This window comes from Strigops habroptila, chromosome 1 (assembly GCF_004027225.2).
Source record: "Strigops habroptila isolate Jane chromosome 1, bStrHab1.2.pri, whole genome shotgun sequence".
NCBI classification, from domain to species: Eukaryota; Metazoa; Chordata; class Aves; order Psittaciformes; family Psittacidae; genus Strigops; species Strigops habroptila.
This window is the reverse complement of record NC_044277.2, coordinates 19,893,520-20,461,649: the sequence shown is the minus strand read 5'-3', so window position 1 is coordinate 20,461,649 and position 568,130 is coordinate 19,893,520. Positions and strand designations below refer to the sequence as shown.

At 37.1% G+C, this 568,130-nt stretch overlaps 5 protein-coding genes across 27 annotated transcripts; 4 read left to right on the top strand and 1 right to left on the bottom strand.

Annotated features, from left to right (window-relative positions):
* Positions 1 to 15,245: 15,245 nt before the first annotated feature.
* Positions 15,246 to 41,969, top strand: FZD6 (frizzled class receptor 6). 4 transcript variants are annotated; one of them, XM_030504437.1, is made up of 7 exons: positions 15,246 to 15,289; positions 15,838 to 16,236; positions 31,944 to 32,140; positions 34,548 to 35,565; positions 37,602 to 37,750; positions 38,999 to 39,427; positions 39,960 to 41,969. In XM_030504437.1, the coding sequence occupies exons 2-7, from the start codon at positions 16,057 to 16,059 to the stop codon at positions 40,114 to 40,116; spliced, it is 2,130 nt and encodes a 709-aa protein (XP_030360297.1). In that variant the 5' UTR covers positions 15,246 to 15,289; positions 15,838 to 16,056; the 3' UTR covers positions 40,117 to 41,969. The 4 variants fall into 4 exon arrangements, with proteins under 4 accessions (XP_030360297.1, XP_030360289.1, XP_030360279.1 ...); XM_030504429.1 differs by lacking the exon at positions 15,246 to 15,289 and adding an exon at positions 15,346 to 15,408; XM_030504419.1 differs by lacking the exon at positions 15,246 to 15,289 and having other exon boundaries at positions 15,732 to 16,236.
* Positions 41,970 to 50,765: 8,796 nt separating this feature from the next.
* On the top strand, positions 50,766 to 57,666 carry CTHRC1 (collagen triple helix repeat containing 1). The gene is made up of 4 exons (XM_030481936.1): positions 50,766 to 51,028; positions 53,680 to 53,901; positions 54,985 to 55,201; positions 56,442 to 57,666. Exons 1-4 carry the CDS (start codon positions 50,891 to 50,893, stop codon positions 56,582 to 56,584), a joined length of 720 nt encoding a protein of 239 aa, XP_030337796.1. The 5' UTR covers positions 50,766 to 50,890; the 3' UTR covers positions 56,585 to 57,666.
* A 314-nt stretch (positions 57,667 to 57,980) lies between these two features.
* On the bottom strand, positions 57,981 to 73,906 carry SLC25A32 (solute carrier family 25 member 32). 3 transcript variants are annotated; one of them, XM_030481913.1, is made up of 8 exons: positions 73,578 to 73,906; positions 70,381 to 70,531; positions 69,215 to 69,300; positions 67,978 to 68,138; positions 61,613 to 61,726; positions 61,025 to 61,170; positions 60,113 to 60,250; positions 57,981 to 59,788 (listed from the first exon to the last, which is right to left on the bottom strand). In XM_030481913.1, exons 1-7 carry the CDS (start codon positions 73,750 to 73,752, stop codon positions 60,115 to 60,117), a joined length of 969 nt encoding a protein of 322 aa, XP_030337773.1. In that variant the 5' UTR covers positions 73,753 to 73,906; the 3' UTR covers positions 57,981 to 59,788; positions 60,113 to 60,114. The 3 variants fall into 3 exon arrangements, with proteins under 3 accessions (XP_030337773.1, XP_030337762.1, XP_030337782.1); XM_030481902.1 differs by having other exon boundaries at positions 58,648 to 60,250; XM_030481922.1 differs by lacking the exon at positions 73,578 to 73,906 and adding an exon at positions 72,357 to 73,504 and having other exon boundaries at positions 59,437 to 60,250.
* Positions 73,813 to 95,713, top strand: DCAF13 (DDB1 and CUL4 associated factor 13). Its single transcript, XM_030481888.1, has 11 exons — positions 73,813 to 74,003; positions 76,220 to 76,419; positions 77,700 to 77,807; positions 79,544 to 79,630; positions 80,478 to 80,633; positions 81,329 to 81,406; positions 83,942 to 84,024; positions 84,582 to 84,746; positions 87,098 to 87,233; positions 93,948 to 94,111; positions 94,727 to 95,713. Exons 1-11 carry the CDS (start codon positions 73,934 to 73,936, stop codon positions 94,812 to 94,814), a joined length of 1,335 nt encoding a protein of 444 aa, XP_030337748.1. The 5' UTR covers positions 73,813 to 73,933; the 3' UTR covers positions 94,815 to 95,713.
* A 19,047-nt stretch (positions 95,714 to 114,760) lies between these two features.
* RIMS2 (regulating synaptic membrane exocytosis 2) lies at positions 114,761 to 566,512 on the top strand. Of its 18 annotated transcripts, none has more exons than XM_030495413.1 (28): positions 114,761 to 115,681; positions 202,513 to 202,723; positions 211,202 to 211,213; positions 233,065 to 233,375; positions 306,961 to 307,886; positions 350,631 to 350,698; positions 352,383 to 352,502; positions 354,287 to 354,386; positions 355,197 to 355,320; positions 360,276 to 360,322; positions 361,472 to 361,584; positions 375,401 to 375,531; positions 378,390 to 378,561; positions 379,158 to 379,311; positions 394,455 to 394,523; positions 402,592 to 402,748; positions 406,941 to 407,057; positions 432,061 to 432,240; positions 433,347 to 433,456; positions 461,714 to 461,746; positions 476,550 to 476,650; positions 495,137 to 495,309; positions 514,247 to 514,488; positions 559,694 to 559,835; positions 561,202 to 561,314; positions 562,012 to 562,113; positions 563,012 to 563,151; positions 563,593 to 566,512. In XM_030495413.1, the coding sequence occupies exons 1-28, from the start codon at positions 115,512 to 115,514 to the stop codon at positions 563,809 to 563,811; spliced, it is 4,557 nt and encodes a 1,518-aa protein (XP_030351273.1). In that variant the 5' UTR covers positions 114,761 to 115,511; the 3' UTR covers positions 563,812 to 566,512. The 18 variants fall into 18 exon arrangements, with proteins under 18 accessions (XP_030351273.1, XP_030351283.1, XP_030351140.1 ...); XM_030495423.1 differs by lacking the exons at positions 350,631 to 350,698; positions 461,714 to 461,746 and adding exons at positions 172,701 to 172,787; positions 350,815 to 351,023; XM_030495280.1 differs by lacking the exons at positions 114,761 to 115,681; positions 202,513 to 202,723; positions 211,202 to 211,213; ... (1 more) ...; positions 350,631 to 350,698; positions 461,714 to 461,746 and adding exons at positions 252,314 to 252,806; positions 350,815 to 351,023; positions 367,183 to 367,230; positions 472,727 to 472,762.
* The last annotated feature ends 1,618 nt before the right edge of the window (positions 566,513 to 568,130 follow it).

Here is a 568,130-nt window from a genome sequence, read left to right as displayed (position 1 = left end):
CTTGGGTGGTGGTGATAGCTATTTGTCCTTCTTCCTCTCTTGTCATTTTTACCAGTTGCACCCAGAAGATTCATTACTGAGATATTACTGTGTATGAACACAGGCTGAGAGGCACAGAGTATTCTCTGAGACAAGACATGGGAACTGAGAATGATCAACAGAAAAAAAAAAAAAGAAAGAAAAAGAGAGTGCAGTGAGTGCTACAAAGGAGACGAATGTGAGAGGAGGATTAGAAAGTACCGTAAGAGACAGCACAAAGCGAATCCTGCTTGAGGGCCTCACTGCTATACACAGAGGTACAAACAGCTCTTTTATATGTACTCCAGTGACATACCAATATAGATATGACTTTACTGAGGGCTGTGCATTTGGAGTCCCATTGAAGGCAATATATCTGTGGGGTTTAGTGTTTTCTGTGATACTGAAAAAAAAAAGTCAGTGAAATAATGGCAAATTCTAGTCAGTAATTGTGCAGAGATTAAAAAAAAAGAAAGATGCAGTACATGGAAAGAAAGGCAGCCAAGTACAATGCCACAGAAAATGGCACATGCTAGCTGCAAAGCTGTTAACTGTGTATCGAGAAGATCCATGGTCTCCAGGGTTCCAGCAGCAATGGATTCGCAGCCAGCAGCCTGGTTCACATTCAGCAGGAGAATCAGCGAGGGTGGGGAGTAAAGAGGCCATGGTTTATTCTCCCTGTTTATTCAGTGCAGGTGGTGTAAATGCATGAGGCAACTAAAATACACAGCTAATAAAATACCCTTGCTCCTGCTTGAACTGGGAAGCAGAGGGTGGAGAGAGTAGCTGCTGTGTTATTGAACCTGTACCATAGAAAAAAAGCATTTTCTTTCTTTCTTCTTCTTTTTTTTTTCTTCCTCCAAAATTACACTGAACTTTTCCTTAGTGCCAGAAAGGGTTACTCTTGCTGAAATATCATCCCTATCCTAATTATCTGTGCCTCGGGTGTTGTCTGACAAGTAGCTTGTTCTCTTTGATTCCTGGCCAAGATGCTGACACGGCAACTGGCTTGTTTCCTGTGGAAAAGGAAGAATAGTATCTAAGGAACAGCTTTCAGATGCCAGAAAGACAAAGGATTTGGGGACATGAGGAAGCCAAGGAAGCCACAGTCCAGCAGTCAGGCATGTAAGACCTCATGAGGACCTTGTGAACAGGACGTTTCAAATTCAGAGGTCAGACGGTGCCTTGCAAGCAGAGCCCTTCTTGCTGCAGGCAGTGATGGAGGGGGAAACCTGTTGCAAACCAAGCCACCAAAGCAGCTGGGATTTGATGAACTCTGTTCCTCTCTTACCTCTGGGGAATATGTGCTGAGGTGGCATTTCTAAAATTAAATCTTAGGATATGTTACATGATCTGCAGCACTGTATATATATACAGTGCATCCACAGTATGTTTTCATTCCACAGGTAGGCAAATTTGGCCTCATATTTTGAAGAACTCAATATACTGCAATGTTTCAAAACTAAACCTTCATTGTCCTTAGGCCAAGTATTCTCCATTGAACTACTACCTTCTAGGTGCCTCCTTTCCAGATTTAATCAGTGAAGGATGTGGAATAGGTACCAGGAAGGAATAAGATGTGGTGGTCTAAGATGCACGGATGCAAGACCTCTTAATCTATCCTGTTTTCATCCTGGGGTTTTCAAGTCCTTGAGTCTGATTTTCACTTTTTCTTTTTTCAGGTAGCCTATGCATATTATCCAGAGTTGAAAGCCATTCTCCTGCTCATGAGTAAGCTAATGGCAAAGTTGGATCATTAATATAGGATAAAGAGTGAGGTGATTCACCAGAAAAGACATTTGTTGGCATATGCCACTTTAATACGATAAACGTCAAGTTTGTTTGCAACAGCTCCTTGCATAGAACAACTCATTGAACATTAAAATAGAGGAAATACTCTGATCTTAATGGTAGAACTAGGATGTTCATAAGGAAGAAGGGAGAATGTAATAGCTTTTCTTTTCTTTCCGGATGATTGAACATAATTTAAGTCCTGAGTGAGAAAAGTGGGATGCCTCTGTAAGTCTGTCCTTGCTAGACTGTTTGAAACAAGCAGTTTTAGATTGCTGTGGGTGCCTGCTCAGGAAAGAAACAGGGTTGAGGGAGAAAGAAAGAGAGTGGTGTCACAGGTCAGGACTGAGCTGTGCTGCCAGTTGTACTAATTAGCCTTGCATGCACACTCTTGCATTATAATCAGTATTTTTCAGCTTTAATTTAATTTCCATTAACCTTTGCAAAACACCCACATGTTTGGATACAGGAAGATATGTCTGGGGCATTATTGCATAGAAAGAACAGTTTGCTCACAGTCAAAAAGCAGCTTAAGAAAAGGCACCTTAGCTAATCAGCAGCCTATACTTTATCAGCTATGAGGAGCTGTCAAATGCAAAAGGCATGAAAATATTTATGGTCATTTGTATCTGCTCTTACCAGGGAGTAAAACTATTGGGCTTGTTCATGGAGGGCAGATAGAACTTTCCAGGGCACGCTCAGTAAGTGGCTTAATGTTCAGTTTGCTCGACTCAAGGGCTGAAGGGCTGATTTAACTTAAAACACTCAGGTGCTGAGTCTTGCCCATACCCCTAAACCAACTCTTCTACACTGCTGTTCATCTACCTTACCTTCAAATTAGTTCCTTGTCCAGAACATTTTTCTCCACGTCATTCAGAATATTAATCTGACATAATTTTTTCAGCATATTATTAGACACATTGTTGTATTATAGAGAGCATAATTTTATTGATTCAGACATGGACTTGGGGAAGCTAAAGCTCATGATCAAAACTGCTAAGCACAGTTTAGCAGTTAAACTAAAATTAACTTTAATGTAATGAACAGTGAAAATTTAGTTTTCACTGATTCACTGTCCAGCCACCACCCCACCCAAGTAGTATCATTACTTCTGGGAACTGTTGGGATGTAGGGAGTTCAATATTAATGGACAGGTATAGTGTTCTACACAAATGATATTCATTATTCACCTGCAGTACTGCATTCAGCTCTGGGGCCCTCAACACAAGAGGGACGTGGACCTCTTGGAGTGAGTCCAGACGAGGCCACCAAGATGATCAGAGGGCTGGAGCACCTCTCCTATGGAGACAGGCTGAGAGAGCTGGGCTTGTTCAGCCTGGAGAAGGCTCAGGCAAGACCTTATAACAGCCTCCCAGTATTTAAAGGGGCCCTGCAAGAAAGCTGGAGAGGAACTTTTTACAAGGGCACATAGTGATAGGATAAGGGGAAATAATTTTAAAGAGGACAGATTTATATTAGATATTAGGAAAAAGTTCTTTACTGTGAGGGTGGTGAGACACTGGAACAGGTTGCCCAGAGAAGCTGTGGCTGCCCCATCCCTGGAACTGTGCTAAGGCCAGGTTGGATGAGGCTTTAAGCAACCTGGGCTAGTGGAAGATGTCCCTGCCCATTGCAGGGGGTTTGGAACTAGATGATATTTAAGGTCTCTTCCAACCCAAACAATTTTGTGGTTATTCATGTTTCTGATTCAAAACCATCTTTCAGATGAACTAACATGTTTAAAATCACTGCTGAGGCAATTATTTTACACCCACTTCTGGAATGCAGTACTTTGCTCTAGCTGGGATTTCACACCTAGCAAATGAGGATTTTTTTGTCCCTTGTCTGTGCTTGACATCATGGCAATCTTTTGTCAGTTTAGAATAATAACTAATAAATACAACAGAATAACTTACAGAATATATACTAGGCCACATTTTCCAGCAGGAAATTGCTGTCATCACTGCTTACCTGTCTGTATGCTGTGTTTTCTTGCAATGCATTAATAACTTGCACCCACAGCAGTTTCTTAAGCTTGACCTGTATAGGTATTTTTCAATTTCCTCTAATAAGCTCTCACTGGTATTTCATGTTACAAATGCATTTTTATCACAGGGTGAATCTATGCTGCCAAATTTCTTAGCTCTAATTCTTGGTCCTGGATGCTGGTCCCAGACCATCTGCACTGCACAAATGTGCATGTTCACTCCTGGTGAACAGGGAATAAAAACAACCAGTTCCCTCTGTGATAAAGCCATGCTGGCCCAGGAGCTGCTCCTTGCAGGCAGCACGGGTTATGCTGTGTTGCTCCCTCTGCCCTACAGACACCTCTACCACCCCACAAGCATCCAAGCCTGGCACATCCATGGGCACCCTTGCGTTATGCCCCAGGACACATCTCACACATTAGAATCATGTTATAAACAGCTTCTGAGAACTATCCTTTAATTACTCTGAGAAAGGTGTTTTCACACATTGTGAAAGCCAGTTCCTATCAGCTCCTCCTTTCCAGCTTCCTGGGGAACGCCACCTGGGCAGCCCAACAGCAGTCCAAGCTCTTAGCATTTATGTCCTCCTTCTCCAAGCAGAACAAACCCCCACACATCCCTGGTTTCTTCCCTAGCTCAGCCCTCCTGGGATCTTGCATTTGTTCACACACATTTCACTGCAATATACCATTCTTTCCACTTTCGTTCATCACACATTTCTGTCCACCTACATACCCAGGTGCTCTTGGATACACAGTCACTGTGCCCAAGTTTCAAGAACTACCCCACTGCGTCAGAAATTACAGTCTGGGTAAAATCAGTTGTTATCTCGTCTCATTACTACAGGCTTGGGCCTAAAAAGGGCTGTTCACAAAACGCCTCAGGACTCTCTCAAGGGCTCTCTGTGTCAGTGGGTGTACAGAACTGTAACTGCCAGTCCTCAAGGACAGTCAGTACAATTTACAGAGGCTAAAAAATACACAGCCAAGAATGTATTATTAGCCTAATAAAAATGTTAGCAGTCCAATAAAGTAATCACTGTCAGCCCAGTTACACAGTGATATACTGATAGTCCAAATTGTCCAGTTATTACAGCCCATTCCCAGGAAGGATACCTGCTCTCAGCACACTCCCTACTGTTTAAGGCTGTCATCCTGCCCAGTCCCTTGCATCCTAGGTCAATGGCACCAGTCTTCTCCAAGAAGAAAGGGGGGAGCCTAGGAGGAATATAATGTTAATGGTCATAGTTTTCCACCTCATTTTCTCCAGGAAGAGTATGACTGATGCTGGAGGGCTTTCTCCTCCTCACTCTGGGTCTGTCTGGAGTAATTTTTATATGTTTCCTAACACAGTCTGCTTACTTGCTCTTTCCTCATTGGTTTGCAATTCCATGTTTTGTGTGAATTTGCTTTATATAGCATATTTTACTTATGTTGGAGACACCTGGTTTGTTCTCTTTGTTATCCCTAAAACAGGTTTAACCCAACCTAAGAAGTTGTTCTCTATTGACCGAGGATGCCCGGTAACCTTGTCTCAGGTGGGAGGTTTCTTGTTCAGAACCAATCAGTGGTAACTTCTCAAATGCATTTGATTAGTTGTGGTTATCTGCTTAGATTAATGGAGAAGTCTTTCCTACTGTCTCAAGCACATTGTATCCTGGAAGTCCACTGTTACAGGTATTAATAACTGAGGGCTTTTATTTTGGATGCTTCAGAGGTAGCTGGAAGGCTGTTCTTTGAGAGGAGGCATTTCTGGTTCTTATTCACCACATTTATCATCACCTTGCACACTTCTCCGATGGTAAATTAATGATCTTTTCTTATTAGCTCAGGATATCCTGATTCATGTCTGCTCACTTCTTTGAACTGTTTCTCTTCAGATTCAAATGGTCTTTATCCCACGTGCTTGAACAGTCGGTGGTTCTAAATTCTTAGATATATTTCTGTCTTCTCAAACACCTATTGGAGATGTGCTTGAGTAAACCCAGGTGACCACTTTTTGATATTAGCAGTACAATAAATAAATACATCTTGACACTACTCTCAGATTGCCTGTTGGACTCTTTGAAAAGTAATAGCACCTTCCACTTCTGCTGGGTATTTGGGGTGTCTTTGAGGTCAAAGACATGATGATTTCCTTCTTCACAACAGATAAGCTTTGCTTAGCCACGTCAGTGCAATTTAGTATAAATTGTTCCTACTCCACGATTTTCTTCTGTACATTTAAAATAGCAATTTAAAATTCAGTGAAGATAGGTCTATGTGACGTCTTTCTTCCTCTGTTGACTGACTACCTTAGTTGCAACTACCAAAGATAAGTTTTGATTCAAGTGACACTGGTTTACACTTCTACTAAGACCACTGCATACCATGCTGTCCACTTTATTAGAATAAAGGCTTTAAAATTTGTGTCTATTGCACATTCTCATGAATCCCTTTATATTGCCAATGTGGTATAAGGTGACCTAACTTGGGTGAAAATTAGTGGTTTTGTATTTTTTTCAAGGATTTTGTTTCTATAATTTTATACAATATAAAAATAATTTACTTCTGTGTGTGTTCACAGTGAAAACAGACTCTTTTTTTATTAATTCAACATGTATTATGCTGCTGCTGTTCTTCCACAATAGCTCATAATCCAGAAGAAACCATGTTGCTTTACCATGAATTAGTATGTAAGTAGAAAGCTCCAATAATACAGGTTTGCTTTTCTTCCCTTTTTATTGCTTTCAAATTCAGAAACAGGTTAAAACCAGCACTTGAAGTGACACAGCTAGAGATCCTGAATATAAAGCAGCTTTAGATTCTTCCAAATTGGTTGAAATTTGAGAATTCTTTCCTGGCATTCGACAGTTCACGTACAGCTCAAACAAAAGCTTAGCTGAATTATTCTCTTTACTCCCAGGAGTGTAGAAACCTTGTATTTGCTAGTGGCTGAAGAAAAGACACAATGCAATTGGCAGAGATGCAGAAATGTGTACCTTGCCAAATCAGGCACAGAGAGGAGAATAGGAGGTGGTAAACATCTGAGTTATGGAATTATGAAAATGTCAGTCTATTTGATTAAATCCTGGTGCTAGTTATACCAGTACAAATCAATGAAAACATTAAAATTTTGGATATGATACAGAATTTGCTCTTTGTCTTTTATTAAAAATGTTAGCATCTGGTTTTAGTATAAATTATTCCACAATACTTGCTTAAACACCTTCACCTGACTTTTGCAATGGAAGTTGAACTAATTTGGTGCAAAATATGAGGCACGTGTTAGTTTAATGTAAGTACAAAAAGGAGAATAGAAACAACTATCTTTTTCTGTTATTATTGATTTGAATGTATTTTCGGTCCCTTTGTGCAGGAGCAAATACCTGCTTTTTTGTGGTAAAGAATGAAGTTCCTACATACTTATTTTCAGTTCTTACTCTATGCTAGCTGTTACGACATTAGATGTACAAAGAAGAGACAGTACAATCGGATTTATCAATCCAACGGCCAGACTGTAAAATCCTAGCTATATTACTCCAATTGCATTTCCAGTAGAAATTGAGTTGGGTGAGTTAAACCGATTTTGGTCTTACCAATCCATTTTGCTCTACTGACATTTTGAAAAGGTCCCAGGAGCTGCATTAGAGGTGGAATTTCCCTTCTCTTTCTGACCTCTGTAGACATGCTGCCATACCCAGATGTCCCTGCTCCCCTTTTTAGAGGCACGGACTGCTCCGTTGGCCTAGTCCCTGAAGTGCTGTCAGTATCTTTAGGTCTGTATAGGCTACCAGCCATGACCAGCCTCTCCTAGATGCTCAGTAGACCTATGGCATCACCATGTTGGGATTGTTTTGCTTATCTCACTTTTCACCATGAAAGTCACTGGTCCTACAGCATGGTACCACTGCAAAGTTAGATCAGACATAGAACTTCACCCCAAACTTATCCCTAATGCAACCATTAGAAACAATGTTCCCAGAGAAAATGAACTTCTAGCATATCATGATCCCAATTCAACCTCTCAGACAGGCCTTAAACTGCCTGAAAGCTTGAGCAAAGGATCATCAGTGCATGGGGTAACCACTGGTGGCACGGGGTGACTCATGATCATCATTTGTGCCCAGATGACCCAGGTATAAAAGCAGCTTAATAGCAGCATAGGACTAAAATTAAGGCCCTGAGGCAGATCTGCAAGACAGTTAAAACCAGTAATGAATGCTTAGCCACTGCTGTGGAACAGGGGCATTGCACCAATCTACAGGAGTGTCTCTGTGGGAGGAGACATGGATATCCCTATCATTCTAGGGAACTTTGGGTCCTCTGAGGACAAAGAAAACCATGATTGTTAAACTGCTCTTGGCAATGAAGGTCAGAGAAGTTTCCCATGAACCTCAAGTGTCTCTCTGTCTCACAGAAGCTCTCTGGGATCCAGTAGCTGATGGCATGAGTGCTTTCCACTTTCGCTGTGTAAGAGGGAATGCTTTATGGATAGTTCTTAGCCATATTCCCAGTTTGGAAACCAAGGTCACAGACCTTCATGAACCAGTGCTCAGAGAAGGGCGGGTTAGGATTCCTATGCCATGGACACACATAAATCCCACTTCGCATCTCAGGGTTCTCTTTTCCTATTACTTATATGCCACATTTTTGCTTTGCTTTGCCATTCTGGATGCTTTGTAAGATCTTTAGCAATTGCCCAGAGCTAAGTTTTATAAATTCCATCTCCATCCAACAAGTAGACTCTTGCCCAGCCTCCTGTCTGCCCTGCTCAAAGAAGCAAAGAGCCTCCTTGGCCTTTCTCTGCTTCTCATCCCACTGCCTTGGAGAAGCTGGTCCTTCTGTCCCTTCCCCCTTGCTTCCAGGCCTTCCTTCTCTATCTGAAGTTTTACTTTCTGGCTTTTGGCCTCTTCTTTCCCATTCAAGTTGAACACATCCACTTAGATGGCAGAAAGTCCAAGAAAGAAAATGAAGGCACAAATATGGAACCAGTACACTTTGTTACAAAAATAATGTAGAAATACATAACAGAGTAGGGGTTAACCCCTTCTCTGACTCCCCTTCTCTCAAATCATCTGTCAATCATAGCTGATGATAGCTATGAATTATTGAAACTCTGCTGTACTGGGTGGAAAGACAAATTTGAATATTAACTAGATGTAGTCAATAAAATGTATTTCTGTGCTTAAAATCAATTCCTTGCTAATGAAGCATTTGTTTTGTTTTGTTTTGTTTATGACCTACTCAGATTACTACTGACACATCCCAAAGCCTTTCCTTTCTCATTCATTATTGGCTTTGTCTATTTTTTGTGGGTTTTTTTATCTAACAATATTTCACATTTCATTTTTCTGCTGTAATTTGTATCTGAGATACTCTGACACACAGTTGGCTACATAATCTTTCTGACTACAAATTCCTGGATGGAAAAGCTTTATTTCCAGTCATTGACTGGTAATATAATGGTTAATCCTAAACAGCAATGATGAAAAGACAAGGGAGGAGACTGAGAAAATGAAGTTTATATAATTTGTAAGTCTTAACAGTGGTCAGAACTATCTTCCAGGATGTGGTGTAACTGGTTCCATAAGCATATTTCGCAAATCCTGGTTTAAAACAGTAATGCTGACACAAGTCCTGGAGTGTAGCAGATTTTATTAACCTGAGAAATGAGTTGTTATGTGGTTACAGTTACCCTAAGATCTAAAGTGTGACTCATTTTTGTATTCTGCATTGATCTCAGGTGGAACTGTATGTCTCAGCTGAAAACATATTTAGCATTCTACATGATGTTTCCATTCTGTAATAGCTTGGAAGCACTCGTGAAGAAGCTTAGGAAAAGCAGATTTATTAGTTGTTCTTGAGCATTAAAACCATAATTCAAATAACTTTACTGTTATCATAAACAGTAACCAAAAATATTGACAGAAAACAACCTGCTGTTCTATTTGTAAAGATGATGCATACGACCATCATGATACTTTCTACTTAATTCTTGCAAATTAACAATAACTTTACTTCACAGAGTTTCAAAGAAATGCTATTAAAGATAAATCTGAAATTGTGAAGCAATGAATAGCAAAAATTTGTACTTCCTACCTGAACTTCTTCCTGCACAGTTTAGCAAATAGTGAATCTGCCACTCCAGAAATCCCACTGGGAGGAGTTGTTGTGAGGATGGGCTTACAGGCAGATCTGTGTTTTTGTATAACGTACACTGTTACGTAGTTCCCCAAAATTTGGGAAGTCCCTGCAGCACAGGATTGTTATGATGGGAAGTCAGTATGCATCAGCTGGCTATGAGATGGGCGTAATTACCAATGCCTTTGAACAGTGCCACTGATGCTCATTAGTCTGCCTCTAGCGTGTTCATTAGTACCTTTGGAATCACTCTGTAGCAGTTAGTGCCTGAGCTTCCAAACTATTGCTTTCTTAAATCCCTGGAATCCTCATGTTTCTATGAATATCTCAAACTACCAATTTAAGAAGCAGCATTTGAAACGTGTGCGAAGTCAATCCCACTTTTGTAATTGCACATTGTATTGATAGGACAGTTCAACTCAAGTTAATGCATCAGTGTTCTGGAGGGAGCAAAGAATGAAACTACAACACACCTCATTAAGTCAGGACTTTCTGTTCTGCTATCAGCATCACCTACATCTTGGCTGTCTACTCTAACAGTGTGCTTGGTTCGTATCAGTCTTTTCCATCAGAAATTACTTCTGCCCTGTAGCACAGATTGCCTTTCTCCCAGCCTTTGTGACCCTGCCCAAAGTAAGAACTGCTCCAGCTGCAGAACCAATGAGATAAGAGGGGCTCCAATGGGAAAAACACTCACCATCACTGCTACTGTTATTGTCACCCAAGAAGAGGGGCTGCAGATTTATCAGGAGTAAAGGAAGCTGCTAAAAGGCCACAAGGAATGAAATATCGTTGATCATTCTTAGGAAAGTTTACCCTTTACAAGGTAAAGTTTACCCTTTACAATATAAACTGTTTCCTATTTAGTTTACATTATGCTTAATATCCAAGGCTAGGTGAGGTAACCTGTTGGGAAAGGAATACTATTAGCATAATCACTGTTTTATTAAAGCAATGCTATGAAGGCACAGTGTTGTCATTTACAGAGAAATGAAAGATGAGATCCTTCTAACATAAAGGAAATCAACATCTTCTTATGTGTGAATACCACAATGCACATAGCCATAATACGTCTAAACAGGTCAGACTTTGTTCAGGTAAGAGGATGACATGGGCTCCAAGTATCCAACAACACAGTTAGCACACGGCCATGCATCAGCTTTCTGGCTTTCTCAATATGCTTCCTTCTCTTGTTCTCATTGGTGTCTGTGGATTGGGGGTGATGGTGGTGTTACAGTTTAAAGACTTTATGAAAAAGAAAAGAAAATGTATTATAAAGAAAGGTTTAAGCTGACACAGCTGCATGAGGTTTGAGTTCAGAAAGCATTAGCTTGTCAAAGACTGGATTTTCTAAATAACTAGGAAATTACTGCATGTGTTCTTACCAAGGCTTTCTCATGAGTTTATGTGTACAATTAAATGGTGGAGTTTTGACTTAGGAAACACATTCTGTTTGTAAACTTAAATGTTTCCCTGACTGTAAATTAATACCTGTAAACTGTTTTTCCTTGTAAACTAATAAGTATAAATTACATCAATAGTGTTGTTTTGTCTAGTTTGGGTGTTTGGGTTTTTTTCATTTCAAAAATGCAGTTGAGAAAAAACCAAGAATTACACTTCTGAATTTTAAGTCTCACAACAGGATTTACTGGTGCCATCTACTGGCTATTTAGTCCTTTTAAATTTCACCAAATTATGAATAATGCGTTTTACATGCAGAATAATAAGAACATTATGAATCTTATAACTGAATCATCCAACATCAAACTATGTAATTGGCAAATCTATAATATTTAAATTACATTAAGTCAAACTTTGGTACAACAGTATAATTCAGTTATGAAGCTTTTAGATGTGCCAACAGGAGAAAACTCAAGCCAGCATACAACTGATCATGTGCAGACTCCAAGCACTAAAGCCAAACATATACCCTGTGTTGCCTCGGAGGTAAGCTTCCTCCTGACAGCTGCAAACCATTTGAGATCCCTCCTCCCTAGTGCATCAGCATGTGGGGCACGAACACGTTCATGCAGCAGGTAAATGTGGTCACGTTGCTGTTTGTCTTTCCTGGAGGGATCCCACAAAATATTTGAAGGAGAAAATGGTGCTTTGATTCATAGTCCAGGCAAGCTGTCAACATTTCTGCCAAGGATAGGTTTAAGCTAGGCGGATGGAGCATGGGCATGGAGGGGATGGCACAGCATCTGTTCCACCACATCCGCTGCAAGAGTGGTAGGAGCCAGCAGAGCTTGGCAGGGAGATGCTGTAGGCCACTGCTGAAACCCCTTCTGCTACATTTGTCGAAAGACGTCTGAAGATGACCTAGGATTTAAACAAGGCTCGAAATCACTTAAACTCTTTGTAGTAAAAATTGTTAAACTAGAATTGTTTGAAGCAGTTCCAGAGAAAGGTCAGCAAATTAATAATACATTAACTGAAATGTTAACAATATCTTCAGTGCCAGGTGAGAAAAGTACTTCCACATCTGAGTAGTTGCATCCCTAATCAGCAATATATTTGAGCACATGCTTAAAATACTTAATTGTACTTAAAGGTGCTTTGCTAGATACCAGTGAGAGTGCTCACATTCCTCACTCTGATTCCTTACAGAACCAGAAACAAATGTATTTAGATCACGGCTCTGAGAACCAACCTCTGGAATAACTTGCTTGGCAACTAGGTTGTGAGCAAAGAAAGTATATTAATAATGTGATGGAAGAAAGGGCTCATCCTTCCTTTTCTCTGCCTTTTCCCTTCATCTAACAAAAACACAGGTCTTTTAAGGTAGAAAAATAATGTTATTTAGTCATATCTGGTTTTCAGAGGTTTAATTTGTGTAGGAAAATGCATTCTGATGGAAGGAACTAAGCCATCAATTTATATAATGCCGTATTTATACAGTATGATATTGGCAGTGCTTAGTCATGGCTGCTAAACTCCCCACAATGCCTCATTTTCAGGTGCTTGTGACTTTGACAAATTTTTGCGGTTTGGCTGAAATTTCCACACCTTGGATTTTTGCCTGGTTGTTTCATCAAAATTTCATATGAAATTTCATGCAAATCATGTAAGACATGATGGTTTTCCCATATTAAAATTATAACAGAAGCTTGTCTGAGAATTTGTTGACCCTATGTACTGGGAAGCAGAGGCTTTTCACTTGGTACAGATAGTCCTAATAGTTCTACTGCTGTTTCCATGAAAATGCCATGGGCTTAGTCAATGAAACTAGAAAGGAAAGAGAATTCAGTAGAAATCTGCTGGAGTGTGAATCTGCACTGAACACACCCTGTCCCTGCAAGCTTTCAGTGTGCGTGATGGTGTTCCTGGAGCTGAGAGCAACTCACCAACTTCATCAAGGGCTGAGCAAGAACTTCTCTAGAACTGCTTCTGCAGATGCGGAGTGGGGGCTACTCCCTCTTGCCTGCTCCTGCTGCTCGCACTGCCAGACCCACAGAGCCTCTCAGAGCTCACAAAAAAAAAAAAAAAGTAGTATTTCTGGGAGGGGAAAAGCTACTGAGAGAGAGTAAGACAAGAGCCAGCTGGAGGATGAGGACTGCAGGGATGACAAAGGGTAATGTAGGTGAGTGTTGTCATACATTAGAGCACATTAACTTTCACAACCTGCAAACATCTCATGTAACATCCATTGTTTGTGCAGCAAATTTAATTCCAGCTATCAAGTTACGTCATTTGCTCAAATGGCAGAGATTTGTGGATCCGTGGCAGGTAGGTTAATTCTCCTCATGATTTGCAGAGATACTAAAATGGTTTCATGCAAGGGATCTGGAAGGGGATTGCATTTCTGTAGGGTAAAACAGGAAATTATGTCCAAAATATCTGGATGAAGAGAGAGCTTCTATAGTCTGGTAGTGCTCTGAACAACCATGTGCAGCTCTACACCGTCCACCATCCATGGACGGTTTCTCCGGGTAAATGTGCCTGACTGCACAGACTATCCTGGGGTTCATTAACAGGAAGGCAGCGCTGCCTGAATGTTGTCAAACCATGTCTAAATCTGGTTTGCATGTCTCGGCATCTGGTGTTTCCTGTTTTAGCCCTGGAGTGCAGAGCAAGTTGCATTGCTGATGAGACCTCGGGTGGCTCTGTGAAGAGAAATTCACTCACCTCTGCCTAGTAACCTCCAGCATGGGTCTTATCAGCTCAAGCCTGTGTTCGTGACCAGGGCTAAGCACTGTGCACATGTACTTGTCTGTGGTCTTAGCCAGAAGCAGACATGGGTGCAGCAGGACGACAGTTCACACATCCTAGAGCTGAGCCTCTGGAAGACAGCAGTCACCAGAGCCACCACAGTGCTCCTCTTCTGTCTGAGCACTTGATTCCCTTTGTTCTCACCAAAGCACCCTTTCCTCAGCAAATCACTTCTCTTTCCTTCATTACATTCAAACATTCCACATCGACCTTTAATATCCTCAGATAGCAAACAGCTAAGGTGGGAAATGGCTGAGGGAAGTGGGGCTGTTTAGCCTGGAGAAGAGGAGGCTGGGGGGGACCTTATAGCTCTCTACAACTACCTGAAATGAGGTTGTAGTGAGGTGCGGGTTGGTCTCTTCTCCATGTAACAAGCGATAGGACCAGAGGTAACAGCCTCAAGCTGCACCAGGGGAGGTTTAGATTGGTTATTATGAAAAATTTCTTCACCGAGAGGGCGCTCAGGCATTGGAACAGGCTGCCCAGGGCAGTGGTGGAATCACCATCCCTGGAAGTGTTCAAAAAACATGTAGATGAGGCCACCAGTGACATGGCTTAGTGGTGGACTTGGCAATGCTAGGGTAAAGGTTGGACTTGATGATCTTAAAGGTCTTTTCCAACCTAGCCGATTCTATGATTCTATGATTGTAACGAGCTGCACAGCTGGCTATGACCTAGGCTCTTGTTTGGAAACAAGCCTCAGCATTGCTCGCGGAGGTGGGAGCATTCATTTCCCGATGCTTGAAAATCTCCCCGTTGCCTTAGCATTTATATAGTGTATCACTGAGTTAACAGCGAGCATTTTTATGGAGAACTAAGCGCCAGGTATCCCTTGGAAGGAGTTTTTTGTGCCGTTTGCAACTGTGCGTTCAGCCACGAGGGGCCTTTTCCAGCTGAGGCCCACCCGGCGCCCCGGGACCCCAGACCGTGGCGGTGGTGACCGGCGGGTCCCTGCCGCTGCCGGCCGCAGCCCTGCTCACCCCGTGGGGGAGGCCCCGCCGCGGGCAGACTCCGCCCGCACCGGTACGGAAAGGTGCGGCCGCCCCGCCCCGCCCCACACGGCAAGTATCGCGCGAGCGCCCCCGCCGCCGGATCCTGTCGGTGTCGGGGGGCGGCTGCGGCCTTCGAGGCGGCGGTGGCGGGGAGGGGCCGGTGCGGGTGAGTGCGGCGGGGAGGGGGGCAGCGCCGGCACACCCCCGGCCCGGCGAGCGGCGGTTCCCTGTCGGCGCCCCGGGACATCCGCCAGCGGGGAAGCGTCCGCCTGGGGGCGGGTCCCGGTGAGGGGGCGGCGGGGGCGCGGCCCGGGCGTGGCGGGGATGCGGCGCCGAGGCCGCGCCCGGCGAGCCCCGGCTCCTGGGCCGACTTCTCGGCCGGGTTCCCGCCCGGCCCCGGGGGCGCCGCTTCCCAGGGCGGGGCTGGGAACCGAGCGCCGACAGCGGGGCGTTGGGAGCAGCGGTGGCTGCGGGGCCCGGGCGGGCGCGACGGCCGAGCGCACCGCTCCCCGTGGGCGAGGCGGCGGGAGCGCGGGCAGCGCCGTGCCGCGGCCCCTGCGGGGTGTGTGGGGCCGGAGGGGGCTGCGGGACCGTCGGGAGCTGCCTTGTCTCCTGCCGACTTCTGTGGAGGCCGCGTTCGGCCTTCGGACGGGTGGTCGCGGTAGGGTTGTTTCTGCTGTTAATGATCAGCCCTGTCTCCTCCTGCTTCTGCAGCGTGCAGGCTCGAGGAGGAGGGGCTTTAATAGAACCGCGGCCAGCCGAAATGGGGAGATTCCTAAAGTAGCAGTGAGGAGTCTGTCGTCTGCCTTGCTGCCCGTGTCCTTGCCTTGTGCTGGAACCAGCAGAGGAAGATGTGTGTTTTTATCCTTGTGCCGAGCCGGTGCGTCTAATTCCTGAACAGAACTATGCGCTGAAGTTGGAGATCCTGACAAAATGGGAGTACTTGTGTTCTCTGTGACTTGCAGTTTACTTCTAACTCTGGTGCGAGGGCACAGTTTGTTCACATGTGAGCCAATTACTATTTCCAGATGTTCAGGAATGCCTTACAATATGACTTTTTTCCCAAACATCATGGGACATTATGATCAGGACACGGCTGCTTTCCAGATGGAGGTAAGTTCTCCCGACCCTACTGTAGTATGTAAATATTAACACAGTGAAACAACCTTTTTGTCATTGAGAAATGGTTTGTGATACCTGTTGCTCTGAATGCCAAGGCAGATAATGTTTTGTGACTAGATGTTTCTTTAAAACTTTTTGGAGTTACAGACACCCCCACCCCGCCTTGGATCCGGTGTTAGAGTGGAAGAGGAATGGGTGTAGCACAGTAATGTGGCTATTCAGAGCTCTTTGGCAGAGCTGATTACATGCAGCCCAGGCACCTCGCTGATACACGGAGCAGTTCTGGAAATTCTCTGGGCTCATGGCTTATGACACCGTGGCCCATCTGAACTTGGGTAGTGAAAAAATAATGTTTAGGAGTTGCTCTTTGTTCCTTTCTCAGTTTATGTCTGCTAAGGAGAGAGGTACCTAAACTTGTTATTATCCCTGTTCTCCATTGTGGCTTTTGCCTTCTGTTGTCTTCTGACTAGATGCTGAAACTTCTGACTGAAAGTTGGGGTTTTTCTAAGCTGAAAACAAACACTTTTCTTACTTGAACTGATTGTAACGTATGATTCCCTTGAGAATATGCCACCTTGTGGAAGGGCTTTGCTGATAGCAACAAAAGGGCCAGGGCCTCTGTGGGTGAGAGGCTTGTAAAACAAGTTTTAAACCTGTTTTAATAATGGCTTTTCAGTGGTAAGAGGAGGGGGAACATTTTAACACAGATCTTGAAAAGCTTACCGTCTTGTGCTGTGCAGAGTGAAACAAAAGTGAGTTGAAAATTAGGAAGTTTCTGGTTAAAAAATAAATAAAATTAAAGATGGTATTGGAGGTGGCTACTATTTTTAAAATCTTATTTGCATATTCTTTACTGAGCTTGGAGGAGGAGCTTGGTTCAGTTGCCAAAGCATTCTTTTAGTGTTTCTTGGGATAGTCGGGATTCCCTGATTGGCCTCTAGCTGCCAGCCTGGAAGGGCACAGGCTTTGATCTCGCATCGTGTTTGCCAGCCTGGTGTAGATGTATGGGAAATTCTGGTATCAAGTGTCAAGACACCTATATGCAAGCAACTGAATTCAGCTGCAGGTCTCAGATAAATTGTGGGCTTTAAAATTGGAAGGCAAGCTTATAAGCTTCAGTTGTAAACTCTGTGCAGTGCCTTCTCCAGTCATCGTTTGTCAAGAATGCTTTCTACAGCGTCTGCCACTTTTATCTCATCAGGTATGCTGCTGGTTCTTCCTTGGTGTATCTTTGCAACTGTTGAGCCAGCTTTTGTCAGTATTTGTGCCTTCCAGTTATGCTGCTGTTACAGCGGAGACCACAGAGCCATTTTTATTAGATTGCTACAACTGACTTTTCTGAACTCCCAAGTAGCTTGTGCCTACTGCATGCCTTCTGGAAAGGGTTTGTGGTTTACCTGTTCTCATACAGCTACTTCATAAAACTTGAGTGGTAGTGAGAAGTTTTATTATTTTTCCCTTTTTTTCCCCCCATCCTGTCTCCCTTATAACCACCTCTGACCACTGTAGTGGTTGATCACTACTCAGCTGACTGACTGGGTGGCTCTGTGGAACAACAGTGTCTATTAGGATTTGATTTCCTTACCCTGTATCATTTGCTTCCTAGTCTCCTGTCATTGCCACTGTCTGGCCTCTAATTTGGTATACCTCACTACTCTAGCGTTGTGCAGACATTTCTAAACTACCTCATGTGTCTGTGTGCTGATCTGCCTGCCTGTATTTGTGATTCAGCAGTGCCGATTGACTGCTGGGTCAAATTGCATTTTTAAGACAGTGACTTTACTGATGAAAGGGTAAGGAAGTTTCTTCCCATTCTTTTGTAACTAGTGTTGAATCTGTTGCTAGTGGTTAGAGTTAATATGGTAAGCCTATGGTGGTCCATTGCAGGACCTTTTTTTCTGAGGGAGACCAGTGTGTACCAATGTCCTTTACGCATTTTGACGTGTATTCTACGTGGTATTTGGTAAAGATCCTACTTTTTAGGGGGGATTTGGTGTGGCTTCAGGGGAGGAGGAACTATTGATTTCTGGAATATTGTTTAATTTCACTTTGCGGCCATAAAGAGGCAGTGGATTGGGAGGTGGAGGAGACTTCTGGTGTTTTAAGAGCTTGAATTTTTCAGTAATTGGAAATCCAAACTTTCTTCATACCAAAGAAAGAATTTTAATAGTATGTTGGTTAAAACTTCTGTCTTCTGATCTTTGGTAGGAATGCTTAAAGGCTTTGTTTTCTAATTCCATCTTGTTCTTCTGCCTCCCCTCCCCACAGCGTGTTCTCAAGATTGGGCATGGTTTCAGGATGTAAACACTGGGTTTTGAGATTTATGGTTGTAATATTTTCCTCACTTTATGTTAGCCGACTTAGAGCAAGCTGCTTAATCATGCAATCACAGGGCATGTGGTAGAGACTTCTTCAAGAAATCCAAGTATTTTGTGCAGAAATGGCCTTGATGTTAGTCCTGTTTTCTGCTCCTATCTCCTCTCAAAACTTCTTCCCATTACTTATTTGGAGTGTTTACTCCCAGAAAGAATGAACATTGGTCAAGGGGACAAATCTCACATGCAGGTGAAGTTCGCTCTCCAGAACTGTGATAACTCTATGTCCTGCTTTCAAGGCTCTACAGGCATGTTCTGCTGTGGGGAGTCTTGTATAGCCAGAAGAGCTGTGCTTTCCATCTGCTGGAGCATGAAGACTTCTGTACAGTTTCTCTGCTGTCTGGAAAGGTGTTAAATTGGCATTTCTGGTGCGGTATCTTCATAGTAATCCTCCAGGAGAGGATGATGTGGAGCCACTGTCTCACATAGTGGTTGTCTTCCAGGAATTCAGCGGATCTGTGGTTTTACATTTCTCCCTCATGTATCAGCTCTTCATAATGATGTGCTGGAAACCGGAACACTGAACTGATTAGAACAGGAAAAAAAAAAAAAGACTGACTCAATCTTACAGCCTCTCACAGTTATGGGTGTTCTGGCTAGTGATGATAGTCCCTCTGGTCTCTTATTCTCTGCAACAGAAAATTCATAATTTTCAGTTGCTCTCTCATTCCCCGCCCCCCCGCCCCCGTTTTTTGGGGTTTGTTTTGTTTTGTTTGTTGGGGTTTTTTTGGATGGTGGGTTTTGGGGGGTTTTTTTGTGTTTTTTGGGTGTTTTTTTTTTTGTGTGTGTGTGTTTTTTGTTTTTTTTTTTGAGCTGTCAACTTGGCAGATTGAGTTTAGGCTACTTGAGTTTTCCTTTAGATTTGGATTAGTTTTGTTTATACAACAAATCATGATTTGGGGAAAGTAAAACTGTGTTGTGGTTTGAAGTTTTGTGTATGTTAGCTGAACAGCTGCATGACAGTGGAATCTAATTGTTTGCAGATGCTCAATGTATCCGTATCTCCAAGCAGTTTAACAGTAACACTGCTAATGTTACTGCTAGCTCGGATTGGGCGGCTGAAGACCTGAGGTTTGTCGGGGAAGAAAAATACATGGGCACAGCAGAATAGCTGGTCCATTACAGCTATACTTAAATAGGTGTAACTCCCCCTCGTGGTCATCCACAAAACCAAGTCACTTCTAATTCCGAAGTAACTCCTGCTTTTAACTGGAATAACTTGTCAATATAAGGCATTACTCCAGCAAGGCAGGGAATATTACTGTGTTGTAACCTTTTGTTCATATCTCTTGATCTGTTCTGCTGCGCTTCTGGAATGTGTTCACTGTAGACAAGCCATTAAGACTTCCTGATGTGAGTAAAATCTATGGGTCTGTAGAATTACAAAGGCAAAAGGCTTGCCAGCAAGTTTTAAAGCAGACTATACAAACCGCTGGAACACATCCCACGGAGAACAATAAAGTACCTCAGAGAGACTGGAAAAATGATTCAGTAGTGAGTTTTCCATTTGCTTCTGAGTTCATGACCATGTGCCAGAATACATGTGTGCATGTCTATGGAGAGTTCAGTGCAACTGGCTGCAGCAGTGGGAGAAATTATAGGAGAACTAGGGTTGGTTTGAACTAACAAAACCAGTTTGAAGTACCACCCTCAAAAGTTTAATACTGAAGTCCTGTAAGTTAAAATTTGAAATGTAATCACTTGATTTGCTTCCACTAAATATAAACTTACTAATAATTCAATATGAAAGTATGTAAAAAAAAAAAGGGAGAACTGGTGTCTGGCAAACTTAAACCAGTATGCGTGTGTGTGTATACACACAGGGAGGAGGAAGTTGTCCACCTTCTGTAGGTTGGGAGTTTTGGGAAATAAGTGCTGTTTTGTGTAGAAGGTTGTTACTGGGATATTCTGCAAAATAGCATAGGTGTGAATTTGCTGAAACTTCTACAGACAGGCATCCTGCTTCTCCCTCTTACTCCATATGAGTAGTGTTTGGTATAATACATGAACCACTGGTACTTGAAGCTTAAATCCCTGCTTTTAAATTTTTGGTAGCTCTGCTTCAATTAGGAAAAAAAAAATCAATATTCTTTGTCTGCCTGGAGTTACGTTTTGTCCCTGATGCTGCCTCAGAGCCTAAGGTGCAGAAAGAGTGTAGAGGTGTGGACCCGCAATGGAACAAGCACAAGGGGCTCTTTAGTTCATATTTTGCTTGTAACTTTTTTTGCTGTTTCTTTACCATGTATCACTGGTACTAACAGTCAGGGAAGGCTTGTGTAAGAAGTGGTAAATGCTGCAGGCGGTACATATATGCTACTTAGTACAAAGTAAGGTAACTTTTCTAGCTTATCAGAAGGAAGTGGTGGTCACAAAAGATTTTGGTGGTGAAAGAGCTACATTGATGCTTGTTAAATGAAAGTTTGCAAATGCCAAAGTAATTTTTTTATATACACTTCATATGGACCAAGGGAAATACAAAGCAGTGCGACGGACTTCTGTGCTGGGTAAGTCTCTAGAAATACAGAATAGTTGGACAAGTATAATTCTGGTTTGAACATCACTATGTTGCATGTAGAAAAGCTTGGCCAAAGGGTCAAAACCATATAAATTATACCTATCTGTATCATTCTGTATGATGCCATAAAAATTTGGGAAGTGTGGTTTTATTTTTGCACTCTCTTGTTCTCGGTGTTCCAAGGAAACGTAAGTCAGTATTGTTTCTTGCAGTGGTTCTTACAGCAACACATTCATAAACCAATTTTGCTGACTCCTGTGCGTACACTACATTACAACTACTAAAAAAAGTGTTTGTTACCTGTAGTACTGAGGCCCTTCATCAAGTGTTATTAGCTTGTGCAGGTTGGCTGAAACCAGACAGGTGAATGTGTGTAATCCTATTACATTGGCTTTAAGGGTATCTATCGATCATCTGCAAAATCTAATGCTGCTTTATCTGAACAGCATTTCTCATCTACTTGATAATGTGAATAGTACTGCCTTGCTCCTTATTCTGAAAGCATGCTGCTTGGAATTTGGAGTGGTCCAAAGTATTGCATGCTTGATGAAGAGAGGGTGTATTACCCTATGGTAACTGGGGTTCATTGAGATGATGCTGGCGATGTGATTCCAAGAGCTTCATCTTTATCTGTGTTCAGAGGCTATGTCTACGCTAACAGAAAAGTTGGCACACTTTTTATCTGTCCACTGCATGAGATTGAGGAGTTCACTCTGGACTAGATTTAGGCCAGTCCTACTGTGCATGAGGTCCAAAGTTGGCCTGCGGAAGGCTGTCTTCCAGATCTTTCTCAACAGCAGACCTTTCAGGAAAGTTCTGTGGTACCTTGTTATTGCTCTCCTGCAGATTGCTGTCCCTTCCACAGTGCCCTGTCTAGGGTTCATATGTAGCTGCACGCGTTGGTGGTTTGAGTCTCATTGTGCAGACTGTGCCTCGGCGCCCCTCTCTTCTCCACACTCGTGTGCTGTTTCCTGAGCACAAGGCACCTTAACTTTGGAGTGATGGGCTTAGTCTTGTGGCTGTAGCCTACTCCAGGAGAAGAGTTGTGAATGGAGTCATAAAAGCATCCCTAAAGCTGTTTATATGGAGAAGGAGAACATGGACAGAGCTACTGAGTTTAGAACTGCTTTGCCTTCCTTGATAGGAGGCAGTTAGAGCTTGGAAACTGAGTCAAGAGTGGTGGGAACACATCATCCTTGGAGTTGGGGAAAGCCAGCAGTGGGTACAAAGCTTTCAGCGATAAAAAAGTGTGATTTCAAGGAGTATGTTGAAATGTTTTTAAGGAGTAGCTGTTGCCCTGTGGAACCTTGTGAACTTCACCTGGTCAGTAGCAAATCAGGTTCGGGAGGGCAAATCTGAGGGTGATGTGGTGATCATAATTTCAATGGTCACACTTCACACTCTTTCTTTGAATATTAGACAAGAGGACAAAATTGTATGCCACTGTGTACAGGTGGCCCACACTGTTTTCCCTCTGCTGTCCATGCGTTATCAGATTGTTTGGGTTCATGCATGTCATTAACAGTTCACATCCAGTGCATTGGCCTGTGGCTGCTCTGGCAACAGCAACTTGATTGTCTTTCAGAAATTGCCACCCCTGTCATATGTCTAAAGCCTCCTGATTCTTTACCAGTTGGGCAGCAGGGTGGGCCAAAAGCTGCTCTGGTCTTTTTCCATGTCCTTGGTGGGCCTGTCAGTGACTACTTCCACAGTGTTCTTTATCTGTCTGCCCTCCTCAGTGCCACCTCAGTCGCATGGTGCTGCAGCACTGCCTCAGGGTGACCCCCCAGCCTAGTGTGTGTGCTTCCTTTGCCTGCAGCACTCTAGGAATGAGATGCTGGGGGAAGAGAGAGAAGGAAGACGTGTCTTTACATATGTGTCATATAAAGAGGAAGATGCATCCATCCACCTGCTTATTGGAGGCATCTGTGAAGGAAAGGGAAAACAAATGTGAGTCCTTGACTGCCTGTGTGGTTAGAGTACAATAACATGGCTTGTGAGCTCCCTACAGCCCCCAGCTTCTCATGGATGAAGATTTCTGCAGTGTGATAGAGGTGCTGGGGATGTACCTGCTTCTGTTTAGGCTGGCTCCTGTGAGAGGTGAGTGAAAGCTCACACCAGGTTGTCCCACAGAGTATGCTAAGTTACTGCTGTGCTACAGCAAGCAATGAACTGTTGAGAAACTGCCTCTCCTTTGACTCTTTGATCTTGCTAGCAAGAGGAGGCAGGGTGTTTGAGGTGTCAAAGATTTGGGTGGAGATTTTGGAGAGGTGGAGGGGAGACTGTGGGAGGCAGTACATGCAGAAAGAGGCTCCTGTAGTAACATCACTAGCTTTGAGAGAGCCCTTTCTTATATTTGGGTATCTTGCATTTGGAGGAAGGAGGAAGAGGTGATCATAAAGTAATGGGGTAAAGGAGTTAGCTTCTTCCCTTAACAGCTGCCTCATCCATCTTTTAGAATTAGGATTTTTTTTTTTAATGATTTCTTTTATTATTTTTTTTTTAATTTATTTTTTTAGTTTTTATTTAAAAGCAAGTTGCTTTTATTGCTTTCTTGCCTTTCAGGTTTGCTTGTGTCAGAAGAAATAAAAATTAAGAGTAAATAAAAGTAATTTAAGATGAGTACATATGTCTACAGAGCAAAAATCTATAACTACTTAGTTTATAATTGTTTTAGACATTTTGTCTTCATAAAAATAACCAAACAAAAATGCCACAGAAGAAATGCACCTCTGTGAAAGATAAGAACCATTCCCACAAATACTTAGGAATCCTTTTTTTTTTCTTCAAAAAAGGGATTTTATGTATGTATTTTTAATACCTTAAGTGCTGCTTTTCCTATCACAATAATCTACTCTGAATAATAATGATTATTATTAATGATGATAATGTTATGTTTTCAAGTTACAGTGAAGGTGATAGCTGTAGAAGTGAAGGCTGGTTTTCCATTTTGTGTACACACTGATCTTTCCAGAAGCAGTGATTTTACAGAAAATTACTCTGAATCAAAAGTTACGGCACATGGTGAATGCTAACTATATAGGAGGTTGGCTACATGGTGAAAGCTTCCCAAACACCAACAAACAGAGGCTGCCATCCAGTTTTCCTGTCCAGTTTTTTAGCTGTCTCTGGTTTGTGGCTCAGACTCTTGGGTTGTTTGTTTCTAGTGCTGTCTGACTTGGTTTGGTCTGTGCTCCTGTGTTACCAAAAATTCATTCAGAAGATCCTATCCTCCTTGTCAACAACTCATGTGCATGACAGAAGCAACTTGTGCAGATCTTCTAGGGGTTAACCCAGTCTATTTGAAGTTCAGGAAAGTATTTGATACTGTACTGCATGAAAATTGTTAAAATTACTAACATTTGTAAACGTTCACTAATCCATTCACTTTGTTGTGATGCAAGAGATGTCAGTTGTGCACGCGCAATTCTGATGACTGAGTTGAAGCCCATGAAGCTGCAGTTACCTACCTGACCAGCTGCAGTTCTTACCTCTGTCTTCCGATTTCAGTATTTCCAGTTGATCGTATCTTGAGACACTGTCACACTGCTTGGCTGACCATGAGGCAAGCTATGTTTCGTTTTTACAAGATATGGGCAAGCAACCAGTGGATGCAGTTACTTTTAATTTTGCTGGATTTGGGATGCTGAGGGTTGCAGTTTATTATTCCCCTTAGTCTTCAAAAGTCAGGAGATTTTCCAACTTCTGTACAATGTCTCTATCCCCACCTAACCAATAGTGTGGCTAGCCCAGGTCTGCAAAGAGTGAGGCAACAGTGTGACTCCTCACAGAGCTTCCTTGGGTCTAACGGGGTCAGCTTTGAGCCAAAGGTGTTGTGCCATGTGACTCTGTTCCTGGGTGGACTTGGAGCAGGATCAGCAACCATGTAGAAATGGCACCTGGATGAGCTGATGCTGGTCTGTGCAGAGTTGTTTCAGATGCCTTTGTATCCACAGAATTGGTTTTCTTGCCATCCCACTAACTGTCATGGTAAAGGGCATTGAGTGCTCTGGTATTTATAGACTGGTAAAGGAAGTGTCTGAATGTGGATACCTGAGCATTTTGGGTAGTAGTCTGTTGCATAAACACTGCCTCAGAGCTTGGTGTTAGTTTTGGTTGGGCGTTTTCTTCTGGCTGTGAGGTTATCTCTGCTTCCTGAATTCTGTGAATGTCATTCTTGGGTGCCTCTGTGTGTGGACATCAGGTGGTGAAACTACTGTGAGGACTTTGTGAAGTGCCTGGAAGTTAGGCATCAGAAGTTTCTGTTGCAATAGCCAGTCCCCTTTGTGGACCTGGCTCTTGATTGCTTTACTTGATGTTGCAGAAGATTACTTGGGAAGATCGATCCTGTTATGACTGAGATTTTCCTGGTTTAGTTTATGCATGAAGTAGGCAAGGAAGAAAGCATGGTACAGGGTTGCTACTCTGGGAACTTGGGTGGTGCTGTTCTGCTGAAGTAAGTCCCTATGCTTACAAAGACAGGGAAACATGAATCTAGTCTGACTTTTTGGAACCAGAGCAATAACTAATTCTGCTGGAATTCCCTTCAAATGAGGAGCCGTTTTATAGGTAGCAGGCAGTCTTTCAACAGCATTACTGGTAATCTTCTAGATTGTATTCTGCACAAAAATTCAGTAATGAATCCATTTACTCCTGTAATACATGGCAAATATATGAAACATTTAAAATTATTTTGAGGTGGTTCTGCTACCACAGTCCAGATGTAATGAAGCTCTGTCTAGACATCACATGTTTGAGAGCCTGCAGTATACTTTCCTTTGGTTAACTTACATTTGTCTGTCTTTTTATGCTCCATATAGTATACATGGAGATAAAACCATATATAATTTAAAACTGTGTATAAATAGTTCAGTTCTGTAATGCTTGGGAAAACTCTTTATTGTTTGTTTTGGACTGTAAATTGCAGAGGTTGGAATATCTATAATTTAGGTTGAGCTATAATTTAGGTTAGAACCACAAAATGCAGTGAATTTTGCTAATAAGGTATTTTTGGAGAGTATTGGGGTACTACTTTAGGTTGCTTCAGTACAACTTAGTGAGATGTAATATTCCTGTTTATATTGTTTCTAACCTTTGCTGTAGTTAAGAAATATAGGGACATTGGTATTTTTGTTTCACACTTAAAAATATTTGAAGGGAAAAAGTTGGAACTAAGTTGTTTTACTACAGAAAGAAGTTCTGTAGTTACTAGTTAATGCAAAACAGCCCGGAACTCATAGAAGTAAAAAGCAAAATAGCCTGTTTTATCTTTCTGTGTATGTGTCTGTATAATGGCAATGGCAAGTTTAGTGCCTAGTTGTGGTGTCAGAGGAGTGTTGGTTGGTTGGTTTGTTTTTAAGGTGCTTGAGTGCCCTGTTGCCTACAGACCTTTGAAAACCTTCCCCATGTGCCTTGTCCCTACCCTGGTTGGATTTATGATTAATATTCCCATCAACTTTGAATAGCTAGTATGAAGGTTCAGACCTGAATATATGTATTTTTGTATATGTATGTATCAAAGTATATACTGTGTGTAGGGTTGAATAATGGTGAAAAGTTTGCAGAAACAAGGGTGATTTTGTTGCAGATATATTGACCGTTCACGTGATGGCTCGTTCAGCTCACTGAGCAGTTGCACCGCCTGGTGTCTGAATGAATGCCTGGCTAGTTTCACTTGAGGTGGGTGATGAAGTTCTGGCTGATTGAGCCTGCGCTGCACAGGCATCAGTCCCTAATGCCACTGGCGTTTAAAGCACAACATTTTTTAAGATGGGCTTGGCCTTCTAAAGGATGATACTTCAGGTGCTGACTGGTTGTGGGCTCCCACACCTGTACAGCCATGGGGGGAGCAGGCATCTGGGAACAGTTCAGTTATCAACTGCTGCAAGTGAGGCTGTCCCCACACTTTGTTCAGAGCCCTTTGAAAGACCAAGTGCATGCACTGCCTTTGCTGTTTAGTTGAAGGACAAAGATGAAAGCTCATATCTTTGCAAACAGCTTCCGTTGCAGAACAATATTGTTTGATCCACTTGCTTGTTTACTGCATTTTTTTCTTCTCTTTTTTTTCCATCAGCTCCTTGAACTCCAGATTGTCCTTGTGTAGGAAATTTAAACTATTTTGTCTTTAAGCCATGGTGGTATCCTACTTTCTACTCTGACAAAAGGTTTTATTCTTATCTCTGTAAACACAAAACTGATAATGTTTAAAATATGTTTGACAAGCTTTTAAGTCAGTTGTGACTGCCTTTGCCTTAATTGTGTTGTAAAAGCTACAGAAAGTACTGCTGGTTTGTTTAAAAGCAGCGTATTAAAATTCAAGTTCATGTGTTTTCAATGGTTTTCTCTTACTCTGTCAAATTAGGGTACGCTAATTATGCATATTAAACTTGCATATATTCATATCTAAAATATTTTATTCATATCAGTGAATTTTAGTCCTGAAAACCTTTTGTTGTAGAGGAGTTATCCATGATATTTTAGCTGAGTTTAGAAAATACAAATTATAACCGATACTTGCAGCTGGCAGCAATAGTCGATTATTTCCCAAGCTCAGGTGGTGACACAGAGTATGTGGGACCCCAAGTTAGTTCATACCATCTTCACTGGTAGTTTAAAGGATGGTTGACATTATGCTAATGTTCACGAGCTGCACTCACATTTCTGTTTTGCAGCTCTGCTGTTAAATAACAACTTCTAACAGACATGTAGCAACAAGACGCTGACATCTAAACTGCCTTAGCCTCCTGCAAAATAGTTTCTAAATCCTTAAGACAACTTAAAAGTGTCTTAAACTTGCCTTTGATCTAAATCTGTCAATGTAACTTCCAATAGGAAGAACCTATTTTTTTCTCAACCTTGCTTTGAATCTAATGGAACTTGAACATTTCATCCTTCATTTAGTTCCATGTGTTAGGACATTTATTTATCATTACTTAATTGTGCATGAGTTAGAAGTTGGAGATTCTTGGCAGCTAATTCACTGTGGCCATCAGCAAATTACCACCCTTGCTAGCCCATCCAGGAATTGTGTGAAGGCATTAATCTCTCTGGATATGATGCTAATCTTGTTTTCATCCAGTCCAGAATAACTCTATTGAAACAGTAGTGTAGGATTAAATCAACCATGCCATATTTGTGTCACTGTTTTTAATTGAAACAGGTTGTCATTACAAAAGTGGGTAAAGATACTGTGAAGATTGTTAGTATATCTCTGGGTATAATTGCTGCCTGTTCTTTTGAGACTGTTTATATATACCACGATTGACAGCGGCCATATTTCCTAAGTATCAGATAAAAAAGTGTCTATGTAAAATATATTGCGTTTAGGTTTTGATGTTGTACTTCAGTTCTGTAGTGACACTTATGGGACAGTAGTTGTGTTTAAGTGTGGTACTTAACTGGAAGGGATGTCAGCTTGTTTTGCTATATTCCACTTGTTACCAGCTGGGGTGAGAATGGGGTGCCCAGCTAAATGCAGTCTGAGTTTGGTCTGACTCAGAAGGTCTGCTTGTGTGTTCAGAACATGAAACTTCCTGCTTTTTGTGTTCATACTTTCAGGTGTCAAAAGGTAAATGTTGTTAGCAAGCTGAAAGAAATATGGTAAGAACAATTACTCTTGGCAGCCAAGTCTTTGGATTTCTACTCTGATTACATTACAGGCTGAGCATAGCTTTCTTCCTAAAACTTCACATTTTTGTATTTAACTGTTAACATAGTTTTGTGTTTAAATAAAATAGTTTGTTAAACAACAGTGTTCAGCCAGTGACAACATGCCATAGTTAGAATGGTAAAGGTTGGGTTTGTGTCCTGACTTTCTTCACCATACGTCACTTTTGTTATACGTATTTGCTGTATCAAGGGGGCGAGCTTATGATATGTAGCCTTATTAGCTGTGTTGGAAAACTCTATTTAAAAAATTGTTAGTTGCAAAATACTTCGTTTGTTGTTTTTTTTTTTTTTTTTTTTAATTTTCTTCTTTTTAATTCTTATTTTCTTGAGCAAATATTGCTGTTTTGCCTATGGCTGCAGAAGTTCTTGTGTCTACCCCAAAACTTGCTCTAGAAAATTAATTTTATTTTTTTTATCAACTGAGATAAACTTTGTGGGACACAAAAAGGAAAAATGTATAAAAATCAAGACGATTTCTACAAGACTGAATTTCAAAAATAAACTCAATTTCTAAGGAGTTGTACATGATTATCCAGGCTATTATCTTTATTTTATCCTAAGTGCCAGGGAGAACAGACCTAACATAAATTAACCATTTGAACAAATAACATTTAATTGAAAAGAAAACAAGCATCATAATTATGCAAAGGTCATTTCATTCGTTTGGGGTTAACTCCTGACTATTATTTTCATCTGATCTATGTAGCATTTAGGAATTAATCCAACTTATGGAACTGGAGCACATTATGCCAGAGTTATACTACTCTCCTTGTCGTAAAATAGTTCAAGTCTTGGGTTCCTGCAAAGGCAGCTCCAGAACAGACATCCAGAGAGAGGGGATCAGACCTCTGTGCGCCTGCTCTAATGGCATCTGCAGATGCAGCTGGAGTGCTCTGGAGAATAGTGCCAACATTTTTTTTGTTTTTCATAAAGCATTTTTATGTTGTTCTTGCTCTGCCTTATCTTCTCCTTTCACCCCTGCCAACGCATTCCTGTGTTTACTGCAAAAGTCCCGTGAGGATTTGTAGATACTCCATTTTGGAGGGGAAAATTTAGTTATCAATGTCTTTTATTTTAAAATGCATGCTTGGTATGCAGTAAAACTTGCTCTTCAGCTATGTGTGTGTATGTATGTATATACTTGAGATTCTTAAAAGCTGGCAAAAATAAGAATGCTTCTAGGACTCAGAAGTTAATCCTTCCCTTACCAGTCATTTGCTGAATATTTGAGAGATGTAGCTGTTAATGGCAAAGAATAAAACAAAATTCTTCCTAAATAAAAAAGAAGAATTTATTTAGGAATTCTTCCTAACTAAAAATTTTTCCTAAATAAAAATCTTACTAAATGCTTTACCTACTTTGAAAACTTTGCACAGTGTCCCTATTTATCAGCACATTTAAAAGTGTGTTAAATACTGTTTCACTTTTCCTGATGCATGAATTTAACTATTTAGGTGTGATATGGAGATTCCTTTTTCCTGAAATACCAGAAGCATTTCTTCAAACAGTGTACTTTGTAGAATCTTAGAATACCAGGTTTGAAGAGACCTCAAGGATCATCTGGTCTGACCTTGTTGGGCAAAGCATGGCCTAGACTAGATGTCCCAGCGCCCTCTGTGGCTGAACCTTAAAAGTGTCCAATGTTGGGGAATCTACCACTTCCCTGAGGAGACTATTTCAATGGCTGATTGTTCTCTAAAAACTTAAAAAGAACTTCAAAGGCTGACGTGACCCTGCAGATGGATTTCACCCTCAGCCGTGGGTTGGTTCCCCTAGGACGATGTTTAAATGAGCATGTTTTACTTTCATGAGCTGGGTCAGAAACGTGTGCCTGGTATGGCAGACAGGACAGTGAACAGCAGCCTGCAACGGATCTGAAGGCTGGGGCTTGTTCAAGAACCAGCGGGGCTGCATCCCTTCAGCACACACCCCCACCAGCTGCTCTGTGTTTCCCTCCCTTTACCTGGGCAGTCTCCGCACCCGATTGACTGGGGTGGAGGAGCCAACCTGTTCTGCGCATCCCCCCAGCCTGCCACCCCAGCACTTTTACATGGGCCAAATGGCAGCGCACCATATATGTGCCCTTTGTCCTGGCAGTGCCTGGCACCTCCTGGCCCTAGCTGATCTGGGGTTAGTATTCACATGCCCTCCAACAGGTCACCAACACATGGTTGGCTCCTTCAGTCTTATTTCTGCTTGTGCTCACTAACATGAGGGCCTGCTTACACAGCCCCCCAGCACTCCTACTTCCTTCTGCTGGCCCTGCTGCTTTGGACATACAGCCCACTTGGAAGTACAGGAGCATGCCTGGCCGTGCTGTTAGCATGTCATTGCTTGCTTCCTTCAGTGAGCTGCCCTTACAACAATGCAGCACTTGCAAAAATGTCTGACAGCGTCTGGTTTTTCTGATACACAATAGTATTTTGGCTAAAATAGTTTTCCCTAATAATAAAGTTGATAAAATGTAGAAAAGGAAGATTGACTTTTTTACCTTAAAAGCCTGTCTGGCTGTAAGTAATAGATTGAATTCATTGGGGGAGTGGGGAGGGAGGAGGGAGGGAAGTTGCATTAAATATCGTTTTGAATTCTCTAGTAAGAACAGTCATCAATCATGCCAAATTTTGAAATCCAATGTTTCAAAAATGAAGAATAATGATATTTAGACCTCACTAATCAAAAAAACCCAAACCTCTCTAGCATGAGAGAAGACGATGAGTGCAACACACCACTTGGGACTAAAAATGTAATCTAACAGGAACTACAGGGACAGGAACACCTTTAAAAGTCTTATTTAGAAGCTGACTGGTGAATGTAGGAACTTAATGTTTTACTCTATTTTTTAAAAAATCTTGGGCTTTCATAATACCTTTCAAGTTTCTAATATTGTCAAATAGGAAAAATCAGGTTTGAGTAGTTAGAGATTGGCCAAGATCCCAGGGCAGGGCTAGAAGTGCTAACAGAGCTTCTCACTGCTCAGGTCACCGGGTTTTACTCTTTCACAACTGCTGAACAAGCACTATTTTCTATTATGTTTTCAAACCTACAGGGGAACAAATGTGATCCTTAGTGATGAAAGTTAGTTTTGATGCCTTGAATTATCTTTTTAAAATTACTAACCAAAGCCTTTTTCTTCCCTGTAGCCTTTTCTTCCACTTATGAATCTTGACTGTTCACCAGACTTCCACACATTTCTGTGCAGAGCCTTTGTCCCTGCCTGCCTAGATCAAGTTCATGTGATTCACCCTTGTCGAAGCCTCTGTGAGAAAGTGTATTCTGACTGTAAGCAGTTGATGGACACTTTTGGAATCACATGGCCTGAAGAGCTGGAATGTGCCAGGTAGGGCCTTTTTCACATTGACAGGTGGTGGGGGTGATGTTTTCATACTTGACCTAGGCTGAGTTGAGAATCTCAGGTAGAATGTTAAATATCACCACCTTGTTGTAGCTTCCTCATCATTGGTGACCCTACAGTGCTTATGCATAGGGCTATTTTCTTATTAAAACCTTTTTGTTATTCAAACGATCACCTTCATTTCCTACTTGTGACTTTCTTACAACAAATTTCTGCAGCCATACTTTTCAGTATTCAGATCCCTGCAAAAAGAAGCTTTTTAGTATAATTTTCTTGAAATTTATAATAATAAATGCAGCATATATTTTGCTTTGGTTTCTGATCTCTGAACTGGGGTGATCGTGCGTACTTCATGGGGATTTTATAAATAATTGCTCATAAAATAATTAAATAGAAAATATTCTGTATTTGAATGGACACAGAGCATTAAATTGTAGAAGCCTTACCTTACTCCTAATTACTTCAACGTGCAAATTCAGTCTCATGTTGCTTTTCCTGTACTGCCTGCCAAAAGTCCCTTTTTTAAAAATTTCACTTTTCTCAAAGATGTTCACATGTATCTTCCAGAGAGAAGACAGTTAATACTACATTTGGGGAAAAGATATATATTAAATGGAAACCACTGAATACATTCCACTGTAATCTTTTTGAGATTCTGACATTCAGCTGCAGATACTTATAAATTATTACGGCCAAATGTGGTGGTGATTGGGTTGTTTTTTAACACACATCAGGTCAAGAAGTACAGGAAAGGAGCAGAGAGTGGAAATTCAAATCATTTTTCTAACCCCTATGCTAATCTGATAGGGCTGAGAGAGAGCTGGATCAGTAGTTCTGTGCCATGATCTCTGGTAGAAATCTGTATCAGGGTAGAAATCTGTACCAGAATGAGTGTGATAGATGGCATTAATGCTATTTCCCTTAGTTCTGCAGAAAAATTGTTTCAGAACAAGAAGACATAAGCTTTTCCCATCTAGTGTGAGCCTCTATGCAACAGGAGTGCCACTCAGCACAGCAAATGTCTTCAAGAATTGTTTTGAAAAATAAGGAAAATTACAAATGAAGCCAGTTATTCGATGTATATTTCAAATAGCATTTAAAATCAAATTACCTTTTTGCAGAAATTACTGCAGCTTTAAATTATTCTATTACTGCTAGCATTTACTGACAATGAACCTGCTCTGTTCATATGGGAAGTGTCTCCCCAAGCACGTACAGAGAAATCCATGTAATGCAGAATGTTCTTACTGCAGCAGAGATCCTGCTGCTGGAGCCTTTGGAAGAGGAGCTGGCGAGAGGATGGGCAGTAACTGGAATCCTCAGATTCACACTCCTGTATTCTTACAGACATACATAGTGCCTATTAAGACATGAGTGAATAAAGCTTGCACTGTTCCCATGCATGGTGGTCCAGCCCATGGTTAATGAAAGAATCTGCTACAGAATCAGTTTTCTTAATGATTAGTCTGGGTTTATTTGGACAGCACAGCAGTGCAGGGAAACAAAGAACTGAAGGGTTTTTTAGCTCAAGCCAAGCTTGCAAACTGACATTGAAGGACTCCTATAATAGCATTTGACAAAAAAAGTTTTGAGATAACAGGTTTACTTTAAAAGTTAAAATGCAAAGCTGGTTCTTTTTAAATATATGCTTAAACTTGGAATGCATATAAATATAAATCCAGTTTTGCATAAATGCTTACTTGTTTGAGTTACAATTATATTATCTATTTGAAGATAGGTCCGACACTGCTAATACTGTATTAACCATATAAAAGGTCACATGTTGTGTCCAGTGAAACCCTTGAGCAATGGAGTCTTGAGCAATTTTTAAAGGAACACTGTTGCTAAAATAGTGATAATTTTTTACAATGCTTATCTAGTCTGCTTTTGTCTTTTTCAGTTAGGTAGTTTTATTGTTGTCAACAATGAAATATCACTATAACACAAAAATTATAATCGTACACTAGTCATCAGTTAATTCTACATACTGTCAGCCTTCTTTCTTTATTCCTTGATTGAAGCTTGCGTTTTGACAAGATCTGTCTCCAACACTCTATTGTTATCCAGAGTTAAAAAAAACCCTACTGTGAATATTTTTATATACATATGTGAAAGTTTAGTAGAACTTAAGACTCTAAAAGAGCAATCACAATTTGAGTAGTTTCATAAGCAATAAAGTAACAGTTGGATAGCTGTTTTTGAATAGTCTTCTAAACTGAAAATATTTGAAGTCTGCTTTTTAAAATGCCACCTGATTTTTTCATATGATGCATATTCTGCATTATCTACAACATTTAAAGGTGCTTAGAATCAGATTTTTTTTCATATTTCTAAGAAATAAATATAGTTGAGAATGAGGGCTATTAAGATATTTCCTCTTCTGTTTATGTAGGCTAGTCAATTGTGATGAAACCGTTCCTGTCACTGCTGCTGTAACCACAAACATACATGGAACTCAGAAGACCCCAGGCCAGACCCGAAGGGATTATGGATTCTGGTGTCCACGACACCTACACACTGCCAATGGACAAGGCTACAAGTTTCTAGGAATTGATCAGTGTGCACCCCCATGTCCCAATATGTACTTCAAAAACTACGAATTGGATGTTGCAAAAAGCTTCATTGGAATAGTTTCAATCTTTTGTCTTTGTGCTACACTTTTCACCTTCCTGACTTTCCTGATTGATGTTAAAAGGTTTAGGTACCCAGAGAGGCCGATCATATATTACTCCGTCTGTTACAGCATAGTCTCTCTAATGTACTTTATTGGATTTTTACTTGGGAACAGAACTGCCTGTAACGATGCAGATGATAAGTTAGAAATCAGTGAAACAGTTGTTCTTGGCTCCCAAAACAAAGCCTGTACTGTCCTTTTCATGGTTTTGTATTTTTTCACTATGGCAGGAACAATATGGTGGGTGATTCTTACAATCACTTGGTTCCTTGCCGCAGGAAGAAAATGGAGCTGTGAAGCTATTGCACAAAAGGCCATGTGGTTCCATGCAGTTGCATGGGGAATACCTGGTTTTCTAACCATTATGCTCCTTGCAATGAACAAAGTTGAAGGGGACAATATCAGTGGAGTTTGTTTCGTGGGTCTCTACGATCTGGATGCCTCTTTGTACTTTGTGCTTTTGCCGTTGTGCCTTTGTGTCTTTTTCGGTCTCTCTCTTCTTTTAGCTGGTATTATTTCTTTAAATCACGTGCGGCAAGTCATTCAGCATGATGGCAGAAACCAGGAGAAGCTAAAGAAATTCATGATCCGAATTGGAGTTTTTAGTGGTTTATACTTGGTACCCCTTGTAGCACTTCTTGGATGTTATGTCTATGAACTGGTGAACCGGAAGATCTGGGAAACGACTTGGGTGTTTGACCACTGTGACCAGTACCATATTCCTTGTCCTTATCAGGCAAGTAGCAGTTTCCTTTATAAATATTAATGAAAAGTTAATTAACAAAACCCATTATACATCACCGTATCTGCTGTGTGGTTAGCAAATTATTTTCACATTAAGTAATCAGTTCAAGTGATTAGTTGCTTTTTAAGTCAAAATCGGTGGTGTGATACTCGTGCTTTGAAATTTTTTATTAATCAAATTGATAGCACTGGGCAATTAAACTCCAACTCACAGATCTAAAGGGAATGTATGATCTGTAAGATACTTGAATTTCATGTTGGGAGGAGGATCGTTCTTCACAGTATGTGTACCTGAAAGTAGTTGCTCGCTATTTGGGTGCCTAGCTCAGTATCAAAGCACTTAAGGTGAATTTTCGTCAATTTCAGTTGAAGCTGAAATGACAATTCTTGAAAATTGAGAAAGTCTAAATGGGATTTAAAATGTTGCTTATAACCATAGATTTTTAAATCACTTTTGTCCTTTTTTCTTTTTCTTTTGTTCTTCAAAGTGTAGAAGTGTAAACACCTTGAAATTACAAAACAAATTTCCAGTATATTTTTTCCATGATAGCTGTCATTTGCAGGCTGATTTTCAGTAATGTGAAGAAATCTTAAAAACAAACAATCAAAGAGCACACAAAAAAGAAAAACAACCCAACAGCACTTTAAATTGCAGAAGTGTTTGTATTTAACATTTGACTCTTAAAACACCAACTTCCTTGCAAAGGCCTTTAAAGTAAATCTGCACATGTTCGGTATTCTCTATGGATTAAATCTCTTGTGAGTACCTAAAACTCCCTGCAATTGCAAGTAATTTGTGGTTTCTTTCCATTTAAGAACAAATACAAAAGACGACACCATCACTAAGAGAAATGCAAGTGTCTTATGTCATCTTTCATTGCTTTGCACTTACCATCTGTGTTTTTACTGCAATAAACTATCATTAAAAAGAGGGATATAAACACAGGCATTATGGAATGATAAGGCTTGATCCTTCTACATTCTTAAACCTCCTCTGTATCCTATGTATTGAAGTTAGTGTAAACTGAGAGTAACAGAGCTTACAGACTCCTTTATTACTTTGGTTCCATTACTGTTCTTAACAAGCGCACTTTGTCTTCACTGGGCTCTGTATGGTCCAAAATATACAAGGTGAAAACAAGGCTTTTATGCTTTAAAAAACCCCACCTTTTGTTTCGTAGTGCTTAAATATAACAGCTTGGCATAATAACATAAAGCATGTATTCTCAGCCTTTAATGAACCTATTGGAAAGAGTAAATAGCAACAGGGAATGTTACACAAAGATAGACTTAATGGGATCTGTGCCTGTAATAAACAGCGCGCGCTAACTATGGAGTAGCTTAAAGTGGCATGCTCAGCCTTGACTTACCTGAGCTGGCTTTAAGACTTTCATTGCATTGGCCTGATCCAAACCAAATAAAAACAAACTTCAGTTTAAGTAGCTAATGTTACCTGGCTAACAGAAATCGTGACTTTCATAGATGGGACAGGCAGATAAGCCAGGTAATGTAAATTAAATTTGCAGCATGGGAGCAGAAGATAATAATCTCTTTCTGAGTTAAATGTCTTCTATGATCCAGTTCTGCAAATAAGTGGATTAATTTTGCAATAAACAAAAAACTACTGTTTAGTTCCCTGCGGCTCCTTGAATATGCTGTCTAATCTGATTAGCTCCCAACTCATCCACGTACTGTTTCTTTTAAGTTGAAGGGATAAATCTTATACATACAAGCTATCTCTGAAGAACATGGTTACTAATACTTTTACCCCCCAAATTATCTTTCCTTTCAAGTTAAAAAAATAAATATTTCCTTCTGACTAATCTCCTCTATGTGTATTCAGCTGTAGACATTAACCAGGTCTGACTTGACTATATATGTCTAACATTTATCCTCAGTACAAGCCTCAACAAAGATCAGCAGCCTTAAGAAGGTCTCTTTTACATCATTTATTTGTTTTCTGTGTTTTAAAAAATAAATCAACAAGTATTTTCTTCTTTGCATTTATTAAACTTTGTTATCTTCTAGGCAAAGGCACTAGCAAGACCAGAAATATTTTTGTTTCTGATGAAATATTTGCTGATATTGATTGTTGGCATATCCCCAGTCTTCTGGGTGGGAAGTAAAAAGACCTGTTCTGAATGGGCCAATTTCTTCAACAGAAACCGCAAAAGAGAGTAAGGACCATTTTTTTAATTCCTGTTTTTTAAAGTATATACCTCAAAATAAGTTGGATTTTTGGCATGTTTCTTTAAATATAGCTCAGGCAATCAAATGTTGTCCTTCGACCCTTTCTAAATGCTGCATATGGACATCAGCAAAATTCCATCAGTGTGTGTGGAAGTTTTACATATGCAATGGCTTTTTGACAACGTTTTCAGAAGATAAAAAATATTTTCTTCTGCTGATTTGCTCCCTTTCATAGAGCAGAAGACATATTGTTGTTTAGCATTGACTAGTGCATCCCTGGTTTCCAGTCGCATGGGGGAAGATAATTTCAGCCATCAATTTAGATCAATTCACATGTTCTGGATGCTTCAATGGCACAGTACTTAGCTCTGTTTACTATCATAATAACATCTTCTGCTTTTCTCCCCTGCCAGGCTTGTCTTAGTTTAAAATAAGTTTTCATTGAACCCTCCTTAGTATCGCTTTTATTATATTAATCTATTGTTCCTTATTATTTTTCTGAAACAGAATGGTTCAGTTTTATTACTTAATTTATTTAATGTCTATCTGTGGATTTAAACAGATTATAAATGTCATGTCCATTTCTAGTAGTTGTCATTATTTCCATTCCTCTTTATTCCTTGATGATTTCTTTTTAAAGTATCTCTATTACTCATAAATTATGCTGTGGGTTTAGATCTTTTTCTTTGGATTTCCCAAAGCAGCAGTCCTTAAGCTCCTTTTATTTTACATCTACATTCCTTGATGGTGAGCTTATAGCTTCCTTTCCGTCATTCATTTCCTGTATAATTTTTCGTGTGTTTCAGATGTTAACTGCTTTAAGCTATAAGAATTTTAAAATACCGAAGTCAGTTTTATAATGTTTTCTTTTTTCCACTTGAGCAAGGTTTACTTTACATAAAGTTAATTTCATAATACAGCTGCTTATGAGCTAATCCTGCTTTCCTCTCTTAGATGATTAATCAACTGAAGTCATTGGCCCTACTTACAGAAGTAAGAAATGTAAAAATCTGCTTTATTCAATTGTTCCACAGACATAATTACTTTGGAGCCATTATGATCGGGGTTTTTTTCCTCTTCTTTTCACATATTTTTTTTTTATCTCGTGTTTATTAACATCCAGCTCAGACTGCATCACTGGTTGCTATTCTTTCATGGGTTTGTGTACAAAGCTATATTACACTCTGTCTAGGATTATCCCCTTCGTTCAGTTACACGTTTGTATTTTCTTTCAGTCCGATCAGTGAAAGTCGAAGAGTGCTGCAGGAATCATGTGAATTTTTCTTGAGGCACAATTCCAAAGTTAAGCATAAAAAGAAGCACTACAAATCAACTTCACACAGATTGAAGGTCATTTCAAAGTCAATGGGGACTAGCACTGGTGGGACAACAAATCATGGAACTTCTGCAGTAGCAATCACTAATCATGATTACTTAAGTCAAGAAACTGTTGCAGAAATCAAAACCTCTCCAGAGACGTCTGAGAAAGAGGTAGAGGTGAATGGAACATCAGTCCGAAGAGTCGAGGAAGGTGAAAACAGTGGAGATCAAATGTTATCTAGTTCTAAACTGACTGTGGATCAGGTGGAAAAAAGAAACAAAGCCGATAGCACGTGTCACCTGAGTAGCTTGGGTGAGAGTATGAGGAGAGCAGGTGAAGGAAGGTAAGGCTCCTTAAGTCAATCTTTTGCTTGTTTATGTGTATGACCAGTAATCCTTTTTTTTTTTTTTTTTTGGTAGGTTTTCTATTTCTTCTCTCTGAAGAATCAGTATATTCTCAGTATGCAATTAACCCTTAGCAGATGTCGAGTACTGTAATTCTTACAAAGTATTACATATGAAATTCTATGATACGGCCACGTAACTTTAGCATGTGGGTTATTTTGTATTTTTGGAGGATTCTTCTTTCAAGTGTTGAGAGCTGGAGCTTCAGCTTGTGGGATATTCTTGTATTGTTGAACAGTGACCCTGAAGAAATCTGTGGCTGCAGTGTGATCATTTTGAGAAGTGACAAGTCTGAAAAAGAGCAATGGTGACCCTGAGCTTGGAAAAATATACAGAATTGTACTGCGTTCTCTGGAAAACAATATAGCTTAAATACACTTTTAGTAATGAAATTATTATATTTTTTCCAATGCACTGTAATGCACTGTGCTTAAAATTGACTCCTTATATTTTCTTTTTCCTTACTTACAGAATAACTCCTAGGAGTGATTTTGTTGAATCTCCTCCATTACAAAGCAGCTGTTCCCAAATACCTGATGTATCGCAGTCAGCTTCCCTATCGCTACTTGTCTACTCAGCTTCAGAAACCAGAAGAGAGTTGGATTCAGGAAACAGTTCAAACCTTTGAAAGACTGAAATTTTACATGAACATTTGCAGTGTATAAAACTGATAGGGATTCTGTGTTACACTGGAAATATCGGCTATTCTGTGCCTTATTAGAAAACACACATATCTTGCTTTGCACTTAAAAGATGTAAGTTTTGTTGTGGGGACTGTTAGCGATAATGTACTATATTTAATCCTACCCAGGAATAGTGGAAAGTGAAGTTCTGTAGGATATAGCTGGATTGACTAGCAGTAATTTAACAAAAAGATGAGAGAAACAAACATTCCAAATAGAAAGAACACTTTGTAATGAATTGCGTTAAAATAATGCTTAGAAAGCACTGTTACTTTTCAAGGCATGAAAGTTCCATCTGCATCTTTGCTATTTTCCAAAACTTGTTAATTTTTTTTCTCTTTTAAACAGCAGTATCACTTTAAAAAAGGGAAACACAAATTTATAAATAATGTCTAAATTACATGTCATGATGTATCCATTATAGCACTGGTTTATGGTAGCTTGTACACTGAATATGAAAGGGAATCTGGAATTATAGTGACTTATTTTGTACATAAAAATCAATTTTGTAAATAACTGACTGCATAAGGTCAACATTTATAACGAGTGTTTTGTATGTATTGTACAAACTTGGTAAGGCTAACATGCTTCCCTCAGGTTGTTACTAAAGTCAGCAGTCCTGTGGTGATCAGGCCATGTTACTTTCTTCTGCGTAAAGCAGCTTGTACTGTATGTGTAACATGTGACATACACTGTGCATTGGGGCAGGGCCGGTCAGACATCTGCGCATCCTGCTGCAGGGACAATGTGTTAGATGCAGCACTGCTTCAGAAAAATGCTTCCTGGAGCCCCTCCTGGTGTGGTGATCCCAAGCATCGTGCCAAAGAAGCAAACACTTCAGATCCCTAGCAGCCTGGGAGGCAGATCCTCAAGTATACACTGGGTTTTTCTCCTGAGCTGCAGTGAAAGTATATTTCACTTTGTATCTATGCAAGTAACTTAATTTTTTTAATTCCTTAGAGAAATATCTTGCAGAAAACAAACTGTTGAGTTATTAATATACAGGCTTGTTTAACAATATATTTACTTAAAAGAAGACCGTAATACTTTTTCTACAAAGCTTAATTTTCTATATGTTACAGCAATATATTTGTTTTAAATCAAAAAGGCCTTAATACATGTAGCCTTTCTTATGATAGGGTGGTTCGCAAGAGCAAGCACTACTGACGTGGGTAAGAATTTCATTGTTCAGCTCTTAAGAAATCCTGGCTCCAGTGAAGTCAATGTGACTTACTGCTTCAGATAATTTAGAGCCAGATTTTTTCTGTTTTCTAAACCTAAACGTCAATACATTTTATAAAACTGTTCAGCATCTTGCATTTGATTACTAATAAGAATATTTCTCAATATTTTGATACTATGCAGAGAATTGTGTTCTGATTTGGGCATCATACTGATGCTTTGAACAGTCAAGCAAAATTGCATGGAAAAAAGATCATGTAAATGCTGAATCAACAGGAACTACAGTTCTGATAAACCAAAGGTATTTGTTTTATCCACCATGCATTAAAAATGGAATGTATTTACCTTTCTATTATGGTGTCTGCATTTTAGCATTTGTAATTTATTGCCTTTGATAGGACATGCTATTTCTTTTATAATTTCCCCATTAAAAATAGACAGAATTCTTGCTGTTGGGAAGGACAGTGAGAAGGATCTGAAAAATCTCCTGTGAAAATGCACACTAAGTACCGTTCATTCTTGTAGTCGTATTTGTAAACGGGTGACTTTATACACATGTTGAGGAGCTTTGTTATTACAGTCTTTGTTAGTAATAAAATATACGGTTGTATAGTAAGAACTTGTGAGTTGCTACTTATTAACTAGATGTAGCATGCTTGTTGCTCTATTACTGCAGTATTTTTGCACCTAAGACACTTTAATGTATTTTTTTTTCTTCATAGAGCTGTGTGAGGTAACAAGTATTGCAATGTTTTTATCCCTCCTGTGTAAGCAAGGAGCTGAGACAGAACAATGCTGGCAATTGTACACATGAATGTGGAGAGTTATGAAAGAGGGAGAAACTTGAACTGGTTCTTTCATCCTGACATTTTAGAGCACTCTTTCATGACTTCTAGTTAAAGACCCCCTTTAGATTACACAGAATATCTATTTCCACGCTCTTACTGCAACCTTCTTAAAATATTGATATGCATTTTTCATTTATTTAATATTCCAATTTTTAGATAGTTTAGGAAAAGTCACACTTTTGTGGTAAATGCTCTAAAAAAAAGATAAATACAGAGTAATTTTGAAGTTACAGCAAGAGAGTGGGCTTAAAAAGAGATATCATTTCAAAGAACTGTGAAATACTAGGCAGTAATCATAACATTCGGTGGAGATGAAATGCATCGGTGGTAGATTGAGACTGCAGCACTTGTGTGTTCCAATGCTGCTGCACCAGAAATAATGTGCAGACTGTGAATTCCCAGGGTGACGTTTATAGCTAAAGTGATGGTGATCTCTGGATGCAGAGATTAACTTCGAAATACCCAAGTAGTAACTGGAAAGTTAAACAACTATTTGAACACCCACAAAAATGATGGGGAAGAAGAAACTGAGAGAAAGAGTTGGGGTGTAGAAGACCGCATTACAGGGATGGACTATAGAAAAGCTCATAAACTTTCCCCAGTGAAAGGTGTTTGGGTTATTAGCTTTCATCTGTTATCTGACAAAAGTTAAAACTGAAAATAGATGATTCATATTAAAAGGGCTTTTCTTAAACTAAGAATAACTTCTTAGTGGGACATCTCCATCCACTGAAGTAATTTAATTGAGACTGGCTACCTTGTGAAAGGTGCGCTATAAATTGAAAGACTCTTACAACCATTTTTCTTTGTCTTTTTCTTCTGCCTTTGTTTGCAGAAAGCTAGAATAAAGGGTACTGCCAACTCTCCAAGCCTTAGAATATCAGTACTGCCAACTCTCCAAGCTTTAGAATATCTGTGCCAAATGGACTTTTATGTCTCTTGTTCCTCTTACTGGATCTGTCATAAAACACTTCAAAGCGTGCATTATACTGAGGTTTCAGGTTTTATATAAAACCTTTCAAAGGACAAAATAAATATAACATACTAAATCATATTCGATTTGTGATAAAAATAACACCGATATTACCGAAAATAACACCAAAATTACCAAAACAGTAGTTTCATGGTACCTGTTGTTTATACTATACCTTAACTCTCTTATTTTGCTAATTATTTGGGGGTGGGAAAAAATAGTTCAAGTTTGCAAAGCTAACTCGGGGTATGGAAAAAATGGTTATTTTGTTTATATTTGAAAGGTGCTATTAGCAGATCCTGAAGGTATCTGCAGTACTTAAACCTCTTTAAATCTTTTTGCTTTTTTGAAGTTAAAAAAACCTTCAATGGTTCAGGAATGGAGCATAAACAAGCTGAAGCATCACACTGACAATTGTTCAACTGATTTACAGAGAACTGTAGGTCATTTTTCTTTACAGGATACAGAGCATGCTGGATTTAAAGACAGTCAAATCCAGTTGTATTTCAGAAGCAAAATTAAAAAAAACCATTTAAATATGAAAAGTTGAACTTCAGCAAAAATAAGTTGCACGTTCTGCAAAGCACTGAAGAAGGCAGTAGCTGAATAGGATGAGGAATTGCATTTCCTTTTGAAGTCTGACCACCCAGTCTCTCAATGCACAATTCCAGATGGCTGCACATTAAAGGAGAAATGCTACATCCCTCCCTTGACACTGGCCATGCGTTGAATGGGTCTTTGAAGGTACCTGACCACTTGCGTTTGGCTGCACTCACTGGTAAGGATCTCTGCCAGTATTAACCGCTGGTATTTGCAGCAATTTAGATGGCTGGCACCAAAGGGATTTTATAGTCTCGCGGGAATATATGTTATTTCCTGTGCATTGCCTTTGTTTGCACTTATTCTTTCAGTCTGATTTTTATCCTGTATCATATTTACCTTTTTTACTTTTTTCAATGGGCTAGAATTTAACTGTAATTAAAGAAGTTGGGCAACCTATACCGCACCTTCATGAGCTGCCTGCTTTATATCTCTAGAAGTGGAGCTCAGGGTATCTTTCTGACGTACATCTATGAAATCTGATTTTACTTCCTATTAAAAAGCACTTGAAATGCAAAGTATAATTAAAAGATTAAAAACATGCCAGGACATTTATATCTAAGCTCTCCATTAATGCTTGTTCCCTGGTTTTCAACTTTGTAGAAATTAAATCTAAAATAAAAGTCTTCTTTATTTCAGGTCTTGTGAGTTAAAATAATCACAGATATGAGATACACTAAACACGAAGATCTGCCTTCATTAAATGGTTCATAACTGGTTTCTCGGTACAAACATGAGCTGGAGAGGAGCTGCAAGAAGAGTCGTGTGGAAGAAAGCAGGTTTTGTGGAAGGGAAGTGCTGAGCAGGCACTCAACACTGGGAGCGGAACTGGAGGGAGGGAGGCTGGTCTCCAGCCTAGAGAGCATACTCTCATGTATGGCAGTGTGGGCAGGAAACATCAAGTGTTCTAAGTGAAGAGGAACACACTGATATTTTAGGACTTACTCTTGGCATACAAGATGAAGAGAAATGGCAAGAAGAAACTTTACTTCCTACTTATAAGTAGGTTTGTAAGTTACAGAGGTGATGGTGGGATCATCAGACATAGTCACCAAAGGGATCTTAACAGGAAAAAGTATGTTTCATGTGAGTGTGTATGAAGGATGACCGAAGTATCTATATATTTATGAAGATAATGTGCATCCCAGTTTATCTTCCTGATGTTCTGCCTGACCACAAACTGGATCACAAGACATTACATAGGTACAAAAATAAGATCCTGCCAGATAAGGTCCTAGAGGAAATGATTTGTAAGTTAGTTAATTAGTTAATGGCTTAAGTGATCTGGGAAGCTGCATTTTCTCCAGCTCCAGCTCTGGTAGTATCATACCTACTATCTGAGACTGCATGCAAGTCTTCAATGACCCAGACGAAGATGGAGGATTTGAGGACTTTGCCTTGTAAATTAATACAACCTCAACCGTGTTAGATATTTTTAGGGCGCACGTGCTAAAAGCTTCTCTACTTGGCAATGGGAAATTGTGAACTCATAAACGAGATTTTTAATCAACAACAGCAGAAGTAAGGAACTGCACTAGAAACAAAGTCATGCCTCTCAAAAGCACAGTTAGATGAGCACCTGCTGTAAAAACTGTAACTGAAAGGACTTGAAGAACATTTTTCTTCACAGGAGCCTGGTAGGTCTTTCACTATTCTGGCCAAACACAATTTCATCTCCATGTGAGCCAGGGATTCAGTGTTGTTCTTGATCCTTTTCAGCACCATTGCACTAGTCAGTTATTGATGCAGGTCAAATAAGATTTCTATCTTAGAAATCTTATTAAAATCTTGCATTAAAATAATTTTAATGCAAGAGTTTCTCTGCTGAAGTATCCTTGGGGCTTGCTATGGGGTGATGCCACTGAACCTCTTGTGGTGAACCTCTCTTGCTGTGTCTGACCCAGCAGCTCCTGTAAATCCTTTGCCCTTTCGGTGGCAGTGGGTCACCAGTGAACAGATGAGGTAGGTGCTGCCCAGAAGCTCCACAGCCCTGACTGCAGCAAGCTATGGCATTTCTTTGCTGAGGTCAGGGTGGATGCGAGAAGTCAAGTCTCAAGAATGCTGTGGGCTCCAGGTTCCACCACCACATTCAACAGGCAGAGCCATAACGACCATGAGTGTTCAGATCTGTCGTTGCCGCTCCTCTGTCTCTCCTCTGAGACAGGAAGTTTTGTACAACTGTTGAGTGTCCTGGGCCAATTTGTTTGTTTTTGTGGCCAAAATCCTCTTGCATCCACAGGCTTCTGTGTATTTTGCGTGTGCCAGCTGTGGTGGCTGTAGACCTCTGCTTTCTATAAGCCGAAGCGCTATGCAGCCCTTCCTCAGCCTGCAGCCCACTCCTCATTGCTGCGTTGCTTACCCCAGGAACTCCTTTGAAAGGAGTTGCTCTATACAAATAAAAATAAACATATCAAAGTTCAAGTCCATCCCTGTAATTTTAGGATTATCACTGACTCAAGTTTCTATCTTCCAAAACTGGAAGGACAGACCTGTGACAATGCACTTGAATGGAGTAAGAAAACAAAGATTAAACAAAGATTGTTCCCTTCATTGAAGAAGCTTTAATGTCTGAATGGAGCAGCGTATTTCACATCCTAATAACTATTTACTAGTGCAGGATTCAAGGTAAGTTAGCTTCTCAGTTCTGCAACAGGTGTTTCTATTAATTGAGGATTCATGAGGCAGACAAGTACTTTTTCTAGTATCAACTAATTCACAGTCATCCTAATGAGCAAATGTTTCTCCTGAGCTTCAGGTCTCTCCTTGCACGTAGTGATTCACTGAAGGCCAAGTGATTTGACTTAAAACTGGTGGACTGAATTAATTTTCCCATTCTACCATGTGCACAAGACCTGGAACACCCTGATCTAACTGGACTTGCTTCAACCAGATATGCTTCAGGTACCACTTCCAACCCAAACATCTCCATGGCTGCAGCCAGGATTGTGGCTGCCTGTGGGTAACAGCCTTGCAGAGGCGCAGCTCAGAGCCCTTCAGAGTCTGCAACCAGCAGTCAGTGAAAATAGGGCTCAGTATGGGCTTTTCATCATCCAGTTTACGCTATGGAAATGTCTGGGTATCCTGGGTTATCCTTCATCAGTGAAGCAGACAGTTCTCCCAAATAGTTTTATTAAAGATTATCTAACTCTGTTGGACAATTTATGAGTGGTGTTTAGTGTAGGAAAGATGTTCAATACTTCCATTACTATTATAAAAGCCACAGCTACAGGGAAATGCAATATAAATAACTGATGACTTGGATGGAAAAAAAAGATCAAAGGAGCTGTTTCCACAAGATGAGCTCCTTGGTATCTGACGTATGTTCTGGTCTGGACTTGTTGGTAACAATGTTAAAGATTTCTCTCAATAGAAAGCTTAATTAATCTGAGTAATGAAAAGTGTTAATCCTCTCTCTAGTGTTTTCTATTGTGCAAAAATATGATGTTTCTTATGGTAACATTAAGAACTGCCCTATGCTTACTCAGAAGTAAAGAATTAACACTTAACTTCAGGATTTTTCTCTCACGCTCAGAATATGTTGTCCTCCTGGGTATGGACACAGGAATCTTCTTCCACAGAGAAACCTCTGAAGGGTTAGCATATGCTTTCCTGACAGGCACCTGGTCTTCAACAAACTCTGTTATTATCCTCTAACCTCTGCCTGTCCTTTCTGGCTGCCATTCAAATGATCAACTTTTTCTTTCGTGGCTTGCAGAGGGAACTGTCAGCGTGTCTTGACTGTCACCTGGAGGTACAGAGTCTCAGGAAGTAGAGTATTGATGCGACTTACACTTTTAAGCTTTTCCTAAAGGCAGAAATTGGACATCAAGGAGTATTATAATCCACTAAAAAACCTGCCCCAAACTTGTTTTTGAGATTCAAATGTTAGTATGTACCTGCAAAGCTCTGCTGTGACTACAATGCCATGCTTGTCATTCTGTGTAGAAGCTACTGAAAGATTTTTTAAAATAGGTTTATCTGTGCTAGTAAAGCAGCAAAATAAAGGGAGAGAAGTTTTGGAGTATTTTAAAACATTGTGTGCTACATATGAATATATTAAAATTAAAAAGTATTAGAAGGGTTCAAGGCCATGATCCCATTGATTTTTATGCAGTTCCAAAGTTTTTTGTTGGAGAAAATGAAATCTGTTTCTTAAACCTGTAATAAATTTCCCTGAGAGCTCTTATTTTGGTTTTCTTCTACAGCAGCACAGATGGCTCTTTGTCTGCTGGGTCAGACAGGCAGGCTGCAAAGAGCCATTCAAGAAACTCAACAGTATTCTCTGATCCCAGCCTTTTACACCAACTTACAACTCACCCTAAAATACCAGTAATAAAGTAAATAAGAGCTAAACTATGAACTCCACAATTAAAAGTATGATAGGTAGATCAGCAAGGATCCTGAGTGTTGCGATGCTGAGCGCTGCACTGCTAACCCTGAGCACTCTGCTGCTTGCCCTGTGCCATGCACGTGTTCCCCAATGGAATGACTAGATATGCCTGCCAATCAAAGCCAAAATCCCCAGACACTGCCGGGAGAGGGGACTGTATAATACAGGAAGAGTTAAAGGCAGAGGAAAGGTCCAGGTCTTGGCACTTACCTTGCTGGGCGTCATTTGGCTCAGGATCCTCAGCCTTGAACCTTCTGTAATATTTAGACACCTAAGCCTGGTTTTCCTGGTTGTGAAAAGCCACAAGTAATATAGTTCCCATCTGAGAAGAATCTGTTTCCAAGTGGTTAAAGCTTCTCCTCACTATATAAGGAGACTCTTCCACCAGACCTGGGTCTGTTCTACCAGATCTTGGTCTCTTCTACCAAATTCGGAATATAGACCTGGTCTTTCATTCCCAGGCTCTGCAATGGGTTCCCATAATAAAATGCTTCTCATCTTTCCTACTGTGGTTATTTCACTTAGTGAAGACTGAGGAATCAATAGCAATTATTTACTGGTTGAATTCACACCAGTGCTCTAACAAATTGTATTCATAAACGGGACGAGTTTTCACAAGAAAGGTGGAGATACCCAGCGACCCAGAGGGCAGCCCCTTGAATTTAAACATTCTTTGCTGAGGTAGTGGAAATACGTGTGTGTCTGAGCACATCCTCCTCTCCAGGCTTGTGTGGCTCTTGTTTGGGAATACTGAGAGGCTGTGTGAGGGGGAGAAGAGCTCAAGTTGCAGTGGAGAGACTGCACTCATGGCACCAGCCTCATGGCACGAGCATCTGCTGTGCACATTGCACTGACAATGCCATGCTGACCTTATATGAGCCAGCCTGGGTTGTGCAGCAGTGGACTGGCCAAGTGGAAGATTTTAGTGACATTTTAATGGTGGATGTACCTCATCATCTTTGCTGCTGTGTTTGTAAAGCCACGTATAACAGGTAAATTCTGTATCATATGTCAGTAGGGGTAAGATATAGGAATCACCAGTTGGTGTAATACAGATCCTGGTTTATTACAAGTTTATCATATTAGCTCCTTTTGTCTGGGAAACAGTTAAGTCAAAGTAGATCAGTAGTTCTGAGTCGAGTATTTCACCAGCATTCAACAACAGTTGCTGTCCTCAGAAGCATTTAAATATATCAAAAGCCCACAGAGCACAAGCTTAGCAGATGGCAAGGCTTGCTCAAACTAAAGTAGGCTAAGGAGGATGTTGACATTTGTTTCCCAGATGGTGATGCACATTGCAAGTCAAACGAGCACTGAGAACTGCCCAGTGCACTCACCAGAGCTCAGAGCAGATGTCCCATTAGTATTTGCTAAGACCTTCTTTTACAGCACTCGCCAGTTTGCTTCCCCTGGCAAAGCCAGCCATTTGGGATTTAAAAGCTTGTAGCCCAGACCCAAACTCAGCTGCACCACGAAGCTTCTGCTTGTGCGTGATGCTCATATAAGCTGTCACAGGAGCAGTTGCTATAATTAAGGATTTACAACATTCCATGAATTTTCCCAACTGGTTTAGGGATCCATCATTCTTCACCAGCTGTTTTATGAAGCTAGTTGGTGCATGGCTGCCATCCCTCACAGTGCAGGACCCCCCACTTCAGCCATGAGGCTGGTGCCAGTCCCAGTGCCCAGGATGGTGTGTGCTGGGGCTGATGCCAGCAGCGTGACCTGTGCTGCAAATCTCAGCTCGCTGCTGTTGTTCAGCCAGTACGGATGTGGAGGGGGGAGAAAGGTAGAAGTGGCTTAAAGCACAGAAGTAACTAACTGCAGGCAGAGCCACTGGAAAGGTTTAGTGTAAACAAAAATCCAGTCCAGCGTGAATGGCTGAACGTCCTGTAACATGCGTTCCTAGAGGAGAAACGTGTGTTTTTGTTAAATACTTGAGAAGAAAAATACCAAAGCTTCTCTCCCCCTTCTGGAAACTCTACAAACCCCAGGAAGATCGCAGCATACAGAACATACCTTTTGAATATTTGCTATTTCTCTATTTAATCCTTAAGGACACACGGCATCCTTTATTTCATAATGCTTTAATTTCTAGTATGATGAAAAATAAAATATTACTTTAAATGAAAGCAAAATGGGATGGTATATGCTGGGTTGCAGAGGACTTTCTTGGGTTATTAAATTGATAAGTGTTCACTCAGGCAATGCCACGCTCTTCGATAAAAGCCCAAATTCCGCTGCTGTTCAGAAGGATCTTGTGCCCTTACCTGGCCCTTCTGTCAAAACAAAACCAGTGATTTCTACCTCAGCTGCTGCTGTTTTATCACCGTTTCCACTCACGGTGGAACTCCTGCTGGACCGTTAAGGGATTTCTTGGCGGAAAGGGGTTCCCGGCCGCAGGGCGAGCTCCCGAGACTGGGACGAGGCTCCCCGGTGCTCAGGAGGGCCCGTCCGGGGCTGCCGGCGCCTCCCGGGGCGAGGTCCGCTGGGCTAGTCCGAGGGGCGGGCGCCCTCCGGCCCCCGTGCCAATGGCTGCGGGGAGGTGTCTCTGCCTGGACGTTCCCGCTCGGTTACAGGATGGAAATTCCGGGCCTCCCCGGGGAGGGAGCTCGGGCTTCGCGCTCTGAAAGGGTCATTTATCCCCGCGCTGCCGCTCGGAGCGGTGGGTATAGTCCCCGCGCCGCAGCCTCCTCGGCCCCAGCCCCGCGGCCCCAGCCCGCACCATGCCCCGCGCCCCGGGCGCCGCCGCTCCGGTGCTGCTGCTGCTGGCGCTGCTGCTGGCGGCCGCCCCGCCGCTCGGTGGCTCGGAGAGCCCCAAGGGGAAGCAGAAGGCGCTGAGGCAGCGGGAGGTGGTGGACATGGTGAGAGCGGCGGGGGCTGTGGGGACGGGAGCGGGGCGGCAGAGACTGGGGGGACGGAGGAGCGCGGCTCTTTTTTGTTGGAAAGGTTGGGGGAAAAAAAGGGAAAATCAGCGGTTTTCGGAAAACCTGTCTGCCGCTGCGGGCCGGGCACCGCCGGGTCCCGGCGCCGCTCGGGATCTGTCTTGGGTTGTTTTTTATTACGCCCTGGTTGTGCGGAATGGGGAAAATGCTGAGAAAGGTTTGGACGAGCTGTGATAGAAACCGCTGTTTTGCGACGGATGCGTGCGTGTCTTTCCTTCGTGTTTTCTACATAGACCCAGAGCCTGCGGCTGAAGCCATGGTGGGCTCTGCTCTCGGCCGCCTGTGGGGAGCCCGGCCCGGCTGGAACACCGCAGTCCCTGCATGTCGGTGGTGATGCTGTTCAGATCCCAAAGGGCCAGTGGACAATAAACTACAAGAGAGAAACCAGAGGACTGCTTTTTAGTAGCCGTTAGTTACTGCAAAAACCGTATCTGCATGCTTACTGCCCCCCCTTTGCCTTGGCGTGGTATTGATGCATTATCCCCTTTGGCACCTGGGACTGCCGTTCCATTGCAACTAGAAACCTGGATGCACAGGGACTATCCTGTCTCAGGGATAGAAAAAAGGAGGGAGATTTTCCAGTCTTTGGAATGCAGAAAGCAGATGTGAAGCTATTTCTGTGAGTGCCTGGGCTGCCGTTCACCTCCTATAGAAAAGCAGTGGCAGGGCCATTTCTGCTAAGTCTCCAGAGAGATCCCCTGAACTGATGTGCTGAAGCACCGCTGGTACAAAGCTCCTTCACTTTCACACCACCTCATTACCCTTTTACTTTAATTGTGGAAATTGAATTGCATTGAGAATAAGGAGTCAGCACACATGGAGGAGATTACATTGGAGCAGTGTTTCAGGGTCTCTCATTTCTCTTGCATTGCTCCATGCTTTCGTGTGCCACAGAGTAAGCAGCAAAGCGCAGGTAAAGTGCTGGCAGCTGAGGCAGGCGCAGCATGGTTGTACTGAGTGCTTCAGCAAAAGCCCTTCAGGGCAGCATGGAGGCATGCTCCAGAGAGGATCCTGCCTTCAGTAGACATTTTAAAAGATGTTTTATGCATTTCCAGCTCAAGAAAGCATGAGGCCTGAGCCTCGTCTGCCCCCCGCTCGCCCCAGTTTCCACATCCTTGGCATTTCTGTGGTGAGTAACCACATGAGGAAGCCAGAGACAGTCACTGTTACAAGTAGCATCCAGTGGGAAAAGAGCAGCAAAAGCAGATAACCAGTGCTGCGCGAAACAAAAATGTCTGCATCATTCGCATGGTCTCTGAGTCAGTGTGTGCTTTGCCCAGCAGCCTGCTCTGCAGCTAACAACTTCTACACGTGGCTTTCTTGATTATAACATCCCACTGTTTCCACTGCCATTTGTCAACAGTGTTTTCTTTGGTGAAGGTACTAAGGGAATGCCAGCATCCATTAATCCAACTCTCGCCTCACTGCTTACTAGACTTCTTCATACACTCACTCATTTTATTTGTAGAGTGGCTCCAGCCAAGCCTGTGATGTCCAGGTGCCTGTTTTGCACCGAAGCCCTGGAAAAGGAACAGCCCCAGAAGAAGAAAGTTGACCAGCCTGACAAAGGAGAGAAGGCAGAGGCTGTAGCTTACAGCTCCCATGGTGCAGTAGTGGTATGGCTTGCAGGAGAAGGAATAGTTCGTTAGTCATTTCTTTTTGAAACAGGTAGGGATTAGGTGGTTTAAAACAGGTGAAGAGATATAGGCGTGAGAAAGGGCAAGAGCAGAATGTAATTATCTGTGTGGCCTTGGGATGAAGAGGAAGCAGTCACCAGATGGGCAAGAGCATTTAAAGTGAAAGCCCTGCCACCCCCAGCCCCCACAGGTTCCTGCTTGATGTTTCTTTTCCTGCTCTCCCAACTCCACACACGGGTGTCGCCCAGCATCCAGTGCTCAGGCTGCTGGGGAAGGAGCTCTGCGCTGCACAAACCTCCTCTCCAAGGAGGGCATCTCAAATCCCATAAGGTACGAAGGCAACATGTGTTAACATGTGGTCTGGGAGAGCAATGTCTGACCTTTCTCAATACCGTGATGTTAGGGAGGATGTTAGTGTGCTGTCCCTCCCATGTGTGCCTTCCCACTGCTACAAATGGGAATCCTGAGTCTGGGATTATTCCAGGGTGCAGCTTTCCACATCCACATCAACACTGACTCACTGTGTGCACTCTGGAGTCTGACTTGCGTGGTGTGATTATCGCAATGTGATTCTGTGGCGGAGACGGTGAGATAGAAGGAAACCAGACTTAACTTCTCTCTATGAAATGCAAAGGTTTCTCCACTTCTTTCTTCCTTTTTTTTTTTTTTTCTTTTTTGCCATGTTTTAATTCTAGGATTTATGCCTCTTTTCATAAAATAATTGGCGTCTTAATTTATAGCAAATCCTGCTGGCATTGCTTATCTTTGAACTTTTATTTTTCCCTTTTTTTCCCTCTGTGGAACCATCTTCTTGGTGATCCAGAAATTGCCTGTCACAGCAGGGGGTTTGTTTGTTGTTGTTGTTTGTTTGTGTTTGACTTGGTTAGCCTTTGAGTGAGGGATGGAAGCAGCCAGATCTGTTCTGTGTTTCAGTACAATGGCGTGTGCCTGCAAGGCCCCAGCGGCGTTCCCGGACGAGATGGAAACCCTGGAGCCAACGGGATCCCTGGGACGCCTGGGATCCCAGGACGGGATGGGCTGAAGGGAGAGAAGGGCGAATGCATGCGCGAGAGCATCGAGGAGTCCTGGACGCCCAACTTCAAGCAGTGTTCATGGAGTGCACTTAACTATGGCATTGATCTTGGGAAGATAGCAGTAAGTTAGCTTTGCCACGGATGCTGCACTGCACCAACCACAGCAGAGTCTCAATCTCCCTCTGTGAGCTGGGTAGCACCAATTGTACAGGTTTCTCCTTGAAGCCTTTTTCACAGAGTCATAGAACAGTTTGGGTTGGAAGGGACCTTAAAGATCATCTAGTTCCAACCCCCTGCCATGTGCAGGGACACCAGACACTAGACCAGGTTGCTCAAAGCCCCGTCAAACCTGGCCTTGAACACTGCCAGGAATGGGGCAGCCACAGCTTCTCTGGGCAACCTGCAAAAAGGAGCAGAACTACTGAGGGTTGCCCAGACTAACCCAAGCAGCCTGCCCTTCACTGCAGCCCTGGGTATAAAACTTTTAAACACAATGGTGCGAGCCTAGAAAGGGGAAGAAATCCCACCTTAATCACAGCTATGAAGCAATGCCCAGATTGGTTGGAGAAATTTAACTGCTATTGCTGTGCTTACAGTGAGAACCTTTCTGAGCTGGTATTTCTCATTGCCTTGTATTTGCAGAACTGTCCCTAGCTTCCCCCATCCCCCGATATCCAGTATTTTAAAGACAGGTAACGACTTCTTAAAAACCTGAAAATGTTTCTTTTTCAGTTGTGGAGCTTTTTTCAGGGTTTAAGCCTTTCACAAATCTTGTAATTGGTGAATCCAGGATTTCTGGTAACAGATACAGAAATTGTACTGTCCTCTCCTGCTAGGACTTAAGTACAGCCTTCAGACAGCTCATACCCCTTTACATAAACCCCAGAATATAACAAGGTTACCAACTTAGCAGCAGGTATTACCTAAATCATGTTAAGAATTTCCACAATCCCACTTCTCCATTACTGTCTATGAGGTGCTGCTTCTGATTTGCATCTTTGCACCATACTGTATTTGCCAGGCTCTACTTTTTTCTTCTGTTTCATTTTTTCCAGAGGGAAGGGACTAAAGAGAATAGCGAAACCATTCTGAAATAAATATATTCCTAATATATTCAAAAATCTATTTCCTAAATATAAATGTGTAGAAAATAAGTAGGTTAAAACCCAGAGGTTGCTACCAAAGCATTTTTCTCTCCTCTCAGGAATGCACATTTACAAAGATGCGCTCCAACAGTGCTCTCCGTGTTCTCTTCAGCGGATCGCTTCGGCTAAAATGCAAAAGTGCCTGTTGTCAGCGCTGGTACTTCACTTTTAATGGAGCAGAATGTGCTGGGCCACTTCCTATTGAAGCCATAATCTATTTAGATCAAGGAAGCCCAGAGCTGAATTCTACTATTAATATACACCGAACTTCTTCAGGTATGTATGCTGAGACTGCATGAACAGAGATGGAGAAGCCAGTAGCAAATCTAGTCACCAAGTGCAGAGGGTAAAGTCTGCCTTATAAACTCAAAAGACTGAAAGGAGGAGGAAGAGGGGCCAGCTAACGCTTGTTACTCTTACTCTGCTGTCTCACAGGTGACTATCAATATTAACAGAATTATTTATTAAGTGGTACTTCATTACTGTGATATTTTTGATGGCACTTACATTCTGCAATTTAGAAATGGAAGAGATTTCTAACCAGACAGTTCTACTGATCTCTGCTACATGAATACAGAGACATTTTGTGCTGTATTAGCATGTGGAGAAACTGCCTTTCTGCCAAGAAGACAGAGTCATGTCATACTGATATTTGCACAGTATCTGTGCATAAAATTAGACTTATTCCTCCTGGAATTTCTCCTATAATTTCAGGTGGGGCAGAAAAGTACCCCCAAAGTGAAATAGCTAGGAAATATTACTCAGTTGCTATGCAAAAGGCAAATTAGTGAAGTAATTTCAACATAAAAGGAGGTGATACTAGGAACAGGGGAACTAACATCAAGTCTATACTCTTTCTCCATTATTCTCCCTATACTATTTCATATAGCATATGAATCTAACATCCAACATTATATAGTATATAATCTAACATCTAGAGTTATGATAGAGTTTTTTCATTAAGGAGTAGGACCCATATGTCCTCATTAACGCACCTCCAACTGGTGGTGGTAGTGGCAAGAAAAAAGGGACAACAGAAGTGGAACTTTACGCAGAAGCAATGAATTAAGAGTGGAAGAGATTCCAGGGCAGCAATCACCTTTGCAAGGCTTAGCTGTGGAAGCCAGTTACGGCGGTGTCCCTATTCCCCCTCCCCATCCCTGCTAAAAAGATGGCTGGATGGGACTGAAGCCATATCCCAGCTACCAGTTAGGGAATTTGGATGTTTACAGATGCAGGTGTATCATCTCCCATGTAGCCATCCTGTGGGTTGTGATCTGCTGCAGGTATTGCAACAGTCATCAAGAAGCAGCATGGATAAAGGTAGTGCGTGACTCTAACCTATGCTGCCACATCTCTAAGCAATAGTTTTTATTTCTAAAAGTGCTATTCAGGTTTATCTAAACAGCATAAGCTTGCAATGAACTGCTGTTCTCAAGAACTGGTGTCCATCTTCAGTGGTGAAATACAAAGTGGTTTTGTCTGCTGAGGTAACCTGATTTTTATCTTTAACCAGTGGAAGGTCTGTGTGAAGGGATCAATGCTGGTTTGGTGGACATTGCCATCTGGGTCGGGACTTGCTCAGATTATCCACGGGGAGATGCTTCTACTGGATGGAACTCAGTCTCCCGCATTATCATTGAAGAACTGCCAAAATAATTCCCCCCCCCCCCCCCCTTTTTTATTTTATACCATTTTCTTCAGAATTTATTTCTATGGAGTTGGATGCAAGTATGTGAGTGGAAGGCACCAAACTCTTGCATCTGTAGTCTTTGTCTAGCCTTTTTTTTGCACATTGCAGAGGCTTTTTACAATAGTCATTTTAGAATATAAATATCAAACTCAAGTTCATTACCTTTTTTAATTCCTTGTTTGATGTATGAAAATATACCACCACCATTTTAAGAGTTAACTGTAACTTTTTGTGTCAAATAAATAAGACCTTTTACAAATAAAAGAGCCAAGCTATTTTATTGACCATCGAAGTGTTTAAAGTGTTTACATGGTCTTATGAAACATGATTTTCTTAGAAGACTTCACAGAAAGTTCTAAGAAAGTAAACTCAGATCTTGGCTTTAGCATTCAGAAAACATATGTAATATCTACTCCTTTACTCCTGGTAAACCTGACTACTGAATAGGATGCTCTGCTGTTACACTTATAAGTCTCTCAACTAACTCCCAGTGACTTAACTGTGACCTAGATGATGTGGTAAGTGTTAAAATACCTTGTTCTGAATGACTTACTTAAAAATAGACTGTGTAAGCTCTCCTTCCCTCTTTTGCTTGCCGATAGACTGGATTTCGGTATAAGCATCTATGATTGGTCTCCACTATTAGCATGCAGATGCTAAAAAACTTTACAGTTACAAAATTTAATTGCTTCAATAAAATAATTCTCCTAGATTCAGCCTTTCAGATATGTAAAATCACTTTGGTGTTAAGTAAAAGCTAGACCTATTAAATAGTTTGGAGGATATAGAAATAAGGCAGGCTGAAATGCCTTTCAAAAAGTGTATTGGTAAAGTGAAAGAATGATGTCACAGCTATTTGACTGCAACCTCCAGACTGGACAAGTGACAATGCTGATCATGGCAGCACACCATTAGCTTCAGCGCTTTAAGTGTTTTCTTCCAAATGCAACAAGTGATATACTAAAATATTTTTTTTTTTAATTTTAGAGATTCTCAAGGGAAACAACAGTCATGTTTACATTACAAAATCAATTTTACATTAAGGAAATAAAAAAAAAATCCCAACAAGATACAGCATGTATAACATGCAGAAATCTACAGTCTTCCCAGACATTAAAAGGAAGAAACATTAAATCTGAGATAATGAATTTATTTCAGCTAACATTAAGTCTCAGGTTTTTTTCTGATCTGGTTATAAGATTTTCCCCATACATCTTAAATTGGTAGCTATTATCTGCAGCTTTTGTGAAGAATGCTGGAGGAACACACCTGCAGCTAGGAGAGGATTCGCACTTTCCCAACTGCTAGCTTATGTGTGGTACTGCTGTAAACCAGCAAATTATACAGCTGGTATTTTGTCTCTGCAGAACTGTACTGTTTTCATTGGCTCAGAGGATGGGTTTTAAGGTATCTGGACACAAACAAGTTACTATGAGCTAAGCTATGGTGTGAATTTACAGAATGTCAGTTAACATACAGTAACTGATTGTGTACATGCTTGTAGCCTGTCTTTGCATTTATCCTGAAGCATGAGGAGTACACTAATCCAGGGTAGTAAGTGCACAACTTTTATTCATATATCTTCACAACATTTTTTGGATCCTCGGTGGCAGAGTTAACTTGGTTATTCATTCTGTGTATTAGAAAACACACAAAACCAAGTAAAAACCCTCCAAAGGCAGAAGAAGCTAGTAGCTGTTAGGGATCTATACAGTAATTTTCACGCTTAACTTCCAGTATATTTGATCCTCAGCTAAATACACATGGAAACTTTCATAATAAAAAACCAAAGCCAGCCTTAATAGCCACGTGCCCTTTCTAGATGAGATTATCAACTGTACCAGTAGAGGGGATGGGATCGTGGAGGAGAAAGTGTAAATTATTAATAAATTAAGTATACACAAAATATGGTATGTGGCAATAGGATCAACAGGAACAAGCAAGTGGATTGCTGAATTAAGATTAAAAATATTGAGCGGTTCTGTAAGATTGTAACTTAAAATTGAAACCAATTCCCTAATCTGCTACTTTTGTTTTTTTATGAAAATGCTTGTTTCTACTTTAGGTCAGTTTTCTGTTAAACAGGAAACTTCTCTGTATTCAGATGTTTTGCTGGATAGTATCCTCCACTCCTTACAAAACTGATTATTTCCCCCTACTTGTAGAATAATCTTTGCTAACTTACTTCCTCCTTAGTTAAGTAAGTGATGCTTTCTACATATTTCTTAATACCTTCCTACTAACAGCAGAGGCAGTTGCTATGGCCAGTAATGCATTTTCCTAAAGAACAACTAAAAAAATAGAACAAACCCAAATCTCCAAAAAATACATATCCTTGACAGCAATTATTGGCATACCAATAAACATCATTATTATACAAATTTACTGAGATGTACTGCAATTTAGTTTATCACTAAGTTAGCAATCAACATATTCTTAACAGTCCTGTCCTTAGACTAAATCAGAAGACATTAATGAATCATTTTTTAAGCCCTGTGCACAGTATTTTTTTGATGACTTAAGAGTATTTCTTCTTCCCAGAGAATATTATTGAAAATAAGGATGTTCAGAGTTGTTATAAACACTGGTTTGAAAACTGCATCGCTATGGGATTACTACAAAACAAAAATTTTTAAAATGTAAGCCTACATTCAAATAAACATTTACTTACTAGTATTTGGTCAGATGTATCAGTGACAGACAGAATCTTGCAGGGGGGGGATTGAGAGAGAGAGAGGGCAGGCAGGGACGAGAGAGAAAATGAATTCAGTGAGCGGCCAGCGTTGCACACAACATATACTTTGGTCTGGTGCTAAAAGCAAGCCAAAAACCACAATGCAAGTCTGTCTGGAATGAGACAAGAACTGGGTTTCATCAGATTGGCAATTATTCAAACCTGAGAATGGACAGCTGTTTTACAAAACAATTAGGAGTTTCCAAACTGCACCCCACCGAGGCAGCATTTTTGTGTTGGATGAGCAATGGAATTTGGAGCATTCTATATCCTAAAATCTGACAAATAACAGAGAGGTGGATTCAGAAGATCTTGCTTGTTTCTTCATGAAACTCAGATAAAGATTTAAGAAAGTTCTGACAGACCCCAGGGTTGCTTTTATATGAAGTTTTCCACTTCTGTAGGAGTGGAATCTGACCAACAATTATCTTAAGACCTGTCAAAACACATCAGTCTGTTATTCCAGGCAGGCCAGGATGAAGTGAATTGCTGCACAGTTGCCTTCACCCAGTCACAGTGCTATTATTTCACAGTTGCAGAGACATCTGCTTCAAGCAGGCACAGCTGATTCAGAGAAGGCAGCAGCAATGCAAGAACATTCAGCAGAAGAGATGTTGGCAGGGTTTTACTATCGTCACGTTCTTTCCTCAAAATACTAGATGAACTCACAGTATCAAAGAAGACTGCTGAACTAAATCTCTCCCAGACCATAAATACAAAAAAAATAAAGGATGGATTCCTTATGAACACAAGCTCCTACCTTTAATTATTTTCTTTCCTAAAACCAAGTAAAAAACCAGACACATTTTCATAAACAACAAAGGTAATACAGCAGGCAGGAGTCACTCTGATTATATTGGGGATAATTCCTTTGTAAAATCCATGAATTCCTTCTTTCCTTTAAAGACAAAGAAAAATATTTAGTTTTTATTAATGTATTTAATAGAAATCAGACATAAAACAAAGCCTGGAATTTTTCTTCTTGCGATCTGAGAGCTACTTCAGGTTAAGAGTAACAATTTCAGAGTAATTTCTTCCTACAGTGTTTGAGCCATAATACATAAAATCTTAACCCATCATTGGTTGCATACTGCACAGGTGGCCAACCTTAGTAACTACAGCTTTCCGTGTGAAAACTCTCACATGCCCTGTGGAGCTGAGGGAAGGTTTATGAGAAGATATACATAGGTGTAAGGCGACAGTTCTCTAAAGGTCCTGCCAGAAGCTGGGACTATACTACAAATGCAGTCATGCCCCTCGGTAATCCAGAGACATCAGTATAAAATAGCTCTGGCTAGCTCATTTCCTCCTGCCAGGAATTTGGATTAGCCACAACTCCCAGCAGCACAACAGTTCTGTCGTACTCTTTAAAAGCCCCAACACAGCCAACTCAATGCTATTTTTTAACCTGTAAGTGAAATTTGCTGAGGAAGAGAGAAGGGAGACAGAATAAACAACAGAAGCCTGCAGGCTACCATTGACCCTCTCCTATCTCCTCCCTTGTCCTTAGATTATTGCTGATAGTGGCAACTTGCACAAAATGGCTTTATACAGCTAATATTTTGTTTGCTCTGAGCTGCACTGATTCTGCAAGTTGGTATGGAAGCCAGTAAACATACCTCTGATTCTGTAAGACTCACTAAGACATAAGCTTTTAATTCTGCATGCCTACCTCCATGTCCTGCAGATCACATCAAACACACCAGAATATGTATTATGTTGATCTTGAAGACGAGCTCGCACAACTTGATAGGGATACGTCGCTGACACAGCAAATATTTTGGATACAGCTGCCATCGTTATGTACTCCACGGTGTTCTAAAAGCAACAAAAATATCAGGCTTCCCTTAAGTGCAGTTTAAATCACCCCGTTTCCCAAAATCTTATTTGATTTTTAAATGTTGAACTAAACAACAGTCTACATTTTCCCCCCAACCACCTTTGCCCAACTTGCACCTGACCAGTTTTCCATGTGTTTAAGACCACCACCTATGGTTCCACAAAGTAAAAAAAACCCATTCCTCCCTCTACAATTCTCAAAACACTTGCCAAAATAAGAAGTTGGTGTCCCTACAGGAAAAGAGCACTAACCAGCAGCTTGTTCCTAAAAAGTGAAAAAGTATTATTTCCTTCTATATGTTCTACATTCCAATTAACTTATCAATACTTTGTATACTTGGCTGTACTACAACCTAGACAAACGGAGTAAATTTCTGCTTATTCACATGCCACAACACATTCTTAATCTTAAGAATTATACCAATTTTGTGTCTGATACTCTGTTTCTATACTTGTTGTATCTCAGTTTCAAATCCTCATATGCCATGAACTGAAGTGCTCCATGTGAAGTTCCGAACAAACCAGGCACAAATCCCTAAAAAATAGGAATAAACCAAGGTTAAACAGCAACGCACAAAAACTATACAACTTGACAGAGCTCAGCTTACACATGTATGTATGTCCTCCATTACTTTAAAATTGTGACTGTATTACTCATCACTGTGCAGTATGACTCAAAGCTGATTCTGTGCTGATACTCTTAATGGCAGACATCACACAAATGTGTAATAAATGTACTTTTCTCCAAATGTCATACAAACTGAAAACATCTAATGAGCGAGCAAGCTAAAACGAGTGGCTTAGGGACTCCTCCTCATAGAACACAAGCACAGGTTTTAAAAAGCTGGCAACATGGATCAGGATTCTAAGAATACAAATCAAGCTGCAGTCTTGCAAATGTGCTGCTCAGTGCCTGCCCCTTTCCAGGACTGACACTAAGCTGTTCAGTTCCCACTTAAGACTGTTAAGGTAACGACAGAAGCTGGTGTCTCAGTGAGGAGGGCCATCAGGAGTGGAGGTACAAAACAATTCTGGTAATCAAGTCCTGGAGATAGATATGTACATGTGTGTATGTATATACATATGTGTATGATACATAAACATTTCCATATTAAAAATGTGTGTATGTACAGAATCATAGAATCATTTAGGTTGGAAAAGACCTTTAATATTGTCGAGTCCAACTGTAAATGTAACGCTGCCAAGTCCACCACCAAACCATGTCCCTAAGCACCTCATCTACACATCTTTTAAATACCTTGAGGGATGGTGACTCTACCACTTCCCTGTGCAGCCTGTTCCAATGCTTGACAACCTTTTTGGTCCTAATATCCAATCTAAACCTCCCCTGCTGCAACTTGAGGCCACTTCCTCTTGTCCTATCACTTGTTACTTGGGAGAAGAGACTGACACCCACCTCACTATAACCTCCTTTCACATAGTTGTAGAAAGTGATAAGGTCCCCCCTGAGCCTCCTTTCTCCATGCTAAATGACCCCAGTTCCCCCAGCTGCTCCAGCACCTCAGTGTCTTTCACACACAGAGTGGAAAGTTGAAGGGCACACAAGGACTTATGGATGACTTACATTAAAGAAATAAATCTAAGCTTTAGATCAATTTGAGTGCATTCCTCACCCTGCTCAGAGCACATCCCAAAACAGCCCAGCAGGGTTTGCAAAGCAGTCTGTGGAATGTTCCCCATTTGTAAGAGGCAGTAATGGACAGTAAGAGTACAATATGAAAGTATTCAGAAACCTTTTATTTCAAAAAAAGTTGAAATGAAGGGGAAAAGTAGGTATTTTCTGCAGTGTCTCTACAAGAAACAGAAGGTTCCTTTTGGAGAAGGACTACCTCAGTTGAAAATGAGCAAGACAGCTGCATGAGTTCTGACAAACACTAATTCTTTTTTTGAAGAGTTGGTCACTTACACTGGAAAAATACAAATAAATGGGGAATTAATCATCTTGGCTAGAAATGACTTAAGGGAGCCAAAAGCTTCCTGAAAACTGTTGCAAAGGGATGATTACAATGGAGTTAAGTGATCAAAATGTGGATAAAAGGACTCAAAGAAACAGAATTTTCCCCAAAATACTGGTATTAAATAGTTTTATCTTATTTCCCATGATCCATTCAGATAAGACAGAGGGATTAAAAGATGTTTTCAGAAACAAAACTCTATATTAGACGAAATCGGAAGCCCCGCACGTTGAATAAAGATTTATCAATATACTACTAAGAGCCTGGAAAAGGAGATGAAAAAGAGAAAGGATCCTGGTAGAAGTCCACTGGAACAGTGTAACAGGACAAAAAGATCAATTATTCCATAAACTCCTAACTTACAGGAAAAAACCAAACAAACCCTAAAACAACAGCAGGCATAAAAATTGCACAGACTTTCTATTACTTCAGAAATTAGCTCTCCTTAAGTTTCCAATATTATATCCATTCAGGAAGAGATTTTCTTCTCATAGTAGAAAACAATGGTAATGAACTAAAAATCAGTGACCATGAAAGGACAAAATGCATTAAGGGCTAGCTAAAGTCCTTGGAAAAAACCCCCACTTCACCAAATGAGAACAAGTGGAGTTAAATGAAACAGCTATGTTTTATCAACTGTGAGCATAATAATAGAATTTCTGTGAAGTTTGAAGACAAAGGGCCACAACAGAGGGAAAAGGACAAGTTTGTTTTTCAGAAATCCTGGATTAGAAAAGAAAATTAACCAGTAATATGAAAACAGAAGAGAAGGAACAAAAAACCCACTCAAAAACTATCAAAAATATCAAAGACAAAATTATCTCGGTCAGCAGAACAAGGACCAGTATGAAATTTATGTAATAGCAGGGAAAATCTTCACAAACATTTGCCCACAAATAGACAACAAAACTGTTAAAAGATGGAGAAAGTAATTGCTTTTTACTTGGAAAGAATTAGAATGATGTATTTATATCACAGGAAAATGAGGTAATATTCTCCCCTACAACAAAAGAAGAATGTTAAACAACACTTAAAAGTGCTAAACTCTTAAAGTTAAGCCAGCAGATTTGGATAACTTGCACCCAAGAGCCCCAAAGCATCTACTGGTGATACTTGTTAAATGAGTACCAGCACACTCTAAGTCTTGTGCTGATGAGGAAAGCTTCCAAAGACTGAAGGACTTTTAATGTCAGGCCAATATTGAAAAATGCATGTAAAAAACAATGTGTTCTTATGGAAAAATGTTTCAAAGTAAAATTGATTCCTTCACAGTAAATGAAATATGTTGGCTCAGGAAGTTTTGGAAAGATATTCCTACTCTGCTTTCTCATTCTTACAATTTTACGCAAAAATCTTCTTTGCCACAAGATTTGATAGAATTTGATATTTATTTTTCATCTAAAATATGACTTTCAAGATCAATTTTAAAATAATTCAACTTCATGTACTTCTTGTTATTTTTTACTTTAATATTCAAAACATATCTTCAGAAGATTTTTGCCATGAGGGCTGGACAGGATCAGTGGTTGCTCAGAGAAGTTCTGCTTGAATTCTTTTTTGGAGGATTAGAACAATAGACAGAATTAACTACATAATTAGAAATTTAGATGGTAAAGCATATAATTCTGAACAGTAGACGGTGGGGAAAAAACTGTGTTTTAAAGTTGGCTTAAACAGCTCTAAGTGTAGAAGGTCCAGGACAAGAGAGAAATGTCCTATGGTTAGCATTTCTAAGGTTGCCAATCACAATAAAAAGGAACACAGGCAAACGTACACACTGGAAAGCCTGTTTCTTGGTGAAGAACAAGCAACTTCATTTGGTCATGTGGTACCCACATCGCTGCCTGAGTTGTTGGTGAGTGCTCACACCAGAGTAGCCTCTGCTATATGTTTCGACAGAATGCAGCAGATTGTCCTTGTAATCTCTTTAGTGTTGTCTTCATTTGGGTTCTCAGCATGCGAAAGACCCAGGTATCAGGGTGCTCTGCTCTGACAACTTGTGCAGAAAGTCTCTGGAAGTATGTAATTATCTCCCTATGCATCTTGATTCCTTCATGGTGAAAAATTATACCATCTTTTATGTCAAAGTTACTTGCGCTTCTACGTATCTGCAGAATCTGGGAGTAAAGATAATATCAAGATGGCCAAATCTCAGTGGATTTTGCTGTATAAAAGTACAAAGACATAGAAAGTCACTTAGCTTACAAGCTACACATTTGCAAGAAGAAGAAAAATAGCGTAAGCAAAATAAATAGAGCTAAATGCCTTAGGTAATAATGGACTGGAAAAAATGCTTTATCCTCAGATCCTTTGCCTATCAAAGGTGAAATGACAATACAAAAGCATCCAATATATCTATTTCATTTGGTAACAAGCACACATTACTGCTAGGATTCTGCTGTTGTTGTTAGCATACTGTATTATTATTTGCAGTCTTGATGACTAGATTTTCCTTTAATCTCCGTATTTTTTCTGCATTTCCTGTTTATTTTACTGTAGCTGTATTTCTAATTGCTGTTTCTACATCTTCGCTGAAACTTAAAATACAAATACAGAAACCTGGAGGCCAGGAAGAACGCTAGCTGCATTCTTGATTGATGTTTTAGTAGTCAGTCACTCCAGACTAGGCATCTAACAGTTTTCCAACAGTTCAGAAATATTTACGTTTCTCTTAAAGTGCCAATGCCTACAATCTTATGATTATTTTACAATGTTTGGTCTCTCCTGCCCTACACTTGAAAAGAACCATACAGCACTCTTAACGTGGATGACATTTAACTTCATGGCAAAGTAATTTTTAGAGCTCAGATCTCTGAAAGATCTACAGGTGTGTTCAAATTTCATAACCCAAGCTGTCTTTTTCTTAGCCTGGCATGCAGCAGAGCAGCTGTGTCCCCAGTCATCTGGCGGATGAAGGCCAAAGGACAAATCCTAACAATGGAGGGTGGGGAAGACCACTGACTAGATGATTACTGGCATAACTGGTGAAGCAAAGGCTCCTGCCTTTTCAAAAGCAGGCCAAGTTCAAGAAGAACAAGTTATTGATGAACACAGCTTCAAATGAACTATAGTTTAATGAATGAACAATACCCACAGAGCTAATAAAGACAGCTTTGATACCTGCTAGAAAAATCAGTGCATCCTGACATTAAAAGTCTTGTGCCCCAAAGGACTGAAAGGAATTGCTCAGACCAGTAACAGCATCTTGTTCAATAGAGAGCAAGATACGGAATTGCTTGGACAGAAATACCATTCTTTAGAAGAGTAATCTCAAATTCAGCAGAAAGAAATTACTTTCAGATTTTATTTCCAACTTGTGGTGGCATTCTCTGAGATTCCCTTATTTGCTATAAGGAACTCTATCTGAAATTAAGATTATGAGGAAAAAGAAGACATTCATGTGCACTACAGCTCCTGCAACTTACAGAAATTAACAAAACTTCAGCTGCCACATTTCAAATAAAGCAAGAAAGAGAAAAAATAAAGACTCCCCCAAAACTAGAAAACAGAGGAAGGCTAAGGCATGTGCAAGTCAAAAAGACACCTGAAGAGGTACCTTTTTCCCTAGTACAGACAAGGTTGAGAGAATCCTGACGTCAAGTCAAAGTTGCTCAGTGTGCATAGATATGTAGGTCGCTCGGGACCTATGTAGGTCACCTGCTTTGCAGATTTAAACAAGTAATTTGCTCTTTCAAAGGAAGTACCTGCTTTAATTCCTCAATTGCAGATTTACACTACAAAGAAGTGTCTAGTGCCAAAGGCAACACATACTACATGCACAAATAATCTGAAAAGTAACTCAATGGAAGGACATCTTAAAGCCTAACAGATGCAAGAAATTCAAACTTATCTACATGGAACAGAGCAGACACCCAGGCAGGCAAATCAGAAATCCTGACAACTTCGATTTAGGAATAAGCGAGGTGCCTTGTTCCTGGTGTCAGAATTTGGCATCCATTAGTATGTGGCATACTAGTCTTTCAGCATAGGAATGATTCTACTTTTCGCTGCAAACAAAATAAGATAATATTCAGTAATCAGGACAATTCCTAAGAGATAGTGTTCTTGTTCTATAGCATTACTGGCAGGAGAGCCAGACCAAACTAAAATAGGTTTCTTCACACCTTCCAGGCACTGATGAATGCACCTTGATGTCATGGCCTGAAGGAAGGAGGAGGTAAAAAGTCCAAATCCAGTTGCCATCTGTTTCTCTAAATTAAAGGGAATAAAACCCCCACACATATGCAGACCATATTTAGAAGTCTGCAAATTTTATGGATCTAGAGATGACAGATTACAGACCTCAATAACCAGAGGGCAAATGAGCAGTTGTGAAACCGTCCACTGTGGAAGAAAAAATTAGCAACTGCTTAAGTGATATGTTATGTTCCATAAGATGTCAGAAAGACAGAGATAAGGGATGAAATGGAAGAAAGCACCGGCAGTAAGATAGATTACACTACTGCTGTCCTCCTTATCCCAATTATAATTATAAGAAGGCTCAAAAAAATTAAAAAGCAGCTTGTGGTTTACTCTCATTTTAGCACTAACATCCAATAGAAGCTGGCTTAGTCATCAAGCTTATACTCTATTCTTCAGTGATTTCCTACATTTCAACAGTATAATAGCTTTTCTTCTGATTAAGCCTTTTTGCTGTGGTTCTTCAGTGGGAAAGAAGACTCACAGAATAAAAGTCAGTGAGCTAATGCAAAAAACGACTTGCATTTTTTTTGTAGATGAGTATTTACAAGTATCACCATGCTACTGACCTGTGCCAGCCAATCCTGGAATTTTTCTTAAACTTCATTACCTTATATAAGCCACGTACGCCTTCCATCTTGTATATCTTTATAAGAGCATCACACATTCCTCTGTATTGCCGCTTTGACGGGTCAACACCAGCGTTATATTGTAGCACGAGTCGTGTCTTTGTTACCCATATTGGGTTGGTAAAGCAGAGAGTCATGGCTCCTGAGGACAGAAGTTAGAGTGATTGGTATGCTAACTCCAAAGCTTGTCCTAGTTTGTTCAGTTCAGTGTAACACAGGCTTCTACAATGACAAAGCTACTTATCCTACAAGAGTACTAGCATTACTTAAAACAGGTGAAGTTTATGCCCACCATTGTTTTACTCTCTCAGCCTTCAGAGCTCACAATCAAGCCCAATCTACTCCTTCGGTAGAGCATATGGCTTTTTGAATATTCCTAGTACACTCCTTTTTTTGCCTCACCTTTCCACAGTATGTAGTGCAATCTGTAGTAGATAGGAAACGAAGCAACTTCTTAAAATACTCCAGATTATCTAAGTTATTCTTTTGGTATACAATGGTTCAAAATTTAATGGACACCTCAGTCATCAGAAATTTGCTTAATCATACTGGTGGGTTAACAGAAGCAACCTGCTACAGCTTTATAGGTTACTGAAAATACAGCTGTAAATCACTATTTTCCACATCAAACAATATGCCTTATATTTCAACATTAAACAAATGGTCCAACCCTCTAATAAAGTCTTCCTAATTGCCTAGATTAAACACAACACAGAAGCATGACAAGAACATATGTTAGTAACAACATATTACAAGTCTTGCAGATAGAAGTTGTATTTTTATTTCAGATGTTTAGTTTCTAAGAAAACTTGGACCATAGATAAAGGCCAATTTGTTTATTCTATTAACTTCAATAGGCCTTCTCTTTTCCAGGTCTAAGTGTTAAACATTTAATGAGTTACCAAGCCAATAGCAGCTACAGTTATATTTTGGAACTCAATATATTACTAAATATGGAAAACACTTATACACAATGAAAACAAGGTCAAAATGGATTTTGACAACTGCTGTTTCTAAGCAACACTGAAGAGACCACAGTGATCCATCTATTCATCTTAGACATTATTAATTTATTTACAGACAATAAATGACTGCATTTGGACTCGAACACTTTACATTTGCCACCTGTAACAAAAAGCAGCACTGACACACAAAGGCAGGGAGCAACATATGGAAAGGCTAGAAGCAAACACTAATCTTCTCTGCATTTAAACTCACCAGCCTCTGCAGCTGACACTAGGTGTTCAGTTGCACTAAGACTTTCCAGCTTCCCTTCCTTCTTGTAAGCTTTGATGGCACTGTAACTGGAAAATGTAAAATATATTTTAGCAATGGTGAAAACAAATTTGTATAACTTAAAAACCCCACAAACAACAAAACATCTCACTTAAGATAATGGAAAACATTAGACGGTACGCAGCCCTTGAAAACAAATATGTAAGTAAGCTATATTTGTTTAGTTGATTAATTGATCTCTGAGCAGTCACCTCTTTAAAGTGAACTGTGGTAATACATATCTAAATTGATAAAGTATTATTACTGTCAGTATCAGTGGGCCACATCTTGAACCAGCTGTTGGATCTCTAGACTTACCTTCTAAAAAAACCCAATTAGACAGCCTCCTTTTTATTGAAAGCAACAGTGACAGGTATCTATCTTGTAACTTAAAAATACACCGAGCTTTCTTCTCTCGATCCAGTTTCTACTCTTTATGGATTGAGATACTTGTAAGAGGAGCTGAACCATCAGTAGGAACCTATAGCAAAGCTTGAGGACTGAAATAAACAGTAGCTACTGCTAAGCGAGGTTTTATAGGTGCACCAACTAACTGTTCCCTAAAGTGTTACAATTAATAGGGGTCAGCAGTAAATCACGTCACAGCTAATGAAGTAGAAAAAACTTGAGTATTAAAAAACGGGTTTATAAGCAAAGCCGAACAACTCGCAGAAACAATGAGAGACCCAGCTATCACTAAAATTATTCAAAATCAGTTAAACATTTAGCTTGATCCTGTTGTCTAATTCTTAACACATCGGGATAGGCTTTTATTCTTTGTGAGGTTTTAAGCACAGTGTATTGGCACTTATAGAGGATTTTTCATGACTGATGTCACAATCTCTCAAGTTTCTTAGTATTTTCACAGCATCAAGGCAATGCACTGTAGTTGACAAAGTACATCAACGTAAGGCAAAGTCAGCTCTCTGACTCAAATTTCTTAAGTTCTAAACCAGCAAACCATAATAAAGGGTAACAGACCTGTACTTACTAAAAGAATCACAAGTTTATAAGCCACGTAGCACATTTTTACACCCCCCAAAGAAGATGCAGTGTATATCTGAACATCACACTGCGCAGGACATGACACATTTTACAGTTCTACTTACAAGAAAAAGTAAAGTCCCCAGGAAGCCCCAGCTCCCAACATGTTTGGTGTTACCCCTTGATATAAGCCTCGTAGTCCTTCATGCTTCCAGACAGTGGTCATACAGTGGAGAATCCCATTGTATTTTGGCCTCAGCTCCAATCCATCGTTTACTATGAAAGAAAGAAATTACACTGAAAAAAAACATTTCAGGAAGTATGAAGCTCAGCTGTGTAAAAGCCTCCATAGAAGTACACAGCCTACAAAGCAAGGTGCAGATGAACATGAAATCTAACTGATCAGCTGTATTTTAAAAGTATCCTTTTAAAAGCACGCAAGAGTTGGGGTTTACACCTTTCTAAGTCTAGACTTTAAGAACTTCAAAAAAAAAGAAAAAAAAAGAAAGAAAGAAAAAAGAAACACAAAGACGAAAAAGAACTTTTAAGGTCTGCAAATGGAAAGTTCCCATTAGTCTGTCAAGGCTAAATAAATGCACTGCTGTGCATCTTTGGGGAGCAGCAGCTTTGAAGTTGTCTGTCTCTTCTTTTTAGCACTCCAGAAATTTTACATCACATTTCAAGTGATACGTGTGGGATCTTTGACAACACGTTTCTATAAGGAGTTTAGACAAGCCCCAAATAACAACTCTCAAATTCAACCTTCCCCTTTAAAATGCTTTCTGAGTACTTTCAACAGGTGACGTCTCACTGATTCCAAAGTCCGTTTTTACCACAACACTCAAAGGTTATTTCCATCAAAAATTCCTGTGTTCTTCTATTCTCATTGAATGGATTTGTGGGAAAACACCAAACAAATACACTTCTCCCACCCAATAACCAAACAGCTGGTTGTCCAAACATTCAGAAAATATCACTGTCAAAAAGATAAAAACAGGCAAATTTTTGCTTCACAGATTTCATTTAGAACAGAGATGTTCACACAACTTAAAGAGTGGTAACTGCTATTGCTCCTACTGTAGCAGCAAATGAGTAAGTTGATTACTGATGATGTGTGATATGGCACATGGGGAGATGACAAGAGGTAACAGACACAAGCTGGAACAGAGGGAATTCCAATCAGAACTTTTTCTTCATGAGAGTGATCAAATACTGGAACAAGTTGCCTGAAGAGGCATCTTTGGAGCTACTCAAAACTCCAGCAGACAAGACTTAGCAATCTGGCCTATACACACCTTATGTGAGAAAGGGGTGAACTCCACAGCTCTTGTCTGACCTAAATGACTCTATGATGCCAACATAGCAGCAGCTTTCATTCTTTATATAGACATAAGGATAGATTGCAGTTTTACTGAAAATTAATCTCCAAGTTTCACTGTCAGCAGTTTTTGTGTCCCAAACAAGATTAATCCTCATAATAATGAATTTCTGTTTTCTGTTCAGTGCCACATTTACTATTCATTCTCCTTTAAACCTGGTGTACAGTACTGTATGCTGTGACAGACTTCAGGACTAAAGACAAAATGGTTTTTCTGAGCACAGTGTGACAAGGCCTCAACACCTTGACAATCACTCAAAACTAAACGACAAATGCCTCCTTTCTCCCTCCTGAATGAGCCCTGCTAGACCTTTCCCAATGACCTTTGGGTTTTTTTACCATGCTGCCATTAGATCAGATTTATAAACACATTCAACAACATGAGAAATCAGAGATGTGAATGCAAGTCTGTCTGTCAATGATGCTACTAGAATCTTCACAACGTTGATTTCTGGTATCAGCTCTTAATTCGTGGTTGAAGACAAAACATAGGAATTGTTATTTTCAAACCAGATGAGCAAGTGACCTCCAGAAGTCACCTAATCCACTCCCCTGCCCAACACAGATCTCATTAGATCAGGTTACTTAGTGATATGTCCAGTCAGTTCCTGAATGTTTCCAGGACTGAAGAAATTACAGCTACTCTGGGTAACCTCTTCCAGAATTTGACCACTTTCACAGTAAAAATCCTCTTTCCTAAAGTAACTGGAACCTCCCACATACCCACTTGTGCCTGTTGCCTCTTGCCCTCCAAGAAGAATCTGTCTTCACCTTCCGTGTCCTCCAACCACACGGTCATGCACTACAATAATGTCTCTCCCCAGCCTTCTCCTCGTGAGGATGAACCGATCCTGATCCATCAGACCATCCTCCTCTGTCATGTGTCCCTTCAGCAGTTTGGCAGCCTCCACTGGAATCATGCCAGTCAATGCCTTCCGTGTGCTGGTGAGCCCCAAACCAGACACACTACCTCAAATGCAGTCTTACAGGTGTGAGACAGAGAGAAAGCTGCTGGCTACACTCTTCATAACACAGCCCAGGACAGGCCCACACTAGGATATGCAAGAAAGTGTTTAAATCCAATTTTGCAAAAAGCCTGTTTGGAAATAAAATGCTTTCAAGTTTTGTAAAACTTCTCTGTGATAGTTCATTATTTTTGAGATCTTAAACAGCCATGGATCCACTCAAAATAATAATCCAAAGATACAGCAAAATGTTTCAACCTCTGTAAAAGAAAATACGATAAAAAGGCAACGTTTCTCATGTTAACAGCAAAATCACTAGGGAGAAGCAGACATGTTTCCCTGCAGAACACAAACAAGTTAGAGTTTTCTGCAAAACAATATCTCTACTGTTAACAACCAAGATTATTATAATACTATTGTTACGCTTTGAGCATTGAGACTCTTTGGTATAAAGGTGAACTTTGAACGCTGGCTTGAGACCATCCGCCTGTTAAAAACAGACAATCTCGCTGTGTCCTGTGGCACCGACGGTCATGGAAGAGAGGGAGAAGCCCGGTCAGCTCTCAGGCCTGCCTGAAAACAGCTTGAGGCTCACAGCACATATTTTATAGTCCCTAGAAATGACAAGAAGATTAATTTTTGGGATCTGGGAGGGAGGGGAAAAACCACAGACCATTCTTTCGGCCTACGGCCTGTTTATTCACGCCGTGGGGCTACCTGCCAGCGCCCGCCCCTCATGCAGCCGCACACGGGTTTGGGCAGAGGCGTGCGGGCTCATCGGCTGTACCCGCCTCAGAAACAAGCCGGTGGGTCGCTGGCTTGGAACCGGCGAGCTTGGCGAGGTGTGTGTGTGCGTGGCACAAAGCGCGGTGCGTGACCGCAGCCCTCCGGGGGCGCCGGGTTCGGGGGCTGTCCCTGACCGCACCCCCGACTGCGGCAGCGCGGGGCCCGCAGCGTGCGCGGCCCGGCCGGGCCTCACCTGCGAAGCGGATCTTGACCAGGTCCAGCGGGTGCAGCACGAGGGTGGAGAGGACGCCGCCGCTGAGCCCCGCCGCCAGGTTCTCCAGCTGCACGTGGCGGAGCAGGGACCGCGCGGGCGGCGGCGCCGCCGCCGGGGGCTCGCGCACGGCGCACGCGGAACCCGGGGCGCCCATCGCCAACGGCGGCAGCGGCAGGGGGCGGGGCTCCCTCCGCCCGTCCCCCCGCCCGCCGCGGGCCGGCAGCCGGTCCCGGCGCCACGCGAGAACAGCCCGCCTGGCGCATCCGGTCACGTGGGGGTGTGTGTGTTGGGGGGGTGCGGGTTACCGGCAGCGCGGCCCGGTGCGCGGAGGCAGGATGAGGGTCAAGGTGCTGAGCCGCAACCCCGACGACTACGTCCGAGAGACGAAGCTGGACCTGCAGCGCGGTGAGCGGCGCCGCTCCCGGAGCACAGCGGGGCTCGGCCAGGCCCGGCCCGCCCCGCCTGCCGCCAGACTGGCATGGCCGGGGGAGAGAGGGAGGGCGCTCAGGCGTCCGCCGGCCCCGGCCCGCCGTGGAGCTGCCCCCGAGAGAGGGTGCCAGGCAGCTGCCAGCCTGGCGGGGTGCGGCCTCGCCTCGCTCCAGCCGCTGCCAGGCTCGGCCGGTCGGCGGAGGAGGCGGTGACGGTGGCCGTGCGCATGCGCGCGGGGCCGTGAGGCGGTGGCGGGGCCGTGGGGCGCGAGGCGGGGTGCGGGCGCATTGCGGTATGGCCGTGCCGCGGGGCCCGGCTGGGATCCCAGAGCGCGTCCTGGGGACGCCGGCAGCGCGGGGTGCGGGGTCGGGGGTAGTCATGGCTCCGGCATGACGAGCTTACTCGTAGTTCTACCTGGGACACCCTTTACAGTCTTGTGCACTTGCTGCCGTTCCTTTCCTCGTACATCTCATCCTGCTTCTTGTGTACCCCTCATTAAACCTAGCAGAAGTCGTACAGGTTTTGTACTTGGTTTAGATGCAGCAGCTGTAGCCTGGTAGTTGAGATCATAGAATTATAGGCTAGTTTGGTTTAAAAGGGCCCTTGAAGATCATCGAGTTCCAACCTCCCTACCGCGGGCAGGGACACCTTCTACTAGACCAGGTTGCTCAAAGCCCCGTCCAGCCTGGCCTTGAGCACTGCCAGGGATGGGTCAGCCACAACACCTTGGGCAGCCTGGTCCAGTGCTTCACCACTCTCACAGTGAAGAATTTCTTCCTTATATCTAACCGTGTTTAAGTTTTAACCCATTGCCCCTTTTACTGTTGCTACAGTCCCCGATGAAGAGTCCCTCTTTGGCATCCTTGTAGGCCCCTTTCAGATACTGGAAGGTTGCTGAGAGGTCTCCACGCGGCTTCTCTTCTCCAGGCTGAACAGATGAGGACTTTCCACACTCTGTTCTGCTCATCCTCCACAGAACTGATCCTATACAGTCATGTCAGTTTCATCTCTGTGACATGAAAGAAATAAAGTTCGGTTTCTGCCTGGTGACGGAGTTTGTGAAATGGCCACCCTTTGTCAGAAAGAGCAGGAATAAAACTCTGGGCATCTTGAATGCACTAAATCAAACTGTTTTGAGCAGGATAATAGACCTGTGTTATTTTAAATTGCCTATCCTTCATTATTGAATTGAATTAGAGGTAGGTGGCTATTTTGTGCAAAGCAGCATCACAACTAGTTTTTTATAGTTATTTAATTGTGGTTATATATTTATAACATGGAAAAATATTATTGAAGTTACCCACTGGGACAGTAGCTGAATAAATCTTAATTTTCCAAGTGGGATTTGTGTGTAAGCTGTTAAATTTTCTGTCATGTTACAGAGTGATACCCAGCTCTTTCATCAGAGATTTTAGAGGTTCTGATATGCATCAAATAGTCTTTGGAAACTGGCAGACTCAACTAAGCATCAATTCTTAATGAGCAATCTGTTGTCAGTTGCTCTGCTGATTTTTCAACCTTTTTGCATAAAACAGAATGAAAGAGACAAAATCCAGAAGTACAGTGTCAAAATGCGCTGTCTTTATTCATTATAAGGTGCATTGCAGGCAGATGCAGAGAGACCCTTGCTTGAAGCTTGTGTGATCTAAACACTCCTGCCCGGGAAACCAGATAGCATTAGCAGAGGACCAAGCTCATGAAACTAATGAGTCTCATTTCAGAGCCAGGGCTGGCTTGCAGGTGATTGAACATGAACACTGCTAGGTTGCCTCTCTTTGTGTGTCTTCATGTAGTTGTGTCCTTTTTGTGTACTATATATGTTAGAGTTTCGTGGTAGGAGGTTGGTATTGTGGGGTTCATTTATTTTGCCTTGTGGTGGTTGGTTGTTCTTGTTTTTGGGGCTTTTTTTAATAATAGTTGCAAGATATCTGCAGCTTCCAGTTTGTTGTGTACATTCATATCTTCCCTTGGAAAGGACATCAAATAGTTTCAGGCTTCATTAACTTAGAGTTTATTAGGTGGTCATACTAATGATCCCACAGAGCAGTTTCAAAGTAGTAGGAACAGCAGTAATCTCAGTGTGACAGAAAATTCTCCACAGCAGGAAAATTGAAGAGAACTTCTGAATTCAGCTTACTTTGAATTACACTACATACCGTGGGTTTCTAATGTGTGTGTTACTCTTATTGCAGTTCCAAGAAACTATGACCCTGCATTGCACCCTTTTGAGGTTCCACGAGAGTACGTAAGAGCTCTGAATGCAACAAAGCTAGAACGTGTGTTTGCAAAACCCTTTCTTGGCTCACTTGATGGCCACAGAGATGGAGTTAACTGCATGGCCAAACATCCAAAGAGTTTGTCTACAGTGCTGTCTGGAGCTTGTGATGGAGAGGTAAGCTGTAGTTACAAACCACAGCAAACAAGGTACCTTTCCTCCGTTTTTTTCTTTCTCTTCTGTGCCTTTGTTTCATTTTGTTGTTTTCAAATGCCCCATGCTTACCTTTTGTGTCTTTGTTCAGCAAGATACCCTATCTTCTCTCAGAAGGTGTAGCTTACCCAGTTTGGGCCAGTGTTTCTCAAACTGCAGGTTGTAATCTGCCAGTGCACAAAGGCAGCACCTTTCAGTTGTTCACCTGTGAGCAGAGGGTGTGACGATCAACTCCTCAGGATGGAGCAGTGAATGTCAACATTTACAGTCTGTAGTGACTGCTTTTTGCTGCCCAGGTGATGCTCTTTCCCTTGGAGAAGTTAAACTGCTGCGGATTGAGAAGATTATATGAAGTCAGATGAGCTAGGGGAAAGGGGCACACAACTAAAAACTTTCTGGAATAATAATTTGTCATATTGTCTAGAAAATGCTAACCCTGTATGTGTTTGATTATTTTGCATAAATGTTACAAATAGCAGGCAAGGACACTTCAGTTGGAGTCAGTTGCAGAAAAAAATTGCCTGTCTTTTCTGTCTTCTCTATCCTCTCTTGCACTGATATGGTTCATTTGATAGTACTTGTATATTTTAAAGGTGTCTTCTGGGTAGCTGGTTGCTTTGTGCTTTTTATGGAAGGTGCATATGTCATGCAGTGTAGTGTAAGGTAGATCAACCTTTTCAGAGAGGAGGGGAATAAATTTATGTGAAACGTTGGGCAGATTTCTTATCCACTGATAAAAATGAGTAAGGTACTGGGTACTATAAATACATACAAATAGAAAAACTGTCCTCCATTTCTTTTCAAAGCATTTGAGTCCATTTAAAAAATAGAAACCTCTGTGAGAGGTGGGCTTCTGTATAAAAGGTAGCACAGTCATTGGACTGAAAACGTTCTGTTGGTTGCAAAGGCTGTTTCCTTGTGCTTTTCTTTTAAAGGGATATTTTTTGCTAAAATTACGACTGCTGCTATCTTTTAGCAAGAAAGCTAGCTCAAAAATAGGAGAATGCAAATTACAGTAAGTGTAGAGCTTTGGAGAGGATAAGAAGGAAAGAGGCACGCTTGTAAATTTTTTTTTCAAGAAGGGAATAATTGAGTAGTTTTAACATCATAAAATCTGGCCACTGTCCAAGCCATCCATGCCATTTCATGACAACATGTGTGATCTCTTGTACTTGAATTATGAATTGCAGTTGTGGGCTGCAGAAAACTTAAGTAACAACAGAGTATTTTTCTGTTTTTTACAGGTTAAAATTTGGAACCTGACCAAACGACAGTGTATTCGTACTATACAAGCCCATGAAGGGTTTGTTCGAGGCATATGTGCTCGTTTCTGTGGTACATCATTCTTCACTGTAAGTATAACGTGTCTCCTTAGTACAGTGTGGCAGTACAGAGTGCCTGTTCACCATCTGGTTTCCAGTGAGCAAATTACTCTCTGCCATACAATATTTAAATACTGTATGAATACGTTTATTAAATTTGTCTGAGAACCTGACAGTTCTAGTTCTTGTGAAAATGTTGTTGATGCTGTGATATGGGTGTTATTCAAGACTATGGAAGGGATAAATACCAGAAAATTGGTAATGGGTGGTCATATAATTAAACCTTGAGTAAAGTAGTTTTCATTAAAGTAGGACGTAGCTTATGTTCATTGAAAGATGTAAAAAAGTAACCATTTACATATACTATGTATTAAAGATAAGCTGAGTAAGTCAAGATGGTCCCATGTTAATTAAATTTTATTAACTTAATGACAGCTGATTCACTTGCATGTAAACCATCTGGAAATAGCATGTCTTCCTGTTTGCATTAAAAGCAATTACAAGATGAAACAATAGAAAGAATTACTTTTGAAGACTAGAGTGTCCTGAGGTTTTGCTTCTTTTGAGCTGGGCATAGAAGAGTTATTTTCACTACTACATATTTATCTTTTCTGAAGTATGTATCAGATCATGAGGACAGAAGGTAGGATGTAAGGGAAGTTGCAGCAAAAAATTCTAAGTGACTCCAAATTAGAATTCCCTTTTGACAATCCCTCTGCTTGAAAATTGAGAGAGGGAAAGAAGAAACAATAGTAGTGCTGTCAGGAAAGGGAAGTTAAACTTGTAGAACTAACAGTTTTACTTGGTGAGTTTGCCTGATCCAGGTCACTGCACAGCTATGCAAAAACTTGTGCTGGCATAGTGCAAGACATAGCATGGCATTAGGAACAGGCAACTGGAGCAACTGAGGTCGAGAGTGCCTTTTAGTTGTTTACATGCTCATCAAAATGACATCCAGAAGATAATTTGCAGTTTAAGGTGCCATTTGATTAAAAATGACATAATGTAGCCTGAAAAAATAGTCATTGTTCCAGCTCACCTTTTTCTGTTCAACCCTGGAAGTATCTCTTTTGGAAACTGGAAAACATTTGTGGATTGAGATAAAGACAGTTGAATAGGTAAGGAAAACATAGTGGTGGGGGCAACAGTGACAAACAGGAAATCAGTCACCTCCTTTCACAAGCAGACAAGTCTCTGAGCAGCAGCCACTTTGAAAGCCAGCCCCTGCCTCACTTTCTTCTTCCACTACCTCAGTTTTTATTGCTGAGCATGATATCCATGGTCTGGAATACTCCTTTGGCCACTTCAGGTTATCTGTCATGTCTGCATCCCCTCCCAGTCTGTTGTCCACAGCTAGCCTATTTCTTGATGGGAGTGGCAGGGATGATGACTGACAGACTGTGGGAAGCCTTGACACCCTGCAAGTACTGTTCAGCAGTAGCCAAGGTTAGTGCTGTATCAGCACTGTTAGCCACAAATCCAAAACACAGAGCCATATGGGCTGCTAGGAAGAATGTTAACTCCATTCCAGCCAGCCGATGTACATGCGCCTTCTCAGTTTCTAGCAAAGTAGTATAACAAGGAGAACTAATCTTCAGCTTGGAGGTATAAAAGGGAACAGTGAACGGGCAGGAGAGAATGCTTCTGTGTGTACCGTAGATAATTATCTTTTGAAAGACTGCCTGTACTTAATTGCAAAATACATCTTATAAAATAAACAGAATATATTTATGTAAAAATGTACATGCTTTCTCCAATATTTCCAGGTTGGCGATGACAAAACAGTGAAGCAGTGGAAAATGGAGAGCCCAGAATACGGAGAAGAGGAGCCGATTCATACAATTCTTGGAAAGGTAGTAAACCTAAGTTTTGATTTCCGCACCGCCCCCGATCTCTTTTTTTGAATTGTTTGAACCAATTTTTATCTAGCTTTTGGAGAAGAGACAAACAGTTTGGTACCACCTGTTATCATAATGATATGTTGTAAGGTGATGGCATGAAATTTTATAATGGCACTTTTATAGTTTCTATTATGTTTATTTTACATATAAGCAGAAAGGAATATCTCAGATGCTGTCAGAGACTGCTTAGATCTATCTCTACTAGTCATCCCTTTCCTGTGAATTGGTCAGATCTTTCTGAGTCTCCTCTTCAGACCTGTTGTCAGTGCTTAGTCTGCATTACATAGCTTTGTTTTCATGGCAATACCTTGCAGCCATTCAATACAAAAGTTTAACTTTATGTCTTTTTGACAAAAGCAGATTAAAAATATATACTTCAGCACTCTTTATTATAAGCTTATTTTAAGAACATTAAATGCTTTCTGTAAATAGTTTGAAACTCTTCAATTATCGTAACATCAGTGGAATCTGTTCAGGTCCCCATTGAAAGTTTGTAAGTACCCTTAAAATTTCCATTTGCTTTAAAGTTAGCCAGGTCTTTGTAAATGGGCTTCTAATGCTGACTCCATTTAAATGAACAAGAATTGAATGCATCCATATTAAGTGAGTATATGGAAAGCTAGTCTTTTGTGTAAGAGTATATCTGGTAGCAGGGTGACTTGGTTTTCAGTAATATAAATGAATAAAAACATGGCAGACTTGATATGCAATGATTTGTTGATCTTTTTTGTAAAAGAACATACTTGCATATTTAAGTATACAATTACTTTTGTAAATTGTTTTGTTTTTTCTTTTAAAGACAGTGTATACAGGAATTGATCACCACTGGAAGGAAGCTGTTTTTGCCACCTGTGGCCAGCAAGTGGACATTTGGGATGAACAAAGGACAAGTCCCATGTGTTCTCTGACATGGGGTTTTGATAGCATAAGCAGTGTAAAATTCAATCCCATTGAGGTAATGTTTCTGTTATATATTGGAAATGAGTATTTTTCTTGATCAGTATAAGATCTAAACTCTGTTAACACCATCTTTAACGGCCTTTTCCAAGTTTAGATTTTGATATACCTTTTAATATTTAGGGGAGTGTATACATATATATTTTTTTATGCCTATATTGCTTTGGAATGTAGTACCATGTAGTTTAATCTTTTCGTCTTTTGTCTCTGTTAGTGGGGGAGAGGAGGAAGAAGAGTAGGGTGGTCTCCATTCTGCCCACAGGAATACAGACCCCATACCTTGTAGTGGTTATGTGCCTGCGGAGCTCCCGTCTGCTCCAGTACTGCGCTCCCTGTAACCAGGACTTCTTCCCCTCTCTATGGCAAAACCATTGCATTTGGTTTTCTGCAGTAGCTCCTATGTATCTCTTGGCTGGGCTGTGTTCATAGATGAAGTGTTCATGAGGAAATTGCTTGTTAATTTTGAAGTAGAGAGGACTGGGTAGATTCTGAATCTTACAGGGGCAGCTATTTAAACTGTGCTGAATAATTAGGTGCACAGAAAGAATGATGAATGTATTTTCTTGACTGAAAAAGGAACTATTTCACTACCAGCTTTGTGGAACTGTTTAGGTATCTAGCGTGAGCTGTTAACCATGTTTTTATAAGTGTTAAGAAGACCATACATACTGGTTTTGTTGTTTTGTTTTTTAGACATACCTTTTGGGAAGCTGTGCTTCTGACAGAAATATTGTGCTATATGATATGAGAAAATCAACTCCATTAAAGAAGGTAATCTTTTTAACAGAAGCTGATGGCAGTAATAAGCATACTGAATGTGAAAGTTGGTGGTTTAGTGGTGGTCTTGGCAGTCCTGGAGTAATGGTTGGACTTGATCTTAAAGGTCTTTTCCAACCTAGTTGATTCTATGATTCTATGATTCTATGACGGTAGAGAAAGGGAAGCTCTGAACTGTGAGTTCTCTGAGTTTTCATTGTCTAATACTGAGTCTTTTAACTGAGTTGCTGGGATTTAAACCATGCAGAGTTAGAAGGGCCTTTTTCTGCATTCAGATGGGCTGTCAGGCTTACTGTTGTAATTCTTGATAAAGTGCCTGAGCTGACAGCAATTTCACAGTAAGAACTTTATGTTCCTGTATTGCATTCTGTTGTGTGATTTTTTTTTTTATTTTTTTTTTTTTTTAATTATTATTTTTTTTCTCCTCCTTGCCAGAAGGAAACAATGTAACTTTTAAGGCATTTCCTTTCCACCATAGGGGAACCTTACTCTGCATTTGAAAAGGTGTTCTGCTTTTACATGGAGATAAACCCTCCCTATGCACATAGTAAAAACATTCAGAAATCCTTTGCAGTAGAATCAAAATTGTATTTATATGCAGAGTTTACCAATGACATGAGAATTCTTCTTTATCTTTAAGAGAAAGTATGTGTTTATGTAAAACAAGAAGCCAGTAATTCATATTAACTGATCAAATTCAGTAGTTAGGAACCCCAGAACTAACTTTAACAATGTTCTTCTTGAAAAATGATATTCTGGCTTGTGAATATACACTCAATATCCTTCTAGTATGTTATGTACTGTTGGCAATTACACTGGTCTGATACACACCAGAACACTATAATGGTACTTTAAGTTGGCCATAGAACAGGAATGTTGTTGGCATAACAATATTTCTTTCTCCCTGTTTCCCAACAATTTTTAATAAAGTTTCATTTGGTCCACTGAGACAGTGCTTATAAAAATTGTGATACCAGTTGGAGTCTCGAAATGAACACAGCCAATGAGGTAGATCTTGTAACTAACTTGTACTTGAAACTTACAATTACAAGATCAAGTTAAAAGGGTGTAGTTGGAGCCTTTGTGACTTAAGTTCGACTCTAACAGAATTTTACCTATGTATATATGCTAAATATATAAAAGTATACATACATGTCTGCACATACATTATTTGTGTATTTCCTGCTATAGAAGTAAAATGTAGATTAATACTTCTACTAGGAAATGAGGAATTGTGGAGAATGAGAATCATGATAATAAGCACACACTCATAAAATCACAATTTTCTTGAGGGGAGGGGTTCAGTAAAGATAATGATATTAATTTGCTTTGAGATAATTTTCATTATTGTAAAAATTTCTAACTGTCCAACTGTGTTTTCTTATATGTATGTAAATTCATGGTGTTTGGTCTAGAAAGCTGAGAACAAAAACGAGTTTTGAGTACCATAGCATTAAACACCCAAATTTCAGGATTTTCAGGTAGGATTATGACAGGTTTGGAGCATTGTGGAAAATCTGGTTTAGAGTTGTTCAGTTTGTTAGTAAGTTGCTCTGTATACATGTACTTTGTGTCAGGCATAATGTATGGGATTTATTTTTAAATGGTTGAAAGCTCCCCCAGGACCCAGCAGAAGCTGAAGCTGTTGTGTTGTATGGGGTGTCATGACCTCCACCCTGCCTCCCCTTCTCTCACAGGGGCCCAGCTTTTAGTGCCACAGCTGTCCTCCAAGGTGGGGACATCCACATACAGCTGCTTGGTACTTCTTGTCTATCTAGTCCACTGTTAGCAAAGTAGAAGGTTGCTGTTATGCTGTTTTCAGTGTTGCCTTCGTCCTACTTCAAGGCAAACTGGCCTCTTTATAGCCATATGCTAACTAACAGCAAGCAAATTTTATGAATGTGTAGCAAAAAATGCACTGCTAGCACGGTGATGATGGTGAGTAGGTTACAACACAGTAGCTTCTGCATTATTGCATGGCACATGAACAAGGAATAGCAACTGTCTTGGAGAATTCATGAACTGCAATTTCAAAGATAAAATAATGAAGTGATAGTAGTAAGTGGAGGATATCACAATGTTGTAATAGCTTTGCAAATGCTGGTTTGTATTGTCAATTAATGACTGTATCCCTTGAAATAACCATTTAATTAGTTGTGTTTGTACATTTCTTACCGAAAGGTTCCTATAAATGTGATGGAAAAGTGAAATTTTTCAGAAGTTCCAGATTTACGTGTTGACCACTAATGTATTTATGTTGTTTACATGTTAAATGACCACTTAGAAGAATTTGCTTTTAAAATGACTTACAGAGGAGAATTTCATTGCTGTGTAGCACAAGTGAGCATATAATGAGGGACAGGAAGTTCTTGAGTTCCAGTTCTAACATGAAAAGAAAATACTCTGTCATGTCACTCTTCTTCTGCCATAATTCTGTGAAGTAGTTGTCTCCAGTGGTGCAGGAAGTTTTGATCTATAGCAAGTATTTTACTGCCTCTAACAACGTAGCAATGTGTAAATATCTTTCAGGTTATCTTGAACATGAGGACAAATACACTGTGTTGGAACCCTATGGAAGCTTTCATTTTTACTGCAGCAAATGAAGATTACAAGTAAGTGTGACTGTGATAATCCTGATCATGTTACGTTTTTAATCTGTATCTTGGTGATTTATCATCATGCTAAAATAAATATTTAAAAAAATTTCTTTAAATTTGGATCACTTAACTTTAATAACCTAGAGAATTATAGGCTCTGTTATATAAAAAAAAAGAGTTGATAGTAGGCTGCCTCTTTCTCTGTATTTCAGTACCTGGGGAGAAAAAAGCAGCGTAACTTAAAAAAAAATGCAGCTGAACCAGTGCAAGTGTAGCTTGCAACGGGACCTGAAAAATAAGTACTGTTGGTCCAGTCTGAGGCAATATAATTGTTTATTTTCTTGTCAGCTCTTGTAAAGGTTGATATATTGTACTTATCATGTATTTTGATGAGAACATTTCTTAAAAAGAAACCAAAACCAAACAAAACCCCAAACTTTTGTGAGACACTTCCAGAATCTGCAATACTTGTCCTTTCAATGTCTCACAGCAGTTTTTTACTTTTGAACAATACTATTCATGTGAACAGCTAATCTGATATTGAAAAAGCTGTTGATGTATTTGTTTTAAAGCTTATATACTTTCGATATGCGCTTTCTCGAATCACCTGTGATGGTGCATATGGATCACGTGTCTGCTGTTCTTGATGTGGATTATTCACCCACTGGGAAGGAGTTTGTCTCTGCCAGCTTTGATAAGTCTATCCGCATTTTTCCTGTAGACAAAGGTCACAGCAGGTGAGTGATTTTACGCCTTTCTCTCTTGTGACATTCATTCCAGTGACCTTCTTCCCTAGTCCTCAAAATTCTTAATTAGTACATTCATATCTTCTTTGGGACATTCACTCCCTGTGAATATTGAACTATTACTCTGTATATAACTTGAGATTGATGGGTCATGTAGTTGACAGATAATTCTGGAGTATGTATTAGAGTAGAACTTCTACTTACTGCATAGCAGTACTTAGGCAGTTTTGAATTGAAATTACAGAGGGCTATTGTTGTTGGGTGTACTCATTTGTGTTTCACCAAGATGAAGCCCATCTTATTTCCCTCGCTCTATATCTTTAATGTTTTTAGGTCACTTTGTACAGTATTTGTCACCACTTGAAGTTTGCAGTGCCTTACCTCATTGTAGCATTTGGCTTTCTAGGGGCTGTCTTCATCCTATATGGATGATTGCTAAAGGTGTTACACGAAAAGCATTGTTGTATGATCCTGAAGATCAGTTTGAGACGCTTGGGATCTGTTTCAGTACACTTACTACCCTTTGTTCATATTTTGTTAACTGGGCTTTACTTCATGTGTCAATGCTTTGAATACAGTTCACTTTGAATTAGTTTTTCATGTAATGTTTCATAAGGCAGTGTATTAAATATTTTGCTGAAGTTCAGATTGGAGCTACTGCATGTCCTTTCTTTTCTCCTTTTTCATTTTTTTTTTTTCTTTTCCTCCCCTCCAGTTTGATGAAAATTGAAGCAAGTTATCAGATCTGCCTGGTATCATTTGTTCTTCATAAACCTACCTTCATTATCCTCTGTTGTCAGTTCTTTCTCATTTGCTTTTTTTTCTTTCCTTCTTTATTCTTAACTTCATTTTACTTCTAGTTGCCTTCCTCTCTCCAACCTTGGTCCCTCCAAAAGTTGCTACTAAGCCAAGTCTCTGTGGTTTGAGAGGTGGCAATGTGAAATACTGATTAGGGGAGAAGTATATTTTTATTATTGATGCAGTCATATATGCATTATTCAACATAACTGTTTGTATGTTCCTATACTGCACTAAAGACTGAGAGAGGCTGTTTACGTTTTCCTTTTTATCTAATCTACAGGTAGCTTTCATTCTTCCTGTCTTGCAATAGTATTTTAAGCGTAATTAGGTATTGCAGTTTCTTTGAGGGTTTAGTTTGTACTATGGTTAGCAGCTTCCATGTTCTACAGGTTTTCCTTTCTGTGGAATAGTAATGTTCACAAAAGTGATGATCTGCAAGGTTAAAGCACATCATTGAGGGGAAGTTTGCAGACCCCAAAATGCCACAGGGAAAGGCCTTACTCTACATTATAGCAGATTGCTGCCAAGGCCTATGGAAGGAATTTTCCTCTTCATCCACACTTTTCCCCCTTTCTCTGTGCAATGGCCATAAATCTGTGGCCAAGCTATGGCCAAGCAAAAGTCTTACAAATGAAGAACTCAGTGTCGTATAAGCTGACTAGGGTTTCTGGGACACTTAAAATTCTTTAGAAGCTGGGCTTTTTCAGAATTGCACAGTTGAAATTAATCCCATGGAATAGAAAAAAGTCTCTAAATGGAAAATCTGATCCCATTTGTAAACCTGAGAAGGCAGTTAAGTGTCTGTAAACAGGGATCCCAGTAGTATTCCAGTTTTGACTTTTGATCTCCTGCCAGTTTGAAAAACTCAACTTCCATTGCTTTCTATTTTATTTTAAAAAGAAAATTTAAATTGAAATATTGATTAGCCATAAGAAATAGGGTTTATCATGAAGTTAATTAAATTTAGTAAATTCTTGGTAAAAAGAACCAGATGTGTGTGTGCATTTTTTAAAATGACAGATCCAGTTTATTTGGCCATGTTTTGTCTTTTCTCTTTCCTGAAGAATGATACTAACTTGTGATGACAGCAACAGGAGAGGCTGAAAATGTAGAGTAAAGAAAGGAAAAGTACTTTGTTCACCAGAGATGGGTGAAGAAAAGTTTTGTTATTGAAGGAAATAGTAAATTGAAAGTAGACATAGAAATGCTTTTGAAAATGCATACGTGCATACACGCTATTAAACATCACCATCAGTAAATGATAGGAGTTATTCTTTAGCTATTTACTGTAATTTCTATGAAAGCACTTACTTAAAAAGTATCTTATCTTAGAGGGTCCTTTGTCAGTCTAACCATCACACTTTGTTTGAATCTCTCTAGATAGATTTAAGATCAGCACAGTGTTTTAAAAAAGTCAGATTCTTTTTAAAAAGTAAGAACAAAGTAAGAAATTAATGTTGCCTTCAACAGAATGCTTTCTGCTATTTGAAAGGAAATGCTGGTGAGAAAAGTGGTCACTTGAAAATGTTTCTCTGCTTTAGGGAGGTGTATCATACAAAACGAATGCAGCACGTCATCACAGTAAAATGGACTTCAGATAGCAAATACATTCTGTGCGGCTCAGATGAGATGAATATTCGTCTGTGGAAAGCTAATGCTTCGGAAAAACTGGGAGTGGTAAGAGCTGCATTTTGCTTTTTGTTATAACAAGATAGGATGTTTGGGGGTTTTTTGTCGTTATTACAACTGGTTAGCCTATTCAACTGGTAAAATATTTCTAACAGGAAGATGTAAAACTGCAGTTTGATGTTTGTATTTAATTTGAAAACTGGCATGCATAGTACAGCTCATTGCATTTACTGCAGCTTATATTAAGCTTATATATGAAATTAAATGCCTCACTGCTACACAAGGTTGCTTTTGTGGTTTTTGTTCTTGTTTAATGTTAACAATGGTAATCAGTTCTAACTAAAATAGAGTTGAGTTTTTACCTGGGTGCTAAGGGTGAGAATTCATCCCTTTGCACTAGAGAAAAAGCAAGACTTCTCATTTGCCATACACAAGTCATTCTGCTGAAGTTTGGAGTTAATACTTCCCAAAAGTTTGACTGGCACGGGACTGGTTCATGTGCAGTTCACACCATGAGAAGCATATGCACTGTAAAATAGTCCATTAACATCAATGCATAACTGAAATTGTGCTTAATCTGTATTGCTCTCAGATATCAAGTGGGCAAAGTAGTGTGGAGTTTGAGATCCGTTTAATTCAATTTAAGCCAGTTTGAAGCATTCCTAGGTGGAACAGACATCAATCTAATTGGATACATGTCTTTACAGTTACACTTGTTCAAATGTTTATGTATAGACAAAGCCAAAATGTCCTATTACAGTTACCAGTTGCATATGTTCATCTGCACAGTTGTGTTAAAGCACTGAATGATTTTGGAGAATGAATTTGACACTTTGTCCACTGGAATAATCCCCTTATGTAGCTTATATTGTTATGATATTTTGGAGTTGCTTACACTGCTTTTTCTGAGCCCATCAGCATAGCTGTCAAATAATGCTTGGGGGAATCTCTTCTTGATCTTGTGAAAGATTGAGGGGAGAGAAATAGGGACCGGTAATTCAGGGAAGAATGTTGTAGTGTTAAGGGGATGGATCTATTGCACAGTTATGTCTAGGGCTTCTCATGGTTACTTGAAGCTCCATCAGATTATAGTGTCCGTGTAGGAGGGATGTGGAGTGGAGCTGGGAGAGGTGGCAGGTGAATGGGAGTGGTAGGAGTACTTAGGGCTACAGTAAGGAATGGAGTAATTCATGGACTATTGTGTACTGTGAAGCACTGGGTATGGAGTAGGTCAGCTAAACCAACATACGTATCTTTAGCCATGGCCCACCATAGGTCTTTCATCTTTGCAGTAGAGCTATAGATAAAAAACCCTGACAACTTTGTAGCCTGTACAGTATTTGTGGTTACAGACTACTATTTAAATTTAATTTCTATAATGGAATAATGAAATAACTCTTTTTGTTGAGGATGCTATCATTTTTTTCTGTTCTGAATTGATTTGTGGAATCCCATGGCAGGGGTGTTGGAACTAGATGATTTGTAAGGTCCCTTCCAACCCAAACCATTCTATGATTTTCCCATATAGTGCTTCAGTCAGACATTTATGGGATTGAATATTGATCTAAACTTAATATTGACTTAAACTGATATTGACTTAATATTGAAATAAAGAGAATAATTAAACATCTAGGCTGCTATAGTTGTTGTTAAATTTTTTTTTTTTTTAGAAGCACTATGAAATTTTTTCAGATGTTTAGAGAGTGATTGTTGCTAATAGGACTTAAGAGTGGAATCTTTACGCCTTATGACAATATACCTTGGAAATGTTGCTTGGATTCAGGCAACCGTGCCAGTCCTTGTTCCACCCAACCTCATAGTTCCTGTGATTCTTAATATCACAACTACTAATGGCTATTTATCAGGTTCCACTATTTTTCTTTACCTGCTCCTTCTTTTTTAGGATTGGTGTTCTTATCTTCATAGACATATGCTTGCTCATTTTATAAATGTCCAGTTCTTCCCTAGTCTGTGGCTATTTTTTGAACATTTTGAATATTCAAGGCTGAACATTCGGTAATTCTGTCGGAAGTGTCAGAATGTCTTAAATGCTTAGTTGCTTAGTCTGCTATTTTTCTTTGCTGAGAAGATTTGATTGAATGACTCATCCAAAGGTCACTGTATTTCTGTTATAATGCTAACATCTTGTAATACATTGTATTTTAAGATGGATATTTTTGGGGTGGGGGTGGATGGAAACTGGTATCCTAAAAGAGAACCAGTAATGAAACATTCTTTTCTTTGCTAAGTACTTAGTCTTACTTAGTCTTACTTGGTTTTAGCATTGCTGGGTTCCAAGGAAGTTACAGTAAATACATACTTATGTTGTGACTGATGAACATTTATCCAGTTGGAAACTTGTACTTTCTGAACCATGGCTACCCTAGCTAGCAGTCATCAGTTCTGACATGCATGTTTCTTTTGGTTTTTAATGTATTCGGCATTGCACTCATTATTAAAAATCAGTGAAACATTAGAGTAAGAATAAAAGTCTCTGGAGGAGCCAGAGGCACGCTGTGTCTCCACTCCACTGACAAATCTGCACGGGTTTTACAGAGGTTTTAGCAGAACCCATATCTCTCTGTTGGAGGTACTGCAGAAGTTGCTTTAAAATAATTTACAACATTTTTTTTTTTAATAGAAGTTGATAAAATAATAAATAATTATTATTACATAGGACTTAAAACAGGTGTTATTTTTAAAGCAGTAAACATCTAGCTCTGCATGTCCAGAAGCAAAAGGCTAGATTAAACAAGCTTTTTAAGATACTCCAGACTGTTCAAATCATAAAGTATGATGTTAAGTATATTTGAGGCTTTCGTATGTGTGCTCTTGGAGAGGTTTGGGATTTCTGAAAAGATAAATTACTTTGGCTTTTGAAGAAAATAGGCACACACAGCCTTGTCTGAGTGAAAAAGCTGGAAAAGCAGCAGTATAGATTTCAGTTAATAGTAGAATTAACACAAATAAAGAGATAGATTGGGTTTTCTGAATTGTAGTGAAAGGAGTAAACCATCAATAAAACTTCAATAAGCTGTACTGTTCTTCAATTTATTGACACATAAAAAAAATCTACACATGCAGTTGTGTAAATGCTTAGTAACATCACTTCTGTGAGTAACAGCTGCAAAATTTGGCTCTTACATTTCCAAAGTAGTTAAGAATTAGAACAGAGCACTGGACGACTGAAGAAGAAGAAAACCACCTGCTTGGGAATGATTTGCATTTCAGTAGGTGTGGAACTAGTGTGAGGAGAGAGTGTAATAGTAGTAGAGCATAGGTTTACTGCTTTCTTACAAGATGCAGAAATAACAGCTTTTGAGTAAGGACTGAAAAAGATCAGAGAAAGTGCAGCTATAAGTCTTGGTTTTGATATAGCAAAGTGCATTAGCAGGAGCGCATTGAAACTGCGTAAGTAATTATATATCCTTTCAGCCTGTTTCTAGTATCCAGTTCCATTTTGTGAGATAAGGCTGATAACCAGCAGTACCAGATATTGTGTGACATGGCATTCTTTTCATAGTGATTTTGGGTTTGTGATTCAATGCACATGTAACTTCATCCCTTGAACTATGATTTTGTGCCCTTAACATCTACATTACCTTTCTTTTTTTGTCATCTGTGTAGATGTGAAGAAGCCGTAAGTTTTTGGTCTAAGGAAATAATGAGAAATAAACCTGATGTCAATAAATTTAGAAGGGTGTTTTCAGCAGAGCAATGGAAAGAATTAAATAAAGACAAAACGTGGCGTAGAAAAGTGCTGGGTTACATTTGCATTCTAAAAATATGTTGTATCTGTGTTCTGTCTGCCCTAACCTAGAAAGTCAACCTGGACAGGATAGATAAACACCCATTTCATATTCTCATGCTGAATTACAGGAGTCTAATAGTGTGGAGTTTTAAATACAGCAGAGTACAAATACAGTCCTCTTTAAAAGGAGAAATTTTTGTTAAAGATGGGTTTAGCTGTTCAATCAGGGCTCTGGAAAAATGCTTACCTTCCAGCTTAGGTGGGAAAAATAACCAGCCTCTAGCATCAGGAGGAAGGAGTGAGACACAGGCAGTTTACTCAAGGACACATTGTCCCATTGCTGACAACTTAGTTGCATTTTAGTTTTCCCCTTTTTTCACTCTAGATCTTTGCTGTGAAGTACTACTGTGGTAATGGCACAAATCAGCTGTCTTTGTGCTGCATAATGTCCATTTCCCTCACATAGGAAGGAGGTTGCACATTCACTTTTGGAATGTGTGAAAAAAGGGTCATATGTAATCTTTGAGCAAGTCTTCCGCACATGATGTCATTTAAATCCTGATTTATTATAGTATAGAGGGTTCTAGTCCCTTTAAACAAAATCTTTAATCCTGCTAAATCATTCTCTGTTTATGGCACCTTCTCCAGCTCACACCAGAATGGGAGGTAACACTGTTCTCTTCAGCTGTTTACACTGACCTTTGTAAAATGACTTGCAAGAGAGAAGTTGGAATTCAGCGTGTTATTGCAGTCTGCTTTCTTAGCTATCTGCCATCTCTCATAAATAGACAGAAACTTGTCATTACTGCAGAGTTTTCTTTTACCATCATGATGAGGGTGCACTTAGCACAGCCTGCTATATGGGGTGTTGGCATTTGGTAGCTGGACGGTAAGTCACCAGCTACGTGGTTTTCTATATACCTATGCTTTCTATACATTACACATAAAAATTGAATCAAAACAGAGCTACCTTAATCTATAATAATTTTTAAAATAAGATATCCTGGATGTATCTTTAATTTACAGATTCACCTCTTGTCTGTAGAATCATCAAGGTTATATTAAATCAGCAGCAATTTGCTCTTCTTAAATTAAAGAGAAGTCATTGCATTTAATTAAAATAAAAGCTCTTTAACTTGGATTATGTTGGCAGTTTTCTGCAGAGTGGGAACACTTGGGATTTATTGAGAGTGAACCAGTTATTTAGGTTGGCTCACTATAAGGAATTTCAGTAAAGGGCAGGGAGGTGTATAGTTTTAGTGAGTTAAGATTGTAAAATTTATTCACTTGCCATTTGAGAGGTCATGATAAATGTAAGTAAAGAGAAGAATTTTTTTTTTTTTTTTTCAAGTAGGAGGGTGTGGAGAAGCAGAGGTTAAGAGCATTATGTTTCCTGATGCCTGAGTAAGAATTTTCTGAGCGATGAGCAGCTCTGTGTCTGGTACCTGGTTTCTTTATTGTCCCAAAGGAGAAACTCCTTCACTGTGTGTTTTGTTAATACTTGCTTTCAGACCATTAGTGGTATTTCAGACCAACATTATCTGAGTATGATACTTATTTTTTTCAGAATTCATGAAATATGCTAACAGAAGTCACTTCTATTCCAAAGTGGAGAAGAAATAGCCAGTTGCTGATTTCAAAGGGGAAAAAAGCATATTTCATGATAATGTGATTTCCAAACTTGTGTGTGTGTGATAAAGTTGTTGGTTTTGTTACTGCTTTCTTTTTTTTTTTTTTTTTTTTTGTGTGTGTGTTACCATTTGAAACTCAGGTTCTGTTTTTCTTGAGAAAGTAGGAAATCAGTGAAACTGAGTAATTTCCAAAGCTGAATAAATAAAAGTTATCTGAAATGCTGCTTTGCTTTTAATACTTTAGGTGCAGTTAGTAATGGATGAAATAAATGTAGGAGGGCAAAAGACTTGTGCCACTGCTTGTTTGAAAATATGAAGGATTTTAAGATGTCTGAAATACTGGATTTATAGAGCTTGTTTTGGGCAGGAGGGTAGAAGGAAGCAAATAAGATTATCATGTGTTAATATTTCATATTAACAGATTTTCTGTTTATATGAAAGCTCACTAGTCTGAAATGCAACTGAAATTCCGAGACATCTGAGCAATCCAAAATACGTAGACTGATACTCCTTGTGAATCAGTGCATGCTTTAAACAGAAACACAGCACACACAGATTTTTTTTTTTTTTATTTTTATTTTTTCCTTTTGATAAATGTGCATTATGACCAAAGGAAACATGCCTAGTTGTAAAAAAAAAAATAAATATATATATATATATCTCCTGTGTAGGTTAGCTCTCAGGAAAAGACATTTCTCACTTTCAGTGTTAATGGTGGCTCAGACATAATTTTAAACATGAATAAAATTAAGTCTTCTGTGGTAGTGCTATCTTACCTGTCTTTCATGTGTTTGTGATACTAAGATTTTTAGCTGCATGATGGAAGTTGGGACTCCCAGTGTGCCATATAGTCAAGCTAATACTTGAAATGTGATATGTGCACTGTGATATGCTTCCTAATGGATCAAGGCACTGGGTAAGATTTAGGCCACCTAAAGAGCTGTCTGTAAAGCTGTTCATGAAGACAGTTAATTTATAGCATTTGTACTTAACACTGGCTAGTCATTAAAATGCCTGCATATCTTTGTTTCACAGCAGAAGTTGATCATCAGCAGAGGTTAGGAAAGCAGGCAGACTGATCAAAGAGGTTTTACTGTCAGCTATTTCTATTCTTTCTCTACAGCATGTCAAAATCTGATTTTTGGACAGCAAATTCAGTTCCTTCACTGCACTTTGAAACTTTGATAATGTTTTGTATTTGAGCATTGGGGTATTGTTGATATTGTAGGGTTTTAATACTTACCTGTCCTAATTCTGAAGTTCCTGTGGTTACAGCCATTTGCTGGAAGGAAGCCATCTGAGTTAAAAGTTAAAATTTAAACAGGACAGTTAATTCCCTGTTCTTTTATAACATGCTTGTTTGTGGTGTTTTCCCCACAGCTTGCACCACGAGAGAAGGCAGCTATGAATTACAATCAGAAGCTGAAAGAGAAGTTCCAGTATCACCCAAAGATCAGGCGCATAGCTCAACACCGTCACTTGCCTAAAAGTATATTTTGCCAAATCAAGGAGCAGCGTATCATGAGAGAAGCTCGTCGGCGAAAGTATGTGTTCCTCTCCTGGCTTTGTTTTCTCTCAATCTTCAGAAAATGCATCACTGCAGTGCTGTAGCGAGTTACAGAGCTACAGTGTGTGAGAGGAACAAGTTTGAGCTACTTCTAACATCTGAATAAGTGATAATGAACTACTGGATTGATTAACCTTTGATTTTAAGGAAAATGCAGACAAGTGCCAGTGTCAGTGGGGACTGGCTGCTTCCCGAAAGTACAGGGAGGAAACGGGAGCAAATACCATGCTGGAAGGGACCACAGTGTTTTGTTAAGCATAACATGACACAACATTGGGCTGGTTTGGTGTGGAGATTTTTTTGGTGGACATGAAAACCAAGTAAGCTGAGCTCGTAGGAAAAGCCTTGATTTGCAACTTAGTAAAGTTAGCCAATTTTAAAGTTATTTTTCAAAGGAACAGTCCATCTTCTTACAGGATGAACAGGTGGCTTTTAATAAAAGCAAAGCAGTTCTTAATTTCTTTTTCTCTCTTTTTTTTTTTTTTTTTTTTTAATTGTACGAGATCTCCATTGGTGGCTTAAGGAGGAAGCTAGTATTGGTTAAATCTTTGCGCTGAACACTGAACTTCTTTTTCTGTTTTCCTATTTCTAGGGAACTGAATCGTCGTAAGCACAGCAAACCAGGATCTGTGCCACTTGTGTCAGAGAGGAAGAAACATATTGTGGCAGTAGTGAAATAATTTTCACATATACAAAATGTCACAGTGAAAGACAATGTCACTGTTGAATGAATCTCCTGTACAAAATTTGATGGACATTGGTAAGATACCATTTGACTTCAGAAATGTGGCTTTTCTTCCAAGTATACACATGCTCTGATTCCTCAAGTCATCATCTGCCTTGGGTGGTCATAAGAATTGGCCCTGTAATCTTTTATTGCCATTTGACTGTCTGCTACTGGTCCAAGACTGTGTATTGCAGTGGAGTTTGACCCTTTTGATATAACCAGATAATGTGGTAGTTGTTGAGGATATCTGTAGTTCCAATCCTGTTCCTCTGTACCATTATTACAAAAGAAGAATGAAATAGATTCAGATTTGTTAGAGGCAAAAAAACTTTATTCCATAGAGTTATAAAATCAGTTGTCCTTACACTGTGGCTTTGGGTTTGGGGGTTTTTTTGGTTGGTTGGTTGTTTTGTTTTTGTTTTGTTGGTTTTTTTGTTATTGTTTTGTTTTACACTAATCTAATAAAGTAGACAAGTGACCTTAAGGCAGTTGACTAGATTTCGATTATTCCAACTGACAAATATACTGCATTATACTTAGTAAGATATATTATCTTTCTTTTATCCAAAAAGAATTCAACAGGATTCTCCGACATCTGTAAACATATTTATAGTTTTGTTCTGTCTTCTTAACTGTTATATGACTTGATAAAGCTTCAGACTGTTGAAGTTGCTAATATTAATAATGACATAATGAATAAATACCTTTTCTGTTCAGCTATTTAATACTTCTAAAATCTGGATGAAAGATGACATAAATTGTATAAACCACAAACTTCTTCAGATGAGATTTATTACAAGCCTCTATTTTAAGTTTATATAAGAAAAATAAAAGTACACATTTCACAAGGTATTTGTAGCCCAAAGTTCTTTTACTGTTTGTCTGGGAAATGCTCTGCTTCTCTTCCAGTGGGATAGACTTCACTTTTTACTGAAGATACTACAATGGTCAGAAAATTATGCTGCAATTCAACAAGGCCTTCTAGGCTGAAGGCTTCTCTTACAGAAATCTGAGATAACATAATGTTGCTTAACATCTTCCATACAACAGGATTTTTTTGAGACTTTGTACTACTCTGCAGTCCGTAACTGTGCTCCCCCCCCCGCCATGAGTTTATGCACAAAAAAATTTACAAACTCAATTAGAATAAACTTTGTAATTTAACTTTCTTTTTTTTTTTTTTAATCTGGAAATTGAGCACTTCAAGCACCTGCCTTCCTACAGCATCCTGTTCAGTGTATCTACTGACACTAACATCCATATGCATTTCTAGGTTTTAATCTTTCACTTGTCTCTTCCAGCACTATTTGGGCAAGATTCCTGGATCATTATGGCAAAATTACGGCTGTTTGGTGATAAGAGGCCATAATGTATCTTTTACTCTCTGGATCACTTACCTTATGGAGTGATGCAGGAAGAGAAGCAGATCTGAAGAGCTATAAGTAGAATGACAAGAAGCAGTGGAACAGATCAGGGAATAGACTGATGCTGGCTGTGTGCCTGTTGTACTAATACAGTGCACTCTGTGCCAAATACAGTTTATTTCCTTCCGGAAGCACTGAGAAAATTGAGGGAGAATGTGCGGTCCAAAGTATGGCTTGTGACACAGCTGTAGTCAAGTCTTGCACAATTTGCAAAACCAGACTAATCTTCTGGAACATGATTACAATTTTTCAGCCTTGTCAGTTTAGCTTGAGTTGATGTAGTTGGTCGTTGATTTGTTGAGTCATGATAACCTCTGGTGTGAACAAGTCCTGCTAGCTGGAATTTGCTAGCTTTGGTGCAGAACTCTGAATGCAGCTAGAGAGCTTTCAGTTCTGAAGTTAAGTTTGGTTACAGTGTGGTTTTGGTGTGGATGGAGCTCTGCTGCATGAGCCATATCCAAAGGACCTCTTTGTGTTCAAAGACTTTTCTGCACTACTGATTCAGATAGGCCCGCAGGTAGAGCAGCTCAAAGGATTGGGGTCAGCTAAAAATGTTGCTAGAGAGATTGTAATAGCTTGCTGAAAAAGGGAATTTTAAAGTTAGGAGGGTACTTGGAGGCTGTGTATTTGGGTATGAATTCCTTTTCCAAGTTCAATGGATATAATCTTATACAGAGATCTTAGTCTTGTCATCAAGTGGGGCAGCCTCTCAGCATTCCAGGAAAAAGTCTGTTTTCCATAATCAAGTCTTTGCTACTTCTAGAAACACGTTAGTTGTAAAACCCGTGTAGGCGCGAGCTGGGGCTTTCTGGTTGAAAGTCAGTCATTCGGACTTTTGCAGTTGGTGTTCACAGTCTGTTCAGAGGATCCCTGGCCATGGATTTGCACACTGTTGGGCAAGCTGCTGTTGATTTGTCCCTTTTGGAAACCCTTACAGTTGCTCTCCAACACTTTTTGTGGCCAGCTACCAAAAATACATAATGGCAGAATACTCAGTAAGGTTTTCAAACTTACTTTTTTAAATACAGCAGTTACCAAGCTGTAGCTCTGCTTGCCAGAAGTGCTCCTATAAGTCTGTCATAGGCCATCAATGACGTGGTTTAGAAATTACATTAAAAGAGCTGGAGCTCTTAATTTTTTTTTTTATTTTATTTTTTTTTTTTTTTTTTGGTGTGGTTTGTTTTTATTTTTTCCCCTTGCTGATTTGAGCTGTGTCATCAGGCCTCATCTTACCTTAAAGGAGTTACCTAGATTTATTGAAATAATTTCAAAATCATTATATGCAGAGACATTACAGATACATGCATCTGCCTGTATGTGTACCCGAGTGTATGTAGAATAAAATCCTTAGCATCGCATAAGATACTGAAAATACAAGGAAACTGTTAATGATTGCCTTAGAAATTTTGTTGTGGTTGATTTAGAGGAGGAAAAATAAAAGTGGGGGAGATGATTGACAGTTTTCTAAACCAAATGCAGTGGCTACATACCCACTGGTTAAAAAAAGCTAACCTCTGTATATATTTGTACTTCAGGAAGATCTTTAAAGACTGTTTTGAAACAGAAATAACTTCTTTAATAACAGAAATATTTATATCTGTATTCATAGCCTTGGTGAATTTTAGCTGTTTCATGATAAAGATCTATGGAGTCATCAACATTTTATTCCTGTTTTATCATAGCCAGGCTATGTAATGGTACAGATATTTGAAGAGAATATTTTCTTTTACTCTGAGTATATTCCAGATACCTAAAACAAGCTAAACTGCCACTCAGATTTCTGAGGTGTATATGGAAACAGATAAAAATGGTAGACCAACTAAAAAAATCCCACAGGAGTGTGTTTGCCAGTGTCCATGTGGGTGGCGTTCACTTTGTTCATGGTGGCAGAATCCCCTGGCCTATGGGACTGGGGCACTTTTTCTTCAGTTTGGGTCTCTGGTAGGTGCTGTCAGGCAGTGACTGGTATCCAGTGTCTCTCTCCCAGTTGCTGGCCCCTGGACCCTTGAGTCCCTCCGACATGTGGTCCTGCTCCAGTGGCTCATACTTCTTCCTACTGTCCCACTCATGGGCTAGTTCCACTTGAAGTTTGCTGACATTGACATGTACACATCTAAACACACAAGATCTGGCACACAAGACCAGTTAGCAATAGGGTGTAGTAATATCAGATGAACTGCAGTGATGAAGTAGCAGGATCATGCATTGAAGTGGAACTGGTAAGCTGTCTACATGGTACTAGCCCTCTTTATCTTATTTGGCCTTGTTTATTCCTTGCTTGTTTATCTCCAGTCTACCTTAGTCCCTCCCTTCACACACTTTTGGTGCTTCCCTTAAACATCCTTCCAGAAGTTCTGCATGTTGCTGTAATCCCCTTAAAAAAATCTCATAATAAATTTTACATGATCCCTAAATTCTCTCTGTTCAGTCCCTAAATTCTCACCACCATGTATTCTGTAAGAAATGTTACACCCTTTAGATAATCCCTCAGTTTGCTTGGCTTTCTAGAGAGTTTCCCGCACTTGTTTTAGTGGGTTTGGCACTAGGAACAATGATCTGAATCAATTTCCTTTGATGGATTTAGGACGAGTGAGTCAGTGTGCTTGGTTTTCACTCATTGTTCTTCCGATCCTTGCCATGGCTTTGTGTTTAATTTCCTTAGCCTTTAGTCAGATAACTTAACAAGCTCTGTTACCTGAAAATACCTCCACAGAGCCTTCTGATCCTAGTTACAGACCAAGAATGGGGTGGTTGGAGTAGAATTCACCTTGCTTAACCTTCGATGTTTACATCTAAGGTGAACAGCTTTGTGTATGTGATCTCACTCTATACTTGGTGGAGATAAGTGGTTATTTTAGGGTATGTTTTTCCCATATTTCAGAATGACATATCATGATTTAAACCCTTGTTTTATTTTATAATTAACGTTATGATATTAAAGGTGGCTAGTTAATATGTGAGTGTCTGCCTAGGTTTGGACAAAATTTCACACAGATGATTAGGTTTAAGATGAGCAAAACCAGTGACAATTGAACACCTTGTGGAAGTTCTTGTCTTCTATTTGGCATTGCAAAAGTTTAAAAGTGTTTGAAGAGAGATGAATGAGGTTCTGTAACTGAGGACAAGGAAATTTCTGCAGATAATGGTTTGTGGGAAACTTGAAGAGCTCAGTGTTATGCTAGAGAAAGATGGAAAGGCGTTTGAAGAACAGGGATTTTAATTAGAAAGAACAGACTGATGTGCTCACCCAGGACTTCTGAGGCTTTAGAAGGTACGTCAAGAATTCTAGGACAAAAAGATCATAGTTCAAATACCGTCAACTTAAAGTGGTTCCGAAAGTGTCATTCCTTGCTGTATTAAATGAAAAAAACACACACTTCCTCTGAGTTGATGATCGTGTTCTTTATACACAGTTTGAAACCAACTTAAGGACTTATTTTCAAAGGTAACAAGTAATCACTGTTATACTGACTTTGAGCAGAGCTGTTTTTTTTCAGTGGCTTGAAAGTTTGATCTGGGATCCCTGGGATTTAAGCATATAAGGTGGAAGATCTTGGGTTTCGAAGTTTTTCTTTCATTAGTAAATGTTAGTACACTTAAAAATTTCATTTTGTCCAAGTCTGGAGCTGTTTCAGCAGAGGCAAATGATGTGTGCTCAGTGGGTAGATGGGTATGATCAGGAGTTTATAGCATGTTGCATCATGTTTTCTACTTTTAGGGCTTGTGTGGGCAAAACCAAAGATCCTTCAGCAGGCAAAAGAACATTGCTGATTATTAAGAAGATAAATGGATGGAGAGGGTATTTTGACTGTCATTGTAAAAATGTGATTAAACCCCCCAATAAGATAGAAACCCACAGATTTAATATAGATTTAGAAGACATGCTGCACTCACATATTGTAATTATTATGAGACTGACAGCCAAGCCTCTAGCTTGTGTTCACGCACAGTGGCATTGCTTGGAGATGTGACTTTTTTTCTAAAAGAGCCTTATTGTAGAATAACTTCCCCCCCCCCCCCCCCCCCCAGCAACCTGAAAACCACCATTAATTTACAATGTAAAAACAGTGTAAAAGCTGTAATGGCATAAGGTGCAAGTGAACGGTGGGAAGAAAGGGTAGGGGATCTGTTACATCTGCTGGGAGAGGCTGTTGAATCAAGCACTCACACAAGATGCTTCCACTAGTTTGTGATCGAGCCAAACCTTCTCAACAGCTGCAGAATCCCAGTCCCAGTGCTCCTACTTTTGCTATCTGGGAAGAACATCCGAGCAGTGTTCCAGCATTACTCATTTCACTTTCACTCTGTCCTGAAAGAACAGCCATTTGCTGGTTTTCTGCACTTTGTGATCCAGGGTAGAGACTGGATAGTAGCTGAGGATGAAATCATTCCTTTGAATTTGTAAAATTGTTTTGATCAGAGGGTTGCAGATTTTCCATCATAGTTTTCCTTCTCTTCTGTTTTTGTTCACTTCCCTACTTCCCTAAATAGCACCTTGGAAATTCTTCCTTTCTCTATGGTCATCTTTGGATCTATCACTTAGCTTTTGCTAACCAGAAAACAGAAATACTTCCTTTTTGAGGTTATCTCTACCATATAATATTATCTGGTGGAACATTGCATTGAATCCCTCCAAAATGAGGATTGTTAAGCTCTGGAAGACCTATGGTCACGTTAATCATTTGCAAACACCTGCGAACTTACACTATGGTGTGCATAGTGTTTGGGATGTGTTAGGGGAAACCTGGTCTCAAAAATGCTTGGGGGATTAGAAGTGAGGAGAGCCAAAGGAGAAGGATTATTCCCAGAATATGACAGGGTTTTGCACCACTGGCCAAAGGGGCGGGGTTTGGCATGGCAGAAGTTGAGGGAGTTGCAGGCACAGATAGGAGGAGCGTGTCAGCAGTTTTCTCACTCAGTTTGAGCAAAGACTATAGGGAAAAATCAATCTGTTATTCTGTAAGAATGTAAGGCAAAACATTTAAAATGCCTGTGTTTGGTGGTTGGTTTTTTCCCCACAAATGGGATAATCCAGCATTTCAGTCTGAAGGCAAAAGATTCATTGGCTCAGCTGGATATCTAAAGGTACCATATTTATAGACCAGCTATTTCAGGAGTGGAGCCTGTGTTCTTTTGCATCACTTAAGGCAAAATATAACCTTGGCAAACAAAACCACTGGCAATATTTGCAGTTGCATCATTCTCAAGTGGGTATTTAACATCAGAAAATGTTAGTACATTCATGATAAGCCACTGTTTTTACATAATCCTGTCAGTTATGGCTGTCCGGTGGCTGTGGTACAATACCTTGAACAGAAAACGTTCACTATCACAAGTTAAAGCAGCATGGAGTAGGTAACTGGATTATGATATTGATGTCAAACTGTGGAATTATCTTAATACAGTAATTGGGTGTCTAAATGTGATTGGAAACTAAGGTTTAATCAGAAGAAGGCTTTTTCCCCGCAGGAATAAAAAATAAAAACAGGAATCTGGCTGAATGACAATTCTTTAAATTATGAACAATGCGTAGTAATTTGCTTCAAAAGACAAATACCTTTATGGATTTTGTGCCTTATTCTGTGGAGAGTCTTTTATGTGAACTGCCCTAGACAGAGATTGTGGCTGAGCTCTGTACACTGAAGAAATGTCATAGTGAATTTTGGGCTGAGTCAAAATTCAACTGCGTAGTCATGCTAAGGGATACATTTACAGTGGCAGACATGGAAAAATGTGGCAGAACAGATTAGAACTAGACACTCCAAAAAATACCTATTTAAAAAAAGTTCTGTTAAAATGTTTAGTAACCAAAGACTTTATTCACAAGATGGGGAGAGCTGAAATAGTGCACAGTGGGGTGCTAAAGTAACCAGTTAAATCATTCAGTGAGAGATATCTGAAGGAAGAAACTGCAGATCAGTCAGGTTCTCATTTATCCGTCTTAATTCAACCCACTTTTCATATTATCAGAAGCAGAAGATTTCAGCTGCCTTTAAGCTGTGCTATCAGAAGCTAATGCCTTCACAGTTTGCCAAATTTTCTTGCAAAACTGCTGCTTCAGTGACTGCTGAAAATGTCCCTCTGGTTTGCTTGGCTTCGGGGATGCCAAGGTTCCTGTGTTGTGGGCCACCATGTGCAGGCGTGCCCAGCCTAAGAACAGCGCCTGCTCTATTCTGTGCGACTATGTCTCTATGAGTAACCAAGGGGAATACCAATGCTGGAGGCAGTTTTCCATCCATTCCTTCCTGACCTGCAGGTGTATGTTTAATGCATAGCTACAAAAGACTCCTAGCTTGTCATGGAGAGCGTTAGATTTCCCTGCTGGAGGCCAGCCATGGAAAAGCAAGGCTTTCCATTTGAGTCAGTTACAGATGTGATCATGCAAAAGTTGCTGTTTTAATAAGTGAGTTAATGACACTTCTCAACACTTCCCTTTTATGGAGCAATAAAATTATCTGAAGTCACACTGGTTTTCACTCACCACCTTTGTTTTTTGACCTTCTGACTTCAGGACATTTTATTCTGACAGTTCTTTATCAATGCGTTTTTTATCAATGTCTCCAGGAGGCAGATACCATCAGCAATGTCCAGACCTACAAGTGCGTGACCTGATCACAGAATTTCACTGTCTTGAGATGAGTTGCCTCCAAAATACAGTAAATTCAGTATTAACTCCAAACTAACTGGTTAGAGACCTTGGCCCATCTGGTGTCTTGATGAAAACTGCAAATTTTTCTGGATATTGTAGTCACTGAAAAACTCCAGAGATCCCCTTGAAAGCTTTCTGAAAGTCAGCACAATTTAGGTATGTTTAGTATGTGCCATGTCTTGCTGGTGTGCACTGGTTTTCAGTGACAGTGCACACCTGAAAATATGGTTAGTGTAAGATCAGGCTGGCAAAAGTAATATGCTGTTCCTGAAGTACCTGAAGATGCAGTGATGTTGCAAATCCAATTCAGTGTAAGTATGTAGAAGAATTATTTTCTGGGGAGGACTGTGATGCTCTTACAGTTTTACAGTCACTAAAAGTGTCTTTCGGGTAGTTTTTTGAAGGTTTTCTACATTCTTCTACAATGAGAGTGGACTCATTCTCTTGTCCTCAGTTCAAGATTTAGAGTGTCATTTTGTGTTCCTTTTTGCTGGCACCTTTGAGCAGATCTAATCTGTTTTACCCTACAATGTGCCTTCCAATTCTTCATTTTTAAGCTATTTTCAGTTTAATGCAAGATGATTTTCTCAGTTATTGTCTTATTTGGATTATCCAAATTGATTTCCACCCCCCAGGTGACAGGGCAGTTTCAGTACACAGTGAAAGGCTCCTCTTTAATTTGTTTTCTTGGATGGTAATAATATTTCCTCATTTGTTTTTTATTAATTCATTCTAGCTATGATTAAAATCACCTGCAAGCTTTTTGTGGTTGGAAGACAATCCTCAGGAGCCCCCTTTTTGCTGCCTGCCAATGCGATTGTCCTTTATAACCGTTTATTTTTCCATTTTTAATAGTGTTTCATCCTCAGCATTTGAGAGGTTCTGTTTTGCTGGTCCTTCTCTGATGATGTGACTCTGTAGGGCTGCAGCGACCCACCCCTCCTTTTTCTAGCCATTTGAAAATACCAGAAAGTTCTTAGTTCCACTAACATGTTTTGCTAAAGATCCTCAAAACTTGTTTATGTGAAAGCTGAAAATTATGCCTGTCTGTGGAAAACTTGTTTTTCAAGAACTGACATTTAAATTCTGTACATGAGTAGTGATTTTCTTATTTGCTTCTTCTGCAAGTATTTGCTTTAAATTTATTTTCACGATGACAGCACATATGTCATACTCACTGTTGGTACATACGACTTACATGCCCAAACATTCAGAGGAATGAACAAAAATTTCCACAGGTTAAAACCTGGTATGCCTGTGCTTTTGTTACAACCAGACTGATGGTGATTTCTGTGGACAGAAGAGTGTGTTCTTGCCACCAATGGATGATTTAGCTATCAAAGTTGGATGAGCTCTTCATTGGTGCTGTGGTGTGAAGAAATTCCAGGTACCCAAATCATGTTCAGTCTGTAATTAGTTGTCCCTACTCTCCCATTCATGCCCAGCCGCGTCAACAAGGGTGTGCTGCTGCTGCTAATGAGGTTCTGTAAGTTTTAAAAAGTGGTTTTGTTTCATGGTAGCACTTTCATCCTCACCTACTACTTGGAACTGTGTACCTGCTCCTTTGCTATTAATTGGTTCTTCGTCTGTCTTGCAGGGCTCTTTACGTGGTGCCACTCACAATCAATGCAATTCCCTCTTTCCTTCCAGCTGGGGAACCTGAGTAGTTCATGATTTTATTATTGTTCTTCAATTTGATACAATCTGTTCCTGACCATCTGTACCCACTCATGCTGAGAATATCAATACTGTAATTTTCCATCTCCCTCATAACTTTAGCTGATTTTTCCAGCTTGCAGCATTGTATGTACATGCCAGAATCTTATGCATAACATGGAGTGGCTCTGGAGCAGCAGCTACTTAAAGGTTCAAGCATCTTTCTTAGGTAGGATTGGACTGATGCTTGTTGCACAGATTCATTTGGGACTATGCACTAATCCAAGGAACTGAGACGGAAATTGTCATGGAGACAAAGTGAAGACTTAGCCAGTAATATTTTTAAGGAGGAAGGTGGTCAGCTTTGCATTCAGCTCCCACGCTTGAAGAATCAAGAGAGGAATTTCTGTCTGGCCTCTATCTTTCATGTACCCAGCCTTGGTAGACCTGTCAGGAGCTTACATAATCCTGCTGGCATAACTCTTTGGATCAGAGTCTCCTAAGCAACCCAACACAGCAAGGTACTAGTTTCAGACATGGGGAAAAATGTGGGGTTGCGTCTGTGTGTGTGGTGGGTGTGTGCATGTATGTGCTCCGCATAATTCTGGCAATTTGTATTCTAGTATACTTGGAATTAAGCAGGTTAATTTAGCTTTTCCTCTATTATTTGTTCATATCTGCTGCTTAAAGGATTTTGAAAATCCTATTCTCAGCCATCAGCTAATTTAATTTATATTAAAAATACTACGACTGTTATGTTGCTGGTGGACTACTTTGTTATTGTTTTTTTGAAATTATTTTTCTTCAGATAGTGTCTTGAAGTAAAATGTTTCTAAATGACATGTGATTAGAAATCTGATAAACTAGGTCCTCTCAGCATTCAACTGATTTATCTCTATAAATCAAAATGTCTGTTGCTTATTTTCTGTATATGGTTCTGACCCATGAATCTATGCCCCCTAGAGATTTCTATTCCTTCTTGAGTCATGCAAATGTTGCCTCCTGTCACCCCAGATCTTGCTTTCTCCAGTGATCAGCTCTGTTGCACTCTATTCTGTTATGATATATTTTTTTGCATCATGTAATGTCACCATTTTGAGGAAGGAAAAAAAAAGTGTTGATTTTTCTTCTTTTTTTCAAAATTAGTGTAGAATTCATTGTACCAGAATTGGGTAAGTACAAGAGACAATCAGTATATACATGATGAAAAACCAAACACGAAAAAGTTCATGTGAACACAATCAGAATACTTCATGCTACTTTCTTCATGCAACCTTCATCCTGCTTCTGAGGATGAAGGTCTGAACACAGCAAAACATCACTGATAAGCACATGTGGACATCATCAGATAGAGACACCCTCCCTATGGAAGGGTTTAGTCAAGTAGTGAATAGGTTTCCCTTTCCTCTTTAAGCTATTCTGTGAAGGAGTAAAGAAAAACTGAAGATATCTTTTATATGCTTTTCATCCTATGTACTAATACAGAAAAGATCATGACATAAAGCAATGGAGTTGCTGGATATGAAATCATGGACAGTAACAGTGTAGGCTTCAGGGCACTAGCAGATGTATATATGAAAGCCTAAGATGCTGCATCAGGTGGACAAAGTCACAGGAGGCAACTTTCTGATCAGAAAGGATAAACTGTTCCTTGTGAGAGAAGCAAGCAGCCATATGTCCAACATGTCCTCGTTGCTTTCAGGGTGTGAGTCAGCAGTGTCATCACTAGCTGCCCTGCAGTCATCTGCTACTACGAGTTAGATGCAGCTCTTTCTTTTTTAAATCTTAGGTTGCATCTGCTGAAGGACAGAAGGAATTTAACAACTACCTCTGTAACAAAGGTTGAGGTGTTGTGCAATGGAAGTGCTTTCAGTAATGGCCAGACTGGCAAAATCTGACTGCCTGTTTTGAGATAAGGTTGTTGATATTCTGCTGCAGACAATGGCCTAAATGTCTTTGAAGTCAGATGAAATGTCTCATCTGGTGGTCAACGAAGGGCAAAAAAAAACCCTGGCTGGTGAAAGGGCTGGAAGAATGTCCTGTGAGGAGTGGCTGAGGACTTTGCGGTGAGGGTGACCTCATTGCTCCTTACAGCTTCAAGAGGAGGCGAAATGGAGAGAGAAGTGCTGCGCTCTTCTCCCTAGTATCCAGTGACAAGACATGTGGAAATCATAGAATCATTCGGGTTGGAAAGGACCTTAAGATTATCTAGTTCCAACTCCCCTGCCATGGTTGGAACCTGTCTCATTGGACGTTCAGACTGGACGTTAGGAAGCATGTCTTTGCCAAGAGGAACAGGTTTCCTACAGAAGTGGTTGATGCCCCAAGTCTGTTAGTGTTTGAGGCATTTGGACAATGCCCTTAATAACAAGCTTTAACTTTTGTTCAGCCCTGAATTGGTCAAGCAGTTGGATTAGATGATCACTGTAGGTCCCTTTCAACTGAAATAGTCTGGTCTATTCTAGTCTACCAAAGACATGATTGGTAAAGCTTGCAACTTGTAGACTGGGTCCATGGTCTGTATAGTTAGGGAAAGCAAGTAGGGAAAACTCCTAGGTCACTGCTGTAAATCATTATTTCCTTGGAGAAGGCAGGTTTCATTAAAGCTAGACCAGAAAAGTAACCCATTTTGATGTGATTTGTCAAACGTTGGCTTGTCCTACACTCTCTTAGAGTCGAAGTGATTTTTCCATAAGAAGCAACACTTTATTTCCATATGTAACTAATTTTTCTATATCTTTTATGACTAAGTTTTGGACATGGGTGTGTTACAGCTACTCTTTATGGCTTTTGAACTGCTGACAGCCATTAATGCTTTTGAAAATGACGGCTAATGATGGGTGAATGAATACCTATGAAATCCATAGTATCACCAACAAAATGCCATCAGTTGTTATGGATGGTTTCTTACTTGCTATCCTTTGAAATAGCTGGCTCAGGGGAGAATATGTACACAGAAAGGTAGCTGCTCATCAGAACAACTCATATTCAAGACAGAAATATAGGAAAGAATGCACCCAGATAACTAGAGGAATTTATTTGGATATTTACTGTTGAGACATTAGTGAAAAATAAAAAAGGTTATTAATCTAGCCACTGTTATGGAGAGAAGTACAACAGTAATGAGATGAACATTGTAAGGACAGGACTGCATTACTGAAGCAACTATAAACATCTTGCCCTCAGTGCAGCCTTCTTGCTTTTGCATACACAGCAGGTTTATTGCCCCCCTAAATTAAGGTGTAGAACAAATCCAGTTCACTGTCTCTACACTTTTTTTTTTTTAAATATATATACCCCTTCGAAATGCAAAATGAAATGTCAAAAATGAGCTCATGTTTTCACTTCTTCCACCTTTTCCTTTGGAAGACAATTCTTCATAAAGAATGCTGTGCTTTTCTGTCCACTGTGAAAACAAACATGGCCAAGCTGCTGCTTCTCCTACCTGCCTATCATCAGGAAAAGCTGGAAATAAAAATATCAAAGTTATCATCCACTAATGTTTTAAATATCTCTGCTGTCTGACAGCAATCATAACATATACTTTCCATGTCAATTTGTAAGACACTATAGCTAGGGAAGGTAATAGTTGTACTCAGAGGTTGGTTTTTTTCTTAGACTAATACTGTAGTAAAAATAGCCAAGCTTTTGTGCACATGAATCCCTTCTCAAGATGTTTTGATTTCCTACTTATGAGGAAATCATGCTGAATGTAATTATATTAATGTAGCTAGTGAATGAATCTTGTTTTAATCATACTTGTGCTTTTAGGTATGGCAGAATCCTGGTCTGGAGAGCCAAACACAAAGCAGGCATCATCATGTTACCATGCATTTGCTGACTCTCATTTGGCCTAATGCAGTTTTTCCCTTAGCCTAGTAAAATGCCAGAGTTGATTAATGTAGATTAATACTATTCTTCATAAACTTTTCATGCTGCACAGTTTGATTTTATCCGAGGTATGTCAACTCGTATCCTGGGGAGCTTTTTCAGGAAAACAGTACTAGAAAGTGTCAAATAAGTGCTAATGATTTCAATACAGAGGAAAGAAATTGTTTTCCAATTAGACTTTAGCTTTTGTCATTCTAGTGCCTTCTGTCTCTGGAGGATAAAATGAACTTTCACAAAATACTGGCTCCTTTTGTCATGTTCCAGAGCTAAAATTATAATGAAAGACTGTTTGCTTGAATAAAAAAATCAAAATTGCCTGTACCCTTATGCTTTTAGAAGCAGTTTAGCAGTGCTGCCACTTCTGCCTTTACCTATTTTTTGAATTAATTGAACTTCCTGATTAATTTTCTGGTCATTTGGCAGATGTGAAATGATCTACCTAGATAGGTAGATTTCTAGATAGAAAATACCATATGCTAAGCTTTAGTTATCATCCCTTTCAGGCATGTGTTCATTATCAAAGCTGCTATATTCCAGGTCTGTGAGAATTAACCTTAGTTGAAAATCCGAACAGTTAAAGCCCAGTTGCTTTTGGATTTTGAGGAAAATGAGCAGTCAAAGCACTGTTTGCTTTCTTTTGCCAAGAGAGGGGCCACAACTTTAACTGAGTGCAGTGAAAGCACGACCTCGGTAGTGCTGGTTTTGCATGGATGGATGTTACCTTGAGAATGTCTTACTCGCATTACTTTAGGGAAAATGCTTACAGTTCTTCTCCAGCAATGCCCCTCCACCTCCAAATCCCTCTCTCCTTACTTTAGTTCAAAGATCATCTTACTTATGATAATGTCCATGGAAAAATAATCATCTTCCACTTTTTTAGTGTTGCTACATTTCTCTTACTGCTGTCTTCTTGTTTCAACCTGCTACATTTATGTTATCCATGCTTTGCATTTTGTCTATGGCTCTCTGAGCTTTCTGTGGCAACAGGCTGTTATCTGTGCTATTTTTTCTATCAATATCTAGGGCATGAGGGTCTTCATACATGAGTAGGTTTTCTAGGCATCACTGTAATAATAATAATTCAGGATATTATTACTTTTAATAATGAGAATCACATAATAACTATTAAAAAAAGGGGGGGACAAACAATCATTTCTATCTTGTATAAAATCAGAAGGTTTTGGACTTTCAAGCTGTCACTATAATAGGAATGAGTGTTTTTCTGAGATCTGGTACAAGATACTCTGCACCATCTCTGAAGGACAATCTTATGACTGAATGAACAAAAAATCACATGGTACTTAAGAATACTGGTGTTCCTTCTGAAGCAGCTTGAGTTTCAGAAATGTAGGAGGGGTCAGGGAAGAGAGATCTGAAGGCAGCAAACAGGGAAGGCAATGCTGCTTCCATACCTTTCAGGAGCACATGATAGTGTTCCAAGCACCTACTGTACCAACATGAGATGGCGCTTTATGTGTCGAATAATGACTATATACTCATTATTTTTGATTTTGAAACCAGAATAATATCTGACAACTTGAAACAGGAAAGAAAGAAACCAAAATGCCCAAGTTGGGGACAATTTTTAATACCAATGAAGGTATTAAATACTAGTGAATGGCTTGTGAGTGACCAATAAAAACAGACTCTTGTATGGTTCTGGTAGGATTCTTGAAAATTAATTGGACAGTTGCAAAACTGTTTAAAAAAAAATAAAAATCCTTGACTTATTACTATCAGGGCCTGTTAGAGTACAGGAATTAACTTACTGCCCAGTTACTTAGAAGCATTGGTGATATAGGTCAAAAATTAAACAGAAATGTATAACTGAAGACCTCTTACTACGCAAGAAATCTTAGCTTCTTTCAAAAATTCCTCCTTTGAGTTTCAACTAACTGAACAGCAACCAAAAATGAATTGTCAAATTCAAATGGAAAGTATTGAATAAGTTTAAGATCCTGTAACGGCTTTACCTACACCTTCAATTCAGCATGTTGTATGTCACAGTTCAGTCAGAATATTTCAAACTGAGTATGTAAGCAGAATTGCAGGAATGAGATATGACAAAGGTTTTAGAACTGATCATATGTACAATCTTATGGACAGTATGCCTACCAGTGTATATATACCAGTGAAACTGGTACGGGCTATTTCCCTGAGTGTAGTTGACGGAGGGGTATGGGCAGTTCTGTGTAAATTATGGATAATCCTCTCTTATGAAAAATGAGAGTAATGAATAAAGAAAACTAAACCTTACCCATAAATATCTAGCATTCTTCAAATCACTTGTGTGGAAATATTTAACTAAAAGAAATTTGCTTGAAGCAGAAAAAAATGCATAGAGAGTAAGCAAAATCATCTGATAGAAACCAAATGAAAATGTAGGTGATATTGTACAATGTAATTAGCTTCCTCATTTTAGACAGAAAAGCTGGGAAAGATCCAAGACTGCACTAGTAAACCAGTCCATGATGGTTTGATAGCACTTAGTATAGGACCTGGGAATCACAAATTGTTGCAATGTAAAGTTTTGTCCTTCTTCAACAGCAATTTGAGAAGCCCCTTGCAAAATGCCTCCACGAAGAGTCCTACAGGATACATTTCTTACTGATTATACATTTGATCTGAACCATCAAGGGTCTGAATACTGGAGGTTTTCAACCAAGAACCTGTTTTTCATTTTCTCCATTCACTGATCCATAACAGAATATTTAATTTTTTTCATGTCAGCTATGTAAAGATGTTTTCCAAGTAGAAGTTTCAACTTGGGATGAAAATAATGTAAAGAATTAGTTACACTGGATTTCTCCCTTGTACAAAACATTATAAAGCAGATGTTAGTGTTATTTTTTCAGGAAAGAATTACACTTAGCATGCTTGGACAATGAATCTACCAACTCATTTACTCTTGTAGTTGCTGTAAGGAAGTAAATGGGAGAAAGCATAATGAGACCCTTACTGAAAAACATTTTGTGGTGATATATAAAACCAGGTTACAATACCACTGTTTCTTTGATCATCCCTCTTGTCTAACGGAACTGGAAGGGAACAGAAAAAAAAGAAATGGGTGTCAGGAAACTTGTATTAATAACCTTGCTGCTGTCAGTGTATTTAAATGACTTAGAGAAGCCACCAAAAGTCATATATCACGTACCTTTGATATATGACTGGCATGAATTTTCAGTTGCAGATTATACAGTGGAAGAACAATTCCAACAGAAGAACGTAAAACAGGCATGAGAATCATTTTTTTTCAGAGTATGAAAGTGAGTTCAGAACAAGAGCCGAGGCGGACAGGAAGGGCAGGTACCTGAGACACATGAATGTGAAGGTCAGGATATATAGACGTTTCTCTACCGAGGGAATTACAAATGAATGCTCCTTAAAAATAAGGTTTATAAATGATCATACTACATGGTAATAATTTGTCTTGTTGGTTGACTGTGGATTATTGTTGACACCATTACTCTGGTGCAGGTAGAGAATTCTGTGCTCTGAGTATATTTTCATCAGTAACTCACATGGCTAAGGTAAATAACAGTAACAGAATGAGACAGTTCTGTGCAGGCTGACAGCAATGTCAACAAATTATGTTTTGATTTAATTGCAGGAAAATGTGAGGAATGATTGGTGGAATTGACAGAGAGAAAGGAGGGTAAAAACATAGAAAGGTCAAGCTGAACCATTTCTTCAGTGAGTCATGGGATGTCTTCTGCTGTGAATCTGCTCTGTCTTCTCAAAGCAAATAGCTAGATAATATATGGGGATTACAGTTCCTGTCCCTGGATTTGTTTGTTTATAGTTACCTGCTTAATGGTACAGGATTTAGTGGGAACAGAGTAAATACCAAGGAGAAAAGAAAACTCTTGAAATTCTACAGTCATGCTGAGAGCAGGTATTCGCAATTTGTGCATGAAAAATCACAGGGGTGTTGAAATGATCACAGAAGCAGGCACTGTAAATCCAGAAAGTTCAGAGGTAAATATCCATAAGAAAGAAATCCAGATGAATGAAGCAATGCACAAAGAACTGTAGTGATATCTTACAAGGAGAAATATGGTCAGAATAGTGTTAGTGTTCAGGGTTGAGACATGGCATAACATATTTTTGAAACAACTGTGAAAACTGACAGGGTGGAGAAATTGCTTTCAAGTGGTCTGGTTCTTTTTGATTAATTCTTAGGAGCAATTCAGTGATTTCTCTCTTTCCTCACTTCTCCAGGGTAAAATGTAGTTTCCCAAAGGGATCAGTCCAGTGAGTTCTTCCATTCAACATTTCTAAATTGATAAGCACTGTACTATCTTTGGTAATCTGACACACAGTTCTCCATTTCCTCCTTTTTTTGATTTCAATGCCAGATTTATTTAGTGCCTGGAAGAAACAAGGATCTGGGTAAGAGCCAGCTGGCTGGAATCCAGTCCGAAAGGTGAAGGTGATGTGGACTGGAAGAGCAGAATGCTTTCAGGACTTGATGAAAAATCATACAGTTTATTTTACAAGGGTATCTGCTTAAATATAGTATCCTCAGTGTCTATACAATGGTTTATGTGTAATTACAAATGCTCTCTCATACATAATTTTACACTAAGAAATGGAACAGGCTCCTTTCAGCTAAGGGTGCTATTTTTTCTTAGACAAATTTAAAATTTGATTAATACATGTGCATGATAATAGGTATGGATTACTGTTCAGACTTGCTTTACCACAACCAACCTATCATGTCCTTCTGGTGATCTCTTCCTCCAGAACTTGTTTTCCCAAAGGAATGATGTCTTCAGGCCAATATTGCATGCAGAACTCCTCAGTTAGCAGAGCTACATCCTAGGATTTATCTGATAAGGAAATATAGATAACGATGACCAGGATACTTTCAGGAAGATGACTTTTTTCAGGCCTTTATACCTGGTTTTAAGTTGAAGTCATAGTCCATTAGAAATAGTTCCAGATCCAGGAATGTATGGTCTGTGGTGTAGATTCCAAACTGTCCAAACTGAACCTTACAAACCCACTTTATTATTGCTACACACGTTCACATGATAAACCCAACACTGATGTGAAATCATAGAATCAAATAGGTTGGAAAAGACCTTTAAGATCACCAAGTCCAACTATTACCCCAGGACTGCCAAGACCACTGCTAAACCATGTCACTGAGGGCCTCATCTACATGTTATCTGAACACTACCAGGGATGGTGATTCCACCACTGCCCTGGGCAGCCTATTCCAATGCCTGCGCACCCTCTCTGTGAAGAAATTTTCCCTAATATCTAATCTAAACCTCCCCTGGTGCAGCTTGAGGCCGTTACCTCTTGTGCTATTGCTTGTTACTTAGAAGAGACTGACACCCCCTCAGTACAATCTCCTTTCAGGTAGTTGTAGAGAGCAATAAGGTCTCCCCTGAGCCTTCTCTTCTCCAGACCAAACAACCCCAGAAAATGGAGTTATGTCTCATGTGACAGAGCAGTAGGTAGAACTCTACTGCCTGTAAACAGATTGAAAACCTACAGATCTGGATTGAATTGTTTCTTCAGTGTTCTTGAATAGGTATTTCCTGTTTATTTGGGCTGGATGGCATTTTGGGCATTGGAGGATTCTTTCTCCAGAAATTATTTCTTGCCATCAAAATCACTGTTGAGGTGGGGGATTTAGAGGTAGCAAAAGAAGTTCGAGAGGTTTAGTCCACGACTGCCTGGTTTCCAGGGCGGGAGGAGAACTTCCTTCTCCAGCCTTCCCTCGCTGCTGTCACGTTCCTGTTCTGCTGGGTTGGAGGAATCTGTCCAGAACAGAGGCGGGGGAAAATTTCACACCATACGGCAGACCACGCCGTATGGTCTTCGAGGGGACAAGGGCTGCGGCGGCCCCGCTGTCCTCCCGGGCCGCTTTCCCCCTCGCCTTTCCCTGCCTCCTCCTCCCGGTACCGGCGCCGCCCCCGCCGGCTCCTTCGCCCTGGGGCTGCCCCCGGGGCCGGGCCCCGCCAAGCAGGTGCCTCTCTCTTCCCGCCCGCCCCCCCGGGCAGCCCCGGCGGCGGGAGCAGCGGCCGCGTAGCTTCTCCCCGCCCTCCGCCCCCCCGCTGCCGCTGGGCTCGGTCCTCCCAGCGTGTCGCCGCCGCCTTGGCTCCTCCTTGTCCTTCCTCGCGTGATTTTTATCGCGTCCATTTTTCGTGCGGGGGTAAATAAATAAATAAGGGCCGCCGCCGCCCAGCCCGCGCGGCGCCGCTAGGGGCGGCAGCCGGGCCCCGGCCCCGCGCCGCTGAGGTGGGGGAGGCGGCGGGGCGATGCGGAGCCCCCTCCCGTGACTCCGGCGCTCCGCCATGCCATGGGTTAGGCGGACTCCATCCCGCAGCCGAGAGGGCACCAGCCAAGCGAGGCGGCGGCAGGAAGCGGCGCGGTTCGGTCGCGGAGCGGCGGCGGGAGGCGGCGGCGGGAGGCGGGCGCGGCGCTCCGCCGGCCCCTCCATGGACGGCGGCGAGGAATTATGAGCTGCGGCCGGCGGCCGGGGCTGGCGCTCGCCCGCTGGGGCTTTCCCCGCTGCGCGCCCCGGGGCGACGGGGCTCCGCTGTCGCCCGGCCCCCGTCTCGCCCTCCCCGGCAGCCTCTCTCCCCGTCCCCTGACACCCCGCCGCTGGCTCCGTCCGCCTCCCTCCCCGCTGGGTGTTCGGGGTTAGGACAATCGCGCTCGCACCCAAACCACAGCTCTCCCGCAGCTAATCCTGCCCTTTTCCCGCTCCCTCCACACCCCGCCTTCGTCCCTTCCTCTCTCGGTGCTGCTCTCTCCCCTCCCCGCTCCCCCTGCTCGCCGCCGGGGCCCCTCCGTCCCTGTCCTCCCGCTGCCCCCGGCGAGCCGCCGGCCGGGCGGGTGGGAGCGAGGTCGGGGCTGCTGTCCACCCCGCCCCTCCCCGGCGGGGCCGTCATTAGGCTGCCGGTTGATTACACGGTATTGATTTGTATGTGCTTCTCCCGGCGCCGGCGGCGGCCGCTCCCGCTGGAGTTAGGGCAGCGCTTCCCGTAGCGGCGGCGAGCTCCCTCCAAACATGTCGGCTCCCGCCGGGCCCCGGGGCGGCCCCGCTGCTCCTCAGCCTCCGCCGGCTCCTCACCCCGAGATGCCGGACCTCAGCCACCTCACGGAGGAAGAGCGGAAGATCATTCTGGCCGTCATGGACCGCCAGAAGAAGGAAGAGGAGAAGGAGCAATCCGTGCTCAAGTAAGGGCGAGCGCATCCCTTTCTCGTCCTCCCGGCCCGTGGTTGTGGGCGCGGAGGTCTGTTCCCTGGCCTCGGGGACGGCTCGGCCGGGGCGGGAGAGAGGAGCCGGGCGGCCGGGGAGCGGGCAGGGGTGCTCGTGCTCCGGCAGCTGCTCGGCGCCGGGCGAGTGTGGGGCACGGCGGGGCAGCGTCGGGGCCGGGAAACCGGCGGGGCGCCGCGGCAGGGGCTCGCCGCCCGCCTCAGCTGTGCTGCACGGGGCGGGCGGTGGCGCGGCGGCTCCGACTCCGCACGCCCCGGCGTTGGCGGGGGCAAGGCGCCCAACATGGCCGCACAGGTGCCGTTCTCACCCGGCGTGTGCCATCAGGAGGAAGGGGGGGTGGGTCGAGGCGGCGGTTGGCGCCGCCGGATGGGGGCGGATCGGCGGCATCGGGCCCCGTCCCGGGAGCGCGGCGGGCTCCGGGCTGGCGGCGCCGGCCCTGCCGGGCGCTGGTGCGGCCGCCCGGGACAGAGAGAGACCGCCGGGGCCTAGGCGCCGGCCGTCTCGCTGGGTGGGTTTGCCACAGCCGCCATCTTCCCCCGACAACGTGTCTGCCGCCCGCCCCCGCCCCGCTGCTCTTTCCAAGCGGGATCCCCGGCGCCAGGTGAAGCGGGGCGCCCCGCAGCCCGCGCGGCTCCAGCACCGGAGCTGTCCGCGGCCCTGCTCCAGCACCGGGAGCTGTCCGCGGCCCGGCTCCAGCACCGGGAGCTGTCCGCGGCGCCGCCGCCCCTGCAGCCCGGTCCGTCGCTGGCTGGGCACGGTGGGGGGAAGGCGTGAGCCCCGGCCGCGGGGGGATCCGGCCCTGCCGAAGGCGCGGCGGTCCCTCTGTGGTGCGCGGCGCGGGCCGTGCCCTCCCCTCGCCTGCCGGGAGAGAGGAGCCGAGTAAACTCAAGGAAACTGTTCTCTCTCTGTGGCGGAGGAATCATGCAGACTTCTAATGGCTTAAAAATAGGCAAAGCTACTGATGTCGTGGCTATGATTTTTGTGAGTGTGGTGAAGCTGAAGCACTAAGCTATTTATATTTTTTTATACCAAAATCAGTACTGTGCCTTGGTCTTGTTAACTGCAGCTGGCCCGTCACACTCAGTACCTAGAAACTGGCTTCTGGGCTTTAGCTGTTGGAAGTCTGTTTCCAAGATTCATTGCTTTAGTGTTAGCATCATAACAAAAACTTTAGCTATCGTTTGTGTGACACCTATTAAACTGTGAGGTGATCTCAAACTATTTCAATGTCTGTTTAAAAACGTTTTTTTATCAGGTGAACATTTTGAAGAATGTCAGTGTGGTGTGAGCTCTGGAAATAAAGTGCCATACCTTGTTTTATCACTGTCTCTCAGTCTCCAGCTATAAAATTTGCTTGCTATTGTGATACTTTTAAAGCATTTTAGAATGCTTTACAGTGCTAAATTGTGTGGCATATCAAAAAACCCCCCCATTTTTGTCTAAAATTTCTGTGCCCCTAGAAATTATTAACAAGGAAATGGAAAATTATTCAAGTTGCAGTTTAGATATATAATAATAGTATTACAGTTTTAAAGAATGTTCCTGGCAACTTTTGTTGCAGACAGTACTACTTATGATCCAATATAAAGCACAATTTCAGTATGATACTAGGATCAGCTTGAACTGTTAAGCTTGCAAATGGAGAATAAGCTGTTCTAAAGTAATGACAAGGTAAAACCAACTTAAGAAAGGAAACAGAACTGTTTTACTTTGCAGTCTTCAGAATCTTGGAAGCAGAGAATGGACAAAAGAAAGGTCTTCACAAATCTAAAGATAAACTTCATGTGGGGTTTCATTTCTCATTATGTCTCACTAAAGCTGAGTGTAAGCCATGAGAGAAATTGTATGGCATAAAGTTTAAACACAATGGATAGCCTAAACCAACTTTCTCAGGAAAATGCTGTTGTCAGTGGGATTTGGATAGATGGCCCACAATATTTTACTGGGAAGTGATCTGGTGTCAGATGAATAACTCGACAGTTTAATTTTTCTTAAAGTGAAATAGCTACTTGAACTGTCAAGTACATGTTTATTCTGAAAATATCTACAGATTTATTAAGCACAACCCTCCACAAAGTCATCCCGGAGCTTGCACTGCATTTTTAGGCAGATATTACTGAGTTTAATTCTCCTGACAGATGTTTTCCTTCTGTCAAGAGAAGAGAAAGAAGAAAGAAAACCCCCCATATTTATGTGAATGAGCTACTGTTATTGCATAGAGATAAATATAGAGCTAAATCCTGCAGTCTTTGTTCAAGTGTAATTCTCCTCGAAGGCAAGCTCCTTTTGAAGTGAAAAGTATTTTTGTCTGACTAAGCAATAAAATTGTGTCATTTCATTCCATGGAGAAATATGGGAGGATAAAAAGGGATGCCGAAAACGAGAGTTGACATTTAGAGATATTATCACAAGAACTGTTCAAATGTTGTAGAAAGCAGCAAGCATGGTTTTCCTCTTTTTTTTTTTTTTTTGTTGATAATTTATGGTGATTGAGTGTCAGTATGAATGACTGGTTGCTGGGCTCTACTTCCTTTCTCCATTCTATTTCTGTTTTGTGCTTTTCAGATTCTTATGTTATGCCCATCACTGTGGTATTTGAGCATCTTCCAAAAGTGCATTAAGTAGTGTGACTCACATCTGTAATGTGGACTATTTATTCTTTTCCTTTCACTCCCTGGGGTAAATATGTGTGGATTTAAAATAGATACATAACTTCTTCTCCTTATGCTTGTTTTACTCTTCTTGGTGGAAGGAAATGCAGATGGTATTGAGTTGTAATCTGTAGCAACTAATAGTGATCAGGTCAGCATGAATTCTTGCCAGGATTTGCTGGAACATGATGGCATGGAAAACAGAAGCTTTCCAGATTTGCTCTCTCCTTTGGCCTGGTTTGGTCTGTGAAATATGCCTGGCTACAGTTGTGCATTGTATTCCTGTGGCAGAGCTTCTGCCTTAAAAAGGAGGATGGGCAGCAAACTCTGCTGCTTTGACTGTGTCTCTTCCGGAATTTTTGGGACCCTTGGAGTTCATTTTGAATGTCATGTACTCAGATGGCCCTTTTTGACAAGGTTATTGAATGTATATTTTGCGCAATATTTGATTTGCATAATGCATGACAGTCAGAGTGAATTCATGTCTGTATGCTCGGTGAAGTCCTTTGCTGTTATAAGAATATTTACATATTTTAATCTTTGTGGATATTTTACTATATTGGATATAACATAGAACATTTGATGGTGGCTTTTCCTTTAAATTATGTACATCCTTCCTCTTACTAGCTCTAGTTTCATGTGTGTAATCTTTCTAACAGATTTTAGATAGCACATATCCTCCGTATGGATTGATTTATAAGATCAGTCTTGTGCTTTTTTACTTTTAATTTGTACTTTATTTCTGTATGAAAGGACTAGCTTGAGAAGATACACATAGAAAAAAATTCTTAGAAGATGCTAGGATGCTGACATTATTTATAAAGACTTATGTTTCAGCCTGTGTGATGTGCATATACACTTTTCTATTTGTAGAATCATGAGTTTCCAGATCCTTTGCCTAGCTATTCTAAAGATAAAATGCTCTCCTTGTAAAGTCATCTCTGCAGCTCTGAAAATACAGACATTTCAGCTTTTCTTGGTTATGGACAGTTTGGCCCAGTAGAAGACAAGTTTTCCCAAGAGGAATTTCATTATGAAATCATCCAGCTTTTCACATAGTTGCAAAACATCACAGGTTAACCGTGAGGTCCTTATAAAAGATCTCTTTGTATTTGTATCTGCCTGAAATCAACTGGTATTGTCATCTGTTTTATCCAGGGGGAAAAGACAGATGGAAACATGGTGGCCTAGCTAGAGAATGGTGGCTATTAGCTACTGTTAGTTACTCCTGTCTCCATTAGCTCTGTTAGCTATTACTACTGTCCATTAGCTACTCCTGTCCAGTCCAGAGTAAGATTTAGGAAGGCTTGACTGACCACAGGCTTGCTTGTGCTCCGTTGCTGTGTTGGTGATTGTACAGCCATGGTAAAAATTGGGTAGCTACACTGATTGAAATAAAATCTCTGGCAAACAGACCTCAAGGAAGCTAGACTGTGTGGGCTCTGCATGGCACTGTGGGTGGGTGGGATGTGGGGCAGGATACTGGGCCTCGGGGAGAGGAAGTGATAGATTGATGGCTGTGAGTCACAGTAGTGTAAATATCCGCCTCACAAAGCTATTGTAGTGCTTTATAAATAATTATCCTGCTTTATAAATAATCAGCTCTGATTTACACTGCTTTAAAAACATTGTATGTTTAAGATTTGGATTTCAGGGCTGAAGGGATGAAAAAGGTGTAGGTGGTGATTATTGGATTTTGTTTTTTGAAATAGAGATAATGTATATGGGGATTTTGAAAGTGTATAGGGTAATGCAAAAAGATTTGCTTTTGGCTTGATGGTAAACTAGTACTCCAGGCAATGTTAATTTAAGTTATGCTTCCATAACTTTACACTGTGTTTTGTCTGCATCTGGAGTGCTGATCAGAACACTCCATTGCTATACAACTCATCATTTTGCTCTTGTTTCTATGTATTATAAAATAAAATATGGTCAAGGTGACTTTAAAAGTAGTAACACAGTGTAAAATAAGTGCTAGTGGAAGTTATACAAATATACATAGTTGAGGAAGATAGTTATCCCGTTCCATTCCCTACCCTCTTCCCTGCCCTTTTTCCTTCTTACCACCTCATTCTCTGCTCCCTCTAATATTACTATCTGCTCTTTCTTTTGTTTTAACAATTTGTACTGCTTTTTGGGCCTCTCTCAAAATGGTAATTATTCCTTGCTCTTCTCTCTTACCACATGCTTGGACATTTTATATTGTAGGTAATACTTGTCAGGATGTTGCATTTGCACCATTTGTTCTTGAAGAAGACCCACTGTTTGTAACTGTTCTCTAAAGAATCTAGCATACTTTTGGGCACTGTCTACAAATAATAGGAGTAGTACTTCCTCTTAGTGACTAAGCAGAATGTATTTGGAGATTATACAGACCGGCAGTTACACTAATTACTGAGCTTGCTGATGTTAATGTTGAGTAAAATTTCAGAAGACTGCAAGAGTGCTGATGTTCCCGCATTCAAGAAGTACAAGCAGAACGGGTTGCATGTGGAAAGGCCTGACATCATGTGGGGCTGAAAAACAGAAAAGCTGATACAGGATTTAGTTAACAAACAACTCAAAAAATAGATATTTAACATTAGTCAGTATGTGCTTTCTGAAATTTTGTCTAATAAATCTGCTTTTGCACTTTAATTTTACATCTGAAAGACAAGAGTGTAGATCATAATTTAAGGTGCTGAGGCTGTGTCCTAGAAAGCGGTGACTGGGTGAAATGCAGTGGTGTCTGGAGGTGAGGTTAGAGGACTGAGTGGTCCATTCTGGATTTTGCCTGCACACATCTGTGAGCTGGGTAGTGTCTAAATAGCTGAGAATGTCAAATAATTGATTTTTCCATTGAAATTACAGCTTAATTAGGAGATAACTTGCAAGTGCAAAAATACACAGAACTTACAGGTTACTACATAACTGATATAAAATGTGTTTTTACCCTGCCGGTGAAGGTTTAAAATACTGGCAGCATATTGAGAATTCTGGAATAAGGAGGAAAAATGAATATAATTGTTTGAAATGTAATCCAATGGAATGTGAAATTAGCCATGTATATGGATGTTCAGTTTTTGTCTATAAGGTAGATTTGACAGTCTTGGGAATTTACTTCAGCTGAATGCCTCCTCTCACCCCTCTGTTTGTTTTACTGGCTTCCTTAAAGTTTTACCATTTTACCACATTTGCAATCAGTCAGAAGGCTATGAATGTTTCTAACACCAGTAGGCCTACCTTTTCCAAGGAGGATGTTTTTGTGTTGCTGTCTTTCCTTTTTCTCCCACATCTTCTCTGATGTCCTTTTTTGACAGGAACTTGGGGAGATAAAACCCCGAAGAACACAAGAAATGATGAGTTGTGATCTCTTCTATACTTGTTTGACTGCAGCAGACAGTACACCTTAAAAATGAGCTTTGAGATGGCAATGATTTTAAAGTTAAGATTAGGTCATGTGGACTATCCTAATCATATGTCTTACTATATCATGGTTAATAGCTGCAAGTTATCATAGACAACCTAATCTTTGTAAAAATGGGCAAGAGTGAGTCTTCTTAATTTAGACTCATGAGGAGGAAGAATCTCTTTAAATACTAATTGTTTAAAAATGGCTTTCAAAACCAGTTGTCTTTCAGACAAATGAATTCATGTTATAAATCTTAAGTTCAAATCAAACCACAGTTATCAATGCTTACTGAATTTAGATTTTGTCTCTTTTGCAGGGCTATGTGGTGTAACAGGAGGAACTGTTACATCCTTGAAATATAACGGTCTATTGAGGGTATATTATAGTTTATTATTAAGAGCAGTTTACATCAAATCTGGTAGTACTTTTGTAAACTCAGTAAACTCCAGCATCTTGTGTTTTGCTAAACTGCTGGTGATAAAACTGGAGAATCAGTGCTTTGCTGAAAAGCTGATTCTGCATGATATTATGTTGTGACTGTTTCTTCGTGTTGTTTCTCCAAGGTATTATCTTGAAGCTGCAAAGGGATCAGTCAGGACTGAGATTATGAGTTAGTGTAACAATACAAGATTGTACAGGGGAGTAGTAGTGCATTTCAGAAGGTAATACATATCATTTTTGGGGAGTAAGAATTCAAAGTAATTTACTGTTCTCTGTTTTCATTGAAGGTAGAAGACATTTCTTTTATAGTCTTGAATTCAAATATCAGCTGTCATCACATTTTTCTGCCTAAGCATGTTTGCAGAGTGATCTTAGTTGCATTTTGATAAACTGGAATAAAATTCATGCATTTTGATAGGGGAGAAGTTTGTAATAGTTGACTTTATGTATCTTTTGGAGTTTTAAAGTTTTAATGTGAGACCATAAAGAATATATTTGATTTAAACTTTAAACTCTTTTACTAAAACTGTAGTGAGATATCCTGTTTGTTCTAGCAGGAGTTAGTGAGATCTGAACTTGTGTTTCCAAAAAGGTCCAAGTGCTGCTATTTAGAAAATTCACAAAGAAAATCTTTAGTCTTTAAATAAAACATAAAAAGTTATTTTCTTTTCACTGTCTCTGTAGGATTGATTCTTTCTTCTTGTATCTCATGTAAGGTTGTTTAAATACTTCCTGATGACTTATTTCTCTATTCAATATTAATATTTTTAAGGTGAATGGTTTCTTATAGCAAATACTATATTTTATTTGTACATAGACTGTATGACAGGTCGTGTACTATTGCTAGGTATTTGATATAATGTGGCATTTTGGCTCTATGTATTTGTGAGGGCAGTCTTTCTTCAGAATGTGTATTATCTGAAGCATACAAAGGACCTGAAATGTTTTGACCTTTAAATAAAGTTGTGAGTTAGAAGCAGCCAGTTTCTTTGAAAATATTTTGCAACCATCTTTCACATAACTTTTCAGAAATGAGCACTCCAGAATGTTAGCAAGAAATCTTTTTCCATATAGTGTAACTCTAACTCTTGGTGCGTTTATAAATCTTTCTCTTTACAGAATGAATGAGTGAGAAATAATGTTTTTAAAGCTGTTTAAAGCCCAGATAACACATGGAATAATAGAAAATAGCGCTGGTTGGGATCTCAAGAGGTCTTCCAATTCATCCTTTGCCTTGAGGTATGACCAGCTATAAGATAGCAATTCCTGACAGTTGTCTAATCTAGTGATTCCCAACTGTGAGGGCTCACCTAGCTGAAATAAATAGGCTCCATGGCCAAGGCAAGGGCACATAGCAGATGACACACAAAATTCAAGCTAATCAGTTCTGCAAGTGCTCTGCTGCCTACATAGGAGAACGTGAGGGGTGGGCCAAACAGATCTTAGGGTAAAACTCTTGTGTCCAGTATGAAACTCTTATAGTTTTTTCAAATGATAATTTGCTACTGAAAGGTGTAACAATGAATCCAACTTTTCTGTTTACAGCAACCTTTCAGATCTTTCACAACTGTGATAATTTCTCGTTCTCTAGATTCTCCTTATCTCTGTTCTGTAGACTCAGCAGGTCATATTTTCTAGACTTGTGACCATTCTTGTTGCTGTTCTTTATATACTTTCTAACTGAGCTTTTTTTTTTGAAATACAAGGTCCAAAACTAGACACTGTATTCCAAACAAAAGTATAGGAGGAGAACAGAAGGATAACACCACATGTCTTGCACTGAACACTTTCCTTGTCCAGTCAGTGTTCTGTGTGTTTTGGCTTTTTGTGGTGGTACAGCATTATGGACTCATGGTCAGCTTGTGATCTGCTGTACCTTTGTCCTGGGTTCAGCTATAGCAGTCATTTTTCTCCTGCTTAGTAGCTGGTGCAGTGCTGTGTTTTTTAACTTTCAGCCTGGGAACAACGCTGATAACACCGATGTTTTTAGTTGTTGCTAAGTAATGTTTATTCCAACCAAGGACTTTCTCAGTCTCATGCTTTGCCAGGGAGGAGGGGAAGCCGGGAGGAAGCAGAGACAGGACACCTGACCCAAACTAGCCAAAGGGGTATTCCATACCACAGCACGTCATGCCCAGTATATAAACCAGGGGGAGTTACCCGGAAGGCCCTGATCACTGCTCGGGTCGGGCTGGGTATCGGTCGGCGGGTGGTGAGCAATTGTATCCTCTCCCCTTGTTATTTCACTAATCGTTATTATCATTGGTGGTAGCAGTAGTGGTTTTGTGTTATACCTTAGTTGCGGGACTGCTCTTATCTCAACCCGTGGGAGTTACATTCTTCCCATTCTCCTCCCCATCCCTCCGGGAGCGGGGGGAGGAAGAAAGGGGTGGGGGGGGGGAGTGAGCGAGCGGCTGTGTGGTTCTGAGTTACCGGCTGGGCTCAAACCACGACAACCTTCAAAAAGCTTTTCTTCAGAACTGCTGAATCAATCATTCCTCATTTTATATTTTGAAGTTGATTACCTCAGCTATGCACAGTGTTTGTCTTCATCCCTGTTGAGTTGTATTCTGTCTGTATCAGATGCCTCTTATGAATTTTGCATTAGAGTGCTCAAATAAAATGCACAAACGGCCCTTGGAGCAAGAATGAGGATTTGCCTCGAGAGAGTCTGCTAAACACAGAGCTATTTAGACGTTCTCTTGCTTGTCCATACTTTCACATTCCTGACTGCACAGTTGCACAACTTCACTGGTAGAATGCAGAATAATCTTATTCCAGTTTTGTCCATAGCTTGTCCACTAGGGAAGAGAGAGCTGTGTTCAAGTCTTCTCAAGCTGTGAAGGGTCTACCACACAGATCTTGCACCTCTCTAGAAAGGCATAAGTACTATAGTATCGTAAGGGAAACAGTTGCATCCTCTGCTATATTTACTCAGTTGGTGGAAGCTGTTGGATGACTTTCAGCCAAATTTGACAAAAAAGCTGAGGACCCAAAGATACTTAATTAACTAATGGTCTAATGAAGTAGATGGTAGTGGAAAGGGATTGTCCATGCTCCTGACAATGGAAAAGTTGGCTCACACCTTATTACATACCAAGGAGTCCTTATAGGGGAGAACCAATCATAGACATCAAAATAAAGCAATCATGAGTCCTCACAAAATCAGACTTCTTTAGGTTCATCACTTACAGAGCTGCTTCATTAATGAAAATGATTGCCTCAGTTTTGGTATCTTTTTCATTCCTGTGTTACAACATTTAGAGCTTGGGTTAAGGATTGAGCCCAGAGTATCTCTGGGATTCTTCTGACCAGGTGTGAATATCTACAGTGTAAGACATCTTGCATCAGAAATCTCTTAAATTCAATTTAAAGCAAATGGAAATAAAGAGGCACTTTTAGGGTGTGATCCACATAATCTTAAATTAGACATTTCAAATAGGCCAGATGAATTGCAGAGACTATTTCTGGCTATGGACTGAAAAGAAGATTGAGTGAATGTGTCAGATGTAGAGGTCTACCTTGTAGACATCTTGAGCTAGATAAGTTGAATTTCACCCTCAGAGTTCTGCCTTTGAGAGTACCTCTTTACTATTTGGTCTTGAAGAATGCCCTTTCACTACTGGCACTAACTTTTATGGTTCTTTTGATTTCTTTAGAAACCCGTTTGTCAATCTGCATCTTTTGCTTACATTTTAATCTTTTACTAACTAGGGCATGCTAATTTACCCATATCTTTACTATTTGAGACTCACTGCTGAAAACCTGAGTATGTTTCCCTTGAAGTTGAAGGTTATTCTTAGGATTTGGTATATCTTTTATACTTCATTCAAAAAGCCTTCGAAGAATGAGATCTAAAAGAGGACCTTGGAAAACAAGATGTTTCCAGCATGTGAGAATAAGCATACCTATCAACAAAACTACATTGCAAAGAAAATTTTCATATGCCATTCACCAATAGGAATTATTAATGAATATTTTAAGCCAGAAGACAGAATCTCATAGCTGAAGCTAGTCTGATTGTTAGTTACAAACACGTAGATAAGTTACAAGCACACTATTTGTCTATTACTTGTAAACTTAAAACAGTGTAACTTTCAGCGCCAAAGAAAACTTCATAAACTCAATTGAAGTTGGTAATTTCTTTCTATAACTTACTCTCTCTTCTGCTATGTATCAACAGAAGTTAGAGACCTTTCAGTATCTGCTTTGAATAGCTTCTATGCTTTGAATTTCTTCTTTTCTGCCAGTTAGCAATTGCTTTAACAATATTTGTTTAGCTACTGTGTGTTTACAAGTTGATATGTCCCTTTTGATAGTAGTCTATTAAAAAAATACTATTGAATTTCTGTGAGTTCTGAATTCAGCACTTTCTTGCTTTAAAAGCCTGGATGAACAAGTATCTGCAGAAGATGTGTGGTATAGATATCAAATAAATTTTTGCTGAATCAGGTCCTAAGACAGTTTGAGAACATGGGTTTTGATTCAGCATGCTTCCATTAATTTGGTTAGTGACTGCGATTATAATTTATTTCATTCTGTGTAACCAACTGCTGCACAGTAAGTGACAGCTGAACCATGTGTTATCTAACAGCTAGAAAAATGGCATCACTGTCATGTTTAGGAGGCTGAGGATTATACTTTTATTGAACACTTGTTTTGTACTAAAGTTAAAATGTTTTGGGAAAATCTTCCTTTTTTCAAACTACTTGTAGCATTACAGATATGACATATCACAGTAAACAATATGAACTATTTAAAAATAAGAAATTAATTTTAATTTATGAATAGAATGAACCTTCTTGTTCTGATTTTTGATAATTTATTGGCTTGGTTGTAAAATTATGCCTGTGGATGCTTTGTGGGTAGTCTGATTTACATGTAAGTGGTAGGTTTGAGGAGCTAAATTTAACTGAATGGGAAATACTTCTCAAGTGCTGATATTACTTTCATGATAATATATGTCACATCAGAAGACATTTCAAGTGAAGCAGTAATTTTAATCATTCTCTGAACTTTCCAAAAAATGCCAGGGAAATTCAAAAGTTAGCAGGTTGTAAAGTTAAGCTAAACCCCAATATGATTGAAAAAAAATTTGTCTTTTTACATAGTATCCATATTTCTTTTTAAAAACTGTATCTTCCACATTTAAAAATATATATCAGAAAATCCAAATGTATATTTTCCAACACTGTTTATGGCTTATCTGAAAAAGTGCTGTAGAGGGTGCTGTGAAGGCACTGAGCCAAGAAAAGGTATTTTCAGGATAGAGTACAGAGAAAGTACTTGGTGTTTGAAAGTGTTGGATTCTTCCGTCTGCTCGATATCTGAACATGCAGGTGGCCAAAGATGAATGAAATTTAATGAAGTATAGTTGAGCACTGATGTACATTTATATATTTTGAATTTCTTTAGGCATGGTTGGAAGATAAGTGTTTTTAGCTACTTTGAGTGTTTATAAGAACATGTCTTCCGCAGAATTTACCGAGTGTTCTTGTCTAAAATTTGTTCTGAGTTATATATTTGAAAAGTATTTATAACACAAATATTCTCTTGTATAAAAGAAGCTTTTATTTGGAAAAATACAAAATAAATAGTTAGATTTTTAACTATTAGTATGAATGGTCATATTTGTTCTGCGCGAACAAGAGTGATAATAGTTGTAGAATTAGGCCGTGATCACACTGACACTTGTGCCCCAACTTAACTTCTCAGACATAAATAGCTATTTCTTAACTCAGTAAGACCAGTTATTTACAAGTAAGAGATTCATTAATTAAAAAGAATATGGGTTAAAATAGTGCCTCTATTTAGACTTTCTAATTTTGCCTACTAACACTTTAAAATAATTAAAAAAAGGCATTCACTGGAACTGGAGTTTCATTATGGAAGTTCAGTCATGGTTCAATAGTTGATAATAAGTTGGAGGGTTTTTTTAATTTATGTAGTTTTTAACCACTGTGTGTATAAAGAATATAAAATATTCTTCACAAATTATGTTTACTCTTTTAATAAGAAAGGATTTCCTGAAAGTTTACTAGTAGAATTCATCAGTTCAGTCATTGAATAAGTAAAGGCTCTGTTGTCTATTTTTTGTATATCGTCATTATTCAAATAATTTAGTGATATACTCTTAGTTTTATTCTTAGGTTAGATAAGAAAGAGTAGCTTAGAATTGGTGGCATTTTTTGTCACTTTTCATAACCACAAGGTTTTAATTTGACAAGAGCTTAGGAGTGTTTTATCCATGAAAAATTTGTCTTTCAAAGGGACTGCTGTTCCTAACACAAGTAAGACTAAGCACTTCCTTAATAATGATGACCTATTTTAAAACAGCTCCTGCTTCCCATTGGCTCTGCTAGGTATTCAGTAAAGCTGCCCACAAGAAAGATGGTGGCTTGTGTTAAAAGAGGGAAATTGCCATTAAATATTTTCTGTTTTGCACACAAATAACTATTATTCGGTATTTATAAAGTTACCGAATGGTATTATCATGATGTGGAAGTAGGTTTATACAAGAGCTCTATTGTGCATTTCCATTGCTGAATATGTTTGGTCATCATTAGTGTCTCTTTTACGGATGGTTGGAACATCTGCATAATAGTTTTTGTATTTACATTACTGAAACCTTTTCTAGCCTTAGTTTCAGTTTTATAAGTTTTTCTTCAAAAAATTTCTGTGTGTGATTGTTACTGAATTCTTGCCCATCAACCTGATTATTCTTTGCCTTTTAATTCATAATTAGGTTCATAATGCCATAATGAATGAAAACTTACATAAGATTTTATATGGAAGCTTATAACTCACTAGATTCATAACTAAAAATTGTATCACTTCTTTTGCAGTATGGACTAAATATTTGTACTGGGTTTACGTGTCCAGGTGTTGGGATGGGGCTGCAGGGGTGGCTTCTGTGAGAAGACACCAGGAGCTGCCTTCATGTCAGATAGAACTGGTTTCAGCCAGCTCCAAATTGGACCCACTGCTGGCCAAAGCTGAGGCCATCAGCGACACTGGTGGCATCTCTGCAATAACATATTTGAGAGAAGATAAAAAATGCTGTGCAGCAACTGTAAGAGAGAGAGGAGTGAGAAAAATGTGGGAGAAACGGTTCTGCAGACATCAAGGTCAGTGAAGAAGGAGAGGAGGAGGTGGTGTAGGTGGTGCTCCAGGTGCCGTAGCAGATATTCCCCTGCAGCCTGTGGTGCAGACCATGGTGAGGCAGGCTGCGCCACTGCAGCGCATGGAGGTCCACGGTGGAGCAGATATCGACCTGCAGCCTGGAGAGGACACCACGTAAGAGGAGGGAGATGCCTGTGACCCCGTGGGCAGCCTGTGCTGGAGCAGGCTCCTGACAGGACCTGTGGCTTGTGAGGGGAGCCCTGCTGGAGCAGTCCATTCCTGGAGGACTGCACCCCTTGGGAGGGACTTTTTCTTGAAGAGCTGCAGCCTGTGGGATATACCCATGTTGGAGCAGTTCATTAAGGACTGTATCCCATGGGAAGGACCCCACACTGGAGCAGGGCAAAAGTGTGAGGAGGAGGGAGCAGCAATGCTGAAGTGCTATAGGCTGACCACAACGCCCATTCCCCACCCACCTGTGCTGCTTTGGGGGTGGAGGTAGAAGATTCAGGAGTGAAACTGAGCTTGGGGAGAAGGAAGGGGTAGGAGGAAGGTGTTTCTAGCTTTGTTTTTATGTCCACTGCCCTATCTTGTTATTAATTGGCAATAATTTCATCTTGCCAAATTTTGAGTCTGTTTTGCCTGTAACTGGTAACTCCTGGTAACTGATGAGTGATCCTGTGTCCTTATCTCAACCCATCCTTTCTCAGCCTTTTCCATCTTGTGCTCTGCCTTGTGCTGCTGAGGAAGGAGAATGACGGAGAGGTTTGGTGGGTGTTTGGCAGCCAGCCAAGGTCAATCCACCACAATATTTTGCAAATATATTTACAAAGGCTAACTCAAGCCTAGCGACACCACTTTTCCTGGATTCCTTGCAGAGTCTACACAGCAAGAGAAAGAGAGGCTTCTCCAGAAGGCAGCTCCGAGGGGCTAAATTCAGCTCCAGAGCCCCAGGCAGTCCTCTGCTGTCAGGGCAACACAGTCAGCCTCGTTGCCAGCCCAATCCTTCCTGTCTCCATGACACCATCATGGCTCTGGTGCAAGTGTCTAGTGAACTGTCTAGTGAAACTGCTGCAGGGAAGTTAATGTAATGAAAAGTATTTTCCCCTTCAGTTTCGCAGAGCATTTTTTTAAGGTACGAAAAGGAACTAATCTGGTTTACTGTAAAGTTCTGCAAGCTGCTGAGCTGGCACAGCTGAGGGGCTGGGAGAAGTTAGCTACAGCGCTTCTGGAGTTTCTGGGAGCAATGAACTTAGTCCACCATTTTTTTCCACAGTCTGCAATGACTGGTTATGTTGCAGTCACTGAGAAAAGCAGCAGTCAACACATATGAAATAATTTCTGGTTTTGAAGGTGCCGTTTGATGTTTATGAGTCAATGCAGCCAGAATTAATGTTTGGAGCTTTTCTCACAAAGAAAACAAAGGAAATGCTCATAAAATTTTGCTGTTGAATAACTGGAGTTGGAAGACCATTACCGGTGTTAGTTCAGGTAGAACTAGGTTTTGTGTTTCCATATCAAACAGCGTGTGTGGTTTTTTTTTTTTTTTCTCAGACACTTCTAAAGATCTGATTTTCTGACAAAATGGAATGTTTGTTCAGCTCATAGGTTGTGGAAAAAAGGAGAGGAAATACCTTGGATGAAGCTGGCTAAGTGAGTGGGCTCTGGAAAGCTGTGTTGTTGCATTTTCCAATGTGATCTGGGACATAAATACTGAAAGATGCATAGCAAAAGTCCTAGTTGTAACTGCTGCACACGTAAGCTCTTATATTTGTACAAGTGACCAGACACTTATTTTAATTGTATAAAATAACCGGAGAACTACTTTGCCCATAGTATGTCAGTTTTTGTATGGAGATAAGATCTTGGATTGTTCAAATTATGTGGTGGCTTTGGCTCAGTTTACAATTTACTAGAAATGTAGGTTACATGGATATTTTAAAAAAGAGGACATATAAATAACTTTGTTGTAATTTAATCTCTTATTAAAACATCATTTTAAATAATGAATCCTGTAGATAACAACAATTGTGATTGAATTTCAATACGTTATGGTCATGAATACATGAATCACCAAAAGTTTGTAGGATTACAAAGAGAAGCATAAAGTGTGAATTTAGCTACTGTCTATGCAAACACATTAGGAAAAAAATAGACCTTGCATCAAAGCATTTAAATTTTTTCTAATTGTAATAAAAGTAATTGGTTCTGCTCAGTTACAGACTTGCAGACTACTTGTGCATCTGATATGTAGCCTCATTGACTTAATTGAATTTTTGGGGAAAAAAATAGAAAAAAGACCGTTTGAGAAATACAGCAATTAAAAATATTAGCAGGCTACTAGCAATTTTCTGAATGCCTACCTAGCCATCTTATTTTTAAGCAGTGCTATATTTAGAGGAACATTTCATTCTTTCAGAAGAGAAATAAATCTATTAGGACTAGGACTATTAAATATTCACATATTTTGTACTACTTGGTTGCTAATATTAGCCCAGTATTCATTAGGAGCTACACTCTGCTATTGGTTAGAATTTTTTCTTTTTTTTTTCCTCTTGGATTGCTATAACAGTCATCTTTGATCTGCATTTTACTGAAAAATAAAACAGCTGTCCCCTTTCTTATGCCCCCCGCCCCCCCTTATAAAAATTACTACAGAAGCAATATTTTGACATGGTAACATGTGAAACTCCCCCAAATGGGTGTGTTGAGTGTGATGGTCCTCCTTTCAGAATCAAAGTCCACTCTTCTGGAATGATTTGCTGTTCCCAAATACGAATAAATTATACATTTTCAAATGTCATATTTACTCAGAAGCCAGCAATTTTATTAAAATAAACTTCATTTTGAACAATTTTCTATAAATACCAGACAGAAATTTCCAGAGGGTTTGGTAAGCTTTTACTTTTTCACAGGTTAATATTCAGTGACTGGTTTAAGAAATGTCCAGTGTCTGACTAGATTACAATGACTCAGTTACTGACTTGTACAGTTGTGTGAATGCCTTTGTTACTGTAAAATGAAATAATTAAAAGTCTTTCCCCTTAATGTGTGTAAAGAAGATGCACTTACACTAGATGTTTCTCTCTATAGAAAATGAGATGGAACTTCAATAGAGATCTGGCTGAGATGATAATGGAATTATTCTGAAAAAAGGAAGATATTATGGAGGGCATGTTCATCTTAAGACATTTTTTCTATCCAAGAAGTGACATATTTCTTCCAGTGCTCTAAATGCATGTTTTAAATTATGTAAGTGCTACTTGAATATTTTTAATTTTACTTACTTTTAGGTTATACGATTTTCAAATTTTTTGTAGTTTTATATCCATTTTATACATAAAAGGGTTCTGGGAGGTGATCATTTAAGTCTGTCAGTCCTATAGATTTTAATACAGATAAATTTTAAATTATACACTTTCCCCAACTAGTTTTTATGGATGGACCTTGTAAGAAAATATTTGGGTTAGACCATATCACTGTCAAATAAAAACACTTTATAGCTTTTTTGTGATGCTTTCCTGAAAATTTTGTTTCCATAATAGAATGATTGAGCCTGATTTTTGTTTAAATTGCATTCTTTTATTCTGTTATAAGTCTACTGATGTCATTAGATCACTTCTGATTTAATCTTACTGTCAAAGAAAAAAAATTAGGCCCATTATTCCTCATCTTTTATGTCAAAACCTATAATGGCCATGCAGGAATGAGAGACTGCAGACAGCCTCGCTCCTGTCCTGCAGAATTTAAGCAATGAATTTGTAGTTCCTGGTCTGGCGTTGCTGCCTGGTGGAAGAGTGGAGAGAGCAGCAATCTGAAGTGAGGCATAGTGCCCAGGCTGGGGAAATCTTGAAACAAATAAAAACCCATTCCATTCTGTTGCACTGGAAGTGTATTCTTTGGTCTTCTAAGATTTCTTCTGTTCTCACTTGATACAAGGATCCTTATTGTATTGGCGTAATCACTGTACAGGCTTCCACATTTTCTCTTGTTTACTCTTAATACTGCTGGAGGTGTATGTATTGAAAGGATGGATTGCAGATTGGCTGCTAATATTTTGCCAATGTCTTCATCATTCTTACACAGTAAGGTGTTTTCTGGTAATTTCTTCAAAGACTGATAATGTTTTCCCTTCTTAGAAGTGGATAAACATCATAATGTCTAGTGTTCCACTAGGTGTAGATAAGTGGATAAAATCAGTAAAATAAATACATAAAAGTGAGACAATTTGCCCAGAATGCCCTAGCAAGATAGCAGAATGGCTATTATCCATTATAACTATTAAAATTAATCAAGCTAGTCACTGTACTTGCTAAAAATGAATGCATAAAGTAGTGAAGCAGTTAGCGAGTCTTTTAGTGTCAGCAGTTCTTATGTTCACTGTTGCTTCTAGAGCTTTTTCCTTTCTATTTTTTTTTTTTTTTAAATGTTAAATACTTTGTTAATCTCATGCATCTTTGGCTGCTTTGTTACCTCCAGATATTTTTGTGGAATACCAGTTTGTGGAATATGCACAGTATAAAGGTTAGCATTTTAATAAACAGTGAAACCAAACATGATACATTCCACAAACACGATAAAGCTTTGGGGTTAAGGTTCAAGAATAATTACATGTGTAGCAAGTACTGCACTCACAATAATAAAAAGTTAAGGGAGTTGAAGGAAATTGCAACTTGATATCTACGCTTATGACATCATCTTGTGTATAGATATAGCTTTAGGTTTTATTTGTTTGCAGTAGACAGAGGGAGGACAGTAGCACTTTCAGTGGTTCTCGGTCTCTCTTCGTTACAGCCAGTTAACTAGGCTTTAAGAGCATGCTTACTATTTGGGTTATTTGAGCCAGTTTTGTAGAAATTTTTCTGGAATTGAAAAGTATTTGAAGAATAATTCTGATTTAAAGCTAAAAGAAAGCTATTTGGTTAATAAAGTGTGAAATGGAAATTATGCATGCATTTGGCTAATATTAACAATCTAAAATGTCCTCTGTATGTGTGTATGTATGATTTTTATGAAAAATGACAATGATTTTTGAAAAATAAGCAATAACAAGTCATTATCTTTTGGGGTCTCAGTAAGAAAATCTTTCTGATTAAAAGTTTTCTACTGTCTGTGCTAACACTAAAATGCTTTAGCACTATTTGTAGTAGATAATATGTAAAAATAGTTCATCTTATTGTCTTGAATTATCTTTGTCCCTTTATCTTTCTTTTAGCTCTTGTTGGTGGAAAACCCCTATATGTCTGTTGATAAAGGAATACATATTCAAGGGTGCTATCAAAATTAACTTCTATCTGTAGTTAAATTTATCCAGTTTAGTCAAGTAAGAATCAAAGTACAGAAATTTAAAAAGGGCATATTTAATTAATGTTATTTCTGACAGTTGGCATCTGAGAGCTGAAGCTTTTTTTTTTTTTGTGCTGTCAGCTGCACCATTTCAAACTGAAGTGCTGTTTTTAATTTGCTTGTGACAGACAGCCGTGCCAGTCAAAATGCGAGAGCCTGGATGCTATCGGTTTCTGTTCATTTGCTTATTTCTGTTTAGTTTCTGTTCATTTGCTTATTTCTGTTTAGTTTCTGTTCATTTGCTTATTCACTTTCTTGCTTTGCTACAACCTTCTTGTGCTCTCTCAATATGTCAGAGACACTTAAAGGAAGTTGTAGTCTACATTTCTACACTAGTTTTGTTTTCCCATCTTTATTTTAATAAGCTGTTTTATACAGTTTTAGTTAGAGCAGATTGATCTTTATTCTTCAGAAGATAGATTGAGTCAAGAATGACACCCAAATGCTGAACATATAGTGAAATCTCCCAACCCTGTTTCTGACAGTGCTAAAGTGGGGCACAAAGCTCTTTTCAGGGCCAGGAAGGAGACATGCTACTCTCCATCTGCAGCAGCTGTGTGGGTGTTTCCAGGGCAGAGGTGGAGAGAGAGTTGACCTTAACATTTGTTAGCAAGTTTTGGGATTGTCTGCACTCTTGCGAAGAAGGAAGTGATTAGAAACAAGAACAAATCTGACTTAGATTATCCCTTTGCACTCCCAAAATACATTTTCACAGCCTTGAAAAAATGCTGCCCCTGAAGCAGCACCAGTAGGTTTTGTTCCTTTCTCAGGGCTTTTGGTAAAAATAGAGAAAAAGCACATCATCCACGAGACTCGTATCTTAGTGTGTTCATCTCTGTCTCTCTTTCTCTGCTTCTGTTACTTTCTGTCCTTGAGAGAGGATATCATTATTGCAGAAAGTTTTCAATGGAAAGGTGGGCCATTCATTTTAAGGGGCATGTTAATTTCAGTTCAGTCTAGCAGTTGAAAAAAAATTATAGCAAAATTTGCTGCGCAAGTAGCAAAACTTGTGTTCCAAACTGAGAATACAATTTTCAATACTGAGATTCCAAGAGTTTCTCAGAAAACATTTCCTAGTATCTGCAGCATGGTACTGCAGATCCAGTCCTTTGGATCCAGATATGCAGCTCAACTTTGAGGTTTTATGCTGTAATAGGACAAAACTAAGGTGTATACCAATTCCCTCCACTTCCTGTGTCCTGGTTTCCTCAAAAAGGAAGCATCGCTGTGTGCTTTGTGTGAGAGCTATGGCATACCATAAAAAAATAGCTGGTTTGGATGATTCAGAGGTGAGGATATCTGGGTCCTGATGCACAATGAAAGATTTGTTTAGATTCATCTTAGGTCCTTTCCTGAATTCCATTACTTGCAGCGTGCATCATGTTCTAGTATCTACTATCTATGTAGTATAGTAGTATCTATAGCAGCAAAATCAGTAGGTTGCCCTGCAGTGATATTTTTAACCATAAAAAGTGCGTGACGAGTTGTGTTCTCTCAGGTTATTCTTGTTTGACAGGGAGATTGCTGAATTTTATACAAGCTATGTTTTCTCATCTTCTTTGGAAAAAGTTGACGTAGTCTGATCAAGAAATGATTAAAGCATGAATCAGAGTGACAGTGTCCTCATTTGAAAAGAAAAAGTGCAGCCTCCTGGATGCTTGAGGTTTTAAAAACACTCTTTGCCATAAGTACAACTGTGCCTCCAGGAGAAATGAAGAATCCAGTATGACCCCATGACTGTGCACTTGATAATCATTTCACTCTTAATAATCTAATCTGTCCATTGTAATAAAGCAATTAGCTTGCTGCGCCCCTAGCTGTAGTCTAATAGTGAATAGTGGCATTTATTCTTATTTTAACAGTTTTACTGTTGAATGGTATTAGGTGGGGTTTATTTGACCTGTCCTTTCAGGCCTCGTACACAATAGAAAAAAAATCTTTTTATAAGTCAGCTCTCTGTTGTGAGGACATTTATGGTGAATGAATTTAGCTCACTGCCATAAATTTCTTTGGGCCAGAAATAAAGGTAATATAACATTGGAGGAAAAAAAGGAAAAAAAGGGCAAGGAAAGGAGAAACCACAGCACTAAATCTGGCTGCTATTAGTTCCTCTGGTTTCATTTGAAGTGATCAAAGAAGTGATCTGTGACAAAGTATTACTCATTCCTGATTTTGTTGGTGAGCCTCAGAATCTTCCCTGTATTTCTCAATTTCTTTTATGATCTAACACTCCATTTCAATATATGTTGTCTTCCTAGGTCTCCCTGTTTAAAACGGGAACAAAAATTCCTTGTATATTTTAAAATGGGATAACGGAAAGATTTTATTTGATGTGCAATATTTAAGGATAATTATTATGTCTATTGTCTATGTCTATCCTATATAAATAGGGATAAAGAAGACTTTGCAAGAACTGAATAGCACTTGTTTTCTTTCTTCATTCTGTGCCTCTATTTCAGACTTCCCTTTACTCCCTGCTTTTTTTTTTTCCTGCAATGCTTATTCCTTGTGAGAGCTTTCTATGATACAGGCAGGTCTTGTCCAGTGCAACCATTGCTTTGCTCCTACAATGACTTTTTTCTTCTGTGCAGGAATGGCAGGCAGTATTAGATACGGCATTCGGGAGATGTGAGGAGAAGGAAGGCAGAAGGAAGAGCGTTTAGGTTTTGTTCAGTGTAACTGCTGAAAGGCAGATCCAAGTGGAAAGTGACATTAGGAAGTTTTTGAGAGGAGAAAGCACCTTTTTGTGTGTAGAATTTTCAAGATTTTATTTAAGATTTATTTATTTTCAAACTCTATCAATAAAATTTCCTCCTGCAGTGTATTGTGCAGAAGTACTGCAACTGTGTATATTCTTGTGGGCTCCTTGGGATGTTTTCACATCCTCAGTAAAGTCTGCATGTACTTAAGGCTCCATTAGACCTTGACTTTTTGTTGGGATTTGCATGTTCAGCGAGGTAATGAAAAAATCTTTAAAATTTTTGTCAAGAATTTTTTGACAGAACTTTTCATGAGCTGCTAGAAGCCAGACAAGTTTTGATAACTGGATTCTGTTGGAAGAAACCAGAATTTCTGCCAGTTTCTCTCCCCAGCTCCTTGGCAGACTGGCTGGCAGGCTGGTGGGAAGCCATATTCTGCATCCTTTGAGTTGTTCAGTCCCCGTTTCTTCAGCAACAGAGACAGCTGGGGCTTCCAGGACCCCTAGTTCTGGGCAGCATGTCAGGTGGCTTACTGCAAAACCCAGACTCCTGATTAAACTGGATCAAAAAAAAAGTATTTCTAGTTTGTGGAAAATTTTTGAATATTTGGTGTTCATTCTTCCACAAAACGAAATCGTTTGAACCTTGTATCTTCCTTTCCTCGTGTGGATTTTGCATGTTCTCCTGTCTGCATTTTTTTTTGGTATCTCAAATGAACGTAACTCCTTTCTCACTTTTACCTTTCTTCTCTTCAGTCAGTTACAGAACATTGTTACAGAACAATGTTTAAACCTTAGGGGTGCTTTCACAAATATGAATGAAAATATTGAATTATTAAGAATGTGTTATCTGACGTTTCCTTGGGTAAGAAAAACAGTTCAGCCCAGGTAATCTGTACAGTGACAGATTATTATTAAATCTGACTACCTCTCTCTTTATGGGGGACTGGAGTTTCCCAGCTAACTACTGAAACTACATAAATCAACAAAGTTTTCACCCAGAATGGGCATACAATGTTGTATTTTTCATGTTCTATTTATCTATTATTTGGTTGAAATCACCTTGATCCAATCACTTTGATTGGTTCACCCTGCTGAACCAATGCTTAATCATTACATGAATGTTACAGTGTAGTGGGCTAAACCTCTGCTATAAAAACTCTGATATTATCTATGCTCCATACTGTTTAAATATTCTTTTCTATGTATTCAACACAGCCAACAAACAAAATGTACTTCTAATTATTCTTATCACTTAACAAATAGCCTTCTGTTGTCTCATTTAGAACAAGAAACTTGTTTAACTCCTCAGAAAACTAAATTAGTGGCATGCTTAGACAATAATGGAGAACAAATTTAATTGCCTACCTTTCCCTATTCTTCCTTATCTAATTTATATTGTGAGCATTTGGGAGTAGCTCACAGGAGTTTTTGTTGGTTTAGAAGTGCATGGCTACTCTGGATTATGCTAAAAATTTGTGGTTTCTCTTTCTAGAAGTTTTTTTTTAAATGTAACTGTGATTGACATTTCGCAAAGGAACTGCTTATAAATATGGCTCTTTGCTTTCATTAATGTTTGGACAACCCTGAAGAGAGCTTATGCTGAGAACATAGGAAAAGGCAACAATAAACATTTGTAAGTGAAACAGGAGAATAATAAATAGCACTTAGAACTAACACCAATTTCAACTGTAAATTTCTTTGAAGGCTGCATCTTTGTTAATCATGTTCTTTAAATATAATTGGAGCTAATTACTGAGTCAGACACATGGTAGATTTTTTTCCTGTTTAACACAGGATACTATTCAAAGAGATTAAGATAAAAAGTAAGCAGTATTTCACACTTTCACCTGTTTCTAGGTGGGGTTTTTTTTCCTTTTTTTTTTTTTTGGTCACTGTAACTGTCAGAATTTGAAAAATTTTGGAACAGTTTTCTAAAGAAGTTTGGGACCTGAGAATAGCTCCCTTCTGTTTCCTGCTTTGTAGCTTCCTCCACCAGCTGAATTTCATGTCAGGCTCTTCTCCCAGGACTTCTTTATTGGCGCATTTCCACAGGCTCAGACAGCTGCCCTCTTAGTCAGAGGTCAGTTTCTGAAAAAAGAATAGGTAGCTGCACAAGGAGAGGCAAAAGAATAAGAAGGGGAATTGGTCTGAGCTATTCACAGATAAATGGCTTAGAGAAAAATTCGGTTTCTCCTGTACTGTCTTTGGACTTCACTCCAAATGATGAAGAGTGAGTGTCATTGTCAGAAAAATATTTTTGAAGATGCTGATTTATATTTGCTGAGGATGTGGTCTTACACCTTTATGGTAAGACTAAATTGCAGTTCACTCTGACTTCCCATGCTGGCATTGAGGAAATTATCATGATATCCTAAGAAAAACCGGAAGATTTTATATTCATGTTTTCTCCTGTGTTTGTTTAGCATTCCAAACGAGAAAAGCTTAAAGCCTGACTTGTGGGTGAGGCAAACTGCTCATCTGCACTTGGGAGAAAATAACTGCTTCACTCTCTTTCACCATTCTTGCTTCAAGCCTCAATGATTTTATGGCACATTTTTCCAGAATTGTGTTTATTCCTTGTTTCAGGTTACACGTGCAAATCTGTGTGAAAACATGGAGTGCTATGGTGCTGTTGCTGTTAATGAAATAGCAAATAAATTTGCCAAGACAGTCTCTTACAGATAGACAGTCATTGTCTTGAAAAAGTTGGTTTTTTTTTTCTGAAGATCATTGGAACTGAGGAGGAATTTTTTATTAGCTAAAAAATAATCTGTGGTGTGGTGATCAGTTTTGATGTTCTGAAAATTTTCTTTTGCTTCAGTCTCTGTACCTGATATCCATGGCAGAGTCTAGTCACTGCCCATTTGCTGCAGGCAGAGAATGAAGAAGCAGTGGATATCAGATCTTTGTTGAATGTTAGCATAACAAAGTTTTCAGATGCTTACTTTTTGTGAGTGTGTATTGAAATCAGGGTTCCTATTTAATTTTGTGTTCATCTGATGTCTTCTATTTGGAATACAGAACATTTAGGAGAGAGGCCACCCAAATGATTATATGACCATCTACCAGGATATTTTGTGCCATATTATGCACATATATTTTAAAAGACTTCTCAGCGCTTTCCAAGTGAGTTTCAGAGAGGTTGGGGAGGTGGTTTTGGTGGGGTTTTTTTTGGGGGGGGGTGTGTTTTAGTTTTTGTTTTTGTTTTTTTTTTTTTTTCTTGAGTGGCACAGATCAGAAAGTCTGTTGGTCTGTCAAATCATCAAGCATGTTTTATCATGTTTGTTTTTTCTCTTTATATACACATCATAGCTATACTTTACGTTTCCTCCTTTCTTTCTTCCTTATGTTATTGATCCAAATCTCAACACTGCTCAAGCCCTGGCAGATCATCGCCAGTTGTATTTGAATGACTGTATGGGTGTTTCCAAAATGCAGCTTTGCTACTTATGGGATCCCTAGAGACAAAGCTTCACTTGTATATTCTAGCATTTACAGATTGGGTACACTGTTGTTACCTCTGTCAGGTTAAGGAACCAGGAAAGCCATTCTGTATTTACCACAGATGCAAAATGTGGGAGTTGGGATTGCTTTCATAGGCTTGCACTACCTGTGATAAACTAAGACATTAATTTTTTTTCAAATGCTAAAAATAACTGTGGATTAAAAGTTGTCAATTCATGAGGCTCGAGTGTCTAAGGAACAATAGGAATTGCAGTTTGTGTTAAACACATAGAATCATAGAATAGTTAGGGTTGGAAACGACCTGAAGATCACCTTGTTCCAACCCCTCTGCCATGGGCAGGAATACCTCACCCTAGACCATGTCACCCAAGGCTCTGTCCAACCTGGCCTTTAACACTGCGAGGGATGGAGCATTTACCACTTCTTTGGGCAACCTGTTCCAGTGCCTCACCACCCTCACAGTAGAGAACTTCTTCCTTCTATCTAACCTGAACTTTCCCTGTTTTAGTTTGAACCCATTACTCCTTGTCCTATCGCTACAGTCCCTGATGAAGAGTCCCTCTGCAGCATCCTTGTAGGCCCCATATTACATGACTTATTACATTAAATGTTCTTATGTTACAAAGATTTTTATATATATCATTTCCCAAGCTAAGAGTATAAGATGATCTAGAAAGCATCACATTTACTAGTATGCATGACTGAGGCAAATGTCACAGCTAGGAGTTTGGTTTAATGTTGCTAGGACAGTGATTTCTCAAGTGTTGAAGAAAATATATGAAAAAGGATATAGCAGAGTCAGAGACTGAAAAATCTAAGGGGTAAGCTAGAGGGCTTTTTTACAGAACGTGATACATGAAGAAATGTTATGACATCTCTCAGACTTTGCAGGGTACGTATGGTAAAGGCCATTGAAGAAGCTAGCATTGATGGGACACAAAAAACTAATTGAGGCAAAATAGTCATAGAAGTGTAAATGCATGCTGAAAAAAAGTGTGCTAGATTTAGACTACTATTTTCACTTCCTACAGGTAGCTTTACAATAAGGCATTGCAACTGAAGTGGTTTTGCAAACCCAATATGTTTTATGTTTTGTAATACCTATCGACTGATCTGTTTACTGGGCATGATTCATGTAGCTTGCAATAATGTTTGGTATCAGATGTGTAACACTAGCCCCTGTAGTTCCACTGGTTGGTGAGGAACTGAATTAAAAATAATGTGAAACCTCTTGGATGAAGCTGAGGATACAGATATCGATTTGTTTTATTATATTTAAAACACAGTATTTGGGCTATTATTTATTATGGAATAATCTTTTATTCAAGAGAAATGTATAGAACATAGCAGATGTATCAGACAAATTGGGGTTTTGCAGAAGCAGCAAATAAGACTTTGTTTTATTTGGGGCCACAGGAGGTTTTCACTAGTTCAGTAAATGATATAGTCTTGTGTACGAAGGAGATTAAAAACTTTCAACATCAGGGGTGTCATGTGAATGCATCCTTAGACTTTTAATATTTTAGCCACAAATAATGGTGAAGAAATAAGCAGTATTTTTCAACTTACACAGGAATATTAGGTGCCAAGTTTGCCATTCTCTTGAGAAAATTATGGACAGGCAATAGTAAAATGAGGTTAAGACAGACGTGATTTAGTATGTTGAAAAGTATTTGAAGTTCTGTACTAAGTAATTGATTGTTCATTGATAAATGTGCTGGGAAAGAAAGTATGTCATTGGGGAATTTTGTCACCAAATTTTGTTTTTTCATGTTTGCGTTGCGTTTACATGACAACACCTAAGCTTTAAGAACTGCCATTTTACACTGAGAATGCACTAAATATGGGATTAAACACATATATTTTAAGTAAAATTTTTTAATACCCCATAGGAAGGTTTTATCAGAGTTGTTTTGCTCTAAGTACAGTACAGATGAGGAATTCCTGTAGTTTGATAATTTTATTACATTGATTATATCAGAAGTTGATTTGAATAGAATTGTTATTCACCTGCCTTCTAATGTTCCAGTTACTGAACTTAAATTTTTTGCAACTCAGATTTAGAAGAATTTTCTTACTATATGTTGGACTGTAATATATATGCAAATGTAAGAAAAATTACGAAAAATGTGGTCTAATTGTAATCATAACTTTATGTACTAAAACTTGCCATCTTTTTTGTTCAGAATTTTTGCAAAGAGTTTCTAGTTGGCCTTAAAAGGAGTAAAGCAGTGCTAATTGGAACAATTTACAGAATATAGATATATGTGTATATGGTCATAGTATGAAATTTATTTACTTAGCTGGAAATCTTGTTAAAATGGTATATGTGACTATAATTTAGATAACAGAACAGATGGAGTGCTGTTCCTGCCAGGTGTTAATCTTTTAAAATTTATTTATTTAAATCTTTAATAGCCATTTCCATATATTTTTTTTAACATTTAGAAAATTTGGCATTACAATTTCCTGATGGCTTTGGGAAGCTTATAGAGCACCTGCTGTACTGCAGTTGCACTGTGTTCTGTGAGAGCAGTGCTTGAAATATGTACAAGGCTTCTACAAGCCAGAGGTTTCCACATAACACACAGAAATACCTAAGACTATTCTCTAAGTCTCCAGTAAGCTTCAATACCCAAGACACCTTTGTACCCAACTAACAAAATGTAGATATTTTTACGTGTGGGGCAGATGCACATATAAAGATAGGGAAGCATTTAAGGAGGGGAAAAATGCCAAATTTCTATTGGTATGCACATATTTAGTACCAAATGCTATAGTTAAAAAAAATCATTGATTGTTTTGCTTTTAAAAGGAAAACTGATAATTGTGTTTTTTTAGTCTGTAGCTGAATGATTCTTAGGTCACCAAATCCAAATTCACTTTCTCAGACAAGCATGTCTTAATAGTCCATTTTATAACTATTTTATAGGTAGAGCTTGATTAATTTAACTGTAATTTGCTCTCACTTTTCTTGTTTTAAGTGTACTACTCCCTTTAGAGCCAGAAGCAATCTTCTAAGTTCTTGCTTAAACCGGTCCCAGCTGATATATATCTATTCTTAAATATTTTTCTTATTTTTCTGATATTTGCCTCTACTTTTATTCTTTTTTTTTCATTTCTCATTTAACTACAATTCAAATCTCTCATCCTGTGTCTTAAATTAGGATTTCTATTCCCTAATCAACCTCCTAACTCTTCAGATATAAGTTCATCTTTCATGAAGAGGGAAAAACAGGACTGTGTGTGGTGTTCAAGGTGGAGTTTTATGAGGATCAGTGTGTTGGCACTGTGTCTTCCTTTAGCAAAAGTGGCTGGACTGGTTCTTTCACCTGGTGGTCTCCTCATTTATTCTGCAAATTATTGGCCATTCCTAGTCATTCTGAGAGCATGAATGCCTTTCGTATATTGGCTTCTTAAATGCATGATCTTGTACTTTGCACAACTGGCTGTAGCAGTTTGAGAAGGAATTGGGAGTGCAGAGACTAAATGAGGTTGTATATCAGCAACACAATCACAGATCCATTTAACATCAATGAGTGGTATGACCTCTGACATGACCTCCCAGCTCTGCAGAGTAAATGGCATGCTCCAGGAGCAAAGCTGGGGTCAGCGCAGCAGTTCTTCACTCAGCCTCCTATGAGGCCTCAAGTTTGGAATGTAAATTTCAGTAGCAAGAGAGATGTTTTACAGCTTCTCGACACATGACATGACTTCTCCCAAGTAATAAGTGACAGGACAAGAGGTAACGGCCTTGAGCTGCACTAGGGGAGGTTTGCTTTGGATATTAAGAAAAATTTCTTCACCGAGAGGGTGCTCAGGCATTGGAACAGGCTGCCCAGGGCAGTGGTAGAATCACCGTCCCAGGAAGTGTTCAGAAAACATGTAGATGAGGCCCTCAGTGACATGGTTTAGTGGTGGACTTGGCAATCCTGGCGTAACGGTTGGACCTGATGATCTTAAAGGTCTTTTCCAACCTAGTGGATTCTAGGAGAGAGAGTCCCAGGAGAGGCTGGGCTGATCAGGGCAGTCTGGGCGCTGGGCTGTGGGGTGCCCTCGCCTTGCTGCTGCAGATGCCCTCAGCTCCTCTGCCAGGACTCCTCAATGGACCCTGACCTTGTTGCTTATAGGTGTGGGGAGGGATGCCTCATTCTGATTGGCTCAAGATGCCTTGTCAACTGATGATTGGCTATCGCTGCATGGGTTCAGGTTCCCTTTCTGGAAGGTTCTGGTGGCAGCAGTCCTTTGAGGCTGCAGGTCCTGGGCTGGTCCTGCTGGAGTCGCTGGGGACTAATGGCTGTTACAGTGGTTCCAGCGCCATGTGACACTGCCACAGCGGGTCCTGTCTCTCTGCTGTTGTGCTTTTACTTCAGGTGAGGTAGTTTATGTTGAAGAAAGTGTTGATCTCCCTTAGTTTGTAGTGGTGTGCCTAACTTGGTGGTGTCAGTAAAAGCACATGTTGTGAGCTTCATATTGTGCGCTTACTTTCCTATCTTTCCTATCTTTTTTCTAAGCATGAAAACAAACTTTTTAAGCAGGATGGTCTATTCAGTAGAAAGCACTATTTTCTTCAGTTGTAATCTTTCTCTTCTCTAGTATACTAGAATTCCTATCCATGGAAAACATTCCTCATATAGACATAGTGTGTAAATTAGTTTCCACTCTCTTGGAGATGTTACCATTCCTCTCCTGTTATCTTCTGTATGACCTTTTCTAGAATATTGCATTTGCTTTTAGGGCACCCTGATCAGAAGTAAATTGATGGATTAAAAGTTGTTCTGGGAACTTTGAAGCTGGTTACAAGAACCTGGGAAAAGACCAAGAATGCAATATCTTTTTTTTTTTTTTTTCATGTTATTACACGATTTAGTTATAGTAAAAAGGGGAGAATATAGCAGTCCACAAGTGTAGAAGCAAATAAGGAGAAGAAGTAAAAAAAGGTATGAATTCTTAATAAAAATATTCAGGGAATGAGGACTTTTTAGTAGTATATGGGGTAGTCTATTACAGAGATTGCCAGAACTTGTTACTTGATTCTGTCAAAATAAGACTAAGAATTGTGTCTGTAGGTACACAGCAAAGAACAATACTGATGACCAATCGAACAGTTATTTCATTTTAGTTTATGATTTTATAGTTCCTAATATTGACTGAGTGATTTTTATAATGGTCTCAAGAACTTTGTTATCCTTAGGAATTTCTATGCGGCATACTCCTACTCAGCCCCATATACTTTCTTCAGTAATGCAAATGAGCGAGGCACATCCTGAATGCCATATGTTTAGGTTGGAACAGCTTCTCTTTGTTTTGAACTTGTTCTGTTTTTCTGTTTGTTTGTTTCTGTATTTGCTTTATTTACTTAACATTTTATTTATTTATTTTTTTCTTTCCCTAGCTGTTTGTATTCATTGGGGAAGTTCATTTCTTTAATTTTGTCCTGGTCTTCAGTTCATTTTCTTCACAAAGCTGCTTCTTAAAAGACTCCTCTGGCTTCAGGCCTTGCTTGGCATGCAGTATAGCATCCTTCTGTCAGACAGCCATTCTTACCTTCTTGGATGTCTGTCTGGGTGAAGACATGTTTGGAAGAACGGTAGTGATCGCCAGACATTTGAGCTCAGAAATAGGAAGGAACTGCAAAAAAGTCTCAAAAGTACTCGTCTGAGAGTTTCACTAGATAATTTCCAATCTGGCAGTTTAGGTCAATCTAATTAGAATGTCAGATGGGCTTCTCTCTGGACTTGTGCATGAACAAGAAAGAAATTTTCAAAATTAGTCTAATACCTAGTATGTGTCATCTGCAGAACTGGTCTTTTGAACATCATTTTGACCTTATTATCATGCTCTTTCCCATTGCACAGAGGCACTAGAGGAAGCTCTTCCTCTTCTGCTTTGGTGGGTTGACCCTGGCCAGCAGCTAAGCACAGCTGCTTGCTCCTTCCCCTCTCTGATGAGATGGGGAGAAAAATAAAAGGAAGGAGAGAATATCTGTGGATCACGATAAAGATAGTTTAATACGTGAAGCAAAAGCTACTCATACAAGCAAAGGATTTTATTCACTGCTTCTTACTGGCAGGCAGATGTTTAACTGATTTGTGGCAAGCTTGACCTCAGCACACAGAACAGTCCAAATGCCATAACCATGACTATACCTTCTTCCTTGTCCTTTCCTTGAGCAAGATGTCATATGTGATGGAATATCCTTTTGATCAGTTTGGATCAGCTTTCCCAGCTGTGTGTCCTCCCAGTTTCTTGCCAACCCCAGCCTACTTGTGGAGGGGTAGACTGAGAAGAAGCCTTGATGCTGTGCAGGCACCGTTCAGCAACAGTCAGAGCTCTGGTGCATTATCAACATTTTAGGTCACAAATCAAAAAAACACCCCAGCACCATACAGGATGCTGTGAAGAAAATGGGCTCCATCCGAGCCAGACCCAGTACACCTGCAGAGTTCCTGTCTAAGAAGCTACACTACAGAGATATGAGAACTGGGGATTATTCAGAATCTAGTGGTGTTGTGTGGAACAAAGAAATATCTTTAACTTGTGACACACAGCTACTCAGGTGGTTGGGAGATGGTAGCAGCATTCCTTTGTTCTACTTCCAGTTCCTCAACTGTTCTCACGATGAGCAATTTTTTCACTATGGTACCCTGAAGTGACCTTTCTCTGTCATTCAGACATTGATAAATGAAATCACTGATGATGGTGGTAGATTCATTTGATGACCATGTGTTTCACTGTGTTTTATTCTCTGGCAATAAAGTCACTCCTTCATCTCTGGACAAACACATCTTTTCTGTTGGCTGCCATTTTTTCCACATATGATGTTTTTCTGAGTAAAGTTTCACTTAGGAAAGGATCCAGAATAATTTCTGATGTGTTCTTTAAGTTAATTCTTCCCTTTCTTCATGTATATCGTTCTAGAACTCAGACATTGCTTCATATCCTGGATGTGTAGAATAATTTACATTTTATATATGTTAAACAGGATTCTCTTGACCTTCTGTCTCTGAATTAGAGGTACACAAAGACCTTCACAGTTAAGGCTATCAAAATTGTTTCTTGACTGGTATGAAAGCACTAAGAAATAGCTAGCTACACTGGGGGTGAGGATCAACTGCCTGAGGCAGTGGTGATACTATCAACTGCAAAGAGGACCTGCATCCTTGAGATCTGCAGATCAACCACTCTTGCTAAGCTTTATGCCTCAGTGACCTCTAGATATGAGGCAGCATCTGGCAGAGAAGTTCTGCTATAAAGCTGTGGATGAGCAGCACATGAAATAGTGGAATGCATGTGAACTCTCAAGACAAAAAGTTTGATCTTGAGTGTTTAATTGTAATTCTCGACAGTTGGTGGGAACATGTCTGTGGATTACACATCCTGAAGGATTTCCTACTAGTGATAAGAAACCCTTCCTTTTTTAAAGGTTCAGATTATAGCAACAAGAATAACTGAGAAGTCTGTTGCAAATACCAAATTACATGGTGAAAGCAGGATTTGAATAGTATACATTAAATTCAGCTTGCAGCAAATGAGTACATCTGAAATGAGAACACAAAATACTGAATAACTGCTGCTTATCTGAGCTATGCTAATGTGAGACATACGATCTTTGTTAAAAGTGATGTGTGATCACGTAATTATTGTAACACAAGCGTAGAATCCACATAGAGATAACAGAAACAACACTGTTCCTGTTAGAAAGTGTATTAGTAATTTTCTAATACACTTTCTAAGTCTTCAGTTCTTCATTTTGCAAAAAAAAGTGATGATGTGCAAACAGCACATCAGATTACCTTGCTCTGATCCTCATAAGGATGGAACCTTTAGAATGACAACTCCTACCTCTGTTACAGGAGCTAATAATGTATTAGTGGTAACTGTTCATTGGTTTCTGCCTGAACGCATAGAAAGAGCATGATGGGGTATGCTGCCAGTGACTGTCAGCAGTATTAGCACAGGAATGCTTGATAGTTGTGTGTTCTGTTTTTGGGTGGGAGGTGGGTTCTGTTTTGAGGTGGGAAATAAGTAATACATATTAGGATTTATAGAGGTTTATAATGCATCTCCTGTAAGTTGCCTGATTCCAGCAGGGAGCTGAGGGGAAAAAGCCATTCTATTCTCATTTCAAGTGTCTGGATCAAAACCCGATATGACTCATAGAAGCTCAGAGCTGTCATTTCAGATACAATTTTGTTCAGCCCAGGTTAGAAGATTCTACATGCAGATGAAATGTTTGGAGGATTTGGCTTTTAAAATCTAATAATTCTCTTTTGTGTGTGTGACCTGAAGTTACTCTCAGAGGGTTTTTTTTGTTTGGTTTCCATATGATGACCAATGGTACATCCCTTGTCAAATGTTATGGTGTTCCTCCAAAGTATGATGCTCAATATGATATTATCAGGGTTCTTTTTTTTTTTTTTGTATTTTTTGAAAATAAAGAGTTTGTTTTCTTGCAGCTTTGTTTATGTAAATGGAGAAATCTTTACAAAGCAGAGTGAGGTAAAAGCTGTTTAGGTTTCTTACCACAGAAAAATAATTTATGAGAATGTATGGCACACACATTGTTAAAAATAAAACCCAAAATCTACTCTAAAACCTCAGTAAGGTTAATTTTACATTTGATAGGATATAGGGGCTGGTGCTTTCTGTGTGAAATAGTATGTTTTTTGTACAGTATATGGGAACAGTAGAGGCTAAAGGTAACTCATCATGTGGTTATGCTTTGAAAAATGGCTAAATGAAAACGACAGTATTGAGTTCCATGTAGATGTGGTTAAATCTGTCACCTTTCAGAAAGCAGAAAAAAGACAAAACAAAACCCCTGAAAAAAAAATTTTAGTGCTTCATAGTTGTTAAATTCTGAGAATGTCAAATTAAACTCATGGGTTTTGGTTTTGTTTTTTTTTTTCCCCCTTATGTTCTTCATCATTCACAAATTCAGATACCAGGAAAAGGAGTTTCACTAAATCATTGTGTTAAAAATGGATAGAGGTTGAAGGTATCATAAAATATAGCACAGTGGGAAAAATAGCTAGTAAATTGAAATAAAACTTGTTTCATTGTCAGAGCAATGCTATCTTGGAGATCTTAGTGGAGGTGAAGATTCATGAAAATGTGCTTATTAAAGGAGGACTGTGACTTAAAAACACAAAGGGAACATATTAAGACAGTAATTTTAACTTTTTCTATTTTATACACTGTAAGCAAAAAATGACTCTATTTTACGGTCTCTGGCAGCACTGGAAGAACTCTAGAACAACTCTCAAGTGTAAAGGATTTTTTTTTTTTTTTATTGTAAGTACATTTGTGGGAGAATCAGAAGATTGTTGTCTGTGAATGTACACTTATGGTACAAAAATGGTATGGTTCACATATTACAGAGACCTGATACTTGAATTCATAAAAAGAGAAATTAAATTTGTTTTTGGCTGTGCACTGACGACATATTTTTTTGAAGTATCCCGATTTTTTTTTTTTTTTTTAAATGGAGAATAGGCAGGATAGTTTGCTTAATTGTCCGTATTTGATACATGGATTGTTCATGCTTTATGTAACATTTCTTTTATGCTATTAAGGAGTAAAAAGCAGAGAAAAAGTGGCAAATACAGTAGTGAGTTAATTTTTTAAAGTACGCTAAGTGAAGCAGATATAATCTGATTTGAAGTTAGGAGAGAATCTAGCTTGATTAGTGCAAACATGGAATAAAATAATTGACTTGTTGACTTACCATTTTTATAAAACATATCAGTAGCATTCTCCAGGCCAGGCTGTGGCTGTGGAGGCTCTGTGTTGCTTGGAGTGTGCTTAGGTGCACGATGTAGTATGGACCAGGAATGGTCATTTCTCACTGATAGCTCCTGGTTAGGAGGGCAGTGCTGTGTCTTAGCTGTGACGTGCGTAGCCTGCCTGAAGCACAGAAAGAACCAGCACTTCCCACTACATGAATCTGTAGTTTTTCTTTCTAAGACTCTAAATAATCTCTTAAATTGTATTGATAAGTCTTTGCAGTAAATCAAAGGATGACCTCAGTTATTTTTTCTGAGATGGAAACTGGGATTTAACTTTTTAAAGTATGCTTAATATTTTTATAAAAATGAAATAACTTTACGTATTTGCCATTTACTCTCTCTCATATCAGCGTGAAAAGTGATTATTGCAGTACAATGTTAACACTGTAGCAGTTGATAAAATGGAAGACTTAAATAGCTGTAGTTTGTGAGTCTTTCTGTCTTTGCAGCAAACTAATAACTTTGTTGGATCACCATGTAATTGATAGCAAGGAACAGTAAATTTCAGTTCACTTCTTTGTTCATTATGTTGTGTCGATTTTCTCAAATAGAATTGTGAAACTAATACTTTTGCTGCTTGACCTTACAAAACCTTCAAGTTGACAAGGTGTGCTTCTGACCTCATGGTGATTAGCTACCCTGTCTATATATGGTATTACTACCTTGTATATTGGATTACTTTCCCCTGTCTTTTTTCTGTTTAGTGATTGAGCATTTTGATTTAGTGTAGGAGAGTTCAGGATGTCTTATACTTCATAGAGCATTTAACAGTCAGGAGGCTGTCAGAGTGCAGATTAATAATAATGGACTAGCAGAGCTGCGATAGAGGAGTGATATTCTGTCAGATATGAGGGGATGAATGAGTTTAGCAAATAGTTTAGCATCTTGGCTTTATATTGCTGAACAGCAAAAAGAAATTCAACGTTCTGAGAAGAGAGACCTGAGCTTGCTTAATCCTATGGAAAGGACAACCACACACACACTCAAATCTCCTAAAAGCCCTAGATTAAGTGACAGGGAAAGAAGGAACACAATTAAAACATTTAAAAGTGTAAAATGCTAAGTAACCCTTGTATTCTTAACGGTACCTCTTAATGTCTTCATGCTAGCTAGGAATTTTTAAAGGAAAAGAGCTCTCCTTCACATCTGTCAGTCTTTAGATGTCCCATTACGAAAAAGAACTAGACAAGATGGGCTTTAGCTAGCTTTGTTAGTTTGATTCTTCTTCGTTTTACTGACAAACACACATAAAGGCAGGGTAAAAGAAAGCAAGAGAAAAGATGTATCCCTGTGTTAGTTGTTATTTGGAACTCGCTGCTGGAGGAGCACAGGCAGAGATTAAAGCTTTAGCGTGAAGTAGTGGTCACTGCTTTTGGGTGCCTTACTCATCGTTGTCTCAGGGGGGTGCTGCAGCCATGAGGCTGTGGCTATGAAGGAAGTTTCTGATCCGGTAGTGGCAACAGGAAGGAAACAAAAGAACAAGTAAAAGACGAACAAGAGAAAGAACCGTTGAGACAGGTTTTAAGTCTTGCCTTCTAGGTTTTTCTGTGATTTACAAGTAGCCGCTTGAGATGCCTTTTCAAAAACTTGGGTCTGGCTGGGATATTTCTGAGGATCAGACTAATGAATGCTTGTTACTGTTGTCTTGGTTATTGGGCCACAGAGGATGAAGAGATGGCAAATTGTCCTTCTGGCAGTAATGACTAAGTAAATAATCAATCCAGTATAGCCCATTCTTCAACTGGTATTTTTTCCCCATCATTTAAGGCTAATTTCTGATATTCTGATTAGTTTACTGTTCATCATTATCACACTGTCCTTTGGTGATAGAAGTATGTTTTGAAATGGATTTTTTTTTTCAACTGCTAATTCACTTTATATGCTTCTTGTATATTTTCCTGTCAATATTAATTGTTCTAAGATATTTGACATTTTAAGAGTCCTTATAGTAATTTGATATGCAAGGTTGCTGATCTATTGCAAAAGTAGGATTCCTTCTTGTTCAGCATCTTCATATCCTAAGTTCATTAGGATTGAAGCACAGCGATAGACCAATGAGGACTTCAAGAAGTGTGTTTCCAATACAATAACCCAGCTGGTATTTGAAGTTGAAGTTTAGGTCTCCAAATCTTGACAGACTCTTTTGTAAACTAATGTTAAATTTAGAAAACTTTTTTTTTTGTTTCTTTTATTAACTCACAGTTATTGTTGTGGCAGTTAAGGTGTCACATTAATCTATTCAAGGCAGAGAAAAACCACATGATTGCATTGGTGTAAGCTGACCTTTTTCAGCCTATTGAAAATTCCTTTTATTTATTTTTTGTACATGCAAATGAAGAGTAAAAGAATGTATACAATAATCATATATAGTGTAACTATTGCTTACTGAAAGTGGGGCTGTTAATTTTTGTTTTCTGATTTCCATTTTGAATTATAAAGATTTTCAAAGCAAAAATAAATACATTTTAGTGGAACTAAAAACATTCCATGGAAATAAGTTACTTCAGCCAAATATTTAGAGAGGAATAGTTGTGCTGATTTATTTGTTTATTTATGATAACTTCTAAATATTCTACTTACCAGTGTCATTATTTCTAAGTAGTCTTCTGTATTAGATTCATATTTAAAGATCAGGGTAGTTGTTTGTGATCATGAAAATGAAGAATGACTTGCTGTTGTAGGAGAGAATAGAAACTTTTTTACCTTATTAAAAAAAAAAATAAGGCTAATGAAACAGTAGTCACTATCTGACATAGTTAAGATTTTTTTTCAATGTGACATTTTAGGCTTTCACGTCAGAAAGAAATTAAAAATTACTGGTCAGTTCTACTCAAAATATTTCAAGCTGTCTTAAATGTAATTCAGCATGCATCCTGATAGTTCATAGTTAAGACGCTAAGTCATAGATTTTAAAGCTATGAGGAGCTCCTCCTAAAGAGGATTCATTATGACCATATGGTGTAACTTCTGTGTAACAGATTGTAAATTTTTTGTAGTGGTCTGTGTTAAAAACTTTGGCTATGAGAGATAGCTAGAAATACCTAGTCTGCTATATCTTCCCCTTATTTCTGGATATTGAACTTTAAGGTTTGAGGACCAGCAGAATTCATCTTCTTTATTATAAAACTAAAAAGAAATATTGATAATAGCTAGTAATCATGTTATTATTGATACACATCACATGATCTCTTGTCTTCAAATGTGTATTAATGTATGCACATAGTTTTTCAAAATTTGGTCAGTAGGAAAGATCATGAAACATATCTTTAATAGATTTTTGTTGAGATGCACATTTCCTGGGCATGTTTCATTTGCCTACTTATTTTAGTCCCCAAGTTTGAATGACTTTTCATGGCAGGACAACTTCTGGAACTGTAACTCTCTTGTTTTCCACTAGAAAGGATGACATCTTTTATGTATCAGTTCATTGAAATGTCTTAGATAACTTCTGTGAACCTCAGAAGAAGAAATGCCTGTTTGATAACTAAGAACATTAAGATGATGAATTATCCCTTTTGTACAGTATGCTTTGAAAATACTAAAAATAATTTAATAAGAAAGTAGCCAGTCTACTTGTTGACACTTGTGATAAATCCTTCAAAAAGCAAATCTTGGGAAGCTGGCTTAATGGTAGGCTTGGCAGTGTTAGGTTTACGGTTGAACTTGATGATTTTAAAGGTCTTTTCCAACCTAAATGATTCTATGAATGTTATGTTCGCTTTGTCACTTAGTGATATCTTGTTCTGTATTAAACAAAGAAGGATCAATGGCATCTGTCAGAAACCACCTGTCATGTTGCTTGATATAGTTGCTTGTTAGACGTGTTTTGCTTTAGGTGAGTACAATTACAGGAACTGTGTTTGCACATTTCCGTACAAATATTTATTACCCTGTTTAATATTTTTTACAGCTAGTACATTTTGTAACAAGCTTCAACATCCACAAAAAAGGAACACTGCACAGATTTTGCTGTCACAGCATTTCAGATGACAAAGTTAAATTGATAATTTGTCTCTTTTGGGACACTATTTACTTAAATGAAAATCATAATAACTGTTTTTATTTTTTTTTTTTTTTTACACTGATACTTATCTGTCATTTAGCTGAATGGGGAATTTTATTTGTACAGAAGCCTTTTTGAATCCTCATTCAAATATTTGCTTTTGTAAACTGCATTAAGATTTGGAAATGAATGGGCAGTATAACGAATGATGACAGAATAAAATGTAATGTAAGAAGTGGAGCTGATACTTGTTTATGGAATGAGCTATTTTTTTTTGTCTGTGAGTGCTAAAAAACTCTAAGCTATCAATTGTATACAAAGCTAGGAATCCTGGGATATAATTCCTTCCAAGAATGATTATAGGGAATTTGCCTTTCTTTTCTGGGGTTGAATAATAATAAATTTCTGTTTTGTTTCTTTAAAAAGTGACTTACAGTATCCACAATCAATTGATTTCTATTTAAAGAGCTATATAACTTTCAAGTAGTCATTGACATTCCAAACAGAATATATTTTTTGTCTAGTTATCATGGAGATGACGATTTAAGATAAAATAAGTTAATTATAACAGTGTTATCACAGATGCTGCTGTTCTGCTCCATTTTACAGAAAATAGCTTACATTTCCTGTCTACTTGAAATTTTGTAACAGAGAAGACTACATTGGCCATTCCACAGATGATGTTTGTATATCATATTTTTTTTTTGGTCATTTATTAGTTGACCACCTTCTTTAGTAATTCTTTGAATTTCAACTGGTATTTAGGAAAGTAGTTAGCATTTTCCAAATATTTTTAATGATATTTAAACACATTTAAACTTTAAGTGCTCCTTTTATGGGAGTTTGGGTTGAACACCAAGGTTTTTTTAATAACTGCAAATAAATATAATTGTTATACTTTTTTTTTATATGCCACCTTAAATATTTTTTAATTGTAGATTTTTTCAAAGCTAGTGTCAGTGATGCACAGAATATCCTGTTTCGTTTAAAAAACATCTGAGTCCACAATCATTTTTTTCTGCTGTGATAATACCTATAATTAATAATACAATGATTACAGGAATTTAGATATTCATTTGTGGTTTCAGTAACTAGTTTGTGTACTGTTTATAATGAAGTCTCTCCATTTGCATCCTGAAATCATACACAGGAACAATACAAGACATCATTGCAAATAGAGTATTAGTATCAATCAGTTTGACCACAGTGCTGTGTCATCTGTGGCTGATTTAATGTTAATTTTGAATCACAATCTTCTGGGGTTTTGGCAGGCTTTATAGCAAATTAGAAATTCTGAAGCATCTTTGCTGGGCATTCTATAGTTCTCAATTTAATTAAATGTGAAAATGAGAATTATCTTTGATTAAATTTCAAACTGTTCCCTCATTTTTAACAATAGATACTGAAGTGCTGATCCCATTCTATTATGCAGAGGTTCTTATGTCATCCACATCAACATAGTATCTTTAGTCTTTCAGTCATGCATTAAGTGACATGACTAACATCTGTTACATTTGGTTTGTTCTCTCACATTCTCTCCCTGGGAGAGGAATTTCATGTGCAGTTAGAGAGGTTTATTTTAACATGGTGTTTGTTTGTTTTTAAATATGTATATTTCTTTGTGTTCATATTGGAAGAGGTGAGATCAGTGCACCTTGCAGCTGGAACAAAAGACAGGGTGATTTAGGAGTCAAAGATTGTTGTAAAAAAGCTCTGTCTCCTTTCTTGTAAATTAAAACCATTATTATGCCTGAGGAGTGAAATTGTTGACCATGACCTTTATACTGGATGCGTTGGCCACAAGATGCTGAGCATTTTGAACACAAGAAATGAAACTTTGCACTCAGTGCTCTCTTCTGTTAAAAATCAATACAGAGAGTAGAAAACTAGGCTACAGCCCTTATGTGGAAAAACGTGGATGGGAATCTGATAACAGCTGATAGCTTCTTGCTGAGGAATTTTGCATTACTGTGGTTGAGATAGGTAATGATAACGGCAGCTGATAAATATGGGCACGAATAAGGATGAAATGAAATCTCCTGATAAGCTAGGAAAGGAGTAAACAGCTGTAGGTACTCTATGGTAGGCCGTTATCAGAAGGAATTCCAGGAGAATTCTTAAATCTTTGACTGAGTTAACAGTTTGAGAATACATATGTTCAACAAAGTAGGGATACAAACATTTCAAAATGCTCTCTTCTGCCCATTCGCTTCATCTTGCTCAGCTTCCACCAGCTGCTCTTCATCCCTGAAGAGATCTTGTTCAAGTAGCAAAAGCCTGTTATTGTTATAAGTGATAAAAATCAGCACATCCAGATGCTAAGCTGGGCTTTGAAGCATCGTAGAAAAATTAGGCAAGATTTCTAAAGCCATGATCAGTGTAACTCTTGTGCTTATTTGCAAAGATATAAATAAATTTTATTTATAGAATGCTATTTTATTGAAATCAAAAGAGCTTGCTATTTCCTTGTAGGAACTGTGGAAGAAGGCAGAGTACTTCCATCACTACTTTCTGTTCTAAGAATATTTTGCAAATCAGTGTTATTCTACAGCATTATCTTAGCAGTAAAACACATGTGTAGTTCATTATGCAGTAATTTTATGTAGTAATTTTATGTGCTTTTTGTAGGTCAGTCTAGAGTGTTTTTATTTTGTGCAGAAGTAAGGTTGCTTCTGTACTTCCGTTTTCTAAGTGTTTCTCTTCCAGGTGTGACCTCTTCTTTGAGCTGCATTTAAAGCCATTGTATACAAGTTCTCCAGAAAGGAGAGATCCCTTTTCACATGAGTTGGAAGATTTTGCTATTTTCTCCTTCTGAAGATCAGTATTTTTATAGTTTCATCTAGTCTTATTGAATGTAGCTTTTTTTTTCTTTTTTTTTTTTTTTTTTTATTTGCACAGTGGTGCTTTTTTTAGTCACTTCAGTCAATGAGATAATATTGCAATATTTTTAGCATTGCTCAGATTACAGCTATTATCAGAGATGTTGAAACAAAATAACTTTAGACAAACTAAAGACTTCTATAGTTTTAGCTATGCAGACTGCAGAGGTTTATTTGACAATGCATGAAAAAAATTGACACACAAAACCCCATATTTTTTTAGATAATGTTAGTCATTGTTATTTAAATATCAACTGTATAATGTACATTGGAAATAAATTTATATTTGTGTGGTGGTATTGTATTAACTTAAAATAATAATATATGATCAGGACATAATAGAAGATGACTTATCTTGGAGGGGGTGACCAGTTAAAAAGTCTGCAAGTTTGGATTCACATACAGAGGAAAATTTCTGAGTGCATAGTAAGAGAAAGGAAAAGTGATTAAGTACTTTTTAAGTCAGAACAGGGACCATTAGAATATGACTTCATCCATCACATCTGTAATAGAATCTCTTTGAGCAATTATTGTATTAAGCTAAAGAAAGTGAGATTGAAATAGAACATACTTAGAAATGCACCAAATATTGACTTAAAATTGTGACATTTCACTACTATTATGAGTAAAATGTTTCAGAACTCAAAAAATCTCAATTTTCAAAATTTGCATTTTTATTTGAATCTTTCCACACACGCCCTCTCCCAACTTCTATTCCTTGAGAATAGATTTTTCAGTCTGTAACAGTACTGTCCTTTTATATATGTTAGGAGACAAGCCTGGGCTTCCAAGCTGGATGGTACTTGTATTCAGAGCACAAACCAATCTTTATTATTTCCTCATTCATAGCTGTTTTTTCTGCATCAAGATGACTGCTTGGTTCAGCCGTAATGGGGCTGGCTGCAAACTAATATGTGTACATTTTGGATGATCAAGGAGCTAGAGTGCCAAAGGGGAAGAAAAAATGAACCAACTTCACAGTCAAAACACTCCTTTGTGTATAGAAATAGGTATGATTGAAATCAACTCTGATTTTATCACTTTTTCAGTAACTTTTAAAAATCCTGAACTCGGGTCTCACTGACGTTTCCCCAGTGCTCATGCCATTTTTGCCCATCTTTTCTGAAAGACAGTTCTTGCTGGCCGGTCTTTTCACTACTCTTTTGCTGTACATTGTTCGGAAGACAGGCTGAGAAAGTTGGGACTGTTCAGCCTCTAGAAGAGAAGGCTGCGTGGAGATCTCATAGCAGCCTTCCAGAATCTGAAGGGGGCCTATAAGGATGCTGGAGAGGGACTCTTCCTGAGGGACTGTAGTGGTAGGAGAAGGGGTAACAGGTTCAAACTTAAACAGAGGAAGTTTAGATTAGATATAAGGAAGAAGTTCTTTACAGTGAGGGTGGTGAGGCACTGCAGTGGGTTGCCCAAGGAAGTTGTGAATGCTCCATCCCTGGCGGTGTTCAAGGCCAGATTGGACAGAGCCTTGGGCGACATGGTCTAAAGTGAGGTGTCTCTGCCCATGGCAGAGGGGTTGGAACTAGATGATCTTAAGGTCCTTCTCAACCCTTACTATTCTATGATTCTATGATTCTGTTTTAAGTAAATTTTTGAATTGTATACCCTCTTATGAGTTTTGGGATTCACTTTAGCTGCTTAGGTCCTTCTTCTCCTTATAGTTGCTGTATCTTTTGAGGTAAAAAAAACCAAAAAGGAGTATTATTTTTGTATATGAAAAAATTGAGACTATAATTAAGGCTCAGTTTCAAAACGTGTTGTTTCTACAGCTGTGACAAGCTATTCTCCATCAGGGTCACTTTTCAAGTAAGAATTCAGCTGTGACTAAAAATCCTGAGATCTTGGGGGAATAGACCAGAGAAGTTAAAACATCTGGAATGTTTGCAACAAGCAACCAGTGCCACAGACAGGCCTTGCAGGGCCTATGATAGATGAATCCTTTCTGTCTTTGGTGAATAGGGATCATCTGAATCAGTAAAAAATCATTGTGCCTTCCAAGACCCTGTTGCTCTAAAGTATTTAACAGTTATAAATTTTGTTTCTTGGTTAATACAAGTGTTTTAACTATAGGAGAGAGTGTTCAGTACCTACACAGAACTATTGCATTTTTTTTTTTTTTTTCAGGAATGAGAATGGGAAAAATCTTAAAAGTGGTCACCAATATTCTATACCTTGTTTTGATCCTAGAAGGTCATGATTAGACTTTTAACTAATATTTGTATTCAGACCAAATAGAAAGTAGTTTTCTGTTTCTGTTGGCTAAAGTACTATTTTAATTAACTGAGATGCTAAGATTGTCTCTAAATTTGTGAATTTGAATGTATTTGTGAGTCGCAAAGTAATAATAAAATTACCGATTACTTAGGTGTAGTGGCTTTTATTCTAAGCTATTTTAAGAGTCGAGGAAATCTGATGGAATCTCTTTTCTAGATATGCTTTTAGAGAAAATTAGGAAAGAGCAAACACAGAATCCCCCTTTAAAAAGTGGGGGTGGTGTGGGTGGAAGACGAGCCAGAGTATTAGAAGTGAATCAGAGCACTTTAATTCCCAGAAAAACAGTGGAAGAAATAAGCAAAGATCTTGTAAGTATCTAGAAGATAAAAAATAATGAATAACAGTCAATGTGGATTTATCAAGAACAAATCATGCCAAAAAATCTAATTTAATTCTGCAGCAGGTATCAGGTTCTGTGGACAGAGAAGTGGCAATAGATAACATATCTTGACTTGAAGAAGGCTTTAATACGATCTTGCAGAACATATTCCTAAAAAAGCCAGGGCAGGTTTTGATGTCACTTTGTGTTTACTAATTTTCATTTACATATAGTGTCTCCATGAATGGCAGTTCTGTTCATTTTAAATGCACCCTAATTGCAAACAGACATGAATGAATGCTTGTAATTAGTTGGAAATGAGAACAATGAGTGTCTGCATTACAATAAAGACTTGGGAGTTAAGTGATCAGCCAAAGCTGTGATTCAGAGTTCCATTATTAAACATTTAGAACTTCTTTTCACAGAGGAGTTTGAATAACGTATGTTTATGAACAATGATGCTCACAAAGGTATTTCTATAGATGGCATTCCATTTATGCCTGTAGGACAGGTGTAGTTTTGCTGGAGAAAGAATGTGAGAGCCGAGGGAACTGAAGTTCCTTTTTTCTACCCCTGTCTTCCCCCTACACTTATTATGGCCAATCCTAAGTTTTTGAAATCCAAAACTGATCACTCTTACAAAGATGTAGTGAGTGTTCCAGATAACATGTATGTCAGGGAAAGGGTTCTCAGCTCTTAATTGATTCCTAAATGAATTCCAAGGAAACAGAAAACAAAAAGGCAAACTTCATATTCTTCTCTATAATGTCATGTAAGAGACATTACAACTTTTCAATAAGCATAGGTGTTGAATCAATGTTTAAATGTTGATTTTTGAGAGAATGCTATAGTTTTATTCAATTAGAGTATAATGTTCAATTATACACTTAAAATTTTCAATGATTCTTGGTGAAAAGGTTTAAATATTACCAGCCTAGAGACTTGATTTTGCCTCTAGCTGTTGGAAGATCTTCTAGACTAGAAAGTTAATATATGGAAAAAATAGGTGGAAGTAAAGTCAGACAGAAAACTTTAAGACTATTACATTTTCAGTGATACTTTATTTATATTTTTAAAAAATCTATGTTAAAAGTAATTACATGATCAAAGATTTTCACCACTTCTGAGAGAGAATTTTGATTTTTATAGAAATGTCTGTACTAGTTTCAGAACCATTGTGATGTATTTTTGAACCAGAAGAATGAAACTGAAAGCCTGAACAACCTCTATTTATTAAGACTATAATTTATGTAAGATCTCAGAGGCTATGTAGTTTGGTCAGAGGAATAGTTACACTTGTATGTGAGTAGTTTTTCTATGAAACCCAATTAAGGGGGTGTCACAGAATTTACTAAATATTAATACAGTTTTTGTTTGGTTATGGTCTTTTATTTTTGGATTCCAGAGTTCTTTCCTGGACCTTGTTTACAGAGTAGATGTTTTGCTTTCATTGAGCAATGGGAATAGTTACACAGATAAGATTTTCATTTCATTCTGCATTCTATGGTGGAGAAAATAAATTTAAGATTTTTTTTCACTGGTTATTAAACCAGTTTTCTGCATAACCTATAAAAAGACACTGAAGGAAATTAACACCCAAAAAGAAAATAAGTATCCTATGTCACTACAGCCTTGAAATTTAGTACAGCCTGGTTCATCAACCTCTGTTGTACGCTGGAACATCAGGTCTAATGGATCTAATCACACTTCTCAAGTTCTACACTTTGGTATGGCAAGATTTTAGGAGGCTGCGTAAAACCACAACTCACTCAATTAGGAAATGTCTCAGATTCAGCCACTGGCCACTGCAGAGGCTCATATGTGCAGGAGTTAATGAAAATGAATAAAAATTACATAGTTTTAGCTTTCAAAACTATTGCTATTCTCAGCCAAAACAAGATATTTTGGAGAGGCTAAGGAGTTCTGATCAGAGACCCTCACACCTTAGTTTGAAAGAAATAATCTTATTAATTGTTATAGCAGGTCATTTAAATGCTTTTAAGCTTCTGCTTATTGTGCAATTTGTGATATGGAAGCTATTTGGAAGATTTTTAGTTCTGGGCCAAAAAAATCCAAATTGTTGAAGATTGATCTCACTAATGTGTTCTGCAAAAGTTTTTCAGCAAAAGCTTTTCTTTTTTAAGTAAGTTAGTGTTTTTTGAACATCAGTTTTAAAACCTTAGAAGTTGAAACTAACTGTAGAGAGAGTGGAATGCAGACAAATTTCTCAGTAGTTTCAAATCTGGCTATGTTTATAACATTGGATTATGTTCATCTCCTGAGCCTAATGCCTGGTCACTAGATGAAAATAATTGTGAACAATTACAACACTCCAGTTTAATTGGCATCTATAATAAAGCATTAGAATCACTTTAATTGCTAGTTGTAAATACATTTGTAAAACATAAGAAATAAAAATTTCCACAAAAGTTATCAATTTAAATTAACTGCTTGGATTAAGAGAGCCTTATTCATACAGCAAAGAGTACAAGGGAATGGGACTCAGCAAAAGAATCACAAAAAGCCTAGAAAAATTTGGTAAGTTTCAAGTATTATCTAATACATTTGAAAATAAAGATGCAAATAGCAACAAACATCAACAGAGCACTGATCAAAGGAAACAAGTAGACAGAAATATCAAACTTATTTGTAAACAATAGACTGGTATCTTTTATTTCTTAGTGGAACATTGACTATAAAACCCATGGGAAAGAGCATTTCCACTATTGTAAACTGTGTTAATATAACTAGCTATGCAGACAATTTATAATAATATTCTATTTATGATTTTAGCTCTTCCACACGTCAAATGATCACCAGCCCACATCTGTTTTTAAAGAAAACCACTTGTGCTTTCTTTCAGTACCATGTAAACTGGGCATTGAATTTATCTCAATTATCTCATGTAAACAGACAGATTATATCACAGATATATGAGATTATATCACAGTAATTTCCAGTGATTTCCCAGATATAAAGCAATAAATTCTGTGGAATAGATAGGGAATTCAAAGTAAGCTAAAAGTATTGCATTTATATTTTTATTCAATTAATTGTAGTTTCAGAAAAAAATGGTATTTTACATTTTATTTTCATAACAGAAGGCCTTAAGAATATTGGAATTATTCCCTCAGAAAGTACTTTAAATGTTTTCTTTAATAATAATATAATTTTCGCCTCTCAAGATTCATGTGAACAGCAACAGCAAATCAGCAAAAATGAATGATTTCTTGATAAATTGGCTATTAAACATGGCCATATCTGTGATATACGTAATTATATTTTCTATTCTTCAGCAAGAAGATGGCACAGTAAAGTTTGTGCCAGTAGGAATAACGCTTTCCTAGATTAAAAAATCTATTTGAAAGTATTGTCAGAAAATTTGTATGGAACAACAGACTCTGCATTACTGTTGTATTTCTCATGTATTTTTCTTCTCCTGGTTTTTAATTTCCTGTTTGAATCTTAGTTTCTAATCTTGTTTTTATAGCAGAAGCTGTATTGTGTTTCTGTTTTGCAAGGATCTTGTATTTTTTATACATTTAGTAAGCTGGCCTTACTGATAAAGTACTTGTATTGCCAGTACTACTTTTTATTATAGGGTAGTCATTCAGAGCTTCATGTATGAGTAGATCCAGGACATTATTCTGCCTCGCAAAGTGGCTCTCTGTAAGGCCGATTTTGAAGAGGCTGAGAACAAGAACAAATTCATGATATTAGTTACTTCTGTTCCTGTTATTTCCTCTGCAAGCAATCCTTCTCCAGGATTGCCTGCACTCTGGAAGAAATCTGAGTCCGTTTCATGCAATTAAATGTGACAGTCCGAGGAATACTAATTTACTATCTGTGGCATAGTTGTTAAGCTCTTTAGTGTATATGAATTTCACCTGGTGAATATACTATAGCGAACAATGTTATAAAATCCTTATTTAACAAACAGGCAAAATAACATATCAAGACGAAAGTAATTACTAATGCATTTCAAATTAATTGCAGAGTTAAAATGGATTTTATTTAATTCACCTGCTAGCAGCTGAGCCCAGAGTTGCATATTTCACTGTAGCAGCTTGTGACAGTACATGCATCTAGGAAAGCATTTTCTGCAGGAGATGCTTGGAATGCCATCTACTGTTGAAGAAGCAAAAAAACCCCAAAATCCAAACCCAACCCCCGTAGCAAAACCTGCTTTTTTAGAATAGTTGGCTAAATTCAATCTAACAATAGTAATGAAGTGAAAGATAATTAGAATTTCCTTCAATTTTATTAAAAAATATATACATTTAAATGAATTCTAGCTGTCAAAAATTAATCTCTGTTAGGAGATTGGGTTGTAGTAGTATATGTAACTCAACATTTTTCAACCCATATCTCACCTGAGAGTTGCTGTGGGGTCCTCATGACCACACAGAATTGCAATTAGTAACAAATCTTATGTGAAAATTGGACAATTTTGTCTCTGTCCCTTTGGAAATAAAGGTCCAGGTTTTTGTTTTTTTTTATTTGACTCCTGCTGTTTCAGGTTGAATATTCTTTTCTTTGTCCCGAATCACCTGCCTGAAATATCCACGTATCTGCAGGATATGAAAGTAACATTAAATTGGAGAGAAAAAATTAAACCCAAATAAAACTTTTTTCTTTTTTTTTTAAATTTTTCAATGAACTTACATATATATGTTTTTAAAGCTTAAGCAGCTAAAATTTTGTTATCATAGTTTAGGACACCCTGAATATCCTGTGTGATGGCAGTTATTGCTTATGTGGAGCCTTGAAGAAGTGTCAAGCTCGCATGTGTGGCTTTTCCACCTGTATATAGTACAAGCACTGAGATTACAGGGAAGCAAGGGCTTTTCAGATCATGTGAGAGACATCAGTGTGACCAAATACACTGCAGGACAGATGACAAATGAGTAAACTTTTGTCTCACAATGTAGCTCTTTAAAGAGAAGAAAATGGGTATTTGTAGAAACATAGCCTTTTTTTTTTTCTTTTTTTTTTTTTTTAATCCAGAAAGATGTCTACTGACAAAACAAACTGATTAAATTCAAGGAGGTATTTACCTGTATCTTATGTCCTTGAAATTTCTTTCGAAAATTCATTCTAATGAATTATGTAATACTACCTGCTCTTTGAATGAGCCAATAGAAGCTGAATAGGTAAACTTCTATTAAAGAAATATTTACTAAGGCTCAAGGGCTCCTTAAAACTTGCTTGCTCTTTTCAGCTGCTGCCCTTGACAGCCTTTATATGCATTGACTAGACCTTTGTTTTGCTCTTACTGCCTTTCTAGCACAGGGTAATTTTTGACTTTCCGTTGTGAGTTAGCTGGTCTGATCTTGCGGCTATTATGTATGGTGTCAGAGATGAACAACTAACAAGTAATGATGTGTTTACCCAAAGAAGAGCCAACTGGTGAAACTCCTAATTCGAGAAACTTAGTAATGTGAGAGCCTGAAAAAAAGCTTCTGGAACTTTAAGACTGGAAGACACTTCTTCAGTGAATATGTTTTCTTAAGTTAATATTGTTTATACAGGATGAATAATGTTACCATCTTCTAGCTATTTTTGTTGTCCCTCTTTGACAACTTTGCTTGATCCAAGACTTTCTATTAATTCTTGCTTTATAATTTTTGTTTTTCCTATTTTTTTGTACGTGCCTCGTTCCCTCAGAAGACACAAGGTACCCAAGTGAGAAGCAGCTGGCATATTCCACATGGCAACCAATTATAATACTGATGGTTGCAAATTCCCAGTTACTCTGTGATAACCGAAATACTTTTTTTTTCTTTTTGCTAAATATAGGAAAAAGCTGCAGTAGCCCATTTTAAACAACGTGGTAGGTTTGGACAATCATTAGATTTTTAACATTGACCTTTTAGTATCACCTCCCTGGTTGAGGCCTCCTGCTTGCAATTTTGGATAACCTTCAAAAGAGAGCATTGATCCGTGAATTAGTTATTGGAACTGCACATAACATAATGGCTACCATTCAGTGTAGTACTTATTTATTATTACAGTTGTACTACAATCATTTTCTCATGTGCTGATTTGCGATTTTGACACTCATTTCATGGTTTTATCATCAACACCATAACAGAAAGGAAAAAGTCTGTCCAAGGCAGGAAATGCGTAAGAAGTGTGGGAGCTTTGATTTGTAGAGCAGTGTCTCTATCTCTTACTCCAGAATCAAATAATAGGAAACATTTTTGCCCTGAAGAGTTCATATCCTAAGATAAACAGTCATTTATTGCGCTGGCTCTGAATCAAAAGTGCTGTTCAGTCTCTTCAGTTTTAGAGTTGAAAGTACAGGGCTGTTGAGCACTATGATTTTAGTTGCAGCAAACCACGTTTCAGTATGTATTTTCTAAAATATTAGTGTCAAAATTGACACAAGTTGAGACTTTTTTGTCTGAAATCTTTGATATAAACCATCCCATTTCTAATTATCAACTCCTTTGGGAGTATGGCAAGGATTTAGCTATAACCTGAAGTTTTTTCCGACTTTGACAGACATTTGGCAAGCAGCATGTATAACTACAAAACATGAACAAATGTGTTGATCTAGTGTATGTTGTATGCCCACACAATTTAGTGTATTGTGTAATTTAAGTTGGTTTTACTTGATCTGCTTATGAATTTTTGTTGGAATGTCTTTCATTTTAAACGGTGTGCGCTAAAGGATGTAGGTCTCTGCTTTTCAGATGGGTTTGATCTTCTTTGGTCAGGTGATGGAAACATCAGATTGCAAAGGATGGCTTTAAAAATATCACCTTGATAGGCATTTGTTAGTTAATAATAGACTTTTCATAAGATTTTTTACTTTTACAGCAGCTATCACAACCATCACAAACACAGAGATACCCTCTTTTTAGTATTTACAGGACTTCTGCATAATCTTTTTTACTTTTCAGAATAATTTGTAGCATGGTGTAGTCACAGTAGTCCTGTGAATTAGTAGTATCTCCATTTTAGACTTCTGTGAAAGAAATAACACTACCTGACTTAAAATCCATACACTGAATACACAGTTTTGTCTTCAGTCTTTGCTTTTCACTAGGTTTGCATTGAGAAGACATTTGCCAGTTATTCAAATCATTTTGGAATAGTTCAAATCTGCTAATAATTTGAGGCAGATACTGAAGAAGGAGAGAGAACACTTCCCCTCAAAGACTGTGTGTTGACATCTTGACTCTTGAGAGAGCTGCTGACTCTGTACTGTCATCTGGGTTAGTGGGGTCTGAAATGCAAGTAAGAACAAATGCAAATCCTGAGATTAGTACTCGGTTTAATTCACTTTATAATATATGTGGGTGTCAAGTAGTTTACATTCATGCTGTTGTTTTTATTTGAAAGATAGCAGCTCTACCGATGTTTTTTTTTAATGTGTATAACTAGAAGTGTGTATTTGAGACAAACTAATTTGCTGCAGTTATCTCTCAACTATTTTCTTCTTCTTTACTGTGAACACAGCTGAAGGTCAGTGTCAGTATTGTATCTGTACAATAGAGGAAGCAAAATGTGAAAATTCTTTTTATAGATCTGAGACTACCCCTCATTGTTCCTGTGTGATTTGCATTAGGAAAACCAGATAGTTCCGTGCATTAATATTTAATCTCATCTTAATCAAGTGTAGTGTAACAAGCGTTGCTCATTGAGACTTCTGTACATATATGCTGCTTTGGGTTTTGGGCCATCAGGCTCTATGTTCTTTAAACTTAAAATTTCATACAAGTGTTTGACTCTATGGTCTTTCTAGACAATATATTTAATAAAAAAAGCTACTGTAGGAGCATCAACAACTTCATTAAATTGATACCAGCAACATCAATTACAACATTAATTGTAATAACAAATAAATGTTTATATATTTTTGTTAATGGATGAGGGAAATCAGGATCCCAAACAAAACATTTGTATTTCCAATCTCCTCAGCTTCAGCAAAAGCACTAGAAAAAGCTTCCATCCTAGTCTGTCCTCTTCTCATCACCAAACTGAGGTGATTAGGAGATAAGGAGTACATAGAAAATGACTGGGCAAAGGACTGTAACTACTGGCCTTTAACATTTTTAAATGAAAGTGCCACGGAGTGTTGTATGCTTTATGTTCAACTCAGTGTTTCTAGGAGACATTAGGTATATCCAGACTACTCCTGCAGATCAGATCTTGTGCTTGTAGGTCCATGGGTGGCAAAGTTGTGAATCTTGAGAGCGCTGTTGGGTTTGAATAGATACGAAGATGTTTATCCATGCCAAGGATGGCTGATTCTAAAAATTTGGATTTCCTCAAGCTTTACTGGAGAAGAACTAGATACCTGTTTCATTTCAGACATCTAGGAGGTGTGTAGTGTGTTTTACAGCTCATTTTCATTAGCTGAGACACCTCAGTTCTGCCCCACATGTTTTTGTGGCTATGCACTCAAGGATGTAGAAGTAGAGAAGATGTCTGGTGACAGAGTGCTTGTTGCTTTACCTGTGACCAATGCATGTTTTGGGAAGAATGCCTTATGGTTTTGGCATAGTGGATTTTAGAAAGGAGCTTTTGCTTATGGCGGTAGGTTGAAGAATACAAAAGTATTAGTGTTAGGAGTTTAAAGGGCTAAGAATTATTTTCCTGCTTCTGTTTTACTTGTTCTCTTCCCTTTTCTTTCTGTTTTGTTCTGTTCTGTTCTTTTCATTCTCTGTGACAGTGGGACTAGCCATAATCTTTGAGGAAATGTTTAGTACAAGGAGAGGATCTAACAACAAAAAGTGTTCACTGAGATTTGAGATCTAACCTAATGATACTCACTCCTGAAAAAGATCAAAAGGGACTGGCACTTGAACTGTGTAGGCTTGCAGAGGAACACGAGAGAAATGGTGCTGTGAGTGTTTCAAAGAGCAGAGGTTCCAGATGACAAAGTGCAAGGTGTAAAAATTCTTTATTGTTGACAAGTAGAAAAATCCTGGCTTGTTTTCAAGTGAAGCAGTGTATGGAGTTATGATCTGTGCAAAGAAAAGTGTGATAAAAGCTTCAGACTCTTCTAACATTTTAGAATTAATTTGGTGCTTGTGCAAAGTGTTGAGTGAATTCTTAGAGTGACAGAAAGAATAAAAATTGAAAATAGGTGGTAAAGTATTTAATATTCTACACTGCTAGACATCAGTATCCCCATCACTGCTGATCAGACACATTATCTGCACCCTGTTGGTGATTTTAGCAAACTGGTATCAATTGGAAATTGTTCCTAGTGAATAACTAGAACTGGCATTGTTCAGAGTTTTGGGAGGATAAGATTGAGAAGATATGGGAAGGTAAAAGGAAGACATGTAGTCTGGAAGAAGCAGAATACGGACATACTGCTTGGGGTTTTTCAGTTGGTCTATTGAGTAAATGAATGTTTGGGGTTTTTTGACCTGACAATCCACTTCTTTTAAGCAATTATTAGTTGCTGATTTTTGAAAGGATGGGAAAAAGCAATACCTATATATGGGAGTACACAGTCTAGCAAAACACAAAGCAGTTTTTGTAACCAAAGGAAATAAAACTCCATGTATGTATATAGACAGGGTTTAAGAATATAAAGTTTCTTCAGTCCTTTTCTGTCTAGCAAAAGCTATTTAAACCACAACAGTGTTAAAAACCCATTCTCTGTATTTCATCTAATATGTCATTATTTCTATCAGTTACTACAACTTCTACTCCTAACTTCACCTTATTGAAAAGTCTTTTGGAAAGAGAGTGGCAGGCATTAGCCTGTGGCTTGCTGATTTATATCCAGAATCTCTGTTTATTCTCTGACCTTGAAAGATAAGTATCTGCGCTGTACACTTGAAGGGTTCAGGCCTGTTGATCCACAAGGTCAATATTAGTTTAATTTCATATTGTAGAAACTATTTTTTCAATGGATTTTTTTCATAATTTCTTTTCAAATTGTAGCTTGCCCTCCGTGACTGTTATAAAGTCAAGGAAGATTACTGCCGAATCCAGGGACTGAAGAATATATGGAGAGTGCTCAAGGAATGCGTCACAGTTATGTAATAATGAAAACTGTTGTCCTCACATAACTGCAGTGTTGGACAGTGTATAGTGGATGAGACAAAATTGTAAGAGAAAAGATTATTTCATAGGAGATATATTTTAAATCAGAGAGTCAAATTATGTCCCAACTTAGAAAACAGTCTATAAAATGCTAGGATAATAATTATAAAAGTGGGTTTTGAAAATGTCTGCTAATGGACAGTTTTTTATTTCATGCTGCTAAACTAAAAATTTGCTGCAAGATTTTAAAAAATACCATGGGTTTGCAGCTGGAATTGAAGTCACTGAACATGTACTATCATGTAAAAATGCTAGATCCCCTTGAAAAAGGCACAAAGATTTCAAACAGCACACTCAAAAGTAGTGTGCTGTACTGCAGTTTTGATCTTACTCTGTTTTGATGTCAGTTCCACGTTTGAAAAAAAATTGACCATGGTCACTATGCAAAGGAAAGATGTTGACTGTAATCTGATTATGTGAAGCGCTCAGATTTAATTTCTTTAGTTCAATAGAAAAATTCATGATGAAGTAAAAACTTGAAAGTGTCCAGTAAATACATCTGGAAGTCATGTATGGAGAGGAATATAAGCATTAGCTGCGTATTCAGTTTTCTTTGTCCAGTTGCCAGGGAAGTGATATTTATGCTGTCTAGCATGCAATTTAGGAGCTCTGAATCATTGTCTAGGAGTGTTTCCTTCTCTTAGTTGACCGTATAGAGCTTTTAGGCTCTTAATGTTGGGGGATTTGGATTAAATGTCCTAAGCTACCTAGTGAAAAAAGCATGGAAATGCTTCAATTCCCTGCCCCTTCCATTCTTCCCCCTTTGAAATACCTGTGTTGAAATCTTGGTTAAAGATAATATTATGATTAAGAAGTAGAATTGTGACTGTAATAGAAGTTTTTATTTTCCTATTTCTTTACTTTGGAATATATCTGCTTGGGTTTTTTTGAGTGTTTTGGTTTTTTGTTTTTTGTTGGGTTTTTTTTTTGTACTGGAACATTTCTTTGTATATAGATTTCTAAAGTGCTTTTGTGTGTGGATTTCTAAAGTGCTGAAGAGGCAAAACCGTGCTAGAAGACATTTTGCTGTGTGCTACATGTTCAGTTTTCCCTTTCTGTAGTCAGTTTTGGAAAGTTTTTAGTGTGTCTTAATGTCCACTTATTTAGTACTTGTGTAGTCGCTGAACCCTGGTTATAGAGGTATTCACTGGGCTATGGTGGAGGAGATGTGGAGCTATTTTGATGAGCTTTAATTTTCTGTCCAACATTAAGCATCCACTTATATTAAGAGCCTGCACTTCGTTTTTAGTTAGGTAAGAGAATATTCTCCCTAGAGACATTCAGAATATCTATTTAGGAATCTTTTTGGGTTTTTAAATATATAGGGAAGCTAGACTCTAACTTGGTATGTAAGACCAATATCTGCAATTAAAGGATGTAAATATTCCTGTGAGTATATGCCTGCATTTGTGGGTTTAGTTGAGAGGAATTGTGTAGAACATCGGCTTGCTCACTGATAGGATATTTGCCTAAAGACAATGGATAAATATCAATCAGTACTATAAATACCTACTGTATGTATCCTCTAGTTATTTCTTTCAACAAGTCTTAGTAAATTTTACTAAAGAGTAAAATTCCTTAGCTTTCCTTCCATAGTTTTTAGAGTTACATTATCTGTAGGCCCTGACATCATTGTGGTTTAATACATATATTGCATATTTTCTTTTAATCTATTAGGATATTGCATTTTAAATGGCATGATGTATGTTATAGATTCACATTGAATTATGATAGGTTGTAAATAAAAATAAAAAAAAATCAAAGCACCTTCCTTTGCATTTATGGCTGAATGTATTGCTGAAAATATTCTAACATGATATTCTATCTGAAGAATTGGAAACCAGTTATAGAACATTACTGTTTTCATTTTGTAACTGTTTGAGATACTTGGCATTCCCCATTTTTAATCCTAAATAGAAATAAGCACAGAATACAACTTAATATAAATATACAACAGGTATTTAAGGAAATCCTTTTGGCTCAAAGTAAGAACTTTCTCCTGCCCATTTGATGCAGATTATAGAACTTCAGGGTAGTTGTTTTACATGTTGCACTCAGTTGTGCAAACTTATCTTTTTAGGGTCAAAGAAGAGCAAAAACCACAGCTGACACAGTAAGTAAAATATCTTAAAAATGCAATAGGCTTGACTTTTCTACCTTTGCCATGTTCTGCTTCCTGCACCTTTGATGGTATTAGCATTCATTAGTATCTGATAGGCTGCAGTTAGTTTGTCATCTGCTTCCTGACTGGCTTGTAAGAAAGCTGCCTGCAGCTTCTTACTTCATCCACATGTTAGCTGGATGTAGGTTCTTGCTGCCTGCTTGTGAACTGGTGAACTGTAAAACTTTATTCCCTTTACATTCTTAGTGGCTGACTTAGTATTGTAGCTAACATTCCCATTTTCTCTAGCTTTTCCGCCTGTATATTTCTATTAAAGTTGGATAAGAAAACGTTTAAACTAGTGTGGTTTTATTGGTTATTCAGTCACATTATTTGCTTATTTAAACAGGTGGTTTCCCTTTAGTGGGATCACTGAGCTGGTAAATAACGTTCTCCAACCACAGCAAAAACAGCAAAATGAAAAGGAGCCCCAGACGTAAGTAAGCTGCTCTCTGTAGACTAAGTAATGTCTGTATAGCATTAAAAAATACCGGAGAGTAGGTTTAAAATAATTGCCCATGTACAACATCCTGCTGAGGGCATTTTACAAGCTGACACTGTTTGCTTTCTGACCCCTGATTTGCAAAGGGAAAACTGAAAATCAGGTGGTACTCTCCGTATCCGTAACTTAAATGATTACATTAGAATACAAGCTAAGGAGTTACTACTGCTACATTTGCCTTTTTCTGCGAATGTTCCATACATGAAACTCCCAGTGAAGTGATGCATTTTCTGTGCATGAGGAGCTGGAATGATAAGACATGTAGTGTTATATATAGCATGTCTATGCACGTGCATGGTATTTGTGATATTGGTTATGCATAGAATGCTATACAAATCTACATAATATGTATGAAGAGCTTTTTAAGGACCAGGAAAATGTATTTTCATCTTTTCATGCTTCTAAAATATCTGTAAAGTTTCAAAACTTTTGCAGATATAAGGTGAAATCTTGGGTCTGTCAAAGCTGAGGAAATTCTGACTTTGATGGGGCCAGTATTTCATCCATGGATCTTTTACAGTGCTAAGCCAGTATGAGAATCATGTGAAAAATTTTACTTTTCTTGCTATCTGAAAATTTTAAGATATAACAGAAACTGGCAAAGCTAGAACATTCAGTCTTAGAGTAGAACTTCAAGTATGGAGCTGAAAATATTCTTTTTCATAAAGAGAAACTAAATAATATTTATTATTCCAAATTTTCAAATTTTTAAAATGTGACTTCTGATATTATTTAAGCTTTAAATAATTAAGTTGCTGTCTTTTCTTTCTTCTAAAGGGGAATGGCTTGTGAATTCAAGTGGTAAAAGAAATGTTTGCTTTTGAACCCATGCATAACTGGTTTAAAACATGCATATAACTTGTTAATTGTTTTCCAGGCAGAGTCAGTTTTAGTTTATTATTTTCAAATATGTATATTTAAGTGGAGTTTCATACTTGCAGGATATGAAAGCTGTGAATTATTTTTGACAATACACAGTGAGAAATTTTCACAAAATTGAATGGAGAAATAGGCCATAAAATTGGTATTCTTTAAATGTGTTATTCAGAGCTCTGTTTCTGATATTCTCACTTAAATTCCTATATAATTGCATATAATATTAATAGTGAAGTTTTTATTTATCGGTTATCATTAAATACTGGCAATATTACATTTTGTTCACAACACCTCGGTACCTCCTATTTATTCCCAGTTTCCTTAACTCAGCAGTTTGTTCTCTTTACCAGTGCTGTACATATGAAGCATATGGCTTTGAAGAAACTGAAAATACTATATACTCAGTGTATACAGTTGAGTTATAGTTGCCCAAAAGTATTTATAAATGGTTTCTGTTATTGTGGAAGATTTTTTTGAACAGTGATCTTGTTGGGAACCACCTTCATTCAATTTTTTTTAAATAATTAAGAAATGAATTTAGGTGTATACTCATTGAATTTACAGATGGCACAAAGCTGAGAGAAGTATAACATCTAATAGCAGGATTATATTCCAAAATTATGCTGAAAAATCAACCTGTTGTTGTGATATTATGGTACCATTCAAAAGGATAAATGCCAGGTGGTGAAGTTCTGTAGAGATAGTTTATATGGTTGAGACAGGATAGAGAAAAATAGTGTAGGTAGAAGTTCTTTGGCAGAGAATCTGGGACCCGTAATAGTATGTAAGTTGAGCAGGAGTCAATATCGTGAAAGATATAAATACCATACTGTAATGTATAGACACTAGCCTGGAAGTGCCATGAAGAAGTTTTCATCCTGCTAAGCTTTGGTAAGGTCGCACCTGGAATAGTGTGCCCTTTTTTGGACACCATCCTTCAAAAATGATCTGGAGCAATTGGAATTCAGTGGAGAGTAATAAGAATGAGTAAATAGATGCTTAAGAAATGCAGCATGTATAAGGAAAGATTGAAACATATGAGGTGATTTAGTGTCTTGAAGAGAAAATCCCAGGGAATGAAGGAGATGGACAAATCTTTAATTATGCAGAGAGCTGCTGAAAAATGGAAGGATATAATATCTTCTCCATGCCTCTGGTGATGAAACAGAGGCATGGGGGAAGGTAAGTTGCATCAGGGAGGATTCAGCTAGGTAGGGAAAACTTAAAATGCTTGCATAGTTTGCTTAGGGCTTGTGTGGAAGCTGTATCACTGAAAATCTTTAGCAGCAGTTTAGCAAGTATCTGTTAGAACAGACACAAGTGTAGCTTTTCCTGTGCTGGGACAAATGACTTTTTAAAGTGTCTTCCAGCACTGTTTATTTGTGATAACTTCATTAATTTATTTAATTATTTTTCATTAATTTATTAATGAACAGGATTTATTTTTTTATTGTTGTAGACTTTGAAGGACAGAACTGATCAGAAATGCTAACTTCTTTGTTGAGTTGTTTGTTTTTTTCTGACTTTAATGGCTTTCAGAAAACTGTTGTACCTGGGAATATTGTGGGATGCTGGGAGCAGTGCAGAACTCTGTATGTCTGAAGGAATTATTACCACTATCCAAATTGGGGCATTTCCATTTGAAATCACAATCAGTAGCTGAGTCTGTAAGGGATTTCAGCCCAACCTGGCTGATGGAAAAAACTTACTTAGAGTTAATCTGGGAAGGACAAAATGTGGTAGGAGAAGGTAGAAAAGGAATCATAGTAGTGGTTGAAAACATAAGGTATCATGTTGGAAATTTCAGTTTTGCTCTCGTGAAAGTATTTTTGGAGAATGTTTGACCATGTGTCCTTATGGGCAAAGGCAGGATTAGTCTGACACCCTTGGACATGGATTCTGTACCACAAAATCACAGAATGGTTGAGGTTGGAAGGGACCTCTGGAGATCATCTTGTCCAACCCCCCTGGCTCAAGCTGTGTCACCTATAGCCGGTTGTCCAGGACCATGTCCAGATGGCTGTTGAATATCTCCAGGGATGGAGACTCCAGAACTTCTCTGGACTAGCGATACATGTGCTAATGTTCAGTCACTCCTTACCCTTCTTCAAGGTGGGAATGACATTTGCTTTCCTCCAGTCATCAGGCATCTCTCCCAAAGATTATTGAGAATGGTCTTGCAGATCTGGTCTTCCTTGATGAAGAATACTTTCATGTCCAGCTCCTGTGTACTTCATCATGAGTTTTATCTGCAGTGTTTAAGATATTTCCATGTTGTCATCCTTAGAGAGTGGAAATCCTTAGCTGCCCCCTGAAGCAACTGTTCTTGATGCTCAGCAATTAGCCTGTCAGGTTTTATTTCTTCAGATTCATATGACATATATTTTGTAAAAGATATATTCAGATTGTTCTTCATCGGGATTTGGTGGTGTTCCTTCTGCCTAAGGGTTTGACTTGTATGAATCTTGGAACATTATATAATGGTATTAAGCTCCAATCAAAATTAAGGAATCCCATGCTAGGAGGCACTGAAGATTCATCTAATCCAATACTGCGTATTGGCAGTGCCCAGCAATGAGTATTTAAGAATGCGCATGAGGAGGAGGGCATGTATAAGCTAATTCTGATACAGCCGCTTCAGGTATTTTAATGGATTCCTGAGGCAAAGGCTGCATGCAGGTTGCTGTATTTATTTCATGACCATTAGGAATCTATCTTCGACAAGTATTTTCAGTGCTGTTTTAAACCCGTTTATATTTTTGGCTTCAGAACTTGGTGAAAATGAATTCTACAATTCATATATCTGATGTATAGAAAAGTCGTTACACTTCATTTGCCTTAAACATGCTCACTGGGGAGTCCTAGTCTAGTGTTGTGTAATTCCTTATATTCTATGTCTATACTATGCTTAACCTTTTACACATTTCTGTTATATTCCAAGCAGCCTGTTATATTTCATAAAATCATCTTTTTAAGCTGAAAAGTCAGAATTTCTCCTTCTGTGGAAGGTAGTCTGTGCTTCTGATCATCTATGTTGCCTTGTCTCCTTTTAAAAATTCTGTTGGACTTTTGAGTTAAGGGTGACAAGCATCCCGCACAGTATGCAAGATGTGAGAACTCAGTAATTTTATACAGTGGCTTAGGAAAGAAGGTTTCTAATGTTTGCTGCTTAAAGATATCCAAATATTGAAAAGATGGTGGGTTTTTTTTCCCCTTTTCCCTGAACAATTTAGTTGATGTTCAGGCTGGAAGATTCTCTAGTTAATTTGGTTTTGTTAAGAACTGTAAGAGGGCTGTCAAATGCCTTTTATACCTAAAATATTTAAAAATAAATAGATTAAAATATTTGATTGCCTCTTAGTACATTCACTAGACTAATTCTAGGAGAGATTAAAAAATGTAAATTGCTTAGCACAACATCGGGGAATTTTACTGCTAAAAGTGGCTTGTTAATAAATAGATCTTAAGGTACTTTCCAACCCCAACCATTTTTATTCAATTCCATTCTATTCTAGTCTAATCCATCCTATCCTATCCTATCCTATCCTACCCTATCCTATCCTAATCTAATCTTCTCTACTCTTCTCTATTCTATGCCATGCCATGCCATGCCATGCCATGCCATATATTTATATGCTTTTCTGGAAGCTACGTTGTCATTATAGGGAAACAAAGATTGAATATTACTGTAAAATGATACTTAGTAAAACCTTTTCCTGCATATTTTTATGTAAACTAAATTATTTTTTCTATTGGTAGAACACTGGCAAACTGGTAAAGTTTTCAGTAAAATGTCTTCTCCTTTAAAAGATTATATATATATCTTTTTTTTTTTTTTTAATTGAATTCCATAAACATCTAGAAAGGAAAGAAATTATCCATCAAGAATGCTTGATTTTTTACATTTTAATTCCTTTGCTTTTTGAAATGTCAAGTGTTACTGAATTTTATCAATATATACTAAGTCTCTGTGTTCACACACATAGTTTTGTTAACATGCCCTGTCCTGTTGGTATAAAATCACTCTAGACATACTGGAAAAGTTTTCAGTATATGAATATGTGTACCGTAAAGAGCAGGTACTGTATTTATAGAGAAGACTGTGTCATTATTTCACATCTCCTTTAAGGCACAACTGCATAAAGTTGTACTAAAGGGCAGAATATATTGTAAGATCCAATACATACAACCTTTTTTTTTCTTTATGATGCAAATTCAGTCGCACTAGTCCCCAAATTCAGCATTTGAGCAGTGTAACTTAGATTAGGTACATGATTTTCTTCATAAAATTAGAAATGTCTGTTAAGGAAATATTACTGGATATTTTAGTCAGTGTTTGAATTCAAATAGATTGTTCCATTTATAAGAATCTCTAACAAATCCTATTTAAAATAGATTGGCATTTCTCAAATACATAACATAAATCAATGGATCATTATTTTTGTATTCTAAATCTGCTGTGTAAACAGTATGTCTGACAACCACTAGATAGCTTTGAATTTCTTCAGATTATCTATCCCAAATGTGAGAGCAAGCACATATAAACAATTATTTAATAAGATTTATACTATATGCAGTCAGCAGATTTATTTGCATTCTGTGTAGTTCCTGTTCAGTATTGTTTTTAATAGAAACTGTTGAAAATGACACACTCCACTTGAAGGAATATTGGGGCTGTTCAGCTTGGAGAAGAGAAGGCTGCGTGGAGACCTCATAGCAGCCTTCCAGTATCCGAAGGGGGTCTATAAGGATGCTGGGGAGGGACTCTTCCTTAGGGACTGTAGTGGTAGGACAAGGAGTAATGGGTTCAAACTTAAACAGGGGAAGTTTAGATTGGATATAAGGAAGAAGTTCTTTACAGTGAGGGTGGAGAAGCACTGGAATGGGTTGCCCAGGGAGGTTGTGGATGCTCCATCCCTGGCAGTGTTGAAGGCCAGGTTGGATAGAGCCTTGGACCACAGGGTTTAGTGCAAGGTGTCCCTGACCATGGCCGGGGGGTTGGAACTAGATGATCTTAAGGTCCTTTCCAACCCTTACTATTCTATGATTCTATGATCCTATGAATATTTCCTGAAAGAGGAAAATATGTATCTGTAGCCAATACACTTGTGAAATTGGAGTCATAAAAAGTCTAGCACTCCACTGTGTTTATTTTCTGAGGTAGTAAGATGGAAAGAAAACAGAGAGTAAATGAGCTAAAAATAAATGTATAATTTTCAGTATAAATAAAAGAAGCAGGGAGATTGTAGCTATTTTGAAGTAAAATAGAAATCCACAAATACCTTTTTAACTAGAAGACTGTTTTGTCTTCATAATAAAGTAAATATGAGGAACCTAAACAACCTCTGTTGTGCGATTCTGATGACTGATGATGGCTCTTACTGTTACAAGGCTACTAAATTTACCATTTGCGCCATAAGGTTATGGTTGCCTGACTTGTAAAGGTGCCCTAGATTTTTTTTTTTTTTTTTTTTTTTTTTTTTAGATTTTTTTCCTCATAAATAAGACTTTCTTGCATTAGATATTATGTTGGTTGTATAGTTCAGGGTGTTAATGAGGCCAGAATAGTAATCATGAATATGGTGGAACTCAGTTTTACCAGAAGACAAAGATAAACATGTTGTGGACAGGTAAATATAATCAAAAGAGAGAGACATATATGTATGTGTATATATATATATTTAACTTAGAATTCAAATAATCTGTTTTAATAATAAAATATACACAGATTTGTAATTCTGCAGACAGACCCACAGAATGTGACAGTTAAAAGAGGATAAATTTCACATTTTTGATAAATTAAGAAGTCTTAATACTAAGGAATTAAAAATACTCAGGGACAATGTGAAGAAGCTATTGTTTAAGAAAATGTCAATCTGTGAAGGAAAAAAGTAATCTTTAAACAAAAAACAGGTAGTGTGGTACAATGAAGAATTCCTTGAGAATCTCAGGTTAAAAACCAGACTTGCAAGGGGAAAGAGAGCCCAACCAAAAATACTTAGCTGGCCAGCAGTTAGCACTTTGGGCAAGGAAAAGGTGAAAAAAACCCTCCAAACTGAGATAATAAAAGTATATGTACTTTACTCAAATAAAAAATTGGATAAAACAGTAACAAAGCAAAATAATTGATTTTTTTTTTATAAGGTAGGGTTGAAATGGGGATATATCTGGTGTAAATAAACCCATTGCTATCTAGACAATACATTCTGCGATATGTTGTAACACAGCTAAAGCAGCTCATAGAAGTGTTGTGTTAGAGTATTTCTATTACAATTCTTGAAATTTCTCAGAGTTTGTGGATGTCATGGGCTGTGGTGCTACTAATGTGCTGGCAGCATCCTGCTTTGAACTGCTTTCCAAAAGAAATGGACAGTACCCCTGGAGGGATGACAGGTTGTCTGAATGAGATAAGCAAATAGATTTAGAAAATGCTGACTTAAGCTTAAACAAGACAGAAGTGATACTCTAAGCAGAGAAAAGCATGTTAAGCATGCAGCTGAGTCAGTGACCTCAGTCTCCAGTGGAACCCGCCTTCATGGCAGTGGCAAAAAGGGTTCTTGCAAAACATAGGGGCTATCCACTCATTTTGCCTTCACTGTAACCATAATGGATATTTTATTTTATTTCCTTTTTCCCAAAGAGTTGAGCATTTCATAGAATCATAGAATCATAGAATAGTAAGGGTTGGAAAGGACCTTATAGGACCCCTTCGGATACTGAAAGGCTGCTATGAGGTCTTCACGCAGCCTTCTCTTCTCATGCTGTGAAGAGGTGATGCTAAAGATCATACAGCAAGTTCAATTTGTATGATGTCTATCTAATCTTCTCTTAGGAAGGTCAAAACTTTTAGAGAGGATCATATCACAGCTGCTGCACTCTCCTGGCTATGCATTATTCTCAATAATTTAAAGTCTTTCTGCTTAAAATGGCAGGGCAGAAAATATTTTGTGGGTAAAAGTGACGTGAACTTCATTTTTCTTGCAATATTACTAGTTCCTGGACTTCGATTTTTTTATCAGAAATTATTCCCAAAAGTGGTATAGGATGGTTTTGACTAGCCAAATTGAATTTGAACCTTGCTCTCCCTGATATTTGTGATCATTTTAGTTATACATGTAATAACATGTAGCTATTGGGTATAGTCCCTATCCCATCTCTGGTGCTAAGTGAGCAACTTCCCTCAAGTTCATATGTCTGAAGGGTGTAAACATCCATTACTTATATTTCTGTTTCTCTCCTTTAACATGCTTCTACTTTCCCATGCAATTTTCAGTCCATTACAGATGCCTGCTCCTTTATTTTCTTTTTTGTATCTTTCAGGACTAAGTTGGCAAAGGAGTTTTTGCTGTTTTGCTGAGGCAATCTGACTAAACCTTCCTGGAAATATTAAAAATCTTCAATTTTTACAAAGGGTAGGCTAACTTTCAGGGTACAGCATATATGGAAATGTAGGTAATTATTAATTGTTGAAAATACAGATTGACATTGTTAACTTTTGATATGTCAATACATATAATGTCAATATGTATTAACATTATATATGGGTATCTAAGTTTTTATTTAGAAGTGACTATTCAGGTCACTATCCATAACTGATGCTATGTATAAAGTATTTTTTATAGATTATGTCTCAATTTTATATTGAGATTTTTAATTTTTAGCCATTCATGTTGTATATTTTTTTTATTAAAGTCGGTTTTGATAGGGTAATCCAAGGTTGCAGAAGTAACATTTTAATAACTGGGATTTTTTAGAACCAATGAAATATCGTCATAAACAACAAATTCATAGCGTTCTTATACAGCTTCTATTTTGTTAAAATATTCAATAGTGTTCAGATATTCTGGTGGCCAAATTGGTGAAGATGACTTGACAGAGACTAAGCAAAAGAAAAGAAAACAAAAATGTCTTCTGGTTCTTCTGTTTTGTTTGCAGGTTGATACAAACAATACAAAGGATGTTGGAACTAGGTAGTGACTTCAGTAGAACTGATATATATGTATATATGTATGTATGTGTCTATCTCTTCCCTAGAAAGATGCTTCTGAGTCATGTTGCTACACTGGTATTACTGTAAATTTAAAGAGTATATTCAGGAAGCGCTCACACAAAACAGTAGAGATATGGATGTTTACATCATTTGGGTGTCTACGTAAATTGGGAAATATTCTTATAGCACAGCTGACGAGCTCATTTTGACATTACAGCTTCTGTTTTCACATGAAAACTGCTGACTTGAGCTCACTGTTGTGTCAGCTCCTATAAGTAGGCTCACCTGGTATTATAGACTAAGAGCTCCTTTTCCTTGGAATGTTTCAGACCTTTTTCACGAGGCTGTAGATTAGAACAGTCCTTCAGTACCTTGCCTCAATTTCTTCCTCCTTATCATCCTCTTTCGACCTCTTTCATCCTTTTATCATTTTATCTGGAAAAACTCAGAATGGCTTTTACCAAAAAGTGGAGTATAAAACCTGAGAATATTGAGTATCAAACATGAGTAAGGGTAGGACTAATGTAGATATGGTAACTCATTTAATTTTTGCAGAGCAGTAGCTTTCTCACAGAGCAATCCCTGTTATGTTTTTTTTTTTGCTTATAAACTGATAGTAAGAAAGCACTAACATTCATTTATTTTTGCTGTATATGTTACCAAGTGATGGGAAAGTTTCTGAAAATAGCTAGGAGACATTTTTAATTTATTGATGAATTGGAAAAAAAGTTGACTAAGAATTCGAAGTCAGAGATGTATAAAACGTTATTTAGAAGTCAAAATAACATTTCCTGAAACAGTGAGTAACTTTACTGAGGACTTCAGATTATCTGTATCAAATACATCAGACTTTTTAAATCAGTAGTGATTGGTGTAATAAAAAAGGATTTCAAAGGGCAGTTTTAACGAATGGTAATTTGAGATATAAAAGATTCTAAATATTTTCATTTTGCATCGGGGTAGAGATATTAAGACATGAAAACAGCATAACGAACAAGGCTGAATAAATATTTAGGAGAGAAGGAGAGATTTAGCGATCATGGTTGAATCAATTATAACATCGTAACTGCGTAACTACCCTCGAAAAGTTGGAGCAAATCCTTAAAAAAGAGAGAATCAGGTTCATGAACTAATAACCAATTTTGGAACCAGGAAGTAGATTCTAAAACAGTTAATGACAGTAACTCTAAAAGTGCTCGTGGATACCTTTTAACTCCATTGAGTTTCTTTGGTACTGAAAAGCGTTTGGCACTTCGCAGAGGCTGCCTGTGTAGTTGAAGCCCTACATTTTAATGTTTGCTATCAAACGCAAGCACTGAGAGTAGTTTGTACCTGTGCAAATGACTTCTACACGGGACCCAGCTGTGGGTAGTGCTGAATGCTACTATGAAGTATTGAGCACTTCCAGTGGAACCACGGTGGTTTTTCATGCTAAGTTTCACATAGCAGTGGTATTTTTGCTTACTTGCAGGTTAAAAGCAGAACCAGATCTGTCAGTCATCGGTATCTGGGGAATTCCTGTCCCTTGGAGTCAGGAAACAAAATTGTGCTTGCTGGAAATACAATTAGGCCTCCCAGCTGCAGAGCTTTACGGAAGAAAGTTCAAATGTTGGCTACATGCTTCTAAACTCACAACTTTCAATAACATTTCTGTTTAATTGATAGCTATGAATCAGTATTGTGTTTGTCTTTGGAAGAGTTAGTTCTCTCAGTTACAGGTTTTTATTTTGATGTATTTTATTTGGTCGATTTTATTACGTGTTTCAGAGTGAGTGAGGGTGGGTAAAGTGTTCTTTTCACTGTTATCTTGTTTTATTCCTTCGATAAGGAATAGTTGGAATATTTGGTAAATTCATGCAGTATTCACGTCTTAATTGAAGACATGTGGAGGGGCAGCAAGGCTAAGGGAAATGTCTGTTTATCATCCCTTATTTAAAGCAGGAAAGGACTAGACTGATTTGGAAAGACTGACTACAGAATGTGGAGCTCCGCCATGTTTACCTAGGGAAGACATACTAGATGAGACAGTTGTCCTGTATCAACCAGGTGCAGATTTTTGTGATGCGGTGGTAGTCCTCACTCTAGTTCTGGTTTTAGAAATGTGAGGATGACTGAACAAATATCTCAAACTTTTCAGGTATGTTCCAAAAGGAGCGTGTTCCTCAAAACATTCATGTCATGAAACCCACAGCCAGATCTTCTATTTTAAGATAGATTCTTCTATTTTAAGATTCTTCTTTAAAAAGATGAATGTATCTTTTTAATTTTTCAATGTAATCATTCCCATTTGCTTTTACTTGTGTGCTCATGGTTGGCTTTCCATGATCATAGTAAAAGTAATACTGAGGAAGGAAATTCACTTACCTCTTCTGAAAGATGTTTTTCTGATTATGTTGTGTATAGAGAGAAATTTGAAGTAAATTCATAGTGATGTGGCTCTTGGAGTATCTTGGACTCAGAACAAAGAGACAGATGGTGCCGGGGTGAGTTGATCAGAAGCCTGGGGTGAGGATGAGTACTACTGGGTACAAAGTCTCATCTATGAATAATATTAACAGACGGTGAAGATGATCACAGAGCAAAAGAAAAAAAAAAAAGACCTAACAAAACCATGCAGTCTCACAGAAACAAAAATCCAGTTTTTATTTTGGCCTATTGGGAATTTTGATCTATCACAAGTATGATTCAAAGATTCCAAACTTCAAAAGCTTGTCAATAATTTCAGCTGTTCATTCTACATGTAACCTTTTTCTCATCCTTTGGGAAGCTTTGCATCCATTTGTATATTCCCTGTTTCCACAGATGATGACTAAGGATAATTATTTTCTAGGAAAGGGATATTCTTGCATCAGTGCAAGGGTATTCAGCAGAGAGAACTTGGGTCCTGTCAATATGAACACAGTCAGCGTTCTCATCTCAGGTGTACTTTGTCCATGGACACAGACTGTGTTAAAAGCCAGTTTTGGAACAGTTGTGGACCACCTCTCCTTTCCCAGTTATGTAAGCAAAACATGTTTTATTGTTTCTACTGCAGTGTTCACCAACAGGGTGAAAACTGCTAACATTTGTATGACAAAAATCTGATTAACAGGTGACTTCAGAAACAGCAGAATATGCTCTGTTTCAAGATTAAATGTGTATTCACAGAATCTTAGGATAGTTAGGGTTGGAAAGGACCTTAAGATCATCTAGTTCCAACCGCCCTGCCATGCGCAGGGATGCCTCACTCTAGACCATGTTGCCCAAGGCTCTGTCCAACCAGGCCTTGAACACTGCCAGGGTTGGAGCATTTACCACTTCTTTGGGCCTCACCACCCTCACAGTAAAGAACTTCTTCCGTATATCTAACCTGAACTTCCCCTGTTTAGGTTTAAACCCATTACCCATGTCTTATTGCTGCAGCCCCTGATGAAGAGTCCCTCCCTGGCATCTGTGTAGGCCCTCTTCAGATATTGGAAGGCTGCTATGAGGTCTCCACGCAGCCTTCTCTTTTCCATGCTGAACAGCCCCAACTTTTTCAGCCTGTCTTCGTAGAGAAGGTGCTTAAGCCCCCTTATCATCCGCTCTGTTGGTGAGCATGAGGTCAAGCATGGCACCTCTCCTTGTCGTCTCCTCTATCACTTGCAAGAGGAAGTTGTCTTCCACATAATTGAGGAACTTCCTGGATGGCTTGTGCTGGGCCATACTGTCCCTCCAACAGGTATCGGGGTAGTTGAAGTCCCCCATGAGGACAAGGGCCTGTGGGCGCGGGGCTGCTCCTACTGTCTATAAAGCACTTCATCCGCTGTCGTGGTTTGAGCCCAGCCGGTAACTCAGAACCATACAGCCGCTCGCTCACTCCCCCCCCCCCCCCCCTTTCTTCCTCCCCCCGCTCCCGGAAGGGTGGGGAGGAGAATGGGAAGAATGTAACTCCCACGGGTTGAGATAAGAGCAGTCCCGCAACTAAGGTATAACACAGAACCACTACTGCTACCACCAATGATAATAACGATTAGTGAAATAACAAGGGGAGAGGATACAATTGCTCACCACCCGCCAACCGATACCCAGCCCGACCCGAGCAGTGATCTGGGCCTTCCGGGTATCTCCCCCCGGTTTATATACTGGGCATGACGTGCTGTGGTATGGAATACCCCTTTGGCTAGTTTGGGTCAGGTGTCCTGTCTCTGCTTCCTCCCGGCTTCCCCTCCTCCCTGGCAAAGCATGAGACTGAGAAAGTCCTTGGTTGGAATAAACATTACTTAGCAACAACTAAAAACATCGGTGTTATCAGCGTTGTTCCCAGGCTGAAAGTTAAAAAACACAGCACTGCACCAGCTACTAAGCAGGAGAAAAATGACTGCTATAGCTGAACCCAGGACAGTATCCACCCCTTATTCCATACCATTCACGTCATGCTCAGATCCCACATCTCTCAGCACACCATCACCCCTGTCCCATATATACACATATATATACACCCACACCCACACACAGAGAAAGATATCGTTCCCTAGTCCATGGACCAATCCCTGTAAAATTGCTGAACTCATCCAGTCCATGATGTCAGGCTCCATCTCTTGTAATAGTCTTTCAGGGCAGGAGGGACGGTACATAGTGTTGGGTTGTTGCCTGCTGATGATACCGCCAAACTCATCTGGTCACTGCTGAGCTCGTCTGGTTTCCTCAAAATTCATTCTTTGTTGAGGTGATGATCGGAGGGAAGTCAGGGTCAGTGGCTGGTGACCTGAAGATATCTAGCTGGTGGGCTATAAAAGTGTTATAGAGCAGGCAACAGCGTACAATTGAGTTCATTGGCTGTTTTCCCCCAAAATCAAATCCCCTTGAGGTACACATCGGACTTCCCCATCTTCCCGCATTACCCACCAAGTATATCCAGGTCCCTGAGCAAAAGCAACCCCACGAGTGGGTTTGCCTTTACCTGAAGCAGGAATAACCCAGACTGTCTTCCCCAACAAATTCTTTATGTGCACCACAGGAACTTTATCCCCCTCTACAGTACGTAAAAGTTCTGATTGGGCTGGGCCAGCCCTGTTGGCAGATCCCCTACTGTTGACCAACCAGGTGGCTTTTGGTAAATGTGTATCCCAGTGTTTGAAAGTCCCACCACCCATTGCTCTCAGTGTAGTTTTTAACAGCCCATTGTACCGTTCGATTTTCCCAGAGGCTGGTGCATGGTAGGGGATGTGGTATACCCACTCAATGCCATGCTCTTTGGCCCAAGTGTCTATGAGGTTGTTCCGGAAATGAGTCCCATTGTCTGACTCAATTCTCTCTGGGGTGCCGTGTCGCCACAAGACTTGTTTCTCAAGGCCCAGGATAGTGTTCCGGGCAGTGGCATGGGACACAGCGTATGTTTCCAGCCAGCCGGTGGTTGCTTCCACCATGGTAAGCACATAGCGCTTGCCCTGGCGGGTTGGTGGGAGTGTGATATAGTCAATCTGCCAGGCCTCCCCATATTTGTACTTCAGCCATCGTCCTCCATACCAGAGAGGCTTTAACCGCTTGGCTTGCTTAATTGCAGCACATGTTTCACATTCGTGAATAACCTGGGCAATAGTGTCCATCGTTAAGTCCACCCCTCGATCACGAGCCCATCTATATGTTGCATCTCTGCCTTGATGGCCTGAGGTGTCATGGGCCCACCGGGCTAAAAATAATTCACCCTTATGTTGCCAATCCAAGTCCATCTGAGCCACTTTAATCTTAGCAGCTTTATCCACTTGCTGGTTATTCTGGTGTTCCTCAGTGGCCCGACTCTTGGGTACATGAGCATCTACGTGGCGTACCTTCACCACCAGGTTCTGCACCCGAGCAGCGATATCTTGCCACAATGCAGCAGCCCAGATGGGTTTACTTCTGCGTTGCCAGTTGCTCTGCTTCCATTGCTGCAACCACCCCCACAGGGCATTTGCCACCATCCATGAGTCAGTATAGAGATAAAGTACTGGCCATTTTTCTCGTTCAGCAATGTCCAAGGCCAGCTGGATGGCTTTCACCTCTGCAAATTGACTCGATTCACCCTCTCCCTCAGCAGTTTCTGCAACTTGTTGCAGGGGACTCCACACAGCTGCCTTCCATCTCCGATGCTTTCCCACAATACGGCAGGACCCATCAGTAAACAAGGCATATTGCTTTTCACTCTCTGACAGTTCATTATATGGTGGGGCCTCTTCAGCATGCGTCACCTCCTCTTCTGGTGACATCCCAAAATCTTAGCCCTCTGGCCAGTCCATGATGACTTCTAGAATTCCTGGACGACTGGGATTTCCTATTCGAGCTCGTTGTGTAATTAGTGCGGCCCACTTACTCCATGTAGCATCAGTTGCATGATGTGTAGAGGAGACCCTGCCTTTGAACATCCAGCCCAGCTCAGGCAACCGGGGTGCCAGGAGGAGCTGCGCTTCAGTTCCAATCACTTCTGAGGCAGCTCGAACCCCTTCATAGGCTGCCAGTATCTCTTTTTCAGTGGGAGTGTAGCTGGCCTCGGATCCTTTATATCCCCGACTCCAAAAGCCAAGGGGTCGACCTCGAGTCTCCCCTGGAGCTTTCCGCCAGAGGCTCCAGGTAGGACCATTCTCCCCAGCTGCGGTATAGAGCACATTTTTCACATCTGGCCCGGCCCGGACTGGTCCAAGGGCTAATGCATGAACTATTTCTCGTTTAATTTGTTCAAAGGCTTGTTGTTGCTCAGGGCCCCATTTGAAATCATTCTTCTTCCGGGTCACGTGGTAGAGAGGGCTTACAATCAGACTGTAATTTGGGATGTGCATTCTCCAGAACCCCACGACACCTAAGAAAGCTTGTGTTTCTTTCTTGTTAGTTGGTGGAGACATTGCTGTTATCTTGTTGATCACGTCTGTGGGGATCTGGCGGCGTCCATCTTGTGCCATTTTATTCCCAAAAATTGAATCTCCTGTGCAGGTCCCTTGACCTTATTCCGTTTTATGGCAAAACCGGCCTTCAGCAGGATTTGGATTATTTTCCTCCCTTTCTCAAAAACTTCTTCCGCTGTATCACCCCACACGATGATGTCATCAATGTATTGCAGGTGTTCTGGAGCTTGCCCCTGTTCCAGTGCAGTCTGGATCAATCCATGGCAGATGGTAGGGCTGTGTTTCCACTCCTGGGGCAGTCTGTTCCAAGTGTACTGGACGCCCCTCCAAGTGAAAGCAAACTGTGGCCTGCATTCTGCTGCCAAAGGGATTGAGAAAAATGCATTGGCAATGTCAATTGTGGCATACCACTTGGCTGCCTTTGACTCCAGTTCATACTGAAGTTCTAACATGTCCGGTACGGCAGCACTCAATGGTGGTGTGACTTCGTTCAGGCCACGATAGTCTACTGTTAATCTCCACTCTCCATTAGACTTTTGCACTGGCCATATGGGGCTATTAAAGGGTGAGCGGGTCCTGCTGATCACTCCAGAAATAGAAATGGGTTTCACCCCTTGATACCTTGATGGCATCAGAGTACACTGTGCACCGGTATCTACTAGAGCCTTATACTTCTGTGGGACTGATGTGCCAGGCCATCTGATCCACACAGTCCAGTAAACCCGATTATCCCTCTCCTCCACCTGGCTGGAGGCAGGGCCCCTCTAATAGTGATCACAAAATTCTCCACTTCTGTCTTGTAGAAAGGGATTAGTATTCCTTATCACAGGAGCTGGAGTAAAATCAGCTCTTTCGCTCCATCTGGGAAACTGCTCGCCAGAGACTGGAGCAGCAGCTTTCCTGGGAGGATCATCCTTGTGACGAGTAGTAATAATGAATGCTTATCACAAATATGATTAAACACACTCTGGTCAGATCTGTCGTTATCTCAACCTTTCGAGCCCCACGTTGGGCGCCAAAAAGAACTGTCGTGGTTTGAGCCCAGCCGGTAACTCAGAACCACACAGCCGCTCGCTCAATCCCCCCCCCCCCCCCCTTTCTTCCTCCCCCCGCTCCCGGAGGGATGGGGAGGAGAATGGGAAGAATGTAACTCCCACGGGTTGAGATAAGAGCAGTCCCGCAACTAAGGTATAACACAGAACCACTACTGCTACCACCAATGATAATAACGATTAGTGAAATAACAAGGGGAGAGGATACAATTGCTCACCACCCGCCGACCGATACCCAGCCCGACCCGAGCAGTGATCTGGGCCTTCCGGGTAACTCCCCCCAGTTTATACACTGGGCATGACGTGCTGTGGTATGGAATACCCCTTTGGCTAGTTTGGGTCAGGTGTCCTGTCTCTGCTTCCTCCCGGCTTCCCCTTCTCCCTGGCAAAGCATGAGACTGAGAAAGTCCTTGGTTGGAATAAACATTACTTAGCAACAACTAAAAACATCGGTGTTATCAGCGTTGTTCCCAGGCTGAAAGTTAAAAAACACAGCACTGCACCAGCTACTAAGCAGGAGAAAAATGACTGCTATAGCTGAACCCAGGACATCCGCACAGTCCTCCTGATCAGGCGGCCTGCAGCAGACCCCCACAGTAATGTCCCCCATCGCAGTTTTCTGTTTGACCCTAACCCATAAGCTCTCTGCTGGCCCACCGCCCGTCCCCAGGCAAAGTTCCATATTCTCCAGCCTATCATTAACATAAATAGCTACACCCCCTCCCCATCTGCCTGGCCTGTCTTTCCTAAAGAGACTATAACCTTCCATTCCATCACTCCAGTCATAGGAACCATCCCACCACATTTCTGTCATTCCAGTAATATCATATCCTCATAGATGCACACACATGTCTAATTCCCACTGTTTATTCCCCATACTATGGGTGTTTGTACAGAGGCATCTGAGCCGAGCTCTGAAATAATCCGACTCGTTGGCTGGAGTGGCCGGAATAGCTTTGCTTTGCTTCGAGCATTCATTACAGGTGCTGGCATCTAACTGGTAGTTTTGGGATGGATCAGTGTTCCTCTCCCCCAACAAATCTAGTTTGAAGCTGCCTTGACTAGCCTGGCAAGTCTCCAACCAAAGCACCTCTTCCCCTTCTTTCTCAGACCGGCCCCATCACCCTCCAGTAGACCAGGCTTCCCAAAGCAAATTCCATGGTCTAAATAACCAAACCTGTGACTATGGCACCACCCCTCTAACCATTTGTTAACCTGCCAGATCTGCCTAGCTTTTTCAAGGTCCTCCCCTTTGACCTGGAGGTCCTCGCCTTTGACCTTGACAGTCCTTCCCTTTGACCAGGATATTTAAGATAATAAATACATTCCAGCCATATTTCATCATATGTAGTGATGATGCTGCATTCTTCTCTTTACAGTGTCCATACTGAATCTCTTAAGAAAATGTTATGCTATCTGTTCTGTTAGAATCTGTTCTCTAAAAGATTTAGTCATGAATTTGTGACTCCGTGTGTACCTTTCTTAGCTATTATAATATTAATTACCTATGTGCACTAACTAACTATTCTTTCTTTGGTTAAACATTTAACATTGATGAGTTCTGATAATCCTAGGTTCACAACTTTATCTCCTCTGGTGCTTTGTTCATGTATTGGCTGTTGCATCCTAGTCAATGCCTTTGCCTCTCCTTTGACTCTACCTTTAGAGGCCAGGGAAAGATGAAAGAGAGATGTACGTATATCTAATCAGCATATATATAATCAGCTTCTTTTTTGGGTGTCTGTATTTAGAGAAAGATTCTATTTCCAATGCTGGAAACATGTTAGAAAGATCCTATTGTAACAGCTTCGTCATGTTAGCAGAAACAAGAATTGGAAATGTATCAATATTGATATTGTGTTTGAATAGTAATTTCTGGTCAATCCTGGTTACAAAGACCAGGTAAAATAAGAATGGCAATTGATTTTGGACATTTATTTACTTTTGGTGGAATCAGCCATATTCTGCAGTAGGAATGATAATAGATATTTTTTTCTCCAAATTATATTCCACAATGTTTTTGATTGAGGATAGTGTATTTGTTGAAAGGCCATGGCAGTCAAAGGTACCTTCAGAAGACAGGGCAAAGAGAGAACGACACTATAAAGTAAGGTTTTCCTTCTACTAGAATCTGCCAAGTCTGAACATCTGAGCTGGGCTGAACCCACTCAAGGGTTAGGTCTGTTGATCTTACTGTTCAAAAAAAAGGACTTCTTGTACTTCTCCGCAATTTACATGATCACATAACAATATAGTAATCTATGAGCCCTGCTCAACAATATGAAAAAACAGAATGCATGAACATGGGAGCTATTAAATGGAAAAAAGTTGATGAAAAGCAGAAAGCAAGACTTGTTCTAGTTGTTTCAGTGCAATAATGCTAAACTAACTGTAAACAGAATCTGTTTATATTTACTATTTTTCCAAACAGAAGTACTCCAGGAGAAGGCTTTAGTAAACTGATGTAAAAGTCTTGGCAGAAAAAGTATTAAAGCATTATAGGGGAATAGATTTTCACAGAGCAGTCTCTGGGATAGTTCCTGGATTTTGAGTATCAAAGTGTCCTGGCTGCCTCTGCTAGTTTACAGGGTCTGCTCTCACCGCATACTTCCACTCTACGGGATTGTGAACAGCAGAGCATGATTAGCAGACCCGTTAGTAGCCCAAAATTATTCTCTTACAACCCTCATTTATACCTAGTAGCTCTGGACCTTTAATGGTTAATTAATAACCTTTAATTAAGAGGTTAAAAGATTTAAATATAGGATTGAATTCTGATCTTCTCTTTGGCACTGATTTTATGGGGTGGTTTTACAAAGCTCCAATTATTTGGAAAACTCAAGCAGTACCTCTCAGAAATAATATATCAATTACTATTTCTACAGTTTTTGAGACACAAATCTCTTATCTTTTCAGTCATCATCAAATAGTAATTATCTAAAATGCAGAAATATTGCTGCAACTTAAATTGACATTATTTTTTTACTTCTGAGATGTAAAATTTGAATTCACTGCAGTTTTTGAATAAAGGGAAGGTGTGGAGGCATGGGTTTAGATAGAATTAGTATGGGAATAATGGTTACACACCTTGTTCATGTGAGCTCCTTCCTCATAAAAATAGTTTTTATTTTATTATATGAATTTCCATTTCAAGACCCATTTCTTTTGTTTTTTTCTGGAAGAGTTTACACTGGCATGATGAAAATAATCTGTTTTGGCCCTACTTCCTGTTAATTTTAAAATATGAACAGTATGAAAAATTATAGACTTCTGAGAATTGGGAAACTTTCAAGAGGATCTCCCCTTGTAGTGCTGCTAGCAAATAAAGCTCCACTAGTGGTACTTTTACAGTAAGAATCATGATACAGTCAAAACCAAGATGCACCACAACTAATTACTACCACCAGTTCTAGTGGTGATAATTCAGCATCAAGCATGTTGGTGTAGTTTGCTTAGATGAAGTTAAGACAATCATATGGTGAGAACAACTAAGAGTTGCTTACACTAGCTTTCCTAGTATTGCTCAAATTTATTTCCTGTTTGTTAAAAAAGGAAAATCATCAAGACAGGAGCAATCCTGTTGCAGGGGTAAAAAGATAGGGGTTGCTCAATAATTGAAAATGCTCATGAATATTGCAAACAATGTGGAATGAACTTGCACTAATCATGATACTGTAATGTCAGAAGGTGTTACATTTCGGAACAAAGACAGTCTGGCTTATTATTTAGCATGTACTTATTTTGGCTGTGTGTGTAATTGTCTAATAAAAAAGTAATTTTACCTTTCATAGTAAGAATAAAAAAGTTTAACACAGTAACTTATTTTTGGAATTTTTCTAAAACTACAGGTGTGAAGTCAATGGCTTCCTTTTGTAAGTCAACTGACGATGCAAATAAAGTAACCTGAGTGACTGTGAGAAATATTATCTCTGCAGAGATGCCCTTTATAAATGTAATAATGTTACAATGTGCTTAATTGCCAGCAGTTGAATTAGCCTCTTTTTAAGGTACATGTGGTAAATATTGCATACATTTGAAATGAAATTTCGTATAAAGTAAAAAAAAGTGTGATTTATGAATACAAGTTAAATATAACGTAAACTGTGAATCTTTCTGTGAATTAATTATTTGGATAGAACAGTAATTCGTATACTTTTAATAATGAGGCTGTTTAATAACTAAAGGTCTAGTAATTAAAAAGTATATAGATGTGGCCAGGTTTTAAAAAACTGATACTTATTTGAATTCCTAAGGCAAAGAGCATCAGAAAAAAAGAAAAAAAAGAAATAGCCAACATGCAACTATATTTCTAATTGATTTTAGACTAATATAACATTCATATTTCAAAAAATATCAGTCAAGTGAATCAGGAAGAAACATGTTACAGTAGCTATAAAAATCAGCCTGTTTTTTAAGTATAAAAAGTAGAGTGACAGGATAAAATAAACTGTAAAAGGAAATTTTTGTGATAGCCAATTGTATTCCTCAGTGATTTAGATTTCAGGTGAGATTTTTTGTGTAGGGGATGAAAGTACATCTGTGTCAAATGTGCATGGAAATTATCCAAATAGGAGTCTTCATTTTTGCATAAAGCTCAACATAATAAGGGTGCTGCAACAACTGCAAAATAATCCTAATTCTAGTTTATAAAGTAGTTTTATGTTACAAAAGAAGTCATGAGATGTTATTTCCCTTCTGTTTAGCAAGGAGCTCTGGCTCTTCTTTCTACCTTTTTACATGGGGGTCTGTTGTGGCTGATTGACTTAGAGGTCTAAGACATTTTGGGTTCTGGTTGGGGTTTTCCAATACCTAGACTACTGCAAGTGATGGTAGTCAAGAGTGTCACGATCCTAAATGTATATGATGCCTGTTTTACAGCAATATACATGCTACAGATTTTTCCTGTGCTTTGCGCCTTATCTCATAGAAATTAAGGACAGATGCTGGTCAACAGCAATATGATACTGAATGCCGAAAGAAGGACTTGCTGCCATGCACAGTTTCTGAAAACTTCCCTACCACTTGTCCCAACTGCTTAGCAGCAGCAATACGTGATGGTATTATAGTATCAGTTCAAAGATTCGAATAGTATCACCTTTTGTAAGGTGATTGTATCCTTTCTAATATTCAATAAAGCTAGAGGTCATGATGCATCTTTACCCTTAGACGCGACATTTCCAAAAGTTTCTTTCTGTCACTATTACTATTTTTCCAAATTTTAAACCCAATTGTCTGTGAGACAATTGTTCTTTCCCACCAGAATTGGCAGAAATTAAGTGAAATAATTGAAAATACCTGGATACATAAGGCACACAGAGTGACTGCTTACATCTTGTTTCATAACGAGTTAGTAAAAACAAATTGACCATAATTATGTGTAATTTTTAACCTGTAATCTTGTAATTTCTTTTGCTTACTGTAACTGGGATGAAATACAAATGAAATGACAGTACAAATGCCCATCTTTAAAGATCCTTTTCTTGTGCTTTGCCGTATACACTTCCTGGCAGCCTACTTTTACTGGAGGTTCAGCCTCTTGCTCCTGATCTTCATTGTCAGCTGAGGATTAGTACTTACAGTTTCAGCACTTTACCAAAGCAGCTCCTTTGGGATACTGTGAATTGCAAACACAGAGACAAGGCCCATGGAACTGGAGATAAAATATTTTCAACAGAGGCAAGGCAGTTGTGGGATATACTTGGAGAATTTCCTTGGGGAGGAAGGGGCACTGGAAGATTGCCTTTTTTCAGTTGTAACTGACATGGTTAATTTTACTTTGAGTGAGACCTAAAATTATCTGGGAAGTGTTGGACTTGTCACAAGGGTCAAAAACAGAAGGAAAACTACCAATATTGTGTATAACGGTATGAATTTAATTTACTTGCTTGATGCTTAAACATTAAAAAAGGAGTCTTTTTGACTACGTGTCAAGTACAGGTGGAGGAGGTATAGAAGTAGGAGCAAAATTTATTAGAAGAATAAATGAAGAATTTTTATGGAGAAAGAATGAGAAATTTAGCAAACAGTGTTTATTTTGGAAACAAATGAGAAAAACATAATGGCAATTATGGTTTAAAAAAGCTCTTTTACAGATTTTTTTCTAATACAGGACCAGCTAATGAGAGTGAGGGAAAAAATACCCCAGCATAACCATCAAAATATTTGTATGAAAATTGTGTAAATTTCTGTTCTAAGTTGGGATTTTAAATAAGATTCAGAAAAGGATAATTAAAACCTTCTCAGTTACACTAAAATAAACCACAGAGGGGTATGAAGATATTCAAAGATGTGAAGTAATTTCCAACTGGAGTTATGAAGGAACCTTCCTTACTTATAGGCAGTAACTTATAGTTACTGGTCTCATAACCATCAGATATAGGGAAATTAGGTATCTTTGTCTGACTGATTTAGCTGTTATTAAATTATTGGAGGAATGTGGTATTCTCTTTATTTTTAAATGCCTCTCATATATTATAGTTAAAAAAAAAGAGTATTGAAAAAGACCTAGATGAATTAGATGTGTTACTATATTCTGCCTGTTTAAACCATAACTGGGACTTTATAGCTTTTTGTATGTTACAGATTTAAAGATTAATTTTAACAATCAAGAAGAAACAATTAGTCACATAGATACCACTTCTCAATTTAATCTTGCTGTTAGCTTGAACTGCTGCAGGAAAGGTAGAAGCAAGTATGTGTTCTGATGTAATCTGGAAGTAACAGGTACAGCCAGGAGTTACCTACTTCTTTTCCCTTTATGTACATCTTGTCTAGCTTTATTTTGATATCATTAAAACCACACAGAAATATGGTAACATTAATTGCGTCAGCCTTTAATTGACCATATGTTCATCTTCATGATCACTTTTTCTTGTAGCCTTGCACAGGACTACTGCACTTAGCTATTGTTCGCTGCTACCTTGCCAGCAAATAGTGGCCTTTCTGCTGCCAATAAACAAAGTTAATAAACAAAGGCTGCAGCTTTATTCAGTACTGAGCATTATAAAACCGAAAAAAAAAATAAAAAAAAATAGACAGGTAAGGTGATCCTGCCAGTTCCAGCTAGGCTTTTTGTCTAGCTGGAGTGTAATCTGTTGATTCATTCACAGAGCCATATCCTAGTCAGTTATTACAACTGAAGGTTTTTTCCACATCCTTTCTTGTCCTTTTTCCTGAGTTTCTGAATGTGCTAAAGTAAAGTAGATTCAGTGATGTGACTTTATCTGTACTTGAAAACTTATTTAGGTTCATACTGGATAATTAATTCATTATGACATTGGGAAAAATGCAGTGAGAGGAATATTTTCTATTTCATGAGGGAGGTCAAATAAGCTAAGAATGAAATGTGGTATAAGCGTGAATTGGAAGCCTTTGTAGGAAGCCCTGGTAAACTGGGAAAAGAGAGAATGGAGCCAGGGCAGCTTGAAGACCTCATTTTGGACGTCTTTTATTTCTTAGAGTGGCTTGTCCATGTTCCCCCCAGCAGAGAATTTGTGGTTCCAAAGGCAGTATCATTTAGCAACCACACTCCTTTCTTGCCATTCTTTTAGCTCTTCTCTTCAGTATTTCAGCCACTGTCAGTGTATATATACTCACTTAGAATAAAAGTATATGTTTTTTGCAGTAGTTCTTTCAGTGAAGCTGTCTGAAAACATGATATCACACATGTGAACTGCAGTAACTTAATTTAACTGTGTCTGTGTCTTTTTAACCTAGGATTCAGATTTTGGCCATCATGTGTTTTTTGTGTGAATTCAGTAAGAGTATTGTACTGGTAAAGAAATACTTCTGTGATTGAGAGACAGATAATATTTTTTTTAGTGTGAATGAGGTTATTCCTGTTGTAAGTAAGTAGGTAAGCCTTTCATCAAGTTCAGGTCTTTCTTATTCCCTTTCTTATTACCCTGTCTTGTAGCCTCCTTAAAGATGTTCTGCACTTAAAATTTCATCACTGTTCTTATTTCTCTGTTCCTATTTCAGGTTAATGAATATCACAGAATAATTAACGTAGATATTCTTTAATATGTTAGAGAATGGGAAACATGAAAATCATGGGTTTTTTTCTAGTTTGCTCCATCTGTATCAAGCTAACTGGACTTGTCTGGTTTGTCATCATCCCTCATGAACTGGCAGACCCCAATCTGCAGGTGCATTTTGCCAGTGCCAACTAAAAGGGAAATATAACTTCCCTTTATCTGCTGCTTATAGTCTTGATAATGTGGCCCCATATGTAATTTGCTCGATTTGTAATGAGAGCACACACTCCACTGGCTCATAATCTGGTTTCCACCCTGTTTCCCGGGGTTTCTTATCAGCAGAGCTGATGTTCAGCCAGTTGTTTCCTAACCTTTGCAAACACATGGGGTTGTATGTACAAGAATAGTATCCATTCAGAAGAGAAGTGGGTGTACTCGGTGACAGGTTAGCTAGCACTATTTTAGAAAGCATTAAGTGTTTAATACAGTACAGGGAAGAACATTGTAGGTTACCACATGGTCATTGCCACCAGGCAGAAAAATCATTGAATGAACAGGCTTGGCAGAACTTAAAGTGAACAAACCCTGTTTGAAGCCTGAATTCCAGCCACATCCGTGCTCCCTGCCTGGGAATAGGAAGTGAGGCATGAGCTACAGTCAGTAATAAAACTTTGAGAGGAATGTAGCCAGGAAATAAGTAGCTGCTACACTTATATCTGGCCTCAGCATCCCAGATACTTGCTTAGCAGTCCCTTTCTAATGGCAGATTTTAAGCACCTTTGGAAATTTTGGAAATGTTTAAGTGAATTTTTGGAAGGCAAGAGTGGCTTTGGAACTTCCTGCCAGTAGTAAGGATTTTTTTTTTTTTTGGGGGGGGGGAGGGGAGGTGTGTGTGTAAAATGCTGAAAGTTTTGTGGACATTTCTGGAGGACAGGAGAAAATGAAAACTTCTGCACAAGTGAGAGACATCACACTATTGAACGTGCTTTTCTTACCTCCCTTTGGCAGCAGTTTATGGCTCATGAGAAACTCACAGATTGCTGCCTTTTGATTGATGTTGAATTTCTTATTTCCAGAAAGGTGTGTGGAACCAAGAATAAGCAGGATTAAATTAATTCCATTCTAGAACAAAGCAAGTACTCCAATAGAAACTGTTTCTTGACCTTGACACAGTAATCCAAGCTCTTTCAAACAGTTGCTTTTCACACTGAAAAGTCCTCTATGTAGCTGTCTTGGTTACAATGTTTTACAGTACAAAAAAAGTCTTGACTAGTAATATAAGCCTCATGTACTTCACCACTGTAACTTCCAGCAGGTATGAGTGTGATTCAGGGAATTCATTCTCGCAAGAGATGAAAATGAGCGTAACTTAAATATCAATTTTCCAGCCTAATTTTTGTTTTTAGGTCTTTGCATAAACTCATACCAACTTCTCCTTTTCCTCTAAAATTTATAGCAGTTATTAAAGTGAATACTGGTATTTTTGGAAACTGTGGAAAAGGAGAGAGATTTTGCATCAGTACAGATGGCACGTGCTATTAATGCCATTGTCAAAATACACGTAAGGGTTAAGGTATGAATTGTTGAGGTTTCTACTTAAATGTTCTGTTACATAGTTTGATGTAATTATCTGGGGTTTTAATCATAAAAACCCTTTCACGCCTAAGAATAATATTTGTATTATGGATAAGCATTTTGGCCTAAAATGCAGCTCGTCTACAGAGCCTGTTTTCACTTCAGAGCGTGGAAGTGAATTTGGGTATCCCAAGACTACAATTTCCAGCCCTTATCCTCCAGTGAGTTACTCTGTTAATGCAAGTGGCCAAGATCTGTGCTGTGAGAGCTCTGAAGTTTGCTTTGGTTACTTTCAGTTGCCTGGTAACTGAATTCCTGAGCCCTCTTAGGCAGCAATGTTCTGAGTGTAGGCAACTTGAACAAAATGGAGTTTTATTTGCATTGCATTTTCTGAAAAAAAGGTTATACAATTTTTACTAAATTTATTTCAAACACTGCTATTCTAAACACCTCATTATCACTGCGTGATGTTAGTTTAGTTTTTGGCTTAAACTCTTGCAGGCTAGATGACAAAAGCAATGATTAATCTATAGAATAGATCAGAGATTTTTTTTATGGACTTGCTAAAATGAATACTTTCTATTTTGTTTCAAGTATGCATATTCAAATTGTTCTTCTTAGCAAATAGAACATATATTGTGTAACTGATTATTTAATAGGTTTTTGTCTTCTGTGTTTAATTTTTTCTGACAGCTATCAATATATGTAATATTTTTCTTGGAACAGAAAAAGATGTAATAACAAACTGCTTTGGCAGATAATAAGTTGCTTGCTGCTAGAGCAAAGATTTTAAAAAACTACCATGTATAACCTTGAAAAGTTTATACTTTGAGGCAAAAGTTGTGACCTTTACATAGATTCTTGTGCCCAAGAGGAAACAAAAGTGAAATTATTTCAGTACATGAGGCTTAAGAATTGGCAAAAGGCTTCTTTTTTATGCATCAGTGAGACTGTTAAGCAATCATACTAACAAAGGCTGTAGATTATAAGGAAGCCACAAAACTGAATGTAACCTAAAATAAACTTGAAGTTCAGCATAGATAATACGCTTTAAATGAAGAACGCAATGTTTGGCAAAATTAAAAGGCAAGCAAGGTCTCAGAGATTATATGTGTTACTGTTGGAAACGGGCCAGACTACCAACTACCAATTATATACTGTCGTCAGTGTAAAACATTAAAATGTGCCAGGCTTCCAGATTTCCAAATTTTGTTCTCAACTTCATTCAGCTCTTTTTTATTAATAACTCGTGTCCTGCCCCATTCAACAAAGAACAATCAACAATGAGCTCTTTTTGAATCAGTGATAAGGCAGAGGAACCCGTGGCTCCACAAATGCCTGTTGGTTCAATGACAATCCCTGTGACCTTCCTGTGAAGCCAGAGACATGACCCCTCTCACTGCTCTGCTCCACGCCAAAAGGTGGGGCAGCGGGGCTGGAAGCAAGAGAAAACCAAGTAACTGCTATGTCCTGAGGACAGCATGTGGATTCAAAGTTGAACTCATGTAACAAGAGCAGGTAGACTAGAAAAATGTCACGTAAGCAACATGAAGTAACCCTGGTTTCCCTCTTTCTGTAAAAGGTCAGTGGCAGCTGAGGGCTTGAGGCAGCATTTTGGTACACGGAAGGAGAGGCATGCCTCCAGCCTCCTGGCTTGCCTGATGGAGAGAAGGAGCTGCCTGTTTGTTCCTACAACTCCTCTGTGGTATAGTGTAAAGGCCATTATTAGGGCAGTTGTCCTGAAAAAAAACCAAAGCAAATCCCAACAGTTATATCCATATGTGAATATCCATGGTAAATTGTTTGAGATAATTTTTGACTGACTTAGTTTATTTGTTTTGGTAAGAGCCTCTGACACTTCTGATGAAATAATTTTGTATGACTACATTATATCTTAACTATAGAAAGGATATATTTCTGCATTAATGAAATTGGTCTCCCACATTTAGTTTTTTTCCAGGAGGTTATTCTTTTTTCTATCTTAGACTTCATGTGTTAATAACATTTGTTAATAACATAATCTCAAGAATCTCTGGAAGGATAATTCTAAAGAAAAATAAATCTTTTGCAATTTTTTTTTTTTTTTTTTTTTGCTTAGTATAACATTTTGATGTTTCATAGAAAAAGCTTCATTTTTGGAGTTTTGCTTATGTCTGTTCAAGGGGCTAGAAAACCTGCTTATATTGGATTAATAAATTTTAGCTTGTTAAAATTTACAATCTCTATTAGGAAAATTAGGAGAGTTGAATTCCATGCTAAGAACCTAAAGACCCCCTTGAATTGCAAAGGTAAAACCAGAAAAGAAGTCAAAATTCTTTTCGTTTTCTTTTTGTGTTTGTATCTCTTGCTGTCATATGCTATGTCACATTTTCCAGTTTTTTTCAGCAACTATGGGAGCTAAAAAATTATAACTTCTTACATGGAAAATTAGATTTCCCATGACATCATTTACCTTCAGAAGTAGGAGCTTTGAGAAGAAACTTCCATTACGGAACATGAAATGAGTCTTTAACTTTGGTCATAGTGAAACAGTTTTAACTATCGTATATGGAGAGTTGATTATTGCAGGCTCAGAAATGTGAATGAAGTAGCATGCCTGAAAGAATCATTGCAGTTCTGTATGCACATGGCAGCTGACTATGACTGTGCTCCTAGTCCTCTGGAAATGGAATGTAAAATGTGTGTGTATTTTAAACTACCATCACTGAGTTGTACACCTAAGATAGTTTTCTACCTTGTATTTGGCATGAGATGGCAGTACCTATATAATGATATGAATGGCTTAAGTGATTTATAACTTGTTAAGCTGAGGTAACTTGTTATGGGCTTGCGCCTAGTGCTTGAAAAGTGATTGAAAAAGCATTTTAAAACTATTATTCTGTGCAGTATTGTTGGATAAAAGAAGATGAGCTATATCAAGAGCAGATATTTGCATCTCTCTGGCGGAATTAGGTAGAAGTACACTTGGAAGAATAAATGAGATTTTTTTTTTCCCCTGCTATCAACCACTTTAATGTCTAGTGCCATGGGCTCTTGGATCACTCAGCCCATGTTTCCTGCTGTGGTGTTTGCAGCTAACAGCTGGTTACATCCTAAAGCAAAGTTACTTCTCATTGTACCAGCTGGACCGTGTGCTGTATGTTATCAGTGTTGGGCCTCCTCCTGGAGTTTATTTATAATGCAAAAGAAGTAATTCTTGAACACTACACTTCTGGAACATCATAAGTTAAATTTATTTACCTTACTGCAGTATTTCTCTATGATTTGTATTTTGAGATTGATTGCAGTTTAAGGATTGCAAAGTATTTGTGGGCTTAAATAAAACAACTGTTAATGATCTCTTCTCTTCTGCAGAAAATTACATCAGCAGTTTGAAATGTATAAGGAGCAAGTGAAGAAGATGGGTGAAGAATCTCAGCAGCAGCAGGAGCAGAAGGGTGATGCCCCAACTTGTGGCATCTGCCACAAAACAAAATTTGCTGATGGCTGTGGCCATAACTGTTCATATTGCCAAACTAAGTTCTGTGCACGCTGTGGAGGAAGAGTGTCTTTACGGTCAAATAAGGTATGGAGTTATGAAAGTTTAGTAACAAGCTTCTCCTACTCAGTATCTCATTCATTGTTTATGCATCCAAAACATATAGCTACTGAAATGGATTTCCTTTAAGGTGGTAATGATATATACTTTAGGGCCTTGTAAGACATCTGTCCTAATTTCAAATAATTGCTATTTGCAGATGGGTGTGTGACTGTGGCTTGCAAGTTAATACATATCATTTCTACTAACAGACTCATGAAAGCAGAATGCTTGGATTAGAGGATTGAATCTCTGTATTGGAGGCAGGGAGGTATATCTGGTGATCTACTGATGTCAGTATTGAGACACCAACTATTACAAGTTAGAGCAAAGATATGTTTCTTTTCTGCTTGCTCAGGCTCTTCTGTACAAGATTATTGTAAAATTAGTCTCAACAGAGTATATGCAATATATTACGGAGCTTTTAAATCTTTCTATCTATTATACATATGCACATATATTATGTATATCATAGATTCATAGAATGGTCTGGGTTGGAAGAGATCTTGGGTAGGAATACCTTCCACTTGACCAGATTACTCAAAGCCCCATCCAACCTGGCCTTGAACACTTCCAGGGATGGGGCAGCCACAACTTCTCTGGGAAACCCATTCCAGTGCCTCACCAGCCTCACAGTAAAGAATTTCTTCCTAATGCCTAACCTAAATCTACCCTCTTTCAGTTTAGTGCCATTCCCCCTTGTCCTATCACTACATGCGTTTACAACAGATCCTTCTCCAGATTTCTTGTCAGCCCCTTTAGGTACTGGAAGGCCGCTCTAAGGTCCCTCCAGAGCTGTCTCTTCTCCAGCCTGAACAAGCCCAGCTCTCTCAGTCTGTCTTCCTAGCAGAGGTGCTTCAGCCCTCTGATCATCTTTGTGGCCTCCTCTGGAGGCCTGCTCCAGCAGGTCCATGTCCTTTATATGCAAATATAAATATGCTTACAAATGTGAAAATATTTTTAGGAAAGAATTAAATGGATGAATAATCTAGAGTAACAGCTGGTATAGTGGTATTTATTGTATAGCAACAAGTAATCTGATTTTTTTTATCCAAGCAGCAATGCGAATTTGTAAATGTTGGATCATAGAGTAAAAAATTCAGCAAAACTGAGGTAACCATAGAAAAAAGTTCTGAGATCAGTTTTTTTCAACATTTTAGATAAAATGTTCACCTCTTATACAGTATCTTTTTCAGATTCTGACATATACTTGTAGGATATTCATGACAATGCTCAGGGCATCTTAAACTAGTCTTCTGTGGACACACATCTTTTGTAAACCAATACAATAATGTAATAATTTAATAATTATTAATATAATTATTTTCCAGTGCAATTTATTTCTGTAATTCTATTTTTTTTAAATATAATATGTTCATTGCAAATACCATGCAATCTGCAAATCTTATCTTAATCTTTTGGAAGGTAAGAGACAATGGTATAAATGTTATGTATTTCTTCGTCCAAACCAGGTAGGTTTAAATGAAGGACTGAAGGTTTTGATTGACAAAGTATAAAATAATCTGCTATTTCCTGTTGATTAAAGTAACTGAGATTATGTTTAAATCTCTCAAACTGCCTTGGATTTTTTAAGGTAATTTTAAAATGTTGTCAGTAAGCTCACATGTTTTTATTTTTCTTTTTTTTTTTTTGTAACAAAATCACATTGCCAGTAGAAAGAGATATAATAATTTCTGTCTTAATTTCATCTGATTATAAAAGACAGTCAGGATAGATATTTAAGTCATTATGTCTGCATACTTAAAAACATAGAAAAATTACATTGGGAGGAAGGCTTCATTTTCTAATGAAACTTTCTGATACATAATTTAGACTGTCCTCAGGATAGATCATGTGAACTTGGCAGATATTTGTCTGACTTCTCTTGACAGATTTCCAATGAGATTCTTCCACACCTTCTTAGGTTAATTGTTCCACTGCCTCACCATCCTCACCATAGAAAGTTTTTCTAGCTGTCTAACCTAAACCTGTCTTTCTGTAAGTTGACTTCTTCATTCAGTACTATGGGTCTGTTCTGCAGCTCTTCTCAGCTGGCTGTTTTTCTAAAATACTGCTGATATTTTAGTGAGATAAATAAGATTTTCTATCTCTCATTTATTTAAGTTGTAGATAATTTATGAATATGCTGGACAAAGCATCTCTAGACAGATCCCCTTCACAGGTGATACTTCTCCCTTAAAAAACCCTAACTGTTTATTCAGGTTCTTTTCTTTTTGTCTTTTCATCAGTTGTTTTCTCATGGATGAATTTATTCCTATTCCATGACACATGAGACACTTTAGAAGACTGGAAGCCCAACTCTGCAGTATGAATAAATCCCATTTACTCACTTTCTTTGTGACTCCTTAAAGGAATTCTAATACATGTAACAGAGATTAATTCCCTTTACTAAAGCCATTCTCACTTTTCCACATTTTATCATAACTTATTCATATGCTTGCTAATTTTATTCTCTATTTTGGTTTCTAAAAGTCTGTTCAATGTAGATGTCAGACTCCCTTGTTTATTATTCAGTTTATCTAACAGTGAAATTCCTAAAATATAAATAAATTGGCATCATATTTACCACCTTTTATTTTTCTTGTCAATGAGAGACTCTGTATTACAGTTAATAGTTAGATATTTTAGACTTGAGATCTTTTACACTGAATATCATCTGATGTTAAAAATTTGTTACTTTTTTTTTTTTTTTTTGTTTGACTCATTTTATAGCTTTCTTTCTGAAAATTTTGAAGTATATCCTCTGGTTTGTTCTGCATAAAATGATATTCTAGAGTAAGTATCTCTCTAATCACTGTGAACATGAATACAAAACATTGAATTCAGACAGATTGTGTCAGTCTCTTATTTATGATCTCTTTTATGCCTATGCACATTATTCCATGAAGATTATTTATGCTCTACCAGAATTTAGCAGAATCCATTCCTTTCCGTTTTCCTAATGGATATAACTTCATCTTCTGGAAGGATAACTTCTAATAGCTTCCTGTTTTAACTTTGCTAGATTTTCTTTGGTCTTTGTAGACTTTTTTTGACAGGTTACATATGTCTGCTTTGGACCTTATATAAGGTGATTCTTTAACTGTCTGAAATGTTCTTTGATGGAGCTGTTTGATCTGTTTGTGAACTTTTTCATAATATCAAGTTTCAAGCCACATTCATGCCATTTATACCAGATTCTGCTACTAAATAGTTTAGTACAGAGCAGCATTAGCAGCGCGCATCTCAGATGATGTAGAATTGCAAAGAACTCTTTCAAAGGTCACGAAGAGAACTACTGCTTACAAAGTTCGTGGTCATGAGTAGGAACAGAGCATGGAAATGTTTGATTGTTGTCAGAGCATTAGATTAGGATTCTCAGAATGACTGGATGATTTATTCGTTTTTTCAGTTTAGTTACGGTGCCTGAAATATAGGCATTGAAATTCAGTTCAGGTTGCACGAAAGTTATCATTATGTAGGAGTTCCTTCAAGATCAAAGAAATAAAACTGATAATGGTGGTAATGCTGCTTCTGTACTGCTTATTATCTTAGTAAATGGAGTACTCAGTCAGGATGGGGGCTTAAATTTCATGGGACTAAGGGACCTTGAACTATCATCTTTTAAGTTTATGAACAATTTCAGATGGATTAAAACTGAAATAATAAATAACATGACAGCAAGCAGTAGTTGTTCTTAGTAACATAGGTACCACTGATATACAAAATATGCTACTGTTCTTTTTAAAATTATGTTCAGATTTATATAGGGGAATGCACACTGAATGAGGCAGTAGATAGCAGAATGAGGTTTATGCAGCTGAGACATTTTCATGCTAAAATGGAAAAATACAGCTTCCAGATAGGTACAGCGCAGTGTGCAGTGAATATAAATTTCAACAGCTCAGAATGCCAGTTCAGTAAACCAACATTTCACTTGTAGAGGAAGAAAACAGTACTTGTCTGAAAACTTAATTTGATGCATGCTAAATACCTCCTTTCAGGCTGTTTGACAACTTGCTGTCACTTGCAGCCACTGAAACATGCTTCTCTCTGTCTTTGAACATCGGAAATAAGAGGTTTTCAGTTGTCTTATAGGACCCAGCAACTGCATGCACAACTACTAAGGTGTAAGTAGGGAACTTCTCCCAGCTCCTTCTGGTTCTGTGAATCCTTTGCATTCTGTTTATTTCTCTGGGACTATGTCTGAGTTTCAGAAAACTATCAAGTTCTCTTTGTTAAATGATTCTAACTGAAGGACTTGCAGTGTGACCATCTGAATGGAGTCAGAAATCAAAATTTTGGCAGGCTTGTGCTAATGCATAATCCATTTCATTTTGTCCACAATTGGCAAGCACTGAAGAATTAGTCTGCCACAATCAGAATTTCTAAGTCACTAGGATTTGGGATGAAGTCAATGATTTCCTATCACATGCAAATAAATTGATCCTTAGGAGACATGGTGTGATTCTGCATTTCTCTAGAAAAGACATGTGACCTTGCAAACTTCTTTCTCTTTTTTTTTTTTTGTCTAGTCCACGTAACACCTGTAAAATCTGATAACCTACAATTGTATTAATATTTCTGCAGAATCTCAGTACAAGTACCTCTGAAAAAGTCAGCTGCTGAATTATTCCAGAGACGATCTCTGATTTAGAAGTTGTAAATTCACAGCTGAAGGTGGTAAAAGTTATTGTTCTAATTGGGATGAATTTCATAGCTTAGTCTCTCCATGAATAGAATAGTGTTTTTATTATCAAATATATTAAAGACTTCTAATCTGAAATCTGCTCCTGATTAGAAGAGAACAATGTTAAGGCCATTGTGAACATCTATGCTTATTATGACATCTCTAAACAATGATCAACTCTCTGTTATTTGAGGTGATCAGCTTCTTTATTCTTTTGAAAGCTATAATGAAACTTATCAGGACTACAGTTCAGCTAGTATACACCATGGTCTATTCTTTGTATTGCTATGAGCAATGTGGGGGAAGCAGCTGAGAGGCTGGAGGTAGTCTTATGTGGTTAGTAAAGCATGATGGCTTGCCTTGGACTTCACATATCTTCACATATCTCTATATTTCATAGCCTGTTCTGAAAAGAAACTCTTCATCCTGGAGGTTATTCAACAAAGGTAGACTGTGTGAACCAAGTCTTGATTACTGTTCTGATAACAGTATTTGGAGTCAAAACAGACTCCAAGACAGACAGGATTTGGAGTCTTAACTGCCCTTTCAAAGCCACCAGTTGTTGAGATTACTGCTTTATGTTGGAAAGCTTACACTTATATGGTGAAGTGTTTGAGACTTCAATTTACATTTACATTTTAAATGAATTTACATTTTTTCTTATGTATTATGGTTTTACTCTCATAGGTGTTTTAAAAATCCTCGTATCTTAGGTGAAAACTACTGAGTGAAAAAAATTAATCAGAACATAATTCATAGTATGAAGAAGTGCAGATCATCTGTGTATTTGCAGAGACTATTAGAATAATTAATAGGTAGAATTTTCTACATGTTATGATCACTAACAATTTGGTTAGACCGGAATACTCTGTTAGAACAGCATGAAAGTAGTCAGGACAATGGATAAATAATATTAGTCATTATTTTCAGAATAGAGATAAAATTGGGAAAGAAATCCCAATGAATGACAAAACAGAATGTTTAAGTATATGCAGATGTATTTAAAAAGGGTAATGTAGTTGTATTTTCTTCATGAGTTAGGAAAAAGTGTCATAGAGTAATTGGGGTGGAAAGGACATCTGTAGGATATCTCATCTAACCTCTTGCTCAAAGAATGTTGAATTGCCTAAGTTTCCAGAGGGCCTTGCCCACTTGAGTTTTGAATCTTCAAGGATGGAGATTCAGTAACCACTCTCAGCAACCTATTCCAGTGCTTGACCACTCTCATGATTAAAAAATAGAAGAAAAATGTACCTATATCTAACCTGAATTTCCCACATTCCAAGTTGCATTTGTTGCCTTTTGTCCCATGCTTCAGTGTGTATGCATGAGGAGAATACTACAAACAATACTGCTTGTCATGAAATGACCAAACTATGGGTCCTGTGTAGTGAAAATTACAAGGAAATAGTACAACTTTTAAGCATCTTCTTGAAACATTATAGGCTTTATTTATAGTGCGGTTTAAAATTTCAGGGCTAGTGATGCATTGCAGAATATGAAAAAAAGAAGTTAAAACTGAAGACATTAAAAATTATTAAGACATTAAGAACTGTGCTAGAAACAGGCAATCTTGCTCTAAAGAATAGTCAGCCCTGGCACACAGAACAATAAGCTATGTTATATGATAAAAAAAATCAATTAATAAAGATACAGTTCATCTCAAAATTTGTTTTCTTAAAATTTTGCACCTTTTAAAACTTTGTGTAAGTTTTAATCTCTTCTACTTAATATTATAATTTTCATTCATTATAGATTGTTTTAAAGATGTTCCTATTTTCTAGTTTGAAATATGACTGTTTTCCATGTTTTTGTGAAACCTGCTACATTTACTTTTTTCTTCGGTTTAGTATATTTAAAATCTTTGTCATGTGCTTCTTTACCTACTATGTCTTTCTGGAGTTTATTTAATTTTCTCAAGTTCTTTTGTTTTAACATTTTATTTCTAATTGGTGTCTCCATCTTTAAAGTGGGGAGCTGGGCTATTAATTACTCTTCTGTGCTGTTACCCTTCCTGCTGCTGCGAGACATTCACTGAGAAAGCAACCTCATCAGGCATTTACAGTTTTAAAAATTTCTTAGCCTCTGTGCTAAAAATACCTGCGTATGAGTTATGCTCCTTTTGCAAAGTAGAGTATATTTCTTCAGAGGTGAGGCTGAGAAATCAAGGCACTAGATGTTTCCATTTAAAATATCTAGGAGCACTACTGCTCTTATTGCAGTGGGACAGGAACTCCTGCTAGGAGTTCTAGACACAGAGCGATAATGCTTAGAAGTCCTGTGATTTAGATAGATAGCTTTCAGTGGTATTTGCTATTTGTATTACTGAGAATGCCATTTAACCCCACAGCATCTTTGAAAACACTTTAATCTTTTATTACTGTACAGAGGATCAGAGGATAACATGGGTCAGATGAGACCTGTGGAGGTAATCTAGAGCAATCTCCTGCTCCAAGCAGGATTAACTTCAAAGTCAGACCTGGTTTTCAGGATCTTGTCCAACTGAGTTGTAAGAATCTCCAAGGATGGAGAATCTGTAACTTCTTTGTCAATCTCTCTGAGTGCTTAACCACTCTTTTGATTTTTTTTTTTTTCCTTATACCCACTTCAATCCCCTGATTGTTGCATTTGGTCCATTAACTGTGCATCTTCAAGAAAATTCTGTCTTTGTCTTCCCTACAGCTCACCTTCAAGTAGTTGAGGAATGCAAGTAGTTCCCCTCTTCCTGCATCCTTCCCTACTCCAGCCTTCCTTTGGCTAAAAAAGCCTGTCTCCCTTAGCTTCTCCTTGTATATTGTGTGCTTAAGTGCCTTGACTGTCTTGGATAGCCTCTGTTGTATTCTGTCCTGTTTGTATCCCTTGTATTGGGGGAACATAAAACTTCTGTAAGAGCAGAGGAGCACAAAGTTACATGTCATACAGGTATCTGAACAACAAAGCTATAAAATGAGTTGTCATCCTTTCTTAGTGAGCAGCTGTCTTTCCAACACGGCTAAATGTTTAATTGCATGTCTAGATTTAGTCTCCATATTGGCATGCAAAATTAAGGTACAAATCTCATTCACAAAAATCATTCCATTTACAGTTTTAGACAGCTAAAAAGACAATTCCTTCAAGAAAAATAATAATGGGAATATTTGTATTTAACATTTATGGGTATGAAAAAGGTCTATAAATGATATAGATCTGACATGACATTTAGTAAACACTTATGACAAACTATGTCTCCCTATGCTTTAAAACTAGTATTCTAGTTGAGTGACTAACAGGCAGTTATGACAGTATACATACCCTGTATCTGGCTGCAGTAAACAAACATTCGTCATTTCTGTGGACTCTTTGCAAATGCAAATGGTTGATGTATGCTAATCATTTGCAATACTGGGGTCCAAGGCATGCAGAGCTAATTTCTGCATCCTTTTTATGAGATGCCCCTTTTATTTTACTAAGGTGATCTGGACAGGACTCCCAAATTATTTTTATAAAAATAATTTTCTTTGTGCAGATGGTTTTTTTTTACAAATATTTTCTTTGCTATATAAAGTCATCTCAATTTCACCCATGAAAGGATTAAGAAAATTGTTAAAATGATACATTTTTCACTAGCTCTTTTTCAACACTAGGGGAGATAAGAAAGATATATATTAATTCCTTTGATATTTGTTCATTTATTTTACTAACAAATACTACTGCTTGCTTTCAAAATGAAAGTGACTCTTTCCTTCTTTGTCTTTTCTCTGTCCTTTCTTTCTCGCTTTCGTGGATATGAACTCCAGGAGGACAAAGTGGTTAGAGCCTTTTTTCTGTCTAAAGTTCTTTTATGTGTAGACTTATTTCCTGGCCTACATTTGCTTTCATTTACGCAGATGTAATTCCTGTTCAAGGCAAGGGGAGTTACTGTCATTAAAATGAAAGCAATGTTTGGCATGAAAGGCTTACCTGATTTTTAGATAACTTACTAATAATCTGTGAGTTGTTGTGAACAGTATGCATGATATTCCTCTCTGTTTGCAGCTTTTGTGAGCATGCCCCTACTGTTCCTTTAGTTTTGCAATACGATATGTGCACAGTTTAAAAAAAAATAAGTAGGTAATGTCTCACAGGTGTTTCTCTTACAAAAATACAAATGAATTTTATCAAGGTGGCATAAAGTTGTCAAAATAGGTTTTTCACCCTGTGGTAGTCATGTTTGTGTCATTGATATGTATGCACTCAATATTTTATCTTGCAATTTTTTTTGGCATGGTGGTTCAGTTTTGATATTCAATGACAACACAATTAGATACCAGTAAACATTAAGAAAACATATATATTCTAAGCATTTAGGAATAGGCAAGCAATGTCATAGAGTTGTCTGCTAATTTTCTAAATTAAATGGTATGTAGGTATTTCTAAAATGTAGTGCACATATTGTATTGAGCATAATATTGAACTGATTTTAGATGTTATGCATGTCACTGACACTGTGTTTGTCTTGGTAATATTACACCTATAGTAAATATTTTAATCTGGTTTTATTTTAGCTACATTTAGAAAAGGTGATATTATACTGAATTTGAGAATAAGCCTGGATATATTTCAATATATTACCAAATTAAATGCGATTTTTTTTTTTTTTTTTTTTTAATAACGGAATAGAGAAAACTACCTGAGCTAGTATAAATCTGCTCTCCCATGAAAGTCTCTAATGTATTCTAAAGACTTGCAGTTGCAAAAGCAACTTGCCCTTTAGTGCTTGGCAAGTAAGTTCCTATATTAGATGGAGTAAAGAAATTCTTTAGCTTTTGTACGCATTTAGTGAATGTGTACACAGCAAAGTCTCTTGCTACAATAAAAGTATTTTTTTCTTACTGATAGCAGTGTCAAGGCTCACATTTAACTCACATGCGTGGTTCAGAAATACTTTGCTTCATACAGATGTTGTAAGCCATCTGCTGTTGTTATCATTTAGGATATGCTTTTACTAGCAGGCAAGCAATCTTTGTGGTGGGCCACATACTGGTCCCCAGTCTGTTGGCAGATTACTTAGTTTTCTTTTGGCCTACATTATTAGAGTTTTTCACAATTAAAAGGTTGTGAAGTTACAGAAGCCAGGGAGTTTTTCCATAAATAATGATAGTGCCTCAAGTTGCTTTGGTTAATATCTGTTTCTACCGATTTTGAAATAGACGTTTCAGAAGTCATGAAAGCAGAAAGAACAATAAATATTTTAGGTCAACTTTTTCTTGACTACAGACATTGTGAAGTGGGGACAGCAGTGTTATTCATCTTGTTATTTTAGTGCTCACAATACGGCTAAAACCCGTGGTATATTGTATACAGATACCATCAAAGCAGATACTTCAATATAAACATGATTTTCAAGTTTTTTGTGGTATAGTATTTATCAGTAGGTTAACCGACATGAGAGAATCCTTATTATTATTGGTTATCCTTCATTTTCCAGTGTTAGCATATCAAAGAAGGTGTGAATTCCAGTATTTCTTAAGAGGCCTATTCTATATTTTGAAACCATAGAATGGCAAGTTCAATCTACAGTGCTCCTAGGTAAAGTTATAGGTATTTGGTGGCTGTTGGTGGTCCATTGACCCAATTAAACAACACGGATTTGGAAAATGAGGCGTATTCAAAGCATCAGATCTGTGAGGAGTTATGGAGTAGAAAGACATTTTAGTATGTGCCCTGTAGAAATCTTGCTATATTTTTGATGAAAATTAAGATTTCAGAAAAGCTGGGACAGCATATAGTGTTGAATGATAGGGACAATCATGCGCCAGTCTACTGGTGCTGTTTATGGTGATGGGGAATGGAGCTGGATGTGAATTCTGACTGGGTTGTAATGTAGCAGTTGTACCATTAAACACACATAGGAGAGAACTTATATTACACATTAATACCACTTTGAAGTATGAAGCTCACTGTGTGTTTTTCTGCATAGGACATGGGAATGACTAATAAATATCCCAGTCCTTCATTAGTCTAGTATCAAAGTATATAAAGAAGTACTTTTGCAAAATGGAAACCCGAATGTACCAGAAAGGAATAGTTTATGTCAAGTTGTAAAAGAGTAAGATGATCTCTGAGAAGTAAATGGTTTATTTTTAAGTTGAAAAACAGTATGATTAGTGAATTTTTTCCATCTTTTGGATTTATTTTTTTTCTTTAAGTAGAGGTTATCCTGAATTTAAATGAACTTACATACTATGTACCTTAGCTTGGAGGCAGTGGCTTTAAAGTAATCAGTGATATTTCTGGAGAAAACAAATAAGTAAGCAACTTAATACAGGAAGTTTTTGGAAACAGTTGACAGGATAAAATGCTGTTTCTTCTGATTTAGGTTCCTTCACTTGCTGGTCATCATCTGGCTTTTAAAAACTTTGATAAAATCCCTATACAGTGTTTAGTTATGGACATTTGAGGTTTAGATACATCAATTCATGTTTTGTTTTTGAAGTGTTTGTTTTCTTATTCTTTGCTATATACCTGTCTCAGGTACAGAGATAAAAAACCTGGTTTTATGGTTCAAGTTAGATGCAACTTCATTAAATTACATAGAAACATTGTTTGCAACAAATGTTTACAATTCCGTAAAGGGTAAACCTGAGGAGCAATGCTAGGCAACTTCCTCCTTGTTCTGTCTTTATTTCTTGTACAATTTGATAAAACATTTGACACTTTTGTCGAAGTAAGTTTTGTACCTTTGTAGCATTATGAGTTTTGAAGTACTTAAGAGACAGAGAAATAGCTTGTCTTTAAAAATCAAGTCTTCAGGCTTCACCAGTGTTAAGAACCTGCAGAATCTTTTTTTGATAATCTCAGACTCCTCTAAGCAAATTCAAAATCAAATGTTTTTACTGAATAGTTTCCAAGGTTAATTCCCCTAATAACTTGATTGGCTTTGGAATTTTATTTGAACTTTGATCATTACATCAAATTTTAATAATTTTTGAGATTCCTAGACAGAATTCAGACCATCGCAGTTATGTTTAGCAGATTAGTCTCAGAAAACAATTCTATACAAAATGACATTAGAAAAGATCAAAAGCACTTACCACTGCATTATTCTCTCTGCCTTTGTCTTCCTGCAGTTAAAATTTCCAATTCTTCAGTTTTCCTCCACCATGTTCCAGAGTAATGAATATTATTATTCCAGTCAGGAGAGACCCAGGGGGTGGTGGGAATGCTTCCTGTCATTTTGTGGAAATTTCACTGTTAAACAAGAGATAGATTTTTTCTTATTTTACTTCTGCCATTCTGAACAGTTCCTGGACCATACCAAGAATCCTCTTGTTTCTAAACCATCTATGTTGCAGGTCTGTACCCCCACAGTGTCCTACAGCTTTCTCACGTGAAATTGCATAAATGTAACAAGTTTTGTAGAAACCATAGGTTTCTCCTCCTCCTGCTGCCTTCTTGCTATTGGAAAATACCCGCTTGGCTAAACTCTTACTCTGTTCTTAACACTTGAATCACACTGACAGTGTCTTATGAATAAACACACTCTGAGTCTCATCAGTGTTCTCATGGGCTGTATATGCTCTAAAGGATATAGGGTTTTAACAAATATGTTAATTTCCCAATTACTGAAATTTGGAAAAAAGCACTTTTTTACAAAAGAACTCACGAAACTAATAGAATATTTCCTATCCTTAGAATACCTCTGACAAAAGCCTCCTGTAATAGATTTATTTAGTATCGTTTTCTGAGATACTCCTGTGCTGCAGGAAGCTTAATGCTTTTCCTCAGCTCAGGAGTATTGTCTTTCAGATTGGGATCTCTAAAAGTAATTCGGAGAGTTGGCAACTTAGACCTTCCTGCCTTGGGCCACTTGTCCTAGGCTGTTCTCTGATCCTATTTCTCATGTATCCATTTGTCTAAGCTGCTCTCCTTTATCTTACTGTGTTCAGAGTTCACACTTGTTTCCTTCATCACTACAGAATGCATCTCCAGCAGTAGGTGCTTTTAATGAATGTAGCATTGAAAGCCCATGGTTTTTCTCTGTTTCTTTCAAAACATAAATTAAATGGACTCTCTGCAAATATATTTAAATACTAAGTTGCTTCTTTTCTCTTTATTAAAATTACTCTGAATGCACAGTCAAATTGCATTCTCTGCTCAAAAACATGTTAGGTAGCTTTCCATTTTCACTGTTATCAAGACTGCTGTGATGTGACCCTGTAGAATGTAGTCGGTATACACACATCTTATTAAAATTGCAGATTTAAACTTGACTGAAATCAAGTTGAAATCAAGTTGAAGACCAGACATAGTAAATACATCCTACTGATGGTTAAATTGGCATGTAAATGTAAATGTTTTCCTTAAATTAGATCTCATGTGTTGTTAACTTTGATGGCCTTACTGTCATACTAAGGTACACTCTGTGTTGACCATCACAGTCAAGGAACACGGAGACTGCACTATATTGTAGTCTAATTTGTATTAACTTCAGCCAGTTTTCTCCTGCACAGGTCAATGGTGTTCAAATAAAAGGGGATATGGTCCTAGAAACTCGATGGTCTTTTCCAGCTTCTTTGGTATTTGAAAGTTAATTGGAAAATAAAACTAAAACAACTTCTTGATACAATGTAGCTTCAGAATAGTCTTAACTAGTTCAATCTGATGACTATATGGGGTTTTATATCTATGTAGTGGGACTCTGCTTTTGTTAGCAAGCTCTGTCCTTGAAGAATACACTTGAATATGTTTCTTACTTAAGAACGAACAGAAAACTAGCTAGAAGTCTGAAAATCTCTTTACAGTCATATATGGGGGTTGGAACTAGATGACCTTAAGGTCCTTTCCAACCCTAACCATTCTATGATTCTGTGTACTTCTGTAGTAGATGAGCAATGGTTTATGTGCCCAAAAGCTCAATTTTTTCACCTACACAGTCAGTGTGAAAGGTACTAGTTCCTCCTGTAAACCTTGTCCTGTACATGTACACTACAGTATTGTAATTTTATAGTACAAAAATTAGAAGTAGTTGGTTTGCTTTTGGATGGTACTGAATTTCTGAAAAGGAATAGAATTGGTTCAGACAGAGCCTGGTGGAGTTAGAGGGGCCGGCTTTCTTTTTACTGTTTCTCCTATCCTGATAGTACTAGAAATTTTATCTTTTGATTTCAAATTGTGCAAAATCTATCCATTTTCCATCTAAATTCTTCAAGGTATCCTAAAATAATCTTATCTTAAAATGGTATGGAACCAGTGTAATAACAATATATACTTTATCACATCAATAAATTTTCACTTTCATTTTTGTTCAAACTAATAGAGCTATTTGCAATTCTGGAACCAGAAGGTGAAAGAGTTCTTGACCATTAAGTTATATTTGCCACCTGTTGCAATATTCAGAAACCATATCATGTGCTATTAAGTTCCAGGTGTAGACCTTTATCAAAGGCAGCTCAGCAAATTCCTTGTTTCAGTCCCAGGTGTGTAACAGCACACCTAGGACTCTTTGGACACACTTAGACATTATGGCACAGCAGGGGATGGTATAAATGTTTAATTATCTAGATTCAGCTTCAGTGGCTGGAAACCAGTGCCTATATAGATAAATAATGAAGACATTGCTAGTAATAGAGTAAAGCTGCAAACCAAGGTGTTAGTTTTTTTTTTACCGGAACTGTTTACTTAGAGCTTTATTTAGCTAGTGTCTTCCAGGAACAGTTTGTTGATAGGTTAAGGAATTAAATGAAAAAGGCCTTGCATCTGGATTAATGTTGTCTGTTTGCTGTTTAGATCTGCTGTGTGAAAAAAGAAATTTTTATGGCAAGCATCTGTTCATATATGAAATATTGGATACACAGGCAAGACAGTAATTCAACATAATATGAGCGGCTGTATGTAGACAGCTTCAGCAGATATTGAAGAAATTTAAATAAGTGTGAAAAATACTATGTTTAAACAAGATGTCACCTATGAAGTAGAAATAGGAGGGCATTTGAAAATTAAAACTTCCTCGGTTTGAATTTTTATAAAGATGCCTCCATTCAGCATCAAGGAGATCTATGGAAAAGCCTGGATTTCAGGTAGATAATTCAATTTCAGTCGACTGATGTGTGTTAATGTTTGTAGTTCACAATTAGTTTCATGTAGTTCACGAGTCCTTGTTATCATTTTAGATCTGCAGGAAATAAAAAAACCTATGCTTTGTAAACCAAATACATAAAAAAATGAACAGGAGTTCTGTTTGATTTTGGGGATAATATGCTTTCATAAAATAAATCCCTAGAGTGTTTTTATACTGATGGAATCTTAAATGTATCTTTATTAAGTGAGTACAATCTTAGTCATTTAATTCACTGTTTGTACAGGTGCACCTCCCATTTATCTTCAAATGTTTAAACTGGGGCAGTGTTAATCATTAGTGCTCATTTGACCTGTTCATCTTTCAGTTTCAGTGTAATTGCTACATAACTTCAGAGTCATGACCTGTTTAACTAAGGTGTTCTCGCTTTCAGATACTTGGTCATGTGATTATGAAAGGTGATATTTATTATTGTAACGATTTGGATTTCTTACAGTTCAAGGAAGGGAATATATGGTGTCTTTCCAAGAGGTTAGAGTAGTTTTACCTCTGCATTGAAGATAGGGTTCAAATGCTTTTTTTTTTTTTCCCAATGTGTACAATTGTCTAGTTGTCTCTTTGCATCCAGTATTAGTTCATTTTTAAACTGTAACACCATGTTGACTATTTATATTTTTTATCAAATTGGTGTTAATTGGTAAGTGGGAAGGAAATTCCTCTTAATCTAATTTATTTTTTGTTTGAGTTTTGTCTTATCCTAGTTTTGCTTCTTTTTTGCCATGGACATCATCGGGAGAGGCCAAAGAAAACTTTCACTGTAGTGGATGTCTGGTCTCACTCATTTGGGAAGAGCATAATTGTTTGCATTGTTATTAATATGTATGTTTTGTAGCAAAAAGTGAAAGTTGGCTCACAGTTTAGCCTGTAAACCAGACACCAATCTCAAGTGCTCATTAAAAATGTCTAAACCAGCTATTTTTTATTCAGGAGAAAATGCTTTATTATTACAGCCCATGTTACAAAAAGATTTTTTTTTTTTTTTTTTTTTTCGTGGTAATCTATTTTCCTGGACTCTTTCTAGATTAATATTATTGGTTTTGTTTTATAGCTTCTTCATGTATCTATCTTAACTTGGTATTTAGAAGAGACTATGATCCTGCAGCATTAGACTTCTGTAGTTCTATTGTGCCATTTTTTTAATGCATAAAATACCATAGATACATTTTGTATTTGGATTCTGATCCTTCTATTGTAGTTGTGTCACAAATTTTAAATTCATTTTTAGGTAGTAATGAGTCCAAACCCATTAAGCTTTTCCCCTGCCTATAACTTTTACTTTCTATTAACTTTATTTATTAATCTTTCCTTCTCATGTTTAGTACAACACTACCAGCACAGATTATCTGGGGATTACTTAAGGAAAACCTTGTGTAAATGAAACACGTTAACCTTTTTAGTAAAGATAAGAAGACATGATCCTTATTTTCAGTGACTTTTAAACAGATATACTTTTATTTACCGCTTACCATTCAGATCAGCATGGGGTTCTGTTAGTTGAAACCTCCTATAGAGCATAGGTGACATGCTGAACAAAGGCGGCTGTGAACTAATGACTTTGATGATCTTTTAATGATAAAGATCAAGGCCTTAATCAGAAATGATCTGCTGCAAGACATTTTAAATGAGAAGTTTCATAAAACTTCTGTGATCAGTCACTGTTTCAGATCTTTGTGATACCTTTGTCAAAAAATGTTCCTATAGAAATAAATATATATATATAAGTATGCATTTGATTTAAAAGCATACGGTGTCTAAGCCAACTAAGAATAATAGTACCATAAATCTGGATGTACTCTGCAGTGATGAAATTAGTAAGCATGGGAACTACAACATTACATCCTTCAAAGATAATGAAGATGTGACTGATCCAAACCCACTGCCCCAGTGTGCCACTTTGTTCCTGTCACTGTGATAATATTCTCAGTAGGTGAGATGCAGTAGTGATCTACTTTTCTCAAGCATCTAATTAGCCTGGAAAACTTTTGTTCACACCTGTTGATGTGGAAGAACAGAGACAGATGACATGCACATATTGTAAATTTGTAATTTACATTGTACATGCATGCTCTCTCCTGTTTTTCCCTCTAGTATGCAGTAATTCTCACAGCTGATGCTGAACTGAAAAGACCTTGTCTCTAGGCCATAAGAAGAGTTGAATAGAAATCTGTGTTTCCTCTTACTGACCTCTCCAAAGCCAATATTTCTCACTTTATTAACAGCAGTCCTGGCACATGAGAAGGAATCCAACACTGAATTTGGGGAATTAATAGAACTTAAACACCTTTTGTTTTAGACAGCCCTGACGTAATTTGGACAGTTTTTTAAAAAATACTGACATGAAGCATCTTTTTTCACTCAAAGGGAAAGTACAACTCTTTCCATGTATACCGAAATCATTCAGCCCAGATCTAGTTCTGTGCTTCTGTTTAGTCACAATAAACCTTAAGCAGCCCTTCAGAAAGTTCATGATATCATATGAAATGTGAAAGAGCAAGTCAGTTTCTTTTTCTTTCTGCATTTGAAAATTCTGCGATGAGAACTTTGTTATGCCTTTACAGTTGTGGTTGTCCAGTGAAGGAGCTGTGGCTATTATTCTTAAAACCTGAGGATATGACAAAGTCACTGAGATTTTTCCCATATACCTTAGCATTTACTACATTTCTACAGTTAATTAGGAAGAATTGTAAACATGCTACTTAGGCAAGGACCTTAGTTGTTACTATTGTGAGTTCATAAAAAGTGTTTTTACTGTGGAATAGAAGCTTTGTTGTCCTGTGTTGTGGTTTAACCCCAGCCAGCAACTAAGCGCCACACAGATGCTTGCTCACTCCTCTGCCCCGGTTGGATGGGCACAGGATTGGAAGGGTAAGAGTGAGAAACAAACTTGTGGATTGAGATAAAAACAATTTAATGACTAAAAAGAAATAATAATTAAAAAATAAAATTGTAAGGAAAGAAAAAAGAAAAAAAAAAGAAAAATGAAACAAAAGGAGAGGAAATTAAACTGAAAAAGACAAATGATGCAAACTGCTCACCACCAACCAGCTGATGCCCAGTGAGTTCCCAAACAGTGGCCCCCACCAATGTGGCTGAGCATGACATCATATGGTATGGAATATTTTTTTGGTTGGTTCAGGTCAGCTGTCCCAGCTGTGTCCCCTCCCAACTCCTTGTGTACCTCCAACCTAATCACTGGCAGGTCAGTCTGAAGAGCAAAGGCCTCGATGCTGTGTAAGCGCTGCTCAGCAGTAACTAAAACATCAGTGTGTTATCATCACTATTTTCAGCACAAATCCAAAACATAGCCCCAGGCAAGCTACTGTGAAGAATTTTAACTCTATCCCAGCCCAAACCAGCACATCTTGTGGCTTTCATCCTTGCAGTTGTGCGTGCTAACGTTCAAACCCTGGTTATAGTTCAATATATGTGGTGATGCTAATTTTGATGGGAGGAGTTCTTCCTCTCTCTTATGTGCCATATGCTTATAGGAAATCAACTTGTCAAATAGGAGTGAAGACATAACTTATCCCAAGAAATTCTGCAAATAAATCTTTAGTAGATGAAAAATATTTGCCTTTCCAGTAATTTTGACCCAGGTCCCAAGAAATCCTTTAAACTGCTAATTTTTTGTTTCATCTTAACCCTTTTTTTCTTTAACAATCAGTGAAATTGCATGAATGTGGGGGGTTTTGCCCATACTTCATAACTTTAGTATTATGAACTGCTATATTTTGAAGAAATAATCCTTCAGAACTATGAAGTTAATACTATGTTCATGTGAGGACCTTGATCTGAATGTGATAAAAATGATGAAAGTAGCCAGTTTTATTGACTTGTTTTTTTGAGTAGGATGACTTCAGCGAATTTAGAGAAAATGATAGGAAACTTAGAAAAGTATATATCCTCACTCTATATGCTTTATTGAATACATGCTCCTTTAGCCATCAGTTTTAATATTTTACTATATAAATACATTTAAATAGTGGTGAGGTTAACTATCTGTTACTCTCTCAAAAACTGTAACAAACATTTTTCAGGTAACACGTAGTTCTGAACCAGATATAAGAAAAATGCAGTACTATCATATTGCTTCAAAACTGAGGACAGTGTCCACTGTTCATTGATATTGGCTGAGTCAGAGTCAGAGTTGGACACAGCAGGCTGTAAATTGTGTATCCGCTGTGTCATGGAAACATGTTTTTCAGATTAGATACATTAAGAAACAGAATACTATTCCCTTTTTTGTATTATATCAAGTCTTCTGTGCTGTCTAACGGTAACTTTATTGTTTTCAACTTAACTAACAATGATCTATTTTTTTATTTTTTTTTTTTACAATTTACCTTTTCTGTAAAATCTTCTGAAATACTATCAGTGTATATAAGTGTATTTTGAAGAATGAGCTGGAATTTTGGTTCTAGAATCCATAGCAGTAAGCTGATCTTCATAAACTCGATTGTGGTAATCCGTTACATAAAACCAGGAGGCAGTTTGCTGGAATACTCGTAATCTGTTATCCACTTTGATTTACACATAGTACTGAAACTAGTATCCTAGTTGTAAAAAGCAAAGAAAGAACCCAACTGAAAGACTACACAAAACTTTGTCAGTGCTTCTATGACATTTAAATTAGGTTTTCAAACATTTGATTTCTTTGTACTGGCAGATGTGGGAAAAAAAGAGAAAGAGCTTTCAAAGTAGGGAATAAAGTTAACATTCTTTAAGTATATTTTTAATCACTTACTTACAAAAATATAAAACACTTTATTGGTTCTAATTTTGAACTTGAAAGCTCCTGCTACTGAATGCTCTGATAATATGAGCTGTGCAACAGAACTAAAGGAAATCTTTAATTTTTTTGTCACTTTGATTTTTATTTGGAACCAGCTATTTTAAGGAGAACCTGCATACTACCGAGATGGAAAAGTCTTAAAAAAAAAAAAAGAAAAAGAAAAAAAAAAAAGGTCAAACCAAACTGTTCTAAGGATAAAAGTATTTAAAACATCTTGATCTGTCGTTGATGTTCACTGTTGACAGAAGTATTCAAGGATTTGCACTGTGAAGTATTGTGCCTCACAGATTTTAGGAAATCCTAAAGTACCTACACTTAGTTTTGTTTATAGAAAAGCTGACACTATAACATGAACACTTTTATCAGAGAACACTGTAATGGGGGGGACGCTATTCAAATACTTAGGTGGTAGATCAATATATTGTTGAACCAGGGCCTTTAAGCCTTTGAAGTATCTAGATCTGAAATCTAAAAGAAAAGAAAAATAAAATTAAGCAGGAACCTTTAAGGAAATCTGGCTCACTTTAGGGGGTGTTTACAGAAATGCCAGAAGTATTGAGGGAAGACTTCGAAGTTTTTGTAACAACTTTCCAAAGCCTTTTACTGTTGGTGCGTTACTGTAACATTACTAACACGGTACACTACTGAAGCCCTCTAGAGGGAGCCAGAAATATTTTGTTGTGATATTGCCAGTGCTAGTCAGTACTTCAGGTGATTTACATTTCTACTTTTTATACAACTCTAAGAAGGTGTAACATAATGCCGTCTCCTTTATGACATATTCTAATCTGCATATCATGTAGTTGTCATAGATGAAGTTTTGTTCATGCCCAAAATCCGTAAAACGGGAGCTGTCTGCTGTGTAAGGCAATTATCTGAGGAGAGCGTGGCACTGGTTATGAACTTACACATATCAGTTAGAGAAGAAAGTGATGGCTTTATCAAAGAGAAATAGACCACTGTCTTCACTTTCAATGGTGTTAAATGTGAGTTAGGTCTGGTCTGGAATTGGGAATGAAAACACATATAACTTCACATCCTGAGAAGATAAAAAATTCTTTCATAAAGAAACCATAGTGTCGGGATTTAATCACAGTGAAAGTGCTTGTTTAATTGCTTTTCTTCCTGAAGCCTCAAACTTTTAACCTTGCCCATTTATATAGGCTGCATGCAGTGTCTTCACAGACCTTCACTTGCTTCACTCAACATTGTAGTGTATGCTGAAAAAATGAAGAGAGAAGCAGAAGCCACATGGAGATGACAATAGTAAGATACACTGGTTTATCAAGGTAAATTGAGAAGAGCTTCCAGCTGTGAGCTGGAGTGTAGTAACTGAACAACCTATTTAAAAAGATTTCCTAACAAAATACGTTCTTTGTTAGGCAAACTACACGTCATTTCTAAGGCACAGACATTGTTTCTGAGACATACTTCTAGAAAGCCTTTTATTCTGGTAAGAGCTTCAAATCTTGATGCAAAGATTGTCAGGATTAAATTATCTTTATAATTAGATAGTATTCACTGAAAGGTCTGCTACTTGCTAGCTACAGACTAAAATCATAGTGTGAATGCTTTTTGAAGAGAGATTACTAACCTATCCAGTTATTGGTGTTCTTCACTACACTGCTCTTGTGCGGCCCCACCTTGAGTACTGTGTGCAGTTTGGGCACTTCAGTGTACGAAGGACATCAAACTATTGGAGTGTGTCCAGAGGAGGGAGACCAAGATGATGAAAGGTCTCAAGAGCAAAAGCAGCTGAGGTCACTTGACTTGTTCAGCTTAGACAAGAGAAGGCTGAAGGGTGGCTTAATTGCAGTCTACGGCATCCTCAAGGGGGAGGTGCTGATTTCCTCTCAGGTGACCAGCAATAGGAAATGGGGAAATGGAATGAAACTGTGCCAATGGAAGTTCAGATTGGGCATTAGAAAAAAGTTCTTCACTGAGAGGTGGTTGGTTGCTGGAACAGGCTTCCCAGGGAAGTGGTCATGCACCAAGCCTGTCAGAGTTCAAGGAGCATCTAGATGATGCTCTCAGCCATATGGTTTAGTTTTAGATAGTCCTGCAAGGAGTAGGGAGTTGGACTCAATGATTCTTATGGGTCTCTTCCGACTCAAGCTATTCTATGATTCTGTGGTTATATATGTCTCATTTTTTGTCTGAGCTTTGCAGCTTGCACTGAGAGCTGTACTGCTGTCTAGAGTCTAGGCAGCAAGTTTGTTAAGCTGAAGAATGTTTGTGTCGGATTCAGTACACCAGTAACTGCATGACAACTATCTCAATTTTTCTATTACCATTCTGTTAGATTTCATTACAGTTGGATCTTTCATTTTTCTCTATTTCTGTAATGAGTGGTGACACAAATGATGAAAGTGGTGTAGTTCTGTTTAATTCAGATGACATTCAATTTAATGCCATCATTTTTTAATGCCATCTGCACACAGACCCTAGGCCTATTGTGGTCCTGCCACATTTTCTCCCTTTTTGGTGCCTTTTAGATGTTGATATCGTGTCTTGTAGTACTAAATAACCTGTGAACGCGTAGTGCCATTCGTTTTCAGATAGTTTGCAAGCATTTACTAATGAATATGCCTATCACCTCTGTGTTGTAGATCATTTGTTATTTTTATTAGCTGGTTCCTTAATTAAGCTGTGACATTGGTACAGAACTTTGAACACAAAGTGGCATAAATAAGATGTACTTGAGACTTTCAGGCAACAAAAATCTCAGAATCAAATCACTGTAAGATATTTGAATATCTTTACCAGTGCCTTTGAGAGTAAAAACCTTTGTGAAATAAAACAACTCGAAACTGTCATTTGGATGATTCTATTGTGTGCCAGATCTGGTGGAACACAGTGTTTATTTTGCCTGTATTAATTGTAAAATATTTAAGAAAATAAGAACAAGTTTTAATAACCTTTTCTTAAATAAAAATATTTTCAGACATTCTGCATTTGTCAATCAATTTGCTATAAACTATTGAAAATAGTAATTCTAATGTCTATTTGTATTACCTTACTCCAGCCATAACTGCCCATCTGTATTTTTCTACGAAAAATTTAACTGCTTTTCTTCCATCACAGATTTTAATCCATCAACAAAGCTGCTCTAACAAAAGCCTCTACAGAGAGAAGTGGCTTTTTTTTAGTAATTATAGGAACAAATGGGCAAAACCAGTTGAACTGAGGAGTTCAAGGAAATAATTTATGCCTAGGGATTAGAATGTAACAACTGTAATTTCTTTGCAGAAGATTAAATGATACGAGGCTACCTAGAAATTACTGGTTGAACTGAAAGGATGAGGATTAATTGAATAATGATATAAAGGGGAAAGCAACTTCCTAGCTGAGTTCCTGAAGTATTAGTACTGGGGAGGATCTTTAATATTTTCACTAGTGGCCTTGGCATAGAGGACAAGAATGCCATAATTAAATACACTGAAAACACAAAGTTGGATACTTATCAGTACAGGGGAGCAACAGGATGCTATATAATAAAGAACCAGATGACCTTGTGAACTCCAGTAGTAAAAATAAGTGAGATTAAATAGCACTAAGTGTAAAATCAGGAATTTAAGAATGAATAAGAATTTCTACTCTGAACTATGGGTCAGGGACTCCTGCGTGGTTCAGTCCTGTTCAACTACACTGAATTCTGCTTTCCATAGCAGGATAGCTGTGTATAAGCTGCTTATTAGGAGCAGTTCTTGCTCCATGCTGTTCTCCTGTACTGTGTGCTGGCATTGTCTGGGAGATGCTGGTTAGCAAAGGCCTAACTGTGCCAGGAAGCATAAGAATTAGCAGGCAATCATGGGCCAGCACCTGGCCCCATGACATGGTTATTTCTTGCTGGTATAGGATGGTCTGAAAGAGCAAAATCTATTTGGTCTTGAAAAATGGAAGCAGACAGGGTATGTGAGTGGTCTCTCTCAAAACATCAGGCAGAAAACACTGAGGAGAGAAAGGAGGTATTTAAACTAAATGACAACACTGGTACAAGAATAAATAGCAATAAAGTAGCTTGGAATAAATTAGTACTGGAAATTAGAAGGCATTCTTTCCATGGTAGCTGTAGGACTTGGAAAAATTTTGACGGAATTTGGCCCTATTATTTCTAGTTAATTTTAAAATGTAGCTTTATAAAGTTAAAAAAACCTGTTGCCTGAATCAGCAGGCAGTGGGAATCAATGAATGATGTTTCTTTCTGTCCAGTATTCTTATTTAGTGAGCTTAAACTTGCTGAGAAAAGTGACAGGAAATCTATGCTCACTTCTCTTGCTTTTCGAAAATCTGGAACTTCAGTTTAGGTGGAGCTTGGTTAACTGTACATTCTCAATATGTTTCATAATCATGCAAGTTTCTGAGGTTAAAGAAAGGCCTTGTGGAACCGTGTTGTAGGGTCTGTTCACTTAGGGCAGGTTTATGTCATGCCAAAATCCACTCCACTCATTTAATGAGCCTTTATGGCCCTGCGGAGCATTGTGTGGGCTTACAAACTCTGTTTTGGAAAGCAGTGCAGCTGTATTTGCTGAGATGTAACACTCACTGGCCACACCTGGTTTCACATTAGTTATTTCCTTGCACCACCTAGTTTTTCATGAATTCGTGAAAGTTCATGAAGGAGTTGTGTATGGTCAACATGGCACTGTGCAGGAATTACATGGTATTTCCATTGGCGTTGATAGAAACACTTTGGACTGCAGTGTTGAGTTGTGCCTGTGCCATAATAAAAAGCAAATAAATGGCTTTACAGATCTTGAAGAATATCAGTAATTTTACACATAAACTGCTTCTTTTTATACAGTATACTGGTATTGGAATCCTTGTGTTACCTAATACAATTTTGGGAGATGTGTATTCATGTGTCATGAGGATATAGGGCTAATAAACATTATAGCGATTTTGGCATTTGGTCAAACTGATTATAACTTTATTACTTGTATGAAAGTGAAAGTCAGTACCATAGCACAGACTAGTGGCATAGCAAAATATTGAAAAAGTACGTAATCTTTATCAACTCTTGTAACAGTCACAAATTCAGAGATTATCTTGGCTCCTGTAACATACTTCATCCACTAATGCATTAATTTCACAGGAGGAAATGGTGTGACAAAAAAGGGTGAAGGATCCCACAGATATAGTTGAATGAACAAGGTAGAGTTGAATAGATAAATAATGAGGTATAACCTTTGTTTGCTATAGTGTAGTATCAGAACAGAATGGAATGGGAATAGGGATGGGAATGGGAATAGGAATAGAATATTTCAGTTGGGAGGGATCTACAGCAATCATTCAGTCCAACTGCCTAACCAATTCAGGGCTGACCAAAAGTTAAAGCATGTTGTTAAGGGCATTGTCCAAATGCCTCGAACACTGACCGGGCATTTGCAACCCCTCTAGGAAGCCTGTTCCAGTGTTTGACCACCCTCTTGGTAAAGTAATGCTTTGTAATGTCCAGTCTGAACCTCTCTGACCTTCTGATGCATAGATTTGCTACGTAACCATAACTTCCATGACTGTACAGAGGAAGCTGGCTCGTGGTTTTGAGTGCCAATGCTGACTCAGCAGTGTCTATTCCAAGTCAACATAGTAACTAATGGAGGGATGAAGTACTTCTTCCTTGAAAAAAATTCTTTGGTACAGGGTGGCTTCAAACATTGCTCTGCTCCATGATATAATGAAGTTGCTTTACATCTGAGACAGGTTGAAAAAAATAAAGGGACTAACCGTAGTATGTTACTAAACATGATTACTTACCTTGATGCTGGACCCAAACAAAGAGTTTTCCTACTCTTCCATTTTTCTCCCCCTTCCTTTTGATGCTGTGTTCTTGTTGCCTTGTATAATGTTTAAGGAATTGTATAGAATAGAGAATCATAGAATAGTTAGGGTTGGAAAGGACCTTAAGATCATCTAGTTCCAACCCCCCTGCCATGGGCAGGGACACCTCTCACTAAATCATGTCACCCAAGGCTCTGTCCAACATGGCGTTGAACACCACCAGGGGTGGAGCATTCACAGCTTCCTTGGGCAACCCATTCCAGTGCCTCACCACCCTCACTGTAAATGGGCAGTGTGAAAATGTAAAGAACTTCTTCCTTATATGTAATCTAAACTTCCCCTGCTTAAGTTTGAAGCCATTACCTCTTGTCCTACCACTACAGTCCCTAATGAGGAGTCCCCCCCAGCATCCTTATAGGCCCCCTTCAGATACTGGAAGGCTGCTATCTTGTATAAAATACGAGGAAAGCTCCCCCAAACCCTATATATTTAAACCAAGTGAAATTTTCTGAAGAACACTAGCAAACAAGCATAACAGTTAATATAATGCTAATATATTTGGTGCCTCTGCCAAGCAGGTGAACTCTAAGAGATTTGGTGAAACCATCATACTAAACTTCCCCGTTCTTTGGAAGACATTAAATATGGTTTTGCACCTCTGCCCACCTGTAATTCAAAGTAATGTTCTGAAGGCTGATGGGTATTTGGTGTAATTATTTCTTAGCTTGCAGTGTCTAAACTATCAAACTCAGCTGATGTGTAATCAAATACACCTGTGCCTTTTAATCTATACTTAAATAAAGTAACATTTCCATTTTGTTCTTAGAAGTTACTGTTAGGCCATCTCTAATTATACTTAGGGGAACAGTGATTGGTATTTTCTAAGAAAGATGACTGTCTTTTCACATAGTTTATGTGAAAATATTAAAATGATTGTCATAATAGATATGCTTTTTATTAAATTAAACGTTTTCTGCTTTAAACTGTATGCAGATGTAATTTGTTTATAAATATCTTTCCCATTGTACTAAATATCTTTCCCCTCACTTCCCATTTAAAATGGCATGTGAAATGTGTTTTGAAGAATTTAACAGACAAATTTGTAATGCTTTATAAGACAATACATAGCAGTGATTTTTTTGTGCCTTAATTATGTCTGATGTGTAGATGTGGAGTATCTAATTATTGCAGGTTTTGCAGAATTTTTGTGGGCTTATGTAGTAAAAAGTGTTAATATTTTGTGACAGTAATATGATGTGAGCTTTTGGGTAGTGTGAGCAGAAGTGAAAGCATATTGCGAATAATCTTGTGAAAATGGTGAAGAAATACCAAATGAGTTAGAACTTGTTTGTTCCATGTATGGAATAAATCTTTGTGAATGGAAAGCACATGGAAGGTTTGAGGTAAATCTGTTTATTCCAAATTCGGAATACTTTTTTTCAGTATTGTATAAAAAAAAATTTCTTATAAAACCAAATTAAATTGAGAGTTATTATGCAAAGTTAGGCTTGGTATATTTTGTGTGGTTGTTCTCACACTTAAACAGGACATTTATTTGAAAAGAACTTCAGCAATTCTTATTCTAGGCACTAGGTGGTGTTTCAGCCTGTTGTACTGAAATGCACTTCTCGGTACAGTGCCACTAGCGCTTTAGGTTCTGGTTTTAAACTCGTACTTAAATAACAATTAGACATGTTGAAGAGCAGATTTTTGTCCATTTTTTTCTTTTCACATTAGCAGTGTTCCCATGTTGAGAAGAACTGATGCCGGCAAATTGCAACACTGATGTTCATGTACAAAATATATTCAGACCATAGAACTCTTCAGAGCAGTGGTTGAGAGATTTGAAAATGGGTGTAGTGTGTAGTGTGCCTATTTCAGAGTGGAGATTTCTGATGGAAGGGATTAGCCCTTTTTAATTTACTGCTTTAGAAGGGAAACTTCTGTGGTTGTTCTTTGCAGATATGTCAAAATGCATGTCTTAAACACGCAATTCACTTGTGTAGCCTCCCCTTCCCTTCTCTGCCACGCTGCTGTCACAGTCCCAGGAAATGCTGTGTCCTGGCAGGGACTTGGCAGGAGGGACAGAGCTGCTCTGCGTGTGTGTGAGCTGCTGAGCAGTCTGTAGCAGGCACCTGGGGGCAGAAGGAAATATCCTGTCCAGGAATATGCCACCTTCCCATCTGTGCTCTTATAATAGTATCTTGCATGCCTGTCTGTCATTTAATTGAGAGGTCTGTGCTGTAAATTACCAGTATTTTTTAAATTGCAAGAATGCTTCTACATGTTACACTAAGATGGAGGTCAGTTAGCCCTGTACTTAATTGGGGGCTTGAATTTCTTGGTGGTCACTGAAAGCACATAAACTTTATGTGTGTGTCTATGTTTGTGTCACAGTGTGTCACATTCTGCTCATTGTGTGTGATGATTTGAAACTAAAAGTATAATTGCTTCGGTCAACACTATGCAAGTCTACATGTTGAAAGCACATTGGAAATAAGGCATTGTCAGAAGTCTTACCTATTAGTATTATGAAACACTCTTAGAAAGGCAGAAAAAATCCGAAAAATATATACATTTATGCATTTTTCACACTGTGAAATTGCATAATTTTTTATGCAATTTCACACTTCAATTTTCTTCAACATGAAATATCTTAAGTAACTTTTTCTTTTTTTAAAAAAAAGGTCAGGAGTCAAGTTAGATAAGGAGTACTCTTCCTGACTCTACTTTTAGAGGAGGAGATCATATTCATTCAGAAGGACCCCTCATTCTGTTGGGTACAAGAGAATAATACTGGTAATCTTTGAGTGCATTGTCCTTGGAAAAAATGTGTCTACCAGCCAAGGACATAGTTGCTCAAGCGTTTAGACTGTGATGTCTAATTTTTGTGAGATTTTAACATGTACTAATAGAAGGAAAATTAGCACACAAAAGCTGTGGGAGATTTTATCTTGTAGTTATTCAAATTATTATATATTTGCATACTTAAATAATTGTTTCAGATCTGGTCCTTTCATTTGTGTACATTTGTCCTTTCAGCTGTGTACAAACCAAGCAGAAATATTAAAGGCTTTTAATTGCAATCAATTAAAGAGGGTAAAAGTACTTCTGTCTTTGGTACTGAAATTTCAATTTGAAGCTTTCTTGTACTCTCTAGCTAAATTAGCAAAGGCAAAACAGACCTACTCTTAAATTTCTGTTTGAATGATGGCCAGGCCTGAAGCATACACAATATTGGCCTTTGTTCTCAGGACATCTAACCTACTTCAGACAGCGAGCTGCTGTTCAAGGAGTCTCTCTTTTTTACGCTCAGTGCTTTGATAGTTTGTTCTGTCTTGCTGAAATAAGCAGACATGAGTTCTCATAGATAGAGTGTCAGCACTATGAAAAGTTAAGAAGGAAGTTTACCAGGATGGGGCATATTGCCACCATTAAATGGACAAGTAATACCTCCTTTTCCTGCCCCAGCCTGGCAGTTTGTGAATGAGGCAGTCAGTATGTTTCATTTGTTCACGAATGTTGCATCCAAGTAGCCTTCTATATGAAGCTTTCATCAAAGTGTTCATGGTGAGAATTGACTAGACAGCATGACCCAATTTTTCTATAATTGCCTGGAGAATAAAAGTAAGATACAGATTGCAGCTTCTGAAATCTTTTCTGGTGGACTGAGCTAGATGTATTGTGGAGGTAGAAACTACGTTTTCCATGTGACTCAACCATCAAGCAAGCTGCATTTAAAAGAATAATGCAGAGCATTAATGTAAGCCTTTGAATGTCCTATACTGTAAATCCTTGAAAAAGAGGCAGGTAGATGTAGGGTTAGAATTGGAGGCATGATAACTAGATTGAAGGCCGAGTGTAGACATTCAAGGAACAGGTATTAAAAATTGTACTATTTTGCCTGAGAACTAAGACAAAAATATATAAAGAACAGAAGAGCTAAGACTAAGTAAAAATGAAACATAAGGAGCAAAGAACTAAACTTGCAGTGAATTAATGCTATCTACAATCCAAATCTTAACACAATAACCAGTTTGAAAGTGCCATTGTATTAATAGCTGGTCTGTTGTATTTGATTGTTTACGTCCTGATTTATTCTCATATAACATAAGAACCGAATGTGAAATTAAGTTACAGATAATTGGCATTAGCGATTTCCTGCACTGCCATGTGACTAAGGTGATGGGATAAAAAAGCTTTGCAAGCAAGTACATTTTAGAATATTAAAAAATCTCATTACTATGCGCAGGATCTCACAACTGGGAAGCTGTAACCATTTTAATAATTCAGTAAGCATACAGTGAAAGCTAAATCTTGCTTATGGAGAGACTCACCAGCTTATGTATCCTATTACTTTACTTATAAAATGGCTTTAGTTTACAATAGCTTTGAAAATCAAGTCATTTCCTGAAGTAAGCTTCTTCATGTAAATGTAAGATACAGACCACTGCTGAAGTAAATCAGCAAAGCATCTTGGAGAATTATAAAATTACTTGTCTGCAACAGGAAAGAATCTATTCCAAAGTTCCTTCCTCTGATTTAGCAAGAAAACAGATTAAATTTTTAACTATTTCTTTTATTCCTTTTTCCTGTCATCCTTTCAGCCTCAACCTATATTCATAATTTTCAATTCTTAATTTTCAACTCTTACATTTCCTACTATTTGAATGTCAATATGTAGATCCTTTTCATTTGCACTGCTGCTATCTGTGGCTTTCCCTTGTATCATAAATGATTAAGCAAAAGTAGAATGAAAGTATTTTTGTGTTTGTATTTTTTTCTAAACCAATTTCTTCCAAGGTCCTACAGACATATTTTGTTAAGCTGTGGCTAACTATTGTAATTTTAATAGAAAGAATTAAAATAGTATTATTTTTATCTTTGGAAATGGCAACAATTAGTTGATGAAAACTTTGTATATAGTGTTTACAAGCTAACAGATTTTCCATTTAAATATGTCTGAACAGGTAATGTGGGTATGTAACTTGTGCCGAAAACAACAAGAAATCCTCACAAAATCAGGAGCCTGGTTCTATAACAGTGGATCAAACGCACCACAGCAGCCTGACCAAGAAGGTAATAGAGGTCTGCGGAACGAGGAAGCACCTCAAGAGAAAAAAGCAAAGCTGCAGGAGCATTTGCAGTATCAAGGACCACCAGGTGACATATCCACACAAGTTTTGGACAAAAACAGATCTCAAGGGCTCACAAGACAAGACTCAATTAAGAATGGTTCAGGAGTAAAGCATCAAGTAACAAGTGACACAACATCAGACAGGTAAGAAAGTGTTTAATGTTTATACTGATATGATCCAATGAATTTATGCTAAAAATGTTATCTTTTAAAATTTTATTTTATTTTTATTCTGTAGCCTGTAAGATACTTACTGGGCTTTTTGAAACAAGCCTAAGAAGCAGCAGCTGATGGGTCTTTTATCATATTCAGATGGTCATGAACAATGTGTGTTCCTTACTCCTTGTTATTAAAAAAACAACATAGAAAATGACAATTGCAGTGTGACAGAGCTTGTCCAAGTGCTTGCAACTTTGTTGAATCATAGTCATTGCACTGTACATAGTGTTACCATATTTTTTTTAATGGCTACTAACTTTATAGCAGAATCTTAGTAATCCAAAACAGGGCTCAAAAAGCAGATTAATGGAAGGTAGTGGATGTTCAGACTACCGAATTAAAACATCTGGTCGTAGTTGCAGTATATAGTATTGAAGATGGTGAAATCTTTGTATGATGACCTGAGTCTTTCCATGGTTTCTCAGTTTCTTGCTGTTAGTTATTGTCATTAGTATGAGAATTTTTTCTTCACTGGTTTATCTTAGTGTTACTTGGCAGTGGTTGAAACTGTAGCTGTTTCAGCACTAGTGTAGCAAGATCCAGTTTAGGCAGAGGCTGGAGCTGGAACTTCCCTCCCTTTTCTTCATGTGATTGTACCAAAAGGCACCAGAAGGCTGTCAACCTTTTACTGGAACACAGAAGTAAAAATTGTTTAATTGAATAAATTTAATTTCTAAGGAAGACCAGAATAGAACTTTAAATATGGTGGAAAGAGAAGAGAGTGAGCTCACTCATGTATTTCCACGGAAATTATACCATCACTCTCTCCAGAGACCTCCACCTACCTTAGAATTTGGCAGCTGGAGCGTGTAATCTGGCAGCTGCCTTCTGCTGCCCAGCTATGACCTCGTTACCATATTTATTCTGCAAGCTTGAAACAAGTTAGACATCTATAACATCTTTTATGGCTAATAAAATTGTTTTCCTTTTCCCTCACCTCTTGTATTCCACCATATTTTATTTTGTCTTAGTTGGGAACAAATTGAATGTAATTAGTCTAAACCTTTTTGTTTAACCTTTTCTGCCTGTTGCACTTTGCTCGGATTTCACCTCATGGGTTCAGTATTTAGTGACTCTGAGTGTTCCTCAGTTATCTGGCACCTAACTTGATGCTAAGGAGCAGGAGAGAGAATATCATATGCAATGGGATGGTAACCCCCCCCCAGTCCCCTTCCTGTTCTCAACAATGTATTTGATGTTGCATGCATGCAGAAAGAGAGAGGGAGAAAGTGATATACAAATAAATAGATAATTCAGATATATAATATGCACTTAACTGAAGCAGAGATACATGATAAACATGGACAGTATAAAGTATATTTACCAACAGGAAGAGTGTAGACTTTGTGCCTGAAATCAGATCTGTTCTGCTGATTGTGATCACATCTAGTCAACATATTATTGGTTAAATCCAGATTGTTTTTCTCAGTCATTATCCTCTTCCTGTTTCATTTGGATACTTACACTAGAGTTCACTAATTAACACATGCAAGTATGTTTAGAATATATTTATGTTATATATCACATTACTGTTGAAGATTAGGTCTTCTTCTCTAATGTTTCTCTCATCAACTGATTTTCCTTTGCTGGAGATAATGAAAAAGACTCCTCCTTGATGCCCAATCAATGTCTGATTGGTCAAGTGGGTTTTGAGAGGAGCATATCAGTGTCTCTGAGAGCTGTTATCCGAGAATTCAAGGATGGGGATAGGCCTTAAGGTTGGACCTGTATATGTCGTTGTGCCATTGCTATTCTCAACAATAATACTGGGAAGACTTACAATTTTATTACGTTCAACAACTGTTAAGAGCAGAAGATAATGTATTATTATCTTTGTACTGAAGTCATGCATACAATATGTATCATAATTTGATATATAATTGCAGTATTAAAATTTATAAATCTGTAGGTCGAGCAATTTCCTAAAGGCTTCCTAAAGTCTTTTTTTCTATTTTTTTTAACAGTAACTGTAAGAATCACCCTGTAAAGAAGCATGTTTTATGGGAGATCATCGTGGCAGGGTTTTTTTCTATTCTTAGATTAATTCTATGTAGAAATAGAGCTATTCTAGTATTATAGAAAATTTATCTGTATAAGCTAATTCCAGCAGAAAAACATGGCTATTCAAATGTCCAAAATAATAAGGAAATAGCCAAAAAGTTTCAAATATTTAAAAGTGGTTGTATTTGGAGGGTTAATTTTCTAGCATCCCTTTTATCTCAGGAAAAAAAGAGGATTTTTATGGTGGTTTCGACACACTATAGTGGGGTTGGAGGATGCGTTTTATTCTGAGTAAGAACTGCAAGCAAGAATGTTGAGCCTACTTGGGTCTGAAGATGCAGGTTTTGTGCATGTATTCTTTATGGAATGTATATATGTGTTTCCCCACATATAAAGGTTTTATTCTATTGCATTACAAATGGCAGAAGAATGAAAGTGGTCCCCTGAGTCCCTTTGCTTCCGTTCCTGGAAGGACTGCCAGTATGAGTTGGCGGCGTAGGCTCTGTCTTTTGGGACTGCAGTTGGGGATGTTGGGGTGTGAACAGAGTGAAAAAAGAGACCAAAATAAGAGGGAAGAGGAGGAGAGAGGAAAAAGCAGGCATAAGCTAGCTGAGAAACATCAAAAAGCAGCGTGAATTAAATAAATGAAATGTGCGTCCATCTGTTTCATGTTATATCTTCTTCAAATGGCTCTTCTTTAATTACTGGATTATGATTAACTGATACTGAGAACATCGTTGAAGGTAGTTTATTGCAATTTAAAATATGACAATGTAACATAAAGAATCAGACAATTGCATTTCTTTCTGAAAGGCTGGAAACTGGCCATTTCCCAAGATTATCACAATTTTTCTTCTGCAACACATATGACACAGCACTGTAGTGCAGCCTCTGATTTTGATTGTTTCTGTTTCTGAATACCTGAGTTGATAGATCTTTAGCCCAGGTCTCTTAAAAACCTTTACAATCTTTACTTGGACCTGTGGAAACTAAGCATAGTTGAAAGCAATTTCAAGTAAAATAAAGGCGTTTTAGATTTTAACCAATGTTTTTCTACCTGCTGACTTTTTTAAAGAGGGTGAGAAACATCATTAAAAGTAGTGTACATAGGCTGTTTAAAATAATGGAGTTGATATCCAAGACTCAGATGGACAGTGCTTTGTGCAGATTTGGTTGTGTTCAGAAGTATCCATTAAGGACAACAAGATCTCTAAACTTATTAGAATTCTTTATGTAAGAATTACCAACATGAATTATTTTTTTTTAATCATTGTTGACCATTGCAATAGAAAGAAACCACAATTGTTGAGAAAGCATAATGATATTCTTTCACTTCATGACTAAATCTAATACTTTGTACAAGTATTTTGCAGGTTGAGTTTAAAATTGAATAAATAGTCTTTTCTATGCATGGCTGCAAAGAGCTGTCACTGACTTTTTCTGGTGCTAGAGCAGTATGCAAAATTTGGGCATTAGAGGTACTCGACAGTATTTTTAACATATTAACTAAAGATTCAAGGTTTAAAGGAATTTGAACTGCATACAAATAAGGTTTTATCTTCATCTTCATGCTCGTGTTCCAGCATTTTTCTCCACTTTGATAGTCAGTCCTTGGAGCTGTAAAGTGAAACCAATGTCAGTCTGAAAATTGTAGTCTCAATAGTTTTGCTTTTGTTTCTTGTGCCATCTATCTTCCATTTCAGTGTATTTGTTGTATGATTCTTGAGGTAATAACTTAGAACAAATGAGTTTTTTGTTCATAGAACTCCTGTTTTAATTATGTCAGTCGTCTACATACAGGTTTAGGGGAGTGGATCAACATTTCATGGCCATTCCAGTTTTCAGGCAGAAAATAAAGCTATGCTGATCTCCTGTCTCAATCTGGAATGGCATAAAAAGGAAATGAATAATAGCTATGGCCAGAGGAAGCAATAGAAATTTATGGAAAGGGAGCCAGAGAAAATGCAATATTTAATTATTGAAAAGAAGTACCTTGGGTCCACAAAAGTCAGGAATCCTTTAGTGCAGAAGTTTTAATGAAATAGACACTTATGACAAGGATTAAGCTGTACCTGCGTATGAGCATGAGTAAGAAGTTTAGTACCATCTGTAACACAGAGTCTCTGTAAGAAGGTCCCGAATGGTACTGACATTGTCCATTTTGCACACTACACACACACAGAGCCCACACTACCTATAGCAGGTTTACTGTGATTCTACCTGCTATTGGTAGGTTGCAATGGGTTGTAGCATCTTGATTCTTTTCTAACTTCTGGAGAAGAGGGGGAGCTTTTTCTCTCTATTACCTTTGCAGAACTGTCTTCTGAGAAACAAAACTGCTAGTACAGTTCTCTTTGTCTACTAATGTTAGTCTTACGGGTTTCTCACTCACGTGAATAGTGACAACGCTAAGACAATGTTCAGGACGTGTAGATACACTGTGGCTTCTGTGTGTGTTCTGATGTGAATTGCTTCTCTCCCTCCAATTTTATTTTCTCTAAAACAGAACTACCAATGAGCTAGTCATACTGATTATTTTTTTTTTCAGATGATGTTCTACTAGAAAAAAAATACATTTTTTGTATTGTTTAAATGCCAGCCTTTGTCTAGCTGTAGAATCTGTAGTGAGCAGAGTTGGGCCTCTGACCAATGGTAGGTAGAATTTGGGATCCTTTTTTAAGAGAAAGCTAATCTGTTTGGAGATGAGAGAAGAGGAAACTTCCCTAGCTGTAGCAGAATTAAGCTACTTTAATAAACAGGCTAAATCTGATGTTTCTTTTCAAACATTAAAGAATGTTTTAATTAAACACATAACAAAGAGATTGAATTCCAGCTTTAAGTGACAGTCTGAACTCAGCTACAATCATTCTCTGCAGTGAGGAAATCTTGTCTTGGTTTTGGGGAATTTCATTTGCACAATTTACTGTAGAGTGCCTTTTCAAAAATAATTCCATTGCAAAATGATGTTTATATTTTGCTCACTGTTACTGATTACTTGATTTTTTATAAATGTGTATTTGTTGCATACTGCTTACTGAAAAATAGCATGTACTATTTGACTTTTCTCACTTAAGCAGAATGAGCTCAGGGAAGTCTTGATATTTAGTGCTGATATTTAGTATCTTTGAAGCAGAGTTTGGCCTTCCATTGCAGTGTTATGCTTCTGTATATCACAGCTATGTCTTTAACTGTGCTAAAAGATCATTAATAATCTAAATATGTAAACACAGGCCTCAGCTGTATCAGAACATTGAACATATTTTCCTAAGTATTAACTGCAGCTTACATTTATGGAATTAAATGTAGTTTTGCTTTTAGCTAAATTGACCCTGAAAGAAAGCAATACAAGAAAAAAATTGAGGGTAGTAGGATTTTTAATTTAATTTTTTAAATTAATGAGGCCAATACCTTCCTGGGTTGCGCATGTATTCTTAAAGTGCTGTTTTGTTGACCTTGAACAAACATGCAAGCTCACTGTGTGTTTCTAATCCTTAGTTGTGCTGTGCTCTGTTCTTTGGAAGTTAAGTTCTCTTCAAAAGTATAAAGAACAGATTTTTGTTTCAATTTCATATTTAAAAATTGGTGTGTAAAGGTGAATAAGTTACAGCATGGAGTGCAGCCGAGGGAAATGGCTAATATTTAATAAAGGTCTCTGCTAACCTGAGTTTGTGGTTTCTGGCAGCAAAGTGGTTCTGGAATCTGCAGGAGGCGATTCGATGAATGCCTTTAATTTTCATACTTTTTACCATAGCTATATAGACTGAATTAAAATTAAAAATGAGAATGAATTGTTGCTATTGGTGCAAATTCTTTCTTTTGCTCTTTCTTTGTGCCTCTAGAAGTCACAAATGATGAAGCAATCACTTCTGTAGTGCAATTTAATTGTTATCTAAGTTTTACATGGCAAGTTTAATAATATTGGTAAATGTCAATCTGTTTTATTAAGCAAGATCTGAGGAAAAAATATAACTAAAAATGAAAATAGGACTAGGGTGACCATATCACAATTTAAGTTTACATTATTATGCAATGTAATTTAGTTTTCTGCCTTGTCTGTAGCATGATTATTCTATTTCTATTTCTGCCCCTTCTTCAAGCCAAATCCTTGTTTGTCCCGTTGGCTGATCTGGAATGTCTTTATCTAGTTATATATTTATTTTATTAGCTTATTTTCTGTTGTGTATTATCATTCTATTTGTCACTGGTGGGGGTTTTTACCAAACTCTGGCTAGACATTGGAAGTGTTTTGGAAGATACACTGGTGGTATTCCTTCACATAAAGACAGACATTATTTTCTTCTCTAACCCAGTTCTTTTTCTTTCGTGATCTCTAGCTCACCTCTCTTCCTCAATTTCCAACAATTCTCCAACCATTCTAAGTGTCCTTTCAGATTTGTGGTAAAGTAAGTGGACACCTCTCTTCCAAGCTTTGAGAAATCTGTATTTTGTGCCTTTCAGTAACAACAGACCTTGCTGTTTACTAACCAAAAGGAGGACAGCCACAGACATTTTAAGGGAATAGTTACCTGTTCCAACAAAGTAGTGCAGTTCAATGTCATTTCAAGTTTAGTAGAAAATGTAGGTGGCCTGAAGTCAGTGGCTCTTAAAGTGGAGTTCTTAAAATCCATATGTATGATATGCAGTGAGTTGTGTATATGCATCTTGTTCTGACATCTCTGCACTGTGCAGCACTGTGCCCTGTAATCATGCCCTGGTCTTTCAGAAAATTACATCAGAAAATGCTCATTTCTGCAGCACTGGGCTTCCTGGAAATGCTATTAAGGACTGCAGTAAGCATATCGTCTTCATAGAATAACAGGAGGTTAAGCTGCTCCAAGCATAGTTTTCCCAGTTTCTGGTCCAGTGTTTTCTCAGCTGATATTATATGCTTGAATGGGTCCCTGGATGTAGTTTGTCTGCCAAAGTAAGTTTTTATTGTGCAGTTTGTAACAGGATGAACCATGAACCTTGCTACAGAAAGCCCATTTTCTTTGGCAAAAAGAAAACAGCAAGGACAACAGTTCTTATGGTAATACCTTGTTACATTGAAATGCATTTTAGCTGCAAGAGGTTTTATTCTGTAACGACTTTGTGGAAATCCTGGACTTGAAATGATAGACTTCCTTAAGGATCACTTAAAAAAATAATAAAAAAATAACCATCAAGGCAGATGAGATTAATGTAGAAAGCATCTGATTTTCTTTGTAATTCCAAATAAACTGGAAAGTTTCAGAGGTACATTGCATTCTAAAGTTCCAAATCAGTGCACAAAACCTTTTTTTTTTTTTTCCCAGAGGTAGATTAATTTTAATTAAATCTTGTTGACACTGGCAGGAGGTGCTGGGCTGACAAAAATGGACCTGCCTTGGTTGTATCTTTATGCTCCAGTTAGAACTGCAAAAAATATTTAAGCTAGAAGAGGAATCACAATTAGTTCAACAATCTCACCTCTTGAATATAAAAAATTCGACAACTCAACATTTAGTTCAGCAATTGCGCCTCCTTATGATGCTAATTGCATTTTGTTCCTGAAATGGACATCTAACAATTCATCTTCCTGTACCATTCATTAAGAGGGATTGGAACAAAAAGGAATTCTTGAAAGAAATCTAATGTAATTGTTTGCATTTCTTAAAAAAACAGTGCATATTTTGGGTACTTCCCGTCTCTTACAGGTCAAGTAAATACAATGATTGGAGAAATTATTTTCATTTTGAAAATATGTATCAATATTTGAAGCAAGAAATTGGATCTTTGAATAAAGTTGAAAGCAAAAATAATTAAATTGCTAAGCACAGATTTTTTTTTTTTTTGATGCAAAGATTCTTCCCTAAAAGAGAACATGCATCATAAAGACCCTGAGAATCAGAGTGAGAAGGAAAAGAAGAAGAAATGTCACTTAAACAATAGAAAAGGGAGGAATATTTTGTAGATGAGACTGACTCAAAACAACTCTGGAGCTTGTGATATTAAGGCCAGTGCTAGTAGTGCCTCAACTCCTCCTTGTCAACGAACATGTTTGGATGGTGATAGACTACAATGCAGTGAAGACTGATGCACTCTTGTAGATCAGGACTATTTCTTCTTACCTACTTTATTTCTTCTTGCCTACTTTATTTCTTCACTCCTCCTTCAAGTAATTAAAAGTGTTTATAAGAATGCTTGTGTCCCATTTGCAGACATTCACAAAAGCAGTTTGTTATTTTCAGAATTAAGCCCAGAGAAGCTAACTAGACCAGGAGATTTCCCTCAAGACAAGCATTTTAAATTCCATGCTCTATGGGCACCCATGGCATATGGGTACCTCTTTTGGAAGCATTTTTTTCTCTCTAAAAATGAGATTTATTTGGAAATTTATACTGTGGTATATCACCAAGTATCATGAAGCTTTACAGTTATGATAACAATTAATTATGAAATTAGCCCTAACACCGCCTCCTCCCAAAGCATTTAACATAATGGCTGGGACTGCCTTTGCTCCACTAAGATAGAGCTTCAGTATTAAGTGGAAAACTTTCCAAAGTAAAGTATTTACACTGCCTTAATGTTTATAAAACCCAGGCTCCATGACACTGTCAAAGAAAATGAATTCCAGAGGTGTGTGTTCATCAAGAAAATATTCTTCTGGTATTCCAATCAACTGAAGATAGGAGCAACCCAGGAGACCATAAATCGTATAATGACATGAAAGCAAGATAAATCAGTCTCTTTGAACTCATTCCCAAGATATGGCAGGCTCCGACTTTTATCCAGTGTACTGAACAGCAGAAATTAATAAACAACCCAGTGCATAGATTTGTTCTCTTAGCTCCTGTTTCAAAAGATTAGGCTAATCTCAATCTTACTGTCATTTGGAGAATGATCTATCTTCTAGTTAACACGTACATTAGCATTTGTTTCCATCACAGATCACCTGGACATATTGACACCCAACACAAGTTTGGAGGCCTTTTAAGGTCCAATTCAATCATCTGAAAATAGAGATACTGCAATAAATCTCTTAAGATATTTTCCAGGTGACTAAAAAGAATTCTAAAATCAAATTCCCAAATTCACAGGGTAAAAGAGCCAATTTCTGCAATGCATAACCACCATGGACTTGAAGATCAATGTAACTTCTCTACATTAGAAGGAGCTTTATAGTCAGCCTGCTCACCTGAAGAAGTGTTTGTGTAAAGGATCTCATCCAAAGAGGATGATAACTGTGTTTCACAAAGAGAATGTTATCTCTTTATCTGAGTGTGTATATTGCAATCATTACTGTGCTGAGCACATTTACATTGTTGGTAATCATCAGTGGACTGTTGTAGGATTCAATTTCTGCCTTTGGCTTTGTGCTAATCATGTCCACTCCTGAACTGGTATAATTTGCAGAATAAGGAATGTAAGTATGATCTGCTTGTGAGCACTGAGGAAATCAACTTTCACCTTGAATACATCATCCCGAGGCAGAGAGGACAGGTGTCTGAAAACTGTTAGTGTTTTCAGCACTTTTACACACATTTTTCCAGCTTCTGTTTTTAGTATTTTATGTTATTAATAATGCACAATAGTTTATTAGTAATTCTTCAAATCACCTTTTTTGTTTTTTTTTTTTGGAGGTGACATGATAACTTTTGATGAAAGTGAAGAATAGAAATCTCTTTTGTAGCAGATGAAGTTTTCAATGCATTGTTTCAAAAATCAATTAAATCTCTGTTCTAGGCCTGCACTTCTTGACTAGTGAGACACATCTCATTGGTGAACCATCCAGAACTGCAAATGAGGCATAAAGCAGGATTCATGTACTGTAATGAGGTGCAAAGAAATATCAATTGATTGTGAGTCAGCTGAAGGTAAAATTGGTTGAAATATGCTACTTTAAACCACGCATTCTGCTAGATGTGGCATCTAGTGAATACTGAGCCTGCTATATCAACGTGTATTACACGTACTCCTCTGCTTATTCAACCAGAATATAAAAGCTTTCTGTTCCTGTCAGGTAATGCAGCTGTTCCTTTAGTCAGGGAAATGAAGTCTCAGTCAGACATTTTCTAACCCTGATTGCCTGATTCTTCTATCTTAATAGTATTCCTCTAATACTTCTAAAAATATTATTTTTAGATTTTATACCACATATATGAACATGCACAAATGTATATATTCATACTAAAAGCTATGTATAGTCATTTCAGTAAACTGTCAGACATTCTGAGGAAAGCGGAGAACTGATTATAAGATCATTCTGTGACCCAGAATTTACAGACATTATTTCATAGAGAAAAACTCCTGTAGGAAGCCCACCAGCCCTGCAGACATGAAACAGAACTAGTAGTATGTATGAATTATTTTAGTACAAACTAGAATCAGGGTCTTGCAGGTTGAAGAAGTAATTTCTACATTTACTAGACAAATGCATTGTTTTATGTTTATCAATTGCAAATTCTGCCCCAGCAGCTTTTTAGATAAATTACGTTTTAGGTCAGGGCAGTGGGTTAAAAACTACAGATTTTGAGGCTTCCTTTTTAATATGGGAGATCTACCATCGGTAGGAATTTTCCTAGAAAACATGCAGATCTATGGATGTCTGGATTATATGCTGGGAAAATGCATGGGTAGGAAAATGAGAGGGAATGTGCATACCTGTTTTTTTTTTCTGACATGGCGTCAGAACACAGCCAAAGCAGGAACTGGAAAGCGTTCTCAGACTCAGCAAAAGAAATGCGACTACAGAGTTATATTCATACCTCCTAAATAAGGTACTTAGCCATGCATAAGAACACTTCATTAAACCTATTTTTGGGCACTCATGCAATTTTTGGTCACATGATTTTTTTTTATACATGCTCCTCTTTATTGATTATACAGGAAGAAAAAGATGGCTTGGCTTCTAAAATACACACCTGAGACATCTATATTTAAGCAGAATGAATCTGGGTGTCACTGTTGATAACTTCAGACAATGGTTCAGACGATATAAATTCAACTTCTGAATTTGCCTAAAATCAATAACATTTTCATTTTTAAGCACGGAATTCCTAAACAGGGAAGACTTAGAAGTGCCCAGATTTGGCAAGTGAGGCAGGAACTAGGCACTGGAGCTTTGTTGCGGAACAGATGTGGGCAACAATGTCCTTAAAACTTAGTGCTCAGACTTGTTTTTGTGAACATGTCACATAGCATATAATAATATTATCAAAATAGCAAAATCCAAGTGCCTTATTCCACTTGTGCTGGAAGAACCCTCAAACTCAACAGTATTCAACTGAACATTTTTAAATCTCCAGATGCAACTTGTGCTGTTTTCCCTATTTTGTGGTGTGCCCTAATGACAGAAGCTTTTCATTTCACTATGCAAGTTGTATGTATTGTGTAATATTCAGAAGGGTGAGAAGGACAGAGATAAGAGAAATAATTAAAATTAAACACTTCGTGTAATTATTTTCAATTATTCTATGCCTTTTCATATTTAAATAATATTTTCCATATTGCCTTTCAACTAATATATTAAAGAGAATTCCGAGGAGAGGTTTGAGGAGCCATAATCTATATTGAGCTAAGGACATTAACCAATAAGTCAAAGTTATCTATGTTAAAGATAGTTTAAAAATAATTATACTGGGAGGTATACCTGGTTCTGTGGCATAGCTACTGATCCATTTCAAGAAGTAGTACTGTTGTTTTATAGTCTATCGTCATTAATCACAAGAGGTTTTTAAATTACAATTTTCATATTTCCTTTGTCCAGTTTATTTGTTTTTTCCCCTCTATCTTACTCATCCTGAAATGTGCAATTTGTATGGTCAGTGCCAGTTTTTTACTGTGTCCATATTAGGCCTAACAGCAGGATTTCCCAAGTGAACATATGGCGCATTTCCTAGTATCTGCATATGGAACAAAATCAGACCTATCATTGTGTCATTTGAGTTTTGAAAAATGTAGTTTATGTAACACTCAAACTATAATAAACAAGTCATCTAGCATTTCACTTTCACGTCTTCATTTTTCCTTTCATAGAATTAAAATTTAATTAAGCCATAACTGGTCAAAATAAGATGAAATCTGAGCTTCCAAATATTTTATTTGTAAAATGTATTCTTTCTAAGCTAGTAAATATGCAGTATAATCTAATGTTTAACTTGCTTAATCATAGTATCATAGAATAGTAGGGCTGGAAAGGACCTTAAGATCATTTAGTTCCAACCCCCCTGCTATGGGCAGGGACACCTCACACTAAACCATGTCACCCAAGACTCTGTCCAGCCTGGCCTTGAACACTGGTAGGGATGGAGCTTTCACAACTTCCTTGGGCAACCCATTCCAGTACCTCACCACCCTCACAGTAAAGAACTGCTACCTTTTAGAAAGCTTTAAAGTGGTCCTGATCAGTGCATTATGGTTTTTTCTGTCATTTACTTAGACCATGATGAGTCACGGGGAAATGAATTATTTGGTCTCATCACAGAATTTCAGCACACCTAATTAGGGACAGTTGGCACTTTCCTTCTTAGGAAGTCCGAAGATTTTTTCCTATCCAGCCTTTTAGGCTGATGTAGCCTGTACTCCTTGACTTTCTCAGGAATCTACACATGTCAAGGTTAATTTTTGCTTTCATTAAAAAGTAGGCATTTGCTTGCCTTTTTTTTTTCCTCCTGTGTTGATGATATTAGTTCTGAGAATTTTCAGAGACGACAATATCCAGATTCCTGTAACGTTGCAAAATGTAAATTGACATCTTACTTTTGTATTTTGTCCTGAATGTAAGTAGATTAATCAAAGCATCCTCTTAACCATTGGAGCATTGTGGTACTTGCTGGGTCTGGTCATGACTGAGGAACAGTGCACAGACTTCTTCCACTGGCACTAGAGCAGTTCCAAGATTTGGAAACCTGCTAGAGGCATAGCGCTGAATTGCGCTTTTGGGCCTTCATCCAGAGGCTGTTGGCATGCAGCATTACCACTGATTTCACTGGAATTAGGCTATGAAACAGTGGCTGCTTCAGGGAATGGTAGCTCAGCAGACTTTGGAACAGCAAAGTTCTAGTACCCTAAAACACAGCAAGTAAGAGAATGGGTTGGGGTTCACACCTCTCCCTGTCTTATCAAAGTGCAGCTGAACCTGCTCAGTTAGGCTTCATTTCCCAAAGTATTTAATAGATAATGTACTTACAAAGTTTGCGATGATGAACTATTTTTGTAAAGCTCTTTTTAATGATAAATTATTTTTATTTCATTACTTGGTATTACTGTTGGTGGAACAGGAGATAAGCTTTGGTAAGTCCTTTCTGCATGGGATACCATTAGAGGTAAGTCAAATAGAAACTGAGGAATGAGTGAGTTAAATACAACAGAGGAAGGTGATTCCATGATCACCAAAATCAATACAGCCTATAATGGTGTCTCATGTTTTTCTGTCCTATTTCTGCTGTGATGTGTTGGAGGATCACAAGAAAGCCTTCTTAAGCACCTTTCCAATTGCTTATGATAATTTTGCCAAACTGAAGATGGCAATGATGTGGCTATTTACTGACCAAATTCTGGCTGTCCTTCTACTACCACAGTCAGTGGGTAATAGTTCAGTTCAACCCACCCTTCCTCTTTGCACACTATCCTGGGTCTTTCTTCTCCTTTGGTGATGCTGATTTTCACACAGCTTGCTGGAACTCCACTATTTTAATACTTATGCCCCTGTGAAATTAACCAGTCTCCTCAAGCATATTAATCATGGTGATAGATGGTAATATGGACAGGAAAATAGATAAATAGGCCGTCCAGTTTTCTAAGTCTCCTATCCCTGATTTAAAATCTGTAATTTAGGCTAAAAGGAGAGTATAGATTATTATTAAATGGCTAAATGGGAGAAAAATGAAGAAAGACATTGAAAAGAATTATATGAATAGGGGTAGAATGCCTCAAAAATGAAAGCAAGGAAGCAGGGAAATGTGGAACATACTGAGATAAAAATGTGAACAAGAAAAAACAGTATTTGGTGGTTGAACTTGAAGATGAATTTACTTTCTTTTTCATTTCTGTACTTTGTTAGTGGATTTTTTCTGTAACAAGGTTTGGTCTCTTAGCTGGAATTTCAGTATCTTCCATTGTAGATCTGTGTCCTGACTACCAGTGAATAAAATCAGTATCACTTTTCCATTCTCAATAAATGTTTAACTCAGTGAATTAAATAGTTCTTTCAATATTTAATTATTTTACGCGAGAGAGAACAGCTTCAACAGCAAAGACATATTCCCTTTGGAATAACCAAGAGGGTATTGATGAGGACTTAGTGGGAATATTTGAGGAAGCCATAAGAGAAACTTGGGACTCAGTTTTCCGTGTTCCCAGACACTGTGCCAACTGCCAGACTTCCTGTAATAAAAAGAAGTTTTGAATGACTGCTCAGGTGCCAGCTCAAGAAGAGGATTTGTTATTACAATTCTTGGGCAGAGACTGATGCTTCCCTGCAGCCTGGATTTAGGTACTTTTATCCTTCTGGGGTTGGGGCTTTATCTGTATCTCTCTATTGCTTCCTATCCTAGATATTCAGGATACTGGCTTCTATGACTGCAATTCTTATGTGATTAAATTTACAGTTGTAGATTTTGCCGTAGTTCTTGCTAAACTTCTCTTGTGAAGCTGAACCATTGAACATTGATGTGACGAAATACAAATGATTATGGGCTTTACCCCAAAAGAAAGTATGGTTGCATTTCACTTGCAGTAGCAAAGTGAAATGTCCATCCTTAAATCTAAGTTAGACCTTTAAAATCATGTTCCACCTTGGAGCATCAGTTTGCTAATCTGACCCAAAATGAGTAGTCTTATAAACTGTGATAACACCATCCAATGTGCAAGGCCACCTGTTGTAAGTTGTTAACTTACCCATCTAAAACCCATTTGTTCAGATGTTTTTTCTTTTCATAAGGAGAAAAATTAAATAGTCAAAAGTTTTAAATCCTAAATATTTAGCTAAATGCTTTGGTAAAGGCATATTGGAGGGCAGTGGCAGCTGCATTACAGGTATTGATGTGCTGTTAATTACCCAATTTTATTTAGCTTCTAGATGAAAAAATAGAATTTTGACTTTCTGTTCACTTAAAAATGTACACTTTTACCCCCAAACTCCAAGTGACCCATCTCTACCATTTTCTTCTCTGATACCATCAGACTATACTAACATAATATCCAGGAAATTAGAATGGAATTGAATCCCAAATTGTACTTAATAGTATCTTTTATCACGGAACAATATTTGACTTATGAACTATAATGTATAGTTTTAATGAGCTTGCATGACTTTACCTTGTTTAAGCTACAGCTTTCCGTAAAATGTCTTTTCTGAGCGGCTATAATAACGAAATGGTGCGTTTGAGTAGTGTTTAAGATAACATATTTGTAAATATTGCCAGCTCCCTGTGTATGATAGGCTCACCTTAAGAGCTTTCTAAATTCTAGAATCAAATTCAGAGAAGTTTAATCGTTTACTTGAAATAAAAATGTTTTATAAAACTTGAAAATTATCAATACATATGTGGGAGCTTTCTTGAAAAACTTCTTCCAAACTACTTGTAGCTGCAGGGGTTTTATTAAGATTCATCTTGGCTGAAGAAATAGGTACCTGTATGGAGCTCAGTATAGGCTGGCTTAATGGATCCAATGATGGTTTTCCCAGGCTTGTCTTTTCATTTTGAAATAGGCTGTCAGTCATGTCAGGTAGTTGCTAAGACTATCTGTACTTGGTTTTCTCATTCTGTGCAATTTGGGTTCACGTCTATGAAATCCTTTGTAAAACTGATGTAAAAATTAAATTTATTGTTATTGAATCATAATTAGCAAGAATGTGTACATATATATGCAAGTATAAATACACAAAATGCTATAATAAAAATCACTATAAAAAATATTTGAATCACACCCTTAAATGTTAGGAAATGCCACAATCACAACTACTTGAGTCGTGCTTGGCTTAACTAGTGGATGTCGAAGTACACAATTAGGTGTGTTTTGAAAAAAGAAGCCTTTGCATATAGGACCTCTTTTTCTTTTAATACAGATATTGGAATATGAAAAGTGAGAGACCCGAAGAAGAGAAAAGGAGATCTAAAATGCAAGGAAGTTAAATACGAAATTGGGAAAAAAAATAACTCCTGTGTTTTCCAGAATTCTTACATGAGGTTTTTAATCCGGGAATACTGAGGGTTTAATTTCCTAAATCTTAAAAATGACACTAGATCACTGTGCCCCTCATCACAGGAATGTTTTTAACATAAAAAATGCTGACACATTTACACTTGAAGGTCACTAACTGAGTTGACATAAGGTAACTAGTTCCTGTACTGTTCTGTTCTCAATGCATATTAGTGTACAGGAAATGATATTGTGTGTGGTTCCACAGACTTCTTTTGATTGTCAGTTCTATTCTGGTTCTGAAAGGATGGGTATGTCAGTGGGTACAGCCTGCTCTGCTCATGGTCCTTCGATCCACCCCCTCCAGCCTCTTCTTGCTAGGACTCTTTGCTTTCTTGATTTTTCTAGCTCAAATCATTGTGTTTTGGAAAAGGTGGAAGTAACTAAGAACAGGGCTTAGTAATAAGTCTCTATTATGGTGTCAGTGCAGTAATATAGGCCACACAGAAAATGTGGTGAGGAATTGTTTATTGGCTGAAGGGTCTCCTGGACAGCTGTAGAAGGGTCAGGAAAGAAAGGAAATCCTGTTTATTTTCCTGGACCATTTATTTTTTTAAATAAAAAACCCCATGTTTCTAACAGTAAGTTCAATCTTTATGAAAATTACAGCTATCCAGAAAAATGTGTATTTGCACAAACCACCTACCATTATAGGTGAATTTTCTGCTGTAACAACTATGGAGTATTTGCCTTTGAAAGTACCGTTTTATTTTTGTCTTTTCTGTATTAACAGTTTTACTTGCATGAGTATCTGCAGAGTACTCTCAATTCCTTATTCCAGAATTAAATGAAAAAATTAGAAGTTTTAAATTTTAAATCCATTTTGTCAGCAGTTTTAGAACTTTGATTTTAAATATCTAAAAATGAAGACATAGAGGGTAAATGTCAAATGTCCAGACCTTGATTGCAACTTCAGAAGCATTTTGGCTATGATGACCATCCATAAGGCACACAGCAAAATGGTGATATAATTGAAATAATATGATAAAATATTGGTCTTGTTCCTACTCCATGGTTAACATTGTCTCTGAACTGTTTAGTGGTGCAAAAGAGACTAATGGTTATTTGAATAACTTGAATCATTTGTAACAAGATAATTCTGTTTCTCACAGCAGATTAAAAAATGTCTTTTTGATGGAATGAATGTAAAGGCAAATTTTCATATGTTGCAAACATGAAATCTCTGTAATGTAGGCAAGGTGGTTACCAGGTACAAAGTTTTCATTTTATTATAGCAAGATAGCTGTAAATACTCATTAGCTCCTAATCCAGGATCTCAACAATTACATTTTGCAATACATATAGCCTAGTACTTTTAACCACAAATTGTAATACATTCCTCAAATACAAATATTTCTGTAATGCACATTATACTGTAGGCATAAACCAGGTATTAATAACTATTTTGTGCAGTAGTTCGTAGGTATCCACATGAGTTCTGGGAACAGTTTTATTAGCTCATGTTTTCTCCATTATTGTTTTGGAAATATAAAACATGGGTGTTGATGGGGAGTATCTTATATCTCTTTTAAAGGGGCCTGGATATGAATTTGTTCTTTTTTTTTTTGCTTGTTTGAAAATCTGAATTGTAGCTGCCATACTTCTGGCCAAAGAAGCCTGGATGGGTACTGCTTTCTTAGCACATCCATACAACAGTTTAATTAGCTGGAAGGTTGCTTACTCCCATATCTTCTGGGATTAAAATGGCTTTCAGTGGAAGAGCTTTAGTAATGTTCCTCATTTTATGTTGGTTTATTTGGAGTTTTTGTAATTAGTGCTAAGATGTTAAAAACCATGGGTAGGAAATGAAATATTCTAAGGAAAATCTTTTTAATTGCTGTTTTTCAGTTTGACAATGATAGAGTATGTTCTGTAGTGTTATGTAACATTATCTTCTGGCACAAACATTAAAAGGAAAGAGGAAAAATATGTTTTTTAGTCAGGGGTACTTATTTTCTGTACATTTAATGATATTCGCCATGCATATTATGCTGTAGAAACTCAATATGTTCCACTAGATGACTGCTTCTACTTGCTCTTTGACTTCCTATTCTGTATATGTACTGGAGACGTAGGCTTCTAAGACAGTGGGTTTTGTTGGAAGTAGATAGGTATGGAGCACCCAAATAAAAGATTGATTTTGCTCAGTTCCGTCATGGCTGATTCTGTGCAATAAACTTTTAAAAGATGCTGAAGGCTTCTTATTTTGAAATGTGCGTATATAATGCAGCCATTCCTTATAGTAATTGTTCAGGTTTGCATGCTAAATCATTGCCTCGATGCTGTATGTACAGTACCTGACAGATTAGTTATGTATGGAATGTATACTGTTTGCTTCAGTCATTGAATTGATACTACATTTAAATGTTTGCACTGAAAAAACCTGTTATCTCATGTGAGAGACGGTGTAGCTTTTCAGATATGAGACAAAAGGTCTATTGTTACAGTCTCAGTGCTACATGTTGTTTATTATATGAAGAATATTTTGAGAGTGTCTTTCTGTCCTGTAGAGCTGCCTTTACATTAGAGAAAAAAAAAAAACGAACCTACATACACGGTCACCCGTATTAGTCATTTTTCCAGGGGAGGGAAGGAGGAGGGGAGATGCAGAAATCCTCCTCCTCTTAGACAGTAGTAACAGTGTGAGGATGCCTTGTCCTCATTTTTTTCACTTCTGAGATTTTATTGCTGGCAGCCAGATGTGCTGAAACTCCTGACGACAGCATCTATTCACTGCGTGTTTTTAATAGGCTTAGAGAAATATGAGTAGAGTACATGAAAGCAGCTCAGCTTCACACTTCAGCTGGGAATGCCCAAAAAGCTTACTGCTGTTTAGAATTCTTGCTACAGTCAGGAGAAAGCCGCACGGGAACTAAATCTTCTACGACTGAATTAGAAGAATAATGACTGTACAATTAACTATCAGCCCCTGCTCATTTAAGCACAGTTTTTACAGAGACCAGGAGAAATATGGAACTTGATTGGCATGTTTGCATTTGATGGTGTGTGCAAAATAGATGACTTTTAAGACAGGTGGTGAAGAAAAATAGAAGGGAAGGAAAGAGAGAAAATGCAATTTGAGACACTGCGCCAGGTCTGCAATTCTGTTTTATCTCATTTTCATGGGGTTTTCTCATCCCCTCCAAATATTTTACAAAATGATCTTTTTGGACAAACGTTGAACAATACTAGGTGAGTAGAAATGAAACATTTTGCCTTATCTTTTCTATGCTGATAGTAATCTATTTGCATGTTTTTCAGTGGGGTACTTTTGTAATTGCTCTCAGATATTGGTATTTTTATGGTAGCAGTGAGTCTCTTCTGTTGGTGCTTTTATGTTTTATGTAAGGGTTACATGAGAACTCAATCTGCAGAAATAAAGGCAGCAAAGATTGAATAAAATATTTAAGATGGTTATGTATCTCTCAAATACATTAGCTACCATTAGAAGCTAGCATTATTAGCTGTAATCCTGAAAGCATATTAAATATTCATAAACAAATTTGTCTGAGAAAATGATTTCTCTGTGGATGTGGCAGTGAAAGGATTAAATGCTCAAAAATGTGTCTGTTTAACCATACGTAATTTGTTGGGAGCTGTAAATTAGTACTCTTGCATACCTTTTGCAAAATAGGCAGGAAGCAGTTTCTCATTTTTAGAAGACTTAGATTTTGTGTGTGATGCTTTTTAATAATCTTTTTAACTGGTCAAATTATAGCCGATCAGTGTGGATGCTGTGCAGCAGGTCAGTCAGCTCTGTAGGCTGTCCTTTTATGAATAGCTATTGTTTTGTGGGAATTAGAAATGATAGGAAGAAGTTGTTGTTTATTGATGTGAGTTGGTTATTAAATTGGTTTCTTAGAATATTTTTTTGGGGTAAACTGGATTAATAATGACTCCCTTTTGTGGCATTATTCAGTAAACATACTAGAATACTGATGTTTAGAACTTTTTTCATACTGCTATTAAATATTAACAGTAAAAATTATTAAGAATTTTATCTAAAAGGGTGTGAGTGCAGATCAGGAAGAAAATGAATCCTGTAGTTTTTTATAAAGATAGTGCGCTGATGGAAACATTCTGGAAAAAGGGTGGAAGTTGTATTGCAGAGACTATATCTAGCACTTTAATCTTCTCTGTATCTGAGAGAGAAATCCCTTGAAAATTGGATATTATTTCTTAATTACAGTGATATTTGCACTTAATACTTAGAAAACTGTTACCATTTTATTTCCCAGAATATTGTTGTAAGGATTCCCTCCCTTACTGCTGGTGTTTCCTTTATAAATATTTTAATATTTATTTAATGTTACTGTTTTCAAGTTTTGATATCTTGGTTATGAATTTCTAGTGAGGCATGCGAAATTATGGAGGTAGCTTTGGTAATCATAATCACTTTAATGAATTAAGAGGTTTTAGACACATAAGAATCTTTAGTCCATGAGATTTTTTTCTCACATCGCTTTGGAGTAGTGTGAAATCTTTGAAGCTTTACAAAATGGAGCAATAATTTATGTATTATCAACTGTGATTGTGAAAGAGTGCCTGTTTCCAAGTGCATAGTTTCAGGCCTGCAGCAACCAACAAAGCCCTTAGCAACTGTTCTAATCAGCTACAAACCAAATCCTAATTCTCTGGATCTATTTTTACAGATCAAAGTGCATGCTTTTTGAGATCAAGGTGCATGCTTTTTGTTAGTTTTTTTTACTTATACATGTGCATGGTGCTTTTAGTTGTGTGTTTTGCTTGTAAGTCTCTTGCAAAAGCCAGAGACTTATGTGTATGGTATCAGTTTCACATCACAAGGCATCAGAGAATTATTTTATTGCATTTGCTGTGCCTGAGGTTTAGAATTATATTTATTCTAGAAGACTGGCAAACAAGAAAGCACTGTTAGGAAATGTAGCCTCCTATCTAGTGTGGGCTGCCTTACTTAAGATGAGAATATTTCTCTATTTATAAGGAGTAATGTGTTTTTCTAGGTACCAATTTTGGCCTCTATAAAACATCGTGCAGCTTTTTAACAATATGCAGCAGTAATCATGAGAGACTAAGTAATGTTTTCTGTGTCTTCAGAACTTAAAGTTAGTTGAAAGTTATTTAAGGTTATTGAGTCAGAAGATTTCATCTTCTGAATAAGTACCAGTATTTTAAATTTGATCTTGATAAAAGGGCTTTGAAGAAGTCATCTGTTGAACAGTCACTAAAAAATCTTGCTGACATTTATTTCAGAGGCTAGACCTTTTTCTTGTCTTACTGATTTAAAAAAATCCATTTTATTTTTTGCAATTAAATCAATCTAGTATCTATTTTAGGTAGATTATTCACTTAAAGCTTTGCACAATTAATGTAACGCTCTAGCTAAAAATTGATAGTTCATGCATTAAGAGTTAGTGTTTCAGAACTGTGATAAGGAAAGCAAAAATGCCTCTAGCATGTAAAAGATTCTGCTTTGATGAGGTATAACGTATTCACTTCAGACTTTGAAGTTAAATATTTTTCAGACTAAAAAGAGATGATCCTTTTTCTTTTTAAGGTTTTCTTTCTGTTTTTGCATCTAAAAAGTAAAAGTCACATTCCGAAAAGTAAAGGGCTGACATTAAGCACAGAATGATTAACTGCTGCTTACACAAAGTAATAATGTGAAGAAAACAGGTTAATGCATACTAATAGTATAGCAGAAAATGCAATATAAAACAGAAAGTCATAGGGAAGTAGGTAGTATGCATATAACTAACTGAAAATAAATTCATATTAATTTTTACATTTTGTGTTCTTTGAATTCTTCAGTTTCTCTAGAAGTTGATATTTTGTGATTTTGTTGAAGGAAAGCCAGTTGTCTCAGCCTTTGCTTTCTTATATTATACCAGATATTAACAGGAGAATACGTTAAACCAGTTTTTATAAATTCCCATAGAAACCTTACATGAGTTGGGTTTTTATTTGCATATATTTTGTGTTGCATTAGCTGATGTGAGAGCACAAAAATGATATTAAACTCGTCATGAGTTATATTGTTTTTGCCATTTAAATGGGTTTAATTATCCTCTGCTAACAGCTTTTGTTGGAGGAATATTGCAGTTTAGTTCTCTTTTGCCAGCTACATGGCAATGCTTTGCTGTAAGATGATGCTGGGAGTGTAAACAGATAGCTGCTTTCTGGGCCTTCCTCCTGGTCCTGCACATCTCTGACATTATCCACTCCAGCCAGTTGAAGCAGTAAGAGCTATTACTTTACCTCAACACTGTGTGTCACCTATGTTGGGGACTGTAATGTTATTTCCTGTGTAATAGGTTATTTTCTATTGAAAAAGGATTAGAATTACCTCATGTCAGGAGGTCACAAGAATTGTTTTGCATTCTTTAGCATTTGGCAAATAGCTAGTTTGTGGAATAAATTCTTCATGTTTCTGGGAAAAGAAAGTATGGAAAAGAAATTATGAGCCCTTTTCTGAAAATGTACTAGGGCTTACATTACATCCAAATTCTAAAGCCGGGTCTAAAAGAGTTTCAGGTTTTTTTGTGGTCTAAATTTTTTCTGATGACTTTCAGTGATACACTTTTCATTCAAATGACTAAAGATGATGAAATAAATAGTTTTACATGTCTTTAAAACATTTAGTTACCAGATAAGCTGGATTTTCTGATTGCCATTCTTCATTTAGAGTTTAGTGTGCAAATACTGTGCTGTCAGATGCTCTATTTGTAGCAGCATGCTTTGCGAAGTCACAGTTGCTTTGGGCAATATTCAGATTAACACATCACGGCATAATGGTGAGTATCCGTTGTGACTAAAATTGATACAAACTGTACAGAGCAGTATCAGTCCAATTTTACCATTGCAGAATATATTAACAGCTTTCCTCTGAGAATGGAAAGCAGTAGATTTACCTAAATCTGGTTTCTCCCATGACACATTGGTACTTCATTACAGCTATGTGAAAGTGAGTTTGTTGTCTAGCTTGGCCACACAGGGGCACAAGATAACTAATGTTTCTGGCCCAAAAATAGTACAAAGTTTGTTAACAAATTCTATGTACAGCAGAGACTTTCAAAACATGGAATGGTCCATGTTTTGAAATTAGACACACTTAGATTAAAAAAGTAAGCTGTATTTTATTAAACACCAATATTTTTAAAGATTCCTTAAGAGTTTTCACTTTTTCAATCCCTTGGTAAGCATCTTTTGCATAAATGCATTGATTTTCAAAAGGTTACTAAAATACCTAATAAATTAGCCTGCTCATGAAACCAGATATTTACACACAAAATAAAATTTTAGCAGAAAAATGTGATTTGCTTTCATTATTTAATTTCCTGTTTTATTTTCTAAATTAACCTATGAGCTATTTACTAATGATCTGTTTTTTAATGAAGTCATCACATGATGTCAGTAATTACTGTCTCAGACAATTGTTGTTTGTCATGATGCAAGTAATCATTACTTTGACTTTGAAGGAAAAAGATCATTTTCTGTTCCTTGTTGGGAAACAATTCTGTCAAGATATTTCTGTAGAATAGATTTGAGGGGTTTTTCTGACTCTTATCAGTTCAACAAAGAGAGAGGTTTGCTGTAATTCTAAGAGAACATTGCTTTTTCAAATATTAGTCTAAGAGCCAAGGATAAACCACATTGATGGCATTAGAACTAAGAATATATCATCGTGTTCTGACATACAATAGTGAATAATAACTGAAACTGACTCTCCTCACTTTGAACATCTAGCTTGTCTATATCTTTAAAAATTTAGTTGGGATTTTCATATCTGCTCCCTTTTTACCTCCATACTAGATTCACATAATCCTGTTTTAAATAATTCCCTGAAATTTGCAGCTGATGTCCTTTCTCAGTTGAAAAACCCATGCAATGTTGGAAAAAAATCCAGAATATTTGTTTGTATTCCCACCATGTATTTTTTCCGTAATGAGTTTAAAGGCATAGCAAACCTGTTTCCTCCCCTCATTCTTAACTGTTTGTGCCTTGCATCTGACACAATCAAAATTCCAAAACTAAGCTAGCACGACATGTCTATATTACTTCACGTTATCCATCTCAAATGATCCTCTGTCTTTTTTTCTTCCTAAAATTAGAGGCATAAACCACTTCTGTAAACATAAGGGGAAAACTGTCTGAGACAGCAAGTTGTATATACAAGGCAGAGAGAGACTTGCAGTTGTGTGCTTGGTCTTTTTTGCACTTTTGCCATGGGTCCCTCCCATAGAGCACACAATGTCCTCTGAGCTGCGAATACCTAACATTATCTGCCCTTTGCCCCTTGATTTGCTGCTTTTGGAGAAAGTGGGAAAAGTGACATGAGTTTTTAAAGCTTCTCATCTTCCTATTTCCCTTGGAGGAAGCAACTGAACGTACTAATTTTCCACAAAGCTATTTCTTTCTGAGAAGAAATTCTGTATTCCATCCTGTTTTGGCAGCCGCTGGGTTTTAGGTTTGTTTTTTAAATCCTATTTCTAGGAAAACCCATCCCTGCCTGTAACATCCTGTTGCAGATATTTTCAGATGGAGGAAAGAAAGAGATTTTCTTACAGAACGATTTCTCTTCACATCTTGTCCAGCTCTGGAGAGAGATACCTTCTGTTACTTCCACCTCAGTTGCTACAGATTTAATAAGGTGACATATGCTTCCTCCATGAATCTCACAGAGCTGTGGATATTTGCAGCCATAACAGGTTTCTGTCTATTCTTATTGTGCATCAGCTGTTGTTATCTGATGATGGTAGTAAAATCTTAGCTGGCATATGATCTTAACCTCCCACCAGCAAGAAAAAAAGAGAATGAGTCAGAGGTGGATAATTTATTTCCAGATAGTAATTCAGATAGTATGTTAAATTGACAAATTTAAATAATCCTAAACTTGGAAATGATTAAACATGCCTTAAAACTTGATTTTTTTTTCCCTCACCTGGGTGAAAGCAACAGAAATGTAGGCTATATTTGAGTTACTAAGTGCAACATTTTTGATCAGAGCATATAAAAAGAATCTCTTTCCTTTCTTGAATAACTCAGATAACTCATGTCATTCCTTAGAACATCCACATAAGATGTGGGTATTATCTTCTTTTTCTGGAGGAAGAAAAGTCAGAAGCGTGATATTAAAAAATGACTAGTGATTTTGTGTAATCAGCTTGAAACATTTTAAAGAGATTTGTCCAATGACAAGAGCTCAGCAGTTTATGAAAGCTGTATATTCCAATATGGATATCCAAAAACCAAAGTTGATAGTCATGACCCTTGATACATCTGGGGATAGATTGAGCTGTGATGATTGAAACAAAAACTAGCCCCAGCTATCCATTTTACTCTTCTTGAGAGGGCTGTCACTCCGGTAAAAGGGGCATGAATGCTACGTGAATCTGCTCCATATTGCCTCAGTTTAGAGTCTGGTTTGTTGGTATGAGGCACAGCCAATATGCTAGGCCATTTGCTGCGGATGGTCAGACTCATATTCTTAAATATTTCAATTTTCCGGCCTGTATGGTCAAAAACTCCTTGTGAGAGTCTTCTCCAGTCCTGTTTTGCTTTGTACCAAGTATGTAAAGAAACGGTTGACAGGACTTATACAGTCCCTCACCTTTTTTCACTCCTTTCTTTATACTTTTAGCTCTTTTCATGTTGGGTCAATAAGTTAGATCACATGCATGTTTATGGTACAATGTGCCTACTAATGGCACTATTTGCCAGATCAGTAATAGTAATTATAATATATTGTAGAAATATGGGGCTTTGAAAATCAAATCTTCCCTTATCAGAACTAAGGTACGTCTTTGCATTCGTTGATAGAGAAGTTTTGCGAGCTGCTCCTGCCACCCTTAGTGACTCACTGAAGTGGTGGAGTAGGGGAAGACCACTTCTGTTGGTGTGGGCCCTGCTGTTTCTTTAATTTATTTTTTTTTTTTCTGTTTTTGATCTTTTTACATTGTGTGATTTCTGTGTAGGAAGAGAATTAGAAGTGAAAACAAACTTTTTTTAAACCCCTACTATAGACAGAAGATCACAGATAAAGTCGGAGTTTGGCTGTGTAGGTCTAGTTAAACTGGGGAGGAACAGTACTGCAGCTACACTGCTTCTTTCCTTTTAGGTGAGACAGGACTGTCCTACCAGTTGCTACCTGTGGACCTACAGTCCCTTTAGATTTCTCAAGAATATACTCTTGATTTTGCACTGTAAAGGTAGAAAGAAGGTTTACTCATAGAAAACACTATGTTTCAAAGTAGTTCAAGAAAGATAGGTATCTGGTGGGCCTCAGGTGCTTTACAAGGTTCTGAGATAAGGAATAAAAAATGAAATATTGGCCCCTGGAAATCCAATATGAGTATTGGAGGTAACAGTATCATTTTAGCTTTATCCAGAAAGAAAATGTTTGAAGGAGAAGTTGGAAGTATTTCAAGTCCTTGGCTTCACTTCAGCGTGTGCTTGGCAACAGAGAGGCAAAGGAAGCTTTCTGGTTTCTGCTTTTTTGTTTCTTAGCCTGAAAAGAAATAATTACTAGAATAAGAAATGAAATAAAAATGTTTTGTATTGGAGAATTTTGTCCCAACTTTGTCTAAGTATGACCGGGATTACAAATTGAATTGCTGAAACATAACTTTTATTGATTTTAGAATAAGAATTGAGTTGAATTTAGTGTACGGAAATCGAAGTGAATTTGCACAGTGTCTATATTTAGAAAAATGAAATATGTCTTGATTAATATATCTTATCTTACCTGCAATTTTTAACTTATCTTTCTGATTAAGATATGCTTCCAAATTCTGATTCTCTGGTATTCAAGATAATTTTTTATCATGAAACTTCATCAATATTTTCACTAAATTAGTTGTCTCTTTGATAGTAATAGCTGTATAAATTATAGTAGGAACAATAACCTTGTTAAAAGGTGCATGAAATTAAGTTGACAAGCAGGTAATGCACTTATGATAATTGCTTTAAAATAGTTATCATTTTAACCTATAAAATAATACATAAAGTCACAGAGAAATACTCTAAAACAAATAAGTTTAGCATGTGGCTTAACTGTTGTGCACTAAGCTTGCCTGCACTTAGTATGGATCTTTAATGTTAAAGCATGCTCATTTGTAGGACACAACATAACAGTGATGTAGAAGGAATACCTGTAATAATAATTCAAGTATCTTATTTTAGAATAAAGCATGAGAAGAAGGTATTAGTGCTGGTCAGTCAAAGACCTGGGGTCACAGGGTTCTGAATTCTATACCTGCTACTTTCAACACGTCCTTTGTAGTGCCAGGAAAATTATTCAACTGATGGAGTTTTATGAGATATGTTTCGTATTTAATACTTCATAGGAGTCTCAGATGTTTAATTTATAAATATTTGCAAAGGTCTTCATGATCCTGCGTTTGTAATTATATGCAAGTGAAAGATCAAATTGAATTTGCATTCTATTTTCTGGGAATTTAGGTTCATCTTTAGATTTTAGGCCATGTGGCAGAGTAACTTAAATATCTTGGAGATATACAAGGCTTTTGCGCCGAACTGTTCACTTGCGCCAAGGATGCCCGTTGTCATACTAGCTGCAAGTTGCACTGTATTACTAAATATATTATTTCCTTACATGCTGTCAGCTACACAGCTGGTATGTCCTCACTGCAGTAATTTGTTTGTCTTGAGACAGGTCTTTCAGAAGACCTATCATTTTCATTACTTTAAAAATTGAACATAATTTCTCAAATCTGTATTCATATGCAAACAAACCAAATGTATTTCTACTTGCAAGAAATTCTTAACATGCATGAGGATGTTGTTTGGCAAGCGTGTTTGATAATCATAGAATTGTATAGGTTGGAACTTTAAGATCATTGAGTCCAACCATTAACCTAGCACTGCCAAGTCCACCACTAAACCATGTTCATAACATATAACGTAACGTAACGTAACAAAAGAGACTATGCTCACAAGATTGCACTAGTTTACAGAAATATCTTGTTCTCCTGTTAAGCACAGGAAAAATAATTATTCTGCAGAGGGTGTTGTGTGGCTTCTTGACAGTGAACTGGGAAAAACCTGTAGATCTGCATTTTCGTGGATTTTATGTTGCTGCAATTCTGCGCAACTAATGCAAAGGGATCTTTATTGGATTCTGGTCAGTTGCTATAATGCATTATGAATAAGTCTGTATTTTAGAGTTCATGGCTGAGAAATTTGAACGTTTTCTACTTACCTTTGGCTGGGAAACCTATTGAATAATCACTGATGTCTAAATGCTGTCTCAATAATCACCTTTCTACTGAAGTTCAGCAAGGTATGTTAATCAGTATTTCATTTTGATTACATATGGATGATATCTAAGCTGTTCTTGTGTCATATAGAAAAAAGTCTGTTGCGTATATTCACCTTTGATTGGAGCAAGTGGATATTGAAACAACAGTTTAGGTCGGATTGAGAACTAATCTCAAATCTACTGCTGTTTCAGCTGAAGTGAAATAAGCTTACTAAAAAGAAGACAGAAAGTTACATTTTTAATAGGTAAAAGGTTTAATTGCAAGGCATCAGCTTCACTTGAATTCTGGGAGTTATAACAATTTCAAATTTGGAGCGATGCTTTAGTGATTTGATATGGTTTGTCTCCAGAAAATAATGTTAGCTCATTGTAATTGCCACGAAAATGTGTGGGAAAAAGTACACTAAAATCTAAGTAGTGCAACAGTGTGGAGATAAGATAGAAAATTGAATTTATCATATAGACCTATTCACTGAATTCCAGTGTATTATTTCTATCTCTTGGCTGTCTATTTTTTTCTTTCTCCTGCTTCAGTTCTCTCTGCTGACAAGAAAATGTTGCAAAATAATAGAAAATCCTCATTAGATCATGTGTCATGCATCCCCCATGTAATGCAAAATTTAAACTATGGCAATAGAGTAGAATATTTAATTATTACCGTGTGCCTACATAACACATTTCAGAAACTTTAATTTCTTTCCCGATTACTTTATATGGGGATGAATCTCATTCTATTGCATAACAAAAGCACTTCATTCAAAGAAGTTCAACATCTTTTCCTGCTCTTATTACTACCTAAACTGAAATAATTTATTTTCATTTCAGTTTTTCAAATGATTTTGCACTAACAGCTGTTGGTGGCTTTTTTCTATTCCAGAAGAGAATGCATTACTTTTAAGTTATATAATCAAAACCACTAGAAGGTAACACATTCTCAGCCTAATATATTAATTTTGGATTTTTATCATCATTCTACTGGATTAGTCTATGTACTGAGCAGATCTAGAAAGAAAATCTTATTTTTGTATTATTTTGACAAGTTTTGTACTTAATCACTTCTATGCAGTGCTTTTTTAGGGTGTGCTTTAGCAAAGCTAAACTGAATACACTGAAAAAATACAGGAAAATGCTACAATGATTAATTTTAATGCACACAATGATTTTCATGCACTTTATACTGATTACAAGTTAACTAATGCCAGCATGAAACTGATACAGTCATAGTAGGGATCTTTGCGTTTCAGCCATATACTTGGACTTTGCCTGTGCTCAAAACATGTCAGGAAGTCCAATTTAGAAGCATTAGTGAACTGGAAGAAGAGGTTTATGAGAGCAGCTGTGAGGAAGAATACTGTCAACATCACAGCAGAAGTCTGTATTAACTCTGCAGTGAAAGCATAGCCTCCATTTCACCTGATTATATTTTCTGTGATATACTTTGTGCTGATTAGCTGCACTTTCTGCTGCAAGGCTGCTGCATCTTATTTGTGGTATATAATCATGTAAAATAAATAAGTTTGAATATTTAACCAGGGATGATACTACATTTATACAGATGTCCATGTATTATCATGGATTAATTACGGTTCCATAGTTAATGTTACAATATTAAATCCTCTCTTTTTTTTTTTTTTTTCCCAGACAATTTAACTTTTTCAGAGAATTTAACTTTGTTGCTTGTGTGAAGGAAAAGTCTTAGGTATTCCTAGCATTCTCTCAGGAAAGCTGGATTTGTCTGAGTATGTTGAAGCATCTCTAATCCTGTAAAATAATATTTTAAATATCATATTGGGTCTCATTTTTTTTTTTCAACTCTGTGAAAACAGTACGTGGAATAAGGTACTAGTATAACTTTTCTCAGTTTCTTTATGATCTGCGAACTAAAAATACTATAACCATCTAACTAAACACTGCTTTCCATGAATCATTATTGATCTTAATTGGTCAATAGAGATTCTTTTTAGCCTGGTGGTTTAATTATTTTAAGTCATATATATAGAAATAATTTCTTCATTAGAAAAGGATGACAGTATCTGCTGTTGTCCTTAGTAAATCTCATACAGTAAAATAGGTGTACATTTTGCCATTAAAAGCTCTTCCAGTATTCCTCCCCAGCATCCTTATATTCCTTCACTAAACCATGTTTCTATATATTGATGATAATTTTGGCTTCTAGTAAACTAGCTGGAAAAAGGAGCATTATATTTAAACTCTTAGTGATGAACATATATTTATTGCTTGTCACTCAGGAGCAGAGACTGAGATAATATGGGATTTCAGAAAATAGCAGTTAACTTTAGATAAACTTTATTTGTAGAATGGAAAGTTAATGTTTTCCACATAAAGCCCACAGGTGCCTGTTGGGGCTGACCATGACTGTCGGGTTATCACCTAATTAAAAAGTTTTGAACACTGTCTTAGGTTTTGTGTAGTATTTCTAACTGTTAAATAGAAAGTGGTACATGCTGTCCTAAGAATCTTGGAGACATGGACACTGGGATCACTGTGCATAATTCTGGATACATATGTTTAGCAAATCTAGATTTCAGAGAAGCCATTAAAAGAGCTAAAAAACTCCACATGAGAATAGTGAAGAGGAATGGAAATGTATCAGGATTGGTTTAGTTAGAGTTGAAAGGAGACAGATTACCAGCATATATGTTTATTAATTAGTTAAACAGCAAGAAGGAAAGAGATTTCTTTAGGAGATTAAAAAAAAGTCCTTAAATGTGATGTAATGAATAGAAGGCTTTGACTGAACGTTCATGCAAATTTCTTAATTGACCACATTATAGTACAAATCAGATAGGAAATGGTATAAGCCTTAAAAAAATAAAAACTTCTGAAATTAGATTGAGAAAACTCCAGAAAATGTAGTGTGGGGAAAGATGCTTCATTGTCATGGAAACAAACTAGATGATCTAATAAATGTTCTCCATTTCTAGCTATATTTTATTTTCACTATTTAGTTCCAGGTAAAGTTAAAAAAGGGAGGCATTTTTTATTATTTTTACTGTCTGGCAATATCGTATAGTATACTAACAGTTGAGATTTCAGTATGATCCCTGGAAGTTTATCCTTCCTTAAGATTATGTAGAAATTATTGTTTACAAAAGATGAATGCCTTATTAAAACTGATGGACTCAATAGCATTATTAACAGAGCAAATACTACTGCTACTATCTCTGTTTTCTGTATCATGTGAGCATCACTTCTATTTTGCTAATTCTACTGTCTTTCAGTCCAATGCAAGGCCAGTGAAAGAACTGAAACTAAAATGAATTGATTTTATTTATCCTTTATCTAAAATACCCTTTGACAAGAAGGACTTTGTTTCAGAAAGATGTTTGGGCTGTGTTTGTATGTTACATTTTCCACAAGATTTTATAAATTATTTGTTTGGAAGATTCTCTAAAGAATAGTATCACAGATAAAATATGTGCTTCTTCCCATAGGTTAAAAATTAATTTGACCTAGCACCAATCTAACAGCCTTTTTTCCAAAGAGGTAACCGTCACCTGATCATGTGAGAAGTTTGTAAGTAAGACATCATCAGAAGTTGTCTTTGCTTAAATTCCCATTCTATATTTAGTCCTTCTTTACTGGACTTAGTTCAGAAGTCAAGTAACTATAAAAAGAAATAGCAAAAATCCCCAGAAACAGAACGTATAGAATCTGAAGGCATTTATAGTGTTTGTTGCATTTATCTGCAGTTTCTAAGTTGCAGCAGAACGGTTTTACTCTTTGAATTGCTAAAATAGTTTTCAGTCATATAAACTTTTAGAGTCAGTGTATTTACAAGCACATGAAATGGAGCTTGTATTAGAATTTCAAAATCTAGAAGGAATATTTCAAAAGCTAAGACTGAGCTTCAGAGACTGGTATCAGGCATCAAGAACATTGTAGGCTGGAGAAAAGGACATGAGACCTTTGCCCAGCTCTGTCTCACCTAACTTCAGATACTGATCAGAGCATCATGGGCTTCCTGTGAAATCAGTGGAGAGACATAGATGATACTTCAGGGCAGAAACCAGGTAACATGTTTTAGGCAGCTACATTGATTAAAGCATATTGCTGACGAGAAAAGGCGAGGTCATAGTAGCTTTGTCTTTTGGGGAGCTAGCATTTACAGAGGGATGTGAGTGCAAAGGCTGTAATTACTATTCCCTGAAAATTTTCTTGCTGGCTAGATCCCACCTTCATGCCCCTGGCTCACATTGTGTGCCTAACATTTTACATGCTGAAGACAATTAACCAGTTAATGACAATTATAATGAAACTTAGAGTATTCTGAGAAAAGGAGTGTGAGACAAATATTAATTGCCTCATATGAATATGACTATTAGAGGCACCCAGATTTTGAATCAGTTGTCTAAATGAGGTCAATGTATCATTGCAGTGATTTGTGTGGTTATTTTCACATTGCAATGTGTGGAAAGATTTATTGATGATATAACTTCTAAAGAAAGCAGAAGTTGCTAAAACATAAATATTTGTTTATAACATTAATTGATTAATTAATTTCTTGATTTTTCCTTAGACAAAGGCAGTTCCTTCTACTTAGATTTTAAGATTCATATGTAGAAAAAAATCATTTCTCAAATAGTGTGATAAAGAAATGCTATCCTTTTCTTTCCCTTAGTAGTTAGATGTAGTGTCTGTATGAAAAAAAGTCGTATTTTCTCAATTAGCTATGATGATTGTTGATAGGAAGAACAGTGCAGCTTAGAGACTAAAATTAAAAAAAAAAATTATGTAAAAATTAGATGAAAGAAGTAATATAAGATCAATGAAATTCAAATTACCACAGTCTGAGTCTGTGAAAACCAAAACTTTGATTGAGGCTACTCAAATAAATCTGTTGAAATACAAAAAATCTTTAATCTTTGAACCCTCTTATAAGTGGGGGTTCAAACCGGTAGCAGTATTTGCTTACCCTTGTATGCTTTGACAGCAGTGAAACTTTTCAGAAGGTAAATTTGCCAGATGATTAACTAAAAGCACAATTTAATGTGGTTTACAAAAAATGAGCTCTATACTGTATAATTTGACATAGAAGCAGCTTATTTCCAACTGTACTAATTATCAATATACTGATCTCAGACTTACTTAAAGTTATTTTTTCAAATGTCTTCACTGTTTAACACCATTCAAGTTCCTGCACTTTACAAATATACACTGACTGTGGTCAATCAGAAACACAGCTTAGTTTTGAGAATATACAGCTGTGCCCTGGGATATTTCATCCTCCTGTTAGGCAAAAGCATAAGGACCTCAAAGAAGGTGATTAGAGTGAAAGATGCATAGAAAAAAAATGGGAAGTATTTTGAGTGTAAAAGGTTCAAAATTGGATCACAAAGCCACCAAGCAGAGCACTCCAGGTATTAGCCACTACTTCCTGGAGGCACCCAGGAGGTGTGGGATGCTCCAGTCACAGATGAAATTGAATCAGTGGAAGCAGGAGATAAATCATCAAATCATAGAATGGTTTGGGTTGGAAGGCACCTTAAGGATCATCTATTTCCAACCGCCTTGCCATGGCCAGAGACACCTTCCCCTAGACCAGGTTGCTCAAAGTCCCATCCATCATGGCCTTGAACACTTCCAGGGATGGTACAGCCACAACTTCTCAGGGCAACCTGTGCCAGTGCCTTACTGCCCTTATAGTGTAGATTTTTTTTAATGAGGGAGTGAGAGTAGTTTCCAAAAATGCCCAAATCGCTCTTGCTCTCTGTCTGCTATTCAAAGGAGCAAAAAAGAATCCTAAACTACCAGTGGAGTCTCCTTCTAGGGATTCTCACAGTTAGTGATGTTAGCAGAGAAGTTTAAAGATACCTATTAGACTTAAATATGCACTACTAATACTTCCTGTTTTATGAGCAGCTTTTTTTCCTGGCTTTCAACTCTAGATGGTAGTGTGGTAAACTAAGGCTCTGGCAAGAGCTACTGAAAAAAATACGGAGTTACCTTGCTTCTATTTTCTCTGTTCAGTGGGTTAGCAGGCAAGGCCAGGGGGATGGTGGGATGGAGGAAGGAATATTGGTCAGGCAGTTGCTTTGACAACTCCTAGCATGAGATTGGGCTCGAAAACCTGAAAAGCAGGGTTTATTGTCAGAAGCAGTATGTGAGAGGCAGGACTGATTCAAATACTTATGTTTAAAGGAAATTGTGATCTGAAATGCATTTTCAGACTGCAATCAAACATATTTTGGGGTTCTGATGGAGTAATCTTAGAGATTTTTCCTGTATGCAGAAGTAGCAAGGGAGTGCATGCTGTTATTATCAGTTACATATTAGTTAGCTGGTTGTCCATAGATGACAAAGTGACAAGGTAAGCATTAGCAACAAAGACATATTACAAAACCTTTTTGTTTAAAACCCCCCTATATCTTCCATTTTCACTATTAGAAGCTTATTTTCTAAATTAGAAAGAAACTACATCTTGACATTTTGTCTAAACCTCTCTGTGAAGATTTAACTGTGAAAAATTTCTATGCAACTCTATTTTGAATGATTTATGGCTCAGTGTAAAAACTTATTTTACTATTACTTTGTCATCCATAAATAGATGATTAATCATTAATTACTTAATACATAAGTAGATTATTATTGTACAAGCTTGCAGAGCACTACTGTATTTATTGTAGTCCTGTACGGCACTGTAGCTTGAGGTGATCAAACCCTGGCAGAAATAATTGCTTACAAGTCATGGAGGAGAATAATAAGGTAGATCATCTTTCAACACAATATACTGTGGGAAGTGGTTAAATGAAGTCCAGCTGGCCTCAGAACAGTGCAGTCAGTATAGTCAACCTGGTGGACAGGAAAATATGGGGTAATGAAAGGGAGTGAAAGAGGCAGGGAAGAAGCAGGAGGCTCTTCCCTGTGGCTTTGGCTTAGGAAGAACCCTATCTGTGGATATCATAAGTGAAGTGCCTGTGATGTACTATTATTAAGGCTATTGCATTATGTTATTTTGGTTATCATGATTATATCTTGTATGTGAAAAAAAGAGAAATAATTGAGAAGGCTCAACAGGACTGGATGTGAGGTATAGTTTGGAGCAGGAATACAAGCATCTGAAAAATTAAATGGACTGCTAACATTTCACGTATTGATCATGTGAGTGTTGCAATCCCAAAGTTGGCTCATGGTAGTGATAAAATTGTAGAACAATTAGTTGGGTAGAAAAGAAATACAGGAACAGTAAGAGTTACAAATGGGTGAGTTCCTAACGGCTTGAGAAGTCAGTACCTCTTGGGTTTTTTGTTGACTGTAGGCTTGTGTTTCATGACTTTGTCTTTCCTTCAGGCAAAATTCTGCCTTCAGAGAGGTATGACCATAAATCAAGTGTGACCACATTTGCCCATGTGGGAGATAAGTGTGAAAAACATTAGTAAGGTCATTAACTGTATCCAATTTTAGGTTCAGGTCTTCCAAAGGGATTTTTACTCCTGGGAAGAGCTTAAGAAAGTTCCACAGCTACCTTCAAGATTAAGAGGAAAAAAATGCAGGATATTTAAAGAAGGTGCAATGTTTACTTGATAATGGTTGTTAGGTGCCCGCTCCCTATAAAGTTTTCTTAGATGCAGCAAAATCCATTTGCTGAAAGGAAAGCGATGTTTCAGGCTATAAAAGGGTAAAAGTTTTATTCTAGAATTGGGGAACTACATCAAAAGACTCTAAATCACAATTGAATATTTTTCAGAAGCTTATTTTTCAACTCAATGTAGTTTATGGTCTTGATGTAAGAAATCTTCTGGTATTTGTAATCTGGGAGACCATACAGGTTGGTAAGAATAATTCCTTTAGAATTTAATATATGAACTAACTAAAGGCCAAGTGGAGGATAAAAATCTATAAAGCAAGCCATATCCTCAAAGACCTGAGACAAAGGAGATAAGGAAGGTTGTAGTAAAAGTAAGGAAGTGAGTGTCCAATTAGTGATAAGACTATATTATATAGGAAGAGAGTGGAAATATGCACAGAAATAATGTGGTCTGTTTATGGACACAGAACAGGTTAAAGCTGTGAATATATCAGACATCAGGGTCACTTGATAGATCTCTTTATTTCCCCCAGATATTCCCATATGAAATTGCCTTTATGTTTAGTTCTTTTGAACATAAAATTCTTCCAATTTTATTATGTTATCTGTATAGAACTGGTATGCCTTTATCAGCAATAGCATGAAAAGCGGCAATATTAATTGGGCATAAGCAGATGAACATTGTTTCACTTCTGAGGCAAGCTTTCTGAATAAATTTTAACCATCCATCTTGCTAATAAAATATTATGCACAATGATGTTATTTATTTAATTCCTTAGACATTACATTTGTATTATGTTCTTCTTTTCCAATGAACCAGATTACTGAGTTTCAGAAAATTTTGCTTTTCTTTTGACATCCATTAGTAATGCTTTTGCAGCTGCAGTCAATCAAGAAGGGATATTTTAATTCGAGCAAATTTTCCATAACAGGCATTTCAAGTAATATTGATTTTAGCAAAATTTGTTTTATAACAAACCTCAAAGACTTAGCTATCTTACCTGAGAATATAATTTTAAATCTAGTTCATTACTTAAATAGGTACTACTGTATGTTTTGTGTTGTATGCATTGCATGCCTTATGTTCAATTTTAGCCAATGTCCAAATGAGTGGAGGGTGGATATAATTTCTGTGCATTTTAAGAAGCTTGCCCAGATGGTGGGTAATGCTGATTCACCACTCCAGACACAGGCAGCGGTTTTCTGTGGCCCTCATCAAGATATATATGACGATTCTCATCAATTTATCTATGCTTATCAATTAATCTCATAAATGCCAAGATTAAATGGATTCATGGCTTAAGTAATATATATTTTTAAGAAAATATTCATATTTCAATCAACACTTTTCATTGCAATCCACTGAAATCTTTCCAAATCATTCAAACACTAAGAGTGTTGTTAAAGGAGCACACCTCACCATTTAGTGTCCATTTCCATGTATTATAGCATAGAATCATAGAAAAGGTTGGTTTGGAAGGGACCTTCAAAGGTCATCTAGTCCAACACCCCTGCAATGAGCCAGGGACATCTTCAGCTAGATCAGGTTGCCCAGAACCACATCCAGCCTGGCTTTGAATGTCTCTAGGGATGGTGCATCCACCACCTCTCTGGGCAACCTGTGCCGGTATTTTACCACCCTCATGGTAAAAAATTTCTTCCTCATGTCCAGCCTGAATCTCACCTCTTTTAGTTTAAAACCATCATCCCTTATCCTATTGCAACAGGTCCTGCTGAGTCTCTCCCCATGTTTCTTATAGGCCCTTTTTAAGAACTGAAAGGCTGACACAAGGTCTCCCCAGAGTCTTCTCTTCTTCAGGCTGAACAGCCCTAACTCTCTCAGCCTTTCCTCATGGGAGAGGTGCTCCACCCCTCTGATTATTTTTGTGACCTCCTCTGGACCTTCTCCAACAGATCCATGTCTGTCCTGTACTGAGGACTCCAGAGCTGGACACAATATTCCAGGTAGGGTCTCACCCGAACAGAGTAGAGGGGCAAAATCACCTCGCTCAACCTGCTGGCCATGCTGCTTTGGATGCAGCCCAAGATATGACTGGCCTTCTGGGCTGCAAGTGCACATTGCCAGCTCATATCTAGTCTTTCATCCATCAGTACCCCCAAGTCCTTCTCCTCAGGGTTACTCTCAATCCCTTCATCCTGCAGCCTGTATTGGTACCGGGGGTTGCACCGACCCAGGTGCAGGACCTTGCACTTGGCTTTGTAGACCTTGTTACTCTTTTTCCTAAATCAAGAAGGTACCTATTAGGAAATTTATTTTCCAGTTGATAATCTGAAGACTGTATCGATCAAGTCTTTGTTAAGAGACATGTTCCCAGTGATTGAACCATACCTTTCTGTACTTGCTGGAGTTCAATCGTTAGACCTGTACATGATCTTCAGAGGCATTTGCAATATAAGTTTATGACAATAATGGAGGCAGTGCAACTTCTGTAATGAATTCCATTTCCTCAGTTCCTTATCTATACATTCAAGGATTATATTCACCCCTTTTCTCAGATTCTTTAAAATTGAAGTGACCACTTTTCAGTGTGGAGTCTTCCATCCTAATGATATGGCAGACCTGTTTTTTCCTAACTGTTGAGTTTTGTATTTAGCTGTGCTGCATCATGATTTTTGAAGTTGTTCAATTCCTTTAGTCATTCAGTCAGTGTTGTCCTGACAAGTTCATGCTTACTTGGGAGATATGTAAAGATCAATGTGTAAATAACTGTTGGCACAACACCCCCAGTGCTTCAGGATCTTGAAAATCACTGTTAACACATCAATTTGCTTGCTGTGTAGCCCTTTTGAAGCTACTGGGTACAAACTTAGAAACTCTTTTGTCATTTAAAAATGTAAACCAATCATTACTAAAATTAGATATTTCCTTAGCTACTGAGGGAATGGGAAATATTTATGATCATCACCACCTAAAATCAATATATCATCTGGCTTCCTTCCAATCCATAGGAGAGCAGTACTTAGTGAGCATTTCTGTCTGTCAACTGTAAATTTTCCATTTCGTAAGAGACTCATATAATTGTTAGAATTCCTGTGCTTTTAATATGCTTGCAGAAATACTTTATACATTTTTTGTTTCATCTTATCTGACAAGGGGTTTTCCTTGTATATTTTTGGTTCTGTTACTAGATTTCTGTTAACTTCTAGCTTTATGTTAATTATTCTCAGCTTCCTCTCTTTTCCACTTGTTATATTTGTGTAACTGATTTCACTTACTGCTGAAGTAAAGGATAGCTGCTAAAATGTTCTGAAGAATACTCAATCAGAATTGTCACTTTTTATTTCACATTTCTTCTCCCTTATTTGATTTGGATCCTGATTTGGAATTGATTTCAGCTTTGGGGCACAGATTACTTTCAAATCCATTGTCTGTATATGACAGGCTTGGACTTGACTATGAATCATATAAGAAACAGAAAATAATTGTGATCATTTATACCTAGGATGTTACTGAGTTTTAGTTCCTCATCCTCTCAAGATGATGCCTGTATAGGTTGTCTTGTGTCGATGAAATATTTTTCAGTCTTGATAGCTATCTTCTATCTTTCTAAAAAATTCTAGAGACATTTTGGCATTGATAGCCTAGGAGTTCAAGTATGTGTGGCATATACGCATATATTAATGTCTCCCCATTATGAAAAAGCTTTTCTTTTGTTACCCTATAGATGATTTTTAATGAATTTGTCGTTTACTTATTAGTGTGACTAGATGCTTGGTAGCTAGTCGGATGCTTGACAACCATAATATAGCTGATATATCCCCTGTCACATAACACGAAGTATGTGCATACTAGGTGATGCTCATAGGTGGCTGGGAAATTATAGCAAGCTTGCAGTCTGTCTTTTGGTTTTATATGTTAAAACATTGATTTGAAAACATTTGAGATAATTTCACTGAAAATTCTTCAGTGAACAAATGGTAGGTGAAGGAACTAAAGGGAACCCATTTAGTAAAGTGAATTATCTGACCCCCATTTAGTGACATGAATTGTATGAAGAAATTAGTCTTTTTAGAGATGGTACATTTGTGTTCTAAATCCACACCTAGACAAAAGTTCACTTCCAAAATGTCACCAGTAACGTCTTCAAGAATAGTCATTCGTTCTTAGTGTTCTGAAATCATCTATAACCTACAAAGGTGTTGCATGGCAGCATCATTAATTCTGATACGCGATGTTACCAGTAGCGGAAGCCCAAAAGGCAGTAATTATGCCTTGTATCTTGGCTTTAGAAGGCAGGATGGTGTCCATCGGTGTATTTATTTCTTGCAGATTTTTTTTTGAGTTGGTTTGTTTTCATTGCATTCTATCAAAAGAGATCATCAAAGATCATATCTGTCTCTTGGATTTTTATAATTCTCTCTATTGACACATTTGTTTATCTTGCTGTTCGGGCTGATTAGCCATTAAAACTAATATGACCTGTAGTTTACTCCATTGCAGCTAGTAAGATGTGATTTCATTCTTGGGCAGTTTTCTTCATTGACATTTTGGATAACATCTGACAGTTTAGAGACTTTCAAAAGACCTTGCCTATACTTTTTAACAAGTGAGAAAACTAGCCCCTTCTTCAAAATTAAACTTGGTGGATTAAAATGCAACTGCAAGCAGCATTTGAATCTTCAAAACTTTGCTCCTTTGTACTCAAAGCTGCCTTTTTATAGCCATAATAATATCTGGTAGATATTTTGCAAGGTTCCTAGAGGTTTACTACTCGTTCACTACAGGGCATATAAATGAAGTGTCCCTTTGGTCACTTTCTTACTTGCTTCCCTAGTATTTGTGCACTTTTAAGTCAAATAACTTATTTTTCTTCCTATCCCTTTCCTTTAGGCTCCCACCTACTCAGGAAAACAAACAAATGAACAAAACAAACACACAAACAAAAAAGCCCCAACAAAGCAACAACCCACCAACCTTTCAATGTCCTTAATGTGAAAAGGAATCCTTTTTTGATAGAGAGAGAACAAAGACTTTTAAAAACTAAAATACAATGTTTGTACCCCATGGGGAAAAGTGCAAAGGTTTTCTGGGAATGGGAAACCATTTGAAGGTTTTCCAAATGATCAAGATCATGTAGTAAAACTTAGTAGCTCAGCCAAGCAGGACTATGGTCACATTTATTTGAGGCACATTGAATGTTGCAGTCTATGGAACAGTTCTTTGTAGCTGAATTAATCCATTTACTAAATATGCTTACTCTGAATTAATTTCTGATTTTGGGGAAAGCTATGTTAAAGCCTGTTCAGGTGAGAATCCTGTGGCTTTTCTTGGATGTGCTGTGCTGCTAATTAATGTCTTACTTTCAGAAATGTATAAAGGTTCTCAAAGGAGATCATAGGATAAAAGGTACTAGAATTGAGTCCAGGCCCTTACATTGCATTTAAGGATGCAAGTAGATACTTTTGAGAAGTCTACAAAATACTGTCTACTACAAAGGACTGTGGGATTTTGGTTGGTTGGTTTGTTTTTTGTTTTTTGTTTTTTTTTTTTTTTTTTTTTTATTTTATTTTTTTTTTTTTTTTTTCACTTAAGAAAATGAGACTTTCAGGGTGAGATTTCAGCGAAAGGGAAGGATCAACCAAGAGCTTTACCAGTATCTTACATTTTTGCAAAAGGAGTAACACCTGTAGGTAAGAAAGCCAAATGACCTTAAAAGGTAGACCATACTTTATACTCCAGAGAAAGCAAAAAATAAGTCCCTGACAATCTGACATAGCTAAAATTCATTCTTGACCTCAATTGCATCAATTAGTCTAGCCATGAAAAAGTAAGCAAGATGCAACAATAAGACAGCTGAGATTTTTTTCATACCATCTGGAGCATGCTTGTCCTCCTCTCAAAAATCTGTTGCTAGATAGAGCCAAATTCTCACAGTTTTTTTTTATCAGTGAAAACTCAAGTCTAGAAAACCTGATATCAGATCATGCTTCTGGAAAAATAAGAATGTTTGTGTGAGCGCTGAAAGACACAAAGCATCCAAGGTGATGGAACAAGCAGGATCCAAGCCTTGTTTTCAACATTTCCTTATGTGATAGTTAATCAGACTTCTGTGTGCTCATATCTCAAGTTTATACTTCTATGTCATGGTCAGATGACAACTTGTTTAAAATTACTGTTTCTGGTGTAAAACAATGTAGGTTTCATGCCTCTGCTACCATTTGGAACACAATCCCAGAGAAGTATTTCATAGATGATTAGGTAACTTTGCAGTTTTTAGTCTTACCTTATTCATGACTCATTTGTGTCTATCTCATCTTTTTACAGCATTATCTTGTAGCTTAAGTTGTTATTTTCTCTCCATGTTTATCCCTAATTACATATATAAGGTCATAATATTCCTTCTTGACTTTAATTTTTCATAGCTAGATAAGCCAAACTATTTTAATATTACTTTTCAGTAAAATTCTTGATTTTCTCAATCATTGCAGTAGGTCTTCTATGTAATTTGCTTTTTTTGAAGGCAAGTGACCGGAAGTGTACAAGGTAGTTTAAACAGTCTTAGTGTCACCTACAATGATGCCAATACTTCTTTCTGTTGCTGAAAGTAAGTTTTTGATTAGTCCCAGAATCATGATTGTCTTTTTCACTATGTCACACCTTTGCATTGTAATACAGTCATACTGTACTACATGATTAGCCACTGCATTTATCCTGCATTTGATTTAGAAACACCTCACTTGCCTCCTCTAACACTTTAAGTCAAGGACTACCTATTTTGCAGCAGAAGTTTTTGCTTTTGAGGAAGATTTTTTTATTTTAATATTAATTTTTCCCATTTCTGTTATTGTGTTTGGTTCTGTATGTCTGGAAACTCTCAGATTCAGCTGATGAACATGGATGGTTCTGGGCTGCACATTTCTGTGCTTAATTTCTACTATACACTATATAATTTTATAAAACAACACTTGCACAGCCAACTTTTAGGAGGAAGACAAACCAAAACTGTACTGATGTACATTTCCATTTCAGAATCCTTAGAATTTGAGTTTTCTATTTCTTCTCTGTAACTGAAAGGACTAGAAACTTGTCTTAAAAAACAAAAAGTATTTGATTTTAAAAGAGAGAGCTGATATTCTTTTTTTTTTTTTTTTTTTTTTTTGCTTCATGTATAGGTCGTCTAAGTAATATTCATCTTGCATGAATGTTCATAAGAAGCAATTAATCCATCAATTCATGGAGGGTAAAGCATGGTCAAGTACACAGAACATACCATCTGCTACTTTAGGGGCAAAAAGATTTACTATATATCCCATTGGAAAGCAAACATTATTTAGAGAAAACAGAACAACTGTTTTGTCTATATAGTTGCTACTTACAATTGTGCACCTAGTGTAATGATATAGACTATGACATATAACAGTAATGTAAAAGTCTGGTTCCTTGTGCCTGCTGAAGCGGCCCCTTTGTATTTTCTTTTCCCTCCCTATTCACTTTTTCATGATGTAAGCAAGGCCATACAGGTCAGAGATTTGAGTACCTCAGTGTCTTGTCTCTGACAGTGATGAGTAACAGAGGTTTAGAAGTATGAATATATGAAATATGAATAGCAACAAAAGTGTAGAAGATCTTAGCTGCCAAGAAATAGAAGTTCAGGGACTTCTTGAGGCATTTTAATGGCTGAATTGTCTCTAGTGTGGCACTGTCCTCCCATTTTTAAATAATTGTCTTAATCCAGTTAGTGTTTTACTACTACTGCAACATGTGAATTGACTCCTTTGTAGGAAAAGAGTGTTTCCTTTTCGTTTGTTTTAAAATTTGTATACTCTGACAGTTTCATCAGATACATGCAATTTTGTGAGATACAGTAATTTTTTTCTGTTAATCTTTTCATAGCTGGCTTTACGAACTGAAATCTTTTTTCATCAGACTTGCCTGTTTCTTTTCAATGTTTCAAAGGATTATTTCTATTCCTTTGAGCATTATCGACCACTAAGTTGATATTTCACAAAACTGTCCACAGTTTTGAGGTAGCTTTGGTTTTGAGGTAGATAAAAGCTAGTTTATGGTCTTCTGCAAGTTAAGTCAGGTTAGATTTTTTTCTTGCCTTTTATGTTTTTTAACATTTAATATTTTCTGCCAACTTATTTTTCAATCATTATTGTAAAAACTACTTTATTTTTTAGCGGTCAGTTTTCATTTTATTCTGAACAGCTGTGAAAACTGTCATATCAGTATTTGAGTCTGTGTAGAAGTCATCTATAAATATATGGAATATTATCAGCACATATCTTTTGTGCCCATGGAGGAGAAACAGGAAACTTGGAACTCAGGCATGTGTTTTTACAATTCTACAGCCATTATTACCCATCCAAACTTTCCAAATTCACATGATGGATTAGTTCATCATAAGTTATCTAATACATGTTCTAATGTATCTAGTACATTATCTAATACATGTTTTGCTCAAAGAGCAATCTTTCTTGAATGCTTGCCTTTTCTGTTGCCTTAAAGCCCCTTTTTCCTGAGTACTGAGTCTGTCTGGTAACCTTCACCCCACCTTACAACCACTGGCTCTAAGGGTTATATAAACCTCAAGTCGTTTTAATGTGTAATAGGATGGAAGGAGAGAGAAAGGTAGAGAAGCACAGAGTTTTCCTTTTTTTAAGTGCTTCCTTCTTCCTTCAAATGTGGTCCCTAGATACCTAGTCCCTAGTAGTATAAATGCTTCACTGAGGCTGATTGTGCTTAGTACTGTATGTATTCCACTGTCTTTGCCTACTTTAATAGCCTAATTCAGCTTCTACTGAGATCACTAGAAAGTCTCCCACTGACTTCAGTAGGACATGGCTCAGACCCTGTTGTTCTGTCAGAGTCTATTGCTCGTCTCCAGCTTTATTCACTGGTTTGGTGATTTCAAACATCCAAAAGGAATTCCAGCTTAATTTGCTGGAATTAATTTGATCTATCTTGGATTTACACAGCTTAAAAAGTTAATAAAAATGTGTAGGGGGATGAGATAGGTAGGATGTGTAATATGAATCTTCAAAGCTATGGCATGTAAACCTGCTAAATTCCATCTCCATCCAGCTTCAATTCATAGTGAAATAATAAAAATTTTAAAGCAAGAGATCTGTAAATCTGTACAAGGCCCTAAAATAAATTGTTATTTTGAAAACAGGAAGAATATTGCTTAGCAAACTACTGTATTTGGCAAAATTGTATAAAAGGATAAAGAGGATACATAGTTTACTGTGCTCTATAGACGAGTTCTTAAACTCTCTTACTTCAAATTGGGCATAAGCACAATTGCATGTATTGAAAAGAGATGGAATGACATCTTGCAGTATATTAGGATAAATGGTAATTTTCAGGATGGGCGACAAGTGAGTAACACATGGATTTGTGTAATCTGATCATATGCTACATTTTTATTGAAGTATCTAAGGATTAATATTCCAGTAATTAAATAGTTTGATGATGCTAAATGACAGTTGTTGCTAACACTGGAGTTGAAAGAAAAAAGGTAAAATAGGATGAGCCGTAGAAAAATGCCATCATGTTGAAATGAATATGATGAAATATGGCTTTAAAAATGCAAGTTACTATCTCCGTGCAGAAAGATAATGAAGTGCATGCTGAATTTTGAATATGCAAATTTTGAATTATCAATTAGCCTGCTCAGAATGCATGTTGTCTTTGACAACTGAAGAATTTTTTGGGCCATTCTCACCTGTCCCATATCCTGGCTTACACATTCCCACCTCTAAAGACACATTTTGCCATCCCTTTGGGCAGATGTCTTGCAAGTAATAATTTGTAGCTGCATCAAGTCAGGCAGGCATGTTGGATGACCTCTTATGCCATTTTGGATACTGAATAAAGGAACAGCAGTTGAGTCAAACTGAAAGCATAGATACTGGGGACCCTGTGCTTTCTGTGCTCCCATTAGGGGATCTGCCGGGCCACAGCTTTATGTTCTATTATTTGGTATTAGTATTTGATTATGGTAAAGAGAACATCTGTTAATAAAGATTGGAGCTAATGTGTTAGTCCACTTCTACATTATTGGACTTCTATTTCTTGTAGTGAAATTAGACTATGAAAGAAAGAGAATTGGTTTATACTGTTCTTCCTCGTACATTTTAACTTACAGTAGTTACTAAAAATCTATGCCCTAAATTTTGATTTTTTTGGCTGCATAAGGATAATTTGTTAGCTCTGCTTCTTTGGAGTATACATAGATTTTTATTTTTTTTGTGCTTAAACCAAAAAAAGTTTGGTTTAGAGATACCACCCGATTACAAATTGAATTTTTACTAGTTGTTCAGACTTCTATTTTTACCCTTAATGCTCTTAAATACCTACACCAACTGCTTTTGAAGACCATGTAATTAGCTCCCATAGACAGCTTGAACTTTTGTTTGAAGCTTCATTTAGGAGGAAATCCCTTCTGTACCATTGTATTTTAGGTATCTCTTACCTTCTCCTGCTACTTATCTTTTTTTTTTTTTGACTAATGACAGACTCCTGATACTTCTACCTCTTAAGTAAATGTGGCAAAATGGTCACTGCTTGCTGAAGAATTATTTCTGGGAAGTAAATTTTTAATGAAATCACACTGTAAATTAATTAGCTCATCATTTTTCTGCTTGGTAAGATATTCATGAGGCGTCTGGCTTGCATGTGGATATTCCTACACATGAAAACATTGTCTTTTGTCTCTTACATTTTTTGGTTGTGTAATGATTTTTTTTACTTGACAAGACCCAATAAGAAGGATAAAAGATATTAAGCATAATTTGTGAAGACATTTTACTTTGCTCACGTTCTTTTTGAATTGCTGAATGGTTGAATAGGCTTTTTATCTGAGGCACAAGCATGTTAAACTGCAATATTCATATAATATAATATAGAATGTAGGAAAATATAATACAGGGCATAGAATAAGATTCCATTACTGAAAAGGTAGGGTTTTTTCCTTAACAGTAGAAAAAGAGGAATTTTAATCAAGCTTTTACTGTTTGTCTTTTTTTTGTGGTTTGGTTTTGGTTTTTTTTCCCCTGTAAATAGCTTTACAGTGAATTAACACTCTTAGTAACTTGAAAGAACAAAATGTAGATGCTAAAATTTCAGCTGAAGCTGATGTTATTTTGAGATAAATAGCGACTAAGGTTGCAGTCAGCTGTGAAAGCACAGTTGAGAACGTTGAGAATGATCAGAATATAAAATATTTCAGATGTCATCGTACTGTAACTATAAGTTTTTCTTATTTTGGGTTGACTGGGTTATTTGAACAGCTAAGCTGGATATACTGTATTTAAATTGGACTGAACTTTCTTTACTGAAACATCTTTTCCTCTCTGAAGAAATCGGAATTGTCTTACCGGAAAATTCATGTAATGTATTTGAAATTCAACTTTGGATCATGTAACTGTTCCCAGTAAATGACTTCTGGACCACTGTAGATACTGCAACTGTTACTAAAAATTAAGCCTTCATTTGTCTATAAAAAAATATTTTGTTCTTAAAATATTCCTATTCCTTTTTTAGTGTCCTTATAAAAGCCTTTACTTTCCAACAGATTTGTTGAATTTTGATATTTGTTTGGTTTGGTTTGGGTTTTTTATGGGCTCTAAGTATATATTATTCTGTCTTCCATAGCTTTTTATTACAAAGTTAAAAATTACATTTCTCTATTCTGATTTTAGCATTAAAAATGGACTATTATGGAGTTTTCATTTTCATTTTGGCTTTATATTCTCACAAAAATGTGGATTGCCTTTGAAGCATAATACTATTTTTTTACTGTGAAAGTCTACAGGCAAATAATATTGGGGTATGTTTTCATGGAGGGTGGGGAATGGAAGGTTTACCTAAGCTGTTTACCTGGGTTCTGAATATTTGCCTTTCTAATCCTTATACCTGGTGAGTCTAAAATGTAGCTGCTTACGTAACTTCCCATTTTTTCTTTCAAAAGTCAAACAAATACTTAAATTTGGATTCTAAGGCCTATGTAAGAATGCAGATATAATTTTTCGATTAAGTCCTTTTGGGACTAGAGTAGTACCATAATTTCCTACCATGAGAGTATGTTAAAATTAGGGAAGAAGGGTAATTTCCTACCATGAGAGTGTGTTGAAATTAGGGAAGAAGGGTAATTTCCTACCATGAGAGTGTGTTGAACTTAGGGAAGAAGGGTAATTTCCTACCATGAGAGTATGCTGAAATTAGGGAAGAAGGGGAATAGTCTGATTGAAGGGTGACAAGTAAGTGAAAGTTTAAAAATTGAAAACCTTTGATCAAAGTGATTTGGTTTAGTGCACATTAGATGATAACAAAATTGAGCTTTCTTCTCAGCAGCATCACACATGGGAAGTGTGCAAGTGATTTGCATTTGTCTCCCTCAGGAAGTTTGCAAGGTATTTCCTCTTACTAAATAACCTGACTAAAAAGAAAAAAAGGTGACTGAAGATCCTTATTAAGGAGGAGATGTAACAAATCAGATAAGGGGCAACAGCTAATCTTTGATACAGCTGTGAGTGTTATTGGATATAATCTCAGTAAATAAAAAATATAATTGGTAATACAAAAATGGTTCCCTAATGACCATGTGATTTACAAGTGTCCACTTAAGCATTGCCTGCTTAGGGGACATGCATTTCTTGACTCACCAGCTGAGAATCTCTTAGTCAGGAAGTGCGGAAGTTCAGATCCCATAATAAAGCAAAAGAGATTCTATCGAAATGGAATTAACTCTCACAAGAACCCCTTCTTCTCTCCTGCAGTGTTTAACCATGTGTATTTAACAGTCCTGCATTTTGACCTTGTGAACATGAGCCAATCAGGCTGTCAGCTCACATTAATGCTTATACTCAGTAAGATTTCTTAATGAAGGCATTCAAGTTCTGGAACAGGCTGTTAAGGAATGGGGTTTTCAAGACTGACTGCAAAAAATACCCACTCATGTCAGCAGGTAATGAGTGGTGCTGAAAAATAATTAGTTTATATTTCACTAGTAGTTGCTTAGTTGAGAAAATTGTTATACTTGATAGCATTTAAATAGAGCTTTTGTAAATTGGCTAGAAGTGTTCTTTTGGAGTGGCTATTGTATTTGGGATGATAATATAGTACTTCAGCATACTATTTAAAAACACATATTGGCAGGCAAATCTCACATTATCTAAGACCATTGACTTTTAAGGTTTATTCCTGTTTTGCTTTGTCAGATCAGTTTAAAGCAGAAAGCAAAAGTGTCTTCTGTTTAACAAAAATCTAGAATTTCTCATAAACCTTTCACACAGTGGGCTTCATTTAATTGTGTGAAGTGGTATCAACATATTGCCACAATAATATGAATTGTTTCATGAGGCACTGGTATATCTTAGAAATATGTATTTTTCTCAGTTTTTAAGGTGATGTGCACTCATAGAACAGAAAGACAATCGTATCCTGAGGTGCATCAAAGGAAGTGTTGAGGGAGGTGATTCTGCCCCTCTACTCTGCTGTTATGAGACCTCCCACCTTGAGTACTGCATTCAGCTCTGTAGTCCTCAATACAAGAAAGACACGGACCTGTTAGAATGGGTGCAGAGGAAAACAAGAAAGATGATCACAGGGCTGGAATACTTTCCCTATGAAGACAGGCTGGGAGAGTTGAGGTTATTTAGCCTAGAGAAGAGAAGACTCTGGGAAGACTTTATAGCGATCTTCCAGTAGTTAGGGGAGGGTGTACAGGAAAGATGGGGAAGGACTTTTTAGTAGGGGATGTAGTAATAATGGGGGGTAACGGTATTAAAGTGAAAGAGAGTAGATTTAGATTAGATATTAGGAAGAAACAATCTACTGTGGGGCTGATGAAACACTAGAACAGGTTTCCCAGAGAAGTTGTGGCTGCCCATCTCTGAAAGCGTTCAAGGTCAGGTTGGATGGGGCTTTGATCAACCTGATCTAGTGGAAGGTGTCCCTGCCCATGGCAGGGGGGTTGGAACTAGATGATCACTAAGGTTTCTTTGAACCCAAACCTTTCTATGACTTATGATTCACTATGATGTCATTTAAAGCTCTGTAGCATATCCAGAATACTAATTTTGACTAAATTAAATAGCATAATTCTCATATTTGTAGGCAGAGCCTTGAGATATTCATAATTCGAGGTTGGAAACTGAAAAAATCAGTGAATAATAAAAATAATTTTATTAAATATCAGCTTAAAAATCAGAACCCACCAGGAACACTTAAACAATTATCAATTTCTTTTCAGTTTACAAAATATCTTTAGGCTTAGGGACATTTTTTCCAGTAAAACTTTATAAATGTTTGATAAAAAGATGCAACAGTGTATTTGCCTGCTCAAAAGTCATGAGCCTTGTTAATATGGACTAAAAAGATATATTTTAAGTTTAAAAATATTTACTCAAGATATGTTTATACTGTAATAACTTTTTATTAGACCTTCAGTATTTCCTGACATATAAATTATTCTTTGAAGCCACTTATTAAAATAAATTCAAAGCTCTCTGAGTTCTTTTGAAAATATTCTTTGAGACTATTTTGGAAAATAAGCCAAAACCAGCTGAGGCATTTTCAAGGAAAAAGGCCTTGCTTTCAGATCCTGCTTTAAACCAGGCAAGGTCTGAGTCAATCCTCTTGTCTGCAAGTTCACATTGGACATTTGGAGGGCAATGTCGTCATCCTGGCTGTCAGTTATTGAGAGAGAGAAAAAAGAACATTCATGCCAGATGGTCTCATCCTTTTTATCAGATATGTAACAGTGATAGACAGCATGTGAGTTAGGCAGCAAGAGAGACGAGATGGAAGAAAGAAATATAGATGTCAGATACTTTAAGTCTTTCTTGCAAAATAATGGAATAGATGCCAATGTAGGGGAGGAATTCTTTGCATCTGAGGAAGCAATTAAATGTTAATTCTAGCCTTTATAGTGTACAAAAAACTTTAGTTCTTGCTGTTAGAAAAGAGATTTTGTGTTTTTCTAAGACTCTAATGATCTTGAAAGATTTAAGAGAAATATTAAAGATGAACCACATAGCATTTTTATGTTGTCAGTATACTCAGACTAGTTTCTTTTTGTTAGCTTGAGGACTTTTGATGTTTTGAAATGCCAACTTTCCAGAGTTATTACACATCCAATACTGAGACTATAATTCAGAAAATGAAATACACTGATTTTGAAAAGTTTTATGATTAACTTTTTTTTTTTTGTAAAATAATCCTCTATCCTGTTTTGGTGTTGTGCCAAGTCTTCCAGCTACCAGAACAGCTGCCTCAGTGTTTTAGTAGAACTTTGTTAAAGTAAGAAAATCCGTGAGACTGTTTAGCATGCCACATTTTCCTCATTGTGAATGGTGGGAGTGATTATTCTTTTTTGTAGAGTACCATAAAGAAAAGATAGTGGGTAATGGGTTTAAAGTGAAAGAGGGGAGATTTAGGTTAGATATAAGGAAGAGCTTCTTTACTGTGAGGGTGGTGAGGCACTGGAACAGGTTGCCCCAAGAAGCTGTGGATTCCCCATTGCTGGAAGTGTTCAGAGCCAGGTTGGATGTGGCTTTGAGAAACCTAATCCAGTGAAAAATGTCCTTGCCCATGGAAGCAAGCTTGGGCTAGGTGATCTTTAAAGGTCCCTTCTGACCTAAACCATTCTATGGTTCTATGAAATACTGTCTGTCCTGGTAGTAAAAAAGCAGCCTGTGCGATACCTCTTACTCAGTTGAAAACACCATCAAGATGCAAAAGGGTTTTATTAAAGAGATTATTTTAATATTGTTTCATTGTATTTGGACTTTCCAATTTATGACAAGTTATATAAGCAAATCGGGTGACCCTACATGTAGTATTACTTGTTAAGTTTGTGGTCAGCATGCTCTTGGTCTCAATTCATGATGCAGCAGCTGCATCATCTACACATATCTCACCTATACCATAATGGTCCTGAAGTTAGTGACAGTTTTTTCTTGCATTCTGATCCTAACAAGACTTGTTTCTCTGTCAGTTACTTCACAGTTTAGAGCAGCGTTTTCCTATTCCCATATTTCCTGTTTCTCTACATGATTGGTTTGCCTTTGTGTTCTTTTTTGTTTGTTTGTTTGTTTTGATAGTGCTTTTTGTATTAAACTCATTTGGCTTTAACAATCTACAGTGTATAAGTCTATATCTTAGTTGTCTAGTCTTCCTTTACAGTAAGTGGAGAGAAATAAGCACTTCTAGGGAACAATTAATCTCTTTCCATGAGATGTCTAAAATTTCTTAGACTCTACAAATGCCATTTCTTTCTAGTGATTCTAAGGGGTGACTGGTGACTGAGGGAGCTTGCTCTAGAGTGCTTAAGCTACAGTTTTCTCAAACTGGGTGAGATCACCCAGTCCCTTGGGTCTGAGGTTTCCATTCATTTGAAAGAAAATATAAAATAAAAAAACCCCATTTTTTTTTAAATAAAAATGTAAAAAAGGGCAACTGTTCTATTGTAATGTCTTTAGGCTGCCTTTTTCCTGGATTTACGTTTGTCTTAATGATGACCGTGATGATTGCTAGTTTGAACATCTTAACATGTAATGCTAAGTATCAGAAAGGCTAAAATTTCAATTTCATTTAGTATTTTTGGAAACTACTATATATAAATAAATAATTGTGAGTTTTCACAAAGCATAGTCCAAAAGACATGTAGATGCCAGTTCTTAGCCATGAGAACCGTGATGGCTTTTTCACACTTTACGTGATGTGATATGCAACAGATTCATAAATGCTAACTTTACCTTGAGGCTCATCTCCCTTCGCTTCCTTAATAGTCGGTGAAGAGAAAGAGGTTCTCTACGGGATGATTCAGAGAACCTAAACTTAGTTTTCTGCTCTGAATTGCCCATTAGAGTTGTCTGCCTCTCTCCATTGACTGTAGAGGGAGCCTGGGGAGAGCAGATCCTCTGAGCGAACGTAAAAGAGTGCTTGAACATCCTCATGTAAGTACATAGACAAAATCTAATGATCTGGAAGCACTTCTAAGTAAGTGTGAACCTGTTAAGGTATATGCTGAAAATTAAAGTTCTTGTCCCATATTGTATAGAGATAGTTAACTGCATAATCTATTTTCTTTGCATCCTTAAAAGCAGTATCACAATGTAGCATGTCAGATGGAATAAAATCTGTTAGTTCTGGAATAAAATATGCTATATTAGATTTTTATTTTAAAGGACAGAATGATGTAGTTTCTGGTACATGTGTTATTTAGTTTTCTAGTTCTGATTTTTTCTAGTTACACTGAGTTTCACATAGATTTCAAACACAAATATACACTTCTTACATTACAGATCAGATTCTATTGCTACTGAACAGAGCAAAATGTATGTAGTCATGAATTTTATCTTGATATTAATTTCATCATGATGCGAATTTTATCTTTATGTAGTCTTGATAATGTTAGGCATAGTATTCACTTTTAGGTAGGTAAATGTAATTTACTAAAATACAATTATATAGGTAACTCATCTATATATTAAAGTAAACCAAAAATGGAATCTCTTTGTATGCATTCTTAGCATATTTTGAATTAAGGATTTAAATTTTCCAATGTCATTTGTCAGTAACATATAAAAGAGTTACAGATGACTAGATTAATTCAATATAAGGCACAATGAGCAAAATGGTATAGAAAATATTTCTTTGTTAGCAAGACTGAAATTTAATGTCATTTCGGCAGCACCACTTTTATGGTCAAGTTTAGTTTTGTTGTGAATTTGAAAAGAAAAAAAGGTTTTATTTATGACTAACGTTTTCACCACATTTATTAAACCTTTAATTTAAAGATGTCCCATGATGCTTCCTTGTAATTAATTTTAAACCAGCTTACAGAAGCAGAGTTAATATTTTTCCCCTTTCTTCTTTATTTTTGCTTTCTTGGAAGGCATTCTGCCCAGAATAAAATACTGTGAATTGTTGGATGATTTGATATTTTGAGGGCAAGGGGGGTTTTATGGTTTTTTTTTTGTTTTGTTTTGTGGGTTTTTTTGTTGGTGTTTTTTGTTTTTTTTTTTTTGTTTTTTTTTTTTTTTTTTTTTTTGTTTTTTTGTATTCAGTGGATTCTTTTAAATGAACATGAAAATGCTGGAACTTGAGTCCTCACTTTCAGGACTGGATTTTAGGCTTTCTTAAAAAGGTGCTCTCTGGGACTTAATATGAACGTTTATGGGATACTATTTCTTTATAAAGGCTTAGATATGCTGATCATTTTGGCAGAATTGTATGAGTCATTTTTAAATGGACTTGGAGCATCCAGGTTCTGCGTATCAGGTTACTGTTCGTGAGTCAGCAAAAATGAGTTGCTGATGACCAGTCATTTGAAAAAGAAAGCGGATGTCAATGCCTGTGGTTCCTTGAAGCATCCTGTGCATATGGAGGCATGGTACTTCTGTCCTCACCACTGAGGAATCTCCCATCCAGATTCTGCAGTGGCAAAGGAGCTGCAGATCCTCACACTGCCCTTTTCATGCCTTGTAGGGAGTAGGGTGGGAGCAGTCAGGTACAGCCCCAACAAATATCGATGGCCTTAAGATTACATGTTGAGTGCCTGAGGTGTCTGTGCATCAAAGCAATACATCTCAAAGAACTCCAGTTACTGTAAGGTAAGTAATTATTCTCTCCTTTTCTTTTTTTCCTCGTTCTCATGATTATTCCTACAAACAGGGAAACTGATTAAGTCTCCATATGTGAGAGAATAAAAAGCATTATGTGCAAAAGTGATGACTGCAAAAGCTAGCTGTAAAAAAATAAAAAAAATCTAGAATCTTTTTTATTACCCTGTACTCTTAAAAATAAACTACCAAAAAGTCTGTCTACCTCTTTCCATGAGATTTTTATGTATCTCTCTGATGTGCAGTGGCTAAACAATAAGTAGATAAATTAAATATTTCTTTATTACAGACATGGGTGGAAGAACTAAGTACATTTTGACACATGCAGAACTATTGCATAATATCTGGTGATTCACAGAAGTGTAAAGATAATAGTTTTCAAAAGATCTTGGTCTCCTTTTGAGGTTTTAAAATCTGTGGTCAGCCTAAATGTTCTTGGAATATAATGCTCCAGCATAACTGATCCAGTACCTTAATTACTGTAGATATTTCTTCATTTGGTGTCTGCACCTTGGAAAAGGAAATAAAAAGCAGACTGCTTATGTATTACTGTATATTTTCCTCTGATTATTTTAGTTTCACTGGCTTTTTCTGAGAAGTCTGCTGAAAACCTGTGTGTTTGTACAGGGCACTGAATTCTCTGAGACATCCATCTCTGATTAGATTCTTCTGTTGTTTCTCGGCCAGATAATTATATTTCTTAAGCACAGTCACAAATATAGACTGAGGCATATTGCTTGTATGGTTTAGTCAGTAGACTGCATTGCATATTTTGAATTGGTTAGCTGTGTCCTATTATTAAAAGAGTCTGTAAAGGAGCATGTCTTTGTGAAACTAAGTTTGCAGTTACATTTTGTATATTCAGTGACCCAGTATTTTGTAGCATTTCATTTGAACCATAAGAGAAAATGAACAAAGACTAGATGCATGAGTCATTATTTGCTAAAAGGATCTAGTATTCACATTCTTATTGTGTCCCTCACAGTGAACATATATGGTTTTTTTCGTTCTGCAGGGATTGAAGGGTTTTAGTAGTGAATATCAAAGTAAATGTGCAGTTGTCTCCTTTTGCTGTTCTTTCAACTGGAAAGTACAATGCAGCCCCAGCATGTACTCTCTAGTTCTGATAATGGCATAAGAAGTATGGAGCTTAATAGAATATCAACTAAATACTATGGTTATTTTTAAAAACTGTCCATTTTGCTGCAAAAAAACCCCTTTAACTTTTCAAAAAATATATGCATTAGTAGAATATAAACCCACTTTGACATTAAACCAGCTACTACATATAATTATTTCATTATATAATTTATTTGGTGGAAAGATAGATAAAGTGAATTAAATAGTCTGGAAATTTTAATAAAATAATTATAATAATTTCCTTATTGTAAAAATAATTTTGTTTATGAATACTAGAAAAATATAATGTATTTGCATTTTGGTATATTTTCTATTCTAAGCTGATAATAAAAGTTTGTCCAACCTCATTGGCTTAGAAGTAAGGAATGCTATGGATTTAAAAAGCCATGATGTATAGAGGCTTCAAATTAATGAATTCACTGAAGTATGATTTCAAAGAGAGAAAATATAAGTACGAATTTCCAAGGCTTTATAAGACTGAGGACCATACTTCAGGGACATGCTGAATTTTGATAGTTGAGAAATTTCCATATAAATGTCTTTGGAAATGTGACAAATGTAGGTGCAATATTCCAAAGGAGGTAAGGAAGCATATTTTCTTCTCTCCCTCTTGAGTTTTTGATCCAGCAGTCATGTTATGCCCTGCACAATGTCCCCATTACATCCTGAGAAGAAAAGCAGTTACACTTTTTAACTACAAGAGCATAACATGTTTAAGCTTACCTTTTGTTTCAGAAGTATTTTACAAGTACTTGTGAATTGTTTTCTATTTCAAAATTAATGTAATCAGGGATTTAGGAAAATATATTTGAGTTCTAAGGACGTTTCTTGCTATGCTTCCTTTTACATTCGTTATTAAAAACATAACAAATATCTATTTTATTGAACATAATGTGATAAAATACTAATATTTTGATTTGTATAAAGGTATAGGTCTTGATCCATATAGAGTGGGCCAGGGAGTCCATAAACATGCATTTCATTGAAGATTTTGATGTTAGCTGTTTAAGGTCTGAAAATTGGCTTACAGTTAAACTGTCTAATGGCATTGTCAACACTCTACTGGCTACATAATTTGAAACTTTATTAGACTTACGGCATGGTTGCCCATTGTCACAGCCAGCTTTCACCTCACTGACAGGTCTCTGGATGTATTTTAAAAATTGGCAGTATCTTTTGGCTATGCCTGAAATTACAACTGAAGTTATTTCTGTTTGGACATCTTTGTCCTAAAAATCAGGCTCCCCACCAATACTTAGTTTTAGCTACATAAAATAAAGACTGAAGTTATCCATATATAGACTTTTTTTTTCTGACACACTGGTTTTCATCAGAAAATATAGTTTAGTGTGAGATTTAGTAAGGAGATAACTCTTGCTTATAGCCTTTTTTTTTTTTTTTTCAGGTGTAGGGATCTGGATTTATTTGGAAGATGCCATGTGATTTCTAATAGTGATCTTGGTAGGAGATGGTCAAAGTTAATAAAGGCCAGATTAAGCTTTTGTTATATCATTTTGCATTTGGCCCAATATTTTTAATTTTTTGTCTTTTTATTATAACAACAGCAAGGAGTAAATGAAAAGTTTTAGTAAATACAATTGCAACCAAAAAAATCCAGTGATACATGGAATAAATATTTCCTCTTGTCAGTTGTCCTTTTGAAAAAAAAAAACAACCCAGCTTTAAATCTTGTGGAAATCTCTTCAATTCTCTGGCTGTGACTGAGTATGTGGGCTTAATTTAATGATTTTCATTTTCAATAGGCCTTGAAACTTACAGGTCCTGATAGTTATCCTGACTGGATAGCTTTTGCATTGTTAACCACTTCTACGGAATATCTGACAAGACTGTTGCCTGTCATGGAACGGGTAAAAAATTCTTCGAAGATGAGGCAATACATGTTCTGTAGTCAGACTACAGAAAATTTCTAGTAATACTAGAACAGTTTTTACTTTTTAGTGTAATAAAATCTTAAAAAAAAAAATGAACATTTTGTTAAAACAGTAGCTGGAATATAAGAACAATTTTTACTTCAACCCTTCACTTTTTTTGTTACACTTTCTAAACTGAGTATTCCAAAAGAATATTCAGACTTTTTAGTATTTTGCCATATTATGATTTACCCTGAAAAAAAATAATCATACTGCTGCCAGGGCTTATTATATTAAGAAACATTTATATTAAACATCTTTTCACATAAATTTTTGAAGTCCTGGATGTTATGGAAAAGTTATAAATAGGTTTTAAATTCTCAACAACAACATTTCTACTGAGATATAAGAAGAAAGAGTTTTTTCTGGCGAAGATGATCTGTCTTAAAGTAATGGTTTTGGGAAAAGCCATGAAATCTGGACTCAGATGTTAGGCACTTTTGACAATCTCAGGCTCCTAGCTGGAGTAAATTTGGTGGTATCACAACCACTAAATAGGTCTCCTAATGTAATGAAGGGAACCTCATTTATATTAGATGCAGGTTATGCTGCACATGCTCTCTTGCTTCTATTTCCCCCCAGCCTTTTCTTTGAAGTCTTGCAGATCTATGCTTCTCTCTTTATTCTGTCTCTCCATTCCTTCTTATGCTGACGGCATAAAGGAGTAATCTGAAGGTGGTCACATTCCACATGTGTAGTAGCCCATCCATTGCATAACTACTTTTCTGAAATTTTCGGGAAGTTTGATTCATATATCCTCCTCCTCCTTTGCATTATCCATCTGAATTCCAAATCAAGGTTTTACCTTTGCCATGGACCTATTTCTTTTTTATCTATTTGCTACTAAGTGACAAATTTAGAAGACTTAAATGTTATTTCTAAGCAGAGTAAGTGTACATTGCTGTTACATATGTCGTAGCTTCAGTACAAGAGAACATGGACAATCAGCATTGAAACTTCCTCATATGGCAACACTGGAGGCTTTACATGCCAAACTGCTGCTTAAGCATTCTCATACTTGTGGTTTCTCCCTGAACTTGGGTTCAAGACTAGGTATTCTTCCACTCTGCAACAATGTGCATTCTTATGCACGCAATATTGCATAAAAATGGTGAAGATAGATAGCATGTTAAATCATTTCACTCTAAAAGTAATTGTTAATAATTGTAGAGTAATTGTACCACTACTCCTTATTGTGCCACTTAGTTACTGTAAAAAAATGTGTGCGTCACCTCCAACCAAGAATGCTGGGAGCCTTCAAATTTAAATTGCCTTTTTTAATCTTGCTATTTGTTTTCTATCCAGTGCTGATATCAATGTGTTCCAATTTTATCTCTTATACGGATCCTGAATCATTACTTGAGAAAAGCCTCCCTAACTCTGGTTCATATGAAGAGACAAAGTTCAATCCAAAGTCTGCTGTTTTGTGTTTACCCTCAGAATGGATTGTCATAAAAGATGACCTGAAATGATAGTACAATCTCTCTGGAAAAGGTTCTGAAGATAAATGCTTCATATGTTTTATGTTTTATTGTAAGGCCTGATGCAAACATATTCTCTAATGAAATTGGGGTTTTTTTTAGGTGAAGAATAAATTATTATTGTCATGCTGCTAGTCTAAGGCATTAGATTAGGACATATGTTTCTCAGCTAAGCCTCTCCTTGGAATTGATAGACAAGGATGTATCAAATACTGAAGGCAAGATATGCTGTCCTATTCCAGACTAGAAGACGCTTTGTGGCAATATCCATTCTAAGAAGGAAGAGGAAGAGGAAAATCATTCCCAATCATAGGAAGCTAGAAGACAAAGTTTATGAATAAACTAACACTATGATATTTGAAAATTTTGGAGTGGGAATGATAAGAAACATCATGAAAGTGGGAATATTTCTGGACATGTGTCTAGGCAACTAAATAAACCAGAGTATCACAATTTTTTCCTGCTCAGGTACTTAGCTCATACTTGTATCCAGCAGATCCCAGCTCCTGGCCAGTGTACAGGAGCAACGCACAACACTCCCTTCTTGTTTCCCACAAGCATTGCGATTATGGAGAATATAAAGTAATGCCAGAAATTTAGATTAGAAATATCCTGGATTTCATTTTATGTTGTGTCTGTCATCCCTAGCACTGATTTTTATTTTTATTTTTTTAATTTTTATTTCTGCTGGCAGTATTTGTAAAGTTGTAGTGCTGATTTACAGCTTTATCTTTTTGTCAACTTATTAAGTAAAATTTGATTATCTTTTTGTGTACAACTTCCCTAGATTGAGAATATATCATGTTCTTCCGTCCTTCATGAGCTTCTTTGCCCAACATATCAACTAGTGCTCAATATCAATTGCAAGACATACAATTTCCAAATAAAGTAATTAATGAAAGCATTTTAGTCCACTTCACTGATATGCATATCTCTGTGTTTGCTTGCAGCTCCCCTGTATTTGTAAGATAATAGCAGAGTAGTCCTAAACAAGTTCTTAGTCTAGGTTCTTACATTATTTATTTATAGTATTTAAAGGCCCCTGTGTTACTCCCTCTGATTATACATAATTTGCATTAAATGCCAATCATCTCACTGTTTCTATTACAATCTTCAATCACTGTATTTTAGGTGATGAATAGATCCATTATCCCTGATAATCTGGAACTGAAATGTCAAGGCTAGGTTCCTATATAAGTGAGAATCTTTTTTTAAATCCAGAATTTTTGAACTAAAAAAGTACTGTTTGCAGGAAGTGAGACAACATGGTCCTACCAGTGTTAGGCTGACCTGACCTGAAAATGACTTTTGATTCAGTAAGTGTTCTTTTAAGGAAACTTTTTGAGAAAGAGAGAAAACAGAATTTCATATGAAGTTGAATTATGCTGAATTATATAATTGCCAGACTTTGGCAGCCTTGCAAAGTCCTCAGATATTTTGCTAGACCAGCCTTTGCCTGTAAGCCTGAATCTTTGATGATTCTTGACAAAGAATGTCTGTCATAATGTTGGATCTCTTGGCTATGAACATGCTTTCCATGTTCAGTTTGCAGAAATATGTGTGATTCCTAATGACTTCAGAAGTTTGACTTCTTTTTCTCATATTTTTTCCAGTAACATGAAAAATTTCCACTCAACATTCCCCTAAGCCAGTGCTTTAAGGAAGAGCTGTGGCAAAAGTAAGCATAGAATAGAGCAGCTACGGTCAAAGCAGCATAGGTGAACCTAGGCTGGCACTTGTCTCTGAAGACTGTAGGGATGTTGCACTTAAAGGAACTATCCTGCTGCACCTAAGTCTGGTGCAGTCTTACTTTGTTGGATGTGGTTAAACTGTGTAGTGGAACAGAGTTGTCACAAGGCACAAGAGCAGTCCTAGTGCAGAATAAACAATCAGCAAGGTAAAGCAGTCGTACAGCATAAAGCATAGGTAAAATGCTTCCTTGTTGGTTTAAATGACTGAGAAAGAAAGAGAAAATAGCTTATGAAGTTCTTCTGGTTTTGGAAAGAAATCTGTGCTTTAGTATCGTATTTTTGTAGCATGGAATGTCCTTTTTATGACATGGATATAATATATATCCTTTGAAGTCAAGTCTTGAGGTAAAGTTTCTACTTTCTGTTAAACTGTTCTAATACTTTTTCTTCTCATGTTTTTTTCTAAACTGGAATTTTTCTTCATATGTCCGGTATTTTGTTAATATTGAGAAAATGCCAGCTAGGAAGTGCTTATGTATCATTATTGTCAGTTTTTAGCCTTTACTCTATTGATCAGTAACTGCACCTGAATTTTCCATTCACAGGTAGTCTCTAATGTATTATTGAAGTATTTCTAAACTAGTCTAAGAAGAGGCTGAAAAGGGACTGAAGAAGAAATATCTATAACTTTTAGCACAGTCATAAATTTCTGTCCACTTTTCACAAAACTACCTTTTAGAAACCCACTTTTTTTCTATGATATATTGATGATGGTAATTCTCTCAATATTTTATCTGTATTTTAACTGTTTATATCTGTGGCAAGAATTTTCTAACATGATTATAATCATCCACTTCCTTTTCCCCTCTGCTTCCCTCCCCCAAATTCCTATGTATTTATAAATCAAACTCATTATTCTAACTGAATATTATTGGTACTTCTCACCTTGCTACAGAATCTACAGCTTTAGGGAAATGACCAGATAGTGGAAAGGTAAAAGTTCTTCAGGTTGTGCTATTAATAGCACATCATATCATCCATATAAAACAAATAATCTAACCCATTGCTTTGGGAAGTATCACCCTAATGATGAGGATAAATGAGCTTGATGCCACAGTAAGGCCAAACATAATTAATTAATTTGATTTTTTTTTTTCCTTCTCAGCAAAGTTGCAGTTATATCCAGCATTAATCTAACTTCTGGAAAAAACATCCTGTGAAGTAAAGACAACAAATTATGGGATCGTGCTTATCTTTCTCTCGTTATTATATATGAATCTATTAATTTTGTAACTGTTTTGTGTTAGTTCACCTGGATATGCATTTCAAAATTGCTATATACCATGAAATGTTCTTTGCCAATTGTAAAGGCCAAATCTGCCCAACTATCCATTTTGATTGTTTTTCTCCTCTAAAATTACGAAAACTTGATCTTCGCTTTCTGCTCCATCAACTCAAGCATCTTGAATGCTTTTTGTAGTCTCTTGTGAAGTTAGCCTGGCTCCCCAGCCTGATATCCCTTGCTGTCATGCTTGAAAAGTGCTTCAATGAGCATACATTTAACCTTTCTCGTTGCTTAGCTCAACAATGAAAGTAGAGGTTAGCTTAAAAAATACTACCTAATCCCAACAATCTGATAATAACAGTACTGAGAGTGATGAAGGCATCACTAATCTCTAAAAGATTTCTTGAGTGTCTTCACAAGGTGTTTTAAATCATCACTTTCCTTAATTGCTTTCCCTCTGTTCCTTTTGCTGTTTCCTTAACTGATTGCTCTTATTCTATTTAAGACTGAGTTATTGAGAGTACTTTATAATTTTTATAATAGACTTGTGTTCTCAAAGATACTGAGAACCTGTATGACTTGGAAAATTCCCTTTCAGTGTTTCTCATCTATTTGCTAATTGATTCTAGTTGTTCTTGACTGGCTTTGTTTTTATTAGTTGTCATACCTTTTTAGAAATGCTATTGTGATGGAAGAAGTGACTAATGCTAGGTCCAAAATCTTCTAAAATGTAGCCCTGAACTTTAGTTAGAATGTTATCATTTGTATCTTGACTTTGGAGACTCCTGTTGAAAACTAGCTTCTTGGGTAAAGCAGGTTATGTTGGTGACAGGAACTGTAAAGCCTGAGGTAGTTGGGATGTTTATATACACACGGAATTACAAAGTGAGCATTCATTTCTCCTGTGGAATATAAAATTCTGGCATCTTATTTTCTTTTTAAAGGAAGACTGAAGTGATTAAGACTAGCTTCATTGCAATAGAATGCAGAATACATCTAAGACCTTGTTTACATTACAAAACTAGGTTTATTTTAGTTGTTTCCTTTAAAAATACCTTTGATGCTCCCACAACTTCCTTGGAAAAAACATAGTTAAATATTTCAGTGATTTTTCTTCATGGCTATTGTGTTTCTAGTAGTTCTGCAAGGACTACTCATCCCTGGTTTGCTTTCTGCTAGAAGAGGTTGGTATTTTCCTCAGTATGTTCTATACTATTGTCATCCTGGCTGGATGCTACCTTTCCATATAAAATCTGCTAGGCAACCAGGGTTACTCTTTTTACTTCCAAGCGGTCACTTCCACACACTTTGTAGAGTAACTAATCATCTTCCATATGGATTTTTATGAAGATCTAGGAATAAATTTTCTTATTTAGAAAGCAGCATGCTGAGCCTCTTTTACAGAAGACTTAATCTAGTGCAGATGATCAGAAACTAAAAAGGGGGAATATCCGGAACTGATCTTAGCATTGTAGAAAAGCAAAATCTCTCTGGTAGAAATACCTCATTCAGCGATCTGAACTGGGTACCTGATGATGGCTCTGCTATCTCCTGATATTTCAAGAAACCAGGTTGTTGTTATGCACATGATGTCGTTACAACATGGTAGTATGGTGGGAAGTTTTTCACAGAGCATCTCTGAAAACCCAGCAGCACTGACATGGTGGACATCCCCACCACCTGTCTGAGCCCTGGAATCTAAACTGAAGGAGGTCTGTCTAGACAGCCACAACTGTTAGATTCTGCACATTTGGGCGCACATTTGGGCTCACATGAGGACTGTGGATTGTGAGCCCACTACTTAAACTGTTGTGGAGCAAGTTCTTTTAGCTTGATAAACATTGTGAAATTATGTCCTACCAGTATATAATATAGGTGCGGTAGCTTATTACAGAAATACAAATTATTCTTCTGTAAATTTGTGGTCTGCTTCTACATTGGATAAATATGGGTGCTGCTTTAAGAACATACACATTTAATCCCATCTCACCAGCATAATGATAATGACAGTTGAATTGGAAGTTTAAAGTTTTATGTACCATGGCAATTTCCATATTATCGAATGCACCTATTTCATTTCACTTCATAGTAGTCCAGCTGATGTTTCCTAGCATGAACACAGTTAGCCTGCCAGCGCTGTCTTGGAGAAGTTGCTGCATACAGTCCACCATTCATGGATGAGCCACCATTGATTTAATTCACTGGCTTTAATAATATGCCTTTAGCTCCCATTACTGAAGAAAATGGACATTTTCACAGCAGATATTTTCTGCTTGCTCTTTTGTGGAGACTTCAAAACAGCTCAGTATGACCTATTTCATGTCTTCCAGACTGAAATATGAAACACGGAGATATATTAAAACTGAAATTCATTGTATGATATCACTTATAATTGTGGATACAAAAAACAAAAGAAGAAAAGATACAGTGACTCACATTCGTTAGTAAAATTACAGTTTTAGGAGTTCAGCAATCTAGAACAGCCTGCAGAGATGTTATTAGGCAAAACCAATTCTCATATGACTGTCCATTTTGCTGATATTTTCTTGCCGTTTGAACACCACTGAAGAAGCTCTCTTTTATATTTAATGGTGATAATACTCTAGTAATAATGGAGTGTTCTTTGAAAAAAAAGTCTCCATCAGACGTAAAGGTTTCCTTTGAAAAACCAGGATACTTTCAACTGCTGGGAAAAGCACCTGCTGAACCATCCCTGTGGTAAGAAATTGAAACACTTCAAAAAGATTAGACTCAAAATTAGATGCAATGATGTATTGATGAAGTGTATTATCATATATTCTCTGTGATGGCTGAGGGAAATATCTCTGGTGTCAGAATGCCTTTTCTAGGAATGTGAGAGCATTATTATTGAGAAAATCTAGGTTGCTGCTAAGTCTGTATTTTTCCCATGTCATGCCACTTTGTCATGGCTGAAACTTATTACAGTCAAATTCCTCTGGGGTATGGTATTTTATATTAAACATAACTTATTTGTGAGGTAGATTGCACAGATAGAAGATGCATTGCTTGTGAAATTGTGGAAAAATGTGTTTATAATAATTTAATGCAAATGAGACTGTCTACATATTTGCTTGCTATTATTTTCATATTCTCACCATATTTTGAAAGCGAGTTCTGATTACTGTTGCTAGAAATAATTAGTCCACTGATTTTCATTGTTGTTTTTTTATTACTGGTGTGTAAAAAAATGTATTTTCAGTTCTGCAGTACGTTCGGCACATCAGGCTGAAGTAGGTGCCACAGCTATTTTAGCCTAATGGTTCAAAATTATGTCAAAATTTGACTTCTTACAAACTAAAAATAATAGCTATTATGTAATTTCATTTAAGACTTAGAACACAAAGAAGATGCTGGACCTAGTAACACAAAACATGAAATACTGGAACTGCACAATTTTAAAAATAATCTAAATTAAATGCCTTGACCAGCATGTACATTTGTAGGCAATAGCGCTGTAGCAAGGCACTAATCAGCTAAGTACCATAATCCTCCTTATAGGGTAAATTCTTACTTGACCTCCAGCTATATACAGCACATGATAACAGCATTAAACTATAACACTCCTCTCATGCTCTAAATATCTTCCCATTGGGTCAGCTCTCTCCCTTGAATTGCTGTTGTTTCTAGACTTGTTTTTTTCCGAGGTGCCTTATATTTTGTAATTATTTTTTGGGGGAAAGAAAAGGATCGTAAAACATATATAAAAAATTTTCTCTCAAAACTAAGAGACTGTTCATATGATTTCACTAGAGGATTAAATGAAAGACCTAGCCAGAACAGAAATTGATGAATTCTTATGATCCCGAGGCTTCCAACTTCCCAGATGTACAGTGGCTGATCAAAAGGTAAAGCAGGGAAGAGAGATGCTGAATGTGTTGTATGAAAACAATGTGTAATGCTCAGCATTTTGTGTTCTTTTGGGGGATGATAAGGAAGATATTTTTTACTTTTAAAAAAAAAAAAACCCTCAATGAAAGTACTGAAAAAGTTTATTGTGCTTCAGATCTACAAGAATAGTATCTTTAACAAAGACTTGTGCTTTCTTTAAATTAGTATTTTAAATTGTGTTGTTTCTGTGACAAAAATATTTCCTAAAAATTTGGATTTATTTCCATAAGAATAGTATCTATGGTATTATGTAATTTTCTCGTATTTATATGATTTGAAATCCTTTTCAGTAACAGTTCAGTATTGTATTAACTCATTCTTATGTTTTAATGTTCCTGTGACCTATTATTCTTTTAGCACCCTAGGTTTTAAATGCATTTGAATCCTGCTGTATGGCAGCTGTTAATTGATTCCACCCTTCTATGGTGGAATTTCTATGGTGTCAGTACTGAGACAGATGATAACTAGAATGCACATTCCGACCAATTATTCTTGAAAGCAATTTGATCCATTTAACATTGTTTTTATGATTGGCTTTTTTAGCATGAGATTTTATTGAAAAAGTAGGTGAGATATTTGTTGTTTATATATTAAGTGGAAATAATTAGCAAAATATTAATTATGAAAGTGTCCAAAAGTAGAAATAAAGAAAATTCTCAGGATGTTTAACCTGTTAGTAAAAGGTAAACATTCATCAGTGTAGCTGAATAAGCAGTAAGATTAAAATATAGTTATTTTATTTCTCTCTTTGCAGTTCTCTAAAATCAAATTATATGATATAAGGGCTACTGAAAACTCAGTCAAAGGAGGACAAGCCATTTCTAGTGGTAGTCCCGTTTTCCAATCTGTGATGTTCTTGATGTAATAAAAAAAGGTAAAATGAACATATTACCTAAATACGTGTAGATTAGCAAGGGATACTTAAAATCACCAGTTTTGTTAAGAAGTTCACTGATTTTTCCATGTTATAACTTTTTTCCCCCCACAAATTGAAATTAGCCCTTGAAAGCTGCAATGCTGAATTTCTACTGAATTGCTTGTACAGAAAAGATGTGATTCTGAAGTAACTCTATTGTTTTATATGTCTGTGCAGTCATGTCAAGTTCAAAGCAAAGTTGTTATCAGTGGTGAATTTAATTATGTTAATGTTTTGTTACTTCAGATTTCCTTTCATTCTGTTGATACCAGCCTGCAGTTAGTGAATTATATTTTCAGAAAAAATCTAATAGAGATCAACATCTGCAGATCACTATTATGCTTCAGTAAATTTTATAGTCATCATTATAAACTTAATTCATTATTGTTTGGAGATATTTAGCTGGAAGGTATTTTAATGGTTCAAAATATGGCTACTATAAAATAAAATTTGTAAGGCATGGCTGAAATGAGAAACGAATTAATGTCTTGGACTGTTTTTTAGCTAATTGCTTAGATATCTGAGTGTTAGATGTATTTCAAGGCGGCCAGTTTAAAACTATATTGGTCAATAAATACCTTTTTGTTAGAGCAAGCTTTTTAAATTAATTAGCTTGCAAATTGTACATTGGTTGCTTATGGTCTTTTTTTTGGGGGGTGGGGGAGTGGTGTGTATAAAAAACCAAGGAGAGGGCAACAGACCGATTAGAAATTAATCTAGAATAAAACTAGACAGCATGGAAGAACTGCAAAAAGAGATCTTTGTAGAAACTGGAACTGTTCAGAAGTCAGAAGAATCTATTTTTTTCAATGAGCTGCAGCTATAGCTGCTTTGGAGAGCATATAAAATGATTTCTCATTCCCAATGTGACTCAGCAAAAGCAAAAGTTTTAAGCAAAGAATGATATAAGGAGTTAAATCAATACCAGCTAGTCTCTTAAAAACACTGCCAAAAATAGGTAAATATTTCACATATTCTTCAGTGTGGCAAAGGAAGTCTATGGAAATGCTTTCATCAGAGTACCTAATAGTGAGCGTAGGACTCTCCCTGGGAAAGGCAGCGAGATCTTAATTGTGCACAGCAAAATTCTGGGTTCGTTTCACTCATGGCAGTTTTGGCTGCAAGGTCCGGCGTGTGTTCAGCTCACGTTGTTGCAGCCTAAAACCTTTTTTGCAAGGTGTCATGATGGTGTTTAATCTGCTCCCTGTCATTTCAAAACAAGTGCCTGACTGACTGCTGAATACAACACATAGATGTATAAAAGTTTAGAATAATAAAACTATTCTTATATGGTCACTCAGACCAACAAATGCTGTTTTCCTGACTGGAGACATACACTGAAGGAGATTCAAAGCTGTGCTCGATGTATTTAGTGAGGTCTCTAAGAAGAAGCCGTGTCTCTTGCATGGCTTTTGTGACAGTGTTCCAGTGGGAAATGTGAATTTTTGCCTACTCTGAATTATTATATCATACTGAAAGTAATCAGATTTTGAAAACAGTTAAGCAAAATAACTGTATGTGCAGGAGAGATGTTTTCAGTTCTGATTTTCCAGTCAATGTTATTCCTTGCTTATTTATAGGAAACAATGAACAGAATATTAAAGCATTGTCTAGTAATTTTTATTAGGTCTTACAAGTAGCTGACCAATGTTCAGTTCTCAAGTAGTTTATGATGGCTCACAAAACTTCTTATTTATTAAAATTTCCAAGTAAATGTATATGAATTCAGGTACTCATATGTTTGAACATATCTTTAGAATGAGATTTTCTTGGAACTTTTCTCCAGTTCGAATGTGTCTTCTGTTGGCTGAGAACAAGATCAGCAGTCAGAAAAGTCTGAGATCTAGTTTTGACTGTGATATAAATACTTTACATATTACAATGCTTTTTGAAATGTGATGGAGACTTACCTTTGAAAATTTCCTTTTTCTCAGTACATGTGGGTTCATTTTTTTAAAATCTAAATGAAAGCAAAAGAGTGTTTTCTCATCAAGGAAGAATACAAAAGTAAGTCAAAGGCTTTCAAGCTGTTTAGTTCCATTACTGAATTCAGAGCCATCAAAGTGAAATAGCTGCCTTATATTATTCTATATCATATTTAAGTACTTACTTCCTATTGTAGCATAGGGTAGTTGAATAATTTAACTTTCTGAACAAGACTTCAGGTTACAGTCGACCTATTTGCCTTTTCATAATACTGGTGATATATGTAGTGCACTGCAAATAAGTTTCCATCAGTGTAAAGCTGTGTGTTAAAGCACCGAATGTCATGTATTGATAAATGACAATAAAAAAAAGAGCAAATCGGTGATAATTAATAGAAAATAAATTTCAGTTTCTAGATCCGGAAAAATAATATTCATAGAATGTTCCTGAAGAAGATTTTTGTGCAGGTTCTGTAGTTTTCTAACCAGAATATTTTGTTTTATTGTTGTTTCAAAGAAACAGTCATCACAACAGCCTGGAGGATTTTTCAATGGTGTGGTAACCTTTTCAGAAAAGGTGCTAATCCTTCTGACAAGAGATATATAGTGCTTAGTTGAGTTGGCAGCTGGATGGTGTATATCACAGCTGTTGACACACATTTGAAGTTCTCTTAACTTCTAATGTTCCAGGAAAGTCCTGGAGAGGCAGGAGTAGTCATTTGCCATCATGTATCTAGGTGGAGGTACAGGAAGAAAGGCTTTTATTAAAGTATCTTTCAGGTAGTTAATGATGAGAAATGGATTAGACAAAGGCTCATGAAGGTGATTGAGAATTAGCTTGTGATCTAAAAATAACAGTAGATTTTTAATAGTAGTGACTGGCCATAAGTTTTCACAAGTACTGTTCCTCCTACCATGATTTAATAGCACTGGTTTAAAATGTATACCATACATTGTACAACTCTGTTTGTAACAGGTATTTTTAAAATGAAAAAAAGTAGCTAATGGTAAAGGAGGGCTAATTGTGTTGTAATGACCAGTAAAGGGAATGACAGGCTTGAATACTAAGTGGTATGGTGACTGCTGGGCAGGATGCCTCTCTAGCCAGCAAGGTTTCTGGCTGATCAGGTATACAGTTATTTATTTCTGATAGATAGGTTGACAACTTCTGGCATTTGATCCTGGTAGTGAAGTTAGATCCCTTCAGCAGGGATGAAACTAATTAGAAAGGGAGTTTGATAGTGCCAATCAACATAGGCCAGGAATTAAATTAGTTACTTCTATCTATCAGGCTGCTTTCTCTGAAGAAAAAGGTTGCATTTTCAGGAAGGTCCTTATTCTTGTATGTGGCCTAGTAGTTGCCACATACAGGGAACCTATGTAAAGCTTCTTCATGAGAGGTTGGAAGGTTTGAATAGATTTAGGTCTCAGCTGATCTTTACATTACTGTCAGCCATAAATGGTAGCCATATATTCCTATCTTAGCAACAAGGTGAAGGAAAGGCAATGACTGCTTGTGGTAAATGTAACAGAAAAGGCTAGAAAATGTTTGTGTAAGAGGTATAAAAATGCCAAATTGGCACATCTTCCTCTCATTAACATAGTTCATGTTAGAAAAAAAAAGGCTGGATTTTTTAGAAAATCTTTTGCCAGTTCCTCAGATAATGTCTTTTCCTGATAGAAGTACATTTACTTCAGCAAAAAGTCTACAATAAGAGTTTTTACTCATACAGAAATTCCATCTTTTTTATCCCCTCAGCCTTTCCCCCCATGACTTTGTGGCAGCAATGTTTCCAAAACAGATTTGCCCACTACTCTTTGCATCTATATGAGGACACTGTGACATGTAGTCTTATAAATATACACACACATATGTGTCTGACTGTATGTATGTATATAAGCTCCTACATGTAGCTAAAACAATTCTTACTATTCTGTTGTTTATATTACTATAGATACATCCATGCAGATGTTTAATCCTGAAGAATGTATACACTCAGTCTGTTCCAAGGTGTGCGTAAGATTTGTCAACTAGATTCTGTATGTCTCTGTGTGTTACACAGTTCATGAAAGAGTCAATCCTATAAACCATACTCACTGCAATGTTTTGACGTCTTGGAGGATCAAATCTATGCAAAAATCTGTGGCTGTGAATATAGCTTGATCCATATGTAATACACACGGAGTACACACAGTGTATTAACAGTAGAGTATGTGTACATACCATGGGCACAAGTCTTAATCTTGCAATGAGACCCATGTATGACTGCAATATCTGTTGAGTGCCATTTATTCCAATTGGATTTGCATAGAGATAAAAGATTTTGCCTTTAGGGACAGAATTGGTGAGGGGAAATTAACCACATTTTTGTTACAGGTGTGGCAGAAATTTAGGTGTGTAGCGATGTGGGTAATTTGCTATTGGAACAATGTAGTTTGGGATGTGGCATATTTTTGATCAGCTGAAGTATTTAAATGAAAAACATTTATCTTTAAAGAAAGTTTCTACATCTAATCTCTGTTATCTTAATGAAAACATCTATGTCTTTGCAGACTAACTGGGTTCTGGTAGTTCTGTTGTCCTAATTGTCTGTTCCTGGCCGTTTTGGTTTTAGACTTATGAAACTCTGTTCATGTCACATTAGAATGATTCAACTTATAGGCCCTAATAGCAGAATCCATAGAGTTTTTGTTAAACTTACGGAGGTCATGACTTGTGCTGGTACTAACATGACACTTTAATAAGACAGACAGGACATTTTAGCTGCACCATAAGCAAATAGGCATCCCAATGATGCTTATATTACTTGTCATGCTTCACAGGAAGAGTTTCATTTTTGCAAGACTGAATTAGTTTTCTATTTGCAGATACCACTGTAAGGCCAAAGTACTTTAATATCTATAAGGCAAGACTGGGTCCAAATCTTTCAAGCACAGTTTTATGACCCTGTACAGTACCTAAGATGGGATGTCAATTTGCCAGTTACCCCCCTGCACATGCTCTGCTCAGGCAGTGGTGGTTTTCCCTTGCTGAGCAGAGACTGCATTTCCTTTCTAGCTGTGAGAAAAGCGTTCTTCTCACCTACTAACTAGGCAGAGCCCTTTCTACTTTCCTGGGCACCAAGGAGAGCCTGTTTTTCCTTCTCCCTTTACTATGTTGAAGCCTTTCCCTTCCTCATCCCTTCTAGGACGACTGTGGCAACAATAAGGCTGTGTCTTTGCTCTCCTTTTTCCTGTCCTTCCCAACACTAGACAGGATCTTCTGGTTATTGCCTGTAAGGCTGCCCTTCAGGATCATTGATTGTCTGAGAGGGTAGAAAACATTTGCAAAGGGATCCTAGTTTTAAAGATGATAGAACTAAATATAAGAGGAAAGGGCTGATAACACAAAAATAGGTTCACATACATATTTTCATTACTTAAAGCTTGAGTTGATCTGTCTTACCCCAGAGAAGGCCTACCTCCTGGTTTCTTTTATTCACATCTGGGATCTTTGCTCCAGTTTCCTGCAGGCAACTCCTTCAGATCCCTCTCAGGTGAAAAGCTAAGTATGAATCTGGACGTAGCATTTTAAATGCTCATTACCCAGTTAAGATTGATAAAGGCAGGATCTGATGCTCCAGTTTCTTTTTTCACTGTGAATCACTACTCTCTACTTAACTGATCCCTTCTAACCAAGTAGGAAATAATGTTGTATCGAAAAACCCCAAAACATATGATATTCATAATATATTCCAGATACATCCTCTATTAAAATATTGCATATAATAAAATCACGTGCTTCAGTCAATCATTTGTCAATGTCAGGAAAGACGATCTGCCGATAATTCTCTTTTCACCTTTTTTCTGAAACCTCAGGAGTCGTTTATGGCTAGATTTCATCTATGACAAAGAGTCAATGCTTAATGTGGTACAGGAACTCCATTCTGGTATCTGGCTGGTGCATCTTGCTCAAATGTTTGGACTAATACTATTGCCATCCCTAAAGGCATGGGAAGGATATTTATTTTTTTTTTAGTGTCAAGTCAGAGAGGCAGGACTTTGAAGCTCTTTCCCTTCTTAGGCAACACAAAAAATGTTTTGTTTTCTGAGTTTAGGTCTTCGGAGCTCATTGGATTTAGACAAGCGCTGCCACTGGATCTTTGTTTGTCCTGTTCTCTGCCCTTGGCACACATTATAGTTTTGTGGGAACTGATATGTATGTTTTTAAGCCATAATGGCTGCTAGGAGATCAAACCAACTGAATGGTCCATCTAGCCTGAATTTCTATGGTGATTATAAAATCCTACGGAATAGAAGTTTATGGTCAAGTTATATTGCTGTAAAATGATTACAAAGGATTATAAAATTGTAGTACTTGAAAAGCAGTTATGACTACAAAGTAGAGTAAGTATTTGTATTCTATTTTTTATAATGTTGTATTAGCATTTTTCCTTTAAAGCTGTTTTTGATTTAAACTGTGCACCATAAACAGATTTGTAGCATAACATACTTTCTTTAATTTAGTACAGAAAATGTGTGAGCACATTTACAAAGAAATGCAATGAATGGATTTTTTTTCATCAGATGATCATTTTATCATTTAATTAGCATTAACTGTATATTTGTGTTACAAGCAGTACTGACAGAATTCTCTTCTTTCCTTCCTGTCATGATTATTTAGGAAAAGAAGCCCATCAATATCAAGAGAACAGAACAGAAGATACGACCAAAGGGACGAGAGAGACAAATACCCACAGTATGCTACATCAGACAGTGCGATGCCCAGGTCACCATCAGATTATTCAGATAGGCGGTCGCAGCGTGGGCCTCAGTTATATGAAGAACCTGAACTGGGTGATTATAGAGATTCCATCAGAAGGAGTCGCAGGCGTTCCAAGGAGTATCCGCTAGAAGAGGAAGATGCGCAAAACAGGGAAGAATATGAAAGGCAGCGGAGGGAAGAGGAATACCAGGCACGATACCGAAGTGATCCTAATTTGGCTCGTTATCCTGTCAAGCCACAACCATATGAAGAACAAATGCGTATTCATGCTGAAGTGTCCCGAGCACGCCATGAACGGAGACATAGTGATGTCTCACTGGCAAATACTGAGTTGGAAGATTCTCGGATGTCTATGCTGAGGATGGAACGACCATCAAGGCAAAGATCGGTGTCTGAGCGCAGGGCTGCCATGGAAAATCAGCGTTCATACTCTATGGAAAGAACTCGAGAGGCTCAGGGACCAAGTCCCAGTCGCCAGAGGACCACAAATCATAGCCCTCCTACACCTAGGAGGAGTCCAATTCCTCTAGATAGACCAGACATGAGGCGCTCTGATTCATTAAGGAAACAACACCATTTGGATCCCAATTCTGCCGTACGGAAAACAAAACGTGAAAAGATGGAAACCATGTTACGGAATGATTCACTCAGCTCGGACCAGTCTGAATCTGTCAGACCTCCACCACCAAAGCCCCATAAAACAAAAAAGGGAGGTAAAATGCGCCAGGTTTCATTAAGTAGCTCAGAAGAAGAATTGGCATCTACTCCAGAGTATACAAGTTGTGATGATGTAGAGATTGAAAGTGAAAGCGTTAGTGAAAAAGGTAAGATTTCTAAATTTTTGACTTTTAATATGTAGATGTGGTTTAGTTTCCATTCCATTGTATGTTTATTTTACCTATTAGAATTGATTGTAGCGACACATCTACAGCCCTTCACAGATGACTCAAGTTTGTTGTGAGAGGAGTTGTGTTTTGATTCTGTATTTCATTTACTTAAATCTAGATTTAATGGTTTACGTGGAAAAGAACATAACAACTACTAAAAGTATTATATATGCTAAAGGAAAAATATACCTATTGAAAAACCTGTTAGTTAAACCTGCAGAGTATCTAGATCTGGGCTGTCATATAAGGCCATGGTTTTGTGTTCATTAATACCAGATTTTTGTACTCCTGGATCACAATGTGTGCATATTTGATCTGGATCAAGTGTGGGCGCATGACGGCATTTCTGTTGAATTAACTACAGCACATGATATAGAGCTTATGCCACTTTTATGCTGGCTGCTGCTGGTTAAAGAGAATCTGATCTTCAAAAAATCCTGTGTGTATAAAGTTAACGCATTCAAGTTTTTAAATAAATTTAAAGTGACTGATGGATGTTTCTTTTTGCTGTGAGGCTACAGTGCTTCTTGGTTTAGTGCTTTTTAGGATTCGTGGTGTTGGAGTTACTCCATTGTCAGAAAGAAAAGCTAAGGTTAATTGAAATGATTCCCAACCTACCCAATAGTAACGTAGGACTTGACTTAAATATGAAAGCGCTGGAGACCATCAGAATAAACTGAATCGAATTAATGGAATTAGTTTGCTTATCTTCATGTATGTTGTTGGTCTAAAGTACAATAATTATAACCAGTTTTCAGTTATTATTCTTATGCTAGTTTACCTTTACTAATGAATGGTCATCTGCTTTTGTGGAATAGGTTTAGAAAATTTGCTACTATTTTTTGTTAATATTACTATCAAATTGGTTCTGAAGCAAATAATTAATTAGAGTTGGTGAAATAACTCTGAATTTTCATATGTCAATAGCAGCAATCATGGTCTGATGAATAAGGAGTATGATAGTGTAGAATGGAAGGAAATTTCACACAGACGAAAGCAGATAGTTAAGTGCACTTACGTGAGATAAGCATGATGAAACCTTGACCCCCTTAGTCTTGATGAGTAATAAAACTATCAGCTTCAGAGTGTTCATGATTTTCTTCTTAGTAGCAACCTTCAGGAGAGTAAACCCTGAAGTAATTCCCCCAATCAATATATGGGAAGTAGTAGCAAAGTGTTTATTTAATGAAATTCAGCATAGGAAACATAATCTACAAACATATTTTTTGTACCCATAACATACAAAACATACACATTTAGAATCATCGAACCGTTTAAACTGGAAAAGACCTTTCAGATAGTTGAGTCCAACCATTAACCCAGCACTGCCAAGTCCACGACTAAACTACATCTTTAAGTACCACATCTACACGTCTTTTAAATACCTCCAGGGCTGCTGACTCAACCACTTCCGTGGGCAGCCTATTCCAATGCTTGACAATCCTTCTGGTGGAGAAATTTTTCCCCATATCCAATCTAAATCTCCTCTGGCCCAACTTAAGGCCATTTCCTCTTTTCCTATCACTTTTTACTTGGGAGAAGAGACTGGCACCCATCTCGCTACAGCCTCCTTCGGTGTAGTTTAGAAATTGATAAGGTCTCACCTGAGTCTCCTTTTCTCCAGGCTAAAAAGCCCCTGTCCCCTCAGCTGTTCCTCATGACACTTATGCTCTAGACTCTTCACCAGCTTCATTGGCCTTCTTTGGATACTCTCCAACACCTCAATGTCTTTCTTGTAGTGAGCGGCCAGAACTGAACACAGTATTTGAGGTGCAGCCACACCAGTGCCCAGTACAGGGAGACAATCACCACCCTGGCCCTGCTGGCCACACTATTGCTGATACAGGCCAGGATGCCATTGGCCTTCTCGGCTGCGTGGGCACAAGCTGCTCATGTTCAGCAGCCATCAATCAGCACCCCCACGTCCTTTTCCGCTAAGCAGATTTCCAGCCACTCTTCCCCAAGCCTGTAGCATTGCATGGGGTTGTTGTGGCCCAAGTGCAGGACCTGACACTGAGCCATGTTGAACCTCATAAAAATGGCCTCAGCCTATTGATCCAGCCTGTTCAGACCCCTCTGCAGAACCTTTCTACCCTCCAGCAGATCAACACTCCTGCCCAACTATGGTGTTGTCCACAAATTTACCGAGGGTGCACTCAGACCCCTTGCCCAGATCACTGATAAAGATATTAAACAGAACTGGCCCCAATACTGAGCCCTGGGGAACACCACTTGTGACCAGCCACCACCTGGATTTAACTCCATTCACCACCACTCTTTGGGCTCAGCCATTCAGCCAGTTTTTACCCAGAGAAGAGTATGCCCATCCAAGCCATCAGCAGCCAGTTTCCCCAGGAAAAATGCTGTGGTAAAGTGTGTCAAAGGCTTTACTAAAGTTTAGGTAGACAACATCCGCATCCTTTCCACTAAGCAGGTCACCTTGTCATAGAGGGAGATCAGGTTAGTCAAGCAGGACCTGCCTTTCATAAACCCATGCTGAATAGGTCTGATCACCTGGTTGTCCTGTATGTGTGATGGCACTCAAGATGATCTGCTCCATAATCTTCCCCAGCACTGAGGTCAGACTGAAAAGCCAGATCCTCCTTCTGGCCCTTCTTGTAGGTGGGCATCACATTTGCTAACTTCCAGTTAGCTGGAACCTCCCTGGTTAGCCAGGACTTCCGGAGTGGATCTCATCTGGCCCCATAGATTTGTGTGTGTCTTAAGTGGTGTAGCAGGGCACTGGGCATTCTCTCTTGGATTATGGAGGCTTCATCTTGCTCACTGTCTCTTCCAGTTTAGGAGGCTGGTACCCAGAGAACAACTGGTCTTACTATTAAAGACTGAGTCAAAGCAGGCATTATGTACCTCAGCCTTTTCCTCAGCCTTTGTCATTATGTTTCCCGCCCCTACATCCAAGAAAGGATGGATATTCTTCTTATCCCTTCTTTTATTGCTAATGTATTTCTGGAAACATTTTTATTGTCTTTTATGGCAGTAGATAGATTAAGTTCTAGCTTTCTGCCCTTCAAAAACTCCCTAGACCTGAGAATTTCCCAGCTATCCTTTTAAGCCACATACAGAGTCTTTTTGGCCAAAGATATAATGCTAAATATAAAACATTTGGCCTTGGAGTGATGAAAGGTGGCAACATTAGAGTGAGAATTTGGATGCAGTAATAACAAGTTCTCCAGAAAAGGAGAATAATTTGTTTTCCATCTCTTTCTTTATGGAATACCCATATCTTTTCACAGATTCTGCAAATAAATATTAACAACTGCTCAGCTGTGAGGAGCAGCCGGGGCCTGAGCTGCAGGAGCAGCTGTTTGCCGAATTGCATCTGAGATTTTGCAAAGCCTTACGATTGGTTTTAGGAAACTAGTCTGAAAACTGAATTATTTGAAAATGTAGGAAAACAGTCACATGCTCTTAAAAGAGCTGAAAGTTTGCCTTTTTAAGCTGATTTCCAAACCAAAAAGGATTGATAGATACATATGATTTGAAACGTACATATGCATACAAAATGAAGATATCTATTTCGTTTTGCAAGTCCAACAGAGACATGGACCAGCTGCTGGATTAAGAGCTCTGGGAAGGGCATCCAAGTATTACTGATTGCCTGTGACTTTCAGTATTTGGGTCTGATCTTATTTCAGTAGCTGTCTTCTTTAAGGTAATTTTTTCCTTGATTTTTAAAAATGCAACCTGATTGATTGTTTTCAGGGAGGGGACAAGGCACAATTATTTTTCTGCATGTTTTTGGTAATGGCCAGAGAAACCATTGCCTTGGAATGCTCCTGCCTCCTCTCTGTGGGGGACAAAAGAAATTCTAAGCAGAGAAATTTGATGAACACCGAGACGACATTCAGGTACACAAGCACAGTGAAGGCTTTGTAGATCGAGATTCAACTGCAGAAGAGAAGAGCTAGATTCTTAAGATACTACACAGTAATGCAACTATATTTGGACTGGGAAATTTGGGTCATAAACTAGGCTGAGGACTGGCATACTGGAATCAGGAGGCTTTGGAAGGGTGAGCAGACAAGAGGAGGAAGTTTAGGAAGAAGAGGGGAGAGCAAAGCTGGTACATCAAGTATGCTAAACCTGTGACCAGTAGTTTGGGAAAAACAAAGTGAAGCAAACAGATAACAAAGATAACTGGGAATGTGAGAAGTACAGCTTCCTGAGCTCTAGGTTAGAGAATTCTGAGATTGGCTGAGCAGTTTGGGAGGGTCAGTGCGTGGCTGGGAAAAGAGTCTTCAGGGACAAGGACAGGAGGGCTGAGCTGAGCTGAGCTTGGGAGCTTAGACAAAGAGGGACTGGGACTCCCTGAGCAAGGAGCATGGGCCTGGCAGCATCGACCTAAAGTGCTGAGAGGGGGTTTGGTGAGGTGAGAAGTCCAGGAAAAAGACGAGGAGCCAATGGTGTGACAGACCAGTTCATTCTTTAAAAGATTAGGAGACAACGCATGACAACAGTGTTAAATGGACATAATTGAGATTCTAAATGTGTTTACTTGAAACTTAGATTGTGCCAGAATTAGGCATATTTTGCAGCATAAACATTATGCAAGGCTTCGTATACATTAAAACTGTCATTAGTGACATAACTGAATACTAATTTACAAGTTGGCCTCTGCCTTTTTCTGTGCATAGGATGAACAATTCTTACTTATTGTGCTATTCAGAATTTTCTGAAGCTCCCAAGATGTTTTCCAAGTTATCTAAGGAACCTTTCTTTACTCTTGCTGTGAATACAAGGCTTCTGAAACTGCAAATACAGTGTCTCATTTTGCAATACTTGTTGTGAGTCCTGGTGATCAGGGTAGCAGACAGTCAAAAGCTGTATCTGCATGGCAGGATTCCCTGTCTGTGTTAGAAAATACACTTTGCAGAAATAAAAAAAAGAAGGTGACAGATATGTTTTGGACCAAATATTAGGTACGTTTCTATTTTACCTAATACTGAAAGAAGAAAATTGCTTAAAATATTAGAGAAAAACAATTCTTGAAATGCCAGTGCTTTTATGAAAATTTTTAAATGACAGTAAAATGGATCCTCAATCAGTAAAAATAAGGATCATGATGACTTATCTTTAAACATTCTAGATTGTTCAATTCACCAGTTCTTTCTCAAAATCATCTCAGTTTACTTGGTTCAATTTCAAGGCTCTAGAAACGTGGTTTGTAAAGTAAGAGTGGTTGTGGTGTTAATAGCAGTAAAGTGAACACTGAACCACGTTACCCACAAAGCTATGTTTCCTGTGGTGTGCAAGTTAGGCGAAGCTGTTTCCATTGCTTTCCCAATTTAAATGTCTTCTATTGTGCAGGAATATTAAAGTATTTTTTATTTGCATGTTCGGTTAGATGTTTGTCAGTGCAATTGTAAGGAATAGGCTTTAAGGCAGGTTTGAATGGTCCCCCATAATTTGTCACCCAGCATGAAGGACATGTGAATCAAAGTGCTACAGGTTTGTGGCGTGTGTCCACAGGCTTTCCAGGTAGAGTTAGAAAATCAAACAGCACCACTGCCTAAGTATTACTTGTGGCAACGCTGTCACACCTGCAGTCTGCCAAAGTGCCAGTCTGAAGAGACTTGACACAGCCATGCTCAGGAAAGCCAGTGGTCCCTGGGGCTGTCATACCCCTACTCAGAACACAGGCAAAGAAGAGGAGACTTGTGGTGGAGCTGGGGTTCCTTCTGCTCCTTCCCCAAACAGTTAGAGCTTCTGGATGTCCCACAATTCTTTATAAATCTCTCAAACTCCATGGTTCCAGCAAAGGAAAAATCTCTGTATGGAAAAAGAGATTTCATTCAAGGAAATCTAGGTATGTGATAGTTCTAAATACTGCTCTAATTTGCTCGAAATGTAAAGTAGGACATAGTAGATTTTCCAATGGTGGTAAACAATTCAGGCATACGTGCATAACATGCTCCTAGCCACCTTCCAGAGCACCCTGTGAGAGGTATCTGCACAGACGGTGGCTGACATCTCGTGTGGGTGGAATCTGTGGTGGGAAAGGCAATTTTGTCTGTGTTTTGTCAGAGGTGCAGTTCTTAAGTTTACTGTTCACTTTCACTGTTCTTTTATAAAAACATGATAGCTAGATGAGGTGCAGCTTCACCAGTGCTGAGTACGGAGGGACAATCACTCCCCTGGTCATGCTGGCCGCACTATTTGTGATACAATCTGGGAGGCTGTTGGCCTTCTTGGTCACCTGGACATACTCCTGCTCATATTCAGCCAGCTGTCGACCAACACCCCCAAAATAACATGTGGATAGATGATTTTATAAACTCCAGTGATATTTTGCACTTCAACATCCCTGTGTTGTTGATTGAAAGCTGCAGAGTGCAGGCTGTGTAAGCAGAAATGTGTTTCTGCAGGACAGGGGTAAATACATTGTTCTTTGTCAAGGGCATTGAAAACATGGATATATAACCTTGCCTTGTCTGTGTCATGGTGATTTACAAATATATGAGTAACTGCACTTTTTCATTATAGAAGTTAAAAAGGTGCTCATGTCTGGAACACCTTGCAGGACCTACTTGTTTATTGCAATATGAAACCAATCTGGTAGAGATACAGTTTAGTTTTTTGACAGAGAATGAAGTCTATTTGAAAACAATATACTTGTCACAAGTTAAAAATGTATGGTAGCTCATGGTGTGAGGAGCAGAAAGCACACTTTCTGAGTGCTACTGCAAGAACAGCGCGTGTCCCACATGAGCAGAGATGCCAAGCAACTGGGATACTATCACAGTGCTCTCACTTTTAAATTCTAAGAGATAAGGGACCTGATTTCAATCCCACTTGTTCCAGTTTCATACATCTTCAACAACTTTGGCTTCAAAGTTACACTGAGCTAAATTAGATCAGAATGAGGTCATTGTTTCTAAAATTTGCTTCATTCAGATTAGAGTGTTCCTGAAAGTCTAACTTCTCTGCAACAAATTATACTAGAAGGCAGAATTTCAGGACTGAGCTTCAGCACTTAACTTGAACACATGAGGCTTTGAAAATCCATACAGTTTCAGTATGGAGATACCTTAGAATTCAAAGTACAAGATTTTGAATGGTCATAAGAATAACTGATTATTTAAAATACTGAAATGTTTGATGTGTTTTATTAGAAGCCAGATTTTTTATTTTCACTTAATATTGCAGTGTGAGAAATTGTTTTCCATTTATAAAGAAATAATTTTTTCTGTAGAGGCCAGTACATCTTATGTAAGGCAAATGTGGTTTTAATGTATAATAGAAATTCAGAAACCTCTTTCTCTTTTCCTTTTTTCTTTTTTTTTTTGTTCCACTTTCTCCTATGAACTGCCTCTATTTCAAGTGCCAAGATAGAGAGATAAAATATATTACACTTTTCTCATTATATGCTTAAAATTAAAAATATCACTGCTTTTAAAGTACATCTTACAACATCAAATGAGAACTATCTACTTTAAGTATTAGTATTGACTATGTTAGAGTTTTTCTACAAAAATATTTTTCATAGATGCATAGATGATAACAGAACCAGAACGTTTAAATTTGCAGAGATTCCTAATAGTAAAGAATGCTTTTTTTTATTTTTGACAAACCTTCTCCTAGTTAGACACGTCTCTGCTCCTTAGAAGATAAAGAGATGTGATCTTCTGCAGCATTTAGAGGAATCTGCTGTATAATGTTTAAATTTCAGTCACTTAAACTTGGCATAAGCCAATAATATCCCTTACAGAAAAAGCCCTGCCTTTTCCCAGTTCTTGGCTGTGTAACGCATCCTTACATCACTCCTTTCTCTCTGCTGGCAGAAATATTCAGGCAGGTACACACTGCATCAAGCCAGGAAACTTTTGTGGGGTAACACTAATTAGGCAAAATGATGGTAAATATTAACATTTGAAGCTTCTTGATAAAATGATATTGAATGTCTTCTGAGATATTATAATGCATGCTGAAAATATTGTGTATAAGTCATTATGCCTTATCAGGATCTGGGGATAGGTAGAGGTTTACTGAAGTAAGGAAGAAGAAATATTTTCATATTATAGAGAAGTGAGAATATTTTGTTATACGTAAATGAACATGAATAATTTCATAGGCCTCTGATTCCAACAAAAAAGACTAATACTCAATTTTATTGAGTAAAACCTTGACTAAATTACAATCTGGACCTTTTATATGCAAATGTACACAAACCATTAAACCTGTAATTCTTTAATCATGTTTCCTTTTACTCTGGGACTTTGCTGGAGCTACAGCTAGAGCGAAAGTGTTGTGTGGCACCAGATTAATTCTCTCATGATATAACCAATGGAAGAACTATGAATTATTATTAAAGTTTTTTAGTGCATCAGTTGTAGTTATTTATGGTTCCATATGAGCTTAAGATGCTTATTAGTATTATCGATAATAATTCAATATTTTTAATGTAGGGAAAATATTTATCATTAGAACTTATCTTCAGTTTGACTCTATATTTGTAACCATTAAATATGTATTGCCTTAGAAATCATTGAAATTTTCTATTCTGAAGGTAAAGATGTTTCCGTTTCTTTTTCAATTGAAACCGTAAGCCATTGAATTGTCTGGGTGACCAATATTGAAAGTATCATAAAAAGCATTATCACTTTCTCTGAGCACTTTTTTATCTTTTTCAAATTTAAATAGAAAACAGTAACTTGTATTATAGTTTAAAAATAGTTTCCCATTATCCTTTCGTATTCTGGCAGCTGGAGTATTTGCTGAATATACTCAATAAATATTCAGTAGCTTTTTACTGTAGATAGCAATGAAAGGAATTACTGTCCAAACATGCCTGGAAAGGGATTCATCCTAAGAAATGCAAGGCTTCCTATGGAGGTAGTTCTTATCTTGTCCAACCTGGTCCACTTATTTCTAATCAAAATTTCAGTTTAACTAAGTTAGGAATTCAGGACTTGTGGTCTGATCTTGTATCAGAAATAAGTGCTATTAATTAATACAATTCCCCAATTAACTATCAGAAACTAAAAGGGCCATTGTTAAATAACTTTACTTAATTAATTTTAATATTATTTTTTTTGATGCATTCTATCAATAATATGCTATGCTTTTTTTTTTTTCATTTTCTTTTTCTGCTGTTATTTTTATGTGTATTTCATTAAGGATAGGATCATCAGAAGGGAAGAAGTAGAGAAACATAACTGGAGGGGAAATAAGGAGAAGCTGTTTGAGATTAAATTGAATATTGTCAAAAGTGAGAGCTGGAAGCATATGTCTGCCAGAGGAAAGCATATCCTTCCCATCTTTTCCCAGTTCTCTCCCCATCCAACCCTCATCCATTGCAATTCACAATCTATCAATATTTAGAAATGTTTGGCATGAATAATCTAGGTAAAGTGGCAGCAACTTCTGTGTCCTTCAATGGGTATGACTGTAATTTCAACTGCAGTTGTTCAGGGGCTGCTATATAACATCGGAGCTTGTCTTGTGATGAAGGCAGTAGTGCCAGTGTGAAGGGTAAGCCAGGCACCTTGGTGCAGAAAATGTCACAGCTACAGTCCCACAGAAATCTGTCCCCACTTCTCAATCTGAGCCCTGAGGATGTGGCCAAGTTTTTCAAAAGGATGAAACACTTCATCTCACCATTCCACTAGTGAAAATCGACCTGCTGAATGATGAGTGCCTTTGAAAATCAGGCCACCTGCCTAGGAATCTGTTTATCGATTTATGAACCAAATTTTACCTTGTTTGTAGAAATTCTAGCTAACTTTTTCCAACAGTTATATATTTCTGAAATCGTGTTTTAAAGTGTTTTGAAGTTTTGGGTGTCTTTCATTAATTTCAAAGGATCATTAATGCGTTTCTCCAGTGATGGTCCACCGTTTTGATATTACATCTCAATTTTAGGGGCAAGATAGAAAAAAATGTTTTCTGATAATAGAGAAAATATTAAATAAATCTGGTTGAAGAGAATTGGGTTATTGCAGTCTATCAAATCGGTGCTCAGGGGTTCTGTTGTAAAATTGCATTGAGAAATTGATTTTGCCTTGGGATACAAAGTATCTATACGTCTCCTAAGAGTGAAATTTTGTACTAACATATATGCTAACATTTTCACCTTTTCTGTTGAACTAATCCTCATTGTCATGGAAAGGTTAAAGACTATTGCATGGACAAAACAAGAACGTTTAGCCCAGCATTCTTTTTTTCTTGGCCATAAATCATACTTATTAGTTATGAAGTTCTCTATATGGCTTTGAAATGTGAAAGCATTTTAAAAATATAATTTACGATTTATTTCTGAAAATATTTCCTATAAAATGCGTCATGTTCCACTGTTAAAATAGTTATATCTTAGAATATACAGATGTGTTGAGAACAAAGCAAGTCTGCAGTCTTTTGGTCCTAACTACTAGATGATTATGGTTGGGCATTTTTACATGTTAAAAGAACCATTAAGAAGAAATGAGAGAGAAAAAAATAGAGATCACATAAAAATTGACTGAGTTCCTCATGGCAAGATTGCCATTACTTACACAGCAGCCTGCTCCAGCTTTGTGTAACCCATCAAAATCTTTATGTTATTCAGTGGTGCTTTTTCTCTTTACTGAATTTTTAATTTTTCTCGTACATGGGTTGGTTTTTTTTTCTTCCCTCTCTTTGAAGCTGTGTCATTTAGGTAATGATTTCATTGATCATGCTGCAGCACTTACAAGTTTTCAGACTTGAAGAGACTTTTAAAATGGTTTATTTCAGTTAATATTTAACTTGACAAATTGTCACCTACTGTGGGAAGTCACACACATCTGATTTCTCCATTTCACGTCGTTGATTAAATAACTTGTTGTAAAGGAGAGTCCGAGTAGCATTTATGAGCACGGAGATGTAGATTGTGAAAGAGGGGTGTATGGTAATGCCGGTTCTGGTTTAGGTCTCTTTCAATAGAAAAGTGAACTTCTTAATAGCCTGTATTCATACAGCAATATTCTCTATCTTCTCTATGTTAAGCGATTCTTTTGAGATGTGTGAAGACAGATGAACTCAATGAATACATACATAAAAAAATACCTGTGACACACACTGATGTTTAGACCAGATTGAAGATAGCGATTTTTATGGAAATGTACTCAAATCAGTGGTATTCTAGAGAAACATTCTTTGAGAAACAGTTCCAGTGTTTATACTTTCAGCCTTTCTGAACATTTACATTATGAATATCTTTTAGGGCCATAGTTATATAATCTGTTTACTTGGAAAATGGAAATATAGGGACATTACTTACATAATCTAAATAAGAATCAAATAAAAGTTTTCATCACAAATCTTCATGAGTGTTTACTGTTATGCATATTTATAGGCCATTTTTATATGCACCTGTAATAACAAGGAAAGGCTTGGCTTGTGGTGCTCTGTGCAGGATATCTAGATACTACATGATACCTTATCTAAGTAACTGCATGCAGTATATTTCATCAGATTTTATGATTTTTAAGAATTTTAACATTTCTTTTGCGTATTATAGTTTGCATTTAAAATTTTTTCTAAGCTCAGTTCTGAAAATCTGTTCATAGTGAGAATTTCTAAAAGCTAAGTTCCTTTGAAAATCTTCCTTTTCTGTTCTCATCCTGCAATTTTAATACACTTTAAAAAAAGAAGAATATTATAAAAAGCAATTTCTTGAGCTTGCATATTGATGAGTTAAAGGAATTGAATTTGTTCTTCAAAGATTTTGGCTGATGAAGGCCACTAGAATTAGGATTGAACTTCAGACGAATTATCTGAGAACAATTTAAAAGGCTGTTATTTTCTCTTATAGTGTTGAAAATATATTTATGAGGCTGAAAGTTCTTTGTTTTCAGACATATATAATCCATTGTCTCACATCAATCACTGTGATCCTTTACAAAAGCCAAGGCTGGTTATTTGAAATCTTCATGGATGTAATAACTAAGGCTAGCCACAGCAGGTTTTCTGCTCTTTTTGTGTGTGTGTGCATGCAGTACTTCAAGAAAAGAGAAATCCATTCAAAACCAAGAATTACATTCTAAAAGTATAAAATTATCATGGAAAAGAAGACCAATAGAGTGGCTGAACCAATTTAAAGTCTTTCTTCAGAGCTAAGAAGACACCAAGTATTCGTGTCTTGCTCTAAGCAGTGAGCGGAGAGCAAAAGTTTTCAACTTGAACTGTGGTTCAGTAAGGTGAGCTGTGGCAAGCCAGCAGCTCATTGTCATCTGAAATGAAAGCCCCATTCCTCATCCTCTCTCATGCTTGCTGATATGGACGAAATCCAGTATTTAGCTGACTTTTAGAGAGCCAGTTTAGGTCCTACACTGGTACAAAACTAAACCATTACAACAAATCAACACTTCTTTTACCTTAGCAAGCTGTAGAATTACTGTGGCATTTTGCACTGTTATCAGAACTGTTAGAAAGAGCAGTCACACTGCTGTGAGCAGCCTGGAGAAGAGGAATGAGACAGCCATGTCCAGTGACAATGAGCTGTTAGGTAACTACAGGACCACATTTTCAATAAGCAGTAAATAATAGTGTAACTTTCAAGCAACACTGGCAACATCATAGGCAAAAATGCATATTTCAAAGGTGATGCATGTGACAGCTTCAGAGGTGATAGAGCAGGAGAGAGCCTCTTGGAATTCTGATTTCCCTAAAATTGAAACCATATATCTTATCTAAAGAGAGGGCTGCACTGCAGTCCAGAGTGTGACTGCAGCTCATCTTGGTACATGAAAACTGGTCTTGAGGATGATAGTTAATGTACGGGTAGCGCTGGAGCAGCAGAGAGTGCTAACTGCTGAGGCCTTGGGTAAATATTCCCGTGATGAATCAGTGCTGAGCTGCCATGCCTATGTCCTCATTACTACAGAGGCTGACTACTGGTGTACAGATACCCTGTGAGATAAGTAGCTTTTCAGCCCTGGCCTCTGAAAGAAGATGACTTCTCTAAGCTGTAAGCTCGAACAAAGAAGAATCTGTCATGTCACCTTTGTAAGATGAAAAAAAGCATCTATGAAAATGGCAACACTTTGTGTTACTCCTATAGGTTAAGTTCACAAAGATATGTGGTTATGGCAAACTTTGTGCCAGAAAAATGTATCATATGGTCAGTGCTATTACCTTTTTTACTAGTAGTTTTCTGTAAGAAAGGAAAAACGCAGTAAATGTAGATATGCAAGAAGGCATCTTGACATAATTCTCGTTCAGCATTCTTCTGAGCCTGATTTTCTGTTGCTCCACTCCCTCTTTGTCTGTACAAAGTGACTGAAAAGTGGGTATACAACATTACCATTCTGATTTGCTAGCATTAACATTAACACCTTCCTTGTATTCACTTCCCAGTAGATCAGATGACTAGACAACATGCATTGCAGGGGAAGATAAAAGCTTTAGTTTTCAAAAGTGCTAAAATATTAGTGTGCCTATGAAATTCAATGAGAGCACAGAATGCTTAGTCAACAGCTTTGTTCTTTTTAAACATCCGGAAAGACCCTACCTCTTTGAGCCATTTACATTTGTGTAGAGTGAGTGTGAAATCCCATCACCCTGTGACGGCAATGACCTTCAGTGACTGCAGAGATAACGCATCACTGAGCGTTTTACAGAGCTGGATGAAGCTGAAGTTGGCTTTTTATTGACAACGGTAAAACGTGCTGTAAGGAGTACTATGAAAGTACATTGTAATTATATAATTTAGTTGCTAATTATAGGTGACAGTTGTGGGCCACCTGGACTCTTTATAAAAATCAGGTTGAAGCACTGCCTGACATTAAGACTTCCTCAGACTTCCTACCTGGAGATTGCTTTATCTGTAGTTTCTGTAGTCTCAGAGAGACTTGGCTGTTCATGCCGTAGTTTTATTTGCTGGATTTGTGCTGCAGGCTGATTAAAAAAAAAAACAAAAACCCAACCATAGCAATTCAGAAAAAGTGATTCAACCATTTTGAAGAGTGAGTCCAGAGGAAAACGTCTTGTTTTGTCCATGTTAAAACACAAAGACACTAATTTGAATTGGTGCATCACCTTTATTCTGGGGGTGTGCATTTCATGTCACTGTGAAAACTGGCACAGAGTTGGCTGCATTATAAGCCTCTGAACAAAATGCACAGTTCACATAGACTTAAGAGGGAATTGTTAGCATTCAGTTGCTAGTATTCTAAGGCTCTACTGAAATTGTTGAAGCTCCTGGGTATAACCACAATATATAGCGACCTTTCTGAAGGAATTATTAACTAGTTTGCTCCTGGGTACTCACAAACACAAGAGGTTTTTTCCCTGTAACTGCTCTGGATCAAGACAGTACAGGAGTACAAAAGAAAGACTATGTATTTTGTGTTCTTGATGTATATTCCACATCCTGCTGATCCGAGGAAAGAAAAACAGACTGTGGGCTAAAGGTAGTTTCAGGAGGAAAACCACTATACTGGGACAAGACTTCTGTAGCAGAAAGAGAAGACGGAGAAACAGTCCCTGGGAATAGATGGGTTGGAACTAGATGATATTTAAAAGTCCCTTCCAATCCAAACCATTCTATGATTCTATGTTTAAATTAGATTAGACTTTAGCTTTGTGTCTTTCTCTTTCCCCTAATTGTTTTCTTCCCAAGAACTGCAAAATAAATGTTTTGTTTACCTAGATATTGAACTCCATGAATGTCACTATAGTTAATGCAGCTGAACTGAACAGCTGGTCCAGGGTTTCTACATTAAGTATACTATCTTGCAAGGCTCAGTTTCCTTAGCGGTCTTGAACAAGTGTTTCTTTTGCCTGATTCCAGCCCCCGCTTTTTTTTTTTTTTTTTTGTGTGTGTGTGTTAGGAATTGTTACAATATTCAAAATGTCTCTTGCTCAGGGGGAACCCAAGGTTTAGGAAGGAAGAAATGTGCAGAGAAAAATGAGATTCATTCACCCATAATACTTCAACAGAAGTTAAACACTTTTCCCTCTGTCTGCACAGTTGGTAGATCCTTTCTGAAAAGTTGAAATATGCTCCAAACAAGAAGTTTTAAACCATTACAACAAACAATGAAAGAGATTTGAGTAAGAGCTCTATATTAAATTCTTGTTGTATTAAAGGAAAGTAGCATCTTTTTCAGCCAAAGCTATCTGTTCATATTTTGTTCCTTATGGAACAGATCATGATAGACCCATGCTTAAACTGAGCTACTCCTTATATTGGATGGGGAGAATTATAATATGTTAAATATTGTTCAGATAATACTTTCTGCAATTTTCTTAGGCTCATTATCATAATTTATTTCGACTTGTAAAAATATTGTTCCTTGAGTAAATTCCTACAGTCAAGGCCTCTGGTACAGATGCACTAATCAGCATTATTAAGTGATTTCTATGGCAAAAACAAGCCACAGAAACTCTATCCTGTTCACTATGGCATGGTCCTTTTCAGGTTATATCAATGGGATCAGCAAGCTCACAAAGCAGAAGTTCGGATACTGCATTCTGTGAAATAAATTTCAATTTATTTTTAAGTTTGTTAATATTTTTCATCATTCTTCTTTTTGTTGCTGTGTACAGTTTTCTAAGTATTTGTTGTTCTCTAGATATTTCTAGATGGATATTTTTTCTCCAGTTTCCTTTTGAAAACTCTGCTGTTGCAAGATTGGAAGTTATTAAAGATTTATCCTTGTATGAGAACAGCTAGTACAGTTGGCAAATCTTTTCTAATCATATTTGTCAAGAGGGGTTGTAAATAATTTTGAAATGGGTTGTCTAATAGTGAATGACGTAAGAGAATTCAACTCAATTGTACAAGGTAAATTGATGGATTTGCATTTTCCCATTCATTTTAGGCTTTGGATCTGCATTCATTTGTAGATCTTTACTATAGTGTTTGTATCTTAGTATACGTGTGTATATATATATATAGTTATATATAGAACAGCTCCCCAAAGGTCTCCTGTTCTTGATGGGCAGGGCAGATACGGTCTCGGTGTCACTCATGGTGGATACAGCTGCAGTCTAACAGTTGCCCAGCTGTGATTACATTGTATCAAATCAGCCTGTGATGTCCTAGTGTTCATGGGAAAGATAAATATACTTTTGCATCTCCAATTTGCACTTTATTAAGGCTTGCTTTGTGCAGAAATATTTTGGTTCTGCAAGTATATGCCAAGTACGTAGCTTTTGCATTTCTGTGCTACCCCAAAACTTTCTCACACTGGCCAATTTGTCACACAGCTAGCTAAGCCCACTTTGATGACTTAGGAGTGCACAGTAGGTCTTTTTCAAGGCCAGGGATCTGGCCTGCCTGTTAGAGGTTTAAATTTGGTATGATGTAGCATAATCCACCAAATGCTTTGACTATTTTATTCTCTGTAAAAAATAAAGCAGATTTTACTCAACTAGACAGCACCATCAGTTCATGTACTTGCAAACTATTTTTGATAAAAACATAAGCATAAAATAGTAGCTGCATTTCCGTATTACAGGCTGAGGCATACTCAAGAGGGCCCTAATCCTCGATTGCTGTGTTTAGGCACTATTACAATAGAACTAATATATTGCTGTCTAGAGCCTAACTTGATCAACTGGCAATGCTTTTTGAGCAAGCAAGCTCTGCTTTAGTACTTGTGTAGTAGTTCTGCTGTTTTTTCTAAACCATTTTTATAGCTTCTCAGCACTTAAAATGAATAATTACCATTACAACGTCTAATACAGCCTGCTATTTATCACAGTCCCTTCAGTGTCATGCTGTTAATTTGTAACTGAGCTCAGTAACTTGTACAACTGAAGAACATCTTGTGTTTGACCAAAGGGCAAATCTTTCTTGGAAGGCGTCTAGTGTTTCTGTGAAGGAGAGGTGAGAATCCATGATGTTTCTTAATAGTTCATTTCAATATATGATTTCTGTTGTCATTTAAGTAAGGTGAGGATTTAGATTCCAGACATTTGTCTAGCTTCGCACGTGTTTTAAAACTTCATCTTGAAAGATGCGGAGGCTTAATATTATGCATTCTAAATCATCCTGGTAAAATCAGTGGTATTAATCATAAAGTATAAGTTTCTGTACATGCCTAAGACTGTGTGGGAACAGAAACAGAGAGCAGCACTCATACCTGTATGTAATCTAGGCTCCTAAGGATGCTGCACATGGCAAAACTTTGTCTTACTAAGTTTGGATGCATCTTCATTAATAATTATGAGGAAACAGACTAACTAAAAAAATAAATTGATCTTAGTTTGATCTCTAAACAGATCCCCTAACAACTGCTCTGCTCTGGAGTTTAGCTAGATGTCTTTCCTGCATTTTCATATGAGGACTTTTGAATTTAAAAGATGTGAAGACATCAGCAGAGAAAACAATATTGGGTTTTAATTAATTTCTGTTTGAGACTATGGTTTGTTGTGTGCTACATATGAACTGGCTGATTTGATTTAGGTATTCAATATAGTCATTTAGGTGTTGTGAGCTAGCAAACCTGTAAATGGATTAATATTATGTAAAGAAAAATATTAAAATTAAATAAAAAATAATATAGAGAGATATCTACAGAAAAGACAGTGATAAGTTTTAGTGGAAGAAAATTTGAAAAACAGTTGCATTTAGATTAAGTACTTTGCTGCCATTTAAAATGAGTATCCAAGAAATCAGAGGATTTCTATCATTATTATTCCAGTGACAAGAAAATACGTTATATGATGCTCTGATTTAACTATTCATTTTATTAGAAAAAATGCATAATGAATTTAAAATAAGTGAGGGGAAGAATTCCTAAAATTGTATGAGGAGAAAATATGGATTCTAATATTAGACTCAGTAAATTATTCATTAGAGATTTATTATATACTTGAAAATTAGAAAATTACTTGGAATTATTTAATTTGCAACTGGTTGAAGTTCAATATCATACTTTACTACATACAAATCTAAAAGCTGTAATAATTTGACTTAACATGTTCAGATAATATTTAAAAGGGGAGAAAGAGAAGTTATGGTAGCTGAATCTACCAAAGAAAATAAAAGAGCTAAATGTCATCGTACATTTCTTGATGAATGCATTTCTCGAAGAGTGAGAACAGACATGAAGTATTTTTCCTCTGGACTGCAGAAGAATTTGTGTTCTTTCAGATCTTTTTTTTCTTCCCCCACAGCTTTTCTGGCTGAGTATAACATTGTATGGTATGGGGTATCGCTTTGGTTTGTTGGGATCAGCTCTTATTGCTTAATAAACTTGGCATCGCATACTCTATTTTTCATGTGTAAGCAACATATCAAGACTATTAAAATAAATGTGGCACTGGGTACTTCAGGTTTGCTAAAAAGAGCAGAATTTTCCATGTCGCTAAGATTGATGCATTCTGCAAATGAGTAAAACTAGCACTTGAATGTATCCACAGAGCTAAGTGCTATCACCTTCTGTATCCCCTTCCATTTGCCAGCCCCAGTTCAACACCCATTTCAACATGTAAGTATGTGACTAATAAGCTCATTTGAGTGTCTGGTTTTACTAGCATGATCACAGTTTGCATAAATACATTTATGCCCTTTCCAACTGAGGGCTTGTTTGTGCATCTTTGGCAGAGGTGGAAGAAGTAAGCGTGTAGGACTTTGCAGCTGACTCTGTAGATAATGTCCTCGATGGGTTTAAGGACTAATCTAAGGAGGCAGCAGCCTAGGATAATCAGGGTTGGTGAAATTGCTCTGCTGATTATTTTGCATGCTGAGCTTGCTGTTGCTGCAGCAAGAGAGGTTAGCATTTGGTTGCAGCGGTTGCCACTGGAGAGAGGGAGAGGGTGAGCTGAGTGATCTCAAGCTGCAGTGACAGCTATGGCCTGGAGGAAGCAGGAACAAACCTGTCTCTAAATGTACTCTCGATGTCATCTTCAGCTCCATCTCTTCTGTCTCCCTCACCCTTACTATGATCATTGCTAGATGCCCCTCAGTGCAGAAAAACCTGGTTCTGTCTACAAAGTTGTAAAACTTTACTTTGGCTCTGTGCATATCTGCTGATATTGCCAGCCTCCTGCAGGATACATGGGATTGAAGTGCAAGTAGATGTCTTTTTAATGAAGTTTATCTGCTTGTAATCTGTACCATCATATCAACCTATGACTATATAGCTAATACCTATTATTGGGGTGGGAATAATATGTGTAAAGGTACTACTTTACTTTCACTGTTGCAGCAGCAGAACAGTTCATTATGGTCTGTGGGGCTTTGATAAAGAGTTTTTTTCACAGAAAAATAGTTATTTAAGTCGTTGCTATTGACATCTAGAACACCTACAAGCAGAAAATAATGAAATAACTGGAATATGAAAGTTAAATAATGAACAACTCTTTTTCTTTCATGTTTTGTAACATCCTCAGAAAGAACAAAAAACCCACCTGTTGAAGGCACTTTCACAGGTGCTAACTGTTATTGCTTGGCAAAAGGAGAGGGAATAAACTGAGGTGTTTTGGCTCATTTACTTTTGCTAATGTTATTTCTTCAACATAGAATCACAGAAGATAAGGAAGAGAGGTGATAAAGAAATAGGGAAAGCCTTTTAACGGTGATTTCTTTGGTGCAATAGGTACAGGACAACATAAACATATTGTTTGAGAACAGGGAGGCTTTAGTCTTCAGACTTCAGTTTGGGGCTGGACTAATTGCTTTGCTTTTTCTCCTCCTCTCCTTTTGTTAACAATTTGGACACTATCACTTACTATAGCTGAGCTTATGCTGATTTTGATGGTGGTGGTAGCACGAAGTCAGTTCAAAAACTGGATGTTTTTGGAACTGATTATAGAGAAGTTGAGAAAATGACAGAAGAGAAAATCCAGTGTGGTGAAGGGACAAAACGTAATAGTGATTGTGACTTTATTCCTGAAGGCTTTTTCAGATCCACCCAGCTGACGACCTTACAGGTTTCTGGTCTGGCCTACTTAGCTAATCACCAAGAACAGGTGTAGCATGAGTAATGGTGAGCAGAGAAGCCTAAAGGCGGCAGTTTTGTTTCCAGGATGACAAGACGAGAGTTGCAGGTCCCTGATGGCCAGTAGAATCTCTGAGGTGTTCTGCAAGAGTGAAATCTAGGCTCCATTGCAGTCAGTGGGAGTTTTCCTATGGTCTTAAGTGTAGCCAGGTTTCAGTGTTAATGTTGTGAGGGGCATTATCCCTGATTAAAAAGCCGCCAAAGTTTTCCATTCTAGTGTAAGAAAGTATGTTTCCTACATTTTATTTTGAACTAAATTTATACTGTAATTTGAAGAGTTTACACAATGATTTAGACATCAAGATTATTTCCTGTTGAATTTATCTACTGAGAATATTTTTGTCTTCCCTGAATTTAGTAGGAAATCACTCATATGCATCAGTTGGGATGAGGATTTATGTTTTAATTACAGAAATTAATCCAGTTAATCTAGGAACCTTCAAGTTAACCTATTTTAACAAATGCAAACGCTCAGCCTCTTTCTTGCAAAGATTAATGCTCACAGCCGAGATTTTTCTGGTAGAAGCTGATAGAAGCTGACCATGACATTAATTCAGTTTGTGAAAGTGTTAAGTGTTCATTTGACTCAGATTTCTTAAGAAATCTTCTGAAGTAAAACAACATAAAATTGAAGCTGGCAGAAAATTATAATGTTGGGCACAAGCATGGGTGAAAAAAGATTGTTAAGCAATAGAGAAATATTTAAATATCTGAATGGCAAGTCCACATTTATACATTTATGTGGAGGATCCACATGATACCTGGGGTTTATTGTGCCTTGTAGTTTTAACCCAAAAGAGAAATAAAGAAGAAAGTTTTCTTCTTGCGCATTTTCAATGACACTGTTGACGTTTTCCTAACTTTGATTTTGAAAAAGTCTTGAAAATCAAAACTTTTTTTTCAGAAAGCAAGCAGCAATTCTGAATGATATATTTGTTGCCTTTAAGAAAACTTTAATTATTTCCTTTAAGAAGAAAAAAAAAAATAGCAGGATGATAAACCTTTGTTAAGCAAATTATAATGAATTAGCATACCATATTAAATCTGTTCACAAATGCCTGTGCTGATGTGTCTTAAGTAAAGCATTTGTACCTCTGCTGTGAAAATCATCTGCGCATAATTATTAATTGCATCTGTGCCCAGACTGCAATGTTTTTGTAAAGCTGTGCCTCATCTTTGATTGAAATTTTTAGTCTTCTTTTCGAGTACATTGGTATTATTTGCAAGAGAAAGTGGTTGAATTAGATTTGTGCAAATAGTCCCAATATGAAGGCCCTGGTGAGTTATCTTAATGATTTTTTGACAGTTTCTTTTTATGAAAATAATTAGGAAAAAAGTGTCATTGCAAATATAATTTTAGCAGTGCAAAAGAGAAGTCTATTGGTGGAAAAATAATATTCAGGTCAGGGAAGTTCAAAGTGATGGAGTATAACAGATGCACTTTTGAAGTCGAGGGTTAAAATATCTCTCTTGTAAGAGGGTTCTAAGGATTACATCTGTTTATAGCATCACACATATGACTAAGCAGTAAAAAGCGTGTTATGAAAATGTAATACAGTTGAAAATTGTGCATATGACATGTCCTGCTTCCTTGATGTGCATTCCTCATGGAATAAAATGTTTACAGACTGAATAAATTATAGAAGAAAAAAAAGGTAGGTAATCTGCTTTTAGCCAGACACTTCAAGTAGGTAATACTAAAAGAGTGTTTTAGCATAAGAAAATCTTAAGCATGATAAAGATGAGATAATGCAATTGTAGACTTTGAGTTTTTAATACTATGTCCAGTCAAAGTGACAATGAAGTATTTTAAAACTTTAATCTAAATTAATCTCACAGTTTTCTGTCCCAGAATTTATTTTGCAGTTGTAGATATTTATATCTACAGTGACTTTTATTTTCCATAACTAGTTTCTTGATTCAACTTGTTAATAAACAACCTACACGTTCTTACTTTTGCTTGACATTACTCACATTTGCAGAAAGAGTTCATTTGGGGTAGGATGTTCTCCTAAAACATTGAGGAAAACAGCACAACACATTAATTGTTAAGAATGGAAAGGACGAGAGAATGGAACCATTGTAATGCAGTGCTCATGCACTGAGGTGAACTTAAAAGGGCAGACTCGTTAATTGTGACCTTCTTTCTATCCTATAATTTGTCTAAGCGTTAATGATTTTCTTTATGAATGCACATGACAGTTGCAATGCAACAGCTATAAACTATGAAAAAGAGTTGGGCGATATAACTGAAACCTGAAGAAACAAAACTCCTTAGTACTTCTACAAAGTCTGCAGGCAAACCAGAGTTTGTTGAGTGGTTTTGAAGACCTGCTTTCTTACTAGGTGTATCTAGAATTTGGAAAATCTGTAGTCAGTGAACAAATACGAATTTTCCCCCCTCTGTTTGCTTTTTATGTTCTGTAACATCAATAAACAAAAATATGCCCTACACGAGCCCCATAATCCTCTAACTCAAGTATTTGGGATTAACCACCTTTTATCTGAACATATTTTTGTGTCTAATCTTTCGTCTTTTCTGTATTCTGAGTTTGGTTTTTTTTTTTTTTCCTCTGCTGGTCTTGGTTTAAACATTGCCCTTAAGAAAACAGACTTTTAATGTAATAGCTGTGTTGTAAGATGTATGTAACATTATTAATAAGATTTTACTTTTTCTTCTATCAATATTTATATTTCTTAGCAAACAGAGATACTAGAACTTTTGGGGAGGGGAAAAAAAAAAAGAAGGCTGTTTGTTACCTAAGTAAATTTCAAAAAATCATTCTGTCTCAGGATAACACTTGATCAAGCAAAGTAATCATGTTCACAAAAGAAATTAAACTAAGGTTGCATTCTGGAATTTAAAAACTTGGAGCTTTTATATCATGGGCAAAAATTTATGTTGGGTTGATCACAATTTCTTCACAGTGAATTAATTTCCATGGCATTTTGGTGGTAAAACATTTAGGAAGTTATTTCCTAGCAGTGATGGTAGCATGGTCCAATGTTTGCTAGCATGGTCCAATGTACTGTTTACAAAAAAAATTGGATAATGAGAGAGCCAAAAAGTCTCTGCCAATCTGAGGAAGCAGTCATACAGCAGAATCATTCTTTGCTTTTTCTGGCATCCTAGTAAAGAAAAGGAGAATAAAACTGTTGGAATGGAGAGCAGAGAGAGAAAAATGACAGCAGTAGCAAGGAAAAGGGAGAGAAATGGGAACTGTGTGGACCTGGCAAGAGGCATTTGCAACAAAGAGAATTGGGACGCAGGGCTGATCTAGGTCTGCGTAGTAGGACAGGAGGGCAGTAAATCCAGGCTAACACCCTAGATCGCACATAAGACTACAGAATTACAGTGCAGTGAACAGAGTGATCATGAAGTTAATGCCTGTCATTGAGATGAGTAGGACTGTTAAAATGGCTAAAAGCATTGCTAATACAAATCCTCTAAGTTCTCTCATGATTGCTCACTGCATGGCCGCTGTAACAGAAAAATCCAAATGGTCTGGTTTTGAAACTTTGATTTTATTTTTTTTTTTTCAATTTCAGCTGCTTAAATACTGTTCTGTTTTCCTGAAGTTCAATCATGCTTTTGTCAACAACTAGGATAGAATGATAACGTTTTTGAAGAGAAAATGAATTGTGGTGGTGGTGGGGCATATTTCCTACTCTGAACATTTATCTTTTTGCTTGTGTGTGTCAGATCAAACTAATCCCACTGCCAGCTCAATGACTAAAATAGAGATACAAATAAGCAGTTTTGCATACCAAGTAAGTGAATGCATCCTTCACTTCCTCCTTTCTCCTTTCTTTTTAACATTTGAATTATAAAGTTTTGAGAGAATTTATGAACAAAAATTTGAAATTTATTCCCCCTCAAGACTGTTAGATGCTATACTCTCAAATAAATATACACAAATCCCACTTTTGTCTTCTTCCTTATGTAATCTTTCAAATTTAAAATATTTTCTGAATGATATGAGGGATTGAGTGCACCATCAGCAAGTTGACAGACAGCACCAAACTTAGTGGTGCAGTTGACATGCCTGAGGGATAGGATGCCATCCAGAGGGACCTGGGCAAGCTGAAGAAGTGGGCCCATGTGAACTTCATGAGGTTCGACGAGGCCAAGTGCAAAATCCTGCACTGGATAGAGGCAACCCCTGGTATCAATACAGGCTGGAGGCTGAAGGGATTGAGAGCAGACCTGCTCAGAATGACTTGGAGGTAGTGGTGAGTGTAAAGCTGAACATCAGCTGGCAATGTGTACTTGCAGCCCAAAGACAACTGTATCATGGGGTGCATCTTCAGTGTGACCAGCAGGTCAATGGAAGTGATTCTTCCCCTCTACTCTGCCCTCATGTGACTCCACCTGGAGTACTTAGTTCAGCTCTGAGGCCCACAACGTAAGAAGGACGTAGACCTGTTGGAGTGAGTCCAGAGAAGGGCCACAAAGATGGTCAGAGGGCTGGAGCACCTCTCTTGTGAAGTGAGACTGAGAGAGTTGGGGTTGTTCAGCCTGGAGAAAGCTACAGGGAGACCTTACAGCATCCTTCTAGTACTCAAAGGGGGCTTTTAAGAAAGATGGGGACAGACTTTTTGGAAGGGCCTGTTTTGACAAGTGATAGTGGTTTTAAGGTCAGAGGAGGTAGATTTAAAGGAAGAAATTCTTTACTTTGAGGGTGGCGAAACACTAGAACAGGTTGCCCAGAGACGTTATAGATGCTCTATCCCTCGAATATATCCCTGCTATACTGTTTACATATGTGTTTTTGTTTATACCTGGTATCTCTACAGTATTATGCAGAACTCACAAGTAAAGAAATAGAAAGGAAAGTAGAAACAAAACAGAAAACTTGACACTATTTTCTATTTCTTAGTACTTTGTTTTGTGGTCCTCATGATTTATAACAAAAAATATTTTCATATATAACGCATTATGTTACTGTTAGTGGTAACTCCTATTGCTTTTTGATTTATATGTCATATAAGTAAATTAGAACATGGGGGAATGACAAACTCTCAAGTTACTGTCTCATTCAATGTAGAAATTCAGTAAAGAAGCAAAGTGTTCATAAAGCTTATGAGATTGTATTCTTAGCATAGTATATTCATTTAACATTATCAGATGGTTTATATCTTCTTTGACTACAGCTAAAAGTGCTTTTTTTCCTCTGAAAGATGACTGCCATCTTAAAGAAAAGACCTGCTATCACTGTCAAATCTCTTCATTCTGCTAACCTATTTTTTGCTATGCTTCTTGTAAGCACCACAGACAGCTGGGAGAAGGAGAGGGCTTGCTTTTAATTCCCAAACATCAGCAAAGTTTTACTTGCAGAGCAATTTATAGTCAGAGGTGTACAAGCCTGAAGTAGCTCTTAAGGTGCAGGTTGATTTTGCCGTGAAAATGGTGACAAGAACTGCCATTTAAAATTGCAGTATGGGCATATTTCATCCAGAAATCACTGAGCATGGAGCTCCAAGTTTTTATAGACTCTTTCAGCAAAGCAATGACAGGAAATCTCAGTTCAAGTTGTGATGTTTGTTGGCAACATTTGTTTTTTTGTCTGGATTGGTCACCTTTGCCTTTTTCTGATGTTTTGATTGCTGAAGTTCTCATTTTGAAAGTAAAAGTTGTGTATGAGTTTCCAGTTATGACAGTTTCTAAGAACTTAGATGCTTGGTTTCTTCTACTCAGCATCCTATTCAGGCACTTACAAGACTGAAAGGAAAATGGCTGAAAATTACCAGCAATTGAGAGTGGAAATCCAGCATGGGAAGTACATGTGATGTCTAATGTTGGCTTATGGGAAGCTCCTAATTAAAATATGGAACTTGCTTTAGAGAAACGTTTTAACATATGCCCCAAAATACTTTTTGCCTGTAGTTGAAAAATATTTCCACTGGTAGGAAAGAATACAAAAATGGAATTATCTTTTCAATTTGAAATGTTAATGGGCACTGGTATCCGTTATCCTGAGTCATGAATAATGAACATGGCAGATGAAAGGGCAGAATATGCAAGTCATGAATTCCGAAGTCAGCCGAGAATTTCTCTGTTACCTTTGGATACATTTATATGGATTATGGTTATCTTTTTCAGGAAGTATAATGTTAACATATAATCAAATCTAGGAATTTAATGAACTGGTTTATACTTATAACTTACTCCTGTTTTTTTTAGTAGCTAACAATATGAAATAATCTGGTAATATGAAATGCATTTCCAGGAATAAGTATTGAAACAGTGTAGTAACATTTTAAAATGCTGACTGTTGGTGGTAATGATGAAGCAGACTGATAATACTATCATATTTCTTTATCAATTGCATTGTGTTCTCCATAGGCTGCACAATTTTTTTCAGAAAGTTCTAATGATAAACAGTCTGGGCACTTACGTGCATTGTGTCTGGAAGAGCTAAATAATAAAAACATCATTTGAACTGAGTAACAGCAGTATTCAATGTCTGAAAGATGTATATTGTTTTACTGTAAGTAGAACGTTTTCATGATGAAGTTCTGGAACAATTCCATTAAATGCAGCATTATGTGCTTACAGAAAGACCAAAAGGTTTGTGAATATTAGCATAAGGCTTTTGTAACAATGCCACTTTACACATTCCAGCTTAGTATAACCCATGTGACTTTAGTCACCCAAGGCGAATTTTTTTCAAACTGCAAAAATAATTAGTCTTGACAGATGAAAGTGAGGTGTTTTAATTTTTATAGTATATTATAAATTCCAAAATGAGAATTTTGTATACAAAAAAACACATTGTTCTTCTATTCTACAAAAAACCTGTGTTCATGAATATGTTTAGTGAATTTAATGTAACTTAAATGATGAGGATACTTCTGTTTTTATGATCCTTATTTCTGTCATGTTAGTAGAAAACAAAAGAAGAAAATTCGCATCAACGCTTAGAACATATGCATTTAAAGAGCTGTATTTATATTTATATAAAACAGAGGCAAGTATTTTCCTAAGCCAAAAGAAAAAACTACTATATAATTACGATTTGAGAAATGCTGACCAGATTCTTGCTTATATCTTTGCAATGCCAGCTGATAATGTCCTGGCTGATGGCAATTCTAGACTGAGAACAGTATTTTGATGTTGTTAAGCAGAACATGGTACCTGATAAGATGTAATGAAGATTTTTTTTTTAATATTGAAATGAATAATACCCAAATTGAGTAAAAGATTATCTATGTATACTCCCAAACACCACAGCTGCAAACACATAGATTTTTCTTTTTAATTTTACTAATACATAGGCTGAGCAATTGAATTTTAAATTCATTTTTTGTGAACTAGCTGAACTAGACAAACTGTTGATGTAATTTCTTTCTGTTTTCCTACTAGTAGAATGTGATTTAACTCAGAAGAAAACAAGAACTGTAAATAGAAGCTTTATTTAAAAAGTACTGGTGTAAAAAATTAAGATTACTTTTGAAAACTAAATTTAGTATAACAGAATAAGTTCCTGCGTACCAGCCTGAGGAATCTCAACCTTGAGCATTCACCTTTGAGTAGGCCTTTGCTCCTCTGTACATAGAATCAGAGCCCATCTCTGATTACTACTACCCTTGAACTGGAATCTAGATATAGCCTTGTTGTGTTTCAGAATCAAGTAAGAATTAAAAAAAAAAAAATCAAGATCAGTAACCAGATTATATGGTCAGCTGTACTTTGCTTCCTTTAATATTTGCTTTGTACCAATATCTTTGATTATCCTGTGGTCCTTTTCCAGCAGGCATCTGCATTTTTCATTGTAGGGAATGGATGGTATCTGGAGAAATAAGACATATTTATTCTTTTAATTCTTATTTAAAGAGCCTGGATTATTGTAACTTTCCATTTTTTTCATGGTCTTTTGCAGAACACTCATCACAGTAGTATTTGAGTAGCTCGTATTCATTCCTTTATTTCTGTAGGTGGAATAAAGCTTTATTATCTTGATTTTATGGACTGGAAATTAATGGATCACTGTCAGAACAAAGCTTAGCATTCAGATCCCTTGTATTTTGAGCTCACTGCTCATTACTGTTATGGGAAGAACTGAAGATTCACATTTTAGTTAACCTTCATCATAATTGTTAGATTTCAGTTGGGTGTCATTGCCAAAATTTTGGTTGATGTTCTATCCAGGCACATAGCATTTAAACGAAGGAATAGGTCTAATTTTTTCCTACATTCAGTTCACTTCTCTCTAACCCACAGGCTTGCTTCCCTGACATTCTTTGTCCTAGTCTTCTTCCTTTGGTCTGCTCTGGGTCTTGTAAGATTTTTCAAAAATCAAAATCAATTCTCAAGCTGTAATATCCATTTGACTCTCTTCTGTTAGCACTGCTAGCATTTATTCATTGCTGTACATTGACTTCACACCCCTTTTGCTATGTTCAAAGCTTTCCTAAATCTAGTATTTTCAATTACTTATCTCTTCTAGCAGACTAAGTAACCAAACCATTGTACAAGGCTGGGAAAAGGGCCTGAAGTGTCCAGTGTGGAATATTTGCCTTTGTTATACAGCGTTTGAGAAAGAACAATCCACACCCGTAGTTCCTTTACTTGCTAGTTCTCCTGATGGGTGCTTTTAAGCCAGGGGAAGAACTGCAGAGTCCTGACATCCACCATACCCAGTTTGCTGGTTACACAACAGTTCTGAAAGCGTTTGTTACCAGAATAGACAGCTTCCACAGAACTGAGAAAGTGCATGAATCTTGCAGAGTTAACTATTTTATTGTGTCGTCATATATGGGATAGCTCCCATTCCTCAATGTACCCAAGCTGTCAAGATGAGGTCAATGGTCACTTTGGTCTTCCGGTACACTGTGGATTGGTAACTCATAATCTATGGCTTGCAATAAAGTGTTGCCTGGAATGCTTCCTTTTCTTGTTCTGGGTCACATAGAATTAAGTATAAAGGCAGAAGCTGCCGGTGAGAGAACTGTGGCATTGTCTGCAGTGTAACACTGGCTGAGGAACTTTTCTCATGGTTTGAAAAAGGTTAGCCCAAGTGTGGTAGCTGCATAAATTTGTATCCAAAGTTGTCTTTCACTAGCATTGCATTCACCTATTTATTTAACTCCCATGTCTGATTACATAATGTTGCTTGCATCTGACAAAGTTTTTGGAGATAAGTGTAAAGGACACTTGAGTAATAGTCTGTGAAGGGTCCTATTGAACTCCTATTCTCTCTAGGAATAGGCAAACTCCTACTAAGTTCTTGGTATGTGCAGGACCTGGAATTAAGGTTTTTCTTTAATTGTGCAATAAGTTTTTTATCTTTACTCCATTCAGAAACTCCTACACTTGGAAATACATAAAAGGGAGTAGGGGATTTTTGTATTATCAGCCTTTGTTGCTTCTGACTTTAATAAAAGAAATAACAAATTGCTTATTATACTTTACTTATAAAAGAAAGGATGTTGTAAAAACAAACAAAAAGAAAATTATGAGACTGATCTTAAAGACACACTCATATGAAATGTGGAAGCCATTTTTTGCATAAAATCTCATTTAAAAACAAGGGAAAAGATGCTGAATTGTGGCAGAGAAGGAGTTAAATTCTCTAACTGTTTTTGTTGAGACATGTAGTTTGCCAAAGTTGTTATTCCCAAAGCATATCATACTTGCCAGTTCTTTATTGGATTTGGCAGAGGATGATCTAAAAAAAATAGGCAGGAACAGCAATGTCACCCTAAAAAGTCATTAACTGCTTGTGTTGTTTACAGTGTATAGCTATGAGCATAGCAATCCTACGTTCGCAAAAACCTTTGGCATCTCTTTATTTCAATAAATCAGCTTTAGAAATGGGAATTTCAAATCACAATCCATTATGAAACATGCAGTAATAAATGTTAATAGTGTCATTATTTGTATTTACAGTATTACAAATCAAGATTTCATTTTAAGCTAATTTTATTTTCTTTTGTTAGATGCAAATAGTCCAAATTACTTGCATACTAGTAAGCAGCAGCAGAAGAATACTGAGGTTAAAATTATTTCTAATCACAGTAAAATAAATAAAATATTACCACAGACTTATTAAAAATGCCAGATTCAGGTAATACAATATTCTAATCATAATAACTTTATTATTGCTTATTATATCTTATTCAAGTGTCCCGGTACAAAACTAAATTAGATAGCTCAACATGACTTTTACTTCTGGAATCCACTGGAGATTAATTTTCAGGTTTTCTGTTCTTTTTTAAGGAGGTAATTAGTTTCCTTCAAAGAAGGTGGTTTGACAAAAATAACATGTAACCAAACTCAAAACAATAGCTGTTTTTACATGTACCAAATGACTTTCTTCATCATGACTATTAAAGGAGACATCAATAATTAACGATCCAATTACTAGTTTACAGAGGGTTTTATTGCAGTGTCAAGGTGATGAAAAACCGTCTTGCACTGATTTTTTTGCTGCCACTGCAGCTTACTTAATCAGCAGATTAGTAAAACTGCATGTTTCTAGACTGTTTGAGCATGTGTGCCACCAGGGACAGATGATACCTTGGATTTACTGCTGTGATTAAGGTCTCATTTCTTAAATCAAATAATTTTACCAGTGAAGTGAGGCTATGTTGTGTCTGGTGCAGTTTAGATATCAGTTTTGAGCAGATAGCAGGTTGAATTAGTTAAAAATTACACTTGTTTAGGCAATCAGAAAGGCTGTTATTAGTATTCCACGTGTGAAATGTTAGACCAGGTTTAAAGAAAAAACTGCTATGGTTTATATTGAAATGCTGGATTTCCTTATTACAAATATTTTAATCTTAATTTGGTGACACGTACCACAGTAGTTGCATCTCCCTCTTGATTCTTAGGTAGAATTTTAAAATTTGCCTATGGCTTTTGCATGGCAAACTGAGAGTTACAGACAAGAAAATAACTCATCTTAATTCCTGATTGGTGGTTTGCCACTCAAAACGCCTAGTTGTTCAAATACCAAAGGGTTTTTTTAAAGGGTATTCTTATGTCTATTCTAAAATGTGTGTTTCCTCATCAGTGATCAAGACTTTAGAGTGAACTTAGAGTTCTTTTCTGGAAGACCAGTTAGAGTTTGTTAGAAATTATTGGGAACACCAGGCTCAAAAATGTGGATTAGACCATTTTTGCATTACTCCTTCCCTCCTACTGTCCTTAAAAGGCAACACCTATGTCCAGGGGTAAAAGTGGAGGATACTTTTTCATCCCAAACAAAACCTAATAACTGAACAGAAAAAGGCATTGGGGAACTGGAACTTAGATATTGGTTTGCTTATTTTATAACATTGTTTTACTTGAAAATTTTAAATATTTCTATTTTTGAATGATGTATTATTATTTGTATTGCATTATCCTATTAGGTACACAGATGATACATTATTTGTGTTTTGGTTATCACATACTGAAAAATCACAAAAAGAGTATTTCTTAATATCACTCCTTGGTAGCAAGATGTCGGTGATCCTGACTGGAGGTAGTGAAGAGAAAGGAAAAAGATGTGATCAGTGAAACAACTGGCTGATCCTCAGTCATAAGATATAGCTGGCTATTGGGCTGATGATAAAAATTGGTTCTAGATAATGATGTGCCTATGATAGGAGGCATCTTTATGGTAGTAGTGTCTCCTTTCACTAGTATTATCTCTATTTGACTTTGGGGATAATAATGAAAAAAAGTGTTATGAATTAATATATTTCTGTTTCTTTAAAACTAAGCTCAGAAGATTTTCCTTTTCTTCCTGACATGTTCCCCATTTCAACTTTTCTTATGGTTGATTGTTCTCCTGATGAAATTAATACAACTCTATGATGAGTACAGCTGACATGCTGAGTTTGTGTTCTTGTTTGTAAATTTGACATCATGTCTCATAAAGAATTCATTCCCTTGCTGTCTTTCATGGTCTCCTGTTGTCTTCACTTCATAATTTTGAGGCTTACTTAGTAATTAAGATGTACTGATTCAAAGTAGCTTAGGGTTGTTTTCTGTAATAATTAGTGTTGACATCAAAGCACTAAAGCTTGAAAGTAAGTACGCAATATAGGGGGTCAGTTTTTGAGTCTTTTTTTTCTCTGAGAAGTCACTAATAAGTATTAGAAGGATCTATACAGATGTATACATGTTAAGAAAATAAATATATAATATTTGCATTGGCTTCAGCTGTTCTAGTAGTCTTAAATGTATTATTTGAAGAAACCTTTGGTATAGACTCCCTGTCAGTAGATGCCCATTTCTAAAAGAAGTTAAAATACCTGGTTAAACACTGCCTCTCAAAGATAGAGAGCTTACATGTCTGTCCAGAATGTCTAAATAGAAATAGGTTCACATTTAGGATTCAGTGCATGTGCTGTAAAACCTATGCCCCTGAGACTTCCAGATGCCAGGCAGCCTTATTGGAGCTACTATGGCAGTCATTTTACCAAAATCATAACTTTAGGATGTAAAAAGAGTGCGTATCTGTGGAAAGCTGTATAGAGGGTAAGCTGGCACAAAGTGAACTGCATAATATATCTTCTAATGCTATATACGGTTTTCTTGAAACTATTTATTTCTTCAGTTTAAGCAAGCCTCCTGCAGTGAGTGTAAATAAAATGGTAATGAAAAGAAAAATCTAAAAGAAATAGGTATCATGAGCAAACAAGCCCTCAACCTGTTTCTTAAACATTGCAGCTGTTTCTCACAAATTTTCATAGTGCTCCAATTATGAACTGAGTTCTCTTCCAGAGTGCTGTAAGGCTCTTTTCCAACTGGCTTGTCAGGTTTCATTGTTGCTCTGCTGTTGGCAGCAAGGCAGTTGAATTTGCCTGGACTATTTTCAAACTCTGAAGAAGGAATTTGTTGTGCATGTGCAGATTGGTACCTAGTTGTGCAGCAGCTCCAACATATCATAGAACCATTGCATCTTGTATGCTTGTATGACAGAACTGTGCTTCCTTAGTAGTTACTTTCCAAGGTGACTTATTTTTTCTGAACCAGCAATTTGGGAAACATAGGATCTTTTTTTGCCTTCCAGATAACAGTTAATTCCTGTACATTATATCCAAGAGCTTGTTAACTTTCAGTAGACTAGACTGAGAAGAGAGGTAGGCTCATTCAGGACACCTGACTAGGCTATCTGCTTTTAGTTTATGGGGATATCATCACAGTGTTAGAGAAGACTGAGCTGCTGAAACAAGGACCAGATACAGAATTCTTTGATGGCATTAATAGGTTTTTTCTCCCCTGCATTATGAATAGTTGTTTCCTCTTGAAATGGGTCTCTCATTCAAGAGGAGGCAAGCTGATATTCCTGGTATTAGTTCCAAACTTGAGATGGTAAAGAACTTGCAATGAAGCTGTCAGTTGGAATATTAGGGTGGAGGGATCATGGTAATGGCAGATAAGCGAGGAAGATGTGTGAGGTCAGCACATAAACGTTTGTATGGTCTTTGTGGATATGAATAGGGAAGAAAAAAGAAAAAGGCATATTCTGTAAGAAGGGACTGGACTATTTAGAATAATCATAAAAAAGTAGTAAATTGCTTTGATTATTTACTACTGGGCATGATCCAGAAATACTATCTATCTTACCTATGCTTTCCAAAGTGTGTTTTCCTTTGTGTTCTGCAGAAGGAATTTCTTTTTCCAGGCCTAGGCTCAAAACTTCCTACGGAGAGAAGAGGACAGAAGGAAGAAGAGGAAAAGTGAAAATGCCAGGAGTAGGGTCAAAAGTGTAATTTGGAATAAACTTCTTCCTAAGACAAAGTTTTAAAGACATTTGCACAAGAGAGAAATTGATAGGATATCATGCTTAATTAGTTCCAGTTTTCACTGATCTTAATAAAAAGAGAGTTGCGGGGAACACATGACAAAGGTGTGCAAATCTGAGAAACTTGAATATTAGTATCAACTGGCAATGGTGGACAAGGTCCTCAGTGTAAAATGTCTGTCTGTTTCCCATGATTTCTTAAAAGTACCAGTCCATTTTCTTGGTAATAGCCCAGAGTGTGAGTTTGTGTACTGGATAAAAAGACAGAGGCTATGGTGTGACTTATACAGTCACACTCCAGGTGTCATGTGAGGGTCATGGATGTAAGTGTATGAGATCATGTAGGATGTTCACTGTGTTGTGACTGGAAGCATCTCTTCCAGTGGGAGTCTGGTGAGTGTTGACATCCATTAAGACATTATGGTATTTCTTTTTTTCTTTCATTTTTTTTTTTAGCTCCAACCTTTTGGTTTAATATGCAGTAACTTTCTACAGGAAGTTGACAATTTGTCATACAATCTTTTTGCCATATTGATATGCTTTCAATTTATTCCAAGGAAAGGCATTTATCAAATTATGTTTGGCTAGTAGACTAAGCCTAATTTTGTTTTAGAAAATATAATTTTGAAGAATGTCATTCCTGTAATTAAAATCTTTCCAACAAAACATACTTAAGAGAATACTTCCAGTAAATATTCTTCTATCAATAGTGATGTTAATTTTCAGTTTCAGAAAGACAGCCAGAGCAAAATAGTCATGCTGAAACCCTTTCATCCTTTACATTAGATAATTCTTTCCATTAAGAGTAATATAATTTCTGTTCATCAGTACTACTAATAGTTGAAAACAAGGCTACGTATTTTTTGAGGGTAGACCAGGGCCAATGTTAATAACATCTTCCCCTAAGTAGTATAACTTAAAAATCTCTTGATTTCCCCCCTTTTTTTTTTTTTTTTTTTTTTTTTTTTTTTTAATTCTTAGTGATTGACCCATGTAGACCAGAGAAGTTTCTTTGGTAGCGGTACCTCTAGTCAATCAATGCCCACGTGCTCTCCATGTCATCATTCTTGGCACATTGGTATGCATTGTCATGTGCCCCTCTCCTCTGCAGTTTATTCTCTCACCTGCTTTATGGGATGCAGCAGTCTGCTGTTCAGAATCTGCTTCCAACTGTGTAGCTTCTTTTTTATGTTTTTCTTGGCCATAAGAACTTCAAGGGCTTATGGATGTTCACCATTAACAAGGACAGTTATGCAAGATCATACAAAATCACTCTTAGACCCATATGTAGTGGTCCTATAAATCTGCAGATCTATATATCAGGGCTAGGATTCCATTTGACTAAATGTAGACACCCACAAACTAGGCATCTACACCAAAGCTAATCATCTTTATTTCTTTTGCAGTTGTTGTAGAAAAACAGGCAGTTCTTGAGTACAATTCATGTCAGCCTTAAAGTGGATGTATAAAATAAGTCAGATGAATATAGCGAAGAGTAAATGCTTTAGACATAGAAATCTATAACTATCTGAGATGAATTCTGTGTGTCTCTACTTCTCAGGTAAAGGGCGCCATTTTACTTATTATAATATCTGGTAATTCTCTATGCTCCAGATCAGAAGTCTCTGATGAATTGTGCATAGTGATTTTATCAGTGCTTGTGACTGTCAATTTCCGGTGCAGAAGTGTGATTGCACTACTTAGTCTTTGATTTCTCTTAAGAACTGCAGCATTGAATCTCACAAGTGGGTCAAGGCCTGCTTTCTAGGAGATCTAACAAAAGATCTCCTACGTCTTTTGCGTTTATTTATCTGGTTGCTCCAAGACTTCCCAACCCTTAGCAGTAAGGCTCTTGAGGCCTTTGAGTAGAGCTCTTGGCCTGGCCGCCACTAATTTACATTGTCAGGGCTAAGTGCAAACACCAGTTTGGTCTACAGTTTCCTTATCACTAATGAAGTTTGATACTTTTTTTTCTCCTAGTTAGTGCATTTTTCTATATTTCATATATAAAAAGTAAAGACTGTAGTCATATCCTTTACATAAAGAACAGCTTCTCTTTTTGTTTTTGTAGGACCAGATCCTTAAGACATGTTCCATGTTGAAAGCTGTGAAATCCAGAGGAATAAGTACTTCCAAACAAGAAATGTTGAAATGCATGGTAGGAAGTTTCAAAGCCTGTTATAAGACCTACAAGAAGAAGCTTCCTTTTGCCATCAGTGCTCAAACTGCATTAGTGACTATCCTGAAAAATATTTCTGTGCTTTACATGTTCCAGGCAACTTTGCATTTGTCGCTGCACCAAATGCTAGCATGTCCCTGAAATGTTCAGAGCTGACAGGAATTGCAAAAAACAATTGTTTAAGCACTCATATTATCACCTCCAGGCAATTCTGGCTGTGTAGCTCCTCTTTGGAGTAACCCAGTGTGTGGCAGTGTAGATGGAAAGAATTGCAAACACAGAAAATAACCTACTTAAATGAAAGTTCTTCAGTAGCTGCAGTCCACTTTCCACTTTTTACTGGGGGCCTTGCAGTTAAGAGGAGGGAGGATCAAGTGGCATTGGATGTGCTCTGTTCACTATAGCCTTATGCTGAAAATCAGCTTGGAGGAGGAATATACTCACTCAATTGCATGGCTAAATAATTCGTAATTTTGAGTAATGGCATGTATGCACAAGCATTGGCTCCTGTAGTCAGTATGTAGTATGTATTCGGCATGCAGTAAGTAGTCAGATAGACTCCACAGCTTTAAGAATTTAAAGTTATATGACCTGTCCTTTTTGGCAGGGAGATTTGAATTTGGGGAAAAAAATTAGTTTTACTTGGTTCAAAGCAAGATGATGTGTTTAATTTATTAAAGGAAGAACTTTCCAGTTTAGATAGGTCCTGTCTTAGAAAGGGTGTGGGTCATCCATATATCCTATATGAAGGTTTTGGGCAGCTTAGAACGTCCCAAATGCCTCTGAATGTGTAGAATAGCAAATTCGATTGAGCATCTTATGTCGATACTGTTTGGAAGATAAATGGTTTTGGACATGACTGGGAACTTGGACAACACTTAAGAAAAAGTAGACACATACTATATAGGTTAGATTGAACTTCCTTAATGCCTTTTAAAAGACACTTAATTGCCATATTTCTATGGGGGAAAGCTGTTCTAAGAAGCAAAAAACCCCCCATATTCAAACATTAAATATAATAGGAATGGAAACTGACTGGAATTCTTTTAACTAGATGCTGTTATTCAAGGTTCCCATTGCTACAGGAAGTTGCTGTTGCTGTGGGTTCCTGGATGAAGAAGCAAAAATTTTTTCTCTGCCTATTTGGTTTTGGCTAATGAAAATGAGCAAAACATACTAAACATCAGTAAGCTTACAAAGGTTTCAGTTTAACACCATTTATATAGAAAGGCTAGGTCACTGATGTGATTTTTCTCCCAACCTGGTATGTCCATAGAGCTCACTGACATTAATAAGAGCAGACCTCACCTCACATATGTCCTTTCTTGTATGCAGCTGCACTCCTGAATTCATGAGGCATCTGAATGCTGTTATAACGAGATTAGCTAAGATTGTATCTTGCTTATTATATATTAGTTCCTTTTTCCATGAAAGATGGCTTTGATATTATAGCTTATATAATTTATCAAGAGGCGACATTTTTTCCTGAGTCATTTCTTCTGCACACTCTAAATGCATATATTCTCAATAATAAAGCATCTGCTATTATAGAAGAGAAATACCTAAGAGACCAGCAAGTGCATTCTCTGGTAGTCAGAATGAAAAGTACAGTGATTTTATTACAGAAAGATTATGTTTTAACAATTTTTATCGTAGGAAAACAAAGAAAGAACTCTGTCTTACATGTATTAATCTTAATTTTACAAGATTTCACAAATAATCTACCCAGTCAAGCTTTTAATGTTTATAGAACTTGCACTGAAAAATTTATGTCCAGTAATTTTGTCAGGTCATTCATTGTACGTCAAAAAAGTGTGGGTATTCTAAGCATTACACATCTCACAGAAATGTAAGGTGGTACAGGGCTTCCAGGCAGTCATCCTAGGTATATTTTTACAAGTTTAACTATTTAACTAATAATAGTTTTATTGCATTTAAATAACTTTTCTAGTATTTAGGCCTGTCATTTAGATGACAAAGCAGTGTTAAGGACAAAAATCTCGATGATCTACGAGGGCTTTATAATAGTTTCTATGTCAATTTATTTGAAAGTTATAGCTATGTATTTTAATGGAAAAAAGAATAGAGATAAGAACAAATCAGTCTTTGGGTGGAGATGTTGCCTATTATCTTATAATTTTAATAGTATTTACTGTGAGACACAATTAGGTTAAAAACAAAGTCAAATTTCTACATCTTGACTGAAAAGGAGAGAGGAAAATAGTAGAGGAAGAAGTGGGAGTGCTTTGATGAGGCAAGAGGCTCAACTTTGCATGTGTTCCTTCATGCAGGTTTAGGTTTAGGGCTTTCCATTTGATAAAAATAACAGGTGCTGCAAAATAACAGGATCTTTTAGGATGTAAGTAATTTCTATGTGCTAATGCCTCAGGTATACTGGGATAAATGTGTCTAATCTTGGACACATAGTATGTGGATGCACAATATAGTAATACATGGGTGAGAGGCCTCTTGGAAACCTTTTTAGTAAGCAGAAATCAGTTGCACCAGCAGATGAGCCTGGGACCTATGTTTAAAAACTTAACACAGAAACGGGTCAAGAGATCCTTTTAGTCTCCAAAATCACTGCAAAGGTGAAGAGTGAAAAAGAGAGTATATGACATATCAAAAGAAACATTTGATATTTCTAACCGTATAAAATCAGTCCACTAGATTTGCCTTCCATGAGGCTTGACGAGTCCTGAGTCCTTTCTGTGATAATTTTGGTATTTTCTTGGATATGTAAACAAATAGTTGAGGCTAGGTCAAAATAGTAATTTAAGGTAGTAGGATCCTCCTCATGAAAAATCTGAATGATTCTCTGATCCTATGAATAAGACACTGAGACCTCCTTTATAAGCAGTGGAGGAGAAGTAAGGCGTTTTGGGTGTGGTGAAGGTATGATTTATTTCACATGGAAGTACACATCTAAAACAGGTCAAATAAACCGCACCTTAAAAAGTTCTGTTTCCCTTCACTGACTGTAAAATGAACAGAGACTGATTAATTCAGATGTACAGATCTGTACTATAAATATCCCAAGTTTGAGAAGAAAAATTAGAGGTCTCTGGATTCAGTTATTTCAGAATTGGCTGTAAAATTTCTCTAACAGCATGTAAAAAGTTCCTACCTTACCCCCTGAAAGTAGAGAGAAATTGGGAGTTCTATAATAGGAAAATAGTATCATAGAATCATAGAATACCAGGTTGGAAGGGACCTCAAGGATCATCTGGTCCAACCTTTCTAGGCAAAGCATGACCGAGACTAGATATCCCAGCACTCTGTCCAGCTGAATCTTTAACATTGTCCAACAGTGGGGAAACCCATCAATTCCCTAGGGAGATTATTCCAGTGGCTGATAGCTCATTGTGAAAAGTTTTCCTCTTATGTCCGATTGGAATCTCCCCAGCAGTAACTTGTACCCATTACCCCTTATCTTTTCCATGTAACTCCTTGTAAAAACGGAGTCTCTTTCTTTGTAGCCACCCTTGAAATACTGGAACGCGGTGACAGAGTCTTCTCTAAGCCTTCTTTTCTCTAGGCTGAACAAACCCAGCTCTCTCAGCCTTTTTTTGTGCAGCAGGCTTCCAGTCGTTTGATCATCTTTGTGGCCCTTATGGCCCTTCTCTGGATGTTCTCCAGCCTGTCCACATCTTTTTTGTATAATGTGGACTAAAACTGAGCACAGTATTCCAAGCGTGGCCTGGCAAATGCTGACTAGAGTGGAATGATAATTTCTTTACCTCTGCTGGTGGTGCTCTTGTTGGTGTAACCCAGCATCCTGTTGCATTTTTTTGCCACGGCAGCACATTGTTCACTGTTGTCCAATAACCTATGTCCAAGCAAATAAACAAATAGCCGATGTATTTTATTTTTACTGCATAATGGGAAGTTTTTAAAAACCGTTAGAGCCCACCACTGCTCAACGTTTGCTCATATAAACACCTATAGGATGAACGTATATATGTGCAGCACAGCTGTACTGTAAAGTAAGTTACTATTAAGCTAATATAATTTCTGTCTTTGAGGGTATGCGTATATGCTGGTATTCTGGATATGCAAGTAGCAAGTGAAGATGGGAGCAGTTTTTGGTGACTGGGTATATGCACAGCTGCATTGGGAATGTGTGTATATGGTCAGAACATCTCAGGGGCCTCAACTTTTCAATAACTTATTTTCCTATTTTTAAGAAGTTATTTTCAATGTAGACACACAGGTGAAAGTATATTTTGATGGGAATCCTTGATCTCGACAAACTCATACAAAAATGTATAATTGATATGGAAAAGGCATGAATAGAAATGCTGTCAAAGTCATGATGGGTTTCCTAAAGTACAGATAAAATGCTATGTTCATTGTGGAACAGCAAGGACATACAGCTATACTCCTGGATTCCTTTCTGGTGGCTTCTTTTGGGTTATAAGTGATAGACGTGGTTCTTGCTGAGAATTTTAAAACCTTAAAAAATGACCAGTAATTTGCAGTGGTAGATTTTCCTAATGGTAGATGTCTACATGTAAATATAGCCACTTCAATAAAAGTATACACCTAGAGATAGTCAGGAATCAGTATTAGTGAGAATGATCAGTTTTAACTGTTGTGCCTAGAAAGCCCATTTTATTTCAGTGCTTTGCTTCTAGAATTAGATACCAAATTATACGGAACAAAATCACAAGTTTTTTAGTCAAACTTTGGTTTTGGTACACCAGTTGACACAGGAAATAACTGCTAAGAAAAAACAGTATGGGCTCATGTGCCTTTAGTTCATGCAATTAGAGCTGAGAAGTCATCATTACTGTAATGAGATGAGTTTTCCTCACTTAAGATCCATTTTTAAATAAATTTTAAAACCAGGATTTTTAAACCAGGCGATATGTAGACTAGAACTATTACTATCTTCTGGATATCTCCAAATGTGTATTTATGCAGTAAAGGTTAGATCTTCGTGAGCTCACTGATAATTTCACTCAGTTCCCCTGAAACAGTGTCTTTGGAGGCAGAGGTAAGACATCACTGGAAATTCCATGGCAGAGGTACCTCTTTCAAAATGTTATTAGCTTTCAGAAGAATACTTCTTTTCCCTTTATCAGGATAGCCACACTTTTATCTGTGATATAGTCAAGATGTTAAGGATTATGAGAAAGCAGTTTTGGTGAGAATTCCCATTTTAAAATGTTATCTTCTTTCGAGAATCAAGAAACATAGTTAATACATTTACAGCAGGCCTATTTGTTACTTAGAAAATATGAATGAATTAAAGCTTCAAAATAATGTTAAGTCCCTTTACCACTTTTTATGAAATCAAAGAATATTTAATATGCTACAAGGTGCCTGCAAGATGTAAAAGACTAAGTTCAAAGTGTCTTTTCTAAAAGAAACCCATTATTCTGTATGTTTCCTTCCTTAAAATGAAAATTATTGTGTTTTTTGTTTTTTCTTTCTGTATATGATATGCAAGTATATATATTAGGAGAAAACAAGTGAAAAAAGATCATGTTTCTCATTGTACATAATATCTCTCTGAGGAGATTATATTTTACTTTTCTAAAGCATGTCATAGGTTTTTGTAGCTTAGTTTTATGGGGCTGTATCTTCATGTCCTCCTTAAAGTTTTCTAGGCAAGTGTTAGACCTACTAGTTGTATTTCACCAACTTATTGATGTAGTTCCAGAGGAATAGGTTGAGCAATGTCAAAGAAGGATCTGAAGTAATGGAAATAGAAAAATGTTGTTAGTGGTCTGTAATAAAAAGGGAAGAACTACTTTGGTTTAGTGTTCTTTTAGTCATGAAATGCTATAGAAGAGTCAACATTTTTCCCTGCATTCAATAGTATCAAAATATTATGTAGCATGTAGTAACAAAATATTTTTCATGTAACATGTAGTAACAATGGCGAGGAAAAGAAAGGAGAGAGAGAAATATAATAGTACAAAATGTGTGGGTGTAATTTACAATTTAAAGTACCTACATTAAAAAGAATATTTTATTAAAATACATGACTCATTCTGTATGGGCAGCAGCATTAATTTAGACCTTTTCTTTAAAACTGTTTTTTAAACCTTTCTTCCTACCATGTGTCTGCCATACAGGTCAAATTCTGATTCCATAAAATCTGTATATATATTTCATCAAACCTATATAGATGTATTCCCACTTATAAGGTACCTGTACTTACTAATATTCTTCCTGATATTTAACCAGAAGACATTTTTCTGGGAATTTCAAGCAAAGTTAGTAGGCTTTTTATTATAAAAACTTTCTATATTTGTTATTGTTATCGATATATCATATTTAACAGTTCATTTAACCTTCCTTAAAACATCACCTACTGTACAGCTGAATAGAGCGCCATTGTTTTAAGTATTTTTTTGAAGTGATTAGAATAAATATTAGTTTGTGTTAGAAAAGCAAAGAAACAGGTTCCTTAAGGCAAAACTCTTTCTTTAGATTATGATGAAAAATAATTCCATATTCAAATGCTTTCCTTTCTGAAAATTCTGTTAGAAATACAACACAAGTTGCTTTTTAATTTAATTTACTGTAAGCAATTTTATACGAACAGTTAAAAATGGTGAAGCAGTGATACTTTACACTGTACATAATTTCATGCACACATAGACAAAAATATACCTCCTTCCTCACTGGATTTCATATTCCATATACTCTGCTGTTGAAGTCTTAACTTTTTCTTGGAAGCACTTTGCAAGTCCTGGTAGCAGAGGTTCTGAATTAGATAGGATAATCAGAAGTCTTTACAATTTTACTGTATCTTTTTCTGTCCTTTCTTTCACCTCTCTTTTACTGCACTATCTTGTCTGTCTGATTCTCGCAGGAGACATGGATTACAACTGGTTGGACCATACGGCTTGGCATAGCAGTGAGGCATCCCCAATGTCTTTGGTGAGACATGTGGAGCCTTACCATTTAGTTTCCTTTACATTTCATATTTCCTTTGTTTTATTTACACCTTTGCATGTTTTCTTTTTTGTATCCTTTTTTTTATCCCACACCTATAGGGGACAGTCAAAGGGGAAAAAGAAAAACTAGTGAGCAGGCAGTTTTGTCGGATTCTAACACCTTATCCGAGAGGCAAAAGAAAATGGTGTGCTTTGGCGGCCACTCTTTGGAAGAGGACTTGGAATGGTCTGAGCCTCAGATAAAAGACTCTGGGGTAGATACGTGTAGTAGCACAACTCTAAACGAGGAACATAGCCATAGCGAGAAGGTACTGAGATTATGGAGCCTGCATTTTAACCTGCTCATTTGGTCTTTGTTTGCTCTTTGTCACTCATTAAAATAGTGCATAAAATAAAAGATAAGGTGTTTCTAGAGACAATGTAGCATTTCTTAAGGTGCAGAAAAGAAAAACAAATGAAAAGTCTCTGCATGTTGCAGCTTTTACTGCTTGGCAGCCTAAGAAAAAAATTGACAAGCATAAAGGAGAACCATTGTTCTTATGGTTGCATAATAGCATATCATGGTATTACCTTGAAGTATAAAGCGATCAAAAATAAGGATTCTACTGATTGGCTTATTTGACCTACTATGTTCAAACTCCTGGGGCTGAAATTAAATGAATAGTTTAAACCCCAGGCGAAAAAGGGAGAAAATTGGGTCTCTCTGCCCAGAAAAGTTGTTTTTCTTTTTTCCCTTTCACTGTCATGGTTGTTCTTTTGTTTTGTTGCCATGCCATTTTTGTGCAGCATTGTGCAGAATTAAAGGCTTTGCCATCTGCTTTGGTATTTTTTTATTTTTGCTTTCTGTTTGGTGGAGATTATGATAAATCTTTTTAGAGTTACTAGTTGTAACAGGAGCAGATTTGTCTGTGCCTGCTAATTTTGCATGAAATAGAGCATGAAATAGTATTTTTCTGTGAAAAAGTGCTATGATTACACAAAACAAAATGTTAAAATTTTATTAGTTATGCCAATATACAAGTAAAACTGTGCCCATGTTCCATAGTAATGGAATAGTAACATTCACTGCAACTATGCTTTATATGTGAAGTAATTATTCCAAGAAAGAAACAATACGTTTACATAGAGTAATGACTATATCTGTTAAAGTATTCTATAATTTTTAATATACTACTACTGAGAGAAAGTAAAACACTGAAAGCATGTGTGTATCTTAGAGCAAACTGTCATGTTTGGAATAGTGGAAAAAGAAGAAATGTTTTATATCAATTTTCTGTTTTAAGTTAAACTTTATCAGTATTACTCTTACACTAGTCCTCTACAGCTGTTTTTGTCTGTGTGAAGGTGTGATTTCCATTGTATGTAGGTAACTATGTATAGCTCTTTATATCTGCATAATCAAGATGCAAAGATAATTCTAGATATTTAGAAATTGGATTTAGTAAAATAGATAGTTATTAACTATTAGACATAAACTGTAATGGACTAGATATCCAAATACGTCTCTTCCGGCACAGTTTTCTGTCATTCTATTATTGCATTAAATGTTAGTGTAATCATAATACTTTCATGGCATTTGTGAAATATATCAAGAAATAAAAAGTATTACTGAAATATTTTTCTTTGAAATCGTGTTCACTGTATTTTCCATTAACACCATATGATAGCATCCAGTAACTTGGCAACCATCCAAAGACGGAGACCGTCTCATTGGTCGGATTTTGTTAAATAAACGGCTAAAAGATGGAAGTGTGCCTAGAGACTCGGGAGCAATGCTTGGATTAAAGGTTGGTAAACTAGCTACCTCTATAACAAAAATATTCTCATATTATGCAGGTTAGGCAAACTGATATCTATAATGTCTTATCATTCTCAAAATTACAATATAGGGACATTTTATAATCAATTAACAAGAGTCATTTTACAGGGTCCCTGAAAAGCTCGAAAATTTGTATTCTTCTGACTGACAGATTAGACATGTTTCCACAAGTTTGCTGAGAATGTCTGCTCTGCAAGGTACTTATTGTATCCTTGCTGGGCAAGCCAAGCCCTGCCTGCTTTTTTCAGTATTGAGCATTGCACCAAGGTATAACTTCTGTTACCCAAAAGAGGGAAGAAATGTAAAAAATAAATTATCTCATTTTAGGATCGGGGGGACATCTGGAATCCAATGACATTTCAATCTAGAGCAGAGTCTACCAGTGGAAGAGCCTAAAGCCAGAAAGTTCCCTTCCCTCCCCCCGATTGTTTGATTTGCTACATTTTAAATACATAAGACCGAAAATGTTTTAATATTTATTGTATATTATCACAAAGTAATGTGTTTGCATCTTTTTCATGATGCAGTACTCTTTGAATATTATGAAGTTATTTCTAGCTCATATCTTGATCTCATTTTTGTATGATATCGTTTGTAGTTCCAGCAATACTAGCACAAGAATGAGAATGAATTATACACAGTAAAAGAAATAAGCATGTATTTATTTTGAATCAACATCCTTGTTGTGAGAAATTATTAAGAAGTTTGATTAATTCTCTATTCTCTATTTAGGATAACACTGACTTCACTTTGGGTACACAGATTCAGATCTATTCATACTAAATAGGGATTAAATAAAGGTAGTTACTTATACTAACATGCTTTGGAATTTTTTTTATTTAATTGACAAATGATTTTATTTTGAGGTCAGTGAAGAAGCCTCTTGAGCATCACTCTTGGAATGCGTGTAATTGTCATGATGTCTGAAAATGCAAGAGAAAAGACTAATAGTTCCACTACAAAATACTTTTTGTTTAAACTTCTATATTTAAAACTCTAAAATCTTCTCTTAAAAAGTTGAACTCTTCAGTGACATTCATGAACTACTTTTTAATCTCAATAGACATCTGAAGAGAGTGATTTTCAGCAGTTATTCCTGACCTAAATTTTCAAATATTTGCATTACTAAAAGTAACCTAAGCTGGATTTAGTATTACAAATTTAAAATTGCAATATGAAGGCTGTTAAGAAACTCTTAAGATTTTGAATACTATGCAGTTATAATGGATTCTGATATGTGAATCTCCTGATTCTAAGATAAATTTTAAGGTCAAATCTGTTGAAGTTTCCTCTAGAGGAATCTTCAGTATGACAAGTATTTTCATCTGACTTGCAGCCAATGTGAATTTGATTCACTGAGGTGTTCAATGCTTGGTGTGAACATCATAAGTTTGGTTACATTATAGTATATCTGTTCTTAGTTTAAAAGTATTGAAGTAAGCAGTTTCATAACCAACAGCTTACTTTTTTTGGGTAGTAATTTATAATAAAGAAATACTATACATATATTTGGTAAGTCTAAAAGCTTTAGCGTTCTGCATTTGCATTGTGTTTAAATTACGCAAGTAGCCAGAATAGATAGAAACATAACTTGTCATAGCCAATATTCTGTGGTGGGGTTTTTTCAAGTTTATATGTAGCCTGGGCTACCTGAAAACCAAGAAAATAACTCAATTCTTCTTTCTGTTGCCAGAATATTGAAGTAATTTAAAGTAATTTTCATTCTATGAAAATACTTCCTCTTTGAAACAGGTAGTAGGAGGAAAGATGACTGAATCAGGTCGACTCTGCGCGTTTATCACCAAAGTTAAAAAAGGAAGCTTAGCTGATACAGTAGGGCATCTTAGACCAGGTATGTATCTACTATAGTTCTATACTGCTGAGTTGCTTTTCTGAAGGTGATAACGAGTGAGTTTAATTAGCTATGAAATTGTGTTGAAAATGTATGATGAGCTACTGCAGAATTCAACCTGACATTTAGTTACTAGATTATTGACATTACTTCTTTTGTCAAATAGATAAATTCTCACATTGTTCAGAATCATATTTTAGCATTTTTAGTCATGTTTTTATACCGAAAATAATATTCCACTAATGTTTTGTCCAGTAGTTTTGTGGTCCATATTTTATTTAGAGCAAACTAAGCTATCACAATTGTGTGAGCAGAACGAGCTCAACTAAGAAACTGCTTCTATCTCAACATGCAAACCATGAATTACTAGATTGGAGAAAGTGTCAGAAATATTAACTATTAACATAAGAACTAGCTGAACTTTAAATATTTAACTTGTAGAGTTAAAAGGATCTTCAAAATAGTAAGTTGATGAGATGTGCTGTTTTAGAGAGCTGCATTTCCTAAGGAGCATGTTGGGATTTTAGTAAACCACAGCTGCCAAAGTGAGTAAGAGCTATATCTTACTCAACAGGCACTCACTCAATAACATCACCTACTAGTGGTATTGTTTCACTGAACTTTACGTATTTGAAGCTGAGCTGCTGAAAACCTTTTATACTCAGGATTTTCCTGTATAAAGGACTCCAGACTTGTCTACAAAACAGGTTTCACAGTTCAGAAAACTTGTGAGTAGAATGGCCTAAATTGTCATTGTTAGTACAGTGCACAGCAGACTTCCTAAGAAGAGTGTTATTACTGAAATTATAGGTGATGAAGTATTAGAATGGAATGGAAGGCTACTACAAGGAGCCACCTTTGAGGAGGTGTATAACATCATTTTAGAATCCAAACCTGAGCCACAAGTAGAGCTTGTTGTTTCAAGACCAATAGGGTAAGTAATTTTATAAGTTTTTGTATTAAATATGATAAAAATGTTGCTAAATTTCACTTTTAGGGCAAAGCATATCAAACAGATTTATAAAAAAATGTAAACAGTAAAACTGTGTGCAAAATTCTGTAAACCAAAAGCATAGCTAGAATCATAGATCATAACAGTAATTAAAAAGAGCTGGTGTGAAATTCTGTGTTCTCTAAGAAAGTTCCAGGCATTGTCTGCCAATATGGTCAAAAATAAGTTCCTTTCTGAGGTTGTTTATTTGGTGATCAAGCCAACATTTGCTCTGATATTGTTATGCTCTTTATTGTTGCAATTCTTGACCCTAGATTTTTATATCTCCATTCCCATTTTTATATAATATATATAAAATTATGTATGTTTAGTCTATGAACTGGTGCTGAACTCAATTTATTGAGAGTATGCAATGTAGAATTTGCACAAAATACAGTATGCTAATGACAGAATCAATATGCTTTGGAAATTCTTGAATCCACGTTCTCACCATCTTCATCTATGAAATCTATGAAATTATTGCAGGTTATATAATACAGAACATATCTGAATAAATAGCTAGCACTCTGCAGGACTTTTTCTTTGGTGCTTTACATTGCCCCGTTTTCTTAACTTTCAGACCTATTTCTCAAAATCTTGCTTAGCAATAGTTGCTTTGTTATATTAGACTGTGAATACTTCCCCTTCTTCATCTGTTCTTTTTCTTCCAAGTTCCTACAGCCTGCAGCCACATCCATCCATTTTTTACTTCTCCATTGGAAGTTCCATAGCTGATCACACCAGGGCTGTGAAGAGGGGGATGCTTATCACTGAATTTGAAGATGCTTACAGTTGTTAAGAATTTTCTCTTTTCCCCCACCGAATTTGTTATGATGTATATGGCACAACTGGACAGGGTGCTAGGTAATATCATCTAGGCTTCCTTTTCCATGTGAGGTTGGACCAAGATGGTCTTTCAAGATCCCTTAGAACCTGGGCTGTTCTATGATTCTATGATTATATATTAATAAATATATTTATTAGATGCACACAATAAATATATTTATTAGATGCACGCAATTATCTTACCTTTTTACGAGAAAGCATTGGCAATATTACAACTAAAAATTAAGAAGTATAAAAATTCTAGAACTATATAATATGAGGACAGAATTTCAGTGAGGATATTTGTTGGTTCAGCTATAATAGATACTTAACATGTTCGACACATCCAGAACTTAATGTGTAGGAACTTAATTTGGTTTGAAAATTTTAAACAAACTTGATAATGACAAAACCTGCTTTATCTTGTCAGTGAGATGAGAGGTTATCTCCTACATACATATTGAATCACAACCCCTTTAGTGTACAGCCTGTATCGTCTGTCCTATCATTAAAAACCTCTGCATAACTTGGAAGTTAGGTATATAGGTGTAATGGTAATGCTAAAGGACAGACTACATTACTAGAAGAATATTGTCTCAGAAAAAGAGGTTTCAAATTCATTTCATAAGGTGTAAGATCTTTCATGGTTTCTCTCAAATAGAAGTTTATAGCAGAAGTTTCAAGGAACTGCTCACGTCTTGAAAATATTCAATTTATTTTCTCCTTCTGCATTTTTTTCAATGTGCAAACCTCCTGTATTCTTTCTTGTGTTTTTATATTTGCTGTCTGTTGCTTACCTTCCTTATCATCATGTCTTCTGTTATGTTACCATGTGCTCCACTTGCTGTCACTAGAGCAGCTCATCTAAAATTCCTTAAAGAAAGTGAAGTGGGCTCTCAAGATGCCTTCTTCAGTATTAACTGCTTGCCACGTAGTCTGAAGAACTGAACCAGATCAGGGCTAAACAAGTTTTTCTGTGTACTTTATTCACAGTGCCTTTTTGCAGTAGATGTAAGAGAGGGTTTTCACCTCCAAAAAGCAAGTTACAAATCTAAATGGGTTTATAACCGTAGTCTCAGTGAAGAATGCTTTCTGCAAGTTGGTAAGGTTTTAGATTCTTGTTAGATGTATGTAACTCTTTGGATTTTGATATTGACATAACTTCAGGTTGTTGGTTTTTTGTTGGTTTTTTTTTTTTTTTTTAAGTGATATTTGAGCTGATGAACTGGAAATTCTGTAGTATCTTCTCAGTTTAGATTTCAGGTCATAATTAAGTGGACTATAGAAATTAATACCTTATGCTTGCCCAAGGAAATATAACACCATAGGTTTGTGTTCTGCCCCAGGGAATAAAGTTTCAGTGTCTTTAAATCATTGAAAGTTCAGATTTACCAGATGTCAGGGGTGGTAATTATTTCAACTAGAATAATTGATGCCCACTTGAAGGATTTCACTTTTGCATTGAGAAATATCCTATTACTTATAAAGAGAGTCTCTCAATGGTTGCATAGCAACATGCTAACTCATGCCAGAAATCTTCTGACAGCTACTGGCAATTAACTTAGTTGACAAAGTGAACCTATTGTCACATCCTGATACTCTGAATACAAAACCAAATTTCAGTAAACATGATTAGTTCTTAGTTAGTTAGTTCTTAATTAGTTCTTCATTTCGTTATGGGCTGACTGCTATGACTAGCTGAGCTGATAAAGGAAGATAAAATGGAAAGCTCCTTAAGAGAAATTATCATACCATTTTGGCTTGCAATTTATCCCTTTTTCCATCTTAAAATAAAACTTGATGGCCAAGTTGTTACTCTGTGTGAACTGGCTGTCTCTTATACACAGGAACTTACCTATTTTCTGCTTTTCTAATTTTCAGAAATAATTTTAAAATGCATGTTATTTTCATAGTTACTACTGTTTTGAATTGGAAGGAATGATACAATCTGCTTGCAATGGAACATGTCTTAAAAAGTGAAGAGATGCCTAAAATTTCTTCTGCTTCTCCTACACCTGTTTATCTCAGTGGTAGTTCCTTGTAAGAAATACCAGTCATACTACCATGAAGTACTGGGGTATGCATGCTTTAGGAACATAAATTATAGTGTTCAAAGCCTTCAGGTTTACTGTTTCAGCTATCTATAGAAAGTTCATATTCAATTTGTTCACAATGATCCGTATTTTCAAGGTTTTCTTCTCAAATTCACACAATAGAAATAGTTTTCTGAAATTAGAAGTTAGGTCAAGGAGCATATTTCTGAGTAAGGTAATAGGCAAGTACTGGGTCCCTTTATAAATTCTGCATGCATCAAATATGCAAATTAATATTTACTTCTTCAATAACTGTTGTAATTTTCTGACAAGTTTTGCTTACTGATGCTTTCTGATTCGTTTGAGTTATTGGATGCTATGCATCAATTCTCTTGGAAAGGTTCCTCAATCTGCTTAGTACAGCTAACTTTCTAGCCAGTTTTGAAAAATGTTTAGAAACAGTATATCAAAAACGAACTAGATAAGTTTTATTTATATATAATACAGATGCTTTTCTTTCTTTTTTTTTTTTTTTTTTTTCCCCATTGTATGAAACAGTAGATATCATAGGAAGCATTTTTAACTTCTTCCTTTTCATATACCTTTCTGGTAGTTTGACCTTGACTGGCCCACCCAGCCACTCTTTCCTTTCTCCTCCTCAGCAGGACAGGGGGAGAAAATAAGACAGGAAAGCTCATGGGTCAAGATAAGGATGAGGAGATCACTCAGCAACTACCAGCATGGGCAAAACAGACTCGACTTGGGGAAGATTAATTTAATTTATTAGGAGTTAATAAGAGAATAGGATAGTGAGAAATAAAACAAAACTAAACCTGCCTTCCCTTTACCTCCCTTCTTTCCAGGCTCAAATTCACTCCTTTCTTCCTGGCGCTTCTACCTCCCTGCTCCACCAAGGAGTGCAGGGGAATGGGGCACGGGGCTTGCAGTCAGTCATTTTCCCCCTCCTTCTTCTCTGACCTTGGTGTCTGCAGGGATGTTTCTTTCATGGTTTTATTTTTTCCCACTCTACTCTCTCACAGCTGCTGCACAACTCTTTTTTTAACCCTTTCGTGAATATGTTATCACAGAGGCAACACCACCTTTACTGATGGGCTCAGTCATTCCCTGCAGTGGGTCCATTGGAGCCGGCTGTACTGGGCTGTGTGCAGCACGGAGCAGCCCCAGCCTCCCTTCACAGAGGCCACTCCACAGCCGCCGCTGCCAGCATCTGGGCCCTGGCACCCAGTGCAAACTTGAAGAAACCAACTCCACTGAACCACACACATCATGATTTTAAATATTGTTCTTGCTGTGATCCAGAGCTGAAGCTCTTCCTTTTGCTCGATTTTGCTCAAATACCTCTGAAAGTATTTATTAACATATTGATAGTTTTTATTAGCATACAGTACTGTTTGCCTCTCATAGGAAGAATGTTCCTTTGGGAGGTGGGTGGGCGTAATGAGTTACTTAGTCATTGCAGCTGAGTGCTTTAGAATTACATAGTTGTACACATGATTTAATACAGGTGTCGAAACATCTCATGTATATGCAAGTATGCAATTTTGCCAAATGAACTTGCACATTTTATTTAGTCATGGAAAAGGTAAGACTGTCCAAACTTGGGGTTCAAGGACAATAAAGGACATCTTGGGATAGCCATTATTGGCACTTTAATATGTTTGAATAAGGGTCCAATAAATTTAATTAATGTATAATGTCATCATAAGGTTTACTGCTCACAGTTTTAGTCTACTATTAACTCTGAGATTGTTCTTTTTTTATTTACTGAAGTATTTTATTTGTGACTATGCAGAATCTCTCCTGCATCCACCAAATCACTTGCTCTGTAGGCTTTAATTTGCCACCGAAATTATTTATACTGAACAAAAGATAAGTCTTCCCCATGGCTGAAGACAGCCAGCAGATCATACACCTTTCCCAAGGCATTCCATGGTGATTTGAGAAGTGTTATACTGTAACTGAAATTTGAATATGCTTGTTAGATAAAGGATCAGCCTGTCTTAATTTTCCTGATTTCAGGGACATTCCCAGAATACCTGACAGCACACATGCACAGCTGGAGTCCAGTAAGTTTCAATTGTGGGGTAGGAAAATCTTCTCTCTCTTTTATGTAAGCACAAAAAGATTGAAAAATGTCATCTACAGTCAGTATAGCTTTCGTCTCTTTGTCCATATTTGTCTCAATATGTCATCTTACTGTATTATCTATCTACCTCTGTTTAATAATAGACTATCAAAAATCAGGATATTTTGATTTAGGTTTGACATTTGGTTATAGGCTTAGGCTGTTTTTGATTGAAAAGAAAAGCATAATTCTAACTAATATACAGAAACACTAATAATAATTTTTAATTTCTTGTTGTTTTGCTTCTCAATTGAACTGTGTAAACTAAAAATGGTGATGAAGTGTTCTTTATTTACAACCTGAGAGATAACTATTTTGAAATCGGAATATTTCTACTGTATCAGAACCATTCAGCAGTCCTTAAATTGCCTAACTCAGTGTTTCATGTGAGGAAAAATAACTTGTTCTTTGGCTTAGATCTGATAAGATGGATTTCAGCCTGGAGTGATTTTTTATCATTGTTTTAGAACTCTTTTATAATAGAAGCTATGAATAAATGCAGTGGCATAAACTTCATTATAATAACATGAAAAACTCTAAAACTTTTCACTGATCAGCCAAGTCTTAAAATAAAATCTATTTTATGTTTTGTGAGATGTGGATTGTCTTTTGTATTTATAAAAATACTTCACTTTTACTCTATGTTTTAGACATCAAAACTCGTCCTCTGACATTTTGCAAACCTTGTAGATTTGAAACAAAATGCACAAAACCCATTACATGCATCTTGATGTTTTTGTAATAATCTAATTAGAAATCTATCTGATTGTACAAGATAATAATAATAAGACTGAATTCGTTTGACCACAGTTAAGTATTTACTATGTAGGAATTGTGGGCCTTCAACTTACTGACATAATTATGGTCAGAATTATCTGAATAAGCTATTTTTTACTCTATAAATAAAGGCTTTTGATTGCATGTGAGCAGCAAAAGATTTAGTATCATTATTTGATAAATAGATGAAAAATTGGTATTTCTCAAAACTTCATTGAATGTTGGGTTATATTTCTGCAATTTTTATTTAAAGAATGTTGTGAAAAACAAATAAGTGCTACTATTTATATAGTATTTTTATTTATGATTACAGGTTCTAGTTCATTTGAATCTCAAAAAATGGACCGACCTTCTATTTCAGTGACTTCTCCTATGAGTCCTGGCATGTTAAGGGATGTTCCACAGTTCTTGTCTGGACAACTTTCAGTATGTAAACATTTCATTGATATTACTGTTGTGCTTTTTGCAGTATATACAACTCTCACTGCAGACTGCAAGTTTCGTCTAACATAAATTTCTTGTTGAACTAGCTAAATTTTTTTATCTCAGAGTAGGCAGGGCTATAGTTTCATAAGGGCATTCTATTTTATTATTTTTTGGAAATTTTATATATGTTGGATTAGAGATATATATATATGTATGTATATTTATTTAGTAAGCTAGACTGGTAATTTGACTGGAGTCAAATTTTCAGAAAGGTCTGATCATGGCCTACAGTTACATTTGTGCTGTTGAGTGTATACACTTTTTCAACTGTAATACTTACATGAACAGTTGGTAGATTTTATTACCTGTGTGCTTGGACATTAATATTGCTTATTTCTTATGCCTTAGCTTTCATATATACCTTTCCCAGATCTCTCTTCGGTTGTTTACTAATGTTACTTTGGTTGTATTCTTTGTACCAGTGTCATTCACTTTTGTTCTTCCTCTCATTGAGAACAAAGTTCATTACATGAATGTTTTCTTTAAAATGGTAAATTTTTGTACTAAACTGAAGTTTTGTACACTTTTCTGTGTCATTTACAACTCCAAAGTGTGATTTTTCAAAAGTGCTCAGTTGTAGCCTGGTACATGTTCAAAAGGAGAGGAAAATGGAATAGAAGCAGTGCAAAGCGGGTGTTAAACATGCTTGAAAATGTCACATTCATATTTCTTCCAAGTTGTTTATGTTGAGTGTGTCATTAAAATATGCATAAAATCTAAGCAGACTATTTAAAGGTCTTACAGAAATGGTTTATGGTATTGATAGAGGAGAGGAAGAAATATTTTCCTTTCAATTCAGCAGCCATGTAGGCTCCATTTTGCAATGCATGAGGCATTATTTGTTTTGCTCATCGGCTCAGCCATCTACAACATATAATTTTGAATTTTCTGTAACTGTTGTACGTAACTACTTTGAAAGACTCAAATTACAATTACAAGAGAACATGAACTGTCAAAATACACGGACCAAGGTTTCTAAAAACCAAGTTAGTTTTACAATACAGCAAAAATTGTTGATAGTGGAAATGAGGGAAAGAAATCTCTTTCAACTAAATATCATAAAAAAAAAATAGGCTGACAAAAAGTTTTGGTTCCTAGCTCCCAGCATGAAATTCAAGGTCTATATTTAGCTGCTCAGACATCCAATGCACAAACACTGTAGAATGATGGTACCAATAGGAACCACGCATAACTGACTTCCTCACTTACTCAGTTTCAGAAACAAAATCTTCAGGAGTTTAAGATTAGGATTTATTAGTAAAGTCAGTAAGTCTGTTGATTTTGCTGTTTGAGGTGTGTAAGAGTAAAATCAGGAGATTTGGAGGTATGTTCTAATAATGGAATTCACAAGGTTTTATATCTTAGAATGGCATATAAATTCGGTGTTTAACTCAAGAAGGCATCATTCATATTTTTAATGGGATTTTTTTTCTTGTTTCAAGATATAAATGCCTTTAATAATAAGTTTGTAACATCTCTTCCCATTTAAGGAAACAAAATAAATAACATTAGAAGACATTTAAAGATCTTTCCTATGTTTGTCCTCTTTGTACTCCCTTATGTACTGTTTGCAGTTATACAGTACTCCCTACTACACAATATCCTTGTTTCCTTCAGAGAGCAGCTGATTCCTGAGAACACACGGCTCCAGTCGAGTGACACTGATGTCAGAAATACTCAGTAACTCTCTAAAGTCCCACTGGCTCAATGTCGACACTTAACATTAGTAGACAGTTTGAAGATTTGAACACTTAACTCACCAGCTAAAGAGAAGTTGAAAATAGCTGTATTTCATGTTAATCATCTTAATGGCACAAGCCAGCTCCTGCTGCTCTTGGCTCAAGGCTTTGAGAGGCGAGTACTAAAGTGTTTGCTTTGCGAGGAAGGGTGGCTTGTCAGAACCTCTGAACATGGTGTGGATAGTTAGCAATGTGGCACCTAACTGGGCACATTGAAATGCGTTGAATAAAATATATTTTTAAGATTTTAAGAGAATTGAAGTATTCAACATGAACATTTTTTCTTTTCCTTTTTGATCTGATATTTTAAGTTTGTTTAAAAAAATTACAATTTTTTTGACTTTTAAATTTTGGGGGTTTATGTGTCTAGAGGTAGTGCAATGACTAGTTTTTCCTTCACTTTTTAAAATCTTGGTTTCTTAATTTACGACTTCAAACAGTTTTGAAACTTTGTAAGAGTTAGTGAAAAAAACAGCTGTTCATAGAGTTGGACGTATTGTGGAAAATTAGAATGGACTATGAGATCTTCTAATTTTGGACCTTTAACAAAGGTGAAGTAATAGGGGAAAATTGATTTTTAAAAATCTCCTCATGTTCCAAAATATATTTCAGTTTCAGCACTACAGAATGGGCAAGCTTCAGTATCTTGGTTTTCCGTTTTTTTAATCAGCTCTTTTCTGACAGAACAGTTGATGGAACACTCATTCATTCTAAATAGCTGAGTATGATGGAAATGAAAGGAAATACTACATTCCAAATGTATTAGGGAATGTGCTTTTTATGGTGAATGCCTAGCAGGAGAATAACTGAAGAGCCCTGGCAGTAGATGCGGTCAGGATGCTGTTCTGTGTGGAAGTGGCAGGTCAGCTCACATTCTGGGTGATGGTAGCCGAATTCAGACAGGTGTGATGAATCTGAGGAAAAGAATGATACGCAAGATTTTGGAAGTGTTTTCTGTATTTTCTGAGCTTTTGGGCAATACCATGTAGTCCTGGTGGGCTGCTGTTAGGGCAACTGTGGTTAGTAGGCTGTGAAATACAAAAGCTGTGGACAGAAGTGGAGGTACCTACAGTTCAGGTGGAGGTTTAAAGTATTTGACTAAATAGTTGCATGTATTCATCCTTATTTAGACAGCACTACAGATCCTTCAAGGGTTTTTACATTAATAGTGTTTCAGAATGGATTCCTTTATGTTCAGCATGGTTTTAGCCAGTTTAGCTGCAGTGATGCCCCTCTATTATTCAGGGATATCTTTCTCTGTCTCTTCGAATCTTCCATGTTTTCTTCCTTACTGGCGTTGATCTGTGAACCTATTTATTCCAGTTGAGGTTACAGTGACACTCCAGAGCTGGCTAATAAGATTTTCCATGAAGCAAACCATATCACATAGCTAGGAAATCTTTCCATTAATAAAATATGTATTTGATTGAAAAAAAAAAATACGCAGCTATGGCAAACTATTGTGTGTTATAATTTACTATTATCTGTATTCTCTAAAATTTGTAGCATTTTTGATCCACATTGTTCTTTCAGGGGAGTATCTGACTGTTATTGCAATTATTGTTTCATTATTTGCTTTGACTGGTTCCTTTTTCTGTGGTTTTCCACTGATTTGTTTTTCCTTTAATATCATTTTGAAAAAGTCAGTATCCTTTGTGTGTTGGTGCGCTTCGCTTCATTGCTGCATTCTGGCTACTTTTTCAGTACTGCATGAAAGGTATAATTTGGAATGCTTTTGCAATAGTTAGGTTTAGAGGCTGCTAACATGACTACAAGACCATGTAAATGGATGCAGGTATAAATTTACAATATTTCATTTTTGTACTGCTGGAAATTCTACCAGAAAAGGGATGTCATTTATAAAATTAATCTATTTCCTTGTACAGCTGAACCACAGGGCCACTTAAATAGATTTTCCATACGTAGTTTATAAAACAATAAAAATACAGGTATATTAATTATAGTTGTAATATATGTAGCATATTAGAAAGCAGATATTGTACATTGTGAAGGACATAATATATCAACATATTGGAGAGATAGGGTAAAATATGAGATGTGCTCCATTTCCCCCTTTTGCCTTTTCCTTTTCCCCTTTCCTTTGTAGCTCTACACAAGTAAATTTCTGTTGCTCTAACAACAAACCCTGGAAAGTTTTAAGTAGCACACATAATGTGCTTATTGCCTTCCATTTCCCAAGGCAGAATATGGCAGGTGAGGGTCCTTGGGGCATGATGGGAGACATTCTATCCCTTTTAGGATTGTGATATTCTGGAGTATCTATATTTCTCTTGTAATATGGAGGAGAAGCAAGCTAAAGATCTACTTCTGTTGTGCATGAGGAGGTGACATTCTGACACCTATACACAAGGCTGTGCAGAGTAGGGGACAGTGTGAAGCTGCTGCACCTCACAGAGCACAGGAGCACATCAGACAAGTCCTGTGATCCACTGTCGAATTTTCTTATATATCTTCTTGCTTTGGTGTGAGAACAGATTACTTCACACATTTTATGGAACAGATTTCTCCAGCATCTATGCAAGCCAAGTGAGTGAGGAGGGTAGCAGAAGCATTGTCACACTGCCTAGCCCCATAATTTGGGTACATTTCTTACAGAAGGAACTACTGAGTAGTAGTATCTTTCCATCACTTCAAAATAGATCAATAATCTCAGGAAAACAGCGCAGGGAGGAAAAGCAGATTCAAATCTATCAGACTGCTGTGATTGTTGTGACCTACTCCTATGCTCCCATTCTCCCATTCACTAGCACTCTGAGGATCACAGAATGGTGGAGGCTGGAAGGACCACCAGAGGTCACCTAGTCCAGCCTCTCTGGTCAGGCCAAATAATTGCTATCCATTCCCTACACTCGGTACCCTTTGTGTGCCACTCCATTAGTTGTTGACCTAAGGTGAAGATGGAGAATGGTTGGTTAGAGTTTGTAGCTAGTCCAGGAACTGTACTGATGTAGTCTTGACGTAACCTCTGGAAGCCACAAGGCTGTATGTTATCTGGAAAAAAGTGTTATATAACAAAAATAAGAGTTATAAATGCATCTATGTATGCAATGCAGCTACTAAGTTTGCTAAATGCTCTAGATCCCATTTCATGCTAGGGTTTTCTGTATATACCATATGTCATTTCTGTCATTATTGCTAGAGAATTGAAAGACATTGATTGTACCTTCCCCGAAGTAATGCTAATACCAGATAGCACTAACGTTTTTTGAATAATTTGAAAAAATATTTAGGAGGGCTTTTTATAGAAATGCCCCTTAAAGTTGCATAAAAGAGAAAACCTTTTACTTTACTTGCTTTATTCTAGAAAGCAAGCAAACCTGTCAATGTGTGAAATGTACTTGATTCTGTCTCTGAATATGCATCTATAATCTTTCTAAAAGAGATGATCAAGCCGAACTTGTGTTTGCTTCCCCACTTTTAAATCACACTTTGCTGACCTGCTCCTTTTGTTAATGTTATTTCTGAATTTATTGTAAATGTTATCTGTAGACCTGAAAGAGAAATCCTTGCTCCTGGGGAATCAGTGGCAAAATTCTTGCTGACTTCCCTAAGGCCAGAATTTCCATCACAGGGTTTTGGTATGACTTGGTAACATATCTGCAGGTTTAATTTATGCATTGCGTTAAAATACTTTGTGTTATATAAATATGTTGTTGGTGTAAAGCTGTGTTTAAAGTAATAGTTGTGTGTCTTTGTTTTTACTTTTGGTCTTTTAGTTTCCAGCGTGTTGTCCTTTTTGGTTTTGTTTTATTGCTTTTTCTTTAATTTTGCTTACCAGAGCCAAAGCCTTAGTAGAAGAACAACGCCTTTTGTTCCTAGGGTTCAGGTAAAGACTTCGTCTGCCTGACGAAAACTAAAGTTGTGGGTTTTTCTTTTGTTTGTTATGGAAAATGCATAGTAGGAAAACGTTACATTATAGTCCGTTTTCCCATATTTTTAGTGTGTTGCTTTAAACCATATTAACAAGTTTCATGCCATCTTGTGAGCAGCTTGTAAAATTCTGCATGGAGTTTAAAATATTAAATTAAAATTTAAAGAGACAACTAGTTTTTGTTTGCTGTTTACCCAGTAGTAAACTCATACAGGTTTCAATAGTGATGATGGCTATGCATCCCACATACAAAATGTGTGTAGTGTTTAAAAAGTAAGTAATTTTGTGCTTGAGGTCATTATGTAAAAATGAATGTCTCTTTAAATCATTCATTATCATTACTTAACACATCCTTTTTTGCATTTTCCAAGTAATTGTAGCACCTTGAGTGAAAGACAGGCAAAAAATTTGTACCTTGTTAAAAGAAACATTTATTGTGTATGAAACTTGGGTCTTGCATTTACTAAAGATAGATCAAAATAATCAAAACTTTATTGAACAACAAAAAATTCTCCCATTGTGTTACTGAATTTATTTAGCTTTGGTATTCTCTTTAGGTACAAGTTGTTTGCCTTTTTTCATTAGGAAACTCCTAAGGTACCGTAGATTAACGCTAAGTAGGTTTTACTAATATGTTACAATGCTTATCTTGCTTTGCTGCATGTTTTTCAGTTTTTTGTAAATAGAATATTGTCTGCTTTTCTTTCAAAATGTCTTTATAGAGATATTAATCTTTTGTGTGGGAGCTGTATAAATGTTTCGCTTGTTTGATGACTTGCTCAAGGAAGAAGTAAAGGATGATCTAAATGATCAGAATGAGATGACTAAATTTCATATTGAAATGGAAAAGGAGATCATATATATACTTATAAAGGAATTCTAAATAAGACTGTAGGAGATGGTTTGGTTATGACTCATATTTGATAAAGTACAATTTTTTTTCACAATATATTATTTCCTGAAAGTAGTCCTTCCTGCTTAAATGTAAATCAAAAATAAAAGATTCTAAGAAAAAAATTGAGATTGAAAAAGTAATGTCTTTATAGTATTGTTTTAGGTTAATGTGTTATTTTGTGCTACTGACATAAACTGGCTTTGTATTATAAACTTAAAACATCCTTTAGCATGATTAAGAAAGTTGGCATTTGTTAGTGGTAATGAAATCAAAGAGGCATATGAATTCAATCACAAGTTGCTAAGTAGTTCATAAAGGTAAATACCATAAGAAGTCTTTTAATATTTATTTTATTTTAAGATATGTGCAAAATAAATTAAGAATTTATATGAAAATCAATTGTTCAATTTAAAAGGGAAATATTTTCCTGAAACCTGAATGTTTCATGAAATACCATAATGTAGAAGTAACATGTAGTAGTTCCTTATTTTAACCACATTATATAAAATAAATAGACATAAAAAATTTCACTTCTACTTAGACTATTATCCTATAATTAAAAAAAATAAAATTACTTTGATCAAATGATTATGGTAGTCATTTAAGGAAATAAACCAAGTGTTATGCGTGATAGAGAATATCCACCAAGAGGTGAAAGTGTATGAGGCTTGTTCTCTCACCTCTGGCTGGATTATTTTTGATGCTGTAGATAAGAATTGTCTTTAGCCCCAGTTTTGTTTCTGCACAATGCCTGTGGAGTCATTGTGGACCACTCTAATAGCTTTTTGCAGAGTTACATAATGGTCAAAGCTAAACGTAAAGTTTGTGACAGGAGTTCCTGAAGAACTCAAATTTAGGAGCTTGGCAACATCCTTACAAGACTGAAACAAAATGTCCAACATCTGCTCTCTTTTAGTAGGGAAGGTTGATAGTTTAAAATTGATTAATTTAAGATATGTTTACAATGCAGGCTGCAGAGAACAAATTCTCCAGTGATTTTTGAACAAGGGCATTCGAACCAGTGCAGCAATTGTGCAGAATTCTGGTTACTTCTCGGCGTGGGAAATTAGCTAACTCAGAGCTCTGAGCTGTTGTTTATGGTTGTCAGGAAGTATACATTACATTGTGAGCTCTGATATAGCTGTGTCTGTAGAATTTGCTACAAGAACGAGCATCTCCGAACACTGTTTATACCTATTTGTTTCATTGCTCTCAACAGGAAATGCACATCTGTAGTCTCACTTGCATCTTCTTTACTTGTTAGTCTGAAACTGATCCTGGTGATAAATGTCCCACGTTCTGGCACAAGTTCCTCTTCCACACTTCTCTCAATGTCATTCCATTCATTTTGTAGCTCTTGTATCACTGGATGATTTGAAACACATAATTATTATTTTGTTGGGAAGAAAGCCACTCAATTTCCTTTTCCCCCTGCCATGCACCCTTCTCCTGAACTTTTACTAATTCTGTAGTACTTGGAAAACTGTGGATTTATTTGGTGAGCTTTTGGATTCAGTTTAGCATACCAGCAATTTCCTAATTTAGAGCATGAGATTTTGCGATATCTTTGTAGGATATGATCTGTTCTTAAATTTGTGTTTCCATGCAGTATCTCTTGTTTACTTGGAGGACCCTCCTTTTGAGCCAGATTTGCAATGAAACCACTGGGGTTTTTTCTGACTTCCAAAATTTCAGACATTCTTTTTGCTTTAATACATTTGATCATGTGTAAAAATATATGCACGCATCTTTTTGGCATTACTGAAATCAAGAAGAAGCCACTAAACCAGAAATTTTTGAAAAATCTACATTAGGGCAGCCTAAATACCTCCATAGTTTTCTGGCCTTCATATCCTTGAGGCTGTACAGTTTGACAGCCTTTTTTTGTATTTTTTCCAACATATCAGACAGCAACTGAACCAGACAGCAATAATAGTTTGGTTTAACAACCCTCAGTAGTCAGAATGTGTTAAAGGTATGTTTAACAACGTCCAAAGCTCACCTCAGCTACACCCAAGACTTTACCAGCTCAGGGCAGTTTCTGCATCTACATAAAGTTAAATAAATAAAATGATTGATGTAAGCATTTTTTAAAAATCTCCTGAGATAATTTTTTTTTCAACAACAGATCCTTCTGATCTGGTACAACATATTTTGTGTATCTTTTGTTTCTGAAAATCGGAAGGAAGAAAAGTAGTATCTCAGTTTCAAAATGCTGCACTAATAAACAGCTATGTAGGTTACTTGAAAAATTATAATAAAAAACAGAAGAACAAAAATGCCTGGCTAGCTATCTTTCAAACCTAGTGATGTTTGGGTAAACTATGGTGGTAGAAATCAGGCTGCAGGGCAAGCAGTCTCTCCCAGTGGCACAAGTTTCATCTCTTTTCCATGAGATATGTGAAGCAACCCTTATATAACAAATAAAGAGTAAAATGTAGCATAAAATTTAAAACTTCGAATATTCAGTTTTTAAATCTAAAGTTATCACTTAAGATGTGGTGTGCCTTTATGTGCTGTATACAAAACATCAGGATTGCATAGTTAAGCAAACAGCCAAGCATTCATGAGATAGGAATATAGCAAGTAGCAATTATAATATTATCTAGATTTTCTTAACTGGTTTTGCTTGTGCATATGTATTAGAGTATGGGTCCTAATTACATGGTTACTTCTTTTCTAGAACTCTGACCTCAATCAGATCTCTGAATAAAATTTCTCGTTAAGCTGAGATCTAAAAGAAAAAGAATGAAATCTAGTAAGCTGAAATTATGTCCTTAATTCATATAATTTATGCTAGCTTCAAATAAGTCTGAGGTGCCTTGGGGAGGAGCTTAGACTTGTACAGTTGAAGGAAAGAATTAAGTACCTCAATATCTGCAGGGAGTGATCCAGCCCAAATAAAGGACACCCCATTAACTCTATCTGAAATTTAGGCTACTTCACAGGGTGAGTTGGTTTTCCAGAGGGAGCAGTCTTCTTCTGATGCCACAGAGGACCAAACAGGAATACTAGATACCTGTATCCTCATTTCTCAGAATGCAACACCAGCAGTCAGCTTTTATAGATCTTTCTATGTGTAGGAGGCTCATTCCAGAAACAGGACATCTGTGTTTAAACCCTGTTTAGACTGAAGAGATTGAACCAGTCTCTCAGAAAAGTGCCTTTATCATCAAGCTGTTGCACATCCCTTTCTTCTCTGGAGTTGAAATACTGTGTGACTGGGAATATAAGTGTGAGGTGGTAGCAAAGAAAGCTTAATTTTGGTGTAGCAGATTGCAGATCTGCTACCCAGAACATATATTGATCTCGTATTAGACCGCTATTGGATTAAAAACTGAAAGAATCCTATGAAGCTGTGACCAGACCCTCATGTCTTTTCTTCCCAATGACTACCGTCATCACTGGACTGCTGAAGAGCTCTTTGTTCTTGCTCTCTGCATGGCAGGTACTCTTACCTGGAAGCTTGTCTCAAGGAGTGCAACAGATGCACCAATTCACAGGTAGCAGATCATCTCACAGTTTCAGGATGCACTGAACTTAGATGCCTGTTTGCCTGAATGTAGGTTACAACGGAAGTTTAGCCAAGAATTATGTTCACATCTGCCTAGGGAAGGAAAGTATATGTGTGTGTGGCAAATAAGTTTCCAGGACTTCAGCACTGACTGAAAAGAAACCATTCAGAATCACTTTCTATGTGAATTCTAGGTGTCTACATCCTAAGTTGCCTAGGTAGACAAAGTCCTGTTCAAGAATTTTTTTACAGGTGTTAGCTTCCACATTATCATCAGCTAGCATGGTTTTTCTATTGTGTGTTTTAAGTGTTGAAATTTTAGCTTTCCCTTTCCTTCATTTAGATCAGGATTGCATTGTCACAGTTTCTTAGATGTTGTAAGCTTTATAAGTGCCAATTCCTGCATTTGTAAAAAACCTGCTGAATGGACGGTTTGTAGATTCTGCTGTTAGTTAGCTGCTTAAGTCTTTCAATGCTGAGCATCACATCTGTACATTCTTGTGGGAAGTACACCCTATGGATTGAATAATTCAGTGCTCACTTTTTGGTATTAGGAGTCATTTCTCATACAACTCAACAAAGCTATAAAGGAAAAAATAATTTCCTCATCAACTTTTCAGTTATATATGTGCTATCCCATATTAATTTCATAACATAAAATATGTATAGTATTCTGTAAGTGTGGTAGGATTGTCCTGCATTTATTCATTAAGAATTGAGAAACTATGATCAGAGTCTAAGACAATCAGGTTCGGTCCAGGCATAATATACACCACAGACTTCAATTCCAATACTTTACTTAGCACTACAAATCAGGCTCCAGGGCCTCATGCCAGACTCCCAGACAATGAAGAACATGCAATTTGTTAATACTTTTAAAAATGTTTCAAGGTATACATGCCTTGATACACAAGGCCTCTAGGAAAGAGGAAGGGATGGAATCTAGTCCTCTTGGATTGCACCTGGCTGTCTTAATGGCTGTCCTTTTTTAACTTGTGAATAGAAAAGATTCTTGTGGGAAAATACCATACCATCTGAATATTGTCATAATACTTGTGCACAGGAGAGTCCGAATTAGATCAGTCCTATTCCCAAACTCATTTTCCATGTTCAGTATGCTAGTTAAGATCCTTGTTTCTCATTTTCCTTTCCAATTTCCCACCTTGACTTCTTGTCAGATTTTATTTAATCCCAATCTCTCTGTGCAATGTTATTTTGTGCTAGTTACAGAATGGCTGGTTCTTTTGTCATCTCATTCCATTTGTCTCATTCAGTCTGGTTTTGCCCTCTGTTCTTCTATGGTCCCTGTCATTAGTGGCTCTGTTCTTCCAATGTTCCACCAAGAAGCATCCTGTATCCATTACTTTTCCAGTAATTCTAGAGCAGTTTCTGATTTGTCCCTTCTTTCTTTTTCTAATCCCATGAGAATGCAATCCCATCCTCCCCCTCCATGGGGTTCTTTGTCCATTCTTTCACTCCCAGTTTCTTCCCTTCTTCTCTTTGCATCCAAGTCGAATGAATTCTTGTGTTACAAGTGTGTGTGCTGTATATTGGAGTGCTAGCAGTGTGAACACACAAGAGAATGCACCTTCTACCCATAATTTTGCCTCCTGACATTTCCTGTAACAAGCCGAATTATATGCCCATTATGTATAAGTTTTTCCCTTTTTTTTTTCTTTCCCCCACAGTACCAAGAGAAAAGTAAAAGGTGCAAGCCACCACAAGTTTGATTTCTTGTTCTAAAATACGGATGTTAGAGCATCTCAAAGAAATGTTGTCAGATGAGTTAACCTTCTGCTTAGAGTAATTTTCAAACATTTTTGCTGAAGTTTTCCTGCAAAAATTCAGTCTCAAACAAATATAGTGGAGAAATACTTAGCTTGGATATAAATGCATAATTCTGGTTATATTTTTGGCACCCATGTCAAGATTATCTCATCTTTACTTAGTCATAGTTTGTAATAGTGTCACGTATATGTTGCATTCTGCTTAAGCAAGGATAATTTTTCCTAAAAAGCAGACGAATATTGTCTTCAGTGCTACTGCCCCTGGGGTGATGGATTAGCCAAGACTGTCCTTTGCCCAAGGACTCCCAAGGAAGCCTGCCAGTGGATACATTTAGTGTCAGAGAACATGTATGTTGACTCGCACTTCAGAGTTCATTAAAACTTTGCTTTGGATTTACACAGCTGATGCAAAGCTTGCCACTTGTGATCTGTGGCTGGATGAAGATACCTAGTAGTCCAAATAAGTTCTCAGTTTAGAAAAAATACTGACAAAGCCCCTTGCCTTGCAGAAATGTAGGAACGGCATCTAGAACTGTCTGAAATCTTATCAAAGATAATTTCTCTCATACAGTTTTCTGCTTTAGAGCCCTTTACCTGTTAGTACCAGAAACCTGTAAATTCAGTAGTAGAGTCAATGATAGGAAAATAGAGAACAGGTATCCTCCCCTTGTTAGTGTCCACTCAAACACTACTCTCTGATGGCTTCAAGATTTGCAAGATCTGAAGTAATGCAGAAGGAAGAAGTAGACTGCCACCATTGGCTGAGTTGTGTCTTAGTGTAATCTCATTTACTGAAGTATTAGGGAAATCAGCCTCTTGTTGGTGAGTCAAAAGTCTTGAGAATTGTGCCAAGACCTTTCTTTAAGTGACTGAAAGACTGAAGATGAAGAGCTATGACAGCAGATGGAGACCCTGTCTCTGAAGCGATGTGAGATGGGCACTGTCCCCTGGCTTTGTTTACCTTAGCCAGGGTATATTCATGCCTAAAAGTGCACTTCTTGGTTGGGCATGTAGTTGGGCGTTATCCTCTTTGATCCCCATAAGTTCAGTCAGGGTCAGTGTTTCCTCTAAATGTCCTAGTTTGTCCTTTGTCATGGTAAACTCCCCATGAAAAGAGCCTCCCCTGTCAGCTATAGTTAATAATACTACATTGGTACCACTATGTAGTGACTCCCTTGCTATTTGGAAAGCCTTGGTCCTAATTGCCCCATTTCCCCTTTCCATGCGCTAAAATAGGTATATCTTCTCCTTGAATAATGTATTTGCAGCTATAGTATTCAAACTGAAATAGCTAAGTAGCAGCTAGTTAAACAGGATAGCAGACCATGTCTAATACTGATTAATAATAATTTCTACAGGCAAGTAATAGTAAGTTTTGTCTTGTTGTGGCTGAGTTGGGCTGTGAAGAGTGTTGGACTGCTGAGCCTTGCTCTCTTACAATTTTTAGAGGGCTTTAATAATATCAGGATGAGCCTCTGCATCTTGAAAAATGTTTAGAGTTTTGAAATATTTATGGTCTTATCCCATAGTCTTTCCAGCACAACAGGATGGGAAAAATTAATTCATTCATTGTGCATAAACTCCTTAGAAATGTATATATACGAATATCATGCATCAGTAATGCAAGTAGTACAGCATCATTGCCAAGAGAGAATAATCCTAACCAGAGCACCATGTGAAAAATAATTGGTGTGAAATAATATACATATTGGACAGGGATTTTTTTAAAAAGAGTAAATCCTGGTACATACTGAAGCTATTATAGTATTAATTTATTTGTATGCTTTATTATAAATACAAAGTAGAACATGTTCTTTTCTGTTTAAGTAACCAATACAAATAGAAGCTTATGAGCAAAATTGATTTTAAGGATTAATATGCTACTTTGTTGTTGAAATGAGTTCACTAATACGTATTTTCTCATTACAGATAAAACTGTGGTATGACAAGGTTGGTCATCAGTTAATAGTGACGATATTGGGAGCAAAGGATCTTCCTTCAAGGGAAGATGGGAGGCCAAGGAATCCTTATGTTAAAATTTACTTTCTTCCAGACAGAAGGTAGGATGAACACAAAGGCAAGGAGCATTTGAGAAAGAATTAGTCTGATACTCAGATGGCACACATTGCGGAGTTTACATATATATACATATATATGGAAAAATCTTACAGTTTGGAATTTCTTTATTGAACATGCTATGTAACAGCAATGTGTCTTTGAACACTTAACACACTCACTTTCACTGGAGATTTTATTAAATTCTGAATAGAAAAGGAAAGATAAACCTATGTCGTTGCATTGGAATCTGTTATTTGCAAAGAATGTTATTAGTGTCTTACAATGCCCTTATTTCCTCTGACAGTTATTCACGCTTAGTGCGAAGAAAATGTTACAAAGTTAGGTTCACGTATTTCTGGACTGATCAGTCCAGCAGTCTGGGTTGCCCTATGTTTACACAACAAAGTAGGAACAGGTTTGGCATCTGAAACCCATAGATTTCATATCAGTATAGGTGGCTCAGCCAAGATTTCCCAGATGCACCTTGAAAACTTCCCATAAAGCACAGGACTGATGTTAATCTGGATTGGCATTATATATGCATTTGGGGAAAATCAAACTATGGAACTGTGGTAGGGACCCATTTTCCTGGATAGTTCCTTCATTTTTAAGTCCATGGTTTTCTGCCATTTCAACTTAGGGGGTGGGTAGAACAGCAAAGGAAATGATGTGTTGCACTTTTTTTTTTTTTAAATTGGTATTTCCTAAGATTGTGTCAGTAGAGGAACAAGTTTAGCTTTATTTTGTAGTGTATCAACCAAATAATTCAAAGATTTAACCTGACTCGGTATATAAAAGATTGATGTAAATTGATGTAACTTTACAGTTTATATTTTTACATCCTTTGCTTTCCCTAATAGCTAAACTAGGAAGATGCTAACTATCTCCAGTACCAGCTTTAATTCAGCAGGAATTAAAGCTATTCAGGATTTTGGAAGACACTGCTTTTCCATTTTCATTGTTTACCAAAGGTTGACGAGAAAATTTGCTGTGAGTGTATAATTTGCTGTATCATTGCTGACAAAAAGTTTTTAGATGGATTGTCTGGGGCTCACCAATATTTGAACTGGTTGACTAGGTTCTTAGTTATTCAGATTGCTGCAGTGTGTTTGGAGATGCTGAAGCTGTGCTGAACTGAGAATCAGGTCTGCTTAAATCATCTTATCTGCTTTTTCAAGATGAATAAAGCTACCAAAATATCTGTGTTCAGAATGTTTCACAATGAAAGTTGTAATAACTAAAAATACATAGAAGAAAAATATTTAATTAAATACTTCAAGTATACGGATACAAAAAGTTACGTAACAGTAAATTTTATTAAGCTATACTAGTGTTTCCCATTTATGTGAAGTATTAAGAAATTTTTCTTTAATTGTTATGTGTTTTCTATCACTTATGTAAGAATTGGCAATTTGTCTTATGGAGCTCTGATTCATTTTGAGGTTTTTTTGACATGCAAATTCATTTTCCTTTTCTTAGAGGTAAAAGCAAAGTAAGCAACAACATACTTCTTGTGTAGTAGAAGGAAACGTGCCAGAGGTAAAATGCACTTAAATAAGTCAAGCGTTTAATTGGATGAAGATACTGAACTCTCTTTGATTAAACAAATTTCATTGCAAAAGCTTGTCCAATGTATCTTATTTCAGTTCTCAAGGGCAAACAAATCTTTACTATAATAGAAATGATTACATTATTTGTTTAAACAATGTGTCTGAAAATATTATTTCTTAGTTAATATTTTGATCCAGCTTCTAAGTAACAGTTCAGAAATAAAATAACTACATTACGCTTGCAAGCGTTTGTAAACGGAGAGTAGCTGCATTGCCGTATTAAAAAATTCACATAAATTAGTATGCAGCTGCAGTATGCAGCAATCCGCAGGTTTAAAATTAAGCATTGTTATAAGAACTCTTGTCATCAGTATTCTCAGTAGAAGGAGCGTGGGTGTTTTCCAGTGAAACTTGTCTCCATCAGAAAATATTAATTCTTTCAAGCAGAAATATTCTGCAAAACACGTTGCTTTCAACAACACCCTGGAGCCAGAGCCAGGAGTTCCATGGTAGCCTTGCATGGAGACCTCACCAGGCTCCACAACATAAGGCCAATGTTGTGGTGGAGAGCCACCTTCAACCTGAGTGGCTCCTTGGAGTGACCCAAAGGATTTTGGGAGCTGTTTTGAGAACATTGTTACTTCCAGTCTTGCTGGAAAAAGACATTTAACTCATTCTCAGGGCTTCTGGTTTCCTAGCGGTGGAGCCACTGGTCAGGAGAACCCTATGGGGAAGGCCCCACACTGCCTGTAGCTCCCTGACCATTCCTTCACGTGGGCCAGCGGCTCCCTCCTGCTCTGCAGTTTGAGTCAGCTGATGTAGGACTGGAAGCCTGACTGAACCAGCTGGCTAGTTTATCTGAAATGCAGATTTCTATTATACCCAATGTTGTCTGCATACATGTTTTACAGTCAGACTGTGCCTCATGGAAATCCCATTTACAGAATCATAGAATCAACTAGGTTGGAGAAGACCTTTAAGATTATCAAGTACAACCAATATATATATTGCTTTATAAAATGCTGGTTTCATAACAAACATCTCAAAACATTTCTGTTTTTCAGGGAACTTCTGAAAATTAGAATTGGCACATGAACTGGAAATCACTTAACATTAATTTTTAATGTGAAGTCATGAATTATTCTCGATATATGTGCTGAATTTTATTTTATAATAAAGGACTAATCCTGACATAAATTATAGTGTCCATAATACTACAAAATGTACTTCTGATTTAAGATTTCCTACTTTCCATGATATTACAATAGAATGGTCTTTTGAACTTTTTTAATCTTTGGGATTTTTTTCAGTGATAAAAATAAAAGAAGAACAAAAACAGTGAAGAAAACATTGGAACCTAAGTGGAATCAGACATTCATTTATTCTCCAGTTCATCGGAGAGAGTTTAGAGAACGAATGTTAGAAATTACTCTTTGGGACCAAGCACGAGTTCGAGAGGAAGAAAGTGAATTTTTAGGAGAGGTATACAATTATTAGTAGTTATTATAGAAACACAGTTGCTCACATATTCATGTCTAGATACAGTATTTTTGAAAAAATGATTAAATGTAGCAAAGAAAAATGGTTTAAATTGTTGTATATTTGTCCTTATTTCACTTAGTAGTAAACAAATAGCGATCTGGCACTTATCACATAGTATTGTTATGAGATTCTTTCTGTGTTTGTTCTGTTTCAGTAACAGCATCCACATGGTTTCTCAATTTCTTTTAGAATTGTTTTTTAAAATCCCTATTATCCATAGCTGTATTTTACCCAAATGTTGGAATGTTGGTGCCTTACTTGCTACAAGATATTTGAATGCTGTAAAGATTGTCACAAGGTAATGAAGGTTTTGTGAAAGATTTTTGGTATATTTAGGGTTGTAAAAGGCACAGGAACTTCTTTCATATTAAATGGAAGATTTTTATAAAACTTCAGACAAAGTCCTTAACAATAAGCGAATAATAGAACAAAATTTATGAACATAGCTATTTTTAAATAGCTATATTTTAAAAAACCTATGTAAAATATTCTGTTATGTAATGCTTTCCTACTTTTAACCTTTTTTTCTTTTTTAGATTCTTATTGAGTTAGAGACAGCATTACTAGATGATGAACCTCACTGGTACAAACTTCAAACGCATGATGTCTCTTCATTGCCACTTCCCCATCCCTCACCATATTTGCCACGCAGACAGCTCCATGGCGAGAGTCCCACACGGAGGTTACAAAGTAGGTTGCTAGTTTTACTCACTGTATATAGTTCATTTGAATTAATATGTAAAGTATATTAAATTCTTGTAGATGGGAAGCTGTCAGAATTTGTATGTTTTTTTGTAGCTATTATAAATTAGCTCATTTATGATTCCTGATAGTCTGACATGCTACAAATGGCAATATTGAACACTGTGCAATATACCAGGTTTGTTTTGTTGTGGTTTTTTTATGAGACTACCCAGTTCCTGAGCTTGAGCAAATTATCTTGGTGTTTTGCAATGTGCTGGTTTTATCTTGAAGTCCTATCTTCTATATTATGTTTATAATTTCATTGTTTGAACGTGCAGGACTTTTCTCTCTAGCTCATACTTCTTAAAAATAAAGTGACCTGTATTTATCATAATTTGTAACTAAATTAATACCATGGCCTGTTGCCTTGTTTTGATTCTATTTTACATGGTAACATGCACAAATGGAATTTCTTTTAATGGAATTTTTTTCTTGTAGAGTCTGATATACTTGCTCCACAATAGCTTGATGTTACCAGTAGATATTTTGAAAATAGAGTATATATAATATGCTAATAAAAATAGATACATAAGAATGAGATAGTAAAAAGTGAAAATCTTTTTCCCTAATACTTGTTTCTCTAGTTTAACCTTGTTTCTCTAGTTTAACTCTTCCGTATTGTCAATGACTGAAAGCTATCCTTCACTGAATGAACAACATAAAATATCAGTTGATACTGATATTAAAGAAATAAAAAACAAAAAAAACCAACAAACCAAAAAATATTTATAAGAATTCTTTGGGGTTTTTTGAGTCATTGTGTATGACTGTGTTTGTATGTTACACACAAACTCAGAGAAACATATGCATGTGTAGCCATGAAAATAAGCTTGGGTACTTCATATGTTCTATGTAGACTCTTACTAAATAATACCTTGTATATAAGTATTTCATGTAGTTGACAGGTTTTGTATCTGTGCACTGGATGGTGAGAAGGATTAAAATGCTCCATATCATAATATTCTGAGATGGATACATTAACAGAGAGTTACAGTGCATAGCCTTCAAGCTGTAAGATTATACTTCTCCACAAAAGAAAGAAAGAAATGATAAAAGTTCTGTTTCAGTTCAGTCCTCTTTGGTCTTCTCAAGTACCATGGCTGTTGCTCAAGTAAAGTTTTAAAATTATTTTTCTTCTATCTTTTTGGCCACCTTGTAACACATTTTAGGAAGTTAAATTTTCCATGTAAAGTTACTTTTGCAGACCAGCTGGACATTTCAGTATCTGTTTGTGCGTGAAGTTAGTGAAATTCTGGTTTTCAGGAAATATTCAGTCCTGCAATAGTAATTCCTGCCTGTGCAATAAATAACTGCCATAAAGAATGAATAAAACTGTAACTGCTTTATTTTGGAAAGGATTGTCGTAATATTTGACTAAAGATCTTTTTAGTGATATTGACTCAAAATTTGAAAGTTTTTTAAAATGCTAACATTAATTTAATACTGAATGTGTTCAACTGAACAATCTTAAATTCCTGTCTGGAAATGTAGAGGGAAGGACATCTTAGTGTTTCACCATGTTTATCAAAAAGAAGTTCTGCTTTTCAATGAAGATGATTTAGCCTGACTGTTCCCAGAGTGGTACTTTGACAGCTTGAGGTTCTAAACATTTCAGCCAAATAAGCAATGTCAGAAGTTTACTGTGATTGTTGGCGAATTCACATACTCCTACAATAAATTATGCTATTTGCATTTATTCTGAGATCAGGATCCCCTAAAGAAGGATTTTCTTTGGTGTCCTGCTAATATATGCACTTCTCGAATCCTTGTGTGTCATAAATCATTTTCAGTTTAAACAGATACTTTTACATGTACAGAACAAGGTCTCTTGGAATTAAAATCCCTCCTTTCTGGGGACTGGAGAGGCATCCAAATGGAAACAGCATCTGGTCAGAGTTCTGCAGCGGCAGCAGAATCATTTAGCAGTTAAAAAAGAAAATTATTTTAAAATTAGTGTCGCACCTCTGAAATGGAAATAAAAGTATTTCTTGGTGTTCAGAGAAGTGGTGGAATATCCTATTGGAAATACACAGAACTCAACTGTACAAGGCCGTAAGCATAAGCTGGCCAAGACTGGAACAGGTATTGCACCAGATGGCCTCCAAAAAGCGCTTCCCACCCTAAATGTCATCACCAGGGGACTGGTGAAGGGCAGATAGCACATCTTATGGCTGTTTGCCTTCGCTAAGTAAAATATTTATAATATATTAATAATGTGTAGAAGTCTGTCTCTTTTAGGGTTTTTTTGAGATTTCAAAAGAATGTCAAGTTAAACTCAGTATCTTGGGTTTCTTTTGTCTGAAGTTTTTTTTGTATTCTTCAGTAACAGCTCTTGTATATGAAACAGGTGTTATCCAGTAGCACGTTACAACAATATGGAAAAGTTCTCCAGAATGAAGAGAAAACATGTCTAGCAAGTTTGTCTATCTTTTTCAAAGCACATCTTATAACATTTAATGTGCTGTTACACAGTAGGCTGATTTCAATTTCTGGGGCTACAAAACCTGAGCACTTCAGTCCTCCCACCTTTTTTTCATTTCTGTGATGCCTCTATGTATAGATAGTGATTACAATATGAAGTACTTTATTGCATGTCCAAAAAAATTGCTAGTGTAAGAAATAACAAGAAAGAGATTTCGAATTACAAGGTTGTTTGTTGTTTGTATAAATACACATCTACACATCTAAGCTTTCTTATCCTCATGATTGCTAAGTAGCTATAAATACTATAATTGAAGACAATTCTTACGTGTTATTCTCTAAAGGTAGTTTAAAAGAACCACCTACACTTACCACTTACTTCTCTTCTTAATATCACTGAATTGTAGCGTTCCAGAAGAGGAGCAGGCTGTCAGCTCTGAAGACTGAATTCCTATATTTACAGATTGCCAGTAGCAAAGTGCAAGCTTCCCACAGAGCCCCATATGCTATTTTTTTATGAACCAGGTTTCAGAGACAGTAGCTTAGTTTCTACGTGTATTTATCTCTCAATATCTTTGAGCAGGCATTATGTTGTGGTACAGACTGATCTAAACCAGCTGTCCACCTTCTCATGCCCAGTCCTCTGATCCATACAATCCATTAACTTCCTAATGATGCTTTTTCTTTATATTTTTGAAATAAATCCACTTAGAAACTGAAACTAATATAGAACATAGAATTATGGCTTCCTAGATCGTTCGGCTAATTATACTTCAGATTTTCATAAACTGACCGGTTTTTATCCAATGAGTATATTTTAAGCTTTCTCTGATGTGAAATGTGAGGTACTGAGTAGGTCTATTTTAGTTATTGTGCTGAACTTCTGAAGTGAATTTTTAAAATTCCTTCATTTTCTCTAAAGTTTGACATAAAATCAGCCATATGTTAAGAACTGCAGACAGCATTAACTACAATTACAGACAAACTGAACTTCTTTTTATATTGCCTCTGAAAAGAGATTTTAAACAGAAAATTAAAGATTATTTAAAAAAATATTTGGGAATTCCTTTTGTTGGTTAGGCCACAGTATTATTGGTCCATCTCACATTAGGTAAGAGGCTTACCACAGATCACATTGAAAACTGAATGTCGTGTTGAATGTTGTCATTTGAATGTTGTGTTCATAGTTGTAAGGATCAATGGGATGCAAGTTGTTAGTACTACTACTTATTGAGAAGTGATACAGAAATCAAGCAGGCTTTATACTACGGGATTACAAAGCAAAAAATACTTCCTCTCCATGTAGCCCAGAATGCAGAGATAACAGACATCAAATTGGTTCTAAGATGTTCTATTCAATCTTTTACAGTTATGTCTGTGTAATGTGTGCAGTTGTGTAGTTTGAGCTGATAGTGTTTAGTTGACAAAGAATACTAGTATATAGTGTATTTTGAAGAACAGCAATTGGTTTTAGTTTTATAGTGACTCTGAATATAGTTTAGAAGCAGATTTTTGTTTTACTTCAAATGTTCTGAGAATTTCCTGATTATTTAGAATTAGAAGTAACTGATGCTAGTTTTCTAAGTCAGATTTTGCACCTTTAAAACCAAGCTGTCCAAATTACTGATCTGCATACCACAGAGAGTGGGTATACAGTGCAGACAACAGCTGAGTGCCCAGACAAGAGAAGAAATGTGACTAGAACAGTAGAAACAGACGTTTTCAGGTCTCTAGTTACAGCATAGGTATGTACAGCAGTGGAAGGAGAGCTTTCAATTGCCTTGGGAATGCACAGTGTGGTTTGAAAAAGAAAAGTGAAGTTTTATAATTTGAGCATCCTCAGTAAGGGATAACTAGTAAATCTATGTGAGATCAACTGCTGAAAACAAGGTCTAAGCGATTTTAGAAATTACAGTGTTTGGAAATCAACATATAGAAGTGTCCTAAACAATGGATCAAATTGTGTTTTTTTCAAGAACCGAACACCAGAAAAATCAGTCAGGATCAAAATAATTGTAAATAAATGGTTTGTGGAGTAGCTTTCTTTTAAAGGGCATTTGAATTTCATTACTTTTAGAATTTACATCGTTGATGACTCCATTCACTAAGTTTCATGATTCTTAAGGCATATAAAAAAATCTGGAAGAAGAGAAATTACAGTAATGATTATTTAAATTGGGGAGATGAAAAATTAAGAATAGTTGTGTTCTACAAAATAATGTGTGGATAGTATGCAAAAAACTACATATAAAGTTTCTTTTCCAAATTTTATGTATTCATTCCAATGGAAATAAAATATTCTATAATGCATAAGCAAAGTATTTGCATGAATAAAAAGTTTTTGTCGTCTTCTTTTGTCGGCTTTGTACGTTTTTCGGAGTCAGAACTATATTTTCTAGGGAAATGCTAAAAATTGTTACAACTGACTAGAAAAAACAGATTGATAGAATTCACAAATAAAGAACACCATTGCTTATTAATTTTTGAAAAAAATTTTTAGGTGGACTTGTCATTGCTGGGTGCTGAGGGATTTTCTTTGAAAGTTCTGTGGCTGTACCATCAAATCACAGATGAGTTGACTATTATAATTGCTAATTCAAGCCCTCTCTTCTACTATTTAAATGCTAAAATTTTCAAGTCTGCATTGTAGAACATCAAGAAATACACTTGGTATTACGAAAAATCATTAAAGTTTAATAATAATAAATTACAATGATTCAATATATCTGAAAATTTACCCTGTGAAATCTGAGCCCTGCATTTCAAACCCCAGTTGTCCAATGAAAGCTATTGACTTCCTTGTAACTCTGTGGAGTCTCATTTTACTGCAGAATCAGGATCTTGCTGTCTCAGCAATTTCCTTTAGTTTGTTGGGAATCTAGTAAGTCAGTAGGATAATTTTAAATCAATGTCACTGAATCTTACTCGAGGGAATTATAATAATGCTGTTCACTAGTAGGTAATGGAAACATGCATCAGTGACCTTTTTCAAATTATAATATGGAGCATTTTATGGTCAGTGACACAGACTATGAATGATGAATGAATTATAAGAATTCTATGCTGGAGAGCAAAAATAACACTTATTTTTTCTCATGCTTCTTCCTTAATTTTTCTCTTTCTTTTATGTAGCACAGGCATTGGCCATGTTATCTTTGTTTGCATGCATAGATCTTTTGTTCACAGAATATGGATATATACACCAGTAGTGTATTTATTATACACCTCTGATTTATTTCTAATATTTATGGTACATCTATGGTTTATTAAATACTTTCATTAAAAGGTATTTAACATGATACAGGGGTGTCTGAAAAGGCCTTAAACTATCAAAATATTTTTTTTTCCTAATAAAATAAACTCATTTAAGGTATTAATTCTATGCTGTTTGAAAATTTTAAAATAAACTTTAAAAAATTTTAATTAAACTACAAAAATACTTAAAAACCTGTTTTGAAGCAGTTTATGGGAATTTGATTACTTATGACATTGTTGCTCTGGTTACTTGATATACATGTTATTAAATTACTCTTCTGTCATATGATGATAAAAGAAAAGCAGTGTTCTTTCTTTGCTGAAATAACTTGGCAGATAGGGTAAAGCAACCTTGCTAGGCAGTTGATAATTAACAAGTTAGGTGTCCTTCAAAAAGATTCTAAAAGTTGTAGGTCCGTATAGGTCCAAAAGTAGGTCCTTTTCTGGCTAAAGGTACTGTGTATTTTATTTTTTTTTATTTTTTGAAGCATAATAAACTATCATATAGCAGTGTGATGGTTCTGTTGAAGTTTTCAGGTAGTTTTAATACTGTTCTGACTTTTCTGTGTTGCAACCATACAGAAACAAACATGGCTTCCTTAGTCCTCACTCCTATTATAATTGCAGTATTTTTGTATTCTCGTGCTCTTCAGAAAGCTCTACCCTTTTACAGATCTTTCCACAAGTTAAATTCAGAAAGTCCATAATTTTTAATTATGTAATTAATTTCTAGACTGTGTTAGTGGATTTTGGTGGCTTTCTGATGTTGCTGGAGTAAACTAGAAAACTTGCTCTTACTCCATTTTTCATAATTTTTTACCCAAAGAAGAGTCAGTTTTGCATGAAATTTGTAACTGGAAGAGATTAATACCAAGGAATAAAAATATTAGAGAAGTTATGCAGTAAAATTCACATCTAAAAGTTTGTAAATGATGAAAAAATGCCCTGTTATTCCTTTGAAATTGCATAGCCTAATGGAATTCTGGAGCTGGGCCATGAAAATTAATTATGTTTATTAAGAAACCCAATTTGAAAACATAGAGAGTTAGAAATTGTAAATAGTAGATGATTTAGTGATATGGTCTAGATAGTCAGGTAGTTAGTACCTGGATGCCAGAAAAAGTGTGACTTGCCAGGAGATACCTAGTCACCCAGTGAATTCTTCACAGAACCAGTTGGCAAGAAATTGAAAGTCTTATTTTCCCTCTAACACTGTCACATCTTGTCACCTGAGATGCATCATTTACTCACAGACTGTCAATCTATAATACTTTAGATGGTATCTGTGAGCTGTTCAGCTGTAAGGAATAGAAACGTTCATTATGTCTTGCTAATGGCAAGATAACTATTCATGTTATTCTGACTTCTGGGCTTGTTCATACTACCTTATGGAAGTCACGTTTACAAAATCTGCAAACACAAAGTAAGAATTCATGTTTCTGATATTGTCCAGATATTTGCATACTATTATATTGTCAAGTTCAGAAGAAATAGTATTATTGCATAGAAAGCTAAAATGCATAAACCAGCCAGACTTAAGGAATGCAAATAATGAATCAGATATTGCAAGTATTTAATCATGCTCACAACAGGACTCTTAAGTTCACTGGTAATAATGATATGTAGGTATGGTATTCATGTATGTACGTATTTACCAAATCAAGACCTAACTGGAGACAGAGGATTGTATGGAACATAACTTCTGAGTCTGTTAAATTTAAAGTAGGATTTGTAGCTACATCTCAGGAAAGTTCTGCTAATAACTTCCTGCTGAGGTGCCCATAGCAGTGTGCTGTAACTTTAGCAGCTTGTATTATATGCCTAGTTGAATATACATTTTGCCCTTAGAAAGTTAAACGCTTGCTTACAGTAAGTGTGCAGTTTTATTTCAGAATTGGAAATACTGTAATATCTCTACTAGTCTGCTGTGACTACTAAGTATAAGTGTTGATGCAGAAGCGATTGGCATTTTTGAAGTTTAATTTCTTCTAGCTGCTTGAGTTTTATTGTTTTGAATCAATGTGGCCTACAGTATCAAATTCTTCAGTTTCCAGCAGCAATTATAATGGAAGTTTAAGGTTATAAACACCCCTGTGACATGTATTGATTCGTGTATTTTTCCCTGAAACTACTTCATTTCAATATTTGTTTTCCAGATAAAGGCTTATATTCATATAATTCAGGTAAATTTCCAGCATGCAGAAATGCTTATTGTTTCCATATACATGCAGATTTTAATTTGGTAATTTATTGGTGTGCTTTTGCTACCTATTGTGCAGATGCTAAATTGCTTAAATGTTTCTTGGCTTTTCTTGTTCGCTTTTCATTTATAGGTCTTTTGTTGGCTTTCTTTCTCTATCTTCACGTCTCTGTATTGATATTGGAGCAGTATTATAGCACTATATTTGCTTTGCCTGCCTTTAATTTAGGTAGAGCCTCGGTAGGTAATCTGTAGTAAGCTTTATTAACTATACTAGGAAAATGCTATTTTGCTTAAGCTATATTAAAAGGAGCTCTGTTGTATTGCAGCTGTTTGAGAAATAGTGTAAGTATTTTTAGAATACAGACATGGGGTGGGTAAGTGAAGTACTGGCAAAATAAGTTTTTACACTGATACATATTTTTACAGTTTCATATTGATTTAAATCCCCACTTACAAATCCAGTTGCTATATCTGAGAAGTTTGCCTTAATTAAATATAAACAAATTAATAATGTACAGTTTTTTAAAAGTTTAAATGTTGTAGTGCATTTCATGTGGGAATTTTTGCCGATCCTGCAGTTCTAATTATGAGAATCTCTTTGAGAATTAGTTCATCTAATTATCTTTTAGTTATATTTAAAAAGTGAAATGCACATTGGTAAGAAAATAGTTCCAGTACCATGGTGGAGAGAAACGAAAACCCCATGGGATGTTTCTTGAGAGTGGTAAAATCTCTCTTTACACTTGAGAGTGGTAAAGCTCAGCTTCCATACATTTAGCTGTAGTCTCCCATGTTTCTTCTGTTCCATTCTCTCCTGAAAGAATCTCAAATTCTTCTCATGTTTTATGATATCTTAACATTGGAAGAGACCATGTTCGCTGTGGTGACTGTGGATTTACCTGTGTGTGGATTAGCTACAAATTTTATCTTAATAGTGTTTCTTGTTCATTAAGGGGTTCTGATTTGTGTCTCTTCTATCCACTTTCAAAGATCTGGAGGAACTCAATTACATTTGGTATTTCTACCGCTCTGTCAATGTAGATGAAATTGGTCAAAAACTTAAAAAAAAACCCCAAACTATTATCTTCAGGAGGATAAAGTGACAGATTGGCATGGAGACAGAGGGACTGCATGAGAGATTAGCTCACATTAAGAACCCTCAGGCACAGACTAGATGAATATGAGAGAGCACATTCTTGGGACAGTTGATGTGAGGCTGATTTTAGGGTAGTTTATATGTCAGCTTTGAACACAGAACAATTACAGGCAATGCTACGTTACTTTAAGTGCTTGTGAAGCTTTTCTGCTAGCTTCAGGGAAGGAGCTGATAAGCATGCTTCACTACCCTTTGTTCGCCCAAAGAGTCCACAAAACCTTGTAAAAGCTTCCTGTAAGGGGCAGGATCCCCAGCTTGGGAGCTTGGTTGCATTCTTATTTCTCTGCAAGAAAAACAGAGAATTCCTGCACCATAAATCTGGCACTTCCTTCTGTATTTAAGCTTACTCACCTTGATTTTATTTCTCATTCTGTCCCCTGTCCTAGTCTGTTCTGGCAGCTGTATTGATTGGCTGTAGTAGGCTTTAGTGGAATTTTGAACTTCTTGTGTAGGTCTTCTCTTGAGGCCTATATCAGAAGTAGTGTTGGACAATATATGGAGTACAGGAGGTATTATATCTTGCATTGTTTCCCCTGTATATTAATAATAGAGTTGAGCACAATTCTGTCCCAACTTTAGTCGTCATGTAGAAGTCAGAAGATATTTCAGAGCTCTCCACAGATTTTAGTTGCTTTGCAAAAAAATGTTTATGATCACATATAGTTTCATTCATTTGGAAGAGTTCCAGTTATTTAGAATATTGTAATGGAGAGAAATGTGATTCTGTTGAAGTAAAACAGCATAGCACAGCATGGTTCACGTGGAAGGGACCTACAACAATCATCTAGTCTGACTGCCTAATCACTTCAGGGCTGACCAAAAGTTAAAGCACATTAAGTGCATTGCCCAAATGCCTCTTAAACACTGACAGGCTGGGACATCCAAAGAAGAATCTCTAAAAATTTCTTCAATGATTTCCATATTTTTTTTTATTCAGAAGTTGTTAAAGCTTTCCATGGCCACCAACACTGAAGCTTGTGAAAAGATAAAGACAAAAAGAAGAAAAGACAAAAAAAAAGAAAAAAAACCCAAAAAAATTCCACCCCCCAAAAAAATTTTTTTCATAAAATTGAATAAAATGCCTCACTTTTTTTCTTTACCTTATTGTTAGCCATGAAGGTGGAAATTTGGAAGGTTTTTACACTAGGAAACTACTGTATTTTAAATTATTTTCCCACCTAATAGCAAAAAAAAAAAAAAAAAAAAAGAAAGTACTTTTTAAATGGAAATTGAAAATAATGGGCCTAATGATTTTTAGGTGGTGGGGTTTTTCCCAAACCCTGCAGTGAAAGCTACAGTGCAAATGTTGTAAGCTTCCAGTTCTAGTGTGCCTATACTCTTGCAGTGTTGTCATGCTGGGTGGGATGGTAGCTTGTGCATCAGTGGTAGGGAAGGAGGTAGGTAGGTGTGGGAGGGAAAGAGGGTTATCAGGTTCAGATGGGGAGCTTCTCCACTGTCCCTGAGGTAAGCTGTCCCTGGAAAACAGTTTCATTGATAGTTTAAAACTATTAAATGAAAACTTGCCAAAGTGTGTAAGAATATATCTTTTCATTTCACTGGGGATGGGATTATGTAGAATTAAGGCATTTTTTATGTAGCTCTCACTGGCTAATCGTAGAGCATGGGCTCTATTTTGCCTTCAGTCTGCAATTTTAATAACCAATAATCCTGGTAGAAGGCATTCAGAAGTCCATATTTACCATCTATTACCACCCAGTTATCAGACACAATAGTAATAATATCCCTAAGAATGTTTCATTAATAAGCTATATTCCAGTGCAATGGCAGTGAGACTTAGTTAATGCCATTCCTCATGTTTGAAATCCCTCAAAGAAAAAGCTAATTATATGGAAACTATTTATAGCATCAATGCATTTATTTGATGCACCCGGTGTCCCAGGTGTTACATGCTTAAACTTTTTACTGAATTTTGAATTCATGTTAGAATAGATTTAATCTTCTTGCTCTTGAAATAAGTACCATATTTTATAATGGTTTTGTCAAACACTTTAAGATATTCATTAAAATAACAGTTTCATTAGCAGTGTTCATTTAGAATAGTTTCTGAGAGGCTTCATTGTCACATTTCCCAGACAAACTATGAACTTCTCATTCAGTGTTTTATGATCAGTGTTTCAAATTGCTTAGATGATGAAGTGGTATTTTGAAAATGTGTGGCTAAAGTGGGACTGAAGCCTGAATCTTCAAATTTACATTGTCAATAGGTTAAAAAGAAAATGACCATATAAAATTAGTATATAGCAGATGAAATCACTATTGCAAAAATTGTAAGAAATATTAAATTAAGCTGCCAGCAATTATACTGGTATTTTGAATACTCAGTTCTATACAAGATTTCAACCTCTGCACTTTCTAATCTGTTCTATTTCTGAAGTTAATGGAAGATATATATATAAAAATAATATATTTAAATAAATATAATTTGATTCCTTTTCAGAAGTTACATATTTCAGGCAGCACTTTTTAATATTACATATTTAATTGGCATTCTTTCCTTCCTCCATCCTTCCTGAAAACATTGATTTCTAAAGATAAAACCAAGTAATTAATTCTGGTTTATATTTCTTCTGACTTCTTAATCAGCATTTTAATTTACAAGTAAATGTGAAATATTACTTAAATATTAATATTTTTCAGTTGGTTTAATTCTGTTAGTAGTTAGAGTTGGCTTAAGGTTGCCTCTGATTGAGGAGATAGAATAGATGATCTGATCTGAACAAGCTTCATATCTCATTTTACAGAAAAAGATGACATATTTAAGGGATGTCAGCTATTACAAGAGACCCTCAACTTTGCAGTAGCAAAGACAGTTGGAGAAAGCACTGAAATCTGATTCTTCCCTTGGCTCTACTTGTCTCTACTCCTAACCTCAGGGCAGGTCTCAGTCCTGGTCTGCTCACTTTCCCTATTCCCCAGCTCTTCCCTGAATCTTGGATGGAAGTGAAGGCAGACATCTGTGTATAAAAAGAGGAAAGGGTCTCTAGATCCTGGAAGATTATTTGAAGTTGAGATATTAGGATATTCTGGAAGAGGTGGATGCACTTTGAGGGGACAAAATGAGAGAGACCCTGTCTTTTATATCTGTGGTTTGTTAAAGTTTATTCTCTCTTTTCTGCCGGATGTATCCTGTGATTACAAGATCACAATTTTAGCAATGCAACTGGAGAGTCAAGAGCCTACTGTGACAACAGCTGGCTATTTTCATCCTCAAAGTTGGAAATCTTTTCTCCAGAATACAGAATATAATATTCTAAAAATACATTAAAGCAGAGGTACTTAGCTGTAAATAAATATAAACATAAATAATAAGCAACCTCAGTTGTAATTAATTACGCTCATTCATAAGGATGAATTAAATGATGAGTAAATGAAATTCATTGAAATCATAGTTGATTCAATCCTCAAAAAAACCCCACATCTTCCATGATACAAACCTTTCCAAGCATCCATTTGATGAGCATCAGGAAACTGTTCGGTTACCCTCGTCTTCCCATTCTACAGTCCTCTCTCTCTGATAGAGCCTGAGTGATGTTATTGGCATCTCTGCACTGCAGCCACAGTCCCCCTGCCAGATCAGTACCAGGGTTACCAGAGTCCAGAACTGCACTGCTGTGCACTCCCTGTGTGGGCTTCTGCCTTGGAGATCCCAGCGAAATCCAAGCCAGACTAGTGGGGCTCTCTTGCTTAGTGTTTGGTCGCAAATATTGCCCTTATTTAATGACTTGATTTTGAAATGGTGACTGAGAATGGAGACTAATCCTTCTTGCTCACTGGCAGGTATAACACTACATCAGTAGAAGGCTCTCCTGAAAAGCAGGAAGAGCATCACAAGTGGAATGGATGCTCGTTCTCTGGGAAGAAAGAGAGATTTTCATTTGACCTCTGTGGTACTATAATTAAGGAAATAATCAGATTGAATATTGTCCTGACGAGAACGTTATGACTTATGTGCTTTTAGAAATCTGATTCTCAGAAAGTCCATTAAGAAGCTGAAACCTTTTCCTTCACTCCTGCTCTCATCTTCTAGGTTGTCTCAGGTGCTAATTGTGATTGCTTGCTATTCCATGTTTTAGAGAAAGATTTTACTTGTTATTTTTTGAATTCAAAGACACCTTTCCCCCACCTGTTGTAACATGGCTGTTTCTAAACTTTTATAATAAATTGAACTAACAATTCAACCATGTAAGAATTTCAGGGCATAGGAAACCAAAGCATGGCTTTCTTTGTACTCATTTTAATTTCCTGTTTGTGAGGAAAACCCCAACTTACTGCAATTAAATAACAATAATTAACATATATCACACTTTTCTAGTAGAACAATTTTTAACAGAGCATTTTTTTTCTAAAAAGAAATAGTCTGCAGTCTAGTTTATGAGTTCATACACCCACATCTTGATTGCTGCAATCACTTCTGACTTATTATGGAAGGCACAGAAGAACAAGAAAACATACAAATACAGCAGGAACAATCAGAAATACTAACAGTTTACATATGCAAAGGAACTAAACAATGATATTTCAGTTCAAAAAAAGAGGTAACTGCAGAGAGTACAGAATGTTGTTTCATGTTTCTCAGAACACAAAAGCTTGGAGGGCTTTGTCTGAAATAATTTAATAGAAATAATACAGAGGGAAGTCTGTTCGAGATAATGCAGAATTAAACTGCAGAATTTACCAGCATAGTGTATTATAGAGGCCAAGAGAATACTGTGACTCAAAAAGAAATATGAATTTGTGGAGAATGGGTTGATTAATGACTTATGGTAAACGGGATGGCTTAGGAGAAGTGTCAGTTGCCAGGACCCCTGCCTGCTGAAAGCTAGAAGGATGTAACAGCAGCCTTTTTCCATACAGATCTTGTAAGCACACTCTTTCTGCTAAAGAAGGACTTCCCACTATTGCCTGGTCGGTAGGCAGATGTTAGACAGTCTGACAAACAACAGCATTTCTTATGATACAAATAATGTCTAATGTTTCTTTAAACAGAATTTATTTTTTTGGGGGGGGGGGGCAAAAATCCTCTTAGTATTTATTCTCCCAGTTTTCCATTGGGAAAGGAGGGTAGGGATCCTGCTTTGTCCTAGGCTTCTTTAGGTTTACTCACAGTTTTTACTGGCATTTTCGTGTGTATGTTTTTCAGAATAAACCATCCTGTGGCAGGAGTAAAAAAATCTTGCACATGATTGAAGGTTTGGTGACAATTATATTAAAACTCCTACCTTCTAGTTACCTGTTTTTAAGTGGCCAGAAAATTAGAACAGACACACTGTCTTGCTGACAGGGATTTTCACATTTAAAACAAGTAAATGAATAATTATCATTCACATGTCAGTGCTTAATCCTGATGTCAGCAATCAAATGCTGTTGAAAAGATGCCACAGAAGACATAAGTAAAATTAAGCTAAACACAAACTGACATATATATTTGTCCTACGTGACCTACATTTTGGCTCTAATTGTGGATGTGGAATCTGCTTTCGCCACCTAATCTCTACCCATTTTGACAGCTGTATTCTTAGAGGGTGTTTAGTAGTTTGCTTCCTCTAAGGTATCACAGAGAGATTTTATTTTTCAGGACACACTTTATGTGTGAAGCTGCCTCTTGTCCTCTAATACCCTAAAGAAAATATTACCTCAATTTAATATTTTTGCTGTTTTTAAGATTTTCTGGTATTCAAAGACTTTAGGGAAGGATGGAACCTTGTATATGAAAACTTTGAAGATGAACAATGTGATGCCAGTTTCTATATGGAATGGATAAATATAGGTACAAAGTATATGAAAGTATTTCATAAAAGCAGTGTTGCTGAGCTGTATTTCAGCATTTCATTATATGTTACATTAAACAGCTGAAAATAGTTGGTACACCAATATATTTACAAAAATACAACAAAAATAATTTCGCTTATATGCTTATATTAATGCTTCATTGTCTAGTATGAAATCCTTACATTTATTTATGTATTATTGGCTGAGGATAGTTTTCATTTACAGGAAGATAAACAATACATTTTGGATTCTTTTTTTATTCAGGGTCCAAAAGAATCAGTGACAGCGAAGTTTCTGATTATGACTGTGATGATGGAATCGGTGTTGTTTCAGGTATTATTATTTAAATTTCCTTTTCTATATTCAGTAGAAATCATTCCTATATATAATTTATTATTATGAATTTTATAATGTTTCTCTGGTGAAAAATAAGTGGAAATTAAGCATGTACTTTTCCAACAGACACAAAATAAGTATTATGGCTAATGCATATTTTACCACAAAAATTACTAACAGAGGGGAAAAAAATCAATGTGTGAATTTTCTTGTTGCTCTTATAAAATGATAAAAATAGTACAAAAGTGGTTTTTTTATTATATGTGAGGAAGTGTTTATTGATTTTTTTCAACAGACATTTGGGTTTAATATATCCTTTAAAACTTCATGGTGGAAGCAACACTGCCAAAGTGTTTGTTTAAACCTGAATGTTTAAGTCAGGATGGGAAATATCTTAACATATAATTTGTTTTACTAAGAAGTATTGGAATTGGGAGTTTAATGGGTATTTGTGATAAAGGTGTCATGTGAAAGAATATTTCTCCTCTTCTAAGAGAAAAGATAATACTGTAATCATAACAGAAACAGTAAAATCAGACAGTCACATGCTTTTGCTGACTACAGCAGAGAATATATTTAGGATCATAGAATCATTTAGGTTGGAAAAGACCAGTATGGCACCATTCTGAACTCCTTGTATTGTCCTGGAAAAGGGTAATGAGTTTTGCAGAAGTTTTACCACATGCTTGAATCAGCAGGAATCATCTGGATTCTCGTGGAACACCTGGATTTAAAATTTTATTATTTCATATGTTCATCTTTTGACAACTTGTAAAATGATGGTCTTCACAGCTCAGTGAATGAGCCTACTTCCCTTTCCTGAGTTTTCGATGTACCTTTAGTTCCTTTAAGATCTTTCAGCTTTTGGATTTCTGCTGACAATTCTGCACCTTAGTTGCATTTTAATTCAGACTGGCTGTGTGGGTGGGAAAGTTTGATGTTCTTTTGGTTTTGAAATATTTATTTATTAATTACCTTTCTCTTTTTTGTGCTGCTGTCAGTATGTTTGCAAGTCTTTTGATTTATCCTTGTCTTATCATCCACATCCTTCTCTTGTTTAAGGTTATCTTATTCATTTGCAGACTCATCACAATCTTCGTTTAAATATACACCTTCTTTGCATGAAGCCATTTGTCTCTCTTTGTTTTCTTTCTTTCTTACTTACTCCAGTTCTTTCATTTGTATTTTCAGGTTTTGTTTAACGTGACACTTCACTTTGCTCTTTTTCCTTCTGCCATATAAATACTGTATCACGTAAAGTATGTTTGCTGATATCTGCAAGGTACTCTCAGTGATGCTTTCCATAAAATTAACACATTCAAAGTATTGGACTTTTTCAAACTAAACTCCAGAAACCTTTAAGAAAAGCAAGAATTCTCTTTTGATTCCTCTTTAATTTACTTTTATTCAGCAGTGAACTAGATTATCTTTAAAGGTCCCTTTCAACCCAAACCATTCTAATGTTCTATGAAATCCATGGACCTTCCTTGATCTTATGATATATTTATTTGTAGTTCATTGAAAGATGTATCGTGTCTGCCTTTGCCATGTCCCTGATTGAAGCTGAGATTTCCTCTTTCTCCACAATACCTTTTTATATAGCTTCTCTGGTACTGGTCCCATAATGTCATTTGACTTTGTCTTTGGATAAGCTGGTGACAGGTAGAAATGCAACAATGGAACATCTTTCTTAATGTGCATCTGTAAGCAAGATTTTTTTAATGTATTTGTGTAAACAGGGGAAACTTTATAAGCTACAGTTCCTTGTATCATCATCTATTTTTAATACATCTGCAGTTGATTTTTGTCACTGCTGTGGTACTTATGATCTGCTAATTTAATTTCCTGATGATAAAATGCTGAAATTATGTCTATTTCCTATACTATTATTTTCTTTAATTTTTACAAAAAGTTAAAATATTTATTCATAAAAGCTATCTCTTCTGGTGGCTTGAATCTTGCCCTGCTTAGACAAGATTAAAAAAGTTTAGTCTTATAAAAGAGAATGTTGTTTCTATCAACAGGAAAGGTTTTTAAGAAAATGATGAGAAACCAATTGAAAAACTTCAGTGTCTTTTTGTCTATATGTGTATTCTACATAAGCTACTGTCAGAAAGGGTTGTAGTGTATTATGTATTTAAACAGGTATACAAAAGTGATTTTTTACAAGATTTTAAAATAATTCTTTTCACATGTAATATACATTCATTTCACCTTGGGATCAAAAGCACTAGAACAGAATCTCTATTATATCTCATAGCTACTGGATTTAATGTTAACACAGAATAGCAGAGGGAAAAGCACTAGCAGTTCTGGTTTTGTCTGTTAAATTGCTTTTGCATAGCCTTCAAACACTTAAAGCATCCATTTTGCTGTCCAGAACAATAAACTTTGGCCCTCATAAAGTTGTCTGTCATCAGCAATTCTGTGTGGGAGCACATCGACATCTCCACATGCCCCTCAGTGCTTACTGAGAAAAGCAACACAGTATTTTTATATTGATTTTAGAAAAATTCCAGAGCACTTTACGAAACACCATTTAAGTTATTGTAATCCTACATACGATTCACTGAAAAGCAGGGTGTTTTGTTTGTTTGTTTGTTTGTTTTTCTTTCTACTGACCAAAGTTGAATGGGCATTGCCGTTAACAAAGTTCAATGAATATGAACTATAATTTCTAAATAGTTTTCTTTCCAGGTACTTCCTCATAGTTTATGTTGAACCTGCTGTAACCTACTGAGTACAAGTAACCTACTGAGTCTGACTTTTTGAACAAAGGAACATGTATTGTCAGGACTGTTTAATCATAAAAAGTCTCACCTGCCATTTTTGTAAGACTTAAATATTAAGTGAGATATTAATGTTTAAAATTCAGTTCTACACCAGTATTTTACCTGCACTACATCATTTTATGACACACTTCTAATCTCAGATATGTTTCAACAGATAAATCCTGGAAGAGTATAAGGCAGTGAATTCTGCATAAACTGCACTGCAAGTCTCTGTAGAGAAGAGGTTTTCCAAGTAAAAGAATGCAGAATCCAGCCTTGAGAAGAAAAACATGTGATAAGCTTTCCTCATTATGCAAAAGACAGCAAAATGTTTCAGGAGCAAATAAGAATACAATTAAGATATTTATTCAGAGAATAGTTAGAGCCAATTAGATTAGAAAAAATAGAAACAACCAGTGAAGAAATTCTTATGGAACTTACAAAACTGATTCTATTTTTGAAGAAGAATGAAAAGCAATTATTCATTTTTGTTTCACTTCTCAAAACACCTGAGGAGTCCTTTGTTCAAAAGAATTCTTTCACTGTCATGTTGCAGCCTTCCCTGCAGAGGAAACAAAAGTCCTTGTCTCTACTTGCTGATGATGTGAACTGAATTTTTATTCCTGGATCATGTTGATGATTGCTGCTCAAAGCAGATACAGAACACACAAATACTTTGGTTACAGCTTGAAATCAACTGCCTATTGGAAGACAGCTTACAGCATTAGTACGTAGAGTGGATGACTTCTACCCCTACTAAAATAAAGGATTTTGTTGTAGGTAACCAGCTAGCCCTAAATACGAATATCTAGTGCCCCTAATGCCCAGTGACTACAGACACAAACACTGATCAGCTTTTTATTCTATTTTATGTTGATACCCATTGCCCTGCCCTAATATCTGTTATTTTTGAGTTCTTTCTTGAGTAAAAAATAGCTTAGTGTCTCTGTGTCTTGCAAATTCCCTTCTTTGAGTAAAGTTAAGCAAATACGAACTCAGGGTGTTCATTCATGTTCTACCATGATCGTAATAGCTACAGAGTGACAAAGGCATTTAATAGATAATGGAAAGCTGCAAGGAAGTTGCATTCCAATCAGAGACTCTTGATGGATACTTCTTATATAAGGGAAAACCTAGTTGGGAGGAGTTACAAATGTGGTCACAAGCGTTTCTAAGAAGGAAGTGCTCTGTGAAAGGACTAATATATTCCTATCGGCAGTGTCAAGAGGAGGGTAATTTGGGGGACTTGCTGAACAGGAGAAAATATACATGGATGAGTACTTAAATAAGTACTTGTCTGTATAGTAACTGTGGTTTGTTTTCAAGCTTTGTATGTGATACTGGGTCTGTGGACAGCACTGAATACTCAGCAAGCTGTGATTTTATTACTGTGTGGGAATGCTCTTCATACGCTTTAATAACCAAGTGTTTCAAGTGTAGTGGGTCCGTGTATACCACTGGTGCAGAAGAGTTAGAAACACCTCTTGAGGACCTGGGTTACTATGCAGCAAGTAACCAGTTGTTCTTACTGTAATGTTTTCTAGTTCTTTTCAGTATATATTCATTCTTTTCCTATTTGTAGAATAATACATTGATGAAAAAAAATCCCTAAACCTATGCATAATGTATCTTCAATTTGTAGACCATTCAGATATTAATAATTAAATTTATTCGATCAGTTACTGTCAGAACTTTTTTCAGAAGGCATCCAAATTCTGCATTTAGATATTCAAATCACCATAGAAGCTGAGTACATTTGTGTTAGAGAACTGAACTGTCTCCAAAGTGCCCATATGTGAAATCTTGGTATGTTAAGCATTTCTGCAATTTGATTATATAAGTATTTTTAATTAGTTTCTGTTCTAAGCCCAACGACATGAGTGTTGAAAATTAAATATCTGATAAAGCGAAAACCTGAAGCTTCAATCAAGTACAGATGTCAAAGGGGAGAAAATGTCACTTAGCATCAGTGTCTGAAACAAGTAAATTATTTTGCCAGTGATGAATGTCAATTTTAATACTGCTTTTCTAGAACAAGTTTCATACAAAGAGTTCCTCTCAAATCAATCAAGCAGCAAGACATCTAAATTAAAATCTTCATTGGTATTTTTCAGTTTGTTTTTTTTTCTTTTAGAGTTATTTTGGTGCTGTTTATGTGAACCTCGTATTTGGAGGTTTGTGATTTTCTGTAATTTTGTGCCTGAAAGCTGCAGAATTTGATAACACATAGTGTTCTATGTTGATTTGACTCCTAGCTAGTGAAAATATGTAGTGTGAAGTAAGGCAGAGAGGTACATTAACTTTGCAAACTTTAAAGATGACTTTGGAATTAACGCATGGTAGTGGCTTGCCCTACTGAAACTGCTGCTTTTCAATGTGTGACCTGTTTATAATTATAGTAGGTTTTGTTTTGACTGAATTAATTATACATTTCAAAGTTATTTTCTGGCAGCAAAGCATAGATAATATTAATCTGTTTCTTCGAACACACCTTAATGTCTAGTTCTGTTGATGCAAAATTATTAGGAGTGCTGATAGTTTCTGCCTTTTGAAATTATTATAAGGAAGCACTACCAGTATTAGTCACCAGAAAGCATTGCATGTCTGCTTCGAATTTAATGTAAAAAATTTTTTGATCAGGATTATACATGACATTTTAATTAAACAGTCATACAGTTTGATTTATTGGAACAATAATGTGCAAGTGATCAACTGCAATAACAAGGTAGAGCTGGAGGAGGCTTTTTTTTTCAAAGTCATTAATTTGTTTATGTATACAAACTTAATAAATTTAATTATTTTGATTTACTAGTTCTCATTTCTACGAATTTTTTAGACAGAGCAGGTTTTTGTTTCTGTTTGTTTAATTGAATTCCTTGCTCTTCACTATGTTCATTCAGGTAGAATACCTTCTGCTATTGCTCATTCCCCTTTGACTGTGCATACCAAATACTGTATAAAACTGCTGATTTAAATGTAGGATTTTTTTTAAAAAGGATTTTCCCAGTTCTTCATATTACTGCTCTTCAGTATGTTTTACATTGCCATATGCTACAAATGCTCCCTGTGTATGCAGAATACTAAGAACTATCTCTGTAGTTTTTATATCTGTAGATATGGATTTTTGGATAATAATAGACAATATTGTCGTGTATTTGTAAAGTAAATTATGTTTTTTATTTCATTATACATAAGTTCATAATAAATTGCTATTCACTTATGCGTGTGGTGGGTTGACCCTGGCTGGATGACTTGTGCCCACTAAAGCTACTCTGTCACTGCCCTCCTCAGCTGGACAAGAGAGAGAAAATATAACAAAAAGCTCGTGAGTCGAGACAAGAACAGGGAGAGATCACTCACCAATTCTGTCACATGCAAAACAGACTTGACTTGGGGAAATTAGTTTAGTTTATTAACAATCAAATCAGAGTAGGGTAATGAGAAATAAAAAATTAAACTTAAAACAGCTTCCCCATCTTCCCAGGCTCAATGTCACTCCTGATTTTTTCTCCTTTCTCCCCCATAGTGGCACAGGGGGATGGGGAATGGAGGTTGTGTTCAGTTCATCACACATTGTCTCTGCCACTCCCTCCTCCTCACACTCTTCCCCTGTTCCAGCATGGGGTCCCTCCCACAGAAGACAGTCCACAAACTTTTCCAATGTGAGTCCTTCCCACAGGTTGCAATTCTTCATGAACTGCTCCAGTGTGGGTCACTTCCATGGGGTGCAGTCCTTCAGCAACAGACCGTTCCACCGTGCATCCCCCATGGGGTCACAGCTCCTGCCAGCAAACCTGCTCCAGCGCAGGCTCCTCTCTCCACACGGCTACAGGTCCTGCCAGGAGCCTGCTCCAGCACAGGCTTCCCATGGGGTCACAGCCTCCTTACCTCTCAGAATTGCTTATAGCATTTTTCTTTCTGGGGCGGCAGATAATGGCCTACAAAGCTCCTCACAGGTCTCTTGTATTCACATACACAGACACACACAAAGCAGCTTACACCTAAACACAGGAGGAAGAAATTGTGTATGAATTAGAATGGTACATATAGATTCTTGGGCTTAAGCCCATACAATGAATATAAATACTCAGTTGGAAATATTGAACATTTTTGGAACCATAAAATAGACTGAATTAATGAGGTTTTACTTAGGTGCTTGCCAAACATTTTCTAGGGAGAAAGCTAAGAACAATCTGGAGTAGAAGACTAAATACTCTTGGATTCCCAGAAGATTCTCATGGGAAAAGAACTACAGTTTTATGAGCCAGAATTTTTCCAGTGCCAGGTGGATCTCTCTAAATATTCTTTACTTGGCTACTCTCTTCAGAACAAAAAGTCATTTATATCAGTTGTCATAGCCACTGGGAGCTGCCTGAAGACCTATTTCTCCAAAACATTATAATCAGATTAAGATTTGTAGTTCTTAGTTTTCTTTTCATGCTGTATTAATTTGATCCTCATAAAATTTGTTGGAAGTTCTTTGAAATTGCTGTGTATATGGCATCTTTTTTTTGCAGAGTGGGACAGTGAATTCAGTTTTTGAAATTGGATGCAGACAGTCACTAATGCATCCAGCTTTTTAAAAAAGATTTTCTTAAAAGCCTACATAAAATGTCCATGTATTAGCCTTTTAAGCTATTGTAACTATTATCCTCATTCAAGATTAGGTCCAGGATGTAAGCAGGTGTCTGTGTGGCCTTAGCTCATATATTTGTGAAGGAATCATTTTTTTTAAGTTCAGAACTGTGAGCGAAATCTGACGTCATCATTGAGTTATTGTTACTTTAATTGTTTCTGAAATACAAATCTTTCTTGAACCCAAACTCTGTATTCAATCCCATAATAGCTTCATATACCAAATCTTTAAACTGAACTTTGGATTAGTTTTTAGTTGTGGACATTTCTGTTTGAAGCATATTATGCACAATCATTGCAATGCAGTTTTAATTAATCAATTTTGTATATTATTCTAAGAAAAAAAGTAAGCTTTATTAATTTTATAATTAATATTGACCACAAATAAATGATAAATTCAGATATTTTTATTGTTACAAATGCCATTTGATGCATGGCAACCTATTTCTATACTTCAAAGCATAACTGTAGAAACTATAGCTGTACTTGAATTAAGCATAAAACAGGAATCAACTTTATGTATTTTTTATTGAAAAAAAAAGAAGACATAAAAACATTCTTGATTGAATTCCATCTTTTATCATGCTTTCACTACACATATGGTAGGAAATTAGAAAATTGCATTTTCAGATTCATTGAATACTTGCATTTCTTTTTAGATTATCGACATAATGGGAGAGATCTTCAAAGTTCAACGCTATCAGTGCCAGAACAAGTTATGTCATCTAATCATTGCTCTCGATCAGGGTCCCCTCACCGTGGAGATAGTATAGGACGGACTAGATCGTGGTCTCCCAGTGTCCCTCCCCCACAAAGGTAAACTGTTATTTAACTGTGCAGGTATATAAATTTAAGTGGTATCAATCCTGTAACAATACTGGAAAAAATCTCCAGACTTTCAAAATGGCAATAATTTAGTTAGGTCCAATGAAATTACGTAAAGCCAATGATGTTTTCTTACATGATACTGATGTGCAAAAGTTTGCTTAATTATGTCTTATTTTTCATAGAAAACCAGTACATTCCAATCTAAGGAAAGAAAAATATTTCTCCAGATTTTTATTTTCAAGAGCTATTTAGAAGGTGCCGCGTTGTATAGAATGTGAAAGTTTGACATTTTCTTAGCGTTCATTTGTCAGTGGTTGTTTTCAACCCTTTTGTCTGTGTAGAATTAATGTTCTGGCAGAGCCATACTTTCTGCCCTTAGTAGCTTACTTTCTACTATTTTTAACTTTTAAAACATCAAGAATAAATTGACACATATACAATTTTCTACTGAAAAATGTCAACTCCTGATCTTAGAAGGCTTCTGATGACTATGTCGTGTGAAACAAAGATTAGGCCATTTCTTCCAACTGCTAGCCACTCAACTGAATACACTGTTTAAGCCATAATTAAGAATTTTGCTGTATGGATAAGCTTTCTTAAGACAAAACAGAAGAATACATGTAAAGTGAAATGAAGCCTGTTTTCCAGCATTTTTGTCACTGTGTATGGGTAGGTTTCCAGCTGGTGTAATTCAGCTGGAATAAAAGGGGAAGTTATTTTCTTTGCCCATAATGTTCACAGTTCCCATTTAATACAGAAGATCTGGTATCCACTATTTCCTGTCAGGTACATGTGTCTATCCCTTGCTTCTACAGCTATTCTGATTCTCTTGTGTTCTGCTTTTCTTTCTGTTACTTTTTTTCTTTTTGTTAGCTTAAAATTCTCTTGACTTTGTGTTCTCTTTCTTACTTGGGTGTTTACTTACCATATCCTCTAACAGACAGACTAAATGATATCCTTTTGCATTAGTGAGGTATTAGGATCCCAAATTATCCCATCTGATCACAGATATCTAACAGGCAAGAATTGTAAGTTTCTACTTGAAATCTAAAATCATATATAAATACAACCTGACTTTAAATGAGGCATAAACAATAGACACAAAGGGGCCTGTTCTAATTTATACAACGCTGATTTCAGTCTCAGTAATTGCATATGCTAAATCTCCTGGTGTTATTTGTCTTGGATGTAGACATCAATGTGAGCAAAAGCTCTTTCTATGTGTTTGTGTTTGTGGTTTTGTGTGTGGGTGCATGCTGTGTGCACTTTGGGTAGAACTTTTACCCAAGCGCTTCGTCATTAACACTTTTTTAACATCAGTGAAAAACCTTCTTATAATTTTCTTGCAGTTTTGTGTTTCTTTACATATATGAAATGTTTCTCATTTCCTGACTTTCCTAATGCTAAATTTTTTAATATAATGTTGAACTTACTTACAGAAAAAAAATTTAATCTTTTTTCCTACTATGTCACAATCAAATGCATTGTTTATGTAATATTTCCCTGCCTACACATCAAATCCTTTCTTTGAGTACTTTTTGAGCTCAGAGAATTGGGTTGCCAGAACTTGAGAGTTTGTAGAAAAGAGGCATAATCCTTGGGTTACAGAAATGTCTTTTTTAAATTCTAATCAAAATCTAGTGTACTCAGCAAAACTGTAAGCATTATTAATCATATTTTCACCATGTTTAGTTGAGTTTTTTATACATGTGCTTCTATAGACATGTTCTAACTACAGTAAGTATGCTGCATGCCCAGAGACCTCCTAACTACTGATTGATCCCTCTGCAGGCAGGAGCTCTCGGGCATAGCAGTACAAGTTGCTGTTACATTTTAGAAGCCATTTTGCAGTTCTCAGTCCTTCTACCAAATGGTTTTGTTAATAACCTCCACCAAAGCCACATTGCATAGTAGCTGGCAAGAAATTGTTACTGCTCTTGTAATATTTCAGCTAATATATTTAATGGACTATTATTCTTTCTGTAGATCAGAACGGAGTTTAGACTGTGGCAGGCACTGAACAACATGTTTAGGTGTTTCCAAGACTGTACATTTGAAAAAACAAGATGAAGGTCATTATATAAAGTGGCTAGGCTGAAATGGAGTGGTAAACCTAGTAGAATGATCATTATTCTCTACCATCACCACCTGCAATTACAACTTTTCATCTGCTTACCTGTTATCTGGTTGCTCCATACATGTTCTGACAACTGCAAGAAAGTTCCAAAGGAGTGAAGACGTATGTTGTGAAGGCAACTTTTCTTATAGAACAAGATTTGTTGGAGGAAGTATGTAATTTTCTTTTAAATAGTAAAAGTGGCTGACAAAGTGATCATCCTTAGCAAAGTGAAACAGAACTGAAACAGTAGCAACACTTTCAAGCAGAATACAGTTGTGTAGGATGTTAAGAAACAGCATGAAGTCAGAATCTGATATAATACAGAAATTTAAAGAATAAGTTATTTATTTAGAACAATAAGCTAATAACACAATCTTACTGAAAATTATTTGAGTAGACAGGATGGTACTGAATTTTCAGGACTAAAACTTATAATCAGAGCTTAGACAGCAGTTTTGATTGTGTGGGCAGACAGCAAAGGTCAGATCTATGTGAAGTTTTGCAAAGAAGAGACAGCTTGAGAAATATTTAAATGAAGAGTAAAATAAGATGATAATACTACATACAGCAAAAAAAAAATTTTAAACCTGAATGAAAAGAGACCTTGAGGAAAAGAGTCAGACAGAAACTAGAATTCAGAAAGAAGCAATAAGAATTGGTTGTTGGGAAAAGTAAGGAAGTTAAGAAAGAACAGCAGAGGAGCCCTGTCAATGTCAGTTTCAGATATAAAATATACATGAAAGAGTCCAATGGCAGAGTAAAGGCTATACTGGGTTTTCTATCATTTTGATGTAAAAAAAGCGGTTAAAACACGTACAGAGAAGTTAGAGAAAAGAGTTGCAGAATAGAAGGTAGACAAATTACAGTTAGGTCTAATATAGCAAATATAAAGTTTACTAGCTAGAGTAAACTTTATATTTGGCTTCATGAAAGCCAGAGTGAAGAAATGCTGTATGAGAAATGAAGTAGAGCTGAAAGCAAAATTTTATGTGTAGTGCAACATCTTCATAGCACTTACATGCAGAAATAGACAGCAGCATAGCAGCAACAGTGAAGGATACTCCTACAGGTTAACACTAATCAGGGACTGGCAAATGACAAAGGATAAGGATGATAGGTACCAAAAGGGCAGACAGTGACAAGGAAGGACAAAGAAACTGAATGATATAAAAGTTAAAAGAAACCCTAGGGCCCAAATTAGGGAAAACTGCAGGAAAGGACAGGAGGCAGAAGAATTTATTCATCTAGAATTTGAATTTATGTGGAGGGAAGCATCCAAACTGTTAATTTTAAATCTGTACAAAACAATTATGTTTTAATTATCCAATAATTATTACGGTTATCTGTTGTCTTTCTATCTTCTTATTGTGAATTTGTTTTACAGACCAGAAAAGGTGAAGTTAGTGCGTATCAGTAGGCACTAATAGTTAAACTGAGCAAAGCAATCAATGGGCAAAGCTTTGCTCTCAAATAGTACAAAAGGTGATTGGTGCCTTTTAATGAACCCCGCACTATGTGTGCCACTTATACCTAATTAAACAATTTCATCTCTTTCAGATTGTGTGCTAATGAGATTACAGAATAACATTTCCAGTGCAAAACAAGCATCTGTTGTTTAATTCAGATGACAATGTTTCCAGCAGGCTGCACTCTACCATAACAGCCAGAAGTCCTCACTGTGTCTTACTACAGTTTACATCTTTATAGTATAGCTGAACTCAAGAGCTCATGGAAAATTCTTTACAGTAATAAGATGTTATTACTGTTATTTCCTTCTCATGATTTACGTTTTGGCTAGAAAGGAAATTTTCCTTGAAGGTACTAGGCTGGAAAGACTAATGAAATAGTCTAAATTCAACCTTAAAGAAAAAAAAAAACCAACAAAAATATTATCCTCTCATTTCCAGAACAAATATTATGTGACAGTTAAAATGTACAGAAGACAGGTCAGCTAACAGATCTTATTTCCACCATGCTTGCTAATAATTGTTGGTACAAACCAGTGAGGGGATGTGGTCCAGGTGCACCCAGAACTCAGAATCTAATGTCTTTTATCCTTAGTCGGAATGTGGATCAGGGACCACGTGGGACTCGATCTACTCCTGCACATTACAATACCCTGAACCGAATGGATAGACACCGTGTTATAGATGACCACTACTCCCCGGACAGAGAGAGGTAAATATCTGGCTGGAATTAGAAATTAGAAACAACTATAGCCTACACTCACCAATGTGAATTAGTTCAGCGTGGTAGCTCCCTAAAGTAAATAGAAAAGTTACCTGATCACACAGATGAACATTTCCCTACTCATTTATCCACTGGTTGCATGACATACATTACAAAATATACAGTGCACATGAGGCTGACAAAACTCTTCCCTCTTTGACAAGAGGGAATCTGAAAAATCTATGAGGAATTATACAGTGTAAAAGAAAAATAGCTCAGTTGTCCCTTTCTATAATTTTAAAAAAATGTACTATATTAATAATTTCTTTAAGTGCTGAATATCTTTAAAATAATCTAACAGTAGATTTGGTCATTTCTTCTGCTGAATAGAGAGGTGTAAAAATGGGTAATTTCAGCTCAGTATTAATGCAATGCTCCCATTGGATGCAGTGCATTTCACATACAGAACAAAAGTATAGTCTCACACTGTTAGTCTTTTTTCAACTTTATGAGCCATGTTTTTTGGGCAGGAGAAGAGAGAGGTTACAGCAACGTGTGTTAAAATGAAACTGGGGCTTTTGTATTTAGAGGTACATGTTACCCTAACTAGTGTTTTGCCTAGTGAAGCTTTCAAAAGAGTGAGCAGAACTGTAGAAACCTCTATGAATTTTAATGATGTAAAAAAGAATTGCAGGCAATAGTTAATTAATGTAGCTAATTTTGCGGAATTAATTGTGGTAGTGCCTTTATGACTTAAAAAAACCAACAAGAAAACCAAAACCAAAACATAAAATCTGTCTTTCCCATCTCATTGCCTTTAGGTCAGAAAATAAAAAGAGAAAGCATTTTTTACCTTTAGTTTTCAATATTTTCCAGCTTCTTATACACCAGGTTGAAAACTTGCACTCTATAATCAGAGAGGCATGATTGCTAGTTACTGCCCTATTTCATAATTGCATACAGCAAGGAGTAATATAGATATATTTCGTAAACTTATTGAGTGCTATGTGACTAGTATTTGAAGTTAATACACTTACAGATAATTATTACAAGTTATTCCTGAAGTGAACATCAAAGCACATAATTGTTTTGCTCACTGTAATACAAAGAATTGAAGAAATCAGTGGCTTTTTGTTAGCAACATTGAAGTGAAAAGGTGAATGTATTTTAAAAGAACATTCATGTGATGGTCAATGATTGTCAGTAATGCAAGACAAAATTCTTTTGGGAAAAAAAGAAATTGTTCCTAGTTAGGTAAGTTAGAAAAAACAGTACCAAAACAAAGAAAAACCCCCATATAGATTCCAGTGATTTGTAATTGAATTCACCCCCAAAAGTCAAATGGGCAAAAAAATTGAGATACTGAAAAACAATCATCAAAATTTATCATCCAGAATGTTAATTTTATTTGTTAGAATTGTAATAGGTCATAGGTGAACCTCTTTTTCATTAAACTGTTTAATATTTCTATATAAGTTGTAGAAAATAAGAACATTATTTAGTTGGCTCATGAGGCTATCTGGTTTTCATACAGAAGTCAATAACTTAAGGGTTCTGAGCTGTTTCCTTAAAAGAAAAGAACAGAATGCTTTTGGGATAATAATATGTTGATTTTTAGACCAGTCATCCTTGAAATAGGATCTTAACTTGTCCTTAGAGCCTGTATATGCCTTATGCAATGCTCCTGGGATTTTTTACTGTGCAAGTTTGCTTGCTATCTCCCAGATAAATGCATTGTGGTGAAAGATGGGTTGAACTACATTACCACAATCTTTCCCCATCGCTTCAATCAAATAACCCCTACTGGACTGGCTTGGCTTAAAGAAAGAAAATTGAGGTTTTGCATATGTCACAAAAACAACATGAGAAAGTTGTTGATGATGAGATTATTGAATTTTCACATGTCCATTCTAGATTAATATGTATTTGCTCGTTAGGCATGCTCTGAATCTCTGAAAAAAGGTTTATATGTAATTTGTATTTCCAAAACACACACAGAAGTTCACCTGTTCATACATGGTGAGTGTTTGCCTGTGTAATCAGATTTTTTACTATTTATTTCTCTGTTGCAACATACAGTCTCTGAAGCATATAATAGAATCATAGAATGGTTTGAGTTGGAAGGGACCTTAATGATCATCTAGTTCCAACCCCTTTACCATGTGAAGGGACACCTTGCACTAGATCAGGTTGCTCAAATACTGGATTTAAGGAATAATCAAGAGAATAGAAAAAATACTAGTCCTAACCATTTATCATGTTATATATTAATTTTTAGTTTGGCAGTGGTTTTATGACTGGCAAGATTATGAGATTTTAAATTTTGTTAGTGAATATTTGTGATACTGTCTGTGTTACATAATGAAAACAACATTATATATACAAGTCCCTAAAGTAATTCTTAAATGGTATTGATTCTGAAAGCTGCTGGAAGTGCAGGTGTTTGGAGAAGTGAAAAACCTGAACCTTTGTATTAGTTCATAATCTCTCTTTTTGTCATCCTTGTTTTGTTCCATGCTTACCTTTGAAAAAGAATCACACTTTGCTTTCCTACAACCCTGATGGTTTGTTGTTTACATGGTCCATTTATCCCTTGGAGCTATTTGCAAAAAAAGGACTTTGAAAAAGTACTTTCTTGTAGACATGCTCAGTTGCTAAATTAAAATATAACTGAGAATATGAGAAGAAGATTCCTTCCCTCCTTTTCTAGATAATTCAACATAATGTAGAAGTGAAAATCATATTATTTTTAAAAAGCTGAAAGACATAATTTTTTAAATTTAATTTAAGTTTAATTTCAAACACCAAACCTTTAAATATGTCAAATGTTGCTATCAGATCATATACTAATTTTTGTTGGCAGGGTAAAGTTACAGTGAAATTTTATATCTGTTGCACTATTATCAAAAATGTCAGAATTGTACTGTGTATACGGGTAACATAGCGGGAAATCAAGTAAATTTGTAACCTATATCTATTTAATATAGATGCCAAAAAGCGAGGAGGTTTGTTCTTTTTTTTTTGCACTCTTTTATGAAATAGCCTAAATTTGTAATGGAAAGAAATATGAATACTTATGACCTAATACAGCCCCAAATTCCATAAGATCTTTTATCTATAATGGGATAACCTTGTAAACATGTTGTTTGACATGTCTTAATAAACTATAAAGCAGACTTTTATCTTACTTCAGAAACTGAAACTGTTCAAACTATAGAGAAAATATTGGAAACAGCTACATTTGACCTAAGAGTTTAATATTTAAAGTGTCAATATAATCAGGTGAATTAGAGGAACTATGTGAGAATCTTAGCATAGTTTCAAAAACAAAACATCAGCCAAAACTATATCTGTGTATTACTTTCAGAAAGATATATCAGTAGTTAACAACACCAAGACAAACACCAAGGAAGTTATACTCAGGCCCACAGCTCTAACCTGCTTAGATATTGTTTAGTAGCTATTAATCTAACTATGTTCTTTATCCTAGATGTGCTCTCCCTGAGGCATGAAATTGGTAACGGTGAAGGTAGCATAGTAAGCAAGGCATTCAGCCTACCTTAAATAGTCTTGCATTGGAAACGTACAAGAAAATTCATAAAATATAAATGTCTTTCTACTAGGTGCTTACAAGAAAACAAGAGAGAAAAAGTAAGTTAAATTTTGAGTCCGCTATACCTTCATCAGGTCTATTGCAGCGTTTCCATTTTAAAGCACTAAAGTGATTATCTGCTATGTTAAAGTAGTGGGGACGTCATAGCCATGATTATTTAAAGAAATATTCTCCATTATCTTCAGATAACTTCAAAGATGATGTCTTGATATGTTGGGATTAACAAAACTATTACTCCACTATTATTAAGAGATTATTTCATTAACATCTTTAAATACAGGCTTTCTGTTGAACAGTTTCATGCTGTTGAAAGAATTTAAAAAAAAAACACCAACAACCGAGATCTTAAATTAAATGCCAAAATACATGCAAAAATTCTGGTTACTATAATCAAACCAGTGAAGTCCAGAATAATTCACTATCGTGAGTCTGCTGCAGGTTAGACAAATGCCATTTAATTAGCTGCTTCCCTTACTTATTACAAAATTAAATGTGGCCAAGAGCAATATAAAATCTGTATTTCTAAAAGTCATCTTACACTGGCAGTTGCTTTATCAATAAGTAGCAGGCTCCTAATCCAACATTGTTAATAGCTGGGTGCCAGATTAGGTTATTCTAAGAAAAGATGTTTTGAGACATTGCGGCGTAGTTAAAACCAGAAAGCTGAACAGATTGCTTTTTTCATATTCTTTATTAAATACACATCTGAATAATAATTAAGTAGTCATTTCTTTCTTAGTTAAATTTTGCAGTACAATCATTTAAGTATATATTACAGAAACGAAGGTATTGCAGAGTACAAAGGGTACCTCATGCTTTATGTGGAAATTCTGGGATAATATTTTCAGTTTTTAGTTGTGTATGGGGTATGTGATGTCATTGTTTTTTCACTTCTCCAAATACCCAGTAAAATGTAAAAAATGCATTGCTGAAAATTTTCTTATAGCTATGTTATAAAAGGTATGCATAATCTTAAATCTCAATAATTGCAGTTTTTCTAAATACTTTTTCTTCTTTCAAAATTTTGTCTTATGCATTAATAGTATTTTGCATTTCCTAATTATTTTGTATATCTACATCTAGAATTGTACGTAAAAACCATACTAGAGCCCCGTACTTTCCATTAACATATTCTGTCCTAACTTACTTATAATGTTGCCAAATACAATTTCCTCTCCCAGGGCTCTCACTAATGAGCCCTAATGGGTTTAAGTGCTGGAGGGATTGCAGAGCACACTGCCATGTTTTAGCCTTGCAGTAAGGATGTCAGGAGAGTGTTTTCTCTTTGGCTGCTGTTATTTACAGTGAGCACATTACTTCACACTGAAATCACTGTTAAATTGCACAGTTATCTGCACCAGCCGCCTGGTGCCTCCATGCATCTGCTGAAGGTTGGTAACCTTCAACAGAGGGATGGAGTAGGAAGGTAGCAAGAGAAGTGCAGTCTTGCAAATACAGCTACGTCTGTAAGGACTCATGATTCAGAACGTTTGAGCCAAACTAAACACAAACAACAACAAAAAGTCATAGATACCTTCCTCAGACTAAAATGCACATATAAAATGCCCATGTTAAAAGTAATGAAGTTCTGATAAAAGACTTAAGTGTTATGCCCCTTCAAGCAAGAACTTAAAATACACTGTGGGAGCAATGTAATAATGTGATAGTGATTGTCTTGTTGAAAGTCATCTTGATTGAGTATCTGTCAGATCACACATTCTCTGCTGGTAATTGCTATTGTTTCACAGTTAAAGTCTTCAAACTCTCAATTGCAATCCATTGGAATATTTCTAGGACCTCATATATCCTAGGAGATAAGCAGGAATTTCTATGCAATTGATGTGGCAAAAAGCATCCATACCATTATTGGTGGAAAAAATGTTGATGTTTATACGTAAAGAAAATTTGTTCTCTCCTTTAAAAAACCTAAACTATTAAATAAAACTAATCTTTTCTATGAAATCATAGAATCATAGAATCACGGAATAGTTAGGGTTGGAAAGGACCTTCAGATCATCTAGTTTCAACCTCCCTAACATGGACAGGGATACCTCGCAGTAAACCATGTCACCAAGGGAAATTATATAAATCAGTGTTTTATTCTTGAATGGCATCTGCCATTTTCTAAAGGTTAAGATCTTGACTTCACATATTATTTATGTAGTTTTTAGGTGTGATTTCCCAGATGTTTCTGAAGCAACATGAAAAACATTCTACCAAGGAGCACATTAACTCCTGCTTTGTTCAGATGAGAATCTAAACTTCTAGAACCGTATCACTGTCCTCACTTTTTTGGAAAACGTAACTGGTTGTAGCAGTTGCTTACCATCATTGCAATGAGAAAGCTGCTAAGAGGAAGTATAGCACACTTTTTCCCTGAAGCCACCACATTTTGTCAGTTCCAGCCTCCTCTTCCCTTTAGCAATTCTGTGCTCAATCTTGCAGTCCTAAATTGATCCCAATATTTTACTGAATTTCTTCCCACAGCAGTTACCCTAAATTTCATATGCCACCACTCTCTCTTTTCCCTTCTACCACTTTCAATTGACCCAAAGAATCACCTGTTTTCTAAATTGTGGGACCTGGTCACAGAGAATGAAATTTAAAAGGAATAGATTCTCTTCTAATGCCTCATCTTTACTATTGAATAAAATATCCCAAGCCATAAAGACCAGGTTAAACTACCCTTACACAGTGTGAAGAACAGAAAGGTATGCCATGGATGGTTCAAGTGAGACACTCTGTGTTTGTGCGTTTTCAAGTGTGCTTCTGAGACTGTTCTGGTATGTCAAGCCTGTTCCTGGAAACTGAGTACTTGATTAGGCAATCAATCTGGTCACTGAATCACTGATCTCTGTTTTTTTTATCCTTCTGGTTCATTGAATTTTTATGAAGGTGTAAGGAAACTGACAAATAGTTGAGCAATATCAGAAAATGTTAAGTCATCTTTTTCTGTTCACTTTGAAAAAGGAAAGTTGTCATGTTTGCCTAGATGTCTGAAGCCTTTTTGTCAGAATAGTGGAAATCTGTATTCATGTGATGCAGGGATGTGTGTGGAGAATGTCTCTGTTGTGTGCACATTAATGATCATATTGCAAAATCTATAGTGCTGCCCTATCAGACTAACTTCATTATTTTAAGTGAAATGAGTTGCTGCTGCCAATTTTCTGTTTATTCTATCTGTAACAAAATATGTAATGTTTCATAAATCTGGATGCAGACTCATATTTTCATTTTACCGTACCATCATTTGATATACTCCTGCCATCATCTACTATAATGTAGCAAGTAAGAAATGTGTGGTGAAAGCTAGGAGTCTAAGTGAAGGTTGCCCAAAAAAAAGGTATCCTGGATTTCGTCTTTTTAAAAATCTGCTATATCTAAACCCTGTCCATGTCTTCATGGTCTTCAGAGCATTCCTATCTACATGTGCATATGAGATCATGATTTTCACGAGCAGTTCAAAAGAAATGTTTGTTTTAGATTCAGATATGGATCATTTCTGGAGTTCTTTTGCACTTTCGCAATGCAAAGCTTAACGATTTTACTATGTTATAATTTATTTACATTATGATTTTAAGTGTTTTAGACTGACTGTTAGCCAAATGAAATTTGTGTATGTTTCAGTTTTGAACAAAGAGAATTAGCTATGTTATAGGCTTTTTTGATGTTATATTGTTAGCATATTTATAAAAACATAAAGAATTAATTTTAAGCTAAATACATAAAGTATTAATAATAAAGAAACAAATAGTGGAGTATTGGTTGAATGCTCAGAAGATAGTTGGCATTTAAGCTTTTTGCTCTGCCTCTTGAAATACATAAAGCACAGAAATATATGCTGCCTCCTAATGTGCATACTATCATATTTTTACCTATGTGATATCATTCTCTCTTCCTTACAGATATGGCATGCACCTTTCCTTTCTTATTCACAAACCATGCATATTTTATGGAAAATATTACTGTACTTCAATAGAAACAATTTCTGGACAAATGCATGCATGAATAATATCTCTATAATTATTATATAGTTAGAGATATTATGAAAATGCAGGTTGTATATTCTTGATTTATAATGAATGCCATGACTCTAGTAAGTTACTGCATTAATTCATGTATAGAGCTGATTTTAATTCTTAATAAATTCAGACATAATCTTCTAACTTTTTATGTTGCACTTGTAAGAACATTTTATAGTGAGTTATTATCTATTATGAGTTAGATAGCATAGATAACATGGGCTCTAAAGAACAGGGGAAAGTATGAGTAGCCAGTAATGCCAGAGGATCAGGTCAAGTATAAGCTAAAGTTTATCTCACTTCTCTGTATAGACAAGCAGAGTTCTGGGTGATGAGGAAGAATATTTCAAACTTGTTAAAAGATATTGCACATCAAACTGTATAAGTAGTTGTATCTAGATTCTGGCTTATTCTGATTCTGAATTCCTGAACTGAAAAAGAGAAAAAAGGAGAAAAAAAAACCCAATTAAAAAAAGAAAAAAGGCTGAACTGTGTCTGCCTGCCATACATTCACAAGCAAAAGTCTTAGAACTTCATAAGAACACTGGAGCTCTGAGTTTCTAGAAGTTTAAATTGCATAATCAGGGACTTAAGTTAGAAGATTTTAGAGTGGTAACTATGTTTTTGCATTTATTTGACAAGAAGTGAGCACAAAGATCTCTTGTACTATATATAATTAACTTAATATGCTTATAAGGAATATTTACTTGTGGCTGATGATACATTTTATCCATATGCAAAAGAGGCAAAGATAATAAGTGTATGTAATAACCTGTGTTGTATTTTTCTAGTAACAATGTGTTTTGTTACTAGAAAGTCATTAATTATAAGCAAATTAAGATATGATAACTTCGAGTGGAGGATAAACATGAGGTTAACCTTGTTTCTTGTGAAATCAGTTTATACTTCCAATGTGGACTTTTGTGATTAGACATTCCTTTGAAATACCTTGGCTTTAGAGGAGCTGTAGACCAAGGACTCTTTTGCATTTTAATAATTCCTTGTAAATTGGAAGAAAAAACCCTACTTTCAAAACAGTTTTTCCTATATCGTGTGCTTTTATATATACTAAATATACTAAATGAGAAATAATATTCTTCTGATTTTGATAATTGGAAAATATCTACTGCTGTAACACATATAAGTATATTGAAAATATATAATTTCTGAGTTTTTCAAAATCAAACCGAAATATAAATATCTTGGGTTTGTTACTTTGAAATGCATGCGTTTGGTTTTGGGCATACTCTATTACAGGTGTTATATCTCTTCATTACTTAAATACTAACACAGCTTTCATCTAAATTCACCTTTTATCGCTATAGGATAAATATTATGAAAACTTAGAAATCGGAAAGCTCTGGAGCTAGCTCTGTAGGGACAGATTTCCCAATTGTTTCCCAATTTTCAGACAGACTAGGTAAACCTCTGCCAAAGAAATTATTCATACTGAGGTTATCATGGCCTTCAAGCAAGATAACAGGCAATCTGACTTCTTAAGATTGCTTTCAGAGATTTATAAATTTTTTCTTCCTATCTGAAATGTAGAAAATCCCAAATTCTAGCTATCTGCTTGATCCATAGTCTCCCACTGGGTTTTCAGAATGTACGTGTGAATCATCGAGATAATTTTATCTTTAGAACTGTGTATCAGATTCCTAATTTCACTAATAATGTCAGTGCTCTATACAATGCTTTTTCTGTAGCTCCTGTATTTTCAGATTTCTATGTCTTCTGTTGTGTGATGTGCATCATTCCTTCTCCATCTTACTCTCTCATATTTGTATTTTAATTTCTGCCATCGACTCAGTCATTATGTTACTTTACCTCGTTCCCGGTACATGCAGTCCACAGATCACCATTACAGAGATGCCAGGTATATGTTTTTCTCTGTGTGGCTCTGTGTGGATAATGCATGTACTTCTATGTACATACATGTCCACTTCTGGTTTTATTAGTCTGTGTGTAGTGGTAGAAAACTTAGAAGTGTTGCGTCAATGTCAGCATTAGCTTTCTTAATACAGTGTGCAGGCAAACACTGGGTAATTCATCATATGTTTCTCTTTTTAAACATTTTTTCACTGCCAATAGTCTATAATTAGTGGTCCATGAAGATGATGCTATATTTACATCATTCTAATGTCTTTTAAAAAGCTAATAAAGAAAAATATTAAAATCAACAAACACAAATACCTGCTAATACTGTGATTTTCATATACAGAATGCCATACATGTAAGGCTGTGTTAAAGGTTGCAACAGATGAAATTGGAGTGTGATACCTTTCTCATAGCCTCAGCCGCAGGCCAAGATACCTTAATTTTTAAAAGTAGTTTTGCAAAGTTCCCCAAACTTCCAGCTGAGTTTTGTTCCAGTGTTTTGTTCTGTTGCTGACATTGCCTGCTTTTCATATTGTTTTCTCCTCATTTCATCTTTGTGTTGCTTTTCATTGTGTTCACCCTTTATTTTTTGGCAGCCAGGATCACACAATGTATCCTCTGTTTTGTGAAGACGCAATCAGATTACTTCGTTCCCGTAAGATGTGCCGTACCTATTCTGAGGGTGCTTACTATGATCTTGAGAGGTATAATTGATGAAGAGCATATCATTAGCTCTGCCACTTACATTTTGACAGTACTGTGTTTGATTTCCAAACTGAGAATATGATCTATGTTTTAAGCGCAAAACACGTATAGTGAGGATGTTTTATAATACTTTGTGAGCATGTATGGCTACTCAGGACTATGGACAAATACTGGGAGAAGCCGAATAGCTTTATAGAACCCAATTTTGTAAAGTAGGTTGTATGGATATTATATGTAAGTGTCTTTGTATAACCCTGATTTTTGCTAGAGTTTTCTAAAGTGCATTATTCTCTTTGAAATAATGAGGAAAACCCTATCTACTTGAAAGTACACAGAAAAGGTCTTTTAGAAATCTCATACTTTGCTTAACTGAAAATAGTGTGAAAAGTAAAAGTACAAGCTTCTGTTGTAGATGTTTGTATTCTGCTTATTCTGTAAATTATGAGTACTTGCATACATTTGCATACATTTGCAATACAGGTAATAACCTGTGTTTTATTACAGAACATATGGAACATATGGTAGAGAGAATTTGAGCCCATTATAATTCCTACGAAATACTTACACTTGAAATACAGTGGCTTTAAAGAGATGTAACAAGATATGTTGGTGTACTGTGACTAAAATATTTTCAGAAATATTGCAAAACAGGAAAAAGTTGACATGGTTGTGTGGGAATAGATATAAGGATATCAATCAGATAAACTATGAACCAAGGAAAAGGAAGTGGTGGCTTCAGATCTCAAATAGCAGATATAATGGTTGATATGGCTATTGTTTTACAAGAAGAGCCATTTAAAATTTTCCATAGCAAGAGCTAAAGTATTCTTGATATATTAACTTAGTGACTGCCCTCTGGATATAAGTTCTGAGAAGTTTGTTAAGGTTTTCTCTGGATTCAGATCAAACATAACCATAATTTTAGTAAGTGTAAAACCTACTAACCAGAAACAAAATAAATCTGAAAGTGTTATGGTATCATATAAGTATTCCTTCCAAAGAAATATTGCTTTTTAAAAATTCTCCAGAGCTATAGTATAATAGACCTTGTAACCTTTAGAACTTAGTTAAACAGTTGTTTTGAAATTATGCTATTTCACATGAAACCCAATACACATGTGTGCAAATAGTTCAGTTTTCATGTTGAAACTTTAATAAAGAGAGGGATTTTTGGTTTGTTTTCTGAAAATTTGTGACAAAATATGCTCATACATATGCTATTTCAATAATTAATTTTTATATATTGTTTTTTGCCTTAGTTACATAATTATATTTGCATTGGTTTATCTGAACCTGTTTCAAATTGCTGGTTGCATCTGACTATTCAGATATTGCGGAAAGTTGGAGCTATTACCAAGTTGTCTTAGTTTGAGGATCTTGACTTGCAAAACTTAATATTTTTTTTTACAGACATTAATTTCCCAAAAATAAAGTAAAATCAATAAAAATAAAGGGCAAAAGTGACAGTATTGCATAAAGATGAAAAAAGTGTGATTTAATCAGTGAGATGGAGTAAATCCTTTCCAGGGCTGTATTGAAGAGAAAGCTATTAAAGCTAATTCCTCCTGGGGTCAGAAAAGAAAATCCAGTGCAAAATGGAATGTCTCTAGCTCACTGTTAGAAGAGTATCTTGAGATTCCTTGGGCCTACGATCTGATACTGATTCTCTGGTCCTCTTGAATCCAGTCAGCCTGTGGGCAACATTAGTGCTGAAGTTATTTGAGTCATCTTACAAGACACAAACTATTCTGAGTACCTCAGAGCCACTATAATTTTTCCTGATTTTTCATCCTTTTTGTCTTTCCACATTCTGACAGTAGTTCTTTACGTATTTAAAGACCATTTAAAGCATAATCTTTATTCAGTTCCTCCTTATCCATTGAAAAATACTAAGTAATTTCCTCTTCCTTACTATATGTATTGGAAGTATATGAAAAATCACTTTTTATACAGTATTTCCTCATTTATCTTTACATTTTTTCCCAGTTTAATGCTTACTTTAAATTACATTATTTTTGTTGGTCAAGGTGTTAGTCCTGTCTTCTTAGTTCCATTTGCTTAATTAATGTCATGTTGATGTCAACCACCCACCTGTCTTTCTGTCTTTTACTTTCACTTTATGAAACATTGGAAATAACTTTCTGGTTTCCACTGTTCATCAAAATAGCAAACATTGTTCTGCACAGTCCAGCATTCAGGAAAAAGTCTCTCATCTGGGAGAGAGAGTTATGTATCTTATGTTGCCGTGAATCCACCAGTGTGGGTGTCCTGCAGGCAAATATGTCATACAGATACACCAGTCAAAATTACTTGCCATCTTTGTTATTCTTTTTGTCACTTTTCCTGTAGTCCTTCACAGCCAGCCCATTTACTCTTGTGGTTTGAAGATTTTTTTCTTTTTTTCCCCACTGCTTGGGGAACTACAAGTGTGTCTACTTCGTTCTCTTGCATCTTTGCTGAAGTTTGTTTCAGTTTCTGTTTATCAGTTTTGATAATCTTTAGTTTATTAGTTCTAGGTCACATTTATATTATCAAAAACCTTAATTTCTGAGTTTGTTCTTAGGCTATGGCACTCATAATTTTTGTCTTTGTGATAGTACCCCCCTCTTGAAGAAGTCCAACTGTTTTGCTCCCAAAAGAAATGGAGGTGGCACTGAAATCATATGCCTAAGAAAGACGATAGGCACATGTGCAGCTTCAGTGACTTTAGTGTCCTTTGGACCGGAGGCTTTCTCAAGAGCACCTTACTGCTCAGTACCCCACTCCAATTTTCTTGACTCCTTAATGTGATAGTCAGCACGGTAGGTGCATTAGCTGGTATCACTTCACACTGCTGCAGCTATTGAGATTGAACATACATAAGACATTATGGCTGGACATGGAGAGCTTATGCTTTTATTTATATCCACCAATTCACAATCCTATAGAGTTATGCAGGCTAGTTCATAATTTGACAATCACCCATTTTAGATTGGCTGACATGCATGTGAACTCAATGACAAAGTAATGTTCTCAAGATTTTTATCCCAATTGTTTTTAAAATTAAAATATTTAGCAGTTCCTCCCAAATAAAAATCTGGGGAAAACCTCACTATATGAAATTTTTTCACAACTTCCTTATCTCAGAGCTCAGCTTAGTCACTGACAACACCACACTATGTGCTATTTTCTCTTTTTTTTACTTAGCTTTTGAAGTTAGTGTTTGAAAGTCAATAAAAGGTGGGCTGTGCACATTTTGGCTGGATATGAGGTTTCTTTCAGACAGAATTTTTGTTGCTTCACTTAAGGAAACAGAATTTTGTTTTCATTTTGTTTTCTGACTTCTGTTTTGCCAGTTAGAATTTTTCTAACATATCCTATTTTTGGAATTTCTCAGTTGCTCAAATACTGTTTTCTTATTGATGTAACTTTTCCCTTCCATGAAATATGTGTGCATTTGATCGTGTTCTTAGTACGTTAATTATTTCTGAACATAATTTGAAAATAGAAGTTTAAAATGACATATATATGAAAATATATGTTCAGAATATACTGCTGAACTGTAGATGAATATGATCTAAATTCATCACTATAGTAATAATAGAGTGAGGGAAAACGTCATGGGAAAAGCACCGTTTAAAATGTCTGAAATATCTGTGCTGTTTATTCCACATTCAGGAGGACTAGGCAGGAGAGAAGAGTGCCTAATTCATATTATGATGACACAACCTATACTCCTGAAAGGTATTTTAATTTATATAGTAAAAATAGATAAATTTAAGTAATAGATTTTTTCTGAAGTGTAGTCTAAAATTTTTGATTGGCCTAGACTAACGATATTTAAATTTACAATGCACTTTATGCAATATTTCTCTATATACAGAACAACTAATCTCGACGGTATTAAGTGCTTCATTTTCTTTTAGCCCTGCATTACCTTGACTTTGGATTTTTTTATTCATTAGATGTGGGAGGAAAGCAGAACAGCACAGAGGAGCTAGGTGCAACTGAAGGTTTTTTTCCTACTTAACTGCAGCATATTTCTAATGGCTAACCTTTCCAGTCACTAAGAGTGATTACAGAACAATTTAGAATTCTCTGTTTCATTCTTTTAATAACCTGAGTCACTTCAGAAGGTCCTCGGCTTTTGACATGTTACTGCTCCTATTGACTTAAAAAAGGAGTAACTGAATGCCCTCAAATTGATATTGGGTGATGCTGTGCTAGGATCCAAAGTACTGTTGTTCTTCCTAAATTTGGATATACATATAGCGTATCACAGTGAACATAATAGAACTAAATTCTGACAGGTAATCTGAAAACTTTTGGAGTGTCTCTGGAAAGAGTTATTTGATGACAACACAACATTTCATCTTCAAAAAGATAGGCAAAGTCCAAAAAGAAGGAAATCTGAAAAAAATGAAGCAAGTTGGTGTTCCTCTCTCATTGTACGATTAGATCTTTTATATTTCTCTGTCCATTTTTAAATCATTGTCTGATTTTTGCTGCAGTATGGGAGCAGGTAAGGCAGGGATTATTTTCTAACTAATAGCAAGAAATTTTGTTTTTATTTGATTGCTATGAATAAATACAATCATATTTAACAAAAAATAAAGTGCGCTGCATTTTTAAAACCATGCTTATATGTTATGGTGTCTGTAATAAAGTACGTTCACCAAAGAATCTTACTTAAAATACTGGCTAACCGGAGGGCCTGGCTTCAGTTTTAAGAATACGGATGATCAGGGAGTGTGTTAACATATACCTGTCATTCTCCAGCTACTAAAGTAACTTTCATCTAGTAACTGATCTGGCTACAAACCATTAAAAAAAAAAAAAAAAAGCCATTCCCCATACCATTCAATTTGATATAGGAGATACAAGAACAGCTGAGTGACATCCACATATACTGCACTCCATACTGTCTTCCCTCAACATAATGACCAGGAGGTGTGGGGTTGTTTAGTTTGTAAACATATTGCAAAACCTCAGATTCTGAAATCTGAGAATTTTTTAAAACAATGGAGTCATGCAAAAAATACTGCTGTGATTCCCAGGAAAAGACTCATGAAAAACTTTGGATAACTACATTCAAGCCATTAAAATGTTCATCCTGCAGACTTTGGGTAGTATTTCCATTCAGACAAAGGAAGATTTATATCCAAGCTGATAAAACAGTGCTCTCTTGAACTTTTCTGAAAATCCCTGCCTTGCTTCTCACTCATTGTCATGTGGAAATCGTGAATAGTGGCACCATTGCAGTTCCAAGGCTTTACCCAAGCAAGATCCTGAAAACATGAATCCAGTTGAAACTCCTTAACCAAATGTTTGATGATTTATATATACTCTTAATATACTGGAGTAATGGCACGTAAACAGTTTATCCCGTTTTCTGAAATGGAAGCAGCTTTTTTGGTCCCATTTTTTTCTTTTCTCAATGATTCTGCTTAAGATATTTTACATGTCTTTTATGTTGTCTTCAACTGATTAGCTGTATTGGTGCTGAAAATGTTTAGGTAGCCCATGTTCAATACTTGGAAGAATAATGCAGGTATAAAATTTAGTTTTCATTGTTTGATCTGAGTGAAGTGAGTTTTCTTCTCCTTCTTAAATAACTTTAAAAACCAACCACCCTATCAAATATAAAAAATACAAATCTGAAAAAGTTATATATTTGAAGTTAAAATCAGTATTTTAAACTATTGCTGCATAGAATGTTATTTTTGTTAATGATATGTCTCCACAATTGCTTTTTAATTTTTCCACAAACCCAATAGACATTGAAACATGAAGACTTTTGTGTGAGAAAAGATAAGGAATGAGTTAGTCATTACAGAACTAAAAATCATAGCTAAACTGCTGAAAAGAACAAGGGTGAAATACATAAAGAATTCCTGCTTTTTAATTAAAGAAAGATATGGAGAGAAAATAAGAAATGTACAAATTGATTTGGAAACATTTTGAAAGCTTCACATTTTATTAAGTGGTTGCGTCATATGAATTTGAGTGTTATTAATAATACGTATGTTTCTTTATAACATTTCTTTATTTTAACTGCATTGTAAAGGTGGTACAATGGTGCAAGTTCATGGGCAGATCATGTAGTCAATGGGTCAGCTGAAAAATATGGGTAAGTAAAGAGTGTAGTCTTGCAGATATAGCTAAAATATGTTTCTGATCTTTATAATGTGAGTTCATTCATAATTGTACCAAAGTTATTCCTAATAAGTATATTTTTCTTGATATCTTTCTTTCTTGAGTCAGGACTAAGGCACATTTATATGCTTTTTTCAATATTAAGCTGTTTTATTCAGTTACAAATAGAAAAAGAACATTAATTATGTTTGAACTATTTTTGAAGCATGTTCTCACTGTTCGGGGCTGCTTTAATGAAAAAGGGCTTTTTGATTGATAGTACCTGCCTACATTCACAGTGTCAGGAATGTGTCTTTGAGACCTAATACTTTTTACTTTCAGAAATAATCCCGGTTCTGTCTAACCTACCTTCCTGTGTGATCGATGCAAAGTGCTTTGTGCCTTACAACCTTCAGTTCTTCCCAGCTGCAGTTGGCTCCTGATCAAGGGAGCGCACAAATTTAGAACTTGTATTAGATGTTTCACTTTACTGCTTCCCCCTCATTTTCTTCTTGCTCTTGCAACATTTTTCTTCTTTATCTTTACTTACTTTCTTTGTGAATGTGCACAAAGCTTGCTTCTTTCTGCCTTTCCCTCTCTTTTAAGTAGGAACTGGACTATGCCTGTAGAATGTTTTGGCTAAAACAAACATACATATGGTGTGAATCCAAACTGCTGGTAAATCCTGAAGTTCTTAAGTGAAGCTCCCACGGAGTTACTGGGAACTTTTCCTTGAAAAGTTACAACAATGTATTTCAATGTTGTGAAATTGTACAAAATAACATTATGCGTTGGTGTCTCAAATGCTATAATTCTGTGCAAGTAGTTAATAACACGTAAATTGTGCTTAAATATTGAATTAATTACCTTTTAGTAAATTAATTACTGACCTTACTTTGAATTTTGTGTTTCTATTTGTTCTTTTGTGTTGATACAAGTCACTATATCTCTCTGGAGAAATAGTTACGTACCTAACACAGGTCACTGAAAGCTATAGACTATACTCAGTTGAATATAACAAACCATATAAAATGATACCATATATTGAAAACAGAAATTTATATATAAAAGGGATTAGACATAGTTCACCTGCAGTCCTAAGACTGTTTAAATAGAATTATGATTCATATTTGTTCTGTGTATATTGACTAAAACAGGAATTCTGTTTAAGGAACTCAGAGACTGAAGGAGAACATAAGTGACTTTGTCATCTTGAAACTAAAAAAAAAAATATGGTAAAACCCCAGAATTAATCCTTAATATTTTGATGTAAATTTCTCTCTTGTCTATAAAGGAGAGGTTTGTAAAGGTCTTTTGGCTCAATATTGGAGTCATAGAGGCTTTCTCAGACCATATTTCTTCCCTAGTTTTTTGAACCAGAGTGCCACTGTTTGCTGGCTCTTCAATTTTAGGTTTTTGAAATATACACTTAATTTGTGTGTATGGCAAGAGCCATGCTTATTAGTTCTTCCTGGGAAAGTGCACAAACATGCTGAAAATGGGTAGCATTTGAAGAAGGCTGGAAAGTGCTTAGTGTAAACAAGCTTTTGTATTTGCTTTGATAGTCACATTAAACAGTTCTGGTTTACTTGTCTTAGATTTAGTACTGTATAGATGCTAATATAGGTAAATATCAGAGGAATAAAAAAGATTTTTAACTTGAAAAAGAAACTTTTTTGTTACTATTCTCTATCCCCATTTAAATTTAGCTCCAAAAAGCTATGGTAAAAGAAGTAAAATATAAGAACATTTGTCGTGAGCCAAGATTACTTTTAGGTAGACCATATGGCATAGTACATACTTGAATAGAATGAAGACTACTTAAATGGATCACATTCTGTTAAGATCAATGGATTTACAGAATGCCTTTAACAGAAACAGTATGCTATTTTGTTCATATGTAATTTAAGAGCTTAAAAGACAATGAAGTATTACGTAACTACTTATCTTGGAATGATCTGATTGAAATCCTGGCCTCATCAAGTGACAGAAGTCTTGTTGACTTCAGTGAGGTCAGAACTACAGGTCTGTTGCCACAAGTTCAGAAGAGAGATAAACACATATTTGCAGTATTAAGCCCTATTTGTGATAATTTACTAATTAAATGTCTGCCATATTATTGGTCTTTCAAAATGTTTTTGGAAAAAAAGAGGCCAACTAAACACAGTGTGCATGTGCAAATAAAGTTAGATTTAAGAGCTGAGGAAAAATATCCCACAAAGAGCACCAAGAACCAAGTGCTTTTGAAATTTTGCTTTTAGTACTGCACTGTACAGAGGCATATATAAGCACCTGCTTAATTTTAAGCCTACAAGTAATCCACTTGGTTAGTCTACAGTCTAAGTGGTCTGCTGAACTGCTTTTGAACATTCCAGCCCTAAGGAGAAGCTTCTCTCACTGCTTCTCTCTCAAGCCTCTCTATGCATTGTCCTACATACCGCTTACTCTTCTGTCATGAAATACATGTTCATTAAAACCCTTGAATGTTCCTGTCATTGCTCATACATTGTGATACAACATTCAAGCTGAGTGGGTTAAATATTGTGTTCTGAAATGAGGAAAAATGTGTAATGACGTTATAATGTACAGCTGAAATACTTCTACTTTGGAATATTTATAATATTTTTATTAAAATTTGGATTATTATCTTGGAGAGAATTGCAGAAGTATATTGAGTTATAAAATTGAGCTGGGGTAAATTGGTGGGAAAGGATTTCCAGCTCTATTCTTTGAGAATTTTGAGTTCCCAACTTTTGAATGCTAATCAGTTTTATGACAATCTTCAGTGAGTCATCTCATGAAGATAGAGATAAGTGTTCCTGTAGTGTGATTCTTTAATATGTGTCAATTGAGTGTCTGTGTTAAAGACGCTGAAAGCTGGAAGTAGGTGTCAAAAGACAAGGTTCTATAAAAGGCAACTGGCTATATAAATGAAAATGTATGTTACAAGTACCAGAAAAAATAATATAAAAACAAACACTTAACATATTACATTATAGCAAAAATCTGCCTATGTCTCTCAGACTTTTAAATTAGTGTTGAATATCTCCAAATATTTTGTACTGTAGGCACAGAATAAAAATATGAATAAATGTTAAGATGATAAAGTTAGTCCAAACTGAATAAATCAGTAAGACGTAAGGCAATATTTTTGTTGCTTGCATTCAGTGGTTCACTTCTGTCTAAGGAAATGTCAGCCTCCAAGGTTCATTTTTTGAGAAATCACCTATGAGTAAAATGCTGGAAACTGATTTTTAAACTAGTTAAATTTAACTATTTAAGTGAAAATATTATTATCTCATTTGCTGTGTTTGCTTTCATTTGAATGCAGTTACAAATAGTGTTAACTGGAAGTTAAGAAACCTCTTTCTCAAAACCATTCACCCCTTCCTTTTGTTTAATGTTGAGATTTTCTATGAAGAAGAAATTGCTTACATAATTTTACTATTTTCCCTTCAAATGTACAAGTTGCTTTTCTATTCCTCAAAAATACACAAAATTAATTATATCTCATTTTACAGGTAAAGAGATATGAAATATTTCAGCACATAGTTCCAGTCTTAATTGTTCCAGGATTAACACTACTTAGTTTTAGTGATATTTTATTGTAATAGCTACCATAAATCTCTGACTGCATCCGTAGAACCATAAACTAATTTGAGTTGGAAAAACTGTCAGGTGTAACTCCTGACTTAAAGCAGGGCTTTGCTATTCCTATTGATGATGAAACATATTTTGGAGGGTAAATCGCTATAGGTATAGCTATATGTGCTTTCTTTAAGCATTTTTATAATTTTACTATGCCATCGTGTGTTAGCATGGTTAGATATGTCCACAACAGAATCAACAAAGTGACTGCAAAGCCATGTATAGATACCTAAGCAAGCTGTAAGCAACTGAGTTTCTGTCACTGTAGCAGTCTGCATGTAGGTGTGTGGAGCATAGTGTGCCTGGGATTCCAGATGTGTTCTCTGCTTTTGCTGTTTAGCTGAGTCAGCAAGTAGAAAAGTAGTTCAGATACTGGCATGTTACAGTTTAGTCATGCCTGTGACTGTCATGTAGATGTACCTGTAGTTCTCACATACACCACTGTATAATGTGCATGTAAATAGATTGTATGAGTGTGTACAAGTATACACAAGTGTACAAGATGTATATAGATATATATCTTGCTTTGCTTCCTGTTTTTATTTATTTTGCAAGAGTGCCTAAAAGCATTAAGTTCTGGATTTTAGAAACTATAGCAGCACATAATTTTATATTAAGTTTCTTTGTAGGTATAGGTGAATGACTTGGTGACATATCCAGTCACCAGTTTATCTAGATATTTTGCAGTATACTACTCCTTCCCATTTTCCCATTTTCCATTACAATATTTATGACTCAAATTTAAGTTTGCTTTCTACTAGAAATCTCAGTTGTTTGTGGACATGCTTATCTATGTTATGCTAACAGAGGATCTTGTGTCTGTGACTGAACAGCAAAGTTCCTATAGCTAGTAGAAGAATAACATGCCCAAGGATTGAAATCCAGCAGCCATCCACAGACACTGACAGGTATTACCATTGTATATTAGCTGGAGTTTGAAATCATGATAATTAGAAAATGTATAGCTGTATTTTACTTGTTTTGTGCTCAGTGTTTCTAGATGAAAAAAGATGCAGTAGGAGCTGAATTGTAGTGGACTATAATCCTACAGCAGTTCAATTTTTATTTCTTCAGTTTTTTGTTACAAGAACAACCTAGTACTAAAATTGTGATTGTCATGGTCTCATACCTTGCTTTTTTAGGCTTGCACACAGTAAAATAATTTAACTTGGGCTTTGAAAGAAACTGTTTTCAGTTATATTGGGGAAAAACAACTTTATTTGTGTTGTAAGCTATGATTGCTTACTCTTGAAAAATGTTCATATTTTCTAAGGCTTTCTCTATGCATAAGTTTAGATAATTTAATGTATTAATTTGTTGAAAATTCTCCTTTTTATTTGTCAAGAAAAGTAGCAAATCTGAAAAATTAAAAATTAGAAATGGTTATTTTCTGCATTGGGAAAAGAGTTAGCTTTTGAAATTTCCAGAATATGGATATGAAACAATGCAGATAAATCAGTAGTTAAACAAAATATAGTAGCAGCTTTGGTTAGATACTGTAGTTACTAGAATTTACAGTGCTACCTAAATACCATGGGAATCTAATTCTAATTTTTGGTGGGTTTGGTATATAAAATTAGATTATGAATGCTCACAGAGCTTTGTGCATGGTGGCTTAAAGAGAGCTCAAACTGTTTCAGTGATACGTGTGCTTGGTCGAGAAGCAAACACTGCTGTACTCTTTCCTCAGTGTAGGGGAGAGTTACGCTCACAAGTCTTGTAGACTTTGACAGGGGAATAGGCCACCTACCATGCATGTTTCCCATAGCAAAGGTAGAAGGATGCTACGATAGGCAATACTAAATTAATGAGGTCACTATTTGACATTTCATTAACTGCATTTTTATTATGAATTTCTGTTAGCAAAGGTAAACAGCTTTAAAATATCATACGAATTTTGAATACTCTAACTTAGACAATTTCCAGTTAAAAATCAGTAAATCATATGACATGAGTTATAGTGAGAAAAGAAGAAACTTTCATCTAGATAACTTGGGAGCATAAGCCCTCAAGGACGTTATCTAAAAAGTTACGAACTTCTGTTTTTAAATTCAGTAAGGTCTTTTGAAAATTGCCCCTTCATGCTTATGTCTGGATTGTGATACTAATACATAATTGTATACGGTGCTAGATTAAGAGCTTCGCTGCCTAAGCAGGTTATTGGAGTGTTATTTTCTCTATAAAAGAGACAGTTCATTTCTGAAGACCTGGATCATATAGTACATGTGTTTACTGTTAAAAGAAAAAAAAAAAAGCGAGGACAAAGGACAGACAGTAAAACCGTCTGTGAATTGTTCTTTCTATGTGTATGATCTAGAACCACACAGTGAAGCTTTCAAGTGGAAGATTGTCACTATGCTTATCTAGCTTTCCATTTGCTGCTGTGGGTACTGGAAGGTTTGCATCATGTAGCCTGTAACCTAGGGTAACAACTCAGTTTCACCTCAGGATTCAACTTAGTCTTCAAATCCTTCAGTCTACAAAACAACAGTGGTGCCAAAGCTTCATCTAGTAGCGAAAGGTTCACTCCCAGAATCCATGTTCTCCTTCACTTCTGGGAACTACTCGTTGTTTTTCTACTTGAAGTAAACGCCAGCTGCAGATTGTTGCAAATTATTTATATTAACTGTTGAACATAAAATTTCTGAGGCCTTTATCTGTTAGTATACTGGTTAGATAGAGTGGCTCCGTGATGCTCTGCAGAATACAAAACCTGCCCACTGAGCCATTAGTATTGATCCTAGTGGTAAAAATGCCTCCCTGCCTTTTAATACAGGCAATGGGTCAGATCCCTAACATCCTAAGAAATACTTCCGATACTACAACTAAAGTGAATGAGGCTTTAGGAGTAACAAGCAAAAGAGGCGTAACTTCTTATGAAGTGTTTGTAAGAATCATGTGTTGCTACTCACCTGATCCTTTGTATGTCCTACTGGCTGTTGGAGAGAGAAATAGAAAATGTAGTTACACCTCTCACCATATTGCCCAGTCCTTGCTGCTGTGTGCTCCAGCAGTTCCACACTCACTGGCAGTAGGAGGGTTGTTCTAGCTCTCTGTGTGTGACAGACCCAAAGAAGAAGATCTCTGTGGGCTCAATAATTTTCTTAAATATTTGGGTAAACAAGGTAGGGGTGGGTTGTCTGGACCAGTCATGTTCTATTTGTAATTTTTTTGAATTTAGGAATATTTTATTCTTGTAATTTATTCCCATAGTCTTAAGAATTTATTCCCATGGTCATTTTTTAGCCACCATGCAGATGGCTGACACACTTCTCACCTTCTATAGTGCTGAAGCCTCTCTTGAACAGTTACCTAAACTAAGCAACATTAATATCAAAGCTAAGGTTTTGTTTCTTTGTCTATCCACAATGTAAAAGAAGCGAGACAGTGGATGTTTTTGCTGATGAAGCTTCCCATTCAGAAACAGATCTGATAGAAGAAGAAGTGAGGTAATTTTGTTGTGGTTTTGTGCCAGGCTCGTTGTACTTTTCCTCCAATCTTTAGTGCCTCAGCTTATAATTACCATTATGTGTCTCAGTGTGGTGTGTTTGCTTGTTAGGAGCTTATAGATATAGATTCATGGTGAATGGTATTTTTCTGAACTTGTCTGCGATAATTCCTTCATATGCTCTAGGAGCCCAATTAAGACCCCATGGAAGACCTGAAGAAACATTCATTTTAATGAATCTTTATCAACCTATTCAGCAAAGTTAGCCACCCTGGAGACAACTATACTCTGTCACAAGACATTTTTTAGAAATAAAATGCTGTTAACATAAGACTCTTCATAGTAAGACTGTGGTATGTCTCTTTTTTTTGATGCTAATTAAAATTTGGCTTCTAGTTACATTTAATCATCATCCAGTCACTCTTTGTATTAACTGGCTTCATTGTAAAATGCATGACTTCACTCAAGGAGAAGTCCTGAAGGGTACATGTTCCCCATTTGTATTCTATGGCTGTTCAGTTACTCAAGGAGAGTTGGGAGGAATGTGAATTTAATAAGTAGCTCCATCAGGGTGAGGATTTTACTTTTACAATTACCTTGATTTTATGTATTTTCGGATGTTGCTAGCAAATATTACTTCTTGCAAACAGCTCAATTACATTGTGAAAAAAAGTGAGGCTTGATTAATTTCTGAAAGTAATGGCATGATTAATCGCCTAAGATAGTAAAAGACTTGACTGCTTGATCAAGCAATTCTCTACTACGCAGTCTAGTTTTTCCCCATTGCATCTCTAATGGTAACTTTTAATGGCAAAGTTCGTTAGGCTGTGGATTAGAATAATTTATATTGTTTTTTATTACAAACCAAACTTTGTCTAGTTGGTGGAACCTCTGCAAGTACTAATGATGTTGTATATTTTCATCTGACTACAGTCCAGGCACTGCATATGAATCCATCAGTATACCCTAGCCTGTATTTTGACAGACATCCTGAGTCTCATGATAGTTAACAGTGCTACATGGTAATTATAACATTTGGAATGTGGACTGTCCTATAAACAGGAGAACTACCTCTAAAGATAATGCAGTCTGTAAAAATCTAGTAATTTGCATAAAAATGCTCAATTAAACTGCACAGTTGAGTCCTTAGCTTTAGTGAGACTTAATATTGTCAGCTATTGTTTTCCTCCGATGTTGATGTATTAATTAGCAAAAGTGTGTGGTGTCCCTGCCCATGGCAAAGGGGTTGGAACTAGATGATCTTAAGGTCCTTTCCAACCCTAACTATTCTATGATTCTAAAATAACAATATTTTTACCCAGAAGTTCTCAGGATACAGACTATTGCATGGATAGTCATTACTGAGACATTGGAAACATTTCAGCCCATTTATCAAGAGTATGGAGCAAGCCAAATCATACATGCATAAAAAACTGTATGTTATCAAGAAGCGAACTCAGAAATTTTACTCAACAAAAATGTGCATAACAAAATTATTTACTTCAAACCAATATCATGCAGCATATTTTAAAATTAATAGAAAAGTCAAAGGTCAACTGAGCTGCTTTTTGACTAACATTACAGGAATTGTGAAGCAGCAGATAGACAGCCATATCAAAGATCCAGATCAACAGAGCAACGTCCTATGCTAGAGCGGACCAACTCCCGCTCCCGATCCACAGAGCGTCCTGACTCAAACCTCATCAGGTCGATGCCTTCATTAATGACGGGAAGATCTGCCCCTCCTTCACCTGCCTTACCGAGGTGAAACAGACAAATCAATCAGACTAATCCCCTTCTGCCCCACCAGCTCACCATTTTATTTTCCCAGTAGCTAATTGGTATCGCCTCATTCTTAGCTGATCACTAGTAGCAATAGATACTAACTTTTTCAGTGCCAACACACTATTTATATTCTACTCTGGATATAATGGTGTGGCTGCCATTGCAAATTGTTTGCTAACAGTATTTAACTACATTTGTGTGTGATTTCTCATTTGTCAGGAATCCTGGATGGTTTCCCACATAAAGCACCTCATAACTATCATACAGTTCTCTTACAGAATGAGAAATTGTTTGTGTTCATCAGACATTGCTTATGGAACAACCATCACAACAACATCAAATGAAACTTTTTTTTTTAAGTTTCTTTAAATGGACTGTACTAACTTTGTCTATCAACTACCATTTTAACCACCATTTTCCCTGATTACATTTTACTGTGCCATAGTCTGTATTGTTCCTGTTTGAGTGCTATACTTTACTGATTGATATTTCGAGGATTTCTATACATTAATCTTAGCTTAAATATACATAATATAATAAAAAGATCAGTACATTTTGGTCTAGTTGATGTTCAGTAAAGCCTCTCCTTATTTTAGAACTGCAGAATACATTCTTTTATTTTCTGAAAGTTAAGAGTTAGTAACACCAAATCCCCAGGGAGAATTAGAGTCAAATATGAGCGTCTTTCTCAGTTTATTACTTCGCTTAAACAAATCCCTGTAATCTCATTGCCACTCAATGGTAATTTAACCAAATAGAAGCTGAGTAAAGATAGTTGAATTTAACTTGTGGATAATTTTATGTGTATGTGGGTATTATATCCATGTGCACAGGGATATACACACAATGCATTTTCTGGCTTGACTATGCGGATGTTCAGGCTTAGTCTGGCTTTCTTCTTTTTCAGGGAGAGATGGCTCTTTTTAATCAGGTCTTTTTCTGAAAAGAGATATTGGTTTCACTATGGGACTTCAAGGATCCCAAGTGATCTAAAGCGTGTTTAGTTATGTTATCAGTTCTTGATGGTATTTAAGGATGAATTTGTCTTTTAATGGCTATGGTTTGTTTTGTAATGTGTCTCATAGGTCACATCCTCGAACTGGGTCTGTTCAGACAAGCCCATCAAGTACTCCAGTAGTAGGGCGAAGGGGCAGGCAGTTACCACAGCTCCCACCAAAGGGGACGTTGGAGAGAAGTAAGTGTATTATTTCTTATTATTCAATTCACCTTAATGACATTGCAAAATTGTTCATGAAGGTTGATTACATTTATTATATTTCTTTGGGCATTACAGTTGAAATCGCTTGAGTTTTTGTGTACTGAATTAGGATTTGATAGTAGTATTGTATTTTGTACTCTATTTTCTTCTATCATGTTTAATATCTACAGTAGTCTTGACTGAAATGAAACATTAGCAGTACAATAATAATTAGTAGTGCAATGCACACGAACCAAGATGAACTAACTGTTAGCATTATCCTGTTCCTTTTTGAACTCAGTAGGTGTTTTGTCGCTGACTTCAACGGGCACAGGAAATGATCTTTTGTATGTTGTTTAGTGATAAAACTCTGGCTCTTTTGGGAGTTAGGAGACAGCTGATTACTTGTGGGTGCACATGGAGTGTGTTACCAATTGCTAATATAAAACCTCTGCATCTTGAAACAGGAAGAGCAAGAAGAGAAGTAATAATCTTTAAATAGAAGAGATCAGCAAGATATTTCATGATTCATGTTTTACTGGTACTGTAATTGTGCTTATCTTTAATGTCTTATAAAAGCACTAGTCAATGGAGACATTTTCCAAAATGTCTAGAAACAGAGGTATATAAATATATTTTTTGATAGCAAATACATTTTCACCCTTCCACTTCTGATAACTTCATGTGCTGTGCAAAATCAGTCTAAATGGCCATATACACTTCTTTTTTTTAATCCTTCTTGACATGTATATTGTATCTTTTATAAAATTCTGTTGTTTTTAACCCCTGTGCTTTGGTTCCTTTTTTTTTATTTGTTTGTTTGTTGTTTTGTTTTTGTTACTTTCCCTAGACAATGGAGACAAGGAGATAGAATCTTATGAAGGTCTGTACATAAAGGAGGGTTTGTTTTTCACCTGAAAGCCTTTTTGAGAGGCTATATAGGGAAAAATAAACCCAACTGCAATTGATGTTACTGGAGTGCACAGATATAGTTGGAATTATTATAATAATTATTTAGTCTTTTTTTTTTTTTTTTTATATTCAGACCTGTGGCTTATAAATTGTACAGGGTTCTACAAGAAAAAAAAGACAGTATAAATAACACTATCTAAATATCATCATCACTGGAAAAGTACCTATACATGTACCCATTTTTAAATATCAAGGACTTACACTGCAGCAAATGAGAGTATTTCAATTAACCTACATATGCATGTACCTTTTCAGGATCAGCACTTCAGCCACATACTTAAATTTAAGCCTTTGTGGATATTTGATATGTTTAATGTTACCCATGCATTCAATCAGATCAATGTTTTTTTTTATTGCGATAATGTTATAATGTTATACAGTTTCTGAATTACTAGGTAATTTTCAAATAATATAGGAGCAAAAATAAAATGAATCAAGACAGTCTTTCAAAAAGTTATAATACTTCTGCTTAAAATTAAATCCCCTTATTTTGTACCATTAAAACCATTTAATTTGCTTAATAGCAAGTCTCAAGATATCAATTGCAGTCCTTGATTATACCACTGAGGGTCTATATGTAGTATTACTTTATTCGTCTCTCTCATCAGACTTTTTAATTTAGTATTTACATATTTAAAGTGTTTATTTCCATTTCGGAAGCAAAACTTCATGAAGAGAAATTTCTTTCTCAGATCATCATCCTAGTATATTAATTTCTTTGTGGTCTTATGTGTTGTGCAATGCTTATATGAGATACAGTCTAGATATGCCAGGAAATAATCATATCTAATCACATGATGTTTGCTGTCATTGCTGTATATGCGTTCATGTTTTACCACTCTTCCCTGCTCTTTGCTTAGTATATCTATTTAGACTGTGAGCTCTTTAGGGCAGCAATTGTGAAGTACTGCATATTTTTACTGTGTTTGATTAGAGAAGGTAGCAGTCTTATTTACATCATAGGTTCTACAGAGAGAAATATAATAAATACAATAAAATAATTATTTTTTATAGGAGTGCTAGAATTGCTTGCTCTGGTAAGTACTGCTGAGACTTAAGGAACTCTGTTTGCTTTTACTTGAAGTCTGAGTAATATTTTCCTGTAACTGTGTCTAAAGTAGTGTTTTGGAAAATCTGGGTTATGAAAAATTGCCAAATCCACAGATACTGAGTTTTAATATACAATCAGAGCATCATCAATGACTCAAGATACAGTAACTAGACCATTTCATGTTGAATTTTACATATATAAAGGTGGTAAACACTGTAGATAAAAAGCATAATCCTTAGATACAGCATTCATAGAGTTTTCTGTATAATTTTCTGTCATGAATTAAGAGATCATACTCTAATAACAATATGATTCTACTTTAAGGCTCTTTCTATACTTCCTTAGGATTTTCTAATCCTTCTTTTTAAGGGGAATAATAATTTTCTTTAGAAGGAATAACATTTTAAAAGAATAGCAGATTACCTAACTTCTGTCAGTGACAGAACACAATTATGACTAATAACAGGTTTTTACTGTGGAGAACTGAATTTTACAAAAAGATATTTTTAAGCAATTGAAATACCAGAATAAAATCATGGACTATGTTAAAGGGGTTTGTGTTATTAATTAACAATTAAAGCGGCAAGTAAACCTGAAAACTTTATAGACATTTGTATAGATTTTTTGTGAGTTATTATATGCACTGATGGTAATTAAAACAGTTGTTGGTTGGTGATAATTGGAACAGTTGTCTGTTGTTGGGAAGGATATATGTCCATACCAGAAGATGTCACTGTCACAGAGTAGTCCTTTCTGTGTTTACAGAAGCACATACTTGACTCAAATGAGAGAGGGGATTTTATATTGTATGGACACATGCTCTGAAACATGCACATGTATGCATGTTTTGTATGTCATTTAGTGACATGTATGTGTATGTTGTTTCTGTATTTTGAAATTAATGATTTTAGTGTTGACCAGATTAAGTTAGAATCATACTGAAGAAAAGAGTTAGTAGAAAATACTTTATAGACAAAAAGGAATGGGAAGTAATCTCGGTTTTGTGGAAGAGAAAAGGTTCTATGTTTGCCACTCCTGCCGTAGTCTCATTTAGTCAATATACATGTGAATAATCTGTATTTGTTACAAGGTTCAAACTGCATACCATTTCTTAGAATGTAGTAGAAATGCAAGTAGAAATAATGGAATAATTTGCAGTTTTGGAGATTTTTTTATTATAGTACAGTTCTTGGTGTAACATGGAATATGGTGTCCTTAAGGCTCTGTGACTAGGACTGGAAGGGGAGGAATCTACAGGAGAAAAAAGCTCTGAGTAACTGCTTTCCAGATTAGGGTCAGAATTAAAAGATAAAAAAAGATGAAATTTTGCTTGTATATTTTTTGAATTATACTAGATAGAGATATCTTGTTTCTAATGAACATTTGTAGAAAAACAATAAACTTTTTAGCAGTGAAATGGTTATGTACTCTTAAATGTTCTGTATTATTAGTGCTATAGATGATAAGTGAATACTGCAATATTTATAGTTCTTAAGGGTTAACAAGATTTTTTCATTTATGCGTGGATATATTTCTTTGTTCGTACTTGGTTTGGTGGAAGGATACACGCACTGACTGCTTGCTGCTAATTAAAATCGAACACCATAATGTGCTCTTGAATGTATTCAGTGTTGGCCTTTTCGGTTTGTTGTTAATTGCTAATCAGGCAGAGAATTTTTCCTGATACAGATTTTTTTCTTTTCCTCTTAAAAATAAACATGGACCTTCTTTCTTCATCCATACAAAAAAAAACCAAAACCAAAACCAAACCCCAAACATCTACCCAACCATAGAAACTAGAAAATTATTTCAGGCCAAAGTGGTGTAATGAAAACTTTAAGGACAAAAAGGAAGTGCTCAGAAATTTAGCAAGTAGCAGAGCTCGGTGAGGATCTGCCCTTCTGTTTATGCTCTATGGTACAGACTTTAAGTACGTGATCTCATAATAATCTTGTGTCTTGGGAAAGTTATTTCAGATGCTGTTAAAGCTGACATTAATGCTGATTAACTGTCCCCTCTAAACATCAGATGTGGGTGATCTAATTCCAGAATAAAATTATCTGTGAATGGAATTAACAGAGGTAGTTGATTAGGTTTAATCAGAGATAGCTATCAGCCATAACTCCAGTATTTATATCTCTCGGATATAATTTTAAAACTTTAAAAAGAAGATATCTGTACTGTCAATTGCATTGTTGGAACTCTTGCAGTATAGAGTGCAAAGTACTGAGACACTCTAATGGTTAGGAAAACAGATACTGTTAACAGACAGAAAGACAGGCTGCTTATTTTGATGGGCTATGTCTCATTCAGAACATAATTTCTCTGTTAAATGATACTTAATTTTGCAATATAAGAAGGAACTTTATTGTGTGTTTTCCAGTGCCCTAGCAGAGTTTGACGTGAGACAGACTATTACAATGCAATTACAGAGAACCTGTCATAACTCTGTCATACTTTATCATCAGCTGTGTTTTCACATGTTTTAAAAAATATGTGGCATATAAGTTTGGTTTTGGTTTTGGGGGTTTTTCTGTAAAAAGTGATTGATCACATGTATATAATACAGGATAGGAACTTGGACTACCTTCAGCTTGGCTAGGAACTTGATGACTTAGTCAAACACAGCAATTTATAAAATGAAGGTACATGTCTTTGCACCTGCCCCATTTTCGTGTGGATATTTCCATGGTACTTGCTTGCATGGGGTAACTTGCATTACGTGTGCCTGACAGGAAAGTAAAGAGAGTAGCTTAGTTAACGTCAGTAACAAGGCTGCCTTAAGATAACGCATGAATCTACCTAGGGTTTTTGATTTCAACTAGGAATTTACAAAATATACCTTGGGGTTTTACTTATGGATGCTTTTTTCACTCTCCTGAGAGGTGGCAGGTCCCTCAGCCCCTGAAGAATATTAAAATATTTTAGTTGTATTGGTACAATTTCCATAGAAAATCTTGAACAAATGTTACCTGTAACACAGGGCTTAGGGTGCTTACTTGAAAGGTTCTGACCTTTCAAGGGAAATAAGGGTTCATAATTTATTCTTAAATTGGTAAAAGGAGGAATTAAACACCTTGTTCCTTATGCCAGTTGAAGGTCTTACAGTCTAGGTCTGAGACTACAAAGAGCATAACGAAAAATAACTAGAGCCATACAGCTGTGCTCGAAACAGCTGATGTTTATTTATGTTTCAGGGTACCAACATGACAAAAACATTTTAGTTCAATTCTAGTGGAATCATTTTTTTAAATTCCTTGACACACCTTCTATGCATTCTTTTCTATGCAAGAAGTTTGACAGTATAGATGATGTCCCTGTGAAATACTGTAATTGGAATGTTCAATGTCATTATTTCAGTTGGCATTTAAATGTCATGATTTTATCACAGAATTATAGAGCAGAAATCTATGTAGAGATTAGTTTCCATGGCATAGGCTTTGATTATAGCCTAAATCTCTCTCTCCTTATCAACAATAACCTGTTAGAACAATTAGGTTTTAAATTATTATTACAACCTAGCTAAACCTGAAGCCAAATAATTCAGTGAGCTATTTGCTTGCACATAGATCTATATAAGTAATGAGAGAACTCTACAAAATTCTGGGAACAGAGAACATAAAAAAAATCAGGAAGTAATCACAATCTGAACCTTGAAAAACTGTTTATGTTGCATCACATCAAAACAGTGGTTAATGAATAACTGACATTTAAATTAAAGCAGGCATATGATACACCAGTTATTCAGCTCAACACTCTTCTATATAATTACTGTTGTTACTCTGGTATTAGATGAGCTTTGTCAAAAAGAAAGTTATGGTTCTTTATTAGTGCTACAAATATATTTATTTGTGTTGCTTCTCATTAATCATATTGTCACTATTGTTTCCAACTATTTTGGTGTTCTCTAATATTTGTGTATGCTCTAGGCAATTGTAGTTACTGATGGAAAAGTGTTTGTCTTTCTGAATTCTAACTACTCTGAAATCCAGATAAAAATCATATTATCCAGCAAATTGAGGATTTTCTTTTCCTCCAAACTGGAAAAAACATTTGCATTGTTTCTTCTGGTCATATTAAGGTACTGAGTATGCCCACTTATTTGCGATTTATACATGATTTTAAATATGGTCTACAAGAATAGAGGCTTGGACTTCTGTTTTGAGAAAAACTAAAGCAAAACCAAGCAGAAGATGCTTTTAAACCAATTATCTATTAATATATCTCTGCTTTCTCTGCCTTGGTACTTACTGTCTGCTTTCCGGTGCTTCAATAATTTAATAAGAAATAGTCAATAAGGGATATTAAGAGCTGCATATGACCATCATTACCTGCTAGAAGGATCTCATTGGAGTAAACCAGAGATATTAATGAAAAATAACACAAGGATTTATTTAACCTTTGATTCACTCAAAAAATAGTCTATGCTACAGACTGATGGTTTGTATGTTATTGTGAATGTCTCTTGTTTGATGTTTATCTTTTATTTGAACAGCTTGTAACAAAGCGTGCGTGTTTTTGTCTTGCTTTTTTTTTCCTGTCATACCTTGCTTAAACAAATGCAGCAGGAGATGAAGAAAACAAGCTTACTGGAGTTCAGGAATCGGAGGTTGAGGCAGGTCTGTCTGACCACAAGTGCCTATCTATCTCCTTCAGAAACATTTCCCTCTGAGCATGTAGGGAAGCTTTACCAGCCAGCCTATAAATATATTAGAAGTCAAAATCCAGACAACAATTATATCATTTTATGTGAGAACAAGACAAATTCGATATGACATAGTTTACCAGTTTGCAAATGCTTAAAATAGTTCAACCTGAAAAAAAATCGCTTAACTTTTTCACTTTTTTTTAATCCCTTTTTATGAAAGTACTCTCTCACTATGATCAAGTTACAGCCTTAGCAGATCTGGGTGCATACTCTTTAGATGTGTTTCCCTCTACTTTACATTGATGCTTTTTAGAAGCAGGAAAGTAAAGTATTGGATCATGACACATTTTTTCCGTACTTTGCATAGGCAGACTGATGATGCTGAACAAAAATAGTAGGAAACTGCATTACATGGAAATATTTTGAGTATTTTGTATAATGTCCCTCATCCTGCTTGGAAGACAGTTCAGTTGGTAGAAAAAGAAAGTTAGAGTGATGAGAAATAATAGATAGTAGTCAAATCGAACAGATGCAAATCTTTTTTTCAACTCAAATACTATCTGATTACAATATACAACTTTACCTTCTAATTTCAGAAAACACACACCATATAGGTTCAAAGACATTCAGAGATCTAAAGATTTTTTCAACCATCATTTTTCTGCTCTTGAGTTTCTTTTTCAAAGGAAGAATCATAAAAACATAAATGTGCATTTACATGCACTGTTAATAGGTTACATTCTGTTATCCCTGTTAAAAATTGTGACAATATGTAACTGTGGTGGATGTGGAAGAGCAGTACAGATAAGCTTTTCTGGTTATAAATATTTAGGGCTAAACCAAGCCTGAATTTAGCTGCCTAAAAGTAGGCAGTGCGATATGTACCTTGAGGCCCATGGGATGAAGCCCACAGAACGATAATGCACTGAGGGTATTATTGCAGTCATGTGGAGAGAATGAAGTGCTCCAGAAAGGTGGCTCAAAAAAATGACAAGCTGAGCAAGAAACACATTTATTAATAGCTGGTAAGAAAAATTACTAGCTAAACATAAGTATGCCTAAAATGCCATCCCTCCTTAAAAGTGTGCCTGAATCGATTTCTTTGGAATCCTTCTTTGGACCCTATTCCCATTGTTATTTAAGAGGAGAAAATATGGATCAATATTTTCTTCTTAAAACAAAGTAAGGAATAATTGCTATGATAGGGCTCAATACTTGTTCAAAAATCTGGATGCTGGAGTAATTTCAAGATTTGCGAGCTGGAAAATGGGATTAATTTTTTTTTAATTGTAGTTTTCACTTAAGCATCCAAAGTGTCCTACAAGATATTTGCGTTCTCATTTTTCATTATAATACAGTTTACATCTTTTTTTGCTTTTGTTATGGTTCTGTCTCTGTGTATAGTTCCCTGGTGTATTGTGTACTGTTTACTCTTGTGTGGTTTGTGATAACTCAAGCATAGTGCATGGAATTGTGCTAACATAGCTTGCAAAATATTTGTGTGTGCTATAGTTACGTTTTTCATCATTGTAGCTGTTCCAATTGTTAATCATAATTGTCTGTTTTTAATGTTATAAAGATTGTGAGGAAAAACATCAAAACCCACCTGTTAATGGGCGAAAAGGCAAGTTGATTATGATATTGTTAGTGAATTGTGGGTGCTTGAGAGATTTTGCTTACGTTTTGCTGCATGTGTGTGTTTTGCTTAGTTCTACTAGCTCAAAATTAGTAAGTTCATGTATGTTCAATTTTACCTTGTTGTTTTACTTTTTGCACTTAAAATGATTATTTTCAACTGTGGTTTTAAAATCTTTTTTCTAATCAAAAGCTCCAGATTTTTGGTTTTTTTTTTTTTTTTTACAGCTAACCGTATAACTGAAGATGTAGCTTACACCACCTAGATACCTAGATATGTAATCGTGTTGCCTATTTAGAACTAGTGGGATAGTTTCTCTACTTTTATTTAGGAATTCTCAGTCTGCCTTGCCCTAAGAGACCAAGTACAGTTTGCAGACATCTACAAAACTGTCTGCATTGTGTTCCACTTTTTGCCAGGTCTATATACTTTCATGTCACTTGGCTATATATTCTAGAAGTTTGGCACATTTCTGCTAGTCACAGGAGAGATGGACCATTTTAATTAGCATATACTGGTAAAGAAAGGCTTGTGTTATTAGCAATCATCGCTATTGTCTAGTTCTTACTGTGTTCAATAGTCACTTCTGTTTCAAATGCTGTAGAAATAAGCTTAATTCAAGGCACTGAAATGTTAGCATGGAGATTAAAATTTATTATAAAAAAATAGAACAGCAGAGGTGCAATGAACAACCACAGCTTACTTTGTTTTATTGCAGTTCATGCTTCTAAATTGCTTTGATAAGTTTGAAGAAATCTGTTCTTGTTTTTCCATGTACTTCTAGAGACATATAACATTTAGACTTTGGCTCATTAATGTCTTGTGCCAGTGAATAGAATATCAGCTAAGGTAGTGCCTTGACTTTATTAAAATTTGGATATTCACTCTTACACTTCCACCTCTACCCCATGTGGAGAATAGCCCCAGTTACACTATTGTGGGCTATTCCTAGCTTTCTATTCCCTAGAAAAACTTAACAGAGGGAATACAGGTATCAGGAGAGTAGGGATTCAGTTTTGCTTTTGCTAGCTCACTGTGTTGCGGGGAAAACCACACTGGTTTTAATATGCTGTTTATTGTCCAGCGTAGACATGAGGTGCCTTTGCAGAGAGGGTGCTGTGTCGGGAGCCCAGCAGAGCAATGCACAGGGTCATTTCCCTTACTCTAGTGGCTGTGCCAGCATAGTCCTGAGTGAATTCAGAAGCTGGAATTCTGCTGCTGTAACTGTAATGCATGCTAATTACCAGATAGTTCGGTGCCTTATGCTTTTAAGATCCACATTTCAATCCTGGTAAATGTGGACGCTTTTGCCACTGACTTGGTGAAGCTGACAAACCAATAATCAATGACTAAGTCAGGCTAAAGCTGATTTTGTTCTGTTTAGTTTTCACTCCTTTAGAATACCCAATAGTTTATATACTTAATTATAGAGCCTGAAAGATGTCCTGTGCACAATAAACTAAATATTACTAACCTGTATTTAAGGTAGTTTGTTTTCATATATTTATTAATTTCTTTAAAATGTCCAGTTTAGAAGTTTCTTCTGCAGAGCTCTTTTACTCCAGAAGATTGGTCTGTGCCTAACATTTGATTTCAAATATTTATTACCAAAATCACTATCCCTTTTATTTTTTTGTCAGGTCTTTTGCATTTCTCTTTCATGTATTTTGTATAGCACCTTTTGATCATTTGAGAAAAGGGTCCAGGTAATTCTGTCCTTTACTGTATTAATTTAGGGTGCATAAAATGTGATACAGATACCAAAGCAAAATGTTAAGCCTTTCAGATTATCAGTTGCCTCACTCATTGGAATATTTTACATAATTACAGCACAACTTTGTCTATATTATGGGAAGCAGGAATGCTTTCCAGTTCTCATGTCCCAGGTTGAGAAGTGACTGGAGCCTGTTTGTATTTTGAGTCTATACCAAGACAACGCACAAGTCACCAAGTCATCCCCTTTCTATGCACTCTGATTTCTGCATGCATGGAAGCCCCACCATTCTGTGACCATTCTGGATGCCTGGAGGACTAGACTTGAAAGTATGCTGTATTCCAGACTTGCTGCACAGTTTAGACACAATCTAAAGAATTTAGCTGACTGGAGTGCAAACTATGCAGAATAAAGGGACCCTAGTCAAAGGAGTGATGACCTGCTCAACTGACTTGCAGAGATAGTGTGTATATATATGTCTTTTTGAAAAACAAGCATGTGGCTTTCATGCCAGAGGGTACTCATACTGCTGGCTGACCTGAGCATCTTCTTCCAACTAAGACCATTTGGGCTTCCTGGAAATGGGGCTTACACTTTGCCTGAACTACTAAACATGACTGGCGTGAGTCTCTTGCATGCTCTCTCTTCCCCTGGCCCACTGACTCTAGACTTCACTAAGAGAATATGTCAGGTTCTGAATTTTGCCTGGAAAATGATACTGAATGTGTTTTATGTGTGCTGTGACAATACTTGACATATTCATATGTATTATGAGTACCCAGACTAATACTGAATTTTAGTTAAATTCTAGTTCAAGGAAAGTAAGGCTTAAGTAAGGTATAGACCTGTTGAGTTGTAGGTAGGCACATAACTACAATCTGCACACTGGAAAAATGGTGAAATAAGAAAAAAAACCAAATCCAAAAAACAAAAACAAAACCCAACTCAACACCACAAACCAGTAGAAGTATAGAGTTCTCCAGACTGAAGAACCTAAATTCTGCTGAAATTCCTGATTATATAGGTGACTGTTTTATAAATTTAACTCTAAAACTACCAGGGAAATATGACAAATTAGAAAGAGTCTAACTATTCACTCGCCCGTAAATAGGTTCAAATTTGACTTTTTTATACAAAATGTGGGGTGGCATCTTTCAAAATTACATCATAATATAAAGCAGCATTTCTAAGATTGGTACATGACAGTGTGATTTCATTTTGCCTGTTAGTCAAACATAGTTTGTCTGGTTACTAATTTAACATTTTATAATTTTATAAGTAATGCTGAAAAATAGCAAAGGTGTTTTGCTGTGGAGAGCATTTGCATGTAAAGATGCATGTAAAATTTACATGTAAATTGAATAGGAATACTTGTATTGAACTTGAATTGAATAGGAAAACTTGTACGTTATTAATTAGTAGTATTGACATTCTAAAGAACCTGGAGCTTTATGAAGAAACAAATATATATTTTTCATCTTTCTGTAATGCATTTATTGTATTTCTCTATCGGTTGGCATTAGTGCTTAAAACTACTGGCTTATTTTTAGAACCATTTTTTAAATGGAATAACTTTTTAACATTTTGAAATTGTGCCATAAACTTCAGTCTTAAGTGCACTTAGAAATGACAGAACACCTGTGATTGCTCACAGAGCTTTTTTTTTTTTTGGGGTGTGTGTGTGAGAGAAAGATGTATGGTCATATAATAATAAATTATCTTTCTGCATAGGAAATGTTTAAAGGTATTAGATTATAAGATTGCAGGTTTTCAGTAAATATTAAAAAACCTGGAAAAAAACCCAACCCAAAACCAAACCTATACCACGATAAACCTTCCATTCTGCATTCTGAGTGGATTTGTGGGCTGTTCATATTTACTTGTGTGCAAAGCACTTGCTGACACCGAAGGAATAGGAATGCAAACAAGCAGACTATGGGAGAGAGGTGCAGATCAGGCCCTTGCATTTTGCTCCACATTTATGTTCATCATTACTTGTAATTTGCATTATTTATATTAATTAATCATTTGACTCTGGTGATATTTTGACTTTTTTTGTGTTTATCTTTCATAGCAGCATGAGGATAGCTATACTGGGTCTGACTAAAAATCTGTCTAGTCCAGTGTCTGGTCTTTAGCAGACCAGGTGTGGATGCTGGGGGAAAAGAATATGAGCAGAACGAGTGTGTAGTAGTGCTTTCCCAAGATACTGGATCCCCTATGACTTGTGCCTCTGGAATCTACAGAAACATCAGTGGTATCTTTACATGATGTCTTCATCTTCCTCATAGGCTCTCTGCACCCTCTCTCCTGTCTTAAATCCATTCTGCCAACACAAACCTGCTATGCTTATTCAAATGGGTGACTCAGTAAAGCTATTCTTCTGAGATATTCAAAATACTCCTACTGATAATAGGCCAGCAGGACAGCTGTATTGCATTCATTTCTAGCACGTTTCAGGCATACAACCAGAAGAGGGAGCAAAACTGCCATATTTTAAAAGCATTTAAGAAGCTGGGAAATAAACAAATCCTCCCCTGCCCAAGACAGTCCTGGAAAAAAAGCCTTGATAGTGGCTTAAAAACAATATATTTAGTTTGTGATATTTAAATATACTTTACTAATTATTTATACATGCATATTTAATGTACCATTGACTGTTTTTTCTTCTGACTGATCTAATGCATTTAAGTTTTTCTTCATGTTTTACAACTTTATTATATTTATAAAAGCAGCAACATGATACTTTGATTTTTAGCTAAAGGAGGACTGTGATTTTACTAAGCGATATTGCAACAAATACTCTCTGTGAGCTTGTTTGAATACCTCTACAATTTTTCTGTAAAATCAGCAATAGATTCAAATTAATTGAATGGGTTCAAATCAAGCAAAAGATTCAAATCAATATATTCCCCATATAGAGGGATCCACTAGTAAAACCTTTTTAAAAATAAGGTTAAACCAGAATTGATGGGATTTGCAGCTAGAGAATATGATGAGAAGAGACTTCTACTGGACTAGGCTTGTTAAGTGATTTACAGCTACAAATAATTAATGAAGAAAACATTTCTGGAGTAAAGAAGTAAACTACAGTGCATTTTTTTTTAAACTAGTAATGATAATATTAAATGTAGATATGTGGCAATATTTTTTATTGCCTGCCCAATGACTTCCATTAAAGTTCTTTTAATATATTCCCATTGCAGCCCTAGGGGATGAAGCCCAGGGGTTTTTTGCAGAATGTGTAATTCAGTAAGGAAGATGAAATCAAAACAATAAATAATTAGGATATGTCAGAATTTTAATTGGGATGCTGTATTACTTAAAACCACAATATAAGTGATATAAGACAATATAAGTGATGCTTACACAGCCATTTATGAACAACAGTTTATTTCTTTTAAAATGTTACTAACATATCCCAGCATTCATTTGTTCATCTGGCACAAATTTGCAAAGTATTTTCATGTAAAGGGGTGTGTGTGTGCATTTGCGTGCGTGCATGTGTGTGTGTGTGTAAAGATGTGTGTGCATGTGTGCTCATAAAACACAAAAGGAGAGGTGCTGTCCCTACCTTTATGCTGTCCAAATTTTACCAACATTTAGGACAATGCAAGGCCCAAATTCGTTTCACTCTTTGGAAGAAATCATCAGGTCTCTTATGAATGCTTTGAGCTCTAACATACAGAACCATTCTTTAAAATATTCTTCCAGTGTATAGAGATCAAAATGTAGATCAACTGTTACTGTGACAAAAGAGGAAGCTAAAAAGTTATGTCCTCAAATTTGCTGTGGCATATTACCTGGAGAGACAGGAGGTCTTGCTCTAAATTTATCAGAAAAAGACTATATGTGTGCCGTTATTTGTCTTCAGATATTGGGCGAGTCTAGTTCCTGTTACAGCAGGGTAGAGGATCATCAGCACCATTTTCCTGAGGCGTCTGAAGGTTTCTCTGATGTAGGAGCAGCAGCAGCCTGACATAAAGCCTTCATTGATGACTTAGTGTCACTTGGAGCTGGCCTTGGTGCCATTAGCAGCATGCTGGTGGTGGAAGGTGGGACTGGATTCATTCCAGATATAATGTAGTATGTCTGGGATAATTCATGTATCATGACTTGAAGCCATTTGCTTTCCCGTGATAGAGATGTGACACAGCTGAGAATATTTCTCCTTGTGTGAACTCTTGAGACTGGTGGTTTTTTAAAAATTTTCTTAGGGACTTTGTTTTGTAAATTAAAACTTTCATAACACAAATTTAGCCTTTTTTATGTCTTTAATTATTTTTCTTGTATTCTTCATGCATGAGTTAAAGATCCTGAGTATCTGATTCAAAGCATAGTTTCTCAGCTTTTGACAATTTATCCCATAGTTCTAATGGCTTATTGTGCTGCCTTGTGTTTAAGAAGCACTAGCCAAATCCACTTGTGACTCATTTTCACAGTAGTCACTGTACATTATTAAGAACATAATTCCTTTCTGAACATTCATCTTATAAAATTAAAAATAGAAGGAAGTTCTGAGGACTTTTCATTTGCAGGAAAATTATGTCCTAATGAAAATGTTAAAACTTTATGACAACCTAATTAAAAGTCTAAAACTAGAAATGCACTGATAAAAATTGCTTCACAGAAATTTTAGGTGCTGAAAAGAATATAATAGATGAGTGAATTTAATAAAAATAATACAAATTGAAATAAAAGAGAAAGTATATAAAATATGTCAAGCAAGGTGTAATTGTGAAAAGAGCTATTACTGTCTGTAGTGTGGAGACAAGAAAGGAGGGAGGTACTATTTGCATAATAAAACTCATCATTTGCATCTGGTATTTTGCTGCATCACCTTGTACTTCTGCAGTTTGCAGCATCATTCCAGTTAAACTGCAGCATTCCTGGTGCTAAGTCAGCATGTTTAGAAATTAAACAAATTTGGAAATATGCAACTATGCTTCTCATGTATTATTTCCATATTTTTCATATTGAATATTCTAAACAAAAATGTAAGACATGATGAGGTTGTACTTCACACTAGATGTACTGGAGAGCACCAACCCCCTCTCCCAGACAGCACAAGTGAGTATCATTCTCAAGAGGGAATGGCACACAACCAAGTGCCATCCTGACATGCAGTGGGAGAGCCCAGCTCCATAAATCACTGTGGTGGTGAGGGCAGGGGGTAGGTGCATCTAATGAAACGACTACATCTAGAGATTATACCTTTCATACTGATGGGAAAAATCTGGATCAGTGCACCTGTCAAATCTTTCTAGCCTTAGAGGTCCATCAGATATCTAAAATATTCTGACTCAAGATGCTCAATTTTTATATAATCTAGATGAAGTCTTTTTGCATAAATTTTCAATAATTTTACACCTTTCTTTATACATGTCAAAACTGATTATCACAACAGAAGACAGACTGAAGTTCATTTGTATGGGAAGTGAGAGTGATAAGAGGTGAATGATGAATTAGAAAACTGTATGGTTTCTTTCCAAATATTTACAATTTGGCAAAAGTTGGCTTTGGTTAAAACAACAAAGGTATAGATTGCAGCCCTTTGCCTTGGTGAAAAAAAAAAAAATTTAGAGATTATAATGCTTATTTATCTAACCAGGGAGGAGACAGGAAGCCTGACATTAAGCATTTTGTCTATTCATCTGCATCTCTTACTAGTTCCTAAACAGAAAGTACTCATTTATCAACCTATTTTCTTAGCTTTGTAGAGCTTAGAGATAAAAATGGCATTAAAAAATAGTGAAGAAGAGGTTGAATGTTAGAATAAATCTAATGGATGTATCTATTTTAATTTCTGAATTGCAATAATAATGATTACTAGCCGAACTCTTGAAATTTTCTAGAAGTGAATGAAGTCTTTTCACCTGATCTGGAGTACCTCCTATCTGCATATACTAAATCTAGGAGTTGTACTTAACTGCTGATAAAATTAAGCAGCCATTTGAATTTAATGCTGACATGCCATAAGAATAACTAAAGCTATAGAAAGATGTCATTGGAAGTCTGAAAGTGTTTACATGCTCATTCTATCACTTCTAGTATAAACATAAAAAAGTAGCATGTCTTGCTGGTTATAATAGTGATTTTGGGTTTTTTTTTAAGGTTAACATATGGCAAAAGTATTTATTCAAAGAGTTATATTTGTGTTTTATTTTTATTTGGTCATGTTTGTCAATTCAAGTGTTATTATAGAAGCAGTTCTAGAGTCCTCTCAAGTGAGTTAGCTATTTTCTAGATACTCAGTTCTCAAAAATTAGCAAGGCTTAGGAAAGCTTTTCTTTTGGTAGGGAACTTCGGTATGATGAGTGATTTTGCTGACTGAGCAAACTACAGTATTTAGGTTCAGAACTGAATCAGGAGTTCTGAGAAAGAACTCTGACCGAGAAGGTCCTTGTCTTGTGAAACTGTGATAAATCTAGCATGGAAATCACTCTGGGCTTCCTGGTATTCTCCAGTATTTAGACTATTCATTATATATCCTGGCAAAATTCCATGTTTGACATTATTGTCTGCCTACTTTTTATCTTATTTTAAATATCTCCACTATTAGACCTAAATGATTGTCTAATTTTTATTTATTTTTTTTCCTAGCACTGACTATTCCTTAAATTCAAAGGTAGCTTTACTAAGGTCATTGAATTTTTTTTTGTGTGTTAGCTAAGAAGACACTTATGGACTCATCCAAGGAAAAGGAAGCATAGAGGGCATCAGTATATATTTTATTGCTAAATGTGTATTTTCATAGAGAAAAGGAAAGAATCATATTTTTGTAGGAAGAAATATAATAAGATTTTATTTACACAGATTGGAAACAGAATCTTTCTTTTGAAATTTCTTATTTAGCGCTTAGAACATATGGTGCTTCAAAGATTACAGTTTCTGTTCTAGCATGCATATCTGTGGTGTCATGAAATCATTATTTATTGATGTATTACTTGAAGCCTGCAACTCCATCATTTGCAAAAATCAAAGCCACCTTTTAAAGAACAGCAGCCTGCCATAGCACAACAACAGCCACAGATAAGAAGGCTACAGGATGCCTAGAGATAACATTTTTAATGTTTACATTTTGAATGCCAAATGTCCATCAGTCTCATCTAAACCTCATTCATCAAAAAAAAAAAAAAAAAAAAAAAAAAAACTCATAGGCCATAAAAGTGGTTATATCTGCACGAGATGGCTGTGAGGAACTTTGCGCTTAGCAGGGTCAGCAAAATAAGCAGATTCTTAACAGCCCAAAGCAGAAATGGAGTTTATGGTATTGAATCTGTCCTTTTCCAAGCAGTTAGGCCAGAAATACCGGTTTCAGGATAGAGGATCCATAACTAGCAAAAGAGTTTTTATTGAATAACTTAATCTGCCTAAAATAAAAACCAAATTCAAATTAAATCCCAGATTTAGAAAGTAAATGAAACCCAGTTTTGGCTTAACAATACATTGTTAAAAATACTTTGCCAGTTTAGAGTAATCATACGTGATTGCTGGCTCACTTTTATTTTGGATTTTTTTTATTATCATTTATTTATAAGTTTGCAAAGGTTTTATACCAAAATATTTTAAACTTCCTTTTTAATTTACAGAAACAAAAAGATATTGTGAGAAGCTGTAGAATATAGAGTGCTAACTTTGAAAAATTGAAGAAATGATTGTGGTTTTTACTCCAGTTCTTAAATATCAGAAAGCAGAATATTTGGCACATCACATAGATACCAGTTTTCGTGTAGTGTGTTCTGTTTCATTGTTAAGATGTTTATAATTTTCTCCACCACAGGCTGCTAAATTAAAAAACTAATTAATTTTTTTTTTGCCATGTTAATGATAGTACATTTGTTTAGACCCAGTTGTCCCAAATGATACCAGCTGTCTTATAATGTTATGTAATATTTCTGATTTTTGTTTTTGGTTTATGCTAGAAGTTACATGGGAGGACCAGCAGAAAAAGGTGAATGGTACAATAACTGATGACAAACCATTGCCGAAAAAGAACCACCATTCTGAGCCAGGTTTGTCAGGGTTTGGAAAACCGCATGAAAGCATGAGACTATAAAAACACATTTCATGCTTTTGTAATGCGTGTGTGCTTGACTTACCTTATTTTTTTCACTTTGGTGTGAAATTTTTAGTGTGTAGAGACCATCTAGATTATATACTTCTGTTTTAGAATAGTCAAAATAGATCTGCTTTTGTAAACAATTGTGTTAGAATGCACTTGCATTAGAAGAGAAGTGTTCTGGCACAATATTAGACTTAGCCTGCTTTTTAGTTTTGAATTTTGTTATGATTTATCTATGTGTGCAAGCCTCAGGAATCCAAGTATGAGTTATGCTGATTCTTACGTTGTTGACCAAACCAAAGTACCTACTGCATGTATGGTGGGAAAGTCATCTTCTAAAGACTTGAATCTGAAACCTTCTTGCACCATCACACAAGGCAGAAATAATGTTTCAATGTAATTTTTTATACAAACTGCATTTTATACCTCCATCAGCTGAAGTTCTCAAATCTAAGAGAACTCTTCTTCCTCTATCCTGTACATGAGCAGATTTCTTCTGAAACTAGAAACTATCAGAAACTTTTGCATGCCCCAAATATAAAGTACAATTATTCTACCTCATCTTTGTTCCTACAAATGCATAGCAATAAAATTAAACCTAGTCATAATCACGGTGATTATGATTATGATAATAATATTATTGTTCTCTCCTCTGAATCAGACAATAAAAAGTCCTGGTCACATTGATTTATGCACTTGCAAAAGGCACTGTAATATTATGGTGATAAGCACATTGTAAAGAGTAGAAAGAAAAGGGAGGGAAAGGGAAGGAAAGGAAAGGAAGGGAAAGAAAGGGGAAAAAAAGATATCTTTACATTGCAAGTTTCATCCTGTATTTAAAGGATCTACTTGAGTGATGGAAATTTTTCAGTTCAAGAATACTTAGGTTCAGTTTTGGGCTGCAAATCTCTCTCTAATGGGCATATTAGTTGTCTCACTCTAACAGCACTTATCCCAATCACACAAGTTAAAGTTTACAAGATTGGCCAACTCTGCCACTTCCTAAATTAATGCTGTATTCTCAGTGTTGGCTCACCTACATAGAATCATAGAATCATAAAATGGTTTGGGTTGGAAGGGACTGTAAACATCATCTAGTTCCAACTCACCTGCCACAGGCAGGGGTACCTTCCACTAGATCAGGTTGCTCGAAGCCCCATCCAACCTGGCCTTGAACACTTCCAGGGGTGGGGCATCCAAAACTTCTCTGGGCAACCTGTGCCAGTGTCTCACTACCTTCACAGTGAAGAATTTCTTCCTATTGTCTGATCTAAATCTACCCCTCTTTCAGTATAAAGCCATTCCCCCTTGTCCTATCACTACATGCCCCTGTAAAAAGTCCCTCTCCAGATTTCTTGTAGGCCCCTTTAGGTACTGGAAGGCTGCTCTAGGGTCTCCCTGGAGCCTTCTCTTCTCCAGGCTGAACAAGCCCAACTCTCTCAGCCTGTCTTCATAGGACAGGTGCTCCAGCCCTCTGATCATCTTCGTGATCCTCCTCTGGACTCGTTCAAGCAGGTCCATGTCCCTCTTGTGTTGGGGTCCTCAGAGCTGAATGCAGTACTGCAGGCGGGGTCTCACATGCTGATCATTTCTAATTTTTTTTGTTGAAGCTCAACTACTTCGCAGCTGAAGGTGCAAGAGTCAGAACTGAAGAAGAGCAGCAAAATCTGGATTGACTCTGTAACACAGGAATTAGGGAACCTAACTGCAAAACGCCAGACCTGCAGTTGCATTTCCTTTTCCCTGACTATTTAGTGCTTCAGGGGAATTTACAGGAAAAGCAAGTACTGCTCATAAGAGTTAGGATCAGAATGTAACGTATCACACAGCTGAGTGTTTTTGTTACTGCATGACAGATTGAAAATACAATGTCTACAGATCTTCACTCTTGTCTTTCCAGGGCAAGTTCTGCTGAATAACGCGTCTGCCCAGAATTTTCCTTATGTAGTAGAAACATTATTTCTCTCCCAGCTGAGGTGGGCTTAGAACTGTGGTCTAGGCAAATGGCAAATTCATAGTTATTACCAATACTTGTTTAGAGCCACCTTCCCAATTTTTTAGAAACAGGAGCCATATTTTGTTAGACGGCTGTTTGAGGGGCATTCTAGATTTTGGAACATGAGTGAAAACTTCTAAGACAAAAAAAACCCAAAACACAAAACCCAGGTAGAAGAACAGAAATCAGAAACAAATATAGACATTAAAAAGTTGTCACTTTAGAAGTGTTTCATATGTTAAAACAATATTTATCTGACTTTTCTCCATTTTTCCCACTGGAACAGTACCACTGATCACCAGTGCTGCAGGGAATACACAAAATTGATTTGGAAAACCACAGTTGCCAAGATCTACAATAGATAGATACAAAATTGCGTAAAAATTGTGTTCTGCACTCTACAGTCGTAGGTCTTTCTGTGAGGGCTGATGCCTGATGAGAGCAAAAATTCTGCTCTGATTTACATTATCAGTAAAGTCCTCGATGATACGTTCACATGGGACAGTGGTACATGAGGCAGAAACATCTGGAGTGGTCATGAACATTCCACAATGGGCACCAAATACTGCATATCTATATGCAGTATAAGGATGCTTTTCCAGGCTGTTTCTCTCTGGTTTGTCAAAAAGCCCTAGGTACTAATGTGGTAGAAGTGAAGGAGTATCAGTATTACAAACCAAGGCAGCCTCCAGCAGTCACATGATGCGTGGCACACTACTGTCCCCTACAGACATCCCTCTATCATTACAGACAGTGCATTTCCAGGGCATAGCAGTCAGGACAGCTGGAAGGTGGTGCCATAACCCTGTATACTGAGTTATATTGTATCTCCGACCATGCTCTAGCACAAACGTAGCCTGGCGAATCTACCGAAGGAAGCTTGAAAGTCCTTGAAGGTTTTCAATATGGGGTTTACCCTCTGCACAGGACAGTGCTTTCTTTCATCTGAGAATGCTTTAAATGTTTAGATGTTGCACAGAAAACAGCGAGGTGAAACTAATGCAACTTAGTTCCTGGTTGCAACTGGCGGTATGCAGAGAGAAGCAAGGAGGAACACAGGCACCTCATGTTGCTGTTGCCCTGTTTTGATTGCCTTTTCATACAATGATTTTTCTGCTATAGCCTGTTATGGAAGCTTGTTGTGGTTTTATGTTCACTTTGTATGTTAAGAATTTAACCTAACCAGTCACATGGAAATAGCTATGGCAGTATTATAGCTAAGAAAATCTGTGAGAAAAAAGTAGATATTGATTACATAAATACCTTGAGTGAAGAACTGAGCTGTGAGCAAGTTGTAGATAAAAACATAAATAGATAATAAAATTACAGAATAACAGAATAACAGAAAAACAAAAATATATTACAAAACAGAAAATTACAGAAAAAGTAACAGCAATACTGAATCATGTGAAGTGTTAATATTCAAGAAATATGCATGACTAGAAAAGAGATTAGCAAATTTGTTGGAGGACAATTTAAGGTCATTAAATAAAGTAGTAAAATGGTTCTTATGTTTCTGGCTTTTCAATAGAAGATGCTGATAAAATGTTGCTCCTGAATATCAGAAATCAACATGTTTTCTTAACAGTGCCTGTAATCTCTAAGTTCTGAGGATATTTGCAAAACTATTGTTCCACATCTTACAAAGAGTCAATTGTAGTAACGCAAAGATTTTGAAGGATTGGAAGAGTAAAGTTGCAGAATCATAGGTAAGCATAGCATCAAAATTCAAGCCATGTCTTGAATGTGTGTGCCCTTCCTTTAGCCAATGTCAGCACTCTGTCAGAGATTACTGCATTCTTGGGACACCACTGCATCAAAGAGCATGTGGAGTAGTTATTTGTTCATATCTGATATTATTAAGTGTTTCTATTTTCAGCACCCCTGCCTCTTGAGCTCTAATAGATGGCATATGAAAGAAAGTGAATAAAATTCTCATCCTCTAATCATATTTCCTTGGCCAGTGAATTAAAAAAAAAAAAAAGGTGAAAAAAAGCAGCACAGTATGCAAACATTTCCACATGGTTTTGCGTTTGCATATATGAGGCCTTATGAGAAGAAGTTGGAAGGAAGAAAGCTATGGGTAGGGAATGTGTTCTGTACTGACAGAGGTAAGGTAAGGCAAGATACTGTTTTTCTTAAAAAGCAATGATTAGTATCATCACTAGACTCTCTTGAACACGTCAGAGTTGTTTAAAGGGAAAAAGCACAAAGTTTAGGGTATCAACACAGTGATGCTTAATTCTGTTGTCTGTCAGTTCTTTGGTACAGGTAATACAGAAGCTATCTTCATGAGACAGCAAAAGAAACACTATTGGTTTTCCCCTGTTCTTTCTACATGGAGACATTAGATTTGATGGTTATTATCTGGAAACCATCCTGTAATAGTTTCATTATTGTTGCCCATTGGAAAGATTGCAGTGTCATCAAATATCCAACCTTTGCCACAGATACTTTTAATTTCTCAGCAGTAGTTGAAGAACAGAACAATGGGAAAGTGCTGACATATTTTAATATGATTGACCAAAAGGAGACAGAATAGTTGAAATGGATTTATACATCTCAGAGTGTAGTGAAGTAAAAATGGAGTGTCCTTGTAATTATTTGGGGGAAAGCCATATTTCTTTAATATAATACTAAGCTTTTAGAGGACAATGGTAGGTTAGGCACATCAGAAAATACAAAGGCAATAGGTGCTTACAAATGGTAAGTCTTTATATATATATAAATTGGCTTTCAATTTGAAGGCTTGTTTTATCCATGGAACTTATATGTCTCTCTCTCTCCTGGGTAGTATTCCTTGACTGTACATAGACAATGTCTTTCAGAAATAATTTTAATGTGAATATAATTTTGTAGGTTATCTATTGCCATGGAATCAGCTGAAGTACTAAAATATTAAAAAATAATTCAAACCAAAGTCATGGTTAAAATTATAAAAAGTGAGATATGTAAGAAACAAGGAATGAATGAGGCTAGAAAAGGCAAAGTAATGATAGGACAGAGAGAGAGCAGAGAGCACACTAGAATTTCATATAAATGACATAATGAGTGTTGGATAAATAAAATTTATAGTTTTAAAGAAGGCAGCTGGTATAAAATTACCAGCTTGTGAAAAGGAGAGGAGCAGCGTGGAGTCATGGAGTAGTTCATGGTTGCTGAAGATGAAAACTGACTGGTCAGTAGAAGAGTTTTCAAAAGAAATGGATTGGGAAAGGGAAGAATAAAAAGTCCACGGCCCTGACAGTGTGCTGTGGAAGGTCTGGGGAAGAAGGTACAGAAAAAGATCTTACGACAATGCTGTGGAATCTTGAAGTGGATAAAATTTACAAAAAGAGACATGTTGAATCTATGAGGATTTTTTAACCTGTGACAAGTGGAAAGTAAAGTAGATTGAATATATGGCATGAATAATTGTTTTCCTGAAAACAAATGAGTGTTTGCACACTTTCCAGGGACTCATCTTAAGATTAATAAATAGTGTATTTAAAATAGACAGTCTTCTCATGTATTTGTGTATTTTAAAATTGGCTTTCATTTTTTCCCTATGCCACTTTGAAAGAAAATATGCCTAGTGTGGTCCAAAGTAACAAAGAATTGGGTTCCAGAGAGAAAAGGGAACTCTGTGGACGGGACTTGCAGGCCCAGTGTGAATAGGACAGTCAAATATTGCACTTCAGTGTTGTAGCCAAATTGCATTAATTCAGGGTATTACCGTAATTTACAGTGGATGAAACATAGTGAAGTGGGTTGAAAATGTCTTAAGCACATGCCTTTTTATATATATCCTTTTACTGCATTTTTGTGTTTTGGAAACCATTCCTGCAGTCTTAACTATGTGATCTCCTGGACAATCTAATTCTGTAGGTGGTGAAAGTTCTTGACATCATTAAGATGAGAATAGATTTAGAATGGAGAGATGTCTGATTTAAGATAGCTCATCTATCCTTTATTGACAGTAGAAGGTGCATGCATGATGTTAGGTATCTTTTTGAGGTAGTATTGATGTTTGAATACCTAAATCACCTTATAAGTGAGATTTATTATCTTTTCAGGATTTATGGTATTTCAGATCCAATACATAACTATATGGCATTAATATTTTCAAATGTTACTATGTTGTCTTTTTTCCCCTTATAAAATTATAATGTGAACCTTATTCAGAGAAACAATGTCATAAAACCTCTCTCTGAATTCCTTGTTTAGTTTATCTCTTGAGACTATGAAAAAGTAATGCAGTCTACGTTGTTTCATTTGATTTATAGAGTTCATGCTACTGAGAATATTTAAGATTTCTTCTTGTATGTTGTTTTCTACCTTCTCTATTATCCTTATCTTTGGGTATGAATAACTCACATTTTCCTTATTCTTACTGCCTTTGCCTAGCATGTATTCTATAGAGAGTACATTATATATAACATGTTATATAATTGAAAAATCATATGTATTGCTTCTGTCTTCCCTGTATTTTCCTTGTCCTAGTTAGTCCTCTGCTTATACTTTTGAGGAAAAATGTCAGCATCTGTCCAGTATACAGCTGCGATTTTGTGTGCATGGATTTACAGTTTAAGATAAAGAACTCACCTTCAACTAGTAGGGAATTACCTCACTAAAAAAAATTCAGAAGTGTGGAACAGGTTCCATATCTGCAGGAAGATGTTGCTAAACACTATTAAAGAAGATTAAGGAAAGTGGATTTTATTGGTACCTCAATGCAGTCAAATAGCCTTTCACTCTGAATCTTCTTTTAACAAACATTTCTGCTCTTAACTATTCTGTGATCTACTCTTCCTCTTTTATCTGTGTCCTCAGAATTGCAGAGTTTGAATGGCATCAGGGAAACATCTTCCCTGAGAGTTAGATGCATTATGTCATTCTTCAGGTCTAACCACATCCAGACTAGTGCCATATATTTATGGAACATACAGACTCCATGGAACATTTCTATATTAAAGTCTTCACGTTTTAAGATTATGCCTATTTGATTTGCTATTGCATATCTTATTTTGTGAAAAATCCAGAAATGAGGCTTTCCAAATCTGGAAGTCTTGGAAATTTCTGAGACCATGTATACAGTGAAATATCTTCACTTTTAAGGAGAAGAGAAAACTCAACTCAAGAAAAGCCTTGAGGAAAATAAGAGTAATTAACTTACATCTATTTGTCCTATGTTGCTTCCAGAATTTCAGATGGGCATGTTTGCATTTCTTTAAAAAGCTTAAATTCCTAAATACTTCTTTTTAATAAGTCACATTACTTATATTGAGAAGTTCTGCATCAATGCATGACAAAATAGATGATACTTTTTTGCTTTATTCAGACTTGCAGTAAAATACCTGATTTTCATTTACTTCATAATATTATTCATTGAGAGTCTCGTTTGTTTCTAAATCTCTGTATAATAAACTTATACATACCACTATTGTACATCAAGATGAACAATTGAACCGAATAAATGCTAGTTCTACTACCAAGCAATAACTATGCAAATTAAGACTGCTTATTGACATGATGTAAATTTAATAGAATTTTCTTCCATTATTTTTTTCTCAGATTTGAATGTATTTGTATCAACAAAGATCTATTTTGGAGGATTACAAGCTACACAGCCAGACAATTTTCAAACTATGGTTTGGGATTTATGGCATGGCTTCTGAATCAGGAAGAGATTGATTCACATAAATGCTATTGTGTCTATATTAATCAGTGTATTAGGACTTTCTTCTTATCATTATTAATTGAAAGAAATTGGTGCATTACCGTACTGATACTTCTACTAATTCATTAATATTTGCAATAATTAATGCAAACATATTATGCCATTTATCTCAAGAGATGAGATATCAGCTGATATCAGGTATCCATAGTAAGAAGACATCTATTATCTTTTATTTTCCTCTCTGACTGCTATTATAATTATTCTGATATATTTCACTAGTAAAAACTTAAAAGTGAGAAATATTTGTAATTAAAAATTCTTTTTGTTTGCCACTTTTATGTGTAATTTTTTTTTTATAAATACTTTGTCTGAGGAGTTTCAGAAATTTTTTTTAAGTATTGGTACATGTGACTGATATTCAGCCAAATACTAGTCATTTGGTTCTAAAATATTCAAAGGGAGCTTCCCAGTTACTCAGTTGTGTCTGTGCTGATCCCCAATGATGCTATTAGAATGCTTTGCATTACCATACCAGGCATAATCCTAATTTGGAAATGTGATTCCAACATCCTTTGAAAATTTCTTGAGAAGGATCTATCTTAATGCAGTACATGTCTCAAAGCTATGCATTCTTATGGATATTAAAAATAATAAATGAAGGATAAGGTGGTCATGATAAAGACTTTCTAATAACTGTTTTTGACATAGGAGTGCTTACTTCAGGGCTATAGATATGTAATGGAAAACATTTTCAGAAAATTTTAAGTACTTTAGATGGATTTTGGTGGTAATTATGATTTATTTATTTAACAGTTATATCAGTTATAGCTACACTATATTAATTCGAGCTGAATACACCGGGGAGAAGTAGCTCTTTGTATTTGCTTATTTGTATTTCATCCTATGGATTCATTGTCCTTGCCCTGTAAAAAGATATTTATGCAATATTACTTTTGTTTAACATGTGAATACTTAACATCCTTTGTCAGAACTGTCAGCAGCTATGCTTTCATATTACTTATCTCGTATATATACATATATATACTTACTCGTATATAGCACTTAGGTGTGTGCATTCTGTAATCAAATCTAATTGCCTAAAACTGCGTTCTAAATATGTGTGTTACAAGCTGCTTGTGTTTACAATGAAGTTTTGCTGCAGTTTTGGCATTTGATGGTAGATGAATGTTATAATCTGCCAGATATAGAATAAAATTGTTTAACTATAGAACACAGTGGTTATCAGATGTAGTTTAGTGTTGACTCGTTTCATTTAATTGACTTACATTGCTTATTCTAATTTTTCATTTTTAATGGTATCTTGATATTGACTGTAAAATGTGGATAAAATTATAGGATATTGTTGTGGTGTATGAACTTTTTTAGAATTCTGAATCTAGCATCTGCAGTGTTAATGAATTATGAACAAGTTGAAATTAGATCAGGGCTTAAAGTTATATATTTTTTTTTTATTCCTGATGATTTTTGGAAAAAAATGCATTTGTTCTGTTAGTGATGGTAGCTTCACAGTTCTTTGTAATTATTACTACTTTTCAAGATGAATTCTTCCTATTCTGCTACAAATAGATTTTCAGTACAGAGAATGACACTGTCCCTCAGATGTTCTCCATGTCTGAAATGGCAGTGTGGTTTTGAATGTGAGGTAATAAAGTAAGTAAAGAGATAGTTCCTTTGGCATTTAACTTGCATGCATTTGCAGTAACTTAACTTAGACTTCTGTGAGATGAGAATGTCATTTGGTTCCGAAAAAGTATCTATTCTGAAAAAGTATCTGCTGAATTGACCATGTGAGTTAATAGCTATATATTCTCTTTTCTCACGTTCTGTATTTTGGTCTTAATAATATTGCCATTGGTGGAGTGTTACAATAATGCAATCCTTTCCAGAGTGTGTTATGTGGATTCTGAAATTCCTGAGCTTGTATATCCTTTTGAAACAAAACAAAACAAAACAAAACAAAACAAAACAAGTTTTCCATTTTGAACATGTGACGTTTGGTTTAGCATAAATTACAATAATTTAAGAATTGAAAAATCTAATAGAGTTCTCATTGGTGACATTGAAGTGAATGTTCAATACTTGAAAAAGAATTCTTGTGTTCAAGTAGATAACATTCCAAAAAGTTGAATAGTCATGAACAAAAGTGTTTATGCTAGTTAACATACCTTTTACTATCCAGCTTTTTCTTCAGCTTCATTGCAAGGATTGACTTTGCTGTCAGTTATAACTTTTATTGTTTCCTCAGCTCCTATACTAACCCTATCTTTACTGCTCTTTTTCAACAACAGTAATTTAACCACTTCTTCCTCAGCTTTCTTTTTTCCTTCTGGTGTCTGTGTTATTTTTTTCCCCATTTACTAACTCTGGTCTGCAGACTTATCTCTACACCAACTTTTGGCCCTTTCCCTCAGTGTCAGTTTTAACCTTCTGAATACATCCTCTCACGCCCATCTCCTTTGTCTATGTCTGTACATTACACGATGTGATCACAGAAGAAGCGGAATCATCACGGAGAAGAAACTCAGGTCTGTCTCTTCTACTGCTTTTCTCTGTGTTATTTTTTTCATTTTACCTTTCCTATAGATTTTATCACAGCTCATCTCACATACTTTTCACTCTCTTTCCCCTCAGAATATTTAAATACTGGCAAACTGTAAGAACTGAAGTTTAATATACATATGAAATTTTTACTACCTATAAACTATGTACTCTACAAAAACTGTTAAAAGGTAACAGATGATGTGTGCTATGCCAGAAGACTTTAAAATGATTCAATTTCTACCATATCAGTTCTTATTTCCCATCTCCATGATCTGTAAAGTAGCCTTTAAGCTTCAAACTAGCACCTGAAAACAATCTATAATTTGTTTTATCTTTGCATTTTAAAACTGCTACAAAAATTATGGAAACTGATACAACTAGTTATTTTTCATCTTGGGAGGATATAATTTGAGAACCAAATAATTTTAGTAAGTTAAATTTCATGCTCTGGAATTTCAAACTTAGCTTCACTGAATAAAAACTAGTTTGATTAGAAGTAGAGTTGTTAATTATCAGAAGTTATTCTCTCATGCCAAAAGTTGTAAAACATAAGGTTATGATAACAAGAGAGAGTGTGAAGTCAAAACATTGAAGGAGCTTTAACTTAGCTCTATTGATCATAGCTTTTCTTTCATATTGTGCATTACTTGTGGTTTCATTTTACATATGGAATTTTAATCTGCCATTTTATTGAATTTCCCATGTACACTATATTACTGGCAGAGAACATGTCTAGCTAGCTATCCTAGCTCTGAAAATGCAGTAGTTGTTCACATTTCCCTGCTTTTTCAGTTGTGGTATGCCAGAACAACAACGAATTTCCCCATATTTAAGTTAATGAAATTCACCTATAGAATTTAAATTTTACAGTTACTGTGTCAAAGCTCTAATTAATTTCCTGTGCCTCTGCTATTTTCCAACTAATCCCAACAAATTACAGAAGCCACTTGGATGTCATTTAGCTTCTGAAATCTGAAGCAGTTTTGGGGTCCACTAATTTGGGTGGTATTTAGTCAAACATTTTTGTCTTTTCTCTACTGTGGCTGACTTCTCAGAACTCAGTCTTACCCTTGGTGCTACTCTTGTCCTAATCAGAGTCAAAGACCATCTTTATGAATTTTGCAAATGTTACTTGCTGTGATTTTCATATTAAATGATCTCAAGCTAGAAATCAAATTACAGGAGGGAAAAAAGTTGAGTATGGATAGAAAAGACAAGTGGTAGTGTGATCTGAATTCCATCTTCTGCAAATCACCACTATTAGAAATTAATTTGTGCTTTAGAAAGACTGCGTTTATATACGTTTACTTGCTTTGTGCTCACGATCCCTTCCAAGTTCCTGATTTTGAATCTCTTTTATTAGAAAAATAAAATTATTGGATTGGCTGACCCATTTCCTATATGTTCATAGTAAAAGGAAAGGAAAGTTTTGAACCTTTTTCTTCAAGAACCTTCCTCTGAGTTATAGATTGAGTCAAATATTGAATCAAAATATTCAATATCAGCCCTTCTGATTCTTGGAGTTGGACGAAATCAGATCTTAAAATGATATCTAGTGTCTCAGAAAAACATGTTTTTATCACCTGTGTTTCTTGAACATATGTAAGAAAGCAGTGCCTGTGTATTATTAGCTTTTTTTTTGACTTTCCAATTCAGATGGACTCTTGCAAAACACTGTTTAGCTCACCAACAGTGTTAAATAAATGTATTAAGCACTGATAAATTTAACTGTCTAGCATAGAAATGCAAAAGCATGATCAGCAGTGCAGTTGCAGAAGTTATTATTACTGTCCTTAAACTCAGGAGCAGTTAGTTTATTTTGTGCAAATAACATAGTTTCAGATGTACATTTGAAATGCAAAAATGAGAAAATGTTATTCCCTGAAAAATATCTAGGCTATTTTTCAATTGAAAAGTCCTGTGAGAGGTCATGCAAAGCTTATGCTCTGTATTTCAAGCAAAAAAGCAAGTTAGAAAGTTAACAAATAATAATAATTTTATTTTTTTTTTTTTTTAGCTGAAAGCAGTAGAGCTCGATAGCATCCTTAATGACTAAACCCCATTTTCCTTGGGTGAAGGAGGAGCTTTGCAATTCAGTTTTCACGACTTGTTTCTAAAATTGTATTTCAGAAATAATTTAATATGTTTCGTAGGATTTAAGTATTGTGAAAACTGTTAGGGAGACGTATGCCTGTTCACCTCCCTATGTATTCAGTATGAGCAAGGGAAGTAAGCCTCTACCTGCCAAAGAACCTTAGTGATGAAGCAGACATCTTTCTTTTCAATCAGTAAGATGTTTCAGACTAGCCAGTTACCGTTGTGCCAGCAATTGCTTGCAAATAATACTTACTGTGGTCTTCAAACATGAGAGATACCGAAAACATTCTTCAGCCTTGCAAAATTAATCTAGGCCTAGATGTGAGATTACGCAAGTAACTATGCCTCAAAATCGATCACCAAAACTATGGAAAGGCTGATCCATGGTAGTTTAAAGGCTGTCAGTGTATATGTAGCAGAAAAAGTGTTGGCTAATTAATTTTAGGTTTACTCTAGTATGAGAAAGGATGAGTAGCAATGCCCAGTCATTGCTGTTTTTTAAGGAGGCAGGCAGAAGTTAGAAGATAGAGTAGTGGGGACAGCTCCACTTCTACAGGGCCATAAAAGGCAGGGAAATAGAGGTGTCAGTTCTTTTCTGCAACATCTGGAGCAAAATTCTCATATTAAGAGAATATGAAGCATTGATTAGAGATTTTGTTAACTTTGAGAATAAAATTGAAATGGACAAGGACTTTGAAATACGGGTTGTTTTGTTTAGGTTTTTTTCCTGTATTTTATAATTTTTATGGAAAATTATGTTTCTTTGTAATAACATGATTGCTAGGGGTGAAGCCTACAAAAACTAAAACCCTATTAAAGATGAATGACCAAATTGGAAAAGCTTATAGCCCTGGACAGTGAAGGGCCAAACCATAGAAAGGTCTGGCAAATAAACTGTTGGAGAAAGCAAGGGCAAGAAATTTGTGTGACTGAGAGATCAACTGCAGTAGAAGACAAAAAGCACACTTATTTGGATTTGTTCTTATCTTACAGTATCATGAGAGGTTTTTCAAGCCTTCCAAGCATGAATGTACTATGATATACTTTCCCTTTATAAACAGAACATGACATCCCTCTATTTTTGAGTTATTATTATAGTCAGTGTTCAGTGACACACTTTACTTTAAAGACCAGGATGGTGTTTTGTTTTGTTTCCATCTGTCTTATGTTAAAAAGAAATTTCTGGATGGAATTTGTAACATTTTAGCACAATTTTGATTAAATGACTTGTACATCTCTGAAGGATTCTGTGATATTTAGTTTGACAGGTGTGTTTAAAATCTGATGTCTTAAACTGCGACTGAGACATTTAAAGAGTCTAAATCTGCAGTTAGTCAACAAAAAGCAAAGGGATAGGTAAACTCTAAATTCAGTTTAAAGGTCCGTAGCATGCTAATAGAGTAACATAATGGATAGATTTTTAATCTGTAAAGGTTTGCTAGTTAAATTTGTAATTGAGTCTTACATATGGGTGCATATACCACTGTTGTTTTTGTATTCTTTGGTTAAATCTTTGACCATATTTCTGTTTATTGTTAATGAAGATGTCTTGCATTCTTAGGATGGCTGAAGAATCTCTATTAATAGCTGTTTGCTTTTCTGGAAGCAGAGCCATAGTTATCATCAAGTGTTTGTGCCTATGTTTTGAAGTGGCTATATCAGAATGTGAAATATCCTGTGGTTATACTGTGGAGTATACCAGTGGTAGGAACTCTTGAGGAGTTTGCATGCTTGGCAGACAGGATGTTAGAGAGCTTAACAATAAGACTGTGCTCAGGCTTTCATGAAGAGAATGCAGAGTTTATAGCATGGCTGATCTGAATGGATTTTTCTGAGTAGAGAATGTAAGGGCCCACTGACTCCTCAGGTATTTTTCTTTAACATTTTTAAAATACTATTGCATATCATTCATATAGGGAGGATGTGCCAGAATTTTTTTGAGAACTGAAATGGAGTGTTTTAGCTAATATTCATCTTACTGCTTCTTTTTCTTCATTTTTCCATGTGAGTGTTCAGTATTTTTCAAAGGTCACCAAAATATATGTACACTGTTGTATTAGGCAGCAAAGACAAGCATCGCAGAGTACCCTGCAAAAATCACTTTGTAAAAGGATCCAGACACCATAGAAAAAAGGTGGTCATAGCCCTAATAATTACTTCAATAAACATGCAAAATAGAACTTCTGAGTTTGCTTCAGTAGACCTTTGTCATTTACCAGCTGCACTGATCTGCCTCTAGTGATGACGACCTGAGCTGACCCTGTCAATTTATGAACCTGTGATTCTAGAGATTCTTTGACTTTCTAGCTTAGATCAACAAGCAGTGCCATGTATTCTGCAAATAATCCAAAGTAACATGGTTAACATGTTTAAACATTGTGATAAAAATTTATTTAATTGGTGAGAAATGCCCCCTGGGTTTCAGTCTTTGTTTAGTGTGTCAAGTTTGAAGCCAAGATGAAAAAAACCCAACAAAACCATCAAGCAATTCTCAAATAGAAAACAGAAATGCAAAGGCATGCTCCCCCACTAGGAAGCTGGCTAACTGAAATTGTCTTCATTCTAGCATTCCCTTTTAAGGACAGTGTATTGACGCTTCAATCTCACTGAAACAGTAATATAAAACCACTTAAACAACCTTCTATTTTTTCTCTTGTTCCACATTTCTGTAGGTTTCTTTTCATTCAGGCTGTGATGTGTATCACAGACTTCTTGGAAAGACTTTGCTTGCTTTAACGATAACTTTTGTGTTTGACACACATTGAACATAAAGCCCTGTAGCAAGATTCAGCAGCCATTTTTATCACACATCACCTGATATTTTGCTAGACCTGTAGCAGTTAGGCAGTTGTATTTTTCACACTGTAGACAGCCAGAATGACAAAATTTAGAGCTGATTCCTTAGAGGAGAATTGAAATTCAATGGCTCTGGAAATAGGAGGAAATGTAATCCTTTGAGCACAAGACCTTTAACTGACAAGTTTTGATGTTCAGAGTACATACGTTTAGATTTTGGTTTTAGGATGTATTCTTATAAATAGTATTTCAAGAGAAATCTCAAGTAAGAAATTTGGCTATCATTTTTAAAAGTACTTACCAAAAGTTACGGTCCCTTGTATATATTTGATTTTTAAAATAAAATGTTATTTAATAATATTCACTACTTTGAAAAATCAATTTTCAATAAAGATCTTAAGCGAATTTATCCATTCTATAAATACAATTTATTTAATTTAATTTCTAGTTACATTGCTGATTTTAAAACCCTGGGAGGAAGGCTATTAAGCCCAGCACCTACCTCGCAGTTGTAACCTTAAGTCTCCCTCTTCTTCTCCCAAGGAAGGGAGTAATTTTTTATTAACTTCACACTTCCCCATCAGTATCCCGTGTCTAGGGAGAAGTCTGCTATCCTGATTCTTCTGTGGAAATGTTATTCTGTTTGGACATATTTGGAGATTGTCAAGTTCTGCTTCCAGGGACTTGGGGTTCTTGCTTCATGGGACTTCTTGCAGCTTGGTGGGTGAAGCCTGCTGGGGTGCTTTGGCTGTGGCACCTCCAGGTTCCCAACTGAACAGCAGAGCTCACTGAGTTAAGGCATTTCCAAGAAAATAGAGCTGATCAAGGCCATTTTAGATCAGTTTTGGTTATTGTTAAGTCTGCTCTTGTATGAGTCTCTTGATTAGAATTCTTTTCTGTTCATTTTATCTTCCAGACACATGTTAGATTGTTAGATACCTATTAGATGTATTAGCACCTGTTAGAAAGACTAGATCATTACAAGACCCTGGGAACATGGCTCTGTCTACTATTTTATAACGTGTCAGTGGTCATTATAATAACAATGTCAACTGTGATGGTGGAAGAAGGTTTTAAGAGAGGATCTTTCAGCATTTCAATTTTTCTATCCCTATAGTTCATCTCTATATGTCATCAATATGCTTCAATATATCTGTATTCTGAGTAAGCTGGAAACATACAGTTATTTTGTCTAATATACAGAAATGGCCTCTTCAGGAACCTCCTTAGTAAGGTTTCATGGGATACAGTCCTAGAGGGCAGGGGGGCCCAAGACTGCTGGTTGGTATTCAAGGATCACCTGCTACGTGCTCAAGAGTGTTGCATCCCGACTAGAAGAAAGTGCAGTAGGAGGGCCAGGAGACCTCCATGGATGGACAAGGAGCTGCTGAGGAAACTTAGAGGGAAAAAAGAAGCTTATAGAAGGTGGAAGCGAGGACAGGCGGCCTGGGAAGAATACAGGAACATTGCCCGAGAAGCTAGGGACCAGGTTAGGAAAGCTAAGGCCCAGCTAGAATTAAGTTTGGCAAGGGATGTAAAAGATAACAGGAAAGGATTCTATAGATATGTAGCAAATAAAAGACAGGCTAGGGACAATGTAGGCCCTCTCCAGAAGCTATCAGGAGAACTGGCTACCATGGATTTGGAGAAGGCTGAGGTTCTTAATGACTTCTTTGCCTCAGTCTTCACCAGCAAATGCTCTGACCACACAACCCAAGTCTTGGAAAGCAAATGCAGGGACTGTGAGAACGAAGACCTTAGGCCCACTGTAGGAGAGGATCAGGTTCGAGACCATCTTAAGAACCTGAACGTGCACAAGTCCATGGGACCTGATGAAATCCATCCACGGGTCCTGAAGGAGCTGGCGAATGAAGTTGCTAAGCCACTGTCCATCATATTCGAAAAATCCTGGCAGTCAGGTGAAGTTCCCGATGACTGGAAGAAGGGTAATATAACCCCCATTTTCAAGAAGGGGAAGGTGGAAGACCCGGGGAACTACAGACCAGTCAGCCTCACCTCTGTGCCTGGCAAAATCTTGGAACAGTTTCTCCTGGAAAACATGCTAAGGCACATGAAAAACAACGAGGTGGTTGGTGACAGCCAACATGGCTTCACTAAGGGGAAATCCTGCCTGACCAATTTGGTGGCCTTCTATGATGGAGCCACGGAACTGATGGACAGCGGCAGAGCAGTTGATGTCATCTACCTGGACTTGTGCAAAGCATTCGACACTGTCCCACATGACATCCTTGTCTCTAAATTGGAGAGACATCAATTTGATAGATGGACCACTCGGTGGATAAAAAACTGGCTCGATGGCCGCACGCAAAGAGTTGTGGTAAATGGCTCGATGTCCAGTTGGAAACCTGTAACGAGTGGTGTCCCTCAGGGATCGGTGTTGGGACCGGTCCTGTTCAACATCTTTGTCGGTGACATGGACAGTGGGATTGAGTGCGCCCTCAGCAAGTTTGCCGACGACACCAAGCTGTGTGCTTCGGTTGATACGCTGGAGGGAAGGGATGCCATCCAGAGGGACCTTGACACGCTTGTGAGGTGGGCCGATGCCAACCTTATGAAGTTTAACCAAGGCAAGTGCAAGGTCCTACATCTGGGTCGGGGCAACCCCAGGCACTGCTACAGGCTGGGCAGAGAAGAGATTCAGCGCAGCCCTGCAGAAAAGGACTTGGGGGTGTTGGTTGACGAGAAGCTTAACATGAGCCGGCAGTGTGCGCTTGCAGCCCAGAAATCCAACCGTATCCTGGGCTGCATCAAAAGAAGCGTGGCCAGCAGGTCGAAGGAGGTGATCCTGCCCCTCTACTCTGCTCTTGTGAGACCCCACTTGGAGTACTGCGTACAGTTCTGGTGTCCTCAACATAAAAAGGACATGGAGCTGTTGGAGCGAGTCCAGAGGAGGGCCACGAGGATGATAAGAGGGCTGGAGCACCTCCCATATGAAGACAGGCTGAGAAAGTTGGGGCTGTTCAGCCTGGAGAAGAGAAGGCTGCGTGGTGACCTCATAGCAGCCTTCCAGTATCTGAAGGGGGTCTACAAGGATGCTGGGGAGGGACTCTTCCTTAGGGACTGTAGTGGTAGGACAAGGGGTAATGGGTTCAAACTTAAACAGAGGAAGTTTAGATTAGATATAAGGAAGAAGTTCTTTACAGTGAGGGTGGTGAAGCACTGGAATGGGTTGCCCAGGGAGGTTGTGGATGCTCCATCCCTGGCGGTGTTCAAGGCCAGGTTGGACAGAGCCTTGAGCCACATGGTTTAGGGCAAGGTGTCCCTGCCCATGGCAGGGGGGTTGGAACTAGATGATCTTAAGGTCCTTTCCAACCCTTACGATTCTATGATTCTATGATTCTAAATGTCTCATTGATGAAAGCATCATTTTTTTTTCTTCCAAATTGTTTATTTCTGAAAAAACTTTACTTCTTAAATTGAGATAATTACACCAGAGGATACAGTATATGCTTTTCTCTTTGTAATTCAAGTGATGTAGAAAAATACTGACTAATGTGATGATGCTGAAGAAATCATGTAAATAGAAATAGATAAACATTTTTAGGAATGACTAGTGACTGCCATTTTATAGTAGTCAGTTTGAGACATTTTGAAATCATCTCATAGTGATTTATTGGATTTCAGCATTTTCAAGACATTGAGGCTCTTTATAGCTTTTTTGATTTGAGCACCTAATAAGTGGGGGAGCCAAAAGCATTAATTACTTCAGTATCAGCATTCTGAACCTGCTCTGAATTTTTTTAGCCAAATACCTGCTGTGGCCAATAGCTGCTGTGAAGATCTTTGCTGTTGAGAATTCAGCATTGTATTATTTGGTCAATGGGAAATACCAGTATTGTTCAGTTCTGCTGCTTCCCACACAAGTGAGATCTTTCTCAATTCAATCTACTGTTATTTCTAGTATGTCTTCAGACAGCTCTTCATGATACATCTGAAACCTTAGTTTGGAGAGTAAGATCCACTGTGCTGACCATTCTTGTAAAAATCTAAAGGACTTATTTATTGTAGAGATTTGCAATAAATGTCACAGTACTTCAATTACACTTTAAAAATTCAAGAATCTAATAGAATTTTATGCTTCCTAATACTATGGTATTCTTTTCTGTAAGTCAATTTGGAAATGTTTTTCTATATACTCTTTAAATATGGAGCTAGAACAAGTGAAAGTTTGACAGGTTTCAAATTTTCTTTATTTTGACAATGTCTTTATTTAAAGACTCATGGTTGAAAGGCATCCAGACATATGGATGAATGGACTTCTAAGAATTTTAAAAATGAATTATCCTATATAGTATTAGGTTTCTGTGTTAAGATAATAAAGATTTATTTTCCCCATTCAATTGAAATAACTTTAAAATGTCGTCATTGTGTATGAGCTCTAACTCAAGGTATTTTAATGAGTCTTACTTCACTTTCATTTATTTTGCATTGCATTGAATCAGTGGTATTGCTATCAAATTGCTTTCTGCTTTATAAATTAATGAGGCAATAGAAGACAGTTTGTATTGTAGCTTTTATAGTGGTGACAGCATTTTAAAAAAGTAACAAGTGAATGCTTCAAAAGCAAACACAACCATCACTCTCTTTCTGCTGTTTTCCCACCAATATCCACAACCCACATAGACAATATAGGCCAGGCTACTGAAAGGCCAGAGCAGAAGAATACAAAAGGCTTTATTTATAAACTCTGTAAAATATGGGGCAGAAAAGGTTGGGGAATGGTAGAGGTATCAAGAAGCCACTTCGTATCCACTGATAGGCTTATGACTTGCCATATCTGTTTCCCATTAATTTGCATAACAATTCAACAACAATTTGCATAAGAATTGCCAGCAGAACAACCTTGATTCCACACAGGATGGGATGCCAGATCCTATCAAAGTGTGGTATGTTATTTATGCTCTCTGCAGAAGCATGTTTTTCTTTCTTATGCCTCTACCTTGCCCCAGTATGATTTCTCTTTGACTTCATCTTCTGCTTTGATTAACATCTACAAAATGGTATTTCCTTAAAATATAACAGCTCTGTGTACTACAAAGTAGATTATAATTTCAGAACAACCCTCAACAACCAATAAATCTGGAAAAATATTTAATTCTAATAATTCATGCTATTTTTGGTTTGTAGCTTGGAGGTTGTTGCTCCATATTCAGGGAATCATTTTAATTTAATTTAATATAATTTAGACTTACAGTAAGAAAAAGAAACAGAGTCTATTTAAAAGTTAATGTATTTCTAATTAAAGTAAATTTCATTTGACTTAAAATTCTTTCACATTAATTACCAATCTTGGATTTCAGAGTGCAGTATTTATGGGCTGCCAAACTATTTGATAGGGATCCAATGTATTTTCATTTCTTTGTGACAGAGGAATGCCCCGAGCCATTTACAACCTTTGATATGCATTCAGAATATTTGTTGGCAACAGTCAGCTGGATTTATGTACATGAGCTGGGTTCTGAGTATTGCTCTTAGTGTCTTTTGTTCTTCACCATTTTTTAATTCTAAGACAAGATACAGTAATATCATTATTAAACCTTTTGACCTGTAGAAGCTATGAGAACTGATTAAACCAATGAAGATTTAAAGTAATTACTGAAAACCATTGAGACATTCAATTTTTATGCTTGAACCATTAGACTGCAATTTGTGTGTGCACTGCATAAAACATACAGCACAAGGGAGTTTCTTTACTTTTATTTTTGTGTCATCCTATTCAAGGAAACTGTAACGTAACTATGTCTGACACCTGCCTTGCTCTCTTTTGTGTTGAGTGTGTTAATGATTCTGGAAGTGCTCAAAATACCCATGGGTTCCCTCCAGTAATTCTTCACTAACGGTGCACAAATGTATACATTAGCATGCAGTGAATATGCCTCTGGATATAAAGCACCATACTTGGTTGGTTGACTAAACTCATCAAATTAAATTAATTTGGTGGGTTTTATTCATTTTTCCTTTTTAGTTCATGATTTATATTACTTTTATTATTATTTCTGCATTTTCTCTCTCCCCTTTTTGTTTTACATATCGCTTTCATTTGTTTATAGAAGAAAAGAAAGCAGATCCAGAGAATGGGGATACAGGTAGGGTGACATTAAAAATATTTTTATGTTTTTGCCCTTAAGTTCTTTGATCTAGTATGTTTAAGCAAATGTGTACTATAGAGTTGGATCACAATTTTGATGTATTTGGGGAATTTCAAAAGGGACAATACTAAATGGAAACTGAGAAAGGGCTTTCCCAAATGTATTTCCTTTTTTTTTCAAGGGAGTCAAATTAGGGTGAGAAATGGGAAGAGACCAGAATCAGCTAAAGAAGGCTCTTGCACAGCTTGACTGCTGTTCTGTTCTCTCCACTCCAGGCAGCATATGCTCACTTGCACTCTGCCTTTTTACTCTCTATTACAGATTTCTGACTTTCAAAATCTCAGTGTTTCTATAGTCCACTCATCACTAGTTTTCCCCCATGCCTGAGCTGCTGTGCCTCTGAAATTTTTATCCCTGTTGTCCATGCCTATCCAAAACTAAATCTGCACTAATATTTTATTTACTCCACTCTACTGCCAAACCCCAGATTTTCCTTTTACTCTCTGTCTCCCAGACGCCCCACTGTACGGCAGACTCCTTCTCCAAATACACCACCATCGCCAGCATCTATAAGAGCTAGAACAGTTTAATAATTCCCACTGGAAAAAACAACAAAAGAAAGAATGAAAGCCCCTTAAAATTCTTAGCATGAAACATTTAGATTGTAGCATCTGCAGTCTTCTCTTCTGATTTGCTCCTGCAGCTTCCAGGCTCCCTTTTTGTCTATCTTGAGCTATTTCCGTATCTCTTGATACAGAATATCCTGTAGTTAAAGTTTTACTTATACTTTCTTATCAACTGGTTACATTTCCATAGACAAAACCAAAGGTTAAAGTCAAATTCATGTGGCCTAAGGCTTAACCTATTTCAGTCACTAGTGCTAAGTTATGGCACAAATCAGTCCGTCACTGCCATCCTTGCGGATCTGAGGGCAGGTTACAGGGTTGCTGTGCACAGTACTCGGGCACCTTCCTCTGACACTTCAGGACTGTAGTTGTGCTGCTTTCCTTCAGCACACTCTCTTCTAAAGATATGGTGAACGGCTCATATTGAAAGAGCAGCTAGTTATTTGTCAGGAAAGAATTTCCCTGTGCTGATGAAAACCCCACTGAGCTAACCTTCAGGCCATGGGTTTTTTAATGTTAGAGAGTTGTTCAAAATAAGCAAAACTCCCAAGATGTTGCCTACAGTGCAATGATCCCAGTTGTGTTTGGTGAGCAACACCAGACTTTGTTATTCCATCAGTCTTTCTTAATTTTTTGTGTTCCTATGGCTGAAGTTTGAATGTCTCATTGGATATTTCTGCTAGAGGCACAGCTACTGTCTAGAAGCAAAATTCTGGAAGAAAGTTAAGGCAAGAGTGTACAAATTAACTCACTTTTGCCTGGCCAAAATTTGGTTGCATACACTTTGGTACATTGTGGCACTACATGGAAGTGTATCAGAAGTAGCTTTATTTTTTCTAGCGTCTCTATAGTCCTGAAAATGTGTTGTGCTGGGCTCTAGCTAAGGACTTCAATAACACAAAAGCTCAGGCAACCTTGAGCTAGCAGTACAAAAGTTTATGCTGCTACAGTATCACCACTATTGCTAACTAATAGCTAGACTCAGGTTAGTTCTGATTTGCCTACACACACTCCATAAACACCTCCTGATGTTTAGCCTTGGTTACCAAAATTATGTTAGGAGCTGAAGCTTCCTAATGCACCTGAACAGCTACTGGACTGTCTGGAAGTATCTTCTGCTCATGTTAAACTCCCACATGTAGGTTTCAGCTAAGTATAGATTTGCCGGCAGAAGTGGAGATGGAGATAGCCCTACATTTCCACCACTTAGTGCTATATGCATGCATGGACCTCATGAACGGGAAGTGCTGTGACACTCTCTCAACCTTTCTTACTCCCATCCAGATCACGGCTGCCTCTGGCTTGTTACACCAAGATTAGCCTGCAGCAGCCAGTAACCCTACACACTCTTTCTTCATGTCAGTTCCATACATAGTAGAACCAAAGCTGATCTTCTGCATTATAAACTTGGTTTCTTTCTTTGAGCAAAAGTTAAAGTATTTTACTTAAAAACAGCTTATGTATTACTTCTGTCATTGAAAAAAAAGAAAAATTTTCCCGTTTAAAGTCTTTGTTTTCAAGAGAAAAAAAATATCTTTGGAGCTTTTAAAACTCAATCTTTCAAAAGAAAAATCACTTCATCTTAATGATAAACTGGGAAATACTGCTTTAGGGCCTATAATGGTTGAGGAAAATTGTGATAGAAAAAACTAGCTGGTTTTTATTTTAGGAATTTTCATCTGCTGCTGTCTTTTTTTCATTCATTTTTCTTGATTTTCATTTCTTTTGAAAGTTTTGATGAAGTCTTCTTATTCATGTTGTTTGTAGGGAGCAAAGATGGAGAGTTTAAATATAAAAATCAGAAGCCAGAGGGTTTATAGGTAACAGTACACTTCTTTAACCTTATTGCTTTCCCTCTTCCTTTCACCCCTTCCTTCCAGGTTTCTTATGATGTGCCACAAGATTTAGCTGGCAGCTCTCATAATATGTACTACTACTATACTGCTGTCAAGAAAGAAAATACAAAGCTCAGAAGCCTTGTGCAAGGCCCCACTTTACTATTAGATTACAAATTAGAACTGAGGTTTAGAGTTTAAATCAGATTTATATAGTAAACTGGAATCTAATATTCCCATCTCAGTTCCATAAATAAAGTCCAGATTGTTTAGTACGTATAATGTGCATTTATGACTAGTAGGATTCCGAAATCTTAATCCCAGACAACTTTTGTGTTAAAATTATGGAAAGTTTAAGACAAATATGAGTCAAAATGAATACTTTTTAGCATTTTCTGGATAATGAATAACTCTTGATTTATACCATGTTAAAGTGGAAGAGAATCAAGCCTCTGTGTGTGTAATAGATAACTATACTTTGTTTGAAAATACTTTTCTTTTTAAATTCTGGGCTGTTGTCCTCCTTTCATCTTTCTGTTTCTCACTCTTCCACCTCAGCTTTGGCACTTACTTTGTAATTATTTTACCTAGTTAATTGCAGTTTTACAGTAGCAGTAGGTTAAAAACAGCTGGTGCCTAAGTCATGTAGTAAGAACCCCTCCCTAAGAGACTAATCATGTATCTGGTTCAAGAAGAGTGAATCCTGAAATCGTTCTTGAAGCTGTGTGTCATGAGAATGTAGTACAGTGATGCCACTGGGTGGCTCTTTAACATTCCTTTAGACATCTTTAAAATTTGAGCATACTGGGAATATGCTCAAATGGTAAATGGAAGGTCTGCTAACCTATGGTTGTTACCTGATTAGTAATCTGGTATATCACATTATAACAAACGCAGAACCAGGATCTCCATGCAAGATAGATACACCCAAAATAAGCAGGTTGCCTTTATATTCCCCCCCCCCTTTTTTTTTTTAATTAAAGACTCAGTTTCTCTCTAATATTTTTGAAATACTAAAATTCTATTCTGTGAAAACAATGTGTTCCATTTACATTCATTTCTTCCACAAAGTTGGTTTCACTTGAATTGTGTACATAATACAACACTTACTTATCTGCTATTTTCATTCTTCTACAACTTTCTGGTTTTCTGCAAAATTGTAATTCAGAAACTAAAATAATATACACTGTAATTTAACTAAATCAGATTTCATTTCTTTCTGTTAACACTTCCATGAGCATAACTTGAAACTTGGAATTGAGAACTGCTTGTGTATTTATTTTCTTTACTTTTTTTCTTTTTTTTTTTTCTTTTACTTAACAGGTGCAATGGATGTAGAAGAGAGGAATCGCCAACTGAAAATGAGCAAGTACAAGCAGGTAGCAGGATCAGATTCCAGGCTGGAACAAGATTATCATTCTAAGGCAAGGGAGTTTTGTTTTGAAAAGAAACAAAATATGCTAAACTGCAATATCCAATACCCTTTTAAAAAGTCATAGATGAAGGGGAGTTTGTTTCTTCACTAAGTTTCTTGTGTGTCTATAATAAAATTATTAAAAATGTGCAGAAACCTCTTAGCACACTATTCTCAATTATTAAAATTTAAGAAGCATAAGGTAAAGCAAATAAGTGGCACTGTAATTATCCACTGGAACGAACAATAGGGCCATGATTTAAAAACTCAAAGAAAAGGAAAAAAGAGGTTTGTTGAGTGACAGATGGAATGAAAGCTATTGAAACATGTTCACAGCTTTCATATAGTTGAACACAGGGTTATTTTGATCTATTGAAAGCTGGAAGATGTAGTGTTACTTAGTTTAATAGTGGCAGTTTAGCTCTTGGAAAGGTATTTTATACATCAACAAAAGCTTCCACCACAGCTGTGGCAATTTGCCCAAAATTTGAATTGTTACATAGCAATATAGTCTCAAATATCCAAAATTTCCTGCTATCTGGAACAGGGTCATGTCATGTACAGTGTATTAATTAAAATAATCAAGACATTTTCAATTTAAACTCCTATTATACAAAAATAATCTAGTGTCCTCTAAAAGGCTTCATTAATTGAGGTCAGATTGTAAGTGGAAAATGCAAGATTTCTGACCTATAAAAACTGGCTGAGGAAGAGAAGTCTGGTTTAGATCTTCATTTCCAGGATGTAGTTCTTTTCTCCAAGGATTGGCAAAGTTACTGTAAAATGAGCCATTTAATATTTGAAGACAAAGAAATAATGAAATTCATTAAGTATTATTAGTTTTGCAGATAATATAGACCAATATATCTGATATAATTACTTTCTAGAATGTGTATTTCCGTGTGGGAAAATAGAGGAAGAGCTTTAGTGAAGCCTGTGACAAAATGGAAAATCTTATTAATGAAAATAGAATTGACTAAACAAAAAGAAAACTGTGAAAATTGCTTAAAATACTTAAAAACTCTGTAGATGTGCTGCATGATTATTTGGTTATTTTAAAAATGGAGCTTTTACTGCAGAAAGCATAGGAATTTTTATTAACATGTAGGAGGGACTTGGTATACTGTCATGTTTAGATGCTTCTTTATGTTGACAAATGGCAAAATTATTTGTGTCTATATTGTCGGCTTTGAAAGGTGTTACCTTTTAGAGATGAGCATGATACTGTGAGCAGACCTTCTCCTAAGTGTTATGATTGTATGTACCACAAAAGTATAACTTTATGTATTGTATGTGTAACCAGACTTATTCTGCTAATTTTCCTGCTCCCTCAATGCTTGACTGAAATTTGAATCAGAAATAGGACTCCTGTGGAGTAAAGAGAATAAATGGGCTCTCATGTGAATGAGCTGGATAGAATACATCTACCTAAGGAAACATTTCCTACCCTTGTTTTTCCATTTCACCTACAATATATTATTGGGCCTCACTCTACACCTTTTATATTTTTTATTAAAATTTTACCTTCAGTATTATTGAAATGTATTAAAGAGGATAATTATAAATGGAATTATTTTATGAATATGGTGATTTGTTTATTGCACACATCAAAAAAATTGTCTCCAGAAATAAACAGTTAATTTACTCTTCTGCCAAAGTGTAGTTTCAGTATTTGAAAATGAGTTATTTATTCTATCAATGAACTTGTGGAACTAGACACATATATATAGGTATTAATTTGAAATGCATTCTTAAAACTGTGTAGTTTTAAAGCCATATGAGAACAGTAACTCTCAAAAGCCATGTGAGAGTTCCATCTTCACTTTTTTATTACCACTGCTTCAAGTCCCCTTAATTAAGTGCTTATATTATCTAGAGACAGAAAATTAGTAAGTACAATTTATCTACCTGGTTTCTACAAAAATTTTTCTGGAATCATGAACTGAAACACATATGTCAAATGCTGACTAAAAACTCATGTTCTGTATAGTATTGCAGTGACTTTTATTTTTTAAATCTGTTAGCTGGCACGAGCTGACAGTCAAGCATGCCATGCCTGAGAAAAATGTCATTAAGTAGGCATTAAGTGACATTCAGGAAAGATAGCACATGGAATTTGCTTTTACCTTTCTGTTCTATTTCTTTAAATGGAGGTCTACAGCAACTGTAGTTGAGTTAAGAAAAAATATCCTTCATTGCTGAGAAAGCAAAAGGGATAAAAGTAGGAGTTACATTAAATATTAAAATAGGCATCCTGTATTATACCTCTCTAGTCTTGTTCCACCTTTGGAAGTCAGTACTAGAGGCTTTAGAAGAAGGTGCATTTGCTTCTGTGGTGCATAGTCATACACTAAGAAGCTTGTGGGAAAAGTTTACTTCTAGATGTATATTCTTAGAAGCTGCTGAAATATGAAATTGATTTTCCCTTTCTTTTTTCCTCATGATTGATAAAATTGCAGATTGCATTTTTATTATTTATATACTTGCCTCATTATTTTTTGAAAACTAAGTATTCTGCATAATATTTCGCAGACATTAGTTTGGCAGGTAGTATATTGCATAAAAGTGTTATTTCCTTGAATGCAGAAGTTGCTTAAGTATGGTTTCAGCACAGACATAAGGAAAGCAAGCAATATATTTGATTTTCATATAAACATATTGAGAGCTAAAGAGACAAGAGGAAAAACAGTATGGGCAGTAAGGATTAGGTAAAAGTATTTCTGGTATTGGAACAACTATTTCTGAATGCTAGTACTAGTAGATATGTACTAAATAAGATATAGGACAGAGGGTGCGAGGAATCATGCCATTCCTCTCTCCTTGCCCCCCTGACTGGAAGGTACCCAGTGGATTGACTAGGGAGATTTGAAAAGCTTTGTTGCTACTGAGAAAAATGAAAGAAGATATTTCTTGTATGTAGAAGTCTAGAAGTATTTGCAATCAATGTGAAATCAATGTAGAATTGAGAGAGAATTCCATCAACTTAGGCCATATTAGCCACTACAAAAGGGTATGAGTAACTAAAAGCATTCTGTGCCAAACTAAAGAGGGCTGGATTAATGCAGGGGTGAAAAATGATTGTTTTCTTTAAGAACAAAGGTAAAACAGAGACTGGTAACTAGCTGACACACATTGAAACCTCAGAGTATCAGGAGGCTCATTTTATTTGTTTTACTAGGAGAAAAAAATGACCTACAAAAAAAGGTAGAGAAACCCAGTTATATAATACAGCAATTAGTAATAACCAGTAACGTATAATTAGGAATACAGTATGTTAGAGCAACAAGGAACAAAGTTGGGGTAAAAAAGGTGAAAGACCAGAGAAAACCTGAAAATTTTGTGGAACTGGTGACAAGATTATTTAGCCAAATGTAGAAAAGAGTACACCAAATAGAGAGTAATACAGAACACCAAAGAGGACTTTCCAACTCCACATTTCATGATTCATATTGATATGATGACAAGACTGAGACTTTCTGCATCATCAGATGTATGTAATGCTGCAGTTCCTGTTAATCAATAAACAAAATTCAAGTTTTAGATATGAGCATAATTCTCTCTGTTTGATGTAGGAGACTAATAATATTAGGCATACTAGCACACTGTTTTGAGATCTTCTGACCTGTTAGCAAGACCAAGATGAGTTAAGCTGTGAGTAGCATAGATGCAGCTGAAATGCTCTTGGAGCAAGCAGACACTGAAAAGCTGAACTTCTTCAGGCTGAGACACTTTGATTCAGCAATAAATCAAGCAGCACCTTACGGGTTAGCTGTGTGAGAGAATGTGCAAAAAGTAAGAGCTGTCTGTAATACTCAAAGTGGAAGAGGTTGAGTTTGAATACATCAGAAGCAAATATCTCCTTAACTCTTGTCGCAATGTGCAAAAGTGTCCAAGAACTGTCTTTTCCCTCTGAAAGCTGCAGTAAGTAGTGTCATTGGTACAGCTACATGTGGTATCCTTTGACCTGTGTTGCTGATTGAAACTTGATTTAATGATGTTTTGGGAATGGTCTTGTTTCCTGCTTAAAAATCAAAACAGAGTAGTACGCAGAGCAGCAAAGATTGCTAGCAGAAACACTTGTAACTTTCTTCTTGAAACCTTTGCAGAGGGGGGGTTAAACAAACATCCAAGCTAATAGGATGGTGAGGCCTTTGATATTCTTACTGTATATAAGCTGTAGTTTATTCATATAGGTTTCAAACTGGCAATTGGTTTTGAAAATTTAAGCTTAGAGTTCAGGAGTTCTGGAAAGATCGTGATATGTCCAGTAATAATTTTATAATTTATAATAATTATGAATATACCTCTTTGATTCTAGAATTGTTTCTTACAACTTCTGTTCTTAAGGATGTAGTTAAACATATTCAAAATATTGAATAAAAAGTGGAAGTTAGGTTACATAGCCATATTCCCTCAAAACAGTGCAGAAGTTGGAAATCCATTTTTTTAAATACCTGTAAAACTAAGGGCATAACTAGTAGAATTCAATAGGCTTATAAATGGGAATTGCTGTGCACACTTTTATGGGATCCCATCATTTTCCCCTTCCCACTTCCACACCAATAAGCTCTTTGCTTCAGGAAATGAATCAAACACCAATTAGGCTAACAAAGAATTTTCCATTTGAGGAAATGATTTAGTTATTGCCTGTTCCATGCCTTTTGTGCTTTCCTATGGACTAGTCAGTAATTGCCTTTTTGGACAACAAACTACATAGCTAAAGCAGCTGTCTGCTCTGGTCTGACAGGTCCTGTCACTCTCAACAGCCAGTGAGTGCTCTGGTTACATGGTTAACTGCCATGCTTATTTGTGATACGTAAGGAATTCTGCTACTCGATGGCAGAGAGAATCTTTCTGGCCCTTAGTGCTGATAGTGTTTATATTTTCAATCTAGTATTTTATCGTACTTTAAATATAAAAAGTTTGTGGAATAAATTGCTGATATTACTGTTCTGGTTCCTATAAATACAGGATTTAAAGTTCAATTATAGGACTTCAAAATGTAGCTAGATAAAATATATTCAGAATTCAATATTTGAGCTCTATACGTATGATAATGTAGAAAACATCTCTCCTTTCTTCCATCAACTATTTTGCTGATGGGTTAAAAGTAATTTAGTGACTCTGAATACAGATATGGAGTGGTGTGATTTCTATTATTTTCTTCTTTAGTCAATGATATGCAAACTCTCAGAAAAGATTTCTGTTGCTTTCATTTTTCTTTTTCATTTAATTCAGGCTCTCTTTTAAATTATTTTGGGTTTGGTGCTTTTCTAATTTATTTTTAAATCTTGAGTATCAGTGTCTATTAGAGATTTAGGTTATTCTTAAATGTAATGCTGTGGTTTACACAAATACTACATTCACATATCATGATTATGGTTGAAATGTAAAAATCTGAAAGGTCCTTTTCGCTAGATCAATTTACTAGGCTGTTGACCTTGAAAAATCAAAGTATGCGTGACACACAAGTAGAAAGGATAGACCTGAAGTCCCAGTGCAGTGCTTCATGGATTCTGCTTAATTGTGTAGGATTCAAAATGAAGAAGCAGGATCTTTGTCTGCTTCAACAGGGGTGGTTCAGAGGCCACCGAGCCCCACTGGATTCAGAGGCAGGAGAGCTGGCTGAGCCTGTGTGCCTCCCAATGGTTCAGCTGGGCATACCTTAGATAGAGGATTCGCACAGAGTGTGCTGTTATAATTTGTAATTCTGATTATACTGATGAGGCCTATGAAGTGGTTTTAGCAGTGTGGCTATTTCCTTCAGTTCGGGCTCCAGCAGTGCTTTTCTTTATCAAATGGGTTGATTTTCTTTGATAGCAGGTCCAAAGTTATCAGTGGAAATTTTGCCAGTTTATTAACCTTTTTGAAAAAAACAGATTTGTGGGTTTGAGTATTTCTTTTTTTTTTCCCATCTGTCCTGCAAGAAGCAAGCTATGTATCTCTATCAGGTTTCCCCAAGGCACTGAATTTTTTTTTTCTTTTTTTTTTGTTAAAGTATCTTACCTACATAATCTCTTGCAGAAAATTTTAGTGAATATAGCTGTGACTCCAAGGAGCTGTATTTCAAGTAGTATATGTGAAGGATTTGAATGGATATTGAACACACTACTGTTATTCTGTAAAAGCTGGTTCTGCACAATAGAGCTAATCAAAGTAGGGTAAGGACCTTGGAGTCTCAGTGTAGGGAGGTCTTTCTTTTGTAAAGCTTTAATGCCTTCAGCAATGCTTCTACTGACATGTTACTAAAAGATAAAATTACCTGCATGGCCCTTCTAACCTATGGTGTTTCTGAATGTTGTTTGTTGGAAGCACAGTCTTTGCTTACAAGAATAAATATTCATTTAGTGTTAGACAATGTAATATTTTCTTTAGTGATATACCAGAAGGAATATTATCCTCCTCCTGCAGATGGAAATCAATGTTTTAACAGGGATTTCACTGACACTCTGAATAATAGGAAATAACAAGCAAAAAAAAAATCAGTTCTGAAAATTTAACCCTTACTTCTGAACGGAGTGATGAAGTACATAAAAAGTGTTCAGTTTTGTAATATAAAAAGTAGAATAGTTAAATGGTTGCAACAGATTTATTCTCCCAGTAGTATTCCAAGAGTAGAAAATGAAATTTTAGACAAAATTATCAAATAAAGTTAAATTCTGCATAGTCAAAACCTCTTTTATTTCTTCCTAAAGGAGCATCTTGTCCTAAACCTTTGCCTTGAATATATATAGATTTTTCATCTAATATCCTTGAGTATCATGCTGAAAAGAAGTTTGGAAATTGTGTTTCTTCCAGAGTCAGTTTATGTTGAGGAAAAATAATCATCTATCATACAACTAAACATACACAATTTTGTTATAAATTTCAACTTGTGTTATCATAGAAAAATTTATGAGATATATCTTTTTTCTCTAAACTATGTGAAATCTTTAAAAGAGGTTATATTGCTTTCCTCATATGGAGTATCTTAGATCCATTAAATTTCAGAGAACCACAGTACATCATCTTGTTTCTATTCTCTCTCAAGTGACAGGTACTATCAGGTAAAAAAAATTCTGGTGATTTGCATATTTCTGCAGTTTAATCTGAAGCAACTAGCTAATTAATAATATCTGCACTTTCCTTAGTTTGAATATGATTTTCTAAAAACAAAATTCAAAACACTGTGACATAATTTTCTGTATCTAAGAGATGATAATGTAAATTCACTTCGGGTCAACAGGCTGACCTTCAATTTTAAGAATAGTAAAGAAGTAACTTGGGTGGTTTTTACGACACAGTTAGAAATGTTTCCTTTCCCATTTCTAAGCTAGTTTCTAGTCACATGAAGTTAGGAAATGCAGTGCTAATGCTATGCTAAAGAAACATCTGTAAAATGAAAATAACTTTAAGGGTTCTAAAAATACATAAACATTAAAGATCTTCAAAAAAATTCACAGAAGATTTTGACCCGAGAAAAGTTCCAACATAGATAACTGTCTTGTGAAATTATCTAAATTTCTCACGTGGTTTCAACTGAATTAATTTTTGTTTCTTTTCCAGTAATGTTATGTATTATTATCCTACTGTTTAAATGTTCTATGTGGTGAAGTTGAAATTGTAAGTAATGTTAATAGGTGTTGCATATTTCTATAAAAGTGAATTCAAGTTAACCTTACAAGCAAGCGAAGAGGCAAATTATCATAGTATTCACAATGTGATATGACAGACATACATGTTTTCTAATGACTCCCTCTTTGAGAACTGAAGCACGATGACTAAAGAAATAAAAGAGAGTTCAGTTTTTCTATTCCCTGGGAGCACTTTGTGTGCTCAGGATCTCTCTGCAGTCTTTTTCAACCCTAGTTGCAATATAGCAAGGGTAAAGCTGCTGAGGAAATACATTTTAGGGAAAAGTAATGTTTTCTAAGCAGTTTAACTTGCCTATGGAGGGATAAGGAGGTGGTGATATCTACATCTTGCAGATCTGTTTTGCCTCTAGCTAGACATGAATCAGCAAAAACTGTAGACGAAGTATCAGCTGAGCTCGTATATTTCTTATTGTACAGGGATTTTCTAAGATGTGTCCTAATAATCAGTGAAAACAAAAGATTAAAGAAAAAGATAAAGGGGCCTTCCCTGAAATACTGCTTGATTTTGGAGGCTACCCTCTGATATCTGTGCATTTAAGGACTTACAAAGTGGAATCATACAAAGATATATTTATATCCTGTTTTTGAGCAATTGTGTTACTCATGGACCTTAGGCACTTCCGTTTACAGAAATAAGTGCTCACCAGATGGCATGCTTGTCAATCCAGCTGTTCTCTTCAGCATGAATTCCTTTAAAGGTGCTGTGTCCCAGGACAAATTTGGTGAAAGTCATATTTAAATGTTACATAGAAAAAGTAGGATTAAGGGGAAGTTCCCGTCTCTGTTCTCAAACCATCAGGTATGCTGAAATGCTTAACAGGCTTTTGAGGTGAAACAAAGTGTAATGAAACAGAAATTCTGTGATAAGAATCTTTTTTTATTTGTTTTCTTTTTTTGAGACACCCAAGGACTAAAAACAAAAGATGGAAATGTAGTTTAAAATCCAGGTTAAATGAGAACTCTTTAAAATGCATATTATTTGACTTCCTAGCTTGCATGTGCAAAATAATGTCTCAAAGAAGCCCAAAGTAGGTAGAACAATCAAAGACAAAAAAGGGGATTTCTTACAACAGAAATCCTGTGTTGTTACCGTCTTTAAGAATAAGCTCTTGCCTGGATGGCAGGACTGTATGAAGTGCAGGAGATTTTTAGTGCAGTGGTGACAGGAATAGCATGTGAACCACTTGAGGAACAGAAACAAATACAGGAAGCACACTTTGATTCTGTTTATCCAACTTAAATAGGATTCACTAGATTTGGAAGACCAAAAGGACCAGAAACAGAATTAAGAGTTATCACTGGAACTGAACCCATTGAACAAGTGAGGTAACTGTAGGCAGGCTCACCAGTTTGTCCTAACAAACATGCTGGAGTTCACCTGGAGATAAAGCACTGGAGATACCATTAAATGTTGTTGCACAGTAGATTGTGAATCCCTGGACACCTGTGTTGTTGTAATCACCCTGTCTTGAACAGCTCAGAATTTTTACAGTGTCTATAATGATTCAGGAGACTTGGCATAATGTTCTGGAATGCTAAAGGATTGCTGATTTATATTTTAAATAGATTTTCTTCCTTCTGTATAAGACAGTCAAAATTTTAATATGTGGCAGTTAAAAAGATGCTGGAAAGTTGAAGATCTACATCAGGAGTTTATCACCCACCATCACAAAGCCAGACTGTGGACCTGTTTCTCTAAAGTAAAACTTGGTGACTGACTCCTCCCTGTTTTAAATAACAGTTAAAAATCAGGAGGAGGTCAGCAGTATAAAAGGGAATTTGGATAGCAAATTATCCAAATAAATCTTAGAAAGAGCTTTGCTTTATTTCCTGTTTTGCCTGTTTTTGTAAATTACTTTCATGTCAGAAAACGGAGCTGTTGGAGCAAGTCCAGAGGAGAGCCACAAGAATGATAAGGGGGCTGGAGCGCCTCCTGTGTGAAGACAGGCTAAGAAAATTGGGGCTATTCAACCTGGAGAAGAGAAGGCTGCGTGGAGACCTCATAGCAGCCTTCCAGTATCTGAAGGGAGCCTACAAGGATGCTGGAGAGAGACTCTTCATCGAGGACTATAGTGATAGGACAAGGGGTAATGGGTTCAAACTTGAATAGGGGAAGTTCAGGTTAGATATAAGGAAGAAGTTCTTTACTGTGAGGGTGGTGAGGCACCGGAGCAGGCTGCCCAAAGGAGTGGTAAATGCTCCATCCCTGGCAGTGTTCAAGGCCAGGTTGGACAGAGCCTTGGGCGACATGGTCTAGAGTAAGGTGTCCCTGCCTGTGGCAGGGGGTTGGAACTAGATTATCTTAAGGTCCTTTCCAACCCAAACCGTTCTATGATTCTATGAAAACGGACACTGATTATTGGATATCCTTCTACCCTTAATTCTTACTAAAGGATTCTTCTTTGAAGCTATTATTTATTTACCATAATATTATGTAGACTCATATTTCTTCAGGATCTTCACTTTTGTTCAAAAATTGTTAGGAGTATTATGGCTACATGAGAGCATTCTATAGTTTCCCTATAACTTGTTAAGGCATGTTGGAATCATCAGACCTTGTAACAAGGTGAAGTCCATCCATAGGACACATGAGATTTCCTATTCATTCCAATTTATATAATCGGTTATAGCTGTCTCACTCTAGCCTGCATCTCTCCATCTCTCCTGCATCTCACCCCACCCTGCATCTCTCTTCTACCTTATTTAATCTGTCAGAATCAAACAGAACCATGGAAAAGATCATCTTACTTTAACTGTGAGGCTATGAAAACTCTTCTTATAAATCTGTTACTTTCCTTGATAGATAACAGAAATTAGTTATCTTCATTTTTAAAGTAGATGTCTAGTTATACAGTACATGAGGCATACTACTGCAGGATGCAGGCCAGTGGTGATAGCCTCTTGTTATTATGAAATGTCATGTCCTAGAGTCCTGTTCCAATGACTCGATGATTTGGAGTGGAAACTCTCTGTATGAGTAGTGACTTTAAGGTAGCTTTTTATGAGACATTATGAGACACTTGCTTGGCCATTATAAACCTTGTATTTTTACTCCAGTGTGTAAAACATCCTTTTTACAGGATTGCCTTTTAAGAATTTTCTTGAGGTGATGCTTAGAATTGTTCCTGTGTTGTTTTACTGGTCTTTTACTTTATCTTAAACAAGTTTTTTTCCCCACTGTGTTTTTCATAGGAGAGATGGGATTTTAAACAGTGTCTTTGAGATTTTAAACAGTTTATGAAATAATGTGGTAACTTTATATAACCCAGCAGAAAGTTTCCAGTGCTCTCTCCTTTAAAAACCTTTCAAAATTTGTAAAATTTGGTCCTGACTTAAAGTAAGATTCAATAAGAACACTTAGATCACTAGACTGGATGGAGCTATCTTTGTGAATTCATTGTGCATCAGTAACAGCTTGATTTCAGAACAGATATCAGTGCAGCTGAAATTAGAGGTTGTCTTGATTTTTCAAAAGTCATATTGCATGAAAAAGAACATCAGAACAAGAGGCTACTTGGTGTTTTGAAACTGACTGCAGGAACAGATTTTTTTTGTAGTAAGAAACTTGTTCACAAGCTAATTCTCAATCTCACTAAGAGACCCAAATTCTTCTTAAGAGCTGCCTTCTACTTCACAAAATATTTGCAGGTCCTGTAATTTCTCCTTAATGTAATCCCAGAATATTTTCTAGTGCTTTTCTATATTTATTTTGTATTTTGCAGTTAGGGAATTCTTTAAAAAATTGCTTTAAAAAAATTCTTTAAAAAATTCTTTAAAAAAAATCTTTAAAAAAATGCTAACATATGTGAAGCAGACAATTTTTCGTCTTTTGATTTGGCTTGCCCCAGCTATGTCCCTCTAGATTTCCAGTTGCCCTTGGTGATTTATTAATGGCTTCTGCATTGCCCTTGCAGTTTCTTCTTCAGCTCCTGGATTACCTTGATATGTAGGATGATGGGGTAATTTGGGTTGGAGGAGACCTCAGGAGCTGTCTATTCCAACCCCTAGCTTAAAGCAGGATCAAGTGTGAGATCGGTACAGGTTGCTTAGGGCTTTATCAAGCCAGGTCTCAAAAACATTCAAGGTTGAAAACTGCACAATTTCTCTGGGCAACTTGATCCACTGTTTCACTGATTTAACTGTGGTAAAAATGTGCCTTCTTATACCAGTCGGAGCTGCTGTGAATTGCTTGGCTCTGACTTTTTGATACCATCCCTGTATGTCCTAGCAGACTGGTGTTAGGTACTCCCAAAGCCATCACTTCTCCAGGCAGAACAAGCCCAGCTCCCCCATCCTTTCCTCACAGGGCAAATACTCTAGCCCCAGCTATCTCAGTGGCCCTCTGATAAGCTCGTTTTAGTTTATCAATATTGTTGCTGTACTTCGGGTCTCAAAATGATACAATATTCTAGATATGGTCTAGTGACGGCTGAGTAAAGGGGAATAATCACTCACCTTGACCTACTGATTACGTTCCAGTCAATATGACCAAGGCTGCCTTTCTTTGCTGTCAGGGCCCAGTGCTGACTTGCTTGATCTTTTTCATTATTCAGTTTTCATTCAGTAATTATACTGTTTGCAACATGGCTTAGTCCCGTAGTGAAATCAGGTTTTAGGAGCATCTTTGTAAGACTGTATATGTGAGCCCTTTAGCGAAATGAATAAATAGATGGCATCAAACCACTACAGGAAAGATTTGAGAACCTTTGAAACAGGTTTGGTTTTTTTTCACATATTCGAGAGAAATATGGATGTTCCTTGTTACCAGCATGTTTCAATTGGTAGACTACCTTTACTGGAAATTAGTGTGGTTTAGAAAGTGGGTTTTGCAAATCAGGTTACAGTCAGTTCTTTTTATTCAAGGCAGAAGCAGATTGGAATGTTCTGAATAATGGGAAAAAAATACGTTGGATTAGGAATAGGAGTAAGGAATGGATGTGCTGGGAACTATTGTTGAGGAACCCTGCTGCTCAGCAGCAGCAACACCATGTGTAACTCTCTTTTATGCTAATGCCAGAGAAGAATGCCAAGAGAGGCACAGTAGGGCCAGGGCCAGGAGATTGAGGGGTGCCTAATGCAAAGCAAGAACTGGCTGAAGGGACCACAGAGTTGGAACAGTGCCAATGGGACTCAACAGAAACAAAATATGGGGCTAAGAAAGCGAGGTTCAACAACCAGGAATAAAAAGGAGGAAGATAGAATAGGATCCAGGACTACAAAACAGGAGTCAGGATCAGCAGTCAAGAATGAATCTGAGCTAGAACTGGTTGCAGCTTCAAAGTAAGAAGCCCAAGGCCACTGTGGATCTTATTATATACCTAATACCAGAGCAGTGTAGGAATTAATCTCCCTGGTCAGTCTTTAAACATCCCAAGGGACTGATTGATACCATGTGCAGCTGATTGATAGCTAAAGCAGGACTGGCAGAGGCTGACCTGGCTAGCTGCACCTCAGTTGCCTTTATGGAGCCTGACAGGAGTGACAAATGTAAACACAGATTACTGAGTTGGCTAAGTATGAATTACATACAAGGGCAGATTCATCATAGCCTTCATCTTGGGTTTTTGTGTATGTGAGCTACAGATAAAGATATATTCTTTCTACATATTCATTTGTATATTGTATTTTGTAAAAATTACTTAGAATTTTTTGCTTTATATAACTGTACTGTTATTGTTGTAAATATTAGTAAGCATTTGGTTTTATTTTTAATGTCAGACTTCATTAGGCAGCCATTAACAAAGATTTTAGAAAGAATCAAACAATCCAATAACATTCATTCAAATTATGTGTGGTAACTAAAATTTGCAATGCCTTTAAAGCCTGTGAACTTGTACTGAAAGATACAGTTGAAATTACAGAACAACCCATACAATTGCTGTGCTTTGGCTGCTCAAGAGCTTTTGTCAGCAAGGCACAGAACTATTGAAACAGTCCAGAATGATTGTTTTAATCTTCTTGTAGTAGCACAATGGGCAATTGTCTGAAACATCTTCCCAACATTTTGATCAGTAGAAACACTGACCAGATTTGCATGTTCCTATGTAAATGCTAGCAAATAAAAACTGATGAATAGACTATAAACAAGGGAAAAAAAGATAATAAAATAGAAAGACAGTTGGAAATCACTGACAATTTCATTTGCCTGGTCAACTGCATGACTGTATAATCTAACATGGAAGACTGGTAACAATAGATTAGAGAAATATGGAACACTAAAATTCCCATTGAAGGTCCAAACCAGTTTCTTTCAAGAAATAAGTATCAGAGCAGTTGTAGCTCCATGTGGCCTGTCAGTCATATAATGGTGCAAAGAAGTCAAATCATTTGCAGTGGTTGCTGTATTAGGAAGCAGAGCAGGTATTTGTTTTTCAAATTTAATAATCTTGAAGTCATCACTACAAGAAAGTAATCTATTGCACTTACAAGGTATTGGCACAAACACCTAACTGTCATTTTGCTAGGGTCTCCAGCTGATTGTTTTACTAATGCAGAGGAAAGTTCTTTTAGAAACTTTAAAACTTGTTTGATAGTATCTGTAATAATGAAATTTATCCCATTCTTCAACACAGCAAAATAGGACAAAATCATCTCACTATTAAAAATACAAGAGTGACTTTTAACCAACCCCTCTGCTTGTATCAGACTTCCTGGTGTTGAAACAACTTGAAGAGGCTGGGTATTCTTACTGATTTGTGGGTCATAAAGTCCAGAACACTGCCTATATTAGAAGAGTCTTGATTGGGTTGGAAATGAAAATTTAACCTTATTCCAATAAGAGAGACATATATTTCCAGCATGGGGAAAGTCAATAGATCATTTTCCTACTGTAATTTGGGGGGAGGAGGGAAAGAAAGGAAAGGAAATAAAAGAATAGAAAAGAAACAGTATTTAACCTGCAGAGTAGGTGGGTACAACTTCACAGCCTGCATCTCTGATTGTCCAAACCAGGGCAGCTGTCACTGCAGAATGTCTTCCTTATATCTAACCCAAATCTCCCCTGTTTTAAGTTTGAACCCACCAGAGCATACAGGATAGTTTCTGGATCTGATGATCCGAACCTGTGGCCATGCCACAGCCAGGATCCAGCCACGGAGGCTGGAGTTCCCCAGCAGTGTCCATTCAGACAGTACAGCCCCCACAGCAGTGGAGGGGGATGAGAAAAGGTAGCAGTCTTTCAGATATGATGGGTGGATGGCACTTGGTTACTAATGACCTTTTCAGTCTGATAGTTGATTTTATCATACAGTTGATGACATTTAGAAAAAAGAAAGTGAAACTTGGAGGAAGAAAACAAAAAAAATATGAAGATGGAATGCCTTGGGCAACTTTTGCCACATGAAAACTGAAGAAAGGATAGTGCAAAATTATATAAAAATGGTTGTGTTCTACAGTCAGAGTATATGACATCAAAGAACCGAATACTTTTTTAAAAAATCAATATTTACATAATGGAAGGGCCATTTTACTTTTGAGGCAGAGAGCAAACGAAACTGCCTTCAGAAACTGCCTTCGGTGGAATTGCAATTTAAGACAGAAAAATGAAATGCCAGCATGGCTTCTGTCAGACAAGCAGTATGGTTCCTTTTGTCTTCTTTGCTGCAGTTACTGAAACACTAACATGCAATACACTATTATAATCCATTTCCTAAACAAAATTAAGTCAGATATAAGGTCAAAAGTAGACCTTAGCAGCAGAATAAACAGCAATTTAGAGCAGAGTTAATGGATGAATATGAGGTATCTGAGTTTTGTCCAGTAAGTTTTCAGTTTTTAGATGCTACTTTGGTAGACGACTAGCAGATGCTGAGACTGCAACTCACTGTGTAATGTGTAAATAAAACTTTTAAAAACAAATAGTGTATATTAAGACATTCAGATTTAATAAAAGGATCAATTAACTAATTGACTTTCCTAATTTCAAATCTAAAACATCCTGAAATAGTAAGGGTCAAATAATATTTCTGTGCCATCTGACCCAGTTGAAGATATTTGATGGGAAATACCTTTACAAACAACTGAGAAAAAAGAGAAAAGGATCTGATGATCATTTTCACATTATATTTCAAAAATTATTTGCCTTTAAGTTGCTTTTCTTGCCATAGCAATTCTTAGTCTTCACCATATATCACTAGGTTATTACCATTGTATTAGTTTAAAAAAATACAATAAGGCTTTTATTTATGAAAATGTCTGATATGTTATATACAGCACATTGCTATGAAAAAATGTATTGTAAGAACCTGTGTTTTCCAGGTGTGGAAATGAAACAGAGAAAATCAAAACCCATAGGCTTTTGAAACTCAATATGCTGCAGAATAACTCTTTAGAATAACTTTGTGCAATGCTGATACTGTTTGCCACGTGATGTTGCTTGCATGTATTTAATTTAGAAGGGCTTATTTTGTGGACTTCTGAGTCCATAAAATGGGCAATCTGAGTGTGGGATCTGCAGGTTGAGGTCTGTTCTATGAATCACCACAAGAAATTATCTGTCCCTTAGCTGAAATGTGATTAACAATTCCATCAATGATTTACATCTGACACTATGGTCTATCTTATCTCCACAAAGGATTGCCCCATTAGGTCTATAGTGCTAGTGGTGTGTCTACCCTGCGGTCACCAGCCACTGTCAATATGACAGATGTTCATATGGACATACACAACTTGGCTGTACTTTGTTGGAAGCCAGCAGCAGCATAGCCTTGGCAGCACAAAGTTCAGCATGGCACGTACATCTGCTTGGGAGCCTTGGCAAATGCTGAAGGCCTGAGAGCAGTTCTGCACTGGATTTTCTATAGTGTGGTGGTAGCCCAGGACACCAGGCGGTACTTCCCAGTCTTGGTAGTTTTGGGCTAAACCAGCACAAACTACACTCATAACTTTGTCTTCAATGCAGAATTATTTTCGAGAGATGATTGGGTGGGTGAACTGAATAGATAGGACTCAATATATACACATTTCACTACACATAGTTATTCTTTCCTTCTCCAAAGGGCTAAGTAGTTAAGCTTTTAAAAGGAGTTGAAAAAGAATAATCCCTTTATTCTGGTATAATGTTCTATTATCTCTGATGACCAGGACAGCTGTTTAATCATTGTTTTTATGTTTCCAAATGAATATATCAACAATAATATGTACTGTTGTCTTTATCAAGCAAAAAAAAATAATGGCATTCGGTAAATATTACAACATTTTAGAGTAATCACAGAGATACTCTGTGAGTTTATGGCTGGTTAAGTGCAGTTTAACATTTGAAGGCTTGGGAGGTCTTGGGTGGCTTGTCAATGAATGCAGATACTGTAAATTAGTCCAGATCAGGAAGCCAGCTGCAGCGTATGCAACCATTTTATGTAAGCGTGCAGTTCAAGCTGTGCTTCATCACTGTCTCCAACATGTCTACGGTGTAACCTGCACAAGCATTTTTTCTTGTCTTTATTTCATTTCCTTGTCTTAAAATGAGCAAAATAACTTACTAAATGTAAAATTCCTTTATGGTAAATAGCCACTTCAAATGTTATTCAAAATGCTATTTAGACATTTCACAGTTTTTCAGAATATTTCCCAGTATAACATTCCTTTCAAGAGACAGAAACAAATGATCTATGTACTTCATGAAAGACAGCTATTCTTAACTATAATGAAGGGACAAATTTGACAGCCAAACCTGGACACCCTTCTCTTCTGCAGAACTACACAGGTCTGCCACTTTACATTATGAATGATTTTCTCTAGGTGGCCGAGTCCAATGTTGTTACTCCCAAGAGTTCAGCAAGCCACTGATGTGTTACACAGATTATTTTCTCCCATTGTTTTCCTTCAGTCCTGCTGTGCTGCTCTTTGCATCTTTCCATACTGTCTTCTTTCCATGTCAGCCAACTACCTGATCTCATCAGATTTCTGTATACACAGAAATGTCTGTCTATGAAGAGGAAGGGGAAAAACATCTTTCTGCTATCTGTTATATCTGCACATAGTGCAGTACAGAGTGGCACAGACAGCGTTAACTTAGAGCTAGCTTGTGTAACAAGAAAAAACAGCCATATTTTGTTCAGATCTAACTCGAATACCTCTGCACAACACTGCATTATGTGGTATGGACTTACTGTTGATCACCAGTCACCTGTCAGTTCTGCGTTTGGAATATACTGTTAACAAGCTCAAATACTACTGTAATTTTTTAGTTTCTGAGGCATTTTGCATTGTCAGTACAAATTATCTCTAGTCCTGTCTCATCCTTTCAGATTTCCCAGCCCAGCTGTTTAGCAAGATGCAGGGTTTGTTTGCAGTACTACAACATTGTTTTGTCATTTAGTTTGATAATCTCACCTATTTGCTTAAAGAAAAAAAAAAAAAAAAGAAGTTAACATTTGTCAACTAGAAGTTCTTATAAATAGTCTAGGCCCTGAAAGAGACACATATTATAAATGGCACAAATCACAATACATGCTGTATTGTGTCCTGTTCAGTCTTTCATGAGCTCAGTAATCATGGGCAAGTGACTAAGTCTCTCTGCTTTCCTTTCATGCACTGGTGAAGCAGTTGTGGTAAGAATATTCTATGATGGTTTAGATGACTTTTCTAAGGTTATTGAAACCTTTGGAAGAGCTGGAAGTTCTGTGCAAGTCATTCTATGGATGAAGCTGAGGAGCTAGTAACTTGAATAGGATAGCAAAGCAGAGTAAAATTAATGGAAACCAAAACATAATTTATAGTCTGTATCAATTAGAAAACTTCATTGTAAAAATTCAGGCAGTCTGGTGACAAAGACAGTTTAGATAGCATCAGGGAGCAGTTCCATAGCTGATTTGTGGTAATACATCACTGACAACATCTGTATCTTTGTCCCTCTCCTCTTACAGTATCGGTCAGGACGGGATCCTCAGCGAGGCTCAGACAATGTTTCTAACAAGTCTTCAGACAGTGATGTCAGTGATGTCTCTGCTGTGTCACGGACAAGCAGTGCATCACGTTTCAGCAGCACAAGCTACATGTCTGTCCAGTCAGAGCGTCCAAGAGGAAACAAGAAAATAAGGTGAGCACAAGGAGCTGTAGTGCCAGCCGTAGCTGTGTAATTTAAGTAACTGAATATTTGTCAATATTTGTATTTGAATCTAATAGTTTGTCTAAGTTGAAATTTGTAGAGAATTTGCAAACTACTGATTTAAATGTCCTCTTCATCTAATGCTTTTGAAGTCTTCATGGTATTTATTTTTAGCCAAGTTTTGTCATCTTGGGTTATACTGACAGACATGAAAATAACAAGCATATGCTGTCAGCAAGCATTAGACACACTTCGATTTTCACTTTTTGAAAACCATTTTTAAAAATACTTAATATGGCTGAAAAGACAGTTTAACTTGAAAATTTGTGATGGTGAAGCCAGAGACATCTTAATTTCCTTTTAAACTGGAGCTGCTGAACTTTCATAGAGTCTTGTTTAATACTTAACACTAGTCCAACTTAACTGTAGGCATGAAACCATTGAACTACTCTTCCAAAAGATGTGTTGAATGTGTTCAACAAAGTATGCTGAACATAGTGTGACTGTGAACAAAACACAGAGTCTCCTTTGCCTGAGCCCTGTGCACACTTAGAGGAGCTTTGGCTGTAGAAGGAATGAAAGATCATTTTTCTTGGAAGGTGTAACTCGCCTGCATGCCTCATCAAAATTCAATGTCAGCCCACATTAATTTGCACAAAATTGTCCCTTTGAGAGAAATGGTGCATTTGAAAAGATTGTTTAAACATCTGCATATAAGAGCATTGTTAGGACCCCATTGTTTCTGTCATAGAGTTATGTAGACATTTCTAAATGTGGTGTATTGCCATGCAACTTTTATTTGAAGAAGGACTTAGAGACTGTCCTAAGAAAACATCCCATAGTTCTGTAGTGTAGGCTAGAGTTTTAGACAGCATGGTTTAATTTATGACTGCTTCCATCTTTTAGTTTTTATTTAATTTCTTTTGCATTTCCTTTCTATTGAGTTCATGCATGCTCTTCTCCATAACTTTAACTTTATTTTTTTTCTTTTTTCCTTTTGCATGCTTTTTTCAATATTTGTTGACTTCAGAAGCACAAGGGATATAGAGGGGAAAAAAGAGGGAGGGCTGGAAGGGGATGAACAAGATGGAGTATTTCCTGAGGAGGAAGAAAAAGAGGAGGAGAAGGAAAAAGCAAAGGAGCAAGAAATTAATGAAAAAGGGGAAGGGCAAGAGGTGACAGAGAACTGTGATAAGGAGGAAATCAAAGGATCAGGGCATGATGAAAAAGCTCAAGAAGACCAAGCTGAGGAAGGGAAGGAGGATGACAGGTAAAATATGCTTCTGTTTCTATAGACCTATTCTTCCTCGTGTACCAGGACCCTACTTGTCTTCCTTTCTTTTTTTCCTTTGCTTAGCTTATTGTCTATGTTCTCTGCAGCTTTTTTTGTTTTCAATTATGACACTTGCATATTTAAGCAAGTTTCATTCTCAGCTTCAGTGAACTTTTTCTGCATACCAAATGGTGCACTAACTTGACTAATTATTGTGCATGCAAATACAGCATGTTATTTATTAAATTGGTTTAGACTAGAGTTTGGGTTTGACTGTAATAAACAATATGAATTGTAAGATTCCTTGTTATATTCCCTGCTTGACTTACTATTTCAGGGAAAAATCTTTTGTTGGGTCATATCTCATCAGTATCAAACCCATCTTTACTTTCATTTCTGGCAGTACTAAAGAAGCGAATTTGGATTTTATATTTTTTTATCTTCTTTGTGTAGGCTGATAAATGCACATATTGTTTGGCAACAGATGTGGACAAGCAGAGTCTTCTCTTTTTCTTGTTGTTCCAATAACTGCCGTGGGTTGCTGTATTGGGGAGGGGTCATGTACCACTGCTGCTGTATTGAGTCCAGAAACATTTCAGTACAATTTCTTTTGGTTTTATTAGATAATAGTCTAGATTTATACATTTTACCACAATTCCTTTAAACCTTTACTTTTAATGTAAATAAACGACATTTTGTATTACAAAATCCATGTAATTTGCATTAAGAGAAATACAATATTCCTTCTTTCTTCGTTGGCAAAAAATTAGCTTGAGGTTTGCTGAATATTGTTGCGCCCCTTCTCACCTGCACAAGAACAGCAGAAAATCTCTGAAAACAATACTTTCTTTAAACCTGCTAATTCTGCACTACCTATAGATAACTTATGCACTACCTGTAGATAACTGTGCTCATGTGTATCAGGGTAAGCACAGAGCACTCTTTGTCAATCTACTTTCTTCCTTTGCTACAAACTTACATGTGTATGTGCCTGTAAATTCACACACACATGAACATGCACAAAACAAAGGTGATACAAAAAGAGAATCAAAATGCACGGTGCTCATTCTGGGCTGGTATGGGCCAATATAGCCATACTGCTGCTTTTATACATTGAGTGTCATCATTCCTTCACTCATGTGAGTGCATTTTAGAATTCAGCAAAATCAGTTGTTTAGAAACAGCTGCCTTTAGCACTGCCTCGGCATACATCTTCCAGGAACTACTGAATGGAAGTGTGGGAAAGGATGTTTCAAAGACCTTTTTCTTTCCTGGCTCCTACTAGTTTAATGGATGACAAGTTTAGTGGATCTGGAAGTCCTGCCTCTCAAAAAGCATAACCTTGTTCCTGGTTTCCAGCTATCACTCAGGTTATTCTTCAGCAAAAATGCTGTCCCTCACAGAAAGTAAAGTTCTCTTTTAGAAACAACTTCTTGTTGCCTGTGCCAGCTTGTTCCTCTGCTTGTTAGCTGCTCTCTGCCTTCAGGAAGAAGCAGCGCAAGTTCAGGAGTCCCTGCTTGATAGAGAAACAAGATATTATAAAATGACTGCTGTGCAGTGACTTTTGTTTGTGTTAGATTTTGGCTCCCAACAAATCAGCCTCTAGTTTTGATTCCTGCTATGCCCATTTTGCCTACTTTTAGTAAGTTATGAATAAAAAGGAAAGTTTCTCTATATCCACCTTCTTTTCCTATGGTACAAGAAATGCTCGTATTTTTAGCATTTTCTGAATATTCTTCTAAAAGCACAGATTTAGTCCTGTATAGGTACAGGTATAGGTGTATATATGTACATATATATACACACATAGTTATGTATCATTAACATACTGAAATATTGTCAGTTGTGTATACAGTAGACTAACCTGACAGCAGGATCAATCCTAAGTGGTGGTATAAATTTAGTGCCTTCTGCTTGCTTGTTTGGCAATATATAAGATAGTTATAAGTTAAGGACTTCAACTTTCTAAAAAATGTTTTCGGATGCAATCACCAAAGCATCACTTAATAATTAAACGTAGTAGGTATTTGAGAGACCCAACAGAACCAAAGCAGACAGTTCATCCATCACAGAACAGTAGTAAATTATCATCTGTTTTTTGAGATCTTGGCATCAGGAAAGCCTGCATTACAGATGGAAATTTTCAATATAGATTTTTACTTCAGAGATACATCTTCAGTTGAACAGCAGTCACCTTCCCTCTGGAACACAGGGGCTGCTCTCAATCAACTCACCATCAAAAATTAGCTCGTTAAGGATACATGCTACCTCTTGATGTCACTGTGCTTATATACTTTATGAGTTACAGTAATAGTCACACTAACGGCTTTAATCTGCTGGGATCATAGGTGGATTCAGTGTAACTTAAATGACTGTGAAGACAGTTATCCATCATGGATTCATCCCATGCCTATTTTAAAGAGTCCTTCAGTGCAATAAACTGCATTAGCTTTTGGACCACTGGAGCACAATAAATCAATGAATCTTTTTTGGCAGAAATAGCTGCAGCATCAGATTTTGCCTTCATTAGACCTTGTAAAACTAAACCTTGGCATATGGTTGACCTATAGGGAAAATATAATTGTGTTCTTTCTTGGCAATGCATGTTAGTAAACACAAAGCATGGATCAAGCTTCTCCGTTGTGATTTTTAAGGATTCCTTATGTACAGTTCCCTGATGTTATTTCTTGTTCCAGCTCCTTGATGACATCAGGGACAAAAAAAGCCCTCTTAGATCTAATGTGTGAGAATTCATCATTTTTATTGCAGGAAATCTGTTTAAGACTGCTCTAAATCTTAATCTTCCTTAGCATTTTTTTAAATATCGATCCTAAGATATCCTAATTCTGATAGTCAGGATAATTTTGTTTTATCATATGAATACACAGCAACTGTAATGACAGAGCAGGATTTCACTCTGCTATACACTGTTGAAATACATAAGAAAAATTCAACCTCTATTCCGAGCACACAGAGTCTGTTATGAGATGACATAGGAGTCCAGAGATGGAAACACAGGAGAATTAAGAGATGTTCCACATGACAGGAGCTAGTTACCATACTGGGCTGGGGACACCTTGACATCAGGGTTGGTTGAAAGAAAGAAAATAAGATAACTTTGTGAATGTTTCTGGAGGACATTAGAGGCAATGTGGAAAAACACGAGTGTCCTGGGCTCAGCAGTAGCAGTCATTTTTCTCCTTTTTAGTAGCTGGTGCAGTGCTTGTGTTTTTGACTTTCAGTCTGGGAACAACGCTGACAACACTGATGTTTTTAGTTGTTGCTAAGTAATGTTTACTCCTATCAAAGACTTTCTCAGTATCATGCTGTGCCAGGGAGGAGGGGAAGCTGCGAGGAAGCAGAGACAGGACACCTGACCCAAACTAGCCAAAGGGGTATTCCATACCACAGCACGTCATGCCCAGTATATAAACTGTGATGAAAGCAAGACTAGAGGTTCTGCATTACTTTCTAAAGGGATATGCTAAATCATGTTTCTGTAATTTAGGGAAAAAGCCAGTGATGACCAGGTGGCTAGAGGTAAGAATAAGGAAAGAGGCATGGGAGAAAAGGAAATCAGAAGATAGCATCAAATCAAACAGTTGAGGAAGAGTTCCAGTGAGAAATTTCTACATTCATGGCAGGAGGAAGGGGAGAGAAATGTATAAAGAGGAGAATGCAGAGACAGCCCAGAAGAATCAGTCATGTGTTTTGCTATATATTGGAAGAAATCAGTGACATCAATTGTGAAGAAGTGAATGCTAAAGGACAGCTGAAGAAATAGCTGGTTAAGTAGAAAGATGACACAACTGAGGAAAGAGAATTTGTGGCAGAAAAAGTCAGCTAGGATATAAGTTTGCAGAGGCACTTGAGGACACACGAAACAGAGTGTGAGATGTAGTTTTAAGCAATGGATTTCTTCAAATACAAAACTTTTTATCTTCCTAATGCTTCTTCATGCTCTATGCCCTTTCCCTTTATTGTGTCATTCAGTAAAAAAATCTTTAAAGAATTTAATTTCTAGGTTTTAAAACTGTTTCCTGATGAGTGTTTGTTCCTTAGTTTTTCATTATGTTGTAATCTAGTATTTCATTTTTATGAAATACTCATAAGGCTCAGTTTTTATGAGCCTTCCACTGTGATTGCAGCTATTACCAGTTAAATGCAGTGTTTTGCAAAGCTGAATGAAAAAGCATGTTGATGCAGTCTGTGGAAGCACCTTCACAGGAGTGGAAACCAATAACTGTTTTTGAAAATCTGTATTCTGGTAAAAATATCAAAAACCGTGTGAAAGATGACAAGCACTGAGAATCCATTTTCAGTGTGCATACACTGTTTGGTTTCTTAAAGCTATTTCAGAATTATTATGATTGCTCCAACTGCACTACTAGATGAGAGAAGTTAATTGTGCCTAACCTTTCTAGACAAATAGGCCACATGATTTTAAGGGAAAGCTTTAGCCTGAGACTTTTCCCACTACATGATCAGTCCTTTAGCATAACTGCAGTACAGGCAGTCTTTGCTTCCAGTAGCCATAGACAGAGAGACAGAGACAGAGACAGACAGACAGGCAGACTCACAGACACACAGACATACAGACACACAGATAGGTTCACCCACTGTAATTTCTGCCATGGGAGTACAACTTCAGTACAGCAATGTCAATGTTATAATTTTTCATGAAACCATGTCACCATGCAGTTTCATGCAGCTCTCAATCCAAGATGTTGGTCTAACAAATTTGTTAACATCACAACAATGACCTTGCCACTCCTGAGGTAAGAATGGCAGGTTGCAGTACAGTGCTCTTTTCAGCTGCAAAACATTTCATTATTCAGGCAGCTGGGGCAGGTATAATGGACAGAGTTCTTGAACAAAAAGCAGCAACTTTATTTTGTGTTCCTCTAACATAACTTTGTGCTTACTTCTGACTAGATAAGCAGAGAGCTGCTTCTGTATTGCAAATCTCTGAAATCAAAGGACCTAAAATAAACTTTTTTTCAGTATGATTGCATTCGTATTATTGGGCTGGGTAGAGTCTGTTAGCAAATTCTTGCCCCATGTGAAGTACAGATTCGAAGCCACCACTTTTGGATGTAAACTTTTCAACTTTAGTGTTCCAGAGTGAGGCAAGTCTTCAAAAGTCGTAAATTCATATAGCTGCTGAGTATAGCAACACATACCGCTAATAATTTGGATTTCTACGCTTTTGTAGATGACATACAGAAGAAAATTACCTGTGACTTCTGGAAATATATTACTGAAAAGGGTCCAAATTATCAGTGGTTCAGAAAGGAATTGTATGAATTCATATACTTGTTCTGAAATCTGTGCTGAGAGTAGAATACAAATCATTTAATAAATCTAGCAAATTCACCTGTTTCTAAGTTATTTGTCACCATCTACCAAATCCTTAAAGACCCCTTTTCTTCCTGCTACTTTGGAGTAAATACAAAAGATGTATAGACTCCTTTACAACTCCTAAACTTATTTTGATCCACTGGGAAATAATAAAGTAATGAATTTGGAAGTACACATTATTAACAGGTGAACAGTGAAAATGCCTCATTTGAAAGAGCCTGCAGCTTTGATATAAGGTGCCCAGCAGGGAACTTGGGCATTTTTTCTTTGACAGCAACACAGTATCATTGAGACTGATCCCTTTCCATGAAATGCAGCCTGCACTTTAACCTCTATTGAGTCAGATCTGACCTGTGATGCAGAAAGCACTGACGTACTCCTGTTACTGAAGGTTATTTAAAAACAGTGCATCAGTAGTTTAAAGAAAAAAAAAACTACACCAAGAAGTGCAGATGAAAAACCCTGTAGACATGCAGGGAACTAGGAATGAAGAGAAAAATCAAAATGAGGACTTGAAACAAATACAAATGTTGAAATTAGTTTTTCACTTTTAAATAAAAAAAAAGTATTAAAAAAAGACTCATTTTCTGAAGATATTTAAAACCAGGTGGAATCATAAATTCTTCAATAGGCAGACTTTTTTATCATTATTTGCATATGATTGAATACAGGTCTGTGGACAATAATAGCAATAGCAACAAGTAAGGGTGGGGTAGAAACTGCTCAAAACCCAAGGAACTGAATGTTGAAGCTCACCAGGCTTTTTTTTTTTTTTTTTTATATTATGATTACGTGGTTCTGTCTTAATGCTATATGTTTTCACTATTTTTACCTGAGTACTATTTTAATAGAAAAGTGAAAAGATTCTGTAGAATTAATATAGTTCCTTTTCTGATTGCTCTAAATGTACTTCATTAAACATAATTAATAAGCTTATCACTTAGCCTTCTAAGAAACAAACTCCTTCCTGTTACTTCATAAAAGTATTTCTAAAACATAGTTACTGGGTTTGTGCCAGTGCATTTGAAACACGTTGCCAGACCCATCTCGCAAGTATGATATTTTAACTAAGGATCAGGGACCCAGTGCTGTTCTGACTATTGTGTACTTAATACCTATGCTAAGATGATACTTCAGTGGTTTGCCATTGCCCATCTATCTGATTTTAATGTTATTTGACCAAGCATCTGAACATTTTGGTTTAGTACAATCACTGCATCTGTATGGTGTTCATACTCATCTTAGTCTAAGAAGTCCATAAGGTGCTACCTAAACAAGCTGGGAGATGTGTCATTAGGGGGCCCCTAGTAGGAAATAGCCAATATATTTCCCTACAAATACCTCTGGTAGCCCAGCACTTCCCAGATAAAGCCATAACATGAGCATGATTACTATGAAGGCCTATGGTAAAAAAAAATGAGTTTTTGCTCCAACAAGGCATGATGTGCAAGGTGCACCTTGCCTCAGCAGGGAGTTCTGCTCATAGACCAGTCCTCCCCAGGTCAGAAAAACAACGTTTGCAGACTTATGTTCAGAAAGGTGTAAGCCGTGTTTCCTCAGAATTTCTTTTTCTGATGGTCTTAAGTTTTCTGTATGGTTTTCTAATTTCCCCCAGAGACCCAAAGTGACTCAAAGTCATTTTGTCAAAGTGACAGAAGTCAGACAAGCAAGATCATGATGTCCCAGATAATGTCTCTTTGGTTGAGGTAATTATGGCTTCAGATCTCTTGCTTGTGTCCATTTAGCTCTCAGTCCCAGAAGATCAATTCCGAGAGATGCTATGCGTTTGTGAGATGTTAGCAGTGCCTATTCTGACCCTGATTTTTTTGAGTCCTCAAGCAACCCAAATTTACAAGGAATGAAGGAAATGTCAGAGTTGCTTTGTTCTTCAGTTGCCCGCTGCCATACACATACACATAAGCAGTACAACGAGCATAAGCATACATATATTATACAGTACTAATCAAAGCAATCCAGTCTTTCACGAGTGAAGTACAGATGAAGCTATAGTGAAATCCATATTGACTACAGGTATTTTTTTAAAATAAAGCCCTTTCAGGCTTTATTTATTATGTGTATTATGTGATTTTCCCTTTAATGTAATGTCACAGTAGCACATCCAGTTCTTGCATGTCTATCTTCCAGCATTTTCTAGCTGTCAGTGTGCTCTCTAAGAAAATCTTCCATATAGCTAATTGCAGTTTTGCAAGTAAAGTAAAATCATTGTTCCTCTTACCCTGAGGCGGTGCATGATGTCTCTCACCTCTGTATATTTTTGAGCATTTTTGCCTTCAAGTCTGAAATTTTTCTCAGTTTTCCAACTTGATTTTACATTATTTCTCTGGTGATTTTAGGTCTTGGACATGCAGTGGATTTAAAGTTTGGTTCATCAAATCACTGATACCTTTTCATTTCATAGAGCTCTTTTCTGCTCTTCAGAGAACAAATCTGGGCAGCACTAAGCAAGCTTGTAGTATAGGTTGTGACTTAGTCAGCAGTGTTAATCCAGAAAACAGAATGACCCTTCTCTTCCATTTCTGTTGGAAGACTGTAATTCAACAGTATGTTTGAATAAACACATAACATTTAACTTTCAGGTTAAGTACATGCAATATGCATTTCTGTAAGGACACTCTCAGTTAAATCTGGTTGCTCACTGTGGATTTTAATTTGGCTAGTTGTTAACATGTTTTTACAAATGCAACTGCTTCTTTGCCAGACTGGGTTAAAGAAGGTGCTTTCTAATCTCAAAGGTTTTGGATGTTGTTCAAAACCAACTCTGCCTTTGTTTGGAATGTACTAAATTTATTGCCAAGCCTTCAAAGCTCATATGTACTGCTTGTATTTACATATGAATAGGAAAGCTGACTAATGCAAGACGTTTGGACCTCAGCTAGTTTTCTCGGTAGCTTTCTTTTGTTTTCACACACAGTAAATGGCTGGTTTAGTTCACTGTCTCAAAAGAAGGGATTTCTGCAAAGATATTCACTACTGTTAGCAGAATAATAAATCTTCTCTGTAACTTGGTAAAGGAAAACTTGAAAGTTTATCATCAACTGGTAGTATTCACAAACAGTTATCTATTACGGTGTTTTTTCTGTTTCACTCATTGTGTGATAATGTTTGGGAAGTAATTCAATGGCCTGACCCCAAACAATTTTGAAATTTGGTCCTATTTAAAAAAACCAAACACACTAGGTATGATATGGAAAAAGGTACATATCTATTAATTTATAATAATAAAGCAGTGTGCAGAGCTTGATATCTATCAGAGTGGGGAAGATCCAGTTCAAGTCAACCTATGTACTGTAACAGGTGAGGTAATTCTGATTTGTAATGAAAGAGAGCTTTGAAACAGACACTGTATATAAAAGTATTGTTACTTTTATTTTGAAATGTGCACACAAGTTTTCCTTGAATAGTAATGTACATAACAAAATGCATTATAATTACTGTTTTATTGTTTCCCGCCAACTTTCTTGTTATAATTTCAATAAAATAAACCTAATAATTAAGTTAGTCCAGTAGGTATTAGAGATTTGTATCACAAATGAGTTAACATGATAGTTTTTGACCAAGTTAATCTCAGGAGACTAAGTCATTATAATTTCAAACCTGCAGTGTCTCTCTTTGATGTGAATTGGCAAATGAGTGTGTGCACTGGCTGGAAGCATTGTTCCCATGGAAATGTTATTTCCTACACCACAGCTCTCCCCGTAATGCTGTTTTTGTTAAATTTCTTGAGCAAATTAATGAAATGAGAGCTTCACCAACCGAGTTAAGAGATCTATTAAAAATGGTATTAAAGTTCCTTTCCTGCCTATAAAAAGCTGAAAACAAAGTCTTCAGTGGGTCTTCCAGTCTCAGAAGAGACATGTATTTGAAAACATCTATCTATTACAACAACTGAAAAATTGTTAAAATCCTTTCCCTAGGACATCACTGCACACAGCTGTACTCCACACTTGGCAAAGTGCATTTTTACTATTGCAGGTGCTTTATTTTCTTTAGGGACCATTATGAGAGAACTAAGCTAAATGACAGGGAAGTAGTAATTTGGACTTTGCATTGTGAGAAAAGAAACCTGCAAGATCTACCAAATGATTTAAGAGTAAATCTGATATTCCAATACATACACTTTTGATAGAACAAGATCATATATTTTCATTTCCAATTCTGCTGCAAAGATAACAAAGAAAATCTTCAGAAATCCCATTAACAATATGCAGTACAATGGAAAGTATTGATATCTTCTCCTTTGCATTTAAAAATACTAGTAATATTGTAGACTGGAAAAATGCCTGTGCTTCATAATACTGGTTTTAGTAAAGTGCAATTGTTGGTAAGTGGAAAAAAAAAAAAAAAGATTGTCATAATAAGTTTATTCTCACTTAGAAATGGATAGAATAGCATTTTCATTTATTCTTTGTAGAATAAGTGGTATTCTTTGTAATTTGCTAGTGATTATGGAGTCATTGGGTAGAAGGATTCTGCATGGCTCCCTGTGCTGCTTTCTGCCATTCACTGTTAGGGTCCAGGGCCAAGGCCTGGTTTAAAAGTCAGTTTAATAGTACTTTAGCAGTACTTCTTCAGAACTCCTCTGGAAGTGATGTCAACTTACTAGGTTAGTGCAGAGGGAAAACAAAGCTTTTATCTATCTACCAACACAAAATACCTGTCTTTTCAATATGTTAATGAGGAAGATGATGGAAGGAAGAGCAGAAAGAGGAAGAGACAAGAAGAAATGCTGGGTAACAGTTATGGGTTATGGGAAATGACCGTTCAGTTGTCAGCAAGTTATTAGCTAAGCTACACAGCTGGTGTTCCTGGGACTTATATTGAGCTGGCAGATGGATTGCGATTTAATTATTTAACAAATGAGATCCAGGGAAAGAGACGTGTTTACCTTACAAGAGTCCAATTATCGTTTTGCTAAGACAAGGAGAGAAAAATGAGATGGTGGCAGAGGTTGTCTAGAAAGGTATGATCTCTGCTTTTTGAATGACTGTAGAATCCTAAGATTTGGGTTTGGGCCTGTTTGTCATTTTTATTTCTTGTCCCTAGAGAAATATTAAGTCTCTGGGGTTTTTTTTTAGTTTAGCCCTTCTCGTTGTGGCCTGTTGGATTGCTTAATGTACAGAAAGAATGGGCGGTACTGCTCTGTGCAACAACATAAGATGCCTGCAAAAATCTTAATGAGGTTCTTTAACCTGTGGGACTTCATAATCGCTTTTTATAGCAGTAACAGCTTTCAGGGGAATCATTGTCTTTAGTTCCTCCATCCTCATTCTGGTTGGTTTGCCACATATTGTAAATCTCAAAAGGCATGATAAAGCATAAGGACTCCCAGGTGTCAGTAGGATTTGTTTAGTTTGTGTTTTGTTTTGTTTTTCTGCCCTAAGCAAAAGGTTCCTAAGGAAATTTGTCACTAACTGTACTAATCAGCCAGTTGCTGTAAGGAGTTTCTGTTTCTGTAGGCAAGAATCTGACTAACTAGTGAGATGCGCTCCCACTCTGCAACTGATTCAAAAGCTGCAGCCAAAGACTTGCAGGTTTTTAACTATGAGAAGACAAGACTTTCCATTTGGTGCACATGAAACAATGAGGATTCAGTGTGCCTGAAACTGCTTTGTGGGAAAAAAAAAAAAAGGAGCGGTCAGCAATATTAACAATTAGTTTTAAAATTAATATTATCTTGTGATTATTAAACAATTTTAAAGCACTACTAAGTCAGAAATTGGGAGAGACTGGATAAAGTTTCTGACTTGATTTTTACTTCTTAACATCCCAAAATGTCGATTAAACCAAGTTTACCTGGAACCTGTTTATCTAGGATCTGAAGCATTTGCCCACAGCACAAGTCCATCTTACCTGGTGCAAGAGTTACCAGCTATACTGTTGTATATAAAGTGGCTTCAAATAATTTTCTCTGCTTTTGAGGCAGGATCTTCTTCCATTGTGAAATCTTCCCTCTCCTTAACCTGAACCTCATAAACAGTTGCTTACCTTCTTGGTCGGATATCAAGGAAATGGTCTGTATAAAGCAGGACATACCAAGACTAAAGCAAAGATCTCCTTATGAGATCTACTCCGCTGCCTCTCTTCTATGAGGATTTCCTTATGCACTTTATGGCATTCCTCTCTATCTATGCATCAACTCCAGAAGGGATCATTTTCCAAGTAGCCAGTCCTACACACTGTATTCTGAGAGAGTTGTCTGCCAATGTTTTCTAATCTTTCTGTGATTCAGCACAGGTATCGACAAACTGGGGAGAAAAACAAGATAGTTTCTGATTATCTGCTATAAGAGGAGTATGGAATACCTTGAGAGCATATCTGATCCCAAAGAATAATTGTCCTCCCTGTTTTGAAGCAGGTCTCTGCAAACAGATCTTGCAGATTAATGCCTTCAAGAAACCCAAAAATATAAAACTGCATTTTCTAGAAAGCTATTTATGAATAGCACATTTGTACTTGCTTACTGTTTTTCTCTAAAAATATTCAGAAAAAGCTTATGGGCTAGAATTGGCCTATTAAAGATCAGAATTTGAAAACAATCTGAGATTTGTAGTATTATCAAGAAATTTAAGGCTATGTCTATACCAGTAAGCTAGAGAGAGCCAGGACATAGTCTTAATCATCCATATTATTTTAAAAAATTCTGTCCTTGGCATAGCTTTGTGCTGGACACACCAATAAGGTGCCCCTGATTCAGCCCAGGTACAATTCAGGAGGTAGCATAGGTCAGGGTCTGTTTCATCTAGGCAACACGCCTGAGAAAACCCTGTTTTGGGAAAGATGTAAGCTAGCTGTGTGTATGCAGGCTGTCAAGGTCAGACGACAGGCCTAAACCATTTTATTAACTACTATAGGTATGGTACAGGGGTCTTCAATGACGATAAGGACCATATTAAAGTTCCTACTATAGGTGACTGTCAGTCTGACTGTCCTCAGTTGGCTAGCATGGTATAATTTTAAGAAAAATATCTGTTTCTAAGGGTTGTTGTACTCCACTGTTGGCTTTAAATTACAAATATTTACAGATATCTTACTCTCATTTCTAATGCCTAATTTGTTTTGAAGAACTAATTTTGTTTGTTGTCTCTTGTTTGTTTTGAATAACTTCTGCTTTAGCTTTGAAAACATATTCCTCTCAAATTTATCCATATCATGGGTGGCCACAAGCAGTTAAAGTTAAGAAAATGTACTGTAAGAGACATAGGAAGCTGAGATGCCCAACTTGAACCTGACTATCTGGAACAGTTATCACTTGGTAAAATATAAAAATACTTAACAGCTATCTTAAGTTTGCTTTAAGTACATTGTTTTAATTGATGGTCAGATTTCAGGGTGTATTTTGCACTTAACTGTTAAACTGTTATTTAACGATTAACTTAATTTGAATTGGAGTATCCTTCTGCTTGTTTGTGAAGGGATTACAGAGAAATGCTGTATTTTAGATAGGGTGTGCAAAGTTACTTCTCACAACTGAGAAAAACTAGGACAGCAAGTGATTGAAGTGCAGGGCTGAGTAGAGAACTCTTCCTCTGTTCACTGGAAAATTGAAGTATCTGACTAGATACACAGACAGAGACCTATCTGCAGTTCTTGGTGTCCTCAGGTGGTTTTCTGGATTTAGGGGTAATGCAGGAAGCTTCACTCCCATGTGAGCTTTGACCATCACCCTGGCTGGTCCCCTTAACCCAAAGTCAGTGGCCTGGCTGCCACCTTCCATCTGATATTGCTGTATGCTGTGGGCTGCTACACAGCTGGCGTTCTGTGATTATTTGTTCTTTTCTTGATTCTAGTAAGAGTGGTTATTATGACATCATGTACATGTTATTGGGACTAGCATAGCTAATTCTTTTAATTTTTTCCCCACCTGGCTGCATAGTGTCTTTGCAGAGGATATTTTTCAGATTAATACCTCATAAGGCACCTTGAGAACATATTTTAGTGCATATTTATTCATTGACTGATATCATCTTATAAATTACTCTTATTTAATGTCAGTTTTAAAATATTGTTGTACATATTTAATTGGATGTGTGTGATTATGTTTGTGTACATGTAAAGAAAACTTCCAGTAATTTCGGATTCCTATTAAGAGAAAAGGTTGTAGGATTTACTCTGTTTTACTCTAAAGTCCATCTTTCTGTAACCTCAGAAAAGAAGCAAACCTGACATACAACATCCAATTATTCTGAGAATAATCAATTTCTCACACTGTGAAAAAGCAGACTGGTTAAAAGGGTAGCTTCACTAGTGATGATACCAAGCATATACCAAGAATAATTAGTGAGTGGGAGTTTTGCCAGAAAAGGTTCAGAGTGTTGATGAAGGAGGGTCATGACCACTGCAGATTTACTATGAGGCACTATAAGCCACTCAGAACTCTCTTATTCTTTTATTACACTTATTATACTCTTATTATACTTATTAATAGTACTTATTTCTCAAAGAGCTTTTTTTGAGAGAGGAATTGAGAAAAAAATAAAGCCACTGCTATGTGATGGCTTTCTCCAGGAGCTGGTTGCTAGTTGGGAGCATAACAAAGATATCTTCTCTGCTGCTTTTAAAGAGAGAGGGAGGGTAAAAAACCCAAACCTTTAACTAAAGCAAATATTTTTAGAAATCTACAGGAAAAAAAAAATACAGTTTTGTGAATGAACTTTTATTAGCCATTTGTACTACTATTTGGTATATGCATGCAAATCTAAATGTAAATCCCCTGTTCTTTATTTGAATTCTCTTTCCTACTTTTCTCAGTTGGTCAAAAGAATGTGGCAGAATGAGGTCTACCTCATTGTTGGCAGGTGTACACAGCAAAACTTCATTTTGTGATACACAGCCTTTAGACAGCAGCCAAGGAGCAAATTTTTGTAATGCGTAGTACTTTCATAGTTAATTTCATAGTGAAATTATAGCAACTTTGTTTGCATGCCAGCCTTTTTAAGCACATTGATTTCTTTAATAAGGGTAATTGTTGTAATCCATTGCTCTTAAATAGAATTATACTTCTTGGAAAATGACACACGAAGCAGCTCAAAGGCACATTAGACTCAGGAAATGGGCACTTTCTCCTCAGTATTTTTTTTAATGAGAAAACAGAATATTTGTTTCACTGCTATGACATAAGACCTTTCTTAAATGTTAATATTGCTTATAAAGCGATGAAAGAATTACTATTTTCTATATGACAGGAACTCACTGATTTCCTGGAATAATTCTTAAAAAATAGATCATTGGAATAGGTTGTTCTGCAAGCAGGAAAATTGTTACTTCCTTATCAGTCCATGTGTGTAAATGAGCTCCTACATGAAATAACAGAGATTCTGTAATGACTTATAGAATCATAGAATCATAGAATCGTAAGGGTTGGAAAGGACCTTAAGATCATCTAGTTCCAACCCCCCTGCCATGGGCAGGGACACCTTGCCCTAAACCACGTGGCTCAAGGCTCTGTCCAACCTGGCCTTGAACACCGCCAGGGACGGAGCATCCACAACCTACCTGGGCAACCCATTCCAGTGCTTCACCACCCTCACTGTAAAGAACTTCTTCCTTATATCTAATCTAAACTTCCTCTGTTTAAGTTTGAACCCATTACCCCTTGTCCTACCACTACAGTCCCTAAGGAAGAGTCCCTCCCCAGCATCCTTGTAGACCCCCTTCAGATACCGGAAGGCTGCTATGAGGTCACCACGCAGCCTTCTCTTCTCCAGGCTCAACAGCCCCAACTTTCTCAGCCTGTCTTCATATGGGAGGTGCTCCAGCCCTCTTATCATCCTCGTGGCCCTCCTCTGGACTCGCTCCAACAGCTCCATGTCCTTTTTATGTTGAGGAGGACACCAGAACTGTACGCAGTACTCCAAGTGGGGTCTCACAAGAGCAGAGTAGAGGGGCAGGATCACCTCCTTCGACCTGCTGGTCACGCTTCTTTTGATGCAGCCCAGGATGCGGTTGGCTTTCTGGGCTGCAAGCGCACACTGCCGGCTCATGTTAAGCAGTCTTTCCCAAAGGGGCATTCACAAGATCTCTCTCCAGGGATCTGTTTTCAAAACAGTTTTAGAAACTAAATAGCTCTAGTTTTCTACTCCTGTGTCAAATTTGAACTGATTTTTTAAAATACTGAAAAGAGACCTGACAGAAAACAAAGTCACATTAATCATATTTCCTTAGGGAACTTGGGTTCAAAATAGTACTACTGGTTAAGGGGCTCTAATTTCCTGATTTTGCATAAGATCAGGTTGAAGATACTAGCTTTTCCCACCACTCTTCCTCCTATATCTCTAGTATTTCTTATATGAAGGTAGTGTTGAAACTGAGAACTAGTTTCTGTGGCATCTTGTTTCTGTGAAGCAACCCCTAATAGCGGTAGTTTGAAAGAAAATACAGCAGGTGGTGTTACCATGGCAAGTAAGTTACCATAATGCTAGAAAGACACCAAAATACAGATCCTCATTTTTTGTCTTCCTGCTTTCCTCTTTACCCACATCCTATCCTACTCCTTCCTTAGTGATAAATGTACCAACTTGAATTAGTGTGCACTAACATATAGCAGCAAACAGAGTTAAAAAGGAACAAGTAAAAAAGCTTTCAGGTTACCACTGTGTTCCAGTCTTTTGGTATTTTTTGCCAGGCAGTATGGCTCTCTTTCAGCCTTGTTTCATGCCTCTCCATCTGTTGATCCAAACTATCATTCTCCTTCATATTTATAACTTCCTTAAGAAGGACACTCAATATTTTTTTGTCTTGATGGTAGAGATCCACTTTTTCTATAAACTGGCTCTTATGTTTTCGTCTGGGTTATGGCTTAACTCCAAACATTTTGTGCCTTCATGTACATGCAGCTGTCAACTAAAGAGCGGAGCACTTTATGGGTACCTCTCAGATACCTTAAATAGCTGCACTGTTGTTTGAAATCTGATACCACATCCCAAATCCCCTTGAATCAGTGGGAAGAGATTGCAGTTATCCCTTTGCTTTTGAGGACACTGCATTAATTCCATAGATAAGTTTTTACCAACAGAACATGTATTGTAAAAACTTAAGGAAGAAGCAATAAAACTTTCCTTTTTTGAAATAGATTCAGGCCATTGTAGGTAAGGGGAACTTAAGGAAGAAGCAATAAAACTTTCCTTTTTTGAAATAGATTCAGGCCATTGTAGGTAAGGGGAAAGGAGTATGGCTATACCCACTAAAATTTACAGTAGAGCTCCAGGAATGTTTGCATGTTTTCGAAAATCTGTTTAAAAAAATAAATATTGGCTAAAAATATTGTTAACCTTTGCATACTAGTAATTTAACACAAACATAATTTCCCCTGGTTTCCAGAAATTTTCCACCGTTTTGTGGATTGTCTGAGACTGTATCTCATGGGACTTTTTGGTGAGATGCACTGTATTGAAGAAAATAATAATGATCTAAGTTCTGTGCAAGAGTTTCACAGAAAAAGAAATATTCTCTATGTATTCTCAGGCCTGCATTTGCTCCAGAGTTTCCAGATCTGCATGTTTTTCCAGATACCTGCCAGTTAGATGTCAGGGCAAAATGTGGATAGGTACTGCTGTCATCATTGTAGATTGTCATTTCTGTGCAAAGGAAAGGTCCCTTAGCCTGGACCCCTGGGGCATGCTGTGAAATGCTGCAGCAGATCATTTAGATGCAGCCATGTATAACATGTAGAAACGGTCTATAAATGCATACAAAAGGTATATTAGAATTAAATTCCTTTTTATCAGTAATGATTATGTGTGTTACATAGCAGCCAAATACATATAGAATACAGGTATTTGTTGCTGAGCAAGGGATCAAAGAACCTATGGCTGTTTATTACTGTGGGATGACTGAGCTAAACCAGATTACTGAAAACATCCTTGAAATGTCTGGATGTTTAGTACCAAAGCTAGGCTGCTATATAGAGGAATATAGTTACAAATAATTTTGTAATCTGTAAACAGAACTTTAATTTCCCAGGCAAGTAGTGTACATATGATATATGGAGTTATTCTTTGATACACTTTTCCTAGTAATGTGTTTTAAACAATCAGTAAATAAGAGCTTGTTAATTAAAACAAAATTTTGATGAGTCAAGTATTTTACAGAAGACCAAACAGGAACATAGAATTAAAATTTCTCCTTTTTGCCTCCCAAAAACTAAACCCTACCTGTGTGAATTAGCTGCTTTTACCCTCCAGTCTCCCAAAACCTTCCATCTGAAACCTGTCCTTTTCTGTCTTCCCCTTTTTACTCTTCTTTGTCTGCGCTGTTTATCCATCTACTGGCTGACAGTGTCTTTACATCCAAAATGCAAAGCAGACAGATGGGCGTCTCAGGAAAGAACATGACCAAGAGCACCAGCATCGGTGGGGATATGTACACACTGGAGAAGAATGATGGCAGCCAGTCAGACACGGCAGTAGGCACTGTTGGTGGTGGTGGCAAAAAGAGACGCTCCAGCATTGGTGCAAAGATGGTCGCCATAGTGGGTCTCTCACGAAAAAGCCGTAGCACATCACAACTCAGCCAAACTGGTAGGAACTGGATTTTTTTCCCCTCTCAAATTATCATTTCAATGTACATAATGTGTATGTATTGTGGTTTAATCATTTGGATATCCCGTTGGAGTTACCTAATCAACAACATTCTACTAATGAAGAAAACGGTCAAACATCTTTTTTTCTCTGGACATTTACTAAACTGTTTTGTTGGTTTTTTTTGCAAAGATCCTTTTCAGGTTGGACTGAGGCTTTTATTTTCTGCTTGCTGGAACCTGCTTAAATCACTAATTCCTTGTTTCTCAGGAGCCAACATGAGCTGCTCAACTTCCGATTTGGGGGGGATCCTTACTGCAAGTTTCTGAAGGGTCACTGAAATGTTGCAAAATTCGTTTCTTTTGTCAAAAATAGTGTTTGTGTCTTTTAATATGGTTTTATTTGTTTGTTTGTTTTCACATCTGAACAGGCAACCTTATTTTGAAATGAAACAATCTTCCTGAACAAATTATGTATTTTATTGCTTTAGGACAACTGGTTTATTCCTCCAAAATTAATTTCTTTTCAGCTTATAAGCATATTTACAATGAGTATAAATTTTCCTCATTTCTGTTTACCTCAACTAAAATTTGATACTGAAATATTCTACCTAAGAAAAATGGAGTTTTTCTACTTTGAAGCCTAAAGCATTTATAAACTTACACACTTTTTTCCATTCCTCGTATTTCAGGGAAAATCCATATAATGCACTCTGAAAAGCTCTCATTGTCAATTGAGGAAGCTGTATAGGACAAGTGTATTTTACATAGAAAAATATAACTTGTATTTTAATGACATACATAAAGTGTTCAAGCAATTTATGTAGTTATGCATTTATATTTTTATATATATCAAGGTACATACATAAGATATATTGTATGTTCAGTATTTAAGCAAAACTGTTGTAACGTTGTCATAGGGTTCAACATAAGTTTATAGTGTTCAGCTCTGTGTGACCCCATTTGAAGGTCTCCATTGTGCTAACCGCCATTCAAACACTGATAAAGAGATTTTTCAGTTCACTGGAAAGCCTGCAGTTTATATTGTGAAAACAAAGTGACGAGAGTTTTAATCTACAAGAAAATGGAGCAAAATGATTTTCAATGTCAGAAATTGTGGTAAACTTTGTAAGTAAGAGAGGAAAGAAAAGGTAAGCAAGAGGGGTAAGAGTGCAGAGGGAGGAGGAGTACAGAAAGAGAGCAGAGAGCTTGAGTGTGTGTCTTAATGCAATACGACACAGGAGTGAATGAAGAGGGAAAAGAACGTATATAGTAAAAGCTCTGAATATCATGCAGACTCCATCAGTAGGCAAGTCTTTGCAGCAGTCTCATGTTTTACCAATTCACTTGTGAGTTATGGAAATGGCAGTTTTATATACATTTCTCTTTTCTCTGAGTTCAAATGAATGCAACGCAAAAGATTAATTCATCTTTATACAGATCTGGGAAGTGTCTGGTTGGGCAAGAAAAAAAATAACCAATTAACTCACCTAGAAATTTAAATTTTACTCGTGATAGTACATAGGTATGTAACTCTAATGTATTTGAATATTGAGTCTAATACAATACACTACAGTACTAGTTCTGATCTAATCTTGTTTCTCTTACTGTAAGAGACATTAAATTAAGGATGCCATCTCTTTTTATGTTGTTCAAGTATATCTTAGCACTAGCGAGAATCCGTATTGTATGGTTTGCCTAGATTTGATTTAAATACCATGCTGTCTTAGTTATCTGGGACTTTTGATCTGAAGTTTTTCTCTCTGTTATGTCCAATCAGTTGCCCAACAACTGATTAGATGCTCAAGTCAGGGAGAAATGTGAAATGTAATTCTTTCAAAAGTAATCAGGATCTCTTGACCTGTTGAATGCGAATGGGGCATTCTGAAAAACTCTTGAATAAGGAGCTGTATTTCAGTGCTGATAGAGGAGCAGCAGGAACAAGGAGAGCCCACACAGCTCTGGCTGGCAGCCCTTCTCCCTTGGCTGGTCCCTGGGAGAGGTCTGTGCCTGGTCTGGCCTGTGCCTAGCCTGGCTTGTGCCTGGCCCCGACAAGAGCAGCCAGTGCGTCTCCTGCTGCTTTCTGGAAAGGCCTCTCATGTATTGGTTGGATATGGGTTGTTTTGTAAAGCTGTTACCGCACGCCAGCTCCTGCTGCTCTATTTGACAGTGCTCCTCAGGGGCCTTTTCTGGTGGCCACACGTGGCTGCACCTAACAAGCCAGGCATCACATCATTTAAATACTTGGGTCATGCAAGCACACTGGTCATACAATGAGCAAACCTGTGGCCATGTGTCAGTGCCTGGATTAAGTATGTGTATGGTTGTGTGTCTCCAGTGACACAAGATGGTGACCTGTTAGGTGCATGAGGGTGAGGTCACATCACAAAGAAGTGTCTTGCATGTTTTAAGCATCTTTCACTATGAAGGCAGTGAGACACTGGAACAGGTTGTCCAGAGAAATCGTGGATGCCCCATCCATCCCTGGAAGTGTTCAAGGCCAGGCTGAACAGGGCTTTGAGTAACGTGGTCTAGTGGAAGATGTCCCTGCCTGTGGCAGGCGGGTTGGAACCAGTAGATCTTTAAGGTGTCTTCCAACCCAAACCATTCTATGATTCTATCCATCAGCACATCTTAAAGAAAATATTGGACACCAGTGTTATACATGAATGCTAGAGGCTTAAAACATGCAGTTAATATAGTTAATGAATGTATATATTTCCCTGGTTTATCTCATTGTGTTCCTGTTTTCAGATGGTAAGTGCCTGCACAAGAAATCATGTATTGGTACAAGCATTAATACAAGGTCTGGGATCAAAACACTAATGTGCTGTAGACATTCTGTAAGTACAGTGTTCTGGAGCTGAGAGGCAGGGGATACTCAGGTGGCACCCCAGAGAAACTGGTTGAAGTATAAAGGGTTCTTAGTTAATTTCTTAAGAAATTATGTCATTCAATTGATCAACTAAGTATTTCCTTACGTATCAGGCTTGAAAAGCATACAGATAACAATACTATTCTATAGAAAGTTGTGATCATATTTATAGCAACTAGGCTTTTGTAAACTGTGTGCTCATACAGAAGTCAGTGAAGAAATGCCTATCAGTAACTGAAACTTTTTTCAAGTGTTTTGTAAAGCATAATTGTATTTCAGTGATTTTCTTAATTCATATTTTATAACGAAATCTATGCCATAAGTTTTTCTGAACGTAGGTCGTCATAACTGTTTTCAGGTCTGTGAATCAGACTTAGAATAAATGCCTTAAAAGGTCCACTTTTACTGTCTTTTCAAATTAATATCATTCTATTTCTTATTATTTAGCATAATATTAAGAAATTGACACTCAAAATACCACAGAGTATTTTTTATTCTGGTCTGTAATTCTTTTAGTGTATTCAGGTAGGAACAGTTGTTTGGGTTTTTCCAGGTAAAGGGTATATTGATTTTTTGCTATAGGTGGGAGCAAAAGGAGCAACTGTTGTTGTTGTCATTATTATTGTTGCTGTTGTTATGGTTATTATTACTACTACTCTTGTTATTATTACCTAACAACAGTATTTGGACTTCATTCACCTATGACTAGTTTACATTCTTCAGAATATATATAATGCATAGTCTCTCCAGAGATAGAACTGAATACAGTTGAAATATGAAACAAACCTGAGTAAGCACTGACTTTCTCCTCAGACACACACAGTCTTAAATGCTTAGAAAATTGCTGATCCAGTAACATTGCTGACCAAGCCCATGAAGGGTAATTTATGAGAGTAAAATAATAGTTCAAGAAGTTGAAAAGATCTGAGCTCATTAACATAGGCAGTAGGAACTGATTTTTTCAGATTATTGTAGCAAGAGAATCCAAGTGTGTTCCCATATGCATTACATGAAAAGATCTTCAGTGCTGCTCTATGGATCACTATTGTTATGGGAAAGGAAAAAACAGAAAAAATGCAAGTGTGAAGACTATGGGAATACAGAAAACATGAATAAAAATAGATGAGAGTCATTCTCTGGTTTCTATTTCAGCTTAAAGGAGAGCTGTAATTTATTTTTTAGAAGTTCATATTCCTTTTAACAATGTGTATCATTGCTGTGATATTTCTTTCCTATTATTTGTTTTAATGAAAATTTTAGGTGTGAGGATATACAAGAACAGTATTTTGTGAACTTATTTAATGCATTTCAAAGCAACTTGGGGGGGGGGGGGGCGGAACCAACCTGGAAATTCCTACAATTTCTTTAACCTTGGAATCAAGCTGATGTTTGGATAACACAAAACTGATTTTATTTAATGTAACTTTTGCATAAGATAAGACTTATGTAAAAGACATGATACTATAGCATAGAGTGGCAAGGTAAATCAGAATTTATTTTAGTTCTGGTTCCTGTACCTTCTTAGTGCTACAAAAAGTAGATAAAGGAATAGTCCCTACAACTACGTCAAGCAAACATTCCTAGAAGCTAACATGTGGTGGGGTGGGAAGAGTTTATGTTGTAACCTTCAGTTCCTGATTCCACAGGCATTCTTCCTGGTGGAAAAGATGGTTTTCTTTACAGAGGAAAATAAAATATAAAATTTAAAGCCCAAGCAGCATCTTAACAATGTTTGCTTAGCTGTTCATACCTGGAGCGCAATCCTTTTCCTGCTGAGGAAACTGATGATCAGGTTTCCATACATGTGCAGACTTGTAACACTCTATTATATTTTTTAATGATCTTTGCCCTCTTCTGATTACACAATTTTAGATGTCCCTTTCAACTTACATGCACTGTATCTGACAGGTGGATACCTGGGTTTTTGTCTTCCCTTCTCTAGCTGACATTACTCCTTTAGCTGGGAAGATATTTTGTCTTTTATTTAGTTAGTCAAGACCTAACATGTTTGCAAGCTGATTATATTCAAAAGCCTAAGCAGTTTTATTTATGTTTTCAAGACTTTTTTTTTTTTTTTTTAGAATCTGGACCACAGCATGGATCATACATGCTAAAACATTTCCTCTGTGTACATACATTCAGTCACATGTACACTGTCAGAGACTGGGTCCTATGATGTCTTCAGGTAAATGATTACAACAGATGGCATCTATTAAAATATATGAGAAAAAGCATGCAACAGCATGTCTTGAGAGTGACCCATGCAGAAATGCCTACAGAAAGGTGTAACCATGTGTTTGAATAGAAACAAATTGCCTTTGTGTGTCTCTGTAGAGCATTACTCCAAGGTACAGTGCTCTGAAGGACCCTGCATATGTAAACCTAGCAGATGATGCTGGGGGTCAACTAACACTGCCTCAACTGCAGTTTCTCTGTGGCAACAAGGATGGAGTGAGGAGGCGGCTAGTCTCTCCTCCAAGTAACAAGTGATAGGACAAGAGGTAACAGCCTCAAGCTGTGCCAGGGAAGGTTTAGACTGGATATTAGGAAAAATTTCTTCACCTATAGAGAGATCAGGTACAGGCTTCCTAGGGAAGTGGTGGAATCACTGCCCCTGGAAGTATTAAAAAACTGTGTAGATAAGGCCCTCAAGTGACATGGTTTAGTGGTGGACTTGGCAGTCCTGGGGTGAAGGTTGGACTTGATGATCTTAAAGGTCTTTTCCAGCCTAGTTCATTCTATGATTCTGTGACATGTTGCTTCATGTAAGCTAACTACTCTTTCCAATAGGGGAATTCGCACAAGATAAAAGTTGTAGGAAAGCATTAGAAAACTACTGGAAAATTGTGCAAGGTCAACCAAAACATAGACAAGTATTAAACCCTAATAAAATCTCATTAGAACTAAAAACCTTTTTTTTTTTTTTTTTTTGTTTGTTAGTTTGTTTTGGTTTAATGACAAAGGTTCACCCTCCTTCAGTAAGCAAACTTTGGCAAGCTGCCCCATGAGGCATGAAGTTTATAGGGCTCTAAAAGTAGAGATTTGGGACAGTGTGTCATGGTGTTCAGAATTCCCTTATATAATTTATTTGAGCTCTCTTAATATCTTTTATAATTTTGGTGGGGTTAAATTATGGCATTTTATTAAGTTACATTTCTCTGTAGAAAATGCAAAAATCAGTTGATTCAGTGCAAACAAAATGATGATTGCCCTTGAGAGAATTAAAAAGCATTCATCAAAAAGAGGCATTTCCATTTTAACAAATTCTGGACAGATTCAAAGGGTAACCACAGTGAAACAATGTCGAAGTATTTTGAAATTTTGATATTTTATGGCTATATCGTTTCTTAGAAGAAATGGAAGAGAAGTAGGTCTCTCTGAGCAAAAAGCTTGAGTGGGATTTTATTTGCTCTGTGTGTTAAAAGCCAGAGTTTTGGTTCTATATGGTTAGCACGGTGTTGAAACTATGGTCTAAAGTGCTGTACTCATAAGTAGAATAGTCTGTTATGTCTGTCATTAAACAACCATGTAGCCTGTAGATCAATTTCTTCAAATACTGGAATAATTGTAGAGACTCTGTTGGGAACATCAGTCTTGGTTTTGTATGGAATTTCACATTTCTCAATTCAAAGTTCAGATTTATATAAAAAACAGTCTTCTACCACACATAACAGTACATATGTTTCCTACCAAAAAGAAGATGATTAGTCATTTCCAACAGTGGTAACTAAAGGAGGAACAACATTGAATGCTTTTCATTGTCTAAAATGAGATAGAATATAAGCAAATAACTTACTTAACTAAAAGTGTATTTGTTCTCATAATATACGTTGTTATTTTCTATCCCTGGAATTAATGTATGTGGCCAGAACTGAAATCATCATTCACTACTTTTAATCTGGCTATGTATTTCAATTTTTTTTTTTTATCATATGTATAATTCAGGTGGTTTGAAGCAAGCCATTTTTGGGGGATTTTATTTTCCTCTCCTCTTCAAGAGACAGATTGCTAATATTAATAAATTGCTTTAATGTGTAGAATTATACTTGTATCAGTATTCCTGATGTATAATCTGATTTAGTTTCAAAATAAACCCATATTACATTGATAGAAATATAGGATTAGCAGTTGACAAGGGATTAAGGCCAATTTGTCCTACTGCTCAGTTGGGAATTGTGACCTGAATCCTTACCAAAGAGAAAGTACCATTGTAATAAATACATTACCAGGAGCATTAATCAGCTTTTAGTAAATAAACTCTGGAGAGTATGCTAATAAATAAATAGACTCTAATTGCAAACTGAAAAGGCTGACTATGCAGGCTTTTAAATGTATTTTACTAAGGTGATAGATTTCTTTAAATTGTTTTCTTCCACATGTAGGAAAAGACTAGGAAAGAAGATAAGGCAGTACAAAATTTTTGCACCTCTCCTCAATGGATTTTCTGTGGAGGAAGTAGGTATATGTTTGAGTCCTCGTATTTTCATAAAGCTTATGTGAGAGAAGGATACAGTGAAAAGAAATACATAGCTGAGGTGTGGACTAGGTGAGGACTTCGGACTAGATGACCTGCAGTGGTCCCTTCCAACCTCAACTATTCTGTAATTTCTGTGTCAGAAATGAACTCCAGGCAGTGCTAGCTGTGATCTTACAGAAGTCCTCTGGAAGAGACTTCTCACACACAAAGTGTGGGAGACACCTTATGTCATATATAAACAGAAATCTCAGGCACATGAGAAGGAAGTCCTTTGGTAAGAGTAGAAAGTAAGAATAAAAGGCTTGATTTGGGGACAAAATCTGCAGACGGTACACCAACTGAGAAATACTGCTCAGTCACAAATTACTCATTGAACTTCCTCTCTGTAATACGTACTTACCAACTCAGTGAGATACTCACCTGTGAGATGTCCTGCTGACTGTGATAGAAGTAAAACTAAATTCCCTGTTTGTAGGCATTTATATGAGTAAAAACCTCTGCTTACATTTCCAAAATCATTTTCTGTGTTGCCAACCCTTTCCTTAAAAAGCCACTTATATTACCTTTTGATGTCATTATTAATGGGTAAAAAGGAGAAAGCTGTGAGATCAGAATGTTTAATTTGACCTTCCACAAGATTTTATTCTTTCTATAATTAGAGGTAAAAATAGAGAGAGAAATGTAGGGTGATCTTTCTTGGCAAAAATACCACTAAGCTATCTTTTCTTATTGAAAGCAGAAGAATTCTCATAATATCCCTGCTAAAAAAATACACATATCATCAAAAAAACTTTAAAGCTGTTTTATTTGTTTTCACGGTAAAGAAGTTTGTTCTTTGTGTTGTTACATAAGGAAAACCCATCACAGGCCTTCCAGAATTAGTTCAATCTAGAGAGCATTTCTTTTTTTAGGCTATGTGAGACCTATTCAACAGAATAATGTAGGCTTTCCTTAAGGAAGCTTCAATTTGAAAACTCCTTTGGGAATTTTATAATCCCTTAGTTAACATGTGATATATGTGGATTTCTTGTCGGATAGTCTGTGAAAGAGTGCTCTGACTTCATCCTACTGAAACTTCAGAGTGAAAAGAATAACTTTATAGGGCAATTTCATATATGGGCAATCATTCAGTTTTCAGATCGCCTGAAATATCTATGATACTTCCCTGCAGTTACAGTTTAGTGTAGCTATGTAGCTTATACTTCAGGGAAGAAAATTCAGTTTTACTTTTTTCCAGTTGAAGACTTTTTACATAGCCACCTTAATGTTTACTTTTTGCATTGTTCCAGAAGGTTATCCTTCTACACATTCTACACATATCCTCCTACACTTCTACTGATCTACACATTCCTCTATGAAACACCTTCACTAAATAACAATGTGCCATGAAGGGAGATTTACTTCAGATCTCCAAAGGCCAGCAGGAAGTTGTACTTTGCTCTTGGACAGTTATCAGAAGTGTGGGTTTAGCACCAAAAATAAATAAATATGATGTATATATTTACAGATTCATTAGGGTTGCATCTTTTTTAATTTAACATTTCATAATAATACAGGATTTCCTTCCTTGTACTTAAATGGAATGCAGTATTAAAGGTCCTTTAGCAAGTCATATCTCAATATTGAATTTATGCCTTTAACACTACCTTTGCCATCAGCAATACTATTAATACCCTTTTGACAAATGAAATATTTTTCTAATCATAGAAGGTAATTTATAAAACAATTACCTGAAACTAAAAATCATGAAAATAGCCCGAAAAGGAAAGGTGGTATTAGAGTCATGCTTTGCAGACTAATTCAGAACAGCTCTCTGGCCTCGACTGGTTTGCAACTTAGGTGGATGTTGCAGTATTAAAAAAATTAGTTTTGCTGCACTCTCATATTGTCCATTTCAACTGTCTGTTGCATGCCTGTATTATAAATAAGAGTAATCTGTTCTCTTCATAGGATAAAATGGGGAGGTAAACATTATAGTACTTCTGCTTTCAAACATTGCACGAGATATACAGCTCATGGGAAATCATTCAGATACTGAAAATACAGTTGTGGGGGCTCTTCATGCTTCTGGGCTCTATGTGCTGATGTCCCTCATAATGAACTGGGATATGCCTCCTAGACATCTCCAGACCATTTAGGTTGGTTTCGTCCTCCATGGAAGAAATGTGATGATGCTATCACTCAAAACTTATATGTGCCACTAACAGAAAACTCTTACGGGAGAAATTATATTAACAACAGAATAATTTAAAATTAGCTAAGTGTATCAGTGATAATTCACAGAAAATACACAAGCAACCATTGGATCAGGAAGCTGAATCTTCTACTCACAAACAAATTACCCTAAGCATTAGCATACACTTATGGCTCTCTTATCAATCTTTATTTGGTTTATTCTGTCTTCTTTTTTTCTTTTTTTTGGGTGCTAGCAAAAACTTCAGTTTGCAAAATAATGTATGTCAGGTATGTGTCAGATGGTATGTGCCAGGTACTCTCAAAGAAAGTGCAAAATGTTTTAGTTTTCTCCAGCAGGAGAGGGGCTCTGAACCCAGACCTCCCTTCATCATGGATATATTCTCTTGATTTCAATATATGAGAGATTCGGTTTCTGCTTCTCTAGAGATATAATAAAAAAGAGCAGTGGCCAAAACTACATTTCTTGAGCAGAGTCCTGCAGCTGCAGTTTGTAAAGCTTACCAGACTTGTTCCTGAGGAAGAATGTGCAAGACCTGTGTTTTCTGAATGCTGATGTGTAGGATGGGTCCCTGCTGTCTCCATGCTGGCAACAGCCAGTAGCTTCTCCACATACACAGAATGAAAATTAGATGGAAAATTAGGATAATAAAGCTGATTTTGAGGAACTTAGGCACTATAAGCCAGATTTTTCAGGTTTATTTCTTAGGAACAAGATGCCGAATTCCTGTGCATTGAGGCACTTGTATCCTTTTTTAAACCAGTTTTTTTATTCATATCTGACTTTTGCAGTCTGTACAGACAAGCAAGACAAACACAGGGGAGTATAAGAGAAGAACAGAAAAGAGAAGTTACCTGAGACCAGCAGATGTCAATGGAGAGCGAGAATATAAACCTAAAATAAAACTTTTCAAGTCCCTATTCCATGATTTAGCAACAACAAAAAAAGAATTTGTGAAATTAGTTTTATGTCCTTCTGGGTGTATATTGTGCTTTTTAACTATGAACAAATCCAGGTTAATTTTTTTTCTTTTTTTTTTTTTCTTTTTCAATTTGATGAAGTAAAACACATCCTTATACTTTGCAATTGCCAAATGCTTTGGCAATGTATAGTGAGGGTTTTAAAGACATTACAAGCACATCTAAATTCAGTGGAAACTTGAAAATCTAGCTCAGGGAGTGCACTGGTGAACTGTATATTTTTGCCACAGTTTTTTTACATTTTCGTAGTTTACAAGCGAGGAATTCCTCCAAGATTTTTTTTTTTAAGTATCAGTACAAGTTTTATTATTGCATTTTGATTACTGCTTGACCAGATTGGTAGGATTTTCTCTAATACTGTTAGCTATATATGAGTTCGGTTAAACTCTCTCTTCCTGCTCAAGAGAATATATTAAAAGGAGCAAAAAAACTGTCATTGAGAACATGTCACAGAAGGAAGAATACATGTAAGTTGTTCTTAAACCATTCCAAACAGAGCATATTTAGGAAAAGGTGAATGATTCCTTAACAAAGGCAAAGGTTTATTTTTTTCCTCATCAGCTAAATAATTTGTGTTATGGTTCTTTGTGTATCTGCATAAGATAATGCATAGATTCTTTGGGAGATATTATCTTTGGAGTCCTACATTTTATTGTAAAGTAACCAAAACATAAGTATTAGCACTGGGAAGGGGTTTGCCTTTTTATACCCATTTTTAGTTTTGCCTATGCTTGCAAGTGCTTGTGTAAATGACACTGATTTTTTTTACTGACATGATCTTTTAATTGCAATATGAAATGTTAAACTGTATATGTTATCCTACATGAATTAAAACTCTGCATTCAGGTTTTATCTCATTTTGTATCTACAGTACTATAAGTTTTCCTTTGTCTAGGCAGAACTTAGTGCCAGCGAAAATTATTTTTAGCTCAGTCTATGAAATCACATTGAGACTTAATTGAAAATGTTCACAGTAATAAGTACTCTTCTTGTTACTATTTGCTGCAGTAAGACCTGTCAAGAACAGATTTGTACTGTGAAGGAAAAATTACTTTCTTCTGATTAACTAAATTAATTGTTACCAACATTACTTAGGTCTTTTTATAAGGTGGATATGTTAACTATTTTCGAAAATGTTAAATTAATGCAATATTTGGTGTTAAACCTGCAGTTGTAAGGTAGTGCCATATTTAACTAATATATTACAAGGAAAAGATAACATAGTAATACCTTACAAAATAAAACTGATTTTTATAGAAACTCTGTATTGTAGATGTTCTAAAATCTGTAAGTTACATGTTCTAGCAAGACAGTAGTCTACTTTTGTTTTAATATAGCATAAAATTATTCTGTGATATATGAACACCAAGAAAAATCTTTACAGATCTGTTTTAATTTAACAACTGAATTTATTTACTCATTGATTTCTGAATTTTATCAGCAACAAGATTTTTTTTTCAATAAGCATTCATATAAATATTCTGACAATTAAACGTCAACATTTTATAATTTTGACATCAGTTTTTAATATTTGTTTTATTATTTTCAGTCAAGAGTATGCAAGATTGGGAAATAGTTTTGAAACTTTAAACTCATAGTTTGGAATCCTTATATTGTGAAAATTCATGAATCCTAAAAGGGCCTTCAGAACTAAAGTAGGACCACTGTTGAATTTGAAGGTCTAGTTAGTAGCATTGTCTGTGTTTCACTAAAATGTGCTTTTTCTTGAATAAGGTAAAGAACTTGTTCCCCCTGCTACCAGCTGTATTTCCTTGTTGCGTCGCTCTTTCTCAGTTAAATATGTCTTATTTGTTTCTGCAGAGCAGACATTTCAGTTGGTTCCTTGGTAGAGTTTGTAGGCAACTGAAAAGTTGTTTTAGTTCTTGATCTGTGTATATCATGAATTGCATTACTTGACTGAAAATTGAGCTCCAGAGGATTAAAATAAAATTCACTTATATGAACATTTCTAACTTTGAGGAAGAAAAAGGTTTAGGCAGACTGTTTTATTATTTGTCTGTTGTAAAGACATTCTGATTTTATTTTTGAAGTTAAATTATTTACAAATGTTGGAAATTAGCTGTGTACATATGTTTGCTATTAAGCACATGAGTAGTTCCACTGAAGGTTGTGGTGCATTTGAGGGATGCTGACCACAAAAGGAGGAAAGACATATGAATCCACTTTTCACACTAAAGCAATCCTGCTTTCTGCTTCAGCTATCTTTCTTTGCTAAGACCGCTGCAGGATGAGAACTGAAGAAACCCTTCAGCTGTCTTGCTGCTTCCATTACTATACTTTGTGGTTTAACTTCACCGTCTTATCAACAGCCAAAGTCATGTCTTCATCAGTAAAGGGACAGAAATGCCAGGCAGCATACAAAATAACTTGCAGTTAAGTAGGTGAAATACATAAAAGTCTGGAGAGAACTGCTCACTGTGCTGTTCCATCAGCTACCCAGTGGCTGAAGACCATCTTGCTGTAGGAGTTACCTTTAAAAGGACCACTTCTCAGCTAGCATGCAAGCTAAGAGACTTCTCATATTCCACTGATGTACTGACAAAAGCCAGGTGCCTGAACAGCCTAGAGGTCAGGCTGCATGCAAACTAACAGATCAGTCACTTCATCAGCTTCCTTACGGAGAGTTCTGTAAGTGCTCAGTGCACAGTAGAAGTCATTAACTTGCATGCATTTTGCTTTTCCGTTTAAACAAGTGCTTTCATGCAGCGTGTTGGCAGATTATAGGAATTGTTGAACAATTCCTGAAAAACCCCACTGGGAAAAGGATTCTTTGCAATTTTGAAATTAATTTTCTCAGATGGTCCAAGCTGGATCTTGGCTTTTGCCACCATGCTTGTCTCTTCTCAGTGGAGAGATGAATCTAACCAAGTGCCAGTTTTGTCCATGTTGCATATTCTCAGCTTTCTTGGATTGAGGAAGAAACTTTCTGTCATTTGATTTTACCTTGGTGCCATCCCATACTCTTCTGTCATTTGAAGATATAAGGTATATATGGAGAGGAATCTGAAGGTCTCCTTCTGGAAGATCTCTAAAGCTTTCAATCTTATGATCACTTAAGGTTACATCTGTACAGATAAATAAAAAGACCAGGGTCTGTCTCTGGCTCTGAGAGCAAGATCTGGCTGGTGTCTGTATGGTTAACCTATCTTAAGCTTTCCTCAGAACTGGATTGCCTCATCCCTAAGATCTGTTGGAATCCTCCCATGCTTGTGCTCTCTCCTGAAATGCTTTTTGGGAATGCTCTGCTGGCTTGGGTCAAAATAGTGGCAGGGAGTGGGCTAGGAAATCATGAGGATGGATATGTCAGTCCTGCCCCTGTAGACTTTGGTACTATAAGTATAGCCAGAGAAAATTAGTTTCATGCAGTCACCCCTCCAGTGATGGAGGATTTATTTGCCTGTGTGCACTTTCCATAACACCTTGAATTTTTATAATGCCTTGGCTAATTTCATAGAATCATGGAACACCACATTGGAAGGGAACTCAGTGTTCATCTGGTCCAACCTTTCCTGGCAAAAGTACAGTCTACAGGCCCAGCACCCTGTCCAGCTGACTCTTGAAAGTATCCAACACTGCAGAAGAATTTCATCTACATTTGAATGAGTAGACCACTCAGATAACTAAATTTAGGAGGATAAGTGTGGACAGGACAGAAGTGGCTGAAATCACAATCAGTGATTACACAAGTAAACTCGTTAAAAACACTGAACTTATTTTCCATTAAATTTTTTAGCATATCATCAAGAATTTTGTTCTTATCTGAAAATACATTGTAGGTATCTAATTAGCCTCTTTTTTTAGCTAATTTGCATTCCTTCCCCTTAGCAGAGTTAACTGTGTTTTCCAGTTCTACCTTCAGCCCATCAATTCCTGCTTTTTCTCCACATCTCATCCTGAGTTATGGTATGTCTATCTACTGTCGAAATACCAGAAAAATGAACACATTTTGTTGCTTTTTAGTCTCTGCTGCAGAGAGTTTGGATCTCACTGAAAGTAAGTAGCCTTGATATGAAAGCAGACATAAAAACAGTGACCTCCTAGAAATTTTCTAATTCTAGAAAAAGACTTGGTAATTAAAAATATTAAGAAGAAACTGTTCTATCGGTTCTTATGAAAACAGAGGCCCATATGACACTGGTCTTAAATCAGTATGAAAGGAACTACATTTGAAAGTGAAGGATCCTTTTCTAAAAATACCCTGCTCTTACGTCTTTTCTGTTTGATAAATTAGGTACAGCTGATACTCACTAGCAGAATAATTACAAAAGGAAGAGGTAGTTCTTGAGGAAGCCACGACACCAAATGTGTAAGCCATCATAATTTAAAAAGTGTCTGCTTAGGTGGCTTTTGGGTGCTAATTTGTGTGCTTGAGTTAAAACTGTGAATCTAAGATATAATATCCTCTTAGAAGATGTAAAACAGCCTTCTGGCAATAACCTTGGATGTGATTTCAAGATATAGGACCATTGTGAGAAAGCACAAGCAAACAAAAAAAATATTAGTCTGACTAACAGAAAATCACAGAATCATAGAATGGTTTGGGTTGGAAGGGACCTTAAAGATCACCTAGTTCTACCCCCACTGCCATGGGCAGGGATACCTGCAAAAGCACTTTTGATAACTGTTGGTATCAGACCTGCTAAATCTTAGGTGCTGAGCAAAGACCCCCTCTTTTGCGCCCTTTTACTCCCCCACAGCAACAGGAGGTCATGTTTTGCAGTGAATTTGTTTGGTATCCATGCTGTGAGTGTACCTCAGCTGGCAAGCAGAGCTGGTCAGAAAGTACCAGCTGGAAGGACCTGTTTCCCTGCACCTTGCTGAACATGTGGTAGGGACTCAAGACAGTGGAAAAGGCAATGACCACATTAATTGATGATTTAGTCAGCTGAAAACCAAGTCAAATTTCCTATAATGTCAGTTATGTGTGTCATCTGGGCATTTGGTAGGAGCCCAGAATATAACCAAAGCCTCTGTGATCTCTAGTGGAATCACAGTAATAAAAATAAAAAATACATTTCTCGATTAGTTTCACCCAATCCAAAGGAAGAAAAACAGTCTGGTTTGAACTCAACAGTGGATCCTCAAATCTCAAGAGACAACACTCCCAGCACAGTCTTCTGCAGCTGCCCAGTCTGTATCCTCTGTCTACTTTCCCCTCTCTGTATATATTGCAAATTTACCCACGTTTACAATTTTCATACGATTACCGAAGTTCCCTTTCACAACTAACTTTTCCTGTTTCAAATCTTTTCTCCTTATTAAGAAAGCCCAACCTTGGTTATACTGAATTCAAAAGGAGAACTACTGCACCCATTATTTGTCTTTCACTGGCCTGTTTATGTAGTTGTCTACGTCAAAAAACTTTTTCCTAGGGTGCAGATCTTGCAAATGGCAGTCCAGGAGCCTTTATGTCCCTGCAGACTTTCATGAGTATTACCAGGACTTTGGAAGCATCAGGGTTGTGTCTGCAGGTTCCTTTATATGACTTGGGCCAAAGATTTTACTGGGTACTTGGCTACAGTTATCCTTCTAGTTCAGTCTCATTTGGCTAGCCTGAACTGCATGAGAGGGAGGTTTCTTCCCTTCCAGTTGAAATTTAGCAGTGGTGATCAGTGATTTCTCCTAGTCCCGTATAAAATTTAATTGCATGATTTGCATCTAATCGCAGATCATGATGTTTTCTCATTAAACATATCTTTGACCCTGTCATTTTTTGTTGTGTGCCTGAGAAGCAATTGCTCTTATTTTGTCACTCATTTACATATCATCTCCACTTAACATTTCAGTTCTCTCTCCAGGCCTGTTTACTAGCTTTCTCCAATGGCTTTCTGGCTTTCTCTATTTTTCTTTTTTCTTTTTACCTGTTTGCCAACATCTCAGCCACTAATTTTACTTAACCCTGTCTAAAAATTTTACCTATCTTCAAAGACTTTCCTAGTCAGGAAGTCTAAGAAAGTTTCCCATTTTTCTCTGTAGTTTCATTTTGTCATACGGCAGTAAAAAAGTCCAGGTTTATAATTTTCTGTCTGTATCAATCATACATGAACTTGCAATGCAATCATCTGATACATCTCAATCCTGCCAGATGCAACACAAACCACACATAGAACCTCAGTCAAAATCTGTATACTGTAAAGAGGCATAGGTCCCTGAGTTCAAGCATCCACAGTTGGTGACTGCTTTCTCAGACCACTGTCTGAACACAGCTTTATATGTGTTGAGTCTTTCCAAAATAGAAGGGAAATATTTTCATCACTCTTTACAGCTTAGAAGTTGTTCAAAAAATAAGGTGGTTATTTTCCTTATTGACATCTCAAATCGAAAGTGTAGTGACTTTTCATGAAAGTCATCATGAAAAAGATGACTACAGAATTATTTATTCATTGTTCTCACAATGCAAGAACTAGGGTATTGCCAGGCAAACAAGCAAGAGGAGATACTTCTTCACAGTACAAATTTAAACTGTGGGACCCGCTCTATGGGATACTGTATGTACCTGGTGGTACATACAAGTTTTTGACATAGACAACTACATATTGAGTCAAAAAGAGATTAGACAAAATGAGTTGGGTTGGACCTAGCAATGGCAATTAAACATAAAAGACTCTAACTCAGAGAACCTCTGAACTAGCGGTTAGTGAAACAGCAGTGTTCCTGAGGTTTTTTTTCTTACATAAGTTTCTTAGGCATTGGTACTAGCCATAGACAGAGAGGATATTGAATAATTGCACCTTTGTCTTTCCTGATATGGTCATTTTTATTTTCTTATGTTCAATCCGTATTTGTCTCTGGTCTGGGACATTAAAAATGCAGTCTGATTATTAGACTATATGAGTATTGGAAACCAGACGTTTGTGTGATTTATCCAGCATGGCAGATTCAGCTTTATAAAGAAATATCTCTTGTTTACTCACTGAAGAATTCATCTATTAGAAGTTTTATTTGGCTTTTTGCAAAAGTCTGAGTAGCTCATCCCAAAGCTGGTTTTCATTATCACAGTTGAACAGTATAACATTGTGTTAAGCTGTCTTTAATCCTGTTTAAGAATACTTGACTTTCACCTAAGAACAATATTCTAACCATGATCTTAGCTTAATTATAAAAGATTTTAAAGCAAACAGGTGTATAACTAACTCAGCTGATTTCTATGCTTGCCTGACATACTTCTATGAAATCTCAAATTCAATGCTAATCTAGAGAGGTTCTTGGAGTAACTCCATATTTGCACAGGTGCAAAGCAAAGCCACAGTTTAACTGTGCAGTCTGTGCCTTTCTGTTATATATCACTTTTCACAGAGTAAAATAAGGTTTAAATTAAAATTTAAAACATTCTCTAAATATTTACAGGGGGAAAAAAATATTCTCGTATAGTAGTTTGTCACAATTGTGCTTAGAGAATATTTTTCCTTTTTTCAGGCGTACAGGGCTGAACTCATCTGTATATTAAATGACCTAAATGGACCTAAAGATATTCCCTAAACTAAATACAAAGATATTAAGAATATTAAATATGGTGGGACTGAATGAGGGTAGCATATAGAGAAAATTAGAAGTTTATTAACTAAACTATATTAAAACATTAACTAAAGGCCCAAGTTGTAAAATGAAGAAAAGAAAGAGTCAACTGTCTGATGCACTGCATAATAGGCAGATGTAAAAAACTGTATTCGAATAACTCATTTGCATTTGAGGGTTGCTTCTATTCTAATTGAATTTGGTAGAGTTCTCTAGACAAGAATGCTGGTGTAGAATCCTGATGAAAGTCTGACATTTGTTAAAATCCACAAAAGATTATTTTAGAAAGTAACAATGGCCAGTATTCATACAGAAAAAAAAAAAAAAAAGAAAAAGGAAAAAAAGGAAAAAAAGGAAAAAAAGGAATTTTAATTAACAAAATGTGCATCTATTTTATTTTGTTTTTGAAACAAAAGGAGTGGGGTAGGGGAGGAAGAAATAAGCAATGAATTATTGGCTTGACTTTTAGGGTTTTGAGAACCCAGAGTTCCTGACAGATCCCTCCAAAAGAAGTGGGAGAGCTTCTGAGGTCCCCTGCAAAACAGCTTATGTACTATTCAGCTGAAATTTATGGAGAAAGACTGAACAGTCATATATTTTTAAAAAAAACTTAGTTATATTGAATATTAGAGGGTTATTTTAACATATCATTTATATATAACAATATTTTAAGTTAAATATATGTTTTCTGTGAGATATGGCAAACAGATGGGCTGTCATCCTGATTGCTTTTTTCAGTCTGTCATCAACTCCTACACTTTCTGCAGTATAAAACCATTGAAATATGATCTAGACACAAGTGTGTGTCAATATACACAAGACAGCATTTGTTACATATGTGTGTGTATTTTTATATATGAATATAAATAGGCACGTGCGTATAGACAGACACACAAGTGTGTACTACAAAAGGAGCAGTCAGAGCATAGCCAGGCATCTCCATCTGGGCTAGGAGGTGGGAGGCAACCTGCCTATTTGATCTCTCTCTAAATTGGCCCATGGGCTTCTGGGTGGGTAAGTCAGAAGAACTTGTGTGTTGCACCACTGTGCACTCTGTTGAGTTCAAAACTTACTGTGCCTTTACTGTATTAGTACAAAAAGGTTTGAGAACCTCTTTTACATAGCTGACAGTCACCAGCAGTATCAGTCATTTGGGATTATGTCACCTTCTAGCCTTGGTTCTATTATTTTTGTGGCTGTATGTAGTTCCCAATTGAGTCCATAGGTTTTCTATTTTCGGTTAACATGGATTGTTAACTTCTGCAGGACTGAAAATTCATTCATTTGCCATAGTTGGTACCCTGGCGTTGCAATCTGCTACAATCAGATTATTTCAAATTTTTGTCTATTGACTAAAGAGGGAGTTTAGGCAGCTGGCTTAAACTAGACTCCTACTTTTAATATGCAGAAGTGAAATGAGATGAATCTTGGTGCATGCCAGTGCCATGCAGCATAGCAGCGTCACAACTGTCTGAGCTGACTTTGGACAAACAAGTGACATATTCTGCCAAACTATGTAGCCTGGCCAAACCCAGCACTGATGTAGTTTCCAATACCCAAGCTGGGACTGAAGTACCAGCTCCATTGTGCTGCATAAGTAAACACATTATGCCACACAGCATGAATTGTTCAGATATTCCTTTTTTTTTCTTTTCTTTCTTTTTAGTTAGAGACGGTTTCCTTCTCTAGCCTGGAGAAACACCTTTGCACTTAGATGAGTCATCACTAGCAGTGGGGACTGCCGTGAACCTTGAAAAAGAATACAATTACTGGATTTCTGTACTGTTAAATGGACCACTTTTTCTTAAAATTATACCAGTGCTGGGTTTTATTTAAAACAGCTAATACAAAGAGATAAAGGCACACATTTCACTATCCCTTCCACTGAGGAAATCTTAGCCCTCACTTCAGTAAGCCAGTCTGAATTTACACTAGGGAAAAGGAAATTGATACAAACTATCTCTTAATATACATAGAATCATAGAATAGTAAGGGTTGGAAAGGACCTTAAGATCATTTAGTTCCAACCCCCCTGCCATGGGCAGGGACACCTTGCACTAAACCATGTGGTCCAAGGCTCTGTCCAACCTGGCCTTGAACACCGCCAGGGATGGAGCATCCACAACCTCCCTGGGCAACCCATTCCAGTGCCTCACCACCCTCACTGTAAAGAACTTCTTCCTTATATCTAATCTAAACTTCCCCTGTTTAAGTTTGAAGCCATTACCCCTTGTCCTACCACTACAGTCCCTAAGGAAGAGTCCTTCCCCAGCATCCTTATAGACCCCCTTCAGATACTGGAAGGCTGCTATGAGGTCTCCACGCAGCCTTCTCTTCTCCAGGCTGAACAGCCCCAACTCTCTCAGCCTGTCTTTATACAGGAGGTGCTCCAGCCCTCTTATCATCCTCATGGCCCTCCTCTGGACTCACTCCAACAGCTCCATGTCCTTTTTATGTTGAGGACACCAGAACTGTACGCAGTACTCCAAGTGAGGTCTCACAAGAGCAGAGTAGAGGGGCAGGATCACCTCCTTCGACCTGCTGGTCACGCTTCTTTTGATGCAGCCCAGGATACGGTTGGCTTTCTGGGCTGCAAGCGCACACTGAAGCCGGCTCATGTTAAGCTTTTCGTCAACCAACACCCCCAAGTCCTTTTCCGCAGGGCTGCTCTGAATCTCTTCTCTGCCCAACCTGTACCAGTGTCTGGGATTGCCCCGACCCAGGTGTAGGACCTTACACTTGGCTTGGTTAAACTTCATAAGGTTGGCATTGGCCCACCTCACAAGCACAGGCAGGCAAAGATCAGTAGGCTGTAACTTACTAATACGTTTGAAATATAGTGTGCTGATGGAGATTACCCAGATGGCAGGAAATTTTTGCTGCTGACTTAGTGGGGATGGCGTAAATTTGGTGCCATTTCTTTCTATTCTGAAGCCTGTGGTTTTCACCTGCTGTGCCTTTCAGACTGTAAGCTCTTTTTAGCAAAAACTCAAAATTTTTTTCTATATTCAGGTCCAAGCTTTCTTGGTCTTCTAGCATTATGCAAAAGTTGACTAAACATGACAACACAAAGTAGCTAGCTGATCTTAAAGAACCAACATTTTGACATACAGACAAATAGCAAATATAGCATAATCCTCAGAAAATGGATCAAAATTGTGAACATTATTCATGGACCATGCTTATGGGTGCTTTTGCAGATGAACAAAAGTGGCTTGAGGTTGACATCAGTGATCTCTCCCTCACCTCTTTTATTTTCAGTCATTTACACTTCAACTGACAGCCTAAACTATACCCAAAATATATTGAACCACATATATGAGGAAACTTTGGAAAGTATATTTTTAGATCATCTTGGATGGGACACCTTACTAGCTGGAGAAGTAAATTTTATTTCTTAAAGGCCAGTATAGGTAAAGAAGCTAAAGTTGCCCAGCATTTTTCAGGATCCAACACAGGCCATGCATGAGACCAAATTTATATCAGCACATCTGGTCTTTAATCAGTATTAGCTAGTACTGCTACTGCTAGTAACACGAGTAATACTGGTAATAGCATATTAGTCTACAGAATTTTAGTGTTTTCTGTCTGTTATTCTCAGTCGTTAAATATGAAATTATGAAAAGATGTCCAGTGAGGCCTTACATGTAATCCTATATGAATGAAAAGTTTCTAAGAGTTTCAGGTTGTACACACCAATTAAAACATAACATATGGTGTTTTGAATCACATTTGAACTCATTAATATAGTGATAGCGTGCTTTACTGGCTTTCAACAGCTAATATAAAATAGTGTCTCTGAAGCCAGATCAGTTGTTTGGCAAGCTAACTTCATATTTTGTACCTGCAATCCAATTTCTGCCTGGCAGTTGTAAATACGTAATTGTGTCATATCTGAGAGAAATAGGTTTCCGCTGTATTACAGCATTAAAACACACAGGGTTGTTCTCTGGCAGTGAGTCCATTTGGCACAGAGTTACTCAAATCCATACTGTGATACTCTGCCATCCTCCAAAACAGCCCTTTGGAAGTGATTTCTGCCCCATTTTAACTCCTGAACCACAACTTTGTTGGAGGTGTTCTAGATCTTCAAGCTGATACTGTGCTATAGACTCTTCTAAAAATGTAGCAGTAAAATAATCTAGTTCCCATGCATCAGAATGTGACTTGATATTGTATTTACTCATGCAGACATAACTGTGGATTACCAGAATAAAAACAAATGAAAGAGGAAAAATAAAATTGTTTTTCATCAGCAGTGGTATTTTGGGATTCACTGATTGTGTTATCGTGGCTGAAGAGACAGTGCTGTGACTCAAGCACCATGGAAATGAGAGCAGTGTAATGACAACAGCACACATTCCTCTGCCAGAAATACAAACAGTGTGAAAATTTACTTACAAAATAAAACTAAAATTTGTGATTTTGTCAGTTAAAGAAGACAGCTAACAAGGTAGCTAAAAATATATGTCTTTTCTCTTGATCACTTAGACTTTGCTTGGACGGTATTTTTTTATTGTTATTTCTGGGTGGATCTGAGTGCTCATCAACTGACTCAGATTCTAGTCAGTGAGTTTAGAGCTGACCATTAAAATTAAGGTGTTTCATTAGTGAACTAAGTTCTTTAAACACGGTCCCCTTGTAAAATCTGCATTAAGACTTAAAGTATTCACAGCACATATATTTGGCCCTGTAAGAAGTGAAATTTTTTTGTCCTCATTAAAATGGTGAGGCTTCCACTGGTGTTCTGGCACTTTCAGGCATTAGAGATTCCCATCTACCATGCAGCACTAACCATAAGGATGTAAGTGGAAGTTAGGATGGCTGACCAGTGGAGCTGGCTGCCTGTGGAGTACACAGTGCAAGCAATATGAAAGAGCATGATTTACAAAATAGATGTAGCAAGTCTCTGCAGGGCTTTGCATAGCAGAAGGAGCCTCAGAAAACCTCTTGTTCTGCGCTGAAATAATGCATAGGACTGTTTCCAATAAATGCAGTCTGTGGTCTCAAGAAAAATATATAACGTAATGGGCACAAAACTTTGCAAAATCATCCCTGCTTAATATACATTAACCTTCTATGGGTTATATCAAAATTACATTACAGACTTGCAAGGCAAATGTCTCTTTACTTTACATTTACTCTCAATGCTGACATTTGGACTCACCAAAGCTTTCTCCACTTGATGATAATGTAATACTCTTACACGGCAAACACATCGAACCAGACCTGCATGGTAGCAGTGATACCTTCAGCAAACTGTATGCTCTCTAGACATTGCAGTCCTTGAGTGCAGCGAACAGTGCGTGACAGGTACACACCTCGCTTTTCATCCTGTTGTTTTCATTTGACATTTTCACATGCTGTTTGCAATGTTCATCTCAGTAGGGGCTTTTTTTGTACTTTTTTCCCCTGGAAAAATTCAAGCATAAAGATCATTGGGTGCTTTTCCACGGTATACCTTCTTAAGTGATATCAGCAGACTGCTGCATCAACACAGGAGCATTGACCAGGTGCATTCGTTGACCGGGTACAGCGTGTTCCACCAGCTGCTCCATTGCCAATAGTTCTGTGCTGGCTTTGTCCCTTCTGTGCAGGAGACTCAATTATAGAGGAAACAAATCATGTTTCATGAAGTCACAGTTTCAGAAACTAATTACACTGTCCTCATCTAAGATGTTTTGAAAACCTTCAGTGGAGTACACAGGCAGCTGATTTGAGAGTATACATGAATAACTGCAGCTTGTTTTTAAGCTGATGGGTCTGATGAATTATAAAGAAGGTTACTCTTAGAGACAAAACGGCAGATTAGGATCTAAGTAGAGAAAGCAGATAGCCTCCAAGTGTGCATTCAATCCATCCATCCCCCAAAAAAACCCAAAACAAATAACACTTGGTTTGGGTTTGTTTTTGTTTTTTTTTTTTACAGCTTGGTATGTTTCCTGTGAGTTTCTTTCTCTAAAACACTTTTTCCTTAGAAGAGCATGTACATTTTTATTTCTGTGCTCTTTGCTTCTCACCCTGATGAAGCATTATGAAGTAATATGTTTTGCTGAGCTCTGTGACACCTTGTGGTTTGCAGATTACCTTGTGATCATGAAGGTGTGAAATTATTTTAATCAAAATAGAAATACTCAGCTGTGTAAAGTTTTTCTGCTCCAATTCTGACCTCTTAGTTACTTGTGAGCTAGCTGTACTGCATTGCTGCGTGCTAGCCCATTAAAATCTCCCTTTGTTATTAGGAAAATTATGACTTTATTTTGATTTTGTGGTTTTATTGTAAACATTGGAGGGGAAAGTTAAATATATTTTATTTAAATAAGAACAGACAGCTTTCCCATGTGACTAATATTAGCATTAAACTAAGAGATACTTATTATTACAGATTTCCTTCATGTTCATTACAGAAGGCAATGCCAACTGCAGGACAAGCAATGCTACTATGTTGTTCAAGAAACTAAACCTAGTATCTCCATGGATGTGAAAGCATCCTGTGTTTCCAGGAAGAAAAATCCTGCTACTTTTCCATTTCTACATTTTAAAACATGATTTATGTTTAAATTTCCCAATCTCATTTTCAGAAACTGAAATCTGTGATTTTGGAAGAGATAAAATGAAAGTAATTTCTTTCATCGCTTCCAATCTGTATCCTCTGAAAGTGTGCAAGACTTTGAAATGATCCCTACAGGGCTAAATTACTTAAAAGTAGAGTTCCGCAGGCACAGACTGTTATGGCAATGGGAGCAGTTTCCAGTGTAGGAATACTGGAATCGGGTACTAGCAAATGAGTCTTAATGTGGGCATGCAAAACAAGCAGTTCTAGGAGAATCCTGTTTTGCTGATATAACTGCTCTTTCACTAACAACTAGGGAATTATCCCAGAACAACTGTTGGTCAGCAGAGCTATTTTGGTAGAAATTTGTACTGTGTACGTAGCTTGATATTTGGGGTGGAGTTGACCTTACAGTAGAATATGCAAAAAGAATTAAGAGAATGGCAAAATTTACTGTTACCACGTAAGTGGATGGATAAGTGTGGCTGCATTCTCTATGACTGCTTAGCAGGGAATGTTCAGAAAATCCAAAATGTATAGATTAAAGAAAAAAACAACCCCAGAATTTAGAAAACTTATATCTGATTGCTGGACATAGAAGCAATGTAGGAATGGTCATTATGTCAGTCCCATTCCCAGCATACCTGCCTTAATCACAGGTTTAAAAGGGGCTGTTCAGAAATTTTAGATCACCCATCCATAGTGTCAGCACTGGAGAATCGTCTCCTAAATGTGCTCAAGGCCTTAAGAACCCCTTTATGGCAATGTGTGCTTTTATCTTGTGTCCAGAGGCTGGAGCAGGCTTTAGGAATTAATCCATGATATAGGCAATAATAAAAAAATTATCTGCACAAATAATTTTGGTTTCTTCAAATCCAGAAAATTATGACCTCCAGGCTCAGTACACAGAAGTACAAAGTAAAGAAACTTCCTTTTTTTTTAACTTTTTTCCTTTTCCCCAGGGAAAAGGACATGTTTTCATGAAGGAATCGTGAAATCATCAAATCATTATTTTTCTGAAGCATCCCTATTTGAAGTCTAATAATTTGTGTTTACTCAGGACATGCTTGCTGAAAAACACCCAGTTACAGTCTAAACATGGAAAAAGATGGAGAAAACATTAATTTCCATAATATTTTTTTTTAGTTATCACACATATCTAAATATAAAGATGTGTTTATTAAATTCAGAATCCCATTATTGGCTGGCTGTGTTTAGAGCAGGTTGGCACTGAAGATCTCGTGCCACAAATTCATGTTGCATGATATTTTTCAGTAATTGCTTAATAGTAAGCATTTGATTTTCTAGTTCGGTTGATAAGCCACCATAATATTTTATAATATATCCAACTGTACAAATAGACTTGCCTCAGGACAGTACATACATTTATAGCAGATGTTTGACCTTGTTCTGTTTGACCTGGATTCTTACAATGCACCGTTCTTTCAGCAAACTATCAGAAAATGTTAAAGCAATATGATACCTGGGAGTCTCATGCTTTGTCTTGATATTTAGCATTGAGATGGGAGTTCGGATGCAGTTCCTTTAACAGGAATTTGATTCATGTGCAACTGGTGACACAAACCGATTAGTAGCAGTTAAAATTTAAAAAATCAGAGTAGTAAACTTGTTTTCTGCTGTCAAGGCATGTGTCCAGATTGCTGGCAATTAGAATATTTGTATAATGCAACCATTAGCAACTGTTTGATGACTGCCTCCCCAAATCCCAGAATCCTGACAATTTATGGCTTTCTTATCTCAGTTCTTTGTCTCTGTTTTCATTCTTCCTTTTAAACCTTTACTTTAAAGAAAGAAAAACAAGAGAGAAGCATTATCGAGGGAACTTGGATGGGATTGTGATCCGGTTCTTTGCCACAGATCTGCTGAATAGGTGTCTTGTATTGCAACCTCTATTTGGGGTAATTTGGAATCAACTATGGATTGTAGAATATTTGAAGTGGTTTTCTTGGTAGAGGCCAATTTTATCAATGACACTACAGTAACAGTTTATGGACTGTATTACAGTACATAAAGTACTTCAACTTGTTATAATCTCCGTGGCTTCTAGGTCTTGCTCAGTGCTGTGGGGCTGAGCAATGTGGGGCCCTGGCATTGTGGCACAGCCTCCAGGGCACAGCCAAATTCCCCCCAGGCCACACATCACCAGCTAAGTGCCCCATTAGCACCTTGTTTGGTGCAGTGTGTCAACCACCCCTGCGATGGCCATGTCACAATGGGACGTCAGGCCTCTGTGTCAGAGGCGGACTCCCAGTTTCTGGTGAGGTGGCAGAGGTGCTTACCCTCCTGTTAGGAGAAACAAACAAGAACGGACTGCTTGAAAGCTTGCTGGCTCCTAAGCAGGTGTTATTTCTTCTACAAAGGGTACTTCTAAAGGGAGTACTTACAAAAGGAGTATTTATAAATGGGAGTAAAAGTAGATTAAGCAGATGTTGCAAATCAGTTGCACTTCTTTGAATATGTATCCTGCAGTTTGCCTGTATTTTTGTAAATATCTCTAAGTCGACCAAATGTTGTTTTGCCTTTCTTTGCATCATCAACACCTTTTCTATTCAGCTGTTTTTATGAAAGTCAGCAGTAGCTTAGCTGAAATATAATGAATATTAACTTTTTTTTGTATCCAACTTCTCAAAAGCAGTCATAAATTATTACTTAATCAAGACAGAGACATTTAATTTTCTGCCATATCTTACACTGATAAAAATGCTGAAGGAAGTTATTTTGTCTGCTTTTGTGTTTATAGATATAGAAAATTTTATAGTCACCAAGTCTTTTAAAGATGTATTTAGCAATTGCTTCAACATGTTTTATTGGATTTTGCCAATTACATGATAATTGTATATTAGAGTTCTATTACTATCATTATAATTTATTTTGGAGCTGTTTGCTTTATAGTCTTTTTAGAGTAAACTGTAAGCAAAAGTAGTTCAGTCTGCAACTGGAACATGCTGTAATGTGGGGTAGTGCTGGTACAAATGCAAAGGGTCGTTTTAGAGGAAGTGCTTGAGATATTGCAGGCTAACCAGGCATCTATCTCCAGCTGGAGTGGCTCAGCATGTCTCTGTGATCACTGCTTGCCCATGGACCTGCCCCTGGCATATGAGGGAGGTGTCTGTTTGCTGTGGCAGCCCACTTGACAACCAGCAGAGTCAAAGATATGTTGGAAGGTGATAACCAGAGAAACATGAACTTACGTAGAGTGACCAACTAAATACACATTTTGGAGTATGACCTGAATAAGACATCTAAAAGATGTTAAAGCCTATACAGTTGCCCTGGGCATCGTTTATGGCTAGTGCTAAGGAAAAGAGGATTTATGTTGTTCTAAAATAAGTGCCTGTGGTGTCATATGAAACATATGTTATTAGGAATACTAGATTATAGTTATCTAGAAACGAAAAATTGTGCATATTGTACAAATAGCTGCCAAAACCCACTGTTTCCCTGTAGATCAAGTGATGATGGGTTCCATCCCCAAGTGCTGAAGTTCTGGTTAGTTTTCATTCCTTAGCAAAGCATGAGAGTAATAGTGTTGGCTGTTTACAATCTCTTATTATTGCCCAGGAACAAATATTTCTTTCCAAATATTGACTCAATGAAATATGCTTCAGGGTGTGATTCTATACACGTTCTTCATGAAGCCTTTCAGTTGGCTTCAAGCTGCCATTCTGTCTGCAAAGTTTGTTAGATCAAACCCTAAGTATTGTTTACCATTATTTTAGGGGATTTAAGGACTTTTGAAAGCAAACTGAAAAAAATACAACATTTACTATCATTACTGATTAAAGGGCCAGGAAGTGAACAACAGCCATGTGCAAGGCTTGATACCACTTTTGCACTGTCATGATCTATAAGAGAACAAAAATACTGTTACAGTAGCTAGTACCTCTTTTTAATGATGTCCAGTGCTGTAGTTTCTTATCATTTTGTGGAGAAGGTTGCCAAATGCTATACACTCCAGTAATATAATGTACCAGATAAACAGAAAAGAAAATGTTAAATAGTGGTGAGGAAAATATGGAATTGAATCAAAATAAGTAAAATTGAATCAAAAATAAAAATAATGTGTTGAGCTATGCACAAATCATAGAATCATAGAGTCATAGAACCACAGAATGGTTTGGGTTCGAAAGGACCTTAAAGATCATCTAGTTCCAATCCCCCAGCCATGGGCAAGGACAACTTCCACTAGACCAGATTGCTCAAAGCCTTGTCCAACCTGGTCTTGAACACTGCCAGCAATAGGGCATCCACAACTTCTCTGGGCAACCTGTTCCAGCATCTCATCACCCTCATAGTGAAGAATTTTTTTCCTAATAGCTAATCTAAATCTACCCTTTTTCAGCTTATAGCCATTACCTCTTGTCCTACCATCTTTTTATCTTGTGAATTCAGAAAAGATACACCCCATGTTTGCTAAGGGAGACAGGTGTGCCTTAGGGAAAACCAGCATGGGTTAAAGTAGATGCTTAGGATTTGCCTATTGCTTGTGGGCTGATTCCTCACCAGATGGTGGACCATGGATAGGAGCAGAAGCAATGGGCTCAGCCTGAAAACAGCAAACCCCGTCTGAACAAAAGGAAATACTTTTTCACTGTGGGGCTGCCCAGAGAGGCTGAAGGAGTCCCCATCCTTGGAGATACTCAAAGCTGGCTGGACATGGTCCTAGGCAACTGGCTGTAGCTGACCCTGCTTGAGCAGGGCCGTTGGACCAGATAACCTCCAAAGGTCCCTTTCAATCTCAACTCTTCTGTGGTTCAGTGATCATTACTACGACCACCACCAGAGAGCAGGCACTGGGCCGTTGGCTGCAGGTGTGCCGTGCCAGCGAGGAGCACTCGCAGTGGTCACCAGCCTGCTCTGCCCACTGTGCCACGGAGGCGCTCTCCACGCCTTGGCGAGGCGCCGGCGCCGCCCCTCCTCCCGCCGCCTTTCCCCCCTCCCGCGCTGGGGACACCCGTCGGCCCAGCGGGCACCGGGTGGGGAGGAACAAAGTTTGCAGGCGGTGCTTGCGGGACGGCCCGCCGCCACCGGCCCGCGCCGTTTCCCGGTCCTCCCTCCGCCGCGGTTGGTATTTACAGCCGGCCCCGCCGGCGAGGCTCGCACGACGGGCACCGTCCACTTTACCCGCCCGCCCCGGTGACTTACGCCGCCGGCTGATAGGCGGCCCCGTGCTGGCTGTGGCGGCTCGCCCCGCCGTGAGCAGCGGCGCCGGCGGCAGCAGCGGGGCAGACTCCGGCACAGCGGGACAGAGCCCGGCACAGCAGAGCTCCGCGGCGCGCAGCCCTTCCAGCGCTCCCCGCCACCCTCAGCACCAGCGGCACGGAGCGCACGCGGAGGGCTTCGGTCCTCTCCGCGCCGCTCCGCCGCTGCCCTAGCTCCGCTCCGCGCCGCTCAGCGTCGCCCGCCGCCAAAACGCCGCGCTTCTTGTACCGCGCCAAAGGCGGGTGCCGCTCGGCCAAGATGGGCCGGCAGACGGCGGCCGGCGGGCGCACCATGCAGCGGTCGCAGAGCCGGAGCAGCCTCTCCGCCTCCTTCGAGGCGCTGGCGGTCTACTTCCCCTGCATGAACTCCCTGGAGGAAGACGGAGGTGAGGGGCCGGGGACGGGGAGGGCGGCGGGTCCCGCCCGCTCCCGGGGCTGTAGCCCCTTCCGGGAGGTCCGGGGTCGGGCGCCCTGTCTCGGTACCGGCGGGCGGGCGGCGGTGTTGATCGCGGAGCTCGGTGCGGGGACGCGGCTCCCGGAGTTACTCGTGTCCGGAGAGGGGTTAGTGACGCGGTGCTTGTAACTGGAGAACGCGGTGTGATTGAAAGGTGGTTTATATCGTCACATTGGAAATTAAGTTAGTAGCTGAACCTTAGCTGTGTTGAAGAAAAATGGCGTGGAGGGTCTCTCCGTTTTCTGCTCATTCATAAGGATAAACACATTTCCTTCACGGATGGTTTTCTGATGCTTCATGGGCTTGCTCAGGTGTCCATGGTCTGTTACTAGAATAGAATTTACAGAGAACACCAGGTTTGAACAATGAAATACTGGCCCTGTTTAACTTTTCCTTAGGAACAGCAGTGTAGGCAGAAGGCTATGCGTGCAGCTAGACCTTGCAGGTCTTACTCACAGTTAATCTTCACTCATAAAAGTAAGTCCAACTCTGAAAAATAAAAAGTCACAGTTACTGTTTGGAATCTGTGTAACAAATGTACATGTATAGTTAAGCGTGGCACCAAACCCTACTTAGGACAGAAGGTGTGTCTCATGAGTTTGATTTGAAAACACTGGTTTCGTAAGAAAATAATGTAATGTAGTGTGTTTAGATACGTTTACATGTAGAATGACAGACTTCCTAGTATTTATCAGAACTAATTAAGGATTTTTAATTTTGTTAAGATTAATGGAGCATATTGCACCTTCAGTAGGTTAGAGCTATATCAAAATAAGATACCAGTATTTGGCCAGTGCGCTAGACAAACATGTATGAGCTAGATATGTGCATGACCCATAATCTGTATTTAAAATATCTGCATATGCATATATCGCCTTCTACGTCTCAGGCCGAGAGCTCAGTGGCAAATGTTTGTCTCCAGTCTTCACACATCTTGATTTATCTTTTCATGGGCAACAGTCCCTGGAGTCTCTTCTCTAAAGCATCTTCTCTTTTCTGCTGCAAATACCGAGGTGTGGTCCCCGCCATTCCCCTGGACCCTAGTCTGGGCTGGCCAGGTTGCCCCTTTCCACAGAAAGGAGGAAGCACCTCCCTGGGGCACAATGTGCTGTCCTTCAGTACTGTCATCTGCTCCCTGCCTTGAACAATGAAGTGAACTGCAAAATATTGCCAGTAGACTGCAGGGTAGGCTTCAGAGGGCATTCTTAATCTTTTCACGTGCAAATAAACACTATGGCTGAAAACACACATTTTTAAAACACTGAAAATATCATAGATTATGCTAAACATGCTTAGGTATTCTTTAAAGATTTTTTTTCTCTATCATTCCAGAACAGTTGTCTTTTCAGTCCTGATTATTAGTTACAATAATTGCATTAATCCTGTGTGAAATCGGAGTATTGATTTTTTTGTTCTGGTCTGTGTTCTTTACTTCTCTAGGAAACAACTTATTCCCCAGCAGAATCTGTGTATGTTTAGAACTATTCATTGGTTCAAAGAAGTAGAAAATGGATGGAAGTCGGTAGAGGAATATCTGTAAATTTAAGGGTAATTGTAATTATTTATTTAGTTGCTGGTGAGTTACTTAAACGGAGGTGTTAAAAGAATGCATATTGATTTTTTTACATGTTCTGCTGATTTATGTTATCTGGTCCTATTTAGGCTTAGGCTACACTTGAAAATACGTTTCTTGTAATTCAAATAAAAATATATGGAGATAATTGCTATGTAGTTTTTATGGAGCTGAGTTTCTGCTACCTGAGATTCAGACATATCAGGTTACAGAGGGAGTGACAGGCATGACAGCTAAACTCTTGTTCTCAAATGCTGTCCCTGAGGTTAGGAAGAGAAAAAATGTGATGGGTTTTTTTGATGGTAAGTCACCTCTGCGCTCAATTGGAATTTGTTGTCTTCTGTATGCTACTATGCAATTATATTTATGTGCCACCAGTGTCCTTAAGGGGGTGTGTGGTACATGCACTCCCATGTTAAGGTGCTTAACGCTCTTTTACGGTTTAACCTGAGAAGGATAGATGTTAAACCCACTTCATAAATTCTCCATCCTCAAGATGTAGTTATTTCTGCATATGATGGATATGTTAAAAAAACCAAACAAACAGATGCAGGGCTGTTTTTATATTTTACATACATTACATGTCCCACTCAATCACATTATTAATACAAATAGAAAATCTGACTTGTTGAGGCATTTATATGGGATATTCTCTTGAACACCTTTGTTCATTAACTACTGAAGTGAATACACTAGTCCATAGGTACATCTTTGGGTATGAGAGAATGAGTACTATCAAGTTTAGAAGTAACCGAATAGTAACTAATTCAATAAAATCTATTAATAAGAATGATTTTAGAATCAATTTTTGAACACAATGATTGAGAAGATCCATTTGAGTGTCAGTTGATTAAAGGAGGAGACTTCTTAAGGTCTGGCACCCAAGCTATAAGGTACTGAAAAAGCGGGCTGTAGAAGGTCTGCAGTTTTCCAGTTGGTAGACATGAACTTGCTCTGGGTAGGCCTGAACTTGCCGTGCTTGGCCAGGTTTGCAGCACAGGGAACTGCTGTTCTGTCTAACATTTCCTACTTGTAGATCAATTAGACCAGTCTATCAAGTTTATTTATATTTGTTATTTCTAAATGACTTTATTATTCTTAGCTGTGTCTAGTAAAACATATTGAAAAATCTGGTTTTTCATCATCAATTTATTTCTGGCATGTGTGCATGTGCACACCCAGAACTAACATATCATATGGTACCAGAGTAAATTACACGTGTTTGTATCAAGGTTGTTTAAGGGTGTCTTTTGCATATTTTGTTAGATGCATTGATGATGTACAGTCTGCATAGTAAAGTGAGAATTGGCATAAATAATGCTTGTTGATTGCAATTATGTGGAAATTATTGGAGAGGTTTGGGGATCAGTACCTATCTGAATGCTCTGGAAGCATCCCAAGCCTCACATTTTGTCTGAAATCCTATCATCTTTGCTGAAATTAAAGGAAATTGTGTCATTAAATTAAAATGACCCAGGAATTTCTGATGTAAATGTGAGACATCTTTTTAGATGTCTGTGTAGTCATAGTGCAAAATTTCATGCACATAATATATTTAAAAGTAGTGGGTATGTGTTTACTAAACTTTCCTGTGGACAACTGAAAAATGTGGTAGAGCAAGTGAATCCTTATGTACAAGAAGGTTACTGGGGAAGAACTACATGTACTGAGGAAACGAGAGGTTCAGATTGCGTATGGTCACTAGAAAGTCTGCATCTGTTTTTATGAGTGGGACTGTTAACTTGGTGCTTCCTGAAATTGCAGTGGTGTATTGTTTGCTGTAATGAATTTGCCCTACAGTTTCCTTTTCATACTCTGCTTACATTCACTTCTGATTCTCATTTACGCTGAGATGTTGATATAAACTGCTAAACAGCAGGTTGCCAGGAGTGCAGCTATGGAACTGCAAGTCATGGCAAGATCTGCACACAGAACTGTCACCCCAAAAAGGCAGTATATTTCAAATTAATGTCTTCTTTTGCCAAAGTTTTTGGGTGGTAGTGAAGCTGTGAGATCCAAGGGGAAAGCTAAATGCTTTGCAGGTGCTGAAGACAATTCAAGAGATAATTTATAATAATTGAAGACATACATAAATTAATTCAGAACAAACTGGAAAGCATTTTGGTCTCCCAGTACGTTAGAAAAACAAAAGGCAATAGAAAAAAAAAAAGCCACAGAATGTTCTTCAGTCCAAGACAATCATGCCAAAAATAGCGAGAATTCGTTGTGTTAGCTGAGGGGAAGATACATTACAGTTTTGCATATTGATGTCTACTGAAAGAATATGTGAGTGTTCCTGCAGGAGTTCAGCGGGAATAGAAGCACATTATACACTCCTATCACTTGGCTGATAACTGTCTGTGAAACTTGCTCAGGGGGTCGTTTGATCCCACATAGGTATCAGCAGGAGTGTTGCCATTGATGCTCCTGAGTGAAGGATCGGGGCTTATTTAAATGTATGCTGAACTGTGCGGTTGAGTACTGTTGTTGGCTGTTATTGCCACTGAGTGGCATTTCTCACCGATTAATCATTGCTCATTGGTAGAGCTGGAATATAGCTCTGCAATTCCTGGATTCTGTTCCTGTGGTTAGGCTGCCAGATCACACTGTCCCTCTGGATTGTCCCAGTAGACAATAACAAGCAGACAATAATTTAACCAGAAATAGAAAATGGAGGAAGTAGTAACAATAAATTCATTAACACAGTAATTATTAAAGTGAAGACAATCCTGCACATGTAGTTACACTTTAAAATTACCCTCTTAAAAAGAATAAGGTAATAGTAAGAGTATCAGGCAATGAAGAAAATGAGAATAACTACATCTTAGTGTGGGAATTGCCCTACTTTTTGGCCTTGGTGATAAAGATGACCTTGTTTACATGGGATGTTCATAGGCAGAGCCAAGGTGTAATGTGAAAGAAGGGTATACTACCCTGTGGCAGGGTAACTGCTGTAAAAGATGAAGCTTTAAAGACATCGGTTTGATTGATGCTAACATGCCAGAGATTGTCTGCTGCATATCTCCTGCAACAGTGGGATGGCTCATTGCAGAGGATAAAAATCACTCTGAATACGGAATAATAATCATTCAGTACAGAATCTGTACAACTTTTAAGTTTATGGTCGATATTTTGTTTGCAGCTAGGGCACTGCTCGGGGGCTGAGCCAGCCTTTCGATCAGTGTGGTGGGGCTGGGTCTCTTCCATCTCTGTAGCTCCTCGGGCTGACTCCAGGATGGAGGCAGTATTTCCTGCAGTTTGCATCTCTCTTTCTTGTCCCATGTGTCTTTACCAAATACACTTAGGTACGATAGCGATGAAGTAGGTGTAGATGCCGAGATGGATAAGACATTTTAAAAAAGAAGCGTAGAAGAAACTGTACTGCTGCTGGTGAAGTAAAGAGTGTGATAAAACATTTTCTGGGAAACATCTGGAAAATCAACAGAAAAGTAAACGAAACTGGAGAAGGATTTACATCAACCTGACTATATGATAGAAATGCCAAACAGAATTGTAAAGCTGTCTTTCTCTTATATTTGTTGTATTATCTTCTGAGCTGCTAGTTACACTGCACCATGTAACTGAATACCTAACAGAGAACTGAGGTATGGCTATAACAGCAGCAGTGAAGCTACTGTGTATGACAGGTTTCGTCTCTGGTGGTACCTGCATAAACCTTGAAAAAAACAGCCTTGCTTATATGTCCATACTGTAATTGCCATTTTAAAATGGCAAGGTCATCAGTAGTAGTCAGAGCAGCAGTGTGCTGTATGGCCGTTATGTCAGCTGGAGAGGTAAATGTTTAACAGCAGTAGTTTGAAAATGGGTCATTACAGTGTGAAATTTGCTTAGAGTTTTGGGAACTGTGGTTATTTAAATATTGATGTTTGCACAGTATCATTACTCATCTTAGACAAAGCTAGGAGGAAGAACTGTTTCTAATTTGTGTAATCTCAGTAGCCATCTAGCTTCTTGGCACCATATATCTCATTAAGCCCCAGTAGAGGGTGTTGAATTGTTTCAGAACACTTGCTATATCATTCAAAAATGCTGGACAGATCTGTCTGATAGTGTATGTGATGACCCTAATTATGCAAAAAATAATCAAGGTTGGATTAAAGAATAGTGTTACTGTCATTATTATGTATTTAGAAAGTACCTCTCCATTCATATAATACAAAAATAAATAACACCCCCCCCCAATTCTAAGCTCTTCAATAGATGCACTTTCCAGTGTTTAAGAAGTTTTAATCTACTCTTGGTACTGCATGGAATATTTGTTATTATAAGTGCATGTGAATGCTATACATCCAGAAAACTGTATTATGTATATACATAAAAACATTATCACTCAAAACTGCTGATGGTTTCTTTTTACTTAAGATGGTGATCCTTGGTCAGTGACAGAATCAAAGACTGGGTTTAAAGATTTCTTGTGGTGAAGACGTGCACCTATTTAGTGATTACTTATGTAAATTGTATATAAAATTAGAATGTAATGCCACAAAACTAATTGCTCTATTTTTTCAGGTTTTTAATAGCTTGAGGATGGGACTGATTTCCCACTGCTTTGCTCTTTTTGTGGTCATGTAGATTGTTGTACAGGATGTGGAAAGTGAATATGAAATGCTACCATTCTGTTTTGACACATGCCCAAAATATGCGCAAAACCAGACCTATTATATTTGAATGATAAGAACGTCTACCTGCCTGGAGATCATAACTGCTCTAAATAAGGGTTCCTGAAAAACTCTTCAATCAGGTCACTTGGTGGCTGGAACATAGAGCTGTGGGCTGCAAAGCCACGTGCTTCTTCATTGTCGTATCTCTGTGTTCAGTTTTACAGCAATCATATGAGGCTTTTGGCAGGTGCATCCTCTGACCACACTTAGAAAACCAATGGTCTTATCAGTAACAGAAACAGACTTCTGAAAAAGTGCTGGAAAAGCCTGAGTGGCTGTGTGCAGTTGTGCATTTATAAATGAAAGTAATTAAGATAACATATTCTGCATTTGAGGTCTGCTGTTTTCATATTGCATCAGAACTAAACTTTTTTTATATCCGGAGCTGAACACAGTGCTGCAGGTGGGGTCTCACCAGAGCAGCGTAGAGAGACAGAATCAGCTTCCTTGACCTGCTGGTCACACCTCTTTTGATGCAGCCCAGGATACAGTTAGCTCTCTGGACTATGAGTGCACCCTGCCAGGTTATGTTTGGCAACCAACACCCACAAGTCTTTCTCCTCAGGGCTACTCTCAGTCCATTCTCCCCAGCCTGTATTTGTGCTTGGGCTTGCCCTGACCCAGGTGTAGGACCTTGCATTTGGCCATGTTAAACTTCATGAGGTTTGCTTTGGCCCACCTCTGAGCCTGTCAGGGTCCCTCTGAATGGCATCCCTTCCCTCTAGTGTGTCAACTGCACCACGTGGCTTGGTGACGTCAGCAGACTTGCTGAGGATGCACTCAATCCCACTGTCCATGTCACTGACAAAGGTGTTAAACAGCACTGGTCCCAGTAGCAACCCCTGAGGAGCACCACTTGTTACTGGTCTCCACTTGGATATCAGGGCATTGACTGCAACTCTCTGAGTGCAACCATCCAGCCAATTCCTAATCCAGCAAGTGATCCATCTGTCAAATCCAAAATCCATCACTTTCCAGTTTTGACACAAGGATGTTGTGCAAGACAGTATCAAATGCCTTGTACAAGTCCAGGTAGATGGCATCAGTCGCTCTTTCCTTACCCACCATTGCTGTAACCCTGTCGTAGGAGGCCACCAAATTTGTCAGGCACAATTTGCCCTTAGTGAAGCCATGTTGACTGTCACCAGTCATCTCCTTATTTTCTATGTGCCTTAGCATAGTTTCCGGGAGGATCTGTTCCATGATCTTGCAGGGCGCAGAGGTGAGTCTGACCGCTCTGTAGTTCCCCAGGTTTTCCTTTTTTTCCCTTTTTAAAAATGGGGGTTGTTTTCCAGTCAGCAGGAACTTCACCAGACTGCCACAACTTTTCAAATATGATAGATAGTGGCTTAGCTACTTCATCTGCCAGTTGCCTCAGAACCCATGGATGCATGTCATCAGGTCCCGTGGACATGTGCCTTCAGGTTCCTTAGATGTTCTCAGACCTGATCTTCTCCTACAGTGAGCAGTTCATTATCCCAGTCCCTGTCTTTGCCTTCCGCCACTTGGGTGGTGTGGCTGGAGCACTTGCCAGTGAAGACTGAGATAAAAAAGTCATCAAGTACCTCAGCCTTCTCCATATCCCAGGTAGCCAGGTCTCCTGTTTCCTTCCAGAGAGGTCCCAGTCTTCCTTAGTCTTCCTTTTATCACTGACATGCCTATACAAGTTTTTCTTATTGCCCTTGACATCCATGGACAGATTTAATTCTGTCAGGGCTTTAGCCTTCCTAACCTGATCCCTGGCTGCCCAGTCAATTTCTCTGTATTCCTCCCAGGCTACCAGTCCTTGCTTCCACCCTCTGTAGGATTCCTGTTTGTGTTTGCATTCGTCCTGGAGCTCCTTATTCAACCACACAGGCGTTGTGGCATTTTTGCCCAACTTTCTTTTTGTCAGGATACATCGCTCCTGAGCTTGGAGGAGGTGATCTTCGAATATTAACCAGCTTTCTTGGCCTCCCTTTCCTTCCAGGACTTTATCCCATGGTACTCTACCAAGCAGATCCCTGAAGAGGCCAAAGTCTGCTCTCCTGAAGTCCAGAGTGGCAAGCTTGCTGTGCGTCCTCCTCACTGCCAAAGAATCTCAAATTCTACCATTCCATGGTCACTGCAGCCAAGGCTGCCCTTGAGCTTCATATTTCCCACCACCCCCTTCTTGTTGGTGGTTTTCTCACTGTATATTGCAATCAAGAATTGTAATTGACATCTGTAAAACAAAGGATCCAAGCAGATTTGCATAGCCAGTTTGTTTTATAGTAAGAGCTAGTAACTAAAAGAGAAGTGGAAATCTCATCAGTACTAACACCTCTCCTTAAAGGCACAGTTATTTAGTTTTGATTTCCTGAGATAGCTCCCAGTCTGTTGTCTGTCTGTTATCAGGGATAAATTCTTTGTCAATAGAATGGTCAAGCAGCAAACCTCTCTGCTGTGGTTCCGTATATACTTAATTGGAATTTCCAGGAAGTGTTACATAGTGCAGATATTGAAACAAACTCTAAGCTGTCAGAGATGGCTATTTGTCTTTTTTATGTCTAGCACATTCAGTGATTCTGAATAATAATACAGGGGATACAGGATTTTTAGGAACATTAAGTAATTCTCATGTGTGTAGAAAACCAGCTCTTTGTTAAATATTGTCTTGTAAAAATGTTTTGAAAAGCTTTGGGACCACCAGTGTTGAAGAGCTTAAGCTGATGGATGTTCCACACAGACAAAAGCAGTTTCTATTGTCTGATGCTCTTAACAATTTGCTGAAGGGTCAGTAGAACTGAAAAACGAACATCAGCACAGCAGTGAAATTAAAGTGGTAGAATACAACTTTAAACACATCAAAAAGAATAAGGAACAGGTGCCTGCCCTAAACCACAGCATTACTTGGGAACGGTGTAAACTGACTTCACATCAACAGCAAGCCGAGGGATCTTTTCCAGATTGGACGTGTGACGGGCCTTGCCATAACAAGGAAATGAAATGTAGACAAAGGGTGCTACAATCTGGCCAAAGCTTTTTATCTCTGGAACAACTGAGATTCATGATGGCTGCTTCTTGGGACTTCCATATGGTAATTCATCAATAATGGGACCCAAAAGCTTCTATACCAGCCTTTGACCAGAACCTAAAACAACAGTTTTGCAGTTATTTCATTCACTTCTCGCTTTCATTCACTTTTTCTTAGGTGGTGTCCTAACTAACCTTAATCTTAATTAACCATGCTTTCAGTATGGCCAGAGGAAAGAGAAAGGAGGAAACACAAAGGCACAGGGCAAGAGCAAAGAAGTATTTCTTGGCTGACAATGAAAAACTAGTGAGACTCTCCCAAAAAATTTAAAAATGTGTAGTGCAAACTGAGGCTGTCAGTTCAGGCTCTCAGACTTTCCAAACTGGTCTGCTCCCATACTGAAGAGCTTCCCTACTGAAGGCAGCTCTGCTTTTGAGCTATCTGGACAGGCCACTCCCATCCAAGTCAGAATTTCTCTGTGTTTTATGTTCCAATATTCATGGGAGCAGAAACTGGAACATAGATCTGCTCTTCTACATTACAAGTACAAAGTAAGGGAAGGCCCCTGGTTACATTTTCTCCCCAGCCCTGTGAATATTCTTTGGGCTTCATAAATGTTGACAGCATGCACGGTAAAAAACTTTCATCAGAAGGACTGTAACAACACTTCATAAGCTAGCTGTTAGCACTGGCCTCTGAGAATCAATGTGAAGGACTCACACTGAGGCGATAGTGAAATCTGGGTTTCCCAAATCCTGCTTACATTAGTAGATCCTAATCCATGTCTGCTGCTTGGGGTCTGTGGGTGACACAAGTGAAAACCAGTTCCCAGCAGTGTTTCAACGAGAGCTAAATGCTCGTTCATTGTGGCCAAAACATGGGCTGTTCTGGACCCAGAACTGTGCAGCTGCAAGGGTGTTTGATCCTTCCATGTCCTCCCTTTTCTTAGGTAGGGTCAAATGTTCTTAGAATGCCTCTGATTATTTTATCTAGCCTGTTCTTAATGTGAAGAGCTTTACTTTTGAAAAATGGTCACTTAAAGGCAGCTTATTCTCCTTGTGGCTATAACACACGAGTTGAAATGAAAATACTGAAGCAGTTTTTATGCAGCCTTTTTGGTTAGGTAGGGAGAGCACAGAAGAGGCACCTCAAGCACTTACATGTGTTTCTGAAGCCTCAGCTGCTCTGTACTCTGTACAAGTCCTACCAAGAGATCACGTACCATCTGGGGACTGGCATAGCCAACCTGCCTCTGCCCGCACCAGCGATGTCCTCTCTTGGGGCTCTGTGCCTGGTGATGAGCAGCTGTTGGAAGCTGTTGCTGAGAGCAAGCTGAGAGCTTTTGCTCTTCCCACCGGAGTGAGATTTCAACCGGCTAGATCCCAGATCACGAAGGTCATCTGTTGCATTCACTGCAGTTTTCGACTTGTCCTCATCTGATATTGAAGACTATATCAGTAGTTTGGCACTCTTAATTTGCAAGTGATTTGCACTCCAAGTTGTGGGAACAAACAATTCCATGTGTAATTTAGAAAATGTGGCCTGTGGAGTCTATTTGCAGTAACCACAATAGTTAAATTACCAGTGTGATTAACTGTAAGAATGAATGTGCTTTCATAAATGCCAAAGCAATTGTTTCTGGTAATTTATTCCACTCCTTACAATATGGCTCCAAGAATCTGAACTAGTGTTTTTCAGATAATGTATTCCATATTTTATGATTGCGACTTGAGAAAAATTTCTTCTTTCTAGGGCAATTAGGCTGTACTAATTTGGAGAACATTTTCGGTGTTCCTTTCTTTATTAAAGTTTAGTAAATTGTGAATAAAATTATTTTCAGTGTAGGTGGTCAGCAGTGTGCTTAGCAATAAAGTACCCTATTAAACTCTCTTGTTTCCACATCCTTTCATTTGGCAGGATTAAAAACAGTGTGCATGAGGTGTGTATTTTTTTTTTGTAATCAGTAAGTATATATTTTTGTGAACATAAAATGTATATATTATAAAACCAACCCTAACTTCTAGATTGGCACCAGTTACATGTTTACTTCTGTGTTAGTGTCAGATGCATTTCCAAATTATTTGTCTAGCTAGAGATTAGCATCACCTCGGGTTCATTCAATGGTATGTTTGTTTTCACAAATGTTTTGGGAAATGATCTGTCTTAAAACAAAAAGAACAACTTTAAAACATGTTGTTGGTTTGTTCATTTTGGGCTGGGTCCAGTACAGAATGCAGCCACACAAGTAGTTGAATTAACACAAAGGAAAAGGTTTTAATTTCCAGGCGGGAATGAGGGAAAACAGTTTGGATTTACTAGAGTGGTAAGAACTTCAATGAAGATCTGCCAGCCACAGCCTGGAAGTATGGCACCAGAGGCTATTTCTTTAGCTACTTTGTATTTTCATTGCTACCTGCAACTTTTAAAGTATTTTAATGCTGAATTTATGAAACACAAATTATGGATTATGTAAATACTTTCTTTGCTTTTACATTGTTTCAGAAATTGTGGGATTATTTTGGGTTTATTACCGAAATAATACATTTTGGTAATTTCTAGGGACCAATGTATTTCTAGTATTATGGGCAATCAATTGCAGGTATTTCTCATGTGTATTCTTACATACTAGTTTAGCTAACTTTAATCTGAAATAATATTCGTCTCTGAGGCAGTGGCTCAGAAGTCATGTCTGTGATCTGTGTCTTCTGTACTTCTATTCAGAATTGCCATGTTGCTATTAAAATTTTCAATTCTTATTTCAAGAAACATCAACATCATTATTAGGAGCTTTACAGTTGAAAAGTCAGATATTTCTCTTTTGAGACCATAGGAGAGCTCTGCTTGTTTCTGTTGGAAAATGGAAAATAGTTGTTCACATAACCTCCTCTCAACCCTCCTTAAATTCAGTGCTAAGGTCAAAATAATTAGTGTTTACCACTTATACTTACACAAAAGTTGGATATACTCTGGATGCTATATCAGAGTTGTATTTTCTCAGTTATCCTTGTCTTCATGTGAACCAGCACACTTATTTCAGTTAAAATGAATGTGGGAAAGTAAAAGTGCTTAAAAATAAGATTGAGAGGGAAGCTAAGAGTGCACACACATGTACCTCTATGAAGATTTGAATGGCAGTTGCAGCAGTTCTGCCTCGATTTCACAGTAAGTATATGTGCAACAGATGTGTCGATTTTTTTTCTGTGAATGTTCTGCACAGTGAAGGCATACAGACTTAGAATTCTAATTCAGAAAAAAAATATGCCTTATTAATTGGTAAAAGTTACCATATACTCCTTCACATATCATATATTCAAACACATAGTTATCCCAGACCTCCAAAGCTTTGAATGATCTGATAGGAAAAGACTGAAGAATCACGCAAGGTGGAGATGTTCTGTTAGATTTGCATGAGAGAATTTGTGTTTGCAACAACGAACAGAGAATGACCACCATTCAGCGAGGCTGAATGAAGATGAATGCTTACGAATCAAAAGAGCTCTTACAACGGAAAAGTAGTATTCTGTAACAATACTTGAATGAAAAGAGCATGGGGCTTCAGGAGTTGTGTGCCTTTCGCATATAACTATGACACAGCGTTCCTTTTCTGCAAAACTATAGCACATTTTTCTCCTGGCAATTGTGTGGAAATATTTATTTGATATGAATGATTGTATTTTAGAACAACTCTGGATCTGTGTTGGAAGTCAGCTGCCAGCTTTCATTAACTTAATATAAATAATGAAACCAGCAGACACTTGGAACAGTACAACCCGATAGAAATGCAATTGTTGACTTCAGCCTTCATTTTTTATATGTCATGTTAGCCTTGTGTCTTTTTTATTTTTATTTATTGCACCAGATATTGATGAGCATTTTCAGAAGCAGTTTTGACGTAGTAAAAAAAGTTATTTCACTCTGTTGGATACTAAATTCATGTGGATAGTTGAAGTTCTAGAGGAAAATTATTACTTCTCTTATTTTTGCATACTGATTAAAAGTTATGATATTAAGGAATGCGTAGAAGGCTTGAAATAAGCAATACGATTTGAACCACTTCTGATACTGCTATAGAAATGTCTCACTACTGCTGAATATAGCAAAGTTATTGATCTTTTTGGACAAGCGGCCAGTGGGTTTTGAGTTGGTTTTGGTATCTGTTTCCCACGGCACTAAAAGCCCCATGTTCTTTATCTGACCTAATATCCCTCCTGACTGGAGGGCCTGGGATGCTTCAACTGACACTGCAGCCTGCAGGACAGAGGGACACTGAGTGTGGACATTGAAATCAATGGTCCTTCTCCTATTCCCTGTCTGAGAGTGCAGGTCCTCTTACTCTAAGCCAGCCCTTGTGCTCACATGTGCTCCTTGGGGTGTGGGAGTGCTTATCCCAGCACAATCTCCTCCCTTGTTCATTTCCTTTATCAAATCCCTAGAGCTTCACCAACCCTACAGGTCCAGCAGTTCTTCAGACCTCTGGTACATGATGAGCCAGAGAAGGTGGAAAGGGCAGCAGAGGCTACTAACAACTGCAGAAGAGGGCGAGTCCCTAGATATCTTAGGCTATTGGATACTACTCTACCCTCATTGCATCAATATTTAAGAATTTTGTTATTATTTGGTGTCATGTACATTTAGACTTATTGCTCTTTTATAATATTATCGGTATATCACAAATCACTGTCAGGGGGATATTGAACAGGTAAAAGAAATTGGAATTCCTTGCACCATTGCAAGGAACAGCATTTAAAATCAGAAATGATATGGAGTGACTGCCTTATTCAGGAAAGAACAACTGAAGCTTTATTCCTACTCATTTATCTCTTTACTTTTTGGGGTGGTTTTTTTGGTGGTGCTTTCAATATATCTTCCAACTGATGTCTTCATTAAACACTGAAATGCTACTGTATTAAGTTTTGAGTATTTTTTTATTTGTCTTATACCCAGCTATCTGTCACTTTGCTGTTTTTACGGCTAAAATTAAACTCTGCAAGCAGATACAAGAATTTTTACTCTTGGAGGTGGTAATAAAGTTTAATATTTTGCATAAAAGTCAATACTGTATTTTTTAGATAGAAAGTTAAAGCAGCTAGTTAAATAAAGAGTGTGAATAGAGAAGAAGGCATGAGAAGATTCTTGATTTGTTGTTTACTGTGCTCACTAATGGCTATCTGTAACTTGATTTAGAAGGTAATGACCAAATGTTTTTAAATCGAATAATTCATCTAAATTAGAACATTCCTCAGACACTGCAGGTTTCGACATGATGGTGACACTTTAATTGAATTCCTAAGAGGGATGTATTCATCTAGAGAAAACATTATAAACACACTAGACTATGGATAGCGTAAATCTGGTTACTTCTGTGGGCAGACTTCTGTTGTGTGTATGCCATCTGCCCTTGGGACAGAGGTGGTGACAGAATTAAGGTCCTGAAAAAGAGATTTATGATGCTGCTTGCCTATTATTAAAAAAATGGTAATTTTAAAATGAAAGTTCTGGTACAGTTTAAAATGAAGTTTCTGGTACAGAACAAACAGGTCATTTGCTTCTGGCTTCAAGTGTTTCTGCCACATGGAGTGGTGTTATGCTGCCTGCAGTGGTGTTCCGCAGTGCTGTCCAGCTGTGACAGCGCGGTGCGATGGGGGCTTCTCTTTTGTCTCTGCAGAAGCAGGGGGCAAGAAGCTGCGGAGCACTGTCCAGAGGAGCACCGAGACAGGGCTGGCTGTGGAGATGAGGAACTGGATGACCCGTCAGGCCAGCCGGGAGTCGACCGATGGGAGCATGAACAGCTACAGCTCTGAGGGAAAGTAAGCAGCAGTTAATAATAACTGTGGTTGCCTGACGTTTCTCCATGAAACTGGTAGTTAGATGAAAGCGCGGTGAGACCTGTAGGTCCTGTTCAGTCAGAATTCACTTCATAAGCTAGTGTCATTGATGGACCAAGCCTAAGTCTTCCCCTGTGACCAAAAGTTTCTCCTTGTTGGTAAAGGAAGGGTGAGGATCATTTCTGCTGCACCATGAGAAAGGCACGTGGTGGGTCAGAGCATCACCATGTGGTGGGCAGGAGGGGAAGCGGGTGCAGTGCACAGGGTGAAAGACAGAAAATGACAGGTTGTCTTCTGAAAACTCCTTGCATATGTCTGTGCTTTGCAGAGCAAAGCATTTTCAGAGCATTTCCAGGTGTTATTCACTGGGCTCAGGAGTTTTCCAAAGATTCTACTAATTAATCCTGAAGAAGTGATCTGGGCAGAAGTATGAGGCTGCCATGTATCATGCTTTTCATAAAAGCCCAAGTTAAAGACTTCTGAGTGGTATGTCCAAGACATTGCCCCAAAAAATCTTATTGTGGATAGATTTATTAGTGATATTCACAGCACTGGATGATATAACTATACTGGATGATACACCGCCTAGCACCAGCTACGCTAGATGATCTATGTATATCTTATACATCCAATTTGGTGCACTGTATGCACTTGAGATGGTCATCTATTTGTGGTTGGTCATTACAAATCTCATTAGTTCTTATTGCCTTGTAATGCATCACAGATAATTTATGGCAAGAATTTGAATTTTAAGTTACTTTGGTAATTTGCCACGATGGATTTCAGTTCCATTATTGAATGGATGGCATTTCCAAAGACATTTTTAACAAAATGCTTATAATGAATGATGATTTTAAAAGGTGATTTTAAAAAATAATGACCAGTATTCAGTCTAATGTAATAATTTTGCTGGATACATTTGACATTCAGCCACTGAGTTCACGTTGACTGAGAAACACAAGCAATTTTACTTTCATGTAACTAAATTACTGGCAAGGGTATATATCAGTATCTTACTGAACTGGTCTCATATGAATACTACAGTAATTAATAATGGTCTTTAATATATTGGGAAAAGAGACCATGGGGGAAAAATATTAATGTGGAAATAAGATACAGTGAGGATTAGTGCTTCCTTCACCTGATTGTTTGTGCTGGAGGCGGAATTGCTGCTTGTTGAACATTGTGAAGTTCTGAAAATTACAGTAATTGTTTGTAATCTTGTCAGTTTTAATAAGTTCCTTGTGAGCAGTAATACCAAAAACATAAACCCTAAGTGCAAAACATCTAGAAAACAAAAAAGGACAAGTACAAGTGTATTTTTTTTTCCTTTTTTTCTTTTTTTTAGTTTGATCTTCCCTGGTGTGAGGTTGGCTGCAGACAGCCAGTTCAGTGATTTTCTGGATGGACTTGGTCCTGCCCAGCTTGTGGGACGACAGACTTTGGCAACACCATCGATGGGTAAGCATTTATGTCCTATAGATACGATATAACTCACTGGGTCTGGTAATTAGAACATAGAGATTATCTAGATTTTAAGTCTTTAAATACGAATTTCCCATGTGGTTTTGAACAACACAGTTAAGACCAAAAATATAATCTCAGTCAAGCTGAACATAGTTGCGGATGCTCATTAGGGCACTCAAAAGCAGAAAGGGGCTTTGACAAGTTCAGTCTTTTATCTCTTCAGTTTTCCATCTTTAAAATGTGTCTAATGAGACCAATCCTTTCTCTGAATCACTTGATAGTATTGAATAAAAAGGAAAATTTATTCACAAGTAATCTTTTCATACCTTGTCTTAAACTAAAGGCATGGTAAAGAGATTTCAAGCATTTTTACAGAGCTGCTGTGTACTAATTCCTTTGCTGCCTTTTTAATCTGAAATTGTTACGACAAAAAAAAAAATAATTTGAAGTGATGGGGCATGGGAAATGGGAGACAAGATGTTGTTGCAGGGTTTTTTAACTGTTTACTAAGGTAAATAGCAGTGAAGAGGATAAGTATTAAATTATACAGTAGTGTTAAAATCCAGATCACACTTACTGGTGGGATGCAGACAATACAAGTTATTACTTATTCATCCTATAAATTCCCATAGTTTTTAATCTATTTAGGTACTTCTGAATTACAATGCCAGGATTTCTTTTTGTTGTGTAGGAGATATCCAGGTGGGAATGATGGACAAGAAAGGACAACTGGAAGTAGAAATAATCCGAGCCCGTGGCCTTGTTGTAAAACCAGGTTCAAAGACACTGCCAGGTAGGGAAGAAAAATCACAGCAGCATAATCTAGCAAAGCCCCAACTTCTGGGGCTTTACTGTTCAGCTTAGGTAAACTCCTAGCAAATTCACTTATCAGATTGTATACTGAAATGCATAATGTATTGAAATGGCATACAAAAAAATCAACCCTACTTCAAGGGGAAAGAAAATCAGACTGGTATCTGGGCTACCAGAAGACACAAAAGTATTTTAGTAATAGCAAATGCATCCTTGGTTATGGCATAAAAAGTAAGGTACATAATGAAGATGTAGTATAGGAATCTTAGGGATGAAGAGGGAATCAACAAGAGCTGTGGAATAGGTACCCACTAGAAAAGTAGACCAGTATTTGGTACTTATTCCTTATTTTATAATCTGATGTCCTATAACACTATGTGAAAAGGACAATATAATCATATTTTTAGCAAGCTCTTCTGCTAAAATAGAAATTGTGTCAGAGTCTTTTCTTCACTGATTTTCACCTTGTAGATAATTTTAAATCATTAACAATTTGGAGCATTGATCCAAATCTCACCAAAGTCAATGCAAGTCATTCATTTACTTAACAGGCCTATTTTGCATAGTATACAGTATAGCGATACTATATATAGGACTATGTGATTTATTTTTTTTCCAGGTCAGAATCTGAGTTATTTTATGGTAAGAGAGATATAAAAAGATGTAAAGAAAAAATTATACCAGGGAGAAAAGTAAAGAAAATGCATGAATGCTTTGCATGTGGATAAATGTTAACATTGCTTGTGGAGATTTGTTCACATAAGTTACGCATTCTGTAAAAGGCAGATTTTATCATATGGTGATGGAACAGTGCATCTGTTATGCAAAAAATATCCACTTCTTCTTTAATTATTGTTATTTATTTTCCTTCTTCTAAGCACCATATGTAAAGGTGTATTTATTAGAAAATGGAGTCTGCATAGCCAAAAAGAAAACAAAGGTAGCAAGAAAAACGCTGGAACCACTTTATCAGCAACTTCTATCATTTGAAGAAAGTCCCCAAGGAAAAGTTTTACAGGTAATTTACATCAGTATTTTTCTGAATCTGAAAACTTCACCTGCACAGTTTTCACTGAATGAGTTTCAAACTTCCTTTCATGCTTCATTTGGCAAGTTCTGCTTTTTCAAATACTTGTTGAGCAAATAAATCCTACAGTAATAACTGCTGATGTGAATAGAAAGTGCTGAGCAAAAGTTGCAGATTATTATGCTTCTACTATACAGATGGGCTCCGTCTCTCACTGGGCTTTCTTTAGTGTAATGGGTAGCTGCTCTGTTACTGCCAGGTCATCTCTGCGGCTGCATCATGACTAGTGTACACAGAACTAAACTATGTCAGAAGTCAGATATGTCATTCCTTACTATAATTAAATAAGCAGAGACATTTGATGAATCAGATTGAAGTTCTCATAATTTTTGCTGATTTTTTTCTATTTTCTTGTGTTTCCTTTGCTAACAGATAATTGTTTGGGGAGACTATGGACGTATGGATCACAAATCCTTTATGGGAGTGGCGCAGATACTTTTAGATGAACTGGACCTGTCCAACATGGTGATTGGGTGGTTCAAACTCTTCCCTCCTTCTTCCCTAGTAGACCCAACTTTAGCTCCTCTCACTAGAAGAGCTTCCCAATCATCTCTTGAAAGTTCAACAGGACCTTCATATGCTCGCTCATAGCAGCTGTGAAACTGTTGTCATAGCAACCAGCGTTACAAAAAAAATAAAATTACAGGTCGCAAACCCTGGTAACACTGCATGCTTTATGTTGTGTCTTCTGAGCCTGTTTCTAGGGCTGCAACGCGATCCTGTGTTCTCAAGGAAGTTGCACACATTGTGCCCTATGGAAGGCCCTCAGGTGAAGGACTGAAGTCATGAGGAACTGATAGGTTTGGAGTTCAGGGACACTCAGTTTTGGTCCAATCTGAAGCCATGGACTAAGCTAAAAAAATCAATCTGTTTCAATGCAACAAAAGTCCTTTCAATAGCATATCTGTTTTGTTGCTCCCGTTTCTTTATTTATCTGCCCTCCCCTCCTAAAGCTTGGTTATGCCACAGAAATGGAGTCACCCTCCCATGAAGCCATGTTACAAGTCAGTGGATTAGCAGGCATTGGAAGAAAAGAAGAATGTAAGGATGCTGGAGAAGTCGACTGTTGTTTGAAACAGTTGCTTGAGATCTGAAAACTCTTCATACTGAAAAGGTTCAACACTTAAAGTGGTGGGCTTCATACCTCCAACTATAGATACAGTGAAACCCCAGATATGATGGACTCTGAAAAATAAAGTTCTGTGGATATACTGTACTGTATGAAATTAAAGAAACTTTTTTGCATGGACACAGATTTAGCTGAACACTTAAATTATTTTCTTGGGGCTGCAACTTGCAAAAAAAAAAGAAAAAATCAGCCATTTTCAACAATTTATATTATTTTTAAAAGTAAATTTCACTAGTGCATGGTTTTAAAGGGAAGAGAATGCAACAGGGTGATACAAAGACACACCACCTTTATCATTCTTTAAACCAGTCATGGTCTGTATTTTTGCAGACATATATTAAAAATAAAATAATTTCTAGCAGATATTTAAAATTCTGTTTATGTGACAAGAAATAAGTGTAATATATTAAATTTATTTAAATGTAAAAGGTACAAGCCTTGTAAAGTTCAACATAATGTGCAAATTGTATACTTCTTTTACCTCCTCCTTTCTCTATCTCTCCTCCCAGTCTCCCTTCTTCCTTTGGCTCTTTTTCCCCTCTACCTCCCAGGATGATCATCATATTCTAAAATGCCTACCTTTTGACTTACTAGTCTCTTATGCCCGATATTTGGTTCAGGGTTGCAGATTGCTCTGCATTTCTGAATTATTTGAGAAAAATATTGTTTAACAACTTATTTTTTTTCAAGCATGTTGAAAAGGATTTTGCAACATGGCTTGGGAGTACATTAATGTAATTCAGCATGTATTTGATAAAGAAGATATTTGAACTTTTTGCAATTTATTGTACAGTGCATGGTAACTTATTTTCATTTTTTCTGACCTTCAGATTGAATTCTACAGCAAAATACTGGAATCATGTGGCCATTGTAAGATGTCTTCAATAAATTTGTTTTTAGCACCAGCATCTTTCATTCAAAGGTTGAACTATCATTTCTTGAAGGTTTTTGGAAAGATGAAAAATGAAGTACCTGGTTGATCTTTAGGAAATAAATTTAAACACTTTTATTTGCACTAAACCAAATTAATTGCTACATTTGAGATTGCAAAAGCAACGAAGGTTACTAATTTGTACAGTTCTTCTGCTGTAAAGTTCAATTTTCGTAAACTACGTTTGTGTTGCAAAAGACATAATTAGATAATATCAATCTGGAAAATATCAGTCTTTGGTTCATAAAATAGCCTTAAAGAAAGCTTATCAGTACCACTCTGACAGATGTTTGACATTATTACCAGAACCCTCACTGCAGTCAACGGGTCTTCAAAAACCTGGTTTTTGTAGCAGACAGTAACTACCATTGGGTGGTGCTGCAAGTTCAAGCTTCTCATTAAATTACATTATTTAAACGGAATGTAACTGGCTAAGATTTAATAAGAAAATATCCTTTTTTTTCTGCGTCTTCATATGCCTTTAATACCTATTTAAGGTTGAAACTTTGCAATAATTTTTTGAAATATACATTACATTTACCTTTAAGGCCACACAGAATTATTCTGATTTATTTGAAAATCTAGTGAATTTTCCCATTAAGAAATTGTACATGCCTCATACAAGGGCAAAAGTAATAACAGTATCACTTAAAATGCCTTTTACTTTGTGCAATATCATATAAATCAAGATTGTGTCTTGTCTTCAGAGTTTGTATAATGGATTATTGTTAATGGACAGACTGGTAAAATTATATTTATTGAAATAATTTAGACACCTGTCTACCAGCAGCAACTACTACTAACATGCAGTCTACAATATCCCCTAGGATATTAAACAAAAATACATAACCATTTTCCTGATACTGTGAGGTGTGCTCATGCATTCTTGTATGCATAGTCCTATATAAATTATTTCAAATTTTAAAATCAAGGACATGACGCATGGAAGGTTTGTACATACTTGTCATTATGCAGTATTTATTTTAAAAAAATTAATGTATTTTTTTTTAATTTTCACGTCTGCAACTCTACTTATGGTTTAGTCATGTAAATAGCACTATTCCAGTGATCACTGCTGTCTTGTACATAGTACGTTTTAAAAAGTTAAAAGGAATTACAGTTTGGGGGGAAAAAAAAGGGGCAGATTAGGCCTGTAATGAACACCAACTAATGTAAATCAAACTCATTCTGGTGATGGTATTTAACACTTTAAATAAAACATTTTCTTTACATATTTGTGTGCAGTGCTTTGTTGCTTCTCTCTCAGATGGTCAGCAGCATCCTTCGGTGGAATTCATGGCAAACAACACATGAACAAGCAAGCTCTTCTCGTAACAGTGCTGCAAATGAAATGCCATTTTTAAGGCAACGTGTTCACTGCCAGCAGTTTTCGGACTATGTGTGTGCAGAGGCCGGGGAGCAGTGGGAGGCTGGGTCTGCCTGTCCCCTAGCCAGGCATCTGTCTCTGCACTCTGGCCATGCTCTTTTCACATGCTGAAACAGGCACACAGCCCCAGGGCTGGAGCTGGCTCTAAGCTGCAAACCCTGGCTTCGAGGACATGCTCGAACTCCAATGTAACCAGCGCACGAAATATGCTGGGTCTGTGAAGTGCTACCATCAAATGTGCTGGGACTGTGAAGTGCTACCACCAGCTGGTGTGGAGTGGCTCTGCCATCCAGTTAGATGTCCAGCACATAAATTTGTAAGCTTCCACCCCACTCCATGGATTCCACCTAATATTAGAAGCCTGGTTTTTTATGAGCCAGGCACAAATGAGGACAGAGTACCCAGCTGGAAGCGGTGGCTGCTGGGGCTCATGCATCCTATAGAGCAGAGAGTGGGCAATGGTCTGTGGTAAAATGCTATGTCACCCTAATTGTTGGGCTTTTCTTCCGTGATTTTTCTGCAGGTCTTCAAGGCTTAAGTAGTGAGATGCTCTTGCCATGATGAGGGTGAGCGTATGGGGCCAGCACATGCTAAGCAGCATACCACTGCATTCTCGCAGCCTGCCGCTACTATCAGATAGTTGTTCACAACTGTGTAAACTAATTAAAAGGTTTTTATATAGAAGGCTAAATACCAACGCTTTCATATGACATAAAAGTTAACAAAGCATTAGATTTCACAGCTTTCTCGCAAAGTTAGGTAATGCTGTGGGGGAGTCTAGACCACTTTGTATTTGTTTCTTTAGCTCATACGTCTGTGCAGTTCTCACCTCCCGGTCACCCAAACAGCAAAGAGGAGACACCAAAGCTGTAGGTCTCATACTGTGGCTACCCTTTCTGTCTCTTTCTTGACAAATATTTACAGTGAGCTTTTACCAGGAGCAAGCAGCTATGTGAGAAAGAAGATGCACATTTTTCCTGGCAAGAACAGCCCACATTTAGGACAGATTAATGGGAGCTAGCTTTAGCTGGCACAAATAAAGCTCTAGGCTACTAATACCAAAGATAAACTAACTTCTGGAATTACTGTCTTAATACCTGCTTATGAAATGAATCACGCTGGGAAGATCAAATTCTGTCTCTCTGCTGACTATAGAGCCAGAAAACAATGACTGCCTTGGGTTGAATGTCTAACTTCACAGAAGCTAAGCTTTAGGAGAAGCAGACCCATCCTCAACAGGAGAATAAGAACAAAAACTCCATGGTCTTTCATTAGCAAGTCCTATCTGAAGTACCTGTATAATTATCAGGTCTGAGGGCAGCAGTTAGCTGATGACTGATGAGGGAGGAAACGTCTGGGAATTAATTTCCCAGATTCGACACTGCCATGTCAGATCACTCCTCAGTCTAGCCCCAGGGGGGAAGAGAAGCAGCCATACTAATTAAACCATAGGGCATTAATGC

Coding starts and splice junctions, on each gene's coding strand:
- RIMS2 (XM_030495423.1), top strand. CDS start 115,512: ATGTCGGCTCCCGCCGGGCCCCGGGGCGGCCCCGCTGCTCCTCAGCCT. Junction 351,024..352,382: donor AACATAGCCATAGCGAGAAG/GTACTGAGATTA, acceptor ACCATATGATAG/CATCCAGTAACTTGGCAACC. Junction 402,749..406,940: donor AGTGTCCCTCCCCCACAAAG/GTAAACTGTTAT, acceptor TTTTATCCTTAG/TCGGAATGTGGATCAGGGAC.
- FZD6 (XM_030504437.1), top strand. CDS start 16,057: ATGGGAGTACTTGTGTTCTCTGTGACTTGCAGTTTACTTCTAACTCTG. Junction 16,237..31,943: donor CGGCTGCTTTCCAGATGGAG/GTAAGTTCTCCC, acceptor TCTTCCCTGTAG/CCTTTTCTTCCACTTATGAA. Junction 39,428..39,959: donor AGGAGAGCAGGTGAAGGAAG/GTAAGGCTCCTT, acceptor CCTTACTTACAG/AATAACTCCTAGGAGTGATT.
- SLC25A32 (XM_030481913.1), bottom strand. CDS start 73,752: ATGGGCGCCCCGGGTTCCGCGTGCGCCGTGCGCGAGCCCCCGGCGGCG. Junction 70,532..73,577: donor GGTCAAGATCCGCTTCGCAG/GTGAGGCCCGGC, acceptor TTTCTTTCATAG/TAAACGATGGATTGGAGCTG. Junction 60,251..61,024: donor GTGATCTGCAGGACATGGAG/GTAGGCATGCAG, acceptor TTGTCTTTAAAG/GAAAGAAGGAATTCATGGAT.
- CTHRC1 (XM_030481936.1), top strand. CDS start 50,891: ATGCCCCGCGCCCCGGGCGCCGCCGCTCCGGTGCTGCTGCTGCTGGCG. Junction 51,029..53,679: donor AGCGGGAGGTGGTGGACATG/GTGAGAGCGGCG, acceptor TCTGTGTTTCAG/TACAATGGCGTGTGCCTGCA. Junction 53,902..54,984: donor TTGATCTTGGGAAGATAGCA/GTAAGTTAGCTT, acceptor CTCTCCTCTCAG/GAATGCACATTTACAAAGAT.
- DCAF13 (XM_030481888.1), top strand. CDS start 73,934: ATGAGGGTCAAGGTGCTGAGCCGCAACCCCGACGACTACGTCCGAGAG. Junction 84,747..87,097: donor GTAGACAAAGGTCACAGCAG/GTGAGTGATTTT, acceptor TCTCTGCTTTAG/GGAGGTGTATCATACAAAAC. Junction 94,112..94,726: donor AGAGAAGCTCGTCGGCGAAA/GTATGTGTTCCT, acceptor TCCTATTTCTAG/GGAACTGAATCGTCGTAAGC.